The sequence below is a fragment of the Pan troglodytes genome, chromosome 3 (assembly GCF_028858775.2).
Source record: "Pan troglodytes isolate AG18354 chromosome 3, NHGRI_mPanTro3-v2.0_pri, whole genome shotgun sequence".
NCBI lineage: Eukaryota > Metazoa > Chordata > Mammalia > Primates > Hominidae > Pan > Pan troglodytes.
Genome location: NC_072401.2, coordinates 19926457 through 20503172, shown reverse-complemented (window position 1 = coordinate 20503172; position 576716 = coordinate 19926457). Strand labels below are relative to the sequence as shown.

The window sequence follows — 576716 nt, the reverse complement described above, 5'->3', positions numbered from 1 at the left end:
ATTTATACTGAGGCATTTTTGTTCACACTCCTTGACAGTTCCAGGTGTCTGGCTTCTTCAGCACCTTCTCTGACATAATGAAGACAAAAACTAAAAATAAATTAAAAATTAAAATGAAAACCACAAACCCATGGTACTCATTCCTATGTTGTTTCTTGGGTCCCAAGGTCCTTAACTTTTCTGTTTTCTTCTCTTCATCCTTTAGCGTCTCCATAGATTTGTTTTATATATAATTTTCAGGATTTTAGCACACTTGGCAAGAGGAGAAAAGTGCAACTATCCCATTTTTTCTGGAGGCACAATTCTCTTACATAAATTTTAACCAGCAGTGTGTACCACTAGTCTTGATAACTTTAGCTGGACCTTGATACAAACTTTATCTGTGTTCATTAATAATTGGGTGACCTTTGAATGGACATTTATTCATTGTGATATTTACTTTTCTCAATGGAAAAAAAAATCTGGGAATCATATCTGCCAAAAATGAAACTCAAATTAGGGATATGGAATGGTAAGATTCTCTATAAGCAAATTACTTAGGTTGTTGGCTGTCAAAACAACCAAAACAACAGAAAAACAATGATCAAGCAAATATTTATTAGACGTCCTTCTGTAAGGGAGAGCATCACATGGTCATGAAGAGTCCTTAGTAAAAAGCTCCAGGGCTTCAGAGTAGTTGACTTTCTGAGTCAAGGGTCTTGAACCACGGTAGCAAAGGTGTCTCAACTGGATTTTGGTCAGCACTCTAAAATTGTCAGCAGTTGACTCCGTTTGAAGACCACCAGAATAAACTGTTGGTTAAGCAAAGCTCAATATATTAACATAGTCTAACAGGAAAAATCATGAACTTAATAGAATCTTAGTTATGTCACAAAATAAGGAGTTCAAAGAAGGATATTTATAGGGGTTGGGATCTGGAATCAAGTAGTTTAAAGTGGATTTTTCAAGGTAGGGACTGATTGTATTTGAGAAAATTTCATAAGATAATTTATAAGATTGTTGAAAAAATTAGATGAGTTTCTTTTGTTTCATAAGCAAGAACTTTGCCCAAGTGAGTATTCTATATTGAATACAACTAATAGCCGACATGAGGGAACTCTTTGTCCAGATGATTCATTTAAAAGAATTTCCTGAAACAAATGGTGAAGCTATTAATTGGTTTATAGCTTTATCTTCTTGAGGAATAATTTCATGAAAGAAATAATTATCACATTGATAAAGATAGTCTCAGTTCTCTGTACTGTTAGTTTAGCTATGTGGATACAAATGAACCCAATTTCAAGTTGGTTGAAAACATAAAGCTACAGTAGAGAAAGAAAATAAAAATCATAAGAAATCCATCCCCTTAGTGAATTATCACATTCTTTTCCTTTGCATACCCAAAAGTCTTACACAAACGGTTCCTCCTCAAAATTATCTTCACAGATTCCTTAAGTTGAAATAGAGCTTTCCATTCCTCATGGTCACAATAGTTTTTATGTTTCCATTATAATAGACATATATTTTAACAGAAGATTTTAAATAACTAATATTTTTTAAAACAAGCCAATATATTTAAACTTCTGTCATCATCAATATTAAAATCACTCTTTCCCCAATAAAATCCCAGTTTTACACCAGGTTATTTTTAAAGAACATTGTCAAGGTAAAGCACAAATACACCTATTTTCATTTTTTATAGGTAACTCATTTACTTTTATAATACTATTGTGATAACTTTATTCCTAGAACCTAGAACAGAGTCTAGCAATAAAAAAGTAGATGTTAAGTTCATGTTTTCTTTGCTTTAATGGAGTTCTCAGTAACATTTGGTATATTGATGTCATAATTTGCATTGAAATGATTATGTAGATTTCTTCCCTTGCATATGAGTTTCCAAAGGTAAATCTATCTTTCTATCCAGCTGCTCCTCCATTCCCATAAACTACCACACCTCCTCTTTCATCTCATGCCTAAATATGGAAAATACAAAAAGCTTTGAGGAAATAGAACAAAGCAGCAATTGTGATATTTATTAAGATCTTCTATTTGGCTTTTATATTCTGATTTACTAACAGCTTATAAAAAAAGAGGCATTCTATAGGGCTTGTTTCACTGAATTATTGTTCTAAAACTTATAACCTATAATGAAATAAGTCGAGTATTTTTAGTTTGCTTCAAGGTGATTTTATTTTAGATATTTGTTATTGAAATATGGTTTCTATAGAAACTGTACAAAGTATACTGACCCTGAACAATGGACTTGAAAGCATTTATTGGCTCACAAAGATTTTCACTATCCTTTCTCACTATGTCATGCAGTAAATTTCAGTATTCTAAATTAAATCTAATATAATACTAACACTGGGAGATAGATTTTAGGGACAAAAATTCTCATTCACCCAATAAATAACTGTCATTTATTATGTTAGAGGTAAGATCTGTAAGGATATCTGGATTAGTTTGCAATTGTATGTAATATCCTTATTTTAGACCCCACAATTTGAGGTTAGTATTAATGCTCAATTTATAATTCTGGGCTTCATCATCTTATTCTGAGACTATTTAGAGACTACAGTAAATAAGATTTTGAATATTATTTCTTCTTTTATGAGTCTCATGTCTACTAAATATTTTACATAGTCCACATTTATTTTTTTCTTTATTAGTCTGAATTTAATGCCAGATGCTAATTAACAGCAAGTTTCTTTGGGAAAAAGTCAATTTACAAAGAATCAAGAGCTTATCTCACAAAAAGAGTTCTCATTTTTTTAATTACTTTTGGTAAATAAAAATGAATATTGCCTATTGAATGTTTAAACCTTAATTTTGTGGTAGTGTTAAAAGAAAAAGCCATCATAACATGTAACTTCTTCCATTAAGAGATGGAAACCACTTTTCCACCCTTTGAAAATGGATTTGACCATGTGACTTGCTTTAACAAGGGCAGCATTAGCAAATACGGTTAGAGCTTTGTGAATTCATAGGAAACATATAGAATTTTGAAGGAAGTAGTAAAAATCAAAGCACTACCACTTTTACTAAAAGTGAGTTCGTTCAAATTGGAAAATGTTTTTGTGCCTTTAACTTTCTAGAAGTAGAAATCAGGTGGAGCATTTTCTTAGGTACTTTTTTTCTAAAAGGAAGAATGACTCAGAGGGCAGAACCAAGTACCATGAAGAAAAATAGACTCAGGAATTACTCACAAGAAGCAGAATTCATCTTTAATCAAGAAAAACTTTGTGTTTGCAGAGTAATGTGACCTTCTACTCCTTCTCTTTTGGAATGGGAGTATCCATGTTCAGGTCAGGTAACTTATCCTTTTAGTTTACGAGTCACTAAATCAATAGGAGATGAATCATAAGAGATACATCTATCTTAGACCAGATACTGATCATTGAGCCTGATATTGAAATTTGATGAGATTTCTTGAGAAGTCTTTGGGGAGGATGAATTATTTTGCAACTAAGAGGAATGTAAATAAATTGGACTATTGTAAATTTAAACATGAAAAAAGCCATACAATTTGTAAGCTTCCTTATGAAAAGGTAGAATCTATTTCTCCATTTCTGGTGATTTACCACAGCCAAAGGTGTATCAGCAAACATTATCCAAACAGAGGCCTAAAAGTGTTTGTACACTGAGTCTTTCCTTGTCTTCAAGTTTTGTGAATACAGTTATTGTAAAAGAAAGCCTGTGATCAGTTTGTAGGCAGACGACAGATATATAGTCCGGCCATCTCTATTTCTCCAGACAACCTCCAAGCATCTGAGCGTGGTGTTCTGGGACAAGTCGGAAACATTTTATCACTGCCGAAAACTTGCCAGTTGAAAACTGACTCCAAATGCATGAGTGAGTCCAACTGACAATAGCGAAGAGATATACCATCTGAGACCTGACCAAATTGCTGACCCACACAATTATGAACAAATAAATATCTATTGTTTTTAAGCAATAATGTTTTTAATTCTTTTTAAAATATGGCAATAGATAATGAATAAATGTTGCCAATGGAAACACATTAACTAACTCAACAAATATTTATTTTGCACCCATTATGCACTATTTTCTACATTTGACATAGCAAAGTTTTTATCAAATAAGATTATTAAGTTTGATGCTAAAATATAAAACATTAGCATGTAAATATATAAGATATAAATTTAATTAAATGGTTTACATATTTTTAGTGTACTGGCCATCTAGCTGGAGACTGACCTACAAATATTTGCCTCCTTAATATCAATACCTTCTTATTCTAGTAAGAACAAACTAATTCTCATGGGAAAATAACTTAATTGCCCAGTGTCATTACATGTGTTGTGTTACAGCTGATTTTACCTTCCTCTTCAAAGTGGAAATATGACCTATTCAGAGTATTGAATGCCTTGTCAAAAATGTGATTCAGGGATGAGTACATGATCTTATTTAAATCATTTCCAGTGAAGCTTAAGAATTGTTATCGGACTTTTATTGAAAAAGAAGTTTGTCCCTTCTTGGGTAGCTCAGATAATGAAATTGACTTTGTATTGACTGAAAATAAAATAAAATGAAAACGAAAATAATGAAACAGCCCTGTTGACAATATTTGAAATCCTGGACCCACATTTGCTTGAAGCGTAATCAACCCCTGGGATTTTTAGGTTTGCGAACCGACTTACTCTTTGAAGTTAGTTTAAGGTGAATATACAAAATTTGCAACTGAAATAGTTCTGGCTAATAAAATAGACTAGAAAGAGAATATGTGTCACATTCTGTTTGACAGAAATCCCTTTCCAAAGTAATCTCTCCTTATTTTTACTTCTATGATTTGGTTTAATATATGTATAGGTCGTTGAAATATCTTTCCAGATATACAGGAGCCTGTACAATATTCTTATGGGCAGCTTCCACCTAGTCTCCTAAACTTGTTCTCACTCCCACACTTGTTGGCATAGGTTCTCTATTAAGAACCACTATCTTCCTAATGCCTGAGATTTGAGAACTATTAATATAACAGAAAAATCAGTATATTTTTATAATTAGAATGCTCATTTTTTACAATGCAAAGTAATAAAAATGTATGTATCTCTGAACTATTATATAAAGGATAAATATACTTTTATTTAGCTAACTAAATTTTAAGCTCTTACAGAACCTTAGCATTTACCATAACTAACCCTGATTTTAAAAATCTAACAAATAATTAAATATAACACATTATTCTACCAGTGAAATTTAATGTGGGAAACAGAAACCTCTCTGGGTATTTCAATCCAAAGGTAATTAGGTACTTAGAAAATTGCTGAAAGGACAAAGGAATAAATGTCAGAGAGCTGCACTGGATTTCTGGTTTCAGGGTCATAGCACTATAGCTGTGATACAAAGAACAGGAAAATATTTGTGGCTGCTGCTAGAAGTATGTTGCGATTACAACTGCTTCAGTTACTAGACAAAGGAATGTAGAATTTAGTAATGGAAGAAATCCTATGTCTGTTGGCACTTCATTGAAGAAAGATTTTTCCTCACTTGTATCTTCCAAAAATCTTGCAACTGCAACTCATTAGTGGAATCTCAATTGCATCTAAGACCTTAGCTATAATCATTCTGAAAAATGTAGTTTTTAACTTCCAACCTTTATGACAGATATGGACAATAGAACAAAAGGTTGAAATTAGTGACTTTCATTTAAGTAATTGCTCTTTGTGTTAGGTTCTCCAGAAAACCAGAAACAATTGGATATAAATCAATATATCTATATGTGTATCTATATGTATATCTAAATCTTTATATGTAAATCGACTCACATGATAATGGAGACTGGCAAGTCCAAAATCTGCTGTGTTGGCCAACAGCTGGAGACCCAGGAGGGCTCATGGTTGTGTTCTAGTTCAAATGACAACAGCCTGAAGACCTGGGAGAAACAAACATGTAGATTAAGTCTGAAGGCAGTCTGCTGATATATTACCCTTTGCTCAAGGAGGCTGGTCTATTGGTTCTAATCGGGCCTTCATCTAATTGGATGATGCTCACACACATTATGGAGGGCAATGTGCTTACTGGAAGTTCACCAATTTAAATCTTAATCTCTTTCAAAAACACCCTTCAAGTTGACATATACATTTAACCATCACACTTTCTAACTTAGGCATCAGGAAGGTGGTGGTCCTTCTTGTTGTTGAAAGTACCAGTTTATAACATAGAGCTATATTCATTAAAGTAGGTAGGTTTATACTGTCTAACACAGTAGCCACTAGGCACATGCAGTTATGGCTAATTGAAATGTGGCCAGTCTGAGTTGAGATGTGAATTTTAGTATTTGCACAAAAATATAAAATACCTTATTAATAATTTTTATTGATGATATTTAAAGGCATTACACTCTAGTCTACTCTTTGTCCTGGGAGTATTTAATCAGATGAAAGTTTTACTGGACATTTTTGACTTAATAACCTTTACTCCTACTGTTCGGAGTTGATAAACAGGTACTTTCTCCAACCAGGCAAGTTACAGAATTAATGAACTTTATCTTTTTCCTTCAGTTATGTTTGAAAGTTGGCCAATTCTTTGCTGAATTTATTTTTCTTATAATAAATTGTAAATAGCATTCAATGACATTCAATCAACAGGTGTCTAATTTCTAATCCTTCACGTAGGTCTGCAGATCCATAGGTAATAGTGCTATGATATCAATGTGTTCCACCAAATTCACATGCTGAAACGTAATCATCAGTGTGATAATATTAAGAAGTGAGGCCTTAGGAGGTGATTAAAGTCATGTGGAACTGTCATGGATGGATTAGGGCCCTTATAAAAGGGCTTGAAGGAGTGGGTTTGCTGTCTTCTGTTTTTCTGCCATGTGAGGAAACAGTGTTAAAGGCACCATCTTGGAAGCAGAGACCATGGACCTTGGCAGACACAAAACCTGCTGGCTTCTTGATCTTGGACTTCTCAGGCTCCAGAATAAATTTCTGCTCTTTATAAATTACCAAGTCACAGGTATTTTATCATAGAAGTGGGCATGGACTAATCCCAGCACTTTGGGTGGCTGAGGCAGGCAAATCATGAGGTGGGCAAATCACGAGGTCAGGAGTTCGAGACCAGCCTGACCAACATGGTGAAACCCCATCTCTGGGGTCTCTGGGGATTGGTGAAATCCTAGCTACTCAGGAGGCTGAGGCAGGAGAATCACTTGAACCCGGGAGGCAGAGGTGACAGTGAGCCGAGATCACGCCACTGCACTCCAGCCTGGGTGACAGAGCGAGACTCCATCTCAAAAAAACCAAAACAAACAAAACAAAACAAAAAAAACAAAAAAAAAAGACCCAATCACCCATAGGACCTCAGCATTTGCTGCCTTGTAGCACCTCACATCTCTGCTCCTTACACTGGAGTGCAATGCTCCTTGACCATCCAGCTGTGGCTCATGGGCCCAGGTGTGGCTCAACTGCCCCTCTGAAAGGTACAGGCCATAAATCATGGTGGTATCCATGTGCTACTAACTCTGCAGCCATGTAGACATCAAGAACTATGGAAGCATTGGTACCTCTACCTAGATTTCTAAGGATGCCTCTGAGAACCTTGTTAGTGTCATACCCAAGACCTCATAATTGTAGAACCACCAGTGTGCAACACCAGCCTGAGAGAGGTGCAGGAACCCAATTTCAACTTGTGTGAGTTACTGTGTGGGCTGTGTTCAGAAAAGCTGTGGGTGTGGGGACCCCAAGGGCTTTAGGGTCCCGAGCCCTGCCTCAGTGTGTCTAAAAGGCAGGATATGGAGTCGAAAGTTTATTCTGAAGCCTCAAGATTTAATATTGTTTGCTTTGTTGGGTTTTGGACTTGAGACCTGTTATTCCCTTCTTCTTTCCTATTGCTCCTTTTTGGCATAGGAATGTCTATTCAATGCCTGTCCTACCATTGTGTTTTGGAAGTATATAACTTGTTTGATCTCACAGGTTCACATCTTAACCGAATCTCATCCATATTTGATTTGAATGAGACTCTGAACTTCAGACTTTTGAATTATGCTAGAATTAGTTGAGACTTTGAGGCTACTGGAATAAAATAAATGTATGTTGCAGGTGTGAAGAACATTCTGTGGGCCAGGGGTGGAAAGCAATGGTCTGAAACTATCCCTCAAAATTTATAAGTTGAAATTTAATCACCAATGTAATAGTATTAAAAAGTGGGGCCTTAGGACATAATTAAGTGTCATGAGGGTGGAGACCTCATGGATGGGATTATGGCCCTTATGAAAAGTTTTGAGGGAGTAGGTTTGCTGCATTCTATACTTCTGCCATGTGAGGACACCCAAACTTTTTATAAGGGTCCTAATCCCATCCAAGAGGTCTCTATCCTCATGACACTTAAGGCCCCACTTTTTAATACTATTACATTGCTGATTAAGTTTCAACTTATAAATTTTGGGAGACAGTTTCAGACCATAGCTTTCCTTCATAATAACCTGCCTCATCCTGGGGGCAGAGACCATGGCCCTCACCAAACACCAAACCTGCTGGTGCCTTGATTTTGGACTTCTCAGCCTCGAGAACTGTGAGGAAATAAATTTATATTATTTATAAATTACCTAGCTACAGTTGTTATATTAACAGCAAGAATAGACTAAGACACTATTTTGTCAATTACTTTGGCAGTGCTATAAAATGAATCCGTATCCTGCCAAACTCTGATTTCAGTTTCCTCAACTCCTCACATCCAACTGCTAAGTCAGTATAGGAATTCCCCTTGTATTAGCTTGTTTTTGTGCTGCTGATAAAGACATACCTGAGACTGGGCAATTTAAAAAAGAAAGAGGTTTAATGATTTACAGTTCCACATGTCTAGGGAGGCCTCACAATTATGGTGGAAGGCAAGTTGGAGGAAGTCACATCTTACGTGGATGGCGGCAGGCAAAGAGAGAGAGCTTGTGCAGGGAAACTCTTCTTTATAAAGCCATCAGATCTCATGAGACTTATTCACTATCACAAGAACAGCAAGGGAAAGAGCTGCCCCCATGATTCAATTACCTCACACTGGGTCCCTCCCACAACACATGGGAATTCAAAATGAGATTTGTGTGGGGACACAGCCAAACCATATCACCCCTTATCCGTGGGATATATGTTCCAAGACCCCACTGGATGCCTGAAAATGTAGATAGTACCAAACCCTGTATATACTATGTTTTTTCCTATACATACATACTTATGATAAAGTTTAATTTATCACTTAGGTGTAGTAAGAGATTAACAACAATAACTAATAATAAAATAGAGCAATTATAACAATGTACCGCAATAAATGTTATGTGTATGTGGTATCTTTCCCTCTCAATATCTTATTGTACTGTACTTAACCTATTTACACACCCCAGTTGACCATAGGTAACTAAAACCTCTGAAAGTGAAACCATGGGTGGATAAAGGCAAGCCATTGTACCACAGCAGCATCCTATTTGTGCCATAACAAAGAGACCTCAAGTCTCAGTACTTAACACCAAAACTGTTTGCTTCTTGATCATGTAGGGTAGCTTTATATCCACATAACTCTCTGGTACGTTGTCCTTCATGTAGCAACTTAGTGATATAAACTGCTTCTTTTTGGTGCCTCCATGTTTCAATACAAGACCCCCATGAATGGACAGAGAAAACATCCAAACTTTTTTCTCTGGAAATTACATGTTCATCCTGGAAGTGACACAACTTACTTAGGTCTACATCCCACTGGCCAGTGCCCATTGGCCAGAAATAGGCCCCAACCAGCAGTGAGGAAGCTACATGTAGGGAACCGCAGGAAATATTTGGAAGACATATGTCACACCAGTATACTCCTTCACCCAGTGATTTCAATTCTGAGACTGGATCCCAAGGAAATAAGAGAGTTTTAATCAAAGATATATGAATAAGGATACATTACATGGTTACTCATAATAATCATCTAAAAAAATTAAAACTCACAAAACTACAATGTAACTATTAAACAACCACAAAATAAAAAATAAACTATATTATGAGAAACTCTTCACAGAGCACTGTGTATCCAATAAAATTGCATTTATAAAAACAACTGAAAAGTGTTTGCTACATGTATGTTATATAACACTGTTGGTGATTAGGAACATTAATAAATAAGGCAAAGCAATCAATGAGTGCACACTGTGTTCCAGGCAGTGTTCTAAGAACTTTACACTATTGGCTCATTTAAGCATTTAAAAACAAAAATCTTATTTTATACAAGAGGGAACTGAGGAAGGGAAAGCCCACAAAGCGAAAAACTACTAAGAATAGAAATGAATAAAGATAGATTGCAAAAATGTTCTCCCATTCTGTAGGTTGCCTGTTCACTCTGATGGTAGTTTCTTTTGCTGTGCAAAAGCTCTTTTGTTTAATTAGATCCCATTTGTCAATTTTGGCTTTTGTTGCCATTGCTTTTGGTGTTTTAGACATGAAGTCCTTGCCCATTCCTATGTCCTGAATGGTATCGCCTAGGTTTTCTTCTAGGGTTTTTATATGCAGCCATAAAAAATGATGAGTTCATGTCCTTTGTAGGGACATGGATGAAGCTGGAAACCATCATTCTCAGCAAACTATTGCAAGGACAAAAAACCAAACACTGCATGTTCTCACTCATAGGTGGAAATTGAACAATGAGAACACCTGGACACAGGAAGGGGAACATTGCACACCGGGGCCTGTCGTGGGGTGGGGGGAGAGGGGAGGGATAGCATTAGGAGATATACGTAATGTAAATGACGAGTTAATGGGTGCAGCACACCAACATGGCACATGTATACATATGTAACAAACCTGCACGTTGTGCACATGTACCCTAGAACTTAAAGTATAATTTAAAAAAAAAAAGAAAAAAAGATATAAATAAGGTGAGGAGGAAAAGAACAGCCAACTATATGCACGTAGGGGACTAGGATATACAGTCACTAACATTGAAGGGAAATATCAGTTACAGAGATTCTGGAGTTATATAAATGAATTTCATAGTTAATTTCATTTACCTATAATTGCCTTCAGGTTTTTCTTTTCTCTCTCATATTTTTTCTCTTCATAAAAACCAGAAAAGTTATTTTATGTCAAATTAATGGATTAATTCTTTGAAAATAAAAACTATTGATATATGTGTTATGTTATTAGGCATAAACAAATGTCTGAGACAAAGAAGAATTTAAAAATTCACATTTTGTTAAACATATTTGTGCATTATTAACCAAACACAACTGCAGTGTCTGTCATTACTAGCAAAATATAGTACATTCTCTGTGGGCAAAAATAATAGGGGTATTCAAAAATATTTTTATTGAGGAATATGCAGGTCTAATCATGGTTATTAGCATTACTCTTATTCAACATGGAGTGAGTCTCTTCAAAGGGGGGTGTGTGTGTATGTGTGTGTGTGTGTCTGTGTGTGTGTTTTGAGATAGGACCTTGCTGTTTCTCCCGAACTGGAGTGCAGTGGCTCAATCCCAGCTCACTGCAGCTTCAACCACCCCATCTCAAGAGGATCCTCCCACCTAAGCCCTTCAAGTAGCTGGGACTATAGGCATGCGCCACCACACCTGGCAAATTTTTGTATTTTTATAGAGCAGAGTTTCATCATGTTGCCCGGGATGGTATCAAACTCCTTAGTTTAAGTGATCTGCCTGCCTCAGCCTCCCAAAGAGCTGGGATTACAAGTGTGATTCACCGTGTCCAGCCCAAATGTGTTTTTAACATAAATTTATCTGACAAAAGATCTGATTTTTATAGACACATTATATATTCATGCACTGCATCACGACGCATTAGTCAATGATGAGCTGCCTATATGACAGTGCTCCCATAAGATTATAAAAAAGTTGAAAAATTCGTATCACCTAGTGACATCACAGTCATTGTAACTGCCTAGGGCAACACATTGCTGATGTGTTTGTGGTAATGCTGGTGTAAACAAACATGCTGCTCTGCCAGTCATTTAAAAGGCAAAAAAAAAAATTAAAAACCATAGGAAAAGCTTATAAAAGAGGAATTAAACAAAATATTTTTGGACAGCTGTACAATGTGTGTTTTAAGCTAAAGGTTATTACAAAATAGTCAAAAAGTTAAAAAATTAAAAGCATATAAAGAAAACTATTCCAGTATGCTAAAGTTAATTTATTACAGAAATAATATTAATTTTATAAATTTAGTGTAGCCTAAGTTTAAGTGTTTATAAAATCTGAAGTAGTGTACAGTAATATCATAGGCCTTCACACTCACTCACCATTCACTCACTGACTCACCCAGAACAACCGTAGTCCTGCAAAGTCCATTCATGGTAAGTGCCATAAAAGGTGTACAAGTTTAGACAATCTTTTATACGTTACTTTTACTGTACCTGTTCTATGTTTAGATCTGTTTAGATACAGAAATATATAACATTGTTTTACAACTGCCTATAGTATTCAGTATAGTAACAAGCTGTACAGATTTGTAGCCTAGAAGCAATAGACTATACCATATAACTTAAGTGTGTAGCAGACTATACCATCTAGGTTTGTGTAATAAGCATACTCTATGATGTTTGCACAAAGAGGAAATCTTTCTAACAACACTTTTCTCACAAGATATCCACATCATTAAACAATACATGACTGCATTATGAATCACCTGGGTACTGGGCATATGTGGATGTTTTAGAAAGTTAGAGACTATTATTCTTTATTTTTTTATTATACTTTAAGTTCTGGGATACCTGTGCAGAACTTGCAGGTTTGTTACATAGCTATACACGTGCCATGGTGGTTTGCTGCACCCATCAACACATCATCTACATTAGGTATTTCTCCTAATGCTGTCCCTCCCCTAGCTCCCCACCCCTCCGACAGGCCCCGGTGTATGATGTTCACCTCCCTGTGTCCATGTGTTCTCGCTGTTCTACTCCCACTTATGAGTGAGAACATGGTGTTAGGTTTTCTGTTGCTGTGTTAATTTGCTGAGAATGATGTTTTCCAGCTTCATTCATGTCCCGGCAAAGGACATGAACTCATCCTTTTTATGGCCGCATAGTATTCCATGGTGTATATGTGCCAGATTTTCTTCTTCCAGTCTATCATTGATGGGCATTTGGGCTGGTTTCAAGTCTTTGCTATTGTGAATAGTGTTGCAATAAATATAAAGACACATGCACACATATGTTTACTGGAGACTATTGTTCTTAGAGGGTGTAATAGTGAAGGAATATTTTGGTTGCAAATTTTAAAACTCTTGAAATTGTTAAAAAAAAAAAAAAAGGAGATTTACAGGTCTCATTTAATTGGAAGGAAATGCAGAGCAAACATGGACTCCAGGGCAGGTTTGTTTCAGTTGCATGATGAAGTCAACAAGGACCAATTCCCTCACATCATTTTCAGCTTTCAGAGGCCAAAGTATTTGTAAAGCTGGCACCCCCTTGTGAACCCTGGTAGAAGTGTCATGTCCTCATCCTACTTCCTTCCTCATCTTCCCTGGAGAAGAGAAAAAGGGTCATTTCTTAATGACCCTTAAATATTCTTAAAATATTTTTCATAAAATGGAAGAAATTTATTCTCCAAAGGACCTAAGGAAATGTTTTCTCCCATCTGTTGCCATCACTTCCATGTTCCTGAATAAATCTCTATGCTGATTGGCCCATCCATAAGACATTCACGATGGTATGAGAGTCAGGATGACTGTGATTGGCTTAGATTCTGCAGCTCCTGCCTCTGGAACTGAGGTTAATTCTCCAAGATGCCTGAATGCAGCATGAGGTGAGCAAAGTGGAGCCCATGTGGCAGTGTCAGTCACAAGGTCAGCTAGAAACGGGGTCCAGTCAAAGTCCTAAGCCCAAACGTTTATCTATAATTGACCATTCTTTAATACCTGAAATTCATTTATAATTGATAACCTGTTAAAATGCAATGCTTTGTTTGCTTTCAGGCAGCTATATGAACTTAAGGAACTTGCTTAACATCTGAAAAGCCTACCCTAGACTTTCCCTGGAAATCCATTTCAGAGATAGGGATTCCATAGCACTCTGGCAGTAGCTCAAAATGATGTCCTAATATAACAATAAGAGCCAGAGGACAGCATTTCCACAGCAGGAGACGTTTAAAGAAGTGTAGGCGAGAAACACAATCCCCGATCTAATAGTTTTGGTGCCCCAAGAAAAATAATAAACCCAGAGCAAAAACTGAAGGGGTAGAGAAAAAAAAAAAGACAGATGGAAGATGCCAAATACATCATTTGCCAACTTTTTATTTTCCCCCTAAAGTTGGCTCAGCTCCATGTTTACAGAAAACGAACAGTAATTGATGGTAACCATGGTTCCTTCATGTGACATGGTCGCTGGGTAGGATTATATCTTTTGAGTATTTAATCAAATAATGGCCACGATCATATTCATAACACTCCTTCAAGATAAATTTATTTCCCCTGTAGCCTCCAAATGATGAGACAGAGAAAGGCGGGAGGTGGGGGAAAGGCAGAAATGATTCCTAAAGTACTCTTCTGCAAAGGAAATGAGTAAATAAATCCATATGCCTCCAGATTGGTGTGGATTTTTTAAGTCAAATTGCATAAAAGTCCACAAAATTGGGTGGGATTACCTCTAAATTCTGTGTCTCTCTCCTCTCAGGAGTGGGTGCTTGGATCATGAATATACCCTGGAATACTTCTAGCTGTTCTGTCTTTCGAAGCACCTTGCTTTGAGGAAATGGGACAGGGAAAGCTTTCCTAGTGGATGCTAACCCTCTAAAAAACAGGCACTGAGACAGTTAAAAGCCAGTTACAGAAACCTCAAAGAATTTTTCAGTTATGATAAATGCAAGGGAGTTGGATTTATATGTGCAGAAATGAACATTTTGGCAGCATCACAGAAATTCCTATCACTCTACACAAATATTGCTCTGTGCATCTGTGTGTCTAGTGAGTATTCAGAATCATCAAAATGATTGCAAGAGGACTGTAAGCAACGTGCTGAATGCTTTGTTCAGGAGGCAGTCCACTCATTACTTTTGAAATTCTTAATCAAAAACTGGTTTTAATCCTGTAAAAATAAAAAAAAAATGACAATAATTGCGTAAATGACTCAAACACAGCCAAAAATTGGAAAATAAAAAATACCTTAGATTAGGTGTATAAGTCAGGATAGGTTAAGTTGTTCTGCAATATAAAAAATGTAAAACAAATCAAAACCAAAAAAGCACCTAATCTCAATTCCTTAAAACGACCTAAGTTTATTTCGTATTCATTCTCTCTGACCATTGCAGGCCAGCTGGGTAGTTGCAGTTTAGATCACCTTCACTCAGGACCTCGGCATGCAGGAGTCTTCACCTTTATGCTGCACAGTCACCAAAGCAGACCAAAGTAAATGTGGCAAACTACCGACTGACTCTTGAAACATTAGCTTAGAAATGACAAACATCAGGCCGGGCACGGTGGCTCACGCCTGTAATCCCAGCACTTTGGGAGGCCGAGGCGGGCAGATCACGAGGTCAGGAGATCGAGACCATCCTGGCGAACACGGTGAAACCCCATCTCTACTAAAAATACAAAAAATTAGCTGGGCGTGGTGGCGCCTGTAGTCCCAGCTACTTGGGAGGCTGAGGCAGGAGAATGGCGTGAACCCGGGAGGTGGAGCTTGCAGTGAGCCAAGATAGCACCACCACTGCACTCTGGCCTGGGCAAAAGAGCAAGACTCCGTCTCAAAAAAAAAAAAAAAAAAAGAAAAGAAATGACAAACATCACTTCCGCTGACATCCTATTGCCAATATGAGACACATGGTTGCCTCTGACTTCAAGTAAGGCAGGAAAATACATCCATCTCAGATTTCCATAAGGAGAACTGGACCTTTTTATGGCAGAGCACTAACAACCACTCTTTTAAGCAAAACAGATCTTGCTTACTGAAAATATAAAAACATTCTGGTTTCTGGAAAAGAGTCTTTAGGATGCTACTGGAAACCTTTACTTTTTACACCATGGTATCCAATTTAGTTACAGTCATGCATTGTTGCTTAAGCACAGAGCTAAGTTCTGAGAAACGTGCAGTTAGGTGATTTCATCGTTGTGCAAACACCATAGTGTTTACTTACATAAACCTAGACGATATAGCCTACTGCATACCTAGGCTATACAGTATGGCCTATTGCTCCTAGGCCAAAAACCTAAACAGTATGTGATTGTACTGAATATTGTAGGCACGAGTAACATAGTGGGTTGTATTGTATATCTAAACAGCTCTAAATATAGAACAGGAACAGTAAAAATATGATATAAAAGATTTTTTAAAACATCTTTTGTTCAGGGACATATGCCAAAGAACCCTTGGAAAATTCTACCCTAGCAACGAGATTCTGGGCTCTAGGCAATGTAACAAATATTTCTTCAATTGTGGGAAAAAGAAAGATGAGTGGGCTAACATGGCCTATTTCTAGGAGGTAATTAAAATAACTAGTAGCAAAGGGACAAAATATAGGCCAGAAAAAAAATCCACCTCTCCGCATACATCCATGTGCTTTCCTAGTATTTTCCAGTCGATTTTCTATTAAAGAGACTTGTTCTCACCAATTATCTGAGTGAACAAGAAAGGTATCTAGGAAAAATGTTCTAGGCAGGGGAAACAGCAGTGGCCTCAAAAAGAGAGTGAGCCTGGTACGTTCAAGGAGCAGAGTGTGCAAAGGAGATAAAGTAGGAGTTGACAGAGAGTAACCAAGGATACACCATGGAGGGGCACATAAGGCTTCTGCAATAATTTTGTCTTTTGTTCTGAACTGGAGAAGTACTCCAGAGAAATGTTAAAGGGATGACTTTGGCAGCTGTGTTGAGAATAACCTGTAGGAAGGCAGATGAGGAAGCTTTTGCATGGCTCAAATGTGCAATGCAGTGGCTTGGCCTCGGGTAGTGGAGAGGTGGTCAGGTTCTGGATGTATTTGGAAGGTAAACCCAGCACAGCTTTCTTCCAAACTAGGTGTGGGGCATGAGGAAAAGGAAAGAAAAAAGTAAGGTTCCAAGTGTTCGCCCTAAATGCTGGTAAGAATGGACTTGTCACAAATTGAGATGAAGAAGTTTGCAGAAGGAGCAGATTTGGGCAGAGAGAGTCGTCTTCTCTCTTCAGATTTCATTTGTTTATTTATTCATAAATAAACAGGATCTGGCCAAGAGGAGGGTGAGGACTGAAAAACTACTTATCAGATACTGAGCTTATTACCTTGGTAAATAATCTGTATGTCAAATTCCTGCAAGACACAATTTATCTATACAACAAACCTGCACATGTACCCCTGAACCTAAAATAAAAGCTTAAAAAAATCAATCAATAGAAATAAAATACTTGTGTTTGCTACTTCGTGAAACTTGGAAATTGAAAATGCCTGCCTCTGTCAAGCATAGCATTTCCAAATTTCTGATAGATATTAATCTTTGAATTTGGAAACAACAAATAAGAATTGGCCAGGTTCGGTGGCTCATGCCTGTAATCACAGCACTTTTGGGGACTGAGTTCAGTGGATCTCTTGAGGCCAGGAGTTTGAGATCAGCCGGGCCAACATGGTGAAACCCGGTCTCTCCTAAAAATAATAATAATAATAGTAATAATAATAGCCAGGAGTGGTGGCACACACCTGTAGTCCCAGCTACTAGGGAGGCTGAGGCAAAATAATTGCTTAAAGCCAGGAGGGGGAGGTTGCAGTGAGCGGAGATGGTACCACTGCACTCCAGCCTGTTCCGTTATTAGTCTGTTTTCACACCACTGTAAAGAAATACCTGAGACTGAGTAATTTATATATAAAGGAATTTGGTTTAATTGACTCAAAGTTCTGCATGGCTGGGGAGGCTTCAGGAAGCTTACAATGATGGCAGAAGGGAAAGGAGGCACCTTCTTCACAAGTTGTCGGGAAAGAGAAGATTGCAGGAGGAACTGCCAAACACTTATAAAACCATCCGATCTCGTGAGAACTCACTGACTGTCATGAAAACAGCATGGGAGAAACTGCCCCCGTAAGCCAATCACCTCCCTCCCTCACATGTGGGAATTACAATTCAGGATGAAATTTGGGTGGAGAAACAGAGACAAACCATATCAGAGACTCTGTCTCAAAAATAAAACAATGACAACAAAAAAAAAGAAATTAGAATTCCTGGGAATTTGTAGAAATTCTCAAAATCAGGTTCTTTTACATTTTTTTCAAAGCACTTCATGCATTTTCAGTAATAATAAGTGACTATAAAAATAAACAGTGAATCTTTTTTCAGCAGTAGATTTACATTGTTTCATAAATTTTTTTTTGCAAAATAAAATGGATGTAACAATAAGTGTATGGTTTATTATTACCGGTATTAATATATTGTGACAACATTTATATTTCAATAATATGTACAAATGTTCTCAGCTTGATATATATATTTCATAATAGGAAAACTAAAGGCAGGAGAATGAACACAAAAGTAAGTATCAAATAAAATAATTTAAAGCTAAAGGACAACATAAATTACTTAATATTAATAAATTATCATTCTAAAATGAAATTTTACAACACTCAAGACATTAAATACCCTATTCAATATAAATACTCTTTTTTGTGACAAATATCTCAGATGTAGAAAAATTTATTTCCTTCTGAATTGAAATTGCTCATATTTTAGAAAGCTTATTCCTGAGTTTCTCCAGGTTAGCTGTAAGGATGTATAGTGCTTTAGAACACATTTAATTCCTTATTAATAAAAACGTTTGTCCACTTGCCCCAATTTTCATTTGCTGTTGAAATTATTATTGCTTTGCAATATTAAAACAGATTCTAAATCAGTTTCTGATTTAATGTCAGAGTCTTCTACAACAACAATCAGGTTTTCTTTCCTTGCGTTAATTGTGATAAAGTGTTTACCAGGAACTGTAACCTAGGTAATATTCAAACACTGAAAAAATGCCACTGAACATTAATAAGCACTATGTGAATAATGTTAAGATTCCAATTTCCTATCAATGTTAAGAAAATCATGCTTTGAAATTGGCAATTAAAAATGTATTTTGCTTTCTAAACTTGTTATTTCTTAGAACAACACTCATAGGGTGGGTATAAAGTATACAGTACATATAAGCTTATTTCTGTTTGTTGGAATGGCTCACCATTAGCAATGGACAGGGCCATGTACACAAACTGATAACATGGGAACAGCGAAACGTCATACTGATCAATTTATCATGACACCTTCTCTTCTAAATGTTCTGTCCTGCTTCTCAGAAATGTTGACCTCAATCTTTGACTCTGTGTGTTGGTGTTCCCTGCCCTGGCTTTCAAGTCAGTGTTTTCTGTAAGATTAGTCACATTTCAATGGTGCGTGTTATGCTTCAATTCTCACAGGGGATTTATAACACTTTTCTCAGATTTGTTGAAAGATTTTTCATGAGATTCAGGATTTAGAAAATCATAAATTTCCCAGTAAATATGAAGAAGGAAATCCTCCATGGAAACACTATCCAAATGAGATAAGAGAAGTTGTAACTGGATTTCCAACTGTCAATTTTATCATGTATAAAATAACGTAGTTACCTAAATCAGTGAGAGAAATAGTAAGGATGGATACATGAAATATGACATTAGATCTATGTTTTTCAAAGTAGGGTTCCATATCAGCAACTTCAGCATCACCTTGGAACTTAGTAAAAATGCACATTTCTGGGCATCTACCCAGACCTATGGAAGCAGAAAACTCTGAGTATGGAGCCTCGCAATCTGTGTTTCAACAAGTCCCACAGGCGATTCTGATGCACATTGAAGTTTGAAGGTACCTTTATTAGATTTTCTTTCTTGTGAGTGCCACTCCACAGAGGAGTTGTCTTGTCTCTTCAAATTTCATTTGTTTATTTATTCATTATTCTTAAAGTAATTTAAGGAAACACTCCCTCCCCTAGAGCAGAGGCTTGAGAAACCAGAGTGGGTAATATCTGATAATTGCTACATGTGATTTTCTGAGATAAACTAAAATATTTTAGGCTGTTTTCACTACTTAGTAGTCTCAATCTTTCACTAGATGCATGACAATAGCAAAAATAAATACAATTATTTTTGGAGCATTTATCTGTAATATTTGGTGAATAATTTCTCTAAAACAAGACCCATATACCATAATTGTTTCTAAAATATCCCTTTACCAATCATTGTGTTTTTAGTAATACTATTAAGTTTTTTAGTAGTTAAGTTGAAATGCAACAAATACTTACTGCATGCTTAAGCATTGCATAAAGTGTTGTAGTGTCTCCAGATATGAGCAAGCCATAATTGCTTCCCTCAAACACATTGTGGGATGGTATAGTAAAGGAGAAACACCAATTACCAACTAAAATACAAAAGAGAAGGAGATGAAATTGATGATAGGAGAATACATGGCATACAAGAAATATGTATACACACATATATATGCTTATGCATTTATATGTATGTACATCTATAACTATACATACACACATGTGTGTATGTATCTGTTTATCATCTATCTACACTTAAAGATGCACATTTTTAGTTGTTTGGAAAGTTTCACTAATCAGCATGAGTCGTTCCCTGATCTGTTACAGTACATTTCATTTCCTGGGGTAACAGTGTAAGGGTACTATTTAGTGAAGAGGTCAGATGAATAACTCTTAGACTGGATGCTTACAAGGAAATGGTTAGAGTACAGGGTAGCTTAACCCTCAATTTTATCCATTTCAGTGGTTGCCACAGATGCCCACAAGAGACACTGATGCTTCTCTTGAGAACAACTGACAACTGTATAGCTCAGTTGGTATTAATCACTGTGAATAGTTGTGGCCAAAGTTGAGGATTAAAGTTACATGGCAAATATAGTTCTGATATTGGGTTGTCTATATCAGTACATGTTACAGAAACCACTGCTCTGAGGATGGCAGCAACTTGATAGGGAAGATAAAACTCAAGGAAATAAAGCGGAAAAAAAACCCGTTTTCCCCAAACTGAATGCACTTTATTTCCTTAAGTTCACTTCATCACGATGTATGCAGCTTATTCTTTAAAAATTACAAAGAGCTTCTTTGGGTACATTTGGAAAGAACAGCTCAAGGAATTTTGTCCTTCACATAAATCCATCCCAATATTTGCTGATTTCAACTCCCTCAAATCAATTTGTTCGTAAATAAGCTTGCTGCATTTATGATTGTTTTTGCTGTCATTACTCCAGCACAGAAAAACTACTTGTCTCAAGACTATGCATGGTGGCTCATTCCTGTAATTCCAGCACTTCTGGAGGCCAAGGTGGGCAGATCATGAAATCAAGAGATCGAGACCATCCTGGCCAACATGGTGAAACTCCATTTCTACTAAAAATACAAAATTTAACTGGGCATGGTGGTGCGCACCTATAGTCCTAGCTACTTGGGAAACTGAGGCAGGAGGATGGCTTGAACCTGGGAGGCAGAGGTTGCAGTGAGCCAAGATCATTCCACTGCACTCAAGCCTGGCAACAGAGAGAGACTCTCCGCAAAAAACAAAAACAAAAAACAAAAAACACACCAAAAAACGTATCGTTATATGTGCAAACCCTGGATTCAAGACAGAACTAGTACCAACAACAACCAACCAATCAAAAATGTGGAGAAAGGTGGTTGAAAGAAGGCTTTCTAATCTATCTAATTTTGGGATGTTGCTTCTTTGAAAGAAATAAAAATATATACACATACATATATACATTTGTATCAATATCAAATGATATATAATGGATAGTTTGGTGTATAAAATATGTGCCTCTCTACCACCCCTGACATGGACTGCCTGGTGGACTTCTGGTCATCTACTGGGTTAATTTAGTCCCTTCTCAGTGCAGCCTTCTCTGTAAACCAAATCCCTTGGTGCTACCTTTACATATCTTTTTGAAAGGATTTACCAAGTAAAGAAACATTTGTTATTGTAGATCAGGAGTGTCTTGAAGCAGAGACTCATCTTGTTTATCATTTGACCCCCTAGATTAGGAATTGGAATACCATGGTCTGCTGCCATTTTGTCTACTCTATGAGCCAAAAATTGTTTTGAAAGTTTGAAATGGTTGAAAAACAATAAAACAAAAGAAGAATAACTTATGACACAGGAAAATTGTATAAAGTTCACTATTTGGTCTTCATTAATAATCTTTTATTGGTACACATCCATGCTCTTTTGTTTACATATCATCTATGGACACTTTTATAGTTGCAACCGAGATTGTATGACCTGTATATTACAAAGCAATAGCTCTCAACCACGGCTAAATTTGCTTCTAGGTCTTAAGGAACGTTTGACAAAATCTGGAGAGATTTCTGGTTGTTGCAACTATAAGAGGTGAATACTACTGTACTCTTATGGGAAGAGACTTGGATACTGCTAAGATTCATAGAGTGATCAATACAGCTCTCCCCAGTAAATAATTATCTCATACAAAATGTCAGTAGCACTGAGGTTGATAACTCTGGGCCTTCAATGCTTACTAGATGAACCTTTACAGAAAATGTTGGCTACAGCCTGCCCTAGATCCTAACAAAAACTAAGGGGATCGAAAGTTTTTTCTGGTAATTAGAAGATATGCATGCTCAGCTTTAGATACACACATTAAAAAATATAAGTAATTAAAAACTCAGACAATTGTCCTGAACTTATTTATAGGTTAAATGTGTGTAAATATTTACCAGTTTAGGGGACTCACCTGATCTAAGTCAAACATTCCAATCTGTACTCAATAACTTAAAAACAAACACATAAAAAAACCAAAAAACAAAAAAAGAAACCTCAAAAAGCGATGTACTTAAAATTGTGAAAACAGAAACACAAACACGTAAACATAAAATCAATTGTTTATTTTCTGACATATGTGCCAAAGAAATGGGCAATTCTATTTTTCTAGTTTCAACTTGGTGACTGTGATTTATTAAGGAGGATAAATGAGGCACCTCCAGTATCCAGGGAATCCTGTGTCTCATACTTCAACAGTTATTTTAGAGCGCACCAGCCTATTTCTTAGTCTTTAAGCCAGACACTAACATTATATAAAAATAACACAAAAGAGACTTTCAATAGAAACTAGTCTTCAATGGTTAAAAGACAGAGTAATAGGAACCATGATTGGGGATTTCCTTTCTGATTTATAAGAATCTCATATCAAGTCACCTGTTAAAAATATATACCTATAATGTATGGTTAAACTTATTGTCAACTGCATTCTGTTTTTACTTGACCTTTTAACCCTGCTTTTTGATTTTAAGCAAAAGCACAGGAAGTATTTCCTTCCATGTTAGAAGATAGGAATGAGAGAAGGTGTTCTTTCCCCTTGTCCATTAGATCATGCTAATCTCATATTTTTCCTATTTAGAAACCTGACTTCGAGTTAATATATACCATTCTAACATGTCAAAGATGTTAATTTTTAATTTAAAACACTTGTCTTAATAAGAATGGTTGAGATCATGTTAGCTTTATTGTGATAGCTGAACAGTCCCTTACCAAGTGCCTAATGAAAAGAAACAGTGATTTTGCAGCTTTGTCTCATTTGAAGAAACAATAATAAGAAGTGGCCCTGGAAAAATTGATAGCAGATTCTACATTTTATGTAGTGTTCTGGTTTCAACATAGTGCAGAGTCAGAGAGAATAAAGGAGACTATAGTGCATGCAACTGTTTCTAAGTCATTGAGAATTAAGATTAAGTTGCTGGTTCTGGAATCAGAAAAACCTTGGTTTGAATATCATCTTTGACCCTTTTAAGCTGTGTGATCTTACGAAGTTATTCAACTGCTCTGTTTTCTTATTAGTAAAATGAAGATAATAATAGTATACACTTTATGGTTTTGGAGATGGCTAAATGGCATATGTACTTAGAATGTTCAATGTATGGTAACTAATTATAACACAGATGTCATATGGGGTACCCCTGCCCTCCAGAGAGCTCATTAAACTTGTCTGAAACTCCAATCCATGACTTGTGATGTTCCAAAATCTTTCCCATGATTTCAGCCAAGTCTGTGGATCTTGTTTCAAGCTTCCCTGTACCCTCAAGCTCTTGCATTCCAGTGGGACATATCAGTTTTCCTTGGCAATACTGTACCTTGATGTTAAACTCTTGTGTGTTCACATCCAAGACTTTGCTTGTATGATGTACTTAGTTTAAAAAATTATTTTGTAAACTTTGGGGTTAATATAGGAGCATTTACATATTAAAACCTTCTGCCACTGGGAATCATTTTCTCTTCTCTGTCCACTTGCTTTTTTTTTTCTTCTTTATTCCTTTCCTTCCTATTTTGCTCAAGTTCTTCCCCCTTTTTCCTGTCCTTTACTTTCTTGTCTCCTCCTCCTTTTCCTCTTCCTCCTTCTCCTTTTCTTCTTGCCTCTGTCCCCTTCTCATTCCTTTCCCTGATTTTTCTGCACTTCACATCCATACCCAAACCCCATTTCAAATTCCTCTGCCTTCATAATGAGAGTAGTTTCCCCTTTCTTTAAGACTTTTCACACTAGCCCTTGAGGGGAGGGAAGCATTATTTGCTCAGTTTGTAACATATGCATTTTTTTCCTACTAATCTAGCTTTCTCCCCAATAGAAATCCAGATTTGGCTTTTTAGAAAAAAATATTGCCATCTTATTACATAATTTCTTCATTCTCTGTGCTTCTCCATCTGATGACCTCTACTCTCTTCACTGTGAATGCTGAGGGAGCATTCATCTCCAAAGGCTCCATTTAGCAGATCTTCTCTTCTATCTTTGAAGGCCCTTAATGCTCTGCCTGCACTTTTCTTATGAATTTTAGTTCCTCCTGCCTTGTGTTGTGGCGATCTGTGACTATTACATTTTCTATCCCTCTTTTAAGGGCTGGAAGTAGGCCTGGAACCACCCCTTAAACATAAGGATAGCCAAAAACCATAATCCATAGAAAAGAAGAGCATGGACTTTAGCTGTGACTGTCCTAGGGTCTGCTTCATGGTCTTGGTTGTGTGTATCAGTCAGAGTTGAGACAAGCGAGTAAAGCCACAGTGAGCACTTGGGAGTGAGGAATTATTATAGGAATTGGACCTCGAGCCAATGTGGGAAACATTAGGGAAGTAAAAGTCTAGAAGAGGAGTTCAAAAAGTCAGAGAAAGTAACACTCACCACTCTTCCTGAAGCAGTGGTATAGTTCAGCAAGCCAGCGTTTTCAGGGAATTATAAAAAGCCAAGCAATTCAAGATACCTATTTGGGACCAAAGAAAAGGGATTTGTGGAGAGGTCTATGGAGAGCTGTTTTATTTGTGTAGTTTCTCCCTCTGCTGTGTGAAGCCAGCTCTCTGGTGGTGGGCCTGGGTCGTTATTGATCAGCAGGTCAGCCTTCTGGAAGATGAGATATACCTAGAGCACAGGAGAGCAAAAGCAAGCTTCTCCTGTTTATCATGGTATCTAATTGCAACCACCTTCTAGGGGAAACGAACGACTGTTGTTTTGCTTCCACCTTCTATATCTCGTGCAAATACCATTTTGACCAATGTTAACCTGGAGCCATACAAGAAAAGAAATTATGGGGAGCACAATTTTCGGCTTTATCCATGCTGATACAGCACAAATCCAACATGGTTATGTTTCTTAACCTCTCTGAGCTTCAGTTTCCTCATCAGAGGGCTGGAAACCCTAATTTGCCAAATTGTTATAAGAAATGCTTATGCACAGTCTAATATGTAGTAAGTCCTCAGGTAATGGCATGAAAGATTCCATATTTTAAATTAGATGCAGCTCTGAGGGCTGCTCCTAGAGGACCACTCCCAGCTTTGTTCTGAGAAATAAAGATGTGGAGGAGAGACAATTAAACAGGAGAAGAAAAATGCAAGGTCAAAAATGACTTTTTAAGAGCCACAAGGGTTACTTGCAGATTATAGTGCTGGCACCTAAATTAAGGGCTATTAGAAAGAGATTATCTCCATATATTTCACTTAGAACTTAACACATCATAATTGCTTCAATTATATACTCCATTATATACACTCCCATTTTCTTGAGAACAAAAGAGGAATGCACTGTAGGATTTAAAACTGTTATTGTGTCACTCCAGAGTTCTGAACATGTCTTTAGTCAAGATGTGTTTTTCATGTTTACAAAGCTCAATGACTTTCAAGCCATTTGTGAAAGCAATTTTTGACTCAGTCTGGTGTCTTTTTGTACATTTTATCAAGTTGACAAGAAGTTATCATTGCAGATAAATTTAAAGCCTAAGTTAAGTGGGCACACATCATAAGTGAGAAGGATGGATGAGATTAGGGTGAGCTTTTGACAATTTGATTTGTAGACCAAAGTGAATTGGACTCTTAGTTCACATGGCCACCAAACATTCATTCTTTGTCACAGTGTTTTTCAGAAGGGGACTCAGCCAAAAATAAATCATCCACTTTTATTCATGTCTAGGAAGAAGTATTCAAGACTAGAAGTGGCTTTGACTTTCTTCTTTTACTGAAAAGATCTTTTCTCTTTCTGCTTCATTTCATATTACGATTATCCCATCCAACTCCCTTACAGGATCTCCAGGACTATTGGTGGGCTTCTAAAATAAGACTCTCCCTAAGACCAGTTGGTTGATTAGATGTATAAAGAGTGGATATCTCCTATATTCTTCAATATAAGTGAAGAAACTTGTTTACACATGATTGTGATTCCAGGGGCTTCTGTGTAGTGTGTGTCTGAATTCATTGGGCCCCTTCAGAAAAATGTCCACCTTCTGCTTGCATTCTTCCGATCTGTGTCACTCCTATTCCACGCTCACATTCTTGGCCTTTGTTAGTACACCAGGGCTTTGCAAATGTATTCTGTAACCAGCCAGATAGTAAATATTATATGCTTTGCAGACAAAGAGGCAAAAACATGGATTTTATATAGATACCTAGATAACTATTAAAAATGGAAAAATTTAAAATTTGTAAAAAACATATTTAGATTAGATAGCAGGCTGGATTTTACCTACGGGCCATAGTTGACTATAGCCCATAGTTGGTTTAGAGTGTTGCCTACAGTTTGACCAGTGTTTTCAAGTCCTAACTTGCTTTTCCATTTGGAGTCTCTCCAAACTTTGCTCCTATTGTGTCCGGAATTGGTGGGTTCTTGGTCTCACTGACCTCAAGAATGAAGCCGCGGACCCTCGCGGTGAGTGTTACAGCTCTTAAGGTGGCGCGTCTGGAGTTTATTCCTTCTGATGTTCAGATGTGTTCGGAGTTTCTTCCTTCTGGTGGGTTCGTGGTCTCGCTAGCTCAGGAGTGGAGCTGCAGACCTTCCCGGTGAGTGTTACAGCTCTTAAGGTGGCGTGTCAGGAGTTGTTCGTTCCTCCCGGTGGGCTCGTGGTCTCGCTGGCTTCAGGGGTGAAGCTGCAGACCTTCGCGGTGAGCGTTACAGCTCATAAAAGCAGTGTGGTCCCAAAGAGTGAGCAGTAGCAAGATTTATTGCAAATAGCGAAAGAACAAAGCTTCCACAATGTGGAAGGTGACCGGAGCGGGTTGCCGCTGTTGGCTGGGGCAGCCTCCTTTTATTCTCTTATCTGGCCCCACCCACATCCTACTGATTGGTAGAGCCGAGTGGTCTGTTTTGACAGGGCGCTGATTGGTGCGTTTACAATCCCTGAGCTAGACACAAAGGTTGTCCACGTCCCCACCAGACTCAGGAGTCCAGCTGGCTTCACCCAGTGGATCCCGCACCAGGGCTGCAGGTGGAGCTGCCTGCCACTCCCGGGCCGTGCGCCCACACTCCTCAGCCCTTGGGTGGTCGATGGGACTGGGCGCCGTGGAGCAGGAGGCGGCGCTTGTCGGGGAGGCTCGGGCTGCACAGGAGCCCACGGAGGCGGAGTGGGGAGGCTCAGGCATGGCGGGCTGCAGGTCCCAAGCCCTGCCCCGCGGGAAGGCAGCTAAGGCCCGGCGATAAATCGAGCGCAGCGTCGGTGGGATGGCACTGCTGGGGGACCCAGTACACCCTCCGCAGCCGCTGGCCCGGGTGCTAAGCCCCTCATTGCCCGGGGCAGGCAGGGCCGGCCGGCTGCTCCGAGTGCGGGGCCCGCCAAGCCCACGCCCACCCGGAACTCCAGCTGGCTCGCAAGCGCTGCGCGCAGCCCCGGTTCCCGCTCGCGCCCCTCTCCACACCTCCCTGCAAGCTGAGGGAGTCGGCTCCCGCCTTGGCCAGCCCAGAAAGGGACTCCCACAGTGCAGCCGTGGGCTGAAGGCCTCCTCAAGTGCCGCCAAAGTGGGAGCCCAGGCAGAGGAGGCGCCAAGAGCGAGTGAGGGGTGTGAGGACTGCCAGCACGCCGTCACCTCTCACTATAATTTGTTTTCACCCCATGCCGACCAACCTAAGCCCTCACTTTATCTTTTTGGGTGCCCTCAGAAAACGTCCCAATTGTCTTTCCAAATGGATAAATCCTGAGGTAAATAATTCCTTTTTAAGCTTGTGATTTCAAAGATAGTGTTTTTAGTAAATTAAAACCAAAAGGATAGATTCCTAATGATACATTAAATTTTGAAATAAATTGCCAAGGTTATTTTACAGGATATAAGTAATAGAAACCATAAAAGTTTTCCTTTATCCAGAATATCTTCATAATTAATAAAAATTTATTTTATGAAGTTGGATATCACTGATGACTTACTTTTGGTGTCCTGGACCTTTGAGAGTTTCCCCTCTGGCATTCATCCGTTGATTGCATATTTATTTCCATTTACAGTGTGCCAGCGATTCTCCTGGGCACTATCAAGTCAGAAATAACAGACACCGTCTCTGTTTTCAAGGTGCAAGAATTTTAAGAAAGGAGAAAGACAAACAGAGTTGACAAACATAATACAGGTTGGTAAGTGCCATGAGAGGAGTACCACTAATGTGGGCAAAGTGAAGTCAGAGAGGACCTCCCATAGAATTGAATTTCCTATCCAAGTCCTAACCCATAAGAATTTAGCAAGATGTAGAGGCAAAAGGGAGTGTTCTTCGCAGGGAAACAACAATGTGAAAATGCACAGAAGGCTTAGAGATCTCAATATTTTTAAGGGATGTACATGATTTAATAAAGCTAAAATGTGGAGAATGAAATGTGCAGGGCTTGGAATTGTGCCTGGCACAAAATTGATTCTTGGTCAAGAATTGTTGACAGATTGAGTGCCAGGAGATGAGTCTGGAGAGGTAGGCAGGACAGGGATCATCTGTGGCAAGCTAAGAAAGTTGAATTTTATCCAAAGGCATGGCAAAACTTTATAAATGATCTAACTTCATATTTGGGTCTCAGAAAATTTGCTCTCGCAGCACTGTGGGAATGGACCAGAATGAAGCAAACCTTGAGCCAGGAGCCAGAGAGTAATGGAGAAGCTGTTGCATTCCCCTAGAAAGGAAATGTTGAGTAGCTAAGCCATGGAGGTTACAGTGGGGATGGACAGGAGAGAGACAATTTGAGAATCTTCCAGATTATCAATATATCTCTTCATTGTTATTCTGTTGAGCACACATAGAAACAATAAAACCCCATTGTATTTATGTAGCCATGAACAGTTTGTAAAATATTTTCACAGAAGGATTTCATCAATCAGTTTATACAACAGTCTTTGAGGATGGGATCAAATAATTATAATGAAAGCAAAAATAATGAATAATACAACTCGCCTCCTCCAAACAGTAACACACATAATCTAAACCCAGATTTTGTTCCTGATAACTCTAATTCCGATTGATCACCTAATTAATCCCAGAGAGATCTAAGGCTTGAAAATGCAAATATTACACTTTTTATTGCAGGGTTAATTTGTATTTACCGTCCACAGTTTGGCAAATGACTTTCTGTTTTCACCATGAATATGTATGGCTTGCTTTCAGCAACCAGAAACACTTGTTTTTTTTATATTCTACTTCATGTTCTGCCTGCAGCAGGGTTGACTTGGGGAGCAGCCTGCTAATTAAGACTGAGTAAATTATAAATAGCAAATTTAGAGGCAATTGGCTGACTGAGAAAATATATACTGTATTCAACGTGGGTCCCATAAGACATTTCCCATCATCTATTTTACTTTTAATACATAAAAGCCATGGGACTTTTTAGTCTACCCCACCCTATTTACAGGGCTGTCTCATTTGAAATTAGAGTTATAATTTAATGGGTACTTAAGAGCCAGAGGGCATTGGATTAGACATTCGGTCTCTGACATAGCAGAATAAGATAGTCCTCCTGTATTAGTCTGTTTTCACATCGCTGATAAAGACATATCCAAGATCGGGTAATTTATAAAAGAAAGAGGTTTATTGGACTCACAGTTCCATGTGGTTGGGGAGGACTTGCACTAATGGTGAAAGGTGAAAAGCACGTCTCACATGGCGGCAGACAAGAGAAGACAGTTTGCACAGGGAAACTCCCATTTTTAAAACCAGCAGATCTTGTGAGATTTATTCACTATCATGAGAACAGCAAGGGAAAGACCCACCCCTATGATTCAGGTATCCCCCACTGGGTCTCTCCCACAATGAGGGAATTATGGGAGCTACAAGCTGAGATCTGGGTGGGGACACAGAACCAAATCATATCACCTCCTTTGTTGTTTTCTTTTGTTAAAAGGCTCCTATAAAATCTCATTGAGATAAATATATTGCACAGTAGCTGCAGATGTCTGATAGTTATTCCACATAATGCCTTAATTTTATAAGTGGAAAGATTAGGCTATGAGAGGTTGTGTGATTTGTCAAAGAACCCTCAGCAATTTAGTAAGAAGTGAACTTGAAGACTTCTACCTTCAAGTCCAGAGTTTTACTCCTGCATTCCTTGTATTAGTAACATTATTACCTCTTGCTAAATCTTGAAACACCACTGCTATAAATGGATTTATTTGGTTTGAATTTTGGTGCACTTTCAAAATTCAAATGTTTCCGGAGACAGGTAGCTAAATCTAGGAGGATTATCAGTTACTACGCCATTTAGTGTGAATCAACCTATCCCATATTTAATCTTGAGAGTGAGTTTCTGTAAGAGGGTGATTAGAAAAGCATAGTCAGTAGGGAAAGGATCAAAATGTGCCAACGAAAGAGACAGGCCTAGGAAATCACAACAAAGCTTGCTTTAATGTATTGAATTGGAGTGTCCTTAGTTAGGAATCTATATTAAAATATATTTGTTAAATGGACTTTTTAGTTGCAAACGCTTTGATAATTGATGCCTAATTGTATCAGTAAATATACAGTTTTTCCCAAATATTTATGCATACCCCCATTTTGCCTGGAAAGTGTCTCCCTAGATGTTAACAAGGTTTCTTTCCTCATCTCCTTCAGATCTCTATTTAAATGGCCCCTTCCCCTTGATGCTTTCCCAGATGGAGCCATTTGACATTGCACTCACCACCCCCACCACCATCCCCTTTACTGCTATCTTTTCTCCATACCACTTGTCAGTGACTTACACACTTTTCATATTTGAATTGCTCACTAGAGAGTAAGCCACATGAAGGCAGGAGTTTGTTTTGTTTATCGTTCTTATCTCCAGTGGCTGGAGTGATGCCCAGCACATTTAAGGTGCTTAATCAACTTTCATTAAATGAATGAAAGTGTTGATTGATATCACATTGTGTACTACTAAGTGAATGGAGAGACATATTAGCTTATTTTATGATGGGAGACTTATAAGAACTAATACTATATAGAGCAGCATAGTCTAGTTCCTGTGGTGTGAACTCAGCAGAATTTCATTTTTTAGTTAATGGTCTTGGAAATTAATTTTCTGTGCTGTGATTTTCTTTCTTTAGAGAAAAATTATGTAGTCTTCTACCACCTGTGAAGAGAAAGATAAAGGATTTTCTGGTTTTGAAGGCATGAATTTTCAGCAGTGTATGGAGAAATCTATGACCAAAAAAATGCACAGTAAACAAAAATAGCAAATTCTGGCCTCCTTACTGAGTGCTCTAGATAATCACTCATTCGTGTACTTGATTTGTTTTAGGCCTTGTTTAAGTGTGATAATTTGTTGTTGGAATAATATTTGTGGCAATAACAAAGATCTATTAATATCTTAGTATATATGTTAGCGTAGTTTAGTTTAAAGACAAGTCCACAGAAAGGTTGACAGGAAAATCACATTACATTTTAGAAAATTGCAAGGGAGATAATGTTATCTGTGTGGTTTACTCCACCTAATCTCTCCAACAATCATCACAAAAACTGAATACAAGTAAAAACAGATGACCCATGTTTGCCTGGAGAGCCTGGGAAATAAGCAGAGTGGCCTGTCTTCCAGTGAAGGAAGAATGCATTTCAAGCTCTCTCTGTCTCTGTCTCTCTCTCTCTGTCTCTCTCTCTCCATAAACACACATACATGCACACACGGGGTTTACATATATATGTGCATATGTATATATGAATATCTATTACATATGTATATTTATGTATGTACATTACATATGTATATATGAATGTCTATTACATATGTATATTTATGTAAATATATTACATATTCATATAGATGTATGTCTATTACATATGTATATGTATATATGCATGTCTATTACATATATAAAAACACATTTATTTTTGAAAATTATTTTCTTTTCCACTCTTTTTTTCCTCTCTCTAAAGGATTAATGATGCAGAAGAAAGCCAGCTGACACTTTGAGGACCTGGAACTAAATCAGACAAATACCAAAAAAGATCAAGGATTGCTCTGTTTGTTTTGTTTTGTACCCAAAGTAAAATATAAAATTTATAAGAATAGTTATGCAGTTCAGTTGTGCCATTGACTGCATATAAATCAGTACCACTTCATTCCACTTTCATACATTGTAATTTTCGTTGTAGTAAAATGTTACTGGGAAAAAGAGTAGAGATACATTTTTGGACAAAAATATATACAAGAGTTTTTAAGGCCTATTAGATCCTTGTAGTTTTTATCATTTAAATTTTAAGAAGATAGTCTAGTAAGTAGAAACCTGTTTAATTTTTTTAAAGATGTTATTGGAATGAAGGTCATTGAAACCAAATGACCAAAAGGGGCATTACTTATTGACAGATACCACAATTTATATTAGATACTTAATAGCTGTAAACGTTAGATAATGAACATTTGCACAGTATTTACAAAGAGAGATTAAAAAGAATTAACCATAGCATGAAGCATCATCACTAGCTTATGATTAATAAAAATTCAAGCATTTTAGTTAAATAAACTTGAAATAATAGATATGTATGAATTGGGTACTCTACAAGAAAAACCTGCATGTTTTCTTAAGTGATACCAGATTTTATAAACAATAATAAATTTGGCCAAAGTTGCCAAAGCTGAAAATTCACAGTCCACATTTTTGATGACATAGTAAAACTGGAAATCACATATAAAAATTTAGGGAATAACAATACTTTGCAGTTGAACCATCAATTTCACATCGTAAACAACTATTTACTTAAAGAGGAAATACAAATATATTTAGATATTTTAAAGATTTGATATTTGAAAATTTTATATTTTCTATTTAAACCAGAAAAATGAGACATGCTACCTTATTCATTCAGACATAATCTAAACAAACTTTTAACCCAGTTCTCACTATGAGCCATGCACTATTTTAGCACTAGGGGTAGAGTGAACAAATAGGCAAAGCCTTTGCCCTCAGAGAACTTCTATATTCCCAGGGTGAAATAGACAAAAAAAAACAAACAAACAAACAAAAAAAAAACAGGTGAATAATAGGTTGAAGCATATGATATTGCCATTTTGTGGATCAAAGTGATAGAACATGAAGAATTTCGTAGATCGTTCAACCAAATTTACAGACTATCAGATAGATAGATGAGTAAACATAAATTCAATCTAAGTTTATAGGTGTTGAAAACTGAAGTCTTATTAAGGTATGACAAGAACGTGAGAATTTCTCTTGCTTATCATTAAGATTTTGCTAAGTAACACGTACAGAAAAAACATTTGTGTCACACGGCTGCTAATAGTACTGAAATCAACAGTTTGCAACATATTAATCTGTCTTTCTACATATTCACATAACGACATATAAATACATGTTTGTGGAGGAACTTTGTTCTTTCCTACCTTTTTCTTTTTCTAACAAAGTGAATACACTAAAGACATTGTGCTTAGTACTGCTTTTTCAATTAAAATCTGTAAAGGGTTATTTCTTGCTTTGATGCATATAGATTTAATAAATTCTTTAAATAGATGCTTAATATTCGATAATATAGATGCAATATACTTATTAATAAGTCTTTTCTATTATCATTTATATTTGTGAAAACAATTCCTCAAAATGGGATTGTTGGATGAAGAAGTAATTTTATTAGACAGCGCAAGGTTTATTTTCCATAACCATTTCCAGCAAGTCACCCTTCATTAGCAATACATATAAGAGCCTATTTATCCACATAATAATGAGCACTGGATAGTAATCTCTTTAATTTTCACAAATTTGATGGATTCAAAGTTATACCATTTCAATTTCAATTAAAAACCTCGAATGTTTTTCAATATGTTACTTTATATTTTGACTTTCTTCTATGAATGTCTTGTTATTCTTTGTTTATTTTTTGTTTTACATATTTTAAATTTTAATCTAATTATAACTTGCACATAATTTAGACACCCAAATGGTATGTTGTAAAAAATAGTCGTTGCCTATCTGCCCTTCTCTTTTATTTTCTACTTCCAAGGACAAATTACTTGTAACTCTTTTTGTTGATTTTTTTGATATCCACCTCTATCTCTATGAATAAAATTCTTATATTGTCAATTTTGGTTGTCTAAATTTAGGTACTCAACTTTTTCTTGCCGTCATGGAATATGAGTGACTCTGTGTCATAATCTGCAGCCCTCATTACACACATGAACACTTCCTGTGTCTTATCCTACCAAATTAGGATATAATTCTTTATATCCTAACTTTGCTTAGGTCAGTAATCATTGTTTTTATCATGTCTGTGTAAATAATATTCACAGCTGAGCCATGTAATACTATGTTGATATTTCCTTTACTACATAATATTTTATTTTCTCTTTAAATTTGTCTTGTTTCTTAATTGCTTGTTTTTTTTCTATGTGCTTATTACTAATTCAACTGAAAATTCTTCCAAAGTAGTATAAATATTATCTCAATCTATTCTATTTCTTCTGTTAGTTTCATCACTTGGAAAAGATTTTTTGGATCCTCTGATCTGCTCCAATTTAGGCAATTTGTTTATAAGACTGCTCCAGAGATCTTGGCTTGAGCTCTCATTTATCCATCCTTTTTAGAAGAATTGTCCAATGGATATACAATGTGAGCCACATATATTACTCATACTTTTTCTAATAGATACAGCAAACAAATAAAAGATACATATATAATTAATTTCCATAATTTATTTCAAAATATCAAAACTATCAACATTTTAACATATAATAAGTGTAAAAATTATTGATGAAGTATTTTGCACTCTTTTTTGTAACAGGTGTTTGACATCTAGTGTGTATTTTTTACTGATATTACATCTCAATTCACACTAGCCACATTTCAAATGCCAATAGCTCTATGTAGATAGTGGAGGAAACTGCAGATCCAGAGATTCTCTTTTTTCATGGCTTCCTAGATACAAAATTTTTTTTTTGTTTATCTTTATTTTTAATTTTTTTTAAATTATACTATAAGTTTTAGGGTACATGTGCACATTGTGCAGGTTAGTTACATATGTATACATGTGCCATGCTGGTGCGCTGCACCCACTAACTCGTCATCTAGCATTAGGTATATCTCCCAATGCTATCCCTCCCCCCTCGCCCCTCACCACCACAGTCCCCAGAGTGTGATATTCCCCTTCCTGTGTCCATGTGATCTCATTGTTCAATTCCCACCTATGAGTGAGAATATGCGGTGTTTGGTTTTTTGTTCTTGCAATAGTTTACTGAGAATGATGGTTGGCACATATACACCATGGAATACTATGCAGCCATAAAAAATGATGAGTTCATATCCTTTGTAGGGACATGGATGAAATTGGAAACCATCATTCTCAGAAAATTTTAAATGGAAACAATTTTCCCTTAGAATTTTGAAGGCATTCTTCCTTTGTCACTGTAGAAAATCTAACACCAATATGATTTTTGATACACCACATAAACTTATTTTCTCTCAACTTTTGTAGAATTTTCTTTGTTCTCAGTGCTCTAAATTTTCATGATGATGTGCTTTGGTGAGTCTATTTTCTTGATTTTTGTAGTCTCTTTGGAGAAAATTTTAATATGGAAACTCAGGGGCTTCAGATTAGGAAAGTTTTCTTGAATTACTTTCTTGGCCACTCCTTTCTTTCCTCTATACACTCTGTCTCTGAAACTCCCATTATTCAAATATTGGACTTCCTGGAATGGATCTCTAATTTTTAAATGTGTATTATATTCAAATATCTTAAATAATATTTTAAGTGCAAGAACTCTTAGTTGGTCTCTGTATTTTCTTTTTGCAGTTTATTACACTTACCTCATGAATATTTTATTTTATTCTTCTGAAGATATTTTTGTCAAGTTTCTCCTCCGGAAATATTTTATTTTTCCTATAATTTAATTTTTTAACCTGATTCCTTGGTCTCTTTCTATTTGACGATATCCTTAAATTTATCATGGGATGCTGAGCTTTGAGGAGAGGTAAGAAAAATCTGATTAGAATCATTGTATGTATGAGCTGTATAATTTGTTGAAGTTCATTTTTGTACGGTGCTCTGACTGGTGTTTTCTTGATGTTTCCCCAATTGAGGTACCTTATTTATTTCCACTCTCTATAAAAAAGAAATCAAATTCACTAGAAAAGTGGAGGAACGGGTCTAGGAATCTCTACATTCAGTAACTATGCTCATAATTAATTGCCTTCTTTTCCTTTCATACACTTGCTCTCAATTTTGTTTGGGATCTTATTCCAGGGTCTCCTTTTTTTCCACCTTTCCAGGAAATAAACGCTAATTTTTGGCCAAAATATGGTAAGGTCATCTTCTGACTGCTGAAAGTGAAGAATAAGCTCTGAAACAGGGGATGTATTGCAGATTATGAAATGGAATTTCTCAGGACTCCAGGTTTTAGCCACAATTTTATCCTCAGAACAGAGATACTTGCTGATGAAATTTTAGTCTTCTGTGTATGTTTCAATAAGGCAGGTTGCTTATTGGCTTTTTCAAGTGCTGACTTAGAGGTCAGCTTTCTTGATCGGCTAAGGCACATACTTTGCAGCTTAGAAAAATTGGATAGTGTTGTCTCCTCCATTCTCTTTGAATTTATAGATACCTTTCAAAAAATCACTTTGTTGTTGTGGGGGTTTTTTGTTTGGTTGTTTTTTTTTTTTTCGAGACGGAGTCTCGCTCTGTCACCCAGGCTGCAACCTCCACCTCTGGGGTTCAAGCAATTCTCCCTGCTTCAGCCTCCTGAGTAGCTGGGATTACAGGCACATGCCACTACGCCCAGCTAATTTTTGTATTTTTTAGTAGAAATGGGGTCTCGCCATGTTGGCCAGGCTGGTCTTGAACTCCTGACCTCAGGTGATCCTCCCATCTCGGCCTCCCAAAGTGCTGGGATTGCAGGCATGAGCCTCTGTGCCCGGCCTGTTTTTGTTTTAATGGGGCCTGGTGGAGAAGAGCAAAGGTAAATTAGAACACTATAATCTGTCATCTTGACTGGAAATCTCGAAATTCATTCTATTGTCATAATTGGGTGTTCTTCAACTTAGATGGAACATATACCTTGAGCACCTTAATAGAGGTCGTGATGCCACTGGAGTGCGAAGGCCATCTATGCCCTTTTGAAAGTCTTCCTTTGTTTTCCTCAGCCAAGGAAGTCAACACAAGGATTTTTAAATTATACAACATGAAGGGGGGCTTAAAAGACTTGTCAGTGGAATATTCTCACCTTAGATATGAAGATAGAAAAGCATAGAGTGTAAATGTCTTCCCAGGTTTATCAGAAGCAAGTGTTTAATATTGTCCAGGTTTTCATATACTTTTTTCCTCTATACTTATAGTACAACCTAGATTTTTTAGTTTCCCGGATTTTCTCCCATAGTGGACTGAGAACCTGAATATAATTTATTTATTTGTATGCTTGTTTATTACCTGTGTGATCTCCACCCCACCCCCAACCAAAAAAAAAAAAGTTGTATGAGGCCAGGGACTACCTCTTTGCAATGACTTTTTAACTCATTGCAGCACCAAATAGGGTGGCATATAGTGGACTCAATAAATATTTTAAATAAAGTATTGAGTACAATGGCATAGCCACTTTTTAGTTTGGAGTGGCCACATATTATTGTATTGATTCCCCACCAAGCATAGAGTTATTCCTATATTTGATGATCCATCTAATTCTCCCATTCCTAGCTTTTCTGCCTTTAAAATCTAACACAACATCGATCCAATATTAGGTCTATTGAAGATGCTATTGATGAATAACATTCATTCCTCATTTGATAATTAAAAATATTTAACTATTCCAATGATAATCATTAAAAAGTATGCTTTTGTAAAACAGAATACTTAACATAATTTTCCTGGGAATCCGATATTACCATCATAAACGTATAAATGATACCATGCTATGATTTCCCACACCTTTTCCCCACAACATAAAAAGAGAAGTAAATGTAGATTCTACTTTACATTTTAAAGTGAGAAAAAGCCTCTTAATTCAGATATTTATTATTATATGGTTATATGAAATGTCCTTGTATTTTGCGTCAACTGGAAATAATATTTTAATCAGTTACCAGACTGCATGTTTTAATAAAGGGAATGTGTAGAGAAAAACAAAGAATGCCCATACCATATTTATTAAGATTAAAATGAATTTTAATTTATGTGTCAAGGACTTCCATTTACCATTCTGGAGAGCAGATGAAAGAACATACATAGAAACTTAAAGATTTACTAAGGAGAAAAATAAAACCACTTCACTTCTTCTGCCTGTCTTTTGTTTCTTGAAAATTTTAAACATTTTTAGCTAAGTGGTCCCTTCGCACTTGAGGGTGGAGAACATGAGAAACAAAGATCATAACGCGATTTTGCCAAGTTTTCACAGATCAGATTTAGCATTTATGAGATCACTGAAGGCCGACAATTTCTTACATCAGATTCATGGGGCACAAACTACTAAAATATTTAGTTAGTACCAAAAAAAAGATAAATGAGCAGTCAGAGCTGTTACAGGGCTTGAAAGAAAAGGAAATGCTGCAATGAGGTGACTGTTGCAAAGCTGTGGGAGGGAGAGGGATGTGAGAGAAAGAAGGAAATGAGAAACACACTTTATTAAAATGTGGTTTGTTAAAATACAAAAGATCACTAGAAACTCCTCTCTTTCTCTGGCCTTATGAGAAAACTGAGTCTGTATGGTATTTTTATTAACTTTTAGGAGATTCTTATTTCAAAATATTACTTATTGCTCCTGAGAACTTTCTGTACTTTTCCTACTACATCAACTGTCAATAATTTATTATGTCCTGGAGGGGGTTCTAATTCTTCATACGCACTGAATTATATATTTAGAGGTCTAGAACAGAGTGTTAAACATGGGCTCCAGAATCGAACTCTAAGATCTATCAAATTAGTGTGACCTTGGAAAAGTTGCTGAACCTTTCTCAGCCTAGTAGAGAGAAGAATATGAAAACATCTACTTCAAAGGGTTATGGTGCAGGTGAAACAAGGGACTATGGGTAAAGCACTTAGGAGAGTGCCTGCGTGTGTAGAAGGCACTGTATACCCTTAGGCTACCATTATTTCTTAGTGTGTCTAATATCCAGACTATCTCTTCATGCTAATCTTTATTAATCTCCTTCTTAAACTGTTTTCCAGTAAATTAATGGTTTTGAAATTTCTTGAGAAATCAAGGTCCTTTTGGTTTCTGATTCTCTGCTCATGCAATTTTCTCCAGCTGAATTAACTTCCCTTTCAGTTTCTACCTTCCTAAATTGGCCCTAGTATAAATGTCATTTCCTTAAATAAGACTGTCCTTTTTCACAAATCGAATGTTTCTCTTTCAATTCAATCTAGTGTAATATTACCATATGCTATTTATCATACTTTACCATGCAAACTCCTTGTACTATAAGGAATATTTCTTAAACTGTGCTTTGTGGATCATGTGAGTTTGCAGACATGGTCTCAATTTCTATAAGAATTAATGAATTTTTGTATTTTTCTCTTGATGACAATCTTAAAAAATATATGCATATTCTAGGTCACCTGTATAATAATCTCATAATTGAGTATTGAGATGCATTTTATTTCCCATATATGAATTTGCCTTTACAATCTCCTTCACAAGAGGTGAAGGGCAGAAGAATTCACTTGGTAAGACACAAGTTTTATAATATTTCAAGTAGGGAAGAGACATAGGTAAAAGCAAGTTTTCTGTATATTTTAAAATTTGGGCTCACTGAACAATTCATGCTCTATCTGCCATATTCACATGGTGAATTGATGTTTGCAGGACATTTTCCATCTTTTATATTCCAATTATCCATGCTTCATTGACAATAAATGTGGTAGTAAGTATGCAAATAATGAAAATGTTTTCTCTTTTTATATTGTAGCTTGAGGGGCACTATTCTACTAATTGGCCCAACAAAGTAAAGAACAATTTCATTGTTAATAAGAAAATTAAGAGAAGTGATAATGATGGCTTAGCGTTGTCAAATTCAAGGGAATTAATCTGAAAACAAGTAAAAATCAAAAACATGCAAATATGTTTCTGTTATGGGATGCAATATGAGCAAAATTTGTTTCAAAAAATTTACATTATATATCATAAAACTAATCTATTGCATTCAACTAATATTTTCAGATTTAATTGTATTAATTGTATAGTTATTTTATTAATTTTAAATTATTTTCTCATTGAATAATTATTTAAGCTTTTCTATGTACAAATCAGTCATCTAGGTACTAGAAATAGAATAATTAATAGATAAACATATTTGCCCTCATGCATGTTTTTATTGTAATAAAAGAGGCAGATACCAATATAAATAAGTAGACTATATAGCATGTCAGATACTGATTAATGATTAGGAAGAAAAATGAAATAGTAAAGGAGACTAAGGAGGATGAGGAGGGTTGCAATTTTTAGTACGCTTTAGTATTATGGTTAAGAATGGCCTCACTGAGTAGGTGGAATTACACTGAAGATCTTCAAGAAGATGCAACTTTCCATATAGATAACCAGGGAAACAGCATTTCTAGCAGAGGGAATAGCAGGTGCAAATGCCCTAAGGCAAGAGCATGTCTGTGTAGTTGACGAGAGTGATCAGGTCTGTGTTGCTGGAGAGATATAAATAAGGCAGAGAATAAAATGAGAATGTTATGGAAGTAAAAACATGCACCCGACTATGTAGGGCCTGGTAAATCAGTGGAAGGGTTTTAGCTTTTCTTCTGAGTCCAATGTGAGCCATTGGGCAGATTGTAGCACAGAAACATTGTGATCTGATTTATGTTTAACCAGGATTTTTCTGACTGCTGTGTTTAGAATGAACTTAACGATGTCAAGAACCGAAGCAAGGAAATAAGTTGAAAGGCTGCTCTATAAGGGAAGTGACGATGACCTGAACCAGGATGGGAGTAGCGGGAGTTGTGAGAGGAGCTTGCATTCTGGATCTATGTTGAAAATAAAGAATATATAATTTCCTGATGGGCTAGATGTGGGGAGTGAGAGAAAGAGGGAAATTAAAGGATGACATTATTATTTTTGACTTGCAACATTGGAAGAATGCAGTTGACATTAACTGAAATAGATACAACTGCAGAAGGAGCAAGTGTGGAAATAGAAGGGAATATCAAAAGATCAGTTTTGCAAGTAATAAGTTTAAGAAGTCTCTTCAATACCCAGAGATGTATTTAGTGTTGGAGTTGCACAAAAGTTACATGTATAAAACTTATACTTTTGTATTCAATAAGTACCACGATGAAGATCATAATTTAAACCATGAATCAGTGCCCACCATAATTTTCCTCATTTAAACGGATCAATTCATCATTTGATTATAAGAAACACTGTTATAGAGAATAAGAGCTCAAAACACTTTGAGGTCAAACATTCTAAGATTTGAGTCCTAATCCAATCATTCTCCAGCTGTATGACTTTATATGAGTTACTTAGTTTATTTGTGATTCTATTAAGCATTTTGAAAAGTGAATATAATAATACCTAGGTTGTGGAAATTCAATGAGATAATGCCTATGAAATACACAATTCAATGTTTTTTTTTCTGGCACTTAATTAATACCCAAGAAAAATGTTACTTCTCTTTCCTAAAATTATCTTAATTAACTGTGAACAAATGGCAGGATTTGATGTGGAGATACAACAGGGCTGGTTCAGTCAAGAATGCGAGCAGTAAGAGCAGAGGTAAGGACCAGACATTCTGAAAAAAGAAATCTAAAATACATATTTGGAGTGGAGATTCAGGAATATCATACCCTAAGGAGCATGAATCAAAACCAAATATTTGAGTGTAGTGTGGTAGCCAAGGGAGAGACTTACCAGGTAGGTAAAAGCTGATTGTGCACAAAAGACAGCTCAGATTTAGTAAAAATAAAAGAGTTCAAAGAAATGATGGATATCAGAAAGAAAAATGTTAGATTTACACATTTAGCGAATGCTTCTTTAAGAAGAAGAGCAGTTGGCACTGTCCTATAAAATCTTTACAAGACAATATGTCAGTTGCTCACATGTTATGAAAGCTATACAAACTCAGGTCTTCTAAGTTTAGCAATCTTTTCCATAACTACATAGGATTGATCTGTCCCTAGGGAGTTTAAACAAACTATAAATACAAAATTTAAACAAACATACACAAATATTTATATTTATGTAATTTTCATTACACAAATATAAATACTTCATATCTACATATACATATAGTGATCAGTGTTATTTTTAAAGTATTTAAAGCTCAAGATGGGCTTTAGAGAGAGTACAAAGACAGAGTTGATATGTTTGGTAGAAGATCTGAAGGTAGGTTTTCAGCATCTTTTCAGGATAAACTAAAAACGACTTCAAGATCAGTCAAAGAAAATTCTTGCCTGTTTTTGGATGCTTCGCTTTGGGGAGGGGTCAGGGCCTCTGCTGCTGACTTGAAGCAGAGAAGGGCTAGGCAGTACTGTGGTGACGGCAAAGAACAAGTCACCTGAATTTACTATTCCTTTCAGAAGCTAGCTTACAGAGTGAGTATTGAAAAGTCATATGGATTTCAATCAGTGTCCCACTCCCCATAGTCACCTAATTAGTTCTACACATCAATGCAATCCTAAATTCACTTTTGATGGGTTGGTCTATATCCTGCTGTGGTTTCTCAGCAGTCCATCAAATTAAAAATGTCAGCATGTTCTTTGGAGGATAGTAGACAATGAAGTCAGCCAAATCCGAAGACAAAGTAGCTGAACATTCCATAATGAAATAGTGCTATGACACTGAAGAGATTCTTAGGCACTCTAATACCCTAAGAATCACTGTACTGGAGTATAACTAAAATTCCCTTAACCTGGAATTCTATCTTGTTTGTGGAAGTAAGAGAGAATCTGTGTGTGAAAGAGAGTAGAGTTATCATTCATCATAATAAACCTCAAATGCATAGAAACGGTGTTGGGAGCAGTTTCTCATGCCTGTAATCCCAGCATTTTGGGAGGCCAAGGTGGGAGAATCGCTTGAATTCAGGAGTTTGAGACCAGCCTGGGCAACAAAAGTGAGACTGCCTCTCTGAAAAAAGTTAGCTGGGCATGGTGGTGTGTGCCTGTGGTGCCAGCTACTTAGGGGGCTGGGGTAGGAGGACTACTTGAGCCCAGGAGTTTCAGGCTTCAGTGACTGTGTTTGCACCACTGTATCCAGCATGGGAGCCTGGGTGACAGAGAAAGAGACTGTCAAAAACAAAACAAAACAAAAACAAAAATGCAGAGGAATGTACCACTCAGAAATATCCTCAGCTTCCAAATTTTTAAACATTATTTACAACTAACACATGTATAAGGCATTGTATGAAATATTGGATAAAACTAAGTTAGGTCCCCTATATTTGCTAATATGCTACTCTGTGTGGTACAATTTACTTCAGTTTTAATTGACTAATTTTTAAATTTTTTAATATTCATCTTCATCACAAGACTCTAATAACCTTGAGGGTAGAAACCGTATCTATCTTAGTCATTTTGTGTCACTGGAAATTGGTAGATAATAAATACTTGAGTAAATGAAAGAAAGAAAATCATCATTTATAGAGGACTTCCACTTCCAAAAAGGTAGAATAGACATTCTTTGCTCCATTCTTCTTTTTAAATACAGATAAAAGCCCTTCCCAAAAAAATTCATAAATAGTACAGATGAAAATTCTGTAAAAAATAAAACTTGGAAAGGTGGAAAGGAGAAGAGAGACCATATGTAAAACAAATGAAAGATAGAAAGTATCAACAAAGAAAGAGAAGATAGAAGGGAGAATCAAATAAAATTTTAGAACTTGAAAATAGCCAAAATGAAAACAAAATCAGTGGGTGGGCTAGACAGCAAAATGGAGACAAGAGAAGAATAAATCAGTGACTTTGAAGATGGAGTAGTGGAAATTCCCCTTTCTGAACAACAGAGAGTAGACTGAAAACAAAACAAAAAACCCAAATGAACAGAGCCTGAGACACATGTGGAATTATATGAAAATATTTAACATCTGAGTCATCTGAATCCTAGGAGAGGAGAAAGAAGGTGGGGTGAAAGGATATTTAAAAAAATAGTGTCTAAGTAGTTCCAAAATTTGGAAAAAATACAATTTACAGATTCGTAAAACTAAAATTCAATGACAAAATAGAACAGGACACTCCCTAAGTACTACACACTAAACAGCACATTTCTAAATAATCCATGGATCAACAAAGATGTTTAAAGGGAATACAAACATATATTGAACTGAATGAAAAAGAAAAAAACATACAGGCAGACTCTGTGGGTCATGCCTGTAATTCCAGCACTTTGGCAGGCTGAGGTGGGAGGATCACTTGCATCCAGGAGTTTGAGACCAGCCTGAGCAATCTAGTGAGACCCCCATCTCTACAAAAAGCATAATCTAGCCAGGTGTGGTGGTGCATGGCTGCAGTCCCAGGTACTTGGAAGGCTGAGGTGGGAGGATTGCTTGAGCTGAGGAGGTCAAGGCTGCAGTGAGTGTGATCGCATCACTACACTCAGCCTGGGCAACAGAGTTAGACCCTGTCTCAGAAAAAAAAAAAAAACAGCAACTATACACACACACACACACACACACAATCCATAGACCCACACACATATATGTGTATATATATGTGTGTATATATATATGTGTGTGTGTGTGTATATATATATATATATTTAGAGCAATAAAGGCATACGTTAATGGAAAAAGTTTAAATCAATAATCTAGGATCCACCTCAAAAACTGAGAGAAAAGAGAGCAAAATAAACCCAAAGAATTGAGAAAAAAATACTAAAAAAAAAGCATAGATTAATAAAATTAAAATCAGAAAAAAAAATAGAGACAAGAAAACAAAAACTTTGTTCTGTGGAAATATTAATAAAACCAACTAACTTCTAGCAAGAAAAAGATAAAAGCAGACACAAATTAACACTATCAGAAATAAAGCAGGGGATATAACTATAACCTTGCAGACATCAAAAAGTTAATAAGGAAATATTTTGAACAACTTTATATGCGAAAAATTGACAATTACTTGAAAAATACAAACTCGCAACTCATCAAATATACAATAGTAGCCTTTAACTATTAAAGTAATCGAATCTGTAGCTGAAAGAAAACTGTTAAAAATCTAGTAAGCCCAGATAACTTCAGTCTTGAATTCTAGCAAATGTTTAAAGAACAATGACAGCAATTATACACAATCTTCTCCAGAAAATAGATGAGAGAGCACTTCATTTTATGAAGCTAATAACACTCTGTGCCATGCATGATCAACCAGGAAAAATAATAAAACACAAAACTGCAGACAAATATAAATACGAGTATACCTGGATGTATTCATGAATGCATAAACAAACTCCCTAAGAAAATTTTAGTCAACAGAATTCATTAATATGTAAAAAATATACACCATAATCAAGTGGATTTATTCCAGAGATTTATGGCTGGTTCAACATTTTAAAAAGCAATGTAACCTATCATATTAACAGTTTAAAGAATAAAAATCGCATGTTCATATGAATTTATGCTGAAAAAATATTTGACAAGCTTTAACACACATAAGGAAAAACTCTTAGGGAAAAGGGAATTGTATTAGTCCGTTTTCACCCTGCTGATAAAGACATACCCAGGACTGGGCAATTTACAAAAGAAAGAGGTGTAACTGGGCTTACAGTTCCACGTGGCTGGGGAGGCCTCACAATCATGGTGGAAGGCAAGGAGGAGGAAGTCACCTCTTACGTGGATGGCAGCAGGCAAAGAGAGCTCCTGTATGGAGTCTCCCTTTTTAAAAACCATCAGATCTCGTGAGACCCATTTATTGTCACGAGAACAGCATGGGAAAGATCCTCCCCCATGATTCAATCATCTCCCACTGTGTCCCTCCCACAATGCGTGGGAATTATGGGAGCTACAAGATGAGATTTGAGTGGGGACACAGAGCTAAACCTTATCAGGAATAGAGAGGAACTTCCTCAACTTGATTAAAAAAAAAAAATTCTTACAGCTAATGTGATTCTTAATGGTGAAAGACTAAATGTTTTCCCCGTAGAATCAGAGTGAAGGCAAGGACATCCACTCTCAACCCTCTTATTTCACATAGTACTGGAAACTCTAGTAGACACAATAAGGTGAGGAAAAGAAATAAAAGGAATGCAGATCAGAATGAAAGATATAAATTTACCTTTATTTGCAGATAACATGATCATCTTACATGAAAAAATTCTACAAAATCTATCAAAAAAGCCTCCTAGAACATATAAATAAGGTTAGCAAGTTGATAGAACAAAATAAACACAAAAATAATTGTGTATATACACACACAGACACTATATATAAAACAATTAGCACATAGAAACAAAAATGCAAAATGAAATATCATTTGCAAACATTTTTAAAATTAAATACTTAGCTTTAAATATAGCCAAACATTTGCAGGTCTTGTATGCTTCAAACTATAAAACACTGATTTAAAAAATCAAAGATCTGTGAAAAATGAAGAGACATGAACATTATGTATGGATTGTGAGACTCACATAGCAAAGATGCCAAGTCTACCCAACGGGATATACATGTCTAGTGCAATTCTTATCAAAATCATGGCATTTTTTTGTGGATATAGACAGGGTTATCTTACAACTTACACTGAAAGGCTAAGGAAGTGGAATAGCTAAACAAGTTTGAAAAAGATGAAGAAAGTGGGAAAAATTGCTTTACCCACTTTCAAGACCTATTTTATTTAGATACCATAACCAGGTCTGTATGGTATTGGCAGACAGTTAGGCTCATAGGTCAATGGAATACAATAGAGAACCCCAGAAATAGGTCCAAACATATATACCCAATTGACTTGTGCCAAAGGAACGAGATCAGTTTAACAGAGGAAAAATCGCCTTTTCAAAAACCGATGCTAGAACAGGTGAACTTCCATAGGCAAAACAAAAACAAAACAAAACAGAGAAATAAAAAAAAAAAAACCTGATCGATGTCTTATACTGTATTAAAAAATTAAGTCAAAATGAAATACAGATGTAAGTATAAAATGTAAAATTATAAAACTCTTAGGAAAAAATACGGGGAAATCTTTTTGGATCTAGGGCTAGGCAAAATCTTAATACCAAAAACATCTATAAAAGGGAAAAAGGATAAATTGTTCTTCATCAGAATTGAAAACGTTTGCACTGCAAAAGAGTTGTTAAGTGAATGAAAAAATATACTACAGAGTTGGAGAAAGTATTTGCAAACCATACATCCAACGTAGGGCTAGTATCTAGAATACGTAAGAACTCTCAAAACCCTCAGTAAGGAAAAAAAAAATCAATCTAATTAGCATATATGCAAAAGTCATTAAGGGACATGACACTGAAGAGGATATATAGGTGGTAAATAAGCACATGAAAATATATTTTTCATTATGAGCCCTTAAGAAATGCAAAATAAAACTCCAATGAGGTAACACTGCATTCATATCAGAATGGGTAAAATCAAAAAAACAAAATAGTGACAATACCAAATGCTGGACAGTATGTGGATAAAACTGAATCATTCATACCCTGGGGTGAGAAGGTAAATTGGTGCAGCCACATTGAAAACAAATTGATACTTTCTTAAAAATCTAAATCTGCAATTATTATACTACTCCACAATTGTACTCCTAGGTATTTATCCCAGAAAAAGGAAAACTTACGTTTATGCAAAAAATCCATACAAGAACGTTTATAGCTCCTTTAATTGTAATAGCTATAAACTGAAAACAACCAAATATTCTTCAACAGGGGAAAGGTTAAACAAACTGGGGCACATCTATGCCATGGACTTGGTATTCACTAATACAAAGAAATGAGCAATTGATACCCGATATAACTTACATGAGTCTCCAGAGAATTAAGCTCAGTAAGAAAAGTCAGTCCCTGAAAGGTTACATAGTGTACAATTCTATTTGTGTAACATTCATTAAATGAAAGAACAGATTAGTGGATGTCACGTGTTAAGAAGGGGGTGGACATACAAAAGTATAGCCTTTTATCATGGCTATAAGAGACAATAGGACGGATGCATGTGGTCATGGGAATTTTCTATCTCTTGACTGTATTGATGTCAATATCTGGTTGTGATATTACACTATAGGCTTGAAAGATACTACCACTGAGAAAAATGGATAAAATATACCTATTGTCTCTATAATTTCATAACATCATGTGATACATTTTCTAAAATTTTCTCAGAATAAGAATTATAATTAAAAGACCACATAGTATGTACTTAGCACATAGTAGGTGCTCAAAACACACTGAGTTGATAAACGTTGTACCTTATTGAAGATTATTCCTGTGCTTCTGCTCAGGATGTAACAGAAGGAATATGATATTTCTGTTCATCTCATGCAGTTTTGTAAGCCTTTTCCAATTTTTTTTTCCCAATCACTTGGCATTTCTTTGCCATATATTAGCACATGTAAATGTTTTTCTGTACATTCCAGTATTTGTCATCTATGAGAATACTTGTTAAGTGGAAATATTGAAAAATCACCCATGGTTACATCTTCAGGCCTAACATGTGGACATAAAACAACTTTCTGAAAGGGCTTAGAACTGAAAAGGAAATGCCATGTCAGTGTGTACTTAGGATTTACCACAGTGTTCTGCATATTTTAAAGATTAGATACATATTATTGGAATGAATTTACTGAAGACTAGCATATTGTACATTTTCCATAAATGGTAAGTAGTGGTGGTAGTAGGAGAAATGTCAGTAGTAATAGTAATGTGTTAAGGGAGAGCACAGTCATTGCTAGAATAAAAACAATATCTCAGATGTCAAAAACATACTACATTATAATTATCCAAGCTGGTTAACACACCTATATTTTTCTCATCATCTTCTGTTGATGGACTTTAAACTACCAGCATTAGCATTTTACCTTTCTCTACTCTGCTCAGCAGTTAAGACTAATATTCACCTATTTATGTACAAACTACTCATGATCCCAAGGTTCTAGGAAAATGAAAAGTAACATTTCATTACAAAAATATGCAAGGTCTCTGTTCGAAAGATCTCTTAAAGTGATAAATCTCTACATTCTTCCTTATAAAGATGTTAACCAATCCGTATCAACAATGATTCTCTGAGTCACAGATGAGTGCTTTGACCCTAAATGTTGCCAGGAATAAACAGGGTTTTTAAAATCACATTTCCAAGTGCTTCATGGAGTGTGTTAAATTATTATGTAGGCCTCACTAAATAGAAGCTTCAAACTTCTGAGCAATTGAATCGTTCCCATTTATCACCATAGTTCCACACAAGGCACCTACCCCTGCATCCGCTGGTAAACCTGTAGGGATTGCTCACACTTTTTTTCCTAGTTCACAGGTTACAGGGCCTGGACTGTACAATCCAACAGGAGTCTCTGTTTGAATGAAGTATTATCTTTTCGCCTCTGTGAACTATTGAGGAGGAACACAATATCTAATGGAAAATTGCTATAATATCCTTAAGGGAAAGATGTACCAACTTTCTAGAGGGGTATTTAATTAGGTTTAGCCAGATGGCAAATAATTCCTTTGTTTTTTCATAGCTTTCTTTTATAGATTTTGAGGAATTGTGGGAAACATTTAATAATACAACCAGCTCAATGCTTGCAAATATGCATGCTTCCATGATTTGAATTTTTGCTTTATGGTATGGAATAGTACAGTCCCAAGTCACCAAAATATTTTTATCTTGTGATTTAATATACCCATCTGATGAATGCTCATGTTTAAGTTAACCTAGTGAGAACCAAACTGTTTTTTTCAGAAGAAAGAACATCTGTAACCAAAGATTAATGCAAAAATTGTCTAGATTTGGGTGGACATCATCAACTTAACACTCTAATTTTGCAACGAACCAAACACTTTCCCTCCAGTGAAGTGGCTCCTCTCAAATCAAACCTCAAATTATTATGACCCAAGTCCTCTTGGTCTGAGCACCAAAGCCCAATCCAGATTTTGTTCTACTTCAATGCTATATATCCTTCCTCCTAAGAATGCTTCTTTGGATTCTACTATTTGTCCATTAGCTATTTCAACCTTATCTTTTCTGGTTTTCCTATTTCATTTGCTTTCTCATAGCCCACTGAATAAAAAGCTTCCCAAATTCTCCTTCTTTATTTACTGGAATAGATTACCTATTTTCTTCAAATTTGTGTCTTTCTTATACATTTCAAAACTTGAATCTTGATTCTAAACTTTATCAGCATTTGTTAATTTATTAATTAAACTGATTTATAACATATCTGTGTTTCTAGTGCTATGGGTTATAGCAACTATATAAGATATATTTTTTTCTGCCTTTAGAAAGGCTTAAGAAACATAATACATATAGTAAAGGGATTCAAAACAGCCATTCAAAGCAATGCTTTAAAACAATGATTGGCAAACTGGCCCACTTGTCAAATCTGGCCCGCCACTTGATTTTGTAAATAAAGTTTTAACAGAACATGGTTTTGTCCATTTGGTTATATATAACCTAAGGCTACTTTTATGTTGCAATAGAAGAGTTGAGTGGTTGCAGCAGATACCATATGGCCTCCAAACCTAAAATATTTATTATCTGACCTTTTATATTTAAAAGTTTGCTGATTCCTGTTAAGAAGAATATTTAGTGCCATTGTTTCATGCATATTTCATACATATAAGATGTATAATAGAAAAATGTTCATAAAATAATGTTAGGATAAAATGTATATTAAAAAATGATCCTTTTTTGGTAATTTATGTGTAGAAAATGTGTGTAATGTCATACACATTAAAACATTAACAGTTTGGATATTTAGTGGAAGTACAGACAATATGTTCTTTCATTTTCCTAATACGATATGTCTGGGAATTTTCGTTTTGTTTTTCTTATATGTTAAAATTTTTTCAAGAAAGTTTTGGCTTCAAGTAACAAAAACTCTGATGAACAGTATTTTAAAACATGAGAACACATTGTTTATTTAACTAGAAGTTTGGAGCTCAGGGTTCACTCATAATTTTAAAATGTCATCAGGGGCTGAAATGGACTCCATATTTTCATTATAATCTGATTATAGGGCAGGACACCTATTTGTTAAAATGAGAAAAAAGCCACAACAACGACAAACAAACCTTAGAACATTTTTGAAGAAAATTTACATGCAGGGTTCCAAAATAACTACAATTGAGTTCATAATATGGGTTCTAGAGTCAGAACAACTCATCAGATTCATTTTCCTTCTCTTATGTTTGCTCTGTGCTGTTGAGGAATTCACCTGTCTGTTTCCTTGTGTCTCAGTTAACACATCTATAAAAAAATTAATAAAAAACACCACATAGAATTGCTTGGAGTCTTGAACATGTTGATGACAGTAAAGTACTTACAGTAGTGCTTAAAATAAATAACTACTCAATAAATGTTAGGTATTTTAAGTATTAACATTAATGATATGAAAAAAATAAATGACCCAGCTAACTTGAAAGTCTGGCCTTGAAGATATGTATAATGGGAAACTATGAATGAAAATCCCATCCATATAGAAGCCTCACTCTTTGGTCTTGCTGATGGCTTAGGCAGATGAATCAAATACTACCTGGAGGGAACAGAGCTTTTCAGGTCTCTGGCTTCATGGTATACATTACTTCCTTTGCCTGTGTTTCTCTTTCCTTTAATTATGTTCTACCTAATTCCTACCAACCCTTTACTCTTCCTACAAATCCTCTACTCAATAGAGAGGGCTCAATCTATTCTGCCACCTCCCACTTCACCCATATTAACTTTCTAGAGCTGCCATAACAAAGTATAATACCAGAGACTGTTGGGCTTATAAAAACAAAAATAATTGTCTCACAGTTCTGAAGGCTAGAAATCCCAGATCAAGGTGTCAGTAGGGTTGGTTTCTTCTGAGGCCTCTTTCTTTGGCTTATAAATGGCCACCTCCATGTCCTCACATAGTGTGTTAGTTTTTGTATTACTAGAAAGCAGTAACATAGGCTAAGTAATTTATAAAGAGGTTTAATTGGCATACAGTTCCATGTGCTGTACAGAAAGCATGATGCCAGCATCGGCTCAGCTTCTGGTGAAACCTCGGGAATCTTAGAATTATGGCAGAAGGCAGAGGGGGAGCAGGTGTATCACATAGAAAAAGCAGGAGCAAGAGAGAGATGGGGGAGGTTTCATACTCTTAAACAACTAGATCTTGTATGAAGTACCAGAGTGAAAACTCATTCATCACCAAGGGAATGTAACTAAGCCATTCATAAGGGATCTGCCCCCATGATCCAATCGCCTCCCACCATGCCCCGCCTCCAACAGTGGGAATTACATTTTAACATTAGATTTGGAGGGAACAAACATCGAAACCATATCATTCCATGCCTGGCCCCCCACATCTCATGCCCTTCTCACATTTCAAAATAAAATTATGCCTTTGCAATTGATCCACAAAGTCTTAATTTGTTTCAGCATTAACTCAACAGTCCCAAGTCAAAAATCTTATCTGGAGGCAAATTCCTTCCATCTACGAGGTTGTACAATCAAAAATAAGCTGTTTACTCCAAAAATACAATGGTGGTATAGGAACTGGGTATACATTTCCATTCCAAAAGCAAGACATTGACCAAAAGAAGGCAGTAATAGGTCTCATACAATTTTGAAACCCTGTAGGGCAGACATCAAATCTTAAAGCTCCAACATAAGCTTTGACACCATGTTCTGCATCCTGGTGTGTGGAGTGAGCTCCGAAGACCTTCAGCATCTCTGCTCCTGTGGCCTCTCAGGGTACGGGTCACGTGGTTTCTCTCATAGGTTGGAGTTGAGTGTTTGGAGTTTTTCCAAGAAGAGGGTCTAAGCTGCTAGTGAATCTATCATTCTGGGGTCTGGAGAGTGGTGGGCTCCTTGTCACAGCTCCAATAAGCAGTGTCCTGGTGGGGACTCTGTGTGGGTGCTCCAAATCCACATTTCTCCTCCTAGTACAGTTTTTCTGTTGGGGCTCTGCCCCTGTGGGAGGCTTCTGCTTAGGTACCCAGGCTTTTCTATACATCCTCTGAAATCTAGGTAGAAGCCCCCAAGCCTCCTTCAAGCATGCATTCAAACAATCTGCAGACTTATCACCACGTGGAAACCACCAAGGCTTATGGCTTGCACCCTCTGGGGTGGTGGCCCAAGATCTACCTTGTCTCCCTTGAGTTAACGGCAGAGCCAGAGTCACCAGGATATGGGGAGCAGTGTCCTAAGCTATTCAGAGCAGTTGTACCCTGGGCCAGGCCCCCAAAACTATTCTTTCTTCCTAGGCCTCTGGGCCTATGATGAGAGAGGCTGTCTCAAAGACTTCTGAAATACTTTCAAGGCCTTTTCCCTATGTTTTGGATACTAGCACTTGGCTCCCTTTTAGTCATGCTAATCTTTCTACCAAATGGTTCCTCCTCAGCCTGCTTAGCTTCTGTCTCTACCACTGGACTACTCTGCTAATTTTCTGAACTTTTATGTTCTATTTCCCTTTTAAATATAAGTTCCAAATTTAAGTCATTTATTTGTTCCTGTATCTGACTGTAAGCTGTTAGAAGCAGCTAGGCCACATCTTGAACATTCTGCTGTTTAGAAATTTCTTCCACCAGATACCCTAAGTCATCACTCTTTAGTTTAACCTTCCACAGATCTCTAAGACATAAACACAATGTGGCCAAGTTCTTTGGAAGGGTATATTACAAATAATCTTTACTCCAGTTCCCAACACCTTCCTCATTTCCATTGGAGACCTCATCAGCCTGACCTATACTACTCATATTTCTACCGGTATTTTGGTCAAAACCATTTAACAAGTCTCTGAGAAGTTCCAAACTTTCTTTTTTTCTTGTTCTGAGCCCTCCAAACTCTTAGAACCTTTGCCTCTTACCCAATTCCAAAGCCACTTCCACATCTGAGGGCAATTTTATAGCAATATGCCACTCCTCAATACCTGTTCTCTGTATTAGGCCATTTTTTTGCCTGACTATAAAGATGTAACTGAAGCTAGGTAACTTATACAGAAAATAGGTTTAATTGACTCACAGTTCTGCAAGCTGTGTAGAAAACATAGCACCAGAAACTGCTTGGCTTCCAGTAAAGCCTAAGGAAACTTATGAGCATGGTGAAAGGCAAAGGAGGAGCTGGCATGTTACATGTCAAGAGTGGCAACAAGAGAGAAAGGTGGGTGCCACAGTGATATGGTTTGGCTCTGTGTCCCCACCCAAATCTCATCTTGTAGCTTCCTTAATTCCTACATGTTGTAGGATGGACCCAGTGGGAGATGATTGAATCATGGGAGTGGGTCTTTCCCATGATGTTCTTGTGATAGTGAATAAGTCTCATGAGAGCTGATGGTTTTTAAAAATTGGAGGTTCTCTTTTCTCTTCTCTTCTCCTCTGCTGCTGTGTGAGATGTGCCTTTCCCCTTCCACCATGATTGTGGAACCTCTCTAGCCATGTGGAACTGGAAGTTCATGAAACCTTTTTCTTTTGTAAATTGCCTAGTCTCAGGTATGTCTCTATCAGCAATGTGAAAATGGACTAATAGAGTAAATTGGTACCAGTAGAGAGGGTTGTTGCTGAAAAGATCATGAAAAATGCAGAAGCAACTTTGGAACAGGGTAAGAAGCAGAAGGTGGAACAGTTTGGAGGGCTCAGAAGAAGATAGGAAAACATGGGAAAGTCTGGAACTCCCTAGAGACTTGTTGAATGGCTTTGGCCAAAATGCTGATAATGATATAGACAATGAAATCCAGGCTGACGTGGCCACAGATAGAGATGAGGAACTTGTTGGGAACTGGAGCAAAGGTGACTTTTGTTATGCTTTAGCAAAGAGGCTTGTGGCATTGTGCCTCTGCCATAGAGATTTGTGGAACCTTGAATTTGAGAGAGATGATTCAGTTTATCTGGGGGAAGAAATTTCTAAGAATCAAAGTATTCAAGAAATGACTTGAGTGCTGTTAAAGGCATTCAGTCTCAACAGGGAAACAGAGCATAAAAGTTAGGAAAATTCACAGCTTGACAATGCAATAAAAAAGAAAATCCCATTTTTTGAGGTGAAATTCAACCAGCTGCAGAAATTTGTCTAAGTAACAAGGAGCCGAATGTTAATCACCAAGACAATGGGGAAATTGTCTCCAGGGCATGTCACAGACATTGCAGCAGCCCCTCCCATCACAGGCCTGGAGGCCTAGGAGGAAAAGGTGGTTTTGTTGGCCAGGCCCAGGGTCCTCATCCTGTGTGCAGCCTAGGGACTTGGTGTCCTGCATCTCAACCGCTCCAGCCATAGCCAAAAGGGGCCAATGTAAAGCTAGGGCTGTGGCTTCAGAGGGTGCAAGCCTCAAGCCTTGGCAGCTTCCATGTGGTGTTGAGCCTGTGAGTGCACAGAAGTCAAGAATTGAGGTTTGGGAACCTCTGGCTAGATTTCAGAAAATGTATGGAAATGCCTGGGTGCCCAGGCAGAAGTTTGCTGTAGGGGTGGGGTCCTCATGGAGTACTTTTGCTAGTGCAGTGCAGAAGGGAAATCTGGGGTCAGAGCCCCCACACAGTGTCCCTACTGGGACACTGCCTAGTGGAGTTGTGAGAAGAGGGCCACCATCCTCCAGATCCCAGAATGGTAGATCCACTGACAGCTTGCACTATATGCCTGGAAAAGCCACAGACACTCAACGCCAGCCTGTGAAAGCAGCCAGGAATGGGGCTATATCCTGTAAAACCACAGAGTTGGAGCTGCCCAAGGGTGTGGAGCCCATCTCTTGCATCAGCATGACCTGGATGTGAGGCATGGAGTCAAAGGAGATCATTTTGAAGCTTTAAGATTTTGCTGCCCAGCTGGATTTTGAACTAGCATAGTGCCTGTCACCCCTTTGTTTTGGCCAATTTCTCCCATTTGGAGTGGCTGTATTTATCCAGCGCCTGTACCCCCATTGTATCTAGGAATGAAATAACTTGCTTTCGAATTTACTGGCTCATAGGTGGAAGGGACTTGTCTCATCTCAGATGAGACTTCGGGCTGTGGACTTTTGAGTTAATGCTGAAATGAGTTGAGACTTGGGGGACTGTTAGGAATGCATGATTGGTTTGGAAATGTGAAGATATGAGATTTGGGAGGGGCCAGGGTTGAATGACATGGCTTGATCTGTGTCCCCACCCAAATCTCATCTTGTAGCTCCCATAATTCCGACGTGTTGTGGGAGGTATCCGGTGGGACATGATTGAAACATGGTGGTGGGCCTTTCGCAATGCTGTTCTTGTGATAGTGAATAAGTCTTATGAGAGCTGATGGTTTTAAAAAGGGGAGGTTCCCTGCACAAGCTCTCTTCTCTTGTCTGCCGCCATGCAAGGTGTGCCTTTCACTTTCCACCATGAATGTGAGTCCTCCCCAGCCATGTGGAACTGTAAGCCCATTAAACCTCTTTCTTTTGTAAATTGCCCAGTCTCAGGTATGTCTTTATCAGCAATGTGAAAATGGACTAATACACACAGTCTTTTAAACAACCAAGTCTTGCATGCACTACCAGAGTGAGGACACATTCATCACCAAGGGGATGGTGCTAAGCCGTTCATGAAGGATCCACCCCTATGATCCAATCACCCTCCCCCCAGGGCCCACCTCCAACATTTGGAATTACATTACAACTTAAGATTTGGAGGGGACAATCATCCAAACCATATCAAACATCCAAACCATATCATGCCCTCTGTGCATGTCTGTGTACTCATTTTCCCTTTTGTAGGAATATCAATCATATTAGATTAGGGTCCGCCATAATGATTTCATTTTAACCTAACTACCTCTTTAAAGTGCCAATCCCAAATGCACTTTAGTTGCATTTAGTTGTAGTTTAGTTACAACTACAACATATAAGATTTGAGGGAACACATTCCAACTCATGATGCTCTCTATTGTTCCTTCTCACAGTGTGCTATACTTTTCATTCCATTTATAGTATATAAATAAAAATTTATATTTGTGTTTTTGTGCTCATTTGTTAAATGTTTTGTTACACATTAGTAGCTGTTTTTGTTTTTGTTTTTGTTTTTTAATTGCCCTGGCCCTACAACAATGCCTAGTACCTGGTAGGAGAACAAGAAATAGTTGTTAAATAAATGAATATACTTCTCTGAAACTTACTCTCTCTTTCCTGATCAATATATGCCATCATTTGGTGAACATACAGAAACTTATTTACCATAGACAACATAACATACTTTAAAAGTATATTCGTTAGAGATAGCCAAAATATTCAGGAAGTTATTACTCATTTATTTTTAATTTTTCCTAGTGTTAAGTTAGGCCATGTGAAATCGCAATTTTTGTAGATACAAAAAAAGATGAATAAAGGCAATTTCATATTGCCCAGCCTATTTAAATGAGCCTCTTTCTCTCAAGTTTTCTGTCATTTTGAAAAAAAATTGTTTGAGACAAAAAATGTTTTGTTCAATTTTCAGCCATAACAACCTTGCCTAGGTTACTGTTTTGTACTCTCCCTAAACAATGCCTCATGCTAAACTTTGTCTTTCTTGGACAATTAGTCCCCAGAGCTCAAATCTCTTGAGAAGGCCTTAGGTTGGAGGATTTATCCACTACCACCCCATACAGTAACTCAAACTCAATTACTCATCCTTTATTCCTAGAGGCTGTGTTGCAGGATATCTGAGAACCAAAAAGCATTATTTTCTCTCATCATTAAGTTAATTCCCATGGGCTGGGTGTGGTGGCTTATGCCTGTAATCCCAGTACTTTAAGAAGTCAAGGCAGGTGGATCACGAGGTCAGGAGTTCGAGACCAGCCTGGCCAACATGGTGAAATCCCGTCTCTACTAAAAATAGAAAAATTAGCCAGGCATGGTGGTGCATGCCTGTAATCCCAGCTACTCAGGAGGCTGAGGCAGGAGAATCGCTTGAACCTGGGAGGCAGAGGTTTCAGTGAGCCAAGATTATGCCACTGCACTCCAGCCTGGGTGACAGAGCGAGACTCCGTCTCAAAAAAAAAAAAAATATATATATATATATATATATATATATATATATATTTTTTTTTTTCCCATGAATGGACACATGCATCCAACTCTCACACTTTAAAATAAATCCTTCCTATGTATATCCTGAATTGCCTCACACCTCCCAAGAGGTTAGGTTACTCTTCATTTGCCATTAAACTAATTATTGTCTCTCTCCCTTCCTTCATCTCTCATCCCTCTTCCTTCCTTCTTCCTTCCTTCCTTCCTTTCTTTCTTCCTTCCTTCCTTCCCTCTTTAAAATATCATCCTTGCAATGTGTTCTAGAGATACAGTGTTGGTCCTAAATGAATTGCATGTGTTGAGTATATAAATAAACAGTTACACTGTATGGTGTAAATGTGCTAATAGAGCTCTGCACAGGGAGACATACAGAGTAGCATGACAATGGTGCCTTGAGCCAACCTCCTAGATGGGGCTTGGGTGGTTAGGCAGCTTCCTTATGGCCATGATAACTAAGCTGAATGCCTATTTTTAACCTCACTGACACTCAGTGTTTTCTCCCGTGGCAAGGTCTTTTCCAGGTTATTCCTTATGTTGAGAATACTTATTTTACTCTTCTTCATTTATTTACTGTAAGTTTTGTAGATCTCAGCTGAAGCATTATCAGTTTCTTAGAGAGGACTTTCATGCCTAGAAAAAAATCCGTATAGTAAAGGAATATGTAGCCCTGTGTATATCTCCTTAGTAGTTTTTAGCACAGTTGCAGTTTTACACATTTATGTAGTTAATTGATTAATATCTGCCTTCCCAATCAAGTATTGAAATATTATGAATTTAGTGGTCTAGCTACTTCACTACCTGGAATAGTGCGTGGAACATCATACAGATTCAATGACATTTGTTGACTGAGTAAATAAATATAAAGATACTAGAAGGCGGTGTTGAAAGTAGTGATGATGGAGGCAGTATTTAGAGTTGAATAGGACATGCAAAAAGAGAAAGCTTTTTGGGTAAGGATCTGAATGTGGGAGAGCACAATTTGTCAGGCAATCTAAAAATATGTCAAATAGCTGAAGCCCAGATACTGTGGAGGTGAGCAAGGGCCCAGATATTGAAGATTTTGTAAATTTTTCAGACTGTTTCCTCTGGACTTAGGGTGAGAGAATTTGTTTCATTTTCTTTACATAGAAGATAAGGATTATAATGAGATTTATATTTTTATAAAGATTGCTCTGCTTGCAGTGTGGAAAATATATGGATAGCAGTGTATCTCAAGCTGAGGAGCCTTATTCGGTGATTGTTGAAAAAATTCAAGTGAAAGACATGTGGCTTCAGCTATGAAGAGCTCTGTTACTTCAGCAAGAGGCATAACAGGAATTGGTGATTGGTTGAACAGGGTTCAAGGGTAAGATGGAAAGAGAAGAAGAGAGCAACAAAGCGATCCCAGGTTGATACCTTGAGCTCCATAGGGATGATAATGTAATCAGTAGGATAGAAAATGCAGGGGTATAAGCAGGTTTGGAAAGGAAGGAGACGAGTTCAGTCGTAAGCATGTAAAGTTGGTCTGTGAGCTAGCCAAGTGAAGTTGCTCAGCAGGCAATTAGAGGTATAGGTCTGGAGTTTAGAAGCTAGGTATAAACTTTGTGGCATAGGTGGAATTCTCTTTGGGACACAATGTAAGCCAAGAATTTGGATGCAAATGATTTATTAAGGAAGTGAAGGAAGCAGGGCAGAGAAAAGAAATAAGCCAAGCACTAGAGTTATTTCTGTTATGCAGCTTCTACCCAATATGCAGAGATCTTTACAGCATAAATCATACCTGAGAGTTCATCGCAAGGAAATCAAAGGACCTAGGTCTTATACCCTGGAGTGTAAAGAAATGAATACATAAAATTCCAAGGTACTTCTGGCACTCCATGTGAGTGAGGCAATTCTACTGGCCATGGGAAATCCTCTACAAGTCATAGGTAGGAGCTGTTGACAGCAAAGCACACAGAAACTAGAGGATAAGCACACAGAGGGATACAAGTCAGTCTGAGTAGGTCACTAGCAGTATTCATTATTGTATAGACATATATTTTAGGACCAGCAGCTTACACAACATAACTGAAACCATGGGAAAGGACAAGATCTCCTGTAAGTATCTAGAATGAGAGGAGAACAGAGCTTAAAAAGAGAGATGAAGTGAAGTTAATAAAAATTGAGAAGTCTTGCCAGTAAGAAAGGAGGAAAGACAGAATTGCAGTTCAAGGCAGCTGAAAGAAGGAAGTGTCATTCTTGTGACCTTAGATGACTGACTTTCAGTAGTAAGAGTTCTCTCTTATCTTTTTCCAAAGCTCTACATAATTAGGAGTCCTACATAAAAACAAATTATGTGGTTCTGATAGCTCAAGATTCCTAAAATGATTTTGAAGATGGGGTTGCTGAAGGACTCTCAGCATAAAGGTCAGTAGAGTGCAATGAGTAGTGTTGAACTGAGACAATGGAGGCATGCGTCCCAGTTCTAGTGCCATTATCACATTGATTTTAATTTTAGACAGTTTGCCAGTAATCTCCAGAATTCTTTCTTCAATAATAAAATGACTTGGTTTGCCATGACTCTAAAATTCTTTATTGTGAAACCCTAAGCCTGGCTAGATGCGTTACAGGTAAAGATTAAAAAAAAAGAGCAGGTGCTGTAGATTTAATTAATGAGTAAATTCAGTAATTCAATTAATATTTATTCAGCACCTGCTCTGATAGAACATGGAGGCATGACAATAAATACAACTGACAAGTTCTTTGTCTTCACATCTAGCAGAAAACTGTCGAGTTATAAAGGTAATTAATGGATTCCAGTTGCAATAAATGTTATAAAGGAGGACAAGGTAATAGAAGATTATATAGTAGAGGAACCTAAACTGATATGGTCAGTTCAGGCATGGGAGCTGGATCGAATAGTTTTCAGGCCTATGAAGGACATTCTAAATTTGGTTAAAATTAACTTTTCCTAGAAGCTCTTCAACAGTGCAGTTTGATACATAGTTGGGATTTGTGGACATATCTTGGGAAGTATCAAAGACCTGCATCTTGGGTATAATTAAACATGGGCATGCTCAATGGGGTGGCAAAAGCTATTCATGTATTTAATAAATATAATCCTATAATTTTTTATTGGGAATTCATACTTTTCATGTACCATTGTTGGTTTTGGAGTTTATAGCAGTAAATAACACATCCTACAAGGAGAGGCTGACAATAAACAAGATACATCAGGTAGGTGTAGGTGCTGTGATAGTAACATATGTAAATGTTTTCTATATATTCTGCTGAGGAAGCAGGCTACCCTTTTCATTTGGAAGTGCTATGGCGTGGGCCAGTTGTTATTAAACGTATCTATTATTTCTTTCTTCCTTGAAACCAGAAACTGCATTTTTAGTTGAGCAAATAGCTGCTAAACATAAAGACTACTTCTCAGCTTTTGTGGCAGTCTTGTCATGTGATGAAGTCATTAAATATTTAATTTTCAATAAGTGTTAGGTAGAACTTCTGGAGAGGTTGCTTTAAAAGTGTTGGCTCAGAGACGATGTTAGCAAGACGTTGGAATAGAAAGCCTCAACCCTTGTTCCCTCACAGAAACACCAATTTAATAATGATATATAGACCCAAATACTTTTTGTAAGAATTCCTGGATCCAGTTAGGAAGTTATAGTACCCCAGGTGAAAACAAAGCTGAAGACATCTTCATTTAAATAGGTGAGAAGAGTAATTTCACTCTACCCACATCAGCTCTTCCTTCAAGACAGCAGAGCATAGTGATAAGAGAGAATGACCTAGTTTCTGATTTCTCCCTCTGGGGAAAAAAGAGAAGGGTAGTATATGTCCAATTCTTCGGGCTTTTAGAAGGTCTTTCAAAGGGACTGGTTTCTGTCTCACCTCAATTGTAATGTTGTCTTAACTGGCATAGTTTGGATGCCTGCAGGCTGCTGAGAGCAAAGAAGAGTAAAGAGTGGCTTAATGTGGCCAGCATGGCTCAATGAAATCAGGAGAAGACACAACTTGAGATTTCTCCTTGGGAGAAAGTGAGAAGTGGATTGTGCATCTGGTATTCTGGGTATTTAGAGGGATAATAAAGGGACTGGTATCTGTTTTGCCTGACTCGGTGGGCTGATAAGGAGTCTCCATAATTTGGATGACTATGGCTACTAAAAAGAAGGGGGAGTGGAGTGGCATGCTGCTATACAACCAGAGAACATGCAGTGATGCAGAAAGACACCAGAGGGGGTGGGAGATTACAAGCTCCTGATAAAAACATGCCCCTCTAATTGAGAAATTGCACACACACACATCCAAAGAAGATGCATACTTCCCATGAAAGGATTCAGAGGCCCCCAGAATCTCCAGCTGGCCTGATTGGTGAGGGCATTCTCCTGTATGAAGCCAGCATGTAAGACTGGGAATGGCTGTTTTTTCAAATGTGCTGATCATAGTACAAAGTTATAAGACATGGGGAAACAGGGAAACATGGCCCAAATAAAGGAACAAAATAAATCTTCAGAAACTAGTCTGAAGTCATAATTATATATGAATTATCTGACAAATAATTGCAATTAATCTCCATAAGGATGCTTTTCAGGGTAAATGAGAATGCCAACTAAGAGATAGGAAATCTCTATCAAAGACAGAGTTAGAAAGAGAGAGAAAAAATCCAAACAGAAATTTTGTAGCTGAAGAATACAGTAACTGAACTGAAAATTTCACTAGAGGAGACCAGCAGCAGACCTAATCAAGGACAAAAAACGAATCAATGAACTCTAAAGCAAGTCGTTTGAAATTATTCTGTCAGAGTTACCACATCAATAACAAAAAAATAAAAATAAAAAAGAATAAGGAAAGCCTGCAAGACTTATGGAATGTTATCAAGCCAACAAGAATATGTATTATCAATCCAAGAAGTGGAAGAGACAGAGACTCAGAAGCCTGATGGACTCCAGGTAAAATGAACTTCAGGAAATCCACAACAAGATACATTACAATCAAATTGTCAAAAGCTAAAGATAAAGAGAATTCTGAAAGCATCAAAAGTTACTCATCACATACAAAGGATCTTCCATCAGACTGATAGCGAATTTCTCAGGAGATATCTTGCAGATGAGAATGGAGTGATATTCAAAGTGCTGAAAGAAAAGATATTGCCAAGCAAGAATACTGCATCTGACAAAATCATACTTAAAAATGAAAAAGAAAGACATACAGATAGACAAAAATTTATAACAATAATATCTATATTAAAAGGAGGAAAGACTTTAAATAAAAACCAAACTTTACATTTGCAAAAAATAGAAAAAAAGAGGACACAATAAGCCTAAAATTTGCAGAAGAAAAAAAAACAGTAAAGATTAGGAAGTAATTTAAAAAATACAGAATAGAAAAATAATAGAAAAAATAATAAAGCTAAAATTTGGTGTTTTGAAAAGATCAAAAAATTGACAAAACTTTAGCTAGATTAACTAAGAGTAAAGACAAGACTCAAATTAATGAAATCAGAAATGAAAGAAGAGACATTATAACTGATGCCACAGAAATTAAAAGGTTTGTAAGAGATTACTATGAACAATTATTTGCCAGCAACTTGAATAACCAAGAAGAAATGGATAATTTTCTAGAAACATACACCTTACCAAGACTAACACAAGGAAATAGAAAATCTAAACAGATCTATTTCTAGTAAAGAAATTGAATCAGTCATCAAAAAACTCTCAGAAAAGAAAAGCCTAGGACCAGATGGCTTCAGTGCAGAATTCTATGAAGCAGTTAAAGAAGAATTAATGCCAATCCTTCTAAGTTTCTCCAAAAAAAAATCAAAGAGGTAGGGGAACAATTTTAAATTTATTTTATGATGCTAGTATTACCCTGATATGAAAGCCAGACAAAGATGCTAGAAGAAAAAAATATATATAGCCAAATATCCCTGATAAATATAAATGCAAAAATATTTAACAAAATACTACCAAAAAGAATCCAACAGCATCTGAAAGGATTGTATACCATGACAAAATGTGATTTACATTTCTTGAATGCAAAAATGACTTAATGTACCAAAATCAATCATTGTGATACACTAGATTAATAGAATGAAATATGAAAATCACATGATCATCTCAATAGATGAAGAAAAAGCATTTGACAAAACTAAGCACTCCTTCATGATAAAAAACTGTCAAGAACTGGAAATAGAAGAAAATTATCTCAACATAATACAACCCATATATAAAAGCTCACAGCTAACATCCTACTGAACACTGAAAAACTGAAAACATTTTGTCTAAGATCGGGAAAGACTAAAGGATGCCTACTCTCACTATTTTTTTTTTTTTTTGGAGACAGTCTGACTTTGTCACCCAGGCTGGAGTGCTATGGCACAATCTCAGCTCACTGCAATCTCCACTTCCCAGGTTAAAGCAATTCTCATGTCTCAGTCTCCTGAGTAGCTGAGATTACAGGGATGCACCACCATGCCTGGCTATTTTTGTATTTATAGTGGAGACAGGGTTTCACCATATTGGCCAGGCTGGCCTGAAACTCCTGACTTCAGATGATCCACCCACCTTGGCCTCCCAGAGTACTGGGATTACATGCATGAGCTACTGCACCCGGCCTCCACTCTAACTATTTTTATTCAACATAGTATTGAAAATACTAGTCAAATAAATTAGGTAAGAAAAGATATAAAAGGAATCCAAGTTGGAAAGAAAGAAATAATGGTGCTAGGAAAATTGGATAACCATATGCAAAATAATAAAATTTGACCTTTATCTTACACCACATGCAAAAACCAACTCAAAACGCATTAAAGACTTAAGACCCAAAAGTTAAAAGCTGCTAAAATAAAATAGAGAAGAAAACCTTCAATAAACTGGTCTTGGCAATAGTTTCTTAAATATATCAACGACTAGAAAACAAACATAGTCGAGACTACATCAATCCATAAATCCTCTACAAAGCAAAAGGAAAACAAAATAAACAAACATAAAGCAGAATCAGAGTGAAAAGGAAACCTATTGAATGGATGAAAATATTTGCAAAGCATGTGATATGGTTTGGATGTGTTCCCACCGAAATCTCATCTTGAATTGTAGTTCCCGTAATCCCCATGTGTTGTGAGAGGGACCCTGTGGGAGGTAATTGAATCGCAGGGGTGGTTTCCCCTATGCTATTCTCATGATAGTAAGTTCTCACAAGATCTGATGGTTTTATAAAGGGCTTCCCCCTTTGCTCGGCTCTCACTCTTCCCTTTTCTACCTCCATGAGAAGAAGGAACTATCTGTTTCCTCTTCTTCCATGATTGTAAGTTTCCTGAGGCCTCCCCAGCTCTGCAAAACTGTGAATCAATTAAGCCTCTTTTCTTTATGAACTACCCAGTCTCAGGCATGTCCTTATAGCAATGTGAGAATGAACCAATACACTAAATTGTTACCAAGAGTTGATTATGGAAATGCCTAGATGTGCAGGCAGAAGTTTGCTACAGGGGTAGGGCCCTCATGGAGACCCTCTGTTAGGACAGTGCAAAAGGGAAACGTGAGGTCAGAGCCCCCACACAGAGTCCCCACTGGGGCACTGCATAGTAGAGCTGTGAGAAGAGAGCCCCAGTCCTCCAAACCCCAGAATGGTAGATCCATCGACAGCTTGCAACATGTGCTGGGAATAGCTGCAGACACTCAACACCAGCCCATGAAAGCAGCTGGGAGGGGGGTTGTACCCTGCACAGCCACAGGGGCAGAGCTGCCCAAGATTGTGGGAACCCACCTTTTGCATCAGCATCACCTGAATGTGAGACGTGGAGGCAAAGGAGATAATTTTGGAGCTTGAAGATTTGACTGCCCTTCTGGATTTCAGACTTCCTGGATCCTGTAGCCCCTTTATTTTGGCCAACTTCTCCCATTTGGAATGGCTGTGTTTACCCAATACCTGTACATGGAAAGTAACTAACTTGCTTTTGATTTTACAGGCTCATAGGTGGAAGGGACTTGCTTTATCTCAGATGAGACTTTGGACTGTGGACTTTTGAGTTAATGCTAAAATGATTTAATACTTTGGGAGACTGTTGGGAAGGCATGATTGGTTTTGAAATGTTAGGACATGGGATTTGGGAGGGGCCAGGGTGTAATGATATGGTTTGGCAGTGTCCCCAACCAAATCTTACCTTGAATTATAGCTACCATCATTCCCATAATTCCCACATGTCATGGGGGGGATCCATTGGGAGGTAATTGAATCATGGGGTTGTGTCTTCCCCATGCCATTCTCATGATACTGAATAAGTCTCATGAGATCTGATGGTTTTATAAAGGGGAGTTCCCCTACACAAGTTCTCTTGCTTGCCACCATGTAAGATGTGACTTTGCTCCTCATTTGCCTTCAGCCATAATTGTGAGGCCTCCCCAGCCATGTGGAACTGTGAGTCAATTATACATCTTTCCTTTATAAATTATCCAGTCTTGGGGATGCCTTTATTAGAAGCATGAAAATAGGCTAATACAGCATGCATCTGATAAGGAGTTAATTTCCAAAATGTATAAGGAACTCCTATAATTCAATAGCACAAAAACAAATAACTTGATCAAAAATAGGCAAAGGACTTGACTAGACATTCCTCTAAAGAAGGCATACAAAAGCCCAAGTATAAGAAGAGATGCTTAATATCACTAATCATTAGGAAAATGCAAATCAAAGTCATAATAAGGTATCACCTCATGTCTGTTAGAATGACTATATATATACATACATACATATACACACACACACATACACACACACACATACACATATAAAATAGCAAATGTTGGCAAGGCAAGGCTCTGGAGAAATTTGATCCATTGTGTACTGTTAATGGGAATATAAAATGGTGCAGCTGCTGTAGAAAACAACATAGAATTTACTCAAAAACTTAAAACTGCTACTGCCATATGATAATATGATATAGCAATTTCACTTCTGGGTATTCATCCAAAAGAATTAAAATCATATTTTAAAGAGATAGTTGCACTTCCATTTCCACTGCAGCTTTATTCACAGCAACCAAGAGGATAAAAACAATCGAAATGTCCTTTGATGGATGAATGGTGCTGTGGTTCAACTATTTGCACTCTCCAACTTTGGAGAGTGGCAGCATTGAGAGATAGGCCCTTTAAGAGGTGATTGGACCATGAAGGCCCAATGGGTTAATGAATATATGGGTTATCATGGGAGTGGAACTGGTGGCTTTAAACAAAGGGGAAGAGAGACCTGAGCTAGCATGCTCAGCCTTCACACCAAGTGTTGCCCTGCACCACCTCAAGACTTTTCAGACTCCCCACCAGCAAGAAAGCTCTCACCAGGTACAGCACCAAAACCCAGAAATTCTCAGCTTCTGCAACTATAACAAATAAATTATTTTTCTTCATAAATTACCCAGTCTCAATATTCTGTTATAAACAACAGAAAATAGATTAAGGCAAATGGGCAAATGGATTTTGCCCATTTTTATAGCACATTTAAAAATGTGCTATATGCATACACACACACACATATATATATACACACACACACACATATCACACAATGGAATATTAATCAACAATAAAAGAAGAAAATTCTGTCATATGATACAACACAGAAGAACCTTGAAGACATTATGCTACTTCCATTAAACCAGCCACTATAGAACAAATACTACATGATTCCACCTATATGAAGTATCAAAAATAGGCATAATCATAGAAAGAAAATAATCATAGAATGAGAAAGTAGATTGGTGGTTGCCAGAGGCTGAGTGTAGGGAGAAATGAGGATTTTATTTTTCTTGGGTATTGAACTTTTCATGCAAGGTGTAAAATTTCTATGAAAATACTGTACCAGTTTGCTTATAGTTAACAATAGGGTATCATATGCTGAAAATTTTGTAAGAGAGAGAGAAAAAAGAACTGATTCAGATGAAAAGTACACTCTCCATATTACTGGCTAGAATGTTGATATGATGGTTTAAACTTCAGCCACCATGAGGTGCCTGGTGGGACGGTAGCTGAATCTTCTTTATTGTCTTTGAATCCTGGTGTACATATTCAGGCCCTTGTGCAGATCTGTATCAGAGTCTTCTAGGTCTTCTCAGATGGCCTGCATAATAAAGTTGTACGCTTGTGGGTTTGAGAGACTGATGTAGTGTCCAGTGCATCCTCATGGGTTCAATCTTATCCTTATGCATTCAAATGTTTCTTTGCTTTCCCATATCCTTGACTGTGATCCCTGCTGACTGATCAGACATAGCAGCAACATGGGCAACTCAACAATTTCCCACAATTATACAAGGTCTAATCCCTATAATAAATATCTTTATGTCCTTATGGTTGTTTTGCACTGCTAATAAAACCCTAACTTTTACATGCTGACAAGATGAATCAAACATGAACCATAAAGTGAAATTAAATATAGAATTTAGTGCTCAGGTTCACAGAATAGAAAGCTAAATAAATCCTAAGTCCTAAGTACTTTGTAGACACAACATAACATCCCTAGCCTGTCTACACCTGGATTTCATTTATATGATATAATAAACCACTGTTATTTGAGAATTCTGCTACATTCAGTTAACATAAGGTCTAACTGGTATAGAAACCAATTTAAATTATTGATTGGTGGTATTTGCTTGAAATGCTAAGAGGAGTAAAAATACTTAGTAAGATTTCAAAGGCCATGTAGTTTTTCACTGGGAAAGTGCAATGGAATAAATGTTTTATATTTCCTCAAAATTCATATGTTGAAATTCTCACCCCACAGTATTAGGAAATGGAGCATTTGGGAAGTAATAAGTTCATAAGGGCAGAGTCTCTTGAGAGGGATTGATACTCATATAAAAGAAGCCCCAGAGAGCTGCATTTCACCCTCCACCATGTGAGGATGCAGTGAGAAGGTATCATCTTTGAGCCAGGAAACATGCTCTCACCAGCCATTGTTTCAGCTGATGCCTTAATCTTGGACTTCCCAACCACCAGAATTGTGAGAAATGTCACTATCATTTATAAGTTAGTTAGCTTATGATATTTTATTATAGTAGCCTGAATGGACTAAGGCAAAAAGATGTTGCAATCTGTTGATTAAACTCATCAGCCGGATTCACTGGGTGAGCGAGTAATGGAAACTTACCTAGTCTATGCCATCCTTCTTTTTGAGAAAAATGTTGACACCAATTACACTACAAAGTGTCAGTGTAAATTCTCCACCCTCCCTATTCTCTTAATTGAGTAATATTTTCTCTTCTTTGGCAATGGGATTTCACGGGAATAAATTTACTATATGCCTTCTTCATCCCCAAATCTAATGAAACTATACTTGAATAATCTTTCTTGGTTCCAAAGTCACTGGATATGAAGTAACTTGAAGATATCTGAACCTTAAATTCTGTATATGTTTATATTATAAAGTCTCTAAATTATAGAATAAAATATTCTAGGATCATCTGTATAAGATCTAAAGAATATAAAGAATAATATCATTTTTGGCATAAAAGCTTAAAATACAATTATTAGTTAGAAATCTTGAATTTGAAAATGCTCTAATACTTTTCCAGAAGTATGTAGCATGTACTACTTTTCAACAGTGTGCTAATATCGAAATACAATATACAATAAAGGTGTTTGATTTTTTTTTTTTTTTTTTTGAGACAGAGTCTTGATGTTTCACCCAGGCCGGAGTGCAGTGGTGCGATCTTGGCTCACTGCAAGCTCTGCTTCCCGGGTTCATGCCATTCTCCTGCCTCAGCCTCCCGAGTAGCTAGGACTGCAGGGGCCCGCCACCGCGCCCAGCTAATTTTTTGTATTTTTAGTAGAGACGGGGTTTCACCGTGTTAGCCAGGATGGTCTCGATCTGCTGACCTCGTGACCTACCTGCCTCAGCCTCCTAAAGGTGTTTGAATTTAACGTAATAAATATTCCACTGCAAATCCCAGAACATTTTTATTCTTCTCTTTCTAGTTATTTCTGAGTTGTTTAAACAGTTCTATATAGAGGTTGGTGTGTGTAGAACCGGACATATATTCTAATTTGTTTATTTATTATTTGTGTGACATTGAGCAAGATGTTTAATTTCGCTCACTATTATCCCTTGTAAAATAAGAATAACAATATTTACCAAATAGAGTTTTTGTGAGGATTACATGAAATAATACATGAAGAATGTGTGGGACTAAGTAGGCATTTATTACATGCTAGTGCCTCCTCTTTGCTTTCTATTACAATAAGGAGTAACCCAAGATTACTGCTGCCCCATTACTTCTAAGATGGTAGCCAATTGTAATAAAGTGATGTATCTGCTAGGAACAAATTTTAATCTATCTTTATCATTGCTTCTGCTCCATTGATTAAAAAATGTCAAGATATCATGTGAGTTCAATTCTCCTTCCTATTGTGTGGCCATCTAAAAGCATGTGGAGAAAATGTATTAGATATTTTAGTAACCTTTAGTAATCATGATTATCATACATTGACTGATTTTCTTTTCTCTCTATGAAACCTTGTATATCTTCCAGTCTCTTTTCTGAATTGCTGTTTTACAGAGAAGTAACATTTTGCCATGAGAAGCATGTAAAATATTTAACTCCTTACTCTTTTTTTGTGGATCAAAGGTCAGGCACTAATGAGATGGATTACTTCAGGGCCTGAAGCATATTTTTGCAGTGACTATGTAGCTGTCAAAACCTTTACAGTAACAAGAAATTATGAACTCGGCTTAGCTAAAGAATGACCAGGGAACAAAAGGATGGTTCAGCCCATAGCAAGTGTTTCTTATAAGTCCTCTTAAATTCATCATTACCTCATTTGTAGGGATACAAAAATACAAAATTAATTTCCTAAAGGATGAGGGAGCTTCATATTGCTTTTTGTAATATGTCATCATGGACAGATATATGGAGTTAATGTTGGGAAACAATGAAAGGTAATGTGAGAAAGTTAGGTTAGAAATGGTTTCCTTTACTACGCAAAGCACCAAGAGCAATTTAATTACCATTCATTGAGGATCTTTTTCAAGCCAGGTTATGGTCAAAACAAATATTGTCGAGAGAGTTAATATTAGAAGACAAGGTCTGTACCCCAAGAGTTTATATTTTGTAGACAATTGGGAGAAGAAAATCATTCATTATATAGCACCATGGGTAGAACAAAGAGCCAACATGGGAGTGTATAGGCTTTCATTCTAGAATCAAGCCTGCCTTAATTATCTTTTACTTCTTGCATTTAATCTCTTCTGTTGTCTGAGGACTGCTGAGAATCCTGGTATCTTTCCAGCCAATTAACATACACACACACTTAAACTGTTTCACTAATTTAAACTATTCATCTGATATTTTAGTTTTAGAAGTTGGATATAATGGTTTTCAAGTTCCAGGACTAGAAACCTCTAGAAAGGGACAGAGAATTAAAGTTAAGTTTGATTGAAAATGGTTCCATAATTGACGCCAAGGATGCTCTTCAGTCACTTGACACCTTCCATTCCCGAAGAATGGCTTCAAACTCATAATCCAATAGTTTCCCTTTTCTTTCCATTGGAATATAACTGTGGCCTCTGGACCTTTTACTATGTATAAAAATTATGGGCTCTAGGTGACCAACATGAGGCATTGGTAAAGTTGACCTGAAGCAAACAGCCATTTTTTTTTGTAGTTAGTGACCCTGCATAATGACTTTTTTGACAATTTGAAAAATGGATAATTTTCATGCAATACAGAAATAAGAAACATTCAGTCTCTATGGAAATGGAATAGATACATATTCCTATGCCAATTTTTCTGCCTTTATATGACTCAAAACTCTGAGGCATAAATACAAAACTACTTTTGGAAGTAAGATGAACTCTCTGTGTGAGTGTGGGTTTGTATGTGTGTGTGAATGTGTGTGTGTGTGTTTAGTGTGGTTGTATTACATGGGTATGGGAGCTCTCTTATAAAACCACTTCAAATGCTTTTAGTAGGATTAACAATTGGTTCATTTGCTTTCATAGCAATTACAGAATTATTAGCTAGACCATTAGTTTATAAATTGCTTGATTATATACCATATCCTTGAGTGGGAAGGATTAGTTTTAAAAGCAAATTATGTGAGGGCTTTTGCTCTGGAAATTAATTTATAAAATATGTATATTTTCTACTTGTACTATTTACTTATCCAGTTGATTTGCCAAAACATTTTAAAGTGATCTACTGTAGGGAAATCCTTCCTACTAACTCCTATGAGTAAAGCCTCCTTCAAATTATGGCTTGCTGTTGAGATTTTTTCCCCTTTAGGGCATAATATGACTTGTTATAATAAAGCATATGTGATGGATTTTAGGGTGACACCTTATCTTCTAGAGTGGAGCTCTTTTAAAAATATCCTGTCTATTAGGTTGTCTGTGGTTATAAATGTAATATTTCAATAGACATTTTTTCTTGAAAGAGAAAGTTCTTATAATATGAATAAATTGATTTACCCACACTACTACAGGTAAAGGTGAAATCGAAAAAGAAGAAATAATCAACTTTCATTTCTGGTTGCTTTAATTATCCTTGGAAATCTGATATATAAGGAGAAAAGTGGGTTCCCAAAACTTAACGGTTGTCTCCTATCCAATGACATAGAAGACTTTGACATATTCACCAAATGAATGTTCATATTCTTACTCTTATTTGGCACAACTGATTGCATAGTCTTGGTTATTTTAAAATTATATACAGCCACAGTAAAAGGTACAGTAAGTGGATATTTTAAGGAAAGAAATTAGAAAGGCATTTCAGATTGGCAGAATGCAATTACTTACTTGAAATTTACCCAGGATATTTGCTGTTGACACATTCAGATGGTGCAAAGAACCTTTAATTACCCAAAGCAACTAGTTTGTGGTTTCACATCTCAGAGAAAGAAAGCAATTCCTGGAGAAAGGCTTTGTAAACACCACACAGTTCTGAAGCATTCTTTCCGATCAAAGGAAACCAGGGTTACTTCTTATTAGAGAGGTTCACTGAAATCATGCTCAGTTATTTCTTAGGGCAGGAGTCCCCAGATATTTTGTGAAGAGTAGCTAATTTTCATTTCTTGGAATCAGTGTGTAATAAAGTAAAGACAATGAGCTTTGAAACAAGACTAATATTGTTGAAATCCTAGCTCTCTCACTTACCAACTTTGACCTTGGGCAAGTTATTTAATTTTCCCATTTCTGATGCCTCAAATGGGAAATGATACCTATATTAGACACTAATTAGGGAGTTTAAATAAGCTAACACGTGTAAAATGTAGCACTGTGCCAGTCACATAATCAGAACTCAAGAGATGTCAGTTCTTGTCTGCAAAGCATGGTGGTATTTGAAGGTTACCTTCTGAATGAAATATCTTTACATGGACCAAGGGAGGAGCATTCTGATGATTATGCTCCCCATGAGGTGAGTTTAAAAGTAAACCACGGAGATGGCTTAGGACCTAACTATGTTGCTCCAGTGATATGGTTTGGCTCTGTGTCCCCATCCAAATCTCGTTTTGAATTGTAATCCCCATATGTCAAGGGAGGAACCTGATGGAAGGTGATTGGATTATGGGTGCAGTTTCCCTTATGCTGTTCTCGTGATAGTGAGTGAGTTATCATGAGATCTGATGGTTTTAAAAGTGGCAGTTTTTCATGTGCTCACACTTCACTCCTCTAACCTGCCACTGTGTAAGATGTGCATGCTTCCCCTTCCACCATGAGTGTAAGTTTCTTGAGGCCTCCTCAGCCATGTGGAACTGTGAATCTATTAAACCTCCTTCCTTTACAAATTACCCAGTCTCAGGCATGTCTTCATAGCAGTGTGAAAATGGACTAATACACCCAGGTGTCCTGGTATAGGGGAAAGAGTATTCCCAATTTTGTTCCTTCTTAACTTCCTGGCTTTGGGTAAATTGCTTTAACTCTCCAATAATTAGTTGCTTCATCAGACAGGCAAAACAAATGATATTTTTTCCTGCCTATCTCCCAGGGGTGTGTGGAACAAACAGGTGTGTGAAAATATTTCCTGGACTAGGAAAGCAATCCAATCACGAAAGCTATGTTTTTAGTCCCTGGAAGAAAGGGAATGAATTTATTCCTTATATAAATATTCACTTACTGATTGCTTACTATAGGCCAGTTATTGTGCTAGGAACTAGTGAAAAACAGATATGATACACTTCTTAGCCTTTAAAAGATTTTGTGATTAGTTTTTATTTATAATTGATACACAGTAAGTTTACATATTTATGGGGTACAGTGTGATATTGTAGTGCCTGTATATATTGTATGATGATCAAATCAGGTTAATTACAATATCCATTGCGTAAACATTTAATAATATATATTTTAAGTTTTAGATTCAGAGGGTACATATGCAGGTTTTTTACATTTGGAGTCCCCAGTGTCTATTATTTCCATCTTTATATCCGTGTTTACCCATTGTTTAGCTTCCACCTATAAGTGAGAATATTCAGTATTTGGTTTTCTGTCTGAATTATTTTACTTAGGATAATGACCTCCAGCTTCATCCAAAATCATTTGCAAGGGACATGATTTTGTTCTTATTTTGTGGCTGCATATTATTCCATGATGTATACATACCACATTTTTTAAATCCAATCAAACATTGATGGATGCTTAGGTTGATTCCTTGACTTTGCTACTGTGAATAGTACTGCTGTGATAAACATATAAGTGCAGGTGTTCTTTTAATATAACAATTTATTTTTCTTTGAGTAGATATCCAGTCATGGAATTACTGGGTCAAATGTTAGTCCTATTTTTAGTTCTTTGAGAAATTCCTATACTGTTTTTATAGAAGTTGTACTAATTTACATTCCCAGCGATAGTGTATAAATGTTCCCTTTTCTCTGCCTTCAAGCCAACATCAGTTGTTTTTTGACTTTCTAATAATAGCCATTCTGGCCAGGTGTGGTGGCTCATGGCTGTAATTCCAACACTTTGGGAGGCCGAGGCGGGCAGATCATGAAGTCAGGAGTTTGAGACCAGCCTGGCCAATATGGTAAAACCCCATCTCTACTAAAAATACAAAAATTAGCCAGGTGTGGTGGTGCTCACCTGTAAGTCCCTGCTACTTGGGAGGCTGAGGCAGAAGAATTGCTTGAACCCAGGAAGCAGAGGTTGGAGTGAGTGGAGATTGTGCCACTGCACTCCAGCTTAGGTGACAGAGTGAGACTTCTTCTCAAAACAAAAACAAAAACAAAAAGCCATTCTGACTGATGTAAGATGATATCTCATTGTGTTTTTAATTTTCATTTCTCTGATAACTAGTGATGTTGAGCATGTTTTTCTGTTAGTTGGCCACTTGTATATCTGCTTTTGGAAAATGTCTGTTCATGTCCTTTGCCCACTTTTTAATGGGGTTGTTTGTTGTTTTGCTTGTTGAGTTGTTTGAGTTCTTCATAGAGTCTGGAATTAATAATACTTTGTTTGGGGCATAATTTGCAAATATTTTCTCCCATTCTATAGGCTGTCTCTTTACTCTGTTGACTATTTCTTTTGCAGTGCAGAGGCTTTTTAGTTTAATTAAGTCCCATTTGTCTATTTCTGTTTTTGTTGCATTTGCTTTTGAGGTCTTTATAATAAATTCTTTGCCTATGCCAGTGTCCAGAATAGATTATCCTAGGTTTTCTTCTAAGATTTTCACAGTTTCAGGTCTTAAATATATTTAAGTATTTGATACATCTTGAGTTAATTTTTGTACATGGTGAGAGATGGGGTCCAGTTTTTTTATGAATATGGGCAGCGAATTTTTCCAGTACCATTTATTGAATATTGCTTCCTTTCTCTATTGTTTATTTTTGTTGACTTTCTCAAAGATCAGTTCATTGTAGGTATGTGACTTGATTTCTGGGTTCTCTAATCAGTTGCATTGATCTATGTGTCTATTTTTGTACCAGTACCATGCTGTTTTAGTTACTGTAGCCTTAAATAATTTTAAGTCAGGTAATGTGATTTTTCAAGTTTATTTCGTTTGCTTAGGATTGCTTTGGATATTTGGGCTATAGTTTTGTTCCGTATGAAATTTAGGATTGCTTTTCCTAATTCTGTGAAAAATGATGCTGATAATTTGACAGAAATTGCATTGCCTCTGTAGATTGCTTTGGGCGGTGTGGACATTTTAACACTATCAACTTTTTCAATCCATGAGCATGGGATGTTTTTTCCATTTGTTTGTGTCCTCTATAATTTCTTTTGTGAGTGTTTTGTAGCTCTCCTTGCAGAGATCTTTCACCTCCTTGGTTAAATATATTCCTAGGTGTTTAATCTTCTTGTGGCTGTTATATATATGATTGATAATATACTCCTTAGTCTTACGGATCTTAGAGTCATCTTTCTTATCCTTTCTGAGACGTATATAGCAGATGTTTAATAAATATTTTTAAAAATTGTATTAAATTGAAATCTATCTTATAAGGGTCTGAGCTTTTTTGATAAGAACATCTGCCTTAGATTTTTTTGGGACAAAGTAAGTTAATAAACCCATGACTCATCAAGTATTTAACATATTTGACATATTCAGGTGTGCTGACTTCATGAATAGGGTTTAAATCTGAATAAAATCAATTTTTTTCTCTTCATCATTTTATTGACTCTAGGTACCTTTGGTTTTATTTGTTTGCTAGCAGAACTAAATCTTCTCACTTTTTTGTTAGCCATTGTCTCATTTTTATATTCATATGTTTATTAAACTGTTTTATAAAAACATAACTTTTGTTGTTAGAAATAGGAATAAAACCAGAGAACACTAACATAAAATTTGTCTTATCAAAACCTGGATCCAGTGTGTATGGTAAGTTTCCACTTTGGCCAGGCCATAGAGTGTGTGAACCCAGAAGCATTTAAGCTGATGACTAGACTTCTTCATATCTCATTGGATAAGAAAAGCAACAGACAAATTTATGTTACAAAGGACTACTACTACCACTATTACTCTACAATGCCCATTTCAAAAAATAATTAATACAAGAAAAAAGCTGATACAACTACCTTGCTCCTTGTTCTGGTACTTCTTGGCCTTTTAAACCATAGGAATGACCCTGATTCTCAGACTAAAGAGATCTGAGGTGGGCGTTTCAGCAAAGAATCAAGAATAGGAAGGAAGAAATCATCCTCTCTTCCCTACCTCATATGCTACATTGTGTGGCCAGTTGGCTGTGCAATAACAGCAACTAATGCTACACTTTCCCTGTTGCTCCTGAAGTCTAACCAATTGGATGCAGTTTCAGAAGCAATTGTATCATGTGCATGGACTGACCAAGGCAAGAGGCCATTCTGAGTGACAGCTTTCCAGTTTTACAGGAACTATGAAACTTACCCAATGCAAAGCACTGTGGAAGACACTGGGGTCAGAGACAGAAAAGATCTTGAGTGTACCTTGGGAGCATTAGACTTGGTGTGCTCTGTGTATGCTGCACCAGGGAAACTGGACAGTGGGTTCCTACAACAACAATGGCAGGAATTGGAAGGTGGTTGGAGAGACTGGTTGTGAAGTCCATCCCAGCTGGAACTCTATTTTACCTGATATAAATAGCATCACCATGGTGACAATGATCTTTTTAGTTAAAAGTAAGAAATATCCTTTTTAAGTGACAGGTAAGTGGAATAGTTATCATTGCTTTAGAGAAAAATCATAAAAAGGAAAAGCTATTTTCAATGAATGGGGAGAATAAAATAGGAACTACACTAAAATCAAGACCTAATCTCATAACAGCTGTGCAGCAGATAGGAAAGAGGTCTATGTTGTTGCATAGAGAATCTTCTAGACACCACAATGCACAAACAGTGCATTGGAACAACTAAGGTCACATGCCAATTCTGACTTGTTATTGATTCACTCATTAAAAATATTGATTATTAAACATCAGAAACATTTTAGGATATGCTGATGTAGAGTAGCCACTGGTGCTTTCACCAGATAATTTTTAGTAACACGGTGGTGGGAACAGGTATACAGCTCCAGGTGAAAAGTCCTATTTGAAGAAGAAGATCTTTAGCCCAAGATGCAAACAGGACTGGCTGCTATAAATTTGAATGATAAGATTCTTCGTAAGTGGATGCTATACTTTTTAAGGTTTACCTGCATTCAATAATGTTAAACGTTGACTATAAAGAAAAAAATAATTTTATTCTCCCAAAGAATGTTTTCTGCAGTTTTTTCAACTTTATAATTCAATAATCAGATAAATACATATGTTCAATTCTAACATTCTTTTGATTTCTAGTTGTGAGGACATAGATACTGTACACCTTAAGATTGTGTACTTAAGCAATCCTGGTGTACTTAAGGAATATATTCTATTCGTATAATGTTGACTATTGGGGTCCATAGAGAATCTATTAATTTTCTGTTTTTATTCATTTCTTTTCCTCCACTTATTCAGTTATCTAGTGTTCACAAAAGAAAGCGAATTATTAAAAACCAAATTGTTTTGCTGGAAACTCTGTAATGCGTACCTTTAGGAATTTACAAATTGATAATTTATTGGTGTGTACATTTTCAGTAAATTTAATTTGTGAACTTAAAATGTGAATTTAAAATTGAATTTAAAATATGAATTTTATTTCATTGCTCCTGTACCCAAACTCTCAAAATACCTAAAACTTTTCTTACTTACTACAAATTTTCAATATTATTGAAAGAAAATATTGAAACCAAATAAATAATCCATACCAACTATTGGTTCTGTAGATATTTAATGCACATTTTTCTTGTGATTGCTTTGCCAATTAAGCAAGTGTCTTTAAAAATATTTATTTTTACTATTGAAATATGCTTCCTAGTTCTTCCATAAACACCAAAAAGATGCTAAGCTACTCTGATATAGTCACTAAAAGGATATGGATATACAAACTGTAAGAAAAATGTATTTTTCTGTTTTGTCTATTTCTACTCTGCAGAAGCTTCAACCCTTCTGATCAATTCTTGAGTATTCCTCAGCAAGAAATGAAGGTCTCCAGGGATTATCTACTGTTCTCACTCTACATGCGTTGTTTTCAAATCCAGGGTAGTACCTAGGAGACATCTTAAAGATTCAGATTTCCAGGATGTGAATTCAAATTTACCAAATCTCTCAGAGTGTGGCCAGAAATTTTATTTATCAAAGCTCCCTAGTAAATTTTGAGGCAGTTCATTCTCAGAATGGCAATTGCCCTGGATTTCTCTCCATCTACATTTACCATTTTTCAAGAGCATGCACTCAGCTGCTGCAAGGCTTTTGTCACTTACTTCTTCGCTTTGCCTGCCTCTCTCAGTGATGTTCTACTGATTTCCGCTCTTCCCAGTGATCAGTGTCTTCCATGCATCCTCTTCCTTACAGCATTAGGTTGGCACTCCCACAGCCGGGACCAGCATCTTCATCTCATGTCCCAAGGGCTACAGCAATTGCCTCAAGGAAAACTCTGTTTCTATTCTTTACACAATTCCCACCACTATTTCTGTGGGTACTTGGTAATTTGTAGAAATGTCTGTGAACTATCCTCTCTCTTGATATTTCTCACCATTTACTTTTCCTCATTTGGCTATAATCTCTGGTAGAAAAGAGTGAAGTAAGGAAGAAATTTAATAGCATGCACCCCGGCTTTATTCCTCTCTCCAGCACTGAGCTTTACTACCTTACCTCCCTCGGTGTTGAAGCTAGGGATTTTTTGTGGTTGAAATGAAACAAAGTGCCCCTTCTGTGTTGTATCCAGCCGTGTGTCTTGGCACAAAGCTTGATGAAGGGAGGTTTGGCAGAGAAAATTTCATCTTCTAGTGCTCTTATTTGTGAGATAGTTATATACACTGCATAATTAGCACAAGCATAAGGGGAGGACCAGACTTCCTGTTGACCAGCAGAAATGTTTTCCCAGGAGGTTGCTTTGTTCTTTGTACAAAACCAACCATAGGAAGGTTTATCCCTCTGACCCTCCAGACCATGGTAAGGGCATCTGAATGCTGAGTCCTATAACCAGGGCTCCCACTGGGACTTCTGCTGGGAATAAATGCTGTGTTCCAAAGTATGCGTATTAAATACAGTTCATGTCTGTATGTTTGTAAGCATAGAAATTACAAAAATATTTAAAACGTTGGACTGTTTTAGACATTTATCAGTTGACCTTCCCTTCTTATCTTACACAGAGATAAAATGTGCCTTAAGAACACCTCAGTTTGTTATTTCAAGTTCATTTTCTATTTTTTTCCCTTTTTAAAATATTTTACTTAGTGTAGTTAATGTTTTTCCAGGAAAGCCTTTTTGCTGTTATACTCTATGTTCTACTTAACACATTTCTTGTTGTTTTATAGTTCTGTATATCTTGAAATTCTAGAGTTCTTGGGTATTGAAAATTGGCAGCTAAATATTTTGTCCATCCTTCTAACATCTTGATGTAACAGTAGTAAAAGTGATAAACTTTTAATAATCTAATACCTCCTTTGTGCAAGATACTGATCTAGGCATATGTGTTTGTGTGTGTGTGTGTGTGTGGATGTGTGCATGTGTGTGAGCATGGGCATGTGTGTGTATATATATGTATAAATGTAAATATGTATGTGTATTTATGTGTGTATGTGTACATAAGTGTGTGATTTTATTATTTTTACTATATTTATTATTTTATTATTTTTATTATTCTTACAATGACTCTGCAAGTTCTGCGTTATCCAGTGAGCCTCAGAGAAGTTAAAAAGTTCTGCCAGTCAGCAAAACAGAAAAACATATCCTGTACTGTGGCCACCCTCTCCTAAGTCTTTGGAAATTTTGACTACTAGTTTGATAGGAGTTCTATCCTGCAAGACTGGTTTCACAAGGTACAGGTCACAAAGACTCAGTTGATAAAACAGGATGCCATAAAGAAGACAGCTAAAACCCATCAAAACCAAGAGGGTGATAAAAGAAACTTCTGGTCACCCTCACTGCTCATTATACTCTAATTATAATATATTAGCATATTAAATAAAACTCCCACCAGCACCATGACTGTTTAGAGATGCCATGGCAATGTCCACAAGTTACCCCATATGGTCAGTTCCAGGAATTTCCCCACACCTTCCCCAGAAAACTCACAAGTAATCCACCCCTTGTTTGGCATATAATCAATAAATAACTGCACAAATAGCCACCCAGTAGCCCTCAAGGCTGTTCTGCCTATGGAGTAGCCACCCTTTTATTACTTTACTTTCTTAGGAAACTTGCCTTCACTTTACTATGTGGGCTCACTTGAATTCATTCCTGCACAAAGCCAAGAACCCACGTGGCCACCCAGGCTAAGCCCCAGTTTTGGGATTTCTCCTGTGATGCTGGGTTCTAAGCCACACCTGCCAGACCAGGAGGTTTTCTTGGTACTAAGTGAACAATGTCAGTAGTTTTCGGTGTTAGTCACTTTAATCTCCTTAGTATATATTAATAGGAGAGAAGAGACATCTTCACAAAACACTGTGAGGGTTAATACCTTCTCTCTTGAGCTCTTGTAAAGAGAAAGTCTACATAAACACAATCACAGAATGAACTGAATGCAAGATTCCCAGCTCTGTCTGCATTGCGGTTTGCAGCTCTGTTGGCAGCAGGACTCTTTGTTACAATGATGTGGCAAGGGATTGCTGTTTATGACATTCCAGAAACCTACTCAGAGTATTATGAGTACAAAAGCTATGGGAAAGTTTTGATATAGTTTCCCATATTAAAAAAGAAAAGAAGAGACAAAGAAAACATGCCTTCTGGCAGGTTACTGTATAGTTCTATAATTAAAGTTAGATGAGAATTTCATTCATGCATTGAACAAATATTTATTAAGGATCTACTATGTGTGAAGCCCTGTGTTAGGTACTGAGAAGAGGACACGCAGACACAGTTCTTGTCCTCACAGGGTTTACCATCTATCTAGAGGGAGAAATGCAGGAAATGGTCACACCTCCAGGGTTAGAGAATGGGAAGGGGGCATGTTTGAATAGGAGCCATGCAACAAGACAGGGAATGCATACCCCACCAGAACAAAGCAAATGGGCAAAAGTTGCAAGGGAAATAAAGGGCTACTGGCTTGAGGAGTTAAGGGTTGTCAGTATGGCAGAAACTGGGTGAGCAAACAGGCTGCATAACTGGGCTTATACTCTTCTGTGTCTGATATGGCCTGAGAAAGAGTGAACACCTTTTCATTTGTAAATACAAAGATATTTCCCTTAATTATCCACCAGTCTTAGGACTTGTTGTGGAGCTTAATTCAAACAGGCTCCTCATGTGTAAGTGCTTGTTTCTCTCTCTTTTCCTTTGTCTTTCTCACATTGGCCTGTAGAGCAAGGTAGTGGCAGGTGTGCATCTTGTATTAGATAATTTTTAATAATTCGATGTCAAGTAGGTTATGTATGAAACTTGAAAAAGTCACTGTTTATTTTTGTGGGTACCTGGACCAGATTCTAATTGCCCCAATTACTGTGTTAATATTACTTTTTGGCAATGAGAATTCATACAGTCCTTGATCCGTCATGGCCAGGGAGTGGCTCTGGTCCTTTTGAAAAAGTGTCTAGCTGCTGCAAGGTCAGAATCCCATGGTATCTGTCAGTGGAACCCTAGCACAAGGGAAATGAAGTATTTACATATTTTATTTTATTGCTTGTGAGTCAACAAAGGCTAGAAAAGGCATCCAATTACTTGGCTAAATAGCTAACTTCATTAACACCCAGGGTAGATGGTTGCAGCTGGGTCTTTTTTATAATTAGTTTATTTTTTATTTCTCCACTATTTCTGTTACTGGTGGAAGTTATGCAAGTTACTGGCAGCAAATCCGTACAGCAAATCTGTAGAAACTTCAATTCTTGCCTCCTCAGAGGAAATGATTCAACTGTGAGGCATAAGGCAGAAGAAGACACCAAGGATAGTTTTAGAGCAGGAGTGAAAGTTTGTTGAAAAGCTTTAGAGCAGGAACCACATGAAGGAAAGTACACTTGGAAGAGACCCAACTGAGCCATTTGAAGCACAAATGTGTGGTTTGACCTTTTGACTTGGGGTTTTGAATGTTGGCATACTTCTGAGGTCTTGTATCCCTTCTCCCCTGATTCTTCCTTTATGGTACGTTGTCCACATGCACAATGGCCTGTCAGGGCTTGAAAGGGGAGCACGTGCAGTGTATTTACTGCAGTCGTACTCATGCTTACCAGACGCGTTCTTTCGTTTTCCAGTGGAATGCCCCCAGAAGGTCATATTCCAGTTAAACTCCACCATTTTGCCTCTTAATGTGCATGCTTGAGCCCACTCTCCCAATTCCTAAGATCTTATTGGGAACTGATCACCAGTTTCAGTTGTTTTTATCTATTGAGAAACAGCTTTTCTCCGGCACTGGCTGTGAACAATTGTTATTTTAGAGAGGCAGTGTGACAACTTCCTGACCATCATCCTGTGGTCACCTGACATTCTTGGTGTCGGTTGGGGGAGCCCTCTCCTGCCTGCTTATGCCTGGCTAGCTACCTACTGTAACATTTCTTAATATGGCAATGCTTTTTTATAACAACAGTTACTGAACAGAAATGTTTATCCTCTGACCTCAGTTCAGTTTACAGAAACAGTCTAGTGTGATCACTCAAAACCATTTTTATTGGAAAAATGATCATTTTGCAATTCCCAGAATCTCATAATCTTGGTTTTTAAACCTGAATTGAAAATGTTGCAGAATGCCTTTTAAAATCCCAGAGCAAAGACAGAATGGGAAAGATCCAATTACAATCTTTTTTTCCCCCGAAGTATAAAGTGATTTATTTTGAAAGAAAGCAATACTTTGGTTAATAAATGTTTTTATTCATAGAGGTGTGCCTATATAGTTTCAACGTAGTTCGGCTTTGGTAGGAGAAAGTTTTCAGACTTCACTTACAGTGGATGTGATACAAAGGGTATTCAACATTTTAACATATTTGAATTAAATAGGGTCCAAATAAATTGCTTCTGTTCAATCTATCAATTAATTAATCTACCATTTTTTAAACATAATCCGTAGTATGTTTTTGCTGGATATTCCGTTTGCCTGCCAAATAAATTGCTTCTGTTCAATCTATCAATTGATTAATCTACCATTTTTTAAACATAATCCGTAGTATGTTTTTGCTGGAAATTCCGTTTGCCTGTCCAGATCCATTCACCAGTTTACTTGGCCCTGTGCCCTGGGAGGCTGACCTGCCTGGATTGTAGGAGAGGATTCCCTTGCCCTCTGGCTTCCAGCTGGCTTTGGCAATAGGAGAGACTGGAGCAGATAACAAACAGAAAGAGAGGGTTGGCAGTGATTGTCCTCCTGCTGTGACCTCAATCTTTTTCCTGAAGCTATAGCTGCTGCCTGATGGTAAATAAACTCCCCTTTCTTTTTTGGGTCTAGAGTAAGCACCACTCTGTGTCTTATTGTTCCTTTTTTGATTTTTCTTCACTTTTCTCACACTCTGGTAAGGCGTTTCATCATTAAACTCTCCTAAATCACTGTTCAAACATGGTATAAAACACTCTAGTCCAATTTTCCATGTTTGAGTTGGGTTGAAAGACAAATTCTGGTTTTATGCCATATCTATTGTACAACTTATTCCAGGTTGTCTATGATAATCAAAAGGAAAAAAAATGCATGACTCCTAATTCCTAACTTTAATTTTAAAAAATACAAAAAGTTTCTCATCAAACCCTCCTTGGAACTCCCCAAGTGCCAGGTAGTAAATAAAGACAGTAATCAGGCTGTCTTGTGTCACCTGAACAGGAATCTGGCTTAGAGCTGTTCTGAGGTTGCATAATGTTCTTGTGGTTGAAAGAGAAACCAAGTACAGTCCAAAACCATGTTTGGACTCTTAGATTTACCTGTATTGAGTGTATGTGTCAGGAGAGACAGGGCTGAATGTGAGGAAATGTGGAGATGGAGGAAGGAGCTTCAGGGTGTTGCATTGATTGAAGCAAAATTGTCTGGGCTTCTAAATCAGACATACATTGAAGCAGAATATGGTAGCTTTTAAATTGAGGCCCTAAGATGCAAAACTGAAGACCGCTGAGAGAGGTGAAATGATATGCAGTTTGCTTAGGAAACCCCTGTAGTTCAGTGTCATCTAGAATTATCTTCCCTGTGGTTTAAATCTTTCTGAAATTGAGCAACTTTTATGTAAAAGTTCTTGGATTTTGGGAAAACAAACCCAGCTGAAATATATACTATATATAGTACATGGAATATATGAGAGTCCAGTGGAGGTGGTTTCATGAAACCACTAAATTGTATGAAAAGTTGCTCCCTCCATCCCAAAGAAAACAAAGTCATTTCAAATACTAACATTAAAAAACTCCAAACAACAAAAACAACTTTCATAGAAGCCAAGTTAAATTCGTTCTTAGAAAATGTTCCCACAGAAAAGGCATAACATTTTCTTAAGCCCTGGCCAGTTAAACAAATCCAACTTTAAATAAAGGGAGTGTTAAATGTTTCTCTTCTGACAATGTTGCCCAAAACTGTAGTGTGGGTAGAATATTTTTGAAAGGCATTTGCGATATTTCTCTTTTCTCTCCTTTTCATCCCATTTTTCACCCAGTTTTGTTTCCTTGGATACTTTAAAATCAAATTTAAATTGTCTTTCACATTATGAAGGATAATAGACACCTAGATAATTCTGGGATCATACATTTGGGGTTTAAGTGCTTTAGTCAAACAATGAATTCAAAACAAAACACTTTTATTCTTTATCATTTTTATTGGCATGGGATCTTAGTTCTCATGAAGACAGACATCTTTCCTGTTCATAGTATAAAGCTTTCAGCTTATTCTCAGAGGAGATAATAAGGCAGAATTAGCACAAACTTATACTGCTCTGGTTTAGGCTTGAATATAAAGAGAAAAATGATCCCAGTGATATTTGGTCTCATAATTGCTAGGCTATCACAAAATATGCTATTTTGAAATTGCTTATAGTTATAAGAAACGAGTCAATAGTTTCATTGTTAATAGCTATAATAAAAATGAAAAGAGGAGGCTGCATAGTCAATTGTCTAGGAGATAAGCTATAGTGGGAATTTGCCTGTTAAATTAAAATTCCTGGTCTGCTGTATACCAGGTCTATGACTTAGGGGAAATTACATAACCTCTGTGTGCTCAAATTTCTTTCATCCATAAAATGGGAATAAAGGTATCTGTATTATCAGAATATGGTGAATAATACATGAATTAATATTTCAAAAATATTTAATGCACGCATGTGATAAGAGTCATAAAGTGTTGATTCTTGTTTTTAATAGATCAAAAAGGCTTGGGTTCTTTTTCCCATTCTCGAGTTACTTATATTCTTTGTTTACCTTTTTAACCATCACATCCATAAGGGTAAGAATTGTTTAATGTTTTTACTTACTGAAAGCCAGACATTGCATTAACCATTTTACCTTCATTAGCTCCTGTGATACTTACAGTGAGTTTAAAAGACAGATATGGAATGGAAAGTAGTTCTTAACCATTGCAGTTTTATTGCCTTCACTAAAATAATACATGAATCTTTGCTGAGTGTATTGTCATAAATAGTGTAGCAATCAAATAAGTCACTTAAGACTATTTATTCGATTTACATTATCTATTTAAAAACACTACAGGCATTTGTTATTACTTGATAACCATTCTCTTCACCCATCTTGCAAAGACCTAGTAAACTTTGAAGTTTGGGGTAGGAACTTGGAACGCTCATTAAGGATTAGCATTTTCTACTGATTATTATAATGTTACCAGTTTCTCCTTCTGCAACTTGATAACTAGAAATTTTCCTTCACTTAAAAAGGTCGAATCCATTCCAGCTATTGCCATCACCCTATCATTTGAGGCCTTATTTCTTCCAACTCTTCCTTCTACTGGCTACAAAGTAGCCTCGTTATAACTTACAGTGCTATGGTGACACACTCTGAGAATTGAAGAATGTTCTATGGAATCTGTTTTTTTAAAGTAAAACCTTTATCAATTAGTATTTATGGAGAGCCTATCTAGCAGGTACTCAGCACCCATGGATGATGAAATTCTAAATGTTTAGATTTCCACTTGCCAGGCCCTTGACTCTTTCCAAATACATGCATTAAACTTTCATAATTTTGTTTTTAAATTATAATTTCTAATACATTTAGGGTACTTGAAGACTGGCAGCACATGAAAAATAACCAGAGGTGCACCATTAGACTACTGACTCAAAATGTTTCACATGCATGAACCCCTCCCTGAAGCTGCCAGTTTCCCTTTTTTTTTTTTACCTTTATGAATTGATTTACAGGAAATGAAAACATCCACATTAGTATGATTCTACACTTGCACATCTGGCATATTCCAATCTATTAAAGTAAATATGTAAATATATCATGTTTAAATGTAACATTTTAGCATTATTTCATACGGAAATCGAATTCAAATATACTGGAAAAAATTCCCCATTTTGATTAGTTTGTGGTAATATCAACCTCCAAATAAACACCATGTGCTCTGCCCTAGCATTTTTTTAAGCTTTTAGAATTTGCTTTTATGGTATCTATTATTTCCAGATGACAGGACATGGTGCTGAGAAGTATGGGAAAATATGGTTAGACTAATGGGTTTCCTGCAGATGAAATGATTCTGAATCATTTAATGCGGCTTCTATATTATCTCACTGTTGATTAAAGCAGAGGCAAATTACAGTACTGGAATCTCTGTAAGAGAAATTATCTGATGGACTGGTGCTTGAAGACGTGGGGAAATGTGATATGGCCATGAACTTGAGGTACATAATTTTCAAGCAATGCCTTCCTTAGATAGTCACGAGCAGTGAGGTTCTATTCCTAAGGGAAGTGTCACTCTGATCATGACACATGTATGTCAAGATACTATCTACAGTGAAGATTGCTTTTCAACTTTCTTAATTCATAAACTTCCAAAGCTTCATCATAGATGAAACTTTGGGACCTGAATACGTTGGCTGGTTTTCTGCCTATGGGAAATTAAAAATGGCTTCTTATAAAAGAAGGATTTCAGAGGAGAAAAAGGCAAAAAGGAAGGAAATGTGTCAGAGTTGATTAATTATCAGAGTTAAAAATGTATCCGTTATAAATGGTAGTGGAGAGGTGATTTAAAAATACATTTTAAATGATGACAGCTTTATGATTTGGATGTCATTTGCTCAACACAGAGATCCTAATGTTGATTGATAGGCTTGTAGATGTCTTTCTTGGGATTTGGCAGACAAAACTGATGTCTTTGCATTAAATCAAATGCTTCCACATCTTTTAGTTCTATTATAACACTCAAAGCATCATTCACAATAATCTGCAAGACTCAGATCCTGGGGTTGTGACAAATGAAACTCACTCATCTCATCTAGATAATATTACTATTTTCCAAACTCTTTCTTAGTATCTTTCCTTTTGAAGCCATGCTGTGATAATTTCAGACTTCCCCCACCCTGTTTTTATGTATTGATACGTTCTCCCACATATTTTAGCATTTGATTTATCTTCCTTGAATTGTTATCAGTTTAGCATTGGCAATTTTTATGGTGTCTCATGCATTTTACACAATAAAAAAAAGCCTACTTATGCTCAACTCTGTTATGGTTGCATGGCTGCTGTGAAGGGAAAGGGAAGTAAAAAGGCATTTGGAGAAAACCAGTTAAGCATGAGGATAAAGAATAAAGCATAGAGGCTACAAAGGATAGAATTTATGTAACTCACTTCCAAAATAATGTTGGGGTTAAGGAACCAATATTGAATTTGAGAAGAGTATCACTTGTTTAAAAAAATAAAATAAGGAAATGGCAAAATAATATCCAATATGGAATCATGTTTCTAATTTTGACCATCCTGATATCAATTCAATCCAGGCTAAATGTAGACATACTGTGATTTTGCTGTGTGAGGATAGATTCTTGCACTTCTTGAATAGTAGTACCATATGGATTGGTACTGTAGGAAGCTGTATTTGAGAATATTTCTGGACTAATGCATTTACCATATCTGAGTACTCTGAAAAAGTTGACATAACTTTCATAACTGTAATACTTACACTTGTGTCATTTATTTGTCTCCCAGAGTTAAGTCATTTGGAAGGAAAGATTATGTCTTATTCTTTCATACAACTCCACTTCTTAGCAGAATACCTCACATATAGGAGACCTTTGATAAATATCTGACACATTTATCTAAACAGGAGGCAGATTTTGGTAAAGATGTTCTGCCTCCATATACACCAATAATTTATTTCTTTGGTTATATATTCATTTGTTCATTTAATATATGTTATCTTCTGTGATGATCTGTCTAAAATATATTTGAGTGTCTAAATATATGTCTTAGGCTAAAGATAAACAGTAAAACATAATTTTTTAATAGACCATGGGAAGAGGCTTTTACTATGAGTTCTATGAGTTAGGAAATTAAAATTCAAAACTTTCTGTTGGGGAGACACAATGAACACAGTTGTCCTGAATGCTTAACTATTGTGAAAATTAAGTTATAACTCTAACTAGAACAGGGGTCAGCAAACTGCAGTTCATGAGTTAAATCTTGTCCATTCTTATTTATTTATTTATTTATTTATATTATTTTTGAGACAGATTCTCACTCTGTTGCCCAGGATGGAGTGTAGTGGCACAATCTTGGCTCACTGCAACCTCCACCTCCCAGGTTCAAACGATTCTCGAGCCTCAGCCTCCCAAGTAGCTGGGACTACAGGCAAACACCACCAGGCCTGGCTAATTTTTGTATTTTTTGGTAGAGATGGGGTTTTACCATGTTGGCCAGGCTGATCTCCAGCTCCTGACCTCAAGTGATCCACCCGCCTTGGCCTCCCAAATTGCTGGGATTACAGGCGTGAGTCACCGCACCCGGCCCAGTCTTCATATTTATAAATAAAGTCTTGTGGGAACACAGTCACATTTGTTCATTTACATTTTGTAAATAGCTGCCTTCAAGAGGTAGAGTTGAAAGTCTTTAAGACAAAGATCAGGTGGCTTGCAAAACCTAAAACGTCTGGTCTTTTACCTAAAAAGTTTGCCAACCCCAAAACAAGAATATATTCAATTGTAATCTTTACAAAGGTGTTGGCTATATTTCAGTGTGTGTACTTGAGAGCTGGAATAAGTTAAACAATTTGCTTACTTCTCTGAGCCTCAACACTCTCATCTGGAAAATAGGGATTGTTGTGAGGACCTAGTTGCTTATTCTAAGTAAAGTACTGGCGAAATTGTGGCCCTCCAATCTTAACTTCAATCCAGTTCCTGTGGAGTTAGGCCTTCAATGAATATCCTTGAATAGTTGAGACTAATAGAATTAGTGTACTTGAGCAAATGACAAATAATATTTAGATTAATTCTCTTTAACAAGGCATTTGCCCAAAGATCTCTACAGGCTTGCTCTTGAATGTGAGCACCATTTATAAATATTTCATAAACATGAACCATGTTGGACAGTGAAAACCCTTTCCTTTGTTAGCATCTTTGGTAATAGCATTAATAATAATTCCTACCCTTTGGGGCTTGAAATGTAGAAGCCATGGTGCTAAGTGATTCAAAAAGTGATTTGTTCAAGATGCTTTAACCAGGAAATGATAAAGTTAGAATGTGAAATCTGACATAACGTGAAAAAGCAAGCTTTTTAGCCAACATCCTGTCGCGCTTCCCGATGTTGTCCCTGGAGCTGCTTTTTCCTTGCCTCCACGTTACTGGCATCCCTACTCTCATTACTGCATTTTACCTTTGGATTTCAGGAAAAGAACAAGGCAGAGTCTGACAATCTACAATCTTACTGGCTTAACCAAGAGGGAAAAAGGGATCCTAATTTTTAATGAAACCATACTAAATGAGAATCAGTCTCACAGCACACATAGAAAAACCTTTTTTTTAATGTAACTAATAATCAAGTTGAAATGGAGTAAAACTGTGATCATCCACCCTTTGATCACCAAAATTCAGAAATGACATGACTGACTTGGCTCTCAGGAACCTAAAACACTCAGATAGCTGAGAAGAGTCAGTAATTTTATTAACCATGCAATAACATGACGCTGCATTTTACGTATTTGATTTTTTCAGCCCTATTTGTAGAGTTATGGCAGAGCTTTGCTGTGCTATGTAAAATAGTATCTCCTGTATTCAACTAGTGTACAATTCCATCATTCAGATAGCTCAGTTATGTGAGATCCACCAATAGTTATAGCATAGTTTGAGAAGTTGGTTGAGACAAGCATGGAGATTTTAGTGATGGATATATATCATTGCACTATACGGGCATAGTGGGTAGAACTATTGTATTCTCTGTGAGCTGCTTTCCAATGAGAAGGTAGGGAGGTAACATTTCTGTATTTGCCTCAGGTTCTTCTTTATATGAGAAATTCTACAACAGATAGGAAATCCTTAGGTTTCATGTCGCTTTTTCTTAAAACAATGTGCATACAGAATTCTAGTTAAGCACCTGTTATGAACGGAATCACATTTCTCTAAATTTGTATGTTGAAGCCCTAATTCCCATAGTTACTGGCTAAGTGGAATCATCAGGATGGAGCCTTAGTGATACAGGACTGGTGTCCTAATAAGAAGAGGAAAAAACACCAGAGCTCTCTCTGTCTCTCTCTATGAGCCATAGAGAAAAGACCGTATAAAAACTCAACAAGAAGGTGGTTGTCTGTCAGCAGAAATAAAGCCCTCATCTAATCAGTCAGTCCTTTATTGGGGATTTCTGGCCTCCAGAACTGTGAAAAAATAAATTTCTGTTGTTTAAGCCATCCAATCTATGATGTCTTGCTATGGCAGCCACAGCTCACTCATACAGCACCCGTTGTAAACAGAAAACTAAGTTATAGCAATTCCATTCCAATGTCATTTAGATAAAAACTTTTGAAATACTTATTGTCGGATAAGACATTATGGTTGAAAGATTCCATTGTAATAATTTGCAAGTCCTTAAGAGAAATATTCAGGTACACATTTTTATAGAAGCTACTTATAAGCAAACTTTTCTTTGTACTGCCCTTATAAGTGGCAGTAAGTTTCACCCTTTGAAATGTGCTTAACATCTGATTTCTCAATCACAGGCACTTTTTGGTTATTAAAGAAAAAATATTTCAAAGAACCTAAATATCTAGATAAATATCACATGTATAAAATTTTATGTCTGCTTTTTAATAAAACAAGACATTTAATGCAGCAAATTTATGTTAAAATTTTCTTTTTATTTAAAAATATTGCTGTTATTGTTAACATTTAATTTCAAAGGGAAATTTTGTTGCTGGGAGCATTTGGAAGACATAGTAGAACCATTAATTTGTGGATTGCTGTTACAAAATGTTTACAGAATGTCTCCTTTGCTGATCAGCATCACCCAGTATTTCTTTTAATTTTTCCACTATTCTAATAAATTTATCACACCTAGTTTAGGTTTCCTTAGCAGAATAGACTGTATATAAAGCAGTTGAGCCAGCCAGCTATTTTGATCACGACGTTGTTTTTTTTTTTTTTAGGATTATAGTTAATATTTTAAGAGCCAGGCAATGTAACCTTAGCAACTGAAACAGCACTGGACTCAACAGTAACTCAGTGGTAAATGTGGTCAGGAGACAGGAATTTGGTAACTTCAGGAGAGGATGATTTGGGGTTGAGGTTTAGTTTGAGATTTAGTTTCCACCGTGTAAATTCCTGATGGTGGAGATTTTTAGGTCCATATAGCATAGGGCTTATTTTTGTAAGTTGGGGTCATCTGAGTTTGATCTTGCCAGGCCATTCCCTTTGGACTTCACAGAATGAAATTTAAGTGTTGAATTCATTGTTTACATACATATTTTTTTTCACATAAACTTTTGTGGCCTCTCTATATTTGAGAAAAATAGACATCTCTTTGTTTAAGAAAATGGCTTACATTTTAAATATATGTATGTGGCATATAAATACAGCCTATTTTTATTTTTCACATATTTTGGCAATAACTCAGGGAGTATTGTATTTCAGCTATCATAAGGACGTGAAGATTTATGGATATTTTTCTAAATCTTTAATACATCTAAAGAGCAGAGATCATTGATGTTTATGAGGAACAACATGGATATTTCAAAAACTAGATTATCATAAGGATTCCATATTGCTCCAGGACCTTCACACTGCGGCCTTGATTTGCCTTTGGATTGATCTCAGGCCACCTTCACCAGGTTCTCCATTTATAATCACAGCTGAAGACTTGTTGTCTCGGAGGGATGCAGTGCATTTCAAGGTCTTCCAGTCTTTCCTAGTACCGTTCCCTCTGCTAGTAATGCCAACACAACTCACTTCATCTCATCTGCCATTTTTCATTTGACCAATTCCCATTTGCCCTTTTAAACATTCCTCAAGTTATCAGTGTAGCTGTTTCTGACCCTTCCATGCAGAATTAATTGGCCTGCCACAACACCAAAGACATCTTTTATTATGAATTATTTACTCACCCATCTCTGCCATTAGTGCAAATGTTCTTCAAAGGCAAGGGTTGTGTTTATGCATCTTATGTTTCATCTCGTGTGTTTGGTGCTGAGTCTGGCATGGAGTAAACAATGCATAGATGTTTGGTCACTAGGCCTGTAGTCCTAGATTTGCTAATTCTGCAGTCTAACTTTGACAGTTTGTAAAAGACACACACACACACACACACACATCATGTATCATATATAGTGAGGTTGTTTTAGGGAGAATCGTTGGGAAATAAAACCCTCATTCCGTGAGTATGTTGGTGTAAATGGTATGATCTGTTTCATGATTTTGGGAATAAACTCATATGTTTTTAATGTTGGGATCTCATTTATTCCAGCTAGCATGAACCAGAACCAATCTCTCTCTCGGGTCTTTCGTATGCTATGAATTATTAATGGTATCCAAGGAGCAAATTCTTGAGTCTGCCTCATTTATTGGAGGCCAGAATTCAGGTACATGTAGAAATAAAATATTTCTACAAATGGCCCTTGAAAATGGCCAGAGAAAAAGCAGGAGAAATTCCTGTCCTCAATTTTTCACTTTTATTGCAATAACATATACAGAACATAAAATTTACCATTTTTAAAGTGTGTAATTCAGTGGCATTAAGTATTTTCATATTGTTGTGCAACCAACAGCACTAACTGTATCCAGAAATTTTTCACTATTCCAAACTGAAATTCTGTACCCATTAAATCCTAACTCCTCATTCCCTTCCTTCCTCCAGGCCTTTGTAATCATTTTTATTCTAGTTTCTGTCTCTATGAATTTGACTATTCTACTCATGTCATATAAGCAGAATTACACAATATTTGTTGTTTTGTGTCCAACTTATTTTGCTCAACATAATATCTTCAGAGTTCATCCAGGTTGTAACATGCATCCGAATTTTCTTCCTTTTTAAGACTGAATGATTTCTATTGTATGTATACAACACATTTTGTTTATCCACTCATCCATTATGGGCATTTGAGTTATTTCTACCTTTTTGTCTATTGTGAATAACGTTGCTATAAATTTTGATGTACAAATATCTGTTTAAGGCCCTGGTTTAAAATCTTTGTAGTGTGTGCCAAAAGTGGAACTACTGGATCATTTAGTAATGCTATGTTTAAGGTTTTGAGAAACCGCTATACGTTTTATCACAGTGACTGCACCATTTTACATTTCCACCGAGAAGGTCTAAGGGTAATAATTTCTCCATATCCTTGCCAACTTGTTATTTTCTGTTTGTTTGTTTGTTTGTTTGTTTTTTGTAAATGTTATACTAGCTATCTGAATAGGTATAGGAGGGATTTTTTTTTCCTGCTGCTGCCAGAAAAAAATTACTTTTTGCCAAAAATATTCCTTGCATTAAGGAAGCAAAGAACACCAGCTGGGTGACTGACAGTTTTTAAATAGCTCATTTTAATATAATGTTCTAAAATATAAAATGAAGCAGAAATATCTCCTGCCTAATGAGATAACCCTTGCTTTGGTCAAAAATTCCTGTGTGGTGGTAGTACATGTCACCTCCTGGTGAAGAGCTCCTGGATGACTTGCTGTGTGCCTTTTCCTGTTAGTGGGATGTACCTGATAATAGAGCCCACTGGCCTGAGTTCTTTATTAAAGACCACAGGAGCAGAGCCCTAGATGGACATGTAACGTGAGTGAGAAACAAATCTTTGCTGTTTTAGGCCACTGAGATTTACAGTTTGTTACCAAAACCTAACCTAGCTTATTCTGGCTGACACAACCCAATAATCCTTTGTGAAACTGATGTTACCATAAATGAGATGTACAAAGGCTATTATCCAAAGAAGAGAATAATGTCAAGAACATATATCAATTCAGAGAGTTTCCATTTTTAATCCAGTGAAAGATAATTTTTAAAAAGTGTGTAAAGTTAGAGTTTGTAGCTTAGAGATTGTATAGATAAATGTACTGCCAAGGAAAGACTGCACTGCACTATACCGATGGAAACTTTATTTGGATACTTATACTATATAAAGTAGCATATTTCACCATAGAGGGTTCATCTTTAGAAAACCTGTTTTGTTTTAGGTATCCCTTTAGCCTATGTACTAATTAGATGGCATTGCTACATTAAATATAATTTCTCTTTATGTCTCTACAAATGTATTTATTTATCTTTGTCACTTAGCAAGTTCTTCATTCATTCATCTTCTTATTCATTTATAAATTCATTCAATAATGATGTTTAATGCCTAGTGGATGTATTCTGTTTGGTACTGGAGGTGAAGGGGTGTGTGTGTGTGTGTGTGTGTGTGTGTATGTGTGTCTGTGTTTGTGACAGTTATACTGGTTAATGGGTATTGAGATAATATTACATTGTCCCCGTCCTCAAAAACTTTGCAGTCTAGTGTATATATAGTCACAATGACCTTCAAGTACTGGAATTACCAAATTACAGTGGTAGAACAACATTTTTCGGTAGAATAATAGTCATTTGGACACTAACTAGTGACAACTTCAAGCCTGTGTAATTCTACTGGAAAAGATCAATCCTGTCCCAGAAGAATGTGCTGTTTTACTCAATGAGCAGAAAAGATGGTTGTGAAGACATGGATGCATCCCAGTACCTGGAAAGTTCTCTTAGAATGGGGGACACAGTTCAGAGAGGGAGTAGATATTACTTAAAGACACACAAAGAGGCGTATTTCCAATAAACAGTCCACATGAAGCAAAAACTTCCTTCTCTGACAAAAGTCAAATCATCTACAGTCACGTTCCATATAACCACGTTTCAGCCAATGACAGACTGCACATACAATGGTGGTCCCATGATAATATAATGAAGTTAAAAAATTCCTGTTGCCCTGTGACATTGTAGTCATTGTAATGGCATGGTTTAATACATTACTCATTTGTTTGTGGCGGTGCTGGTGTGAACACACCTGCTATGCTGCCAGTCATATAAAAGTACCTGATAATAATAAATGAGTATGTTACTGATTTATGTATTTACTATACTATATATTTTATCATTATTTTAGAGGGTATTCCTTCTACTTATAAAAATTAATTGTAAAACAGCCTCAGGCAGGTCCTTCAGGAGGAATTCTGGAAGAAAGCATTGTCTTCATAGATATTGATGATCGTGATCCTGTATAGGCCGAGGCTAACGTGTGTGTTTATGTCTTAATTTTTAACAAAAAAGTTTAAAAAGAAAAAAATCAAAAGTAAAAATAGAATGAGCTTCTAGAATAAGAAGATAAAGAACAAAACACATTCACAACTGTACATTGTATTTGTGTTTTAAGCTAACTGTTATTACAAAAGAGTCAAAAAAAGTTTTAAAAAGTTTATAAAGGTAAAAATTTACCATAAGTGCAGGTTAATGCATCATTAAAGAAATTTTTAAAGTAAATGTAGTGTAGCCTAAATGTACAGTGATTATAAAATCTACAGTAGTGTACAGTAATGTCCTAGGCCTCACAGTTGCTCACATTCACTCACTCAGAACATCATCCAGTCCTGCAAGCTCCATTCATGGTAAGTGCCACATGCAGGTGGACATTTTTCATCTTGTATTTTTCTTGTACCTTTTCTATTTTTAGATATGTTTAGCTACAAAAGTACTGACCATTGTGTTACAATTGCCTACAGTATTCAGTACAGTAACATGCTGTGTCTGTTTGCAGCTTAGGAGCAACAGGCTATACCATGTATCCTAAGTGTGTAGTAGGCTATACTACCCAGGTTTCTGTAAGTATACTCTGTGATGCTCATACAATGACAAAATCACCTAGTGACTCCTTTCTCAGAACATATCCCCGTCGTCAAGCCAGGTATTACCGTATATAACTCCTTAATCTCTTCCCATCTGGCTTTAACTGCTACTGCTCCGCTGCAACTCTTGTTCAGGGACCTCCAAGATATTCTGACCTTAGATCATCGAATTATTTTCCATATTGGAACATATTACCATTTCCATATTACAACATACTTCCATATTATGACACTATTGGCCCTGGAATCTGTCATGAAATTCTCCTGTCTTCCTTTTCCATTTTTTCCTCATCATTATTCGTGGAAGTTTTTCCAGAATGTTAGCCTTTGGCCTCCTTCTCTTTTCTTCATTGTTCTCTCATTTGTTACTGCACCTACTCTTAAAACTTTATCTTTCATTTCAAGTAAATAACTTTTTTTTTTCTTTCCAACTTTTATTTTAGGTGCAGGGGATGCATGTGCAGATTTGTAACATGGGTAAATTGTGTGTCCTGGGGGTTTGGTGTACAGATTATTTCATCATTCAGGAGATGAGCATAGTACCTGTTGGTAGTTTTTCTAACCTCAACTTTTTCCTACCCTCCACTCTCAAGCAGGCCTTGGTGTCTATTGTGTGTGCCCTGTTTTGTGTTTCATGTGTACTCCATGATTAGCTCCCACTTATAAGTGAGAACATGCAGTATTTGGTTTTCTGTTCCTGCACCAATTTGCTTGGGATAATGGCCTCCATTTCCATCCACGTTGCTGCAAAGTACACAATTTCATTCTTTTTTTATGGCTTCCTAGTAGTCCATAGTGTATCTGTACCACATCTTCTTTATCTAGTCCACTGTTGATGGGCATCTAGGTTGACTCTATGTCTCTGCTATTATGAATAGTGCTGCAATGAACATACATGTGCATGTGCCTTTATGGTAGAATGATTTATATTCTTTTGGGTATTTACCCAGTAATGAGATTTTTGGGTTGAATGGTAGTTCTGTTTCAAGTTCTTTGAGATATCTCCAAACTGCTTCCCACAGTGGCTGAACTAATTTACATTCCCACCTGCAGTGTATAAGCTCTCTCTTTTCTCTGCGGCCTCACCAGAATGTTATTTTCTACTTAGTAATAGTCATTCTGACTGGTGTAAGATGGTATCCCATTGTGGTTTTGGTTTACATTTATCTAATGATGAGTGACATTGAACATTTTCTCATATGCTTGTTGATGGTGTATATATCTTCATTTGAGAAATGTCTGTTCATATCCTCTGCCCATTTTTTATTTTTTTGATTTGTTTTGTTTCTTTGCTTGCTTATTTGTTTATGTCCCTTGTAGATTCTGGCTGTTAGACCTTAGTTAGATACATATTTTGCAAATATTTTCTCCCATTCTGTAGGTTGCCTGTTTACTCTGTTGATAGTTGATTTTTTCTATGCAGAAGGTCCATAATTACGTCCCATTTGTCAATTTTTGTTTTTGTTTCAATTGTTTTTGGAATCTCCATCAATACCTGTATTAATTATTCCTTTCCCAAATTCCGTTTCTCTGATTGCAATTATCTGGTGAATGTCTCCTTCTACATATTATTTAAATGTTTCAAAGTTAAATGTTTTAAAAAGAAGAATTGTTTTGCTTATTTCTCTCACAATTTTTTACCAGTTCCCTCAGGCTACAAGCCTCCAAGTCATGTCTTCACGGTTAAGACCATAATATAGGTTAGACATACCTGAATTAAAATGTCAACTTTACTCTGGAAGCTGTGAAACCTTAAATAGTTTACTAACATCTGTAAGGATCTATTTTCTCATCTATATACTAGGATAATAATAGCAACTTCCTGTCCAGGATATTTATATAAAATAACTAATTCATGTAGAACACAATTTGTAGAGGTAGATACAGGGTAAGTGCTACAAATTGGTAGTTTTTATTAATATTTAATATTATCCTCATATTTAAAATCAGAAACTAAGTACCTTTACTTCTACCTTTAAAATAGGTCTTACACGAATTCTTTACTTTCCATTCCCTCTTAACCACTTTTATTTCAACTCATATTACTTCCCTTGCTTGTATACCATGGAAGAGTGGGCATTTTATTCAGGCCTTAACACCTGGACAGAGATAATCAGAAAAGGGGATAGAAAGCATTTTAGTTGACAGAAACCACTGAGGCAGGAAAATGAGCATTGTCTTCAATGACAAGCAAAGACTAGACTTTCTCTGGAACATGGAGTTTATGTAGAGGATGTTTATAATGATTGAGTTCAATGTGCCTTCTTCCATGGGCAAGAGGACAGGAGAATCTGATTGACAACAGAAGGGTCATCTGCAAATCTGTGCTTCATGAATATTAAGAGAATCTGGTTTTAGAATATGACAGAACAGAATAAGGAGATATTGGAGAGAAGGGCTAGGAGGCTGCTGGAATTACACAGTTGAAAAATGATGCCTTTCGGTCATGAAGAGAAATCCCAGAAAGCAAACTAACAATTCTGGAGAAGCCAGACTCTATTCCAGAGATTGTTTTCCAGTCTCTATAGGAAGGAAGAAAAGACTATGCTCGATTGAGAGAATCTGGATTATAGTAAAGGTGCCGAAAGTAGGAACCTGGGTACGGAAGAACATGGCAGGATTGCAGTTACTACAGCCAGATTGCCACATGAGCCAGGACAAAGGAGGAACTCAAGCTGTTAGAATTATGTTCATGAAATCTCCAGTATTTACACAGAATGTTCTTTTCTTGAGACAGGATCTCGCTGTGTCACCCAGGCTGGAGTGCACTCCCACGATCATAGCTCGCTGCAGCATCAACGTCCTTGGCTCAAGTGATCCTCTCTCATCAGCCTCCTAAGTAGCTGGGACTACAGGTGCACACTGCTATACCAGGCTTGTTTTTTAAAACACGATTTGTACAAATGTGCTCTTGCTTTGTTGCCCAGGCTGGTATTGAACTCCTGGCTTCAAGTGATCCTCCTGCCTCAGCCTCCCAAAGTGCTGGGATTATAAGCATGAGCCACTGTGCCCAGCTTCAGAATGTTCTTATATGCATATGTGCATATGAATTTTCTGGGGACCATGTCCATAGCGTTTATCAAACCCCAAGAGGCCCCTAAACAACAATAAAAAATATTTAAGACTTGCTACATTAGACTGTAAGCTTTATGATGACTAAGACCATCTTATTCTGGTACAGCACTTCGTCTGCTGTGTGTGAGCCATGTCTGTTTTAATGACCATTTTATTGATTGAATGAATGGATTAATACATGAGGGAATAAATGAATGTCTTTACTCTTAATGCTTTCCTTGAGGAAAGACACTTGAACTTCAGACCACGTATTTTTTGAGTATTTTATATTTACAACTAGTCATGTAATATTGTCGAACTGAAGAAATTCTCCTGAATAGAATAAAAGCTCTCAATGCTCACTTTCTGTGTTGGCTTGGGCCCTCTGAGATGTAGATGCCAAGACATATTAAGTGTGCGAGAGATTTATTAAAAGAGATTTATCACCAAATAATAACAGTAAATAGTGATCGAGATTTAGACAACTCCTGCGAATGACAACGGGAGAAGGAGAAAGAGTTAGAAGGTAGAGCCTTTGGACTGCCATGCTGTTCTCACACCAGAGAAACGAGAGAGGAAGAAAGTAAGATTGGGTAAGAGGAGCCTCCGATTGCAATAAAGTTCTGAGAAAGGCTCCACAAGTCTAATTTGGAGTCTTTGAGTCAAAGTTACAAATGTTTCCACTTCAGAAACAAATGGGGCAGCACTAGCAGCCTGCTATACTCAGTCATTAGCTGGGAGCAGCCAGGAGGATGTGAGGCCTTGAAGTGAATGATCAAAGTGGCCATACATGGAAGCTGTCATTCAACTATGCTACTCAAAGTAGGCTCTCTTGAAGAGAGTTCTGAGAACACACCTCCATACCTGCTGTATTTTGTACCAGGAAAATTTTACAGATCATAGTTGATATATGAACTTTCCACTAAGCTTTTACTGGATGTTTGTGCTGGATGAAAACCAGAATTTCAGGAGTGTTCCTGAGAATAGCAGTCACACAGTGATTATATGGATCAAGATTGCTTAAAGGACTCTAAGACTTGTGCAAACCAGGCTGAGGAAATAAACAAAATTGTCTGTTTATTATGGGCTATATTTTTGTGAGGGGACAATGAATAAGATTGACTGTCTCATAAGTGTCTGTGCATATAATTATTTGCTTTCTGATGGATTCTAAAAATCTGAAATGGCATGAGAATTGATATTCAAATTTAAATGACCTTCGTCTCTTGGAGACAACAAACCAGTGTTTAAGTAGCCACCTAAGACGATGTAGTCTGTATTGTGGGGACTACTCTGCCTCCAGTCATCTATGGTAAGATTCTGAACACAAAAATGTGAGGTGGCTTGGTGCAGTGGCTCACACCAGTAATCCCAGTGACTCAAGAGGCTGAGGTGGGAGGATCACTTGAGTCCAGAGCTTCCGGGCTGCAGTGAGCTATGATTATGCTGCTGCATTCCAGCCTGGGCGGCACAGCAAGAGCCTATCTCTAATAAGTAAGTAAATAAATAAAGTGCATTTAGAACATATTTAAGAAATAGCATTTACAAGAAAAGCTTAACTCAAAGATCAACTGGGATCAACTTCTTCTTCAATGCAATAGATATATATTTCATGGAATTTTGGAGTGGGAAATGACTTGAAAAATTTTCCAGTTTTGACCTGTAGACTGAGACCATTTGGAAATGATTCTCTCCCTCTACATATTCCAACTGAAAACCAAAACTATTGACCCTTTCTCTTGCTCTCCTTACATTATTCTATATCCCTGGGATCTGGAACATAGAATTTAGACTGTACCATTCATTTTGTAAAAGCTGACTTTAAAAGTTTTGATATCTGGATAAAGTAAATGAGAGGTAGAAAGGAGAATTAGTATGACTGCTTCAAATCAGGTTCCTGTACTTTCAATTCAGAGTTCATTTTCCAGCATACTTTCTCCACACAGTCAAAATTACTAGAGCAAGAGAAAATCTCATAATTAGGGGAAAAAGAAATTGCATAAAGGTAAATGTGTGGGTCTATGTCTGAACTTGGCTAATGAGTTCACATTTGTGAAACCAAGAACACAGATATTTCCCCAAAATAATGTTTTAAGCAGAATGAGTTTAGCAAAATGAACATCATCTATCCATTTCCCCCAAAGAAATGTTGCAACAAGGTTTACAATTAATTGAGCTTTTCTTCAATGGGTCTATAAAAGTGTATGTAGTTTATAACCTGTGAATTTCTCAACCTTTGTAAGTATTGCATTCTCAGGAAATATCAGTAATGCTTTAGTAGCTATAGACATTATTTTCTTCCTTGTCTTTCTACACAATAGATATACCATACTTCACCCGGAATGGAGTCATCATTTCAAACAATGAAAATAGATACAAAATCATATAGAACCAGTTCAGGTAAAAATATTCTGAGGAAGGGGTTATATGGAAGTGCCATATGCTCAGAGGGCCATATACATTGAATCAATTGCCTTCTGAAAGAATTTCTCCTTAGTCAAAAATAGCAGTCCTTTGGGTTTAGTTTTAACCTTCTTGGATAAAATAATGTGTTCAATGGAATATCAATCTCTTGTGATCATTGACACAAAAGGAACATTGGTGTAGCCTTTCTGTCAATCTTCTCTCAGTAGTTCAAGTGGTTACTCCAGAAAAATAATTCCAAAATGCCTGTAACAATTACTCTACCTTTTCCATCCTATTAACATGATGGATGCCTTACTTTGCACTACTATAACCAAATAACACAGAGTGAGAAATGTATAAAGAAAAGAAATTTATTTCTCACAGTTTTGTATGCTGGGAAGTCCGAGATCAAGGGGCCAGCATGTGGCGAAGGCTGCTCTTCGCTTTCAAGGTGATGCCTTGATGCAGCATCCTCCTGCCGGGAGGAAGGCTGGGTCCCTGTGTGGTGGGAGGCAGAAGGATAAAAAGGGGTGAACTCTGTCTGCCCAGCTTTTGTTGTAGGGGCACCTAATCCCTTTCATGATGGCAGAGACCTCATGACCCAATCACCTCCCAAAGACCACACCTCTAAATACAATCACTTTGAAAACACCCGAATTGTGAAAGGTACTTATTCAAACCATAGCATTGAAATTATATTTTCCCACTGAAACACAGACTACTCTTTTCAGTAAATTCTGTTCAGGATCCAGTTGCTGAGTGGAAAATGATGTGCATGATAATCTAATCATCTATTAAAACCTTACAGAAAACACATGCACCATTTTTTTTTCTCATGGCAGAGCATGAACCCTGATAATCTCAAATCTATGTTCAGTAAATTAGGAAATCTTCTGTATTTATCTCAGTAAAACACATGGACTTTTTATCTCTTATCTCCAGGCAGTTTCAGATAACACACTTATGGAAACACCAGTGCCAACTTTTTGTTGTCAGCTACATTCACACATTTAGATTGCAATTTTTTCAAAAGGATGCTAAAGGTATAAATGTTATTTTTAATATCTGGTTTTATATTAAAGACAAAGAGTATTCTCAAGCTTTTTTTTCTTTAGTTTCGTTAAGTTCTTTTAGTTATAAAAGCGTGAAAGGTGACATACCCATTTTCACTCTGTAAGAAGTTAAGAGTAGTCTAGCAAGCTGTGTTATTAAAATATGAATTTTCTCTAAATGTTTAGTAAATAGTTTTTCTTATTTGTAGAGCTAATGAGATTATATCTACTATTTATGTTTTAAATTAAAGACAGATATATATACAACATCACATAACCCTATGCATCATATTTATCATTTAGTCTTCATGTTTACCCTGTAAGGCAGGTATCATCACCTTCATTTTATGTAAATGAGACTTGGCTAAATATGTTACCCTAAGTCATAAAATTAGCTGGTGACTAGAACCCAGGCAGTCCAACTGCCAAATCGCTAATTTTTTAATGAGTCTTACTGCTTCCATGATGGTAACACTCTCTCTAAGGCCTGAGCATTTTGTGTTCATGTATTATTTAATGGTCCAGTTGAAACACTGTGGAATGGTGCCAAGAATATGAACTGTGGTTTTGTATGGATTTCACTTTCATTTGTTACTCCACTTCCTACCAGCAGTGTGATTTGGTGCAAGTTACATATATTCTCTGAGTCTTATTTCCTCAGCTATAAATAAAACAAGTAATGTTTATCTGTCAACCTAAATAGCAACTAGAAAAAAACTCTCTAAAAGAACAAGGGAACAGATTTAGTAAACCATGTTTGTATTCAGGAAGGAAAAGGACAAATGTTTTTAAAGGAAAAAAAATGAGGAGGATTATATAATTGTTTTGAAAGAAATATCCTTGGCTAGAAAGATCAATAGTAAGGGTGATGCCAGTTCGAGGTTGGACAGGCAGTTGCTGGCAAATGCCTTTGCAGAAGTACTTTTTGTGTAAGGTTGTGATGGCCTTTGTGCAAGGTTGTGGCATTTGCAGAGTCGTTTGTGATATTTTTGTTATACAAGCCTGAGAACCCTCTCTTCATGGCATTTTCTGGCTCTATTCTATTTGTCAGGGTTTTTTCTTTTTTAATATTAGTGGCTTTATTTTCATCCTGAAAATTTTTACATTTCCCTCCCCCCTTTTTTTTGAGACAGACTCACACTGTCATCCAGGCTGGAGTGTAGTGGCACGATCTCTGCTGACTGCAACCTCTACTTCCTGGGTTCAAGTGATTCTCCTGCCTCAGCCGCCCGAGTAGCTGGGACTACAGGTGTGCACCACCACACCCAGCTAATTTTTGTATTTTTTTGTAGAGACTTGGTTTCACCATGTTGGCCGGGCTGGTCTCAAACTCCTGCCCTCAAGTGATCCACCCCCTTCGGCCTCCCAAATTCCCGGGATTGGAGCCATGAGTCACCGCGTCCAGCCCATTTCCCCTTTTTGATCAAGATCTTTCTTCAAAAGCACCACTGAGCAGTCATCTTCTAGTTGGGTTTTGATGTTCCTCAGTGCCAGGATGAACGTGCTCCAATTGTTGACCGAGTCTCAATTTGGGAGAGTGATTGGGAACTAGGAGTCAGTGTCAAACTGTTTAGTCACATTTGAGCAACAGGGGAGGTTTGAAGGGGGTGGCTTTCAGGCTTAGTCTGCCCTGAGTCTACTATTAAGTTCCATTTTGGCCATTCCATGGTCTTGTGCTATCATCAGAATGTGCTGGGCCAGTACTATTTTGTTAGAAGCTGTATTCTTCAAGAATTAAAAAAGTAATAGAAACAAAATACAAAGTAAAATTAATAGTAATATGTCAATTCCGGGTTTCATAATGGTTTTGGGCCATGAACGTAGGCTTAAAGTAAAGCAATTGAATAAATCAATGATCCTCGGGATTTAGGTGACACCTGTTGAAAACATGTGGCCTATTTTCTCATTTTTATTTCTTTTTTTTTTTTCTTATTAGTACTTATGATTCTCAACTTTTCCAGAGTATTTTATCCAGGTAATGTAGTATTAGCAGTGGCACAAATATTTTCTTATTTAACAAGTTGTTTAAGCAAACTAAACATGGCCTGAGAAGGACTCTGTACTTCTATATTTGAGTCCTTGTGGATGAACTGTAACCTAGCTTAATAGTAGATGAGATGGAAAACCTAATGTAGGAGTATGTGCCTGTAACAATAGCTAAGTTTTGAGAAATCCCAGTGGCCATACTTCAACCATTCATACACTGCTGAGTGTTCAAACTGTGTTCAAATAAGGCATATGCTGAGCGATAACCAATCCAGCCATTCTATACCTCACTTCCCATTTCTGTACATCAATTTCCCTTTTTTGTCTATAAATCTTCTTTGATCCAAATGGTGTGCTGGAGTCTCTGAATCTGCTGTGATTCTGGGGGCTGCTGGATTCCCTAATCATTCATTGCTCAATTAAACTCCTTTAAATTTAACTCGGCTGAAGTTTTCCTTTTATCAAAGTGGATGTTAAAAAATTTCTCAGGTTAGGTTTTGTTATCAAAAGAAGAAACTGATTGCAAAATTCTAATTGCACCATTATGTTGTCAAATAGAAAATGTAGACATCAAGAGAGGTAAGAGTCTTATTATAATATGGAATTTTGTTCTGACATGGTGGAAAAAGCTATTTACAGCATGAAAAATCCAAGTTCTTTTTTCAGTTTGCAGTTTGAATGTCTCTGGTCATAACATTGGGTGGTTTAGTGAACCTTTGTATGGCCTATACATCAGATATGAAGCTGATTCGTTCCTTAAAATGCATCTAGTTTTAGCTTAGAGGGCTTTAGAAACACAGGAGTTTTAATTTTTAGCTGGAAAAATATAGACCAATACCCTGCAAATAATGAATTGCTACAATGAATGGTAATAACAAAGACACGTCAAGGCACAAAGAAGATCCTTGTGGCTAGAGCAAGAATGTATTCTATACAAGAAATAATGGTCACAGAGGAAATAAAAGTATCAGTTTTTTAAAAAACTAGGCATGCATCCCACATCTTAGAATGGCATTTTCTGGTCAAAATGTTAATGGAGAACTTGATGTGACCGAGGAGGTCTCATGAGTTTTCATACTACTCGTTTATTTCCTTCTACAATAGTTAAATTACTAATTCCAGCCCAAATTACTAATAGAGTTGGAGATGGTGATGAAGATGGTAGGGAAGAGAAATCTCACCAATAAGGCCAGCAAATATTCTGTGTGTGTTTCTGTGTGTGTGCCTGTGCATGTGACTTGTGTTTTATAAGGATGGAGGTAGCTAGAAAAAGAATGAGAGAGAAAAGCCATAACCATTTCAAGTTCCATCTCCTCACCCTCAGAATAATAATAAGTGTTAAAAATTATTCAGCCATTATAATGCACTAGGAAGTGAATCCTTTTTAATGAGTTACCCTTTTAATCCTTTCAAGTTCTCTAAATTGGGTACTACTGTTACTGATATTATACATATGAGAAAACTGAGGCACATAGGTTAATTAATTGCCTAAACTTACATATCCTGTAACTAAACTAGTAGGGATATAAACCCAGGCAATCCTATCCTGAAGGTCTATGATAACTACTATACTATACTATCTCCCTGGTATGCTTTTTCTCTGAGGACAGTCATTAGTGTCACTCATCACTTAGTTTGGGTCTGGCTTGGACCTTGGCCAGCCTCTATTTATATTTTTATCAATACATTAGATTTATAAGAAACCTATAATAGAGATTTCTTTCAAGGAAATCAGGACACCATTCAAAAACATAGATATGGAGTTGCTCTTCTTGAGGAGTATCTTTGTGGCATTCTCTGTATTTCCTGAATTTGAATGTTGGCCTGCTTTGCTAGGTTGGGGAAGTTCTCCTGGATAATATCCTGCAGAGTGTTTTCCAACTTGGTTCCATTCTCCCCATCACTTTCAGGTACACCAATCAGACGTAGATTTGGTCTTTTCACATAGTCCCATATTTCTTGGAGGCTTTGTTCATTTCCTTTTACTCTTTTTTCTCTAAACTTCTCTTCTTGCTTCGTTTCATTCATTTGATCTTCAATCACTGATACCCTTTCTTCCAGTTGATCAAATCGGCTACTGAAGCTTGTGCATTTGTCATGTACTTCTCATGCCATGGTTTTCAGCTCCATCAGGTCATTTAAGGACTTCCCTACACTGGTTATACTATTTAGCCATTCGTCTAATCTTTTTTCAAGATGTTTAGCTTCTTTGTGATGGGTTCAAACTTCCTCCTTTAGCTAGGAGAAGTTTGATCGTCTGAAGCCTTCTTCTCTCAACTCGTCAAAGTCATTCTCCGTCCAGCTTTGTTCTGTTGCTGGTGAGGAGCTGTGTTCCTTTGGAGGGGGAGAGGCACTCTGAATTTTAGAATTTTCAGCTTTTCTGCTCTGTTTTTTCCCTATCTTTGTGGTTTTATCTACCTTTGGTCTTTGACGTACAGATGGGGTTTTGGTGTGGATGTCCTTTCTGTTTGTTAGTTTTCCTTCTAACAGTCAGGACCCTCAGCAGCAGGTCTGTTGGAGTTTGTGGGAGGTCCACTCCAGACCCTGTTTGCCTGGGTATCAGCAGTGGAGACTGCAGAACAGCGAATATTGCTGAACAGCAAATGTTGCTGCCTGATTGTTCCTCTGGAAGCTTCATCTCAGAAAGGTACCCGGCTGTGTGAGGTGTCAGTCTGCCCCTACTGGGGGGTGCCTCCCAGTTAGGCTACACAGGGGTCAGGGACCCACTTGAGGAGGCAGTTTGACCATTCTCAGATCTCAAACTCCGTGCTGGGAGAACCACTACTCTCTTCAAAGCTGTCAGACAGGGACACTTAAGTCTGCAGAGGTTTCTGCTGCCTTTTGTTTGGCAATGTCCTGCCCCGAGAGGTGGAGTCTACAGAGGCAGGCAGGCCTCCTTGAGCTGCAGTGGGCTCCACCAAATTCAAGCTTCCCGGCTGCTTTGTTTGCCTACTTAAGCCTCAGCAATGGTGGGCGCCAGTCCCCTAGCCTCACTGACACCTTGCAGTTTCATCTCAGACTGCTGTGCTAGCAATGAGTGAGACTCCATGGGCGTGGGACCCTGCAAGCCAGGCACAGGATATAATCTCCTGGTGTGCTGCTTGCTAAGACCATTGGAAAAGTGCAGTATTAGAGTGGGAGTGACCCGATTTTCCAGGTGCTATCTGTCACAGCTTCCCTTGGCTAGGAAAAGGAATTCCCTGACCCCTTGCACTTCCCAGGTGGGGTGATGCCTCGCCCTGCTTTGGCTCATGCTCAGTGGGCTGCACCCACTGTCCTACACCCACTGTCCAACAATCGCCAGTGAGATGCACCCAGTACCTCAGTTGGAAATGCAGAAATCAACTATCTTCTGCATCGCTCATGCTGGAAGCTGCAGACTGCAGCTGTTCCTATTCGGCCATCTTGGAACCAAGACACATAATTGTCAGATTTACCAAAGTTGAAATGCAGGAAAAAATGTTAAGGGCAGCCAGATAGAAAGGTCAGGTTACCCACAAAGGGAAGCCCATCAGACTAACAGCAGATCTCTTGGCAGAAATTCTACAAGCCAGAAGAGAATGGGGGCCAATATTCAACATTCTTAAAGAAAAGAATTTTCAACCCAGAATTTCATATCCAGCCAAACTAAGCTTCATAAGTGAAGGAGAAATAAAATCCTTTACAGACAAGCAAATGCGGAGAGATTTTGTCACCACCAGGCCTGCCCTACAATTGCTACCGAAGGAAGCACTAAACATGGAAAGGAAAAACCGGTACGAGCCACTGCAAAAACATGCCAAATTGTAAAGACCATCGAGGCTAGGAAGAAACTGCATCAACTAATGAGCAAAATAACCAGCTAACATCATAATGACAGGATCAAATTCACACATAACAATATTAACTTTAAATGTAAATGGGCTAGATGCTCCAATTAAAAGACACAGACTGGCAAATTGGATAAAGAGTCAAGGCCCATCAGTGTGCTGTATTCAGGAGACCCATCTCATGTGCAGAGACACACATAGGCTCAAAATAAAGGGATGGAGGGAGATCTACTAAGCAAATGGAAAACAAAAAAAGGCGGGGGTTGCAATCCTAGTCTCAGATAAAACAGACTTTAAACCAACAAAGATCAAAAGAGACAAAGAAGCCCATTACATAACGGTAAAGGCATCAATTCAACAAGAAGGGCTAACTATCCTAAATATATATGCACCCAATACAGGAGCACCCAGATTCATAAAGCAAGTCCTTAGAGACCTACAAAGAGATTTAGACTCCCACACAATAATAACGGGAGACTTTAAAACTCTACTGTCAACATTAGACAGATCGAGACAGAAAGTTAACAAGGATATCCAGGAATTGAACTCAGCTCTGCACCAAGTGGACCTAATAGACATCTACAGAACTCTCCACCACAAATCAACAGAATATACATTCTTCTCAACACCATATCACACTTATTCCAAAATTCACCACATAGTTAGAAGTAAAGCACTCCTCAGCAAATGTAAAAGAACAGAAATTATAACAAACTCCCAGACCACAGTGCAATCAAACTAGAACTCAGGATTAACAAACTCACTCAAAACCACTTAACTACATGGAAACTGAACAACCTGCTCCTGAATGACTACTGGGTAGATAATGAAATGAATGCAGAAATAAAGATGTTCTTTGAACCCAGTGAGAACAAAGACACAAGGCACCAGAATCTCCGGGACACATTTAAAGCAGTGTGTAGAGGGAAATTTATAGCACTAAATGCCCACAAGAGAAAGCAGGAAAGATCTAAAATTGACACCCTAACATCACAATTAAAAGAACTAGAGAAGCAAGAGCAAACACATTCAAAAGCTAGCAGAAGGCAAGAAATAACTAAGATCAGAGCAGAACTGAAGGAGATAGAGACACAAAAAACCCTTCAAAAAATCACTGAATCCAGGAGTTGGATTTTGGAAAAGATCAACAAAATTGATAGACTGCTAGCAAGACTAATAAAGAAAAAAAGAGAGAAGAATCAAATAGACGCAATAAAAAATGATAAAGGGAATATCACCACCGATCCCACAGAAATACAAACTACCATCAGAGGCTACTATAAAAACCTCTATGCAAATAACTAGAAAATCTAGAAGAAATGGATCAATTCCTGGGCACATACACCCTCCCAAGACTAAACCAGGAAGAAGTTCAATCCCTGAATAGACCAATAACAGGCTCTGAAATTGAGGCAATAATTAATAGCCTACCAACAAAAAAAAGCCCAGGACCAGATGGATTCACAGCCAAATGCTACCAGAGGTACAACGAGGAGCTGGTACCATTCCTTCTGAAACTATTCCAATCAATAGAAAAAGAGGGAATCCTCCCTAACTCATTTTATGAGGCCAGCATCATCCTGATACCAAAGCCTGTCAGAGACACAACAAAAAAAGAGAATTTTAGACCAATATCCCTGATGAATATTGATGCAAATATGATCCAATAAAACACTGGCAAACCAAATCCAGCAGCACATCAGGAAGCTTACCCACCATGATCAAGTGGGCTTCATCCCTGGGATGCAAGGCTGGTTCAACATACAAAAATCAATAAACGTAATCCAGCATATAAACAGAACCAAAGACAAAAACCACATGGTTATCTTAATAGATGCAGAAAAGGCCTTTGACAAAATTCAACAGCCCTTCATGCTAAAAACTCTCAATAAATTAGGTATTGATGGGACGTATCTCAAAATAATAAGAGCTATCTATGACAAATCCACAGCCAATATCATAGTGAATGGGCAAAACCTGGGAGCATTCCCTTTGAAAACTGGCACAAGACAGGGATGCCCTCTCTCACCACTCCATTCAACATAGTATTGGATGTTCTGGCCAGGGTAATCAGGCAGGAGAAAGAAATAAGGGTATGCAATTAGGAAAAGAGGAAATCAAATTGTCCCTGTTTGCAGATGACATGATTGTATATTTAGAAAACCCCATGATCTCAGCCCAAAATCTCCTTAAGCTGATAAGCAACTTCAGCAAAATCTCAGGATACGAAATCAATGCGCAAAAATCACAAGCATTCTTATACATCAATAACAGACAAACAGAGAGCCAAATCATGGGTGAACTCCCATTCACAATTGCTTCAAAGAGAATGAAATACCTGGAAATCCAACTTACAAGGGATGTGAAGACCTCTTCAAGAAGAATTACAAACCACTGCTCAACAAAATAAAAGAGGACACAAACAAATGGAAGAACATTCCATGCTTATGGATACGAAGAATCAATATCGTGAAAATGGCTATACTGCCCAAGACAATTTATAGATTCAATGCCATCCCCATCAAGCTACCAATGACTTTCTTCATAGAATTGGAAAAAACTACTTTAAAGTTCATATGGCACCAAAACAGAGCCTGCATTTCCAAGACAATACTAAGCCAAAAGAACAAAGCTGGATATATCACACTACCTGACTTCAAACTATACTACAAGGCTACAGTAACCAGAACAGCATGGTACTGACACCATAACAGAGATATAGACAAATGGAACAGAACACAGCCCTCAGAAATAATACCACACATCTTCAACCATCTGATCTTTGACAAACCTGACAAAAACAAGAAATGGGGAAAGGATTCCCTATTTAATAAATGGTGCTGGGAAAACTGGCTAGCCATATGGAGAAAGCTGAAACTGGATCCCTTCCTTACACATTACACAAAAATTAATTCAAGATGGATTAAAGACTAAACGTTAGACCTAAAACCAGAAAAACCCTAGAAGAAAACCTAGGTGATACCATTCAGGACATAGGCATGGGCAAGGACTTCATGTCTAAAACACCAAAAGCATTGGCAACAAAGCCAAAATTGACAAATGGGATCTAATTAAACTAAAGAGCTTCTGCACAGCAAAAGAAACTACCATCAGAGTGAACAGGCAACCTACACAATGGGAGAAAGTTTTTGCAATCTACTCATCTGACAAAGGGCTAGTATCCAGAATCGACAAAGGGCTAGTATCCAGAATCTACAAAGAACTTAAACAAATTTACAAGAAAAAAACAAACAACACCATCAAAAAGTGGGCAAAGGATATGAACAGACAATTCTCAAAAGAAGATATTTATGCAGCCAACAGACACATGAAAAAATGCTCATCATCACTGGCCATCAGAGAAATGCAAATCAAAACCACAATGAGATACCATGTCATGCCAGTTAGAATGGTGATCATTAAAAAGTCAGGAAACAACAGGTGCTGGAGAGGATGTGGAGAAATAGGTACACTTTTACACTGTTGGTGGGACTGTAAACTAGTTCAACCATTGTGGAAGACAGTGTGGCGATTCCTCAAGGATCTAGAACTAGAAATACCATTTGACCCGGCCATCCCATTACTGGGTATATGTCCAAAGGATTATAAATCATGCTGCTATAAAGACACATGCACATGTATGTTCATTGTGGCACTACTCACAATAGCAAAGACTTGGAACCAACCCAAATGTCCATCAATGATAGACTGAATAAAGAAAATGTGGCACATATACACCATAGAATACTATGCAGCCATAAAAAAGAGTGATTTCATGTCTTTTGTAGGGACATGGATGAAGCCAGATACCATCATTCTCAGCAAACTATCACAAGGATGGAAAACCAAACACCGCATGTTCTCACTCATAGGTGGGAACTGAATATAATGAGAACACTTGGACACAGGAAGGGGAACATCACACACCGGGGCCTGTCATGGGGTGGGGGGGCGGGGGAGGGATAGCATTAGGAGATATACCTAATGTAAATGACGAGTTATTGGGTGCAGCACACCAACATGGCACATGTATACATATGTAACAAACCTGCACATTGTGCACATGTACCCTAGAACTTAAAGTATAATTTTAAAAAAACCTAGATATTGAGAAACAGCATTTTGCATCTCCCTTTAGTTAGGAAACATGAGAAATGTAAGAAAAAGTCTTTGGGATCGAGGAAATCTGGAATGAGTGAGAACTGTGGACCAAAGAATCAGTCCTCCCCCTTCCCTTCCAGATTTCTAGTGTAACTTGTTAAAATAATCATGAGCATTCCAAATGTTATAGTTTTAAAGCATCTTTCCAAGTGAGACAGATTGGATTACATTATCGATCTTATACTGAGTAGCTTTATATACTTAGGCTAGTGGTAAGGATTGCACGAAAGGATTCTCACTAAAGAAGTTAGCAGAATGTGACTTCATTTGAGTTTAGGGTCTTTATAGAAGTAACTAATTTAAAATGAAATAATTAGTGTGAGCCCTAATCCAATATGACAGGTGTCTATCAGTAAGGTGAATTTTGGACACAGAGACAAATATGCACAGAGGAAAAAGATGTGAAGACACACACAAAGAAGGCAGCCATGTGACTGGAGCGAAGCATCTGCAAGCCAAGGGAGCCGATATGTGTATTGCTGGCACATATCAGCAGCTGGAAAACACAAGGAAGAGCACTGCCCTGCAGACATCTGAGTTTCAGGCTTTCAGGCTTTCAGCCTTCAGAATTGAGAAACAATGAATGTCTGTTGCTTTAATCCACTCAGTTTTTGGTACTTAGTTGTGTCAAGGAATTAGGAATTTAGTATGCTAAGGAAACTAGTATAGCAAGTTATTTAACTTTTACCTGCTTGTTTCTGTACCTTAGGATTGGAGATTATAAATGTCACTGCACTGCCTGACAAGTAGCGATTGCTCAATAATTGTTAACAACTATAGTTATTTTGAGGGTGAAGAGAGAAAATTAGGCATAGAAATGCTCCTTCCATCCCCCTTCTAGCCACTGACTTGTTGTGAAGATTCAAGTACTGGTCCACCTAAAGCACACGGCTCAGCATAGCATGTCTTGACACAGGTTGGTTTTCTTTAATCATCTCGGCTTTTCACAGACTTCCTTGCCTCTGCTTTTAATATGCTTCCATGCCTGCTGTTGTAGATGACATTCTGAAGAGAAGAGAACCTTAAGATCCTGGATAGTTACTTTTTGGTGTTCATGAGGAAGCCTAGAGATGAGTATGCACATGTCCTGGATTGTGAGTGTGGAGCTCTGGGTTCTGATCCTGCCTTTGCCTTACCAGCTGTATGACCACAGGAAGATCCCTTTGCTCCTTTCAGCTTCCCACCTTGCACATTGAGAAGCTTGTGCTGTCCCCAGATTCCCTTCAGTTTGAAAGCTGACCCTAATTTTACAACATCTCTAATTTAAAAATATCTAATACTCTGAGTTAGCGGTTAAATGTATCAGCCTCAATGTAAAGTAGACCTTCATGAATTGTGGGAAAGGTAATATTTCCTCCACTATTTTGTGTTTGTGCATCCACGAGACCACCTTGAAGACCCAGTCCCTGGTCTGGTATCTGGCATTTACTTCTAATCCCTGAGATCTTACCAGCTGCTGCCACTGTTTATCCTTCCCCCACCAAAAGGTCTAGGAAGGGTAAAATTGTTTAGGGCAGCAATAAACACTAAACTCATGTAGACCCCTCCCTCATTTTGTAAATGGAGAAGGGCCATCTTCAGAGCTGTGTCTGGAATTCTCATCTTCTGACTTCTAGCCCTGGGTTTTTAAATTCTTTGATTGTTTTTTTTAGGCAGGATTTTCTAGTGAGTAAGTTATCTCGCCCATTTACACATTCACCACCCTCCAGCATTTTCAAATGGAACAGGTTTGAGATGGAAGTAAGTTACTGATTACATCTGCACCAATGTGTAGGGCGGGGCAAGGTTATTTACTCACCACAGTCTTTGTTCTCTCCTATGCTTACACTAGGACTTTCAGGGAGATGCCTCAAATTTATTATGTGTCTCAGCAGTAAGGAGAAAGAATGTAATTTAAAATAAAATATGGCATTGTATTATGACATACATAATCTGTTCATGGCACTCCTCAGATTAAACTAATCTTAATAACTACAGTATGAGCTTGAAGGCCTTTATTTAGCATGATGTACTAGGCAGTCAATGATTTGGTTCTTAATTCTTCAGCCTAATTTTTAAAAATTATTTCCTACATGCACCCTTAATCCTGGCTATAGTAGACTACTGATATTTCCAAACCATGTTATTCTATTGAATATTTGTTTGTCTTGAGTATATTGTATCTTCTGCTTGGTGTTTCATTTCTTGCTTTGTCTGCCTACTACATTTCTACTCATTTTTAAGGACCCAAATCAACAACTAGCTATTATGTAAAGGCTTTTCTGTTTAATTCCAGTAGAAACCACATCACTTTTTTGCATCCCCAAGTTACCTGACACTTATACCTACTATAACATTTATCACAATGTATTACCATAATTTTAAAATATCTGTTTTTGACCTCTTGGATTGTAAACTCACTGAAAATAAAGTGCATGTATTATTCATCCTTTTGATTCTCATGTGTTTAGCCTAATACATAGAACAGGGTAATTCTTTTCCCCAAAGTGTATGTTGAATGAATGATGGCTGGATAAAGTACACCATATACACTAAAGATGATCCCAGTCAGGAGAGGTCACAACAATGTCTCTTGTCCTCAACTCTAAGGAACATTCTTCCTACTCCCTGCCCCATCTCTGTCTGGTTCCAACAATATTTTATTGGTCACAGGTTTTTCTTAGAACTGATTTTGGACGGTGTAATTTGTATCCTGATGCAAGCTAAATCTGAAAAGGGTTAACATACAGACATAGATACCATTGATCAGACATTGGACTTATATTACTAGGTTAGAGAAAAGTGTTTTATTTGTAAGGGTTTAATAATGTTACAGGTTTACTGGATAATATATTTTGGGTTAGATTAACTGAGTCCATCTACAAGATAAACTGAGCAATGTTCAGATTAGAGCTGGTCATTCTCCCTTCTTCATTGGAGTGCTTCCAGACACTTGATGACTATAATGTGATTATTTCAGTGGTAAAACGAGGAAATCTGTGCCATAACAATTTTGGGTGGATGCACTGGAGAGAACCCTGACTCTTGAGATCAGAATCAGTACATGCGGCCAGGCGCGGTGGCTCACGCCTGTAATTCCAGCACTTTGGGAGGCCGGGGTGGATCATGAGGTCAGGAGATCAAGACCAGCCCAGCTAACACAGTGAAACCCCGTCTCTACTAAAAATACAAAAAATTAGGGGGGTGAGGTGGCACGTGCCTGTAGTCCCAGCTACTCAGGAGGCTGAGGCAGGAGAATCACTTGAACTCGGGAGGCGGAGATTGCAGTGAGCTGAGATCGTGCCACTGCACTCCAGCCTGGGTGACAGAAGGAGACTCCGTCTCAAAAAAAAAAAAAAAAAAAAAAAAAAGAATAAGTACATGCTTAGTATTCAGGATAGAATGGCAGCCTCAGGTATCATTCTTGGGATAAACTGACAAAACAAAAACCTATACATAATTAGTAGAATGATCATACAATCATCCGTAAACCAGGACATTCTTGATAGCAAAAGGGGGAGATATTAATAATTGCACCAAGCAAGACCATAGATGTAAACTGGGAGTGTCTTAGGCAAACTAGGTGCCTGCCCACTCTAGTAACAAAAGAGCCAGAAAAAAAGAGCAGGGATTTCTGGGCCAATCAAAGCAACTCGAACAGTAAGAGGAGAATTAAGATCCTCTTAACATGGGGATAATTCAACTACGTCAATTAAGATTTAGCATCGCTTCCTCATTGAGTTGAAACTAGAGACTAAAATCGGGATTACAATGTTTGTCTTTTGCAGTTCTTTCCACATAACCTTGTAGAACAAAGATCTCATTTTATCCATCTACTGAATATGATCTTAAGAAAAAAGATGATCAATCCAACAGAAAGAAATAAAGGATTGGAATAGGTGGTTTACTAAAGAGTATATCTTTCAAAAAATTTAGTAAAAGGTGTTCAATTTAATCAGTCATTATAAAATTAAAACCACAATGTGATATCACTACAAACTCATCCAAATGGCTACAACTTAAAAGAATAGCAATAATAAAGTTTCACCAGAATATAGAGTAACAAGAACTCTTATACATTGCCAGTAGTAATGGATATTTTACAAACTGTTTCTAAGGCTGTTTGGTATTATCTTCTAAAGCTGAATATAATCATACATTATGACCCAGAAAATATATGCTTATATGTAGGCATATCTAACTAGAGATATGGATGTGGATATGAATATAGATGCATATGTAGATCTCCAACAGAAATACAGATCTACTGAAAGACATAAAGGAAAATGTGTTTGGCAGCTATATTTGTGATAACATTGAACTGGAAACCACCCAAATAAATTGTGCTGCATGCATTCAACAGAATACAGTGATGATGATGAACAAAATCTTTCTACGTGCAACAACAATGAAGAATCTCATGTGCATAATGTTGAAGACCAAGTTGGGTACAAAGAAGTACATATTGTATAATTCCAGTTATCTAAAGTTTTGAAATTGGCAAGAAAAATTGATGTGGTAGAAGTCATACGATTTCTGGGATTCTATTTTTTGAGCTAGATGATGTTGTTGAGTGTGTTTAAGTTGTAAAAATTCATCAAGCTGTGCCTTTGGAATTTTCACACTTTTCTATGTGTATGCTATATTTCAAGAAAAAATTTTTAGAATGTAAAAAAGAAAAAATATATATTCCAATTTTCATAAAAATAGTTCCTGTTTATACATCCAGATGGAATTACAAAATCAAATATTGTCTAATTATTTCCAGGTACTGGGATTTTTAGTGTTTTTTGTACTTTGTATCTTTCTGTATTGACTAATATTTTCAAAATAAACATTAATCACTTTCGCTAAAATAGATTATTTACAAAAAAAAATCAGCAAGAAGAGTAATACTGTGTATACACCACGGAAGAGCTTTTAAAAGTTCTGGATTTGAATACTATGTTATTTATATTTTATTCCAAATTGCAAACTCCACAAAGTGAGGGAGTAAATCATTTAAGATTTTTTATAAATTTATTGTCAGAATCCCAGTGCCTTTTAAACAGTGCCTGGTAAACAGAGGCAGCTAAATAATACTTGTTGATTAAATAATAACATTCTCCATCCTATGATTTTAAAGTCATTGAAAATGACTTCTGACATCATCCATGTTCAGTAACAAGAAGACAAGTCTACAAAAATTTGTTTGCTCCAAAGCCCAACTCACCTCTTTCAGGAAGCTGCCTGAATTTTTTAAAACAAAACGTTTATTGAGTCTAGGTTCATACTGATTTGATGGAAAAATGGGAGTACTGGGATTCAGGAAGCCACTAAGCACCAGGATAGCATTGAGCAAATCCCTTAAACTCTCTGAATCTTAATTCCATCATTTGTAAAGTCGGGATGGAACTGGAATGCCATTCATCAGGATTACTTACTACATGATTTTGCATCTGTATGCCATTGGTCATAAAATATTTACATCTCAATGAAAGTGTTTTTTTTTATTTTAATGTAAGTTTACAGTGGAGCCATTTTACTTCTAATGGGAGGTGAATATGCGTCTGATCTTATGCATCAGATCTCGAGTATGATGATAGATGATTACTTTTCACAGACGGAAGAAAAACTTTCAATATGTCATATTTATTCCTACTTTATTTTGGAGGAAATATTTCTGATCAAATTGTCATAAGAATGAACATTAGAAAACTTTGCATATAATATACAAAAAGTAAAAAAAGATCCAGTTATACCCATTACAAATCATAAAGACCTATGAAAAATAATATTTGAAAAATGTGATATCTTTTATGCACATATTTTCCACTTTTATGCAAAATGAAATTACTCTGAGCCTCTCCTTAGTGAAGAATGTTCATCTCCTCTTTTCCCTTCTCTTGATCTCATGATCTCTCATCAAGTCCAACACTTCTTAGCTGTGATAAAATGCCCAGAACCCACAAATCACAAACAGACAAGGTAGAACGTGCTCTATACTGGGTGTATCAACACACATGTTTTGCTTTAGAGTCAGAATGCAATTACTATTTCAAACCCTCCATATGCGCCCTACTCCCAATGACTATGAAAACAATATTTCAGTTAATACAATACAAAATTTAATATCAGATATAAAATGACATTTGCTTGTAACCCGGTATGGAAGGAGTGCTAGGCAATGGGAATCTGAAGAACTGTCTTCTAATTTAGTCTAACCACTAACAATCTATATGACATTTGCATCAGAGTTCTCCAAAAAAATAAAACCAATAGGGCACACACACACACACACACACACACACACACATATATACCCAGAAAAACTGGTGGTAATTCAAGTATGAGACCAAAGGCCAAAGAAACAGGGATGATGATGGTGTAAATTCCAGTCCAAGGGAAGGAGAAGACCAACATCTCAGATCAAACAGGCAGCCTGGAAGCAAAACAGGCAAATTTCACTTTCCACTTCCTTTTTGTTCCAATCATGCCTTCAATGGATTACGTAATGACAACTTACATTGGGAAGAATAATCTGGTTTAGGGATTCAAATGCTGGTATCATCTGGAAACACCCTCAGAGACACACCAAGAAGCAATGTTTAAGCTGAGCACCCCTTGGCCCAGTCAAATTAAGACATAAAGTTAGCCATCACTATGTTGTGTAAGCCTTATGGTAACAGGTACAAGGGAGGATGAAACAGCCACTGTAGACTGTTTTTCTGAGGAGTTTTGATACATAGGACATGTGCAAAGGTTCCGTGGGCAGGAATGTATGAGGAAACAAGTAGGTTTATATTTTTAAGGTGGAAACATTTGAAGATATTTACCACACTGATAGAAATAATTCACTGAAAGATGAGTTGGGCAGAGTGGTGGGTTTGGAGGAGAAAAATGTTGGTGCAGAAACGGAAAAGGCTAATTGGAAGGACAAAGTGCTTCAGCAGATGAGAAGGATATTCAAACGGGGCCAGATTTGAAATTACTCCTTTTAAAATACTAACTTAGAAATGAAGGTTTGGAATGGCCTGGTAGGCAAAGACCCCAGTGATGCTGAGATTGACTGAAGGCAAGGGGAACATACATGAAACACGTAGTGAAAAAGGAAATGTGTCTCTGATTTTATTTGCATCTTCTCTTTTTTTCTTAGTCCAACTATAGCCTCATAAACAATTTCTTAGTTCAGCTATAGCCTCATAAATAATTTCTTAGTCCACCTATAGCCTCATAAAAAATTTTGGAAATATAGTCTTTATCCCACAAGTGTATGTTATTTAAAATCTATTTTGCTTTATCATTTTTCCTTTTCCTACACTATTGTGTATTGCCTAATTGATGGTTGTTAGATATCACCAATGGTCAAAAGTGGTAGAATGGAAAAATGAGGTTTTCATAGAGATCCTTTTCTTCCAGAACACAAAGGGATAAGACTAGGTTCAGGAAGCAGCTCTTAAATTGTTCCCCTTATATAAACTCACCTCTGGAATATCAAATGAACATGACTTTAGATAGATTAACTTTAGATAACCTATTTAACAGGGAAATGAGCTCTTAGAGGCAATGCTTTGTGCAAAACTGATAGCAAGCATTTAACTGATCCGTCACATTGAATGTCTGGAAGAAACGTGATAGTCGAAAAGCACATGCTAAAACCCAGAATCATTGATATATGTAAAATTAATATAATTATATATACATAAATTAATTGTATACATAATATGTACATGTAAGTATTATATAAAATATCTAAAATCAAAAATATAAAATTATGCCCGTGAGAACAAAGTATTGTCTGCTTTGTTTCTGGAGAAGACCAATAGAGATGTTCACTTAGGAGATTGATTTCCTCATAGGACAATATCATATCTGAAATTTTGAACTGTTAACTGTCCAGTCAAATGGGAAGTCTATAATAATAGGAGTCACCATGGTCATGATATGGGGGCTTCCTTGCCTTCAAATATATTCCTCCAGGCTCACTGTGATCTTGTAAACTTGAAGATGCTTGTTTTCATAGTAATAGGTAAACCTGTTCCTGATTTTTAGAACCCTAATTATTAGAAGATTTCTGAAGATTATTTCTGCTGTAGGGCCCAAGTAGTAATTTGGTTTTATTCAGGCATTGATATATCTTCTGGCACATGAATTTGCTAGGGAATTGATTTTAAGTCTCAAAGTCTAGCCAACTCTTCTTGTCAGTGCTGGCATTGAAGTGTTTTTTTCAGAGGGGACCTTTGGAGAGAGGACTTTCCTTTTCTACTGCCCACCCATGTCTAAGGGCTTCAGAGTCTTGGGATATTGGCTGTTTTATTCCCAAGAGGCCATTCTCACATGCCATTGGAGGAGGCCATTCTCACAGGAGCCCATTCTCATATGCTATTGCAGGAGGTTGAGGAACACTGTGTGGGTGAGAGAAATCAGGGTAGTTTTAAGCATAATGGCATTCAGACCATGTATATACAAATATACAACTGTATGTATATATATCCTAGGATATATATATCCTATTATATATTCTATATACATATTAAAATATGTATATGAATAAATATATATTTGTTGTATATTTTATACACATATATGTATACAGATATATACGTATGCATATATATCCATAGTATTTTCATATACATATACATACACATATATAGGCCAGGCATGGTGGCTCATGCCTGTAATCCTAGCACTTTGGGAGGCCAAGGCAGGTGAATCACTTGAGGTCGGGAGTTTGAGACCTGCCTGGCCAACATGGTGAAGCCCAGTCTCTACTAAAAAAATACAAGAATTAACCGGGGTAGTGGCACACATCTGTAATCCTAGCTACTCAGGAGGCTGAGGCAGGAGAATCGCTTGAACCCAGGAGGCAGAGGTTGCAGTGAGCTGAGATCACGCCACTGCACTCCAGCCTGGGCTACAGAGCAATATTCTGTCTCAATCAATCAATCAATCAATCAATAAACAAACATACATTTATAAGGATATCCATATCCATATATATGTATGTATATATGTATACATGTATCTATACACATATATGTGTATATATATATCCTATTAGTCATATATTTTATATACGTATTAGAATATTAACTAATATAATTGTACACATTAAATTATAACCAATAAAATATATACACACACAATTATATGTGTATATGTATCCTATTAATATATATATCCTATTAGTAATATACTTTATATAAATGTATATATATTCTATTAGTAATATGTTTTATAAAAATGTGTATCCTATTAATACTATATTATATATAAAATTAAAATATGTATATAAATACATATATATATGTATATATACACATGTATGTGTGTGCATATGTATTTATTATATTTATTTTTGGAAAACCATGAGTAATACACCAACTTTTTAGATTTGAGGGTTTATAAAGTTCTCTGAATATATTATTTTAGGTTACACTTGAGTAGATAAATTAGTACATTCCTCCTTTTTTCAGTGCTTATCTTAAAGTCAGAGATATCCCTACAACATCATTTCTCAGAATGTTCTTGATAGTGTCCACATAGAATTGAAAGATTCTGAAAGCAGTGAAAAAATGCCAGGGGAAACAGAGGCAACCATGATTCTCTCCTATGGGACTTATCAGAGTTTTTAAACACATCAATGTGCATTGTGAGCCTCCTAGGGGCAGCTATAGCATATGATAATTCCCCAAATTAGATTAGGATTGTGACATGACACTCTTGTGGATAATGAGTGGAGTCTTGCTTTCTAATTTTGAGCTTTCTGTAACAATACTTTCTGAAACTTGTCACTTATAAGCTGTTCTTGGTATATACTACTATTCTGAACTCATTCCAATGTTCCTTCTCCATCATTCCCAATCAGAGTGTCTCTTTCTTCTTCTGAAATTATTATTTGATTATATATATGTCTTTTATCATTTTAATCAACTTCATAGCTAGTTACTTGCATGTCTGTTACCCTTTGTAAATTGCGAGTTTCTTTAATATATATGAACCAGGAATTATTCATTTTTAATCTCCAGTGTACAGTTTGCAAACTAGCATTCTGTGGGTCAAGTCCAGTACATAGACAAGTTTTGCTGTCATGAAGAATATTATATGCAAAATGAATCCTTTTTGAATTACTGACAATATTCAAATTTCAAGATTTTTTCAGCTTTCCTCGAAAAGCCAGAACACCGATATGCAATGGCTGGCATTCCAGCATTGCAAAAATGGACAGAAGCCTAATAGTGAAACCCTGTCTTAAATGGGGCATATGTTGTACATCTGTTCTCATTTTTAAATTTATTTCCTGATGATATGGGTTTGGCTGTGTCCGCCACCCAAATCTCATCTTGAATTGTAGCTCCCATAATTCCCATGTGTCACGGAAGGGACCTAGTGGGAGGTGATTGAATCATAGAGGCAGGTCTGTCCCGTGCTGTTCTCGTTGTAATGAATAAGTCTCACAAGATCTGATGATTTTATAAAGGGGAGATCCCCTGCACATGCTCTCTCTTGCCTGCCACCACCCTTTGCTCCTTCCTTCATCTTCTGCCGTGACTGTGAGGCCTCCCCAGCCATCTGGAACTGTAGGTCCATAAAACCTCTTTCCTTCGTAAATTACCCAGTTCCAGGTATGTCTTCATTAGCAGTATGAGAACAGACTAATACACTGTTCCACCCTTGAATGTATTTGAGTAGTCAGTCCTTGTACTTGGACATGCCTTAACAAAAGTAATATAGTAGATCCTCAGTAAATGTGTTTAGAATTAAAGTCTCTTTGTTTAGGTTTTCCCTTAAGCAGACCCTGAGATAAGGATTCATATTCAAATAGGTTTTTTTTTTTTGAGATAGGAAGGAAATACATATAAGCAAATGATAAAGTGATTGAAAGAAACCAAGAAAGGGTGCTTTTAGCCTGTCACTACCATACATAAAAAGAGATTGATCCTTCAGGGAAATTGTGGAAACAGTGGAAATGCATACCTCAGAATTATCCTAACTGATAAGTGGAAGAAGTGGGATATTTGTATGCCAGCTCCCACCATTCACGCCCTGGTGGGTATAATTTTGCAGCATTTTCATCCTGTAATCTACATGGGCACAGCAGCTCTGAGATTTTGGGAAAAGCCCAGAGAATAGGGATTCAGATTCGGCTTTTGGAAACATGGCAAAGGAAGTTGCAATTGCAAGGTTCTAAGAATTGACAGAGTCCCTCACAAAATGAATACACAGTGAATTGGACTAGGGAAGAAGGAAGGAAAGAGAAGCTGAGCATCTTGGTTAGCTGTGGTTAAAACTGATTTGAAACTCATCAACACACAGGTAATACTTGACCGAGTTCCTCTTGCTACCCATCTTCCTGTGACTCCAACCACACAGTGATGGAAAACCTTTTCTCTTGTTCTATCTAGGAAGAGCCCTGAGACTGGAAGCTGATCCTCATGGGTCTTTGTTCTCCTTCCAGGCTTTTGAAAGCTTATTTTAACTTGATGCCACGCAAATGGTAATGGTTGTGGCAAACCAGCCCATTGTGTGACAGGAACTTTGGGTAACATTAAGTATGCACCTGCCCAGAGTTCACTTGGAAATGCTATTAAATTCCTGACCCTTTCAATGTAAATACATTTGCAATTTTGTTAAATTTGCAAATATAAGTTATTTCCTCTTGAAATTTTTTGAATTGGAAGGCAAAACCATTCAAGATCATCAAAATGTATTTCACTGGTAAAGTGGTGTTCTTTTCTTATTCTGTTGATTGAAATGTGTTCCTTTTATAGACAATGATAACAACTTCAAAATACATGCTTCTGCTTTTAGAGAGGGAGAAAAATGATCAAATTGAGCTCCTCCAGGAATCCAGACAAAGTGGAAAGGTTCATTTTCTTTCCCTTTCAAGTGGGAATATAGTTAACTTCTGGCAACTTTCCTTCCTCTTTGTGTGCTTTTGTTTCTGTACAGCTATCTAAAGTCACTCTGGGATTGTGTGCCTTCTAAGCTTCTAAAAGAAATATTTGAGTTCAGTTTTTTGTTAAAAAGGGAAAGGAAAACACATATTTTTTTATTTTCTAAAGAGTATTGATTTCCCTTAGGAACTAACAGAATATTCCAAGTCAAGCCTAATTTGGAATTCATGCAATATTGGAACTCACTTTCAATAAATCTCAACTGCAGCTTTTCTTTTATGATTTATTTATTTATTTGTGTGCTGTACTTTACTGGGATTGTTTAAAATTAACTTATAGTTGCTACTGGAAGGCAAATTTTAATGCTCAATATTTCATTTTTTTTTGTCTTTGAATGAATTTTCTTCTAATGTAGAGAAATCAGTCTAATTCAATGACATGCTAACTTTTCTGGGGAAAAATGACTGTTTTATTATCTTAAATATGTATTTCTTTATTTTATTGGATTTAATATATGTTTTACTAGTTTTTGTATGTTCCAACTTTATTTAGTGATTGTAGATGGTATGTAGGGAGCAGTATACTTTCATAAGTGAAAAAATATTGCCCAAACAATTTAAAATAAAGCTTGTGATTATTTTAAAATTTAATCACCATATGAACAGAATATGAAAACTTAATACTATTTTGACATCAGGAAGTATGATACTCAAGCTTTGTTCTTTTTGCTCAAAACTGTTTTAGCTGTTTGGGATCTTCTGTGGTTTCATAAAAATTTTAAGATTGCTTTTCTCAGTTTCTGAAAAAGATGGCATTAGGATCTTAGTAGGGATTGTATTGAATCTGTAGATTTCTTTGGGTAGAATGGACATTGTAACAATATGAATTTTTACAATCCATGAACACAAGATATTTTTCCATTTATTTATGTCTTCTATTTCTTTCATTAGGTTTTATAGTTTTCTGTGTACAGATCTTTCATTTCACTGAGTAAATGTATTCCCAGTTATTTTATTTTTTAAGCTATTATAAATGTGATTTGTAATAATTTCTTTTTCAGATAGTTACTTGATGTTGATTTTGTATCCTGAAACTTTACTGAATTAGTTTATTAATTAGTTATAAGAATTTTTTATGGAAACTTTAGGGTTTTCGCTATATAAGATTATGTTGTCTACAAACAGAGAAAATTTTTCTTCCTTTCTAATTTAGATGCCTTTCCTTTATTTTTCAAATATCTAATACTGGTTTGGACATACCTGGACTTGTAGACAAGGGCATTGTTATAAGTATGCTTTCTTCAAGATACATAGTTTTTGTATACATTCTTACTAGATGTGGTCTAAGCAGTACCAAAGCCAGGAGCTGCTTATTAATATGTACAATATAAGCACTTCAAATTGACTTGAAAGTGATGAGAGAAACAAACGTTTGTATTTATTTATCTTTTCGTACTTGTCAGCTTGTTACAAACAGGAAGATCTCAGAAACTGAAAATAAAAACCAAAAAACAAAAAACCACCAGCCCCTCCACTTACACATCCCCTTCAAAAACAAACATACAAACAAACTGATAAAAACTAACTATTCAGTCTAATTTGGCTATCTTAATAAAGATAGAAATTGCTGGAACTGGTAGATTACATCAGATTTAAAACTGAGTGTTTTAATTATATTTTCTCTGGTTTAATTTCCATTACAGTTTCATGAAATTTTAGGGCTCAGAAATAAACACTATATATATCTGAGTACTTTATTCATTTATTATTACATAATTGTAGAGGGAAATGAATATAGAAATAATATGGTCTGTATTTCTTAATCATTTGGGGGTCAAAGAACTTTTGAAATTATTATTTTATAACATCTGTAGGTTATTTCCCTGGAAGAATGTATAAAATTCATACAAAATTGGCCGGGTGTGGTGGCTCATGCCTTTAATCCCAGCACTTTGGGAGGCTGAGGTAGGTGGATGACCTGAGGTCAGGAGTTTGAAACCAGCCTGGCCAATATGACGAGATCCCATCTCTACTAAAAATACAAAAATTAGCCAGGCATGATGGTGTGTGCCTATAATACAAGCTACTCAGGAGGCTGAGGCAGGAGGATTGCTTGAATCTGGGAGGCAGAAGTTGCAGTGAGCCGAGATTGCACCATCACACTCCAGCCTTGGCAACAAGAGCAAAACTCCATCTCAAAAAAAAAAATTCATACAAAATTTAATGTGTTCCTAGACTTCAATAATTTCATCTCTAGACTCTTCAGAGATCAACAGTCCTCATTTTAGTGGACTCATATAGTTTACCTTTATGTGAATAAAATGGTATCATATATTTTTAAAAGACAACTTCTTAAGTAACTTGCTAATCCTCACATTAGACATTGGTTTTTAGACAAACATAATTTATTCAGACTCATTGTGAAGCACAATTTGATGATTATTTGAAAGTGCTAGTTAAATTTATAAATGTTATTTATTCTTCTATCTGCCAAATATTTATTGAGCACTGATTACATGTCAAGCATTTTTCAATGGGCTGAAGGTGCCTAGAGGAAGAAAACAGAATCTAGAAGAAAGGACATACAGCTTGGGTGAGACATGTGTATACATCCTGAATTTACCTTACTAGTTAGTACCTTTGAAAAATTAAATATCTACAATGACATATATTTCAAGACTTTAAAGGATGAAATAGCAGGTGAAAATATGGGGTAGAAGGTATGAGAACACATCTACCAGTGTGTGTTTGACATACATCTGGTGCTTCATATTTGTATCTTTCCTTCTTTCTACTTTTGCTTTTCCTAAGGTAACCCAATTTCTAATATGGTAGACACGTTGAGAGATAGAGAATTGCAGTGTGGTTAGTGCTGGGAGATACAAATGGTCACAAATGAACACAAAGAAGAGATGCCCAGCTCTGGCTTGGAGAATTGGTGAGCTTCTTATCAAGGTGGAGCTCTTTGGGTTAGGACACAAATCTAAGATTTCTCAAGTTGAAGAAGAAATGAAGACAGATATGTGAGCCATGAAAAAATGATGTTAAAGTTTGCAAAATTATATAGTTGTGTAAAAGTTAAAATGCATGTGCATCTGGGTAGGGAAGAGTGAAAATTCGTTAAGGACACATGGGGGCAGGAGAGATGATGCTAAAAACAAAGTTTGGTGGGGGTATGCAGAGGCATATATTTTACACTAACAGGTTTTCATTTGTCCTTCAGGAACATAAGTGTCATTAAGTGACTTTAAATAGAAGTCAAATGTGCACTTAAGCTACATTGACTTGGGAATATAATCTTAGCTTAGTTTATGAATCTGTAATATGGGAAGTGTAATAGTACACAGTATATAAGTTTATCTCATGGTGTTTAACTATAATAAACCAAGTGAGCCTTCTTGGTGTAATGCCTGACACGTGGTCATCATTTGATGAATACATCATTATAGTGACAATATATCTCATAAAATTATGACTGTCCTTTCTATTTGGCTCTTTTCTCTATGAGACTTTGCCCTAGCCAGCCAGAGCCATCACTTTTGCTTCAGGAATAATTAGAATTGTTATGGCACAAATGCTTTCACAATATAATCTTAAAGTCAACTAAGACAGTAGTTTAGAAAATATAACTTTTCATTTCCAAGAGGAAGATTTTGTTAGGAGAAGAAAGACTCTTGAGAATCAATAAGAGAAGTCTCTGAAGAAAGCAGGATGTAAAGCATATTCCTTCACAAAATATTAGAGTAATGATAAAGGAAGACTGCATTGCTTATACCCAGGAGGCAAGATCAACTTCACATGAGCTGTGTGGGAAAGCAGAGGAGAACTGGTTGGGATGTGTCTTTAAGAAGTTCCTGTTGGGCCTGGGACAGGGAATTGTACCTGAGGGGTCTGCTGAAAGCCAATTCAGTACCAGCAGGATGACTGCCTAGTATCTTCTCTTGCAATTTCCAGGGAACATGATGAAAGACAAGCTGATGTCTTCAAACTTCTTTGCTCACAAAGTAAACATAGAATATCTGTTGTGCTGAGGAGACATCTAGTTGACCTTCCCATCACTCAGTGGATTACCTGCCAGCAATAGCTTAGTGTTGCCTGCATATTTTCCTACCCAAGTTTCTGTTCTCTGCCTCCTTCCTGATCCCATCTGAATTGAACCACACAAATATTGCCCTTTATAATGGTCCAAATACATTTGTAAACCTTAGTCATTGATGATAAGATTGTTGACAAGAGAGTAATTTTGGTGTTTTGGAAGGAAAAGTCCTCAGCTACCACAGTTGGCCAAAACCTAGCCCCATTTTGCCGTTAATATAATTTAATCAATCATTTTGGCATTAGGATATGGGAAGATAGAAACAGGTTAGCAAGCTGGAAATATTCTCGTTGAAAGATTAAAATAAGGCAAATATTTTAGTGGTAGAATTGCTAGCAGGGACTTTTTCTTAGTCACAGTTGTGTCTTCAGTGCCGAGCACAGTGAATGATATATTGAGGTTCACTGGAGTCTGAGGGCAATGATGCCTTGTTTTCTCACCAACTTTAGAGGTAGATAGAGTCAGGCAAATAGAGGTTAAAATATCATCTTTATTCTTGACCACATATATCGGAAGGTGTAGCATAGGTCTTAGTCAAGTGGACTCACTAATATGCCCCTTGCTGGCCTATCAAAATCTTGAAATGGTCCATCTAAAGAAAAGTATACATTTTCCCAGGATTTCTGTCTTCCTCAGGTCCCGGGGGAAAGATGCCAGAAAAAAAGAAGCCAATTTCTAGTGCTCAAAGATATGTGACAGATGCATTATAATAATCAAGAAATGTGGTCCAATGGTCCAACTGCCAGCCAAATAACTCACTTCTCTTTGGGAAGTAGTAAGGATGAGCAGGAGACCAAATGTATTTCTCTAGTAGGGATCCCATCACCTGGAAATAGAAGTGGGAAGTAGGTGTTCTGTGGACAACATAAATATGTTGAAGGCATAAATATGTTAAATTAATTAATGGATTTGGCATTAGGGGAAGAGATAAGAAGCACATAAAAAATGAGAATGACACTTTGTTAATCATATTAGCCAAGAATTAGAATACTATTAAGTAATTAAGAGTGTACATTAAATGCAGCATACAATATGATCTTTTAAAATTACTCAAAAATGAGTTTTTTGTCAATTAAACACAATTACACATCATACATAAAAGAAATATGCAAAAAAGAGGGGAGAAACCAACATTTGACTTAAAAGATTCCTCAGATTATTTGAAATAGTATTTCTCAAACTCTTTCTGAGAATCAACTATTTTGGGGTATCCTGAAGAATTCTGAGCTTCAATGGGGAGGGGAAAATGGAATGAGGAAGTGGCAGACAATGCAAACCTTGTGGAAAGGGCAGGCAAGAGCAGGCGTTTCCTGTGCCAAACAGGGAGGAGATGTTGGCAAAGGCTGCTGCAGTGGAAAGGGTTCAGGTAAAACCTGGAGATCATTGGCAGGACTAAGTTCAGTAACAACTGAAAGGAAGTATCAGTCTGGCAGATGGAGTAGAAGCTTTTTAGGGAGTTGAGCTGGTTGGAGGAAAGAAGTGGGTACATTTTCCTTCTACGTATTGGAGTCTCTACCTGCTTTGTCTTAACTTCAAAATCAAACCAGGGCAAAAGGGTAGGGAATATCAACAGCAAGAAAATGTAGCTTCAGAGAAAACAAGAGACCAATTGATCTCTTTCTACAAAGAACACTGCCACTGACTATGTGTTAGGAAATTTCACTAACTCTGAGCTCCTCTTCTGTAAATGTCATTAACGACACCACATCTCCACCCATTTCATAAGGTAGGAACTAAGCTTAGTTATTATTATCATTAATGTTATTAATATATTATTTACTACTACTGTTAGATATTGTTATCATTAATATTATATTATTAATTATTATGTCAGTTATTATCATTATTAGTATATTATTGTTACTTATTGTTATCATTAATATTATAATATTATTACTTATTATTATTAACCTAGCCTTTCTGCATGTTTAGTTTTAAATTCCATTAATTTAGTTGTTAGCAATCTCAATGGTGGAAGAGTTGGTAAAAATTAACATGTCTTCAAAAGATTAAATTAGGTGTCAAGTCACAGCAGCCACTCTTTTGGAGCCAGAAGAAAATTATGAGTTTTGAAAGAGAATGGGCCCAGATTAAGATGGTCTACCTTATTGAGGCTCTTGTTTCTGAATTTGCGGCTGGAATGGTTGAGATTTATAATATTGGGGGAACACACACCTGTAATGGGGGGCATATTTTAATACATGTGATTTCCCAAGTGGGAAAAGGAAGTAATTAAATTTATTATTTTAACATACAGATTTAGCAGATGCATTCATTCTGTGGCTAAAACAGTCTACTTTGATTTGATACTTAGCTAGCAGTAGAACAAATACACTTTTAAAGTAGATTTTCATAATAATTTTGTGTTTATTTTCATAATATTGCAGTGACTTTTAAGGATGGCTGTTAAGTAGATATTTTATGACCCTCTCCCAAAATAAGAGCCATCCCTATATGCATATATTTTATTGTGAGATCTGAAACCAATAAAAAAATTTTTAAAAATTTTTAGGTAATTGGCTACTGGAAATGGGCTATGGAAAAAATATTACTATAAAATGCAGTGTGTATTTTAAAATTATTAACTAATACTAAACATTTTTATTAGGAAAGTTGCTGTTTTTGATTTGAAATACTTAAGAATCTATAATGGAATAATAAATTTACCTATTTTATTCTTTTAAAAAAATTTAACTTACATTTTGGATACATGGGTATATTGCACCCGGGTAGTGAGCATAGTACCCAGTAGGTTGTTTTTCAAACCATACCATCTTCCCTCACTCCCTGCTCTGCAGTGCCTATTGTTCTCATGTTAATGTCCATGTGTGCTCAACATTTAGCTTCCAATTATAAGTGAGAATATGTGGTATTTGGTTTTCTGTTCCTGCATTAGTTAACTTAGGATTATGGCCTCCAGCTGCAACTATGTTGCTACAGAGGACATGATTTCATCCTCTTTAGTGGCTGCATAGTATTCCATGGTGTGTATGTGCCATATTTTCTTTATCCAATCCACCATGAATGGGCATCTAGCTTGATTCCATGTCTTTGCTATTGTGAATAGCATGGTGATAAACATATGAGTGCATGCATCTTTTTGTTATAATGATCTATTTTCCCTTGGGTATACACTCAGTAATGGGATTGTTGGGTCAAATAGTAGCTCTGTTTTAAGTTCATTGAGAAATCTCCAAACTGCTCTCCACAGTGGCTGAACTAATTTACACTCCCACCAACAACGTATAAGTGTTACTTTTTCTCTGCAGCCTCTCAAGCATCTGTTGCTTTTGACTTTTTAATAAAAGCCATTCTGACTGGTGTGATATAGTATCTCCTTGTGGTTTTGATTTGCATTTCTGTGATGATGAGTGATATTGAACATTTTTTTCATACATTTTGGCCACTAGTTTATTCTTCAACAGTGACAGAATAATGGCAAAGATACTGTGTAGCTTTTATTTATTTAATTTTCATACAAATTTTTGTCTAGTGAATTACTTACCAAATTAGATTGTCTACAGACATTTCAAAACAGCAATCATATGTTTATGAAATCATTTTAATGGATTTCAGTTTCAATTTTTCCCATGAGTAATAGATTTAATGACACTAAGATGCTCCCTATAGATATTATGTCCCCTGTAGATCAGTTTTTATACATCAGAGAGAGAAAGGAGAGGTTGTATCATCCATTCTTTTCTGGATTCTTTATTTCTTGATTAACCCCTAACCTAGCTTAACTCCTGGCAAATGTTGCTAATATTAACTGAAAAATAAGAAATTTGGAATCTCTACTTACTTTAGTCTCTTCAACTATGGTAACTGGTCTAGACAGAATGTGAGGCCCATTGTTTATGTTATATTATTATTGGTAATCCTCAATGATACTTTAATTGCTTTAATTTCTGTTATGGATGTAGAGTCTGGGATATGTGCCAGATGTTCTTTATTTGAAAATAATAAAAATATATCCAAATTTTGATTTTGCAAACATATTCCTTGCTTAATTGTTCATTGTATGAAATGTTAGTAAATTATACACTTTATCTTCAATTTTGTCAGAAATTCAAACTGCAGGGGACTTGTTGAAAGAATCATTGAGGTGACTAGTGATAATCCAATAAGAATTAAATGAAAAACTTTCAAAAATTACCAAATTTATAAAGATAAATATCCCCTTTAAATTGTATCTATTTTTTTTGTCCCTGCTGTTTGATAAATTACCTCATGAAAGACATGTTAGACTTCAGGATGAAGCTTTCAGCCTGTTTCTATTTTATTTTCCCTTTGACAGATAATAAGCTCTTATGCCATTTAATATTTAGTTCTATTTATTTTAAAATAAAAGCTTCATCATAAAAATTCATTCTAAAAGAAATGAAAATGTGTAGGTGAGTTCTCAACATTGGATAGTCAGTAAATTGTATAAACTGATTGCAAAATGGATAACTTCACAGTTATATATCACTTTCCAAAGCAGAATTATTTCCGAAAAGCTCTCCCAATTCGATTTTATGGAATTAAAAGCTAGTTTTTATAGGCTTTGGGGCTATTCCCCTAAATGGAAATGTTTTAAACCAGAGAAGGAGAAAAATCACGGGTCAGGATCGAGGAACATTTTACAACCACATCTTTGATGTAGAATAAATACATATTTATATATAACTTCAGCAAGGCATATTTTATATATCATATAATTCACCCTTTGCAGGTGTGCAATTCAATGAGTTTTAGTAAATATATGAGCTGTGCAACCATCACAGTAAATCAGTTTAGAACATTTCCATTACTCCAGTAAGATCCTTCATATCCACTAAGGGTCACACTCTGTGCCCAACCTCTCTCACTCTCTACCACATCGGAAACCATTTAATCTTCTGCCTGTCTCTGCAGACTTGGCTTTTCTGGACATTTCTCATCAAGTGAATTGTGTAATACCTGGTGTCTTGCATTTGGCAGCTTTCACTCGGTGTGTTTTGTAGGTTTGCTCATGGTGTAACACACATCAGTGGTTTGCTTCCTTTGATTGCTGAATAGTATTCCATTGCACAGATATACCACTTTAATCCATTTATCAGTTTAGGAATATTTAGCCTGTTTCTAATTTTTGGCTTTCTAAATAAAGCTGCTAAGAACACTTGAATCAATGTGTTTATCTGTATATATGCTGTTATTTCTCTGGGACAGCTACCTAATGTAAGGTTCTTGTATTGGTTCAAACCCCGAAAGCACGCCAACAGACAACACAGCAGTGTGGAGCAGCATGCTGTTTTAATGAGTGTCTGGTTGCAGGCAGGCTGAGGCCTAAAATGGCATCAGCCCCAAGTGAGGATGGGGCAAAGGTTTTATAATCTCCTGGGAACAGGAAGAGTCCTAGTCTGAAGTAACTGCTAGGTTGTACCTGGATGGCCTCTTTCTCGATCTTCAGGTAAGTGTCTTCTGGCTGGCTCTCTTCCTGCTTCTGCTATCTTGCTGGCTCGTGCTGCTGGCACAAGTAGCCTTGTGCCTTGGGAATGCGCCTGAGAAGGGAGGAATTATTCATCTCCTTAAGCTTTCAGGCCCCCCGGAGAATCTTACATTCTTGTCTATTTCGTTACAGAAAAGGGAAAAGGGATGACTTTCTCAACAACTACTTCAGGCGTGACATAGGGGTGGTGTGGGCACCTTAGAAAAAGAAAAACTTAATTTTGGGTGTATTCTTGAGGGATGGGTTGGTATCCATCGTGTTGTAGCAGGAGCATCGTTTGGATTGTCTGGTGGTTAAATGTAGTTTTAACAAGAGTTTTAACGGCTTTTATTATCAGTGGGATAACACAAGGGAGAAACAGGAGGAGCCCAGTGATGAAGATTACTGGCTCTACCAGCATTTTAAATTCTCCTAAATTAGAGAACCACCCTCCCAGAAGGTTTGTTGCATCCCATCCCTCCCAGGTTTGGACTGGTAGATGGGCTACTTTTCTGATGTTTGAAGCAATCTTTCTAGAGCTGCTTTTTCATTATCATCTATGTTAAGACAGCAATTAGAGATATTAAACTTACCACAGACTCCACCCTCTTCTGCTAATAAGTAATCTAGTGCTAGCCTGTTTGGATAAATTGCCACGTGCATTTGGTTTTGTCATTGCGTGAGCATTTCCAGGGCTGAGGCAGTTTGGTTAGTGATTATCTCTAGAACTGCCTGTAGTCTAATTATTCTACTTAGCATATATATAGGAGTGCGATAACCCCATGAACCATCCTCAGACCAAGTGGCAGGACCGTAATATTCAATGATCCCTTACAGAGGCCATTTGTTCCCTTGCCATCTTTGGCTTCCTCCTACCTTTAAGGATCGTTTTTCTTTGTTTAGGTTATTATATACAGGGTCTCCGAGGGTGTGGCCCACTGTTAATGTTTTGGAGGAAGAAGTAGCCTTAGGGGTGAGCGTGACCCTGGTGCAATGGACCCAGTGGGGAAGTCCTTGGACCCCCACTGCAGTTGGCATGCTGAGTATCAATCACAGTGTAGGGGCCTGTCCACTTTGGTTGTAGCTTTTGGGTGAGGGTCGGGTTGGCAGATAAACATGTCTGTACCTGCAAGACAGTTATGTTGAGAGGACAAGGAGGTGTTAACAGGGAGAGGCACGGCCTCATCTGCTGCTTTACAAATGAAAGATCGTGTCTGGATTAAGGAGGGGAGGTAAATCCCAAGTGGCTCAGAGTCTGGTAAGGATGGAGGCCCCAAGATAAAAGTTTAGCCATACATGATTTCAAAGGGATTATAAAAAGAGGGTGCTTTTGGTGTTGCACGGAGTCTCATGAGGGCAAAAGGGAGATTTTTTTTTGTCCAAGACTGGTGGGTTTCTAGAGCCAGCTTGGTGAGTTGGGCTTTAAGGACAGAGTTAATTTTTTTAACTTTGCCTGAAGATTGAGGCATGTAGGGTGTGTAGAGAACCTACTTTATTTTTAAAGATGTAGAGACGCCTTGGGTAATTTGGCTGATGAAGGCGGGCCCGTTATCAGACTGGATGATGTTGGGAGTCCGAAACGGGGAACTATATGTATGATGAGAGTTTGAGTGATGATATTTGCACTTTCTGAAGTTGTTGGGAATGCTTCTCCCTACCGGGAGAAAGTACAAAGACTGGAAGATAGTGGAGCCGTTTATTGGGCGGCATGTGAGTGAAGTCTACTTGCCAATTTTGCCCTAGCATCTGGCCCCGGGGTTGGTGGGTAGGAAAAGACAGCGACCAGAGGGAGCTCTGGGGTGACACTGAGTGGCAGATAGAGCAGGACTGGGTGATTTTTTGAACACGACTGGAAAGGCGAGGACAAATGAGAATAGGGCAGAGAAGTTGAAAGAGAGGTTTGTAACTAACAGGGAAAGAGTTGTGGAGGCTTTGGAGGTGAGGAAGGCTTTGAGAGTGAGCAAGAACGAAGCGTCCTTCCTTGACATAGCATAGTCCTTGCTTTTGAAGGTTTTGGGCTTGGAAACCTCCTTCTGAGTAAAGAGGAGAGAACAAGGACAGGGACAGAAACTGGCCTTGCATGGGTTGTAGGGCTACTCGTTTGGCTACCTGATCTGCTAAAGCATTCCCAGCTGATATATGATTGTCTGGGGTTTGGTGGCCCCTGCAATGAATGATGGCAACTTTCTGTGGGAGTATGGCAGCTTGAAGGAGCTTGCTGATGAGAGAGCCATTTATGACAGGAGTGTTCTTTGCAGTTAGGAAACCTCATTCTTTCCAGATAGACGAGTGTGAGTGTACTATATGGAATGCATAACAAGAATCTGAATATATGTTAATTTGTTGTCCGGCTGCTAGAGTGACAGCTTGAGTGAGGGTGCTGAGTTCAGCTTTTTGGGAGGTGGTGCCTAGGGGGAGCGGATTGGCTTCAATAGTGTGTGTGTGGTGGGGGGTGACACTATAGCATAGCCAGCATGTTGGCGTCCTTGATGTAGGAAGGAGCTGCCATCTACAAACTAAATAAAGGAGGCACCTGGAAGGGGTTGGTCTGTTAGGTTTGGAAAAGGATGAAAAAAGTTTGAACAGTGTTCACACAGAAGTGTGTAGGGTCTTGGGCGGTTGTAGCTTCAGGTAAGAGAATGGCAGGGTTTAGATGGGAGCTGGTTAGCAGGGTGATTTGGGGGGGTTTCTATGAATAGAGTATACAGCTGGAGGAGCCATGGGGCAGAGATGAGATTTAGTACACTGCAGTGAGCTAGCATATCTTTGATGTTATGGGTTGAATAAACTGTTAGGTTGGCATGGGGAGATAGCTTTAGGCTTCTAAAGTTGAGGACAGCAGCTGCCGCCAGTGCTTGGAGGCAGGCAGGCCATCCGCGAACTGTGGTTTCAAGTTGTTTGGAGAGGTAGATGATAACTTAGAGGGTGGGTCCCTTAGACTGGGTTAGAATACCTAGTGCAACTCCACGTCGTTCATCAGTATAGAGGGAGAAAGGTTTGGTGAGGTCTGGGAGAGTGAGGATGGGGGCTGAGATGAGAGCCTTCTGGAGTAAACGGAAAGGTTGGGTAATAGGCTGTGCAAGGTTTGAAGGCTCATAGAGAGGGCCTTTAGCAGCTTGGTATAACGGTTTGGCAAGTAGGCAGTCGGCTGTGAGCCCTCGGGTTTGCGGGGTAAGAGCTAGGCCTAGTTAGGTGACTGAGGGGGTGCATATTTGTGCTTTCTTAGGGAAGACACAATACCCCCGTTCTGCCAAGAAGTTTAAAAGAGAGAGATAGTATGGGCATTGCAGTCTCTTTGAGAGGGGCTTCACAGGAGCAGATCATTAACACACTGAAGGGGAGTGGACAGTTTTAGGGATAAGGTACAGAGGTCATGAGCAAGGGCCTGTCCAAAAAGGTGGGGGCTGTCTCTGAAACCTTGAAGTAGTACACATCAGGTGAGCTGACATGAAAGGTGGGTGTCGGGGTTTTCCCACTTAAAGGCAAAGAGGTTTTGGGTGTAAAGGAATTGTGGGGAAAAAAAAAACATCCTTTAGGTTTAGAACAGAAAAATGGGTGGTATTGGAGGGAACTGTGGAAAGTAAAGTATATGGGTTAGGAACTACTGGACATACGGGAGTACAGCTTGGTTAATGAGCTGAGGTCCTGGACTAAGTGTTAACTTCCATCTGGCTTTTTAACTGGTAGAACTGATGTGTTAAAAGGGGAGTTTGTTGGGCGGAGTAGGTGACTGGCGAGGAGGCGAGAAATGATAGGCTTTAGGCCTATGAGAGTTGCTTGGGTGATGGGATACTGCTTCTGTGATAGGAACTGGGTGGGCTCCTTAAGGGTAATGCGGACGGGGGTGTGGTGTTCTGTGACTGAGGGTGTGTAAGTATCCTAAACAGCAGGGTTAACTACGGGTGGAGGATAAGGAAAGGTTGCATGTTTTAAGGTGGGAGGTTGGAGGAGTAAAAGAAACTTAGAAGCCCTAGAGCAGTCTGGGTTGATGCATTGGGTACTATGGGGAACGTGGAAGTAGAGAGTAGCGTGGAGTTTTGAAAGGATGTCTCTGCCTAGGAGTGGAGTTGGGCATGAGGGCAGATCTAAGAAAGAGTGAGTGAAGGATAGGTTGTGTAGGGAGCAGAAAAGTGGAGGGGGGGCCCGGGATTTGGAGACTTGTCCATCAATTCCCACAACAGAGACTTGGGAAGACTGGGTGGCTCCTGAAAAATTAGGTAAAGCAGAGTAGGTTGCCCTGGTATTAATTTAAAAACATACTGGCCTATCTGCCACCATTAGGGTTACCCTTGGCTCAGATAAACCAATGGTAGTTGCCGTGGTGTCCGTTCCAGGGCACTGTCAGTCTTCAGTGGTAAGGCCAATGAGATCCGAGTAGGAGGTTGTGGCTGGCTTAGGAAGGGATGAGGGCGGTCCTTGCAGGGGCTGTTCACAGTCCAGCTTCCACTGGGGTCCTCTGCAGAGGGGTCATGGCCTGGTGGGCTTACCTGGGTGTGGGCATTGTCTGGTCCAGTGGCCTTCCTTGCCACACTTGAAACAGGCACCAGGTGGAGGTGGATTTTTAGGAGGCTTCTGTGAGGAGCTGCAGCCCCGAGGGCCTGCAGGGCCCCTGATGGTGGAGGCAAGCGTTTGAAACTCTGCCTGTTTTTGCCTTTTACTTTCCTCATCACAATTGTTAAATACTTTGAAGGCTAAATTAAGAAGGTCTCGTTGTAGGGTTTGAGGGTCATCATCAAGCTTCTGAAGCTTGTGCCGAATATTGGGAGTGGATTGGGGGATGAACCAAAGGTTTAAGATAGTGATTTCTTCTGGGCTGGCTGGATCTAGGCTGGTATATTTTCTCATGGCTTCAGTTAAATGAAAGAGAAGCAGGGCTGGGTTTTCATCAGGACTTTGGGTGATTTTTGAAAGTTTTTCATAGTTTACTACTTTATGGGCACCGTTTTTGAGTCCTGCAAGGAGACACATAATCATGTGGTCTCGATGGTGGCATCCAGAGGCCCCGTCTTGATAATCCATGTGGGGGTCCTGATTGGGGACTGGCTCTGCACCAGTAGTCTGGGAAGGAGCGTAGTGATGAATTGTATCAGCATGCATCTGAGCTAGGGTCCAGATACTGTCTGGTCTTCTGGGGTGAGGGTGCAAGACAGGATAACGTAGATGTCATGCCAGGTTAGTTCATAAGACTTGGTAAGGTACTGAAACTACTCAATATGAGATAGGGTCTTGTGGAAATGAGCCCAGTCTTTTGTTAATTGGAGAGAGGTCAGTGGGGGAGAAGGGAACATGAACTCTAACAATACCTTCAGCTCCTGCTGCTTCCTGAAGGGGGCACTCTAGCACTGGCACTGAAGTAAGGGTGGGGCATGGGCCAAATATGGCGCCCAAGTGAGTATGGGTGGGAGAGAAGGAAGAAGTCAGAAGTGGTTCCTGCTGAGGGTTCCTGCTGAGGGGGTTGAGTTGATAGGCAGTGGAGGATAGATAGGGGCGTAAGGTGGTGGGATGGGTTTACAGGCTTCAGGAGAGGGTGGGGAGGAAGGAGAATGAGTACCGACAATACTAGACTTGTCCTGAGGAGAGGAAAGCGTAGGAAAAGAAGTGGGTACTTTTGGAGGTGATGCCAGCTGGGAAGATGGTGGCTGGGAAGATGGTGGCTGAGAAGACAACATGGAGGCTTGGGGGGTTAAAGAAGACGGTTGAGAGGAAGAGGTAGGGGCTGGGAGGGATGGGCAGCAGTCAGCTGGATTGAACCGGATAGAAGAGGTAGGGTCGGGAGGAGAAAGGCGATCAGGGCGGTGAGAATGAAGGAGAAGGATTTGAACAGGTGAGCAAGAATCGCAGAGGTCAGGTTGTGATCTGAGTGCAAAAAGGCCTGGACATAAGGAATTTCTCACCATTTCTCCAGTCGTCGGTAATAATTGCTTAAGTCAGTTAAAACTGTAAAGTCGAATGTTCCATTTGTGGGCCATTTGGACCCATTATCCAATTTGTATTGTGGCCAGACTGAATTGCAAGAAACGACAAGGCACTTAGAGTGGATATGTTGCCTGAGGCCTAAAGTTTGCAGGTTGTTAATGAGGCAGCCTAGAGGGCTGTTTTTTTGGAATGGAGGACCAGGAGTTTCCCATAACAGAGGGTAGGCATGGGAGAACAGGGAAAAAGGAGACCGTCCTGGATGGAAGGAAGGAGACGATAAAGGGAGTGATTATCGCCATTGCCTTTTTTGTTTCCAGAACGGGATCAAATGGCTTAGAGGTATGCCCCTAAGACCAGATGATCAGCGAGTGCCTGGAACATGCCAGAGCCTTTTTGGACTAACATTGGATTTTCGGACTGGAGAAACCAAGAGAGGCCGTGCGGCTTTTCCCCTGTTAACCAGGTTCCCGGGGAAATTTACCAGTAGGCGAGATCAATGACCAATGTGCATGCACGGAGAGGCGACTGGAGGCTGAGAAACTTCCTTTTTCTGGCTGCTGTGGCCTGCTCTCTGGGGTGGAGGGGTAGGTCCACAGAGGACGCAGACCTGAGCCCCTCCTGGGTTTTGGCACCATATGTAAGGTTCTTGTATCGGTTTGAACCTGGAGAGTGCGCCAACAGACAGCACAAGGCAGTATGGAGCAACACGCTGTTTTAGCGAGCGCCTGGGTGTAGGTGGGCTAAGGCCTAAAATGGCATCAGTCCCAAGGGAGGATGGGGCAAAGGTTTTATAGTCTCCTGGAAACAGGAAGTGTCCTAGTATGACATAACTGCTACATTGTATCCGAATGGCCTCTTTCTGGATCTTCAGGGTAGTTGTCTTCTGGCTGGCTCTCTTCTTGCTTCTGCTATCTTGCTGGCGCACGCTGCTGGCGCAAGTAGCCTTGCACCTTGGGACTGGCCTGAGAAGGGAGGACTTATTTATCTCTTTAAACTTTCAGGCCCCGGGGAGAATCTTACACCTAAGAGTGGAAAGCCTGTGTCATATGGTGAATGTATTTTTAACTCTCAAAGCATTTCCAAAGTGGCAACACCAGTGTATGCCACAGTTGACAATATATGAGGGATCCCATTTCTATAATTTATTTACTATTTTCTGTCTTTTTTATTATAGACATTCTGAGAGATTTAAAATGGTACTTCATTGTGGCATTAATTTACATTTCCCTAATGAATAATTACGTTGAGCTTCTTTCTTTGTGCTTGTTAGCCATTTCTATATCTTCTTTATTAAAATGTTCATTCAAATATTTCGCCTATTTTATTTAGGTGCTCATTTTCTTATTATTGACCTATAAGCAATCTCTGTATATTCATGATACAAGCCCTTATCAGGTATGTGTTTTACAAAATATGATATTTTAGTGTTACTTTTTTTTTCATTTTCTTAATGATGTCTTTTGAAGTACAGATGTATTGAATTTTGATGAACTCTACTTTATCACCTTTTCTTTCTTACATTAACTTTGCTTTGGTGTCATAGCTAACACTTCATTGCCTAACCCAAATTTCAGAAGATTTCATCCTATGGTATTTACCAAAAGTTTTACTGTCATAACTAACTCTTTTTGTAAAATTATAATAATCTTTAAGTTAATTTTTACTTAGTGAAAGGTAAAAATCTAAGTTCATATTATCATGGATGAACAATTATCATAGTACCATCAATAGAATATCTATCCTTTTCCTTGACACCTTTGTCAAAAGTAAATTAACTATAAATATAAGGCTTTATTTCTGAAGTCTTAATCCTGTTCAGTTGACCTGCATATTTACTCTTATCCTGGTATCAAACTGTCATGATTACGGTAGCTTTCCAATACTTTTGAAATTGTAAAGTTAGAGTCTCTCAGCTCCATTCTATTTTTTCAAAATTATTTTGGCTGTTTTAGGTTTTTTGCAATCTCATGTTAGTCAAGGTTCTTCAAGGAAACAGAATCAGTAAGATATATGTAACTATGTAAGAGAAGATTTATTCTAAGGATTGGCTCACAAGATAATAGAGGCTGAGAAGTCCTATAATATACCATCTGCAAGCTGGAAAACTGGGAAAGCTGGTTGTGTAATTCAGCCCAAATTTGAAGGACTGAGAAATGGGAGTGGAAGAGGGGCGAACTGCTGTAAGTCCCAGAATTGGAAGGCTTGAGAACCAAGAGCTGTAATTTCTGAGAGCAGGAAAATTTGGATGTTCCAACTCAAGAAAACAGAGAGGATTCACTTGTTCCTGCCATTTTGCTGTATTTAACTCCCAACAGATTAGATAATGTCTATCCACACTGGTGAGGGCAGATCCTATTTACTCAATCTACTGATTCAAATAATAAATCACTTCCAGGAACATACTCATAGGCATACCCAGAAATAATATTTTACCAGCTATCTGGGCATCCCTTAGCCCAGTCATGTTGACACATAAAATTAAACATCAACAGTCCCATATAAATTTTAGGACCAATTCTCACTTTCTGTGAAAAGGCCTCCTGGAATTTTGATAGGGTTGGTGTTGAATCTATTGATCAGTTGAAAATAAATTGCCATGTGTAAGAGACTGAATCTTCCACATAAATGTGATATTCCACATAAATCTTTCACATAAATGTGAAATTGTTCTCTGATTATTTAGATCTTCTTTAATTTCCCTCAACAATATTTCATCATTTCCACTGCAACATTCTTGCAGTTCTGTTGTTAAAGTTAGACAAGTATCTTATCCTTTTAATTGCTATTATAAAGGAATTATAGAATAAATATATTTTGATAAAGAATACTCAAAAATTTCAAAATTGGAAGTTGTATTTAAAGAAAGAGAGCTATACATAACAAATAACTTTCAGTTTTCTGTAGATCAGCCTTTTAAACAGTTTGAATATTTAATTAGTTACTTATATAGTATCAAAATAATCAACACTTCTATGGCCCAGCACTTAATGGATATTTTATTCTGCAGGGCAGAAGAACTGATAAAGCTTGAGAAAGGCTTTTATATTTAAGAAAATACAATTGAGAAAGTAAAGCACACTACATTTTCCTTTTAGAGATTCATTATATACATTAGCAAATTAAAGGCTCAGATGCCCATTCTAGTTTATTTGGCCATATTTTATAGAACATTTATTAACATATTAAGGAACTCCTAATGTATTTTAGAAGAGAATTTGGAACACCCTGGTATGGCAGCTTACAGTTTGCACAGCTTTTCTCAGGAGCATTGCATCTTATAACTACTTGTGAGAGTAGACATGGCTATTGCTATTAAAAAGCATCTAACCCAAGCCATGTATCTGGTAAGTATTAAAGCCAGGTCTTACACTCAGGACTTCTGCCCAAATGCCATTTTCATTTCATCCATGAAATCCAAGAGAAGTCTCATTCTCTGACTGAATCATCAATCCTCTGAAGAATCATGTTACCATAAACAGATACACATTCAAGGTTTTGGAAATTCTTTGAGCAATGAAGAACCTCCTGTAAGTATCACAACTTAGCAGTGTGAATTGTCTTCAGAGAGTGCTAAGAATTGAGAAGACAGCTGAGTGACAGAATGAAGATGTGTGAAGATGGAGCACAGGACAGAGCTGACCTTAGAATTGCTGAAAGGCAATGGATAGGAAGAAAATGACATGGAAAATACAGACTATTCAAATTTGCTTTTGCTGGGCTTTGATACTGCCTGATCAAATGATGCTTTGCTTGTATTCTGTAGAAAATCCTGCAACTAAGAAATGTATAGGTTGATGTGAGCTAAATGAATGAAGCCAATAGAGTAATAATTAATTGAAAATACGCTAGTAAATGAATAGATATAAAAGTAGAACACACAAAGGTAAATAAAGTAATAGGGGAGAAATCACTAATTGAAATGTACATAGCTTAGATCATCAGAATATTTTTGAAAGTAAGTTGTCAGTTACTTTCTGGTTTGCTTGTTTAATTACCTTATTTCTCCCTTAGATCATACTTAAACAAAAAATGTTAACATTTGAAACTAGGGAATTTGTAAACATTAAATAGGCATCTATTTATAAATGTTGACAAAATTACAGTGGATTTAATTTGTGCATGATGAAATCAAGAATGACTAAGGAGATACTCATCATTTAAAAATAATAACCACTTTAAATACTTTAAAAATTCAGTGAATATTTATTCAGTGCCTGCTCTGTGCCAGGCAGTGTTCTAGGAGCTTGAAATCATCAGTAAACAAAACAAAAACCCATGTCCTAGTACAGCATGGATTTTTACAGTAAGCAAATCATAAACTAAAAAATAAATATAATAAAGAAGTCAACTACATAGCATACTGTATTCCCATAGTCAGCTACCTAGTGAGAAGGCAGTAAGTGCTGGAGGAAAAAATTAAAAAAGTAGAGCAGAGTGTTGGGGATGAAGAATGCCTATGGGGTGGCGGTGTTACAAAAAGCATGGGTATGAAATTACAATGGTCAGAATGAGAGAAAATTGATATATCTATTTTAAATGTATATTTAATATTTTTATCCATATCTGATTTCATGTAAATACTTTTTCCTAAGATGGAAGGTGAACAGGTTTATGTAATTTCTAATTTAGAAAAGGTATTTTCCATGATACTATATAGATAGTTGAAAGAAATATAAATATTTTCCTTTTTCCTTGGGTAAGCCTACGGGTTGACTCTTTTTTTTTCTTTCTTTCTTGCAATAGCATTTGTGTATACTTTTGATGCTTTCTTCTTATATTTAGCAAATGGAAATTTACTGAGGTTTGAGTTTATGAATACAATGGGTTAATTCATGGGCAATACCACAAAATTGGGCATTATTTTTCATTTCTTTTAATTATCAGAGTGTTCAAGAGAGCAACTTAAGGCAATAAGATAATAGTTATTGAGAACATCAAGTAAGAAAGTTAGAGCTCATGAACTCTATTTATCTGAAATAGAGTTTTCAATATTTATTGGCTCTAAATCAAATATCATGGTCAAGGCTGAGTGTAAAATGAGATATAAGAGAAGCAGTTGATTTTCTAATGTTTAAAATATTCTTTCTAATTCTTCCATCCTAAGAAATGCATTTAATTTTACAATACATGAAATTCAAGCTACTTAGAGTATTGAAATATAGTAGCTTGTCTTTAATCTAATGACTAAAATAACAGAATAAATTAGTTGGGTGTCACACAGCCAGCCTCATTTTGTTAAATCTTGGAACTTTACATTACTTGTATTCTCCACTGCAAGCTGCTGATTCTGATAAATCAAAAATAATCTAATGGCATAACTGTACAACAAAATAAAAATCAAATTATATTCCAAAATAGTATCAACTTTATCTAGGATTTCTTCATTCATACATTCACTCATTCATTCATTCATTGAAAATTTGTCTTTTGAGAACTTAATCTGTTCTAGGTACAGTGGCAAGTGCTAGGATTAAAACATGGCCAGGACTTGATCCTATTAAATAGACATGTGTTATTACTAAATGTGTCCTTTCACAAATTGGTATGTTGAAGGCCTAATCCCCAATGTGACTATATATGGAGATAGGTTCTGTGAGGAGGGAATAAGGTTAACAGGTCATAAGCGGGCTGTTCTACTTCAATAGAACTGGTATCCTTAGAAGAAGAGGAGCAGACTTCAGATCTCTTTCTCTCCACCATGCGAGGACACAGTGGCATGACAGCCACCTATAAGACAGGAAGAGAGTTCTCATCAAAAAGAAAATTGGCCGACACTTGATCTTGAACTTCCCAGGATCCAGAATTATGAAAAAATAATCTGTTGTTTAAGGCACTTAGTTTATGGTATATTGTTCTGGAAGCCTGAGCTAACTAATACAATGTGTCAACTACATATCACCATCCATTGTAGTGAGTGGCATGATAGAAGTCCATAGGGGCCCAGTAGAAGAAGCGATTGCTCAAATGCAAAGGCTTCATAGAGAGGAAGACATTTGAACTGGTTCTTGAAGGATCAGTAGGGATTTGCTAGGCAGTGATGGTAGCAGTGCATTTGAGAGAAAGTTCCTGGTATTTGCTGAATGCTTGTTTCTTGCCACAGAGTCATTCCTTCTAAGCCTCTCACTCATCCTATCTCATCAAAACTATTTTTGTGCTCAAAAAATAAAATAGCCTTAATGAATGTTATCAATTCATTTCCATAAATGTTACTGCTCTTCCACAGTGATGTTCCAGGGCTTGCCACAGTTCTCATTTCTGTAACCTCACTGTATGATGCCAGACTTAAGAATGTTTGTAGAAGTGTCTTAGGAAATGTGGCTTGAAGCCCTTTTACAATTACTGAGGTAAATGAAAAAAAAGAAAAAAAAAGAAGCAGCACTATGTGCAGTAAACACAGGCATGAAGGCAAACCCTTGTGCCATAAGCATCCCTGGAAACAATGGTTCAGAAACATCACCTTTAATCATTTCCTGCCAAAATGGTAAGTTACAGCCTGTCTGCGTTACCATCTCATCTTGTTCTTGTTTTTCCTTTCACCTATACTAATTGTTCATTTCTACCTCAACCACTGGACTATGGGTTCCACTGTGCAGGTGATATTTTACTCCTTCCCTTTCTGCTGTCAACACTCATTTATTCACTCAATCAATCATTCATTCACCTTTCTATATTTAATGCCTACAGGATACCAGTGACAGTGCTAGACACTGGTTGACAGCAGCAGTGATTGTTCATCAGCAGTAAGGGAGACAGGCAATACAGAAACAACAACAACAAAACCAAGTTTATTTCAGTGATAAGGGTTCTGCAGGAAATAAACTATCTAATACAGGAGACACAAACTGTGGACGGTGATGGGGAAAGTTAAGTCCTGAAGATGAGAAGGAGCCAGTATTCTGAAGATGAGTGAGGAGCCAGGGGCTGGCAAGTGCAAAGGCCCAGGGGAAGTAAAGAGCTTGATTTTATTGAGGAAAAGAAAGGGTTATAAGCATAATGGGTAGGTAGTATGTGAATTGGAGAGGGAAAATAAGGTTGGGCCTTTGAGATCCTATTGAGAACTTTGGATTTGCTACAGGAGAAAACCATTAAAGAATGTTAACCAAAGGAGAAATTTTATTTGCTCATGTTCAATTGCAAGACACGATTTACACTTTTAAAACAATTACTCTACCTGCTGTGTGCAAACCAGATTAAAGGTGGGCATTTCCAGAAGCGGGGGCTGAGGGGGCAGTTAGGAAGCAATTGCTACACTCCAGGTGAAGATGAAGAGGACCTGAGGCCAAGTGAGTAGCGGTGCAGATGGGAGAGAAGAGAACGCATTTGAGGTATGTTTGCAGAGACAGACATAAATGATTTATTATGGATTGACTGTCAGGGCTCAGGAAAAAGGAGGATTTAAGAATGACTTTTTAAGTCTTTATTGTATTGTTATTTAACAAAGTAGAAGAGAAGGAAAGGAACAGGTTTTGAGAGAAAAAATAGAGTTATTTTCTGAACCATATTAAGTTTTTAATGATTATTCATTATTTTGTTAGAGAAATCAGATACTGGGATATAAGAGGATGAAGCTCAGGGCAGATTTTTAAGTGAGGCAGAGGCTTGAGGTGGTATTAAAAGCTCTGAGAGTTGTGATTAAATGGAAGAGAGTGAAGACCAGGAAGCAAAGAGGCTGAGGACTGAAGCCTCCTGCGTGCCTGTAGACGGAAGGCAAGATATAGAAGCAGATGACACAACACAGAGACAGAAAAGCAGCGGCCAGAAGTGGAGGAGGAAAAGGAGCAGAGTGTGACCACATCAAGGCAGGGGCAGCCAGCTGAGAGGCTGCGTGAGATGAGCTGACAAGTGTCCACAACATTTGGCAAAGGGATGTTGGTGACCTTCCAAGAATGGTTCCATGGGGGTGGTGGTGACAGAAGCCAGACTGGGGAGGGCTGCAGAGAAAACTCCTAGGTTCACAGTTTCCTCACATTGTTAATTAACCTGAAGCCTCTACATTGTACCTAAACCTAACCCGGACCTTTCTGAATATACTCCATTTACCCCAAAAATTAGTCTTGGAAGGGGGTATATGTTGAATTGTTAGCCTATTGTAATATGAAATGCAGTTTTTAGAATTTCCTGGGAAAGAAATCAGGTCCACTAATAATGGTTTTCGGGCTAAATTTTGTTGTTGTTGGACAATTTTAGGATGTGTCATCCTCCCAATAGAAGAATCATTATAAGTGGGCACTGTCTTTTTGATCTCATTGCCATTTCGTTAATACCACAGTTAGGGTTTGTAAAGAAAGTATATTAGAAGAGACAAAGGACATTTCTCATCACGGGGTTCTTTTTTTTTCTTCTCTTTCTTCCACCCAATTTGAAAAATAAATCTCTATTGCCCAATCTGGGTACTTTCTGGAAGCCATAAAGAGAGAGAAAGCTTTCCCTCAAGTAACCTGTCTCATGGCCTGTTTGTCAGTGAGCATAATAATTATCTTCGAGCATGAATAAGGAGAAAATAAAAAAAAACCTTTAAAATAATTAGCTAAAATCGTTTTCTTTCTGTCTACACATGAACAAGTTTGACTTTCCTTTTATCTTCTTTTGTTTGTTTTCCTCTAACCTTAGTTTATTCAAAGTCCTTGCATACCTGCCCCGAGGCTTGGTTTGGATTCAGAGTGAAGATTCAACCACAGAGCACTTGTGAGGGGGACTTGTGGAAAGTTTTTTTTAATGTTTTCCTTTCCATCTTGGGGACGCCTAAAAATAACTTGCAGGTGGGCAACTCAATTCAGAGCCAAATTCTACCTCTGTTCTTTATTATATTGTTTCATTTTTAGAAAGTTTTACAGTTGATACTGAAGTTTTTGATTTTTTTCCGGATCCGCAGTTTTCCAGAGTTATTTTATAGGCCTATATAAAGTCCATAATCTTGTTTTTATTATAATTTTGGTTTTGGTAAATGAACAATGGAGTAGAATTTAGACCTAGAGCCAAATGCTGTTTTTTCCCTCCTGCACTGAAGTGGTCCCTGGTTGTTACTTGATCCTTACGTTGAACATCAAAGGTTCAGGTCTCTTTTAGTAAATGTGAACAGCAGAAAACCTCTCCGCTGAAATGCGGAGTAGGGGTAAAGCAGTTGATCCCACCCAACATTGCAATGTTGAATTATCTGCAGACAGATTTGATTTTTTCCTTAATTGAACTATTTAGAAGCTTACAGCAAATATCCACATTCACAAATTCATGGTGTCTCCAATCAATCATGACTTAATTGTACATTTTAAAAGAACCCAAAGAGTGTAATTAGATTATTTGTAATTCAAAGGATAAATACTTGAGGAGATGGATACCTCATTCTCCATGATGTGCTTATTTCACATTGCATGTCTGTATCAAAACATCTCATGTGCCCTATAAATATATACACCTACTATGTACCCCAAAAATTAAAAATAAAAAATTCACATTGTCTTATATTATCACTGGTAGAATCATCACTAAATTCCAGTTCTTGAGGTAATCTTGTGAATGTTTGTTGGGTCTGCAACCATTCTGCCTTGTAAATTCTGGTTTAAACAAATGCATGTACTCTATTTTTTTTTTCTAATTGAATGTTACTCTGTACCTCAAAATGACCCCTTTAATAATAAATAATTAAGACCATAAACTCTTCAATTGACTACTATCATGCAGTACATGTAGAAGCATCACAACTAGCTCATTACGATTAATCTAGGGGAAGCAATGTGGTTATAATTAATTTCTACCCAATTCTGTTCCCTATAGTGGGGATGTACCCATCTGTTTATACTTATTGAAGACTTACTACCCTCAGGATCATCGTCATCTAAATCACAAAAATTACTGATATTGTGCTTAAAATTAAAGAATACTTTCAGTGCATTTGAGGGGCAGGGAAGAACACTGGATTTGAATCAGCAGAATTGAGTCAACAGGACACAAGGAACATGTCCTTTTTTAATTTCAAATTTTGGGGCCTAAGTCCTACACACTTAAATTTAGGAGTTTAAATTAAGTGATATCTCTATTCCCTTCATCCAAAATTGTAGGAGGTGATACAACATAGTCTTTTTTTCCTTTCTTTTATTTAAAACATTGATTAACTTCACACATAAGACATGGTTTCCATGTAAGATAAAATGAATCACATAATACAAATAAACATTTCTCTTTTGACCTATCCTGGGTTTTCCTATCTCTGTTTCAGCCCCTGAAGAAACAAATCTCAATTTCAATGTGAATGCTTTTGCTTCTTTTATATTAATTATATGTAAATATATTCTTTTAAAAATGATAGAACTATATTTTTAATATCTGCATATCATCTGTCTTATGAATGTACCATAATATATTTAACCATTATACCTATGGCAGGATATTCAAATTATTTCTTGTCTTTTAAAATAATTATAATGAAAATCCTCTTTGCGCACAAATGCAATTAATTCTAGAGGAGAAAATCTAACAGGTGAAATGATGACTGCATCTGAGTAAAGCGTATTCAAACAATTTAACACATATTGTCAAAAATGTCTCCAAAAAGCTGCAGTATACATAATTCTTTCATGTGAATGTTTAAGATCCTGCTAGTCTGTTGGCCAAAAATCTATCATCTCATTATTTTTGTTTGTTTTTCCATGATTACTAGTGAAAATGAGTTTCTTCTTGTGATTTTTTTTTTGCATTTCTGTTTATATTCTTTGCTCAGGCTTTCTATTTTTAAACATCAATCTATATAAGATTTTGAAGTATTCTGAATATCAATCCTATTTCTTTGTAATTTGGACAAACTTTTGTTTTTCCAATTTGTAACTTTCATTCTTCCTTTGTTTATGGTGATTTTTTTGTTGGGTACGTGTTTTGTCAAATAGGGATCCGTTTAAAATAGTTACCAAAATGGATGTGGGTACTTTTTACGTAAGAAAGCCTGTTGTGAAGAAATCAAAAGTCAATAGATTTATTGAAAACCTACTCTGTGCAAGGCACTGCATCAGAAATAATAAATGAAGGATAATAATTAACATAAAATGAGTAATCACTTGAGTTTCTTAATGTAGCATATTTTAATATATCTTTCTGTACTTATTGTAGTCTTAAATGTTTAATTAGGAGGCAAGAAAAGGCTTTGAAATAATTTTATAGTATTTTTAATTGTAAAATAAAGATCCCACATCCCAGAAATATTATTGTCATTAATTTGACCCTAAATCATAAAATCGTAGAATGCTGGGAAGGAAGATATGTTTAACATTACATAGTGTAAATGTTGTCTAGTGCAATAATTTCCTGCATTAAAATACATCCAGTGATTGAGAACCCTTTGCTTTTTCAAGTTGTACATCTTCTCCCCTCTTTCTGTTCCTCTCTCCCCTTCCTCCCTCCCACTTTTCTTCCTTTCTTTGATTTTTTTTTTGTTTGTTGATAACTATCCTAGTAGAATTGTGCTTGATATAGTTTGGATATTTTCCCTGTCCAAACCTTATGTTCAAATGTCATCCCTGATATTGGAGGTGTGACCTGGTGGGAGGTGATTGGACTGGGTTAGTTCCATCCTTTTGGTACTGTCCTCACCATAGTGAGTGAGTTCCTGCAAGATTCGGTCACTTAAAAGTGTGTGGCACCTCCTGCTTCTCTGTCTTGCTTCTGCTCTGACAATGTTACATGCCTACTCTCCCTTCATCTTTCACCATGATTATAAGCTTCTTGAGGCTTCCTCATAAATGAATCGGATGCCAGCATCATGCTTTCTGTACAGCCTGCAAAACTGTAAGCCAATTAAACCCATTTTATTTATAAATTACCCAGTCTCAGCCATTTCTTTATAGTAATGCAAGAATGCAGTAATAGAGTTCTTTTTTGTGTGCCTCCTGAAATCTGCCTGGCTTTAAATTTTACTCTTTGCTTCTTTTTGTTGTAATTATATTTCATATGTTTATGATGAACTAAATGTATGTTATTGAGAATAGCTATCTGGACATCCATATGTAATATATATTCACACTATATGTGTATGTTTGTGTGAAGAGGGCAGGAAGATATTACCAAGCTTCTGTCTCCTTTAGGCTCCTGCATCTTGTATAAATATGAGCCCACTGACTTGCCATTTTTGTAAGACCATGCTGTTTTTAATAGAACCTCTTCCACTGACAAGTCTTCCTGGTGCCCCTTGTCTGACTAACTTCTATTTGTCCTGCTGTTCCTGGATACCTGTGAGCACCTTTAGAAAGTTTCCTCTGAGCTTAACCTCTCCCAGGACCCAATCTAGATTGGGTGCTTCTGCCCTCTGGTATCCCATGCTTACCCTTATCAAGGGACATATCACACTACTTTGGAATTGCTTGTTGACGTGCATGTAGGTTTCTCATTAGGCTATCAGCATCCTGAGGGCAGGTCTTTCCCATCTCTGTTGCCCTGGGACCTTGCACGGTGCAGAGTAGACTCAAATTTGTTGAAGGTACAAGAAATGAAAGAAAGTATAAACAGACTGTTTAATTTTTAGTCTCAGTTACAAGACCCTGGAAAAGTTGCCCCATGATTCATCCTATGCTAGTCTCCCTTTTCTGCCTTCCAGGACTCAATCTTTTTCTACGTCTTCTTCTCTGTCCTTCCTTGATGGAAACCAATCTCATTTTTGGTATCTCCTATTCTGCCTCTTTGTGCATTATCTCCATGAGACAACATGGTGGGGGTGGGGACCCTATGAACTCCCTGGATATATGCATATTTTAGTCTCTATAATATTTATTTAAAAATCGTATCTTTCTCTACCATCTCAACATAAAGTATTCTGGGTACCAAATGGCTCACAGTTTATGTGTTATAAGGCAGGATTTGGCATTATTTGTGTGGCCTGTATGGTTTTTATTTTCTTTATCTGTGTTTTCTAAATTGATTACAATAAAAATGTAATATTTCTGTATAGAAAATAATAGTTAAAATATTTGAAACATGAGTTATTAGATTTAGCGATGAGGAGGTCTCTAATATCCCTCTGGTAAAATATTAGGGGAATCGTGAAGGAAAAAATAAGATTGTGAGGAGGTAAGATTTCTAAGCTTACTATATAACAATTTGGAACTTTAAAACTTCTTACCCTACTGAGATGAACTTCAATTTAAATTTTAAAAACTACCATATGTTGATAATTTCAGGGTAATTCTAGTGAGTTTAGTTTAATTGCCCAGGGATGGGTTATAACTTTCATTTCTTCTTTCTCCATGGCAATGAAGAAACTTAATGTCAGTATCCATCATTCCAGGTACAGTCTCGGTAGTCACTGAAGCCATGAGGCTGACATTTGTGGATTGTAGAGGGGATAGCCATATTAAAACAGTCTGCATTTCAAGTTTCACCTGGATCATTTTAATTTAGGTAAAATTGGGCTCCTTCTCTCTCCTGACTATTAAAAGTAATTACACATTCAAAGGCCTCACTCCAGAACCCTCTGGATACAACAGCATGCATGATAGAGATGGCACAAGCTTTAGAGTTAGAAGAGCATTGGAGTTGGACTGTCAGCAGCACCACTTGCCCATTGTGTCCTTGAATATGAAAATCTAATCTTTCAAAGTCTTAGCTCTTCGTCATCAAACCAGTGTTCTTATGAGGCTTTATGATTCAATTAATACTTGATATTTATGAATCTTGGTTATTTTCTCTACCTTCCTCCTCTCTCCTCCTCTACTACTGGTTTTCTCATATTAAATAAATGCTTATTCTTTTCCTATGAAGGACAATATCTCATTAGAAAAACTAATGAAGGCTGTGGATTCTCTCTCCAGGAAGATATACACATGCACAAAAGTTGACACATAATTTCAGACTATTCATTTACCCCCATGAAATACTTTCATGGGCACAGTCATTAGGAAACATTGCTTAACATTTTTAATTTCAACTCAGTTCCATTTTTCCTTTGATAGACTTTCCCATGGGACTCAAATCTTAGAGTCTTTTCAAAGCACTGTTTGAGAATGAGGAGTGTGAAATCTCTCACCATCCACCAGCAAACACAACAAGACAGCTACCAATGAGTTGAAGTGACTTCTTGAAGACTGAAACCAACATTGCCTTTCTATTCTCATTTTGTCCAATTTTCTAGGATTCGGTAGTTCAAAGCAATCATAGTTTACCTCCAGAAAGCAAAGGAGGATCAAATTCTTGCTGATTGGATTCTCTGAAGCCTCAAAGCTGAAATTACCAGCCTCCTTTGGATTTTCATACCTGTACTCAAGGGGAATTAAGGAGTCAATTGATTAAATCCCCAAATTAAAGTTATTTGATGTCTGTTCCGTGTGCTTGCAACACCCCCTGAAAGTAGAAAACATTTATTTTTTTTCTGGCCTTAGAGAATTTCTCTGGCTGCAAGGATCCTCTTTGCTTTGGCTGAAGTGCAGGAGACTTACCCACTGAAGCAGCCCTCAGTCAATTACTGATGGAAATTGGTGCATCACTACCCTAGTTTTCTCACAACTATGGCAAGATAACTCAGACATTGATATAAATTTACATTTACTCTTAAAGCTTCCTCAGTTGCATTATGTCCTTATTGCCCTCAGTGGTAACTTGCTTGGTAAAGCACACTTTATTGATCTTTTTCCTTTCCTGTCTTGCTTCTCATTTACCAATCAGTGTTTCCTTTATTCCCACATAGATTACTTACTTTTGAATCATGTCAGGGTCAGCTTCTGGAAGAATCAAAACTACAACATTATCTAATATACTCAAGGGGCATGCTTTTGGCTCTCATATATTGCAGGACTGTTAACATTCTTAATCACCACCCTCTAAATGCCTACAGTAGTCCCTGGGCATTGTGACAACCAAAGTACCTGCTCACACATCAAAAGCTCCCCCAACCCCCAGGGAGGCAGAAATACTACCTCTAGTTAATGATTGTTGATTGTCTTAGTCTGTGTTGTGCTGGTAAAACAGAATAACACAGACTGGGTAATTTATCATGAAAAAAATTTATTTGATTCATGATTCCAGAGGCTGGGAAGTCCAAAATCAAGGGGCTACATTTGGTGAGGTCCTTGTTGAGTCATACATGGCAGAAGGCACCACATGAATGAGAAGGAAAGAGAGGGCCTAACTCATCATTTTTCAGGAGCTGATTTCCAAGATAACTTAACCACGCCCTCAATAATGGCATTAACCCATTCATGAGCGTTCTGCCCTCATGACCTAATCACCACTTAAAGACCCCACCTCTCTACTTTGTTGCAGTTGCAATTTAGTTTTCAACACATGAATTTGGGGAACATATTCAAACAATTGCACTGATCTACCAGACAAATCTTATGATTCTAGTTTAAAATATGTACTTGAATAATTGTCTTAAGCTTATAATTTTAAGTTAAAATAATTCTTCAAGGTTTTGCAAATAATATTAGAATATGTAAGATCATTTAAGATTTACTGTATTTATATCTCTAATTTATTAGGTTTATAGGAATCAGTTAAGTTCTTGGGGCAGTTTCTTTTGGTATTCAGACAGTTGAATTGCATATAAAAGAAAATCAAATATATTAAGTGCATAAATGCTGTTTAAAATATTTAACAAAATTTAATTAACTAAGCTGTAATATCTCTCTTAAAAGTCACACTTAATTTACTGAATTTATAAATAGAATCACATGTTTGTAAATTAAATCTAAATGCTTTATAAAAACTAAGCCTTTGAATTTATAGCTTTAATACATTGAATATTAATTTAAAAAATTGTAGTAACCCTAAATAATCTTTCTGCATGCACTGACTTCAAATACAGAAACAATCTTCCATTCATAGTGTTAAAGAGCTTTTGGCCTTTGTCCTAAAGAGATCACTAAGAATTTCTCTTCCTACTTTATCACACCTAGCCCATCTTTCAAAGTATAATTATAACTCTACCTTCCCAGTGAAACCTGTGTTGATGTCTCTAGTTCTCATTTATTCCTTTATCTTTGAATTTCTACTATATTTATAGTCTACATTGTGCAATTTCACCACAATCTAGTTTCTTATGCTATTATTGTAAGATTTTATTCCATATATGTTAGTATAGCCTTGCAACTGGATTGATAGTTTCATGCTTTTCACTCCTTTTGAATCACCCAAAGTCTTTCCTAAACCCATCCTGCCCTCTCCCATTGTGCAGCATCCCAGCTCCAGAGAAAGTCCCCAGCTGGTTCTAGTATTACTATCCTCATCAACACAGTATTTACTTCAAGTAAATGGACTTAAGCCAATTGGCCCATGACATTGCGCCAGCCACAGGTTGCCCCAGCCACAGGTTCAGCCTTCATTTATGATTGTGCAGGGCTCAGGTTCATGCAGCGATTCTGACTATAGTTGCACCAATTATCTCTTGCCACAAATGATGCTCCTTAGAAGCCACCTCAAAATTCAATGGCTAAAAAATAACCATTTATTATGTCTTCCAAGTTTAAGAGCCAGCTTTAAACCATTGTTTCCATTCACTTGAAATTCAGTTTGAATTAGGTTTTCCTTTAACTTGAAGAATTTTAACTCATACAACTTCATAGCCTCTAATAGATTTGACAGAGTGCTTGGTGCACTGGTTCCCAAACTTGCAGGGCTGGTAGAATCCTGATTTTATTCTTTCCTTCACCCTGAGTTTTTGATTCAGTGGTTTCGAAGTGAGTTCATTTTCAAAAAGTTCCTCATAGAATTCCAATGTGTTTCCAGGTCTAGGATCTACTGCTCTAGTTAATAATGTAGGATGTGTACTCAATAAAGTGGTTTTGAGTGACTTTAAGAAAATATTAGGAGTTGACATTCATAATCACAAACTTTAATTCCCAAAGAAAGAAATATTGACACAAATTCATTCAAACCCCTCTCTGATGGTCAATGAAGTGAATGAATTTGTCACACACCCAGAATTACATGCCCTGTATTTAAATGCTGCATAATTAATGTTCCAGATTTCTTAAAATTTTGGAATCAAGAGGCTCATACTGTGAATGTAATACAAACTTTTATTGTTAACATAATTTTAAAACAAAGAGGATTGTGTGTGTCTATGTTTGTGCATGTGTGTGTGTGTGTGTGTGTATAGAAAAGAAGGCTTAAAAAGTGTGGTATGCTGCTTCAAAATAGACGTTCTTGAACAAACATTGTAGGCAGTGTCCTAAGAAAAGCTTGTAGCCTTGTGTATTGGTACAGAAACTTGTTAACAAACCCAGCACACTGGCAGGAACCATATATTAAGAACTTCCTTTGACAGAGGGATCTCTCTTGCATTTCCAAGTTCTCTTTAAATAAACTGATGGCTCTCTGGAGGTTTTATTCAACACTTAGGTGTGTATCATTCTGTAGCATATAATAAATCCTATGATTTATTTTTGCTTCTCTAGGTGAAAAAAGTTATTAAATGCACAACAGATTTGTCAATGGGATTTCAGATTAGCTTCATTGATCTCAATTTTTGGTTATGCAAAAGTGCTTCTACACGCCAAGATTTCACGCATTCCACTTGATGCCTGATTTACAGCCATATATTTGAATGAAACAGAGTAAAGCATGGATCTGTGTTTTTCTGGGGAAAACACTGTCTTTTAAAAAAATAAAATAGATTTGTTCATAATTTCTGAATGTAAATTGCAATTCACAGTGCTACTAATTTCAAGAACAGCATTCTTCGTTTTATAGCAAAGAAATATAGTTGTGCTATTTACTTCATGCTCCTTAAAGGAGTGTGAAGAGAGAACATTTGTATTTCAAAACTGATTACTTATTCCAATGAAATTTAAGAAATGTGTTTATATGGACAGATGTTGAGCCTAAAAATGAAATTAAGCCTCTTAAAAACAAATTAATGTTTCACTCAGAGAGAAGAGACTGTAGAATAATTTTACTTAATTTGGTAAGTAACCAATATCTACTACTTATAATACACTGTCCTAGATGTTGAGGTATAAAATTGCATTATATAGAGTTAATGTCTTCATGAAATTCAGAGACTAGCAGGGATAAGCAAAAATACTACATATTAAAAAATCATTTGGAACTAAAAATAAGGTCCTTAAAGAATATACAAAGATGTAAAAAGAAGAAACAATTGATTTGGTTATTGCAGGATGGGTAGGAATTAGTGCATTATCTGTTTTCTTTTTTATTTTTATTTAGCGTGAGGGAAAGAAGGGATAATGACACAAGATTTTTCATCTGAAACCACGGATATCAGAAGAAAGTGACATAATACTTTTTATATTTCAGCAAAAGAAAAGAAATATCAACCCTAAAATTTACACGCAGCAATTATATATGCAACCAATTGGTGTAATATATCATGTCAAATAATTTAATCAACACATGGTCATTTTAATAGATGAAGAAAAATCAAAAAAAATTTTATGATAAAAACAGTCAATAAACTAGGAATAGATTGCAACTTTTCACTTGATGAACGGTAGCTACAAAAATGTAAAGCTGACATCATACTTAATGGTGAAAGACTGAATCCTTTCTCCCTAAGATCAGGAACAAGGCAATAATTTTTACTATCAGCACTTCTATTGAGCAGTGCACTCTAGGTTCTAAGCAAGGTGGTCTGAAAGTAAAAGAAATTAAGAAGAGCCAAAACAATAAAAATAAGTAAAACTATTTCTGTTTGTAGGTGGTGTGATCTTGTACATGGACAAAGAATCCACTAAAAAACTCTTAGAAGTAATAACAAATTCAGGAAGGTGGGAGGATATAAGATCAATACAGAAAAATACATTGTATATTTATACACTTGGGATGAACAATGCAAAAACAAAATTACCAAATCAACTTCCTTTAAAATAGCATAAAAAAATCAAAAATAAATTTAACAAAGGAAGTGCAAAACTTATACTCTGAAAACTACAAAACAGTGTTTAAGGAAATTTAAAGAGATCTAAATCAATGGAAAATTGTTTCTTATACATAGACTGAAAAAAATAACATTATTAAGATTACAATATCCCTCAAACTGATCTAGAGATTCCACAAATTTACTGTAGGAATCCCAGAAATTTTCTGTAGAAATTGACAAGCTTAATCTAAAATTTAAATGAAATTACAAAAACCCTGAATAGTCAAAACAATCTTGAGGAAGAAAAAAGTAGGAGCACTGACACTTCTTAACTTCAAAATTTACTACAAAGCAACAGTAACCAAGACATTGTGGTAGGGTATAAGGATAAACATATAGGTGGATAAAAAAATAATGGAGAAGAGTCCTGTTCCAAGATGGCAGAATAGAAACAGCTCCAGTCTGCAGCTCCCAGCATGATCAATGCAGAAGCTGGGTGATTTCTGCATTTCCAACTGAGGTACCTGGTTCATCTCACTGGGACTGGTTGGATAGTGGGTGCAGCCCATGGAGGGTGAGCCGAAGCAGGTTGGGACATTGCCTCACCTGGGAGGGGCAAGGGGTCAGGGGATTTCCCTTTCCTAGCCAAGGGAAGCTGTGACAGACTGTACCTTGAAGAATGGGACACTCCCGCTTAAATACTGCACTTTTCCAAAGGTCTTAGCAAACAGTGCACCAGGAGATTATATCCCATGCCTGGCTTGGCAGGTCCCACACCCAAGGATTCTCACTCCCTGCTAGCACAACAGTCTAAGATAGACCTGTGAGGCAGCAGCCTGGCAGGTGGAGGGGTATTCGCTATTGCTGAGGATTGAGTAGGCAGACAAAGTGGCTGGGAAGCTTGATCTGGTCGGAGCCCACTGCAGTGCTGCAAGGCTTCCTGCCTCTATAGACTCCTCCTCTGGGGGCAGAGCATAGCTGAACAAAAGACAGTAGAAACTTCTGCAGACTTAAATGTCCCTATCTGACAGCTCTGAAGAGAGCAGTGGTTCCTCCAGCACAGTGTTTGAGCTCTGAGAACAGACAGACTGCCTCCTCAAGTGGGTCCCTGACCCCTGTATAGCCTAACTGGGAGACACTTCCCAGTGGGGGCTGACTGACACCTCACACAGGCAGGTGACCCTCTGGGACAAAGCTTCCAGAGGAAGGATCAGGCAGCCAAATTTGCTGTTCTGCAATATTTGCTGTTCTGCAGCCTCTGCTGGTGATACCTAGGCAAACAGGTCTGGAGTGGACTATAGCAAACGCCAACAGACCTGCAGCTGAGGGACCTGACTGTTAGAAGGAAAACTAACAAACAGAAAGGAATAGCATCAACATCAACAAAAAAGACATCCACACCAAAACCCCATCTGTAGGTCACCAACATCAAAGACCAACGGGAGATAAAACAACAAAGATGGGGAGAAACTAGAGCAGAAAAGCAGAAAATTCTAAAAATAAGAGTGCCTCTTCTCCATAGGATCGGAGCTGCTCACCAGCAAGAGAACAAAACTGGTTGGAGAATGACTGACAAGTCGACAGAAGTAGGCTTCAGAAGGTTCGTAATAATGAACTTCTGCGAGCTAAAGAAGGATGTTCGAACCCATCACAAGGAAGCTAAAAATCTTGAAAAAAGATTAGATGAATGGCTAACTAGAATAAACAGTTTGGAGAAGACCTTAAATGACTTGATGGAGCTGAAAACCATGGCACAAGAACTACGTGATGCATTCACAAGCTTTAGTAGCCGATTTGATCAAGTGGAAGACAGGGTATCAGTGACTGAAGATCAAATTAATGAAATAAAACAAGAAGAGAAGTTTAAAGAAAAAAGAGTAAAAAGAAATGAACAAATCCTCCAAGAAATATGGGACTATGTGAAAAAACCAAATCTACGTCTGATTGGTGTACCTGAAGGTGATGGGGAGAATGAAATCAAGTTGGAAAACACTCTTCAGGATATTATCCAGGAGAACTTCCCCAACCTAGCAAGGCAGGCCAACATTCATATTCAGGAAAAACACAGAACACCAGAAAGATATTCCTCGAGAAGAGCAACCCCAAGACAAATAATCGTCAGATTCACCAAGGTTGAAATGAAGGAAAAAATGTTAAGGGCAGCCAGAGAAAAAGGTTAGATTACCCACAAAGTGAAGCCCATCAAACTAGCAGCAGGTCTCTAGGCAAAAACTCTACAAGCCAGAAGAGAATGAGGGCCAACATTCAACATTCTCAAAGAAAAGTATTTTCAACCCAGAGTTTCATATCCAGCCAAACTAAGCTTCATAAGTGAAGGAGAAATAAAATCCTTTACAGACAAGCAAATGCTGAGAGATTATGTCAACACCAGGCCTGCCTTACAAGAGCTCCCGAAGGAAGCACTAAACATGGAAAGGAACAAATGGTACCAGCCACTGCAAAAACATGCCAAATTGTAAAGACCATTGATACTATGAAGAAACTGCATCAATTAACAGGCAAAATAACCAGCTAACATCATAATGACAGGATCGAATTCACACATAACAATATTCACCTTAAATGTAAATTGGCTAAATGCCCCAATTAAAAGATACAGACTGGCAAATTGGATGAAGAGTCAAGACACATCAGTGTGCTGTATTCAGGAGACCCATCTCATGTAAACAGGCACACATAGGCTCAAAATAAAGGGATGGAGGAAGATCTACCAAGCAAAGGGAAAGCAAAAAAGACAGGGATTGCAATCTCAGTCTGTGATAAAACAGATTTTAAAGCAACAAAGATCAAAAGAGACAAAGAAAGTCGTTACATAATGGTAAAGGGATCAATTCAACAAGAAGAGCTAACTATCCTAAATATATATGCACCCAATACGGGAGCACCCAGATTCATAAAGCAAGAGACCTACAAAGAGACTTAGACTCCCACACAATAATAATGGGAGACTTTAACACCCCACTGTCAATATTAGACAGATCAATGAGACAGAAGGTTAACAAGGATATCCAGGAATTAAACTCAGCTGCACCAAGCAGATCTAATAGACATCTACAGAACTCTCCACCACAAATCAACAGAATATACATTCTTCTCAGCACCACATCACACTTATTCCAAAATTGACCACATAGTTGGAAGTAAAGCACTCCTCAGCAAATGTAAAAGAACAGAAATAGCAACAAACTGTCTCTCAGACCACAGTGCAATCAAATTAGAACTCAGGATTAAGAAACTCACTCAAAACCACACAACTGCATGGAAACTGAACAATCTGCTCCTGAATGACTACTGGGGAGGTAACGAAATGTAGGCAGACATAAAGATGTTCTTTGAAACCAATGAGAACAAAGACACAAGGTACCAGAATCTCTGGGACACATTTAAAGCCGTGTGTAGAGGGAAATTTATAGCACTAAATCCCCACAAGAGAAAGCAGGAAAGATCTAAAATTGACACCATAACAGCACAATTAAAAGAACTACAGAAGCAAGAGCAAACACATTCAAAAGCTAGCAGAAGTCAAGAAATAACTAAGATCAGAGAAGAACTGAAAGAGATAGAGACACAAAAAACCCTTCAAAAAATCAATGAATCCAGGAGCTGGTTTTTTGAAAAGATCAACAAAATTGATAGACCGCTAGCAAGACTAACAAAAAGAAAAGAGAGAAGAATCAAATAGATGCAATAAAAAATGATAAAGATATCACCACTGATCCCACAGAAATACAAACTACCATCAGAGAATACTATAAACACCTCTACGCAAATAAACTAGAAAATCTAGAAGAAATGAATGAATTTCTGGACACATACACCCTCCCAAGACTAAACCAGGAAGAAGTGGAGTCTCTGAATAAACCAATAACAAGCTCTGAACTTGAGATAATTAATAGCCTATAATTAATATAGGCTATTAATTAATATAGGCTATTAATTAATATAGGCTAATAATTAATAGCCTACCAACCAGACGGACTCATAGCTGAGTTCTACCAGAGGTACAAGGAGAAGCTGGTAGCATTCCTTCTGAAACTATTCCAATCAATAGAAGAAGAGGGAATCCTCCCTAACTCATTTTATGAGGCCAGCATCATCCTGATACCAAAGCCTGGCAGAGCCACAACAAAAAATGAGAATTTTAGACCAATATCCCTGATGAACATTGATGCAAAAATCCTCAATAAAATACTGGCAAACCAAATCCAGTAGCACATCAAAAAGCTATCCACCAGGATCAAGTGGGCTTCATCCCTGGGATGCAAGGCTGGTTCAACATAGGCAAATCAATAAACATAATCCATCACATAAACAGAACCAATGACAAAAACCACATGACTATCTCAATAGATGCAGAAAAGGCCTTTGATATAATTCAACAGCCCTTCATGCTAAAAACTCTCAATAAACTAGGCATTGATGGAACCTGCCTCAAAATAATAAGAACTACTTATGACAAACCCACAGTGAATATCATACTGAATGGGCAAAAACTGGAAGCATTCCCTTTCAAAACTGGCACAAGACAAGGATGCCCTGTCTCACCACTCCTATTCAACATAGTATTGGATGTTCTGGCCAGGGCAATCAGGCAAGAGAAATAAATAAAGGGTATTCAATTAGGAAAAGAGGAAATCAAACTGACTCTGTTTGCAGACGACATGATTGTATATTTAGACATCATCTCAGCCCAAAATCTCCTTAAGCTGATAAGCAACTTCAGCAAATTCTCAGGATACAAAATCAATGTGCAAAAATCACAAGCATTCCTATACACCAATAACAGACAGCCAAATTATGAGTGAGCTCTCATTTGCAATTGCTACAAAGAGAATAAAATAGGAATAAAACTTACAAGGGATGTGAAGGACTTCTTCAAGGACAACTACAAACCACTGCTCAACAAAACAAAAGAAGACACAAACAAATGGAAGAACCCTCCATGCTCATGGATAGGAAGAGTCAATATCGTGAAAATGGCCATACTGCCTAAGGTAATTTATAGTTTCAATGCCATCCCCATCAAGCTACCAATGACTTTCTTCACAGAATTGGAAAAACAAACTACTTTAAAGTTCATATGGAACCAAAAAAGAGCCAGCATTGCCAAGACAATCCTAAGCAAAAAGAACAAAGCTGGAGGCATCATGCTACCTGACTTCAAACTATACTAGAAGGCTACAGTAACCAAAACAGCATGGTACTGGTACCAAAACAGAGATATAGATCAATGGAACAGAACACAGGCCTTAGAAATAACAAACACACGTCTACAACCATCTGATCTTTGACAAACCTGACAAAAACAAGAATTGGAGAAAGGACTCCCTATTTAATAAATGGTGCTGGGAAAACTGGCTAGCCATATGTAGAAAGCTGAAACTGGATCCCTTCCTTACACCTTATACAAAAATTAATTCAAGATGGGTTAAAGACTTAAATGTTAGACCTGAAACCATAAAAATCCTAGAATAATACCTAGGCAATACCATTCAGCACATAGGCATGGGCAAGGACTTCGTGACGAAAACACCAAAAGCAATGGCAACAAAAGCCAAAATTGACAAATGGGATCTAATTAAACTAAAGAGCTTCTGCACAGCAAAAGAAACTACCATCAGAATGAACAAGCAACCTACAGAATGGGAGAAAGTTTTTACAATCTACCCATCTGACAAAGGGCTAATATCCAGAATCTACAATGAACTCAAACAAATTTTCAGGAAAAAAATCAAACAACACCATCAAAAAGTGGGCAAAGGATATGAGCAGACACTTCTCAAAAGAAGACATTTATGCAGCCAACAGACACATGAAAAAATGCTCATCATCACTGGCTATCAGAGAAATGTAAATCAAAACCACAATGAGATACCATGTCACGCCAGTTAGAATGGTGATCATTAAAAAGTCAGGAAACAACAGGTGCTGGAGAGGATGTGGAGAAATAGGAACACTTTTACACTGTTGGTGGGAGTGTAAACTAGTTCAACCATTGTGGAAGACAGTGTGGCAATTCCTCAGAGATCTAAAGCTAGAAATACCATTTGACCCAGCAATCCCATTACTGGGCATATACCCAAAGGATTACAAATCATGCTACTATAAAGACACATGCACACGTATGTTCATTGCGGCACTATTCACAATAGCAAAGACTTGGAACCAACCTAAATGTCCACCAATGATAGACTACATTAAGAAAATGTGGCACATATACATCATGGAATACTATGCAGCCATAAAAAATGATGAGTTCATGTCCTTTGTAGGGACATGGATGAAGCTGGAAACCATCATTCTCAGCAAACTATCACAAGGACAGAAAACCAAATACCGCATGTTCTCACTCATACAAGGGAATTGAACAATAAGAGCACTTGGACACAGGGAGGGAAACATCACACACCAGGGCCTGTCCTGGGGCAGGGGGAGGGGGGAGGGATAGCATTAGGAGATATACCCACTGTAAATGACGAGTTAATGGGTGCAGCACACCAACATGGCACATGTATACATATGTAACAAACCTGCACATTGTGCACATGTACCCTAGAACTTAAAGTATAATTAAAAAAATAAAAAAATAATGGAAAGTCCAGAAATAAACCCATGTATTCAGAGTCGACAGATTTTTGAAAGGGGCATGAAGAACATTCAATGCGAAATGATATTCTTTTAAACAAATGACTCTTGGACAACTGGATAACCATATTGCAGAATAATGAAGTTGGACATTATGTCTCACCATATGCAAAATTAAATAGAAATACATTCAATACCAAAATGCAAGAGCTGAACCTATAAAACTCTTAGAAGAGACCATGGACTACGTTTCAGTGTCTTAGATTTGGCAAAATGTTCTTAGATATGACACTAAAGCATGAAGAAGATAAAAATAGGTAAATTAGACTTCATCATAATTAAAAACCTTTACGATTTAGGGGAAATTATCATGAAAGTGAAAAGATAACACAAAGAATGGGAAGAAATTTGTAAGCCACATAAGGAACTTGTATCTAGAATATGTAAAAAAAAAAGTCTTACAATTCAATAATAAAAGAAACCCCATTTTCAAAATGGGCGAGTGATATAAATAAACAGGGATTTGTCCCAGGAAGATATACAAATAGTCAATAAGTACATAAATGATGCTTGACATCATTGGGTCATCATGGAAAGGCAAATCAAAACCACAATGAGATAACAAACACTTCATACCCACTGGGATGCTTAAAATCTTGCTTCTGCCACCACAGTTCCTACATTAACTTTGGCCTTCTGACTCTCTCTTATAAAGGCCCTTGTGATTGCATCAGGACCAGCTGTATAATTTAGGATAACTCTCATCTCATGATCCTTAATTTAATCATATCTGCAAAGTTCCTTTCCCCATGGAAAGTAACATATTTTCATGTTCCCAGATCTAGGATGTATACATCTTTGGGGGCCGTTAATCTGTCTACTACAACAAGCCTGTTAAACAGTTGTGACAGGTATTATTTATTTTCTTCTAATATCCATTCTCCCCCTTCTTCCATAGTGAAAGAAGTTTCAGATGGACATAGGTCAATCAGATAAAAATGATATGTCCTAACTTTACGTGAAGCAAGGAGTGGCCATGTGACTTGCATTGAACAATAAAATGTGAGCAGTAATGACGATATCACTTGTAGATTAAAGTCTTTAGGAATTGAAGCACAATTCATCTCTTTTTCCTCCTGTTATGGCAACCAGTGAAGCTTCAGCCTGAATTCCCGAATGAGGTTTATACTCATCGGGATCCCCACCAACAACCCAAATAAAATGAACATCAAGCATGAGCCTTCAGGATTATTAGTTACTAGATAATAATCTAGTTAACCCTGACTAATAGAGCATATTTACATAAAACAATGTATATCACACATGCGGTGATATATACTGCTGGATGCCCACTCAATAGTCATTTTCTTTCCCCTCTCCTGGTTGGCATAGTCTACTTCTTGTGACAGAGTCTGCAAATGCCAAAAAGTCAATTTCCTTTTTGGCAAGATTGTGGGAACACAAACCAATCTTAGTCAATAAGACCTTTTTGTGTTAGGCTGTTCTTTCATTGCTATAAAGAAATACCTGGGTGGGTCGCAGTGGCTCATGCCTGTAATCCCAGCACTTTGGGAGGCCGAGGCAGGTGAGTGGATCACCTGAGGTCAAGATTACGAGATCAGCCTGGCCAACATGGTGAAACCCTGTCTCTACTAAAAATATAAAAATTAGCTGGGCTTGGTTGCCCATGCCTGAAATCCCAGCTACTCGGGAGGCTGAGGCAGGAGAATTGCTTGTATCCAGGAAGCAGAGGTTACAGTGAGCCAAGATCACACCACTGCACTCCAGCCTGGAGGACAGAGTAAGACTCTGTCTAAAAAAAAAAAAAAAAAAAGGAAATAACTGAGACTGGGTAATTTATAAAGAAACTCATTTTAATTAGTTCATGGTTCTGCAGGTTGTACAAGCATGGTGCCAGCATCAGCTCAGCTTCTGGGGAGACCTCAGGAAGCTTTTATTAATGGTGGAAGGCAAAGCAGGAACAGACACATCACATGGCCATAGTGAGAGCAAGAGAGAGGGTAGGGAGGTACAATGCACTTTTAAACAAATATATCTCATAAAAGCTAACTCACTATTGTGAAGACAACACCAAGCCATGAGGGATCCACCCACATGACCCAAACACCTCTCACCAGGCCCCACCTCCAACATTGGGGATTAAAATTCAACGTGAGATTTGGTCAAGGACAAATATCCAAATTATATCAAGATCTAATTGAAATCTGTGAGGAAGTTTCTGGGAAAGGTTTTTCTATCTAATCAAATACGACCATTTCCTATTTTATCATTGTGGTTTTGGTGTTATCGTATAAAGATATGGAACTTGGAAGTAGTGTAGTCATGTTTCAACCATAAGAGAAAGCCAAAAATTTACTGAAAATAGTTTCATAATTTCTGGCATTATCAAACTGCCAAACCAAGTGTGTTAAATAGCTAGTTATGGATGTTGTATTATGTGGGAAAATATTGTTTGGTGTCAATTAATATGGATTCTGTCACTTAACACTGGAAGATGACAATCCCAGTACTGGGTATTTACCCAAAGGATTATAAATCATTCTATTATAAAGACACATGCACACGTATGTTTATTGCAGCACTATTCACAATAGCAAAGACTTGGAACCAACCCAAATGCCCATCAATGATAGACTGGATAAAGAAAAAGTGGCACATATACACCATGGAATACTATGCAGTCATAAAAAAGGATGAGTTCATGTAATTTGCAGGGACATGGATGAAGCTGGAAACCATCATTCTTAGGAAACTAACACAGGAACAGAAAACCAAACAGCAAAAGTTCTCACTCATAAGTGGGAGCTGGACAATTGAGAACACATGGACACAGGGAGGGGAACATCACACACCGGGGCCTGTCGGTGGGTGGCCGGGGTAGGGGAGGGATAGCATTAGAAGAAATACCTAATGTAGACGACGGGTTGATGGGTGCAGCAAAACACGATGGCACGTGTATACCTATGTAATGAACCTGCACATTCTGCTCATGTATCCCAGAACTTAAAGTGTAATAATAATACAAAAACTTGAAGCATACAGTATTTGGGATAAATAACTTATTTGGGATAAATTTGTTATTTATCCCAAATATGGTATATCAGAAACCAAATAGATTCAGATGAGAAGTATTTTCTGATAAATCTGTTGCTAATCTAACTCTTGCTATTCTCTCTCCGAAACTCAGAAAACAAATTCCTTCAGATAATGCCCACTTCCTTGATAGCAAACAGTCACAGTTCAGACCCAGAGACTGATGATATTTAAAGGTTCATGTGTATATGGTAAAATATACACACATACCCATTCACACACTGTCAAAGTATAGTTAGGATAAGACTTTGGGAGCTGAATAAAGAGAACACATGGACGCGTGGGTTGGGGGAACAACACACACTGTGGCCTGTCTGAGGGTGTGGGTGGGAGGAGGGAGAGCATCTGGGAGAATAGCTAATGGATGCTGGGCTTAATACCTAGGTGATGGGATTATCTGTGCAGCAAACCACCATGGCACACACATTTTTTACCTTTGTTAGAAACCTGCACACGCAGCACATGTACCCCTGAACTTAAAATAAAAGTTGGGAAAAAGAGATTTTATTTTTAAATTAACTTTCACTCTAAGTATAAATATTGACTTTAAAAGAAGTGGCTAGTATGTTAATAAGATATGTGTTCATTTTATAAAAATATATGTATGTATAAGTAATATATTGTGCATTTTATACTTGAAGTATTTTTTATAAAAAGAACAAAAGAAACTAGAAAATACCTGTTTTCTCTTTCTTTGGGTCTATAAAATGCCACTGAGAACTATCAGTGGGGTAGAAGCAGAGAAAGGAGAAGCAGAACAAAGTTTTATGGTGTGTTCTCTGTAGCTTTCACTGTTTTAATTCAAGTGATTTCTGGTCTTTCAGGTATAACCAATTCTATACAATGATACTTCTATGTAACTTAGCATTTAAGTTTATTTTACAAAATATCTAATATTTCAGAGGCATATAAACTAGCTAAGAGAAGACAAATACGGAAATAAACTTTCACGTTCCATATGCGATAATGGAACAGAATAAGAACAACAATTTTTCCTCAAACACTTATTTTTAATAACAGCTTTTTGAGCAGACAATGCCAATTACAATGTCAGGGTTACTTAAGTCACTCTGAACTGCAGGTCCAGCATGACCTGCTTCTCAGGAAACAAACCCAGAGAACAATATAAAACATTGCAGATCAAGGGTGCATCCTGACACCAATAGCCTAGGAAATTTGTCAAGGTCATGACCATGAGATCTTTCAGCTTAGGTTAGAGCATAACAATATGTGACCTTTACTGGGGTAGTAAAAGATTCATGCCTTCAGATGCTCAGTGGACAGATGCTCTCTGTCCACTGAGACAACATGAGCAGCCACTAAATACTACTTGTTGAAGTTGGTAGCAAGGGCTAGATTTTTCCCCCCATTTTTCTTCATCTCTTGGTCATTTACTTCATTCTTGCAGCTATTGAACTCCAGGATACCACTTAACTGCTCTACTTCCCAAGAGGCAGCATATGCAACTTCTATTTCTAGTATGGTACAGGATTGTAGAATGTGTTTAGTTCCAATAAAAATCCTTGGAAAACCTAACCCAGTCTAGAAAGTGTATCCAAACATGTTTTATGCAGAATGAATTATTTCATGCAATATGGTATAGTACAAAATGCAAGCTTCCCTTAAGAAGATGAGAAGGGAATATAACCTACCAAGGAGAAACGAACAGAAAATGGGGAAAAGGAAAATAACTTGACAGAGCTAATCAGGAAATAAGTAAGATGATTATTATCAAAAGGTGAAATTACAATAAAACCACAGAACACAACTGTTGCATTATTACATTAATTTTATTATTTATATAGTATAAAATTCTTTTTTATTATTTATATAGTATAAAATTCTTTAAAATAAGTTTTCTATTATAAATACTGATCTATGTTGGAATTAAGTTGCATAAATCGTGTGCCATATTTCTGCAGTCTTTAATCTATTTGTACTAATATTTGCATTATTTTAATCTACCCCCAGACAGTCTATATTTACCAGTTCTCATTTTCTTCCTGGGCACAAAATTAGACTACATTTCCCAGCCTCCTTTGCAGTTAGATGTGGCTGTTGGACTCGCTTTTGTCTAGTGGACTGTGTAAACCATTTCTGGAACTGGCCCAGAAAATTCTTTCTCACATGATCTTCTGCCTTTCTCCTGACTAGCAGCTGAAAGCAAAGGATCAAGTTTACATCTCTGCAGCCCTAGAGAATAGCAGAACTACAAGATGTGTAGTGTGGATCTCTGAAAAACCATAGGCAGTTCTCCAACCATCGAGGAACATCTGCGTAAGATTTGACATAGCAAGAAATAGACTTTTGTTGTGTTCAGACAATGAGTAGTTTTGTTTGCTGTGGAAGCTACTATTAATTTCCCTAACAACAATAATACCATATAGGAGGTTTTATTGCCTTGTATGCAAATTCTTCCATCATTGCTTAATATCAACTTCCATTAGATAAAACATACAAATTCAGCAGATAGGGAAAGAAAAACCTGTCAGTGAGACACAGGTGCATTAGGAAAGATTCTATAATGTAAATAGATTGTATATCAAATTTGTCCCATTATAGGAAAATTCCAAATAGGTATCAATAATATTGTGCATAGAGTTACTTCACAATGTTTCCAGAGCTACTACAGGAGCTGCTTGTAGAGTTGATGTCTTTCTATGTTTTTCCCTTTAAGCTGTGTTCTACATTGTACAGAACCACCTGCTTGAATGATTGAGGCAAAAACAACGTCCAAAGTGCTTGTGGGTTAAATCAATACTACAAATGGCCTTCGAAGGGAACATACAATAACCAAAGCCTTTATGTTTCAGCTAGTTAACCATAGAAGCCATAAACATTTATTCTAAGCACAAGTAAGAGCCTGAATAAAGGAAAAGGAGTACCTTTTCTACAATAGTAATAGTGATTGTGACTTCTTTAACTTGATCTCTAGCAGGTGAAGGAGGGTATATGAAAATGCATCAACTCCTTGGGCTTTGTTTTCAAGATAGTTTACCTCAATTTTTAAGGAATTCAATGTCCTTACATGAATAATGAGATGTTTCATTGATAATGAGGATCACGAGTATAGAGCATTTTTATAAGTTACTTATTATTGTGAAACAAATAACCACAAGTTTAGCAGCCTAAACAACATGCACTTAGTTCACAGTTGCAATGGGCCAGGACTCTGGTCACAGCTTAATTGGGTCCTCTGATTGATGATCTCTCTTTAACCTGCAATGAAGGTCACAAGCTGGGTTGTGAAAGTTCAACAGGGGAATTATATGCTTCTATGGTTACTTACCTGGTTTTTGGCAGGATTTCATGTATGGAATATTGTTGGACTGAAGGACTTGTTGAGTATTGACCAGAGATTTCTCTTAGTTATTTACCATATTTTCTTCTCAAACTTTTAAGATTTCTTCTGCCAGTGAGAGAGACAGAGAGAGAGGGAGAGAGAGAGAGTGAGAGCATGAAAGTCTACTAGCAAGAAAGACAAGTCACAATATTATGCAGCTGAATCATGGAAGAAATTTCTATTCTCTGGAAGCAAATAACTAAAACCAACCCATACTCAAAGGGTGGGTATTACACAAGGAGCTTCTACTTTAGCTTGCAGTCATCCTGTTTAACTTTAGTGTATAGGTTCTGGTGGACTTTTGTGGACTTTAGTTCCAATGTAAGTTTACTTGTCTTGTTTTCTTTGTTCTTGCACTGCTGGGGCCCCAGCTCAATCCTTTCTGGTGATGTAGAAGGTATCTTCTGAAATTGCCTGCTATTGCTAATTGATGTGGTTTGGGTCTTCCTCCCCACCAAATATCACATTGAATTGTAATCCCCATTGCTGGAGATGGGGCCTGGTGAGAGGTGATTGGATCATGGGGGGTGGATTTCAAATAAATGGTTTAGCACTATCCCTTTTGTACCATTCTTGCAATTGTGAGGGAGTTCTCATGAGATCTGGTTGTTTAAAAGTGTGTAGCGCTTCCCCACTTTCTTTTGATCCTGCTCCCACCATGTGAGATGCTTTCCTCTCTCTTTGCCTTCCACCATGATTACAACTTTACTGAGGCTTCCCCAGAGGTAGAAACCACTATGTTTCCTGCACAGCCTACAGAATCATGAACGAATTAAACCACTTTTCTTTATAAATTACCCAGTCTCAGGTATTTCTTTATAGCAAAGCAAGAATGGACTAATACAGAACATTGGTTTCAGAAGTGGTACATTGCTGTAAGGATACATGAAAATGTGGATGCAACTTTGGAACCAGGTTATGGGCAAAGGTTGAAAAACTGTAGAGGACTCAGAAGAACATATGAAGATGAGGGAAAGTTTGGAGTTTCCTAAAGACGGGTTGAATGGTTATGACCAAAATGATGGTAGTGATATGGCCAGTGAAGGCAAGGCTGATGAGGTCTCAGGTGGAAATTAGGAGCTTATTGGGAACTGGAGGAAATGTCACTTTTGTTACGCTTAGCAAAGAGCTTGACTGCATTGTGCCCGTGCCCTAAGGATCCATGGAACTTTGAACTTCAGAGTGATGATTTAGGATATCTGGTGCAAGAAACTTCTAAGCAGCAAAGCATTCAGGGGTGCCCTGGCTGCTTCCAACAACCTATGCTCATATGAGTTAGCAAATAAATGACCTAAAGTTGGAACTTAGATTTATAGGGGAAGCAGAGAGTAAACATTTGAAAAATTTGCAGCCTGGCCATGATGTAGCAAAGAAAAGTCCATTTTCATGGGAGGACTTCAAGCAGGGTGCAGAAATTTGCATATGTAAAAAAGAGCCAAGTGCTAATACCCAAGACACTGCAGAAAAGGCCTCAAAGGCACTTCAGAGAAATTCTTGGCAGCCCCTCCCATAACAGACCCAGAAGCCTAGGATGAGAGAATGGCTTTATAGGCCAGATCCCATGCCCCATTTCCTTGTGAAACCTTGGGACACCCTTCCCCAGATCCCAGTAGCTCTAGCTCCAGCCATGGCTCAAAGGAGCCCAGGTACAGTTCAGGCTGCTGCTTCAGAGGGTGCAATCCATAAGCCTTGGCAGATTCCATGTGGTGTTAAGCCTGTGGGTGCACAGAGTCCAAGAATTGAGGTTTGGGAGCCTCTGCTTAAATTTCAAGGATGTATGGAAAAGCCTGGATATCCAGAGAGAACCTTGCTGCAGGGTTGGAGCTCTCATGGAGAAACTCTACTAGGGCAGTGCAGAGGGGAAATTTGGGGTTGGAGCCCCTACAGAGTCCTCACTGGAACACTGCTAGTGGAGCTGTGAGAAGAGGGCCGCCATCCTGTAAACCGCAGAATAATAGATCCACAAACAGCTTGCACCCTGTACCTGAAAAGTCTGCAGGCACTCACTGTCAGCCTTGGAGAGCAGCCGTGCTGGCTAAACCCTGGAAAGCTATAGGGGCAGAGATGCTCAAGACCTCGGGAGACCATCCCTTGTATCAGTGTGTCCTGGATGTCTGACATGGAGTTAAAGAAGATTATTTTGGAGCTTTAAGATTTAATGACTGCCCTGGTGGTTTTGGAACTTGCATGGGGCCTGGTGTCCCTTTCTTTTGGCCAATTTCTCCCTTCTGGAATGGAAATATTTACCCAATGTCTATACCCCCATTGTAGATTGGAAGTAACTAACTTGTTTTTTTATTTTATAGTCTCATAAGCAGAAGGGACTAGGCTTGTCTCCAATGAGACTTTGGACTTTTGAGTTAATGTTGGAGTGATTTTAAACTTTGAGGATTGTTGAGAAGGCATGTTTTTGTTTTGCAATGTGAAAAGGACATGTGATTTGGGAGGGGCCAGGAGCAGAATGATATGGTCTGGATCTGTATCTCCACCAAATCTTATGTTGAATTTTAGTCCCTAATTTTGGAGGTGGGGTCTGGTGGGAGGTGATTGGATCATGAGGGCAGATTTCTCGTGACTGGTTTACACCATCTCCCTGATACTGTACTTTTGATCATGGGTGAGTTCTCATGAGATACTGTTGTTTAAAAATACGCAGTACTTCCCCGCTTGCTCTCTCTTGCTCCTGCTCCCACCATGTAAGATGCCTTGCTCCCACCTTGCCTTCTGCCATGACTGGAAGCTTCCTGAGGCCTCCCAAGAAGCAGAAGCCACTATACTTTCTGTACAGCCTGCAGAACCATGAGCCAATTAACCCTCTTTTCTTTATAAATTACCCAGTTGCAAGTATTTCTTTATAGCAGTGTGAGAACGGACTAATACACTGAGTGATCTTTAAGTGGGAAGCGAATTATAAGCTGCTGAGCCTGCCTCTTCCTATGCTATTTGGTGGAGGGTAGGAAGGCAGAAAGTTTTGCTACTGCTGTTGCTGCTGGCAGATCAGCTTTCTCACTCTAAAAGTCTGATTCCAGTCTAACCTGGAATGGTTGTGGAATGGGGACTAGTCAGCTCTAATTGTGGCTACTGTAAGGGGATCAACTGCCTGCTGATAAAATGTAATACATTATTTTATAGGAGAAATAGAATTCTATGTAAGAGTAATGAAAAATAAATAACACGGGGTTGATGATGAGAACATTTTTCTGATAAGTGTACCTAATTTGCATGACCATATATCCTAGTTATCCCAGAATAGTTACTGTGTATGTCTGTTCTCTTGGTGTAATTATTACTAATACTCTTGCTACTCTCAAAATAATCTCATCTTGAACAATAAATTATGTGGTCACCCTTTCTCTAAGTGAAAATAGGGATGACTTGCAGTTATCCAGATAAATGGCCAGAGGTAGAGAATTTTTTGACAACAGTAAATGTCATGCATGTAGATCTTCAGACAGAAGAAAATATAATATGTTGAGTATACTACTAATAAATAATTACTGTTAATTGAATGTACAGTGTGATTGAAAACTAAAGATGAGGATAAGTACTCAATTGGGCTTCACAAATGGAAACTACACAAGCTTACTTAAAGACTCTGCCCTTTACCTTAATACAATGGAGAACCTTTGAAGCACAGTAAAAGTTAGATTTGACATTAGAAATATCACTGTGGTTGAACTGTAAATAGTAGATTTTGGGGATTTGAGTGAGATAGAAGAATGGCTATGACAGAATTTCTTGGTGATAGAAATGACAGATCCTGGGAGGCTAATCCAAAATACTGGCCATGGGGATGAATGAATGAAAAATAATTTGAATAATATTTTATACTTAGAAGTTGTAGACATGGGTGGGTTGCTGGAATTTGGAGGTTAAGGGAGTGTTAAATTAAACAAGTCCAATTGCCAAATTAAAGATGGGCCTCTCTGACTTGAGCAACTGAGTGGTTGGAGGTATCATTCAACGAGCCAAGAGGAAAAGGAAAAGTGATATTCAAGATAATTTGTAGAGAAAATTGTTCAACTAATTGAGAGTTAAACATGGGGAAGAATGATAACTAACTGGTGCCTTATATTTCCAAATGCAGGTGGTTTGAAAAAATTATGACAGTTAGCATGTTTAAAAGGAAGAGAGAGCCCATATGGGAATAAGGAGGTTGTTTTTAGACATGTTTAGAATAGTTTAAAAGGAAGAAAAGGTTTAGGTGTTAAAATAAATTTTAACAGTTAGTTATGTCTAACAGACCATTAGAAAGGTCCAGGCAGATCTCAATAGACAGAGTAAGACCAGACACAGAAAGGCATCCACTGAGAGAGGTAGAAACCCTGAATGTGGCTAACTTCCCAAGAGATCATGGGAATAAGATGCTGGGACATGAACTGTTATGGGAAGAAAGACTGGCGCTGCCAGTTATTGTAATTTTAGCTACAATTCTAGTGCTAAAGAGCAGTCAAAAAATGCAAATTTAATTTGACCATTTCAACATGAGCGATCTCTGAGAAAATATTTATGTAGAATGAAGGAGATGAAAAATTGAATGAAATGTTTTATGAGTAAAAGAGTAGTGAAAAAGAAGATCCAAAGGATCCAAATTACTTTTTTAGTAGAATTTTTTTTTTCTGTAACATACAAGGGAAATGACTATAGATTAAGGCCATAGAAGAGGTGAAGCATTGTTCCTCATGGATGCATCAAATGGGAATGTATTCATAGGTAGAGATGAACCATTGGAGAAAGAAAGTTTCAAAAGAAATTTCGAAGAAATCAGTGAAAGTAATGGACCAAGTTCCATAGATTAGAATAAAAAATTACATAGTATTTATAATCCAATAGAAAGACATTTTTATTTAAGAGGTAAGAAGGGAGTAAAAGTGGACTGGTGAAGATATGTTGGACAGGGGTAAAAACCAATGGAGAAACATGTGAATAATATTTTTTTGAACTTCTTTTGTGAGTGATGCTTTGTACTGGTTCTATCCTAAGTAATCCTTACTTGAATTATTGTAATTATAGATCTACTTAATCAAGTTATGTTACCTGATGTAACAACAATAAAAACAACTACAACATTCCAAATATTAGTGGCTTAAATAAACTACAGTTTACTGCTTACTCACATGAAGGTAAAATGCAGTCATTTGGAGGCCATCCAGACTGACTATCCTGGACCATTGGGTCCTTAGTATTCTCCACTGGATGGCAGTGGCCAATAGACCGGGGAAAAGTGAATGTGAAATGGATTGAGTCTAAGCTTTTAGGGGTCAGGCCTCAAAGTAGCATGCATCATTTTCACTTAGTCACATAGCCCTGACTCACTCGCAAAACCTGAGAAAGGAACCTCTCTGAGTGCTCAGAAACAAAAGACCAAACAGCGCCTGGTGAGTTCATGGTATTACCCATGAAACAGCACGTATTGTTATCCGCTTTGCAGAGAAGGAAACTAAGATTTAGAGAGTGCTTAAGAAACTTGCCCAAAGGTCACATGGTTTAGTAAATTGAGTCTGATCAAGTCAGTAAATCAGAGCATATCATCTTCCACAAAAAGTGACAACAGACCACAGAAGAGTGAGAAGCCTTTACTATTGGGGGAAAACAAGTTCATATGATGTGGGAACAAACTCACTGAAGAGGAGCTAAAGCTAGAAACAGACATCTCTCTTGAATCCAATTATCTCTGCTTTAAAGACCCCTTTCAGGACACTCGGCAGATTGTATTCATTCATTTTATATTTAAAAACAATTATTAGATGCACACTAGCTATCACACACTATTGCAGATGTTTAATGTACCAAACAGATTTTCTGACCTCATGGGGCTTATATTTTGGTTTGCAGATCCAGAAAAGGATAACCATGCTTTCTGATTTTGTTTAACTTAGAAAGTAAAATAATGTATTGAGAGAATATGGGTTAACTTAACGTAAAACAAACAAAAAATAACTAAAGACTTAAATTTGTACAGAAACTATGGCTGCTCTAAGTATCTATATAACAAACTAACGGGGAATGTCTTCAGTGTGGAACAATTGGGATAAATGGACTCCAAACATTTCAGTCCTTAAATACTTTGATTGACACTCAAATCCAGGAAGAGGTAATCTAAGCAAGCTGGATGATATTTCAACCTTTTGGCTAAGGTGCCTTAAAGGAAGGTCCCACCAAGACAGTCAAAAAAGAAAAAGAAAAAAAAAAGGCTGGGCACAGTGGCTCATGCCTGTAATCCCAGCACTTTGGGAGGCCGACGCTGGTGGATCACGAGGTCAAGAGATCAAGACCATCCTGGCCAACATGGTGAAACCCCGTCTCTACTAAAAGTACAAAGAAAAAAAAAAAATTAGCCTGGCGTAGTGGCACGCACCTGTAGTCCCAGCTACTCAGGAGGCTGAGGCAGGAGAATCACTTGAACCGGGGAGGCGGAGCTTGCAGTGAGCCAAGTTGGTGCTACTGCACTCCAGCCTGGCCACAGAGCAATACTCCTTCTAAAATAAATAAATAAATAAATAAAATAAAAAAATTAAAAGGTGGCCAATAATTATCTAAAATCATGATTCATGAAACAATTACTAGAATAGTAGGAAATAGATGTAAACAAACAAAAAGCATCAGTTACCAAAAATCCCTAAAAATAAATTAATTTTAAAATTACTTCAAAATGTTAAATATTATGAGAAAAAAATTGAGTGATAGAACAGAAAATAATTGAGAGAGTAAGGTAGTTTAGATAAAATGGATAAGGCAAGCTGCCTTAATTTCCTCAATATTTGAGTCCTGAAGGAGGAGATGCCAATCATGAAATCAGCCAGGGGCAAGTCTAACAACACAGGGAATAACAAGGTCCTGGGGCAGGGCATGTTTTTAGGAGCAGAAAATTTGCTACTATAGCTCAAATATAGTAAGAAGGAACGGTAGAGAGTGTGTGGAATTCAAACCAAGTTATGATGGATTATTAAGTTTAGATTTTGTTCAAGAGGCCGTTGCTATTTTTAAAAAGTGCATATTAACTCAGGAGTGTCAAATAACTGTATTCTTCTTTTCTTTTCTAGGAGAACATAAGAATTCCTTTTGTTTTTTGCCTACTCTTCTCCTACCACCTCTTTTCTACTACAATGTTATGATAAGAGCAGCTGCCTTGGCAGTTTCTAATTGCAGGTAAGAGTCTTAGAGGTGCCATCTGTTCTTGCCAGCTCCTTTGGTTGATAACTCTCCTGTCCCAAGGGTAACAAACACATTGGGAGTAACTCCTTGGAGTAACTCGACCCAGGATCAGTATTAGCTGAGCCACTTCTCACTCACGTGGCCTTGGGCAAGTTATTTAGCCTCTCTAATCTCAGTGGACTCATTTTTTAAGGAATACAATAATACCAAATTCCCAGGGCTGTAGAACAGGCTAAATGAAATAACATATTTTAAGTATCTAGTCTATTCCCCAAAACATAGAAAGGGCTCAAAAAATAGTAACATTGAAAAAACATTGTGAAACACAGAATCAGGTGCTCAAGGAGAAATCCAGCAGCACTCACTGCAGATGTCAGAGCACTTCAAAATAGAGGAATGAGATTTCTGGAGTCCTGTCACAACCAGATGATTCTTTGTGCTATCTGGAAATTGACACTCATACATTTGTCTACTTTTCTCTGACCATGTTTCAGCCAAATAGGCTCATCTGGTGGATATTGTGAGAACGTTTGAAGAAATCATTGGTAAAAATTTGATTTTCAAAAAGTTAAGATTGGCTTTATAACAGTCCCTAACTCATTTCATAAGAGATTTAAAGTAGCTACAAAATGATAAGCGAAAATACAATATAAAAGGATGAGATATAAATACTTATATCTAATAGAACTAATGCATTAACTCAAATTTAATCAACCTTTGTTTCTTTTATTTATACCTTAACTACGTTAGGAATAAAAACTACTAAAATACAAAACCAATATTATAAGTTAGATAATGGTGAAAGGGAAAAAGAAAATAAGCAAGAAAAATAACATGAAATGAAGCCATAAATAAGGGAAATATGTTACAAAAACCAAACGATACAAAACCAAATAATTAACGGGAAACAGGCACATGTTATACATTAGTGAAGGAGGCCAGTATGAGGTCATGTGAGTGGTGGAGACTTTGGTCATTTAATTCCTTTAAAATTCCTCATGTTGTTGCTAGAATTCTATGCACGTGTGCTTCTTTACCTATTTCTAAACCTGTGTGTGTGTATTTGTAAAATTTCTGATTGTTCAAACATAATTTACAAAAACAAACCAAACAAAACACATTTATAGAACAAATTAAATCCCTCAGGCAATCAATTAATGCTCCCTGCACCCAAACCCTACTCCAATTCCTCATAGTAGGCCTTAAGGTTAGGTGCTTTCTTGCAGCTAGTGCGTTCAGGGAATCCTAGTCAGATATACAATTCAAAATACCTATCAAATAAAAACAAAATAATTGTTATAAGGAGAAGAATAATTGCGATCAGAAGAAGGGAATAGAGAGGACTTTCTGTGCTGTAAGAGGCAATGCAATTCATGTATCCTTAATATAGACATAGCAATTACTTCCTTGGTTCAATTCAACAATAGTTACGAGGTAGATTGTAGTCACTACTGATATTGGAAGGAAAAAATCCATTCAATCCCTGACAAAAGATGGCAGATTCTTAATTTTCACAAACTTTAAAAACACAGCAATAATTTCTTAATTCCTTACTTAATATTTGTTATACATATCTTTCTAAAACTCATAAAATAAGTAAAGTATTTTTTAGAATATACAGAACTGTGAATTTTTTTTCATTCATTATTGAAAATGCTTATTACATTTTGAGATGGTGCAAAATGACACTTGAATTTTTTTCAGAATGTAAAATACCTGCATTAAATACCTAAAAGGCTATAGCAATATGCATCATAAACACTGAAGATTTAATGAATGCTACTAAAACTGCTAACACTTCTAATATTTTGCATCATTCAATTTCACAGACTGGTAGAACTGTAACACTTTTGTTCATAATTTCGTATAAACTACTTAAATTTTTTGACATATACTAAATTTAGATTATATTGTTGCTGTATAATTATTTAATTTAGGTGAATTCTTTAATGGTTTAATATTTCTGGTCCATTTGTTCCTAAATATGTTTTGCACATCTTCTAAAGCCTAATAAAAGTTCCCAGGGGGTAATAAACATGTATGTATTGCAGATAAAATGTATTTTAAAGAAATAAGGAATGCATTTTCAAAATATTTTTGTATGCTTGCAATAAAACTTGCCAGGTTTTTCTTAGGAATGCAGTTTAATGAAGACAAGTTAAACCATTCTTTGTGTAAGATTTATCTATACATAACCAATTATTTAACCAGAAATGGATTGAAATCAACGGCTATGTATCTGTGATTTCCACTAAAATTTAAATTTTTAGGCAGTAAAATTTGATTTATATTATATATAAATATATAACATAATGGAACTTCTCACTGTGTATAGCACATGGTAGGCACTTAATAAATGTATATTAAATAATTGATATGTGTGTGCATGGTTGAGGCAAAAACACTGTCCCTCTTTAAGCTAAAATTGCACTTAGCTTATAGCAATGACTGTATCTATGTATATGTGAGTGTGTATAGTGCTTTTATTCTGGGATTCCTAATACCAGATTGTTTTTTCTGCCTAGGGATAAGATTTCCATGCTCCAGTTGAAGCACGTTATATTTTTATAATATTAATTAAATATACAGTCTGCTCACTTTTACATCTGTACTGTTTTCTCCCTAGATACATTTCTTTAAACAAAATGGCCTTACCATTCTGTTTCCTTGTTAGATTTTTGTCAGAGGGAAAATTAATTGAAATACAAAATGGAAAAGCTAAAGAAAACAAGTGAACTACTGTGAGTCCCTCAGGTTCTTCCATTTGGACCAAAGTTTTTTTCCGTTGGTGAATAGCAGCCACTTATTGCTGCTGCAGTTATGGGTAATGGACACCTTTACTTAATGAATTTTTCAAGAACAACAAACTCCTCTTGTAAATTGGGAATTACCAAAAACAATGAAGCAAATTCTCCTTTACTTCTCATCCTTTACAAGGAATCAAATATAGGCAAAAAGAATTGCTACATAAAGAGAAAATAGAATTTGTATGTGCTACTTGCATTTGATTCACTCATATATTTAATATGCTTTCAGAAGCAAGCTTCTGAAACATTAAATATAAATTAGGACAGAAAGCTTTACATCAAAGACACTGAAGATTTTACCACAGTAGATAAAGTATTTAAGGTGAGAGTAAGTGTGAATTTAAAGGACAGGCATTGGTTGCTTCTGGACAGGGTCAATGGCTGGCAATAGGATTTGATGGGGCAGATAGTGAAACATTCTTGTGTCCTTACATTTCTCTTTGTGAATGAAGCCATTGTTCAAACGGCGATAGCCTGTATTAGTCCATTTCATAGTGCTATGAAGAAATACCTGAGACAGGTTAATTTATAAAGAAAAAGAGTTTTAATCGACTCACAGTTCCACATGAGTGGGGAGGCCTCACAATCATGGTGGAAGGTGAAGGAGAAGCAAAGGCACGTTTTAAGTGGTGGCAGGCAAGAGAGTGTGTGCAAAGGAACTGCCGTTTATAAAACCATCAGATCTCATTGAGACTTATTCACTTTCATGAGAACATCACGGGAAGAACCCACTTCCATGATTCAATCACCTCCCACCGGTTCCCTTCCGTGACATGTGGGGTTAATGGGATCTATAATTCCAGAGATTTGGTGGGGACACAGCCGAACCATATCATAGTCCTACTATGGAAGCTTCTTATTAGAAACAGAGGTGATCTATACAATACATCTAACACAGCATATTGTGCCAAATGCACAACTCTCACAAAGCATAGCGGCCTCTGGATAAAATTTAAATGTTCAACATCTAAAACCCCTTTATTTTTCTTAAACTGGGAAGCCCCAAAGCATGAACTTCTCCTGATAAAGGTTGACCATAGGTCTCCAGTCGCCTAGACTGTTCTGGTTTATGAGGTATAATTATTAATAACATTGCTTTACACTCTCAAAATTGTCTCAATTTGGATGATAAATTATATGGTAATCCTATTAATAAGGGATTTTTCATTGGAGATTTGGGTGTGACAGTTAGGAAATATGGTCACTTTGGCAGGCTGAGGCTTCATTATAGGATTTCCTGAGCAGAAAACAGAAAGGTTGATGAACAAGGGGAAAAGGTATGGAAAAGACAGAGACAACCCTTCTTGTTATAGAGGAGAAGACTGAGAACAAAACAGGTAAAAGGAATTCTCCTAAGTTGTGCAGCTGGTAAGTGCACATATGGAATAATAATCTTACTCCTTTAGCAAAAGCGTTATTAAAATAAACAAAAGTATTTCATAAAAAATAATTTATTTTATTTTTTATAAATAAATTACTTTTTATTTCAAAGGTAAGTCTTAACTTTGGAAATCTAGAAAGTAGAAAGCGCTACCTGAAATGTGTATAAAATAATTTGTAGTTCTGGTATTCTAAGTGTTTGTACAAGAAGACACTGCCCTCTTCTAAAAAATTCAACAGTATCTTAAGAAGTTCGGAATATGCAAAAATATACAAGAACCTAGTCTGGGACGTTTAGCATAGACAGCTAACAGAGACTCAGATATGGCTGGAAGTTGACAGCTGGGGAGACAGGAGGTGGAGAGAGGAAAAGCTCAAGCAATGTGGCAGGACGCCCAGTTGGAGGGAAAGAGGCAGCCAGTGGGGAATTCCCTATGGCAGTAACGGTAAGGGACTCTGAGAAACAGAAATGTTTAGCTGTAATTTATACATTTCAATCTCAGTGATGTAATTTTTTCAGAACATTTCATTAAACATTCTATATTCAGAACTGTGGGAAATTAAATGATTGGAATGAGGCAAGAAGCGAGGCCTTGCTATATCATCAGACATTGGTGAAGGGCATAGATGGTAATCCACAGTGAAGAGAAAGGAGATGTTGGGAATCTCTCAGAGTCCTGGGAGGAACCCAGTGACCAAGGAAAGCTGGCCACACAACAGGCTAACCCAAATGTGGACAGGATCCAGACCCTATTCATCCTAAATATATTAAAGAAAGGTAAATCTCAGTGTTCAAAGCCCAGCTCACACCTCGTAGCTATATGATCGTTGACAAGTTATGTACTCTCCAAAACCTGCCTGCTCATCTGCAACACTGGAATAATAAAAGAACCTACCTCTTTTGTCTGCATGGAAAATTATGCGAGATGATGTACTTAAGACAATCTGCCTTGTGGCTGGAAAGTGGCCAGAATGCTATAGAAGCCAGCTGATAGATCTAGCATTAGTATATCATTTTGTATGATTTCTATTTTGTAATCACCTGGTATTTTAGCATAAACATTCTCCTATATCACTGACTATTCTTAGAAAACATAATATTTAATGAATGTCTAATAGTTTTCTTTATTGAATCACTGTTAATTTAAGTAATTCTCCAGTTTTTTGTCATTTATGTGGCTTTGAATTTTTAACCATCATAAAAGACAATGTCAAATTTCCATGTTTAAAACTTGATATGCATTTTTGGTTATTTAGTCAGATAATATTCATTGGATACTATTTATGTGTGCCAAAATATACAAATATTTTAAGATTCTTTATACATGAACAATTTGTGTTACAAGAAAAGAATACCATATTACACCACTTTGATTATGGTGTTCCAAATTGCAAGTAAAACACAACTATCAAACTGGCTTAAATAACAAGAAGAAATTATTAGATACTCCAAGGGTAGGGAAGACTTCAGTGTTGACTGAGTAAGCACAAAATAATCATTAAGAACCTATCTTCTTTCCATCTCATCCACCTGTCTTTCTTGGTGTTGTCATCATACTCAGGCAAATAGCAAGGTGGCTGTGAGAGTTCCAAATGTTCCATCCGGACACAGCAAGGCCCAGCGCCACTTTTATACAAACAAGAAAGCCATTCAAAGAAGCCTCCACAGACTTCTCTGGTTATTGGTCAGATTGACCATGTGTCCATCCCCAACCACTCCCTCTAAGGGAAGCTGGATGACCATAATTGACCTGATCAGTTACTTAGGATGGACTGGGGGTACAGAAATCAATAATAATAATACCCATGATTTCCATGTCAGTGTTTGTCAGTGTGACTTTGATTTCACCCTCACCAATGCTACATATTTTGGTAAACTTCCATTTCTATTTATATCCCATTAGAAAATGTGTTTGGGTACAACATACTATGGTTCTGCACAAATACTGTTCACTGACCCTTGGACTGAATGACACTATTAATGACTAACTGATGTACTGGGACTTACCAAGTCTTTAGTTCAATTGAGTTGTATTCTACAAAGTTGAACACTACTAGCTTGAGAGGAGATGGACCTTTTAAAATACAAAGGGGATATTATATGAAGTGAAAAGGTCTTGAGCAACATTACCCAATAGCTAAATCATTATTTGGGGGAATCTATAAATGAACTGTAAATTAAAATGTGAAAATGATTGTAGAAAGAAGTGAAATTTAAGCTCTCAATGGGATAATCCTTCAGCTGAAATGGCCTCACACTGTTTTTCTTGGATTATTTTGAGGCCCATTGTATTATCTGAAGGAAGTCTATTGAACAGTGATTGAGTGGTGCTGACCCGGTGCTCCGCTCACTTTGCACAAAAGCTTCTCTGCTGTAATGCTTGGCGAGGCTATACATTGAAGCCAATTGTGACCCTGAAACAAAATGAAACCACTTACTCACTCCTTAAAGGTTTTAGTATGACACATTTTATTATAATTTTGAAAAGCATCATTTTTCCTGATGGCTAATTATTAACTTTCAAATAGATGCTGTGCAAATTGCAATCAAATATCTTTACTTTATTGAATGCATATGTTGTCAGGAAATATAATTCCACATTAAAGAGTTTCACAGATTTACTGACACCCAGATCTCTTTGTTCTGATTTTGGTCTCCCTCCTGCTGCTCCTGGCAAAATGAAAAACTACTTTATTGAGCTCCATGCTTCCAAATTCCCTGATGTGTATCACAGTACAAATAAGGTTACTTCTAAGCTTTTTGTTGTTGCCATTCTTTCTTTCTTTACTTTTACCTGAATGCTGTGGAGAACCTATGGTCCAGCAAAAGTGTTTAAATAAGAACACCAAATATTATATGTAAAGATGTTAGGTGCATATTCACATTTCTATCCCAAATTTTAACTTGACCATTGTTCACATCTGGCTTTGGAGTCTGTTTATAAAATGGTTAGGATCTTTGGATCCAAATAAATATGTATATTTATGAATAATTATATGCATTTATGAATAATATGGATATCTCTCTATATACAAAAATATATATGCAAATAGGTATTATATATAATATATAGATATTTATATGGATGTGATACATGTATATGTACATGTGTATAGAAACAGACACACATAGTATGTGTACATTGTGTGTGTGTGTGTGTGTGTGTGTGTGTAGGTATATACATGTGTGCTAAAATTGACAGTATGTTTTCATTAAATCTGTCCCTCCAGGTTTAGGTAGATATTTCTTCTTTCTGTTCCTTACCACTCTGCATGTTCCTGTTCTGTAGCACTTATCAATTTGTATTGCCAATGCCTATTTCACAATTAAATTGTTAGCTTCTTAAGAGCAGGACCAGTACGTTTCTGTACTCCCATGCCATCCATTTCGTGGATCTAAGCACTCAACAATAGTATGTATTGCATAACTGGATTACTTAATGAAAGAAGAAAGAAACCTATTTAATATTTACCCCCACTTGAAAAGGTACTTTTTAAAATATTATGTTGTAGGAAAAAAAAACCATAAATTATGTCTTAAATCTTGTACTACTAGATTTTTGAACTTGCAATGCAAAATGATTGAAACAACTGCTAAAAGAAAAATAAAACAAAAACAGTATAGTCTACTCTAAACAATATTGGAAAAAAATGAATGAATCCAATAATTAAAGAAGGACAAAGCACAAACTCTAATCCATGCACATTCCAGTGACCTAAGTCCCTTAGATTCCAATAAATAACATTGTGCAAATTGTGAGAATATCAATGACACTAAAGACTGTAGGATTCTGTCTTCAAGAATCATTGTACATTTGAGATGTGTGGCTTCTTGGATATAATCTAGTTTTGCCTTTCGTTTTATGTATGAGATAGCAGACTCCCAGAAATAGGATATGATTTGCAAGGATTAGCTCCTGGACATGGAGAAGGGAGGAATTCAGATACTGAGTAGTCAAAAGTACACAGCATTGCTGATGACTGGAAAGGTTAGAAGTGACCACTGCAAAATTGGATAAGCAAATATTATACATCCAGATCACTCAGAAAGCTTTTGTAAGGCAGGAGATGACACTAGTATTTTATCCTCAGGAACAGTCATTCTCAACAGGGGGCAAATTTGCCCCTCTGGGGATATACAGTGATATCTGGAGACATTTTCGATTGACAGAAATGTGTACGTGTATGTGCAGGGGGGTGGGCAGTGTGGGAGGAGGATTGCTACTGGAATACAGTGGACAGAGACTGAGGATGCTTCAAAATCCTGCAAGGCTCATATAACAAGAATCAGGTTACACGAGAGGTGAATAGAGAGAGTTTTGTTGGTCATTCTTTAAAGTGCATAGAATTGCACGTGCGTACACAAGTATAGTCATCTGCGACATAGTTGAGCTGTGCCCAGAGGAAGTAGCTCACAAGGTTAGTATTCACAGATGGAAAGATTCCTCAGCTGTGCCAGCATGGGAATTACTATGAGGCCATATATCTGTGAAGTTGTGTTACCCGTGGAGGAGAGCCTAGACATAAAATGGCACTTAGAATCTTAACCAGGAAGTCAGCCAGCAGTCAAGATTGCACCTGTTGTTCCCTCTACCAAGATGGCTGTGCTCCTTTATCTCCTGTCTTACTGTGCTTTATGTTGCTATACTAGAATATCACACTGGGTAATTAATAAGGAAATAAATGTATTTCTAGCACTCTCACTGGATGGCACAAAGTTCAACATCAAGATGATGGCATCTGATGAGGGTCTTTGTGCTGCGTCATCTCAGGGTGGAAGGGCCAAAGGGCAGGAGAGCATCCAAGAGAGCAAGATGGAGGCAAACTCACCCCTTTTATCAGAAACTCATTCTAGTGGCAACTAACCCACTCTCATGATAACAGCATTAATCCACTTATGAGAGCAGAGCCACAGCATCTTCCTGGACAAGGAATATAGCGCCTTCCTTCTTGGCAAAAAGGTTTCAGCTCAAACGCCAGCTGGCAGCCTTTTTTGACTATGGAATTTAATTTGACTTTGCCATCTTCAGACAATTTATGACATCACTGCTTTCATAATCTGAAATAAGAACCTTTGTTCATTTGTTTGCTTGTTAACTATTTTCCTCCACCAATTCAACCAAGAGTAAAATTTTTGGAAAAGCAAACCTATTTATGGTCTTTTTCATGATAATACTTTTAGTGCTTATTGTAGGTGTTCAATAAATATTTAATTTTTCCAGTTTATTCAACCAACATTTATTGGGTGCCTACTGTATAAAAGATACTCTTGGCCGGGTGTGGTGGTTCACACCTGTAATCCCAGCACCTTGGGAGGCCAAGGCAGGTGGATAACCTGAGGACAGGAGTTCGAGACCATCCTGGCCAACATGGCGAAACCCTGTCTCTACTAAAATACGAAAATTAGCCAGACGTGGTGGAGCGGGTCTGTAGTTCCAGCAACTTAAGAAGCTGAGACAGGAGAATCATTTGAAAAGATACTCTTTTTTGGGAGGGAGGTGGGGAAGGACTCTCTCTGTCACCCAGGCTGGAGTGCAGTGGCACCACCTCGGCTCACTGCAACCTCTGCCTCCCGGGTTCAAGTGATTCTCCTGCCTCAGCCTCCCGAGTAGCTGGGACTACAGGCATGTGCAACCATGCCAGGCTAATTTTTGTATTTTTAGTGGAGATGGGGTTTCGTTATGTTGGCCAGGCTGGTCTGGAACTCCTGACCTCAGCTGATCCACCCTCCTCGGCCTCCCAAAGTGCAGGGATTACAGGTGTGAGCCACCGTGCCTGGCCTAAAAGATACTCTTATAGTCATGAAAAAAATTAAGATTCCTGACCTCATGGAGCTTGTGAATGAGTAAATAAATGGATAAATACATGAATCTACCTAGAAAGCCTAGGTAGTAGTGACAAAGAAGAAACCAGTAGGCTCCCAGAAATAATATCATAAGCATAATGAAAGGAGGTTAATAAAAGTAATGAATCACCATACTTATGACTAGAGTTTACCAGAATGTTACTTTTACAATGACTGGGGGCAGCTAAACAAACTGAATGTCTGAGGCAATGTTCGCCTTGTTGGTGGAAATAGTTATACCCATTGATAGTAATTGAAAATGTTACAGTATTGCAATTAAGCCTTAACATATTATTCATTTAAGCTTACACTCACAGATAATACTTCTATGAAGGGCCCATCTGATTATCTTGAGTCCTGTGAAGTAGAATGGATAACTAACATATTCATATTATAAATATGAGGACACTGAGGCTAAAATAGATAAAATAACTTGTCCAAGATCATACAACTACAAAAATACAAAACATAGCCTGTATGTATGTCATATGTATTTTCTTTACTTTTTTTGTGACCTGAAAGCCTTTTGCAGTATTTACTTAGTGAAGACTTTAGGTGAAAAGGGGAGATTGGTAAAGGGAAAAACAGAAGATGAGCATTTGTATAAACCAGTGAGTATAAAGTTAGGGAGGGTAGTATAAATTTTCAATTTGTTTAGAAGTAGATAGACTATGAACACATCATCTAAATAATATGTATGTCTAAGAGAACTTTGTCTTAAGGAAATATATTTTTTCTTTGTAAATGTCATTTTTAGCTTATTTGTGAATAAAACTTTTAATTTCCTTAACATCATACAATAACAGAATGTGAAAGATCTTTAGTGATACTAGTCTTTTATTTGTTATTCTTCTCCTTTTCAAGATAATTAGAAATTGCCATAACAAAAAGTATATATATGAGAGGTTGATAAAACTAAAGTACAGAGAAAGCAATCAGAACTATGGAAGGAGAAGAATATATTTTAAAAGAAAATGATCCATGTCATTAGAATTGAATATCCCAGGGCACCTTGGGAATCAGAATAATTTACATAGTTTCCCTTATTTAAAAAAAAATTCAAGCAAATCCACCAACTCTTTAGCAGACATGACTTTTTCCTAGCAGTAGATTTTAAAAGTATCTTATATAGAAAAGAAAATTACTTAGTTAATATTCTAACACCATACACTGTTTTTTTTTTTTTTTTTTTTGGACAAGAGTTTAGGTAGGTGCAGGGATAATACGTTTCATTCACTCATCCAGTGATTCGGATGACTTCTATTGATTTTGTACATGTTCCAGGAATGTAGAAACAGACCATGTCTCTGTCTTTGTGGAATACTGAAAGGATGAAAAGGATTTTTAAATTAGTAGTCTTATGCTAAAATACAGGAATATGTAAGTATTTTGTTCTGGAACTATGGAAGTGACAGCATTCAGTTTTGCTCATGTGAGAATCCTGAGGAAGATTAATGATTATTTTGAGTTGATTCTGGAATTGGGAATTTCACAAATTGATAAAGAATGTGATGGACATTTTAAGAAGAGTGAAGAGAAGGAAACATCAGATTGCATGAGAACTTTGGAGAAATATAAGTAATTCCATCTAAGAAAGTAGGGAGGGGTGACATTGGAAAGGCAGTTAAGGTTTTCTATGCCAGACTAAGGAGTTAGCTTTTAGGCTTTTGGAATGAGGGCAATTAAAAGATAGTAAGGGCTGAGGATTAAGATTCTATTTGTATTTTAGATGATAAGTCAGCTGTATATATTTTTAAGGTATTTTCTATATTTATAAAGAATAAACCTAAATCATTTACTCAATAAATGTTAAACATCTATATGTGCCAGGCACTGCACTGGATATTAGTAGAAAGAGCTCAATAAAGCAAACATGATCTGTGTACTCATGGAGCTTATAGACTACTCTGAAGACAGGTATTAAAAATGGTCATAAGTAATTATGTAAACAGTTACAAGTATGTAAACTACTATGAGGGAGAAATAGAAGGACCTATAGGAATGTAAAACAAGAGGGAACCTCACCTTGACTAAAGAATCTAATCTTGACAAAATCGGCTTCCCTGAGAAACTGATGTTTAAGTGGACATGTTGGTTAGATTTAGCTAGGTGATGAGAAGGATTCGCAAGACTAGAGGAGGCAGAGAGCATGGCTTTTTAAAGACTCCTAGAGAAACCCAGCATGGCTGGAGAGGAGAGACAGGGAAGAGTGGTCCAAGATGAGGTCGGAAAAGCAAGAGGGATTGAATCAAGAAGGCTTTACAGACCTCATTAAAGAATTTCTTCTTCATTTTAAAGGCACGGATGTTGGATATATTTATGGTATAAATTGCAGTGATAATTGCATGGGCAAATATTTATCTCTATACTTATCAAGTTGTATATATTAAATACACAAAGCTTTTTGTATGTTGGTTTTACCTGAATAAAGTGGTTTATAAAAATTAAAAATAAATAATTTGATGGTCTCAGGAACTTGGTGAGGTCCTACCTTACACAAGATTCAGCTTCGCAATAGGCCCTGATTTGTATTTGGTTCTCTATTTTCAGCAGGAAATTCTAATGTTGAATGGACTGAAAGGCCTAAGGCATGCCAATGAGCAATGGTTTTGGGTAAATGTTCAGCCATTCTTGGGCTTCTGTAGTCTGGACGATATCTTTTCTGTCAATGGAAGATTAATTTCCTCCCTGAACCTGTCAGCCAATCCTTTATTTATTTAAAGGTTCAAGAGAAACACATACTTTGTGAGTGAGATATAAAATAACTCATCTGGCTTTGCCCCTTACATTTATAACAATGGAGAATGCAAGGAAAAAGCTGCATAATGTGTTGCTTTAGGGATAAGGGAAACAAACACGATGGAATCAGAGATAAGGCAGAGTTTTCACATTGGCTGAGTGATCCACTCTTAAACAGTTAAGCCCCATCTTTTGCTCACCTTACCCCTATCCAGCTTCAGGGAGAGGTGCTGGGGTGCTGTTGAATCACCCTACAAAAACCTGCTGTTTGGATGATAATAGTGATGAATGGAGGTTACAAAGGCCTCATGATGCAGGGTGATACTATGTTAGAATGGAAAACACCTTAACTGGTCATTTCATGTTTCGCCAGTAACTATCCTGCAGAAGGTGGCAAAATATGTTATCGTTGACTTAAAATGGAGCCTTTTCCCTTAATGGTACAGCATAGGTCAGCACAGTGACTACTAATATTTTCCTGCATATCATATTATGCTCTGAAAGTTGTCTCATTAAATTTATATCAAATAAGGAATGAGTTTGCAGTTAGAAAACCAGTGTTGTGACTATGAAATTACAATATTTCAGTTTTATAACTTTGGCCTCATAATCACTGCAAGCATTTTTCCCCAGAGATTAGATCTTTCATCAACCATATTCTACAGGGATCAGCAAACTCGAGACCTTTTCACAACTGTATGTAAACATCAGCAAGAACTGGTACATAGAACAATCTGCAGGTCATTTCTTCATGCAGAAGCTGCAGAGTCCCTTCAAAGCAAACATCCCTTCTACATATGGCCACCAGCGCAGGCTTTCAAAACTGTCTTCTAACTCTCTCCCTGCTTCCTGTCTGCCTTATGCCCTCAACCACAATCATCTACTTTGCATACAAATCTGCCACTACTTGCCAGATTACAATCAGGTTTTCTTACCTATAAAATTAGAGATAATATCTGTACCTATTTTATAAGTATTGTCAGTGACTGTATTAATCTGTTCTAATTTATAAAGGAAAATATCTAATTGACTCACAGTTCCACATGCCTGGGGAGGCCTCACAATCATGGCAGAAGGCAAATGAGGAGCAAAGTCACATCTTCCATGGTGGCAGGCAAGAAAACTTGTGCAGGGGATCTCCCATTTATAAAACCATGAAATCTGCTGAGACTTATTCACTACCAAGAGAACAGTATGGGGGAAACCACCCCCATGATTCTATTAACTCCACCTGGTCCCACCCTTGACACACGGGGATTACTACAATTCAGGGTGAGATTTGGGTGGGGACACTGCCAAACAATATCAATCACACTACTGTCATTATCTGGCACCCAGAGTGAAGCATTTTGTAACAATATTATTAAATATTACAAAAGTAGTTTCATTAATAACCATAAAATAAGGTGAATAGTAATAATACCCAGAAAAAAAACACAGTGATCATTTTATTTTATTGAATTTTGTATATATATAATTATGCCAGCAAATTAAACATAATTATAATAGAGTAATAAATTAATATTTTTAAATTACATTGATTTTTTGATAAAAGGGAGAGTATATATACCTATGTATTAGTCGGTCACAAAAATGAAGAATTAAGTAACAATTAAATAGAATAAGGCATTTTAATTCTAAGGATATTATTAAAATGCAGTAAACTATTTTCTGTATCAGGCACAATAGCCCATCATGCATTTCTCACTATTTCATTGTTTGAAATTTTAAACTAATAAAAACTTCAACTGACCATACACAATGACAGAATAAAAGCCACTCAAAACTCACAGTATCAGCAATTATAGGATTTAAGCCAACAAATTATTTGTTTCAGGAACTACTATTTTATCATTGACATTTTAAAGAGTTACCAATATTGGTTACATGGGGATAACAATAGTTTTACAATTGTTTTTAAATTTTTGACAGAAAAATGCAACTTCTTATTGCCTATGTAAAAGGGCAGACAGACATCACTGGCTGGCCTGTGGTATGTTGCCACTTGGATGCTGGGGAGGTTAAACTGGATTAACATCTAAAGTAGTTAGAAGAGGGCCTGGCATACAGTAAATGCTCCATAAACTTTGTTATTACTATTAAATAATTATGATGCCTCAAAATACTGTCTATGCTAAATATATTTTGAACACAAGGCCTAATCTTATTGGTATATTTAAGACCATCTATTGTCTGGTCACATTCTAACTCCTAGTTATTTATTTCACTTAAATGAGTGAAGAAAATCCCCCAGTAACACTGAAATTTTTATTCTTAATCAAATGTATGATTCATTCACTGTCAGGTCTCCTCTTATTTTCTTGCTGGCAAGCCTTGGTTCCCCTTTTATTTCCTGAGGAGAACTTCATTCTTCATTCCTCTGATTCCTGCTCACTTTTATCAACTTTACTGCTCAGATAGAAGATTCATCATCCATCCGTCCATCCATCCATCCATCCATCCATCCATCCATCCATCTATCCATCAGTCCATTAGTTTTCTCATCTACTATCAGAATGCTTGCAATGCTCATAGCAATATTCTGGAAGAAAAGCACGAACAAAAACGTGATTACTATCTCAATCAGCGAGAGTCTGCTGGGGAATATAGAGAAGTGGCAATTACAATTCGCTAATTGTAGTGCTATCTTTAGATATAAGAATGGAGTGCAATGGGAAGAATACTTGGGAGGGTAATTTAAAGTTTGGGAGTTCACAGAAGGCTTCTTAAAGGGTATCAGAGGTACCTAACCTGAAATCTGAAATCTGCCCCAGCAGAAAGGGGTTAATAAATGGGAAGAGGGGGGAGAGTGTCCCAGAATTATCAGGAGCATGAATTATAGGTTGGGGGAAAAATATACAGAGAGAACTAAAAAGAGTCTTGTGTTTTTGTAGGGCAGAGAAGAAACTTGAGAATGGTGAACAAACTCTGGAGTGGTAATCTGAGGCCATATACAAAGCTCTGTCAATCCTATGTTCAGGAGAGTTTGGGTATAGGCTGTGAGCAAGAAGAAGCCACTGAAGGTTGTTTTTTTTTTTTTTTTTTTTTTTGAGATGGAGTCTCACTCTGTCACCCAGGCTGGAGTGCAGTGGTGCGATTTCGGCTCACTGCAACCTCCGCCTCCAGGGCTCAAGCGATTCTCCTGCCTCAGCCTCCTGAGTAGCTGGGATTATAGGTGCACACCACCATGCCTGGCTAATTTTTGTATTTTTAGTTGAGCTGGGGTTTCACCATGTTGGTCAGGCTGGTCTCGAACTCCTGACCTCATGATCCACCTGCCCCAGCCTCCCAAAGTGCTGGGATTATAGGGGACTGCACCCAGCCCCACTGAAGGGTTTTAAGTGGAGAAGTTATTGGATTTACAGTTTTAAATATGACTCTGTTAGTAGAATATAGATTAAAGAAGGAAAATACTCATGAAGAAAGACTACTTTGGTTGTTGTAAGGATCGTATCATGAGATGATGGTGACTCCTTTAAAATGGGACAGTGGAAATGGACTTTAAGGATTTAGAAGTAAAATGTACAGTAACTAGTGATTGGATATTGGTAGCTAAGGACAGGAAGGGATAAAGGATGGTTTCTGGATTGACTTCCCTGATGGACAGTAACACCAATTACTGAGAAGGAGGAGATCTGAAGAGATGATGCTGGCCACCAGGATTGGTCGTATTGCTGGTAGCAGGTTTTGAAGAAGGATGATGAGATCCATTTTGCTTTTGTTCCGTGTGAGAGGTCTATGGAACATGAAGTTGGAAGTGCCAAGGGAACTTCATTTGGAATTCATTCATTAAGAGACTAGAGTGAGAATAAGCTGTCAAAAACCGTGTAAAGGGTGTGAGGAGAATCTGGCTGAGTACAGAGCTCTGAGTCATGCCAGAGTTACAGGAATGGCAAGCAAAGAGAAGCCAGCAAAATAAACTGGTTAGTGGACAAAGAGGTGCAAGGAAATCTTGAGAAAAATGATGTTGGGACAACTATTTTTGACATTTAACATTCATTAGAATTCTGTATACATTTATTCATTTTCTTGACTAGAATTCCATCTTTTGAGGACAGGAAGCATGCTTTTGTATGCCTAGTGTATATCATAGTACCCAACACACCTTAGGTTCTCAGTACATGTAAACTGATGGAAAAAGATACCTATAGTGCCCCAAAATAGAGATAAGTTTTCAGTCTGTTTTTTTTCTGAAACAGCTAAACATATAAGTGATCAGGACTGCTGAATTTAGATAGAGCTAGTGTTGTCTGCTGGAGAGAGTATGTGAGCATGTTATTCCTCATTGTGATAGTTTACACTAATCTGAATGATCTAAACGTGAGTAACCCTGGCTTTTGGTTAAAAGCCCTAAAATAGATGGCAAGTTGCAATTGTGCAGAAGAAAAGCAGTCCGTGAAAGAAATAGTGTCAGTCATAATAAGCCAGTGTAGATTCCAAGAAGTTCTGATCACATTAAAGAAAATATGTCAAATGCATCGGAAACCATGGACTGCAGGGAAAAAGTTGTAATAAGAATCTTGCAAGAAAGAGCCTGTCCAATCAGTGAAGGCAGGAGGTATGTGCCAGGATAGAATGATTTATGTGGAAATTTTGAAAACCTAATACACACCCTATTTAAATTAGTGGATCATGGGAATAATATGTGGTTACTAGGTCCAAAGTCAAAAGGATTGATTTCCTGTTCTCAATTGACTATCAAGTAGGTAGTGAGGAAATGAGACTATTCCTCCCAGAAAAAGGAGTGGATAGGACAGAAGTTCTCATAAAAGTGAAATGTGCTCAGAGATAAGTAGGTTTGATACCTAATTTATAGGCAGTTGTATGTAATTGAAAGAGGACATGTTTTGGTTTTGAAGTCCTCATAACCTCAGTTCAAATCCTAGTGTAGCTAAATACAAGTCATATGGCCTTGAGTCAGTTATTTAAACTCTTGGAATCTCAGTTTTCTTATTTGTAAAATTGGCATAACCTTTTCTAACTTATGTTTTTCTGAGGATTAGTGATGAAATGCATATGAAATATCTAGAGTAGTACCAGGGTATTAGTGTTCAAAAAAACCTGATTTTTCTTAATTGTGACTATAACTTTCCAAAAGGTATCCAGTAGTATCAGACTCATGTGAGGGCAGCTAACTCTGGTTTGAGATTATTCTTATTATTACGCAGTTTTGAAAGGTGTATGTTTCCAAATTATTTTTTAAGTCATTCAACTTTGTAATTTGTTTCCATTATGTAGATGAGGGTTAAAGCAATTGTTATTGCCAAAATATAGGATTACAGGACTTACAAAGTCTTGTAATCATATATTAAAATTAAAACACACATACAATTACAAGAAAATAACTTTAAAAATATTTATTTCTGATCAAAATAAATGTTAACTTGTGATAAGGTGTTAGCACAAGTGCTAATAACTTGTGCATCATTCCTTCTGCAAAACCTGCTCCCAGCAATACGACCAATCGTAATGACCGGTGTCATCTCTTCTGGTCTCAACCCACTTAGCAACTGGTGTTGCTGTCTATCTTGGGGGCCAGTCCAGAAACTGTCCTTGACCCCTGCCTGTCCTTAGCTACCAATATCTAATCACTAGGTACTGTCAACTGTATTCTTAAATCCTTAGAATCCATTCCCATTACCCCATTTTAGAGGAGTCGCCATCATCTCATGATAAGATTCCTACAGCCAAAGTAGTTTCCTTTGCTGAATATTTTCCCTCTGTAATATTTAATTTATTCTACTAACAGAGTAATATTTAAAACTATAAATCAAATCACTTCTCCACTTGAAACCCTTCAGTGGCTTCTCATTGCCCTCAGCCTATATCTAAATTCCAGTCCTATCTAAGCAAAAGCTTTTCCCGCAAATGTATCCAAAGTGAAAAGTTAAGATTTTATATTATTTCAACAACATAATGGAGGGTCAGGAGTTATAAGGAAAGTCACAGGAAATCAAAAGTTGCCTCCATTTTTTTTTCACCTTACCTACAGAAAGTGAGAGAACTCAGGAATCTCCAAAATAGTAAACTAAGCTTTAACAGCAAGAGAATCCAGGGGACTTAGTGATAGTAAACTACACATCATTATTGCCTACATCATGATATAATTAAGGTACTTTTAGAAAATATATAAATAAAGCATAGAAATAACTATATGATTAGTCTTTCCTATAATTATTAAAGTAGAATGAGAATACATAGCAAGAAGGTCATGCATTTTTATTATGAGTGATAAAGTGAATTGAGTAGGCTTTCCACAAATATTATTTGAATTTGGTTTTGATAAAACTTCAAAATCACCACCAACCATTTAAGATGTGATACTATAAGTTGCTAAACTAACATAATTTTCTTGTTTTTGGAAAATGAGATTTTAAAATATTCAGATTGCTTTATCAAAGTGTGATGTTATTTATATCTGGCCACAAATAAAAGAAAACGTGTATTTCGACTAGAGTTTTTAAGCTTGATTTGCAATGCTGAGTATGGATGCCACATCTCAAGTGAACACAGTATGTCTATTATAAAGGATCTAAAGACAGTCATGGAATTTTGAAGACAGAAAGGAGATTAGAGGCTAGAAACAAAAAGAAATGATAGTCAAAATGGAAGAAGAATATAAATCATAATATTCATGGAGAGTTGTGGTTGATTAGGATCAGAAGTAAGATTGCTAATATTTAACAACTGGTATAGCACCAAACTGGGTGCCAGTCTTACTATGGAAGCTAAGTCTTGGAAAGTCAGTATATTTTCTAGAAGAGTCTGAGAATCTATTTCCCAGTGAAGGGCTGAGATGACTGGGATGGCTAAAGGTATAGGAATATTATAACAAGTACTGTGTACTGGTTAACTGTCAACTTTGGATATTCCTTACTAAATTTTCATTTGAAGCAAGCCAGAGTGTTGAGGACCCAGCCTCAGGTATGTAGGGAGTTTCACATGAAATCTTTACATACACCTAAAATCTAGGAGAATGTGATTTCCTTTCTCATTAGAATCCAAAAATCTCCACTTACCAGCCTTGGGTTCTGGCCTGGTAGTAAGCCATACCCCTCATTCCCAGGAGAAATCACAGCATCCAGCAAAACCTCATGTATGTGGAACTCCAAATCATTCATGCAGTGTGAAAACCTCAAGCCTGAAAACTAATCTAAAACTGGCCTAAAAATAGAAATTCCTGTAGAGACTTTTCACAGACAAATGTATAAGCACTTCTTAAGAATGTCTCCAGAAACCGGGAAAAAATGCGATTCCTGTGAGAGAAACCTCCACTTAATGAGATGTAATAGAAAAAATAACTATGCACTGAAGAAAACCCACAACCAGAGACACGCAAGTCCAAAATCCAGTGGGTCAAAAATCTTAAAGCTCTAAAATCTTAAAGTACACAATCTTAAAGGTCCGAAATGATCTCCTTTGACTCCCTGTCTCACAGCCAGGTCACACTGATGCAAAAGGTGGGCTCCCACAGCTTTGGGCAGCTATACCCCTGTGGCTTTTCAGGGCACAGCCTCCCTCGCAGCTGCTTTCATGGGCTGGTGTTGAGTGTCTGTGGCTTTTCGGCACATGGTGCAAGCTGTCAGTGGATTTACCATTTTGGGGTCTGGAGGATGGTGGTCCTCTTCTCACAGCTCCACTAGGCAGTGCCCCAGAGGGGACTCTGTATGGGGGCTCTGACCCCACATTTCCCTTCCACACTGCACTAGCAGAGGTTCTTCATGAGGACTCTACCCCTGCAGTAGACTTCTGCCTAAAGGATGTTTCCTTACAGCCTCTAAATTCTAGGCAGAGATTCCCAAACCTCAATTCTTGTCTTCTATATACCTGTAGGCCCAACACCACATGGAAACTGCCAAGGCTTGGGACTTGCACCCTCTGAAGCAACAGACTGAACTGTACCTTGACCCCTTTTACCCATGGCTGAGATGCAGGGTACCATGTCCCAAGGCTGCACAGAGTAGGGGGGCCCTGGGCCTGGCAGACAAAACCATTTTTCCCTTCTAGGCCTCCAGATCTGTGATGAATGGGGCTTCCATGAAGGTCTCTGACATGCCCTGGAGACATTTTCCCCATTGTCTCGGTGATTAACATTTGGCTCCTCATTACTTATGCAAATTTCTGCAGCTGGCTTGAATTTCTCCCCAGAAAATGAGTTTTTATTTTCTATCTCATTGTCAGGCTGCAAATTTTCCAAATTTTTATGCTCTGCTTCCTCTTGAACACTTTGCCACTTAGAAATTTCTTCCTCCAGATACCCTAAATCATCTCTCTCAGATTCAAAATTCCACAAATCTCTAGGGCAGGGACAAAACGGTGCCAGTCTCTTTGCATAGCAAGAGTGACCTTTATTCCAGGCCCCAACAAGTTCCTTACTGCCATCTGAGAAAACCTCAGCATGGAATTCATTGTCCATATCACTATCAGCATTTCAGTCAAAACCATTCAACAGGTCTCTAGGAAGTTCCAAACTTTTCCATATCTTCCTGTCTTCTGAGCCCTCTAAGTCTCTAGGAAGTTGCAAACTTTCCTACATTTGCCCGTCTTCTTCTGAGCCCTCCAAACTGTTACAAGCTCTGCTTGTTACCCATTTCCAAAGTCACTTTCATATTTTTGGCTATCTTTACAGCAGCGCCCCACTCTCTGCAGTACTGATTTCCTGTATTAGTCCATTTTCACGCTGCTATGAAGAAATTCCTGAGACTAAGTAATTTATAAAGAAAAGAGGTTTAATTGACTCACAGTTTCACATGGCTAGGGAGGCCTCAGAAAATTTACAATTATGGTGGAAGGCAAAATAGGTATGTCTTACATGATGGCAGGTGAGAGAATTGAGAGCAAGAGAAGGGGGAAGTCCCTTGTAAAACCATTAGACCTTGTAAGAACTCACTCACTTATCATGAGAACAGTATGGGGGAAACTGCTCCCATGATTTGATTATCTCCAACTTGTCCTGCTTTGACACGTGGGGATTATTACAATTCAAGATGAGATTTGGGTGGGGGGCACAGAGCCAAACCATATCAGGGACATTGTTGAAAGGACATGATCTCTTTCTAGTTTCTCACCTTATTCGGTCAGATATAGCAGGACAATGAAACTTTCCAGTAGAATCAGCAGGATTTCTGAAACTTCTTTATATCACTTAAAAAGTTGCTAACTCATTTGTAGGTATTGCGTATGGTGTGAAATAGGGACTTTTCCTTTTTTTTTCATCCTAGACAGATAATGCAGCATTCTAGCACTATTTATTAAATACATCATTATTTCCTCATTGAATTGAAATGTCAGTAATTGGTCTTTGTGACATTCACGTATATATTTCAATCTGCCCTTAGATTGTCTTCTTTTCTACTGATGTATTTGTCCTTTCCGTACCAATTGATTAAAATAGCTTTAGGGTAAGTTATCTTTTTTAGCATCAGCTCCCTCACAACTTTTTTCATTCATACTTCTATTGGCCAGTCTCATACCTGAAGTATTTTAAATGAGTTTACAATTATTTCACTTACCTTCAGAAAAAAAAAAGGAACAAAAACTCTTAATGACTGGTAACATGCAAATTTGATGTAGAATTATTATTTTTTAAAATTTATATATTTCTATTTTTATTAATTTATTATTTACACATTATTATTTCACTTATCTTTACTGTATTATATTGAATGTTGTTTTATTCCTGTGTATCTACCACTTATATAATAAAATTAATAATCATTTAAACATAATTTAAATACATATGGAGACGTATTTTCAATTGGGAAGTGAATGTAAAAGTCAGATTTACTAAGACTTGAAACCTGACTCTTCCATGCCCTAGATGTACAGTAGTCTTTTGTAAGCTGATTCACCTCACTGTCTTAATGCAGCAGTCAATTCTTTAGAAAACTTCTTTGTTAAGTTCCTAGATTTTATAAAGTCATATCATTGCATTCTTAGAATAGTAGCATAATTGGGACAACGTAAAGTTTCTCTTAGTTGACTAAAATGATATTTTTTTAATAAAATTTCTTTAACAATTCTTGAGATAACCTAAAATCTATGCTGAGTTTCATCCAGGTCCTCAGAGAAGTAAGTAACTGGATTGTGTTGATTTTGCTTTGGGGGAACACTATTAATGGAATTGGACTTTGGCCTTTGGCTTTTTGTTTACATTGTAGGAACGCTATAATAAATGAAGTGAGGACATTGCTGATGTATCTACTGTAGTGATATTGGCGAGTGCCTTGTTTACATTTTCCTCTCTGGTGTCAATACCAGCAATAACTCGGGCCCTCCTGAATTATCAGTGGCATTTTTGTGTAAGGGATTTATTTCAATATTGCCATTGGCTAGTTTCTCTTTGCAAAGGCTAGTAGAATGCTCAAAAATAAAATTTTGAGTTTACTTCTCTTATTTGGAAAGCAAATTTTGTATATGAATCTGAATCTTTGTTTATTTTACTTCTCTACATTGTTGCCCTTTGCTTGGAATTTCTTGGTCCCTTTTTATCTTCTGTGACTTTTTTAAAGCCACCTAAAATCAATTTTGAATTACAGAAAGGGCAAAAGTAAATACACAATTATATAATAAATGAAAAAATCTTTCTTAGCATCAGTTGCTTCAATTAAGACATCCCTTCTCCTCTGTTTATTGAAGCCTCTGCATCATTAGCATCTCTGCTTATTGAGGCTTTTCTTGATCACTTTCAAAGACAGTACCTGCCCTTGCAACCTCTATCCATCTTTCTCACTTTATTTTTCTCTACTGGACTCACCACTATCTTGCTTGCTAAATATATTTTTTACTTATTATTTTTGTTACTGTTTATTTTTATCTCCTTCAACTACAATGTGGTTTCATATTGACTGCTTTATCTTCAGAGCGGCTGGCACAAATAGGTGCTAGAGTAAAATTTAATGAATATCTGCTTCAAAGATGTTCCAAACATAGTAATAATATACTTTTGAGACAGTGTGTGACTCTATTCAGGCTGAATCGCAATGGCCTGATCAAGGCTCACTGCAGCCTCAGCTTCCTGAGCTCCAGGGATTCTCCTGCCTCAGCCTCCCAAGTAGCTGGGACTACAGGCACGCACCACCACACCAGGCTAGCTTTTTATTTTTGGAGACATGGGGTCTCCTCATGTTGCCCAGGCTGGTCTTGAACTCCTGGGCTCAAGTGATCCTCTTGCCTTGGCCTCCCAAAGTGCTGGAACACTGTGCCTGGCCCATAGGACATATTATGAAATCACTTGTACAGTGCCCAGTACATTGACCTTCCTTCTTCACATTTAAAGCAGGCTCAGTCTGAGGGACTCTGGCTGTAACCTACTGTGATGGGCATCCCCAGACTCGGGGCTCAGTGGTTGTTTTTCCTATTTCAACCCAGATGACAGACAGGGAGGGCAATTTCTATTGAATATTCAAAGATGAAATGTTTTAGAATAATAATCAAACATATGTATTTTAGCTTTGTGATGGCAGGAAACAACTTTGGGTTACCCTTTCATAACTACTTTATAGCTGTGAGTAGCACAAAGCTGAAGAACAATACCTATTTGTTGGTAATGAATGGATAATGATGATTAGCAGTAGTTGGCTGGGCCTGGTGGCTCACGCCTGTAATACCAGCACTTTGGAAGGCTGAGGCAGGCGGATCATGAGGTCAGATCAAGACCATCCTGACCAACATGGTGAAACCCCATGTCTACCAAAAATATAAAAATTAGCTGGGTGTGGTGGCATGTGCCTGTAATTCTAGCTACTCAGGAGACTGAGGCAGGAGAGTCACTTGAACCTGGGAGACGGAGATCGCAGTGAGCCGAGATTGCGCCACTGCACTCCAGTCTGGTGACAGAGCGAGACTCCGTCTCAAACAAAACAAAACAAAACAAACAAACAAAATATATATATATGTTTCTTAATGGGTTTTTATCACCCTTAAAATATTTTAACTAATACTTACTTTAATTCCTCATATAATAATGTAAGTTGAATATTTTTACCAATCCCCTCATTGTAATCCCCATTTTACATATGAGAAAATGAAGGCTAAGATAAATTAAATAATAACTTTTATAAACTAACACTGGTAATAAGGACAGAACTTGGACTTGAAACAAAAGGTTTCTGATTCTAGAACCATATGCTTAAATTTCAGCATCATTATTCTTGACATGACCTCAATTGCTTTTTTATGCCAGTTACATTTCTTTTGCGTTTCCTCCTAATTGCCTGCAACCTTCAGTAAAAGTTTTAACAGGTAAAAGTGTAAATAGCCCTGTTTGAAGATATTAAAGCCAAGTTCTAGAGCTGCAAGACTTTCTTTTCCAAGAAAAAAATAGTTGTAATAAAAATGTCTTTTGAGCCCCTTAGATTGTCTGATAAGCCACATATAATGCCTGAGCTAATCTTTTCTGAAAGCTCTTAGGGCAAATTGCTGTTAACACTCAGGTCTGACAGTTTAATGCTATTACACCACAAAATATATGTCCTTTCCCAAAATAAACATGTTTTATAATAGTAATACAAATGTCGTCAAGGGGCAAGGTTATCAGGAGATAATTAGACTCCAGAGAGATTACAGGTTCTTAGATCATGAGAGTAATATAGCGAGCCTGCCTTATTAAATAATTGTAAGAAAGTCAAAGTCAACTATAAATACACACATTTCCCTGTAATTACTTTAAAAAGTACAAACCCAAGTTGCATGCCAATGTGCTGAGATGATAAGCCCTCTCTCTCTCCATTACCTTAAAATGTCTAAATATAACCTAGAAAATCAACTTTCAATTTGAATTTTAAATAAGAATGAAAAACGAAAGACACCTCCTTTTTCTTTTGCTAATATTTTTAGGTTAGCTGTTTTCAGGACATTTTTAAAACCTGGCAAATGAATGGCTGGGTTTCAGGAAATAATCCACCATCCAAGTTCATACTCCATTAAAAAAAAAAAAGCTAACTACATGCAATTCTTCTGCATGTAGCTCTATTTATTTACACCTAATATACCCCTGTCCTGAAAGATCATCGTCTCTCTAGATATTAAATGTGCAAATAGAATTTAACATTTTCTTCCAAAATAGTTTATTATAACCTTTGTGATGTCTTCTCTTACTACCACTACCTACCCCATCTCCTCAATATTCAGACATTTAAATATTTCTTTTTTGGCATTTCAATAGCATCTTATGATAAGTTCTATTAACAATTATCTGATTACATTATATTGTCCATGAGCAGATTTTTGTTCATATTAGATTAAGAAAAAATGCATACATTTCCAGCTCCTGCTGTAGTGCTTAGCACAATGCATTTGCTCAATAAACATTTACTGAATAAATAAATGAAGAAAAAAAGAAGGTGAGGTTGTCCAAAGCAGATTAATAAAATCAACCATGCTGTGCATGAGAAATTATTTTCCATCGATGACAAGTTTTTTGTTCACTGCTTCTACTCTTAGTCCCAGAGTGAGGCTATTAGCTCTCTTCTTCTAGGAGAAGATATATATTCAAGTGGAAGATTTGCAACCTTGAGAGTCACATTCCTATATAAGCAGCTCAAATTTACATATAAGCTCCCTGAAAGACCTGAAGTGTTGTATTTGGTCCTGCATCCCCAACACCTAGAACATTGGCACAAACTGGTTAATGCCTGATTCCAAACCTGCAGGAATTCATTTTCATCTTTTTCTCTTAAAAGTTTTCTAAAGTTTTTTAGGGTATTACAAATAATTAGTGATATAGCTGAAATTCAGATAATAAGATTTTATGTGTCCATGTATGCACATTCTCCCTGATATTATTTCCAGTTGGCAGTCAGCCCCATTTAATACAATAATCCTGTATTAGGTTTCTCCAGAGGGAAAGAACTAATAGGATATATGTATATATGAAAGGGAGTTTACTAGGGAGAAATGGCTCACAGGATCACAAGGCAAAGTCCCCTGATAGGCTGCCTGCAAGCTGGGGAAGAAAAAAGTCAAATTCTGTTTGGCAAGTTTAATATAGGAAGAGAGGATGATCCTTCAGGGCAAGGATATGTTAGGTATAAATATATAGAGCTTTGTATTAGAAGAATTGCACGTAGTTAGCATTTTATTTTTTTAATGCAGTATGAACTTGGATGGGTGGAGTATTTCTTGGAATCCATCCATTTATTTGCAGGATTTAAAAATGTCCTGAAAACAGTGGCTCAGTCTGATTCCAAAAGCCTTCAAAGTAGGGAAGCCAACAGCACAGACTTTGGTCTGTGGCAGAAGGCCCAAGAGCCACCAGCAAACTACTGGTGTAAGGCCAAGAGTCAAGTGGCTGAAGAACCTGTAGTCTGATGTCCAAGGGCAGGAGGAACAGAAGGAGGCATTTAGCAAGGGAGAAAAATGAAAGAGAGAAGTCTCAATAAGCCAGCTTATCCCACCGTCTTCTCCTGCTTTGTTCTAGCCATGCTGGCAGCCAAATGGACGGTGCCCATCCACATTGAGGGTGGGTCTTCCTCTCCCAGTACACTGACAAAAACGTTAATCTCCCCTGGCAACACCCTTCCAGACACACACAGGAACAATACTATACCAGCTATCTAGGTATTCCTCATTCCAGTCAACTTAACACCTAATATTAACCATCATGCCACCCCAAAATTATTCCTTATCTTTGCATTTGAAATTTTCTGGAATCTTAAAAGAAATATGAAATATCTCCACCTCTTGGGGCATTGAAAACATTGTATACGTTCATGATTCTGAAATTCTGCCCTAACGAATGATCTGGTTATTATTTTTTACTGATAATACAGCAGCAACCTAACAGAAGTCATTGAATATAAAGCCTTTTTAGGCTCATGGTATCCATGAGCTGAGTCAACAGAGAATACAAAAGTTAGACTTATCCCATTCTTTTCTACTACCATATAGTTTTTTTTCTTTTATTTTCTTTTTTTTTTTAATTATACTTTAAGTTCTAGGGTACATGTGCACAACGTGCAGGTTTGTTACATATGTATACATGTGCCATGTTGGTGTGCTGCACCCATTAAATCGTCATTTACATTAGGTACGTCTCCTAATGCTATCCCTCCCCCCTCCCCCCACCCCACAACAGGCCCCGGTGTGTGATGTTCCCCTTCCTGTGTCCAAGTGTTCTCATTGTTCAATTCCCACCTATGAATGAGAACATGCAGTGTTTGGTTTTTTGTCCTTGTGATAGTTTGCCGAGAATGATGGTTTCCAGCTTCATCCATGTCCGTACAAAGGACATGAACTCATCATTTTTTATGTCTGCATAGTATTCCATGGTGTATATGTGCCACATTTTCTTCATCCAGTCTATCATTGTTGGACATTTGGGTTGGTTCCAAGTCTTTGCTATCGTGAATAGTGCCGCAATAAACATACGTGTGCATGTGTCTTTATAGCAGCATGATTTATACTCCTTTGGGTATATACCCAGTAATGGGATGGCTGGGTCAAATGGTATTTCTAGTTCTAGATCCCTGAGGAATCGCCACACTGACTTCCACAATGGTAGAACTAGTTTACAGTCCCACCAACAGTGTAAAAGTGTTCCTATTTCTCCACATCCTCTCCAGCACCTGTTGTTTCATTGAATGTACACATTTGAACCACACACACAAATAGTATAACTACCATATACTTTTTAGACTCTATACTATTTGTGTGTGGTTCAGATGTGTACATTCAACTCTTCCATACTGTGTTTATTTTCAATTCCACATTCAAGCAATAAAGGACTCCTTTACATTTACATTTTCAGTGATTTCACTTCAATTTAAGCATCAATGTAAAAAAAAAATCCTGCCATGCTCGTGAATATTTCTTGCTGGCAATAGATATATCTGTATTTTGAAAATTGCAGTATTCAAATTGAATTTTTCAGGGCTTTTCAAGCTACAGAACAAAAGAAGAAATATATTCCAAAATTAGATTTTCCCATGAATATTTATATTAGTCAGGATAAGGTAAGCTATGCTATAGGAACAAATAAGCCAATGAGTATTAATGTGTTCACAATAAGAAAAAAGTGTATTTTTTGCTTATGTTGCATATCAAAAAAGAGTCTTTTTTTGGGTGGAAGTTTGGTTGAACAGGGGAATCTGCTCAATGTAATCACTCAGAGACTAAGGCTGATGGAAGCCCCATACTTTTATAGCTTTGTGACATGGAACATGAGGACTCTGTAGTGGCTTTAAGATGGGAACAGATGGCATAGAAGTGGTACACCAAATCTTAAATGCCTCAGACTTAAAGTAACACTTACTGATTCGATTCACATTTCTGTGGCTCTTTGGCTAGAATTAGTCACATGGCCCCAAAATAACTGCAAAGAAGTTTGAGAAATGTGAAGAAGGAAATTTATATTTATTGATCACAAAAATGCCTTTTCTACACTACCAAGGAGGGTTAATTTGAAGTAAGTTAATCTAATTTAATATGCAAAACTAATTTTCATGACGTATGTAGATCTGCCAGTAATTTAGCTCCCAGGTCTTTATTGTATGAAAGTTTTAAAATAAGTGATGTCATACATGGTTCATACTAATAGTTGAATTACAAAAAAAACCCCACCATATTATAAATGTTTTGAGATAGTAACTTAGAAACAATAAATTTTTTATTGTAGTACTATCTTTTTTCTAGCTGAAATATTCAAACATTAAACAAGATGTTCTCTCTCTCCCTCTTTTTCCTCCCTTCAGCAAACATTTTAGCTGGATGGATTCATTGGAAATGAATGACTCCTATCCACATCATTTGATTGACAGAAAGGGATTTCAAAACACAAAGTTTATACTAATTTAAAAAATAAGAATTTATTCCTGTAGCACCTTTGTTTTTAGTAAGTAAATTGATTTATGGAACAATAAAAATAAATTAGATTTATTTAGGATGGCTGATTAAGTTATGATATATATTTACAAGAGAATGTTATGCAGCTATTAAAAATGAATAAGGGAATTCACAATGTATGGATAAAAATATCTCCATAATATATTGAGTGTGAAACCCATAGGTCCAGTACAGTATGCATAGCAGCTGCCTTTATGTGGGAGAGCTAGAAACATATATGTATGTGAATTATCTCTGAAAGAATATACGTGGTAACAAAGAAATTGGTATCAGTGGCAGCTTCACGAGAGGAAGACCCTCTACTATAAATGCTTTTATACTTTTGAAACTCATTCCGATATGAATGAAGATATAACCTGTTCAAAATACTAAAAATTACTAAAGAACATAAGAATTTAAACTATTCTTAAATTCCACCTTGTTGTGATAAGGAGGTCACATTATATGTGAATGAATGAATGGCCACAATGAATCATGATAGTAGATGGCATCCTTACCTCCCCACTGGGTTTACCAATAGTATTGGGGGGCGAGTATTTTTCTTTCATTCATTTATTAATGCATTCCACAATCAAGTATCAGATGATTGCAATAGCCAGGCTTTGTTCTAACTCTGTAAACACAGCAATATGTATATAAAAAACTTTTTGTTCATATGAAACATAAATGCTAATATGAAAGGACAAAAAACAGACAAATAATGGAAGTCCAAGAGTCATAAGAAGGAGAAAATAAAAAGAAAATACTGCAATGAAACATACAGTGATTGGTGAACAGTGTTAAGAGATATTTTCAATGTTATCCGATATGATAGGGGAGAGCAGAATAAAGCCTGTTGAATTTGACTTTTACTATTTTATTGGCATCTTTGTCAGTGGGAAGAAATCAGATGGAAACTTCTTGAGTGAAATATGAACAGGTGATGTCAATGAATAGTGGTTATTCTTTCAAGGTTGGTAGTGACGTAGGTCAGTTGCTTTAGGAGGAAGTAATTGTGAAGGCAAGATTTTTTTGTTTCTTTATTGTGATGAAGAGGTGAACCTTTGTTTATTTCTTATAGTCCTTCTATTTTTATATACTTTTTGTAAGAAAAAAAATGCCTGAGCTTTAATAGGTACATCATATTCCTTGAGCACTTATTTTGAGTTTGATAATATCACAATAATGTTACAACAACATAATGAATTGTTGGTTGGTAGTGAAGAAGTAAGTCAGTTGCTTAAGAGGAAGTAATTGTGAAGGCAAGATATTTTGTTTCTTTATTGTGATGAAGAGGTGAACCTTTGTTTATTTCTTATAGTGCTTCTATTTTTATATACTTTTTGTAAGAAAAAAATGCCTGAACTTTAATAGGTACATCATATTCCTTGAGCACTTACTTTGGGTTTGATAATATCACAATAATGTTACAACAACATAATGAATTACTGATAACCCTTCTTACTTTTGTGGTCAACAGACTCTTAAGGTAGTCCCATGATCCCTGCCTCATGGAGTTCATGTGATCCCCTCTTCTTGGGTGTAGTTAGGTGTGACTTGCTTTGAACCAATTGAAGTAGCAAAGGGAATGGGATGTACAAGATTAGGGATATGTGATTATATTGTATTAGATTGTAGCATCTTTCTTCCTAGAGTCCCAGTGCCTCTCTCTCTCTTGCTGCCCTCAAAGAGGTTTAACCCACACTGGAAAGACTCGTGTGTAAAAAAACTACAGGTGGCTTCTAAGATATGAGGGTGTTCTCTAGCTAGAAGTCAGGATAAAACAGATCTTTGGTCCAACAGCTGCAAGAAACTAAATTCTGCTAACTCCCTGAACAAGGGTAGATGCAGTTCATTCCCTGGTCATTTCTCAGATGAGAATGTAGATCAGGCCACTTTGATTCCAACCTGGGAGACTTGAAGTAGAGGACTCAGCTAAGCCATACCCAGAGTTCTAACCTGAGTTCTTTTAAGAAACTTGGGTTGTTTTAAGCTCTTAAGCTTGTGGCAATTTGTTATACAGCAATAGATGAGGCAAATAATTTAAAAATTCAAGCACAGATAATTTATTTGACCAAAGATAAAACAATTAGTGTTGGAACCAAGAGTTTGGAATGGAAAGGAAGTTATACAGATCTTGGATTTGCTAATTACAATTATTTGGAGACATTTGACCAAACTCAGGCTTTGTTTTCTCATCTGTAAAAACAAAAATATCAATTTTAGCTTACTTTAATGATCAAATGATGTGTCAAATATACAAAGTCTAAAACCACTTAGACACCTAATAAGTTGTTTTTCATCTCTTTTATTTCTGCATCATGTAATACTTTCTATATGAGCATCACAATAATTGAATGAGCAATTTCAATAATGTTCTAGACTCTATTTGTTTGTCCCAAGGAAAGCAGCACCTCTTTTTAAATATGATGCTGGATTTTTATATTTGTCATAGGTGAATGGTAGAATTATGTGCCCAAAGACTGTACATTCATATGGCACCTTTATAACCAAGAAGGATATTCATCTTGGCTAGCTCTTTCTAAATGCCCAGAGAGCTGACAGGAAGCAGGCATGAAGGAGTTAAAAGAGAGTGCTGCTGGCAAGTTTCCTTCAATCAAGTGCCTTTCACCAAAAATGGAGAAGTAGTAAATGGGGAGGGGGGTGAGAACAGGAGGAGGTGAAATACATAGTCCTTCTCCCTAGTGCAGAACTCACTTCTATAGGCAAGAGAGGAAGGGCAGAGACAGTTATAAAGGGTCTTTTATGCAAAGCATTTCAAAGGGCTATGATGAAAATACAATATAAAATACACTCTTAGCATATTAGCCGACAGCTAAGCCTAGACAAATAAGAGCATTTTCAGTTTGTTCTTAAAAGTCTCCAAGGAGCTGGGAGTTCTTACAGCTGCAGAGAAAAAAAAGGTGAGTTTGAATGCAGCCTGAAGAAAATATTCTTGCCCTTATTGAATCAAGTTGAACAGGGTCACTAGTGGAAAGTAAATCCCTGAAGATGGATAGCATATAAGCAGCAATATTCTCTGAAAAAGAATTGAGGTCTTGGTTGTAGAAATCTCTGAAAACCAGGAATGAAGTGTACAAATGGGCCCAAGGTCTGAAAGACACGAAAGATTACTCCATTAAATGCTGAGAATAAAGACAACTGGGTCTCAGGGAGGACCCTCACTAATCCCAGTGTCTCTGGAGTTAAATATCAATGCTGAGTGTGACATGTGTACCGGTCATAAAGCAACACACATTTATTATCTCACAGGTTTTGCAGGTCAGGATTTTGCAGTCCTATCAGAGGAATAACTAGGGAAAGATCTGCTTCTACATTTTTTCAGGTAGTTAGCACAATTTAGTTTCTTACAGCTGTAGGATTGAAGATTTCAGTTTTATCTTGGCTTTTAGTCAAATGCCATCCTCATCTCCTGGAGGCCACCTGCATTTTCTTGGGACATTTCATTTCCTAGTGTGGGTTCTGCCTTCTTGAAGCCAGTGGGGTGGGGGGACAGAGAAAGAGGGTGAGAGAGACTTCAGCCAGACAGGTGCTACAATTTAACACAATGTAATCAGGTAACCATAATCTTGTACCTTCCATTCCCTTTGCTATTTCCATTGGTTCAAAGCAAGTCACACAAAACATATTATATGGACAACTGATATCTGTTATTATGTGAATGGATTTTCTAATTTATTAAATACAGGTGTGTTCTATCATTTATGTTGAATTAAAAGATTAAATCAGTGACTGTCTTTAACATTTTAAGGTGTCTAACTCGTTCTTTTCCTTGTCTGGCTGTTCTTTTTCATTTGCTTTTGAAGTTTTCTTTATATGGATGTTTTTCCCTTACTTATTTTTTTGAGTAACCTAAACATACTTATCTCAAAACCCTTGTCAGCACATTCTAAAAAAAAAAAGTTTCACTAAACTGTATTCTTAACCTAATAATTAATTGTGGTGTCTGTTTCCTAATGATAATTTTAACAAAATTATTTGATATGGTTTGGCTCTGTGTCCCCACCCAAATCTCATCTTTAATTGTAGCTCCCATAATTCCCATGTGTTGTGGGAGGGACCCAGTGGGAGATAATTGAATCATGGGGGCAGTTTCCCCCATACTGTTCTCATGGTAGTGAGTAAGTCTCACAAGGACTGATGGTTTGATAATAGGAAACCTGTTTCTCTTGGCTCTTATTCTCTCTCTTGTCACCACCACATGAGAAGTCCCTTTTACCTTCCACCATGATTGTGAGGCCTCCCCTGCCATGTGGAACTGTAAGTCCAATAAACCTCTTTCTTTTGTAAATTGCCCAGTCTTTAGTATGTCTTTCTTTATCAGCAGTGTGAAAACGAACTAATACTTTATTCAAATAGAGATTTAAAATAGTAAACATTCATTATCGCACAGTGTCTGTGGGTCATAAATTCTGGAGAAGCTTAGCTAGGTGGCTCTTGTTTATGGTTTCCTATGAACTTGTAATCAAAGTATCAGCCATATTTATATTCATCTGAAGGCTTGACTAGAACTGTAGGATTCTTTTCAAGGATAGCTCATTCATGTGGCTATTGGTAGAAGGCTTCCTTTTATCAGCAAATTGACCTCTCCATAGGGCTTCTTGAGTATCCTCTAACATGGCAACTGGCTTCCCTAGTGTGAGTGATGCAAAAGAGAGTAAGATGGATGTCATGTATTTTGTATGATGTCACTCTCGTTTCCACAGCACCTCATTGGTGATAGAAGGCAGTCCTAATCAATATATGAGGAGAGTAAACAAGGACATGAACACCAGGAGGCAGATTGGGGCCCCACCTTGGACAATGGTTACAACAATTATCTCTTGGTTTTGCAAGATCTGTAATGTTGAGTCACAGGTCCTGCTCAAAATTGGTATGGGGACATCAACATAGTGGGTAGATGTGTCTAAATTTTTCTTGCTATGTACAGCTTCAGCTTTGTACCTATAGTCAACAATCAAGGGATGGAAGTGTTTTTTTGTTTGTTTGTTTTTGTGTTTTTTGTTTTTTTGTTTGTTTGTTTGTTTTGTTTTTTTGAGACGGAGTCTCGCTCTGTCACCTGGGCTGGAGTCCAGTGGCACGATCTTGGCTCACTGCAACCTCCGCCTCCAGGTTCAAGTGATTATCCTGCCTCAGCCTCCCAAGTAGCTGGGATTACAGATACATGTCACTGCGCTTGGCTGGGTTACACCATGTTAGCTAGGATGGTATCGATCTCCTGACCTAGTGATCTGCCTGCCTCGACCTCCCAAAGTGCTGGGATTATAGGCATGAGCCACTGTGCCCGGCCTGAAATAGTTTCTTTCTTTCTTTCTTTTTTTTTTTTACAGCCCAGAGGTCCTTTATTTATTTATTTTTAACACCTATTATGCCATGAATTCATAGGGAATAGGTTCCAGCAGCTCAGGCTCCTTCCCATTGGTTCTCACAAAGTGTGCCTCTCTGGGTGGAGCAGGCTGGCGCTTTAGTTGAACCCAGGTACCTTTCTCTTTGGCTTCTTTCTTTTTCTGATCATTTTCCTTCACACGTTTCAGGATGCTATCTCGGCTCTCAGAGTGCTTAATGTGCTCAATACACACATTAATTCTCTTGGCAAGAATCTTGCCCTTAACTTGTTTGTTCACAACAATGCCAACAGCATGCTGGGTAACACTGTAGACTCTTCCAGTTTTGCCATGGTAACACTTGTGGGGCATTCCTTTTTGAACAGTACCCATTCCCTTGATGTCTACAATATCACCTTTCTTATAGATTCACATACACGTGGCCAAAGGAACAACTCCATGTTTTCTAAAAGGCCTAGAGAACATATATCGCGTGCCTCTCCTCTTTCCCTTTGTGTTCGTCATTTTGGCGAATTACTGGTTGCTTAAACAGCCGCTCAAGAATGCTACTCCAGCCTCTGGTTTCCAGCAACAAACCTTTCAAGGCCTTCTTCTCACTTGGGGAGAGTATTAGCCTCCACTTGCTTCATGCTTATGGATATAGATTCATCAAATATGTTCTTGGGTTCCACACAATGCTTTGTATTTCGGTTCTGATTCTGGTTGCCCTGATCCCCAAATATTACTTTAAAAAATCAAATATATAAATATAATTTGTATCCATCACTACCAAGTATTTGTCACAAATAAATACATCAGATTGCAAAGTTCTTATTATAAATGGAAGTTTTCCTGATACAAGCTGGGTAATTTTGTGCATGTTTTATGCTGGTATAGTGCAGTATTAAAATCAGTTGATATACAGCTTCTGAAAGAAATGGATAGAAGTGGGCATCAAGAATCACTATTAATGTGCCAGAATGGTCTCTGGGGAATCATGAAGGTGTGCAGAAAAAAATGTTTGGTTACTTGACCTAGAAACAATTCAAGACATGGTACTAGAATAGCATATAATTGGTCATAAAGATTAAGCAGATCTTTGACTTCAGCAAAGGTAAAGGTAAGAAAGTAGCTCTCCTGGCACACTGACACCAATCACAAATTTGCATTTAATTATGGCTCTTTTATGGTTAGAAAATCTAGATTGGGTACAAATACAGAATAGAGTAAAATCCTAGACTGGAGCTGTGTTCATTTGTATAGTGGAAATGAATTTATTTCATTTGGCTTCTTTCTGATATTGTTTGGCATTTCTCCATTACTGAATCTTTTTATATTAATTGCAATTCCACTGCTTGACTTCATCTGACACTTGTGATGCATATGATATCTTATTTACTTATTTATAAACTGTCCCATTGTAACAAACTGTGAAATCCATGTCCAAATGACTATAATCACTCAGTCTTGGAAAAAAAATGAACACCATTAGAAACATCAGTGCCCAAGCAGAAAATTATTTTGACTAGTGAAGTGGAGGATTTATTGATAATTATCCTTCCAGATATATCTCTACAAGGTCAATTTATCCAACCAATACAATGAGAGCATAGAAAAATTTAAGTACACATTGACTGTCAATTATAATTCTCTTAAAGAGTGAATAAACTTTTACATAAAACATTAAAAGTGTTTAGTTTGCGGAGAAATAGTGTTTATATTCACAAATGAAATAAGAACATGACAGTAGAACACAAAAGAAAGTTGAAATTTCAGAGATGATTTAGGATTCATCAAGAGAAAAAAATTTAAAGATTTCTAGAGAATACACATTCAGACTGAATATCAGATATAAATAGTCATATCCTTGACTTTTATGTTGAAATAGACACAGATTTTCAGGGAAGTGGATGGTGTTGAAGAGAATTTGATTTTGCAATCCTTAAGAAACTAGAGTGCTAGGAAAATAATTCAAAAGAGAGAGCTATTTCAAAATTTAATAAGCATAAATGAACATACTAAAGATCAAGTACCTCAAAAGGAAAGAGCTCCATCTAAACTGAGTGACAGCTATCTGCGAGGTACTGTGAAGGGTGCTTTGGCATAGAGGATGTCAGTAATTTTCAAAAATGAAATGCCTGACTAGGCATTTACACCTATTGCATAGGTGACAATGAAGAATAAATCCCTTCCTAGATCCTTCATTCATTACACAAACTAAATTTCAAGATCGTGGTGGCCTTTAGTTTCCTGAGTTTGCTTAAACAATTTAGTAAGTTACTGAAAATAATATCAAAGGAGAAGGAATTACAACCAGGCTCACAAAGAGAGAAAAGATAATCTACATAAGAAAAATTAACACACATCAAGATGGAAGGATGATGTTATGAACTTGGTATATTGTTTGGATTTCTCAAATTCTAACACTCAGATAATGATTTTCTTGAATCAAAGCAAAGCTAATGTGTAATATCAAAGAAAACCAATAGGGAATTACTTAGCAAGCATCTTGAAATCTCTGCAGCACAAATAAATATATACTTGGGTCAACTGATAAAGTTACCAAATCACCAAAATTGACAGAGTTCATTCATTATGAAATCATTGCTTATAAATCACTAATCATTGCTTATTCTGCCCAGCACTGTGAAATAATAGGACAAGCTGCTAACTTAATACTACAACTATAATATAAATACTTAATTTTAAAAGTATGATGCTTATCTATGTTGTGTATTGTAAAAATAACAATATTTTTGAAATATTTGCATTATGATTTACATCTATAAACACCTTCTATCCTGATAGAAGTTTTGCAAGTAGTTGAGGCAGGGAAAATGCAAGTAGTTGCGTTTTATGGAAGCCAGACTCTGCATTTTGAGATCACATTAAATTTACCCAAAGCTGGGTGTTAAGTTGGTGGAGCATGTTAAACTGAAACATAAATTTACTGATTCCTAACATAGTGCTCCCTCCATGAAATTCATCCTTCATAATGCAGCAGAAAATGCCCTCTCCTCTGCAGAAGGAACACTGGATGCTGCTTCTTGGTGCTTGTCAACACTTTAGGCATATTTCCAATACATCACTCAACGTGTTGTTTTCAAATGCAAACAGAGGGATAGAACTGAAGCAGATTGTTATTAAATGGACATTGCAGCAAATTAGGAGCTAGTGTTTCCACACAGTTCTTTAGATCAGTTAAGACATGTAAAAAAAAGACAACCAAAACCCTTACTAACTAAGAACTAAATATTATAGGGGAACCGAGAAGTGATTAAAAGTTTGTGAATATAAACACAGGGATTAGTTAGGGGCAGCCATTTTTAATTTTCTATACCAGTTGAGAAATCTATCTAGGGCACTTTATTTAACTCATTAACATATCTTAGAAAACCAAATGAATTATTTGTCAGAAAGAATTATCTGGAAAGAAATTACTTAGCTCAGTGTTGCATGTCTTTGTGGATATTGCCACACCAAAATTAATTACAATTATTAATAACGGTTTTCTCTGGGGATGCTTCTCCTGCCACCCAAATAAGTCATTCAGTGTTTAGGCTGCTTATGATCTGTATTTTCCTTGAATGCTATTGCTTATTTTAAGAAGTCTGGAAATAATGGTTACTTTGGATCACATATCTTAGAAAAGTAAAAATGCATTAGTAATGTAGCTGCTCAAAAATTGAAATTCTGCAGAAATAGCTCCATAGATTAGCAAGATCAAAGATACAACTATCCTCTGCAAGAGGTACTTGGCAATATTTCTCACCTAGAGATGTCTGTTGTTAATAATTCCATGAATGTTAATGGGAGCTTTCCATTTACATGACAAAGAAAATAGTCTTATTTGATGTGGAATTATTAAATGACCATCTATCATAGTTGAGCAAAATTGGTTGCCTTTACATAGATGCTGGCTGAAATATTAGACTTCAAATAAATGAAACAAGTTATTTTTCTACAACCATTTTTTTCTTGTTTGCCAAGAGCTCCTTATATTTGAGCAAATTACTCATGTGTTACACTTGATATTTTGAATGAGTTTGTCAGAAAGCAGATCTTATCTAAGTCAGTCATTTTCTCAGAGGTTTAGGGGAGATAAGAGATTTGTGTGAGGTCACTTAGCCGGGAACCTGGGGCTCTCTTCACTGAACAATTTCAGCAAGCTTTTTAGTCAGATCATTGGAAGGTCGATGATATTTACTGCTATATTCTAGACCCCCACATTTTTTAAAGTTTATTCAGTTCTAAGTGCTCAAGAAAAAACCTAGAAAAATGGTAGTTGTCTCTTTTGAACATTCTACCACAAATTTTTGGAATTATATCTATCTATATAGATGTCATATCACAGTAATTTCATATATACATCTTAGACCAGAGATTTATTTACCAGTGAGGCTACTAATAAAACATTTTCTGACAGTTTTGGAGGTAATAATAGCTACTGTGTTTATAGTACATAAACACATTATATAGTCACACTATAAACTATGTTACATTTCGTTGTTTAAAAAGCCTCTTACCAGGTCTGGAAAGGAATGTTTTCAGTTGTCTCTGAATTTTTGCTAAGGCCTGTTAGCTGCAGACAAAAGGTAATAGAGAGCCACATCTAGGCTTTCCAAGATAGCAAAACTGGTACAGACATTATCAGCCCATTACTCACTGCCAATCTTTAAAGACACATTTAGAAATCTGCAATTTTAGATAGAGAATCAAAGAGTGAGGACGTTTTTTACTTAGGAGAGAAAGATTTGGTGTTTCCCTTGCACATCCAGTCTTGGGGGAAGAGAAAATGTCATTCTAACTTACCTCCAGGCAGGAGAAGAGGGTTCTGAGAAATGCATTCCTGAAGATTTAGTGGGTACTAGCTGAATATGCGCAGAGCTATGAAAACTAGGGCACTCTTTCTGCCAACAGGCAAGGGCAAATATGACAAGAAAGTTCTTGGAAGAACTTGACTTATGTCTTCTGGAGTTTGGGAACACGTGTGACCAAAGATGAATATTTTGTTTCTCGCATACGTAACTTTGAAGGCAGGCAGTTACCAGGATCATACTGCAATGGCCAGAAAGCAGAATCTGAAGGAAAGGAATTGTGCAGTGACTGTGAAAACTTATCACAGAGCCTGGACTCGGAGGCCCTCTCTAATGAAAACATAATGGCCAAGAAAAAATGATTGTAACAACAGGATGTGAGATTTGTGCTCATTTTCTTCTAAAATAATCCCCTCCACTGACCCTAACAGTGAAAGACCACACAACAGCCAGTGTGTATTTCATTAGTAGGAAAGATTACACTTCAGTTGCAGAACAAGGAGAATAATTAATTATATGTGAAATTGAAGTACAGATAAAAACCTAGGACAAAATTCTAAATTCAAAAAATTGAATAATAACATTTTCACCTATCTCTGGTTTTTTTGTAACCAAATTATGAGAGCCAAGATATCAGCCCCATTTATGACTTTGGGATAGGGGAGGGAAACCCAACATAGTATAGATGGGTGGCATGATGGGAAAATGATAAAATTAAATCCTATTTGCACTTTCATCAGATTTAACTTATTACATTCATTCCATGTATATCAGTTAATCTTTACAACAACCCTGTGAATAATATCACCAACGCTTTCTTTACAGATGAAGAGTCTGAAGAATTCAGGGAGTCAGGAAAGATCTGGCATTAAACCATTTGTGTCTAAACCTAACACCTTAGTTTTAGTAACTACAATTTAGCATTGCTCACTAGAACTTTCTGCAGTGATAAAATATTCTTCATGTGAAATATTCAGTATGATATCCACTAATATATTGTTGCTATTGAGTACTCAATATATGCCTAGTTTAACAGAGAAAGTGAGTTTTTAATTGCGTTTATTTTAAATTAACTTAGAGTTAAACAGAGGCATGTGGATAGTGGTTTCTATATTGGACAGTAATACTCTGGATTGTTCTACATGTCCAGTGGTCTTATTTCTGTGGATCATATATATGTGAGACAATTGTTCTAGCTCTCAGTGGGGCTTCACATTTCTCAGGCATTGAGAGCATAAAGACACACATACACACACGCACAGATACACAGACACGCATTTAGAATCAGTTTAGAAGAGCACTGTTGGAGTGTGAAACTGTTGAAGCTACCACTTTCTGTGCCTCTGTGAGAGGAGTAATAATTATGAGCACTCGAGGATGGGACAGTGGCCATAGGACCTTGTCCTTCACTTCTGATGAAACCTGACCAAATTTACTTTGTTATGTCCTTGGCTGTATAAAAGATTTTATTTGAATTATATGAATATATAAATAAATAGACAGATACATAGACAAATAAATGAAACCTATTTCAAAATGCATTATGAATTCTGGAGAGCTTAGATTTTTCCACTGACTCTTTAAGTTATTAACAGTGTAACCGTAGGTAACTTTGTCAACCTCTTGGGTTTCTAATATCTCATCTGTTAACTGAGGAGGATACTAGATCTGCTTCCCTCAGAACCTTTCCTGACTTTTTGTTGATCATAAATGAGGTGCTGCATGAGAAAGGAATGTGTGAGCTGTGAAGTGTTACACAAGTGTGGATTATTATTCATTTGTTGCCACAGCAACTGAAGGGCATCTCTGTGACAACAGAACAGCTAACTGAAAAGCAATGATTTAAAAAAAAAAAAGTATTGTCAGAGCTGAAGTACATGATACTTTAGCAGCCAGAAAGCCCTAATACTGATATTTTTCTCATGTCCTTTATTGTTTTTCCAATCAAGAATGTATTACATATACATATTGATGATTCAGAAAATATGGAGAACTGTAAAAACAATGGCTGTTTTGATGTGTCCTTTCAATGCTTTCTTTTTGCTTATAAATATGTCTATATCTATATAGATAGATATAACATTACATTGTGTTTTTCTCGAGAGTCTACTGGATATGCATATTCTACTGTACATGTATATTCTGTTTATTATCTTTTGTCATGTTTGTTTATGCAGGTTATGAAATATTTTCCTAGAATATCACATTTATAATTAATTGCATAATATACTATCATATGGCTGTGTCATAATTTTTTAAATAAACCCCTTGTTAAATGTTTTAGAGTTTTTTTCTATTTCCTTCTCCTTTTTTTATTTGTGGTTACTTAAGAATGCTACAGCAAATATCACTGGCTTCTAGAAATGCATAGACAAGAGCTCTCTCAAGGAGTGGCATTTGAGCTGAGTCCGAATGACCAAAAGAAGCCAGACATTAGGACAGAGCACTCAAGGCAGAAGAACCAGCAGGTATAAGGCCTTTGTAAAAGCTATGTTAATTGATAAGGCACTATATTACCTCTCCAAGGAGGATTTATACCTTACACCTTATTCTGACCATGTAGTGGATTGGATAAAGTTATTTCCTTATTCCATTCCGGACCAAGGCATTTGGGATTGATGTTGTCTCCTATAGACTCTTTACATTGTACATATACGATAAATGCTGAAGCCAAGGTCTTTACACATCTCACATTACCATTAGCTCTTAAAATACTTGCCATATATTGTCTTGTTAGGAAACATGCACTGAATGAGAGCAGAGGGGTAAAATACTTGCAGTTTCGTCCACTATTTTACAAAGTAATAACTTCAAGACAGATTCCCACCACATAGAGCCTATTCAAGAAGAAAATATTTTATACGCTAATAACTTTTAGTTCATTTATAGAAAATATGAGGAAGAGCAAAAAAGAAACTATATAGAACTCCAGATCAATTAATTCCTTTTAGATATAAATTTCTGCTATCTCATACCCAAATACAGAGTAAAAATATTAAAAAAACCAAGGAAAAATATTTGGAAGAGAAACTATGCAGTGATAACAGTTATGAAAAAAGTAGTGAGTCTCATATATTTTAATTCTATTTTCCATATTGATAATAATTCATAGTTTATATATTTATAGCCAAGTGTAACATATAGCATGTTTATTTCAAGATTAATGCAATTAGCATAAGCATTACCATATGTTATAACTTATTTTCCAAACAGATTTTTCTCCCTTGGCCCGTAGAATGCATTGGAAGGCTTAGGGCTTAGAAAATATGTTGCAGTATTACACTCTGATGGCAGGCAAGAGAGACACACTTAGCTTATAGGCATCACCACCTATACCCTCAACTTCTCTGTCTCCTAGCTTAGTATTTATTCCAGTGCTCTGTTTTCCTAATATGCTAGAAAACCAAGTGATTGATACACAAAAATGTATATTATTTGTGCTGAAGACCACCTGCAAACTCTTTTAATACACCAAATTCATATTTAAACCAACTGCTAGAGAAAATAATGCTTAACCATTTCGTGTCTGATTAATGCAGATACAGATGTCATCTAATCATTTGATGGCAGGGATAAAGACCAGGTGTGCTAATCAGTTCTCAGGTATCCTCAAGAACGTCACTGCTAATAAAACAGTGATTTCAAATAATCAAGGGACACTGGCACTTGCCGTTGGCTGAATTTTGTTTCCCCCAAATTTATATGTTGAAGTCTTTACCTCCAGTGTGATATTTGGAGATGAGGCTTTTGGAAAGTAACCAGGGTTAGGTGAGCTCATGAGGGTGGGTCTTCATGATGGGACTACTACCCTCATGAAAAAATATACCTAAGAGCTTGCTGGCTCTCTCCATAAAAGCACAAAGAAGAGATCATGTGAACACGCAGTGAGATGGTGGCTTCTGCCGCTCAAGGTAAAATCCTTTAAATTTGACAATGCTGAAAACCTGAGTTTGAACTTCCAGGATCCAGAACTGTGAAAAAATAAATTTCTGTTGTCCAAGCCACCCAATCAGGCAGTATTTTGTTATGGCAGCCTCAACTGACTAATACAGTTCTCCACTGAGGAAAAATTAAAAGGATACACTGAGAAGTCTGTTTGTTACGGTATATTAGTCCATTCTCATGCTGGGTAATTTATAAAGGACTGGGTAATTTATAAAGGAAAGCGGTTTCATTCACTCACAGGTCTGCATGGCTGGGGTGGCCTCAGGAAACTTACAATCATGGTGGAAGGGGAAGCAGACATCCTTCTTCACATGGGGGCAGGAGACGGAAGTGCCGAGTGAAGAGAGTGAAAAGCCCCTTATAAAACTATCATATCTTGTAAGAACTCAATCACTATCATGAGAACAGCATGAGGGTAACTGCCCCCATGATTCGATTACCTCTCACTGGGTCCCTTCCTCAACACATGGGGATTACAGGAACTAAAATTCAAGATGAGATTTGGGTGTGGACACAGCCAAACCACACCATATAGGTATCTCACTAGGAGACCTGCTCCACAAGAGAACTGGAGAATTCTAAGAAAGCCAGGTCATTCACAGCTGCTCTCAACAGAAATGCACATCTCTGCTCACACAGCTCTCCAAAGAAATGCACATCCACTGTGGATTATGAAAAAAAAAAAAACTCATTCTAATTGTTTTGACTGTCTACTCTATGGTCAAAGTAGGGGCTATTCTGGGAAAATCAGTGAGTATATCTCTGGGCCACCCTGATTTAAAGACAGCTGAACTGAGCTGAGCTGAACATCATCCTTGTTGATTTCCTCGTGCCTTTAGACAGTCTGGCTGGCAGACCAGGCAATAGGACATTCTCCCTTTCACCTCCACAGAGATCCGTATGGATATTTGAAAATTGCCTTCCTCTTCTCAGAACCTGAAGCCATCTGGAAGTCTTTTATGACTTGTTTCCTTTAGAGTATTATAGGAGAGGAGTCCATTGACCTCAGAGAGCCTCAAAGAAAAATATAACACTGAAATACAGTAAATGCAAATTTGAAAGTCTTCATTAAAAAGAACACTGGCAGAGAACTTGGCCCAGTTGTTTTCTAGTGTTTTGTGGAAAGCAGAACTTTTAAATAATGATGAACTTGAATATTTAACTGAGGCAATATCTAAGCAGGGTTGAAGGCACAGCCTGGTTCTCCTTGCTGATTACAGTAAAATCAAGAGGAAGGAGGTGAACCAAAGAAGAAACTGTTAAGCAAAGAACATAACTTGATGACTGGGAAGACTCTCAGCCTACTGAGATAGTGTGTTCTGGAAACAGGACCAAGTGTGTGGATGAACAGCTGTTCACTAGACAGACTAGACATGTGATTCATGGATCCAATAAAGTATCTCAGCAGAAGGCAGAAATGGAGATGCATTTATCTATGAGAGATCTGTTAAGGACTCTCTCTCTGATGGCTTTGACTTCCATGAATTCTTTCTTGACATCCATGTCAGGAACAAGGATTTTGAGAAGTGTATATGAGCAAAATTACTGTCAACCTGGATTGAAAAGGGTAGAAATAGGATGGAATGAAGAACATAGGACTTTGTGAACAGTGCCACAGATACAGAGACAAGGAGGACTCTTACTGTCACCATAAACCCAGAGGGCATAGTCCCAAGGGACAGAGCATCTCCTCCTGGCTACGGAAGAACAGAACCATCTCTTAGGTTCTACAAAGAGTCCCACCTTCCGAGCTGTTGTTCAGGCTGCCACCTGTTGTTCAGGCTGGGCCTAGAGGCAGAGCATCAAGCCAAAAAGGGTGTTTTTTAAGCCTTAATATCTAATGGAATTTGCCCTGAAAATTTTCAGATTTGCTTGGGAACTGCAACCTCTTTTTACTATATGATTTCATCCTTTTGGAATGTGAATGTCTCTCCTATGCCTGTCCTACCATTGTATTTTGAAAGCACAATAACTTGTCTGGTGTCACAGGCTCAGAGATGAAGAGAAATTTTGCCCCAGGATGAACCCTACCTTGTGTCTTACCCATAACTGAGTTAGATAATGTTTGGAGGAGACTTTAGACTTAGAGATGATGCTGGAATGTGTTAAGATGTTTGACCTTACAAGTGAATATATTTTGCATATAAGAAGGACATGACTTTTAGGGGAGTCACAGATCAGACTGATATGAGTTGAATTGTGTCCCTGCTACCAAATTCCTATGTTGAAATCCTAACCCCCAGTAGCTCACAATGTGGCTTTGTTTGGAGACAGGGTCCTCACAGAGGTAATTAAGTTAAGATGAGGTCATTAGAGTGGAGCCTAATCCAGCGTGGCTGATGTCCACATACAAGCGGGGAAATGTGGTCACAGAGACACACATGCATGTGGAGATGACATGAAGAGACATAGGGAGATGATGGATATCCAAAACTAAAGGAGAGAGGCTTGAAATAAAACTTGTATTCATACCCCTCAGAAAGAACTAACCCTGCTGATACCTTGATATTAGACTTCTAACATCCAGAACTGTGAGCAGTAAATTTCTGTGGTTTAAGCCATGCAGTTTGTGGTACTTTTTTATAGCAGCTCTAGCAAAGTAATATAATAAGACATGATTGAGATTCACTAGTTCTTTCACAACCTGTGATTAAACTTATAAAATAGCCTCAGTGTTCTCAGTTCAATAAATAATTAAATGCCTACTCTGTGTAGTGCTTTGTAACAACAGCTAAAGAGAATAATAATAAAAAAAAAACACAGTCCATGCTCATGGGTTATGGTTTGGAATAATCAAATTCTAAAATGTCTGAAAAAATGTGAGTTGGCTGCTAACAAATGGATTCTTAGAGTAAGTCATACATTTGAATGGGAAACTTTTCTTTTTTTACATTTGAATTGGAAAACATTGTTTGTTGTTTCTTCAAATGACCTGACTCCCACCTTTAATAATACTCAAGCAGCACTGCTAGAAAGTGTAAACTTATTTTCAGTAGGGTGATGATAGAATGTCAATGAAAGCCATTGACATTCTCATAGTGAGTACAATATATCACTGCCTGCTTCACAATTGTGCACAGAGCTGTATCAGTTTTTCAACTCAAATATATATGAAAAGTATAGTTCTTATATATTCTATGCTTCTGGATATGTATAAAGTATATGCCAGTTACTTTGATGAGTTGTATTGCTACTGAACAAAACTACCTAGTGACAATCTGTGATCTCTTTGTTTTAAAGTATTTTTTAAGTTTTTTTTTAAATTTTTTTACAAAAGCATCACTTAAATGTAGTTGTTTTAAGAATTTGAACTCCAAATTCTTTCAGGTATGATTTGCACATGTTCTTCTATTTTATGTAGAGGCAGGTTTTACAAGTACTTTACTAAGCATTCTTTATTTTTTATCTATGGAGCTAGATAATTACCATTATGTTGTACTGCTATCATTTTTCAAGATAAATTTGGTATTTGATGACAATACGTCTGCCTAATATATTATAATATATCATGTTGTGAATCACAGGACAATTTGTTGATAAATTCTGCTAGTAATGATGGCAATCATTCATAGAGACAATTCATGAATCAGGACAAGACTACAACCTTTAGATTTATGGAACAATAAATTTAAGAATAGAGGTAGTTTAGGAAGAAATAATGGTAATGACAAAGCTTCGTACATTTATAAAAAGTTTAGTTGTAGAAACAAGAGTAGAGAATAAAGTTTGTTAGTGTGGCATCTAGACCAATCAAGCAGTAGCGGATTTTTTATAATGTAACGTCTGGGCCATATATTGCTCCCAGGTATACCGGATTTTCATAGTGCGAGGAAATTCTAAAAGCTAAGAATGGAAAAGGATGAGCTAGGTAACAACCTGGACACTTGGGTTATTAACTTTTTTATGGGTGAGAGTGGTCACAGCTATGGAGGATTCATGTATGCACGATTAATGTAGACTTTTTAACCACTGTTGTACCAGGATGGTTTAATCTGGTGTGTGGGGCATAGCAAGCTCTTGACAAGTGCTAAATGATTTCTCTTCTTTCACAATGTGGTGAAACATGGGGAAATAGGTTTGACTTTTAGGAGAAAGGGATATTTTTATAAATAAATCCTTGTGTTAGTGTTACCCAAATGGTTTGAAATTCAAGACTAAGATTATGTTTCATGTAACATATTATATTAATTATTAAATTCATTTGTAGATGTGGAATCTATTTCAAATGAGTAAACTCTCCAAAGAAAAGTGTACTTTTTTTTGGCCACAGGAATCTTCAGTGACTTAATTAACAGGTGAGTGGCATTGCTCCTGAACAGAGCTACCTAGTTATAATCTGTGTTACCTTTGCTTTAAAATGTTCTCTTTACTCCATTTCCTTAGTTGATATGCTTGAGGCATCTTGTTGAATCCATCATTTATTCACCCACTCATTCATTTAACATGTATTTGCAGTTGCAAAGCAGGCAGTAGGAATAAAATTAGGATCAAAATAAGGTAGTAGTAACGCAATTTGCTGAGTATGTTCTGAGAGAATAGCTGAATATACATTTCTAAATGGACGACAAATCCATTTGGAAGTCTTCTCCTCCTGTTATTTTGTAAATGTCCCTGCTCCTCACAATTGGGTAAGGTGTGATATGGTGAGAGTAGTAGGATTAACACAAGAGGGGATTGCGTAGCATTGCAATGGGAGGCAGGAACTTGTCACATACATGATTCTCTGTAATGATGGATAAAGTTCCTTTCAGGTGTGCTTGGTAATAGGTTTTAGCTACATTACAAGGACCTAAAAGAAGTGAAGACTACTATAAGTCTGGTATCACAATATTTATCTCTCTTCCCTTGCTTCTAGAGTAGCCAGATTTAGTAAAGAAAAGTAGAGGATACCCACATAAATTTGAATTTTAGATAACCAATGAACAAATAAATAAACGAAAGTGCTGTGGCGATCATACATCCCACATAAAGCTCATTACTTCCTTCTACAACACAAACCCTTTAAGCAACATCTAGAATAGTGCCTTTCAGTTAAAGATACGACCTTCTCCATCAGTAGCAGTATATTAACTCCGACAGTGATTCTTAACCCAGGCAGTGGGCACATTCTCTGGGGGACAAGTTTTACTTAGCTTGTGAGCAAGAGGGTAGTCATGTTTGTTTTTTAAAAAGGAGTCTTCTTCCATGTGATTGCTATGTAACATGTGGTCCCCAGAAGGATCATATCCAGCATCCATACTCATCTACTCTGAAAGGGATCACTGTACCGTGGTGAAGATAGCACTGTGTATTTTCTGTCATTCTGCAGACAGGCACATTGCTTGGAGCCTTACAGTAGTTACACCGTTATTATATTAAGTTGGATGACTGCTGTTACTACTGTTGTTACTGCTGCTGTTACTCCTGCTGCTGCTATTACTAAAATTATCTAATGAGCCTTTAAACACATGACTCTATTTTAAATCCTCTTAACTCAGTAGCCCTGTAAGCTATGACTATCTGGTCATTATTAGTGCTATTTTATAGACAGAGACACAAAGACTCAGAGAGATTAAGTAATTCACCCTCTGTCATGTAGATAGGCAAAATCAGAAATGAAATTCATGGTCATAACTAAGTCTTCTAATTCAAAAACTAAATCTTTTTCTACTACATCACACTGCAGTTAGCATAGTCTTTTCCCTTTTCCAAGAGATAACTAGAAAATTGAAAAAGGAGGAGATATTCCTCCTTTACATTTGTAATACACTCTTAATGCATAAATGATAAATAGGCCTTTTCATATCCTTCTGTTTTTACAAATTTGTAAATTATAAAATTAATTAAGAACACAACTATATCTGCTCATCTTCAAAGATGTTCTCTCATCAAAGAAGCAAGATCAGAACACTAGACATGGAAAGGCACGTACTAAGCCATAAGAGAATATTTTGCTCCATCATCACTAATACATTAACTGCTGTCAGCTAACAAAAACAAGTTAAAAGTGTGTTGCTTTTCCTGAATATTTTAATTATGTATTGGATGATGTATTTGTTTAAGGATTATCTAGGAAATTACCTTATTAATTATACCACATATTATATTAATCAATGGAATGTAATAAACAAAACATCTCATTACAAATATCTAATTAAATAGCATCTTTCTGTGTTTTGATGACAATTCAGTTGGGGAGGCAAAATGTGAAAATAGAAAATGTTAATTATAATAAAAACAAAAGTTCTGAAAAGTAATGTAAGATAGATCACAAGGTAAATATGGCAGCATCATATTGAAAATGATGTGGAGTCACTGTGATCCCTGAACTTTATTTCTTACAGCCGATGCCTAGAATATTACCTTATTCTAACTGTCTCCAGAGTAGTTATAACAAACTAATATTTTTTCTATGTTTATTAGTTTATGGGCTCCTTTCTTCCATTAATGTAAAGTCTTTATGAGAACAAGGACCCTGTCTGTTTTTTTTCACTGTAGTATTTCTACAAGAGTGTATAACACATAACAGGTGAATTAATGAGTGAGCCAATGAATAAGTAAAATTTCTAATTACAGCTCCATGGTCTTGAGCTTTTCTGGGCTCTTAGTTTTTCTATTTGTAGAACAGCATTAAATAGTCACTTTCTCAAAATTTCTGGTGATTATTAAGTACAAAGTAAGCAAATCATACTCCAGAGTGACACCCAGTATATAAAGGTTCAGCAAATGGTAGCTATTAAAATAAATGTGGTGACCAGGCATGGTGGCTCACGCCTGTAATCCCAGCACTTTGGGAGGCTGAAGCGGGTGGATCATCTGAGGTCGGGAATTCAAGACCAGCCTGCTCAACATGATGAAACCTAGTCTCTATTAAAAATACAAAAATTAGCCAGGCATGGTGGCACATGGCTGTAATCCCAGCTACTTGGAAGGCTGAGGCAGGAGAATTGCTTGAACCAAGGAGGCAGAGGTTGCGGTGAGCCGAGACAGTGCCATTGCAGTCCAGTCTGGGCAACAAGAGCAAATCTCCATCTCAAAAATATAATAAAATAAAATAAAATGTGGTACTCTCACCTTCACAATAGATGATTATACATCACCTCCTCATCGTTAGGTTTGCCAATTGTCACAGCCAATGCAAAATGACATGTGCTACATCTGAGCAGAAGCTTGACTTCTCTCACTCTTCCCTCTTTCATGAGAATGTTCCTTTTCCAGATCAGGGCTGTACCTTAATCCTGGATCCAAGAATAAAGAAATACGAGGCAAACTCCAAACTAATCGCCTGCTTGAATCTGAGATTCAGGAATAATAAGTCAACTTGTTATATGAGAACAACTAGTTGTTGTTGAAAGCCACTGATATGGTTTGGATGTTTGTCCCCTCCAAATCTCAGGTTGAAATGTAATCCTCAGTGTTGGAGGTGGGATCTGGTGGTAGGTTATTGGATCATGGGGACACATCCTTTCTGAATAGCTTAGTACTATCTCTTGGTGATGAGTGAGTGCTCACTCAGTTCTCATGGGATAACAGTTTGTTTAAAAGTTTGTGACACCTCCCTTCTTTCTCTCTTGCTCCTACTTTTGCTGTGTAATACACCAGCTCCCTCTTTGCCTTCTAACACAATTGGAAGCTGTGTAAGACCTCACCAGAAGCAGACGCCAGCACGATGCTTCCTGTATACCCTGCAGAACTGTAAGCCAATTAAACCTCTTTTCTTTATGAATTACACAGCCTCAGGTACTTCTTTTTTTATTATTTTTTTCTAAAAATAAATAAATAAATAAGGGGTCGGGGGGATACATATGCAGAACGTGCAGGTTTGTTACTAGGTATACGTGTACCATGGTGGTTTGCTGCACCTATCGACCTGTCCTCTAAGTTTTGTCCCCTGACCCCCCAACTGCCCAACAGGCACTGGTGTGTGTTGTTTCCCTCTCTGTGTCCATGTGTTGTCAATGTTCAACTCCCACTTATGAGTGAGAACATGTGGTATTTGGTTTTCTGTTCCTGTGTTAGTTTGCTGAGAATGATGGCTTCCAGCTTCATCCATCTCCCTGCAAAGGACATGATCTCATTCCTTTTTATGGCTGCATAGTATTTCATGGTGTATATGTACCACCCAAGAATTAACACAGCCACTAAGGCTTTAGAATTGTTATGGAGGATAAGCTATTGAATACTGACTATTGACATATTCTGTGGAATCCCAGAGGGTGATCTGTCCAACTCTGCATAAAATATTTCTTCAAGAAAGACTGGTAGTGGGACAATGGAGGTGGGTTTGAGTTGACAAATGAAAAGAAGCAATACCTTCCTGCCATGAAAGTATGACATAAAAATTGGCTGGCCCCTGTTTCAGCTCGTCAGCGTCTTATTTTGTTTTATTATCTTTAGCCTTATGCTCTTTTTCTCTCTTTCACCACCTAATTCAGTCCATTAACCATGAATCTCATAAATCTGGTCACATCACTGTTGGCAGACCAAGCACATTGTGCATGTGGGTCACTTCCCCTGTCATTTCTATTATGGAGTTTTGCTCTTGCTATACTGAATTACTTGAGTCAGTTAGTTGCTTGTAACTCTCATGCTATTTTCTGTTTTACATACTTTGCATAAGCCTTCTCTTTGCCTGACATGTCCTCCTTCTCCTCAGAAACACCATATTCCCAACTTCCATAAGTGAGGTTCTCCTTGTTTCAACAATCCAGTTCAAGAGCTGGTCAGTCTTTAATTACCATCATCACTGTAACATCTTTTGAAAAGGGTCATTATTGAATTGCCTTCATTATTCCTGGTTATTAACACACAGCCTGGCCTGTAATATGTGCACAGTAAATACATGTTGAAAGAGATGATTCACAGGTCACTTCAAACACCAAAAAATCTAAATATGTCATTCTGACTAAAATCTAGCCTGTTAAAAATGTGATTCTAACCATTGCATTTCAGTGAATTAGGTTGGGGACAGATTTTTTTTTAATAGATAAAATGGCATTTAGAAGGATTCTTAAGCCCAGAATGTAGAACTCTTTTCCAATTATTCCACCAGCAATCAACACTATGCTGTCTGGTCTTCATCAAGTCTCTAGTTGGTAGGTTAACATCTTCATGCCAGGACTGCATTAAAAACTAGACAAATATAACAAAAGGAAAAGAAGAAAGAAAGAAAAGAGAAAAATAAAGATCTCTGCTCAATTTCTTTCATTTAAAATCACAATAATAACATTCTGCTACTATATCTCATAAGGTTGGTATTAGCCCATGAGAAATCGTGATATAAGTTGTTATTATTACAAAAAATGAATACCTCCTCATTTTTTACATATTCTCCAAGCAGATATGAGCAGGCATAAGATACAAGAAAACCTGAGAGTTTGTATATATAGAAGAAAAGCTACCCAAGAACCAGATATGAACCTGTGAGAGGTGGGAAGCATAAAGGCTGATTTTTCTGACATTACAATTTACCCTCAAGGTCAAGAGTTGAGAAGTCATAAAGAAGCAAACAGAAAACAATAAAGTTGTATTTTCAAAAAGAAAATGGTGAAGAGGAAAAGTAAATCCCTGAAGGGCATGAAGAAAGAAAAATGAGAGCTGTATTTTCCATGCTATATGAAGTTTTATTGTAAAGGATCTTTTCAGCTAGGCTTACCAATGCTTACTCTTTTGACATATGATGCCTTGCTTATATACTTTAGAAAACATATTAATTTCCCATTTGCTTTTACATGTCCTCAGTAGGAGAAATGCATTTTATTTTAATGCCAACAAAAGCAAGTAACTAGGAAGACCTAGTTGGGTGCCACAAAGAAATAAAATGTTGAATAGAGTCATCAATAATTCACATGCTCTGTGTAGAAGGAACAGATTACATGACTGTATAAAGATTATTTCTGCCTTGATGCAGAACTAATGAGTCTCTCCTCATGGGTCCTTTTGACTCCCTCTTTGACTGATGGTCACCTGATAAAATACTGCATAGGAGAAAAATAAATTGTATAAAATGTAATGTCACTTAGATCACTTCCTGCTTAAATCCTATCCTCAATCTCTAAATTTAGAGATTGAGATAAGTCTTAAACTGGGTTGTATGGTCTTGTGATTGCTGAATCAAAATATTAAGATTACTGGTTGGATATACTTCCAATCAGTTTTTCCATATTCTTTCTTTATGTTCACAAGGCTATCATGGTCGGAATGAAAGAAAACCAAACCAACATAAAGTCTGAAGAAAATTTACAGATCTAAGAGGCACATGGGCAAAATTCTTTGAAGTTTCTCAGCTCACCTATCCCTCCCCACAAAATTGCCTTAACTACGTTAATGGAAGCTTGTAGTCTACCTTACCTTTCCTGCTTCGAGGGAGAATTGTTCTTATAAGTATGCTGTGATCAAAAGGACAATTGATACTTTAGACAGTGAAAGAGGAAGTAAAATCTGCTGGATGAAGGAAAAGCCAAGAATTAAAATGTTCCCAGGAATTATGGCTGAGCTATAATAGTGTATATAGGGTTATTCCACAGAAGTAATTTTGCAAGTTTTTTTGTGGTAGACATAGAATGATAGGGGAATACTGCGATGTATAGGATGTTTCCATTATATTCCATAATTTTGCATTAGAAGTTGAGAGTAACATAAATAATGCATGATAAGTTATATCAAAAGAATTTCTGGCTGGGGTGAATGCACACGGGAATCTGCTTGTAAGGCCATATTTTAACAGGCCTGGGTAATGGCCTGGCTGGCCTGTTTTACACCCATAGAAACTCTGGGGTTTGCAATTTGTCAAAGATTAATAGAGAAGCAAGATAAGTAAATTTGGGTGGAACTTTAAGCTGGTTTTCAATGTAAGGATACAAAATACTAGCATAGTACTGTTAGTACTTCCATCTCTCTATATAAAGAAAGTAACACAGCATTGAGACTGATGTAAAGTTAATATAACGAACCCCCGATCCTGTGTCCACTTCTCAAACAATAACTGGACATAGAGAGAAGAAGGTTTGGCTGCAGGAAAAGGGCACACCACAGGAAAAGGTTGGTGAGGGACAATAAAGATTGAGAGCTGTATTAGTCAGGGATCTGTACAGGGACAGAAGGTATATATGAAAAGATATACATATATATGAAAGGGAGTTTATTAAGGAGAATTGACTCACATGATCACAAGGTAAAGTCCCTTGATAGGCCATCTGCAAGTTGAGGAGCAAGGCAGTGAGTGGTGGATCAGTCTGAGTCCCAAAACCTCAAAAGTAGGGAAACTGAAATTGCAGCCTTCAGTCTCTGGCCAAAGGCCCTAGAGCCCCTGGCAAACCACTGATGTAAGTCTAAGAGTCCAAAAGCTGAAGAACTTGGGGTCCAAAGTTTCAGGGCAGGAAGCATCCAGCATGGGAGAAAGAGAGAGACCAGAAGTCTACTCTTCCATCTTCTTCTGCCTGCATTATTCCAGCTGTGCTGGCAGCTGATTAGAAGGTGCCCATTCAGACTGAGGGTGGGTCTGCCTTTCCCAGTGCACTGACTCAAATGTTAATCTCTTTTGGCAACACCCTAACAGACAAACCCAGGAACAATACTTTCCATCCTTCAATCCAATCAAGTTCACACTCAATATGAACAATCACAAGGGCTTTACTGTATGCCTGTACCCATCCCAAAAAATTGATATATTATCTTGTAATTATCTCATTGACTTCATACAACAACCTTAACACAGAGGGGTTATTCCTGAGTAGTAGATACCTGCCTCAGAAGGGTTAGATGACTGCAAACCCAATAGTTACATTATAGGAAGCATGTGCATCTGACATCATTTTCCATTTCCTCACCACTACATTATACTGCATAATGACAGAAGCAGTGAATTTTGAGATCTGCTAGAGAAAAGCAAGTATGGAGAAACAACCTGCATGAGCCAAAAGGAAAGAGACTCTTGGTGGCACTTAGCAATTAAGCCTGCTTCAAATTGTGTAAGGCAAAGGAATGAAATAAAAGTGAGCTGTTCAAGTACTGGGACTAGGGATGCAGAAAGAAGGTCTGCAGAACTGCCTGGATCAGTGAAAGATCCTGGGGGATGTCATGATTGGCTGGGCAAGTTGGGTTGTCTGGAGAAAACTGAAGCATTGGAAATATCCGTAAAGTCACCTTGATCCTTATCTTTCCAAGTGGGAAAAACAAAAGTCCATTAAAATTCCTGCACTCCCTCCCATTTTTTTCTTCTTTATCCATTTCTTCCAGTGGATGTACACTTTCTTATTGGTCGATGTTCTAATAAGCCATTATTTGCTCTTGCTAGATCCATTCTTCACCCTCCTCTACCCTGCGGTGTGCCGATGTGGGTGAAGGCAAGGCAGGCAAATGAGCCCTGTGGATGGCATGATGCTCTGGCTTCTTGTTGGCTTTGACCAATGACACCCACAACAGGAGATTGGAGCACAAGAGACAGTGTGTCTCAGTATTTATTTTCTTTGACTGTTTCTCACCTCCTTCCCACCCACCTTGATCCCATTTCTCTGGAAGTAGCTGTGTTTTATCTACAGCTGTATCTTCCACGGGTGGCTCTTCTTCTAAGGCCCTGGTCTTTACTGTGTGCCAGACACATAATTTTCTTCTTGTCCCTTAAGCCCTTATGGTGGTAACAGCTTCCCACTTTTGCTAGTCTTCCTGTCACCTCCCATCTTTTGTTTCCCAAACACTAATCTCACCTCTACAAACAGTTCTATCATTAAAATCCTTATGTGTGAGCTATTTGGAGTAGATTCTGTTTCCTTCCAGGGGTCTAAGAAATACCAATAATCACTCTTTCTTGGTAGGAAGTGCCTACTTGCAGGGAGCACACTTTCTCCCCTCATCTATGCTTCAGTTGTAGTGTCAGGTCCAAGTGAAGAAGAACTTTTATGGTCCAGCTCTTCCTACCATGGCACAGAACTTCAGTTTGAGAGTCCACTCAAAGAATGCAATCCCATTTCTCCGCAGACCTAACAATTTAATATCTAACTTCTAAACCTATTTCTCAATTGATTCTGTAGTTTACATAAGAAAAAATAAAGGAGTAAATTTTTGAGTCCTTCAAACCCTGGCAGTTTTCATGTTTTTCCTTTTTTAACTCCCTTCCCAATACTAAGGAGGCTGTGTGCAGAGTGGTTTTACTCATATAAAGGAAGAGCAGGACCAGTGGGTCCTTCTGGTCTTTGCAGAGATAGCCTCTTAATTACAAGAGAGTTTTGACAGCATCTGTGGATACTGTAGTCTTGAACAAGAAAACAATTGAGGCAAGCATCCGACTCCTGATGTTCTTTTTTTTGAAGGAAGAAATCTGAGATGTTTGGCACTACTGGGCTTTTTATATTGCCCCCTTCCTGCAATTTCTGAACTGGTGAAACTCGTGCTGGACTAAAAATAACAACTTGAGGAGTTGGAAACTGATCTTTGGGTAAAGAGACCGGGGTGGGTTAATCTTTATGATTAACAACTGGTCTGTTGTTAATCATAAAGGCTGTCCTCAGTGCCTTATCATATGGAAGTGAAAGAATACTATCTCCTCCTAACTTTCCCTTGGGAAAAATGACTTTGTATTAGCATTTTACAGGCCAGGATACATAGCATTTTTTGGCATTTGGCCAAAACTGGGGAAACAGTAGAGAGAGAGGTGAAGATATTTGTAATATTCAGGAAACAAAACAAAACAAAACAATAAAAGGAAATGAAGTCCTCCTGCCAAACTTGTCCTCGGTGTTGCACTAGTCTCTCCTTCTGGGTGTCTGAAGGGGGGACATTGGCCTCCTAGAAACACCCCAATAATTGAATCTCTGCATGAGGAAGAGTTATCTGAAACCATTCATTTCACAAACATTTATTGTGTGTTTCCTGAGGTTTCAAATGCTGCAACCGATGAAGGGCACTGGGGCAGGAGGATGATGTTGAGGCCACTAGAGGCAGAGGTGAGCTGGATGTATATAGAATAAAATAATCACTGGAAAGGTCTACCTGTTGTCCCTCAATCCTCAGTCCAGTGAGGAGAACAGAAAGGCACTTTTTTTTCAAAAGCAGCGTGATTAGCATGATTAGAGGAGTGTGCTGGAGCAGCGGTCCTCAACGTTTTTGGCACCAGGGACTGGTTTCGTGGAAGACACTTTTGGGGGTGGGGGAATGGATACAGGATAAAACTGTTCCACCTCAGATCTTCAGGCATTAGATTCTCATAAGGAGCGTGCAACCTAGGTCCCCTGTGTGCACAGGTCGCAACAGTGTTTGAGCTCTTGTGAGAATCTAATGCTGCAGCTGATCTGACAGGAGGTGGAGCTCAGCTCAGGCAGTAATGCTTGCTGGCCTGTCACTCACCTCTGTGCGGCCCGGTTCCTTTAATATTCCATGGACTGGTACTGGTCCACAGCCCAGGGAGTTGAGGACCCCCGTGCTGGAGGATCAGCAAGGAAACCCCGTGTTATGGCTGGTTTAGCCTCTTCGTTTTAACAATGAAGATTCTGAAACCAAGGAATGTTAAGTGACTTGTGTCACACAGTTCCTGGGATGCCAACTTTGACTAAATCTCAGCTTCTGGGTTGTAGATGGCCAGAGATGATAATGGAGAAGAATATGTAAAGAGTGGAAGAAAGAGCTTTTTTTTCCCCTTTGGGTTTAGAGAGTTTGCCTGCTGTGTAGAGTTAAAATAGAGAGATGCCGATTTGTGGAAACTACCCTAATCATGGCAGAAAATGTATGCAACCTAATCTTACATATGAAATGAAATACTTTGAAGTGTTTTGAATCTGCAGTATTGTATCTATGCTGCTAGTGTCCAAGTGAATTACTGAAAACCAAACAATATACACAAGACAAAGGTACATTCATATCACAGAGGTAAAACCTCAAACATTATTGCAAAATACAGAAAACCAACTGCATGTGTGCTTACATGTGATTAAGCGTAGACCTCTCTGAATTTTCAGGATGTACTTAAAAACGCCTGATGCAGATGCTTCATATTCTGCATTTACCAAAAAAGAAGGTTAATTCAATCAAATTTCTTTTGTGATGGAGACTTAAATAAAACAAGGTCACTAATTACAGGTATTGAACTGTTTTGCCTGACATATTGAAGGCTTTTGTGTGCTAAACAAGTGTCATTTTTGGAAAAATTTCCAACGAGAAAGAAATGAAGAAAAGTGGGAAAGATTGCATGAGAAAAGTGGGGTCTCCGTTCAAGCTCCCTAACCAACTAGAGAACCAGGCTGAGAGAATATGTAAGCATTGATTAGATAACAGGAAAAAAAAGACTAATTCCATTTCCAAATATAAATAATTGCTTTTTGTTTTCCATAGCTTCAGGGAAGCCTAAAGCCAAGAGTAATTTATAATCTTACTTTCAATTACTTTTCCCCCCCAACATTTTGTAAGCATTATGTCTGTGCTTTCAATCAGACATGTTCAAGCAATAGCAAATTTGTCTCCAACTTAGAGAATTGTTAATTAAGGACCCAGATGTGTTTCACAGAGCAATGGAAGCTAAAATCAATGGGTGCCTAACCTGAAGGTTAGGCTCAGGCAATGCCAGAAGGAGCCAAATACATTCCCAGGCCTTGCTAATGAGACATTAAGTGAATGTTTGACAATGATGCTGTAGCAGAATTACATAATATATACTAATCACATGGAAAAAACAAAAATATCAAAAAAAAGATCTTTATATACACCTCCTCTCCATTTGTTTTCTAACTCTGGAAAACATAACAATTTAATTCCTTTTGATAGTTCCCACTGGGACCCACTAGGTTTTTCTTGAAATTACAAAAAAATGAAAAGTCATGTTCAAGCTTTATGCCTGAGGAGAAAAAGAAGAGCGTTTCCTAGACATTGGTTAAGAAGGAGAATAGAATCCCCTAACTTTCCCATGTCCCTTCCATCCTGGCCCACCTGCTTTGCGAGATTATATTGTCTGTTTAGCTGGGTTCCAGATCTATCTCAACCAGCATTGTCTTGCATTCAAATAGTGGCATGGAGGCATTATTCCTATAAATAATCTGACTCCTAAAGAGCCACTGTGCACTGGTTTAATCAAGGAGTGGGGAAGGAAGCTAATACTTGTTGGGGAGTAATTAGGTGCTTGGCACAGTGCTAGGCGCTTTCTATGTGCAGTCTAATCTATTCCTTAGAGCAATGTTTGTGCTCCATAATAGATCATATCCTACTCATTTTCAGAGAAAATTCCGGCTTAGAAGTTAAGGAACGTTATAAATTTTCAGCATTAATAAATGAAGACACAGGGTTTGATGCCAAGTTTGTCTGTCTTTGTACTACCATGGGTAAAGTCAGGATATATTCCCAGCCTGACTGATTAAAAACCTATAATCTTTTTTTCTATGCCAAGTTGTCTCTTTTAGAAAGAAATTCTTGGTTATGGTTTTAATGATCTTCCTGAAACAATGTGACTTCAGGCAATCTGTCTAACCTCAGAGAGACTTAATTTCTACATCAGTATGATTACAGAGTTGCTATTGGTGTTACCAAGGATTACCCTGATCCCTGATTGGATTTATTTTCCTGCTATATTGGCAATTTCTTCTTCTCATTCACATCACTTTGTTTTTCTCTTGCAATCTGATTTTGACAAAGTTAGGGAAAATGACAATTTTGCGGAAGGACATTTCAGCATAGCAAGAAACAAAGCTGAAGGGAAAGACTCAGAAAATCGGGAGGCATTTCTTTTTTAACATTTATAACTCTAGTTCATTTTTGAAGCTGGCTATGTATTTAAGTGGTTCATTAAGGATAATATAAATATTTTACTGTTTTTTTCTATTAGAAAATAAATAGTTCTGTGGACACAGATTGTAAAGACACAAGCAAAAGATTGTAGGTATCTATATATACTACCTTTTATTACTTCATGGGTCTTTATTTATTTGATGCAAGCTTGCCAAAGATAATCAAAATATAAAAACAATAAAGAAAAGATTGAGAGTTATAAGAACTGTTTTAATATTATCTGCAAAGACTCCTTATGCTTCATGACTTGCTTAGGCTTAAATTATAAGGTAAAAGTTAAAGAATTGAGGATTTTATATCGATAAATTGGTGAATATACTTAAATTAGTTTAAAAAATCTACCTATGCACTGTTTACAACAGACCCATCTGAATGAATTGTCACATAAATCTTGCAAGTAAAAAAAATCTAAAAGATGATATATTAGCAAGATGAAAGCACAGAAATAAAATATAAGAAGCAATGGTAATATTAAATAACACAAAATTTAAGACTTTGGTCAAAATAGAGAAGCATATTTTTCATTGGAAAAATATAAAGAAAAGAGGATAATCCATGAATAATACAAGCAATAAAAATTAGAATTTGACAGATCAGATAGATTGTAAAACCATAAAGATATACAAGGTTACATTATAAAATTGACAAGGGTGACTTAATTTCTATTCATGAGAATTTGTACCCTATAAAAATGCATATTTTCTCAGTGACCCAGAAACAATCAGGTACCCCAAAATGATAAGTAAATAAATAACAACATGTAACTGGCTATAAAATAACCATTTCAAAAAATTCCCAAGTGTTGAAAATTTAGAAGTCACTTTTTTCTTTGCTACAATTCAAAAAGCAGAGTCCTGTAAAATAATAAACCACATGTAAATGGTCTACAATAAAAATTAATTTAAATGAATAAAATAAGTATAAAATAAAATTGTAATTCCAAATTGCTCCAAATTGCTTAAAGTTTAGGAAAAATTAGTTCACATCATAAAATAAGCATATGGCATGCATCTAAAACCATAGTCAGAAAAGAAATGAAAGCTTTGAATTATTTTATTAATAAATAAGAAAGACTAATAGATAATAAGTTGACATTGAACTAAAAACAATTTAAATGTAAGAAAGGAAAAAGTAATAGGGATATCTAAATATTTCTGTAAATAACAGCAAAAATTATTATGAAAGAAACGTTAATAAAATTAAAAGCTGGTCAAATCAAGTAGATAATTATAATTTTGCAAAAAGAGAGAAATATTTGCAACAGTAAAAATAAAGAGACATGAAATCCCACTAAGATATTATAAACAATTTTATGTAAACATTTATAAAAGTAAATAGAAATAATTTAATAAGGGGAGCAATATTTTAGGATAATATAAACTTTCAAAATAAATTCAAAGATATTATAGAGCATAGATTGTCATAGAAGATATATAAACGGTTTCAAGGCCTAAACCTAAAAATTTATTATCTCATGTGAATTTGCAGGTAAATGTTATCAGATCTTTTGGTAATAGACAATATATATGTTATAAAATCATTTCATAGCATAGACAAAGATAGATATCTTCCTAAGGTTACATAGCTTCATTCCAAAATATGTTAAAGATGCCACTAAAAAGTTAAACTTTGAAGAAGTAATACTTATATAAATTTAAAACTATGAAATAAGAAAATAGCAATTAGGGAACTATAAATATAACATAGAAGTAGAGCTTATCTCAAAGTGCAAGGTAGTAACTTTAGGAAACCATGTAATAGACTCTAGTGATTTAGCATATTATGATATAAATAGAAAAACGTTAATAATATTCAACATTTGTTACTAATTATAAAAGTTTAAATAAATATAAGTAAAATAAAATTTGTCTAAAAAATTTAGAAAGGGTTTTAGACATCAACAAATACCATAGTAAATGTATTGAGACAGTCTAGTAAACTCAAAATCAAAAAGAAATGCTGGGTCTCATCACTATATCACTACTGTTTAGCATTACTCTACACTACCTAGCTAAAAAAGAGGAAATATTACATATCCTTATGGTTGATGATAGATCTCAGAAGTCAGTAACAGACTTTATTTTGGAATAGACATTTGTTACCTGAAAGACTGTGGGCAATTATTTAACTCTTCTAAGCTTCCATTTCCTCATCTGTGGAGAAAGATATTGACCACTCTCTCATGAATGTTATGACGATGTAATCTAACAACACCAGTAAGGTGATTAGCAAAGTATCAGACACTTGAAAAATTTTAATTGATAATGACTATTAGCCATATTAGTCATTATCATCTCCATCATAGCTATCATTTTACTTTTTAATTTCAACCAAAAATTAATGATAGTCAATCAGATGACATGTTAGAAAAAATAAATACATGAATTCATGTTGTTTCATTTATGTTGGCAATGGCTAATTAGAATATATGTAGGAAAAACAAATCAAATCTAAAAAATACAAAACAAAGTAAAAATCAAAGATAAAATTATAAAATATGAAGATACATATTTAATGTACACCTATATAAGACAATATTGAAAAATCTATAAAATGTTAATAAAGTATTTTAGATAAGTTTTTAATAACTGCACAATTATCTAGATGGGATGATGTCTCTCCATCTTAAATAATAAATAAATTATAATTCATTTTAAATTGTAACTCTATTTTTTGATAATTTTGCAAGAAATTTCACATTTCAGCCGGAAGAATAAATGTAAGAGAGTGCTCACGTAAATATGTAAAATTATGACAAATGAAGCCAAACTTATACAATAACAATAACCATAATTTATAAAACATTATCAAGAAAACAGTAATAGATAAGTACAGAAAAGTTTAGAAAAATAAATTTTAGAAAGTAAATTTAATAATCCAAAAACATAGCAAAGTATATGAATATTTTGAAAGATAAAAACATTTTATTAAAGTGGATAAATAATAGGATATTTAATAAGTTATTCTGGGAGAAACTGCTATACCTATTGAGGAAAATGACAGCTGTCTTCCACACAGCATGTACAAAAAATTAATTTTAACTAAATTAAGGCTCTCAAAGTTTACTCAAAAGGGTAAAAATTTAGCATGAGCTATAGGAAAGTATTTTTATAAGTTTTATCTTTTTTAAGCATGAGGTAGATTCCAAAATTTTTCACAAAAATGATTAATAGTTGGCCAGGAACAGTGGCTCACGCCTGTAATCTCAGCACTTTGGGAGGCCGAGGTGGGTGGATCATGAATTTAGGAGTTCAAGACCAGCCTGGCCAACATAGTGAAACCCTGTCTCTACTAAAAATACAAAAAATCAGCCAGGCATGGTGGTGGGTGCCTGTAATCCCAGCTACTCGGGAGGCTAAGGCAGGAAAATTGCTTGAATCCAGGAGGTGGAGGTTGCAGTGAGCAGAGATCATGCTACTGCATTGCAGCCTGGGCAATAGTGTGAGACTCCATCTCAAAAAAAAAAAAAAAAACTGATTAACTGTTTTGACAAAGCAAAAAGTAGGTATTTTGCATGGCAGGAAATAATATAAGTTTAATATAAGTTTATACCCCCCCCAAAAAAAATTTAAATGATAAAATATACTTCCAATGTATCACACAACATCGATCTATTACTGATAATATATTTTAAATCTGCAACTAATAAAGAAATACAAATGAAAAAACCCAGACAATTAGCATAAGAATAACCTAACAAACATGAAAAGAAACTAACTGATATGGTCTGGCTCTGTGTCCCCACCAAAATCTCATCTTCAATTGTAATCCAACTTTTAATCCCTATATGTTGGGGGAGGAAACTCGTGGGAGGTGATTGGATCATGGGCATGATTCCCCCATGCTATTCTCATGATAGTGAGTGAGTTCTCACAAAAACTGATGGTTTTATAAGGCATTTTTTCTCCATTGCTTGGTACTTCTCTCTCCTGCTGCCTGTTTGCTTCCCCTTCTGCCATAATTGTAGGTTTTCTGAAGCCTCCTCAGCCAGGCAGAACTGTGAGTCAATTAAACTACTTTTCTTTAAACTGCCTAGGCTCAGGCAGTTCTTTACAGCAGTGTGATAATGGGCTGATATAGTAAATTGGTACCGAGGTAGTGAGGCACTGATATAAAGATAACAGAAAATGTGAAAGCAACTTTGGAACTGGGTAACAGGCAGAGGTTGGAACAGTTTGGAGGGCTCATAATAAGACAGGAAGATGTGGGAAAGTTTGGAACTCCCTAGAGAATTGTTGAATGGCTTTGACCAAAATACAGAAAATGATATGGACAACAAAGCCCAGGCAGAGGTGGTCTCAGATGGAGATGAGTAACTTTTTGGGAATTGGAATAAAGGTGATTCTTGCTATGCTTTAGCAAAGAGACTGGTAGCATTTCACCCCTGCCCTGAGATCTGTGGAACTTTAAACTTGAGAGAGATAATTTGGGGTGTCTGGATGAAGAAATTTCTAAGCAGCAAAGCATTCAAGATGTGACTTGGGTGCTCTCAAAAGCATTCACTTTTATGCATTCACAAAGAGATGGTTTGGAATTGGAACCTATGTTTAAAAGAGAAACAGAGCATAAAAACTTGGAAATTTGTACCCTGACTACGTGGTAGAAATGAGAAAACCATTTTCTGGGGAGAAATTCAAGCCAGCTGCAAAAGTTTGCATAAGTAACAAGGAGTCAAATGTTAATCACCAAGACAATGGGGAAAATGTCTCTAGGACATGTCAGAGGGCCTCATGGCAGCCCCTCTCATCACAGGCCTAGAGGCCTAGGAGGAAAAAATGGCTTCATGGGCCAGGCCCAGGGCCTTGAGGCTTCGTGCAGTCTTGGGACTTGGGGCTGTCTGTCTCAGCCATGGCTAAAAGGGGACCACATATAGTTCAGGCCATTGCTTCAGAGGGTGTGAGCCCCAAGCTTTGGCAGCTTATACATGGTGTTGGGAGTGCAGGTGCACAGAAATCAAGAATTGAGTTTTGAGAATCTTGGTCTAGATTTCAGAGGATGTATAAGAATGCCTGGATGTCCAGGCAGAAGTTTGCTGCAGGGGCAAAGCCCTCATGGAGAACCTCTGCTCATGCAGTGCAGAAGGGAAATATGGGGTTGGAGCCCCCACACAGAGTCTTCCCTGGGGCACTGCCTAGTGGAGCTGTGAGAAGAGTCCCATCATCCGCTAGGCCCCAGAATGGTAGATCCACTGACAGCTTGCACTCTGCACCTGGAAAAGCTACAGACACTCCATGCCAGCCTGTGAAAGCAGTCAGGAGGGGGACTGCACTCTTCAAAGTCACAGGGATAAATCTGCCCAAGACCATGGGAGCCCACCTCTTGCATCAGCATAACCTGGATGTGAGACACGGACTCAAAGCAGATCATTTTGGAACTTTAATGTTTAATGACTGCCCTATTGGATTTTGGACTTCCATGGGTTCTGTAGCTCCATTGTTTTGGCCAATTTCTCCCAATTTGAATGGGAGCATTTACCCAGTGACTGTATCCTTATTAGATCTAAGAAGTAACTAACTTGCATTTGATTTTACAGGCTCATAGGTGGAAGGTACTTGCCTTGTCTAAGATGAGATTTTGACTGTGGACTTTTTAGTTGATGCTGAAATGAGTTAAGGCATTGGGAGACTCTTGGGAAAGCATGATTGGTTTTGAAATGTGAAAAGACATGAGATTTGGGAGGGGCCAGGGGTGTAATGATATGGTCTAGTCCTGTGTCCCCACCCAAATCTCCTCTTGAGTTATTCAAATTGTAATCCCCAGGTTTGCAGGAAGGGACCTCCTGGGAGGTGACTGGATCATGGATGTGGTTCCCCAAAGCTGTTCTCATGATAGTGAGTTCTCATGAGGTCTGATGGTTTTCCAAGGGGCTCTTCCTCCATCACTGTGCACTTCTCACTCTGACTGCCTTGTGAAGGATGTCTTTGCTTCACCTTCTTCCATGATTGTAAGTTTCCTGAGGCCTCCCAAGCCATGCAGAACTATGAGTCAATTAAACTCCTTTTCTTTATAAATTACCCAGTCTTGGGCAGTTCTTATAGTAGTATGAGAATAGGCTAATGCACTAACACTCCATAACTATGAAAGGAAGACAAAATAAAGAAATAATAAAAAGAGGATTGTCATATACTGGTGAAATAAAATATTAGCTTTTGTAGGGGATTGAACTGTTTCCAAAAAAATATGTTCAAATTTTAACCCCTGGTACTGTGAATGTGACCTTATTTAGAACTAGAATTTCTGCAGATATAATTAATTTAAGGATCTTGAGATGAGATCATCCTGGATTTAGGGCCTACACTAAGCCTAATGACATGGCAGATATCCTAATAAAAGACAGAAAAGGAAAAGACATAGACACAAAGGAAGAAATTCATGTGAAGGCAGAGGCAGAGGTTGGAATGATGAAGCTATAATTCAAGATATGCCCAGGATTGCCCACAGCCACCAGAAGCTAGAAGGGAGGCATGAAACACCTTCTCTCTCAGAACTTCTAGAAAGTACCTGTCCCATTGACATTTTGATTGTAGACTTGTGGCCTCCAGAATAGTGAGGGCATGCATTTCTTTTGTTTAAGGAAACAGGTTTGCTGTAATTTGTTAGGGCAGCACAAGAAACTAACACAGATGGGAAAGATGCAGATTTTGCAAAATTGAAAGAATACTATATTTCATGTTTAAATGTACAAAATTTAATATTGGAGAATAATTACGAAGGATAGTACCATAAAAATCTGTATAAGCATGACTCAGGTACCCCAACATTCATAATGATATGTAAATGGGAATATATAATAGCTATGTATGTAATAGCCAAACTCAGAAACAACCTAAATGTCTCTCAAGAGGATAATGGCTTAAAAATTATAAAAACTTATAAAGAATTTTGTGTATCCAATAAAATAATTAGAAATATAAATACACTAACTTGGAAAGATATCTACAATTTATTATATTAATAGCAACTTACAGAGTTGACTGTTTTGTGAGACATACACATACAAATAATTATGTATTCATGTATGTGATTCTGTATATATGTATATTTTTAATAAAACACATAAATATGTGAATATATACGTATATGTGCTTATGGTTCTGTGCTTTGTAGAAACAGAGGAATTTGAAGGTTTGCACATGAAATTCTTAAAAGTGTTTATCTACAGAGATGATCTTGTCTTATTTTATATACAAAATAAGTAAAAGTAATCAACAATCAGCTTTCTTGCTCTGTGGCTTGCAGTTGGGATGGGAGGCACTCAAAGGAAATAGGAAGAGTGAGTTTAGAGAATTTATTTCAACATTTACTGCCCTGTCATGTCATCATTGGTTGACTGTGCCCCTGTATTAAAATTGGTTGACTGTCTCCTCTTCTCAAGCATCCCTTTCTATATAGATCTCTCCCTGGATTCCAGAATTGCTTCATTTTTGGCCTCTGTGGGCCTAAAAGTGGTAATGTACCTCTGAGAAAATCTCTGAAACATGGCACCATTCTTTATAATTCTTCCTAATTACTGACCACAGCTTTCCCAATAGTCATTGATCAAATTTCACTGACTCAACTGGTATATATCTCTGTTTCCTTTCTGTTGATTATCCCTGTCCAATATTCATTAACTTTACTTCTCTGACTTTGACCCCATATGGCTTAGGTGAGGCTGACACATTCCTAGATCCCCAGTTTGGCCAGTACGATTACTTTTTCCTCCAAACTACATTGACAGACTCAGAAGTAGGCCTATTACTTATCAAGCTGGGTGAGTCAGAAGCAAGCACAGGAATTCTGTTGTAGTTAAAGGAAAAGACACAATCTCTTTCCATGGAGATTGATCTTTCTCCTGGTACATGGATTGCTTAACACGGTGGCCCTTTTTTTTGGCTTTTTAATTTTTTAACTGACGTATAACACTTGTATATATTTATGAAGTAGAGAGTGATATAGGTATTCAATATGTAAATATCAATTCAGAGAAATTAACATATCCATCGCCTCAAACATTTATTATTTCTTTGTGTTGGGAAGTTGCAAAATAATCTCTTCTAACTGTTTGAAAATATATACTAAATTATTGTTAACTGTAGTCACCCTATAATACTATAGAAAATGAAAATTTATTCCTCCTATCTAGGTATAATTTTGTATCCATGAGTCGTTCTTTCCCTATTCCCCCTGCTCCATCCGTTTCCCATCCTCTGGTGACAAGTACTCTACTCTCTACTTCTCTGAGCACAATAAAGATGACCCAGTGAAGAGGCAAGATGGCCGAATAGGAACAGCTCTGGTCTGCAGCTCCCAGGGAGATCAACACAGACGGCAAGTGATTTCTGCATTTCCAACTGAGGTACCCAGTTCATCTCACTGGGACTGGTTGGAAAGTGGGTGCAGCCCAAGGGGGGCGAGCCGAAGCAGAGTGTGGCATCGCCTCACTCAGGAAGCACAAGGGGTCGGGGAACTCCCTCTCCTAATCAAAGGAAGTCATTAGGGACGGTACCGTGCACTCTGGCCCAGATACTGTGCTTTTCCCACGGTCTTTGCAACCCACAGACCAGGAGATTCCCTCTGGTGCCTACACCACCAGGGCCCTGGGTTTCCAGCACAGAACTGGGTGGATGTTTGGGCAGACACCAAGCTAGCTGCAGGAGTTTATTTTTCATACCCCAGTGGCACCTGGAACACCACTGAGACAGAACCATTCACTCCCCTGGAAATGGGGCTGAAGCCAAGTGTTCTGGCACAGGGAGGGGAATATCACACACCAGGGCCTGTCAGGAGTTCGGGGGCTAGGAGAGGGATAGCATTAGGAGAAATACCTAATGTAAATGATGGGTTGATGCGTACAGCAAACCACCATGACAAGTGTATAACTATGTAACAAACCTGCACTTTCTGCACATGTACCCCAGAACTTAAATTATAATAAAAAAAGAAAGAAGACCCAAATAAGTGAAATCAGAAATGAAAGAGAACACATTACAACTAATACTATAGAAATATAAAATATTATTAAAGACTATTATCAACAAGTATATATCAACAAAATGGAAAATCTAGAAGAAATAGATAAATTCATGGATACATATATCCTTCCAAGATTGAACCAAGAATAGTTAGAACACCAGAAGAGACCAATGAGCCACGAGGTTGAGTCAGTAAGAACAAATCTCCCAACCAAGAAAAACCTAGGACCAAATGGCTTCATTTCTGAATTCTACCAAACTTTTAAAGAAAAACTAATACAAATTCTTCTCAAACTATTCCAAAAAACTGAATAGGAGAGAATTCTTCCAAACTCACAGTATGAGGCCAGCATCACCCTGATACCAAAACAAGACAAGGACACAACAACAACAAAACTACAGGCAAATGTCTCTGATGAACACAGATGCAAAAATCTTTAACTAGTAAATGGAATCCAATAATACATTTACAAGATTATACAACATAATCAAGTGTAATTAATTTCAGGGATGAAAGGTTGGTTCAACATATGCAAATCAATAAACATGATACCTCACAACGACATAATGAAGGACAAAAAACATATGATTGTCTCAATAGATGCAGAAAAAGCATTTGATAAAATTTAACATCACTTCTTGATAAAAACTATCACATTAGATATAGCAAGTTCTCACTTAACATCATTTACTGGTTCTTAGAAACTGTGACTTTAGGTGAAATGACATATAGGGAAACCAATAGTTTTCTTAGGAATGTTATAACAATCTTGAATAAAATTACATAATTTGAGGACCTGCTGTATGTCATTTCACTTAAAGTTGCAGTTTCAAGAACCTTTCAGTGATGTTAAGCACTTACTGTATAGAATGAATGTGCCTCAACACGATACAGGGCATATATGATAAACCCACTGCTAACATCATACTGAAAGGAGAAAAGTTGAATGTTTTTCCTCTAAGACCCGGAATAATGCAAGGAAGCTTGCTTTCAACACTCTTATTCAACATAGAATTGGAAGTTTTAGAACAATTAGACAAAAGAAGAAAATAAAGGGCATATGCATTGGAAAAAAGGAAGTCAAATTATCTCTGTTGCAGGCATAATGTTATGTATAGAAAAACCTAAAGACTCCAACAAAAAACTCTTAGGAATGATGGATATTTTTGTTATTACATGGGAAAAACCTAATTGGGAATAATGGCAAAGCAAATAAAGTCAGAACTGGGAAATGAAGATAAACATATTCCTAATAATATAATTTGACCACATATATTTAGCCATACCTGCACCTTGACTATCCATGAACTCTCAAGTTATATGAGCCAATAAAACTTTCTCTTTCTTTTGTCTAATTTCAGTTGCAATAAAGGTACGATATGTAAATATCTTGTAACCTTGTTCTCTCAGCCCAGAGCAATGACTTATCCTCATGCTAGCCAGCTATGCATGTCATGAATTTGTGTGACAAACTCTGTTCTCAAATTGAAGTAATAGTTAACATCTAAAACAATGAGATCTATAGATTATTCAGTTTCTTCCTCTCTTAGAAATGCAAGCTAGAAACATGGAAGGATTTCACAGCTGATTGGAAGAAAGAAAAGAAAAAAGACAGTGGGTTTATAATTAGCTCATATCTGGGTATTTTTGTGCCATATCACAGAACCTGTGTGCTAACATTCCAGAGCTGCTGAGAATCTCAACGACTCTCCACTTTCAATCTCCATGAAAGAGGACTGGACTTCCTTTAAAAATATATTGTTGAGTTTTTGCTCTTTTCTTTTCTTTTTTCTTTTTTTTTTTTTCGGAGTCTTGCTCTGTCACCAGGCTGGAGTTCAGTGGCGTGATCTCGGCTCACTGCAACCTCGGCCTCCCAGGTTCAAGCAATTCTCCTGTCTCAGCCTCCTGAATAGCTGGGACTACAGGTGTGCACCACCACACCCAGCTTATTTTTGTATTTTTAGTAGAGACGGGGTTTCACCATGTTGGCCAGGATGGTCTGGATCTCTTGACCTCTTGATCTGCCCGCCTCAGACTCCCAAAGTGCTGGGATTACAGGCGTGAGCCACCGCTCCCAGCCTCCTCTTTTATTTTCTTATGTGTGTTAATACAATGAAGTTCTGTTCAATTGAACTGGTTTGTGTGGCTGTCTGATCATTTTATGAAAAAAATCATAGCTGAAAGGTTTATTAATATAAAATCATGTTTATTTTATATTCTCTGAGAAAAGGTCTTTTAAAATAATATGATGTGGTGTCAAGTTTCCTTTTCTTTTTATTTCCTCCTCTAATTCTATCCAAGATCTCCTTGTATTGATGTTGATACGTAAGTGAATATATATCTAGCTCAATACCATCTATATTTATACCGGTGCCTGTACTTATGCTGTTTTTTTCTATATACACATTGATATCTTCTTTTATATCATTAAAAAGTTGTTACCTCTGAGATCCAGTTCTGTCGCAGCAAGGGTTATGAATCCAAACTATTTGTCAATAAAACATAATCTGGCAACCAAAAAATAATTTACAATGACTCTTATGGACAATACTTTCCATATTTTTCTCAAATACCATACAGATATGTCATTCCACCTAACAATGCTTTTTTGAAAGCTCCCTTTCACTTTCATTTTCTTTCTGCACATTCCTCAGCTTTCTCTCACATCCATCTTCCAGAATATTCTCTTCAACATCTATCCTTCTCCAAACCAAAGCTTCTTCTGTTAGCCCTACTACTTTTCCTAATTAGTAAAACCTAAGGCCCAATGGGCTCATCTAGAGATAGAAGGACTTTCTCTGGAAGGCTGAACACAAGAAATGGAAGAGAAATGTGTGCTCCCAGACAGAATTCTTTCTAACAGGAAAGGAAAATGTGAAGTCTGAGAATTCCTTGATTAATGTTTTTCTTGCCACATAAGTATCAATTTACCAGAAACTTTAGGAATATAAAGCAAAATTTAAAGTGTTTATTTTTAAATTGGGGTAATCTATATTTCTGATAACATATTTTCCACATTTTACAATAGGTATAGTTTTTTTTAATATTTAAAAAATATAAAGTCATTGAACAAATTAATGAAAAGGCATAAACCTCCAAGCAAAGCAATACTGAAATCTTGAACATCCTTTGGATGTACCATGAGAAATGCAGCAACCTTCCTTTAGACTATTCCCCCTCCAGGTACACATCACTTACTGCTACTTCCCTTAGGATCCATTATTCTCCTAACCTAACCTGGATTTGCTATGTTTTGAAAATGGCACTGCATGAACTATAGCTTTTTCCTGATTCATTCTGTTCTTTGAAAAGGGCGAATGCAGAATCCACACACTCTGTTTCTGTCTGCATTAATGCTGTGCTTTGGTGTGACGCATTGAGTAGAGTCGTGGAGCATCTACCAGGTTGGTTATCCACCGCCTCAGTGGCAGGAGCCTCGTGCCCTCAGGATCTCTGTGGAGCCTTTATTTTTACTATGCCTTCATAAATTGGATAAAGTACTCTTTTGTGCCTTCTTCTTGGCGGAGAGCCTAACAAATGAAGGTTAAGCTTCACTGCTTCCAAAGAAAGGAAGAAAGATATTTCCTCAGTACTTGTGAAGGTCAGCGTGACTAGTCACTATCAAGTAACAAGGAACTGTGAATAGATGCCCAGCTTCTGACTCACCCACCCGCTTATTCATTATGCACTTACAGACCACTTCAGCTCAGGTGCTGGGGATGGAAAGGGCAAGGCATCCTCACGTCCCAGGAGCGACTTTTAGAATAATGGGAAAGATAGGCATGAGGAGATGCAGCCCAAAATAACAATGCTTATGATGAAAATGAAAAAAGTAACACGTACTGATTTCTGTTTACCAAGTGCCAGGAACTGTTCCTAGCACTTTTCATATCTAATGTCACCTCTCAAGAACTAATGTGGCATCATCATTATTGTTATTATTTTCTTTTCTTTTCTTTTTTTGAGACGGAATCTCACTCTGTCGCCCAGGCTGGAGTGCAGTGGCGCGATCTTGTCTCACTGCAACCTCTGCCTCCCGGGTTCGAGTGATTCTCCTGCCTCTGCCTCCTGGGTAGCTGGGACTACAGGTGTGTGCCACCATGCCCAGCTAATTTTTTGTATTTTTAGTAGATACAGGGTTTCACCATGTTAGCCAGGATGGTCTTGATCTCCTGGCCTCATCTGCCTGCCTCGGCCTCCCCAAGTACTGGAATTACAGACATGAGCCACCGTGCCCAGACTATTTTCTTCATTTGATAGAGAAAAAAATGAAATCCAAAGAGTCAATGACTCATTCAAGGTCACACAATAATAAGTAGTACAGCCAAACTTCAGACTCTACATTTCTAATTCCAGTATCAGTGATAAAAGCTCAAATAACAGCACGAGGCCAGTACTTCAGGATCCCAGAGAAGTAGGCCAACCACCTGAAAAAGGCAAAGAAGTTTTGACCAAAGATGTGAATGTTCTAGTGGGGCTTGTAAATAAACCATTTTTCACATAAAGATGTTGTAGTAGAAGTGGAATTGTGATGAGTAGGAAAAGGGATCCAAGCATTCATTTACTATCTACACCATAGACTGCACACTGCCAGCCTGTGAGATGAACCCTCTGAAAATATAGTTTGTTTGACCACCAACAACACCACAAAATGTTTTTGTTGTTTATTCTGAGGATGCAGGACGGTTGGGAATTTGTTCCAGCCCCTCTGCTGGTCTGCTGTGTGGCTAAGTCCATGAGTTCTCTCTCTGGCCTTTATTTTCTCACCCAATTATTTACTTTAGAATCAACTTAAGATATAATGTGCATAAAATAAACTTCAGCAATTGAAAGTTAAAATTTGTTTAGAATTGACAGAGTGACTAAGAGACAGGACATTCCCACATTCTCCAGGGGGTTACTCCTGCCCTCCAACCCTGGCCCCTGGAAACCACTGAAATTCCTTTTTGTCCCTGCTTTGTATGATTCTATATACTTCTAGATGAAGTATTTCATATGTAGTTCTATAGTGATAGTTCTATAATTTTACGTAAATGGAATCATGTAGCATGCCATAATTTATGTCTAGTTTTAATCAGTCAGTATAATGTTTTTTAAGATTTATTCAGGTTGTGCCTATATCAGCCGTTAATTCCCATTTTCATGGAGGAAATTTTTCCACTACCACATTTGAGTTGCCTGTAGGTATTGTCTTCTATAATAAAGCTAACATGAATATTGTGCACAAGTCTTGTGTGGACGTATGTTGTCATTTCTTTTGTATGAACATATTTCTTAATTTTTTTCCAGAAACTGTTTTGCAGTGTAGTTATACAATTTTCAACAGTGGTGTATAAGAGTTCTGTTCAGTCCACACTGTTGCCCACCCTTGGTCTTGTGGTCTTGTCAGTCTTTTACATTGTAGCCATTGTGATAGAAACATTTGGTCAAACACAATGCTTTAAGTATTTTTTTAAGCTTGTATTCCATTGCTCATGGCTTACCACTATAGTATTTTTTCCCTGTTTCCTTCCTTCCTTCATTCCTTCCTTTCTTCCTTTTTTCCTTCCTTCCTTTACTCCTTCCTTTTTCTTTTGTTCATTTGTCCGTTCACTCTTTCTTTAGTTCTTTCTTTCGTTTTTCTTTTCTATTTATTCTCAACATTACCTACTGGCTGATGCTAAAGTGCCAAACCATTCTACTACCTGCCTGGCCCTGAAGCCATTTATAGCAGGAGTTTTACACATATTATATTATTTTAACTTCCTAGAAAATACTGTATTCTCATCAGTACTCTAAAAAGTAGGTATTAGCAAGCCCCATTCACAAATGTGGAGGTAAAAACTAAGAAAATGTAGAGGCTAAGTCACACACTTAAAAATAGAAGTCAGCATATAAATCAAGTTAGTCTGATTTCAAAATTGAGTGTTGGCCTTGAGAAAGCAGGAATGACAGATGCGAAGATAAAGCACTAGAGAGAGGACCAGCATATCTGGAGGGTTGTATTGATTGTATGAGTCTTTCGGTAGTACTTATGGCTAGTTAGGGTCAGTTATATAATTGGGTAAGTAATAACACAACATCCTTTGTTTAAATAGCAGAAAAAGTTTAGCTAAAAGTATTAGAATATAGAATGTTTTTCTTTTTTCCACAATATCCCTCTCAACATGTATAGTATTTTATTTGCGACTTATTGTCATTCTAAATAAAGAAAAAATACATTTTAAAATATTAGCATAGATTTTTTGTCAATTATAGTATATAGTGCCAGTGTTAACTGAAATATAATAACATTTACTTCACATGTGGAATCACTGATATTGCATAATATATATTTTGTAGGTCATACATGCATATATATGTCATTTTTATCAGAACAGTAGAAATGCTACACGAAACTAACGCAACTCTTTTTATTTCACTTTTTGACAAATACACATTCTACCAACACCCTCTACCTTCAGCACACTGATAAAGACTTTCAAAAAAAGGAACTATGGGTGCCCTGTGTTTTCGTTTCTCTTTATGTCATAATTTTCATCATAAGTGGTTGGCTAGTGTGAGGAAGGAATGACATAAGAAAGAATATGATAATTTCTTGGTACTTTGTGTTTCTTGGAATGCCATTGCTTTCTTTCTGCTAGAAGAGAGTTCTGGTTTGAAGAGACAACATGGCCTCTTTGGGCTGTCAGTGCCCCATTTACTCAGTATAAAAGTAACACTCTTACCTCATATTTGCTTTGAGACTTGAGTGCCCGACATCATGGGTCCATGGGAATTCTGTGCTCATGGTTGTGAGGGTGCATGGCAAGCACTATATAGGTTCAAGTGAACTGGCAAGTAGTGGCGGACAGTTATATTCATGTATATCCTCTGCTCATGCACACTCTCTATTGTCCCATAGTACTTCATTTACAAACATACTTTCAAAGATAAAATTATTAAGAACATTAAATTAGTAATATTACAGCATTAAAGCAAAAGGGGGGCCGTTCTAAGCATCAGGCCTTGTGCAACTGTACTGATGAAATACCCATGAAACCAGCTCTCTGTATAGTAAAGAAACAAGAGATAAGAACAGTTTCTATAAATATTGTTTTTACTCAACTGTTCATTTAATTAATAGTTATTAAACACCTAAAATATGCCAAACATAGTTTCAGGTGCTTAGGATACATTAGTGGACAAGAAAAAAATTTTTCTTTGCTTTCTTGGGACTTACTTTCTACATTTCTTTGATGAATCAAGCAGATATGAAAAATTCGAACCATCTATTCTTACTGGGAAGAGTATTACTAACTATAGCTCAACTAAAAAGAAACAGACTCTTTTACAAAATAAATCTCATTATATTACTGGAGTTTTCTTTCTCTTTTTTTTTTTTTTTTTTTTTTTTTTGAGACTAATCTCACTCTGTCGCCCAGGCTGGGGTACAGTGGCACAATCTTGGCTCACTGCAGCATTTGCCTCCCAGGTTCAAGCAATTTTCCTGCCTCAGCCTCCTGAGTAGCTGGGACTACAGGCATACCCCACCACACCTGGCTAATTTTTGTATTTTTAGTAGAGATGGGGTTCACCATGTTAGCCAGGCTGGTCTTAACTCCTGACCTCAAGTGATCCACCCGCCTCAGCCTCCCACAGTGCTGGGATTACAGGCATGAGCAACCGCGCCCAAGCATTACTGGAGATTTTAAAGATGATTGCACAGGTTGGAATCCACTTAATACGTAAATGAGGATTAAGAGTTTTTTGCTATTTTGATTGTTTTCCTGGTTTACAATGCCAAAATAAATAATCAAGTAATTCACTTAAAGACTTATACACTATTTGTTTGTTTTATGTTATTTTTCCTTCCCAGAAGTCTGGGTAAGTACAGACCTCTACTTGAATTTCTCCTAAATATCCTACATATTTTGGTGAAACAAACATAGTATACTCTTCATCAATTTTCCACAGAAACTTGCAACTAAGAAGGGCTGCATTCCATAATTAATAAATCACAGATTATGGTCACCATTTTGGCAATCTATTTTTCAACAAGACAAGATAAGCCATTAAGAAATGATCTGCCTTGGCAACCTTAAGGAAAGGGCATGGAGAAAATGGTGCTTTTCTCAAGCCCAGAACTTCTCCAGATTAGCATGTTCACGTTCACACGGAGGACTGAAGTACAGATTGTTGCAGCCAACCTGCAGTTTCTGATTTAGCAGTGTGTCCGGAATTTATTCCTTCTTGTGGGTTCTTGGTCTTGCTGACTTCAAGAATGAAGCCGTGGACCCTCGCGGTGGGTGTTACAGCTCTTAAAGATGGTGTGTGCGGAGTTTGTTCCTTCAGATGTTCAGATGTGTCCGGAGTTTCTTCCGTTCCGTGGGATCATGGTCTGGCTGACTTCAGGAGTGAAGCTGAAGACCTTTGCAGTGAGCATTACAGCTCTTTAAAGGTGATGTATCCAAAGTTATTTGTTCATCCCCGTGGGTTCATGGTCTTGCTGACTTCAGGAATGAAGCTGCATACCCTCGTGGTGAGTGTTACAGCTCATAAAGTTAGTGCAGACCCAAAGAGTGAGCAGCAGCAAGATTTATTGTGAAGAGCGAAAGAACAAAGCTTTCACAGGGTGGAAGGGAACCCAAGCAGGTTGCCTCTGCTGGCTGGGGGGGTGGCCAGCTTTTATTCCCTTATTTGGCCCCACCCATATCCCGCTGATTGGTCCACTTTACAGAGTACTGATAGGTTCATTTTACAGAATGCTGACTGGTCTATTTACAATCCTTTAGCTAGACACAGGGCACTGATTGGTGCGTTTTTACAGAGTGCCGATTGGTGTGTTTACAGTCCTTTAGCTAGACACAGAGCACTGATTGGTGCATTTTTACAGAGTGCTGATTGGTGCATTTACAATCTTTTAGCTAGACACAGAGTGCTGATTGGTGCGTTTTTACAGAATGCTGGTTGGTGCATTTACAGTCCTTTAGCTAGACACAGAGTGCTGATTGGTGTGTTTACAATCCTCTAGCTAGACAGAAAAGTTCTCCAAGTCCCCACCCAACCCAGAAGCCCAGCTGGCTTCACCTCTCAGTAGGTCCGGGGTGGAGTTTGAGAATTTGTATTCTCAAAAAATGTACACATGATGCAAATGCTCCCGATTCATAATAAATAGACCATCTTAACTGTTGAATGTTAGAAGGCAGAGGGTCTAAATTTCCTTCCTCACTTGAAACTCATATAGGTTTGTTTATACACATTGTTATGAGCTTGGAATCAAAACATTATTTCTGCCAGCTGAGGGACAGACCAAGACTAAGCTGCAGCTATCATTTTTACCCTTGTCTCTCTATTCAACTGTGTGAATATGTGTGTCTGTGGGGTGGGGCAACAGGGGGACATAGAATATGGGAAGATAGAGCATATTTGAGTCAGAGAGAGTAGACAATACTGATGAGTGTTTGTGTTTGTGTGTTTGTGTGTGTTTTTATAAAGAGATCAAAGTAGAGGATGGAGAAAGATAAAGAGTAACAAACAAAGGGGAGAAAAAAAGGAAGAGACAGTCACACAAAGGGATAGGAAGGAAAGAAGTCCTAAAAGGGGAGCTCCACATAATCTCAGCAGCTCCACTTAGGAAACAAAAAAAATTTTTTTAAGTAAATATAGCAAAAATATTGTGATTAGTTCATAATTATCTTATACAATCTAATAAAAAGTAAGCTATTATTGTTATTGTCTCAGACACATTACTTTATTTCATTTATGTCATATCATGGTCCTTTACAATACATCTTTCTAGCTCCCTAAAGAGATGTGAAAATGAAATTTAGAAGAGGTTGAGTGACCCACCTTGAGTCACTAAGTCAGAAAACAACTCAAGTAGTACTGAAAACAGGACACTTTGGTTAGATTTAACTAACTTTTACATAGGAAAGTTTCAAATTGGTTTTTTAAAAAAGTTGAACACTGAAGTAATGTTTTCCACTTAAAAAATATTTGTTATGAATAAAACTGTCCTATTGGTATTATAGTTGTCCTTTTGTATTTTTCCAAGCAACAACTGAGAAATATTTAATCACAAGATCTGATGAAGTTAAAAGTGATGCAGCTAGACGAGACCTCCAGAAATTACTAAGGGGAAGGAGGTCAAGTGAAAACATCTTGTAATAAAATCTCTGGTAAGAACCAATCTTCTATCCATGAAATTGTGAAGTTGAAAAGAGAACTTTTTGTTAATTTTGTTGCCAAACATCCATCTTTAAAAATTATGGCCGCAGTTTGTAATAAGTGCTTAGTTAAGATGGAAAATGCCTTAAATTTGTGTGTGGAAGATATGAACAGAAATGTGTTCCAATTGACGGAAATTGGGTTTGGTACTGCTTGTGGTTTCAGCATCCATGGTGGTCTTGGAATGTATCTCCTATACATAAGGGACCACTACAATGTTTCCACTACTCAAATAGAACAATTATTACAATTTTTGTTGGAGGTGACATCATAAATGTAGCCGACTGGAGGTCCCCAACACTTGTCTCTTCCACCAAGAAGGACTAAAACAGCAAATAAATAACTACACTTCAAGTACAGTATGACCAAGGAAGAAAATTGGAATGTAGCAAGAAAATGACTTAAAGCATGGTAGCATAGAGAGGAAAGCAAAACACCTAGCCAGTATCAGCTCAGAGACAAGAGGGACTCACAATTGAAGGGAAAATGTAAGAGAAGATCCCAACAGCTCTCATTACTATGAAGGATGCCTGCAATCTTGGCTACAGGAGAGCCCCACAGCTCTCACAGGCCCTGAGCAAGAACAGTGAACTACCTGGTGTTCATGCCACTGCATTGCTCCAGAGAAGAAACAAAAACTGAGTCCCCCTAAATTCTCCAGACCCAAACTTCTACTACATGGAACCATTTTGGGAACAGAGCCACTGCTAGAGTACATCCTGCCCTGGAGTAAAACAGCCCCTGCATTTCCACATCCCTGTGACCCTACTGTCATCTCACTGTGCGCACCCAGAAAGCTACAGTGTTGTGATTTCAGACAGACCAGTGGTACAGCTGTGACACCAGCATTCAAGTCCACATCAGCACTTGAGCCCACATAGTACCCTAAACAGGTGGTCCAGTGCAGTGGGAAAGCTGCTTTCAGGAATGTGGGGAGCAACATATATACTCTAGGGTCCTAGAAATGGCTGCCTAGCACCCAGTGACACTGGTGATCCCACCTCCTCCAGCAGCAGAGCTGATGTGCATCACATGTACCCTCCTGGACCAAGAGCCACCTGCCTGCACCTGCCTCCTTTGGCGACCTTGTCCCCTTTAGTTGCAAAGGTGCGGTTTGTCGTGTACACTCCCTTTGCCCAGTGAATACTTAAGACCAGCCTGCTGTAACCTAAAGCACTATCCTCACTACTGGCAGAGCCACTGTGCTAGGTGAAGCCCTTCAGGTACTAAAACCTGACCCCCCCGCCCCCGGTAGCATCCACCCATCAGAAAGGTATGCCACTACTTCCACAAACACCTACAGTGTATGCCACTAAGGGACTCACAGACAGTGCTGATGGTAATTACATACAGATTACACTACACACACATATATATATATATATATATACGTAATTTTTTTTTTTTTTGAGACAGAGTCTCGCTCTGTCGCCCAGGCTGGAGTGCAGTGGTGCAATCTCGGCTCACTGCAAGCTCCGCCTCCCGGGTTCACAGCATTGTCCTGCCTCAGCCTCCCAAGTAGCTGGGACTACAGGCACCTGCCACCATGCCCGGCCAGTTTTTTGTATTTTTTAGTAGAGACGGGGTTTCACCATGTTAGCCAGGATGGTCTCGATCTCCTGACCTTGCAATCCACCCGCCTCGGCCTCCCATAGTGCTGGGATTATAGGCATGAGCCACCATGCCTGGCCCAGACTACGCTATTATGCCTACTCAGAACCTAAGCCAAAGCACCCTACTCAATGAACACCATAGAACACTTCTGCAAAAAAATCTTTCCACGTGAAAGCTACTCTATAAAATAACAAGAGATGATTGTTTCATCAAATGTGCAGACATTAATGTAGGAACATAAGCCACATGAAACAACAAGGAAACGCGTCACTGTAATGTTAGCACTTTGGCAGGCTGATGCAGGAGGCTCAGTTGAGCCCAGGAGTTCAAGACCAGTCTGGGCAACATGGTGTAATCCTGCCTCTACAAAAAGTTAGCTGCTCTTAGTGGAGTGCGCCTATAATCCCAGCTACTTGGGAGGCTGAGGTGGGAGGATCAACTGAGCCCAGGAGGTTGAGGCTGCAGTGAGCTGAGATGATGCCACTGCACTCCAGCCTGGGCAACAGAGTGAGACTCTGTCTCAACAAACAAAAACAAAAACAAAAACAAAACAAATCCCAGAAATCTTGGAGCTGAAAAATTGAATGAATTAACTACATCAAGCAGAAGGTAGGATTTCTGAATGTAAAGGCAAAGTTTTAAATAATAACTCAATCAGACCAAAAAATAAAAGAAAAACCAAAAGAACGAAGAAAACCTACAGGAATTATGGAAGACTATTAAGTAAATAAAAATTCACATTATGAAAATTCCAGAGAAGAGACAGGAAAAAAATCACATAAAATATATTTAATAAAATGATAGCTGAAAACTCCCTATTTCTTAGGAAACATATGAACATACATATGCAGGAAGCTCAAAAGTTTCCAAATAGGCCTGGCTTGATGGCTCACACCTGTAATCACAGCACTTTGGGAGGCTGAGGCAGGTGGATCATGAGGTCAGGAGATTGAGACCATCCTGGCTAACACGGTGAAACCCCATCTCCACTAAAAACACAAAAAATTAGCTGGGCGTAGTGGCAGGTGCCTTTAGTCCCAGCTACTCAGGAGGATGAGGCAGGAGAATGGCATGAACTTGGGAGGCGGAGCTTGCAATGAGCCAAGATGGCACCACTGCCCTCCAGCCTGGGTGACAGAGTGAGACTCTATCTCAAAAAAAAAAAAAAAAAAATTAAAAAAAGTTTTCAAATAGATTCACCTAAAATGATCCTCTTTAAAGAACATTAAAGTGAAACTGTCAAAATTTGAAGACAAAGAGAATCCTAAAAACAACATGAAAAAAGAGGCAAGTTACAAATAATGGAATCCCCATTACACTAATAGCAGCTTTCTCAGCAGAGACCTTACCAGCCAGGAGAGAAATGGATGATAAATTTAAAGTGCTGAAATAAAAACACCTGCTAATCAAGATTACTATACCCAGCAAAGCTATCCTTCATTACTGAAGGAAGAAAAAGTATTTTCCAGACAAGCAAAAATAGAAAATTCATCAGCAGTAGACTAACCTTACAAGAAGTGCTTAAGAAATTGCCACATCTGGAAGTGAAAAGACAATAACTGCCCTCATGAAAACACATGAAAGCATAATACTCACTGGTAGGAAACATACAGAAATAACATGAGAAAGGGATCAAGACTTATTGCTTCAGAAAACCACTAAACCACAAAAGATAAACAATTAAAAAGAAAGGAAAAAAAAGGATTTGCAAAACAAACAGAAAACAATAACAAAATGACATAAGTAAATCCTCACCTATTAATAACCTTGAATGTAATGAAAATAATTTACTCAAATAAAAGCTATAGGCTGGATACATGGATTAAAACAAACAAAAACCAAAGGCCTAGCTATATACTGCCTTTAAGAAACTCACTTCACCTGTAAAGTCACACATAGACTGAAAGTGAAAAAAGGAAAAAAGATATTCTACGCAAATGGAAACCAAATACAGGCAGGAGTAGCTATATTTATATTTATATAAAATGAAATAGACTTTAAGTAAAAAACTATAAAAATACACAAAGAATATAATTATGTAACTATAAACGGATCAATACAGCAAAAAGATACAATAGCTAAGATATATGCACTTAACACTGGAGCAACCCAATATATAAAGGAAATATTACGTCTAAAGTAGGAGACAGATTCCAATACAATAATAGTTGAAGACTTTAGCAGCCCACTCTCAACATTGGACAGATCATCTGGACAGAAGATCAACAAAGAAACTGCACTGTAGACTAAATGGACCTAACAGACATTTATAGAACATCTCATCCAACAGCTTTAGAATACACATTCTTCTCATTAGCACATGAAACATTCTCCAAGATAGACCACATGTTATGCCACAAAACAAGTCTCAACAAATTTTTAAAAATCAAAATATAAAGTATCTTTTCTAACTACAATGGAATAAACCTAGAAATCAATAACAAGAGGAACACTGGAACTGTACAAACACATGGAAATTAACTGTACAAACATATTGGAACTGTGCAAACACATGGAAATCCGGAATTGGAATGAGGAAATTAAGAAGAAAATTTAAAACATTTTTGAAATATAAATAGAAACACAACATATCAAAACTTATGGGCCACAGGAAAAATAATACGAAGAGGGGACTTTATGTAAACACATGCCCACATCAAAAAAGGAGAAAGTTTTCAAATAAACAAGTAATCAGTGTACCTCACAGAACTAGAAAAACAAGAACAAACCAAACACAATTAGTAGAGGGAAAAAATTAATCAAGATGAAAACATAAAGTTTTAAAATAAACAAAAATATAAAAGATTAAGAAAAATAAAAGTTGCTTTGTGAAAAGATAAACAAAACTGAGAAATCACTAGCTATACTAACTCAAGAAAGTAGGAAGAAGCCCAAAATAAATAAAATTAAAAAAACAAAAAAAGACACATTACAACTGATACCACCACAAAAATACAAAGGATAATTAGAGACTATTGTGAACAACAGATATACATTAACAAAATGGAAAATGGAGAGAACCTAGAGGAAATGGATAAATTCCTGGACACACACAAGCTTCCAAGATTAAACCTGGAATCAATAGAAAACCTGAACAGACCGGTGATGAGTAATGAGATTGAAACAATAATAAAATGTGGCCCAGCCAAGAAAAGCCCAGGACTGAATAGCTTCACTGCTGAATTCTACCACGCATTTAAAGAATAACTAACACCAATTCTTCTCAAACTATTAAAAAAATTAAATAGGAGTGAATTCTTCCACACTCATTCTACTAAACTAGCATTACACTGATGCTAAAAACAGACAAGAACACAATGAAAAAAGAAAACTTTAGGCCAATATCCTTGCTGAATATAGACGCAAAAATCCTCAACAAAATGCTAGCAAACCTGATCCCATAGCACATCAAAAAGACTATACTTCATTATCAAGTGAGATTCATTCCATAGACATAAGGATGGTTCAACATACCTAAATCAATGAAAGTGGTAAATCACATCGACAGAACGAAGGAAAAAAAAAAACATGTATTCATTTGTATAGATGCAAAAAAAAAACGCATTTGATAAAATTCAACATGTTTTAATGATAAAAACTCACAACAAAATAGGTATAGAAGGAAATGTGCCTAAACACAATAAAGGCAAATCCATAACTAACATCATACTGAGCAGGAAAAGGCAGAAATATTTTTTTGTCTAAGAAATGGAACAAGAAAAAGATGATCACTTTTCCACACTCATTCAACTTACTACTGGACGTGCTAGCCAGAGCAATTAGACAAGAGAAAGAAATTTAAGGCATTCATATTGGAAAAGAGAAAGTCAAATTGCCCCTGCTTGCAGATGACATAATTTTATATGTAGTCAAATCGAAAGACTCCACTAAAAATATTTAGAACTGATAAATGAAAGCAGTGAAGTAACAAGATAGAAATAAACATATGAAAATCTCTAGCATTTCTATATACCATTGATGAACTTGTTGGAAAAGAAATCAAGAAAGTAATCTCATTTACAATAGCCACAAAAATACAAAATACCTGGGAATAAATTTAACTAATAAGGTAAAATATCTCTAAATGAAAATTATAAAAATCTGATCACAGCTGGGCATTGGCGGCTCACCCCTGTAATCCCAGCATTTTGTGAGGCTGAGGCAAGCAGATGACCTGAGGTCAGGTGTTTGAGACCAGCCTGCCCAACATGTTGAAACCCCATCTCTACTTAAAATACAAAATTACTTGGGCATGGTGGTGTGTGCCTATAATCCCAGCTACTCCAGAGGCTGAGACAGGAGAATCTCTTGAACCCGGGAGTCGAAGGTTGCAGTGAGCCGAGATCGTGCCAGTGCACTCCAGCCTGAGCAAAAAGAGTGAAACTCCGTCTCAAAAAAAAAAAAAAACTGATGAAAAACATTAGAGTACACAAAAAATGAAAGACACATTATGTTCATTAATTTCAAGAACTAATATTGTTAAAATGACCATAGTACTCAAAGCAATCTGTAGATTCAATGTATCCCCTATCAAAATACCAAAGACATGCTTTTCAGAAATAGAAAAAAAATCTTAAAATTTGTATGGAACCACAAAAGACCCCAGAATAGCCAAAGCAATGATGAGCAAAAGGAGAAAACCTGGAGTCATCACACTACCTGGCATCAAATATACTAGAAAGCTATAGTAACCAAAACAGCATAGTGTTGGCATAAAAACAGTCACATAAGCTAGTGGAATAGAATAGAGAACACAGAAATATATCCAAATATTTACAGGCAACTAATTTTTGACAGAGGTACCAAAAACATACATTGGGGAAAGAACAGACTTTTTAATTAATGATGCTGGGGAAAACTGTATATACATAAACAGAAGAAGGAAACTAGACATGTATCTCTCACCATATAAAACAGTCAAGTCAAAATGGATTAAATACCTAATGTGAGACACATTGGAGAAATGTTTCAGGAGAAACATTGGAGAACACACTGGAGAAATGTTTCAGGACATTGGTTTGGGAAAGGTTTTATGGATAAGATGTCAAAAGCACAAGCAACAAAAGCAAAAATAGACACATTGGATTAAAGCAAACTAAAAGCTTCTGCACAGCAAAGCAAAAATTCAATAGAGTGAAGAGACAACCTACAGATTGCAAAAAAATTTGCAAATGATTTATTTGACAATGGCTTAGAATCCAGAATATACAAGGAATTCACAGAACTCAAAAGCAAAAAATAATCCAATTAAGGGGTGAGGTGGTAAAAGAAAAAAATCATCCAACTAAAACATCTTTGAAAGGTCTTCTGTTAAGTAGATATATTTAAAAAGGTATCTAATTCATTTCATATAAGTGGTTCCATATATTTACTGAATTGTCATTGAACTGAACATAACATTTTTATGAATAAAACTGTCTCAACATCTTCTGTTTGCTAAGCTGAAGGTTATCAATAGAGACAGAAGGGGCACCCAAGCCTCTGGGTTCCAGTCTTCACTTTCCATATCTCATGCTGCTTGAGTTCTTGATATCTTTATTTCTCTTTTTCCTCTCCTGAGCCTGTTTTATTTCTATCAAAGTCACCTCAATGATTTTATTTTAATTAATCTGATGGATTTAAAGGATGAGGTGCATTATGTGCATCTCCTTTAGGGAAATATTTGATGACTCTAAAATCCATATTCCTTGAAAATTTGCTATCACCAAATCTTAGAATCTTATGGCTGCTGAATATTATTTTTTTTGCAGATGAGGATTACAAATGAGAAAGAATATCAGCGTAGCAAATTGCCAAAAACTCTTTTTGAGATCATGATGAATAATGCATATTAAATTCATTTTGCATATTTCTAGAAATTATGCAAATTGCATTGAGTAAATTGCCTGTGAAGTGAGGTGTTTTGATAAAAACAGTTAATTCTCTTTTTGTTACAGCATGTAAGTTGTGTTTAAGCTAACCATATGCAAATCTTTTTGGTTTCCCATTAAATTATCTAAATGTGAATTATTTAATAATAATGCACTCTTTACTCATAACACCAAGGCTTTGTGCCTTTAACCCTAACTCTCTTTATTCTATTCTTAATTCCACTGAACTAATAATGCATTATTTTATATACCTTCTGAGGTTATTTTTCCTATCAGATTTTGATTTGAGTAGATTTAGAGGACATGATCTTCATATTAACTATGCCTTTGACTAGTAGAGTCAGTGATTGTTATAATTGGGTGGGTAAAGGTGTGTGTTCACCAAGCATCCACTGGATGCAGAGTTTAAGTGACTCGAATCTACCTTCAAGAGGTTTAAAGTCTTCTAGGGGAGAAAAGGCATGTACCCCAGCAAGTTAGACATAGACAACATGCATGGGAACACAGGAGAAGGAGAAGTCACTTCTAGATTTAGGGGGTGAGTGGGTATTCAGCAGAAATATCATGAGGCATGTCAGGAAAATTTAATTATGGAGAAATTTTGTACCCAAGTAGATGATAAAAGGAGAGAGTTTGATACTCTCTATTGACTATTGTAAGAACAGGATGAATGAAGCTTAGAGGTCAGAAAATAGACTGCTTTGAGAAAGAAGCAGTTACTCTGGTTTATCAGGGAGTTAGATCAGCTATGTGAGGAGACACAGTGAAATCTAACGTAATAGGACTACTCTCACTACACTAACAACAATAATAATAATGAATGGTAATAAATTCCATGGAAATAATAAAACCAATCATGTCTTAAGCACTCACTGTGTTCAAGGCCTTTTGATTCGTGCCATATATATGATATATATAATATATCATATATATGATATATTATATATATCATATATATGGCACGAATCAAAAGGTATATATTCGTGCCATATATATTATATATGATATATTATATATGATATATATGATTATATATCATATATATGATATATATATCTATATATGATATATATATCATATATATTATGTATTTATACATTAGAAAATTATTTTATGTGGACCCTTTAAAAAAGTATTAATTTCACCAAATCTGGAATACTGGCAGTGTAAAAGTCTTAAACCAACTTTTTATTTATTTATTTTTCTAAGTTCCCTCCCCTCACCCCCAACCCCCAACAGGCTCTGGTGTATGTTGTTGCCCTCCCTGTGACCATGTGTTCTCATTGTTTAACTCCCACTTATGCGTGAGAACATGTGGTGTTTGGTTTTCTGTTCCTGTGTTAGTCTGCTGAGAATGATGGTTTCCAGCTTCATCCATGTCCCTGCAAATGACATGATCTAATTCCTTTTTATGGCTACATAGTATTCCATGGTGTATATACACCACATTTTCTTTATCCACCCTATCATTGATGGGCATTTGGGTTGGTTCCATGATTTTTAGTGCTTTATATTTTATTACTGAACACGACCCATAACACTTGCAGGCCAGTAAGTAGCTACTTGTTCTAGATGAGGAAACCAAGGTATAGATACAGAAATTTCTCCAAATCGTGCCAAGTGGTAGAAGGTCTTTTTTTTTTTCTACAGGGACTTGCTTTTTCATCTAGGCTGGAGTGCAGTGGCATGATCATGGCTCACTGCATACTCAATCTCCTGCGAATAATCCTCCCACCTCAGCCTTCTGAGTAGCTATGATCACATGCATGAATCACCACACCTGGATAAGTTTTTTGATTCTTTCTGTAGAGATGAGGTCTCACTATGTTGTCCAGGCTGGTCTCAAACTCTTAGACTCAAGTGATCCTCCCACCTAAGTGTTGGGATTACAAGCATGAGCCACTGTGCCTGGCATTAGAATCTTAAATGTCAAATTGAAGAACTGGTCTTGAATTCTGTAAGTACAGTGCTTCACTGAGGATTCTGATGTCCGGATGCAATGTGGCTTTTTCCCATGCCAAAAAGCGCTATAAAATGTATTTGGTCAACACATATTAATTGAAAATTGAATATTCTTTATGAGCCAGGCATATTCTTGTTGCTTAGGATGTATCAATGTGCAAACCCCAAAAATATCTGTCCTCATGGATCTTATATTCTAGCGAAAAGAGACAAAAAGTTAAAGAACAATGTGCATGCACAACGAAGAAAAATATATTTTAGAAAGGATAAGTGCCATAGGGAAAAAAATAGAGCACACTGGGCAGGATAGGGAGAGCCAGTGGGGGTTCCAGTTGTAAACTTTTAATAGAATGGTCGCATGAACTGCCTTAAAAATGTTAATATTTGAGCAAAAACCTAATGAAAGTGAGAGAGGTAGCCAAACAGACAGGTGAAGAAGGATATTCCAGGCAGTGGGGACGGTTGCTATGGATAATCTAAGGCTAGTGTGCCTGGAGAGTCTGAGGAACAGCAAAAAGGCCACTGTGGCTGGAAGGGACAGAAAACAAAGGGAAAGTGGTAAGAGATGAGGTCAGAGTACCACGGGGAAAAAATCATGTGTAATCTTTTAGGACACGTGAAGATGTTGTTTTAGGCAAAATAAGGAACCATTCGTTGCAGGATTGTGATTCAAAGAGTGAAATTTGCCTTACTTTTAGAAATAGTAAGTCTATTGAGAAAGGGCAGGCAAAAAGAGGGGCCTAATTTTTCCATACATTTGCTTTTACAGGTTAGTTCCTACAAAGAACACTTTCTGTCTTATATATCTCATGCCTCCCTCCCCCCACCAACACACTCAAATGCATAGTTTGAAGGGGGCTTCTACCAATAGCATTTTGTATATTAAGTTCTTTTTTTTTTTTTTGAGACAGAGTTTTGCTCTTGTTGCCCAGGCTGGTGTGATCTTGGCTCACCGCAAGCTCCGCCTCACGGGTTCAAGCGATTCACCAGCCTCAGCCTCCCGAGTAGCTGGGATTACAGGCATGTGCCACCATGCTTGGCTAATTTTTGTGCGTCTGCTTTTTAGTAGAGACAGGGTTTCTCCATGTTGGTCAGACTGTCCTCGAACTCCTGACCTCAGGTGATCCACCTGCCTTGGCCTCTCAAAGTGCTGGGACTACAGGCATGAGCTACCACGCTCAGCCAAGTCTTAGTATTTATGACAGGCATTTTAATTGCTTAGGTAGTTATTTATAAGCTCTGAGATGGCAAGATCTATATTTGTTACATTTTACATTGTATCATGTAGGGAATATATGTAGAGATATTTGTTGAATCAATAATAAATCAATTTGTTATATATAATTCCTCAAAACTGATACATTTCCAGAATCTCAGTCCTGCAACTAAAAAACCCTACTAAATATGTCTGCATGGTAGCTTAACTAACATTCCAAACCTAAAATACACATAATAAATTTACTATTGTTTATCTGATATTTCTTTTCTTAAGTCCTTTATTTTTCTTTATGATTTCACTGTTTGGCTAATTACCAAAAGTTCAAATCTGTGGGGAGGACCTTGATTTTTTTGTCTTTTCACTAAGCCCTGCCCTGCTCTGTGCCCAACTGTAGCATAAGTGGCCGATCAAATTATACAGATTCTATCTGTGGAATATAATATACCTTTACTTTCTCCTTTCTCATCTCATTATCACTTAACCTGAATAAAGATCTCTTTTCCACTCATCTGAGCTACACCGATAATCTGTTATTAAATTACTTTGCTCTATTCCTCACGTAAATACTCTCATATGTGCCTTTTGCAAAATAGAAAGCTATATGTTATAAAATGTGTCCCTTTTAAAGTCGAATGCTTAATTAAAGACTCCAGTAGTCCCTCGTTATAAAACTACTTAATGTATAATTCAAAGCCTTACATCAGCATTAATAAATTGCACATTACAAGGTGGTATATATAAAAGAGAAAAGTTTAATGATTACATTAGTTTTGGAACTAACTAATCTAACTAAATTAACAGATTACAAAATGTGGCTGCAAGTTCCTCTCATCCTTGTATACTTGCTTGTCTACAATTAAAGTTGCCACTCCAATTGGGGCTGACCTTGTGACTTATTTTGACCAATACAGTGTGGCAGAAGTGACGCCATGTGACATCAGGGCCTGGATCTCAAGAAACCGTGGGCCTTCTACTCTCATTTGTTTTGGAATACTTCTGCCATCATGTGAAGAAATCTAATAAATCAAACAAACAAAAGGAAAACACAAGAACAGCAACAACAAGAAGAAAACAAAAACAAACAAAGAAACCCTACATGTGGAAAAGAAAACAAAAACAAACAAAAAACCCTACTTGCGGAAAGAAACCCAGGCATCTAGGTGAGCTCAGCCTCCAGCCCATCCACCAGCCAAAAGCAGGTGCATGAGTTAAGCCCAGAACAGCAGCCAGCACACAGAGTTATGAGAAGTAGTAAAGTGTTATTTAAAGCCATTGTTTTGAAATAGGTCGTTATTGAGCAATAGGTAACTGAGATAGACATGTTATCCTTTACTTAAAAAGCTTAAGGCTCATTAGCCTAGTGAAGCCTAAAAAATCCTACACTGAAAAGACCTGCTTAACTTTGTTTAATCCATTCAAATTTATGTGAATAAAGAATGATTTATTGTTGCTACTTACAAATTTCATTGAGATTTCTAGTGCTGAAACCCAGTTTTAGAAATCAGAATTCTTATTATTTCTCTGCAACCCACTCTTTGGCCCTATATTTTATTATTGCAGTTTTCGTACACAATACTGTTTTTCAAATTCAATTATAAAGAATTTTTAAGCATACTCTTTCTTGGTCTTTGACAATAATTTTAAATGGTATCTCTTCTATGAAGCTTTTGCTGATCATCCCTTCTGTAAGTTATTAAATTATTACAAATACAGCAGTCGATTCAACAAAGTTCCCAGTTTCTTTGTGTGGATGTACTGTATGCCAGGGACTGTGCTGAGACCTGGAGTTGCTATAGTCAGTTAAGGTAGAGTTCAGAACTTAAGGCTCTTGGTTGTTATATTTTGGTTATTTTCTTTTGCTGGCTTGAGTGTCTCATCTGGGCAGAAGGAGTTTATTAAGTACATTTTTCCATTTTGAATATTTTCTTTCTTTGGGAAATTCCCAACCAATATTTGTGGAATGGTAAGGGAATGAATAATGCAAATAATTATAGTTTAATACGCATTATGTAAGCTATTGCATAACACAGTTCTTTAGAATTTACTAATTTTGCAATCAATCGCTAATGCACACCATAAGAGAAAGAACTTGAAATGGTTAGTGAGCAAGTCTTCCTTCCAAGAACTCAAGCAATTGTTCATTTGAAGAGTCAAACTATATAAAAATATAGTTAATGAACCTTTTGTGAGCTTTAAGTGCTTGACCTCATTGTTTTGTCCATATGATTAAGCAGCATTTACATAAGACCAGAATAAACATTTATTAACCACAAATCAGTAGCTTAAAACAACACAAATACTTTATCTTACAGTCAGAATCCAATAGGCATCTCACCAGGCTGAAATCAAGACATCAGCAGGACTGTACTTTTTTTCTGGAGGATCTAGGGGAGAATCAGCATCTTTGCCTTTTCCAGCTTCTAGAGGTCACATTTCCTCCATCATTAAAGCCTGCAATGTGACGTTTCTCTGGCCATTCTGCTGTTACTACATCTTTTTTTTACCATAGCCAAAAAGGGTGTCCTCTTTTAAGAACTTCTGTAATTAGATCAGAGCCACCCAGATAATCGAGGATCTTCATCCTATTGGAAGGTTCTTAACCATACTCATATCAGTAAAGTCCCTTTTGTGGAGGCAACAAATTCACAGGTTCTAGAGATTGGCATGTAGACATCTTGGAGGGGCCATTATTCTGCTCTACACAATGGGGGTGTTGCTTGTTTTAAAACTTATTCTCATATGTGAGACATTCAAAAACTTTGCATGTGGGCAATATGAACCCTGTTTCATAGGTGAAGAAACTGAAGCAGGCCATTTATTTTGTCTGGGATTGTGCCATCAGCTTCTACCCTAGAATGTTTGACTTCATGGCCTTATTTATGAAACTCATCAGCTTGCTTTTACTTCTTAAAAATTTTTTTTTCTTTTTACTTTTACTAGAAAGTAAAAGAAATGGGTTTTCAAACAGTGTTTATAAGCCATCAGAAAGAAACACCAACGAGAATAGTCAATTTAACTGTTTTGACTGAATAGAGAAGTATGGTATACAACTCAAAGAGTGAACTCAGTACCTGGAGTATGATGTTTTTTTGGTCACACAGGTCTTATGCTAAATCCCAAAGGCAGAGACTCTAACTGTAATGTCTTTCTTTGGTAGGTTTCAAATTCGGAGGACTGTTTAACTGGTAATTCATCCAGGCAAATATCTGTTGGGCATCACTCTGCCAGAGAAGTTGGGTACAAGATGAGCAAGGTAAAGACTGATCAAAAAGCATGACAGAGACCAAACGCTGCCGAATGTAATGCAGTGACTACTCTGCTAGCATGACATACTATGTTAAAGAGAGAAAGATGTGGCTACTTGGTCTCGATGTGCAGGGATAATGGTAGAAGAAAGCTTCAAAGAGAGGTGATGTTTGAGTTGCACTTTCAAGGATTTCACTGTGAAGATTAAGTGGCAGAGACACAGAGATAACGAATGTACTACAGGTATGAAAGTGATTGCAGTGGATGTTTCTGAAAGCCTGAATGAGATGTGAGACCACATCTACAAAGCCCTCGCTGTCATGACTGTGGGCACATCACTTCATCTCACTGAATGTCATTCTTCATTTGTGGATGTTTGCATGGTCAATGCCGAGCACATTTCCTCACATATGGTAAGCATTAACAAAATATACAATTGAATTTAACATTTACAATGTGAATATCTATTATAAGGGTGTAGGTGAATGCTTACACAGATACATTTATATTCACTTACTGCATGCTAATGGATATTGGATCTATTCAATGACTTTGAAATATAGCACTTATAAAGCATTCATATTTCATCTATAATACACCAAATTATGATATTCAGTAAATAATTTGGAAACATAGATATCCATGGGAAGGAGGAAGATGGAAGGGAATGACTTAGGAAAGAATCTAAATATATGAAGTGAAACCTAGGCATAAAGGAGATTGTGAAAATTGGTTACTAAAGGAGAGAAGGTGCATATCAAGACAGGAGATGCGTATAAAAACTGTATTCACAAATTGTATGTGAGTGTCATTCACGGGGTGTGCCTGAATAACTCAGTCAAAAACAGACAGGCAACCCACCCCTCAACCCCAGGTGATAAATAGGTGGGTAGGTGGGAGAGAGGGAGCTGGGAAATATAGCTCTATCATGGTGGAGAAGAGAAACAGTGAAGGAACAAGAAGAAAAAACCCACTTCTTATGTATTTGGCCAAGAGAAAGAATCTGAAAGACAAATTCAGAAGAAAGAAAATTCTGAAGTTCAATCAATTAAAAAACAAAACAAACAAACAAACAAAAAAACAGAAAACAGAGCTCAGACCCACATAGTTTCTCTGCATTTGGCAGCTTGTACAAAATCTGTACCTAACAATGCTCTCGCAGAATGGTAGTGGTTTCTTATTCTCGGGACAACTAATCCCGTGTTATTGAGAATGGTTTCCTTACACATGAGGAAAATGAAAGACAGCTCCACGTCTCCAAGGCTGTAGCCTAAAATGAATGCCATACTTCAAATCCCTCTCCAGCGTGAAGTTTTCAAAGTGAGAATTCACGTGCATTTACTTAGGTCTCTGAGTCACTATAAATGAGATTGGGTGATATCTGCATTGCCAGGCCTATAAAGGAGATCTAATGTAGCTTGATGGACTACGATGATGAATTAGTAGTCACACTTGGAAGCATATTAGAGTGAAAGAAGGTATTAATTCTTTTATCTATATAATTCCATTCAGTAGGCTCTTATATGTGGGATTAGAAATATAAACATGAAGGGCAGTGTTGAGTTTAGGAACAATTGGTTAGGGATCATACAAATGAGTGTTTAAATAAGATTCTTTACTTAGTAATCTGTTTACATAGTCAATTTACCTAATACTCTCAGATGCTCAGCATCCTTATCTATGCAATGGAGATAATACTTTAGAACTTTTATAAGGGCTAGAAACAAAACGTATGACAAAGAGGCAAAGATAGCACAGTGTCGAGGAGGATACAGTAAATTTTCACTAAATGAATACTGAATGGTATATATGTATGTTGCAGTAAATATAAGCTGAAATTGAATTTTTCTTTTGCTATACCTTTGTGGGAAGTGGGAATCACTCACATAGCTCTCTTTGGCACATTCTGTCACATGCTACCTGAAAAGAGGGTTTTCTGACAGATTGTGAACCAAATAAAAAATAAACATGAACAGGTCTATTTCTGTAACAGGGCCTTTGTGTATTCTCTGCCCCCCACCTATATTTGCACATGTAGAGATAACTTCACAGTTGGATGCCTAGTCTCTGGTTTATGTTAATAAATCACTGTTCCGTGACCCTTTTATACTGTGGACTAGGGAGAGGCCATAGTTTATTATTTCTGTTTTATGGATTATATCACTGAAATCCTAAACCTTAAATGGCTTCATTTTGACCCCAACATTTTAGTTCATGGAATCTATCCCAAGTAAATAATCAGAGAAGGGACTAAAGATTTATGTACAGGAATGTTCATCATGGTGTTATTTATTATAGCAAAACATAGAGAAAAAATTTCAAATATCCAACTTTAGAAGATTTATTAAATAAATTATGGTGTATTCATGTGATGGAATTTGTTCAATAGTAAAATGACATTTTTAGAAGGCTATTTCATGATATAATGTTAAGTAAAGAAAGCATGATTCAAAACTGTTTTTGTAAGTATAAATTTTTTAATTCTGCAAATTACAGAGTAAAGCAAATAAGCTAAAATGCTTTCATTCTTTTTCAATGGTTGGATTATAGAATTTAAAAAGTGTTTTCTTTTTGAGTAATGATGTCTGTAGTAAGCCTGTTTTTTTCATTATAAGAACAAGAAAAAAGACATTTTTTTAAAGAAATAAAAAGTTTTGTCTGCTGATACAGCAGAACTGTATAAATATCACCTTTACTTACACCATTAAAAAATACATACTTCCTGGGCACGGTGGCTCATACCTGTAATCCCAACACTTTGGAAGGCCGATGCCGGCAGATTACTTGAGGTCAGGAGTTCAAGGCCAGCCTGGCCAACATGGAGAGACCCTGTCTCTACCAAAAATACAAAAATTAGCTGGGCTTGGTGGCGGGCGCCTGTAATTCAAGCTACTTGAGAGGCTGAGGTAGGAGAATCACTTAAATCCAGGAGGCAGAAGTTGCAATGAGCCGAGATTGCACCAGAGCACTTCAGCCTGGGCTACAGAGCAAGACTCCGTCTCAGAAAAAAAAAAAAAACAAAACCCACATACTATATGCTTTGGTTTATCCATATGTATAATATATGGACATACATACATTTATGTGCATAAAATCTACATATATTTTAAAAATGCATTTGTGGAATTTTCTGTTAACATTTCTCTTCTTGGAATAGAGTTAATTAAAATATGTATGTGATAACATTTCCTTTACCTACTTGTCAGTTTAAATTAGAGTTTCTTAACCTTCATACTACTGACACCTTGGGCTGGATGACTTTTTATGGTGGATGTGCTGTTCTGTGCATTGTAGGATATTCAGCAGCATCCCTGATTTCTACCCCTCCACTTGTGACAGCTAAAACTGTCTCCAGACATTGTCAACTGACACCTATTGCAAAATTATCCCCATTGGGAACCACTGGATTAAACAATAGGTGTGTGGTTGTGATTTATAAATATGTTAACTAGAAAATCTCAATAGTCTCATTTTCTAAATTATCTCATTTAGTTCCTGAGAAAATAATATTTATTTTAATTTTCTGTTGTTTTGGTTGTACTAGTTATATCTAGGCAGTCAATCTTGTTTGAAGATGTCTAATTCAAACAAATAGCTATTCCAAAATTTAATTGAGTGGAAGGGCTGGTAATTAACTGCTTATCTGATTTTAATCATTTTCCTCCCTAAATCAATTTGTGTGTAGAAAAATACTCAATCTAACACATCACAGAATATTCTAGCCAATGATTTACTCAGTTTTCATGATGAAATAAGCATAGTTTAGTAATCAGAAAAACATCTGTGTGTAGTCTGGTTGTTTAGGCAGATTACTAAGTTTCTCTTGGATGTATTCTCTTCATGGATAAAAAATATTCGAGTTAATGTTGACATCTTCCAAAGATTTTGAGGATTCAACAGAAAAGAGCAAAACGTTATTACAATATTAAATTGACTAGTTCACTATTTTGCAAACATTGAAATAAATTTTAGGGCTACAAAGATAAATTAAACTTCTAAGAGACTTTAAGCATCTCGCAGTCTGGTGGATGAAACAGACATGCAATAACCGTATATTGTGTCAAGGGTGACTGCTGACCTCCCTGGTTTGCTTCGGCCTACATGATTTCCTGGTTACAGGACTCAGGATCATAAAACAGAGAAAGCATCCTGCAAAAAGGGATGGTTTGTTACCTTAATAATACATGCTTTTACTAGATTCCTCAAAAGCATAGAAGAGGAGCATACTTTTAGTCTGGGTTTAAGGATTCAGAAAAGATGTCACGTCTCAATTGAGTCTTGGAAGATGGATTTGAAGGAGGCAAAGTAAGGAGCAGGTGCTAAGCATCAAGAATTGAGGAGCATGTCATATGCTGTGCAAATAATTTATCACTGGAACCCAGGATTAACCACACTGGCAGAGAGCACAGTTGAGGATACAGTGTAAAACTGGAGAATGACAGTCTTAGGAGTTTAGGAATTTAACATTTGTGGTATAGACAATATTAATTAACTTTAATTTGAAACTGACATAATCAGATGGGTTTAAGGAAAATAATCCTGATATTAAAATATAGGATGGATTAGTAATAGGCAATTTAGAAGACTCAGGGTCATGTTTGGAATCTGTTTTTGGTGCATTGTGAGCTGTTAGAAATCTGTGTTTGGTATATTGTGAGGAGAAAGGTAGGGTGAATTTGGGAAAACCATAGGGGTGGGGGTACAGAATAAAAAGAACCTGGTATCTGAATGTAGGATACAGGAGACAAGAAGCAGTTGAAAGAATTCATAAGTTATCAGCTGTGATTGGAATAGTAGAATGGTGGGACCATTTACAAAATTAAAAATGAGAAAGAAATGGGATTGGGTATGGGATGGGAGTGAGTCAGGACAATCAACTTATTATTGGCCACATGAAAATTGGGATGCATGTGTCACCACCATCTAGTCAATGATTTATATCCAGTTGGTAGTCAGAAGTGTGGATGCAACTTTAAACGTTATCTGCACAAAAGTCATTGTTGACTTCTGTGAGATCAACCAAGGAGGTTATGAGGGTTAGATAGGAAAAGTGCTGAGCTTGGGGTTGCTAAGGAAAGGATTCTCTCACTCATTAACTTAGTGTCCAGTGATATTGATTTGCACCTCTAAGCATTGAAAGAATTTGACATATCTGGTTTTAAGGAAGTTTTCTTTGATACTAATTGTGCTCTATCTGCTATTTTTTTAAGGAAAAAACCTTATAAAATCTCGTATCCACTAATACCCATGAAGAAGTAAAAAAAAGAATCTTTGATTAAAGTTAGTGCAGCCAGAAAAAAAAAAATAGCCAGCAACCAATTACCTCACAGTTTCCTAAAGGATCTCTCAGTTCATTTCTTGTTATTTTGGGTATGGGTGAAAAGAGACAGCAACTGAAATCACCTTTATGTTGCTGGGCCAAAAGCTCAGTCTCCTAAGTGTAACTGAAGTAAGCATAACTCCTTTCTGAGCCAAGGAATAAGGCAGGGAATTCAGCCATCAATTCCCATTGCATGTGATGTGTAATCTAACAAATTTCCAAACAAGCACTCTGGAAACAATTAAAAGTAAGCAAGCTGCCCTGATCAAAGGCTGCTGATGTTTTAAATTGCACTTTGGTCACCCACAAGTAGTCTTCCAGAATGTGCCTTGCCCTGTTGGGGCCTGGAGCATAAAAAAAGAAAGTTTATGCTGTCCCGCTCAGTGTGAGTTTAAGGCTGTGGGTCATTAGGAAGCAAACACATTAGGGCTAAAAAAAATAATTGTTTGGTTTATAGTCACTTGGGGTTTTAGCTTGAATCAGACCTCAGCTGTGGTGTGTTAGAAGTATGTGCAATGCTCTATAAAAATTGTTTGCTGATATGTCACTGTCAAAAGCATATGTGAAATTATTAACTTCTCAAACAAACATTTGTAATTTGTGCCAATTTCAGGAAGATGAATACCATCATATTTGCAAACTGTACTTTGGGTTTCCATACAAACCTGAGTGATGTAAATAAACATGTTTTGTGTATTCATTCCAGCTTTGCAAATGCTCTCCATTCTCAACACAATTTGCAATTTGGTATCGTGGGTGACCTTTAACTCATGGCCAGAGATCTTCCACATTGACAATGTGTGGCCAGGAAATGGAGGGCCCGCTTAACTCTGGTTCATCCGAAAAACATTTAAATGCTGTCCATGACTTTAGATAAGATTCTGGCTTTTGTTCACACATGTACTTTTGGTACTGGGAACTCTTAATATGGTGCAACAATAATTTTCTTCTTGGAATAAAAAGAAGGAGATGAAGCAAGGCCTACTGGCCCACTTCCATGTCAGTAAACACAAGCTCATGGAGTTGTAGTGATGGAAGGAAATGCAACTAACCAGCCCAAACCCTTCCGGAAGAGGAGAACATGGCCAAGATAAGTTGAGATAATTGGCTGATTGTCTCAGAGTTAATTAGTGGTAAATCTAGGACTAGAATCTGGGTATTTGAAATCCCACTAACATTCTTCCCACAGAAACATATTGCTTCCATAATAAACATAAAAGTTCAAAAACAAAGGTTCAAATATATTAAGCCATGCTAAAAAAAAAAATAAAAATAAGGCTATACCTTTGTTTCTTATAAGCAAATTACAGACACCTAGGATTTACAAAATTCACTGTTATGAATTATATTTAGGTTTTAATAGTCCTTAACTATTGAACATAAGCATTGCAGCTCTTCGAATAATGCTTTCAAATGCAATGGAATGTGTGGTAGGTTGGATTATAAATCCCAATTCTTCATTTTCCTGGAGTATTATTACATATGCATACCCTTGCAATGGTTTTTCAATGAGTAGAGTTTACCTCCCTGCCCCTTTCTTTGGAATCAACTGATTTGGACAATTCACAATTTCACAAAGGATTGGATAATGGCAGACGTGTTGGCAGAACTTGAAATGCCCTTACCCTCATGTGCTCCTGCTTTTTCCTGTGAACATACCTAGGATAACCACTGTTATGACCCACAGTCAGAGTCAAGTGCAGTGAAGACCAGTTTAGATTAACTGAACTCCAACTGACCACTGATGTGTGAATGAGAAATCACTGCTTATTGTGAATGCCTTTAATATATGATAGTAGTTGGTAAAGCAGCATTATTATGACAATAATGACTGATGAACATTATTTTCTGTGTGAGTCCACCTGTGTGAGACTTCTTTTACTGTCTAAAGTAAATAATAAATAAAGCCTTGAGTTCAAAGCCTCAGAATTGGGTAATAAATATTGCCCAGTTGAGCCATGCTAGGAGTTTTACTTATTTAATTTTTGCTCATTTTACATTCAGGAAAGTTTAGAAGTGATGCATCTTATAATTATTCTCATTTACACTTCTGTGCACAAGGAAGTTTATTAGGAATTGAATGTTTGCACCTGCTCAGAATCTATATGTTCAAGCCCTAGCCCCCAAGGTAATGGTATTTGGAGATAGGGCCTTTGGAAGATAATTATGTTTAAATAAAGTCATGAGAGTTGGGCTCTCATAATGAGATTAGTGTTCTTATAAAAAGAAGAAGAGAAAATAGAGTCTCTCTGTCTCTCCCTTCAGCCATTTCAGGACACAGGGAGAAGCTAGTAGTCTCCAAGAGAGAAAGAAAGCCTTCACCAGATACAGAGACCTGCCAGAGCCATGATCTTGGACTTTCCACCTTCCAGACTGTGAGAAATAAAAGCCTATTGCTTAAGCCACCCAGTTTATGATATTTTGTTATAAAAGCCCAAATGGACTAATATGTGGTATGATGATGATCAAGCATTAGGAAGTATGACCGTTGAAGATATAACCCTCACGTCTTTACAGCTTATAAAATTCATCTGCCTCACCATACAAGTGAAAATGTATTGGAGATTTTCTCTATCAAGTTACATTTTCAGACATTTTTTGTACCCCATTATAGATTGGCAACCTGGCTATTCAATTCCTTAATGCTGTTCTGGATAGTTCTCTCAAGAAAGTGAGTGGAGCTCAGTGATGAGGAATCCAGATGTGTTCGGCAAGAGATGAGAAACGCTGGCAGTGGGCATAGCTGGAAATTACTGTCAGCCTTGAAAAAAAAGACACTAGAGAAAATTATCTCTAAATATGTTGGGTTTATTCTGGAAAAGAAATAAGGATTATAATCTGGAATGCATGGGATTGCAAACCACTAGTGTATTCAGCGAGAAAAGGGTAAATGGGAGTTTAATTTTAAAATAGCAATTTACATAAGTGGCTTAGAAACAGAGTTCATCAGAGGTTCAAAGCCAGAGTTGTGACCTGTTTTTTGGTGGAGACGCCCTTACTGGGCAAGTGTTCTGAAAACTTCTGATCTGAATCAGTGCTGTCCTAAGAATGTCTAATGATAAAATTTATCAAAGCAGGAGATGCATGAAGGGTTTTTAGAAAGTCCTTGGAAAGAGTTCATATCTCCTACATGTAAATAAGGACCTCCTCTCCTTCCAGCTTTCCTTGCCCTATTTTGGCTGGGTCTGAAAAAATGTGACTTTACTCTGGTGTATGCAACTTCCACAGTACACAAATATGAGACAGGGCCTGGCCCCTGAAGTGTAATACGGCTGTGACCAGCAGAACAGCAGAGGAGTTCGCAAATATGTGTTGAACACATAGTACATTCTCTACCCTAAGCTAAGCTCCAGGGATAACATTATGAGTAGATACGACCCTCTCCTTTGGAGAACTTAAGTTGAACTTAAATGATTGTGGAAAAAGAACAAGGAAGGCCTTTCTTCTTCTTCTTTCAATATTTTATTGAGTATCTGACTGGAAAGAAGTCATTAATTTATCTACTTGCTTTTGTCATAAACCCAGATGTGGAACAAGTATCCAAAAATAGGACCAAGTATGACTTCATGTTACAATATCACCATGGGTCACTGGTGCTGGGCTGCTTGTGACTGTACACGCCATCCCATCATAGACCCACTTACTTACACTTCAAGCCTTAGCTTAGGCATTATTCCTTTTGTGACATTACTGTGATGTAGTTGGTGATAAGACAGGGATATGCAGCGCCCACCCTTCTCTGCCTTCTGCTTTACTGTAATGCCACCTTAATCACTGAGACCTTCCAGGACACTCTAAATAAAATTATATCTCCCTGGGACATCTATCTCTGTACCTTGTTTTACCTTTCTGCTCAGAAACTATGCAAAACATTTTTTATCTTATTTATCTTTCTACTTTATTGTCTTTTTCTCCTATCATAATGTAGATTTCTGAAGATAAAAATTTTTGCCTGTTTTGTCATCCCTGTTGTTGTGCTTCATTACCATGTAACTGATGTCTAAAAGACCACCCCAGAGGCCAGGCACAGTGGCTCATGCCTGTAATCCCAGCACTTTGGGAGGCCAAGGCAGGCAGATCACAAGGTCAGAAGATCAAGACCATCCTGGCCAACATGGTGAAACCCCATCTCTACTAAAATACAAAAAAATTAGCTGGATGTGGTGGTGCGCACCCGTAATCCCAGCTACTCAGGAGGCTGTGGCAGGCAATTGCTTGAACCCAGGAGGTTGAGATTGCAGTAAGCTGAGAACCCACCACTGCATTCTATCCTGGTGACAGAGTAAGACTCTGTCTCAAAACAAACAAACAAACAAACACCAGAGCACCCCAGTACATGTAGGTTCTGAAAAAAAAGTTTGTTGAATGAAATAATGTATAAGAAGTTCTGGATATGTAGAATAGGGTTCTACTTGGCTTATAATATGTGAGACCTTAAAAATTTCACAAAGGGATTAATGCCTAAACTAAGGCTTGAAGTATAAGTAAGCGGGTCTATGATGGAATGGGGTGTACAGTCACAAACAGCTCAGCACCAGTGACCCATGTTGATATTGTAACATGAAGTCATACTTGGTCTTATTTTTGGATACTTTTTCCTCATCTGGGTTTATGAGAAAATCAGGTAGATAAATTAATGACTTCTTTCCAGTCAGATATTCAATAAAACTCGTTCCAACTGACATAGCATCAAAGAAGAAATCTTATGTGATGAGAATGCCAATTCAGAAATTCAAAGCAAGAATCTCCATTATCAAAAAGGTGGCCGTGTTGAGTGGGGGATACCTAGGGTCTTGGGAAGTGAATTGGAGAGCCCAGGGAGAGTGACATTCCAAGGCTTGTTTTCATGGGCTGAGGTTGCAGAGTTCTAGCTTCAGTTTTGTGGCAGTGAAGCATGATGCCTTGGAAGCAAGGCCATAGTTTACCGCAGGGTTAAAAAACATCCAAGCAGAATGATTGGACCAAAGCTTGTACTTATAAGTATGAATGGAGAACATTTTGATAATAAATCCTTAACTATTTATTGAAAGCTTACTCTCCCTGGGCCTATCTGGCCTCATTTGATCCTTGCAATAAAACCATGTGGCAAATAGTATTTTTTAATTGCTCCTGATGAAAAATGTAGTTAAAGAGGTTAAGTAACTTATCTGACATCACTCAGCTAGAAAGAAGAAAAGTAGAAAGCACTTATTCATTCATGCAATTTTTTTTTCTCATTTGCTAATGAAGAATTATTGACCAGATGCTAGTCTCTGCTAGTCCCAGGAATATATTGTGAACAAAAAATGACGATGATTGCCTTCATGGACCTACATGTAAATGAAGTCTAAATTCAAACACAGGATGCTGGACATTTGAGCCTGTGCTTTTAGCAATTAAATTATGGGGAGAGGGAGAAGAAGGGATGGAAGGAATGAGAGGAGGAGAGAGGAAGGAGTCATTGGTAACTGCTGTTCACGAGAGAAAAATGGCATGAGTAACTAATTATTTGCTTTGTCCAGCAGCCAGTGGGAATTCATTAATTCATCAACTAGACCACTCATTCAACACATATTTATTGAGAACCTACTATGATTCTGACCCTGTTCAAGGTACTGGGAATACAGTAGTGAGCAAGATAAACCAGACACTGAATCCATTAATTTCAAATAGTGATATGATAAACAAACCCTAAACCTTAAAGTATAATTAAAAATCAAACAAACAACAGCAACAACAAACAACAACAACAACAACAACAAAAAAGACTGGGGCTTTTGACAGCAACATTCGAAGTGGGGTTAGTGGAAGACCTGAGACCTATCTTAGGGCTGAGATTTAAATACAAGAAGAAGGCATCCATGGAAGTTATTCCCAGGAAAGGGGAAAGTCAATAAAAAGCTCTGGCAAAAAACATTCAGCTTTTCTCAGGAATAAAGCTGGAGTTTAGAGTTAAGGGGGCATTTAAGGGGCAAGGGGCTGGGCTGGTGTGAGAGGGAGGTAGTAGCCTGATCATATAATGTCTTGGTGGTTATAGCAGGGGATTGCTTTGGAGGAGAGATGATGGAATATTTTTCTTTTTAAATTATTGTAGTTTAGCTCTTTGAAGGCTCACACCCCACAGGAACTATAATAGGCTGCATCTGACCTTCAGTAGATTAATAGAAACATCCCCTGTTAAGCCCAGGAGGAGCGTGCCCTCAGAGTCATTATTTTTCTGCTATTGAAATACTCTGGTCATTACTGGGAAAGCCCACAGCACTAGCTGAGGTTGTGTGTTCTATTTTATATGTTGTGCAAGATTTTGCAATTGGAGATTGCGTAGCACTTTGTTGATAGGATCATTAATGGTTTTTCTAGTTGTTATTAATTGTTTTTCATCCATTTATAAATTGTGCCTCTGCAAACTGGCCCCAGGGTATAAGTGCAAAAATTGAACTTTGATTATAATAAGTAAAGTATTATTAACAAAAGCAATTACAGTTAATAGCTTCAACTAAGGAAAACAAAATGATAGCCTTTAGAGCTTTCCCACTGGGTAAACCAGATTAAATCACTTGCAGAAAAGAAAAATCTTTATTCTTGATCCTATCAAATGCTATAACTAGATGTTGCCTTTGGATATTTCTATCCCCTTCATTCAGAAGCAGAAATTAAGGCTTGAGCTACACAAAGTTATTGCTAATTTTTTGCTGAGATGAGGCTAGGTCATGAAATTCAAGATTTTAATATATGCATTATTTGTCTGATGTTACAGATGAGAGAAATGAGTTTCAGAGAGTTTGTCTACCTTCACCCCAGTTTCATAACTTAAAAGTAGCCCAGTGGTAATTCTCCCCAAATCATTTTTCCTTCATTCAGGATTTTTTGTTAATGTTTTCCCTGAAGTCTGTGATCTGAGCTAGTAGTATTATGTGATATTGAAATGATTTCTAAGAGAATCAAAATAAAGATTCAAGTTTAGTAGATTTTCTATTTATTATAATTTCTTATCAAAAAGTGTTTACCTTTATCATGTTTACTAGCATGGTCATTGAAGGCAGAGAGTGATGACGCAGCTCAAATACTCTCTAGGAAAGAGAAGCTCAGAGAATTTAAGGGATTTACGTCTGATCACATCACTTTTAATAGGAGACATGCTATTTAAAGTCAGAGCTCTGTCTCCAAAATCCACACTCTTTCCAAGAGACCTCAAGGTCACTTTACACAGGGCCCCCTTTTCGCATAGCAAGTTAATCACACTGAAGGAATAGAACAGCTTAGAGTACTAGCCATGAACTCTGTTCTCAGCTCGCTTCTGACTTTCACATGCTCTGCATTTCTCCAGGCCTGACCAGTCTTTGGCTATTTATGAGATATTAATTTCAGTACTCATCCCATATATTGCTGACTTTGGCCCTTGCTTGCTCACATAGTTCCCAGCAAAGTCTTCTCACTTGTGTTTGAGAGTCCAGTTCATGAGCTTGTGAACGTATCTGTCATCAGGCTCACCTCCCAGAGTTTCTGTACTTAGTTCCCTTCCTTGCTGCAGCTCCCTTGTGAACACTCACTGCAGTGTGGACGTGAAGGCCCAGCACACTGTTACAGACGTGCTCTCGGCTGATGTTCCTTGTGGCTTCCCATATGCCACGGGACCACCCTCCCTCCTTCCAGGTTCTATTCTACAGGGAGAATACCCATGAGGGGCCAAACAGGAAACACATCATGACCTTGTTAATACTTTGATTGAAACATGCAGTTTTCACGCAAGGCTGAAGCGGTGGTCCCATCCATCATTCTGTTATTTAAAATACTGGATTCCCCAATGAAAGACTGATGTTATTATGCATTGAACTTTAAGTGGAGAAGTTTGAACAGAGAGAGCAGACCAGCAGGAAGCCATGGTCAGTCTGCTTAACACATGGAAAATGACTTCAAAATGACCACATTTTTCACTAAGAATGTGTAGTTCAAGACACACACACACACACACACACACACACACACACACGGAAAAACAAAGAATACACAGGAAGGTGTGGCCCATTGCGTTTGTGGTATAGAAATTGTACATAGTGGTAAACACAAACCAAGTGATGCCAGGCTCTCACCATTCCTATCCAGCAGATAACAGCCTTTTAATAAGGAAGACTTGCAAGAAAGGGGGTGATGAAGAAACAGAGACACTCTTGAAATATCCCTTCCTACAGAGGGTACAATTGCTGCTGAAAGGTTCTTCTTCAGGGAAACACGAGGACATTGCCAGTGCCTCCAATGCACACATTGCCAATGTCCTGCAGGTCTTAAATAGCAGATGTAAAACTCTAATTTTCAACTAAATGGGGAGAATAGTCTTCTGTCCATTTCAGTGGTTATCACCCCTGCCCTAAAGCAGCATATATTTGTATTAAGTATCTTAAAGTGTCCTCTGTAAAAGGACTATTGGAGCCTCCTCTCCTTATGGCTTGGATCTAGTCCTCATGGCCAGGCAGAGGCCTGACGCAGTCATCAAGGTTTCCTTGCCTCCTCCAAGGGAGAGAATCATTGGTCTTCTCCTTCAATCCAAACGACTATGGACTACCCTGCAAATCAGCTCATTCAAACAAAACCCTCCCAGTACTTCCCTTTGCCTGAAACCTGTGGTTATCAGAGCCTAACATCAGACAGAGATGAGCTTGTAGCCAGCGCTGGGATACTCTCTGTCTTCTCCAGGCTAGCAGTGTGTTCTGAATTCAGTCTTTCTCTGAATCTGGGAGTCTCTCCTTACTGTTCTTAGATCATCACTATTTTCCATTTCTCTTTGCTCCCTCCTTAATTCTGTTATGTCATTTACCATGCCGTCTGCCTTACTTGGGAAAAATGCATGCACAAACCCAAAATTGGAACAGTTTTCAAATCAGAAAATGTTATTTCTAGGGTGATTTGTCATCTTTAATTATTTACTTCAAAACCTATATAATACTCCTTCTACTCTTGCTTGCTTTGCTGGTTTACTGATTATTTATTATCCAGTACCTGCTATCTGCAGTCTCTGCAAAAGATGTTCAACATACACATAATATAGCTCAGACCCTGCCCTCAAGACACTCACACTTAACTACAGACAATGGTCAACAAATATTTGAAATCAAGTATGATGGAATATGCGACTGGGATATAAACCAAAGAACTAGTTAGTCAGCATATACTGAGTTCAAATTCCAGCTGTATTTTGTACATGTGATGCAATTTTTGGAAAATTATTTATACTCTCTGTGCCTCAGTCTCCTTACCTGTAAAATGGAGATAGTGTTAGTACCTCCTCCATAGGGTTGTTGCTAGGATTAAGTGAGTTAATATATTAAAAGGGTCTTGTAATTTTGACTGGTCCAAAGTAAATGCAAAAAAAGCTTTGCTTTTATTAAATGGTGAAAAAAGTGGAGTGCGCGATAAAGTGAAATGGAGTAGGTGCTGCCCATGGATGTCTTTCCATAAAGAGGGACTATTCGAGTTGTGCTTTGAGAGAAGAGAAGATTTTGCCAAGTGGGTGAGGTGTGGAAGGCATGCCACTCAGAGGTGAGCATGTGCCAAAGGAGAAAATGTGAAAAGGCTCCTTTGAGCACCCTGCATAGAGGGATATGGCTGAAGTGTAGGGGAGATGGAAGGAAATTTTGGAAGGAAAGAAGTACGGAAAAGAGGCTGGGGCCAGATCTTAGAGGATTCGCAGATGTCCTGGAAAGATGCTGGTATCTCACTCTATAGAAAACAGAATTTGAAGAGTGTTAAGCAGATTTGCTTTGTCAAACCATGACAGTGGTCTCAGGTAATGGTTTTTCCCTTTAAAAATAATGGGATGGTAAAGAAGGTCACATATACATTTTCTTTCAAGGATTTTTTTTTTCCCTTGAGGTGTGTCCATTTTCTTGTTTGAGGATTGACTCATGAAAGCCAGAAAATATCTGCCAATCATCTTGGGTTACATAAATGAACTGATTTTCTGGATATACTCATGTTTCAGATTGTTTTTCCTCTTCTCTCTCCAAAAATTCTGAGGGTTTCTCATCGAACTCTTTGCCTTGGTCATGTTTATTCTTCTACTTCCTTCTTGGCAAACATCCAAACCTCAGGGTAACCAGGAAGAGGCTAAAAAGGTTTAGACATTATCCCTTCTGAAAAGCGACTCACAGATGAAAAGTATTTTTTCCTCCATTGGAATTATTATTCGACTAACATCGGATCCAGGATTTGTACTATTGAAAGTTACTAGAACTCTGTGGAAAATTGAGTGTGTGTAAGCCCTCTTTACCTTACACAAAGTGGAGGTGTGCTTGTGCCTACAATGAGAACTTTCTCCCTCCCCAGTTCTCTGTTACTTGATCTTGTTATTTTTTTTCTTACCGTACAGAGACTGAGCACAAATTTGTGGGGCATGACTCATCATACACAGTGCATCTCTCTGCTGTAATGCACCAGTGCTTCCACAACAACCAGGTTTTAGCGATATCAAATGCCATTACACAGTCAATGAAGTGTCAGAGAAACACAGTGGGATGACCTCATTGTTCACAGGCAGATGGATCCCTGTTTTAGATAGCAGCCTCAGTCCTCAGGCCCAGGTGAGAGTGTCTGTGCTCTCCTTCATGCACACACGTGTTTGGCAGCAGAATTGTGGATGTCACATTCTTAATACATTTTCTTCTCTTTTTCCACTGGCAATGAGTTCATATCTTTAAGGATTCATAGTTTTTTTTTTCTATTTTGAACTAGACTCATTTAATTTCTGTGAAACTTATCTCCTCCCACCTAACTCTGCTAAAAACAAAAGTTAACACAATAATTTATTTGTTTTTGTTAGATGTTTAAGGGTATGCACAAATCAGGGAGAAAAATTTTAGTGTCACTAGATATTGTATTTATAATGATGGCATGATCTTCTAAAAAGGGCCACGTCTTATTTTTCTACTAAGGAAAATATAGAACTGAATACATAGATACTCAATAGAGGTTTGATGAATGAGGAAATTAATTATTTCCCTGACTTTCTGGTTTATAAGGCAATCTACAGGTTAGTTGGCTAAACAGTCTGTCCAGCTCTAGGTCTGTAATACTCTTATCAAAGGGTCATCTAGCCTAGCTTGCATACTCTTAGAAACTTTGGCTCATTAACTCCCAGACACTAACCAGGATTTGGATAAATATGGTCATTATATAGTTCTTGCTTATATTAAAGTTCCAATGTCTCTGTTTTTTAATTATCAATCCAGACTATGTCTGTACTTTAGATAAATGATTAGCCTAAAAATCCAAGAGAGTTCTAAAATCCAGTTTTCTATCAATGAAACAACCAAAGTGATCCACACTGTAGCAACGCAATATCAGTATTTCATTTAGTGAGCACTTATTCTCATACCTTTTCATTCGTGATTACCTATTATCTGTTAACAATTTGGAATTTATCTCTTCAGAATGTGAAATGTCTTTCTCCTGTTCTCAAATTTTTCTTCTGGATATTGCATAAATGTATTATAATGTCTTAGCTTTCTTTTCAGAATAGCAGTTTTATGTTTTCTACATAAGGAAAGTTATTCATATTTTTCAGCATCTAACATCTCTATGAGAGCATGATGGTACATCCATTTTTCTGGATTTTTGTTGATTTTAATTGGATTGGCAAGCAAAGAGAAGCAGCAGAATCTAGGTGTTAAAGCCTGGTTCCATCTCTCTAAGTTAGAAGCCTGGTTCTGCCTCTATCTGTGAGAACTTAAGTAATTCCTTTTACTTCTTTATGCCTGCATTCTCTAATTTATGAAATCATTGATCTAAATAATGAAGAGCGAGAATTTCTCAAAGAAAATGTTGTTTATTTGGGAATAGGTGTTACAATGGGAACACTGGTGTCATAGTAAACTATGTGTGTATTCAGGGAGGTAAAGGAAAACAAAGGTTTTTTCAGGAAAAATAGAGTATTACCTAATGTTTTGAGATAATTATCCTTGGTGGCAAGGAACAAAAAAAAAGGTGGCATCAGTCCAAGGTTGGACTAGCAGTTGCTGAGCGGTTTTTTGGTGTAAGGTAGTGATGGCCTTTGTGCAAAGTTGTGGTTTTTGTAGTCTTTTGTGATTGTTTTTGTTACTAGGCATTCATGCATGATAATCCTTCATGGCGTTCTCTGGCTCTGTTTTTTGGGTTTTTGTTTTGTATTGCTGTTAACACAAGTGAATTTATTTTGACTCTGACAACTTCCACAAAATGTTTAAAATACTAAAACTACCAGGGCCATATTGTGAGTATGAAACAATTTAATTGCCATAAAGTGCTTTTAAGAGTAACTATTTCAAACTAAGCAGTTGATAATGGTAAGCTGTTCTTTAGAGCCTTGGCTAAACTCTCTGTCTGTGATCCATAATTTGTATTTCTCTCCACAATTCTGCAATGTCCAGATGAGTATTACTAGCAGGCATCACAAGATAACAATCTTTTTCTGAAAATCTCTATTCAGATCCACACATCAACAGGACTTCTTGCCTCCAATCACAGGATCCAGGGTTTTTTCGTTTTGTTTTGTTTTTTTATAAAGACAGCTTTGCAGAGGACTAGCAAAGGGTCTTTACTCCAAATTATCTCCTCTAATGACTAAGTTGGAGGCCCTGGTAAAAATGTTCACTGTAATAAGTTATAAAACTAACATTTACGGATCATTTACTATTTGCACAATATTAAAGCATGATTCTAAGTATTTTACATGTGCAAACTTAATCTAACTTTTTTTTTTGAGATAAGGTCTCATTCTGTCACTCAGGCTGGAATGCAGTGGTGCCATCAAGGCTCACTGTAGCCTCTACCTCCCAGGCTTAAGTGATCCTCCCTCCTTAGCCTCCTGAGTAGCTAGGACTACAGACGTGCACCACCACACCTAGCTAAATCTTTTATTTTTTAGTAGAGACAGGGTGTATTAGTTCGTTCTTACACTTCTAATAAAGACCTACCTGAGACTTGGTAATTTATAAAGAAAAGAAGTTTAATTTACTCACAGTTCTACATGGCTTGGGGGGCCTCACAATCATGGCTGAAGGCAAATTGAGGAGCCAAGTCACGTCTTACATGGCGGTAGGTGAGAGAGCTTGTGTAGGGGAACTCCCCTTTATAAAACCATCAGATCTCGTGAGATGTATTCATTATCACTAGGACAGCACAGGAAAGATCCGCCCCCATGAATCAATTACCTCCCACCGGGTCCTTCCCAGAACACGTAGGAATTATGGGAGCTACAATTCAAGATTTGGGTAGGGACACAGCCAAATCATATCACAGGTTTTCATCATGTTGCCCAGGCTAATCTAGAACTGTTGGGCTCAAGTGGTCTGCTCACCTCAGCCTCCCAAAGTGCTAGAATTACAGGCGTGAGCCACCATTCCAGGCCTGTTTTTTTCTTTTTGTTTTTTTAATTTTTTGGAGACAGTCTCACTGTGCTGTGTCACCTAGGCTGGAGTGCAGTGGTGCAAACTTGGCTCACTGCAACCTCTGCCTCCCAGGTTCAAGTGATTCTCATGCCTCAGCGTCCCAAGTAGCTGAGATTACAGGCATGCATCACCACACCTGGCTAATTTTTGTGCTTTTAGTAGACAGGTTCTTGGAGTTTCACCATGTTGGCCAGGCTGGTCTCAAACTTCTAGCCTCAAGTGATCCTCCTGCCTCGGCCTCCCAAAGTGCTGGGATTACAGGCATGAGCCACTGTGCCTGGCCTCAAATTGTATTCTTAGACAACCCAGTGAGTTAGCTAATATTATTCCTACTTAATGAATACATAGAATATTTATAGAGAGGCTAAGTAGGTTACCTAAAGTATACTGTTGGTAAAAGTTGGAGATTGGATTTGAACTAGGCAGGCTGATTTCAGAGCTTGAGTTCTTAAACACTCAATTTTTCTGCTTCCTTCTCACATCCAAAAACTTAGGTTATCATCCAATGAAAATAAAAACACATTTGTTTGTTTCACAACTGTATGCCCTAGGATTTTTCCAGTGTCTGGCACATAGCAGATTCTCTGTAAATACTTAATGAATTAACGAGCATGCCACACCTCAAGCTCTTTGAATTATTTTATCAGATTAGGTACTTGATAGGTAGAATGGAGGAAAATAATTGAATAAATTTTGAAGTGGATCTAATAAAGATCAGAGAGGAGGATAAAATCTTGAATTTATTGAAATCCTATGGAGATGTAATGACACTTGACACTTCTCTATTTGTTATTTTTTAATCATTAACAATTTATGAAATAAAGAATAGTGTCTTTTATTTATACCATGTCAGTTCTTTATTTTCCTTGACTTATTTTTCTCCCTAATAAGAATAAGAGTAAAACAAAACTGTGTACTCTGGTTTAAGTCTGAGAATTACAACAGGGTCAATTGCATCAGACTCTGTGTGACTGGATAACAAGAATAACAGAAGCACTAATAAGCCAGGCAGCTATCAAAATGTCACAAACCAATTTAACAACAAAGCTAAAGTGAACATGAGTTTGCCCCAGGTCACTGATATTTACAGCATGCAAAAACATATAGTTAGTTATCTAAAATATTATGCAAAGTTCCTGAATCCCCTTCTATCTTATTATATATCTCCTTTCACTTTCTCCTTTTCCTCTCCAGTCCCGATGGGTAACTCACCCCTATCTTGGATAAGAGCTTTGGGAGCCTGTGGGTTACATGAAGGAAGAGACTCAAAGTCAATGGTGAGTCTCTTATATTCTCCCTTTTTTATTTCATTTTATTTTTAAAATTTTATTTTGATATTTCAATCAATAAGAAAACCTCCTTCATTTAGCAAGTAGGGGCATATTTTATATTAGTCATTCAGATTTAAAAATGCTATTTATATCTTTAATTAGAAAAAAATACTTCTAACTATGAAGGGTTAGTGTAGTGATATGGTCTGGCTCTGTGTCCCCACCCAAATCTCACCTTGAATTGTAATCCCTATATACCCTACTTGTCAAGGGCGGGACCAGGTGGAAGTAATTGAATCATGGGATTGGTTTCCCCCATGCTCTTCTGGTGATAATAAGTGAGTGTCAAGAGATCGGATGGTTTCATAAGCGTCTGGCATTTCTCCTGCTTGCTCTTCTCCTTCCTGTCACCTTGTGAAGAAGGTGCCTTGCTTCCCCTTTACCTTCCACCATGACTGTAAATTTCTGGGGCCTTCCTAGCCATGCTGAACTGTGAGTCAATTAAACCTCCTTCCTTTATAAATCACCCCATCATGGGGATGTCTTCATTAGCAGCATGAGAACGGACTAATACATATAGTATAACTGTCAATGATAACGAGTAGGCAACTGCAGTCAGATTGACTAGATCTCAACTCTCTTTCCTACTAGCTGAATGCTACCACATGCATATGCATGCACACATGCATCTATCTATCTATCTATGGATCAATACATTTTTTTTTCCTTTTTTTATTATACTTTAAGTTTTAGGGTACATGTGCACATTGTGCAGGTGAGTTACATATGTATACATGTGCCATGTTGGTGTGCTGAACCCATTAACTTGTCATTTAACATTAGGTATATCTCCAAATGCTATCCCTCCCCCTTCCCCCCACCCCACAACAAGCCCCGGTGTGTGATGTTCCCCTTCCTGTGTCCATGTGTTCTCATTGTTCAATTCCCACCTATGAGTGAGAACATGCAGTGTTTGGTTTTTTGTCCTTGTGATAGTTTGCTGAGAATGATGGTTTCCAGCTTCATCCATGTCCCTACAAAGGACATGAACTCATCCTTTTTGTGGCTGCATAGTATTCCATGGTGTATATGTGCCACATTTTCTTAATCCAGTCTATCATTGTTGGACATTTGGGTTGGTTCCAAGTCTTTGCTATTCTGAATAGTGCCGCAATAAACATACATGTACATGTGTCTTTATAGCAGCATGATTTATAATCCTTTGGGTATATACCCAGTAATGGGATGGCTGGGTCAAATGGTATTTCTAGTTCTAGATCCCTGAGGAATCGCCACACTGACTTCCACAATGGTTGAACTAGTTTACAGTCCCACCAACAGTGTAGAAGTGTTCCTATTTCTCCACATCCTCTCCAGCACCTGTTGTTTCCTGACTTTTTAATGATCGCCATTCTAACAGGTGTGAGATGGTATCTCATTGTGGTTTTGATTTGCATTTCTCTGATGGCCAGTGATGATGAACATTTTTTCATGTGTCTTTTGGCTGCATAAACGTCTCTTTTGAGAAGTGTCTGTTCATATCCTTTCCCCACTTTTTGATGGGGTTGTTTTTTTCTTCTAAATTTGTTGGAGATCATTTTCTGGATATTAGCTCTTTGTCAGATGAGTAGATTGCAAAAATCTTCTCCCATTCTGTAGGTTGCCTATTCACTCTGATGGTGGTTTCTTTTGCTGTGCAGAAGCTCTTTAGTTTAATTAGATCCCATTTGTCAAATTTGGCTTTTGTTGCCATTGCTTTTGTTGTTTTAGACATGAAGTCCTTGCCCATGCCTATGTCCTGAATGGTATTGCCTAGGTTTTCTTCTAGGGTTTTTATGGTTTTAGGTCTAACATTTAAGTCTTTAATCCATCTTGAATTAATTTTTGTATAAGGTGTAAGAAAGGGATCCAGTTTCAGGTTTCTACATATGGCTAGCCAGTTTTCCCAGCACCATCTATTAAATAGGGAATTGTTTCCCCATTTCTTGTTTTTGTCAGGTTTGTCAAAGATCAGATGGTTGTAGATGTGTGGTATTATTTCTGACAGCTGTGTTCTGTTCCATTGGTCTATATCTCTGTTAAATAATAAGAGCTATATATGACAAACCCACAGCCAATACCATACTGAATGGGCAAAAACTGGAAGCATTCCCTTTGAAAATTGGCCCAAGACAGGGATGCCCTCTCCTACCACTCCTATTCAACACAGTGTTGGAAGTTCTGGCCAGGGCAATCAGGCAGGAGAAGGAAATAAAGGGTATTCAATTAGGAAAAAAGGAAGTCAAATTGTCCCTGTTTGCAGATGACATGATTGTATATCTAAGAAACCCCATCGCCTCAGCCCAAAATCTCCTTAAGCTGATAGGCAATTTCAGCAAAGTCTCAGGATACAAAATCAATGTACAAAAATCACAAGCATTCTTATACACCAATAGCAGACAAACAGAGAGCCAAATCATGACTGAACTCCCATTCACAATTGCTTCAAAGAGAATAAAATACCTAGGAATCCAACTTACAAGGGACGTGAAGGACCTCTTCAAGGAGAACTACAGACCACTGCTCAATGAAATAAAAGAGGATACAAACAAATGGAAGAACATTCCATGCTCATGGGTAGGAAGAATCAATATCGTGAAAATGGCCATACTGCCCAAGGTAATTTATAGATTCAATGCCATCCCCATCAAGCTACCAATGACTTTCTTTACAGAATTGGAAAAAACTACTTTAAAGTTCATATGGAACCAAAAAAGAGCCCACAATGCCAAGTCAATCCTAAGCCAAAAGAACAAAGCTGGAGGTATCATGCTACCTGACTTCAAACTATACTGCAAGGCTACAGTAACCAAAACAGCATGGTACTGGATCAATGCATTTTTAACTGAGAGTCATCCATTTACTTTTCTGTACAATCATATGGTTGCTTTAAGGTTTAAATAAGTTAATTCATTCAAAGCACTTACACTGAGACTTGGCCTCACCTGTTGGAAGTTTAGCTATTATCATTTTTGCTCCTGTTATTTCTATATTGTTATTTACAATAAACCAAATAATAAAAAATGCTTCCTAATTAATGCAAATTTTGAGTTCTCTTAATGAATTTCTTCTTATTCAAATACCCTAGCTAACTAGTATGAATCTGAATGTCTGGTTGGAATTTGTTGCACTTAAACACACAACATTTTTTTATCTGTAGGTTTTTGCAAATTTTATGCTGCATAAACTAATCTGTCTATTTATTCCTGAGTTATATTCTCCTGAAAAGATTCTTTTCCTTCTTCTTTGTCCATCCATAAATGTCTCCTGTCTTTGCCATAGCCCCTCTCATTACTCATTACATCCACCAGGCTATATTAAAAAGACCCTATACTGGTAACATTCTATGAGAAGAATCTTCCTGCTTTTGTAAACATAGCTCCCCTCCACATATGTATTCACACATACAATATCGAAATTATTTTATACACAGTTTTATATCCCCCTGAAGGGAAATTATTGTTAACATTATAAGTATTCTGTTTATTTTACCTAGTTTCTGAAGATATAATTTATATTAGCTATGTAACATTTCATCACATCAATCCTAAAAATGATTTGAACAATTTCTATTGGGATATTTAAGATGACTATAGTTTTTCTTTGTTATTAGTAATGTTGTGACAAATAACTTTGTGTATAATTCATTTTGGACAAACTAAGCAAAGGGATATGAGTTATTTTAAGGCTCCTAATCTATAATGCCAATGTAACCATTATTAAAATATGTACTTAATAAATATTTGTTATTTCCATTGTTACCTCATTTCTACCCTTGCATACACTTCTGGGTTTACTGTCAAGCAAAATTGGGGGACCTAATTACAAACCAGCAAATTTGCCTCATACAGGATTAAAATATGGACCTTAAAAGGATCATTTTAAGGCAATTTAGGCAAATTATCTTGACTTCTGATTCAATTTGTTGTAGGTTATCTGAAGCTAGGGAATAAGAAAATAGACTAAGTTCAATCTACAGAAGTATTACTCATAGTATCACAAGATATATTGAAACAAATTATTTCTTGTTCTTTAGTAATTCTAATTCATGGAAGGTGTCCTTTAACTTTAAATAATTTAGTCCTCTATTGCAGGTGCTCAATTTAGGTTCTATTCCCTTGTCTGACATGTGTTTTGAGGTAGCTTTTGTCTTGTTTCTGGCTGGATTCTGAGAAATGCTGGCATAGCCATATACATTTAAGAGGACCCTCAAATGAATTTTAACTACCCATTATAGGACCATAACAAAACAGTACAAACACACCAGTTGTCTGGGCAGCCATGAAACTTACTTGATCTAACTCCAGATGTTTCCTGTATCCCATGAAACAACCTCTCAGAGAAGAGTGTATTTCCAAAAATCGTTCTGTGTTTAAAATTTAGGTGCTAAACATAGACATTCAGTGAAAATGTAAAAATCAAAGTTCAATTACTCATCCCAGTTGCCCCCTGCAGATGTATCTCTTTGCCAGATGTCAAACAGATTACTGATTACTATGGTGGCTTTTCAAAGCCTCTCTTCCTCTTCTGCTTTTCTTAGACTCTGATACACTTCCTTTCTCTTTATTTCTGGCAGCTGCATTTATGACATCTTGAACCAGGCTTTGAGAGGTTAAAAGATGGGTCTCGTTTACTTTTCTTTCTGTCTTTCTCCATACCAAATTGCTTGCGGCTGACATGAGGGAGGAAAAATAAAAGGCCAGCGACCAGGTTGTCTTCTTGCCTTTGCCTAAGTCCCATCAACATCCCCAAGCCTGGGAAAACATGACCCTGGCTTGAGACACAATGATTTTTGCTTCCGCTGTCTGGAAGCCACAAAACCCACACCCACTTCCTCTCCAGGCAAAATCATCTCATTTTCAAACCTCATATCACTATGGGAAATAGCAAATCAGATTTTTGGGAAGGCCAAACTTTTAAGATTGAGTTTCAGTTGATGACTAATGACAGCCCTTTTTTCCCATTGCTTTTCTCTCACAGGAACTAGGATAAGCACTTTTTATCCTTATCTAACACCATAGACTACAGACTACATCCACTTATCTCCTCTTTCATCCTAGATCTGCTTTATACACTATTTATACTTTGCATTGAAACACTATGCCTGAAACCAATAGATTATCAATATACTTTTTCTCAGGATAGTGCGTTGCAATGCATGATTGCCTTCAAAATGTAGAAAAATAACATATATCCAAAGTAGTAAAGGTGATGCCATTCCACTTGTAATTTTAGGTTGCATGAAGCGGCAACCTACTATACTTTTTTATCCTATTTTATTTTTATTTTTATTTTATTTCATTTTTTTGAGATTGAGTCTCAGTCTGTCACCAGGCTGGCGTGCAGTGGCACAATCTCGGCTCACTGCAACCTCTGCCCCCCGGGTCCAAGCCATTCTCCTGCCTCAGCCTCCCAAGTAGCTGGGACTACAGCTGGTACCACCATGCCCACCTAATCTTTGTAATTTTAGTAGAGACAGGTTTTCACCATGTTGGCCAGGATGGTCTCCATCTCTTGACCTCGTGATCTGCCCGCCTCGGCCTCCCAAAGTGCTGGGATTACAGGCGTGAGCCACCATGCCCGGCCTATACTTGTATTTTTATTATTTAAATTTATTTACCCTTTTGCTTTTACTTGCTTTTTATTTAACCTGCATTATGGTGGCAACAGAGAAAAAGGTGGAGCCCAAACATTTACAGAAGTTTCTTCAAAAGTAGAATCTGAAGGTATTAGCCATCATGTTTATGGAATTTAGAACTTTCTGCTCAAGTTCTCTCATGATTTCTTTCTTCAGTAGATTAACATTCAACTGATTTTTAGCAAAGTGAAGGTCAGGGCTGGCTTTAAACAAACATAGATAGATGTGAGCTGTGAGATTGGTCAGAGTACTTAGGGAATCAAATTTCCTGAAATATTTTTCACTCCGACTTCTGGGTAGCTCACCACATATATTAGACAAGAAGAATGATACCATAAATACTTCTGACTCTTGCTGTTTAAAGAACTCTGAGATTTTCCTTGGGCATTTTTCTACCTTTAGTAACATAGGGCTGGGTAGTGAAGCCATCATTGATTATAATGATCAATGCAGATATTCTAATCGAGTGTTCCTAGTTTCCCAATACTATTGCCAGATTTGATGCTTGTATTGATAAAATTAAATGGGAGATGTTTATTTCTTTAATTTGTTTTTTATCTTGACTTTATAATATGAGATTTCCTGGATGAATGGAGTGAATTCAGGGACATCTATTTAGCTTCTAAATTTCATTTTTCACCAGTCATCTAACCCAACTATGTTCTCCTTCTACCCACTACTTGAAAGTCTATTCAGACACTGAATTTTCTCCTGCTCTGTTTTGTTACAAACACTTCTTTCTGTAATTACTACCCTTCTCTGTTTATGTTCACATGATATTTTCCCATATGGAGAGGGTGAAGGAAACAATCTTTTACTTAAAATAAATGAGTAGATTATATTTGAGATTGTAATGTTTTATTTTCTGCAGATTCATTTCACAAAAACATTGATATTTGAGTAGGGAAATAATCCATTGGATACTTCTTCCTACCTGAGCCCTGTTTGTTAGCTGATGTAAAATGTTACTGTGGTCAATTCAATTTTAATTGGTTCAGGCAACTGGGTTTCCAATGTTTTCCAGAAGAGATTAATTTCTGTGCTCAGTGATTCTTTTTTTGCAAGAAATGTTTTCATAATATGTGTGTGTTCAGTATTCATGAATAATACATTTTAACTTCTCTCCTGTGATATTTACATATCATACACTTCAGATGATGTTAGGTGGTTTTCTTATTCTCCTTCCTCATTGGCTTACAAGCTATGTATACCTAGCTCTTTCTCTATTTGGAAGTCAATTCCTGAAGATATTCCAGTTGTTATTGTTTGGCTTCTTTCTGACTTAATAACACGGTTCTCCAAACTTACTTTAGTAGAAATACTCCATTTCTTACAATAGGCTTTTAAGTCTGACTTGAATTGCTGTAGTAAGTGACCGTATGCTGTGGAGTTATGTACTCTTTACTAGAAATACAACTTAATTTTTGCTACTCTAATGAAATTTAAAATCTATAAGGAGCCCAAAGAGCAGCTTGCCCAGTGGTAAAAATTTGGATGTAGAAATGAACAAATGGACTATTAGTGAGGATGAATTCTATCTTTCAAATTAACCACTTCTCACTAAGGTTCTTTCGAAGATTTGCTAAGCTAAATATTTCTTATCAAAAAAGATTGTGATTTAAATTATAAGTGGCTTGAGGTGGAAAGTCTTAGTTTTGTTTGTTTGTTTGTTTGCTTGTTTGTTTGTTTGTTTTTTGACACAGTCTCACTCTGTCGCCCAGGCTGGAGTGCAGTGGTGCCATCTCGGCTCACTGCCAACCTCTGCCACTCGGGTTCAAGTGATTCTCTTGCCTCAGTCTCCCAAGTAGCTAGGACTACAAGTGCACGCCACCACATGTGGCTAATTTTTTTGTATTTTTAGTAGAGATGGGGTTTCACCATGTTGGCCAGGCTATTCTTGAACTCCTGACCTCAGGTGATCCACCTGCCTCCGCCTCCAAAAGTGCTGAGCCACCATGCCCAGCCGGAAAGTCTTAGTTTTCACTTGCATCTTACATCAGAAATAGATTCTAAAATGAATGTTTAGAGAGACAACTTAATCCAAAGTTTCCATTGAAAGTGACATACATTATCTATAACTCACAAACATTATTAAGAATCAGGAAAAGGTCTTAAAATGACTTGTCATAGGTTTGCTAAAATGCGTTGAATGTATCTATTGTATGATTGCTATATAATGTAATTCCTATTCTTAAATGACTTCCAACAAAGAACACATGGCTTAATTTGTGTGTAAGATATGCATAATATATTACATAACTCTACTTATTTTGTAACCCACATAACAATTAGCACAGGCAGAAGATTTAAAAGTCAGTGCACAGTGAACACATTCTTCTCACTGTGTCAGTGTGTTTGCAGTAATGTGTTAAGATGGATTCTCTGTAGACCTTGGTCTTTGAATGACTACAGTAAGAAGGATCTCCTTGCTAACATATGCTGGACATTTAACATGACTGAGAAATACATTATGTATTAAGCCACTGAAACTTGTTTTGTTACTTTAGCATCACATGGTGTATCCTGATTAACAGAATATTGTATTAAATCTCTTCTTTCTTATCAAATTTTCCACTTCCTAGCCTCAAAAGATGGCCTGCTTCTTATTTCATTGAGAAAACAGTAGCACTTAGAAGATCACTAATTCCACAAACCCACCTTCAAAAATACTCATATGTTCTGTATTATTTTCTATTAAAATGGGAGAGCTATCATTACATGTGTAAAGAAGAACTATAATTTCATGTTCTCTGCCTTATTCCATATCTTGATTCTTTACACTAATCCCTTCTTCCTCTTTTATCATCAAATCACCTTCTCCATGGGATTTTGCATTACACATTGAGCTACGATATTGTCTATTTTTAAAATCCTCCTCAGACAAGTTGCCTCTCCACCTACAACTTCATTTCTCATTGGACTGTATATACAAACTTTTAACATTATTTTTCTGTGCTTGCTTCCTTCAATTGCTTACCCCCAGTTATGTTCAGTTATTATTTAATCCACATCCATCTACTGAATCCACAAAGTTCCCAACTACTGCCATCCCCCCAGATCCAATGGTCAATTCTTATTCCTTTTCTTTATCCATCTCTCACATGAATGTAAATCCTAGTTGATAAAGCTTCTCATCTTGAGTTACTCCTTCATTGACTTCTGAAACATCCCTCTTTGCTGAAAGAATGTTACTCCTAACTTGCTGGCTACTCCTTCTATTATTCTTCACCTAAATATTAAAATGCCCCAAGGAAGACAGAGCCTTACACATAGTTGGTGTTTAATTATTTGGGGAATACATGAATAAAGGTTTGATATTTAGGAACTTTCATGATGTTATTAATAGCTAGTATGTTTGCTAGGGTGTATTTTACCTACAAAAGGAAAGGTTCTACATATATACCTTTAAAGTATAGTATCACTAAAACATTTATCAACCGTATTGTGATCAGTAATTTACTTATTAATCCTTTCAACACATTTTAAGCTCTTTGGATATCTTGTTTTCTGAGTGTGCCTATGTCCATTATCTAACGTGAGGCTCGGATAAATGAATGAATGAATGAATGAATATACATTTGACTTACATTGAGTTTTAAAGTAGCCAAATAACATATGTCATTTTCACATCAACTGCTATTGAATTGTAACATTTAGCTGCATTGTTTAAGTGCTTGTTTAAGGGACCTAATTCTAAAAGCTTATATTTTTTCCAATATTTTGTTTCATCTGCTATATTTTAGGTTATTTTTCTAGCCGAAATATTTTTAGAGTCTCAATTATTTGAAGCAAGGTATCAACTATCTAATATGTGATTCACTTGCAATATAGTATGTATGTTTTCTTTGTCTTTAACCAAAAAACTTAGAAGGAAATGTTGACAAAAACAAGGTCAACAGCAAATTATCTTAGGCATTCTCTTAGAAACCTCCTTTCCTGTTGTACATGAAACATTACTCAAACCTTATCGGCCAACTTAGAATGACTCTTCCATGTGGTATTTTCGAACCATTTATATCATATTCACTTTTAGAACTACTCCTTTAATTTAAATATGTATAATAAAAAAAATTTAAGTATGTCACCAGCTAAACCCATTGCCACTTGCCATTTCTGTTTCTTTTAGGACAGTGCTTTTATACAGTGTTACACTTATTGTGACAGGAAAGATTGTAGCTACATGTAGTAGAATATTGAATAAGAGTGCCTAGAAAAATCCAAATAATCATAAACTTAAAACAAAACAGTGCAGTGGGAGTGTAAATTACTTCAACCATTGTGGAAGACAGTGTGGCGATTCCTCAACAATCTAGAAACAGAAATACCATTTGACCCAGAATCCTATTACTGGGTATATACCCAAAGGATTATAAATCACTGTACTATAAAGACACATGAACACGTATGTTTATTGCAGCACTATTTACAATAGCAAAGACTTGGAACCAACCCAAATGCTCATCAATGATAGACCAGATAAAGAAAATGTGGCACATATACACCATGGAATACTATGCAGCCATAAAAATATGAGTTCAAGTCCTTTGCAGGGATATGGATGAAGCTGGAAACCATCATCCTCAGCAAACTAATACAGGAACAGAAAACCAAACACTGCATGTTCTCACTCATGAGTGAGAGCTGAACAATGAGAACACATGGACACAGGGAAGGGAACATCGCACACTGGCCTGTCGGGGGAGTGGGGGGCTGAGGAGGGAGAGCATTAGGACAAATACCTAATGCATGCAGAGCTTAAAACCTAGATGACGGATTGATAGGTGTGGCAAACCACCGTGCCACATGTATACCTATGTAACAAACCTGCGTGTTCTGCACATGTACCCCAGAACTTAAAGTAAAAGAAAAACAAAACAAAACAAAACAAAACAGTGGCCTGTAATTACAGGGCTTGTTCAGGAGCTTAGTTAGGCAATAAAGTTCCAGGGTTTCCCCATTGTTTTGCTCAGCTATTGTGATCATACTGCCTCTTTTTCTTTATTCAAGTCACTACACCCAGCCACAAGAAAAGGTCTAAGAATCATGTTCTTGGGCTATGCTTCAATATACAAGGTAGGAACAAATGATATTTATTTTTATCAGAGAGAACTACATTCATATCTCCATTCCCATCGTATTTCTGAAAATATCTTTGGCCATATGTAGCTCCACACAGTTTCTTCTAGCTTCAAGAGAGGCTGGATATATCAGGCAAAGAAAATGATTGTCTTGATTGGTTGTGTCACGTGTATCATATTTTCATCTCTGGGGCTGGCCCCATTGCAATCCCAAATAAACTGGAATTTTGTTAGCAAGCCTACTGGTTTAGGCAACTAACAATGCCTGCTACATTCTCCGTCATTTTCTCTACAATTGCCCTGATACTTTTCCTTTTTTAGGAAGTCACAGAACCGCCAATGGATTTACTACAAAAAATACTCTCTGTCTACTCTCTGAATTCCAGTTTCTCCTGCCACCAATGAATGTCCCTATTTGTGTCACAGTTTTCCTTCTTTTTCACGAACACTTAGTCTTGCTATTATTTGTCTGCATGTGCATCTCTTGCATCTTATTCACAGTTTTATTCTTTCTCAGCATCTGGCACATAGAGGGTAACTAACAAATATTTCTGCAACAAATGAATGAATGGCTACATAGTTGTCAAAAATCCTTCTGAAATGCTGCATTTATCATAGCCCTTCCCTATTCAAATCCACCGGTGCTCCTTCTTTTCTGTGCCATGAGAAGCACTAATCTTTTTATCTACTTTGTGGGGTATCTAGAACACAGACTTACTCAATTTTAGTTTTCATCACTCTTCAATAAGCCCTCTGAGATTTGGTCTCCTCTATTAGTTCTCTCACAATAGCATATAAAGTACTCGATTTAATATTTAATATGTGAAAGCAATTTATACATTATAAAATGATATACATTAGGGGTGATTATTTGTACTCACTTCACCTTCATGTGCATACTTAAATTTCTATCATATAAAAATAACTCTCTTTTCCACTTCTTTTTCCAAAATCTCTCTCTCTTTCTCTCTCTCTCTCTCTCTGTTTTTTTGGTCCCACCTATTGCTGACTATCAGCCACCCACTCACATCCTCATAGCACTCATCTCTGCATCTCTGAATGAAAAACACAGCCACGTTAAAATCTTCTCTGTCTAGCAGAGCAAATTCCATCTGTGTATAGGTGACCAGCAGCAATGAAGAGTTAATACCACTTTGAGCAGCTCTTAGTCAATGGCAGATTCATCTTTCTCATCCCTTAGCTGGGGCAACTCTGATGTATATTGTATATGGTCTGCCAGAATTCCCAGTGGTATTAAACTCCAATTGTCTACAGTAGTGACATGCTTAGTTTTCCACATATTAAATGGCTTGCCACTTTTTTTTTTCTTTTCCTGGTTCTCTTCCTTCCCTGTCTCCTTTTTGTACTTTTTAATCATTATATTCTGGGATTATATCTCAAATAAACCATTTGAAGTCAAGTCCTTGTCTCACTGTCTGCTTCCAAGGAGACCCAGGCTAATAATTTAATAATAGATTAACCCAGACTTACTATCCCCAGACTAACGTACCTCCTCTGAGTCACCTCATTCATGTGACTTTCATTGATATTCTGGCCCATATTTATTTCTTCCTCCAATTGTGTTGTTGAGAGTCACTAATGCATTTTTCCTTCCAATTATTTTAGCACCAGATAATGATCTACAATTCTGAAAATGTTTCTTGTATCATTGTTCATTCTCTTCAATAAGATTCTTAGCTTCCCAAGGTCAGCTTCTATATGTTATGAAAATTCTCTATAACCTCAAAGTAGCTGGCACAGACCTGGCCACTATGGATTTATGCCACAGTACTTTACACTGGTTGATTGGCTGTTGCAAGTTCATGAGATACTGTGAACATCTGATAATTCAACAAAAGCTCCAGATTTTCATACAGAGACTGTTGATTTTTAATATTGTAGCTCATTCATATTTTAAAATTATATCTGAGTTCAGATACTGACTTTGGCAGCTAACTGGTGACTTTGGACATTCAACTTAAACTCTCTCAGCCTAAGATTCTGCACTGAGGATGTGAAACTAATAATCTCCATCTTGTAATATCATGATACCACCAGAGTATGTATTAAAAATAGAGAATAATAGGTATAATAGTGGATGGAAAGACAGACCACAGCAAGATGTTAGAGTTGAGTGTTGCACACAAGGTAGTCAGTGTAATCAGCAATACTACAGAAATATGCGATCAATGAGATAAATGAAAATAACTCACCAAGAGTGAGATTCTTTACCACATTAGAAAGTCCCAAACTTCTTGTTGAGGTTGATGATCAAAGGAGAAATGCTATCCTGAGAGAAGTTCTAGAGGACAGCACAGGGAGGAAGTTTGGTTTAAAGTGGTGCCATGCTGTTGCACACTTCGCAGAGAGCAGATAAACAGAGGAGCAGCAGCCACAGTGGGAGAGGGAAGATTGTGGTCTGGATAACAAGGCCTTTACTCTGATCTGTCTTTGGGCAAAGACTGAGTCTGAAAGTCCCCCTAGCTAAGGGAATTCCAGTGAACTGAAGACATGAAGAGAGACAAGGAGGAGAATGAGCATTGAGACCAAGACTTTCCTTCTAGCCAGCCTCTGGAGTGAAGGGAAATGGCTATGTAAGACTTCAAGTGATTAAAGCTGTGTATGAATTATTGTTTAAGTATGGCTACATGAACTTTTATAAAAAATTTACCTCCAGGGCATTTTGAGTCTTTTCTCTTTTGTTCTATATTTTTGCTTGTTTATTTCACAAGTACTTATAGTATAGAAACATTTTAAGGAAAACAGATAACAGAATTTATCATTTGGAATGTACTCCTACAAAAGAATTCTGATCATTTAGTTGGGCCTTGACCACTAAATCTTAAATTAAGGTCATTGTTACAGACTCTTTATTGTTATCTAGAGAGGCTTAGCCTTTTTGGGAGGAAATCTAAAGTACTGTCTCTTTTACCACTTTTCTACAATTATTATGAGAAATATCTCAATGTCTAATGAGACAAAGCATTTGCTAAGAAATCAAAATAAAATTCTGCCAAATATGAAATTGCAGTAACTATTTCCTGATGATTTTGGCACAAATTGATCAGGGAATAGCAGTTCCAACTCATTTGCTATTTAAAATCAATATAAAATTTTGTGAACATTTATGATTGAAATTGTTTTTTTCTTAATAGTTATCCTGAAAACCACCTTCCACCTGAGAAATATTTGTGAGTTATTATAATGCTTTGTATTAATTCTTTGTTCAGAAAAAATTTATTTGGGTAATTCTCTACGAAAGGACATCTGCTCTCTCTATACTCAGTTGGTGCTAAATTCTGTTGACCTTCAGGGCCAGCAAGTTTCTGATAAATGGTGGCTGAGATGGGAGTGGACTTTAATTGCATATCTAGAGGAGGACTGCTGGATTACATTAGTGAATCTATTAGCATTTTATGGAAATGCAAAATATCCAAATGATTTAATTCACAGAACTGGCAAAAACAAATCTTTCATTTGAAAATCACCCTGGTCATTTGTGTTAATAGAGTCAGTTGACTGTTATGGTCTCTGAAGCTAGTAAACTAGTATAAAACAATCTTGACATTCTTGATGAGACCTGTGATTGCAGAATGTTAACTTACAATTAAATTCTGACATATCCAAAGAGGAGAAATGCATATTTCAAGTGAGGAATCTCCAATCTATTTCACATTGATGCCTTTCCTTGCCCAGTTGAATCTTAATTTGCCCTGCTATATGCAAGATACACTGCAAAGTATGTGAGATATACAGAAGTGAGTGAGACACAGGGCTTGGCCTCAAAATACCCAGAGTCTATTAGAAGAAGAAGAAATGTTGCAATTGAGATACTATGATAAGTGCAGTGCAGGATAGGATAGGAGTGATCAGCTCTGTGGGGTGATGGTAGAAAGGGACTCTTTAAAGTCTTCTCAGCCCAGTGACATGGGCTGTGACTTGTTTAGTTAGGGGTTCTGTCAGTCAAAAGATGACATTAAGGACAACCTAGATGGAAGAAACAAAGTAAGGGTCACAGTAGTGATTAGGAAACTTTTTCTGAAAAAAAAATACAGACAGAAAATATTTTAGGCTTTGTGGGTAACTATTCACATCTTCCGTTGTCATATGAAGGCAGTGGCAGGTAATACAAATGAATGTAGCTGTGTTTGCAAAAACTATACGTAAAGATAGGCATTCAGTTCATGGACCACAGTTTGCTGACCATTGCTCTAGCGAGTCCCTTTCTGGAAATCATCTGGGAAGTCCTTTCAATAGCCTTAACTCAATGTCGAGCTGGACTACAGGAAGCATCATCAAATCTTCCAACGTTGTAACAATTAGTACCTAGTCCACACAGGCACCCAGTGAAGTTCCTGCCACCTCCAAGGTATTGGGTTTTTGCATATCCAGAAACCCCCATGTTCTTTTGTATCCTGAAGATCCAAACAAGTCTTGGAGGGTCATTCCCTTCCCTAATCATAAAGCAACATGGTTTCTTCAATTACCAGCTCAGATACACTGATTTAATTTTCTGATGATTGGATATTTTGTGAACCAGAGGTGGATTACAGATTGTCTTTTTAACACAACTCCTGTCCCACCTGAAACACATAGCTTCGTTCTTGTCTTTGGGCCGGATTTCTCTTCTTCATATAATTGGCCTGTCTAAAATATTTCAGCCCTCAGAAATCAGCTGGAAGTCCTCTATATCAGAAAGCTCATTCTAGATCCCGTCAAATTTATGTCTCCTGTGCTTTTCTCTTATATAACATAGTCTAGATTTTTCTTCAGAATCATAACCTATCTGATTTTTATTAATTTATTTGTATGTATTGGCTTATAGTCTCTTCTGCATTCATAAATTCAGTGAGGGCACAGATCTTCCCCATTTTGTTCCAGATTGCCAACTCAATGGATAACGCATTAGCTCATAATAAACATTCAACAGATACTTTGAGTAGGAAGTGATGTATCTGAGAAGCCAACATGAAATAAGGAAGAAACTATGATTTTTGTTTGTTTTAAATTTTAGTGATTAAAGCCCAGTCAATGGAGAAGATCAGATAAGGTAAGTAGAAAATATGAGAAGTGTCTGTTCATGTCCTTTGCCCAATTTTTGATGGGGTTGTTTGTTTTTTTCTTGTAAATTTGTTTGAGTTCATTGTAGATTCTGGATATTAGCCCTTTGTCAGATGAGTAGGTTGCAAAAATTTTCTCCCATTTTGTAGGTTGCCTGTTCACTCTGGTGGTAGTTTCTTTTGCTGGACAGAAGCTCTTTAGTTTAATTAGATCCCATTTGTCAATTTTGTCTTTTGTTGCCATTGCTTTTGATGTTTTAGACATGAAGTCCTTGCCCATGCCTATGTCCTGAATGGTATTGCCTAGGTTTTCTTCTAGGGTTTTTATGGTTTTAGGTCTAACGTTTAAGTCTTTAATCCACCTTGAATTGATTTTTGTATAAGGTGTAAGGAAGGGATCCAGTTTCAGCTTTCTACATATGGCTAGCCAGTTTTCCCAGCACCATTTATTAAATAGGGACATGAACAGACACTTCTCAAAAGAAGACATTTATGCAGCCAAAAAACACATGAAAAAATGCTCACCATCACTGGCCATCAGAGAAATGCAAATCAAAACCACAATGAGATATCATCTCACACCAGTTAGAATGGCAATCATTCAAAAGTCAGGAAACAACAGGTGCTGGAGAGGATGTGGAGAAATAGGAACACTTTTACACTGCTGGTGGGACTGTAAACTAGTTCAACCATTGTGGAAGTCAGTGTGGCGATTTCTCAGGGATCTAGAACTAGAAATACCATTTGACCCAGCCATCCCATTACTGGGTATATACCCAAAGGACTATAAATCATGCTGCTATAAAGACACATGCACACGTATGTTTATTGTGGCACTATTCACAATAGCAAAGACTTGGAACCAACCCAAATGTCCAACAATGATAGACTGGATTAAGAAAATGTGGCACATATACACCGTGGAATACTATGCAGCCATAAAAAATGATGAGTTCATGTCCTTTGTAGGGACATGGATGAAATTGGAAATCATCATTCTCAGTAAACTATTGCAAGAACAAAAAACCAAACACCGCATATTCTCACTCATAGGTGGGAATTGAACAATGAGATCACATGGACACAGGAAGGGGAACATCACACTCTGAGGACTGTTGTGGGGTGGGGGAGGCAGGGAGGGATAGCATTGGGAGATATACCTAATGCTAGATGACGAGTTAGTGGGTGTAGCGCACCAGCGTGGCACATGTATACATATGTAACTAACCTGCAAAATGTGCACATGTACCCTAAAACTTAAAGTATAATAATAAAAGAAAAAAAGAAAATATGAAAAGAGAGAAGGCTTACGATAGAACACTGGAAAAACCCAGAGCATTAAAGAAGGGACAGAGAAGGAAATATCAGGGAAACAAGTCCAAGAGCAAGAGAAGAGAGTAGCATATTCAGCTAAGGAAGGAAAACACATTATGGGAAAGTGAGCAGGCTCCTGAACCAAGCACCTCACAAACGTCAAGTCAGCATGGACAATCATTAATCTTCATCGCTTCTGTCAATGTTTTTTGGAGTAGAGAAAAACATTTCTTCTTTTAAAAGTGAACTGATGCTGCACCTGAATATATATATATATATATATATACACACACACACACACACATATAGATGTGTGTGTATATATACATATATATGTGTGTATATATATATGGAATGACTCTCAGTTCTGCTTGTAAGTTCCTGCTACTTTCCATGGTCACCCTCTCTGGGAGTCATTATTATTACCTAGTATTGGCCCAAAAATTATGATGATGTTCCTCCAAAGACTATCTTTTACCTGTTTTTATGTGTTATCTTCTCTGTAAAAGTGATCCTTCTCATTCAAAACGTCAATTTTTCCTAATATTTTAAGCATAAAGCGCCTTTCATTTATTTGAATACTTATATTTAGTGCTAGTTATGTGTAGGTGATACAATGGCTTGCTAAGGAAGTAAGAAATTAACAAAAAGATGTGTTCTCTGCCCTTTCAAAGCTTGCATTCTTGTGCATCAGAGATGAAAACAAATTAATTGTCCAAGGACTGTTGAAATGCAGTTATTCTAAATGCGAGTAAGAAGGAACATATGGTTTAAAAAAGTGTCTAATGAGATTTGGGACAAAGAAGAATAGAGTTTTCCAGGGGCAGGGAGAAGAAATAGGTATAGAAATCTTTCTTCTGTAGGAAAATATGTGTAAGTGATGAAGAGACAAGAAATAGTCAAGAAACTACAAAAAGAAAAAGACTAATACAACTAGAACACAGAAATTGAGGGGAGAGTGATATGAAATTAAGCTGATAGAGTAGGCAGGGCACAGATCACACAAGGATATATCATGACCATAAAAATATCCATCTCTTTGCTGTATACAGAAATGATTAAGGTATAAGAATGGAAACAAGGAGAGCTACCTTGATGTTACTGAAATACTTTAAGTGAGAGACAATGCTGGCTGGTGTTTTTAGCAGAGATGGACTAACATGGGTAGATTAATGTGCATTAGAAAAAAAATTAAAGGGTCTCCTGGTGCTGTTTTAGGATTAGTGACATAATGCCTCATTCAGCTGATTGTTATAACACAGAGTAAGCCCTCGAAAAAAGCTAACAGAATTGGAATTATTATAATCAATGCAGGATTCTGAAGCATGCTGACCTACTAAATATGAAACAGTTGGAATCTGCTGCAAAGTGAATAATCATCTCCTAATACCAGGAGAAGCAACTGTCTAGAAGTTACTGGACATCCTTCAACCCCATTTTAAATGACATTTTTTGCAGTGTCACCCTTCTTCCTGCCAAACTTGCACTCCGCCTCTTTGCATCTGCAAGAACATCACTTTAACCTTTCACAGATGGAGCAGGGGCTGCCGTTCTATGCTGATCTTCAGATAAAATGTAGGACATATTTCCTGGGTTCAGCTGACCCTGCTGCAAAGAGCCCAGTGACTTTGTCTTCAATAACATATTTATATTAGAAGCTTCCCCTGTAGTTCATTTGACATATAGTGCTGACATCTCACTGACAGGGGTCAAATTTTGTTCAGGCGAAAGTGCCTTTGGAAAACTTCATTGTGTTTCATACACAGGCTATACCAACACAATTTTTCCTAATGTTTCAAACGATGGTGTGTGGAGAGCATAGTCCTGAAAAATTATCAGAAACAACCACAATAAAATGTGAATTAATTAATTGTGAACTTCATAATGTTTAATAATGACTCATACTCATGATAAAAACAGTACATTTGAAAGTTCAAGAATTTCCTTATATCTTGTAGTTTTAAATGAAACTGAGCTTCTGGTGAGAAATCTTAGGAGGGCTTCATACATGAAGGACTAGAGTGAATGCTTACCTGTAAATGCTCTGTGTGTTTCCTGGGAGCAAAATGGTTGGATGGATAGAGAACTGAACTAAAGGTCAAGAGAAACAAAAAGGATTCAGTGGATGGCTTCTAAGCTTATAATATTCATTGAATTTAGCGTGATTTACATCTATGTACATAAAAAGCTTAGGAAATATGTTTGTAAACCTCAAAACCTTAGCATATTATAAAGTAGTTACTTTAGTTATTTGGATTCTCCAAATTCCAAGGTGGTGTCAAAGAGTTAATTGATCTTCTACTGCCACATTTGCTCCCTAATGAGATACCATCTTTGCCAGGGTTAATAGTTCAGTTGTCTGTCTTAAGATTTAGAAGATCACTCTTCTAATGCTGGATGTATCTGGAGTTGTTCTCTGAGTGTGATCAAGTATTTGGGCAATAAGCATCTCTTCCACAAATAGATTTTTTTCTTTTTTTTTTTTTGTGAACTCAAAGTGATTCAAGTGGGAAAAATCCTTAATTGTTGCAGTTAAATGGAATAAATCTACTGCTAGGAATTAAAGAAACACACTATGTTTCTTCGTTCAAAAAGTGTATTTATTGAGCTTCTTTAATGTTCCAAGAACTATTCTAGACACCACAAATGCAGCAGTAAATAAAATTGTGAGAATTCCCTGCACTTTGCATCTTTCTTTTTATTGATAAGAGTCAGACAACAAATATATATATTGGGTTGTCAGAGAATGCTTCCCTGTGAAGGTTACATTTAAACAGACATTAAAAGAAGGATCAAGCCATATGGATATATAAATACCAAAGGAAAGGGATTCTAGAAAGAGAAAATAACCAACTTTAAGGCTTTGGAGCTTTGAGGAGTAGCTAGAATGAAGTAAGAAAGGGGAAGTTAGTAGAAGATGAGATCAGAGAGGTATCTTGAGTTCTTATTATATAATGGGCTTTGAAGATCACTGCAAGAATGTTGCCTTCTACTATGAATAATATGGAAACTATGGAAGATTAAGCATGGTCTCAAAAGGTTTGACATTTCTTCCATTGAGAGGCAGGGTATGTCTCCTTTCCTTGAACTTTAGTAGATTTTGTGCCTGCTTTGACCAACAGAATGCAAAAGAAGCAGCACTGTGCCAGTTTCTGAGTCCCAGTTTGTAGAATGTCATCTTCTACTTCCTGTTATGTGAAAGAAAGACTTATTCTTGAAACTCAGTTATCACGCTCTTAGAAACCCAACTCACATGGAGAGAAGCATAGACAATCTGACAGCTAGCTGAGCTTCCAGTCAAATGTCAGCACCTACTGCCAGCCATGAGGATGAGTTATCTAGGACATCCTTCTAGTCAACCCTTTAGATGACTCCAGTCCCAGTCACTATCTGTTAGCATCCAAAATCCACATGAGAGGCCTCAAGCTAGAGCCACTCAGCTAACACCAAGTCAACACAGAGAGATATAATAACTTGTTTAAAACTATTATGTTTTAGCATGATTTTTTATGCAGCAATAGATAGCCATAACAGTATTTCTTGCAGGTTTCTGATTGGAATCATGATTTAAGTTTTAAGAGGATTTATATTCTTGCTTTATTAAGAATAGATTGTGTTTGATAAGAGTAGAAGAGGAGAGACTAGTTAGGAGGCTACTATAATAATGCTGGTGGGACAGTAAAGCAGCTTGGACCAGTGGGGTGAATGTGAAAGTATTAGTATCAAGGAGTCAGATTGTGGGAATTTTTGTTGTTGTTGTTGAGATGGAGTCTCACTCTGTCGCCCAGGCTGGAGTGCAGTGGCACAATCTCAGCTCACTGCAACCTCCGCCTCCTAGGTACAAGCAATTCTCTGCCTCAGCCTCCCGAGTACCGGGGATTACAGGTGACCGCCACCATGCCCAGCTAATTTTTGTATTTTTAATAGAGACGGGGTTTCACTGTGTAAGCCAGGTTGGTCTTGAACTCCTGACCTTGTGATCCACCCGCCTCTGCCTCCCAAAGTGCTAGGATTAGAGGCGTGAGCCAACACGCCCGGCCCTGGGCATGTTTTTAAGGCGCAGATAACACAATTTGCTAGTGAATTAACTGCAGTGTATCTGGGAAATAGAAAATTCAAGGATGGTCCCAGAATTTTTGTCCAAGAAACTGAAAAAGCAAGTTTGGCACCTGGCAGGAATGGTATATTTTTAGATGGTTGTTTGGGGGTACTAATTTTGAGATGTTGATTACATATCTACATAGAAATATTAAATGGGCAGGTATTATATAATGTGGTCTGGAATTAGGAGAGAACATGATGCCAAAGATGGGCATTCTGTAGTCATCAGTGACCAGATGAGATCACCAAGAGAAAGTCATAGATAAGTAAGAGAAGAAGCCAGGGAATGTATCTCTGGTATACTCCTACCTAAAATTGAAGTGATTGGAGAGAAAAGAACAAACCAGAAAAGGAGATTAAATCAGAAAAGCCAAAAGAAGTGATACAAAGAAAGTAAAGTCAGAAAAACAAGGTGAACAAAAGAGGAAAGAGGAATTGACTCTCAAATGATGCAGACAGGTACAGTTAGATGAGGACAGAATTGATCTGCAGGCTAAACAATACGAAACTCATGGTGACCTTGACCCAGTAACCTCGGTGGAGGGGTGGGGAGCAAAACCTTACTTGAACTAGGTTCAAAAGCAAATGGAGAAGATAAATAGAGTTGCAAATGTAGGCAACATTTGTTAAGAATTTTGCTATTATAAGACAAAGAGGGGCTGCAGTTGAAGGAATAGGTTAAGAGATTTAGAGAGATTTTTGTTTTCCTTTTGTTTGTCAATTTTGTTTATTCGGTTGGGAAAAGTAACAGCATGTCTGTGTGCTGCTGGGAGTGATTCAGTGGAGAGAAAATTGCTGGGTCAATGTTTTTGCAGGGAAATTCATCAAAGGCATTAGGAGAGAAGATAGAACGTGTTTAACTGATACCATTATGTGAGGAGATGTGAGATAGTGAAATGATTTCTATTTTTTAAGTGAAATAGGAAACAAGGTCATCAGCAGAAATGGAGAATGGAAGTAGAGAGGCTAGATGCTTGAAGAGAGAAAAGAAAGATGGTGTAGTTGTTGTCTAGGAGCCAGAGAAACTAATTAGAATAGGAGAATAAGTTCTGGTGGCTGGAGAGCATTCAGGGCCTACTTGTGATTGGGTGATCTTGAATTCAAAATGAGACCAGCTGGCATAGCTCTGGTCTCCAACCATTTTTAGCTGTGTGGGTATAGATGCAAAGTAGAATTTAACCAGGGCTGGCATTGAAAAGTGAGTGGGATGAAGAAAGAAAAGAGAAAAAAATTGAGACCGTAGGCAGGAGAACGGTTTTCATGAGTGTCCCCGAAACTGAATCTGGAATTTTACTAGTATAGTGATAGTGTTATAGCATTGAAACAAAACAAACAAACAAAAACATCTTTTCCAATATGGTAATAGTGCTGGAAATATCGGTTGTACTAAACCTTTTTACCAAGGCATTTTATTTCAACAAAACTCTCAAATTAATTTAATCGACATTGCCTGAGTACCTGGTTTGTGGATAATAAAGGATTATGGGCAGAGTTTCTGGGAACCATTTTGATACAAAGGGAGGAAGGTTGATTTTTGACACTGGTTACAAAGACATGATCTTATTCTGGGAATTCTTTACTACTCATTAGAGAGGCATTTTCATGACTCACATTTAGCATCCACTTAGCATTCATAGTGAGCTGAGACCTTTATGGAAAATATAAACAACATTCTCCTTGCTTTTATGGCACTTTATAGGCTAGTCCGTGTTTTTGTCAAGTACCTAATAAAGGCAGAAGAACTTGTTCTAAACTGCCATTGTAACAATGCAAGAATTGGGATTTTGTCACTAGAAAGTTTAGAAAGTACTTTGCAGATAAATTTGAATTTAACCAAAAAGTTCACTTCTTAAATTACCTTGCTTCAATAAAGGTTACTTTGTCTTGAAACATATGCCTTCCTAGAATCCCCATAATGCTAATGGCTTCTCCATTCATCATCCCTAATTCCTTATCAGAGGCATATTGCATTTTCATCTTATAAATCTTTATTCTGATCAAAGAGTCAATTAAAGAGAGATTAATCTTCTTCCCAGGTAGGAACATTTCTCATTCTTCAAGTTGAATTGCAATTGTAGTTTTACTTTCAAATCCACTAGTAAGATGCTAGGGAAAATATGTATATAACCTACATTTTACCATTACGAGCACAGCCATTTTGCAGTGGCATTTGCATTTACCTTAGTAACACTGCCATAAATAACTCATATATTCTCTCTTCTTCTCTGTTTACATAATTTGAATCTCAGTAGCAATTTTTTTTCCAAAAGATTTATATTCATTGAAAAAAGAGTGGCTGAGGGTTCTTACTAAACTTATAAATGTCTTTCTCTTCTTTGAATTTGACTCTTTGCATTATATTTTATCCTTAAATAGTTTTACTTATAATCCTTCCTAAATTGCACTGTGACAGTTCCCAGACTTTGGTATTATTTCAAAGACCTATTTTCTCTTGTGTAGATAGAAATATAACTTGAAAGCAATGATAAATCTTTTTTCTACCTACAAGCCTTGAAATAAAAAATTTTAAAGTGTATTGTCTGAGGTCGGGCTGACAAGGTTCCTCTTTTTCACTATTCTCACACAGATCATGCAAATGGATGCGTCAGTGTTAAACTACAGAACCTACATTCTGTTGATAGGCTCCTTCTCACTGTTGTTCTCCCAAAACAGGGTCCCCTTAAAATATTTTCATTTAGAACTGAAAGGAACCTTGTGTTTTAGTCTGTTCAAGCTGCAATAAAAAAATGGGTAGCTTATAAACAACAGATATGTATGTCTCACAGTTCTGGATGCCAGGAAACTCAAAATCAAGGCTCTGGAAGATTCAGTACCTGATGAGGACATGCTTTCTAGTGTTTAGGTATCTGTCTTCTCACTATGTCCTCACATGGCGGATGGGATGAGAGCGCTCTCTGGAGCCTCTTTTATAAAGGCACTAATCCTATTCATGAGGGCTCCACTATCACGACCTAATTACATCTCAGAGGTCCCACTTCCAAATACCATCACATGGGGGATTAGGTTTCAACATATGGATTTGGGGGGTCAAAAACATTTAATCCATAGCACCTTGGAAGAAAATTTAGAGACTGAGTTCAACCCTCTAAGTTTTAAATAAGCTAGGAATTGTGAGAATTTTGGAAGCTTATAAAGCTAATTCTGAAATAAACAGGAAGGTCCTAATCCATCTCTTGATTTTTCAATTCAACATTCTTTCTTGTACTCTGCACCAGAATTAATAAATAGCTACACTACATCACTCATATCTGTGCATTTTAGCACTCAAATTACATTGATGCAGTTCAAGATTTTATTGATAGCTGGACATTTGATTACTTCTAATTTATGCAACCATGGCTTAATTTTAGGAACATCTATAAGGGATATATGCTAGAGGCTCACTAGTAATCAGAAATGTCTAGTATGCTAGCTGGGCAGGATTGGTGATGGGGAAGGTGGCAGTGAGAAAACTGTGTAGAAGAGGTGTTAAGAAGCTCCCAAGGAATCAGCTGTTCTTTAAAAAGAGAAAATCAAGAAGTATAAAAAAGTTCTAAAACTTGTGGGTCAGATTTAGACAGGGGTTCTGAGAACTGCAAATTGACCAGCATTTAAATGAGCCCCTGAGCCAATTTGTTTACAGTGGTTTGTAATAAAAGAATCTTGCCTCAGCAATCTTGGAGATACCTTGGGGATGCAAGGCACCACCAGCTTTGGCAACTTTGATAGGGCAGTGGTGCCTTAGTCATATTCTCTTTTGTTATCCATGACATGGTCCTCTCTCAAAGACAGGAGTTGGAATAATAGAGAAAGAATGGAGCAAATAAGCTTAGGAACAGCAAGGACTCTCAGAGCATAGAACTAAACGCATAGGATGCCCAGAAAGTATTTAGAACAGCAAAGAAGGCTTAGACTTTTTGATTTGTGGAAAACCTGGATCGACAAAATTTTGGCCTGTAATTCCAGCACTTTGGGAGGCCAAGGTGGGTGGATCATGAGATCAGGAGTTCAAGAGACAAGGCTGGCCAATATGGTGAAACTCCGTCTCTACTAAAAATACCATTAGCCGGTGTGGTGGCATCCGCCTGTAGTCCCAGCTACTCAGAAGGCTGAGACAGGAGAATCACTTGAACCTGGGAGGTGGAGGTTGAAGTGGGCAGAGATTGTGCCACTGTACTCTGACCTGGGTGACAGAGTGCGATTCCATAAAAAAAAAAAAAAAAATTGGAATTATGAATGTCCAGGATGGTATGTCCTAAAAGAATGTGAGTTATCGATATGATTTAGAACACTTACGGAGGGTAAAGAAAGATTAATAATAGCTGGTGAATTTGAAATCCTCTGAAGGGAATAAGGTAATTTTCATCAGGCTAGACGGTTCTTACCTATTTAGGAGAAGAAAGGGTGTGTGTAGAAGAGGCCTGCTACTTTGGGTGTTTGGTGGGGTTTCCACCCAGAGCCCTGATACTTGAGATATTTGTCCTAGCTTCCAGGTGGAGGTGTACTGATTCTTATAGAGGTGCTATAAAATTAAAATACATTTTTAAAATACAATGAGTAAATCTATCAAATAGCTTTTTTTCTGTCTTAACATATGTTTACTGGTTATGAAAGTAATTTAGCCAACTGAGGAAAAGTTGGCAGATCCTGAACTGTGGAACAAGAAAAATAAATATAATTTGGGCATGCAGAGAGAAGCATGCACACATTTTTTTCTACTTATGCATGTATGTATGCATATATCAATCTATTTATATCTGTCTTGTTATTTCACTTTTGAGAAAAGTAGTTTAAGCATTTAGTTAATAATATTATGTACTATTTTTCTACACATATTATAGAATACATCTTCCTCCCTGAAGATTTCATGAGGAATTCATCCAGCATCACTCAGTAACTATCAGTCTTCATCTCAGGTTTAAATTCTCTAATAGAATAAAACTGAGAGGAGAAAAAAAGGCATCTACCCATCTCATTGGCACACCCTGAACTGAAAGATCCTATTCCTGAGCCAACTTGAAAATTATTTTATTACCACCTCCATCCAACTGCACTACAAAATACCTTTATTTAAAAGTATTTTGGACATATTTAAGATGTAGAACCTGATGTTTTCGTATACATACACATAATGAAATTACTACTATAGTCAAGCAGATTAAGCTATTCACTATCTTCCATACATTTTGGGGTAAGAGCCCCTAAAATGTGTTCTCTTTGTAAAATTTCAGTATACAATATTATTAACTATTGTCCTCATGCTGAACATTAGATCTCTAGAATTATTCATTCTACGCAACTGCAAGTTTGCACACTTTGACCTATTTCCCCCTCCTTCTTGCCCATAGTGATCACCATTCTATTCTGTTTCTGTGTATTCTGCTCTTTGTTTAGATTTCATGCACAAGTGAGTTTAGGTAGTATTTGTCTTTTCATGTCTGGCTTATTTCACTTAGCATAATATTCTCCAGCTTCAACCTTGTTGTCACAAATGACAGAATTTCTGGGTTTTTTTTTCAAGGCTGAATTATATCACTATATCACTATGTCTTTACTTATCCATAAAGGAACAGTGAGGTTGTTTTCATATCTTGGCCATTGTGAGTGATGCTGCAATGAACATAAGAGTGCAGATATCTCTAGGAGGTGACGATTTCATTTCCTTTGGATATATAACCAGCAGAGGCATTGCTGGGACATACAGTAGTTCTATTTTTAATTTTTTTAGAAACTTCCATGCTGTTTTTCATAATGGCTATACCAAGTAACATCCCCACCAACAGTATATCAGGGATCCCTTTTCTTCACACCCTCACCAACACTTGTTATCTCTTATCTTTTTGATAGTAGCCATCTAACAGGTGTGAAGTTTTGTTGTGATTCTGATTGGCATTTTCTTGATTAGTAGTCATACTGAAAACCTTTTCATATACTTGTTGGCCATTTATATGTCTCTTTGAGAAAATCAGGTCCTTTGCCCATTTTTAAATTGGATTATTTCTTTTTGTTTTGTTTTGTTTTTCCTATTGAGTTGCGGAAGTTTCTTATGTATTTTGGATAATAACATACATCAGATTTATAGTTTGCAAGTATTTTCTCCCAATCTCTTGCTTATCTTCTCATTTTATGATTGTTTGTCTTGCTGCGCAAAAGCTATAGAAAGTCCTTAAAGATCCACTCTCATAAACTGTGCTCCTAACATCGAATGGGCTGGATATTCAACTGTACATACCCCACGCGCACCACCTTTGCACCGGTTAAATTCCTTTTGTATCCAGAAAAACATGTATTGGAATTGCAACTGTCCTCAATCCAAATATGGGGGAAAGAATTATATTAGCATCCAAGTAAAAATGAAGGTGATCTACATATTGGTGAATAGAAAACAATAATCCTCATGAGATTTCTCTTATCCTCTTATTCTGAGTTTGCTCAGAATGAAGAATTAGGGGGAGTGAAGAATAAATAGAGAATTGAAAACCTCTTAGAACAACAGGACATCCTCAGGGGAAAAAAAGTCTAGACACAGACCTTACACCCTTCACAGAAAGTAACCCACAATGATTCACAGACCTAAATGTAAAACACAAAACTATAAAACCTATGGAAGATAACATAGGAGAAAATCTACAGAACCTTGGGTCTGTCAATGACTTTTTAGATACAACAGCAAAGGCAAGATTCAAAGAAGAAAGAATTGATAAGCAGGACTTAATTAAAATTAATAATTTCTGCTCTGTGAAAAAACACTGTCAAGAGAATAAAAAGAAAAGCTGCAGACTGGAGAAAATATTTGCAAAAGAGATATCTATCTGGTAAAAGACTTCCATCCAAAACATGCAGCTGGGTCCCCAACATAATGATGGCTTGACTTATTTATTTTTCTTTTTACTTTACCCTGGTGCAAAAGCTAGACACAGTCTGTAAAAACCATATTTTCAATCCAAAATTGGAATCTTTTCCAGGACTAGTCATATGAGATAGGATATTCTCTTGTGATGCTGGACAGTGGCAATAAGCCACAGTTCCTAGTCAGCCACATGTTCATGAGGGTAAATAACTGATACAGTACTCTACCATGTACTGTATTCAATACATCACTTCCCAAACTGTAGGTGAATGTAAGTGTTCTAAGTACAGGAAAGGTAGGTTAGGCTAAGCCATGGTGTTCTATAGGTTAGGTGTATTAAACACATTTTTGACTTATGATATTATCAACTTACAATGGGTTTTACAAGATGTAACCACATCTTAAGTTGAGGAGCATCTGTACAAAACCTCGTAAAACTCACTGATGAGAAAACAAACAACCAGATTAAAAAATGGACCAAATACCTTATCAGAAACCACACCAAAGAGGATATACAGGTAACAAATAAGCATATGAAAAGATGCCCTCTGTCATATGTCATCAGGATATGAAAACTGAAACAATAATGATATAACTATATATCTGTTAGAATGGCAAAAATTCAGAACACTAACAACACCAAATGCTGGTGAGGATGTGGAAAACAGGCACTGTCATTTGCTCCTGGTGAGAATGCAAAATAGTAAAGCCACTTTTGAAGTCATTTTGGTGGCTTCTTACAAAACTAAATATATTCTTACCATACAACCCAGCAATTGCACTCTTGGTATTTGCCTAAAGGAGTTGAAAACTTATGTCCATAGGAAAATCTATACACAAAGGTTTATAGTCTCTTTACCCATAATTGTATTTAACTTGGAAGCAAGCAAAATGTTCTTCAACAGGTGAGTGGATAAACAAACTATGGCATATACAGACAATAGTATTTTATTCAGCATCAAAAAAAGAGCTATTAAGCCATGAAAAGGCACAGAGAAAATGTATAGGCATATTACTAAATGAAAGAAGTCAGTCTGAAGAAGGGCATATACCATTCAATTCCAACTATTTGACCTTCTGGAAAAGGCAAAACTAAAGAGACAGAAAAAGGTCAGTTGTTGCCAGGCATTATGGGGAGTGAGGATGAGAAGGATGAACAGGATAAATGGAGCAGGGGAGATTTTCACAGCATGTGGCTATTCTATATGGTATTGCAGTGTTAGATACCTGTCATACATTTGTCAAAATCCAGAGAATGTACGACACAAAGAATGAAACCTTATGTAAACTTGGACTTCAGTTAATAATTATATGTGAACGTTGGTACACCAACTGTAGCAAATATATCACAGAGATGTGGAATGTTGGTGGGGGAGGCTGTGTGTGTGAGTCGGTGGAGTGTGTGTGAACTCTGTACTTTCTGCTCAATTTTACTGTGAATCTAAAATTACTCTTTAAAAAGATAAAAGAAGGATGTTTTGACCAAAAGATAAAGGAAAAAAAAAGCATTATATCAATATGAGAATGCTAACAATGAATTATCATTGACATTGTTTGTTCTATATAGGTGCTATGGAGAAATGGGCTCAAGTACAATTCTCACAGGCAGACCCAGTACTCTTCTTGTTCTTGGGGTGTTTTTTCACCTAAAATATGAAGTTGTTCACATCGTACCTTTATGGATTGACTAAGTAACTAATATATACATGGATATAATTAGTATTTTGTTATTACTTTCACTGATACAGTATTTTCTGGGAATTTGTTAACTCTTTAAAGGCCAAATAAAGTTATGTTTCCAAATTAGATGAGATTATCCCAGTTATCAGGGAAAAGAGATAAAACTGTAGTTTAAGGAAGACAACAGGCTATGCTGGGATGTAGTCCTATCTTCACACAGTTGCAGGAAACTTAAGGCATCAGAAAATTTGAGGAAGATCCATGAGAGTCCTCATCTAATTAATTATTAGCATGAAAATTTTTACCTTGAATTGGGATCATCAAAATGTGTTACAATCTAGTTAATTTGTTATCAAATGCCTTTTCACATTAGCTTGCTGAAACATCCTGTGTAGCAGATGGCAGAGGGCTATAAGGTCAAACACGGGATATTAAATGCCTAGCTTCTGAACATCTGGATGGTTTAAAAAGAAGAAGAAGAAAGAAAAGTAAATATATGTAGTGTCATTAGCTCTTTTTCATATTAACATGACGAAGTATACTTCCTGGCAAGTCAGCCAGGGGGATTTTGATTTTGATAGAATGTATCACAAAAGAAGACACTCCTCTGAGCATCAATCCTCCTTTCCCCATTACACCTGCACAGTCAATTTATTTGCTGCACCCTCTGGCATTGAGCACCCTGATGGTGATGGAAGTCATCAGCATGCCCACAAACACCATCTGTGCAGGAGCTAGACTAATGAGCGAAGTGAGTAGGGGCAGGCCAGGGACTGGAGGAATGAGGAGAGAAGGCAAAAGAGTTGGATTTAACTCCAAGCAACCCAGAGGTGGGCCTTTATATAAAACGCTGAATCTCAGCCATGGGTGTTTATTGGGCTATCAAGGATAGTTATTTCAGATTTCCAATGCTTGCAACTCTACTCCAGATCAGCTGATTCAAAATCTCTAGTGATGGGGCCCAGAGAGTGTAAAAAAGATATATATCTAAATATATTGAGAGAGAGAGACAACTTTCCAGATTATTTCTATGGGCATCCAATTATGAGAATATGAGACTCACTGGTACAGGAGGGAATATGCTGAATTCACTCTATTCTTTGCACCTAGGTTTGGATTCAGGGCTTAGGACTCAATGCTACTGTAAGCGTATTCCATGGGCCACCAGTATCATCCTCATTTGGAGTTATTAGAGTTGAAGGATTTTAAACTCCACCTTAGACTGCTGCAGTTTAAAAAAGATTCTCAGGTGATTCATATTCACATTAAAGTTTGAAAATTACTGAATTAGAGTGTTGCTTTTCAAATTGTGGAAAATCTATGGGAGAGATGACAGATGATAGATGAAAAATATCATATAATGAATTCTTTCAATCATTTAACAAAAACTTACAGAATGCTATGGACTGCTCATTCTGCTGGACTCCAGGAACACCATGGTGAACGATTACAGGTAGTCTCTATTCTTCTGAGTCATAAATACTATGTAAATCAAATAATCATATGTAAACATGTATGATGATCAACCATGAAAGGTGCCCCAAAAAAGGGGCACTCCCTTCTCCGGCATGCTTCTTTCTAGCTTGAATTCCTTCAATGAATTGTCAAATTGCTTAGGATAAAGAAAGTACTGAAGCCTAACACACCGGCATCAGGTCTTCATGACTGGGTAGTTATCGCCATTAATTACTTTTTCTGTTCTTGAGCCACACTAGACTTACTAACATTTCTTTGGTCTTGTATTGCTGTTTGCCTACACATGGCAAATCATTTGAAATGCTTGTTCCTTTGCCCTGTGGTCCCTGCCTCCTTAGCTTCGGTAACTCCTCCTCATCTTTCAGGATTGACACAAGCACCTAGTTTTCCCTCTTCCACTGGATAGACCAGTCTCCTTGGTTATAAGGTTTTTACTTATCTCGAACTGAAGCATCCTTTTGCTGAGCTAAAGTCAAGCTCATTCAGCCCACTTAGGCTCTGTGAAATGGTGAATCGTGGCTGTTTGTGCTCACTGTTTTATTTCCTAAGTGACTACACAGGCCTAACACATGTGATGTGATTCATAAATAGTAACTGGAATAATTAACACATACTCAGGTGAAGGGATGAAATAAGATGCCTTAGGAAAGGAGGTCAACATTGTCAAATAACCCAAAGCAGTCAAACAATACAAGGACTGAAAAATATATGTTGGATTTAGTGACCTGTGGGTAAAACAATTATCAGGAATGCTATATACATATCTTCCTTCTGTAACTTCACAAGTTTTATTAGAATTCTAAGAGTACTAGGCCGGGCATGGTGGCTCACGCCTGTAATCCCAGCATTTTGGGAGGCCGAGATGGGTGGATCACAAGGTCAGGAGGTTGAGATCATCCTGGCTAACATGGTGAAACCCCATCTCTACTAAAAATACAAGAAAAAAATATATATATATCTGGACATGGTGGCAGGTGCCTGTAGTCTCAGCTACTTGAGAGGCTGAGGCAGGAGTTGAACCTGGGAGGCGGAGCTTGCAGTGAGCCGAGATTGCGACACTGCACTCCAGCCTGGGCAACAGTGTGAGAATTCATCAAAAAAAAAAAAAAAAAAAAATTCTAAGAGTACTAGGAAATAGTTTAGTAGAGGTACACATTCGACCTCTTTGACACAGTAATTTGGGCATTTATTTGGTCTAAGAATTCTTTTGCCCAAAATACTACTTAATATCACAGGTAACTATTATTCCAATGAACAGTAGTTGGGAACCCCTATATTACTATGTGAATTCCTAATCTGAGTGAATGGCAACACTGGATGTTCCCCCAGAATGCTGGGTCCTAAAGATTTTATTTCCATGTGTCACTTCTCATGTTTCACAAGACTGGAGCTCACCAGTGGGAAACACAGTCCTATGAGTTCCCAAAGGACTACAGTCAACCAAATATTAGTAAACTTCCCTAGAGACTTCCAAATCTCTCAATCAGCTCAGATACACTGACTCATCCTTTAAGGTGTCATTAAAATGTCACCTATCCTCATCTCTGCTTCCACATGTGTGGTATCCAGGTAAACCATGCTCACCTCTAATGGGTCCTCTTGTACTGAGTTAAGTGTCTCACTTGACTGCACACTGTAAAGACAGGGCCTACCCCTCTCCCCATCTCCCCAAACCAATCCAATTTTGGCACGAAGACATCTTTAAGAATTATTTATTTCTTGAATGAATGTGCTAAGTAACCCTCTATTTACCTGTCTTTCAGAGAATTGAGTCTGCAATGCCAAGCACAGAGAAAATAATAAGTGCTAACTGAATTTGTACATCAATGGGTGAAATTATGTAACCAAACTGTGCTTCCATTATGTTTTCTCAGAAGAAACATTTTTGATGATAAAAGACACCATCTGTAAAGGCAAGAAGCCTATCCATAGGAAAGCGAAATAAGCAGTATTTCCCTGTCTTTTAAGAAATAAAAACAAACTGGGCTTGGCATAAGTATAGTATGATCACTTTTTCCCAGTTAATAAGAAAACTTTACTCTTGTTATTTCACTAGTGATCAGCCTCAAGAAAGAAAATGAGAACAGAATTATCACAAATTAAATTTAATTTAAAGAAAATACTAGATAAACTTGTATATAATAGGTAAGATTATTCAGGATAGTTTGATGGTTTTACACTAATTAATAATTACTATATAGAGTATACATTTTCTGCATGAGTCTTTGTATAAATAGCAGGAAAGCTATATGCTAATGGGAGAGAATTTTAAAAAGTAAAAGTCTTAAGAAATAAATGTCTTTTACCCAGGAAGGAGTAGGCTGAAACAAGATGTCAATAATACTTAGTAATTTTCTTTTCCTGACCACTTCCAATCTCTCCTTCCCCTGCTACTAATAATTGCATCTATTTCCCTTAGGGAGCCATCCTGAATTGACTGAATCGTCCATGTTCCTCACAGGGAACTGACATCAGTCCCTTTGTGTCAAAGAGTGAGTAGGTGACTCAGAACTTGGTAAATCACAGCCAAAAGACTTCCAGTACATCTTCATTAATCATGGCTTTTATATTTGTAAATGGGTACTGATATAAATTCTTCTAAAATGTATTTGTAATCCCCAAATCCTGATTATTCAAAGACACAAACAGAGCAGAAAAAATTAGGGTCACCCCATGTGTATGTTTCCAGCTGAGGCTGAACAAGGTGAAGGTTTGACTTTTTGTTTCAGCTCTCATACAGTAAACATGTTCTTTTTGAAGTCTATTCTGGGCCATGTTTTTCACATTTTTGTAGGGTTTTTTTTTTTTTTTGGTGTGTGTGTGTGTGATTTTACTGTTTAAAATTACTGCAAGAATAGTGCTAAAAAGTGCTGTCTACTGTTCCAAAGAGCAAGGAGGCTTTGATGTACATTTTGGATAAAATATGCATGTTATATAAGCTTTGTTCAAGCATGAGCTATAGTGCTGTTGGTCATGAGTTTAATGTAAATAAATCAACTATATAACTTTATGTGTGTGTGCATATATATATGTGTATATATAAACTACATATATATAGTGTCATATACATAGTTTTATATATTAACTATATATATAGTATATACATAAAATACATAATCTTGTTTTATGTGTTTTTCCATAAATGGTTTTTAAATGAAAGCCCACATAAAACAAGATTATGTAATGATTGATGAGAATGGTTTGATTAGGCTCAGATTCACAGCGACCTAGCTCCATATTCTTGTATTTTACCTTGGGGCAATTGTTCAGTATTTTCTAACTAAGCATTTATGGCAACTTTCTAGAATATAACTAACATGAATAAAGAGAACTGACTGTACTTCCACAGACTTTGTTTGAGCTAACTGGATAGAGGTCTTTTTCTCTCAAATGTGTTGCTGATTGTATTAGATTTAACTCTAGAGTTGTGAGTAGCCATCTTGCTAAATTCAGAGAAAGCCTGTTTGAAAATGCAACGAACATAGAGGAAAGCAAAGTTAAGATATAAATAGAAAGATAGAAATGAACAGAGGAAGACACAGAGGGAGGAAGAAAATATGATTAAGAAACAAGAGGACTAAGACTTGGTACATTTGAACTCCTTGTTTTAGCAGTGCCTGAAACCAATTTATCTCAGATTTGTTTTTAGTTCCATAGGCCAATAAAGTACCTTTTTTCTTTATTATTTTATTATTTTACTTAGACAGTTAGAAGTGATTTTCTGTTATTTGTAAATAAAAGAGAACTGAAACAAAAGATGAATGTTGAACAACATTGACCACAGGGAGAATAGTGAGCAAATCTTTCTTAGTTGCAAGAAGAGATTGAATAATAGCTTACTAAAAATTTAAAAGTCATTGTATGCAAGGCAAAATTCAGCAACTGAACAAAATTAGAAACATTTTTGAATGATATTTTAGAAGAATTTTTCCTTAATGCCTTGGAAAATAAATACAAATCAATCTGCTTGTGATGAACTAAGAATACATTTAGAAGCTATCTTCTCATTGCTTTGTTACAGTCAAGAACAGTTCATTTCTTTTTGCTAAGGATTGCTTTGGCTACTTGGGCTCCCTTTTGGTTCTATATGAATTTTACAGTAGATTTTTTCTAATTCTGTGAAGAATGACATTGGTAGTTTGATAGGAATAGCATTGAATCTGTAAATTGCTTTGGGCAGTATAACCATTTTAACAATATTGATTCTTCCAATCCATGAGCATGGAATATTTTTCCATTTATTTGTGTCATCTCTGATTTCTTTCAGCAGTGTTTTGTAATTCTTCTGGTAGAGATCTTTCACCTCTTTGGTTAGCTGTATTTCTAGGTATTTCATTTTCTTTGTGGCTGTTGTAAATGGAATTGTGTTCTTGATTTGACTGTCAGCCTGGACATTCTTGGTTTATAGAAATGCTACTGATTTGTGTACACTGATTTTGTACCTTGCAACTTTACTTAAGTCATTTTTCAGTCCCAGAAGCATTTTTGTGGAGTCTTTAGGAATTTCTAGATATAGAATCATGTCATCAGTGAACAGAGATAGTATGACTTCTTCTCTTTCTATTTGGATGCCTTTTATTTCTTTATCTTGCCTGATTGCTCTGGCTAGGACTTCTGGTTCTATGTTTAACAGGAGTGGTGACAGCAAGCATTCTTTTCTTGTTTCAGTTCTCAAGGGCTTTTTGCTCATTCAGTATAATGTTGGCTATGGGTTTATCAGAGATGGCTGTTATTATTTTGAGGTATGTTTCTTCAATGCCTAGTGTATTGAAGGTTTTTATCATGACAGGATGTTGCATTTTATCAAAAGCTTCTTCTACATCTGTTGAGATGATCATATGGTTTTTGCTTTTAATTCTGTTTACACGGTGAATCACAATTATTGATTTGTACGTATTAAACCAACCTTGCATCCTAGGGATAAAGCCTGCTTGATTGTGGTGAATTAACTTCTCACTGTGCTTCTATATTTGGTTTGCTAGTATTCTGTTAAAGATTTTTGCATCTATGTTCATCAGGGATACTGGCGTGAGGTTTTTTTTTTTCATTGTGTCTCTGCCAGATTTTGGTATTAGGGTATGCTGGCTTCACAGAACAAGAGGGAGGAGTCACTCCTCCCCAGTTTTTTTGGAATAGTTTCAATAAGACTGGTACACGTTTTTCTTTATATACCTGGTAGAGTTTGGCTGTGAATCCTTCTAGCCCAGGGCTTTTTCTGGTTGTTAGGTTTTCTACTACTGATTTGATTTCAGAGCTCAACATTGGTCTACTCAGGGTTTCAATATCTTCCTTATTCAATCTTGGAAGATTGTCTGTTTCCAGGAATTTATTCATTTCTTCTAACTCATTTTTTCTAATTTGTGTGCATAGAGTGGTTCATAGTATTCTCTGTGGATCTTTTGTATTCCTGTGAGGTCAGTTGTAATATCATCTTTGTCATTTCTGATTGTATTTTCTTGGATCTTCTTGGAGGCATCACATTACTCAACTCCAAACTATAATATAAGGCTACAATAATCAAAACAGCATGGCACCAGTGGTAGAGCAAGAAAAACATGGGCCAGTGGAATAGAACAGAAAACTCAGAGATAAAGCTGCACACCTACAGTCACCTGATCTTTGGCAAGGCTGAGCAAAAGCAAGCAATTGGGAAAGGATTTCAATAAATAGTGCTGGGATAACTGACTAGACATATGCAGAAGAATGAAATTGGATCCTTACCTTTCACAATATACAAAAATTAACTCAAGATGTATTAAAGATTTAAATATAAGACTTCAAACTATGAAAATCCTAGAAGAAAACCTATGAAATGTTCTTCTTGACATCCACTTTCACAAAGAATTTTTGGCTATGTCCCCAAAAACAATTGCAATAAGAACAAAATTTGACATATGGGACCTTACTAAATTAATGAGTTTCTGCACAGTGAAAGAAACTATCAAAAGAGTAAAAAGACAACCTACAAAATGAGAGAAAAATATTTGCAATCTATGCCTCCAACAAAGGTCTAATATCCAGTATCTACAAGGAACTTAAATCAACAGGCAAAGAGCAAATAATACCATTTAAAAAATGGACAAAGAACATGAACAGGCACTTCTGAAAAGAAGACACGTAAGTGGCCAACAAACATATGAGAAAATTCTCATTATAAATAATCATCAGAGAAATGCAAATCAATAACAAAATGTGATACCATTTCACACCAGTCAGAATGGCTTTTATTTTAAAAAGCCAAAGAACAACAGATCCTGGCAAGGCTATGGAGAAAAGGGAACTCTTATACACTGTTGGTGGAAATGTAAATTATTTCAGCTATTATGAAAGCACTTTGAAGATTTCTCAAAGAACTTAAAACAGCTACCATTCAATCCAGCAATACCATTACTGGATATATACTGAAAGAAAAGTAGAATATTATACCAAAAAAAATATGTACTTGTATGTTTGTTGCCATGCTATTTGCAATAGCAAAGGCATGGAATCAACTGAGATACCTATTAATGGTGGATTGGATAAAGAGAATGTGGTACATATACACTATGGAATACAATGCATTCATTAAAAAGAAAGCAATCTTGTTCTTTGCAGCAAAATTGATGAAGCTGGAGGCCATTATTCTAAGCGAATTAACACAGGAATGGGAAATCAAATACCACGTTTTCTCATTTATAAGTGGGAGCTAAACATTAAGCACACATGGATATAAACATGGGAACAATAGTCACTGTGGACTATTAGATGGAGAAAATAGAAAGGAGAGTGTCAGTTTTTAATAGTTTGTTTCAAATTATGCCCTTTAATTAAAAAGTTGGGATGTTGGCATCAAAGTATAACTAAATTTGAATACTGGTTCTTTTATTTATTAGCTCTGTGACCTTTAATTTTCTAAGCATCATTTTCCTCATAAGCAAAATAAACATAAATGTGTACTTAGATTTGCATGTAGTAAATATTCAAACTTTTCTTCAAAGCATGAAAAATTGTTGTAAGAATTAGATGAGGTAATATGAATAGAGATTGCCATTGAGCTTTGAAGATAGTGGATTCAATAAAAAGTGACGGTTACCAATAGTTTCTCTTTTTCTATCAGGTATTTTATGATTATAAATAAATATGTAATTGCATCAAGGAAAATCAAAACCAAAATCTACAAACTTACTAGTTTTCAATAAATATTTATTTTTTGTCATTTGTGCTCTAGGCACTGTAGGATTTACTTGAGATAATACAAGATAAAAATGACACAATCCATCTTTTTGAGGAGTTTGAAAACCAACAGAAAGTATATATATATGTGTGTTTAGATAAATATGATTTGTGTTAACTTTTTTAAGTGCCATCCTTGAAATTCATTGTTGTGGTTTGTATTGAGTTTTTAAGAAAGGAGAGCTGTCTATATGGAAGAAGGAGAGTGGGGGCTGAAAAAGTGGATCAAGATTCATCAGATAAGAATGCAACAGGGAGTGCAGGTGAAACTGTGGGGTCTACTTGGGCACCTAAGAGTAGCCACGTACGACTGAAATCGAGGAATCAGTGTGATGTTAAGGCAGATAAAACTTGTTCTGGTTTATTAAGAAATCAATGAAAGGGTGAAAACGATTAAGTTTCAAAGTATAAGCTGATCTATGGCATGTTCTCCAAGTCTCACTCAAAGTTATATATTATCATCTTCTTCAATGATGATTAAAAAATAAGTGGCTGGGCGTGGTGGCTCACGCCTGTAATCCCAGCACTTTGGGAGGCCGAGGCGGGTGGATCACCTGCAGTTGGGCCTTCGAGACCAACCTGACCAACATGGAGAAACCCTGTCTCTACTAAAAGTACAAAATTAGCCAGGCCTGGTGGCGCATGCCTGTAATCCCAGCTACTCGGGCAGGAGTATCGAGCTGAGGCAGGAGAATCGCTTGAACCCAGGAGGTGGAGGTTGTGGTGAGCTGAGATCGCACCACTGCACTCCAGTCTGGGCAACAAAGAAAAAAAAAAGGTGTAGTTTTATTTCAAACAATGTTTCAGAATCATTTTCTAATAAACACCTCACTGGATTCCTCTGCTCTGGAAATCAGCAACAATTTCCAATTTGCACATCTTTTCAGACAAGAAATATTTGTGTTAGAATACATATAAGCATATCTATTTTCATCAACCTAACTTCTAAAATTTTCCCCCCACACATGTTAAAAATTAGGAATCAAAATAATTAATGGTACTTTAAAATCATACTATATATTATCTATATGTTTATCTGATGTTCTCTATCAGATGTTCTGCTATCTGTATGTTTCCCACCAGCATTTCCTCCCCAACTTCCCGGTATATATTTAAAATATTTATCTAAATTTAAAAAAACCGCACACGTTACAGTTTCTCCTTTTTGCTGCCCTCCCCATTTGTTGGCTAACTCAAACATCACAAATGACCAAATAGCATTAGGCTAAAATAGTTATTCTAGAGTTTTGCTTTGCTTTTTTTCCTTTCCAAAAACCCTAACTGTAAATAATGGGTTTTATAGAAATGCATGAGGCACTCTGTATTGTTTGTCAGCTTTTCCAGTTCCACACTAGTCCCTGCTTCCTCTTTCACATGCACAGATCAGAACAACAGGATAGCACAAAGCGCGCCAAGTTTAGAACTAATCAAACTGTCTAGGAGTAAGCTACAAAAGTTGCTGAAGAATGCTTTATTCACTCTCAGAATGAAAGCTTTTGATGAGGGGAGAGGGGACTAGAAAAACTAATGGAGAAAAATCTAAAGCAAACACAAATTACTGTTGTACTTCTTAGCACCTTGGGTTCACATTTGCCAAGACCGGTAAGTGTCATTACCAATTTGATGGTGACTAAAATGCAGCATAGTCACATGTTTCATCTTTCCTATTCCTAAGGACTTTATTTTTATAATGAAAACAGTGGAAATCTATTAAGAGAAACTGATACATAAAATACGTCTCTGCATTAACATCCCCTAGTTGAGCTCTGTGAAGGAGGGATTATTTTTATTTTTTGAGGATCCCAAATGAGTTGCAGAAAGATCTAAACAAGAAGTAGAGGAGCGACGACTTACATGCCTGAAAGCTTCTTTGACAAACAACAACCCGAAAATGTGAAATTTTGTGCACATCAGAAACAGATAAGACAGACAGATGTTGAGCTGGCCTCCTCCTTCCCGCTGGAGTGAGGCGAAGGGGAGGGGGAGGGTATGTTCCTGCAGCTGTTTCCCACTGGTCAGGTGGGAAGTTGGGCTGTGCAGGCATCACAGTAGGCACTGCAGTAAATCAGATAGTATCTCTGCTGGAAGAAGGCCAAGCTGCCCTTCAAGATATTAGGTACAGCTCCCTGGTAGCTCAGGGAGAAGGCATCCATTTCAATCGTTTTCATGAACATCCCCAAAGTCAGCTGTTTTGGCAGAAAGTGTCATGTGTTGTAGTAACTTCCTGTTGAAGTTATAAAGGAGAAATAAAAGCCCTGCACTCATTCCACAAGACTCTAACACTGCTGGACAAAAGACTCCTGGACACGATTCATAAAGGAGGCCTGTCTTGGCTTTCACTTTCTTACTTTCTTCCCCTTTCTGCTCTATGTCCCTGCCTTCTCTTGCAAAGCAGATAACTTCCAAATTTGTAGTTGAGTGAAGGAAAATTTGTAAATTAAAGTATTCTGGGTAATCCACACAATCTATGTATGAAAACAATGGTCTATGGAGCAGAATGGACTCCTAGATAACACAGAAGCATGAGCAAGCTATCAGTTTGACATCGATGGTAACGGAGAAATTTAGATGATATTATTGGTTGCATAGCCCTGTGAAAAAAATCATGGTCTTTGTTGTCTGACAAATCTTTATTTAAGGCCTACTTCCACTATTACTTGACAGTGTGCACTCGGGTGGGCCTCACCAAGCATTGGGTGCCACTGTAAAATGGAGACATTACTTCTTCTTCATACTGTTATGAATCCTTCATGAGGTAAGACAAAGATGCTTCCTTATTTTCTTATTGCTGCTGTAACAAATTATCACAAACACAAATTTAATTTCTTACAAATCTGGCAGTCAGAATTCCTGCAATGAGTCTTACAGGGCTATAATTAAGGGGTCAGCAGAGATTTTTCCTTCTAGACACTCCAAGAGAGAGTTGATTCTTTGCCTCTCCCAGCTTTGAAGGGCTGCTGTTCATCATTCCCTGTGGCAGACAAAGAAGCAACTCTCCAGAGCTTGTGGATACATCATTCCAATCTGTGCTTCTGTCATCACATTGCCTTCTTTCCTCTCTATTATCCTACCTCCCTCTTATAAGAACCCTTGTGATTATATAGGGTCTATCACGATAACCCACCCAATTCAGTATCATTAACTTAATCACATATACCACATATGCTCATTTATCATATAAGGTAACATATTCACAATTTGTAGGAATTAGGATGCCATATAACGTAATATACTTTCCATGAAAGGTAATGCATTTACAGTTTCCAGGGATTAGGATGTGGACATCTTTGAGGGGGTCATTATGCATATATTGCAGGTTTTAGTACAAAAAGGCATGAAACAAATTTCAGCTCTTCTTTACTCTTCTCCTATCAGAATTAGAGTAACATGGACTCATTTGCTCTTTTGCTCAATATATCATCATCTGATCACTCTTCTCAGAGGTAAAAAAAATAAATGGTGAAGGTATTAAGATTAACATGAACAAGTTTTAAAAGCTATAAGAAAGCAGAAATATTATACTTATGGTATGGATTTGTTTCCTTCTTTGGTGAGTGTTTAAGGCCTGGTGTTTTATTTATCTCAATTATGTTTGAAAAGCATCTGGAAGAAAATCAAATTATGTAGCCAATTGTAAGTGTAAGACCATGATGAACGAAGAGGAATTTTTTCTACTCAATGTGTCAAGTAACTAGCTGCAAACAAGCTATTTGTTTTTTTGAGAATGATAATGAGAATGAAAGAAACATCTTAGTTTTTCAAGTCTGTGAAAATACGAGCCTTGTTATATGAGGGAGTTGGAACTGCTAGGTGTTTTCAGCTTCTGATTTAATATTCTTTCAAATTGCACGGACATCATAATCGTTTATCTTCAAGGATAGCAGAGGGAGGCGAAAATAGTTTCAGTTTCACTCTGTTTTAATGGTAAATTCTTATCCTTTTGCTGATGTCCACTATAAAATGACAATTCATTCTGCCATCATGTGAAATGAACCAACTAAATCAAAATATTTTTCATAGGGGAGTAGCCTAGGGAAGTGAAGGAAACAGCATGATGAACTTGTCATGCTGGGCTATTTTTGGATGGCCCTCTTCAAGGATCAGTATGAAGGTAACATTTACAACAAAACTGTCTTCAATGAGGCAGAAAAATATGCAGAACCCCAAGCATACTTAACAAAAGTAGCCAGCTCACTGCACCTGACTTAACTGTAAAAAACATAGATTTTTTTCTCCATGTCACAGTATCTACTAGGAAGAGTAATTAGGGGAAATAATGCTTGATTAATTAACTCATTTATTCATTATGTCCTTAAAAATCTTAGAAGAACCTACGATTTGTTTTTCACTTATTCATTTAATCATTCATTTTTCTATCTTTTCAACAATCAATTTATACATTAATTTATTAACTCAGTCACTAATTCAACAAAATTCCATTGAATATCTTATCTCTGCTTTTATCATGTTGAGTATTGGAGGTGCAAAGATAAATCAAGTGCATACATGATCTAGCATCCCACCTCTTGGTCCAATCTGTAGTTACAATAGAAGACTCTGTCTAGAGGACACAGAAACAGAAGTAGGATGTTTTGTTGATGCACTGTTGATCAGTTTCAATACTATAGGCAGGAAAATTGTGATGAGAGAGATTATGTGACTTCAGGCCACCCAAATGTGTGACTGCATCCTTAATCCTTGCATCTTCATTGCTGAGCACAAGCTTTGGGGGAATTTGTGCTCAAAATTTGTGCTACATGTATTATTCTGTGATCAATTTCTAATTATGTTATGAGAACTAGAAAAATGTGTATTCTTTCCAGCCAAATTGATTTTTATCCTGGTCAGCATCATTGTGGAAAATATTGTATTTTGCCATGCCATACTGCTTTGGCTGCCAAAGTGTAAGGGCTAAAACTGATTTGAAATGGAGTGGCTAGACTTTTCTGCACTCTTGAGTGAGGTCAGAGTAGCTGTCACTAGAATGACAGGTTCTGGCTTTGTGTTCTCAAAAACAATCCTCACCATAATGACATAGCTAAGAGAGCCTGGTCTTTGTCTACAGTATTTATTAAATATATTTGGACATATAGCTAAGAAAGACCTGGCCTTCTAATCTGTTGACCTTCCTAATGTGGACACCAATTGCACTTTTGAGACCTCATTCATTCCCATCCCAAACTACAATATCTCTTCATCTAATATATTTTCTGCTATTCCTCTATACCCATATTGGTCCATAACATTTCTTTAATCTTCAGATATTTTCAATGTCCTTTCCTTGCTCCTACTTTCACCTATTTTAGGTGAACAAATTTTGTTCCTGCCTCTCTCATTCTTTCAGTATTTCTTGAAGGACGTAAAACTAATAACACAATGTAATTTTTAGATAGTTGATTTATCAATTTTTAGATAGTTGATTTATCATTCTCTCCTCTCCCCCTCATATATACACAGTCATCTAAAAGCTTGTTAGAGTCAAGATAATTATATTTTATGTTTTGATATCTCACATTGCTCTGACCCTCATGTTGAATTGATGGATCTACGAACAGACTGTTTGAAAGTCTTTTTGATACCTAGTCAGATACCTCTATGACAATAATCCATGGATTACATCCCAGAGTTCTTTGTCCTCTGGAAAGCCCCCTACACCTCTAATGCTGGTGATTCTAACACTCTCTTTGCTCCTCAGTCTCCCTCATATGCAGGAAATACTTGAACTTCAGTGTGAAGCTATCAGTGGCCTTTAACAAAGGAGCAAAATAAGAGAACATACATAATAATAATACATCATATTATGTATGTTATTAAGAATGAGAGGTTGTAATCCTAGTTTTGGAAACAAGAAAGCAGACAGGGACACTAAGAAGGAAAATGAGAACCCAGAAAACAAAACAAAACAACAGAAAAAAAAATCTAACTGAATTCCTAGGAATATTGCATTGGTTAAATATTAATGGTGTTCCAGGCACTTCTAAGTACTTTACATATACTAACTAAATTAATTATCATAATAACATAATGTTGGCATCATGTCTCCATGAGAATACTGAGACACAGAAGTTAAGTAACTGTTAAGGTCACACAGAAAATAAGAGGTGCAGACAGAAATGGGCCCCAGCTATTTTACTCTAGACATCATATCCTAAACCACTAGTTAATACAGCAATACAGACAGGAAGTAGAATAACATGGTTATTATGGCTGTGCATGGAAGGTTTAATGTGAGTCTGGGTGCTTGCATGAATTTTGGGAGGAAAGTTGTGGGGGGAATGGTCGCTGATATAAATTCTGCATTCATGATTTTAGTCAAGATAGCATAGAAAAAAACTTAGCTTCAAATATTTAAATGTATGGTTCAGAAAAAAACAAAAATAAAAAATTGACTTCCAATAATATTGGTTTTGAGACTCTGGCATCACAAATAACTTTATGGTTGATATGATAATGAAAGGATCAGTTTCATTTGGAAAGCCATCCATAGATTACAAAGAACCAATTATTCACTTTGGCCAATATTAGACTTTAAATGATTAGCTTTTAAATCTGGACAAATATATTTGCCTTGAAAAGTCTGTAGTTATTTTCCAATGAGGTACAGAATGAGAGATAACAACAAACTGGAAAAAAAATTGCTAAGATATTTGTCACCAGTCCTCTCTGCAAATTGTGTGTGTATGTGTCATTCACCGAGAACGATTGTCTAGACTTTTGGTTCTGCTTTGGAAGCTAAGGAATGTATTGCATTTTGGGATTTCTTTCATGTGGAAGGAATCCAGTTCCTGAGGACTGTTGACAATGGACAAATACTCTGCACAGAAAGACCATAAGGAATACTTCCATTTTCAGTTTGCTGAAATCACACTTGTTAGAAGCACCAAATGCAGATCTTTTTCTATGACTATGGCAAAACCTTTTTGGGTCAAAATACAAAGACTTGAAACCAATTTCATTTTAATTAGTTTAAGTGTATTTTTTACAGGACACATAGTTTTCCAAAAAATCTTCAGTGTTTTCTGCTTTGGAATATCAGATGGAAAGGAAGAAAGGAAGGAAGGAAGGAATGAAGCAAGGAAGGAAGGAAGGGAGGGAAGGAAGGGAGGAAGGGAGGAGGAAAGGAAGGGAGGAAGGGAGGGAAAGAGAGAAAGAGAAAGAAAGAGAGAGAAAGAGAAAGAGAGAAAGAGAAAGAGAGAAAGAGAAAGAAAGAAAAAGAAAGAAAGAAAGAAGGAAGGAAGGAAAGAAAGAAAGAAGGAAAGAAAGAAAGGGAAATTACTGTGTGTCATAGGAATGCCATGCAAGCAGAAACTGTCACACTCATTTTTATGATACTGGTTTATTGATATCTGGAGATCAGTGGAAAAATCGCTTAGTGAATGGATGCTTGAATGAATGACACATGAATGAAATGCTTTTGTCTATTTTTGGAGTTAAATCAGTATTAGTTTATGAGATTCAGCAACTCCCAAATATTTCATTCCCATTTTAGATGTATACTAGTCTTGTAAACATGGTGTACACATATTATTTGGAGATTAAAGAAAGGCAAATATTTTATTTCATAAATTACCAGCATAGAAGATGAAGATAATTGGTAAGTAGCATCTGCTGTGAAGATACTGAAGTTGGATTATAGCAGATGTAGTCAGAAGAAATTGAGGATGGATTCCATTTTCTTGTTGTTTGTTTTCTTGTGTTCCTTGTTTTCTTTTCATTTATTTCTTTTAGTTTAAGATTCTGTCATTCTCCTACTCAAAACCTTCGAATGGCTTCCCATTGGAACTATAATAAGCTCCTAACTCTAACCTGGCATAACACCACTTAATCTGGCCTCTGTACAAATCATTGGCTTTATCTCATTCCCCATCCTACCAGGCTTCGTATTTTCTCCATAGAACATTTGCACTAGCTCTGCCTGGAATTATCCTTCATCATCTTTATTTGACTGGATCCTTTTCCCTCTTCAGCTCTTCATTAATTCTTCAGAGACACTTCCTTGAACACTCTCCAAATTAATCTGCTAGTCACTCCATATCTTCACATCTCCTATTTTAATTCTACAGATATCTTGACATGTTGGAGATGCCACATGTTCACATTCTCACTGAGCCGGGGTGAGTTTGAGCCATCCCAGTCCTGGTACTCTATATGTAGGCAATGAAGCTCTCTTGGAAACCCATTCTCCAGCCCCAGTTGTTCTACCCTTCAGGTACACAAATCATTCCATTGAGCAAAGAACCATCTTCACTGTGCCTTTTCAGAATCTCTTTATTTATTGTTGTATTGTTACACAGCAACAGATAAGGAAAGCATTCACTCACTGATCATTCTTTGTAATTATCCTGTTACTTGTATGTTTTAAAAAATGTCTATCTCCCTACAATTTTTCCAGCTCCATGATGGCATAAACTTTGTTCTGTTTACTACTGGATACCTCTTACCAGTATATATTTGCTAAAACATAAATTTTTATTTCATCAAACCCATTTGATGATTCTGAATATTATCCCCATTTTACAGGTGAAAAAACTGAATACTAAGAGGATTAAACATTTTCCAAGATTAAAGAAGTAATAAATGACACAATTAGAATTTGAGCTCATTTTACTTGGTATTTTTTTTTCATTATAATATTATAAAATAAATTGTTGGGCTATCTTGCTCTCCAAGTATAACTTCAGTGTTAAAATGTAGAGTGTTTAAGAGCACTGAATATGGAGCCAGCTTGCCTTGGCTTAAATTCTAACTCTGCCACATTTTAGCTGTATAGTCTTGACTCAATTTTCTAATTTGTAAAATGAGAGTTATAATTTTTTTTTAACATCGAGGACGGTTTGAGGAATACATGAGTGACTGTATCTCAAGCATTTTGCCAGTGGCGGCATATAAGAAGTGCTCAATAAATACTACCTACCATCATCATTATTGTTATAATTGTATTATAGGATATTTAGAAATGGTTCAATATTTAACAACTAAATGTTATTCATAAACTATTTGCTATCATTTTATATGTAAAATATTTACCAAAACATAGGTCAACATATATGTATTCATATTATAAAGTAAAGAATTATAACCATGACCATGGGTATTCCATTCTGGCATATGTGGCCTACTTGAATGTTATGAATTATTGCTATTCGTGTTTTTCGCTGCAAAAAGGTTATCTCTAAAATTAAAAATTACGTAATTTATACTTGGCAGTTGCCTTGGAAGTGATCTCAGTCAACTCTGTCTTATGTAGAAAAAAAAAAGCCTAATGATAATATAGGTGTGGGACCCCTTTCAAGATCACACAGGCAATTAATACTTGAGTGAGAAGAAGAGCTGAAGTGTTCCGAGTCCTATTCTTGTGCTTTCCAGCTTAACCACACTCTCCAGTGCCAATATGTCATTGCTAATGGAGAAAGGTTCTTCCAGTTAACTGACTACCAAAATGTGTGTAACATTTGCTTGGAGCTCTATTTGGGGTGAAAAACTCACCAAGCACTCATCAAGAGCACTGCATTTGACTTCCCATTAGTAAAAAGGATAATAATGACTCCATGGAAAGGTAGTGACATATCGGATCCTTCTAGGTCTATCTGAGGTCATGAGAAGCAGTCCACACTTAGAAGAAATTAGAGATTTTGAAGGATGTGAGACAAATTTTAAAGAATTTGGCTTCTCTGATGCCTCTGAAACTGTAATTAGTGGCCTGAAGCTCCTGGCCACAGTAGTCTGGGCCTTCCTTCAGCAAACAGCTGTCTTCCTTTTTTAGGAAGAGCTATATAAGGCATGCAAACCACATGGATTTCCTTTGAAACAGCTAGAACTTTTTGTCAATACCATCTTTTGTCTCTCTCTTTCTCTTCAGAAGCACTGAGAAGAGATCTTATCAAATAAATAATCCAAGGAAGCTTCTGGTATTACTCTTTCCCAGGCAACTTTCTGGATTTCTTAAACATGGAGCCAGATTCTTGACAGTCATGATGTGGTTTGCACTGGTGTTTTCTACCTGACAGCCTCTCCATAATATCGTCAGGCTATGTTGACGACAGCCAGACAGAGCTTCCACCTTTGCCCTGTGTTTTCAGGAGGTGAAGATCCAGTCGTCCTTGTGAATTTATAAGTATTATTTGCTCTTCTTCCTCTCAGGCAAATATGAGGACATACAGGTTAAAACAAATACACAAACTACCTCTCCTTCCCTACTTTCAGCAGAACTCTAACACTGATTCTACTCTAACAGAACTTCAGAAGTTCTAGCAGCAGACTGTGGATCACCCTTCAATTATATCACATGACAACATATAAATATGCCAAATGATATGATCTGGCTCCATCCCCACTGAAATCTCACCTTGCATTGTAATAATTCTCATGTGTCAAGGTCAGGGCCAGGTGGAGATCATTGAATCATGGGGGCAGTTCCCCCATACTGTTCTCCTGGTAGTGAATAAGTCTCAGGTGAGCTAATGGTTTTATAAAGGGCAATTCCCCTGCACATGCTTTCTTGCCTGCTGCCATGCAAGATGTGCCTTTGCTTCTCCTTTGCCTTCTACCATGATTGAGAGGCCTCCTCAGCCATGTGGAACTGTGAGTCCATTAAATATCTTTCTTTTATAAATTACCCAGTCTTGGGTATGTCTTTATTAGCAGCGTGAGAACAGATAATACACCAATGTTGCCAGGATGGTTGTTGTCAAAGTTTAACACAGAATTTATGCTATATGATACATTTATAATATGCATTATGTTATATGATCACATAATACAAATAGAGCACTATCTAGAAAAAATGATTTTCTCACAAACATTCTACTTCTGAACTTAAAATGTGTCTCTAATGTGAGTGTTTTATTGTGGAAAATGAGGTAGACTTCAGCAAGGACTCTTGGTTGTATTCAGCAGAAAATTATTCTGGTTATTATTTAGAAACTAAACTTTTTTCTTAACTGGTAAACTTAAGAAGAAAATATTGTAAAAATTCATCAACAAAAATGCTGAGGAATGTGGTTGGGTCTATCTATGTGCACATACATGTGAAGGTAATAGTGGCTCATCCAAGGTAATGCCAATGAAGACCTCCCTCCCTTTGTCAGACAATGTTTTATGCACATGAACTCATCTATCCTTAAACAAGCATTATGAGATAATGCCTATAATTATCCCTACTTTACACATAAAGAAACTGAGGAAAAGTCATTGAAGCTTTTATCCAAAGATATATTAAAATACTAAATGGTGGAAATGGAACAGCATTCAAGGTCATACCACAGGAACATTCTTCTTCGGGAGTTGCTGCTGCCTCCACTAGCAACCATATAGTGTTTCTCCCACGATTGCTATTGCCGGCACTGGACATTGAGTGCTGCGCACTGTCAGAAAAATGCTTATAAACTAGCACATTATTTTGTATCACTCGTTCCAGATTCACGTCCTGGCTGTATCTATAGGGTCCTACCATATCTCATGTCTATGTCCTATCTTTGAGGAAGTTAGAAAGCCAGTCTCTGGCCTTTGATGGTAAGACTCACACAGTAATAAATTTCTCAAAACTAGGAATTGAGTTCAAATGCTTAGCAGCCCCCCGTAAAATAGTCACTGCTCTCTCTTACAGTAACTACCAATAACCTTGGATGAAAAAATCTAAGTTCTACTTAAAGCCTACCATGCAATTTAGGAAAATTGCAACTGTGGACACCATTAATTGACTACAAATGTAAATGACTTTGCTTCTAAAAGATACCACTTTGAATTCTACCCTCAGCATGAACAATTCATAATCATTAAAATAAATAAATTAATTAATTAATAAAAACTGTAGAGAATAATTGAATGATTTGAATGAATTCTTGACAATCTATTGAAAACTAATACTATGGGACTTTGACTCTAATTCATAGAAATTTCTCCCAATATAAACTTGAACGTTAGATAATGTTAGAAGTGAACCGACTGAAAAGGGGCTGAGAAAGAGAGTAAACGCGATGTCTACTGTAGAATGCTTTTGACATGGTCCAGTTACTGCGTCACGACTTCATGTTTCTTACTCTTGGCAATAGAATAAAGTCCTCAGCAGAAGGACTTTTTTCAAGTCCAAAAACATGACACTTCAGAGCTATAACCATAACTTCTCTTTTTATGTCGATGGGATTTACAGTGTTTGCAGATGGAAGTAATTTAATACCGTGGTGATCTTTCATCTAGCCTGTTTCCTTTCAGTGACCTTATGTTTACTATAAGAAAACACCAACAAGGTGTCTGATTTCTTCATGGAAAAGTGGCAACTATTTAAAACAAAAGAATTTTGTCTAGCAGAATCATAAATCTTTCACTGTTTCTGTAATTTAACAAAAAAGGCTCATCTGTTCTGTGAGGAGTGTTTGCCTGTGAGACAAGGCCAGTTTGACTTTCTCATAAAAAATGCATTTTTTGAGGTGGGGGAGGATAGCTGTAGAATAAAAAGTCACTGTTCTATCTATGGCAGGAAAATCAAATCATTTAATTTCCATAGCTTTTCCTCAAACTGTCCATAAGTTATCATTTTGAAAGAAAACTCCAGAATCTTTCCTGGAATTTCCCAGGATGCTTTGAAAATAATCATAGGTTCTTTGTGCCCCTCACTCGTCTCTGCTTCAACATGTCTGGTTCCTGCTGATTTTAAAGCCCGTTCTATAGCCCAGAAAGCAGATTCTTCCTGGGATGAGAGAAGCTTCTGGTAACTACAGTAACACACCTTTCCAGGGAATCTTCCCATCAACATTTAATAAGTTGAATCATAAATAATGGAACGAAATCTTTCAGCAGAAGACCAGAAGCTGCGACTGGAACACTCAGGAAATGGATAACAGCTGTCTTGAAGGTGATGAGATGCAAGATGGCTTCCTATATTGGAGGCAATTTTTCTAATGAGAGAGAGAACTTGAATCCAGAGTGACCATTCTGTTTACACCACAAGTCAGGAGAGGAAAATGCCAAATAGTTTTAAAAGTGCAATACTACATCCAAAGATATACTGTAGACCTTAATCTAGAGTGTAGATTTTGGCCTCTGTGTATGAATAATTCACTCAGGAATTATTCACAAGTGTGTGTTTTTACAGTCTTGAGTGGGTCCATGAACAGGGTGAAATATGTTATTTTAAACAGCAATTATGTATTGAGTACCTCATGCATGCCAAAGTGTTCTGGTTCTTGGAAATGGAATAGGAAACAAAGCACATGGAGACACAAAGAAGTAGCAATGTGTAAACAGGTATCTGAGGTACCTGCAATAGTAGTTACTTAAGTTGAAAGTGTAGAAGTAAGAAGAGAGTTGCAGGCAGAGGCAAATAGTTCAGGAAAGGCAGGCAAGGACCTAGGTGCAAAGACATCACTGTGTATTTGCAAGTGAAGTTCCTTCAGCATATTGGTCTCCAGCCAATAATAATAATAATAATAATAATTTACATTACAAAATTTTGGGGAGGCCAGGTGCAGTGGCTCACTCCTGTAATCCCAGCACTTTGGGAGGCCGAGGCAGGTGGATCACTTGAGGCCAGGAGTTCAAGATCAGCCTGGCCAACATGGCGAAGCCACATCTCTACTAAAAATACAAAAATTAGCCAGGCGTAGTGGAGCATGACTATAATCCCAGCTACTGGGGAGGCTGAGGCATAAGAATTGCTTGAACCCGGGAGGAAGAGGCTGTAGTGAGCCGAGATAGCACTGCCCTCCAGCCTGGGTGACAGAGTGAAAGACCCTCTCAAAGAAACAAAAAATTTGTTTGATATGGCAGGAAGTGCTCCAGGTGTTTGGGGTACAATCATCAGCAAAGCAGAAGAAAAAGTTTCTTGTCTTAATGAAGCATATTCTGTGATCCATCCTCGTTGTCCCCTCTTCCTCCTCCCAAATTCTTATGATAAAGGAAGGAGGGAGTTAATGTGCACTGCTAATTCAAACCTACTAAGGTTTTGGAGTAATAGAAAATTCCCCACCTTTAATTTGTCTCAATGAACAGCTGCTTCATAAAAATTAAAGAGGCTCCTAAAATTTGCTATTTACTGTGCTAGGTCCAGGCAATGAAAAGATTAACTTTACCTATAGATTCAATGCAATCATGATCAAAATCCCAGCAAGTTATTTTGCAGATATTGACAAACCGAGTTTGAAGTTTGTGTGGAAAGGTAAAAGACCCAGAACAGCCAACCACAATATTGAAAGAGAAGAAGAAAATCGGAAGGCTGATTCTACTCGACTTCGAGACTTCCTATGAGGCTACAATTATCAAAAAAGTATGATGTTTGTGAAAAATAAATGCAGAAATCAGTGGAACAAAATGGACAACCCAGATATAGACTCACGGGAACATAGTAAACTGGTCTTTGACACAGGAGCAAAGGCAATCCAATGGAGAAAGGATAGTCTCTTCAATAAAAGGTGCTGGCACAGTTGGACATCCACACGCAAACAAATGAGTCTAGGCAGACTTTACACCTTTCACAAAATTATCTCAAGTGAATCATAGACCTGAACTTAAAATACGAAACTATAAAACTCCTAGATGATAACATAGGAGAAAATCCTTTCACTCTCATCATTGAAAATGGGCAAGGCAGTTGGTCATCTCATACAATGGTATTGGCATCTCCTTCTTATAGAAATAGTGAGCGTTTGACAAGTATTTTCTACATGCAAGACATTTCTGTTTAATTTCTACAATTCAGTGATGTGAGACAAAGCTGAGATTTCAAGTAGAACAGAAATTTTCCATAGGTGATTCTACTAGTAAGTAATAGCAACAAGATAGCCATAAACTCCATTACCTCAAAGTCTTAGTCACTCTTAGACACTAATCTGATACTGCCTGGTTTGCTTCTTAGGCAAGTTAGAGGTATTTTGGTGGTTGACCTATTTTGCTAAATATTTAATCTGGTATTAGTTATTGCAGGATGTTTCTTTAAAATTATTCCAATTATAGGTTTCTTTAATTGTTGCATCTACATGTGTGCATGCACACACACATTTTATCAATAATTCAGAAAACATTTACCTGAATTCAAATAATATGAAATGTTTGCCTCTCCCACTGAGTTGTGAGTTTCAAGAGTGCAAACACAATGTATAAATAGCATGTAGTATGTAATCTGGTATATATTAATGCTTAATAAATATTCATTGCATAAATTAGACTTCTCTTATAAGACAGATTTTTAGAAACTATGTAGATGTCAGGAAATAGCCTATGGTTACTGTCTCTTTATATCAGTGGAGATGAGACCACAAAAAAAGATGTAGCAGTTAAAATTTGTCACTCTGTCAGACAGCACTTGAGCACCCTGACGCTAGTCTTATCCCTTGTCCCAACCTGCTGCCTTTCTCTCATCTGGCTTCTGTCTCTTCCTGTTCCCCTGGTAAATTATTTTTTCTAGTTTCTCATAGTTTGCTGTTGTATCAGCTATAGCTAGCCCTTACAAATCACCTCTAACCTTCACTTCTAGTATTCTCTCTTGCTTATTCTCCTGATGGCTCAATGCACCTGGCCCTAGCAGGCTTCCCCAGGATCACCGTCCCTTCTCTTGTCAACTGGTATCTTATAAGTTTGATAGGATATAAAGATGAACCTCCTGGCACTATTGTGTGGGGTTTAATAATAAAAATACAGAACACTCAAGTGTGATCTTTTGATTTTTAAAAATACTGTTTAGTTACTAAGAGCACCAGAAAGAAAATATTTGTGCAGTTATGTCACCTATTTAACAAAAAATAATACGTCCACTTAAAATGAGTTCTTTAAGGAAGCACAATCTGATTCTTGGTTTTTAAATGTTTTCGGTAAACTCAGTTTTTATAGTAATTGTGGTTCATTAATTAATAACCACATTATGAATTAATAATTCATAAATTAATTTTAAAGTTAATTTTGAAAACAAAGAAAAATGATGTAGATTTTATGAAAGTGGTTTTAAAGTTGCTCAAAATTTGTAAAGAAAGTCTAATTTTTATTTCTCATGTAATTATTCAAATAACGAAATGAACTCAGGAAGCAACAGATGTTGGCGAGGCTGTGGAGAAATAGGAACACTTTTACACTGTCGGTGGGAGTGTAAATGAGTTCAACCATTGTGGAAAACAGTGTGACAATTCCTCAAGGATCTAGAACCACAAATACCATTTGACCTAGCAATCCCATTACTGGGTACATACCCAAAGGATTATAAATCATTCTACTATAAAGACACCTGTACACATATGTTTTTTGCAGCACTGCTCACAATAGCAAAGCCTTGGAACCAACCCAAATGCCCATCAATGATAGACTGGATAAGAAAATTAACACAAGAACAGAAAACCAAACACCACATGTTCTCACTCATAAGTGGGAGTTGAACAATGAGAACACTTGGACACAGGGAGGGGAACATCACACACTGGGGCTTGTTGGGGGTGGGGGGAAGGGGGAGGGATAGCGTTAGGAGAAATACCTAATGTAGATGACCAGTTGATGGGTGCAGCCAAGCACCATGGCACATGTATGCCTATATAACAAACCTGCATGTTCTGCACATGTATCCCAGAACTTAAAGTATAATAAATAAATAAACAACAACAACAACAACAAAATGAAGTGCATAGATGTAATTAATGGGACGATTTATGAGAGCTGTTTCTTTTTGTGAAATTGCCAGAAATACAAAGTTTAGTTCATTAATGCTTTAGCGAACATCTTCTAACATTATAAATTCTTTGGATAATACAATATGCGTTAAAATATCCCCCCCCCCACCCCCACAGGGCTGGGCTCAGTGGCTCATACCTGTAATCCCAGCACTTTGGGAGGCTGAGGCAGGTAGATCACGAAGCCAGGAGATCGAGACCATCCTGGCTAACACGATGAAACTTGTCTCTACTAAAAATACAAAAAATTAGCCAGGCGTGGTGGTGGGCGCCTGTAGTCCCAGTTACTAGGGAGGCTGAGGCAGGAGAATCGCTTGAACCTGGGAGGCAGACGTTGCAGTGAGCCAAGATCACGCCACTGCACTCTAGCCTGGGAGACAGAGCGAGACTCCATCTCAAAAAAAAAAAAAAAAGATTTTCCCCCACACTGTGGGAAGCCAGGCCACTATGAGCAGAAAACAGATTCTGTCGCCATCATTCCACAGAAACTCAGTGGGCCTCTCTGGCAGGGCATGAAGGAGTTTGGTCCTTGGTCTAATTAGTCATCCTCCCTCTGGGACTCTGCTTAGAAGTCTAAGTTAAGGCTTGCCGTGTTTCCTTGCAGCCATAGGTAAATCCATTTCAATTCAGCAGCATTCCCTTGATTGGAACACATTTGAGGATTTGGAAGCAGAGCAGAGCAAGCTCAAGGGTTAGAGTCTGGAGCTGCCAGTTAACAGAATTGGCAGTCACCCATCCGAAGCTTTTTGGTCTAAGGATGCTGCTTCCCTTTCATGAGGAAGAAGTCAGAACCATATAGCCCAAACCCCAGGTGGCTCTCCTCTGTGGCTTGTGGTTTCCCTGAACTTTATTCCCCAAGCCTGAGGCCTGCTAACAATTCTGGGATGACATATACATACAGTCACGGTTACGTAGGTGGGGATGAAGATAAACACGCAAGTCAATCCCACAAATGTGGGTGATGTGTATCCTATGTGTCAGGCATCATCCTATGCAACCGGAAATGGAGATGCCATTGTTTCTTTATCTAAGTAGCTTATTGTTTTATGCTAATTCTATGTTGCTCTCAATTTACCCCTTTCCATACATATGGAAGGAAAATTAGGGACCAGAGTACTCTGTTATGAGAGTATTATGGAGAATTGGACAGAGCACTGAATTTGGAGTCATATGACTATTTGATCCCTGGTTCAATCACTTACAAGTAATTTCCTTGTGCAAAATTAACTAATTAAATATTTCTTAAATGCTGTGTACATTTTGTTTACATTGTTAAGTTTCAAGGATACTAATATAAGTGAGACATGATCACTGTCTTCAAGATATTTATTTTTACACCATCTAAGTTTAATTTATTACCTATTAAAATATCATTATAATAATCACTGTTCTTTCTAATTTATTGAGTTATCATAAAAATCCAATCTGTTAAGACATATGGAAAATATTAATTGCAAAAGATTATACAATTATATCTGGTAGATTTATATAGATTATTACTTTCAAGTAATTTTCAAAGGGTGAGGTATCCAAAGTAGAACTTCTATGTAAAAGAAATAACAACAAAACACCTCTCAGAACTTTCAGATCATTGTTTTGCCCCTTACAACAGTGATTCTTCAAGTGTGTTCCCTGGACCAGCAGCACTGGTATCTCTTGAGAACTTATTAGAAATGCAAATTATCAGAAATGTGAATTATCTGGCCCCACCCAGACCTAACGAATCAAGAACTCTGAGGATGTGACCGAGCAATCTGTGTTTTAAGAAGTCCTGCTCCTAGTTATATGCAAGTCACAGAGGACGAGTATTGTAGCCAGCCACACCATCATGCCTTTCTGAGGTTAGTATAATTTAGGCCAGCAGTTTTTCAAAGGTAACTTCAGGTGCAGAGTTTGGGTCTGAGATGATAAGAAGATTTAAGGAAAGTCTGATTTATGCAAATGGTAAATGTACATGGCTTCGTCTTTCATTGGTTAACAATTTCATTCACCAGACATTTTCTGAACACATATTATGTACCAAATATTATACTTAATTTTTTTCTTAGCTCTCTATTTATTATGTGGCTCTGCTCTTTACAAATGACATGACACATTTTAAAAATATTTTAAAAAGGAATATTCTGATGTTGCCCTTCAGACCTAGAAGATAACTTTGTTTTCGAAGATCTATTTTCTTTTTCCTCTCTCTTATTTTATTTCATTGTCTTTTTCCTTCAATAAAGAGCCAGAGAAGACAATGGAGGCTAATATGTTGATTCATTTTCCTTGTGAATAAGAAGGTCTTATTGAAAACTCTCCATGAAAAGCATGTCTTTGTTTAACTGCAATCCCACAATAACCTGGAAACCTTGAAGAGGCAATTCTAGCTTGAAAGCTGAAACATCTTACTGCTTGCCAAAAGCAAGAAGGACCTGCACTTTGGGATTTGGGGAAATTTTATGTATTTGGAGGAACATTCCCTTGATTATATCTTCTTCAGAGACCAGAAACAAGGCATTTAGAAACAGCTGTGCAATAGGAAGCTATTGGAGTAGATCCTTCATGTTCCTTTAATTGGTCTGACACAAATTTTTCTGAGAGGAAGACTTCAGAGCAGTGGTTAGAACATCTGAGCTGAGCTGCAAGTGTTTCTTTAGTTTATATCACAGTCGTTTCCCCATATTCTCTGATAGACAGTTGATTTGGGGGAAATAAATTGAAGAACTTTTGTGCAGCATCTTCTTTCTCTGTATCCCTATATTATTTTCTGCTTCCTCTCTCTGAAAATCTCAGTGCTTTTAAGAAAAAAAAATAATAACCCAATGAAGTTGATACAGTCTATGGTGAACGTCATCTACTATGTTTCCCTCCCAGGCTGCCAGCCTCATTTATTGAAATACTTTAACATTGTTGTTATTTATTAAATTAATGTAATGAGTTTTATAAGAAAAAATTTTAATAGGGAAATTTTCATTTTATAAGGAAATTACCTAGGGAATATAATATTTAACACAGAAAAGCATAAAAATAGTCAACATGTGATATCACCATTGATGGATGCAGGAGGTATTTTGATTTTAGAGTGAGGGGATGGTAGTTTTCTGGCTGTCCCCAAAGTCACATTAAAGAGAATGACAATATAAAGAAAAATACAGATCTGATAGTTCATATGTTATTACTAAACAAAAAATCATTTTATTTCTCTAGATATCAATTTCATCTGAAATTAACTTTAACAAATCCTTATTATGCACTGTTCTAAGCATTTATCAATTATGAAGTAATTAAGTTTATGTTACAACCCTATAACAATTAATGTGTCAACTTGACTGAGCCACAGGGTGCCCAGACATTTGACCAAACATTATTCTGGGTGTGTCTGTGAGGGTGTTTCTGGATGAGATTAACATTTGAATCAGTAGACCGAATAAAGCAGATTGCAGTCCTTCATGAGAGTGGACCTAATCCAGGACTTCAAGACCTGGATACTAAAGGCTGAATGAGGTGGAATTTTTTTCTGCTTAACTGCCTTGAGCTGGGACATTTGTATTTTTCAGCCTTCTGACTAGGATTGAAACATACACTCTTCTTGACTTTCAAGCCTGCTGACTTTTGGACTGGAACTCACACCATTGTCTTTCCTGGTTCTCAGGCCTTCAAACTCAAACTGGTACTACACATTGGATCTCCTGGGTTTTTAGCTTGGTGATTGCCGATCTCAGGCAATTCTAATAATGTAAGGCAATTCCTTATAATAAATCTTGTGCATATACGTATACACAAACACACACAACACATTCTGTTGGTTCTGTTTCTCTGGAGAACTCTAATACTAACCCTATGTTGTAGTTACTATTGATATCTTCATTTTAAAGATAGAGAAACACACAGTAAGAAGTTAAATAATTTTTCTTTGGTGGTTTAAATGTATGTTCAAAGATTCTTTGATATTCTTCTGAAGAGGTCAAGCTTAATTCCTCTCCTTGATTTTGGGCTGGACATAATAATTAAATTCTAATGAATGATATAGGGCAGAGGCGATAGTCATACTTCTTAAGACTAAGTTGTAAAAACATAATGGCTTTTATCTTGAGCACCCTCTCTCCATTTCTCTCTGCCTTTCTCTCTCTTTCTCAGGTCCCTTGCAGCAGAAAAAGCCAGCTACTATGTCTGTAAGCAGCTCTACAAAAACAACTACGCAGTGAGGAACTGAAACCTCCTGCCAACAGCCACAGCAGTTAGCTTGGATTCTCAGGCCTGATCCTGAGCCAAAACCAGCTAGCTAAGCCTCTCCTAGATTCCTCACTTTCAGATGTGGTGTGTGATAAATGTTTGTTGTTTTAAGCTGCCAACTTCAGGATAATTTGTTACATAGCAATAGATAACAAATGCATTTGCCAAAGGTTACACAGGAACCAGGACCCAAGCCCAAGCCCAAGCAGTGTTCTGCAAAGTCAATGATTTTACCCAGTACCTCCTGTTGTCTCTCTTGATGACACAGTGTCACAGACCACAAACCTACCATTACTATCCCCATCCCAAAGTAACCCTGATATCACAGGAAGCCATGACCTTCATAGTTCCACAACTAGGTTTTACGGATCTTTAGGAATAAAATAAATAAATAAAAGAAATGGCATTTCTTGTCTTCGGCCTCCAAAAGTGCTGGGATTACAGGCTTGAGCCACCACACCCGGCCCCCAATAGGTAGTTTTTTGATCCTCTCTCTCCTCCCTCCATCGACCTTCAAGTAGGTTCCAGTGTCTGTTTTTTCCCTTTCCTGTGTCCATGTATTCTCAATGTTTAGCTACTACTTACAGGTGACAACATATGGTGTTTTGTCTTCTGTTCCTATGTCAGTTCACTTAGGATGATGGCCTCCAGCTTTATCCAAGTTGCTGCAAAACAACATGATCTCATTCTTTCTTATGGTTATATAGTATCCATATAGTAGTATATATGTACCACATTTTCTTTATCTAGTCTAGTATTGATGGGCATTCAGGTTGATTTCATGTATTTGCTATTGTGAATAGTGCTGCAATGAACATATGTGTGTATGTGTCTTTATGGTAGCGTGATTTTATATTCCTTTGGGTATATACCCAGTAATAGGGTTGCTGGGTCAAATGGTAAATCTGTCTTAATTTCTTTGAAAAATGACCAAATTGCAGCTGGGCGTGGTGGCTCAAGCCTGTAATGCAGCCGGCACTTTGGGAGGCTGAGGTGGGCAGATCATGAGGTCAGGAAGTGGAGACCATCCTGGCCAACATGTTGAAACCCCATCTCCACTAAAAATACAAAAATTAGCTGGGTGTGGTGGCACGCGCTGGTAATCCTGGCAACTCCGGAGGCTGAGGCAGGAGAATCGCTTGAACCTGGGAGGCAAAGGGTGCAGTGAGTCAAGATCACGCCACTGCACTCCAGCCTGATGACAGAGTGAGACTCCATCTCAAAATAAAATAAAATAAAATAAAATAAAATAAAATAAATAAAATAAAATAAAATAACCGAACTGCTTTTCACAATGGCTGACCTAATTCACATTTTCACCAGTAGCGTATAAATGTTCCCTATGACAATTTGATCTCCGAGGAAGCTGACAAAAACAAGCAATTGGGAAAGGACTCCTTATTCAACAAATGATGCTGGAATAACTGGCTAGCCATATGCAGAAGATTGAAACTGGACCTTTTCCTTAGAGTGATACAAAAATCAATTCAGGATGAATTAAAGACTTAAATGAAAAACGTAAAACTATAAAAACTCTGCATGATAACCTAGAAAATACCATTCATTTTTTCTTCTTTGTTGATGGACCTCAGAGATGTTCTCATCAAACCTCACTTAACACAAGAGAGATTCAGGCTCTGTTCTGCCTCAGCCCAAGAGACTGACTGAGAGTTGAATGCTTGTCATTTTTCTTTTCTTATTAAAAATAATATTTTGGGAGACACAATCTGACTAATTGAAGTCTCTGCTTAATTGAGATCTAATTTAATAACTTTCTGATATTTTCAAAGAGTAATGACAGTGTGACATAACAGTGCCCACTTCCCCAGAGGCACTGCTTATGACAGTATAATAAGGTTCATGATGAATTGCTATTCCCCAAATGTGCCTTGCTTCTCACCTCCAGGCTTTTCATAGGCAGCTTCCACTGCCTGGAAAACCACTTCTCCCCTGGCATTCTCTCCCACTCTATCTTAAATTTAGCCACCTCCATTTTCTTCTTCAAGACTCAGCTACATGGTCAATATCTTCTAAGGAAGCTTCTTGCTGTCATTTTACCAACAGTTATCCCTTGGGCTTCAACGGCAATTTACATAGCATAATGTAGAATAAAGAATGTGTTTTGGAAACAAGTAAACCTTGATTTTAGTCAAGCTTGTTATATATATTAGCTTTGTGTTCTTGGGTAATTTTTCCAACCCCTCTCTCTATACCTTGATCTTCTAACTATCAAATGAAGATAATATAATTGTGAAGATTAAATGATTATATCATTGAGAATGATTCCTGCATAGGTCTTAAGTATATATTAGCTGTTATTTATATGTTTTAAGTACATGTAACAGTCAATTCAAAACTTTCAAAACACTCTCTGTTTTAGAATAAATATTTTTTGAATGAACAAATGTATTCATGTTATTTTTGTCCTCACAGCAGTGATGGCTGACTGTGAAAGAATGAGAGAAATTCTTACTTATTTCTCCCTATTTGCTCTCCATTTAAAATATAACCCCAAATGAATTAGCTACACTTGTTTTTTATCCAAATCATCTTGCTAACTTTTTTTGAAATTGTAACTATTTTTTATTGTAAATACTTTTTTATATTTATATATTTATTTTTTATTATATTTTAAGTTCTGGGATACATGTGCATAACTTGCAGGTTTGTTACATAGGTATACATGTGCCATAGTGGTTTGTTGCACCCATCAACCTGTCATCTACATTAGGTATTTCTCCTAATGCTATCCTTCCCCCTTCCCCCTTCCCCCAACCCTTGACAGGCCCTAGTGTGTGATATTCCCATCCCTGTGTCCATGTGTTCTCATTGTTCAGTTCCCATTTATGAGTGAGAACATGTGGTATTTGGTTTTCTGTTCTCGTGTTAGTTTGCTGAGAATGATGGTTTTCAGCTTCATCCATGTTCTTGCAAAGGATGTGAACTCATCCTTTTTTATGGCTGCATAGTATTTCCACTGTGTATGTGTGCCACATTTTCTTTATCCAGTCTATCATTGATGGGCATTTGCGTTGGTTCCACATGTTTGCTATTGTGAACAGTGCTGCAATAAACATACATGTGAATGTGTCTTTATAGTAGAATGATTTACAATCCTTTGGTTATATACACAGTAATGGGATTGCTGGGTCAAATAGTATTTCTAGTTCTAGATCCTTGAGGAATCGCCACACTGTCTTCCACAATGGTTGAACTCATTTACGCTCCCACCAACAGTGTAAAATCATTGCTAATTCTCCACATCCTCTCCAGCATCTGTTGTTTCCTGACTTTTTAATGATCGCCATTCTAACTGGCGTGAGATGGTATCTAATTGTGGTTTTGATTTGCATTTCTCTAATGACCAATGACGAGCATTTTTTCATATGTTTGTTGGCTGCATAAATGTCTTGTTTTGAGAAGTGTCTGTTCATATCCTTTGCCCACTTTTTGGTGGGGTTGTTTGTTTTTTTCTAGTACGTTTGTTTAAGTTCCTTGTAGATGTTGGATAATAGCCCTTTGTCAGATGGATAGATTGAAAAAAATTCCTCCCATTCTGTAGGTTGCCTCTTCACTCTGATAGTTTCTTTTGCTGTGCATCTGCTCTTTAGTTTAATTAGGTCCCACTTATCTATTTTGGCTTTTGTTGCCATTGCTTTGGAGGTTTACTCATGAAGTCTTTGCCCATGCCTATGTCCTGAATGGTATTGTCTAGGTTTTCTTCTAGGGTTTTTATGGTTTTAGGTCTTACGTTTAAGTCTTTAATCCATCTTGATTTAATTTTTGTATAAGGTATAAGGAAGGGATCCAGTTTTAGCTTTCTGCATATGGCTGGCCAGTTTTCCCAACACCGTTTATTAAATAGGGAATCCTTTCCCCATTGCTTATTTTTGTCAGGTTTGTCAAAGATCAGATGGTTGTACATGTGTGGTGTTTTTTCTGAGGCCTCTGTTCTGTTCCATTGGTCTATATCTCTGTTTTGGTACCAGTACCATGCTGTTTTGTTTACTGTAGACTTGTAGTATGGTTTGAAGTCAGGTAACATGATGCCTCCAGCTCTGCTCTTTTTGTTTAGGATTATCTTGGCTATGCAGGCTCTTTTTTGGTTCAATGTGAAATTTAAAGTAGGTTTTTTTCTACTTCTGTGAAGAAAGTCAATGGTAGTTTGATGGGGAAGGCATTGAATCTATAAATTACTTTGGGCAGTATAGCCATTTTCACGATATTGATTCTTCCTATCCATGAGCATGGAATGTTTTTCCATTTGTTTGTGTTCTGTCTTTACTTCCTTGAGCAGTGGTTTGTAGTTCTCCTTGAAGAATTCTTTCACATCCCTTGTAAGTTGTATTCATAGGTAATGTATTCTCTTTGTAGCAATTGTGAATGGGAGTTCACTCATGATTTGGCTCCCTGTTTGTCTATTATTGGTATACAGGAATTAGCTGTTTAATATTGACAATGTGGTGTTAAAGTCTCCCACTATTATTGTGTGGGAGTCTATGTCTCTTTGTAGGTCTTTAAGAGCTTGCTTTATGAATCTGGGTCCACCTGTATTGGGTGCATATATATTTAGGATAGTTAGCTCTTTTTGTTGCATTGATCCTTTTACCATTATGTCATGCCTTTCTTTGTCTCTTGATCCTTGTTGGTTTAAAGTCTGTTTTATCAGAGACTAGGATTGCAACCCCTGCTTATTTTTATTTTTATTTTTTTGCTTTACATTTGCTTGGTAAATCTTCCTCAATCCCTTTATGTTGAGCCTATGTGTGTCTTTGCACATGAGATGGGTATCCTGAATACAGCACACTGATGAGGTCTTGACTCTTTATCCAATTTGCAAATCTGTGTCTTTTAATTTGGGGCATTTAACCCATTTACATTTAAGTTTCGTATTGTTATGTGTGAATTTGATCCTGTCATTATGATGCTAGCTGGTTATTTTGCCTGTTAATTGATGCAGTTTCTTCATAGCCTCAATGGTCTTTACAATTTGGTATGTTTTTGCAGTGGCTAGTACTGGTTGTTCCTTTCCATGTTCAATGCTTCCTTCAAGAGCTTTTGTAAGGTAGACCTCCTGGTGACAAAATCTCTCCACATTTGCTTGCCTGTAAAGAGTTTTATTTCTCCTTCGCTTATGAAGCTTAGTTTGGTTGGATATGAAATTCCAAACTAAGCTTTGCTTATGAAGCTTAGTTTGGCTAGATATGAAAATAATGAAAATTCTTTTCTTGAAGAATGTTGAATATTGGCCCACAGTCTCTTCTGGCTTGTAGGGTTTCTGCCTAGAGATCTGCTGTTAGTCTGATGGGCTTCCCTTTGTGGGTAACCTGACCTTTCTCTCTGGCTGCCCTTAACATTTTTCCTTCACTTCAACCTTGGTGTATCTGACGATCATGTGTCTTGGGTTGCTCTTCTCGAGGAATATCTTTGTGGTGTTCTCTGTATTTCCTGAATTTGAATGTTGGCCTGCCTTGCTAGGTTGGGGAAGTTCTCCGGGATAATATCCTGAAGAGCGTTTTCCAACTTGATTCCATTCTCCCAGTCACTTTTAGGTACTCCAATCAAAAGTAGATCTGGTCTTTTCACGTAGTCCCATACTTCTTGGAGGCTTTGTTCTTTTTACCCTTTTTTCTCTAATCTTGTCTTCTTGCTTTATTTCATTGAGTTTATCTTCAATCTCTGGTATCCTTTCTTCCACTTGATCGATTTGGCTATTGATACTTGTGTATGCATCACGAAGTTCTTGTGCTGTGTTTTTCAGCTCCATCAGGTCATTTATGTTCTTCTCTAAGCTGGTTATTCTAGTTTGCAATTTGTCAAACCTTTTTTCCAGGTTTTTACTTCCTTTCATTGGGTTAGAACATCCTTCTGCAGCTCAGAGGAGTTTATGGTTATCCACCTTCTGAAGGCTACTTCTGTCAATTCATCAAACTCATTCTCCATCCAGTTTTGTTCCCTTGCTAGTGAAGAGTTGTGATCCTTTGGAGGAGAAGAGGCACTCTGGTTTTTGGAATTTTCAGCCTTTTTGTGCTGGTTTCTCCCCATCTTCATGGATTTATCTACCTTTGGTCTTTGATGTTGGTGATGTTGATACTACTCCTTTCTGTTTGTTAGTTTTCCTTCTAACAGTCAGGCCTCTGTCATGCAGGTCTGCTGGAGTTTGCTGGAGGTCCACTCTAGACCCTGTTTGCCTGGGTATCACCAGCAGAGGCTGCAGAACAACAAAGATTGCCGCCTGTTCCTACCTCTGGAAGCTTTGTCCCAGAAGGGCACCTGCCAGATGCCAGCCAGACTTCTCCTGTATGAGGTGTCTGTTGACCCCTGCCAGGAGGTGTCTCCCAGTCAGGATACAAGGGGGTCAAGGACCCACTTGAGGAAGCAGGCAGTCTGCCTTTATCAGAGCTTGTACACTGTGCTGGGAGAGCCACTGCTCTCTTCAGAGCTGTCAGGCAAGGACATTTAAGTCTGCTGAAATCAGCTGCCCCTTCCCACATGTGCTCTGTCCCAGGGAGCTGCTATGGACTCCACCCAGTTCCAACTTCCTGGCGTCTTTGTTTATCCTATGAAGGTAAAACCACCTATTCAAGCCTTAGCAATGGCGGATGCCCCTCCCCTGACACCTTCCCACGTCTACCTCAGACTGCTGTACTACCAGGGAGAATTTCAAGCCAGTGGATCTTAGCTTGCTGGGCTCCGTAGGGGTGGGACCCGCTGAGCCAGCCGAGTCAGGCACCAGAGAGAACCTCCTGGTTTGCTGGTGGTGAAGACCCTGTAAAAAGCACAGTATCTGGGCTGGAATGCACTGTTCCTCCTGGTACAGTTTCTCTTGGTTTCTCTTGGCTAGGAAAGGGAATTCCCCCAACCACTTGCACTTCCCAGGTGAGGCGACATCCCAACCTGCTTCAGGTCGCATCTTGCCAAATTTTTAAACTTTAAGTTATAAGAATTTCCTTCTTCTCTCTCTTTTACCATCTTAAGCATTTTGTGAGAATTTCATATTATGCCTTTTATGTAATTCAAATATGAATTTTAATAATTCACATAACTCCTCTTCTGCTATTCCAAGGGCTTGAGAGTTAATCAGTCATTCATTTTATCTAATTCTCTTGCTTCAGTCACCACTAGTGATTCACAACTCCTCCTACCTCTGCCCCTACCACCTTCAATCTACTATTCTGCATGGAGACATATTCCTATTATTCTCTGCTAAAAATACTTTATTGGCTGCCCAGGTCTTGAAAATAGGAAATTTCACATATTTGTCACAGTTTGAGTGGAGAAACATTGTCTATTTTTACCTTATTCATTTTCTCTCCTCCTTTGAAACCGTATGGTTTATACTTTCACAACATACCCCCAAACTCTTCCATCTCCAGGCTTTTAACCATGCTCTTCTACTTCCTAGAAAGCCCTGTTTTCTCAACTTTGCTTATGGAAATAATGTTGGCTCACAAAGACCTTCTGGAACATCATGTTCTCCATGAAATCTTTCCTCATCACCTCTCCCTTTCCCCGGTTCCATATGCTCTTGTTTCTCCTTCTAATATCCCCAAGGCCCTGTGCCTTTCACACAGAGCATAAGGCCTGAGAATTTCTCTTAGGCCTTATGCTCTGGAATTTTGTCTCCTTCTTTTGCAAATTTCAAGTTCTGCGTACTTTAACCACCTTGATAATACTTTCCCTGCTGAAGTTTAACACGGTACTTTGCATCTAATAAACACTCAGATGATCAATTGAATAGTATTATATAACCAGTTAAAATGGCTGGCAATGCAAGTATAATTAGAATTACTTATATGCTGTTTAGAACAAATTTGTTTCATTATCCTCAGATTTTTTGCAGGTAAAGAATTCAAGCTGCTGTTTAGGCCTTTCTAGCATAAGTACTTTCAACTAAACATCATCACAATATGGAGAAATTGCATTTGTATATGTTTGGGACTGAAATTGCTGCCTGTCTGCCTCCAAATTACTAGAAGACCAAAACTAGCTAACTCAAGATAGACTTTTAACGCGATACTTCCTTGTAATGATAATTGCTTTGGGTCCCAAACTGACTTATTTACTAGCTTTTCGATTTGGAAGTCATTTCTTTTTAGGACCTGAAGGGTTTTTGCACTGCCTTGGGAATTGAGCAGCCGCCTTTAATTAGAAAAAGGCCAAGATATTCAACATATGCTAAGATTTGTGACATTTGTGATGGGGCTGCCTTAGGTGAGGAAAGAATGTGGGTTGGGGAAGAATAAATTTATTCATTTTTTTACCTTTTGTTATGATTTTTTCCTGAGTTACTGGGGGAAAAGAAAAACAAAGAATTCTGATTTGTATGTGTCAAACACAGTACAACTGGCTAAACTCAATGGGTATGCTACCATGATTCTATGCTGGCCTATGTGACCAGCATAGAATTTGCTCTCTGCACAACTGCAGGAAATTTAAAACTGTTCAAATAAAGAACAAATGGTACTTGAGAAATAAGATAAATGTTTTTCAAGTTCATGTTGTTAATTATTTTTTTATTTGGGTTTACGTCCACATTTGATCCAATAATTCTTATCCTTAATAAAAACGGCATGTTGCAAAACTCCCACCAGAAAGTTGAGAGGTATCTGGAACACAGAAGACAGGTTTGGCTCACAACACAAAAGGCCCTTGACTCCCAGAGGCAATATTTTTCTTTGAAAATTATTAAGCCCTTCAAATTTTGTTAATAAATCTGTTTGAAGTAAAAATGTGAGTTGTGGAGTATATGCCATTGCTAGCTACAAACGAAAAATGCGGCTTAATTTTGTGTACATATTTTGTGTTTGTTATTTAATATTCTCAGGGTATTTACTCCATTTATACCAAAGGAAACAAGGCAGAAATGTAATGACCTGGAAATCTCAAATTATCTTTGAAATTCACATCTTTAAAAAAAAAAATCAAAACTTTGGGGATTGTGAAATCAGCAATACAATTTCACTTAGAAGGGAACATTACCCCAAACACAGATGTTTAAAAGAAAAAAAAAAGAAGAAGAAGAAAAGGAAATAGACTTTTCCCCACTTCTCTCTAGAGACTTATGAAAATTACCAAGGACTGAAATAATTAATTGCCACTAAAGGACACATTTCTCAAATATCATTTACATCAAATTTGCAGTTCATTTCTCCCCAAATATTTAGTAGCCAATTAAGATGTAAAAACGTGCCTGTTAAATAATATTACAGGCAGGTTAACAGTGAAGCAACAACTTTATGAAATCTAGAAGCTTGTTCTGATTTATTTTTTCAGCAAAAGGATATTAGCATTGATAACCATCTTTCTGGCTGCAGAAGAAAATAAAATATATTATTTCCATACGAGTCTATGACACGTACAAATATATTTAAATTTTAAGAACACCTTAAAATAACAATTCAGCTTTACAAAATTGTCACATCAGGAGAAAATTGGTTGCCTTAGAAAATAAAACACCACTTCATCAACTGCTACTGTAAAGTCCCCTAAATAGTGTATTCCTGACTGCATTTAATAATTTTGTTTTAAGACAAAAAGTTATGGAGGCCAAAGAATGCATAACCGAGAATAATGTAATGCAATAATTATTTTTGTGATTTTAATTGTATTCAATTCTATGGGCATTTTTTAGTTTTCTTATTTTGGGTGGTGAATTGTAGTACTGGACATTCTAGAATAATTTGTTCCTAAAAAAATCTTTCTTCAGGGCACACTGACAAAGTTTTCATTTCTTTCTTTCTGGAAAACTATACACATACACACACATACACACACATCAAGTCATATGCATTATATATATTTAAACATATATATACATAAATATGCATGTATAACTTGGTTGAGATATAATTTATATTCGATAAAATGTATCCATTTAAGCATACAAGTTGATGAATTTTGAAAAATGTATCTACCACCATTATCAAGAGAACCAACATTTCATCATCCCATTGAGTTTCTTGTCCTCTTTTATATCAGTCTCCATAATCTCATTACAGATTAAGCAAACAGAGATCTGCTTTTTACCACTGGCAATTAGTTTAACCTGTTCTAATATTTCTGTATATAGGAAAATACAGCAGGCCCCTTTTGTATCTTTCTGCATTCACTCATCATAAAGCCTTTGAGATCCATACGTGCTGTTTCTTTTTTGGTCATTAGTAATTTGATTGAACAAATTCAAGTTTGTTTATCTATTCACCTACTGATGGACAATTGAGTTGTTTCCAACCTGGAACTATTATGAAAAAGGCTGCTACAACCATTGTTGTATAGATATTTGTGTCCATATATGTTTGCATTTCTATTAATAGGTATCCAGGAGGGAAATTTCTGTCATTCTGAAGTTGTATGTTTAAATTTATAAAAAACACCCAAAGTAGTTCTTAGGTTCTCCAATGTCTTTTTCACATTTTATTCTTCCCTTGCAATACATAATAATTTACATGTCTTTATATCTCTGGAAAAATTTGCTAGTGTCAGTCTTTTTTAAATTTTAGCTCTTTTAGTGAATATTGACGCATCCTGTGGTTTTAATTTTCATTTCTTTGATAACTAATGTTGAGTACTTTTTCATGTGCTGATTAGCCATTTGTGTTTCTTTTTTGCTAGAGTGTTCACATTTTTGCCCATTTTAAAAACTGTGTTTTCTTCTCTTTTTATTATAAATTGTTTATGTAATCTGGATAAAGTATATTCTTAGAAAAATGTTTTACAAATATTTTTACCCAGTGTGTGTGTCTTATAAGCTTGTCTTTTCATTTTATTCATAGTGTTTCTTTAAAAGCAGAATTTTTTAAAATTTTGATGAAATACAATTTACTATTTTTTTTTCTTTACAGTTATGGGTTTAGAATTTCTGTCTTAAAGAAAAACACAAACTTTGCTCACCACATGATTATAAAGATTTCCTTTGATGTTTGCTTTTGTTTCTATGTTTCATTTCACATTAATTTTTTCATTTGGTAGGTGGTAAAGATTAAGGTTACTAATTTTTAAAAATATGGTTATCTAGTTCCAGTACCATTTATTGAAAATAATTTTATTTCTTCATTAAAATACTTTGGTACTTTTGACAAAAATGAATTGACTTTATATGTGTGCTCTATGTGTAGAATCTATTCTGTTTTATTATTCTGTACATCTCTCCTTATGCCAATATTGCACAGATAGTTTTTTAATCCTACACTTTTTCTTTTCTTTCTGGGACTTTGATTACATTAATGTCAGCTCCTTTGTTATTGTTCCTGAGCTCTCTCTTATCTGCAATGTTTTGTAAATTTTTGTTTCCATCTACCTTCTATTTTTCAGATTGGACAATTTATTTTGATAGATTTTCCAATTTATTACATTTTCTCCTCTCATCTCCATTCTTTTATTGAACACAATTGTGAGGTTAGTTTTTTTGTAGTTTTTAAATGTATTTTTAGTTTAAAATTCTCATTTAGTTCTACCTTATACCTTCTATTTTTTTTTAACCAAGACTACCTATTTTAAAAAGCTTGTGGCAAGAGGGTTTGTAATTGTTTTCTGGAACATTTTTAAGCTAGTTGCTTATCTTAGTCACAGTGGGCTACCATAAGAAAACACCATGGACTGAAAGGCTTCAACAATGGAAATGTGTTTTTCATGGTTGTGGATGCTGGGAGTTTGAGATCAGGGTCCCAGCCTGGTTGGGTTCTAATGAGGGCTTTCTTACTCCCTTGTAGGTGTCCGCCTTCTGGCTATATCCTCACAGGGCAGAGAGAAAGAGAGAAGCTCTCTGGTGTCTCTTTTTATAAAGACACTAATTCTGTCATACCAAGACCTCATTCTCATGATATATTCTGTTGCTAATTACCTCCCAAAGGCCCCATCTCCAAATACCATCACATTAGGGGTTAGTTAGGGCTTAAACCAACAAATTTGTATGGCGCAATCATGAAGTCCACAACATTGCTTTAATATCATTGTCAAATAATTTTAACATTTGTGTCATCTCAGTTTTAGTATCTACTAATTGTCTTTTAAGTTGATATCAATATTATATTGGCTCTTGCTAAAGTGAATAATTTTGAATTATACTATACATTATAATAATTATATTACAAGACTGTGGCTCTGATTTGCATCTTCTATTTAGCAGGCAGTAAGCCTATTTAGCTCCAAAATACATACACTTGTCTACTTTTGTGGGTTGTGGTCCAAATGTCAGTTTGGTTTTCAAAGCCTGTGCAGTGCTAATTCAGACTGCCTCATTTGTGTTTGCCAGAGGCTTACCTGAATCCTGGGTGATGTTCCAGACGAGGGCTCAGTTCTCCACTCTTTTGCTTTGCTGTTTCTTGTCATTTTTATGCTCGGGTCACTCAGAGGTCTGCTGGGGAATTCAGGCTCATACAGAGTTTGACAATCCTTTCCTGCAACTTCATCCTCTCTGAATACATCCCCCAACTCTATTGTTATGAGGGGGTGCATTTCCTTGTTACTGCAGAATTGTCAATAAAGACTGGGTATTGCCCATAGCATCTGTAGCTGCAGAACAGAAATTCCATCGTGTTGTTCCTCAAGTCCTGCGACTCCTAGGTAGACTTCCTTTGCTCCAACTATTATAGCATTTGGTGAGTTGTTTTAGTAAATTGTCTATGGTTTTTATTGTTTGTGAAATGATGATGTTGGAATGTGCTTATTATGTCAAAGCTGGAAGGAAGTTTTATAGCAGTCTTTTCATCCTATGATTTGAGGTCTTTGAAAGCTTGTAAATTTTTCTGTTATAATTCCTTAATATATTCTTTGTCATATTTTTTTCTCTCCTCTCCTTCTAGGACTCCAATTAAACATGTGATTTTTTTTTCTACTTTATTCACTATGTCTTTTAGTCTCTCTTTTGCATTTCTCCATCATTTCTGAATTTTTCTTCTGACCTATTACCTAATGTATTGTCACTTCTTCAGTGCCAAGTACTCCATTAAGTCAGTCCATTGAATTATTAATTTTTGATATTATATATTTCAGCTCCAGGATTGCTATTTGGTTCTTTTATTCCTTAAACAATTTCAGTTCTATGTCCAAATAATCCATCCTATCTTTTATTACTTAATGTACTGAGCAGTTACTTTAACCTCTATGCCAAATAATTCCATTACCTGGAATCCCTGTCTGTCCCTGTATTTTTCTGGGGTTTATATGTGTCTGGTGATTTTTTCATTGACTGCTGTGCATTGTATGTGAACAGATTGTACAAATAATTTGAAACTTAAGATGATGTTATATTTCTTCAGAATAGATGCATTTCCCCTGTCTTCTGCAAGGAGGCTGGGGTACTGGTGATGCCATATGACCTAAGTCCTATTTTAGGGATTGGTAAGAGTTAAAGCTGGTTTCATCCATGCTAGAATTTTTCTACTTGCAGTTCATCCCTTCCTTATTTTATTTTTATTTTATTTTATTTAGTTAGTTAGTTTTTTTGAGACGGAGTCTCGCTCTGTCACCCAGACTGGAGTGCAGCGGCCCGATCTCGGCTCACTGCAAGCTCCGCCTCCCGGGTTCACGCCATTCTTCTGCCTCAGCCTCCCGAGTAGCTGGGACTACAGGTGCCCGCCACCACACCCGGCTAATTTTTTGTATTTTTAGTAGAGACAGGGTTTCACCGTGTTAGCCATGATGGTCTGGATCCCCTGACCTCGTGATCCGACCGTCTCAGCCTCCCAAAGTGCTGGGATTACAGGTGTGAGCCACCGCGCCTGGCCCCTTCTTTAAAAGCATAGTCTTTCAAGGCCCCAACCTAACGTGTGTGGGTTTTATCATGCACCTACCTATGGTTGGCCTTGGACCCCACATTTTAGATCTCTCAGCTCATAAGACTATCAAGATCTCTGTTAGGCTCTCAGTATTTTCTTCTGCAATTGGCAAGTACCACTAGGACAAGCACAGAACTACCTTTTCCTGAATCCTGGCCTGTTATCCTTACTGCCTTTTTAGCTTCTGGATGTCTTTGAGCAGAAAAAACACTCATTTGCCTGTCTAAAAAAATTCTCAACAAGAGGTTTAATCTGAATTTCCTATTTTGTCACTGACAATGCTTGAAAATTACATTGAGAATACTTATTTTTTTCTAGTTGGAAGAAAGATGTGGGAATTATAAACAGATAATTTTGAATTGACTAAGCATCTCATTATTAACAATAACCATCATATTACTTGGCTTTTCTTTTTATTAAGATAGATTATCTACAATTTCTATCCCTTTTTTGAAACTCTATTCTCAACATCCTCCCACGCTACATTTTTCCCTCAAAGAAAAAAGCAAAGTTCTCTTCTTGCAGATCTCAAATACTCTACCGTAGCAACATCTTCCTCAACATTTGAAAGAGAGATGTTTCATTTTTTCAAAACCATGTAAATAATATGTCCCTTCCACCTTATGAATTCTGGTGCCATGTGTTAAAATAAGCTGTCTTTTATCACTTTGAACTTTATAAATGTTTGTGTTCTCTCCCAGGTGGATTATCAGCTCCTGGAAGTGAAAGAATTTCACCTTACACTCTTCATTATGGTTTCACCTGTTATATGGGCTCAACTTTAGAAGGATCTCAACATGCACTGCCTGGCTGCTCCTACTTGGAATTACCAACACTGTTTTTTTCCTTTTCAATACCTATTAATGCACAAAAAACTGAGACAACATACATTAAAAATAAAATACATATCTACAATATTTACATATATGGATTTGCTGGGAAAAATATTTTTATAATCACAAATTAGTGTCTGATCATATGATTAACATCACTAAAACTAGATTTGGTGCTTATTGACTATTCTTTGGCGATTTCCTCAAAATATCACCTCTAATCTGATGATTGACACATATTTATTTTTAGATGACGATTCTAACCTTCAGTTTCCAACTGTGTACTGGATATATTGGTGCTGCCATCTTGTCTTCTAGTTATCTCTATTTTAGCACTATCCAAAGCATATTTTCCTCTACTATTCCTATACACATTCCTACACATATTTTCCTCTACTATTCCTATACATATTTCCCTCTACTATTTTCTACAAACTACTGAATGGCTTATTTATCTCTATCTTCATGGTACTTGAGTTCTTGAGGCATATATTTGATGCTGTATTAATTAAATCTAATAAATTACCATGTTAAGAAAAAACAAACTTCAGGGAAAGATACTAGAACATGTTTTCTTTGTGCTTTGATTATAATATTTGCTTTATGTACATATCTGTAAACTCACATCTTAATGCCTTATACTTCTACATTAGCATGGCTCATTTTCCCTTGATCTAAATGAGAAGGAAGGAAACAAATTCATTGCCTCCATCTGTAAAACATCCCTCCAGAACATCAAGATATGTTAAGCACCCTTTCCTCTTCATTTCTCCTTGGCTTCTCTAGTTTTCCTTTATGATCTACTTCCCAACTCTTAAATCAATTCCATTGCCTTCTCTTGGGCATTTTCCAGGTTATTCAGATGTCTATATCTACAATAAGCTACAGGGTCCACCAAGTGTAACAAATCCCCCAAGTGCTTTTGAAATAATCCAGTAGGTTAAAACAGAGGAAGAGTAAGAAGACTTAAAGTTGAGGTTAAGTTTAAGAAGATTTACAAAGCTTTACCCACATATCCTGGTCTCTGATAAATAGATGATTAGCTAAAGATTCCAAGAAACTCACCCAGAGCTCATTTCCTGCCTGCCTACCATGGAAGCCATGTCACTGAGTGCTAATGAATTTCCCAGTGGCTCCTGTAACTAGTCAAGGTCCTCAAGTAAAAATAGGCTTGGCCCTGAAATTACGGCATTCAAACCCTGCTCAATATCATTTAAATATTCCGTGATATCCATAGATGAAGCCACTGAACAGTAGTGTTAGTATAAATAAATTAATATCACAGGAAAAATGAGGGTATCTGTTTGATGATCCAGTGAAAAAATGATGAGAGAAGTTGATAAGAAAAGCACTTTTCTTGGCCTGTGGTCAAAAACTAAAGCTTTAAACAATTGTAGGAAACTTTCTTCAGTCGTGTTCTGGGAAGTAAATTCAGCTAAATATAAATCAAAAGAGTTATCTTTATTGTAATTCAAAGATGCTACAGTATTGGAGGCACAGGAGATTGCCAGATGAAGAAACAAGCATTTTCCTCCTAATAAAGAAATCTCTGTAAATCATGGGTTTGCACTTCTACTTTTATACTTCTTTGATACTGTGCTGTGACCTATGGAGAGGCGTCAAGGAGCTGTAGCTAAGTGGATTGCTAAGAACGCCGTGATGGTGTCAGGTGGCACTGAGGTTAAGCTCCAGCTTCATTGTTACCTGTGTACTGCTGAGTTAATCATTCTCTCTATGACTCCGTTTCTTCATGTTTAAGAGGAGTATAGTAATAGTGGTGATCTCAGAAGATTAAGTGGTAAGCACAGTATTTGGCCCAAAGGAAACATGCTGTAAATGTTATCTTAGTCATTAACTTTATGATTAGATTTTTTTTTCAAAATCATTCCCATGATACCTGTGGCCTCTGGTTGGTTCTAGTTTATTTTATTAGCTCATTGCTAGTTATCTCCTCCTAAGCCTTTGGTTGAGCTGGTCTGGGTAATTCTAGACATTTCCCTGGTCATAATGGGCTTTCCCTTATGTATTTGCATATATGCGTTTTCCACAAATTTGGTCTGATCAACTCCCACTTTTTATTTCAGATGGAGTTCTAACTTTCTTTTCTTGCTTCCTCAAACATTACTGGATAGATATAAGTTCTCTCTATTTTCTGTTCTCCTAGGCCTCTATTTTTATTATTTTTACAATTATATCTGTTATATTCTTTGCATGTTTTTCCTCTAGCTAAGGTGTAAATTCTTCAAACACAGCTACTATATACTCATCAATGGGCATCCCAGAACCTAACACTATCAGGAACACTGAAAGCTAGAAAGTGCCTAGTAAATGTCTGATGCAGAAATAAATTGCGTATAATATAATATGGCAATGCTAAAATAGAATATAATGAAAAGGAGTTTAGAAATAATAAGGTGATAATTTAGAATCATAGAAAACAAATTAGGAAAAAACAATGATGTAAGGGTAAGTTTCTTTAATGCTGACAAAGATATTTAAAAATATATTTAAAAGAGCATTCATGTGCCAAAAATATTTAAAATATTTTAGCTGAATTTGATACTAAACATTTATATTGTAATCCAAAGTATATGCAAATATAAAAATATGGAACAGAAGTGTACCAATATAATACAGATTGTCACAGATCATAGAATTAGAAGTGAGTTATACTTGTGGTTTTTGTAGTTTCAAAAATCTGTAAAAAAATAATTTATTATTTTTGTGAGTAGAGAACACTTATAAACTTTTTTATACTTAGACAATGCTATACAATTTGAAATGCATTGGTATCATTGCGTGATTTAAATCTTTTCAGGAAATTTTTTCAAACCTAAAACAATATACATCCATCCCCTTCATATTGTCTATACACTCTCCTGAGTATGATATCTTTTCTTACGTAATCATGCACGAGGCAAATGCCAGATGCTCAAGCTATAAACCCACACATTTGATGGGCAAGAGGTCTGAGAAAACAGGCAGCACAAAGTAATCTTGCCAGTATACAAACAATGTAATGCAGAAAGCCTTATCCTTTTTCTGGTCATTAAATGGAATTTTAATCTGCAAGGGAAATTGCAAGTCATAGTCCTTCATGTGTATAGAGAAAATGACTTGAGCTCAGAAAGGGAGGAGTTAGGGAATAAAGTCACACAATTAGTTGGTGGCACAATTAGGGCCAGCTTGACAATCTGTGGCTCTTCCTACTTCTGAAACATCATGGAATTACAGAAAGGGATTTTAGAAAGACTTTCCTATTACTGCCTCATTATACAGAAGGATAACTGAGGACTTACAGCTATGCAATATTTTCACCTAGATCACATTGCTTGCTGGAATTTGTCTCAAATTGGCATTCAGGACTGCTATATCCCAGTCAGTGTGTTTTTCTTTTTTCCTGCAAAAGCAAGACATTGGTCTTACTCTCACCTACACCACACTTATCACAAATAGCATTGAAGAAAATCTTGCCCCAATACTTACATATTATTCAAATATCGAATTGAAGTCTACTTTTGTTCTAACCATGGCAAAAGAATAGCCATATATCAAATATAACAGCATATCGGGGTCAATAATTTTTCCAGAATTTATCTAAGATTCTTATCCTTTTTATTTTTCTATGAAACAATGATCTATGACAAATTCATTGAAATATTTCAAAACTCTAATTCATATATAGCATTGAATATATGTATGTGTGTGTGTCTGTGTGTATACTACACAAAATGTTTTCCTAAGCTCTTTAGAGCTACAAAAGTTATAGTATTTTATGCCTGTTTTAGATCTCGATAGATAGGCTATACATAGCTAAGGATACATAGGCTAAGGAAGCCATTTGGCTCATTCTTCACATTAATAAGAAAAGGCAATGTGCCACTTGTCTGTGCCAAGCTCTGACAAGTGGATGTGTCTGGGTTTCCATAAATACAAAGCAAGCTAGACCTCTTGGTGTAATGGAAAGTACGTGCTATAAGAAATAGAGAACTTGGGTTCTAGTTATGTTCCTGTTTCATGTGTTCAATAAAGGATTTCATGGGAAGTTATTTTTTAACTCCTAATAATATACCCAAAACTCCCACGGGGCTTTTTCGTTCTTTCTTCTTCTTCTTCTTCTTTTTTTTTTTTTTCGAGACGAAGTCTGGCTCTGTCGCCCAGGCTGGAGTGCAGTGGTGCGATCTTGGCTCACTGCAAGCTCCGCCTCCCGGGTTCACGCCGTTCTCCTGTCTCAGCCTCCCGAGTAGCTGGGACTACAGGTGCCCGCCACCACGCCCGGCTAATTTTTTTTGGATTTTTAGTAGAGACGGGGTTTCACCGTGTTAGCCAGGATAGTCTTGATCTCCTGACCTCGTGATCCACCCGCCTAGGCCTCCCAAAGTGCTGGGATTACAGGCGTGAGCCACCACGCCTGGCCGGGGCTCTTTCTAATAGCTGGATGCTTATCAAAAGCCTTCGAATGTTAAAAAAGTGATGCAAAGACAGCAAGTAAGGTTGGAGGCCAAACTCATCAAGGACACAGTATAAATAGAAAATAAATCTATAGTGAGACTTTAGGCACAGTTTTTGCCTAATATCTGAAAACCCCTGATCTTTGCCATATTCTAACACCCCATTTGTATTGACAGCCTTGAAGATCCATACTGGGAAACTTCCCTTTTTTATCAGAGACAGACTGGTTAGGATAGATGATTAATACAGCATATGACTGAGTGTCTGTAATTGAAGAGACATTTTTGAATAATCAATGAGCTTCACAAAAAAAGAGTATTAGACAAATTATATGCATATTAATGCAATATCAAAATCCTTTTTTGTTGGATGTTAGAGGTGTTTTGTTGAAAAACAAAGATGAGGAAAACATTTGATTTGCTTTCAAAACCTACTCCTGTGTATATTCCATCAATTATTTCTGCCATTATCCATTTGAAAAATCTTTGCTCTTAGGAATGTGTTAATTTCAGATGCCATTGATCTGTTTAACAGGTCAATCACTTTCCACTGCAATCTCAACAAACCCTCTCTATGGCCTATGAGGCCTGTTGACATCTGGTCTTTGATCTACAGCTCCAATTTTGTCATTCTCCACTTTGTTGCTCACTATAAGCAGAGCCCACAGGTCTCTTTTCGTCCCTCAAACAACTTAAATGCCTTTCCACACTAGAGGCGGTGTGCTAGCACCCTCTGCCCAGAATGTTGTTCTGCCAGGATTTTGCCCGGCTGATTCCTTCTAGTTATTCAGGTTTCTGTACAAATGTGACATCCTCAGAGAATCTTCCACTGTTTATCCCATCTAAATTATCATTCCTTTCCCATCCCCTCTTGATTCTCTATCACATTGTCCTTTTTTCCCTTTGCAATTCTTACCACCAAATTAGCATTACCTGAATTATGTGTGTATTCACTGACTTTCATGTCTGCTATCCTCCACTCAGCACGCCATAAGCTCCCTAAAGCCAAGGCTGTATCTTTCTTGACATTCTTGACATCTCTGTATCTGTAGCACTTATAACAGCGCCTTTGTAGAAGTTCAATAATTAATGTCAGATAAACAAAGGAGTCAATAAATACATGAACGAGGCCAGGGGCAGTGGCTCACGCCTGTAATCCCAGCACTTTGGGAGGCCAAGGTGGGTGGATTATCTGAGGTCAGGAGTTCAAGACCAGCCTGACTAACATGAGGAAACCCCATCTCTACTAAAACTACAAAAATTAGCTGGGGCGTGGTGGCGCACGCCTGTAATCCCAGTTAGTTGGAAGGCTGAGACAGAAGAATCACTTGAACCCAGGAGGTGGAGATTGCAGTGAGCTGAGATTGCCCCACTGCATTCCAGCCTGGGCCACAGAATGAGACACAGTCTAAAATTTAAAAAATACATGAACGAATGAATAAATGGATGATTTAATGCCATTGATATAGATCTGTTAACTAGAAATGCAAAATGGCATAAATTAATTATGTTACTTCAATCTTTTTCAAATGTATGAAAATAATTATAATTAAAACCAGTAATTTCAGTGAAAAGGAACTAATGCATGTGACATTGTCCATGATATCGGTGGTTTGCATGTCATTGGGCACTTGATATATTTACAAAAAACAAATAAATAGAAGTGGCAAATGTTAGAAGGTGTGGAAAGGCGAGGGAAGAACGAGAAACACCAAGTTCTCCTACACCCTCTTCTAAGACTCTTCCAGTTTCTTTCCTCTTTCAATGAACTTTCTCTCGAATTTATGCTCATAATGTCAGATTTTGTTTTATGTTTCTCACTGAAGTCTAACATCCCTTTTCTTTTCTGAAATATGCCAAGCAACTAATTTTGAATTACTTTTTCCACTCTGTAGCTGGCTGTTATGCATCAGGTAAGGAAGCTTAATTAAACAGTACAATGTAAGAACTACTCACAGATTTAGGAAAAAACCTACTTTCTTCGTTAAAAAAATAAATAAGGACAATTTTGTTATTCTTTGCATTCACACACATCTTATATACCCCAATGCACAACAAAGCTGAATTTTCAAGTTTGTGACACTTCAGGTCTCTGGATTTTATTAATAATAATTGTCAGTCCATTAAAATGGATTATGATGATTCCCAAGGAATTGGTTGTTAACGTAATTAACAGCTGGCTTTAGTTTCAAGGCATTAATCAAAAGAGCAAGTTTCTGGAAATGACCAGGTTCTCACAAACGTTGCTAATTAGCAAAGGCATTGAAGTTGTATGACACTGATTCCTGCCACTGTTATCTGCATGATTGTATCACAACTTTAAATACCCACAATGTGACGTGTTTTCTCAAGTATTATTAAACCAATAGGCATTTCAAATTCCAATACATTTACTTTAAAGGAAACAAAATCTACATTTTTACTCTTTACTTTTGGACAGAATCGAGTGTAAAATATTTGTGAAATGACGGCAATACATAATATTCTCCTTTCACAAATGGTGAATAAATGGAGCATATGCTAATTTTTCTTTTATTAATCCAATGTAGGCTAACTAGCTCTGCCATAAAAATAATATTACTCTGAGAAGCAGGATAAACGCTACTATTATCTACTCATAGGATATCTTATTATATTTTTAGACAATGAATGCTATACATTAAAGAAATTAAGGGAAAAATACAAAAAAAGGGAATTGATATCCCAATTACCTTGATTTGATCATTACACATTGTATGTTTTTATCAGTATTTTCCATGTTCCCATAAATATGTGCAATTATTATGTAACATTAAAAAAAGAAATTTTAAAATAATCGCCCCATTCCCATCAAGAAAGACCAACCTCTCAACATTTTGAAGTATTTGCTTCTATTATAATTATTATTTTTTATTTTTTATTTTTTCGGAGATGGAGTTTCGCTCTTGTTGCCCAGACTAGATTGCAATGCACGATCTCAGTTCACAGCAACCTCAACCTCCTGAGTTCAAGTGATTCTCCTGCCTCAGCCTACTGAGTAGCTGGGATTACAGGCATGTGCCACCACGCCCGGCTAATTTTGTATTTTTAGTAGAGACAGGGTTTCTCCATGATGCTCAGGCTGCTCTTGAACTCCTAACCTTAGGTGATCTGCCCAGCTCAGCCTCCAAAGTGCTGTGATTACAGGCATTAGCCACCACACCTCGCCGATTTGCTTCTATTATCTTTATGGGCCTAACCTCTTTTGTTTATGTTGCTATAATTATACTATGCTGGGAGGGATGGCTCATGCCTGTAATCCAAGCACTTTGGGAGGCTGAGGCGGGCAGATCACAAGGTCAGGAGTTTGAGACCAGCCTGGCCAATATGGTGAAACCTCGTCTCTACTAAAAATACAAACATTAGCCGGGCATGGTGGTGGGCGCCTGTAGTCCCAGCTACTCAGGAGGCTGAGGCAGGAGAATTGCTTGAAGCCCAGGAGGCGGAGGTTGCAGGGAGCTGAGATTGCGCCGCTGCACCCCAGCCTGGTGACAGAGTGAGACTCTGTCTCAAAAAAAAAAAAAAAAAAAAAATTATACTTTGCGTGTAATTGTGTATCCTGCTTTCTCATAACCTTAAGTGAAATGAATTTTTTCTGTAAACTAACAGAATTAATAAAGTAACATTTTGGGCATATATTATTCATGAAAAAGATATTTTACATTTTATTAACGATCCCCACAGGGTTGGATTTATAAATTTTACATTTAAATATAACAGTGTAGTAAGTATCAAAAGCAGTCAAGAAACTATTTTAGGTGCTTTTGTGTCTGGAATATAGTCCAAGATTACTTCACTTATTCCTGGTACAATTGCTAAAATTAGTAAAAATACAAAACACCCAGTTAAATTTGAATTTTAGATAAATGACAAATAATTTTTTCATATTCACATATATCTAAGATCTACTAATACTACATTGGACATAATTACACTGAAAATACTATTTATCAGAAAATCAAATTTATTTGAGTATCCTGTGTCTGGTAGCTTTCAACAAAGATGTTTCTCATATGTTATGGTAGGCAGAATAATAGCCCTGAAAGATGTTGATGTCTTAACTTTCAGAACCTAGGTTACATAGCAAAGGAAAATAATGTTGCAGATTAAATCAAGTTTGCTACTGCACTGATGCTGACATGGGAAGATTACCCCGGATAATCTAGGTGGGCCCAATGTGATCACCAGAGATTTTTAAGTGAGAGATGGAGGCAGAAGAGTGAACTAGAGAGATGGCGGTGTAAGAAGCACTCAGCCCAACATTGCAGGCTTTGAAGATGGAGGAGGGTGCTGTGAGCCAAGGAAGTGACTGGCCTCTAGAAGCTGGAAGAGGCCAGAAAATGAATTCTCCCCTCGAACCTGTAGTAAGGAATCCATCACTTCTGACATCTTGATTTAAGCTTAGGGAGACCATTGTTGGACTTCTGACCTCTAGAACTATGATGCAAAACATTTGTGTTGTTAAGATAATAAATTTATAGTAATTTTTATGCTATCTATAGGAAACATACAGATATTTTTATAAATGTATTGAAGGTCATTGAGCTGTAAGGGTAGACTGGATTTCTTGAATCACACATTTTTGATAATTTTATAAAAGACGTTCAAAAATACGAACCAAGACCTAGAAATCACCCTTCATGGATGCATGCTGAGATTAAGCACCTTTCTACCACCACTTTCCGTCATTTCTTATTTAGCCTACCTGGAAACACTGCACAGAGTGCTTTTGAATCTTGGAAAGCTCACATTGTTTTGTTCTTTTTGTTAGTGATTGCGTGTTTAAGCGGCTGTAGGAGCAAAGAGGATTTAATTCAAGCAATCAGCATTTCACAGCATTAGTCATGAAATAAACTCAAATCAGAAGATTCCATTTGAAAGTCAAGCTACAGAGTAAATCAAAGATAGCTGAGATAAGCAAATGTTCTTCACAACAAACTTTCTAAATCTAAGACGATGGTCAGGACAATCCCATGTACAGCTTTGTGGGTATTCAAAATGAAGACCCAATTGATAAATGCCATTTTACATATATGTCTTATATGGCCGGAGGTACACAGGAAAAAATGTTGATTTACTATACAACTGTGAATTATAAGGGAAGCATCTCTTTGACTGCTGTAGTCAGTCACTCTGCTTTTCTGGGAATGTCTCACAACTCACAAGTTTGTAATTAGGAAAGGGAGGATTTTATAGTCCATGTAAAATGTGCATGTTTCACAGAAAGTTCTCATCAATTTAAATTTAGAGATGTAGTGTTGGTGAAGACAAAGCCCTCATGTTCAAGAAGTTCCAAGCATACAGCAGGGGACTCACTCATAAACAAACAATGGCTGTAGAACATGATAAATGTTCTTACAGGAGAATGCACCAGAAGCTGGGGGAGCCCTCAGTGGGAAGGAATCAATGTTCAGAGGCTTCTCTGAGAAAGCAATGGTTGGCATGCAATCTTAAGAATGAGCAGGGATTTTTCAAACACAGCTACAGCCTGTGTTAGGAAGTAGAAAGGGCTTTGTGCTGAGGAAGTGGAGATTTTCTTTTAATGAAACACTACATAAATGAGATGGAATGACCTTGATCCTATTTATCTGTGTGAAAGGTGAATATTATCCATGTCACAATTTCTTAAAATAGGTCTGTTCTTAAAATGGATGTTTATACTGAGAGTGACAGTAAGAAGCCTTATTTATTAAAATGTGTAATATTCTCTTTATTGTTTTAGAGCATGTTTTTTGCATTCATTCTCTTAATTGAGCATGTTAGGCTAGGATAACCGTTAGGTAATTTCTATGTTATTTAGGTCTCAGAATAGCCCTTAAGTTAAATTGCCTTTTAGATGCCAGTGTCTGGCTTGAAACACAGGTGGTCTGTAGTGCTCTTTAATGAGATGGGGAACTCAGGATGGAGATACAGAAATAATATGATGAGCTCAGTTTTGCACCTATCGCATTTAAGGTCCTGTTGAAGTATAGAAAATATTTAAAGCCTTAATATCTATGTGTGTCTGGATCTTTGAATTCAGGTTAGTGGCAGGAAATGTTGATTTTGTATTCATGAAGAATATGTGGCAATTGGAACCCTAAGAAAGCTTGAGACAGTCTATAGAGAAGGAACCACAAGAGAAGAGATACAAAGAGAGCACCACAGGAAACACCAAATATGTAAGAGACATAAATGTGAACAATAATCAGGAGAGAGAGTCAGTAGAGAGGTAAGTGGAAAACCAAGTCAGGACTGATGCCTTCACCAGCAATAGCACAAAATATTTCTGTATTTCACATCAAGTGGAGCAAGATCTGAGCAATGTTCATTCAATTTTTCAACAAGGTCATTAGTAATAATTTTGTTACAAATAATTTCAGAGTTCTGTGGTGGGAACAGAAATCAAACTGAAAAAAGGCTAGTTAATAAAATAAGGAATAAAATGGTGAAGTAAGGGAATAGATACATTAAGGCATACAACTTTATTAAGTACTTAGTGTAAAATAAGAGAAAGAGGGAGAGAGAGAGAATAAGAGAAACAGTATCTAGATAAGAACATCGTATGAGAATAGGCAATTTATTTTGCTTTTAACAGGAAAGGATTGAGCATATCTACATAATGGAAAGAAGAACCAAAGCAGTGGACACATATTCAGGACTCTTCTGGTTGCAGAGACTTATATCAAATAATTAAAGAAAATTAAAGAATAGGTACTAAATCAGAAATCAGCGATATTCAGGAATGGGACTGACTGAGAATCCAGGGCTCCAAATGATGTTGTTTCACATTCCATATAAATAAGAAAATATCACTCTCACAGCATCAGCACACATATAATCTTAGAGAACTTTGATCAGATTAGGTTCATCTGTCCATCTCTGAGACATTAGCTATGAGTAGAGGACTATAAAATATAATTGGCCAGGATCGTAGTAGGCACCATCCTACTACAATCCAGAGGGGGTGGAAAACTATGACTTAGAATGCCATTGAAACAATTAGAGATGGTGGAGGAATTGTTCTCTTTAGGATGGTTGATGTTTCCAGTAAAAGGGAAAAAGGGGGCTTAAAAGCAAAAATACACTGGTGTTCAGTATAGAGGAGGAGTTGAAGATACCAGTTAGAGAAATAATAAATTAATAGAAGAAGATTTCCAAGAAAACTGGATGAGATTTGGAGAACTGGTAGAAGGGTCAGTTTTAGACAGGAAGCTGCCCATCCCTTCTGTCACTTCAGAGAGAATCCCTTCCTGTTTACCCACCTGACATCATCACATCTCTGAAGAAACTTTCCATTCTCTACTCTCTTGAGTCATTTTCCTAACACCTATCATTCTCTTTCTTTATTTTTCCTACAAATTTTCTTACTTAATAGCACAGCTTGTTGGCCTTTCAAATATAAGATCCATTATATAAGGATCTCTGCCTTGTTTCTTATTCAAACCCCACCATTTGAAGTCTACAATAGCACCTAGCACATACTTAACATTGAAAAATTTGTCAAGTTAAAGGAGAAAGAGAGAGAGAGAAAGAAAGAGAGAGAGAGAGAGAGAGAGAGAGAGAGAGGAAGAGAAACATGAGAATGCATAAGACATCTTTTGGCTATAACTACAGACCATTTTTTTTTTTTAATGATAAGCAGGTACCACAATGACAAGTGCATATATATGCGGACAATTTTTTGGTTTAAAATATGTAAACTTTTTGTATCATCAGATACAAAGTATCAAGGGTGACTCTATGTCCAAGACCAAATCTCAACTTGAATTGTAATAATCCCCATGTGTTGTGGGAGGCACCCAGTGGGATGTACTTGAATCATGGGGCGAGTTTTTCCCATGCTGTTCTTGTGACAGTGAATGAGTCTCATGAGACCTGAAGATATTATAAAGGGGAGTTCCCCTGCACATGCTCTCTTGCCTGCCACCATAGAAGACATGCCTTGCTCTTCCTTTGCCTTCCACCATGATTGTGAGACCTCCCCACCCATGTGGAACTGTGAGTCCATTAAACATTGTCTCCATTGTAAATTACCCAGTCTCAAGTATGTCTTTATTAGCAGTGTGAGAACAGACTAATACAGTAAATTGGAACCAGGATTTGGTGCTGCTGTAAAGATACCTGAAAATGTGGAAGTGACTTTGGAACTGGGTAACAGGTAGAGGTTGGAAGAGTTTGGAGGGCTCAGAAAACAAGAAAATGTGGGAAACTTCCTAGAGACTTGTTGAATGGCTTTTACCAAAATGCTGATTGTGACATGGACAATGAAGTCCAGGTTGAGGTGGTCTCAGATGGAGATGAGGAACTTGTTGGGAACTGGAGCAAAGGTGACTCTTATCATGCTTTAGCAAGAAGACTGGCAGCATTTTGCCCCTGCCCTAGTGATCTGTGGAACTTTGAACTTGAGAGAGATGATTTAGAGTATCTGGTGGAAGGAATTTTTAAGCAGCAAAACATTCAAGAGATGACTTGGGTGCTGTTAAAAGCATTACGTTTTGTGTTTTCACAACAATGCGGTTGGGAATTGGACCTTATGTTTAAAAGGGAAGCAGAGCATAAAAGTTCAGAAAATTTGCAGCCTGACAATATGTTAGAAAAGAAAAACCAATTTTTTGAGAAGATGTTTATGGGTTCAAGTTGACACAGGGTAGACTTGTGATGGTCAATGTTGTCAACTTGATTGGATTGAAGGATGCAAAGTATTATTCCTGGGTGTGTCTGTGGGGATGTTGCCAAAGGAGATTAACACTTGAGTCAGTGGACTGGGAAAGGCAGACTCACCCTCAATCTGGGTAGGCACAATCTAACCAGCTGCTAGTACAGCCAGAATAAATGCAGGCAGAAGAACATGGAAAGACTAGATTGGCTAAGGCTTCTGGCCTCCATCTTTCTCCTGTGCTGGATGCTTCCTGTCCTTGAATAATAGAATCCAAGTTCTTCAGCTTTTGGATTCCTGGACTTACACTAGTAATTTGCCAGGGGCTTTTGGGCCTTTGGACACAGACTAAAGACTGCCCTATTGGCTTCCCTACTTTTGAGATTTGGGGACTCGTACTGGCTTCCTGGCTTCTCAACTTGCAGATGGCCTATTGTGGGGACTTCACCTTGTGATCGTGTGAGTCAATTATCCTGATAAACTCCCCTTTATATATACGTGTATCCTATTAGATCTGTCCCTCTAGAGAACCCTGACTAATACAGGTGATGAATTAAACAGTAAAATCTTTTCACTGAGTAGGCAACACATAAACATGTACTGGATTTTATGCTGTGTGTATTCATCTAGATTTTTGTCTGTGACCAAACTGAAAGATGTACAAGTCTGTAAATTTTACTGAGAAATGAAGATAAAGAATGTGCTCTAAAATTTCATCTCAAGCGCAGACATGAAACATTTAGATTTTATTTAGTGGAAAGATTCTCTAATGTTAAACTACAAGTTTGCATAAAGTGACCTTTTATAATTTGTTGAATGAAAATGTTTCCCAAACATCACCATAGTAAAATGAATTAAACAGCCTATTATTGAAAGCTTTGACAACCAGATACCCTCGTCTCCAAGTTAGCAGTGAGCTATAAGTTTAACACATGTGGAAACAATACATTAGGTGAACTTGCAAGAGGACATTTGACAACTGCTTTCTTTGAATATCTAAGAAGAAAACTTTTCTAAGTGCAGACAAAATTTGCCTGGTATCATTTAATTATCTTGAAAAGCCCTATTGATAATACAGGACATTCACAGACATACACAAAAAGGCTTTCCATTATGAATATTCCTAGTATTTCTTCATCATAGGGACTTGTGTATTTGTGTGTTTCATATACATTTGCATAGAAAATCACTGATCTTTTTCAAAAAATTTCAAAAAGTCATTGAGATAGATATTGCAGTAGTTCCCACGTCCATCTTAAATTAAAATCGCAAGCCCTCTAGTAGTCTTGCAGTATATGTTTGAGCTGTAAACACAAAAAAATCAAAAACAATATTTTTAAATAAAATAGTAAACAGATTTTAAGCAATAAAATGATATATATGTAGATCAAGGTGAATGTCTTAATATTTATGGATGGAAATAGAATGTAAATGATGTCCTAGCCCAAACCAAGAAAATATTTTTTTCTTGTCATTACTGAGTGAAGATGTATAAAAAAATCACATTTTTACTTTTGAATGTCAATGATGTAAACTATAACCACTGGGAACTAAACAGGAAAAATATGATGCTTTAGCGATTTAAAGTCCTAGAAGAAAGCTTTCTAAGCCTCTATGGAAGTTAGATGGTACTTACCACAATAATATTAATCTATTCATTCAAATATTCATTCATTTTTTAAAGCGTTTGCATTAAGTGAGTTCTTGTAGCTGGCACTGCATTTGTTACTTAATAAAAATGAAAAATTACAGTCTCTGCCTTCAATGGGCTGACTTTTGTTTGGAATTAAGCATTCAGGCAATTCATAAAGACTTTTACAATATGCACAGTGATGCAGATTTGTATCATGAAGGTAAGAAGGGTCTTTTCCCACAGCCCCTTGCTTTAGAGGACTTCACAGGGAAAAAGTGAATAAATGTATTAAACAATTCATGGATGCCTCTGTGACTTGAGGTACAGTGTTCATTCGTATTGCAGCATAAACCAGTAACCTTAAATATGTGATCTCATGACTGATACTGTTCAGGCCTCAGAGTAATATTTCTCTACTTCTCTGTGCCTATGTCCTTGAAACAAAAGGCAAGTGCATCTGAGTTCTGTAAATGTTTGTGGTTGCTCTGCTTCTGATGTTGGAGAAGAAGGCTACTTTGGAGTTGAGAAAGAATTTGACAGTGCAGTGCATAAATAAAACCAAAGACAACTTGGCCAAATTGTCAGTTTCCTTATCTGAGATAGCATGGAAACAATATATTCTTACATATCAAAATATGTCCAATTTCTTATATAGTTCTAGAGTTCCAATGTGTGGTTCATGCATTAAAATATATACATATATAGTACATAATATAATGTTAACATCACCATATTACATCTATATTAGGTGCAATATAATATAAAATACTATATTGCAAATTATTTTGAATTAAAAATTAAATGAAATGTCAACCTTGATTTATTAAATTTAAAAATTACTATTAATTTATTATTCTTTTTACTTAGTTTTTAATTTTAAAGTTATTTAATATTTGAGAAGAAAACTATGTTTTGAAAAACGTGAAATCATGTTTTATTTTAAGCTGCTCTTTATTTTGTGAATGTATATTCAGATTGTGAATAGTTTTAATGCAATTACATTTTACTTTAATTCATTTGATTATTATTATTTGAATAAACATATGAATATCTTAATTTTACTACATAACAATTTTTCAAGAACAAAATTATGAGACATTATATACATATATATTTATTTAGTTCATTTTCACACTGCTGATAAATACATACCTGAGACTGGGCAATTTACAAAGAAAGAGGTTTAATGGATTTACAATTCCAAGTGGCTGAGGAGGCCTCACAATCATGGTGGAAGTCAAGGAGGAGCTAGTCACACCTTACATGGATGGCAGCAGGCAAAGAGAGCTTGATCAGATCTCATGATACTTATTCACTACCATGAGAACTGCATGGGAAAGAGCTGCCCCCATAATTCAATTACCTCCCAGCAGTTCCCTCTCATACCATGTGGGAATTCAAGATGAGATTTGGATGGGGACACAGCAAAACCATATCATATATTTCCACTCCTTTAAAAATTACTCTTCCAAATATCTCCAGACCATCAGTAGAACTCCCAGACACTTGCAATACTTTAATTCATTTTTAACATTTTTACTAAATTTTAATTATATAAAAATCATAGACTTAAGCAGATCAAAATAAGAGAATAGATACTACCAGTAGTGAGTGGTGTGACTGAAGCAGTAATAAAAAAAAAAAAAGTATCTCTCAATGGAAAACACATAGAACCAGATGAATTCACAGCCAAATTCTACTAAACAAACAAAGATGAACTGATACAAATCCTCCCAAAACTGTTCCCCCCAAAATAAGGGAAGATAATTCTCCTTAACTTATTCTACAAAGCCAGTACCACCCTGATACCAAAACCAGACAAAACTCAACAAAAAGTAAAAGTACACACCAATATCCCTGATAAAGGTACATGCAAAAATCTTCAAGAAAATACTAGCAAATAAAATCCAACAGCACATCAATAATACAACATGATCAAGTGAATTTTATACCAGGGGTGCAAGAATGGTTCATATATACAAATCAGTATATTTGATTCATCACAAAAACACAATTAAGTACAAAAATCATATGATCATCTTAATAAATGCAGAAAAAGCATTTGATAAAATTTAGCATTCTTTCATGATAAAAATCCTCAACAAACTAGGCATGGAAGGAAAATATCTCAACCTGATAAAGGCCATATACAACAAACCTACAGCCAACATTATACTGAATGGGAAAAAGTTAAAAATATTCCCTGTAAGAACTGGAACAAGGAAAGGATGCCCACTTTCACATTTCAACATAGTACATGAAATGATAGCCAGAGCAATCAGGAAAGAGGAAAAAAAAAGGCACTCAAATTGGAAGAGAGGAAGACAAATTATCTCTCCCACTGATGACATAATCTTATATTTAGAAAACCCTAACAATTCTATGAAAAAAACTCAGATTTGATAAATAAATTCAGTATAGTTTTGGAATACAAAATCAACATACAAGAATCAGTTGCATTTCTATACACCAATAATGATCTATCGGAGAATCAAATGAAGAATAAAAAAATAAAAAATTCAATTCCATTTGCAAAGGCTGTAAAAAATTAAAATACCCAGGAATATATGTAAACAAAAAAGGTGAAAGATCTCTACATGAAAAACTACAAAACACTGATGAAATAAATTGTAGATGAAACAAACAAACTGAAAAACATCTCAGGGCCATGGATAAGAATAATTAATATTGTTTAAATGACCATACTGTCCAAAGCAATCTACAGATACAATGCAAACCCTATCAAAATACCAACATCATTTTTCACAGAATTAGGGGAAAAAAAATCCCTAATATTCATATGGAATCAAAAAAGGAAGTTGAATAGCCAAAGCAATCCTAAGCACCAATAAGAAAGCTGGGGGCATCACACTACTTGACATCAAATTATACTACAAACCTATAGTAACCAACACAATAAGGTAACACAATAAAAATAGACATATAGATTAATAGGACAGAATAAGGAACCCACAAATAAAGCCACATATCTTTAGCAAAAAGATCTTGAACAAAGTCGACAAAAACATACATTAAGGAAAGTGCAGCCTTTTAAATAAATGTTGCTGGGAAAATAAGATTGTCATCTGCAGAAGAACGCAAGTGGATCCCCTATCTCTCACCATGTAAAAAAAAAAATCAACTTAAGGTGAATTAAATACTTAGATGATAGACCTGACACTATACAATCCTAAGAGAAAACCTAGAAAAACTTCTGGACATTGGTCTGGGTAAATAATTTATGACTAAGACATCAAAAGCACATGTCACAAAACCAAAAATAGACAAGCTGGACTCAGTTAAACTAAAAAGCTACTGCACAGCAAAACAAATAATCAACAAAGTGAACAGACAACTTGCAAAATGGGAGAAATATTTGCAAACTGTGCATCTGACAGGGTACCAATATCTGAAATAAACAAGTAAAACAACTCAACAACAACAACAACAAGAAATAACCCCTTCAAAATTGGGCAAACAACATGAATAAACATTTTTCAAAAGAAGAAATAAAATTGGCCAATAAACACATGGTAAAAATGTTCAGCATCACTAATCATCAGAGAAATGCAAATTAAAACCACAATGAGCTATCATACCAGTCAGAATGGCTATTATTAAAAAGACAAAAAATAACAGATGTTGTTGGTAAGGATGGAGGGAAAAGGGAACACTTATACACTGTTTGTGGGAATGTAAATTAGTATAATCTTTATGGAAAACAGTATGGAGATTTACATTTCCTACTGTTTGTGGGGTTGTAAATTAGTATAATCCTTATGGAAAACACTATGGTACTACCTACCATTCAATCCAACAATTCCACTACTGAGAATCTACGCAAAGGAAAAAAAATCATCATTATCCAAAAGATACCTGCATTTGTATGTTTATTGTAGCACTATTCACAATAGCAAAGATTTGGAAGCAACCTAACTGTCCATCAACAGATGATTTAATAAAGAAAATTTGGTATATATACACGATGGAATACAAATCATCCATAAAATGAATACCATCATGTATTTTGTAGAAACATGGATGGAATTGGAGGACATTTTCTTAAGTGAAACAACTGAGAAACAGAAACAAAAATACTGCATGTTTTCAGGTACAATGGGAGCAAAATATGTATACATGGACATAGGGTGTATAATGATAGACAATGAAGGCTCAAAAGAACATTGGGATCAGGGGGTTGGATGATGAGAAATTACTTAACAGGTACAACGTACATTTTTTGGGTGATGGATACACTGAAAGCTCAGACTTCGCCACTGTGCACTTTATCGATGTAACTAAATTGCAGTTGTACCCCTTAAATTTACACCAAAAAAAACTCGTTAAAGTGGCATATAACTTTTAAATATTTGTACATCTGTTAATTTGGGCTTCAATTTACACTTTTGCCCCAAGCCATGCAAATGTTACATGCTGGTCTGTGCAGATTCATCTGCTTGTTAATTAAACTAATAAATACGAAGACAATATATTATGCCATACCAGACAACTGATTATATTGCTGAGGATATAATGATGAAAAAATAAATATGGGCCCTACCATCAAGGAGGTTATTGTTTTGCAAGAAAAGGTAGTGATTGCACAGGCAATTGTAAGTCAATGTGGTGGTGTGATATGGGGAATAAAATACAGTACATCACTGGAGTACATGAGAGTCCACTCTTAGAGGAGGTTCAGGGAAGGCTTTCTAGTGTAGTTGTCTACATGGAGACCTGAAGGATGACTACAAAGAACCAAGAGAGGAGTAAAATATAGCCACTGGACAAACAGGAAATCATGGCAAAGCCCTGGATGCAGAAAATAGCTTTCTCTTTAAGAGAAAAAACAAAAATATTCACTTATATGTAGGTAGAAGATAATATGCTCAATTTTTTCATCCACTAATGCTTTCTTTGGCACTGCCACAGATTCCAACTTGGTAGGGAAAGATGAAAAACACAAAAAGCAATTACCTATAGTGAACAGAAGATAGGCCAGGCATGGTGGCTCACACCTGTAATCCCAGCAATTTGGGAGGCCAAGGCCAGTGGATCACTTGAGCCCAGGAGTTCGAGACCAGCACAGGCAACGTAGGGAAACCAACCCCACCTCTACAAAAAATACAAAAAATTAGCATCATCCTGATACCAAAGCCGGGCAGAGACACGACAAAAAAAGAGAATTTTAGACCAATACCCTTGATGAACATTGATGCAAAAATCCTCAATAAAATACTGGCAAACCGAATCCAGCAGCACATCAAAAAGCTTATCCATCATGATCAAGTGGGCTTCATCCCTGGGATGCAAGGCTGGTTCAATATACGCAAATCAATAAATGTAATCCAGCATATAAACAGAACCAAAGACAAAAACCACATGATTATCTCAATAGATGCAGAAAAGGCCTTTGACAATATTCAACAACCCTTCATGCTAAAAACTCTCAATAAATTAGGTATTGATGGGGTGTATCTCAAAATAATAAGAGCTATCTATGACAAACCCGCAGCCAATATCATACTGAATGGGCAAAAACTGGAAGCTTTCCCTTTGAAAACTGGCACAAGACAGGGATGCCCTCTCTCGCCACTCCTATTCAACATAGTGTTGGAAGTTCTGGCCAGGGTAATTAGGCAGGAGAAGGAAATAAAGGGTATTCAATTAGGAAAAGAGGAAGTCAAATTGTCCCTGTTTGCAGATGACATGATTGTATATCTAGAAAACCCCATTGTCTCAGCCCAAAATCTCCTTAAGCTGATAAGCAACTTCAGCAAAGTCTCAGGATACAAAATCAATGCACAAAAATCACAAGCATTCTTATACGCCAACAATAGACAAACAGAGAGCCAAATCATGAGTAAACTCCCATTCACAATTGCTTCAAAGAGAATAAAATACCTAGGAATCCAACTTACAAGGGATGTGAAGGACCTCTTCAAGGAGAACTACAAACCACTGCTCAAGGAAATAAAAGAGGATACAAACAAATGGAAGAACATTCCATGCTCATGGGTAGGAAGAATCAGTATCGTGAAAATGGCCATACTGCCCAAGGTAATTTACAGATTCAATGCCATCCCCATCAAGCTACCAATGACTTTCTTCACAGAATTGGAAAAACTACTTTAAAGTTCATATGGAACCAAAAAAGAGCCCGCATCGCCAAGTCAATCCTAAGTCAAAAGAACAAACCTGGAGGCATCACACTACCTGACTTCAAACTATACTACAAGGCTACAGTAACCAAAACAGCATGGTACTGGTACCAAAACAGAGATATAGATCAATGGAACGGAACAGAGCCCTCAGGAATAACGTCGCATATCTACAACTATCTGATCTTTGACAAACCTGAGAAAAACAAGCAATGGGGAAAGGATTCCCTATTTAATAAATGGTGCTGGGAAAACTGGCTAGCCATATGTAGAAAGCTGAAACTGGATCCTTTCCTTACACCTTATACAAAAATCAATTCAAGATGGATTAAAGACTTAAATGTTAGACCTAAAACCATAAAAACCCTAGAAGAAAACCTAGGCTTTACCATTCAGGACATAGGCATGGACAGACTTCATGTCTAAAACACCAAAAGCAATGGCAACAAAAGCCAAAATTGACAAATGGGATCTCATTAAACTAAAGAGCTTCTGCACAGCAAAAGAAACTACCATCAGAGTGAACAGGCAGTCTACAAAATGGGAGAAAATTTTCACAACCTACTCATCTGACAAAGGGCTAATATCCAGAATCCACAATGAACTCAAACAAATTTACAAGAAAAAAACAAACAACCCCATCAAAAAGTGGGCGAAGGACATGAACAGACACTTCTCAAAAGAAGACATTTATGCAGCCAAAAAACACATGAAAAAATGCTCACCATCACTGGCCATCAGAGAAATGCAAATCAAATCCACAATGAGATATCATCTCACATCAGTTAGAATGGCAATCATTAAAAAGTCAGGAAACAACAGGTGCCGGAGAGGATGTGGAGAAATAGGAACACTTTTACACTGTTGGTGGGACTGTAAACTAGTTCAACCATTGTGGAAGTCAGTGTGGCGATTCCTCAGGGATCTAGAACTAGAAATAGCATTTGACCCAGTCATCCCATTACTGGGTATATACCCAAAGGACTATAAATCATGCTGCTATAAAGACACATGCACACGTATGTTTATTGCGGCATTATTCACAATAGCGAAGACTTGGAACCAACCCAAATGTCCAACAATGATAGACTGGATTAAGAAAATGTGGCACATATACACCATGGAATACTATGCAGCCATAAAAAATGATGAGTTCATGTCCTTTGTAGGGACATGGATGAAATTGAAAATCATCATTCTCAGTAAACTATCGCAAGAAAAAAAACCAAACACCGCATATTCTCACTCATAGGTGGGAACTGAACAATGAGAACACATGGACACAGGAAGGGGAATATCACACTCTGGGGCCTGTTGTGGGGTGGGGGGAGGGGGGAGGGAAAGCAATGGGAGATATATCTAATGCTAGATGACGAGTTAGTGGGTGCTGTGCACCAGCAGCACATGTATACATATGTAACTAACCTGCACATTGTGCACATATACCCTAAAACTTAAAGTATAATAGTTAAAAAAAAAAAAAAAATTAGCCAAACATGGTCGCACGTGTCTGTAGTCCCAGCTACTCAGGAGGCTGATGCAGGAGAATCACTTGAGCCTGGGATGTTGAGGATACAGTGAGCTATGATGGCACCACTGCACTCCAGCCTGGACGACAGCAGAGTGAGATCCTGTCTTGAAAAAAGAGAAAAAAAATAGGAAAGGAACGGAAAGGAGAGAGGAGGGGAGAGGAGGGGAGGGGAGGGGAGGCGAGGGAAGGGAAGGAGGAAAGAAGGAAAAAATAATAACACTGGCTCTTAGGTAGCTGGCTGTGTCTGTGTGCAAGTTCTTTGTATGTGAATATTTTTCATACCCTAACTCAATAAATCTTTAAAAGCAATTTTAAGAGGTAAGTGCTACTGTTATTCCCATTTTACAGATGAACATCTAAGTCACAAAATGATTCTCACTTGTTCTAGATGCCATAACTAATAAAGTGCAGAGTTGGGATGATTTACAACTGAACAGTTTGACTTCAAATAACAAAAACAATGATACTACTAATATTATTATATTATATTTATTATAAAGTTATACTATATTATAAATATATTGTACATTTATAATTACTAGTTGAATATAATTAATAACATTTATAAACATAATATATATTTATATATTATTAATATACATTTTATATTATTATTTTTATTATTGACCCTACATGTACCTAGTATTGTGCTTAGTACTTTATACTCTTTATCATGTTTAATCTTTAAAACTGTTGTCCCCTTACTACAGATGATGACACTGAGCCTTAGAGAGATTAAGTAATTTCTCCACAATGACATAAGAGGTAAGGTAGCTGAGAATCAAACCTACTTATTGTGACCAAGAAAAATTATATTTTGCCAGGATAACCTGTAATCTTAAGTGAGAATAGTTTGCAAACATTCTTCAGAGTATTATTGGGCAGACTTACAGAAGTTTCTCAGAAAATTCTTAAGGGTCTTCTAATTTACTAATAAGGAGGAACATGATTTTTTTTGTTCTTTTTTTCCAAAGAGAATAATAATTTCAAAACAAAATAAGCCCAAGTTTAGTTCTTTCATGGGTTTTCTTTTTCATTCCATATTTCAGAGTTCAGAGGCAAAATCAAGCCTGATGATGCATTTTCTTAAGAATGAAGAAACTAGTTGTTCTCATCTTTAATATGGCCACCACATGTTTTATTTTTAATGACAATGTTTCTAAGCCTGATAGTCAGAAAAATCCCAATGATTTAAACCTCTTTATTATAAAACGTAGATAAAGCCAAATTGGTTCAAGTCTTTCATTTCTCATATTTCCATATATTTTCCTAATTTGAACTTTGGTATCTTTTCATTTCCCAAAAGCATGTTACAGACTGTTCTGATTTTTGTGGTAAAGAAATAACAGAAACTATTTTTGGTCAGGAAACTGAATTGCTTGGTGTCTTTCAGGCCAAGTCTCAGAATATATACCATTGCTTCTTCAGAATTGTTGTTGTTGTTGTTGTTTGGCTATAAAACAATCTTACTCCAAAAACAGCCCCCTACTGTTATGTTATGAAGTTTACAAGGCTCCACCCAACCTAATTTTTCTCTGTCCTCTGTCAAATCTGGATTGCATTAGGCTGGGTGATCCAAAATAAGGAGAATATAAACATATGCATACACAAAAATACACTTTATGGTTTTAGGTTCTATTCTAGCTCATTTATAATGTATTAATAGATGAATTGCACAAATGCACATTAATGAGCAGTTGCAGTCTTTTTCATTATGGAAGTTATTATGAAAATAAACATTTATTGAGATATTTTTAGGTGTTAAGTACTATGAAAATTGCCTTAAATCTACCACTTTACTTTCATTTTTCAAAACTGTATTATGTAAAGGACTATTATCTCATAACACAAATAGGAGAAAGGCTGGCAAGTTTAAGAAATGGGGAAAAGTTTACCTGTCTAGTTAAGTGGCAGTAGCAACGGTTAGAAGTGAAGTCAAAGTCTGAGCCATCAGAATTGATCAAGAAAGTTTATAAATAAATTAGATGTAAAATAAATTAGATGTAAAAATTAAATCTTAGTCTTTATCAGATGCTGCTGAAAAATATTCCAAATATTTTTCAACAAATAAATGCACCTATCTGTAATATCTATTAGAGTATGGCCAGATTCCCAACACTCTGACAAAATTAATATCTGATAAATATTTATTATAAAATTAATATGTATATTTTACTATAAAGCCTCTTGAAATCCATCAAGCATAATTATACAAAATGTTTAAGGTTGATAAAGGCTGGTGTTTATGCAAATATTTTCTCAAATTTCCAAGGGAAAGAAGGTATATATTTTAAAAACTAAACTAGGGAAACAATGAATGAATTCCACAACTTTCTGAGAAAGCAATGCTAACTGAATAATATTTTAGGACTCAGAAATAAAGGCAGTATCACAGGAATTCAAAAATACTTTTGTTAAAAATAAACTATGCCAAATGATCCTCATTTTCATCTTGATCACATTAACGGATTATTTAATCAATAGTTCTCTCTTTCCCATTTCCTCTGTTTCTCTCTTTAAGTTTCAGTCTCACTTTGTTTTCATCCCATCATTTGAGAAATTTCCTCAAGCAACCTTTGGAAACAGAAAGAATAAAGTAGAGTTGGATTACAATTCTGAGGAAGAATATTATAAATGTAGTTGATTTTGAGACCCTCGCCTATAAAAGAAAAGGCCATTTAGGCCCTCAGTATTCTATAGTGGGCTTCATTGTGCAATATTTTTATCAATGCCTTGTATGAAGGCAAATTTGTTGCTTCTATAAATCTGGGAAAGACAGCTCATATTTTGGAATATCCAAAATGATCTCAACAAGTTGGACTCCTAGATTAGAAAATGTAAAAGAAAATTTAACAAAGATAAATGACAATCAAATTTCACTGTATTAAAAATGTCAATAATAAAAGTTGGTTGGAGGACATTCAGATTAAGGGAACATGTGGAATCACTGCACTCTGCCATAGATCACATTTGGAATCATGTATTTATACCGGGTAATGCACATAAAGAAAGATACTAACAAATTAAATTTGTTTAGACACTTAGGCATTTACTTAATAGATATCAACAGGCTTCTCTTTCATGTATAATGCTAGGAACTGGGAATTGTGATGAAAAAATATATAGATACACATTTAATGCTTTCATGAACCATCATTTCTAATGTGTAGGGACACTGGGCAATAAATATATAAAGAATACAATGTATACATATATATGCAAAATTTTTTGCATGTATGTTGCCACATTTTTTAAAAAGATGACTAAAAATGATCACGAAATTCAAGGATATACATTAAAAGGTATGATTATAAGCTACACAGCCTATAATAAATTTGCTTCTTGAGATTCTGTGTATGTTTTGGGAAATATTAAAGAAAAACATTTTCCAGAGTTGCAAAATATAAAGTGTAATGAGAGGCCTGTGAGAGACATTTAACAGATACTCGGTTGCAATGGATAGAGAAAACAAGGGGTGGTTTCTGCCAAGACCAGCTCGGTTGTGGAGACCCTAACCCATTGGCACTAGAGGAATTAAAGACACACACACACAGAAATATAGTGTGTGGAGTGGGAAATCAGGGGTCTCACAGCCTTCAAAGCTGAGAGCCTCGAACAGAGATTTCCCCACATATTTATTGATAGTAAACCAGTGGTAAGCATTGTTTCTGCAGATTATAGATTTACTAAAAATATTCCTTATGGGAAACAAAGGGATGGGCAGAAACAAAGCGATGGGCTCTGGCTAGTTATCTGCAGCAGGAACATGTCCTTAAGGCACAGATTGCTCATGCTATCGTTTGTGGCTTAGGAATGCCTTTAAGCGGTTTTTCCACCCTGAGTAGGCCAGGTGTTTCTTGCCCTCATTCTGGTAAACCCACAACCTTCAGCGTGGGCATCATGGCCATCACAAACATGTCACAGTGCTGCAGAGATTTTGTTTATGGCCAATTTTGGGGCCAGTTTATGGCCAGATTTGGGGTCCTGTTCCCCAACAGGTTTCTAATGAGATCCCCAAAATTGCTACTGATTGAGATACGGGCAACACTTCTCACATGGGCAACTCTACACAGCATGGGCAGAGTCAATAAAACAAGAATTTGTTTTCATAAGGAACAGAAGTTGGTTTAAAGAGTGATCACAGAGGAGCTTGTCTCAAAATTTGACATGTTAGACACAGAAATGAAGGATGACGAGCTATCAGATCCAATTTCAGACACAGAAAATGGCATATTTGAAAGCACTGAGTAGGGAAAGAGGACAAAATTGAGTTAAAATAAACATATATTCTTCCTTTTTATCCTAAAAATTCTTAACATGTTTTGTAAACAACTATTCCAGTTGGAAAATTACTTTCTAATTCCAGAAAGTCACATGTTTATTGAACTGCTTAGAAGAATGTCAAACTGAGATTAGTAACAGTCTAGATGTCATGTGACTTAAAGGTAGAAATTCTAGACCATTTTTTTCAAACTTAGGCAGAACATGGCCAGCACATTTTCTTTCAACTTGACAATGTCTTTTATTTAAAGCTATAGTTTCCACTCCATGTCTTTCTCTCTTTATTTTTTTTTCCTTAATAATTTATCTCTCAAAGACCCAGAACATTTGACCCACAGAATTCCCTACAATCTGGATTTTGTTGATTGTATATTGTGCTGTGTTCCAACATGTTCTTCTGAACTCTGTATTTAGTGTAAATGGACTGGTGGAGTCTTGATCAGACTTGAGTTCTATCCCTATGATAAACTTTTGGATAGATTTGTTCTTTTATCATAGTACCTGCTTTCTCTTTTGTGTTGTTAGCAGCCATTGACATTGAATGTCTAGATTTAAATTTTGTAATTTGGCTTTTATTTTAACAGAGATAACTTTATAAGGTAGTGATTTTATTTACACACTATTTGGTTACTCAGTTGTGCAGTTCATATAGAAAAGGAAAATAAATGCTTGACTTCTTCCATTACATATTCAGTTTTCAAGATAATAAGTTGGTTCCTCATCATCTTTCAAAATTACCAATTAGCTGTTTTTTAATGTTATTATAAACTCATGAGTTTAAATATATTTGATGAGTTTCAATCCACTAACATTGTTATCCTTACTGGAGCTAAAAATTTCCTATTTGAAGTCAGTGGTGAGCTCTTCATGTTTGCCTCTGAGTCTATTAATATGACACTAGTAGTCTCATTCGTGATGTATAAAGATGTTCCAGTTTTAGTGTGCATTTTTTCTTCAGACTTGAAATCAGCCATCTTTTCTGCAAAAGTCTCAACATTTTTAATAATAGATAGTATTTTAGGACTAAAATCTGGGTGCTAGAGATACTCACTGACATTGAGTTATTTATTGTTTATAGATAGATGATGCACACTGAGTTCATCCACAATTTCCCATTTAAATTCAGAAATATGGTGTTTTTACCATATTGTAATTTCTTCTCTATTACATTCTTATCTCCTTGATTCCAAACTGAGAATCCAGGTCCTCAAGGGTATAAAGAAGTTTAAAAAAAGTACTCATTTGTGATTACTAAAAACAATTAAATATTTTCATGCATGCTATCTCCAGTGTCCCTTTTTAGAGTTTGTCTATGTCCATATTGTCAGATCACATAGCTATTACACAGGTTAGTATCTTCCTTTAATCCTCAATAGCAATTCTATAAAAACTTATATATTTAATTATCTTTACTAGTCTTAATATACATGTCTCTCTAGTCATTTTGGTTGTCTGACATCATTCACTAGTAGATTTAAGAATAACTTAGGCTTTTGTTGAATTATTGCATGCTGACCACATTTTATTTATGCTCTTCATTCAGCTTTGCTAAATATAAACTCTTTGGTTCACATTCTTATCCTTTTCCTAAAAAATTTACTTCATTATCTTCTGGGATAAAGTGTTGCTGTCAAGAAGTCAGATAAAAGTCTAATTATATATTGTGTGCTATTTTTGGTCCATTATTTAAATGATTTGTTTTCTTTCACGTAACTTTACTAGAATATGTTTTAGTGTTGATTTTCCTGATTTGACATATAATGTATGTTTCTGATATGTAGTTCTCTCTCTCTCTCTCTGTCTCTCTCTCTCTTTCCTTAATTTTAAGAAAGATTTCTTTATTGTAGCATTTAGTATTTCTTCTATTCTCTTGCTTTGTTTTTATTATTCAGGGACTTCTATTGTTTATAAGTTGTATCTTCTTTACCTATTCTTAATATTCTTTCTCTTTTGAATCCTTTTAGCTCTTTTTTTGTTATAAAGTTTTATGCTTTTCAGTATTTATTTCTTTTGAATTATTATTTTCTGTGTTTGTTAGTTCTTAATTTTATTCATATTTTGTGTTTAATTCTGAAAAAGGTTTTATTTTTAATTCTTTGTTGACTATTTTGAAGTATTTTATTAGTTTTCTTAAATTATGGTTTATATTGTTTCACTCTGGTATCATCTTCTAATGTCTTCTAGCTTGCTTTGATACTGTATATTACAGCATTGATTTTGTGAGCATGTCTATGCAGTGTGCTTTCATGATTTCCAGGGATGTTATTTTGCTCTTTATTCTTTTTATGTTTTATAGTAACATTGCATCGGATTTTGGCTTTATAAATTTCTGTCATTTATTTTTATATAAATTTAGCTTTTTAACTTTTAGAAGAAATTATATTTTTCTAAAGTTACGTATTTCTAATTTTTTTCATTTTCTGTTGTTTTCGTGGTGTAAACTAAAATATAATGTCTTGATTTCCTGAGATTCCCTGGCTTTGTTTTCCCCTTCCACTTGTATTTTAATCATATCTATTATTCATCTATTTTTATTTTATCCTTCTCAGTTCTTCTTCCATTTACAGCACTGTTTCCAGTGTTCGGTTCTGTTTTAATACAGCTCTCCAGATAGTCCATTTCTAGAATTCATAGGGAATAGACAGTTTTAGCCCCTAAAATCTCTGACAACAACCCCTTGTATTAACTAATTTTTTGAGTGAACAAAGACCTCCTCAGATTCAGCTGTTGTCAAGTATCCTTCCGTGATTTCCAGTGATGATATAAGAGTTTTGTGACTGTTGGTGTTTTTGTTGTTGTTGTTTGTTTTGTTTACGTTTTTGCACTTGCTTACTGCAAGTTTTTTTTTTCTTTTTTTAACAGATATTTCCAAAGGTTTCTGGTTTTTCTATCTAGTTGATCCCCTTTGTTTTATGTGGGGAATTTGGAAAATCCAAAGTCTATGTTGCCACCAATTCTGCCAAGTTCAGAGCTCACCAGAACTTGTTTTAATTATTAAATTGGTAGTATTGGCCCTAAGATATAAAAATTATTTTGCTATCTTTGATGTCTTTATTAATTGTCAGAGACCAATTCTGGGCCCTCTATTTCAGGAAAATTGTTTCATCTGGAGCAACAGATATCCTTTCTCTGTTAAGCAAGATGATTTTGTACTATTACACACCAAACAATGACTTTGATGTTTGCCAAATGGCAAGTCCTGACTCTCTGTCATACAACAATCTTCTAATTCCAATTTAGAAATATTCTATTAGTTATTATCATAATCTCAAATCCTAACTGAAAATCTTACTGTAGATTACCAATCTCTACTATAATAACACCAATAAATTACATAATAAGCCAGTTATCAGATTTAGGTGGACATTTGTCATCTGAAAACATGCAAGTCCAAACGTCTCCAAATCTACAGCCATGCAAAGAGCCCAAATATTCTTTGGACTACAGCAATGTATGATTTGGTGTTGCCATTAGTTATCGTGCTGTGCAAGAATATTATGGGATTTGGGGCCACATATAGAGTGATGTGGATATCAAATGAGTTCTTTTTGATTAGCAGGCCAGGCCTTTGAAGGAACAGAAATAGCTAGTGCCCAGAAAATGTCCTGGCCCCTAGTCGACATGTCCAGTTTCTTCCTAAACATAAGTTTCAAGCTTAATATGACATCATAGTGAGGACAAAAATAGATCACACTTTCTATATTAGAAATCTTCTGCTTAACAATAAACCCTCCCAGATCTAAGTTGTAAGGGCGGGGGTTGCCATTCCAATGCCCACAGAAGCAAAATGCACAGGGAACATCAATAAATCAAGTGAATCAAGTGAGCAAGGATAAGAACATTTTCTATTTTCAGCCCAGACACACTTTGCATATTAAAGACAAAAAAGTTATTTCCTTCTATATACAAGTATGCACTCTCACATTGTTTTAAATAACAAAGTCCTCTCTATCATTACTTAGCTTTTTTTCATAGAGACACAGTTAATGTTTGTCTTTACTCCTAACTCTGTCATGCAGAAAACAGCACAAGTATGATAGCAGCAACAACAACAAATGCCACTTGACACTTGGCCTAATTATGTCACAAATGAGAGGGAGTTCTATGGATATTTTAGAACTGGAAAGTGCAGGTTCATCCAAAGGTAGTATTTCCACTCAGCTCCAGCTGATTTTTGTCAAACATTAATATAGGACTAATAATGCTAGATCTTCCACTTTTTAAAAAGAAGCAGGAAATCCAGATTATTGTGCAAAATGTTTCAGGATTTAAACGTTGACAACTAATTCAGTTAATTTTTAAACATTGTGTAGGCAAATATGGTATGGGCCAAACAAAATACATCTGCAGGCAATGAAATACAGTGTATTACTTCTGCTTAGGAAGCCCAAATAATTTCTTTCTCCTATATTTTCATTCTTTGGTTTCAAGAACAAGTTGAAGAAGTATCTTTTTTTAAATGCAGCCTTTCTTGAATTCCCTCCAGATGGTATGTGTTTTACTCCTTTGTGTCCTCTACTATGCCATGTACAGACTTCTGTCACAGGATCTGTAAAATTCTAGCATGTATTTGTTTGCCGGACAATTTCCAATGTTAAATTTTGAATTCCTCCAGAGAAGAAATTGCAGTGGCTTGACCGGTGGCCCCCAAAAGTATGCCATGCCCGACACCCCAGGTCTTTTGAATGTGACTCTCTTTGGAAAAGGGGTCTTTGCAGAAGTAATTAAGTTAGGGATATCAAAATAACATCATCCTGGATTATCTGAGTTATCTGATTACCAGGTTATCTGAAAATCTTACTGTAGGTTACCAATCTCTACTAAAATAAAACCAATAAATTACATAATAAACCAATTATCAGATTTAGGTGGACATTTGTTATCTGAAAACAAGCAAGTCCAAACGTCTCCAAATCTACAGCCATGCGAAGCGCCCAAATATTGTCTGACCTACAGCAATGTATGATTTGGTGTTGCCAGTAGTTATCATGCTGTGTAAGAATATTATGGGATTTGGGGCCACATATAGAGTGATGTGGATATCAGATGAGTTCTTTTTGATTAGCAGGCCAGGCCTTTGAAGGAACAGAAATAGCCAGTGACCAGAAAATGTCCTGGCCCCCAGTCAACATGTCCAGTTTCTTCCTAAACACAAGTTTCAAGTTTAATATGACATCATAGTGAAGACTAAAATAGATCACACTTTCTATATTAGAAATCTTCTGCTTAACAATAAACCCTCCCAGATCTAAGTTGTAAGGGCAGGGATTGCAAGGGTCCTAAATCCAATGATACATGTCCTTATAACAGACAAAGGAGAAAAGCACAGACAGAGGATAAGAGCATGTGAAGACAGAGGCAGAGATTAGTGTCATACAGCCAAAGGCCAAGGAATTCTGGGAGCCACATTCAGAAGCTCAAAGAGGCAAGGAGGAATCTTTCCCCCATAACCTTCAGAGTGGCCATGGTACTACTGATACCTTGATTTCTGTTTCTGTCCTAAAGAACTGTGATAGAATAAAATGTATGTCATATTAAGCCACCACATTTGTGGTGATTTGTTATAGCAGCCCTAGGAACTAAGGAAACAGACTATGCTTATATAACGTTTTACCCCAAATACCTAGCATAAAGTCGGCATGTGGAAGACAGGCATAAAATAGATAATAATACTTCGGAATCAAAAGTATAAATTCTCACTTTTTATGAGCTTATGAGTTTCCTCGCACACTTTATGCACTATATCAGAATTATATTATTCCATGCCTTACAAATAATGCTCTTGAATGGACTTATTAAGGCTCAGTAATCAAACCAGTAGCAGTTTATTAGTGGTAGGAATCTTTATGTCCTATTCCTCTCAGCAGAAGTATATAAAGTATGCATCTCTAAAGATAAACAAAGAGAAAGAAACAATTACTTTCTCTACATCAGGTGTGCTGTACTACGCTCAAATGCAGTGTGAAACATCATCTCTTTCTTCAGGAAAAATGATTCATTGTCACTAAAGGCAGAGTAGTTTAGAAAGAGTGGGCTCTGAAAACAGAAATACTTGAATTTGAACCATGGCGCTACTTGTTCCTAGCTGTTAGACATTGGGTAAGTTACTTAACCTCTTTGAGGGTGTGATGGTAAGATTAGGCAATAAGCACTGTAAATATTAAAATAACGTGATAAGTTCAAGTTCTTACTGAGTATACGGAATTAGAAGGAGCCAAAAAATGCTACCTGCCTTCTATAGATTTCTAGTATGCCATATTCTGTTGCTTGAGTAATTAAAGTTTGGGAAAATGGATACACTTAGCATACTGGTTTGAATTTAAGAGTATTAAGCTGGATTTCCTATTGTTAAAATGGAATCCAGATTTATCTTTGATAATTCCTAAAAAACTGGTCAGGGACTCAGTACCACCAGGATCATTAAAACCTGGAATTGTTATTTCCTTTACTAAAAAAGGGGGGAAAATCAACTTCTGCCTTGGGTCTACATTAAATACCCTTCTTCTTGTTAATTATTAGTTGATGATAATTACCAATATTATAATCCATAACAAGAAGTTTACAAAGATAAAATCATGTACCCACAACTAGAATCACTTCAATGCCAAGGCTTCTGGTGAGAAAGATATCCTCCTGCCAACTGTGTTTAGCTTATCAACCTAGATTACTCAGTTGGCAAAACACATTCAGCCAGTGCTAGAGTTGTTGGTACTTATGTCAACCAGCCTGTACGTCTTCCTAAAAGGAGAAATATACCCACCATAAGACCCGTTGTGGGACAATGGCTTTTTATTTATTTATTTATTTATTTTTATTTATTTATTTTTTTTTTATTATACTTTAAGTTTTAGGGTACATGTGCACATTGTGCAGGTTAGTTACATATGTATACATGTGCCATGCTGGTGCGCTGCACTAGATGACGACTTAGTGGGGACAATGGCTTTTACTTAATTCCCTGTGAACCAGCCCAAAGACTTAAGCAAGGAGCAAGCAACTGAACTAAAGGAAGAATCTTTAGGCTTATCAGTACCCAAACATATCCAAATAGTAAATGAAGTTATATAAATATTTTGCATAAATTGGTTGTTCTCAGTTGGATGTTATTTAAAACCCCAGATGACATTTTGCAATGTTTGAAGACATCTTCAGTTGTCACAACTGGGAAAGCAAGGATAATTCTGGCATCTGGTGGGTAGAGGGGCCAGGGATGCTGCTAAACATCCTACAATGCAGTGGACAACCTCCAGAACAATGAATTATATGAGCCAAAATGTGTATAGTGCCATGGTTGAGAAACCATAGAATAGGTAAACATGAAATAAATGTCTATTAAGAAAAGCTCATTTAAATTTAGGGCTGTCATCCTCTCCAAAGCAATTTATAGATTTAATGCTATTCCTACCCAAATACCAATGATATTCTTCACAGAACTAGAAAAAAAAAACTATTTTAAAATTCATATGAACCACAAAAGAGTCCAAATAACCAAGGCGATTTTAAGCAAAAAGAACAAAGGTGGAGGCATCGCATTACTCAACTTCAAACTATGATACAGGGCTACAATAACCAAAACATCATGGTACTGGTACAAAAACAGACACATAGCCCAGTGGAACAGAATAGAGGCCAAGAAATAGGGCCACACACCTAAAACCAACTGATATTTGACAAAGCTGACAAAAATAAGCAATAGGAAAAGGACTCTATTGTAAATAAATGGTGCTGGGATATGGCATATGCAGAAGATTCAAACTGGACCTTTTCCTTACACCATATAAAAAAAGTCAACTCGAGATGGGTTAAAGATTTAAATGTAAAACGCAAAACTGCAAAAGCCCTGGAAGACAACCTAGGAAATACCATTCTGGACATAGGCAAGGGTGAAGACGTCATGAAGAAGATGCCAAAAGCAACTGCAAAAAAAGCAAATATTGAGAAATGTTAGCTAATTAAACTAAAGAGCTTCTGCACAGCAAAAGAAACTATAAGCAGCATAAACAGATAATCTACAGTGAGAGAAAATTTTGCAAACTATGCATCTGACAAAGGTCTAATATACAGTATCTATAAGGAAGTTAAATGAATTTACAAGAAAACAAACTACCCCACAAAAAAGTGGGCAGAGGACATGAACAGACATTTTTCAAAAGAAGACATACATGTGGCCAACAAGCACATAAAAAAAAGCTCACCATCACTGATCATTAGATAAATGAAAATCAAAACCACAATGAGATGCCATCTAACACCAGTCAGAATGGCTACTATTAAAAAGTGAAAAAAATAATAGATGCTGGTGAGGTTGCAGAGAAAAAGGAATGCTTATACACTGTTTGTGGGAGTGTAACTTAGTTCAGTCATTGTGGAAAGCAGTGTGGGTTTTTCCTATATGAGCTAAAAACAGAACTATCATTCAACTCAGGAATCCAATCCCATTACTGGGTATGTTAGTCCATTTTCATACTGCTATAAAGACACTACCTGAGACTGGGTAATTTGTAAACAAAAGAGGTTTAACTGACTCACAGCTCTGCATGGCTGGAGAAGACTCAGGAAACTTATAATCATGACGGAAGGTAAAGGGGAAGCGAAGCACATCTTATATGTGGCAGACAAGAGCAAGACAGAGCAAGGAAGTTTAAAACCATTAGATTTCATGAGAACTCCCTCATTCTCACAGCGTGGGGGAAACCACCCCCATGAGCCAATCACCTCCTACCAAGTCACTCCCTTGATGCATAGGGATTACAATTTGAGATGAGACTTGGGTGGGGACACAGAGCCAAACCATATCACTGGGTATACCCAAAGGAATATAAATCAATCTGTCATAAAGATACATGCACATGTATGTTCACTGCAGCACTATTCACAATAGCAAAGATATGGTATCAACTTAAATGCTCACCAATGGTTTCCTAAATAAAGAACATGTGGCACATATATGCCATGGAATACTATGTAGCCATAAAAAAGAACAAGATCATGTCCTTTTCAGGAACATGGCTGAAGCTAGAGGCCATTATCCTCAGCAAACTAACGAAGGAACAGAAACCAAATCTCACCGTCTCTCTTATAAGTGGGAGCTAAAGGAGGAGAATACATGGACATACAGAGGGGACACACACAGACACTGGAGCCTACTGGAAGGTGAAGGGCAGGAGAAGGTGGGAGAGGATCAGGAAAAATAACTAATGTGTACTAGGCTTAATACCTGGGTAATGAAATAATCTGTACAACAAACCCCCATGCCACTAGTTTACCTATATAACAAGCCTGCACATGTACTCTGAACTTAAAGTTTAAAAAATAAATAAAAAAATTAATAAATTTAGCACTGAAGTAGTTGTTATGGAGCATACTCATAAGCCAAAAGGAAACTTTAGAATAAAAGAGAAAAGTTTTGTGAAGACAAGTAGATGTATACATTCAAAATATGTGTAATGATTTGAAATGATCAATGGAAGACTTGTTTTAAATTTCAAATCTGATGCTCCTATGCAAAATGTTTCCAACACAAAAATGATGACAATGTGAGGTAACGTAGATTTTGAATGGTTAGATTTTGTCATTTCACAATAGACATATGCTTGAAAACACTATGTTATACATGGTAAACACATAAAATTTTATCTATCAATTTTTAAATATAATTTAAAAATAAAACCAAAACAAAGGCAAATCCAATGCCCTATATTTATACTTTTAATTTTAGGTTTTCAGACACGTTCTTGTGTCTTTGTTTCCAGATTTGCTCTACCTACTTTACAAGCCAGGTAGATAATACAAAATGCTATTTAGAAAATGATGTTCATGTATTTTTTAAGCCAAGGTACAATGGACATATTGTGTTTTTCTATTATTATTTTGACCATAAATGGTCAACTTGATTTCAAGAAATATCAAAATAATCACTATCAAATTGGTTGGTCCCAAACCATAAACTTGCATTCACCTCTTTTGACCCACTTACATGACTCACTGAGCAGTGAGTTATGCCATTTCCTAATAAGACACCCAATACCAAAATAAGATTACTGCAATTGAATGTTTATCTTCAAACACAAGGTCTATACGCATCCACATGATTGAAACTTTTCACAATACTATTGCAGTCAATAAAAGGTATTTTCCTCTAAGGCTGCTTTTTGGTATCAGACTCATGACGCAACTAAAATTTCAAATTCAAAAAAAAACAATGAAAATATGCATTGTTCCCCTGTGTGTATCTCAGTATTTTGTGGAGGTAGAGGAGTGGGCTATCTGTCAGAGCCAAGAAACTTTCCTCCTGAACTGTCAGCTAGAATGAAAAAAACAAACAAACCTGGATTTATCATAAATATATTTAAATGCCTCCATGATTCTTTCCTGCTACTGGTGGGACACAGACTATTGTTAAACAAAAGAAATTTGCAATCCAAAATGTATTTCATAAAAAAAAAACAGACACATTCTTTACATGTGGTCTACTAAAAATACAAAATATTCATACTAAATGGACATTTCTGAATAATTCTTGAAACCTAAACTTTAACATCTATCTTTCTCTAAATGAAATAAGCAAATTATTTTTCACTTGGGAGTATTTGGGATATAAATAATGCTTGATATGCAAATTTTTAAATGATGGTCTTGTAAAAGTTTCTGTGCTTATCTGAAATTTGTAAAAAATGTCTTTTAGATTCTCACAAGTTTATGTTCTTATTCATATAAAATGGAACCACATAAATATTTGTCTTTTGTGAGTGACTTGTTTCACTTAGTATAACATCTTAAGGCACATCTATTTTGTGGCATCCGTCAGTATTCCCTTCCTTTTTGAGCTTGAATATTTCATTGTACATATATATTACGTTATGCTTATCCATTCACCAATCAATGGGCATTTGGATTTTTTCTCTCATTTGGCTATTATGAAAAATGATCCTATGAACCTCAGTGTACAAATATTTGAGTCCCTGCTTGAACTCCTTTGGGTTTATACCCTAAAGGAGAAATGATGGATTGCATGAAAGTTTCATGTTTAAGTTTTTGAGAAAATATTATTATGTGTAAATATACATAATACATACACATATGTGTACACGTTTATGGTGTAAAAGTGACATTTTATTATATGCATAGCCTGTGCAATGATGAAGTCACGTGCCCTTGAGTATTTATCCTTGAGTGTGTCCTTGAGTATGTATCACTTCTATGTGTTGGCATCATTTCTAGTCTTCTGTCCTAGCTATTTTGCAATATACAATACACTGTTGTAAGGTATGGTGACCCTACTCTACTAACAAACATTTTATTCCTTCTGTCGGCTATCAAACATTATAATTTATTTCTTCTGTCTACTATGAAACATTATAATTTATTCCTTCTGTTTAACTGTATGTTTTTAACCATTAACCAATATCTCTTTATCTACCCCCAACCACACATCCTTCCCAGTGTCTGGTATCTGTCACTCTACTCTCTACCTCCATGAGTTCAACCTCTTAGTTCCCACATATGAGTGACAGCAGGCAATATTTGCCCTTCTGTGCCTGGCTTACTTCACTTAACACAATGACCACCAGTCCCATTAATTTTGCTGCAAATAACAAGATTTCATTATTCACTAAGGCCAAATAGTATTTCACTGGGCATATATATTTAACGTTTTATCCATTCACCTGTTAATGAACATTACATTGCTTCCCTATCTTTGTAATTGTGAATAATGCTGTAATAAATAAATAATAAATAAAGGTATGCCTTTGATATACTATTTATTTTCCTTTGGATAAATACACATGTATTAGTCTGTTTTTATTCTGCTGATCAAGATGCACCCAAAACTGGAAAGAAAAAGACGTTTAATGGACTTATAGTTACACATAGCTGGGGAGGCCTCACAATCATGCTGGAAGGCAGAAAGCAGCAAGTCACATCTTACATGGATGGCAGCAGGCAAGGAGAGCTTATGCAGGGGAACTACCATTTTTAAACCATCAAATTTTGTAAGACTTATTCACTATCATGAGAACAGCATGGGAAAGACCCTCCCCTATAATTCAATGATCTCCCATTGGGTCCCTCCCACAACCTGTGGGAATTATGGAAGCTACAAGATGAGATTTGGGTGGGGTAGAGGCAAATCGTATCAACCCAGTAGTGGATTGCTGGATCACATGGAAGCTCTGTTTTGGCTTTTTACAGAAATCTTTATACTGTTTTCCATAGTGGCTGACCTAATTTACATTCCCACCACCAATAATTCCTTTTTTTTTGCACAGCCTTCTCAGTATTTTTGTCTTTTTAATAATAGCCATTATAACTGGGTAAGATAATATCTCTTTGTGGTTTTGATTTGCATTTATCTGATTATTAGTGAGTTGGCCATTTGTATGAGTTATATTTAATTATTTATGTATTTGTTTGTTTTTAATTTTTATGGATTTGAGGAGTACATGTACAGGTTTGTTACATGGACAGACTGTGTAGTAGTGGGGCTTGGGCATCTAGTGTTCCCATTAAATCAATAGTGAACATTATACCCAATAGCTAATTTTTCAATTCTCACCCCCCTCCCACTCTTCAGTTTTGTAGTCCCCAGGGTCTAATATGCCCTTCTGTATGTCCATAGGTGCACCCATTTTTGAGCTCCCTCTTATAAGTGAGAACATGTGGTTTTTGACTTTTTGCTTATGAATTATCTCACTTAGGATAAGGGCCTCCAGTTCCATGTTGCTGCAAAAGACATGATTTTATTCTTCATAATGATTGCATGGTATTCTGTATATGTACCACATGTTCTTTATCCAGTTTCAGTCATCCATTGATGGACAATTTGGTTGAGTCTATGATTTTGCTATTGTAAATAGTGCTGCAATAAACATACAAGTGCAGGTGTATTTGTGAGGTAATAATTTATTTTCCTTTCTGTATATATCCTGTAGTGGGGTTGGTGCATAAAATGGTATTTCTGTTTTCAGTTGATTGAAATATCTTCATACTGTTCTGCATAGAGTTTGTGCTAGTTTACATTCCCACCATCAGAATGTAAGTGTTCCCTTTTTTTCTTCATCCTTGCCCACATTATTTTTTCATTTTTGTAACACCCATTCTGACTGGGTGAGATGCTAACTTAGGGTGGTTTTAATTATCATTCCTCTGATGTTGGACATTGTTTAATATGTTTGTTGGCTGTTGATATGTCCATTTCTTGAGAAATGTCTGTTCATGTCATTTGCCCATTTTGTAATGAGGTTATTTGTTATATTTTTGGGTTGTTTGAGTTCCTTCTAGGTTCTAGATATTAGCCCTCTGTTGGATGCGTAGTTTGCAAATATTTTTCCCATTCTGCAGGCTGTTTACTCTGTTGATTATTATTACTATTGCTGTGAAGTTTTTCAGTTTGATAGAATTTCTGTGTCTATTTTGGTGTACATTGCATTTACTTTTGAGATCTTAGTCATAAATTCTTTGCCTAAGACACTATCCTGAAGACTTTTTCCTAGGTTATCTTCTATAATTTTTGCAGTGCCAGGTCTTACATTTAAGTCTTTACTCCATGATGAATCACTTTTTTGTAACTGGTGAGAGCTAAGTGTTTAGCTTCATTATTTTGAATATGGCTAGCAAATTTTCCCAGCATCATTAATTGAATAGGAGGATGTCTTTTCCCTATTGTATATTTTGTCAACTTTGTTGAAGATCAGTTGCTTGTAGGTAAATAACTTATTTCTGGGTTTTCTATTCTATTTCATTCATCTATGTGTTGATTTTTATGCTAGTATTATACTGTTTTGGTTAACATATCCCTGGATTATAATTTGAAGTTGGCAAATGTGATGCATACAGCTTTGTTATTTTTGCTTAGGATTGATTTGGCTATTCAGGCACTTTTGGTTTCATGTAAATTTAAAATTTTTTTTCTAATTCTGTGAAAAATTATGTTGATATTTTGATAGGAATTGTATTGAATCTATAGATTGCTTTGAGCAGTATTAACATTCTAATGCTATTTATTATTCCAATCCACGAGCATGAGATATTTATCTGTTTGTGTTGCCTGTATTTTCTTTAATTGATGTTTTGTAGTATTTGCGTAGAGATTTCTTTCGCCAGTCTCTTTAGTTAAATGTATCCCTACATATCTGTGTTTGTGTGTGGCTATTGTAAAAGGGATTGAGTTCTTGATTTGGTTTTTAGCTTGAATGTTATTGGTGTATAGAAATGTTACTAATTTTTTAAGGTTGATTTTGTATCCTGAAACTTTACTGAAGTGATTTATCAATTACAGTATCTTGGAGAAGTGTTTAGGATTTTCTGTATATAAGATCATGTCGTCATTGAACAGAGGAAATTTGACTTCCTCTTTTCCAGTTTGAATGACTTTTATTTCTTTCGTCTAAATGCTCTGGCTAGGACTTCCAGTGATAGGTTAAATATGACTTCCAGTACTATGGTGAAAATAGGCATCCTTGTCTTGTTCTAGTTCTTAGAATAAATGATCCCAACTTTTGCCAATTAAGTATGATGTTGGCCGTGGGTTTGTCATATTTGGCTTTTATAATTGCAAGGTATGTGTTTTCAATGCCTAAATTGTTGAGGGATTTTATCAAATGCTTTCTCTGCATCTATTGAGATAATTATATGTTTTTTGTTTTTAATTCTGCTTATGTGGTGAATTGAATTTATTGATTTGAATATGTTGAGCCATACTTGAATCCCTGGGGGGGTGGGGTGGGAAACCCACTTAATTGTGATGCATTACCTTTTTTTTTTTTTTTGGACAGAGTCTCCCTCTGTCGCCCGGGGTGGAGTGCAGTGGTGCAATCTCGGCCCACTGCAACCTCCACCTCCCAGGTTCAAGCCATTCTCCTGCCTCAGCCACCCGAGTAGCTGGGATCACAAGTGTCTGCCACCATGCCCAGCTAATTTTTGTATTTCTAGTAGAGACAGGGTTTCACCATGTTGGCCAGGCTGATCTCGAACTCCCGAACTCAAGTGATCCACTTGTCTTGGCCTCCCTGAGTGCTGGGATTAGAGGAGTGAGCCACCATGCCTGCCCTGCGTTATCTTTTTGATGTGCTGTTAGATTCAGTTTGCTAGTATTTTGTGGAGGATATTTGCATCTATGTGTGTTCATCAGGGTTATTGGCCTATAGTTTTCTTTTGTTGTTGTCTCCTCATCTGGTTTTGGTATTAGGGTAATATTGGCCTCATAGAAATAGAATTTCCACCTTTTCAATATTTTGGTAAAGTTTGATAACAATTAGTGTTAGTGTTTCTTTAGCAGTTTGGTAGAATTTGACAGTGAAGCCATTTTGTCCTTGACTTTTCTTTGTTGGGAAATCTTTTATTACTGACAACATCTCATTGTTTATTATTGATCTATTCAGATTTTCTCTTCTTAATTCTAACATGGTAGGTTGTATGGATTGAGGAATTTATCCATTTCCTCTAGGTTCTCCAGTTTGTTAGCATATAGGTGTTCATAGTAGTCTCTAATAATCATTTGTTTTTCAGTAGTATCAATGGTAACGTCTCCTTTTTCATTTCTGATTTTGTGTATTTAGGCTGTCTTCCTCTTTTTGATTTGCTTAGTCCAGTTAACAATTTGTTGATTTTGTCTGTCTTTTCAGAAAACAAATTTTTCATTTCATTTGTTCTTTGTATTTTATATGTATATACATACATTATGAATATATATACTATATCTATATATAATGAAATACAAAGCTTATTGTTTTTTTTTTTCTAATCTCCAGTACTTTCATTCTGCTGTGATCTTTATCCTTTCTTTCTTTCTACTAATTTTGTGCCTGGTTTCCTCTTGCTTTTCCATTTTTTTTGAGGTGCATTATTGTATTCTTTATTTAAAATACTTATACTTTTCTGAGATAGGCATTTATTGCTATACAGTTTCTTATTAGTACTGCTTTTGCCATATGTCACAGGTTTTGTTAAGATTTTTAAATTTTTTAATTTATTTCAAGAAATATTTTGATTTTTTTCTTAATTTCTTCCTTGACCCATTGGCAATTCAGGAGCATGCTGTTTAATCTCCATGGATTTGTACAATTTACAAAGTTTTTAAAAAATTATTTATTTCTATTTTTATTTTATTATGGTCCAAACAGATACTTGATATAACCTGATTTTAAAAAAATTGTTGACACTTGTTTTGTGGCCTGATATATGGCCTTTCCTAAAGAGTATTTCATATGCTAATGAGGATAATGTGTATTCTGTAGCTATTGGATGAAATATTCTGCATATGTCTGCTGTTTCCATTTGTTCTAAATTGCAGTTTAACTCCAATATTTCCTTCTAAAGTTTTTGTCTGGATGATCTGTCTAATGCTGACAGTGTGGTTTTGCTGTCCCAACTACTATTGTATTGGCATAAGATTTGCTTTATACTTTTGGTTACTGCAGTGTTGGGTGTGCATATGTTTAGGATTGTTCTAAATTATTTTATTTGATACTTTATTATTATTACATAGCAACCTTGTTTGTCTCTTTTTATTATTTTTGACTTAGAGTCTGTTTTACCTGATATAAATATAGCTACTTAGAATTGTTTTGGTTTCCATTTGCATAGAATATATTTTCTATTCCTTTATTTTCACTGTACATGTGTCTTTATTGGTGAGATGAGTTTTCTTGTAGGCAACATATAGCAGGGTCTTTTTTGTTTACTCATTTATTTGCATATAGCCAGTTACTTTATATCTTTTATAAAATTTATATATTTTATAAAACATATCTTTTATAAAATTCCATGTAAATGGAATTTTAACCATTTACATTCAATGTGAGGCTTATATTGACATGCAAGAGCTTATTTCTGTCATTATATTAAATAATTTCTGGTTGTTTCCTATCTTTTGTTATTCTTTATTCCTTTCCTTCTCTTTTATTTTTTCTTATTGTCATTTGGTGGTTTTTCTGTATTGGTAACATTTGAGTTCTTTCTCTTCTTTATTTGTGTGTTTGCTTTACTAGCAGGCTTCAGACTTTCATGTACTTTCATAATGGTACATATTGTCCTTTTACTTCCAGGTGCAGGACTCCCATTTCTTGTAGGACCAGTCTTTATGTATGAATGATAAGTTTTCTGGGTATAGTATCCCTGGCTGGCAATATTTTTCTTTCAGTGCTTTGAATATATCATCCCATGTTCTCTTGGCTTTTAAGGTTACTGGTGAGAAACCCTCTGTTAGTCGAATGGGGGTTCCGTTATAGGTGACTAGACATTTTTTCTTGCTGCTTTTAGAATTCTCTCTGTCTTTGACTTTTTAGAATTTAACTATAATATCTTATGGAGAATACTTTTTGGAATTGTGCCTGTTTGGGTATCTCTGAACTTCCTGTAACTGGATTTCTAAATCTCTTGCTAGACTTAAGAAGTTTTCAGCTATTATTTTGTTAAATAGCATTTCTATCCCTTTTTTTAACCTTGTGGGATCCAGAAAATTCAAACATTTATTTGCTTTATGATGTCCCATATGTCAAATTAGCTTTTTAAACAAATTCCTGTGAAAAATCTTTGTCTAAAATTCTTTCTTCTGCTTCATCTATTCTATTGTTGAAACTTTTGAATATATTTTGTATTCCATCTAATAAATTCTTCAGTTCCAGAATTTCTGTTTGATTCTTTTTTGTGATACTTCTCTTCAGTAAGTTTGTCATTAGTATCCTGAGTTGTTTTTCTGATTTCTTTGTATTGTTTTTCTGCATTCTTTGTATGTCATTTGGCTTATTTAATATTGTTAATATAAATTATTTTTCTGTGATTTTTTATAGTTTTTCATTCAAATATTTTACTGAAGAATTATAGTTTTCTTTTGGAGGTATTATATTTCCTTGTTTTTTTATGATTCTTATGTTGTTATATTGCTATCTCTGCATCGGCTGTGACAGTCACTTTTTCAAATTTTTGATTTTGCTATTGTAGGGAAGAACTTTTTCCTAAACATATTATCTATGATGTTGCTTGGGCAGGACATTTTGGTTTCAATTCAGGGTGTTTGCAGTAGTGTAATCTACATATTATTTCTTCAGCTGTTATAAGTGTCAGCAGTGTCTGTGATTTCCTCAGTGGCTTAAGGTGCAGTTGTTAGTACAGGCTATGGTGAAGTTTTGCTGGTGACTTGGATGCCAGGTAGGCGTGTCTTCAGGTTCTAGTCACGGCAGTGGTAGGCCAAATATTCCTTTCCTTGGGACCTAGGGCAGTGTATAATGGCATTAGTGTTAGCTAGTCCAGATAGCTGATTCTTGAACCTCCAGGTGGCTTGCCTGGTTACTGGTAGTGACAGCAGTAGGCCAGTTGGGTGGGCAGGTTTTTGGGCTCCTGGGCATGAAGTGTGCTATGGGCAATATCAGTAGCCGTGGCAGGACAAACTTCTGGCTTCTGAGTTGTCTATCCCGGTATTGACAGCGACAGTGATTGGCTTGGCAGGCCAGTACCAGGTCCACAGGTAGCTGATAGCAGCAGGTTTGGTGCGCCCAAACTCAGTCACCTGGGAGGAATTCTCAGGTGTCAACTGTCGTGGACTGGGCTATGCAATCCTCTGGCCCCCAGAAGGTGTGCTTGGGCACTTGGGGGTTGGAGCCAGACCAGTCAGACCTGTTCTCAGGACCTCTGGTGATGTGTGCAGGTGCTTCTTGCAGTAGGTGTGGGTGGGAGGTGATACTAGACCTATGCTGTAATGCTCAGGTCATGATGGCAGTGGCTGCACTGCAGCCCTGCTCCAAGTGAGAGGGGTTGCTTTCAGTGGCAACAGCTGTATGCAAATGACTGGGAAGCACACACTTCTCTTGCATTTCCTCCCTGGCAATGGCAGCCCACAGCAGCAGTTGCTGTGGTCAAGGGAGCTTGCCCTACAAGTGTGTAAATATGTGCTGAGGTGTCATTGCTGGATGTAGGAAGGTCTTTGGCAATGGCTTATGCTTCAGCCCTGACAACAGGAGCTGTGGGCAGGAAATGTCAATGTGGCTCCAGAGATGTGGAGATACAGAAGCTACTGGCTCCCAGGTAGGATGGGGGTTGGTGGCGGCTGGGCTCTCCAAATGGCATCTTGCTGTAGCTGCTTAGAGCATGGGTGGGGGGTGTGTGGGACCCAGGATTATCTTCCTCTCTGGAGCAATGTCTTCCCACAGTCTCCAGGCAGCTCCCTAAGTCAGTCTTAGGGTCCACATGAGTCTAAGGGCTTTCTCATGGCTGCAGACTTCCAGAAGTCTGCAGTGCCAATGTGGACTGCTGGGGGTCATTCGCTTATGCTTTCCCTGCATTTGGAAGACTCTCAAGGCTCTGAGCTGATCATGGCCAAGTAGGCTGGCTCATTTCCCTCTCCTTTCTTGCTTTAGGTGTTTCCTCTCACTTCTCTGTTGAATTCCAATGTTCTTTCTTAGATGATCTATTCTAGTGTGATTATCTACTCTCTATTTTAGTTCTTCTTGTGGAGGGGGTGAGTAGCAGATGCTTCAAGTCAGCTCTCTTGAAGATCCTCTTGATTACATTTTCAATTGTTACTTGGATCACTGTTTTACTCATTAGATTGAAACAACCATGGAGAAAAGTATAACTTTTGCACATTACAAAGAAATCCTCAGAATGTGGCTCTTTAAAAATACTTGGCGAAAGAATGGGTCAATGTTGTTGTGGGCCAGCAGATTATGCAATGAATATAAGGGTAGAATATTGTGGTTCAAGTCCAAGCAAAAACATGACCCAGCTTGTCTGCCTGATTTCTGGGCACTTTAGTCACTTAAATTCCTGAGGTTCATTGTTCTTTTATGTATAAAAGGGAAGGGGAGAAATGTCCTATTGTGATGAACAAATAAGTGAAATTATATAATGACAATCTGAAACTCTACAAAGGTACTAATATATTATAGTCAACTTTTAACCATTATTCATTTGAAAACAGTTTTTTCAGCATTTTTTAAATGCACACGTATTGTGGTGTGATATCACTTACATATTATTTTTAAGTATATTTTATAATTACTTCCTTGTAAAAATAATGAATTCTGGTTCTATTCATTTATACAACCAAGTACATCAAAGTATTCTTAAGAAATCAAAATCAAAATATTATTTTTTGGTTGCAAATTTTTCTGAACATCAGGGTCGAGGTTACACTAATTATCTGAAATGCTGTGGAAAATCTACATAATAATACAGTTTGAAATATATATGAGAAGATAAATAATTTAAAAAGATAATTTATTGCAACTGCATAAGTAGTACAAAATGCTTTCAAATCTGTACAACTTATCTCCTCATTATTAGGTCTGAAAACACAGTAATGTAGAGATATCATTTAAAAATATAAGACAAAGGAAGAAACACAGATACCCTTTGGTCAGCTGATTTAATACCTGAAAAGGATAGTATGTTGCATGCATTCTTCTATCTATATGTACAATAGAGTCCATGAACCCTATCAATATATCCCAGACTTTAAACCTTTGAAACCAGTAGGCAATATCTTTCAGTATTTATGAATGATCTTCTGCAGAAATCTAGCATTTTTCTAACATTGAAACCAATGACATCAAAGATTGACAACCCTGGGGAACACAAAATTAGAACAATTATCCAAGGCCTAAATTGCTTTTTCTTTTTTTTTTTTTAGATGGAGTTTCACTCTTGTTGGCCAGGCTGGAGTGCAATGGCACCATCTCGGCTCACTACAACCTCTGCCTCTGCCTCCTGGGTTCAAGTGATTCTCCTACCTCAGCCTCCCAAGTAGCTAGGATTACAGGCATGCACCACCACACCTAGCTAATTTTTTGTATTTAACAGAGATGGGGTTTTACCGTGTTGGTCAGGCTGGTTTCGAACTCCTGACCTCAGGTGATCCACCCAACTCGGACTCCCAAAGTGCTGGAATTACAGGTGTGCACCACCACACCTGACCCCCAAGGCCTAAATTTTGAAGGACTATGATAGAGATACTGGGACCATGCACCAAACTTTCTTAGGTCTAGAAAATAGAAAAGTGAATGACTTTGTCCTACTGTATGTTAAAATAATAATAATCCTGGGGGTGCTCATGTACAATTAGAGTGATTTCTAAATCTTCACAATAGCTCTATTTCCCAACCCCATGTTTCACATGTTAGGTACAGACAGCTGTTTTTTAAATTTTTACTACACTTTCATCTTCCTAAATTGGTGATCCTATTTAGGAAGGAAATATATGCAGATGACTGGGAAGCACACACTTTTCTTTTGTTTCCTGTGATTTTGCGAACACTCAATTGTTAAAGATGCACTGTCTTCAATTTCTCTATCTGTGGCTATGGTAAGATTAAAAATTAACTTACATAATCAACATAAGGGTAAAAGCTGGCACAATGGTACACAACTGCCTATTTGAATCTTGAAATGCAATGATAGATAAGCTTGCTGATTAGGTACAATTCACTCTTCATGTCTCTGGCAGTACTAGCACTCTTAGCTATACATAACAAACAAACAAACAACTTAATTTTAATGATTTTAGTGAGAAAATTGAGAAGGGAGAATAGTATGCTGATCCCAGAACACAAGTAAGAACAGTTGAGCAATAAAAATATAGGAAAATCAGAAATAAATTTGGACTTCAGTAACAACTGGAATTCAATAGTGGAATGTTACCTGTCAATTTCCCTGTCCCTTACAGCTGTCTTTTGACATCTGTCAAAGCTGTCATCTTTATGCTCATCTTTATGTTCTTGTGGTATGAAGGGACATATGAATGCCAACAGCATACTCCATCGCTGCTCTTGTTAGAGAGGAGCTGATTATTATTTTTTGAATTAACAGACTTTATATATATATATATATAGATCTTTTTATTATTATACTTTAAATTTTAGGGTACATGTGCACAACGTGTAGGTTAGTTACATATGTATACATGTGCCATGTTGGTGTGCTGAACCCAGTAACTCGTCATTCAACATTAGGTATATCTCCAAATGTTATCCCTACCCCCTCCTCCCACCCCACAACAGGCCCCAGTGTGTGATGTTCCCCTTCCTGTGTCCATGTGTTCTCATTGTTCGATTCCCACCTATGAGTGAGAACATGCGGTGTTTGGTTTTTTGTCCTTGCGATAGTTTGCTGAGAATGATGGTTTCCAGCTTCATCCATGTCCCTACAAAGGACATGAACTCATCATTTTTTATGGCTGCATAGTATTCCATGATGTATATGTGCCACATTTTCTTAATCCAGTCTATCATTGTTGGACATTTGGGTTGGTTCCAAGTCTTTGCTATTGTGAATAGTGCCGCAATAAACGTACGTGTGCATGTGTCTTTATAGCAGCATGATTTATAATCCTTTGGGTATGTACCCAGTAATGGGATGGCTGGGTCAAATAGTATTTCTAGTTTTAGATCCCTGAGGAATTGCCACACTGACTTCCACAATGGTTGAACTAGTTTACAGTCCCACCAACAGTGCAAAAGTGTTCCTATTTCTCCACATCCTCTCCAGCACCTGCTGTTTCCTGACTTTTTAATGATTGCCATTCTAACTGGTGTGAGACGGTATCTCATTGTAGTTTTGATTTGCATTTCCCTGATGGCCAGTGATGATGAGCATTTTTTCATGTGTCTTTTGGCTGCATAAATGTCTTCTTTTGAGAAATGTCTGTTCATATCCTTTGCCCACTTTTCGATGGGGTTGTTTGTTTTTTTCTTGTAAATTTGTTTGAGTTCATTGTAGATTCTGGATATTAGCCCTTTGTCAGATGAGTAGATTGCAAAAATTTTCTCCCATTCTATAGGTTGCCTGTTCATGCTGATGGTAGTTTCTTTTGCTGTGCAGAAGCTCTTTAGTTTAATTAGATCCCATTTGTCAATTTTGGCTTTTGTTGCCATTGCTTTTGGTGTTTTAGACATGAAGTCCTTGCCCATGCCTATGTCCTGAATGGTATTGCCTAGGGTTTTTATGGTTTTAGGTCTAACGTTTAAGTCTTTAATCCATCTTGAATTGATTTTTGTATAAGGTGTAAGGAAGGGATCCAGTTTCAGTTTTCTCCATATGGCTAGCCAGTTTTCCCAGCACCATTTATTAAATAGGGAATCCTTTCCCTATTTCTTGTTTTTGTCAGGTTTGTCAAAGATCAGATGGTTGTAGATATGTGGCATTATTTCTGAGGGCTCTGTTCTGTTCTATTGGTCTATATCTCTGTTTTGGTACCAGTACCATGCTGTTTTGGTTACTGTAGCCCTGTAGTATAGTTTGAAGTCAGGTAGCATGATGCCTCCAGCTTTGTTCTTTTGGCTTAGGATTGACTTGGCAATGCAGGCTCTTTTTTGGTTCCATATGAACTTTAAAGTAGTTTTTTCCAATTCTGTGAAGAAAGTCATTGGTAGCTTGATGGGGATGGCATTGAATCTATAAATTACCTTGGGCAATATGGCCATTTTCATGATATTGATTCTTCCTACCCATGAGCATGGAATGTTCTTCCATTTGTTTGTATCCTCTTTTATTTCCTTGAGCAGTGGTTTGTAGTTCTCCTTGAAGAGGTCCTTCAAGTCCCTTGTAAGTTGGATTCCTAGGTATTTTATTCTCTTTGAAGCAGTTGTGAATGGGAGTTCACTCATGATTTGGCTCTCTGTTTGTCTGTTATTGGTGTATAAGAATGCTTGTGATTTTTGTACATTGATTTTGTATCCTGAGACTTTGCTGTTAGAACAGTTGTAAGTATTCAGCAAAATGAGCTCACAGTAGAGTTTTCATATATCACCTCACAAATCCCCCCTCTCCATTTCCCCCGTTATTAATGTTTTGCATTAGTGTGTTATATTTGTTTTAATTGATCAGCCAATATTGACACTTTTTGACTAGAGCTCCTAATTTACATTAGAATTCACTCTTCATATTGTACAGTCTCTGGATTTTGACAAACGTATAATGACATATATTTAGCATTATATTATCATACGAAGTAGTTTCACGGCTCATACACTCTCCTAGACTTCACCTATACATCCACCCTCCCTCAATGCCCCAGCCAATGAATGATCTTTTTACTCTCTTAATAGTCTTGCCTTTTCTAAAATGTCATGTAGTTAGAATAATATAGATGTAGCCATTTTAGATTGGCTTCTTTCACTTAGCAATATGCTTTTAAAGTTCTTCAGGTCTTTTTTATGACTTGGTAGCTCAACCTCATTTGAATATTATTTCTTTCTTAGCCATGAAAATTATCTTTAGGAAAATAACCAGAAGATTCTATTATTTATGCCATCTAGGTAGGCTTAAAGACTAGTTCTGTGGCACTATTGTTTCCATACTATGTACCAAACTATTTACATTTTATGTTCCACACTCTGCACATTCAACTCACATCATTGTCCCATAAATAAACATTTTAAATGGACAATTTAATAAAATTTAAATAGTTTATTTATTATGATAATTTAATATAGTTTAAAGATCTATGAAACATGTCCATATTGGATCAATCTAATTCCCATTATTATCCTCATTCAACTTCCTATCATTCGTGTTATCTGGAGAATGCTTGCATTTCTTACTCTTTTCTGCGAAAATTATCCTGATAGGTATTTTAAAAATAGAAAAAATAAAAAGCAAAACTTGTTATATAACAGAATAGTAAAAAGGTTTCTGATGTCATAACATTATAATTAGGTTAATAATAATAATGATCATAAAATTAATACCTGCAAAACATATATTTTCCTATTATTAAATCTGTCTTTAAAGAAGCAATTGGGACGGGGGCTGTGGTTGATGCCTGTAATTCCAACACTTTGGGAGGCTGAGGTGGGTGGATCACTTGAGGTCAGGAGTTCAAGACTGGCCTGGCCCACATAGTGAAACCCCGTCTCTAATAAAAAAATACAAAAATTAGCCGGGCATGGTGGCACATGCCTGTAGTCCCAGCTACTCAGGAGGCTGAGGCATTGAGAATGGCTTGAACCCTGGAGGCAGAGGTTGCAGTGAGCCAAGATCGTGCTATTGCACTCCAGCCTGGGTGACAGAGCAAGAATCCGTCTCAAAAAATAAAATAAAATAAAAAATTAAATACAAATAAATAAAAATAAAAAAGAAGCCACTGTATTTAGTGAATTATTCCAAATGCTGAAACAATCATCTATATATTATTACTTATAATTGCACAATTTTAACTAGAGTGAGTCAAATGAAAATTATATTTTTTGCATATTTGACTTGCTTTATATTTGTATTACAGGAAAATAGACCCCCAAAATTTTCACTTATATTTTTCCTAGTTTACAAATTAAAATTGAAGGTTATTCAAAGGAGAACAGCTTCTAGGAAGAAAGGTTTTCTAGTTAAATCAGAACAGCCTCTTCCAAAAACCCAGGACCAGAGGCAATTCCAATATAGTCAGTAAAACCACATCTGGAGCCATGAGGAGAGACAAATGCTATAGCAAGTAATGTCTCCTGCAGCCAATGCTTTGCTCTGTCACTATCTTCCAAAGAAGAGAAGAATTTAAAAGAAAAGCCTTAAGTTCCTCCCTTTTTCTTACAAATCAGCAATGATGGGATATTGTGATCAAAATACTGCCAGAAAATAACAAAGTAATATTCTCAATTCGATTTATTTTTAGGGTTCCTCCTTTGTTCATTATTGTGATTACCATTATTGGGAGTTAAATTTCCCTTACTGCCTTCAAGGAAGCCTTCACATTCTCATCAAGGATAATGTTTTAGCAGGAATTGATAAAGAAAAAAATAAACCAAAGACAATAGGATCAATTACTTTGTGATAAATTTTACTTTATGGAATCATATGGCTTAAAAATTATCTTCAATTTTTATCAATTTTTTAATACAAAGTTATTGCTATTGTCAATTCAAGAATATAGAGATATCCAGGTCTTGGAGCTATGCCTCTACTACCATTCCTTTAAAGAATTAGTGGTGATCTAAATTGTGTAGTGCAGCATATTATTTTTCTGCTTTGCCTCAGGAAACTATGAGCTGGGTAGGAAGGAAGATCCCAGTCTACCTGCAGCAGAGCTACTGCGACAGGACAAAGTGGTGATATCACACAGTGCTATGGCCTATTTCTGCCCTCTCATGATTAATATACAATTCTAACCCCAAAAGTGATGGCATTAACAGGGGCAGGCCCTTTTGGAGATTATTAGGTTGTAAGGGATCCTCTCTTATGAATGGCACCTGTAGAAAGGAGACCTCACAGAACTAACTAGTCATTTCCACCAAGTAAGGATGCAGCTAGAAGACAGTATCTATAAATCAGAAAATGGGCCCTTATCAGACAGGTAATCTGCTAGCACCTTCATCTTGGACTTCCCAGCCTCCAGAACTGTGAGAAATAAATTTCTATGGTTTATAAGCTACCCAGTCTATGGTATTTTGTTATAGAATCTCAAACACATGAAGATACATTGTTTTTGGCTTCAAAGATTACTAAGCAACTTATTTAGTAATATTTAAACAATTTAAAGGAGGAACTTCAGATTCCTCCTTTATAGGGAGGATATATATCACTTTTATATTGTATTGAGTAGTACTGATAATTCATTAAATGATGGAATTAAAGACCCTGGCACACGGTGGGCCCTTACTAGCTTCTCTTAATTGAGAACACGTAATAAATTTGATTTTTCTCTTTCATAGGTTATAAGGCAGACAGGATGAACACTTTACGTTAACTTTACAAGAAAACAATCCTGGAAAGGTAAGAAACTTTGGACCAACTTTTTTAGTTAACAAAAATTTTATGATTGTCCAACTTGCAAAGTTTTGGGAGTAAGTGTGCAGGGAAGTAAGAGGGTGAAGTTAAGCCATTTAGTCTTTTTATTCTCCAGAGTACCTAGCACAGTTCTTTGTATCTGATATTTAAACCTGTTGATTGGAATCTATATGACCCGCCATTATGGACTGAATTTTGCCTCCCTTCCCTAAAATCCTGTATTGAAGCCCTAACCCCCAATGTGACTGTATTTGGAGATAGGGCAACTAAGTTTAAATTAGATTATAAGAATGGGGACATAATACAATAGGAATGATGGCCTTATAAGAAGAGACAGAGACATCATGAGTGCACATGCATAGAGAAAAGGACATGTGAGGACATAAGAAGAAGATTGCAATCCAGGAAAGACGATCACAGAAAAAAACAACCCTGCTAGCACCTTCATCTTGGGCTCCCAGGCTTCAGTACTGTGAAAAATTAATTTATGTTATTTAAGCCACCCACTCAGTCTGTGATATTGTGTTATGGCATTCCTAGCAGACTAATATACCCACCCAAATTCATCACCTACTATCGAAGCTGAAAACAAGAATTGTCTCTAATTTGCCTTCAGAATTTTATTTCCTTATGAAATGCTGGTCAAGTAAATGATTTCAGTTACCAGGAGCAACTGAATAGGGAAAGATGCCTGGATCAACACAATAACTCTCAACTGTAACAATATTACAACTGAAAAATTATGTCAAAATTGGGAACCTTCTTCTCCCTTTAGATTTGTAAAGAGGAAAAAAAATCCTTTCTTTATTAATTACCTTTCCCATGGGATAAGGAGTCACAGGGACTAAGAACACATGTTCATTTAATAGGCAAAACTCTCCTTCTACCATACGCGTCAAGGACCTGCAGCCCTGGGAGTCCAAGCTCCAAAGGCTTTGTACCCTCTCTCATGGTCTGTCAGAGCCTATTTCCCAGATCAGTCCTAAGGAATGATCATTCTGCCAATATAAGCACCCCTAGGCCACAGTGGTGGTTAAGAATAGAATGAGCTTTTTTGCTGTTTGGGATGGATAAAGTTTTGACATATTGGTTGGAATGTCCACTTGTGTGTGTACAACACCTGTCATGGTATGGATGAAATTGGAGATGGGAAAAGAGGGAGAACATGCTGGGGGTCAGGGACCAGAGGTCAGAACTCCAAGAAATCTGAAAATTTTCAGTTTGAACTTGGCTTTCTAGGTCATTTAGAAGCAAGTGTCTCAATACAGGAGGGAAGATATTTTTTATTTAGCAGAATAAATATTAGCTTATGTTGTAATTATTTAGACATATGATAATGTGGGCATCCATTTGTACTTTGCCCCTTGCCCCCGGAATGGGAGGAGACACTTAGTCAAATATATGTTCAATAGAGAGGTAGGGGAGGGAGAGAGAGAGGAATTAAAACATTTATCTTTAAGGGCAGATAATGCAGTGTGTGTTTATGGGTTTACTCCCCCGATCCCTTGGTTTCCATTATGCAGGTGCCAGATGTAGGGGTTAGGTGAGCAGTAATAAGGGAGGATAGAGGATGGGTCTTAGGCATCCTGCTACAGCAACAGTTTCATCCGGTTTAGCCTTGGGACTTTCACGTATGTAAAGGGTTCCCCTCCTCAAATGTCAGGATGCATTAACAGTGTAGACAGAAAACACTTGAAGGTGACATGCAGTCTGCAAAACACACCCTATTCAATTCCGACCAATGCAACCATCTTATAAGATAGGTGGCACGGGGAAACTGAGCCTAAGAGAGATCAGCAAAAGTGTCCAAGACTCTATACCCAGTAATTAATAGAAAGCCAGGAAATCAACCTTATATTTAGAACTCTAGTTCATCCTATATCCATGGTTCTGTGGTGTCACTCAGCTCATACTGTGCTAATGACAAGTTTTCTCTAAGCTGTATTCAAATCTTCACTGACGTTTCATAAGAGGGTACAAGAGTATATGATATTACATATAACAAAATACATATATATTATTTTATATTATATTCTTACCTTCATAATATGTCATAATATTCACAAACCTTAACACTTTGAAAATCTATCAAACAACTGTATTCTTAAGTATAAACACATTATTATTCAGTTGATTATGCAACCCATCCAGAAAGTGGTAGTTATACCATACCTTATAATTAATATCAGACTGCCTACACAGAATGAAATTAACTAAGTTTGTACTCGAGTAATTTTCTTTGCAGCACTGTCACTAAGGAATTTAAATAACTTCAACAGAAGGTTCTTTGTAATCCTGCTATATTGCAAAGTGTTGATGGAAGCATCCAGTGTTTGAGGTGGTTTCACTGGTCTTGGGGAAAATCAATATTAAAATATCCTCAATGATAGGATAATGCCAGACTTCGCCACTATATAATGCATCCATGTGACAAAACTGCACTTGTCCCCTCTAAATTTATACCAATAAAAGTAAGACAATATAATAAAAACATCATTTGTAAGGACAAATTAAAGCATAAACACACTATTTTAAATGTGGCATTAATGATTTGGGGTCAAATTAATTGGATTATTTTGAGAAAATGGATTATTTTGTAAATTTTCCTCATATTGCCATGAGATAAAATTTAGGAAAATGTTTAAACCACATGAAATAATTACTTATAAAGCAAGCAAGAAAGGGCTTTCTGTTAGAATCAAAATATGCCTTTGAGATAAACTTTAAAAGATTGAAATAAATTCTGATTACTTTTTATTACTCTGTTGTGGCATCATAGAAGGACTCAAATATCAATTTTTGAGCAATGGATTCACATGACATAGTTTGGCCCCAACTATCACAGATTAGGTCTGGCCTCCTGTGGACAGTCATTGGTACCTGTTGTTCACAGTCACTATGAATGAAGTGGATATAATTTAAGACTAATTTATTATAAAATGAAAACATTTCATTCTCTTGGAATCACTTTATCCTCAGCAATATTCTAGAAAGAAGTAATAGGCAGTGGTCAGTGATAAGAATTGTTGATATATAGAATATATATGCACTGTGTGTTTGACAGGCTCCCCAAATTTCAAGCTGTGTGATCTTTTCATAAGTTGCCTAGCTGTGGAGAAGGTTGAATAAAAGTCACCCAATGATATCAATTCCTAATTTCTGGAACCTGTAAATGTTACCTAATAAGGAAAAATGATATTTGCAGATGTGGTTGAATTAACAATCTTGGGATGATAATTTTGTCCTGGATTTTCAGCTGGGCAATGACTGTAATAGCAAGTGTCCTGTAACAGAAAGGCAGAGGAATATTGACACAGACAGAAGACAAAGGGCACACACACAAAGGTGAGAGCAGTGTGAAGATGAAGGCAGAGAGGGGTGATGCAACCCCAAAGAAGGAATGCCAGGAGAGCAGCCAGAAGCTGGAAAAGGCAAGAAACAATGTGCCCCTAGAGCCCCGAGATGGTGCAACTCTGATGACATCTTGATTTGTCCCAATGATAATGATTTTGGACTTCAGGTTTCCAGACTGTGAGAATAAATTTCTCTTGTTCTAAATCACTCACTTTGTGATTATTTGCTGCAGATGCCAAAGGAAATGAGTAACACCTAGTTTTACTTTAATTTCTCCAGCTGTAAAGCGAGGGTGAAAATAGTACTTGCTTCATAGAGGTTTTAGGAGAATTAAGGAGTCAATCTATATAATGTACTCAGAATCATGCCCTGTGCTTAGTAAGCAGAATTTAAATGTTAGTGTGATCTCTCTATATCTCTCTCTCTATCTTTATCTCTATCTGTATATGTCTACATCTATATTGATATCTATTTCTATTACTTACAGCTGCCCTTAAACCTACACCTTATACATCATCTATCTATATTACCTAGAATTTTCAATTATTGTTTATGCTTGTTCTACATCTTAGTCTAAGAGTAAATGAAAAACTTTAAATGCTATTAAAATTTAGAAGAAAAATATTTTTACCAAATGACATTAAACAAGCAAACAAAATCCCCTAAAGCCCATGAAATTTACATTATTCAAAACATTTATGTGTTCACTGGTCTGTGCATAATGCTATGAAATAACAAATAACATGGCATCAATTTGCCTGTATATTTATCAATAAAAAATGATAGTGATGATATTAGGGGGACAGACCCGTTTGGAGGCAATTAGGCATTAAAGGATCCTCTCTCATTCATGAGATTAACACCCATAAAAAAGAGACCACACAGAGCTAACTGACCCTTTACACCATGGAAGAATGCAGCCAGAAGACATGATCCATAAACCAGGAAATGGGTTGCCTCAGACACGGAACCTGCTAGCACCTTGATCTTGGACTTAGACTCTAGAACTGTGTGATAAATAAATTTATTTGGTTATAAGCTACCCAATTGACAGCATTTTGTGATAGAAGCCAAAACAGACTAACACACATTATGTTTGGCTTTAAATATTACTAAATAGCTTATTTAACATCAGATCCTTTTTTTTTATTATTATTATACTTTAAGTTTTAGGGTACGTGTGCACAATGTGCAGGTTAGTTACATATGTATACATGTGCCATGCTGGTGCGCTGCACCCACTAACTCGTCATCTAGCATTAGGTATATCTCCCAATGCTATCCCTCCCCTCTCCCCCGACCCCACAACAGGCCTCAGAGTGTGATGTTCCCCTTCCTGTGTCCATGTGTTCTCATTGTTCAATTCCCAACCATTGTGGAAGTCAGTGTGGCGATTCCTCAGGGATCTAGAACTAGAAATACCATTTGACCCAGCCATCCCATTACTGGGTATATACCCAAAGGACTATAAATCATGCTGCTATAAAGACACATGCACACGTATGTTTATTGCAGCATTATTCACAATAGCAAAGACTTGGAACCAACCCAAATGTCCAACAATGATAGACTGGGTTAAGAAAATGTGGCACATATACACCATGGAATACTATGCAGCCATAAAAAATGATGAGTTCATGTCCTTTGTAGGGACATGGATGAAATTGGAAATCATCATTCTCAGTAAACTATCGCAAGAACAGATCCCTCTTTATCAAAGAGGAAGAATATATCACCTCTATAAAGCTGTATTGAGAATTCATTAAATGATGTAATTAAAGACTGTGGCACATGGTAGGCCCTTACTAGCTTCACTTAGCTGAGTGTATGCACTAAATTTGATTTTTGTCTCTGACGGGATATGGGGAAGACAGGATGAGCAATTTAGGGTAACTTACAAGAAAACATTACTGGGAAGACAAGAATCTTTGAACCAACTTTTTTATTTGTTAATACAAGTCAATCACTGCATGTTCTCATTTATAAGTGGGAGCTAAATAAAGTATAGATATGGACATAGAATGTGGAATAATAGTGTTGTCATTTGAATTTGTGTCCCCTCCCAAAACTCATGTCAAATTGGAGGAGGGGCCTGGCGGGAGATGATTGAATCATGAGGGCTGATTTTCCCCTTGCTGTTCTCATGATAGTAAGTGAGTTTTCATAAAATCTGATGTTTTAAAAGTGTGTGGCACTTACCCCTTTTCTTGCTTTCTCTCCTACCACCTTGTGAAGAAAGTGCTTGCTCCTTCTTCACCTTCCGCCCTGTTTGTAAGTTTCCTGAGGCCTCCCAGTCACGCTCCCTGTTAAACCCACGGAACTGTGAATCAATTAAAGCTCTTTTCTTCATAAATTACCCACTCTCAGGTAGATCTTTATAGAAGTGTGAGAATGGACTAATACAGTCCTTAGAGAGCCAGAAGGAAGGGAGGGTGAAAGGGGAGGGGAGATGAGAAAAAACTTAATGGGTGCAGTAAGTAATTTAGTGTATCCACTGAGCAATGAGTATACTAAAAGCCCAGACTTCACCACTATATAATGCATCTATGTAACAAAACTTCACTTGTCCTCACTAAATTTATACCAATAAAAATAAAACAAAATAATAAAAATGTCATTTATAAGGACAAATAAAATAATAAACACACTAATTTTATCTGATATATTAAGTCTAATTTTTAACTTGATATCCATCTTTAATAGAAGTTATTTCCCAATTTAAAAAAATCCTTAATTCTAGGGTATCATATGAGGAAGAAATAATTTTCATCATTACTTTACCTGGAGCACACAGAATAGGGTCAAATCACTGAATTTAAAGCTAGAAAGAAGACTTCTTCTTTGGCTCTTCCCTGAAAAACTATAGCCTTTGGGGCTTAAGGTCTTCTGAATTTAGTTTTTTATTTAATGCCACTTATAAAACTTTGACCTAAGATTGACATTCTCTCTCTTCTTTTAAGCTTCTATCAAACAATCTCTTATGCTTATTATTTTACCCTTTTTGATGAGATAATTATTCATTTCATATGTACCCACTCGACTGTAAGATCCTTGGAGATGGAAACCATAAGCTACTTAGGAGCATAATACCTCATCTTCTTCCCCAGATCCTGAACTCACAGAATGCCTAGCAGTGTACACGCACACCTACACATCTACCCCTATCCCCACAACACACATAGCTTTCTCTCCTTGCCTTAAGAGAATGAATATTGAAACAAATGAAGAAACGGGTTATAAAATAAGCTTGCATTCCTTCTAAATTTTAGCTTTTTAAATTCTTAAACATTTTAGGTCTCTTGTATTTGCCAGTAGTTGACTCTAGCTGGTCACTGATATGTTTAGAAATATCCTACATAAATGAGCTATGGAGATGAATTAACATATTCCAAAGATAAGCATTGATGTTTTGCAAAAAAATAATAAATATGTTGAGGGCATTCAGGCTGAATATATTGACTTTTCTTCATGGACTGCACTAAAATTGATTTACTGAATTTTCATAGGCAGCCTGCAAAATGACCAATTGATTATGAAGAGAGACAAAAACCTTTCTAATTATTCCAGTTCTGTTAGGCAGTGGTATGGAAGGTTTGTAAGTTTATCTTATTTAAGAGCCATTATTATTCACACTTGCCAAAAGATTAATCTTGAAGAGTCATGTGCTTGTAATCCTACTGTAATTGCCTTTTTACTTGACTTTCTTCTCTGAGATTCTATCAGCCTATTGATAATTACTGCGCCTTCCCTTCCCCAGGGCTGTGAGAGTACCCAGCAATAAAAACACACACAAATATTTCTATCATATATGAATGAATGAAAATCTGACTACAACCTACAATTAAAGGCAGTTTCTTCTAGAGAAGTTGGAGGGGATGGAGATGGAGGATGCAGGTGTTAAAGATATTTTACTTATAATATATTTCATTATTTTATGTCCAAAGACTTCCATTGGATTATCTGTACAGATAGATCATCCTAGCATAACTATGGTGACTTCTGAGAACTTCAGAAGTAATGACACCAATATATCATTAGGTTTTGCAGAAGACTTTGGAAGAGACTATCACATGTTCCAAAGTAGATTCAAAATTCCACCTCAAATGGTATAATGCACAGTTCACTTCAAAACTGAACCTCCTAGGCTGACTGTTCCCTATAACCTTGTGTTCAGATTTCTTCTAAAAAGACTAGAGTGATAATCTGAGCTAAAGCTAACAAAAAGCAGCTCCAGCATGACTCAGTATCTGCACTTAAGTAAGAAAAACCTCTGGAAGGTGCATCTGAACTATTACAGCTAGACACAAACATGATATTTGTGTATATTCCAAAGCAGATTTAAAAATGTTAATTTAAAATGAGTTTAATACAATTAGAAAAATAAAAGATATATTTTATGTATAATTCTGTCATCTGACCAAATAATGTTTATCCTGAGAAAGTAATATAGCATAGTGGAAATTATTTAGAGTCCCACAGAACACAGTTTTATATGCTTATCTAGCTATATATCATTGGGCACATCACATTTTGTAGCAGTGGCTTTGTTTTCCTATTTATAAATGTGTGCCTATATCTACATATCTGGATTGTTTAAAGAATTATATACAATAATATAAATAAAAAGCCTCAAGAAATGCTTGAAATAGTTGCTCAAACAATGGAACTTATCATTATAGGTTTTAAGGTTTGCTGTGTATTTTTCTAATCTCAGTCCCTATGGCCATATACTTTTAGCAATTCCAATCAAAATTCACAAATGTGCTTGATTCCTTCATGTTGTGATTTGATTTCATCTATTTTTTCACAGTAGGCATTTAGTTTATTTTTTAACATAGTCAAATGTTCATTTTTAATCACTTCAAATACTGTCTCTAGTGAATTGACCTCCGGATGGAGATGTAAGCTTTCTGAGGCAGATCTTCAGAAGTGACTTCTTAAATATGGGGCACTAAGCCTTGACTAGGAATAGCTGTTTGTTATTTCCATCTGCACTTGATGAGGAAGTTGTGGCCTCTTTTTTCACTGATGTGGATTTTGCCATCATTATCCATGCCTCTAACCTGCGGCCTTGATTACTATAATACTCTTGACTTTGGGCTACTTTTGAGCTTCGGCTGGTGAGGAATGCAGCAATCTGTTTGCTTGTGGGTAGCCACTGCAGGAAGCATATTGTATCAGTGTTCCATCGTAAAATGCAATGGAGCTTCACTTTAATGAAGCCACAGCAAGGCTGAGTATATTTGAGGAATCACTTGAATATTTAATAAGTCTAAATGGAAAGAAGATACGTTTTTTCTTTTTTTCTTGCACTATTTTGCTATCTGTGGTTGAACAAAAGACACTTAATAAAAACATTATAGCTGAATTGTTATCATTTCCAACACCATAGGCATTATACAGCTGAAAAGTTTTAGATTCACAGCAGGGTTTAAAGGCCCTTGTTTCTAAAATCAATGTAAACTATTGCTAAGGAGTTACGGCTACCATAAATTTAAAAAAAATAAAAAAAAAAACAAAAAAACGCATATACCTGCCTTCAGCTGTTGGCACCATCTTCATGAAGAATGAAGAAGCAAAACAAAAAAGTGTCTATTGATGCGGAAAAGGGAGCTATATAACCAGGTAAAAAAATGAAAGATAAAAAAGGCAGGCAAAAGTCATGTCATGACATTATCAGAGGCATTTAGGTTGCAAGGTGTGAAAAAGATATTTTTGGTGATTTCATATAAACAGAAAGAATAAACAATTACCTCACTTCAGAAAATCTTAAGATATACCTACACATATATGGAATACATGCATTTAAATATATATATATGTACTTTGTCAGTTTTCATACTATACAATGTGTCCACAAACACAGAAATATATATGTTATTTCTCTCAATGAACACTCCACTCCTGCTTTTAAGATGTGTTTTAGCCATTATATCATCCAAGTACCTTGCTTTATAATCTGAAAACATCTTAACAAATTTCATTTCCTCATTGTATTTTCTTTTTTGATAATATGGAAATGCTACAACTATATCATCCACGTTGTTTTTGCATATTCTTTTGTAGTTAGTGGTGCTCTGTTTTTATTTGTGACTGAAACTGACTAAGGAAATTTATAGATTTGGTGCATCCCCCTACTTCATTAACTCACAAGCAACAAGGGCAACTCCTAGTGAATTAACATCAGTCCACTTTCAAAAACTTGTGGGCAGATAATTCCAATTATAGTTAGTTATGACTGACTTTGCTTTCATGAAGATTGACAGAATGTGCTAGAGGTATGGGACAACGTTTAGAACTGGAGTCGTAGTTCAGACCCTGAGTTGGCTGTAGAGGTTGGGGCTTGGAGACAATTACGTAGTGGTTTGGGTGTCAGATTGGTCACAAACCAAACTTCATTGCTCACTAGCTGTGAAATGTTGAACAGATTAGAAAACTCTAAAACTCAGGGTTTTTGTCCATAAAATGATGATGTTAATTATACTTGTATCAAGGATTTTGTGCATATTAAATAAGACGTCTTCATTCATGGTGTCTGCACTAAGCACCCAATCATTTTAGCTATTTTGTTCATACCATCCTGTGTGAAATAAGAACGGTATATTCTCTTACCTTTTAGGCTTCTCTAGTGTCAATATTGCACTCAAGAAGTAAAAAAAAAAAAAAAAATTGGATGTTCAAGAGGTTCACTGTTGTTTAAAGCTGTTGTTTGTATGATTAATACCATTAAGTCATTTATTTCATTCTTTCTTTCTTTTTTAACTCAGTCAGTGATTACTGAGTGTCTACCATGGGCTAGACACTATGCAAAGAGCTGAAGCTCGAATCACGAGTAAGGCAGAATTTCTGTCTACAGGAAACTGGTCTATGACTATTGAAATATCTACAGGAAAACAGAAATTACAATAGAGTATCTCGATATAGGAATGCACCTAACTCAGTCTTGGGAGTGACGGGGAGAAGAAAAGTCCTACAGAGGAGACAGAATCTCATCTCAATTTCAGAGGAAAAATATGTTATAACTAAAAGAGGTATTAGAGGTTAACGAGTCCACAGAATTAATTTTAGAGTTGAGGCTGAGAGAGATTACATGACATGGCCACACAGTCCAGAACTGGACAGCCTGAGCTCCTTCTACTCCACAGCTTGTGCTCAAAATCTTCTTTTCCAAGCCACAAGCTGTGCTGTTTTCCACAGATCTTAGAAAATGGGCCATGACCTTCAAACTTAACATTCTGGAAAACGTGGTCCCTAAGTCAGGCAGCCAGCCCATCTGGGGAATGTTGAAAATCCTATAATTTCCACCCTTCAATACAGCAGTATTTCCCTTTCATTTGATTGTAACGTGGCAATTAAAATAAAATGCAATACAGTACACAAGAAGAGGCAGAGGCAAAACATGAGAGACTCCCAGTGGAAAAGGAGGGAAGCATATGGTAAAGGTAATTGGCTTCTCTCTGTTACATGCAGGCACATAATCGAAGAGTTGCATATAGCAATCTATATATTTCTGAATTTATAAGAAACTCAGCTTAAAGCCAGCACTGACTTTCAATAAATGTGTCATAAATAGCAGCGATCCTTTTCCCACTCTAATTTAACTTGGACAATTTTTTTATCCCAGATACACATTGAGCCCAACACTTTCCATATCTATCCTAAATATAACCGGTCACCATTGCAAAACTAAATTTAGTGATTTTCTTCAATGGTAAGAGACTTTTTTTTACAATGTTTATTGATTTTTCCAAGTCCATAGTAGCTAATCTGGTTTCCAGTTCATCAAATCCACTTGAATCATGGTGTGTGTTTGTGTGTGTGTGTGTGTGTGTGTATGTATGTGTGTGAAATGTGTTTTTCGTTGTCAAGGTTACAAGCAGCATAAGGCATTTAGCATGGATGAGTGAATAACATGTCATAATATTATTTTGTTCTAAGAAATCCCAACCTGTTGATAAGTTATCTCAATCAAACTTAAACCCAAAACTACAGTAGGAAAAAAGCCTATCTGGTACCCTCCTAGGTAATTCCTAATTAGGATGTATTAGTAATTATGCATGCTCAGTAGCATATAGACTGTTGTGAATTATGGTTGCTCTAATGTAATAAAAATTTAATGAGGCTTTGTCTTACACTGTCAATTAAGTAAACTTCTGGCCTACTGACTAAATTTTGATTTATGTTGGCTTTTTCTTACTTTTTACAAAAGTGAGAAATTACAGAGCTATCTCAACATTTCAAAAGATTAATTGTCCACAACGCCAATTTGGTTTGCATGAAGTCTGAACAGATGTAATTATGCTCGCCTTCCCCAGTGAATATACCTAAGAAAATATTTCTAGGTTACAAGTTCCATCGTGTTACATTTAAGAGGCCAAACTAAATACAATGAAACCTACTAATTTCAATCTTTTCCTGAATGTTCTCTTGCAGTTCACATTCAAATTTCAAAGTCTTAGCAAAGTTTCTAAACTGCTGGGCTGCCAACATTTTACTTTTCTTTTCTTTTCTTCTTTTATCCTCTTTGAAAAATTAGAAGAAAGTTTTTTTCTGACCAGATAATTATTTTTTGATTAATACCTTCTTTTCTACTTGCATGCAGTCAGCTAATAAAATGACAAGAAAAAGTAAGATACATTTGAATTTCAAGTTCTCCTTTCAAAGGTTTAATCACAGCCTTTGAACTGAATTCAGTGATATGTTATCTGGAGTTAACCATTTTGTCATAAAAATCATAATATTGCAACCATCCTAAAATAGCCCAGTTGAAAATATTAGCTCAAAGTCAATTGCAGGAGGGCAGAATTTTCATGCTGACTCATTAGTGAGTACTTTTAATATATATATATTTTTAATTGACAATCATTGTATATATTTATGGGATACAATGTAATGTTTTGATATGTGTTTATAATACGGTATTTTAAATACCCTTTTAGATATTACTTTCTAATAGACAACTTTTTTTTTTTTTTTTTTTTTTGAGAGTGAGTTTCACTCTGTTGTCCAGGCTGGAGTGCAGTGGCGAGATCTTGGCTCACTGCAACCTCTGCTTCCCCGGGTTCGAGCGATTCTCCTGCTTCAGCCTCCCTAGTAGCTGGCACTACAGGCGCCTGCCACCACACCCAGCTAATCTTTGTATTTTTAGTGAAGGCAGGGTTTCACCATGTTGGCCAAGCTGGTATCGAACTCCTGACCTCAAATGATCCACTCACTTTAGCCTCCCAAATTGCTGGGATTACAGATGTGAGCCACTGTGCCCAGTCGACAGCATTATTTTTAATCATTGCTTTTAATTATTAGAGAAGGGGCTTAGAGATCTGCACCATTTTTAAAAACTTTATTCTCATCTCTTTAGAAATGGGGAGAAAAATGCCAAAACTATTCATTCAGTTCCAGAGGCAGCTGCATTCAAAAAAGAAATCCTTTTCATGTCCCTTGTGTTAACAAAAGCTAACATTAATTGAATTGTTTCTTTTTTTTTCCAGTGACATTTTCTTTTTCTTTTTTCTTTTATTATTATTATACTTTAAGTTGTAGGGTACATGTGCACAATGTGTAGGTTAGTTACATATGTATACATGTGCCACGCTGGTGTGCTGCACCCATTAACTCGTCATTTAGCATTAGGTATATCTCCTAATGCTATCCCTCCCCCCTCCCCCCACCCCACAACAGTCCCGAGTGTGTGATGTTCCCCTTCCTGTGTCCATGTGTTCTCATTGTTCAATTCCCACCTATGAGTGAGAACATGCGGTGTTTGGTTTTTTGTCCTTGTGATAGTTTACTGAGAATGATGATTTTCAATTTCATCCATGTCCCTACAAAGACATGAACTCATCATTTTTTATGGCTGCATAGTATTCCATGCTGTATATGTGCCACATTTTCTTAATCCAGTCTATCATTGTTGGACATTTGGGTTGGTTCCAAGTCTTTGCTATTGTGAATAGTGCCGCAATAAACATATGTGTGCATGTGTCTTTATAGCAGCATGATTTATAGTCCTTTGGGTATATACCCAGTAATGGGATGGCTGAGTCAAACGGTATGTCTAGTTCTAGATCCCTGAGGAATCGCCACACTGATTTCCACAATGATTGAACCAGTTTACAGTCCTACCAACAGTGTAAAAGTGTTCCTATTTCTCCACATCCTCTCCAGCACCTGTTGTTTTGTTAGAGGTAATTCCTATGCAGTTACTATTCAATTTTCTTAACACCTTCATGTTATTTTTTTTTTCAATTTTCTGATGTTTCAGGGGGAAACTAAACCAGAAAGAGCTTATGGCTTGGTTAATATTGAACAGGTAGTGGTGGAGTAAAGATTTCAACTCAGATAGTACAACAGCACAGCCCATTCTCTTAACCACTCCTCCATATTTCCTTAAAAACATAGCACAATCATAATCACACATACATGTTATTATATATGGAATAATAATATTCCATATATAATATTATTCCATAATTATATATGGAATAATTATCATGTGCCAACTTCATGCTAAACATGTATTTATTATATATGTTTCAGTAACAAGAGTCAATGCTATCACTGCAAATAATTTTAAAGAAATTCCATATAGCAAAATTTAATGTAGTTCTTACCACTACTCCATTATTTCAAGTTATATTTGTTTCATTTAGTTCTGTTAATTGTGACTTGAGTTTTATTAAAATATGATGTCACATCCTTGAAAAAAACAAAATGAAAATAAAAATAAAAATAGTTGTCTTTAGTAAGAGTCCAGAATGCAGATTAGATAATATTCCAATGCATTTTAACCAAAAAGCTTATTCAAAATTTAAGACAACAAATTTCATTTACCCCTTGGTATGATATTCTCCAGCATGCTGGGATAGAGGGACAGCCCTGATATCTATGGCTAACTTAATGCCCCAGATGATTTAGGTTAAATGTTATAACCTCTCTAAGGCTTCATTCTATCATCTGTAAATTAAAGAGGGTTAATAAAGTGACCACCAGGTTTCACTTTGTATCATGATTCTATTCAACTGACACTGGCTCTGTGCAGCACTGGATCTTGAAAAATTTTGAGCTCTATGTTGACTCAGAAAAAAAAAGAAATCAATAGGAAGTCACAATAGAGAGGAGTGGCTGTACAATCGCAGGACATTTGCAGGTTTCTGTTTTACTTAAGATAGGTGAACTGCTGTATACAATAGACTGAAATGTGCATTGGTTAACATACAACTGATGTTTGTTTCTAGGTCTCAAGAGAATTATGGCACAATTGAACAGGATTGTGGGACAGCCCTTCCTGTGCAGTCATTCAATGACTCACCTGGTGGATACTATTTCAATTCTAGCTGGAATGGAGAAGATATGTTGAGTGTTACCATATGGGAGGTTTATAGGAGCCAGGTCTGAAAATGGCAGGCATCGCTTTTAACTTTCTATTATCTAGATTTCATTCACGTGGCCTAATCTAACTGAAAGGGACACTAAACTCATAGTTTCTGTGTGTTATTAGGAAGAAAACGAAAATATGGATGTTGGTGACAGTCTCTTCTCTGACATGTAAAACATCTTTAAATTATAATGTTCATCTTGGCTTTTATTTGTGATAGGTTCCTTTACTTATGACGTTACAGATTTAAGTTAAAGCTCTGCTTGGTCAGTTTGAGACTTCCTTCCTTCCTTCCTTCCTCCCTTCCTTCCTTCCTTCCTCCCTTCCTTCCTCCCTCTCTCTCTCTCTCAGTGTCTCTCTCTCTCTCTCTCTTTCTAGTCTCACTCTGTCACCAGGCTGGAGTGCAGTGGCACCATCTCTGCTCACTGCAACCTCTGCCTCCCATGTTCAAGCAATTCTCCTGCCTCAGCCTCCCAAGTAGCTGGGATTACAGGTGAATGCCACTACACTCAGCAAATTTTTGTTGTTGTTGTTGTTAGAGATAGAGTTTCACCATGTAAGCCAGGATGGTCTTGATCTTCTCTGATATGTAAAACATCTTTAAAGTATAATGTTCATTTTGGGCAGACCTCATGCTCTGCCTGTCTTGGCCTCCCAAAGTGCTGGGATTACAGGCATGAACCACTGTGCCCGGCCAATTTCTTAATTTCTTAAATGACATTAATAACTCCCAAAGCGACCAGTTGTTTAGCTCAGTCATAGGACATTAAAAAGTGTTGGATGAATGTTTCTAGATTGGTGTTAATTAGGTAACTTTGTTCTGATGAAATTATTTTGTATTTTTTTAATATTTTTTTTAACTTTCATTTTAAGTTCAGGAGTACAAGTGAAGGTTTGTTACATAGGTAAATTTGTGTCATGGGGATTTGTTGTACAGATTATTGCATCACCCAGGTATTAAACTTAGTACCCATTTGTTATTTTTCCTGATTGTCTCCCTCATCCCACCCTCTGCTTTCTGAAAAGCCCCAGTGTTTGTTGTTCCCCACTAAGTGTCCATGTGCTCTCATTAATTAACTCCCACTTAAAAGTGAGAACACGCAGTATTTAGTTTTCTATTCTGGTGTCAGTTTGCTAAGGATAATGACTTCCAGCATCATCCATGTCCCTGCAAAGGACATGATCTTATTCTTTTTTATGGCTGTGTAGTATTCCATGGTGTATATGTACCACATTTTCCTTATCCAGTCTATCATTGATGGGAATTTAGGTTGATTCCATGTCTTTGTTATTGTGAATAGTGCTGCAATGAACATATGTGTGCATGTATCTATATAGAATAATTTACATTCCTTTGGGTATATATTCAGTAATGGGATTGCTAAGTCAAATGATATTTCTGTTTTTAGGTCTTTGAGGAATTGCCACACTGTCTTCCACAATGGCTGAACTAATTTACATTCCCATCAACTGTGTATAAGTGTTCCTTTTTCTCCACAACCTTCATTTTCTATATTTTCATTGGAATATAAATTTCATAGAGCAGGAACCTTGTCTATCTTGTGTCCAATGTATACCCAAGAGCTACAGCAGCACCTGGCACATAGAAAGTACTCAGTATTTATTGAATGGATATATACTTAGATAATAAACTATTGTCCTATGTAGTAAGTTCATGTAATGTTTCTTTGAAACTATTACCTATTGATATGGTTTTGCCCTGTGTCCCCACCCAAATCTCATGACGAATTGTAATCCCCATGTGTCAAGAGAGGGATCTGGTATGAGGTAATTGTATCAGGGGGGCAGATTTTCACCTTGCTGTTCTCTTGACAGTGAGTGGGTTCTCATGAGATTTAATGGTTTAAAGGTGTGTGGCACCTCCCCCTTCTCGCTGTCTCTTTCTTGCTCCACCATGATAAGACGTGCTTGCTTCCCCTTGAATTTCCCCGTGATTGTAAATTTCCTAAGGCCTCCCAATCATTATTCCTATTAAACCTGCAGAATTGTGATTCAATTAAACCTCTTTTCTTTATAAATTACCCAGTCTCAGGTAGTTCTTTATAGCAGTGTGAGAACAGAGTAATGCAACTATAAAAAACTAAACAGACATATAGGACTGCTACAGTAGAACATCTCCAACCATCGCATTTTTATTACTCCACTTCAGAATTACCACTATGTCTATGAGGCTATTTAATTTCAAAAACAAATAAATCACTGAGGGCCCACAATTTGACTAAGAACGATAATCATTAATACCTAACAGTAAAAGGTGACCATACATCACACTGTGCTTGTGATAGCCATAGATTTCACCTGGATGTTGCATCATGAGACAACATGGAACTCACAAGTGTCCCAGTTTAGATGACAAATTACAGTACATAAATACTCTAGTAATAAAATTTTTGTTTTGCTTTATGTTTGAATTATGCTATATTTGAATCCTTCCTGATTTTTCTTGGATAGCTTTAATTTCATTGAAGCCTGTGGGTCTTTAATAATTGGAATGACTATTTTAAATAACAGATGTCTTGAGATAATCTGGCCCTATTTTATGAAGCATTGTGCTATTTTTATTTAAGCATTTGTTAATAGGCTAATGTAACTATTCTGATTAAGAAGCAAAGTGAAATTCATTAACATATACCACTGAGCAGTACACTCAGATTTACTTGGCAACAGATTTCCCAAGCATAATTGTATTGGCTAGAAGCTATGGCTAATGCCACTGTTGAAATTTCAAACATAAATCATAAAAACCAATGAATTGGCAATAGAGTTACTAAGCACAAATTCGTCTGGTAGCAGCTACAGTTGACTGCTGCAGCTGAAATTACAAACACCACTGATAAGCACAGTGATTTAGGTCAGAACATAATTCTCAATCGAATATTTTCTAATTTGTTTGAATGCTTTTTGGAAAACTTCAAAAGATAATCAATTCTTTTCACATTGCAATGATTTGAGAAGTAGGTTGTTTATTGATATATCATAGATACCCATATTTTGGGAGAACATGTGATATTTTGATACATGTATACAATGTGTGATGATCAAATCAGGGTAATTAGGATATTCATCACCTCAAACATTTATTATTTCTTTTGAAACATTAAAATTCTTCTCAAGAAGTAGTTTTCCTTTTTTTTTTTTTAATTAGTAGGATAATTTCTGGCTTAGGATCTAGTTCTTTAGCTAATTAAAAAGCAATTACCTGTCCTTTCTTTTGCAATATATAAAAACTATTATATTTACTACTATTGTTACTCATACTCCTCCCCTTCCTAGTACTCAAATACAGGCCATCTATGACTCTGCTATTTACAAATATACCTACTAAGACAATACCATTCGTTTCCCCCAGGAAAAGTCCACTCAGGCCTTCTATGAGAACATTTATATTTCCACAGCTCCATTCTCCTTCTATAAGAACATTTATATTTCCACAGCTGATAGAAATCTCACCTCTCTTAACTCTTTGCCTAAGCAACAGGTAGCATAGCTTTTAATTTTAAACAAAATTATTTTCTTTAATTACATTAATAACTACCATGCATCAGGCATACTGCTTAATGTTTTTGTATCCATTATCTCATTTTTTCATTATAATAATATTGTGAGATAGTTACCATACTTTGCTCTTTGTGTTATACACACCTGGTCTTTTCCAAAAGAATAAACATCCTTGAAGCTAGTAAGCATATGTTTACCCTAGGATGAATCTTGGCAGATGGTAGGTGCTCAGTAAATAACTGTCGATGAAAAATCTGAAATCAGGAGGATACTATGTGATTTGTCTTAGTTATCTATTGCTGCATTGCAGTGTTATCACAACCTTTGTGACTTAAAACAACAAGTATTTATTATTTCGCGCTTTTTGTGGGTAAAAAACTCTGGGTTTCCCTAGCAGGGCTCTCTACTTCACGTTTTCACAAAGCTGCACTCAGTGGCAGTGAGGGCTGCAGTCTCATCTGAGCTTGACTGGCGGTGGGGGGTGATCTACCTCTCCAAGCTCATGTGACTGTTGGCAACTTCCAGTTCCTATCATGTTGGAGGACTAAGGACCTCAGTATCTTGCTGTCTTTCAGCCAGAGGCTTGTATCAATTTCTTGCCATGTGTGCCTTCTCAAAATAGCCCCTTGCTTTCTCAAGCAAATCAGGGAGCCTTAGGAAGATGGGTGTCATAACTCATGTGTTGTGATCATATGCACATACACACATCTCCTCTCCCTTTCTGTATTCTGTTGGTTAGAAGCAAATGACAGGTCAGACATACAGTCAAGGGAAGGGAATTATGTGTGCAGGGTTATGACCACCTCAGAGTTTTATCATCATACATCTTTTTCTAGCAAATTTTCTAAAAGGAAACTTGTTTAATTGCAACAGAGTGTTTATCAGAAAGGGCCATTTAAAAAAATGTGAGTAAGAAGTTTTAAAATCTGCCAATTTAATGTATGGCTAGTTTAAGAAGAAGGTGGGGGTGGTTTTTCAGGTTAAGTTTGCTCTACAGAAACTGGCTACTCTCTCCGTATCTTTTACAGTGCGTGGACACACTATTAAAATATTTATACCACTTGCATAACTGCATCTAGAAATTATATATTGGACGTAATCTATTTGACCACATTTTATTTTTACCCTTTCTTTTAAAAGCATTTTTGGCAACTTGATCTACCTGCCTTTCATGGTCCAAGGCACGTCAGCACTGTAGCTTGCCAGGTAGCCAAATTCATCTTAAATTATAGCAGGATAGGTTCAAGGGAATAAATATCATTGAAAGGAAGTCAGATTATTATGTCTGAATCTTTATGTGACTTCTCAACTACCTTCATATTTTAAATTACAGCTGATACAATTTCTCATGGAGTAACATTTAAAAATCATAAAATAACATATGCAGATCCACATGAATTCTCATTTATGATTTTTTATTCTCCTATGATATTTCCATGTTTAGTAAAGTATCATTACATGTTTCAGTACAGTTTTACTAAAGCAGGAAATTAATTTTAAGTTTCATAAAATTCTTCCCTTTCTATCTGTCTCCATTATCTTCTAATATTGCTAACAGCAAGATATTTGTAGTTAAATAAAGGTAAGTGCCAACTGTCAATTCCAGCTCCTTCCCTTACTAGTTGTCTGGTCTTGAAAATTCACATAATCATTTGAGTGTCTGTGTCCTCATCTCTTAAACAAAAAGAAAAGAAAAAGGATAATTATACTTGCCTCACAGGGTGGGGGTAAGGATTAAATAAGATTGAATATCTGATGTGCTTAATGCAGTTCCCAGCACTAGGTTGGCACGTAGTCCATGTTAATTTCTTCATCCCATTTTACATTTTAAAATCTTTTGCACAGCTTAAAAATTGTGATATCATTGGCATTATTTCTCCAAATAAAGTTTATGCATCCTTAAAGGGATGGCTCTTTTTAAAACTGGGTTGACTATGATCACTACAACCACTTATGTACACTGACTTTAAGCTTCAATAAGTGTTTTTCGATATGTTTTTGATAAATCAATGCTAAATGGCTCATTGCTGGATTTGATTTTAGTTTTTGTTTGGTAATTTCCTTTCTGTCTAAATGAAATTTGAGTTACCAGTTGCCTACATTTATGAAAGTTTGTCCTGTTGTAGATTCATCTCATTATACTTCTAGAGCCCTTGAAACATCATATTGAAGTAATTGATAAAGAATTTTTTTCATATATCCATCAAATAGTTCATAAACATCTGCTATGTGCTAGTCACTTTGGAGACGACAAAGGAAAAAGAGCAATTTTAAGAACAATGTTATTAATAAATATTAAGTGCTTATTGTGTACTGGGCACTCTTCTAAGTAATGTATTTATTTATTCACTTAAACCTTAATCATCCCTTAAGGTAGGCACAATTTTCACTATTTTATATTTGAGAAAACTGAGATTCAAAGAAGTTAAATAACTTACTGGTCACATGACTAATAATGGGCAAAGCCAGAATTCAAACCCAAGATGTCTAACTGCAGAATTCTTTGTTTCCATTAGTGGCAAAGGCTTACATCTAGATGCTCATGATCTACTACTGTATTTCAAATGTGTTTTAGCCCATTTGTTAGATAAAACATTTGTTTTAATCATTTTTTATACTGCATTCTCCCTAGCCAAGAGAGAAGAGGTCTTGTGGAAATACCATTAGAAAGTCATATTGGGCCAGGCATGAGTAATCCCAGCTACTCCTGGGGAGGCTGAGGCAGGAGGATCACTTGAGCCTAGTTCAAGGTTGCAGTGAGCTATGATCACACCACTGTACTCCAGCCTGGGCAGCAGAACAAGATCCTGTCTCCAAAATAAAATACTGGGAAGTTACATGGGATGACCCCGTGTGACCACTCCAGTGTGGTTCAGGAAGCTCTTCTCCAGTGCTCCTCACTCATTCATGCAGTTTTTCTGAAGATGGAGGCCTTTGCAGAGGTGCTGAGAGTGACCTGGTTGGTGTCAGCCATTTGTTCATGTTTCTCATTTGTGGTGAAAAATCTATTGAAGACTCTGAGTGTAGAGTGGGCATGGGTAGTGGCTTTGTTCCCTTGCTTCTTCCTGATGCCTTGAGACTAGCAGGAGATATCAACCTGGCATTTTTGTCTATTCTGCAGACTCAATCTTTTATTGGGACTGTCATTCCAAGATGACACCTAAAGGATAGTGAGCTTAGAATGCACCACACTTGTGTTTATAAGAAAGCCAACTCCTTTACATTACATCAAAATTGGTTCCAAACTTTGGTTAGAAAAAGGGGTGCTATTTATTTTATTTATTTGCCTTTTAATGGACCTCATGTATTAGTCTGCTAGGGCTGCCATAACAAAATACCACAGGCTGGATGGTGTTTAAGCCAAACAGAAATTCATTTTCTCACAGTTCTGGATGCTGGAAGTACAAGATGCAGGTACTGGCAGGTTTAGTTTCTTCTAAGCCTTCTCTACTTGCCTTGGAGATGGCTGACTTCTTGCTGTGCCTTCCCATGTCCCTTGATCTATGCACAGGCATCCCTGATATCTCTTCCTCTTCTTATAAGGACACCTGTCATATTAGATGAGGACTCACCATGGACCTCATTTAAGCTTAATTACTTGTTTAAAGTCCCTGTCTGCAAAGACAATCACATTGGGGATTACAGCTTCAACATATAAATCTGTGATTCGGGTGAAGGACACAATTCTGCCTATAACACCCCATCTATAAGCTCTGGCTGGACGCATTTTAAAGTGAACCATTTTGAAAAAGTAGACCAAGTCATTGCGAAAAGGATAACTTTGTCTTTTCTTCAACCAATAAACATAAACTCTCACATTTTCTAAACTTTCCTTCAAAATAAATATTTATTGAAATAATAGCTAATATTTATTGATTGCTTATTTATATAGCAGAAATGCATCAACTCACTGAATCCTTATGGCAACCCACTGTTTTGGGTCCTTTTATTAACCCATTTTACAAAGTAAAAGTATAACAGAGGGGTCAAGCAACTTGCCCACATTCTTACTCCCCATGATGCTGCTGAAATTTGAACTCAGATTTTGTGTCCAGACATGCTCACATAACTGATACAAGCTGAATGTATTGGTACTTTCTTGATATGTACTTTCTATTTGTAATGATAGATATGTAAAATACAGACATTGATGTATTTTTGACACAATTATTTATATCATTTGGCTTTGCTAAAATTTGAACTCAGATTTTCTGTCCAGACATGCTCATATAACCTGATACTATGCTAAATGTCTTGGTACTTGCTTGATATGTACTTTGATAGAAGTGCATTTGTGGCCAGGCATGGTGGCTCATGCCTGTAATCCCAGCACCTTCGGAGGCCAAAGCATGTGGATCACCTGAGGTCAGGAGTTCGAGACCAGCCTGGGCAACATGGTGAAACCCTGTATCTATTAAAAATACAAAAATTATCTAGGTGCGGTGGTGTGTGCCTGTAATCCCAGCTACTCAGGAGGCTGAGGCAGTAGAATCGCTTGAGCCCAGGAGTTGGAGGTTGCAGTGAGCCAAGATTGCGCCATTGCATTCCATCCTGGGTGACAGAGCAAGACTCCGTCTCAAAGAAAAAAAAAAAAAAAGAAAAAAGAAAGAAGTGCATTTATAATGATAGAAATGTAAAATAGAGAAACTGATGGATTTTTGTAATAATTATTTATACAATTGAGTTTCATTGAAAAATTCACCAGAAGCAGAGATTGTTAATCCAGTTAGGCAGCTCCCCCTTGTTCAGGCTGGTAGAGTCCTGCCAGATACAATTATTACCCCTGGTTCCTCTTTACCAGCCAAGAAGGGTTTGGATACAAGCTCCTTGGGTGGAGCCCAGAAGGGCAGTGGCAGACTCACTGGTAAGAAGGTATCTTAATAGGTGAAATGAGAAACTCTAGCCAAAGAGACACTGCAGAAACACCTAGACATTATGAGGATGAGCCAAAATGAACAGATGATGTAATCGACACTATGACCACAGCCCTCCAAGCCAGGGTTGCTTCTGACTGGTTTGTGAAAAAAAAGTTCTTGTGCTCAAGTTCACTCAGAGAGAACTGTGGCCACACTCAACACATTTTTTGAGTGCCCGAGAAGTAACGTTAATAAAAAATGTTGAATTTGGTTTGTCAAAGACTGATAATCTTGAGACAGTTAAAGCAATTAGAGGTAAGGAACCATATTTAATTTTCAGTTGTTTTCCAAAATATTTAAAAATAAATTCTATATTTGATATTATAGTCTCCTTAACATTTAACCTCCTATATTTTCTAAAATGCAAACATTATTGAAGTGCCAGGGAGCTGTTTTCCTAAAAGTTTAAGCCATGACTAAAGTGTGGTTGAAAATAATACTTATTTTCTTAATACCTTATATTCCTAGAACTGGGATGGAGAAGATTAATTTGTCGGTTAGCCCTAGCTGTTCCCTATTTCAGTTTGGTAACTACTTAAATGTGAATCACTCTAGGCTCTTCTGTAAGAATATAAGGATAAGCATATTTTAGATCTTACTCTCAAAAACTTTAAAGTTTAGCTGGCAAGATAATAAATAATAAAAATAGTTAAGATTTTTTTGAGGAATACATGACATTTATTGAATCATTTAATTGTTAAAACAACCAGATTGCTCTTTTTATTCCCATTTTATAAATGAAGGCAATGAGTCCCAGAGAGCTTTAACATTTTGCTCTAGGTTACATGGCAAAAAAAATTTTGTCAACTATGTTGCCAATCCAGGTATATTAGTTGCCTAGGGTTACCATAATAAATTGCTATTATTCAGTGGCTTAAAATAACAGAAACTTATTCTCTCACAGCTCTGGAAACAAGAAGTCTGAAATGAAGGTGTTAACAGAGGCGCCCTTGATGCTTTAGGGAGAATCCTTCCTTGCTTCTTCTAGCTTCTGGTTATTGTCAATATTCCCTGTAGCTGCATCACTACAATCCTTCCTTGTCTTGTCTTCATATGACCTTCTCCTTGACTCTCTTTATCTTCTTTTCTTCTGTCTCCTTTTATAAGGACACATGCCATTGGATAGGGTCCAACCAGATAATCCAGGATGATTTTATATTAAAATCCTTCATGTGATTACATCTGCTAAACTCTTTTTTATTTTTGACTATAATCACATTCATAGTTTATGGGGTTAGGATGTGAACATAACTTTTTAGGAAACACCATCAACCTGCTACGCCAAGCTTTCTGGCTGCAATGCCATTGCTGTAACTCTGTATATTAAGTAAATATATTGAATGGCATAGTAACATACCTCTTGGTAGATCTGAATAGTAGAGAAGGCGCAATCATTGGTATCAGGCGGAAAGGAGTTTGAACTTTGGCTTTACCATCACCAGTTGGTTTTCCCCCTCCTTGACCCAAATTTCAGCTTTTTTTTTAAATCTACAAAATGTGTTTAATACTTTTTGCCACATTATTTGATGAAGATTTAAATAAATAAATAAAATAAAATAAAATAAATACATAAATAAAATCTGGTCTGACATTTTAGCAAATAGACACAAAAAGTTAGAGTTCCTTTACTTCCCAGAAGCAAAACAAATTTGCAAAAATGGGGAAAAAATGGGAAAATGAGGAAGGACTCATCTCTAGATGAGAATCAAGAGTAAAATTGTGGAGGATGTGATAGTCAAGATATGTCTTGATGGATTGGACTGAGCAAATGAAGACTGAGCAAAATGCTCTCTAGAAAAGGTAAAAGATAATTCATTTTGAAAAAAAGAGTATTTTTACAGGAACATCATAGAAAATTATTCCAGTATGGAAAAATGGATTGTTACTATACTGAAGAGGACCTTCAGTCAAGGTGATGAGCTTGTACAGAAATCTGAGTAATTTGTTATAAAGTTCTGAGGCAAATATGTTAATATAGTAAGTTATATTTTTAGCAACAGCAGTTTATATTGTGGAATTAACATTCTTGATATTAAAAAAAGTCATATATCAATTTTTAAAACTACAGGACATGAACAGAAAGCCCAAATAATAATTTCACAGAAGTGAAAATTCGTATAGCCAATGAATATATGTTGACACTCGACACAGGGTAGTGATAGTATTGCAGAAAAACAAATGTGCAAATCTATTAGCAATAAGGGTGTGCAATTAAAACCGCGTGACCCTACTAGCAAAGAATAAAAACGTGAAAATCTCCAGCAAATGAGTGCAACAAGAATCCTAATACCCTCATCATAGAAGCATACATTTAAATATTTTGGAAATATTTTGGCTTTCTCCAAGATTCCTGTCTCAGAAAAAAAGTATGCATATTTATATCAAGGTACATATATAAAACTGATCGTAATATCATTGTTAATGATACTTTCCAACTTGAAACATCTCAAATGATTACCAAAAGTAAAAAGTTCTGCTAAACAATTGAATAGTCAATGGATTACTATATAACAATGAAAATGACGGAACTACAAATCCACACATGAACATGGATGGACCTCAACACATGGGGTGAAAGGAACATGTCACCAATGAATACATACTCATACGGCATGAGTCTATTTATATAGATCCCAATTACAGAAAAACTAAACTGTATCTTTTTTAGGATAGGTACATAAATTAGAAAATTACCAAGAAAAGCAATAAATCCAGATTTTAACACAAATATATTAATAGCCTTGTGTGGGAGACAGGAAGCGGGGAATAACTGGGGTGGGGCCCTGTGCTTTCCAAGGAATGGGCAAAATTCTATTTTTATTCCTTAAAATCTCAGTAGTATTATTCACATGCTCGCTTTAGCCTACCTACTCATTAAACTTTGTATGTGTGTGTGTGCTCATGCATGTGTGTGTACTTGCATGTGATTTAGACATCCTTTTATATATAACTCTCTCAAATTTTTAAGTTACATAAAAAAGTAATCCATTTGACCTAATAGTATAGTGGAATTTCGTAGTTAAAAATAAGTCTCTGGCTTCAATAAAAGACTTTGTAACTTATCTAATGTCAATTAAGAAGGAGTCATGACTCTTCCCAGATTATGTCTTGTATTTCAAAAAGTGGGAAACTTTATAAATTGTATATTATAAATGGTATTTTGGTTTTCACGTTGATGGATGCAAATTTCTCTGATTAATAGAACATAAAGCCATTTTTATGTCTGTAGTGATTTTTTCCCTTTTTCTTTTCCTTCCTCCTCCACTTCCTCTTCTTCCTCCTCCTTTTCTTCCTTGTTTATTTGTATGTTCTTGACTTTTGTCTTTCTATTCTTAAAAAAACGAAGAAAGAAAAGAAAAGTCAAAAGCAAGAAGAAGAAAAAGAAGTCCTCTCCTTTTCCACAAGAGTTTAAAGGAATTCCAATCAAATCAAGTTATGTCATTTGTTCATGAGGGTGTATATTCGAGGAAGTGAATGAAAGTCCCTGGAATTTTATAAGATGTGATTCAGATTCAGGAAAAATATTTAAATAACTCTTAAACTACTTAAGGGTTGCTAAGCATGGAATATTTCACACACAAAAACTTTCAATGTTATAATTCTAACATTATACCTGTTAGCATGATTAGATTTCACTTCATTATTCTAGAACTTGCTTTCTGCGGTATGTCTGGTTATTTGTTTGACAAGAATTTTTTGGCAGTGTATTGAAAGTTTAATAGCCAAGCATGTGGGAGAGTAAGAGATTTTCCGTCTGTTAATTGAGAAAGCCAAAAGAAGGAAATGCTATTGCACAATTCTAGAACAGGGCGGATTATTCAAAATATTTCATAGGGTGTCTTCCATCGTATTTGATATACAACAGATTTGGTGCTTTCTTATCTACTGAAAAACTAACATATTTTCTCTATTTTATAACATTTTATTTTATTGTAGTTTTGTTCAAGTGAGGATACTTGTTACTCTTGCCATGGGCCAGAGAAGTAAACAGTCAAAGTTCAGGTGAGGAGCCTTGGCCTGGATGCAGAGTGCACTGAGTGGGCAGTACGAGGGCCGGGAGGAATTGTGGGGAAAGGAATGGTTGGAGTTCTTGATTAAAGAGTGCAATTGGATAAATATATAGTTCAGTATTTTCTGCCTTTCAGTTGGCCAGTAAGAGGAAATCAAGATCTATGTCAAAAAGAAAAGAGCACTTTAAAAGTTTTATCACTTTGCCTTTATAGAGTTTATTTATAGACCACAAGGTAAAATAAATACAGGGCTAGTGCAGGACATGACTTTATTTTTTAATTTATAACAGAAGGAGTTGTATTCGATGACACCAGTAAATTCCCCTCAAGCTATAAATCACTACATTTCCTTTTCCTAGGCAGTTGAACAGCTAACACTTTTCCCCCCTCATGTGCTATAAACTAAAAATCCTCATTGCCACAAATTACAGTTGCTCCCATAGCACAAAATAAATAGAAATGATCTTTAATTTAATGTCTTGAGTATTAAGAAATTACTGGAACAAGTGAATCTCAACTGTAATTTTTTTAAGTAATCCTTGAATCACTTTCCACCCAAAAAACAAAAAACATACAATTTAATTTTATTTTTCAAATTTTCATGGGTATATAGTAGGTGTATCTATATGGGGATACATAAGATGTTTTGATACAGGCATGCAATATGAAATAAGCACATCGAGAATGAGACATTCATCCTCTCAAGCATTTATACGTTGAGTTACAAACAATCCAATTACACTATAAATTATTTTAAAATGTAAAATTAAGTTATTATTGACTATAGTCAACTTATTTTGCTATGAAATAGTAGGTCTTATCCATTCTTTCTCACTAATTTGTACTCATTACCATTCCCATCTATGCTGAAGCCCAGTTTTAGTATTGCTAATATAACACTGCTCTAGAATGAATTCCCTGGATAACTGGCAGATATGATAAGGCATTCTGGAAAGACTGGAGAACTTATTAAAATTATATTCAGGGTTAATATTATATAACAATAAGAGAACACACAACTGACTCACTTGATAAATGTGGCATTTTCAGTGTAGCAAATGAGGGCCTGCAATGAGTTTCTAAAGTTACATAAAAGAGAAGAAATATATGGAAATATTCATATGAAGATGCCAAGTTCAGAGGATCTAACTCTTGGAGGAAAACATTTCATGTTAGGGAAAGGTGGGAAGTATGGAGGGATAAAAATAGTCAAGGCACAATGTTAAGGAGTCAAAGGTTTGAATCTCATTTTTGCCTTGCAGAGGAGAAATGTGATTTTATTTTATTTTATTTTTTTACTTCCTAGAATCCACCCTGTTATTCTGACTTAAGTCTATGTATTTTTTTGTGGCATGATTGCCTCCTATTTTATGTATTAGTGGGGGAAGATCATTCTAGGTGGACATCCTCCACCCTGGCTGTAAAGGATTCAAAATACATATTTTCTGTCCTATCACAGCCAGAGTCAATCAGATAACCTAAGGAGCAACAATAAATATTTTCCATAGTTTTTAACATAGTGACCTGAAATGGGAAGAGATATTATGGAGCTTAAAAGAGATGATGTATGTGGATATGATTTATAAAGTGCTGGGCCAAATATTATGTTTAAAAATTTATGCAATCAGCACTTCCTCCTTGAAGCTGACATCTGTGCCCACTTGAGGGCAAAGTAAAATAAATTAAGGATGGTCTCTAGCCATTTTAATCAGCAATGTGAGAACAGGTAGAAACTTGCAAAAGTACTGGCTCTACTTCACTGATGTTAGTTTCTACACTGGTGCATGGTCACTTGCTTTCCCAACAAACCAATATAAAAATGGGCCAATTATGGGATTAACAGAGTAGTGCCATCCTGAAAGATTACTAGGTATTTTTTAAACTATCCCTTATCATATTTACTGATAGGTTTTGTAAAGATTATCAGAAATATGCTACTTGTAATGATCAGTTACTAGGGAGAGCTTAGAATTCAGCTTCAAATCACTGTATAAACATTCATTTATTCTTACTTGCTGTTACATTTCTCACTTCTCTGGATCACTTAACTGTAAAATGCAAGATTTTAATCTAAAGTGACCTAAATATAATTATCAGTAAAACTCTTTTCTGATTCTACTGTTATTTATAACACTTTCTGTGACCCACCAAAGAATTTTAGCAATCTCATATGAAAATATAAGTTACAAATTGATGCTTATGGTTTAAACAATGACTTTCAAGTGGTAGACGTGCTCAGTTGGTTTTGATCAATAAAGTCAGCCCTTCTTTTCTATCATCACCTAGAGACCTCATAAATATCAGGACATTATCGCATATTTAGGTTATTAACCATCAAACACGAATTCACTTTATTTGTCATACCAAAATTGAATAATACTCCCTGCTTTTAGGAAGACACGTCTTATCTCACCAGAGTTCTAAATAAATGCACAGTTAGGTTAAGGTGAACCACAGCTGGAGGTGGGCAGATTGATCTTTCCTATCTCTTCTACTTTGATTACCACACAAATAGGCAGATACATATTTTTCCTCTTCACCTTTGAGGAGACCAAGTTGCAGGGAGCAAAATTGCATGCAATGAAGCAGGCCATCTGGTAGGAATATGCTGGAAACTCTTTAGCTTTCTCATTTCAACAAAAGTAAAAGTAAAAATCTATTAATTCAGCTTCTTGCTTGGCTGAGAAATAAATTCCACAAGTCTCAAATTACATCTGGTTTACTACATGTCTGGCTCTAATATGTACAATGAAAGCCAGACAATTTGGATGAAAATATTGTTCCTCTCTGCGATTTTAGCAATTGGAGGGAATAAGAGTGTTATTCCACTTTTAAATTTAGAGTTCCTCCCTCTTATGCTTCACATTACTGATCTGGAATGCATATGCATAGTCTGTCTGTTTGGGCTGTTCCTTGGTTGGTGGAATAAAGAATAAAGATCTTTTTCTAAGGAGGAGAGTGTAGTGATGGGAAAGATGATTCTCCCAAGTCAACATCACTGTCAATGAGATCCCATGCTGAGATCATCCTATCAGCTCTACCTGAATATAAGTCATCACTTGAAGACAACCCCAAAATAAGACAATTAACTATATACAAAACTAATTCATAAAATATTTTAGTTTTATTTTCTCTAATTCTCATTACAATCTAAAAATTACACCTTCCTTTCCCGTTATATTTTAAGGACATTAGGATTCAGAGAAATTAAGCAACTTAAATCTGACAGCTAGTACGTGAAGATGCAGATATCCCAAATACATGTGATTGTTTACAACAGAGCATGGTTTTTGTTCTACACTCTAGTGTTGCTAAAAGATAGGCATATTTAATTTGCTTTTTGGCAGGGCATTTCAGTAAACACATTCCTACTCTGGCCTGGTTTTGGACTTTAATCTATATTACCTGCCCCCAGATTACCTCTATGATTTTTTTTTTTTTTTGAGACAGCATCTCACTCTGTTGCCCAGGCTGGAGTGCAGTGGCACTATCTCGGCTCACTGCAAACTCTGCCTCCACCTCCCTGGTTCAAGCGATTCTCCTGCATCAACCTCCAGAGTTGCTGGGACTACAGGCGGCATGCCACCACACCAAGCTAATTTTTGTACTTTTAGTAGAGTCAGGGTTTCACCATGTTGGCCAGGCTGGTCTCAAGCTCCTGACCTCAGGTGATCTCCCTGCCTCAGCCTCCCAAAGGGCTTACAAAGGGATTACAGGTGTGAGCCACTGCGCCCGGTGACCTCTATGATTTTACCTTTTATCGTGTTCCTTGTCACCTATGACAATTCAGCCACAAAGCCTTTTTTCTTCATTCTGACTTGCCAAAGTCATGATCTCATTGAGAACTTTTCACTTCCTGTTTTTTTCTTTGTGAATTATTTTTCCCTAATCATGGCCACTTCCTTCTTATCATTCACATTTCAGCCTAAAGGGCAGCTTTTTAGTGAGGGCTTGGCTAGCTACCCAAACGAAAGCAGACACCCTGTCAAGATGTATCAAATCACATTGTTTTAATTCCCTGCATAACACCAATTGTTATTCTTAGTTTTTTCTTGCTGATGTATTTGTTTGTTCATTTTCCAATTTCCCTTACTATGATATATACCATATGAGAGCAGGGATTTTTGTCTTGCTCAAGGCTCTATCTTCAGTAACTAGAAGTTTTTGGAACATCTTATCTGTTCAATATTTGCTACATTTATGATTAATAAATGAACATAGTGGACAGTGGATATACTTTCAAATGTGTTTCCAAAAAGTCATGGTCCTCAGTGTCCAAATGTAGACATTATGCAAAGTAGATTTAAGGGTCCTAAAGATTTTCTACAAAGAATGGGGAGAAATTTACTCATTTCTAAGCTTACTTTAGAAATCCAGATGATCCTTAAATTTAGAGACAATCCCTTCCCCTTTTCCCTTTTCAATGGCTTCCATATCCCATATGCATACTGCAGTCCAGTGCTACCATGGTCCATTAGCTGGTGTTCATCTACTTCTTGTTGTTTCTGATATTCCATGAGATGAGTACAGAAATTGAGAATGTACATTCAGTAAATTTTGTAGCTATTTGACATAATTGCACATCCAAGTTCATGATCATATTTCAATAATTATTTTATTGATTTTTAAAAGAGTATTAATTAGATATATGGGGTGAAAAAAACCAGTTCTTAATGTCAAAAGAGTTTGAATAGCTGCTATAGATCCAGAGTACAGATGAAGCCCAGAGAAGGCTCATGAAGCCCAGTGCCAGCTTACAGCCATGTAGGTCAGAATTTTTAATTAATTATCTAGTGAAAGATTTTTCAAACTTAAGAGAAAAGGACTTTGTTAAAGAAAATCAAATGCTCCTAGACCTTTAATACATACTTAAATTACTTATAATACTTTAATTTCAAACAAAAACACATAAACTCCTTATGTTTATAGTTCTTATGCAAACATAAAGCCAAAATACTTTAACTATCAAATTATGAAACTAATACAAATTTGAGTATACAATTAAGTATATAACATGTTTCATTGAAATTGAAAATTCTTAAATGGGAATACGATGTCAACTGCTATGATACAAGTTTTAGTGAGGACAGAAATTTCTAAAGCAGGAGCTGGCAAAATTGTTTTGTAGAAGGCCAAATAACAAACATCTTAGGTTTTATTGGCCATATATTCTGTTTTGCAGCTACTTAATGCTGCCATTGTGGTGTGAAAATAGCCACAGATACAACACAAATGAATAATGGATATGACTGTATCAATAAACTTTATTTATAAAATAATCCACTGATGGAATTCCCCCTACTCCCAGCCACCCAAATTCTAGAGTATATTAGTGAGAGCACTCCTTCTGAGGGATAAATATTTAGTCCTTGGGAATATTCTGGTATTCAGTTTTGGCTCTGGATTTTAACTGCAGACAGTAAGAATTCTGAGAATAGTAATAAGGTCTTGAACAAGGAAGTGGCATTCAAACTAAATGATTCTGAAAGCAAAAACAGGATAACTTGAAAAGAACCTGAGGAATGGCTACACAATAAAAAAGAGATATTTAGGTATCATTAGGGAGCTATTCTTAGTTATATCTGTCTGTAGTTTTTCACCAGGTTCTTAATGAAGAAAACCTGGAAGTCTGCATTAGGCTTCACAGCTCTTCAGTAATAATAACAGATGATTAGTATGTATTGAGAGTTTATTTGGTGCTAGATGGTTTTCCAATTCAGGCTACCAACTCAGGTCATTTGGCTCCATTGTCTGTGCCCTAGATGAGCAGAAATGAAAGTTTCATTGTAATCAAATCAAGTGGAGATACCCAAGAGATTCTAGTTGTGGTTATGGATTTGGGAGGTATAAGCACATAGTACTACGAGCATGAGATTATGGAGGAAAATGCTTTAAATTTTTTTAAAGTTTCAGGAGCAAGCCCTGAGACACAATACTGGTAGAGTTCCAGGAGTAGGGCATGAGCTATGGGTCATCTAATTTCCGTCTATGAACCACAAAGAATTCTAAAACTACATAAGACAGAGCACTTGGAAAGTGATGTACCTTGTGAATAATGCAAAAATAAAGGTTGTCTGGATTTGCAAAAGCAAAGTTATCACCAATGCCCACAGGAAATGATAGCTCCAATCATATGTTAGGGATGCACACTCATTTAAAATATAAAATAAGAAAATCAAGAGTTTAGACCAAGGACATTTTCTGAAAAAAAAATCCATTTCACAAAAATTCTATCCATATTAAGGGAGTAATCTTGGAGTCTCTGCATCATCATTGTATAATTAGCACCCCAGGTTATATTTATTTAATCTGTTGAAAGTCTGAAGAAGCACAGCTCTATTGGGCAATGCTGTGATGAATAATACTCCTAATGGAGTTATAAATGGAAACTAATTAGTTTATGTGATTGTTATTAAGTCCAATTTAAGTTAGTTAATGGAATTTTGTTTGGCAAGGGAATAGAGTTGATCTTCGCACATGATATTTTTACTTTTGAAATAAGTTGCTATATTGCCCTATTGAACCCATAGATCTAAATATCTTGAAGTGATGCTTGTTTACCCGCAGTGTTTGAGCCAAGGGTTAATTTTAGAGAAGATTTAACAAGAAAAGTCATAATAGCTCTAACATAGTAGTATTTCCATCTGGAATATTTTCATACTTGGTCTTTATTTTGAGTAGCCTCCACTTAAGACCAAGACACTTAAATCAGTGTGGCCATTCAGTGGAGTCTAGATCCATATCACCTCTGCTTAAATGGATTCCAATACCACCTAATGAAGAAATAAATGATCTTTCATAAGAACCATATTCTGCAGGAATGCCAGAAAACCTAACTAAATAAAAAGCATATAATTTATGCAGTCTTCTACACTATTTGTTATTCTTCTAGTATGATTGTTTCTTAACGCCTATAAAATGTAGCCCAGCTGAAATTTAAAGTCAGTATTCACATATGTGGGCCACAGTTCGTAATTTGTTTAACCTATGTGTGCTGAAGTTCTTTCAAGTTTTCCATTGGTTAAATCAGTAATAATTCATCAAAGAGAAATACTATTCAACTTATTCTCCAAAATCATAAAATGTTACCAGTTATCCTAAATGATGAAGAGGTTTGAGAAAATTCAGAATGACAATGAAACTCATTTCTTACTGCCTGCCATTTCACTTCTGGCCCGTCACTTTCCAGGCTCTTCACAGAAAGGAAGAACTGTAAATGGAAAATCAAAGTCCTGCCATTTCTTTTTTTAAAATTTTTTTGAGACTGAGTCTTGCTCTGTTGCCCAGGCTAGAGTACAGAGGCATGAGCTCGGCTCCTCTGGCCTGGGTTCAAGCGACTCTCGTGCCTCAGCCTACCGAATAGCTGGGATTACAGGTGCACGCCACCACACCTGGATAATTTTTTTGTATTTTTAGTAGAGATGGGGTTTCACCATGTTGGCCAGACTGGTCTCGAACTCCTGATCTCAGGTAATCCGCCTGGCTCGGCCTCCAAAAGTGCTGGGATTACAGGCATGAGCCACTGCACCTGGCCAGCCATTTCATAATCAGCTTCTGGATGAGAACTTTTCCAAAATAATTCTTTCCCAAAAAACCTAAATTATAGCATTTGGGATGCACAAGTTTCAGCCAGTGATCAGACTGACCTGAATAAATCCGTGCATGTGGGTCACATAGGAGTTTCATTCGGGTGTGTGAATTTGCCGTCTGTGAACAATATCCTTCAGAGTAAAATAGGCAAAAATAACAGTAAAAGTTGTCTGTGTACAATAGTCACGCTCTTCTTAGTGTCTGCGCTTCCCTGACTCTTTGTGAAGCAATGAGTTACTTCTCACGCATTGTACAGACCAGATTTTATAACCATTTGGGTAGCAATGCTAAATGCTTTCACTCCCCTGCACCCTATAACTGCTCTTGAAAACAACTTTACACAATATTTATCTCACAGGTTTCAGTCCTGGAAGAAACATAAGAGATGTATTACAGTCAAGGGCTTTAATTGCTTAAGTGTCTGTACAAGCAAATACTATGAAATTAAATCATAAAAATATCTGGTTTCTTGATTCCACACCATTGACAAAAGGAGAAATGTAGCTGATTAATATTTATTGTGCACATACAGTATGTCTTTGTAGATCCTTTCTATATATTAACTCACTTAATGTTTACCATAACCGTGGCCACTACTTAGTATTCTTCCTGTTTACAGGTAAGGAAACTTACAGTCCCAGAGGCTGACTCTCATAGCCAAGATTATACAGCTAACAATTACGTCCTGAGGTATAATCAATGTTCTTTTCTACACAAGAAACTAGCTATCAGGTCATTGAGGAAAAAAGAAATTGTCCATTTCTACAGGGGGTAAGAATTTGAAAATGATTAACACAGTTGATATTCTCAGCCATGGGGATAAAAAAAGAGCCAGTCTTTCACAGTGCTTTACTCACTAGAGTAGAATTCAGAAAAGCAGAATACTTAGGGAACATAATGTTTGGCAAAATTGAATTTTCTTGATTTCTAAGACAAAGCCTTATATTTTCTAACCATTTTAAGAACCTGTTTAGATCAATGAATTGATTCCCTTATGTTACTAATCCTGATAGTATTTTTACTGACAAAACTTCAGGTTATCCAGCTAAGCATTAATGATTATAATATAGTACTATAAATTCAGAAATGATCCTGTTCCAAGAACAGGGTCTTACACGTGCTACATATTTAATACATGTGTAGCTGTTCAAAAAATTATGTCAGGATATCCTTTGAAAGTCATGCATTTCTTTTTTCTTAAAAGAATAAAAGATAATGAATGCATCTGAATTAAAGTATGTAAGATAATACAGAAGCTGTTCCTATATTAATCTTTCTAGGTGGTGGGTTAGAAACTAGATACCCTAAAAGGCATTTCTATTTCTAAAAGCTTCTGTGGTTTCATGCATAAAATATAAGAAGTGTACAAGGCGTTTCATAAATGCGTGTCAACCCACTATTCTATTGTTACCTTCACCCATGTCTGCCAACCATGCCACCATGACCTGAGTTTCACTACCCAGAATGGACCAGACAACTTCCATTTTCATGCCTTTGCTTATCCTATTCCTGCTGCTTGAACTGTCTCCTCTCCATCACACTTCCATGTTCCACTCATCCTTCACTGCATTCAACAGCCACCACTATAAAAACTGTCAGACCACCCAAATATGCCAATACTTATCTCCCTTAAATAATTAAAAGTTACATAATAATTAAAACTTACACCTCACAGTTTATGTCAAAATGTCTATAAATATTTGTGTATATAAAGTGTTATGCCACTTACAATAATCACTCAACTTTTATATCTTACAGTTGCTAATAACATAAATGAAAAATAAAGGCATGCATAACCACTGATTTAATACATGAATAAAATTACTTCTGTCCAACTTTTATTTAGTCATTTATAGTTGACAAAAATTGTGTATACTTGCGGTATACAACATGATGTTTTGAAACATACATTATTACACACATTTATTCTCCTCAGATATTTATAAGCAAAGAACCATTGTCTTTCAGCATTGAAGGTTTCTATGAAGAGTGGTCTGAAGCCAGTCTGGTTATATCTTCCTATGGGTTATAACTACTTATCTCTATCTATGCATTATATGACTAACTTGTTTTTGCTGCCTGAATGCTTAAATAAAATGTTCTTTGCACTTAAAATTCAATAACTTAAACATAATAATTGGTGATGATTGTTCTATATCTCATTTTACTCAAATATTGTCTATTCTTAATATCTGCCAACTTAGTTCTATGTTCATTTTAAGAAAATGTTCTTTGGTTGCTTTTTATTTTTTTCTCTGTTTCAAGTATATCAATTTATCCTATCACCTGTCTGATCGGTTTAATATAATTTGCTTTTCTTGCCTGCATTATTGTTGCTTGTCTCAAGCCTTTTTTTTTCTGTTGTAATTTGATTTTTCAGCTGGCTGTGTTTGGTCCCTTGCTGATTCCAACTTATTTATTAATTTGGTAATAATGCTGTTTTCTTCATTAGGTTTTCAATATATCCTTTCAACTTTTGTTGCTACTTTATGTTCATGATTTTTGTTGTTAGTTTATCTTCATAATTTTGAGACTTTGGTTTATTGAATTCATATAGTAATTATATTTGTCATAGAAGATACCACTTACAAGGAATTTTCTTCTGCCCCTTTGTTTACTTTTCCTTTTAGATTTGATTTGTATTTGAAATGCTATGTTTTTGATACTCTTCACTCCTTTTCCTTAGCTAAGTCTGTATAGTTATTCTGCCATTTGTTTTTGAAATTTTCCTCACTTCTGGGCAGTTCTGTCTAGATTTTCAATTGTCTCTGCTATTTCCACGGTGACTTTTTGAAACAGAATCTCTTCCTTATTTATCCATGACTATTTTGTTTTCCTTATCAAAGAGTGGTTTGAGTGTTAGATATTTGCTATTCTGTCCACTCCTCTATAGCATGGTGGCATAAAGAACTCTGGGATAGTGAGTGTGCAAAGTTTTTACATTACCTAATCTTTTTTATTTTTAACTTTTGATGTTTGATTAAGGGTTCTTTATCAAGTTTCATTTCTCCTAGTTGTGAAATATAATCCATTCTCACGGCATACTTACGACTATCCAATTTCAGGGTGCCTCTGGAGCCCTGGGTTTCCTTCTTTTAGTAGGTATTTTAGCACCTCTATCTACTACTTACCAGTGATAATGGAATTTAAGAATACCCACTTAGTTTGTTTCTTTCAAAATGTTAGGGAGATGGTAAAAAAAAATCTCCAGATTTGTAAGGTTGTTAGTAAGGCTTCTAAGGTGAAAGCAATGTCAAGGTGTATAGACATTTTAAGCTACTACCTAAATAATTCATTATGTGACCTCCAACTTCTGAATCATTAGAAACTAGGTGATTCTATTTCCTGTGTTTTGTTGCTGTAGATATAAATTTTCTACATTTAATTTATATATAATATATATAATTTATTATTTATATATTATATTATTTTTTATATATATTATTTAATATGTATAATTAAATAAATATATATTTATTGGGTTCTGAGCTGAGGAAATGAAATTCTGTTTAATCAGCCTTATTCTGCTCTCTCAGTCCTGAAGTTCTTGCTCATCTCTTTTCAGATAACCCTTCCACTGCCTTTTTAATGTCCCCAACTGTGGCATTTTTAAAGAAAGGCTTATCTCTCTTTATCTGGCTTAAACAATCTTAACTTATAATCACTATCCTAATGTCTATCAGCCAAAGTAAGCAATCTCCCAAGAGCAAGCTTTACAAAAGGTGACTTTCTTTTTGACAGTGCCATAACTAACACTGGCACTGTCTTAGGCACTGTTAGAATAGAGAAGTTTGAGATAGTTGTCTGCAAAAAGCTTGATATTTTGCTAAGGAAGAATAAATGACAAATGTTAAGACACAAGGTCACATATAACAAGTTGTCAAATTTTGTGATAATAAAGATAGCAATCATAGACACGAATAAACAGTGGCATTTGAAGAAGTAAAGAAGACTTTAAGAATAAATTAAAATTTAAATTCTTTAGACTTTTTGAAAGAGGATGAATTTGAACAGGAGTTTAAAGGGATAATGGGAAGTAGACTTTTGATAACAGGAGGAAATGGTATTGAGAGGATAGGTACATTGTGAGTAAAGGAGAGAGGAGGGTAATCTATCTGGATGAATCACAGTAATCAATTTGGCTCTAGGATCTGACATAAGAAAAGAGAAAATAAGAAAAGCTATATATAAAACAAGATGAGACTGAAATCATGAGTACTCTGAGTGACAACCTTAGTGACCTTAAGACTTTAACCTCTAGCTTTGGAAGCTGCCTCAAAGACTTAAGATACCGCCTATGTCAGATTCCATGTCTCTCAGTTGAAACATTTAAATCCCTTTCCTCCTGTTCAGAAAAATAAGCGGCGTTGCCAGCAAGCCAACCTCATCTTATTGAGTTCAGATTCTAGTAGGTGACATTAGTAATGAAAGATTAGAGGTGTGAACTTACTCCATTTATGTTAACAAGGTGCTAAATGCAAAGGCCAATTATGGCTACCCCTGAACTTCAACTTCCTGTCTCCTGACTAACCAGTGAATGAGCTTGATCAGGGTATGGCTCTTATTCTGTGGTATTTATAGTATTCTCAGCTGAAACTTATTGGATTCCTGAAAGTGTGGGTTGTGGACTCCTCAGGGTATTGAGGAATTTTGTGGGTTCCCTATAAATGCCCCCTGGTGCTTTCCAGAACACCTGGCAATAAATTCCAGCTTCTTTGACTTCCCATTTCTTCTGATGCAGGGTTATTAAATATGAAATATTGAATGCTGAAATTCACATAAAACAGGCTAATTAGTAATAGTAGGAAGTGGGAGCAAGGGTGCAAATAGTAAGAAAAGGATCACGGAGGGGCTAAGGTTAGAGATCTGCAATTGCAAAAATATAGGAAACTCAATCCTTTTCCAATGGTTCACTGCCTGGCTTTGCCTAACAATCCTCCCCTGCTGACCTTCTTTTGTTCAGGCTATTTTTTTCTGCTTGTGAAATCTTTAAGAAAATAAGCATTTTATTATAGAATAGTTTTAGCTTTTCAAAAATGTTAGGAGTATATAGTTTGGAGAGTTTTCAAATATGTCTCATCCAAATATTGAGTTATAAGAAAATAGCATGACTTAGACCTGTTTCACTGTAGAGAGGAAAGGGCTTTTTTTCTTAATTTAATTTTTACCTTCATCATATTCAATGTTATGCTATAGTTAAATCAGCAGAAATTCTGATAGAATAAGTTTACTACGATGATATTGTGACTCAGGTCCATAAATACTGCTCTTTGTGCCTACAAAAAAGTTACTTAAAGCATAGATAGTGAACCTCTTCTAGTCAACAAAAAAGTTAATTTACCAGTCTCAAAGCAACAAGAACCTTAAGCCAGAATTTAAATATTCTGTACTGTTGAGTTTCTGGTAGCAAAAATTGATTTGCTTTCTGGTGTCAACCTGTGGTACCTTCCTACTGCCTTGTTTTGAAAAGAAGAAATGATACTTTTTCTCATCCATTTCTTGGTTCATGGCTGAGAATCCTATAACGAAAGAGAGATTAACAAGAGAAAAAATACAAATGTATTTAACATAGTGTATTAGTCTGTCCTCATACTACCATAAATACCAAAGACTGGGTAATTCATTAAGGAAAGAGGTTTCATTGACTTACAGTTCCACATGCCTGGGGAGGCCTCAGGAAACTTACAGTCATGGCAGAAGGTGAAAGGGAAACAAGGACCTTCTTCACAGGGCGGCAGGAGAGAGGAGTTGGGGGAAAGGCGAGACACTTATAAAACCATCAGATCTCATGAGAACTCACTCAGTATCATGAGAACAGCATGGGGGAAGCTGCCCCCATGATCCAATAACCTCTTATAGGGTTCCTCTCTTGACATATAGGATTACAAAATTCAAGATGAGATTTGGGAGTGGACACAAGGCCAAACCATATCACATAGGTTTTATGTGACATAGGAACTTTCAAAATTGCAGACTCAAAGAAACAGAGAAATGTGTGAACTTTTATGGACAATGGTGCAGAAGTATTACTAGAGGACAATAAAGTATGACTTAATGTTAATAACCTGAGGCAATTTAGCAAGGTCTGGTTGTTGCCAGATTCTTACTGGCATCCCTGTGTGACATTCCTTTACTCTGGGTATAGCAGTACCCCTCTGGAATGAGGGTTTTATGACCTGCTGTAGAGGAAATTTAGAGAATTATTTTATGGCCTGCTTTAGGGGAGAAAATTGAGGGGAAGGTGAGAGTGACTTTCCTACTTCTGCTGTGTCCTCAAATACTGAGATGCCACATTTGGGGAAATGGTATTCTGATTTCCATTACTTTTCTACCTGCAGATTCCTACTCATTCTTCAAACCCATTCCATCTACTGAAAACCCTCTACAACCAACAAGATTTTTTTTCACCTAATTGTAGTCTTTCTTTGGAAATCAGACACAACTGAATATAGGGGCAATGTCCTACACCTTTATGCAAAAGTTAGGCACACAGACAAGGTTTATAAAGTATGTTTAATTGTATAAACCTCACTTGTTTTCAGTTAAATTGAAAAGGAATGAGCCCTATCATCAGGCCATAAAGGAAATACATGTAATTCATAGAGTAATTTAGAATGTTTTTGAAAAGTAGTGAATGTTGACACAATTAATGTTACTGAAAATGAAATACTGAAGAACGTTAAATGAACAATAACTTGTTCACATCTACAACTCTTCGGCAACATTTTTGGTTTGATCTTAGGCTACTAATTTACTTAGGTTTTACTCTCTATTACTTGCAGTGGTAATGTTATAATATGTTTGGTTATTACCTCGTGTATTTGATACAAATAGAAAAACTTCTTGTTTGTTTTGTTTATAAACAGATAAACTTCTTATAAATAAAAGAGTCAGACATGAATGACAAATATAATTCATTTCCTATGTTCTAATCATGTACCTTTTACTAGTAATAATGCTACCAAAATAAGTAGTCTTTGTTGAACAAGGTCAAATAACCATCACTATAAGCAGAAAGATGAATTCTAAGATCTAGTCTTATTGTCTAGAGCAATATTCCTCAACTGAGAAAGTTTTTTTTGGCCAGGCACAGTGGCTCAGCACTTGTGGGAGGCTGAGGCAGGTAAATTGCTTGAGTCCAGGAGTTCCAGACCAGCCTGAGCAACATAGCAAAACTGTCTCTACAAAATACACAAAAATTAGCCAGGTGTGGTGGCGTGTGCCTGTAGTCCCAGCTACTCAAGAGGCTGAGATGAGAGGATTGCTTGAGCCAGGGAGGCAGAGGTTGCAGTGAGCTGAGATCATGCCACTTCATTCCACTCTGTGTGACAGAGTGAGACCACGTTTCAAGAGATTTTTTCCCCATAGGTGATATGGTGATATTTGGCAACATCCAGAGGTTCGTTCTTTCTTTCTTTCTTTTTCTTTCTTTCAGCAAGGGCAAGGGTTTACACTGCTGGCATCTAGTGCATAGGGGTCAGGAATATTACTAAACATACTATAACACACAGTACGGTCCCTACAACAAGAATTATCTGGTCTAAGATCTCAATAGCACCTTATTTGTGTTGAAAAAAAAAAACCTATTCATAAAGCAACAGAAGTCATACGTGTTATATGTGTCAGAGAACAGGGTAGGGTATCTAACCCAAATTTAGTGTTCATAAAATTTTCCTAGAAAAAATAACTCCAGAGATAAATCTCTAATATGTAAAACTGTGTAATAAGTGAAGTATTGATCAGGAAAGTAAAGTGAAAAAGAGTCACAAAGGAAGGTTGAGCAGCATACAGAGATGCATGAAAGCATCAATCAAGTAGCACCTGAAGAAAACGTCATGCGGTTTGGTGTTAACTGAGTGTGAGGCAGGGAATGGGTGGAGATGAGGAAGAGAGGTAGGAAGGCAGGTTCTCTGGTGGTCTCGGGCCTTTGCAAAGGTAATCCACAGAAAGGAAGAAAACGCTCATGAGCTTCTGTGCGCAGAGACTTCATAGACTGAAAGTTGAGACCAATATGTGAGATAATAAATCATATGTGCTCTAATTGCTGTTGTGGAGAGGCACACACGGAACCAAGGCAGCATAGAGGATAGGGAAATAATCAAAGCAGGGGTAGACTGGAAAGGCTTTCTGGGTGAGGCGACACAGGTTACATTTAAACCCAATCCTAACACGTGAGACTCAGTAAACTAGGTGATAGTGGAAAGTGGTAAGGAATTTATTCCAGACAAAGAGAAAGAGTACACATTAGAGGGGTAAAAATGAGTTAGGACATTTTAATATTTTAAGCAGTCCAGTATGGGTACTACACATTGCGTAAGGAAACAGAAGGGTGGGGGATAAGGCTAGAGAAGAGAGAATAAACACCAGACAATCATGAAGTTTTTTCCTATGGCAATGCTAAGCATTAGAGTAACCATAGAACGCCATTTTAGATTGCAAAGCAAGGGAGTAACCTCATCAGCTCTGTGCCTTTGGAAAATCACTCTGAGTAGATATCGTGGGTGGAGGCACCAGGGCTGGAGACAAGAAGGACAGTCAGGAGAACCTGAGGACCGTCTGAGGAAGAGCACCCGGTGGCTCCATTGAGATGTTCTAACTTACATGGAAAAGTTATCTGATGATCACTTTCAAAACATGAAGGGGATCAGATTTTCATGGGACAAATTTGTTAAGTATTTCCCTACGTGTATCACCAGTCTAGAAAATGAGGATACATAGGTAAATCAAATGTGGACACTGACTTCTAAAAGTTTCAGGGCAGACAGAACTTGTGTAATGATCTGAAACCTAAGGTAAGAAGTGATGCACTCCATGAGAAGGGTGTGGATACATTGCAATGGGAACGCAAGGTCAGCAGAAGATAACTTCCGAACAGAGAATCGGAATGACTGCACCAGGATGATGGCACTAGAGCAGGCTATTAACAGTTTATAATTTATATTAGAATGATAGGTGACAATTACTAAGCACTTACATGTGCGAAGGGCTTCATGCACATTATCTTCTTTAATTCTTACAAGGATTCTAAGTGTTAAGTATAGTCATCTCCATTTTACAGAAGAGGGAACTGGGGTGTAAAAAAAGTTAATAGGCTTGTCCAAGGTCACTCAACTGTTAAATGTTAAAATCGGGAATTAATTCAGGTGTGGATGGAACAAACAACATTTAAAAAGGTTAAGATGAAAGGAACACATCTCCCTTATGGAGGAAAGAGAATCATTATGGGCACTGAAGTAGGGCATGCCAGGTTATATTAATATATGGAGAAAATGGAATAGTTTATTTTGCCAGGAAACTGAGTTGAATAAAGAATGATCAAATAAGCTGATTTTTTTCCAAATCACGTCGAGCAACAAACACCGAAGAATCTTTCATAAGTTACATTTTTCATGTAACACTGTATCATGCGTTAAGCTCCACTTCTAAGGTGAAGTACAGGCAGCTTTCCATTGCTTCAATCCAGCTCTCTGAGGTGGGCCATCTTGAATAGTTTAGGGCAATTATTTGATCACACATTTCCTAATTGGCAAAAAATGTTAATAGTATCTTCAAAATCCCTTACTCCCTTGCTGCCAGTGGAGCATGAATGGAGCAGATGCCAAAGACAGCTTGGAAACTTCCAAAAGGGTTGGAAACAGCAATTACTATTATCCCCGCTATCTGCCATGGCCAGGGCTGGCATCACAAGCAGACTTTGTGCCTGCCAACGGGCTCAGGTGGCATTCTGAAGGGACGACTCATTTATAAAACAGTGTAGTGGGTTTTACTTCCCTTAACATGGTAAGATCAAAATACAGTCCAAGTATATAGATATTTGGTTCCCTACTGAAAAAGAAAAAAAATAGAATTGTTTCAAGGAAAGGTTGTCTTTAATAGTTTATCACACAATTCATACTCAAAATTGGGCACTGGTCAAAAAGATTCGGTTTTTTTTTTTTTTTTTTACATACTGACCACCTTTTCCTATGTCTGCCAGAAAAAAAAAATAAGGGTATCAAGGTATCCTGGGAAAAGCCACCCCTATAGGCCTCCAGCCATCTTCAGATCCACACCTCAGCTCTTCTCGGTCCTGTGGGATGTGACCTCCGTGAGCCTTCCATTCTCTTGCTTACCTCTGCCACTCTATGCCCTGCTGACGTCTTACTAATTTTTCTTATTCAGTAACTTGTCCCCTAAACTGTCTCTCCCAACTCTCTTTTAGGTAAAAGTATTTAATGTTTTCCTTATTCACACCTTTCTTAGACCCCAATTTTAGCTCTTATTCTGAAGTATGACTCCCAGGCAAACTGAAAGACAGAAAAACAACCACTTTATCCACCTCGATTTTAACACCTATAATATTGCATTCTGATGATGAAATTGTGTGTCTCATCAACTAAATTTTGAGCTCCCCAAAGCTGGAACCAGGTCATATATATCACTATGCTTCTAATATTGGCACAAGACCTGATACATAACAGACAATGAGTGAATAGTGATTAAATAAAATTTAAAAAGTGTCCTTTTTTAAAAAATGTTTCTGGACTTAATGGAGGTTCTCACATTTTGGATGCAAATTTATTTTCTCTATTTGTTTTAAGCAGAATGGGAGCTATGGAATCAGATCTGGGGCAAAATCCTGGCTCCTTCTCTTTGTAGTTGTTCTATTTGTATGAGTTAATTAAGCATTGTGAAATATAAACATTCCTATAGACCATATTGAGGGATTATTGCAGGAAATAAATGATATGATGATTCTAAATTCCTCATCCCAGTGCCTAGTATAAACTGAATGAAAAGAAACTGGTTATTAATTTCATTGCTATAATTAATAAGCAAGCTAGTCTCTTGATTATCCTTAGCAATCTAAAGTTTACTGGGCTCACAAAGGCCTTTGGGCTATTTTTCCCCTAATTCCTTGACCTGTAATGACAAAGCCTTATTCTTTAAAAATAAAAACTGTTATTCCTTTCTTGATTTTCAACAAATTATTTCGTGATTATCACAATCCATGTTTTAGCACAGGAATGTGTGCAAGGACCAGGGCTTAGGACTTCAGTTCATGCATTGCGATGCTCTCATGACAGCTCAGAATAGTCAGAAATTGAGATTACGCTAATGCAAGAAGGGGAGAGTATGATGCTCACTGTATGATTTATAAGACTAAAGAAAAAGGGAAGAAGGAGTTTGTGAAGAGGATGATACACTTATCCCACACTCAGACTGAGGATAGCATGTGAATGGACACTCCAGTCAGGTAAAAGGTCTCTAAGAACAGAGACCTTAACCATATGGAAAACTTAACCATAGTGGAAAGTCCATATTCTAGAGATAGAGTGGGTTTTACTTTGTTTTCTTTTTTATTTTAATTAAAATATATGAACATGTGTGACAGTCAACCAATATAAAGTATTTCCATATGTCACTGAACTCGACATTTATCAAGATTTGGTCGTATTTGTTTCGTTTTCCCTTTTGACTTTTATCCTCTGCAATGAAATATTTTAAAGCCAATTTCAGATGTTTTATCATTTCAACTCTATGCGCTTCACAAATAATATTTTCAATATAAGCATTTTCTTTCTCTCAAATCACACTATTGTAAATAAGAATAATTAGCAATATTCTCAATATTCCTTTAACATTCAGCCCATTTTCATATTTTCTAAAGTATATCAAAATGTGCTTTCACAGTTGATTTGTTCATATCAGGATCTGAACAGAGACTACTGTTAAGCTTGGTTGGGTCCATTCCTCATGACTTTTTTTTTTTTTTTTTCATGTCTTTGACTTATTGCAGACACCGTGTGAGTTGTCCCTCGGAACAAAAATTTCTTCCAGAAGCTTGATTAACTTCACATTTTTTAAAACAGTAGTTCATAAATGGTAAGGTACATCAACTCACACATGTCTGTTTATCCCACTTTTAGTGGGGCTAAGATTATTAACAGGTCCAGATTGAGACTGTCTGATGATTCCATCATAAAGTTCATCATCAATTTCCATCTAAGAGTTTTATCCATTGATTACAACTGCCTAAACTAATTACTTTATTTAAGGGGGCTGAATGATTATTTTTGAAATCTATCTAGCTTCCTCCACATATTAACTGGGTTTTTGTTTTGGTTTGGCTTTTGGTTTTTACAGAAAAGAACTCCCCCTCATTCTTTCTTTGTCAGAACACTAAAGTTTAATTAAATAGTATTTCAAAAGTAATGAAGAATTTCACAGACTCACGTAATAATAAATCAAGGTAAAATAAAATAGTACTCCATAATCATAATTTTATGAGTATTTTATATGGCTTAGGAGTAAAAAAAAAAAAAATGACTCTTTTAAGTTTTTGTTTGATCTGCCCTTACATAGGAACAGATAATTTGTGAGATACTATGAGCAGATTTTTAGAAAATAATAAAAATATTTACAGGTGGGCATGGTGGCTCATGCCTATAATCCCAGCACTTTGGGAGGCCAAGGCAGGTGGATCACCTAAGGTCAGGAGTTCGAGAGTAGCCTAGCCAACATGGTGAAACCCCTTCTCTACTAAAAATACAAAAATTAGCCAGGCGTGGTGGTGCGCCACTGTAATCCCAGCTACTCAGGAGGCTGAGGTGGGAGAATTGCTTGAACCTGGGAGGCAGAGGCTGCAGTGGGCCAAGATTGTGCCACTGCATTCCAGGATGGGCAACACAGTGAGACCCTGTCTCAAAAAAAATTATATATATATATGCATTTTTATTGCAGTAAAAAAAGTAACATGAGATCTACCCTCTCAATCTTTAATGTACTATCCTATACTGTAAACTATAAGCACAACTGAAACTGTATACTCATTGAACAGCAACATCCCATAGTTTAAAACTAATAGATAGTAATTTATATGTTTTTCTCAAAGTTCCACAGAAGAGTTAGCTAAATGTAGAATGTCAACACCTGTTTATCACCTGTTAATCATCTAGTTGCTTAGGCTTATAATAAATTCTTCTATAAATGGTAGTTTTTACTATTATTATTATTTTAACTTTTTATTTTAGGGACAGGGTCTCGCTCTGTCACCCAGTCTGGAGTGCAGTGGTGTCATCATAACTCACTGTAACCTCGAACTTCTGGACTCAAGTGATTCTCCTGCCTCAGCCTCCCAAGTAGCTGGGACTACAGATGCCCATCACCACACCTGGCTTATGTTTTAATTTTTTGTAGAGATTAACTCTTGCTATGTTGCCCAGGCTGGTCTCAAACTCTTGGCCTAAAGGAATCCTTCTGTCTCAGCCCCCCAAATTGCTGGGATTATAGGCAAGAGACACTGCATCAGGCCTGTTATTCTTATATCTATCTCTATGCTGTTTCCAAATAAAAGATGTAAGAAGATAATGGATACTATTTAACACACTTTATGCCATTGAAATTATATTGATGTTAACAATATAATCATGTATATTATATCAATATGTATAAAAGTATTCATATTAATAAAAGCTAACTTATACTGACTACAAATAATGTTTCCATCACCAGGGTAGGTGATTCTTATGTAGGTATCCATTTAACCTCACAGTCATCCTACATGGGAGAAATTATTACTATGACCCATCTTACAGATGAAGTCATTATGCCTCTAAAAATCCGAGAAACTGTTCTAAAGTTACGCTAGTATGTAGTGGATCTATGATTAAAACCCAAATCTACCTGACAGAAAGAATGCACTGTTTTCTTTGATCTTTTAATTGGAATTCAGAGAAATTAACCTCTTAGGCCACAAAGGTAGTAACAGCCTGAGTTTGATTTCAGTCTTTCCTGTCCTAAAGCCTGCTACTATTTCTGCTATACCATCTGTCTCTGCTTGCTGCTTCACAAAAGAGACAAGATTAAACATTAACATCAACTTGCATTGTTATAATCTAGTGATAAAATGAATGGGTCAGAGTTATACTCAGACACGATGCAGATTAATTACAAGGAAATTTACAATAACTATGATATCAAGGCTTCCATTGAAAAAGTAGGCAACATTAAGAGCAAATGGGCAATGTAAGCAAAGAGATCAAAATTCTAAGAGAAAATTCAAAAGGAAATGTTAGTAATCAAAATTAGTATAAAGAAATGAAAAAATATCATTGATGGGTTCAATAGTAGACTCAGTAAGACCAAGGGAAGAATTAGTAATCTTGAATACAGGCCAATAGAAACTTCTCAAAATGCAAATAGAAGAAACAATACAAATAAGCTGTTGGGGAAGCCAGCCCCACACCACCCAGCGGGTACCCCGAGTCCAGCGGAGACAAAGGAGTTAGAAAGAGACAGAATAAGAGTTTAAAAGGCGGTTCCAGGGGACCGGAGCATTGGAGGCTTGCTCACGGCCCAGAGCTCTTTGGCTCCGCCTAATTTATTGATTTACAAGCTCTTTGTTCTTAGGGCAGATGGGAGGGGTAGGAAGGGATGAGGAAAAGGATTAATCAGTGAAGGAGAACTCGTGAGTCATTCAATAATATGTATAGTAGTGGCGGTTTCTGTGAATTTCCTTGAGTAAAGGCGTGTATCTAAACTACTCAAGATCTTTAACTTATCGGGACTGAAATGGATGGGAGTGGGTTTCAGGAGGAGCCAAGATGTTTGATTATACTCCACCGCTTCAGGGAGTGTTATCTCCTGGAGCAACCTGTGGAATGCCGCAGAGCGTTTATGCTCTAGGGGTATAAAGACATGAAGGCAATAAGGAGACTTTTCTCCTTAGAGGCCGCCCATGGCTCTCCATGGGTGCCTCACACACAGGAGACCAACTCATCTGGCACCGTAGAAACTCTCTGTCCCACATAAGCAAAAACAGAAGAGCCAAGAATGAGAATTATGGTCTCAAAATATACAGTGCATGTGTAATTGGGATATCAGAAGGAGAAAATGGAAAGAATGGAACGGAATAAATATTTAAAATATTAAAGCCCTGACATTTTCAAATTAATAACAGACACCAAACCACAAATCCAGGAACCTCAGAGAACATTAAGCATAATTAACAGAAACAACAACTACATTTAGGTATATCATATTCAAACAGCGGAAAGACAAAGACAAACAGAAAATATTGAAAGATGCCAGAGGGAGGAAGTGAATCTTACCTATAGATAAACAGGGATAAGAAGTACAATAAATGGCCGGGCGTGGTGGCTCACACCTGAAAACCTAGAAGTTTGGAAGGATGAGGCGGGAGGATTGCTTGAGGTCAGGAGTTCGAGACCAGCTTGGCCAACATGGTGAAACACCGTCTCTACTAAAAATACAAAAAAATTAGCCAGACATGGTGGTGCATGTCTGTAGTCCTAGCCACTCAGGAAGCTGAGGCAGGAGAATCACTTGAACCCGGGAGGTGGAGGTTGCAGTGAGCCGAGATCACGCCTTTGCACTCCAGCCTGGGTGACAGAGCAAGACTCCATCTCAGAAAAGAAAAGAAAAGAAAAGAAAAGAAAAGAAAAGGAAGTACAGTAAATTTCTCATCAGAAACCATGCAAGCAAAAAAAGAATGGAGTGAAATGTTATGAATCTGCATAAAGAAAAGGAGATCACTGAAAAAGGAATAACTGATGGTAAAATAAAATGTTTTATTTTTATTTTTAAAATTAATCTAAAGTGGCTGGGCTCAGTGGCTCATGCTTGTAATCCTAGCACTTTGGGAGGCCAAGGCAGGCAGATCACCTGAGGTCACGAGTTCAAGACCAGCCTGCGCAACATGATGAAACCCTGTCTCTAATAAAAATAAGAAAAAAAATTAGCCGGTTATGGTGGTGGGCACCTGTAATCCCAGCTACTTGGGAGGCTGAGGCAGGAGAATCACTTGAACCTGGGACTGGGAGGTTGCAGTGAGCTGAGATCACGCCACTGCACTCCAGCCCGGGCAACAAGAGCAAAACTCCATATCAAAAAAAAATTAAATTAAATTAATCTAAAGCAACTTATGTAAGGTAATGATACAATCAATGTATTAGCTGATCATGACATATAAAAAAATGAAATTAATGGCACAATACCATGGAAATGAGTAGTAACTGGGAATACTTTGTTATGTGGTACTTGCACTACACGTGAGGCGGAATAGTGTTGTTTGAATTTAGACTTACATTATTAAAATATTTTAATTATTAAAAATATTATTAAAAATTATATAATTAAAAAATATTTATTGTAAACTCTAGGGCAGCAAGTGTTGTTTGAATTTAGACTTGTATTATTAAAAAAATGTTTATTGCGGGGTGCAGTGGCTCATGCCTTTAATCCCAGCACTTTGGGAGGCCGAGGTAGGTGGATCACCTGAGGCCAGGAATTCGAGACCAGCCTAGACAACATGGTGAAACCCCGTCTCTACTAAAAATACAAAAATTAGCCAGTAATGGTGGCTAGTGTCTGTAATCCCAACTATTCAGTAGGCTGAGGCAGGAGAATCTCTTAAACCTGGGAGGCAGAGGATGCACTGAGCTGAGATCGTGTCACTGCACTCCAGCCTGGGCAACAGAGGAAAAAAAAAAAAAATATATATATATATATATATATATATATATATATATATATATTTAGTAAACTCTAGGGCAGCAACCAAAAACTATTTTTAAAGTAGTATAAATTATATGCCAAAAGTGTGAAATCATATAAAATGCTGAACTAAAAACTGAAGAGGCAAAAAGAGAAGTCATTAGCAATGAATATAAAACATATACAAACATGGTTGATATTAATCCTAATATATCAATAATCACTTTAAATATGATTGATCTGAATACATTAATTAAAAGACGGATTTTGTCAGAGCAAATAAAACCAAACAATTAACTATATATTGTCTGTTAAAAAAATTGTAAGTTCAAAAGTAAAGAGAAGAAAAATATATAAAAATACAGCATGTTAACAATAAAGAAAGTTGCAGTGAATATGCCAATTTCAGACAAAGTAGATCAAGAGTACTTTCAGGAATAAAATAAGCACTATATGATAAATAGGTAAATTCTCCAAAAATACATAACAAAACTGACAATCAAATTAAAAATCAAACATCAAAATATGTCAAGCAAAATTGAATACAACTGAAAGAAAATACAGGCAAATCTGCTAGTATAGTTGCAGACTTCAACACCTTCCTATCAATAATTTTTAGAGCAAAGAGGCAAAAATTCACTATGAATATTGTTGAACATCAATAATACTCTCCATCTACTTGATTTAGTTGACATTTATATAATACTCTATCAGCAATAGAAGAAGACACAGTCTTCTCAAGCTCACAGGAAATATTTACCAAGTTAAACTACACTCTAGCTAAAAAAAATCAAAATATATTCAAAAACATACAAAAAATGAGTATGTTCTCAGACCTCAAGTAATTGTACAGAAAAATAGTAACAAAAAGATAACTAAAACATACTTAAACATTTGCAAATTGTAAAAGTTACTCCTAATAGCATGAATCAAAGAAGTCTCAAGTGAAATAAAAACATATTTTTAACTAAATGGAAATTTAAAAACAATTTATCAAAATTTGTAGCAACCAATGAAAACAGTGGTTTGAAGGAAATCTATAGAATTATCTGCATATATTAGAAATGAATAAAGATCTAACATAACTAATCTAAGTTTACATCATAGGAAACTACAAAAAGGAAAAACAATTTAAAACAAAAACAGTATAATTAAAAATAATAAAAATTAGAGCAGAAATCAATGAAATTAAAAATAGGAAAATAATAGAGAAAAATGAAAACAAACAAACAAACCGAAAGCCGGGTTAATGAAAATACAAACAACAATAAAAAGACAGAAGCCACAAATTATTAACATCAGAAATTAAAGAGAGGTCATCTTTCCTAATTCCAAGGATATTAAAAGAATAATAAAGAATTATTGTAGGCCTGGCAAGGTATTTTACATTTGTAATTCCAGCAAGTTGGGAGGCCAAGGAGAGGGGATAGCTTGAGGCTGGAAATTCAAGACCAGCTGGGGCAACATACTGAGGCCCCATCTCTACAGAAAATTCAAAAATTAGCCAGGCATGATGGTGCACACCTGTAGTTATAGCTACTCAGAGGGCTGAGACAGGAGTATCACTTGAGACCGGGAGGTCAAGGTTATAATAAGCTATGATCACACTACTGTATTCCAGCCTGGGAGGACAGAGTAAGATCGTCTCTCTAAAAATAAATAAATAAATAAAATTTAATAAAACACATATATACCTATGAATTTGATAACCTCAGTAAAATGGATAAATTCTTTTAAAAAAACACAATGAACCAAAACTCACACAAAGAGAAATAGATAATCTATATTGGCCTATTATCTACATTTAATACACTGAATTAATAATTCATAGTTTTGCAAAACAGAAAGTATTAGGCTCATATAGGTTCATTGGTTAGTTCTCTAATGCCTTTAAGAAAGATAAAAAAGAATTATGCCAATATATTCTGAGGCCCTAAGTGGCAACCTCACCCCTGAGACCCTGGGTAGCAAATGGGTCTGCTGAAGATGAGAAGGCGGCCCAGCCTGCAAAATTGATATATTAGTTTGAAAGAGCTATCATAACAAATTATCACAGACTGAATGACTTAAACAACAGAAATCTATTTTCTCAGAGTTCTGGAGGTTAGAAGTCTAAGATCAAGATGTCAGCAGATTTGCTTCTTTCAAGGCCTGTCTGCTTGGCTTGCAGATGGCAACTTTCTTGTGCTGTGTTTTCACAAAACCTTTTCTTCATGCATGCGCATCTATGGTGGCTCTTTCTCTTTTTAAAATGACACCAGTTATATTGGACTAGGGGCCTACACTAACAGACCTTTAACTTAATCACCTGTTTAAATGATTTGTCTCCAAATATGATTACATTGTGAGTACTGGGGGTTGGGACTTCAACATAACAATTTTAGGGAGCATGGTTTAGTTTATAACATTCTGTACCCTCCAAATTCATGTCCTTCTGATGTAAAAAATATATATATATTCAATATATCCTGACAGCCTAAAAGTATTAATAAATTTCAGCACCAACTCTAAATTCAAAATTTTATCTAAATATCATCTAACTCAAGTGTGGGTGAGATTTGAGGTAAAACTTACGAGACAAAATTCCTCTCTAGCTGTGAAACAAGACAAGTTATGTGCTCCCAAAATACAATGGTGAGACAGGTATAGGATAAACATGTCCCTTCCCAAAAAGGATAATATGGTGTGGCTGTGATCCCACCAAAATCTCATCTTGAATTGTAAAGCTCATAATTCCTATGTGCTGTGGGAGGGACCCTGTGGGAGATAGTTGAATCATGGTGGCGGTTTCCCCATACTGTTCTCATGGTAGTGAATGAGTCTCACAAGAGCTGATGGTTTTATAAGGGGTTTCCTCTTTTCCTTGGCTCTCATTCGCTTTTGTCTGCCACCATGTAAGATGTACCTTTCACCTTCCACCATGATTGTGAGACCTCTCCAACCACGTGAAACTGTGAGTCCATTACACCTCTTTTACTTTATAAATTACCCAGTCTTGGGCATGTCTTTATCAGCAGCATGAAAACAAACTAATGCAAGGGAGAAACCGAAAAGAAGGCAGTAATGGGTCACAAGCAATCCCAAAACCTAGCAGAGCAAATTTCAGATTTTCAGGTTTTACACCTCCAGGAACAATACTCCACTGGATGCAGGGCACAAACACTGAGCCAGAGTATTATTTCTGGAGGCCTAAAATCTCTCCTTCCAGGTACACTGAGGCAGCAGTGCTGCCCTTGAGGCCCAAGGCAGGAGCCTAATCCTTAAGGCCCTGGGTGGCTACCCTACTACTGGGACCCTGTTGTAGCAGCAGCCTGGCCCACTTTTCTAAGAACATTCAAAAGTTAGTACCACTGTCTAAACTGAGGAGGAGACAGCCTCATCCATCAGACCTGTGGTAAGAGTATCAGCCTTGCCAATGTGAGAATTATATTCATGGCCATTCTTCCACTTTCTTGAAGGATAACACATATTCAAAACCAATTAACTCTATTTTTCTATAATGTAAAATCACAGAGTCTGAAAACAATTCTTCACTTTTGTCCATTCCTGATCCTCTTAGTCTAAGCTGAAAGTGTTTCTGATGGTAACACTCAAATCACTATTCTTGGCTTCTGTTGAGATGGCTGATTAGATACATAAATCACACCTTGATATATTATCACATGATTTTCTAGATACACTCCTCATGTGCTCTCCAGAAAATACTTTCTCATCTTTTGAAATATGGATAGGCTGAAAAATTTCCAGATCTTCAAGTTCTAGTTCCTTTTTTGCTAAACAATGACTTCTTCCATTTCTGTCTACCCTTTTGCACTTTATGAGAAGAGGCAAGGAGATGCCAGGCTGCATTTTCAACGCTTTGCTTAGAAACAGGTTCAGTTAAATATCCAGGGTCATCACTCGCAAGTTCTATCCTCTGAAAAAATACTAGAACACAATTCACCCCAGTTATCTGCTACTTTATAATAAATATCACCTTTTCTACAGTGTTTAATAATATGTTCTTCATTTCTGTTTGAGGTTGGAAATCCAAAATCAAGGTGTCAGCAGAATTGGTTTCTTTTGTTGTTGTTCTTGTTTTTTTGAGACGGAGTCTCGCTCTGTCGCCCAGGCTGGAGTGCAGTGGCCTGATCTCCTCTCACTGCAAGCTCTGCCTCCCGGGTTCATGCCATTCTCCTGCCTCAGCCTCCCGAGTAGCTGGGACAACAGGTGCCCACCACCATGCCTGGCTAATTTTTTGTATTTTCAGTAGAGACAGGGTTTCACTGTGTTAGCTAGGATGGTCTTGATCTCCTGACCTCGTGATCCACCTGCCTCGGTCTCCCAAAGTGCTGGGATTACAGGCGTGAGCCACCGCACCCGGCCAGAATTGGTTCTTCTAAAGCCTCTCTCCTTAGTTTGCAAATGGTCACTTTTTCACTGTATCTTCATATGGTCTTTTCTCTGTGCATGTGCACCTTTGGTGTCTCTTGTGTTACCAAATTTTATTTTTATAAGCATACTAGTGAGATAGGATTAGAAATCATTTGAATGAACTCATTTTAACGTAATTACCTCTATAAAGGCTCAACTTCCAAATATAGTCACATTCTGAGGTACTGAAGGTCAGGGCTTGAATGTGTACATTTGCTTAGCAGGGACAAAGTTTAGCTCATAACAGAGATGAACATCCTCTACTTGATAAAGAATATCTATGAAAATCTACAAGTAACATCATACTTAATGATGATAAACTAAATGTTTTCCCCTTAATATCAAGAACCAGGAAAGGATGTCCTTTTTTACCACCCCTATTCAACAATATACTGGAAGTCCTAGCTAGCGCTAACATGGGTAGGAAATAAACAGTGAGCCTGGAGCAACTTGTAGTGTCAGAAAGTAAGGAAGTGCTAAAAAAAATCATGATGATGGGATGACTGGGGTTCTCCAAAGAAACAGAACAAATAAGAAACATATGATATATATACTGTACATTTATACCTACATATACATATATACACACACAGGGACCGACTGAAGGAGCTCCCAGTGGCTAAAGCTGAAACAATTTGATATATGAAATAGATAAATAAATATTGGACCATAACCCAATGTGTTAACTAAATATCCATGAGTCCCTAAAATATAAATGAATGACTGAGTAAATAAACGAGAGAGAAGAGACAAATATTCCATGCATAAGAATTTCAATAGTTTATGTACATACTCTACCACGAAAGAAGTAAAGTCTAACTTTCCATCTCTACATGTGGACCATATTTTCTAACTTACTTTTCAATAATATAGTAGTGAAATGGGAGAATGAAAAAGTAAGTAAAAATAAACACTACCTCAAGCCAAATGGCCAAGTTTAACATCAGTGGTAATAAGTCACGTTGATAGTAAGTATACTTGATAAAATGTGTTAAGGATTGCTTCTTACCTGTGGTCTTCCATCTATAAACACATTGCACCAGTCTCATCATGATAAAAACATTAGACAAGCCTCAGTTGTGGGACATTCTACAAAATACCCAATCAGTAGTTCTCAAAACTGTCAAGGTCATCAAAAGTAGGCAAATCTAAGAAATTGTTATGACCAAGAGGACTAAAATCCATGCTTACTAAATACAGTGTGGCATAATGGATGAACTCTGTAACAGAAAAAAATACCTTAGGAAAAAAAAAAAACAAAAAAAACGAGAGTTCTGGTTAAATAGGGAGTTTAGTTAATAATATGTCAGCATTGGTTCTTTATTTGTGACAAACAACCCATACTAATGAAAGATATCAATAATTGGGAACCAGGTTATTCTGTATTCACAATGATACTATAAATTTAAGACAGTTCTTATATAAAAAGCCAATTAAAAAAAATCTGGGTGTAGAGGTCAGAGACAGAAATTAGAGATTTGAAGCACAAGACACATTTGATGTATTGTTGCTAACTTGAAAGTAAGGGGGGTCATGGGACAAGGAGTGAGTGTGGCCTCCTGTAACTGAGAGTAGCCCCTGTGTAGCAGCCAACAAGAAATCAGTGATCTCAATCCTACAATTACAGCAACTAAATTCTTCCAACACCAACAATGAGCTTGCAAGTGAACAAGGGGACAGGGCCTGGTGGCTCACGCCTGTAATCCCAGCACTTTGGGAGGCCGAGGTGGGTGGATCACCTGAGGTCAGGAGTTTGAGACCAGCCTGGCCAACATGGTGAAACCCCCGTCTCTGCTAAAATACAAAAAAATTAGCTGGGCATGGTGGCAGGTGCCTGTAATTCCATCTACTCAGGAGGCTGAGGCAGAATAATTGCTTGAACCTGGGAGGTGGAGGTTGCAGTGAGCCGAGATCATGCCACTGCACGCCTGGGCAACAAGAGTGAAACTGTATCAAAAAAAAGAAAAAAATAAAGTGCACAAGGGGGACAAAGGTGCCAGATGAGCACCAAGTCTTGACTCTAGCCTGTTACTCTGAGTAGCAAACTTTGCAATGCTGTTTCTAATCTTCTGACTTATAGAAGTGCCAGCTCATAGGGGTTTTAATATTCCTAAGTTTGTGGTAATTTGTAATGCAGCAATGGAAAATTAATACAGGGCTCTAATGAGAAATATACCCATCTTCTTTCTACTTATGCCTGCTTGGTCTGGATTTCTTGCACTGGAGAGTGAGAGAAGGAAGGACATATTGAATCAGCCTATTCTCCCAGTTTTTCAAGTCACCTTCTTGCTGAGAGGGCAAATTCTTGTCTGTTCTTGCTGGTGTGGTGAGCTAACCAGGAATAAGAACTGCCCCTACAAGGGATTCTCCACCGTTTGTGGGGACAAATTAGAGTAAAGGAGAGAGGATCTTTGAAGGGCCTACATGACGGACATTGCAAGCCATGTCGTTCTCATATTGACCTTAATATTAATGATGTTGAGTCTTTGATCTGAATCTTCATGGCTCTCATATCTTAATTCTCAATTGTTTCTGAACTACAGAGGCCAAGGCAATTATTATTTATGGTCTGCTTCAAACCTCTCCTTGAGGTTTCATAGAAGTCAAAAAGAAAGAGGGGAAAAAAAGATTTAAAAAAACCTCTTTTATAAAAAAAAGGAAATTATTCTCATTATAACTACAAAAGAAAGTGGGGTCAGATTATATAGGACCATGGATGCCAGCATGAAACATTTTGTTTTAATGAAATAGAGCCTTTTTCTTGAACCAGGGCATGACACATTGAGAGTGAGGTTTCAAACCAATCACTTTGACAATGATATGCAGTCCATGGGGGGTAGTGGGGAAGAAACGTGTGGAAACAATTATGTCTATGCAAATGTTATATAAAATGTTATACCTCTGAGCTTCATGTAAAAACTGATCTTGGCTCAAACTGAAAATTGCTAACTAGGCAAGAAGAGAGAATGGCATGAAACATAAAACTGACTCCTTAAAAGCTCAGGACAGGCATATGTGCTTATGAAACTTGATTTTTTGCCAACTAGTTTATAAAAAATAAAATGTCATCTCACTACTCTTAGCACTTGCAACTGTATTTTTATTTCCATTTGTGGGGTAAATGATTTTCAAAGAATTTTTTATAATAGTCAAGTTTGGCAAAATACAACACCTAAGTGTCATTTAGGGGCCTCACATTATTAAATATGATGGTACTATAATCCTTCAAGAGGTACATTTATCTTTAATATCTAGCTCTTCTCATTGAATAATGAAAGCTGGCATATATATCAAAAATTTAATTTTTAATCACTCTAAACTATGAAGCCCTGTTGGTGAAATTGTGGACTCTGACACTTAAAAGCTAAGAAAGAAAATGCTATTTTAAATTTGCTTTCTTATAGAATTAAAACAAATTTGATTAAATTTGAGTTATGAATATCCCTCCTGGGCCATGGTCTCTCAGATGTGCCACAGAATTGCAAACACAAATCTAACCTGAGTCAGCAGTCAGATTCCAGGTTCAAGATAGATGGGTGGAGATTGATGGGCCAGAGAAATCAAAATATTACCCAGTTCCAACTACACTCCACGGAGTTATGCCTGCAGGTTTTATCGCTTGCTCTGCACCCCTCCACACTACAGTCAGATGCTCCTTACACATTGTCCTGAGGTGGGCTGTTATCTTACAGTGCCCTTGGTTGTGATTCACTGTGAGTTCAGGCTTCCAGAATCTTCTCAGGGTTGGGACAGCAGCTAACTTTGTCTAACCTCTAGACAAGTTAAGGAAGTAGTTAAATGGGTAAAATATAACATCGGGTTTCCAAGTTTCAAATTCTGCCTCCACCAGGTCATGCCTCTATATCCTTAGAACACATTATTTTGCTTCTGTAGGCCTCAATTTCATCATCTCTTAAACAGGATAAGGATAGGGAAACTTAGAGCAATATCTTCTATCTTAATAAATTATCCTAGGAAACAAAATACTTAAGTGAATAATCTGTGTATTTTTCAGAGTTCTGCAAAGAAACAGAATAAGAAACATATGATATATATACTGTACATTTATACCTACATATACATATATATACACACACAGACACATATCTATCTATCTAATCTATCTATATCTTTATATCTATCTATCTATATGTATGGGGAGAGAGAGAGAGAAAGATTTATTATAAAGAATTGGCTCACATGATTATGAAGACTGGCAAGTCTCAAGAACTGCAGGGTGAGTCTGCAAGTGGAGTTCTGGGAGAGTGCATGATTTAGTCCCAGGTGTAGCCTGAAGCCCTGAGAACTAGAAGAACTGATGGTATGATTCCTATCCAAAAGCTGATAAAACCCAAGAAGAGCAAACGTTCAGTCCAAAGACAAGAAAAAAATGCAGATGTTTCTATTTCAAAGGCAGCCAAGAAGGAAAAGTTATCTTACTCAGGAGAGGGTCAACTACTTTGTTCAATTTAGACCTTCAACTGATTGGGTGAGGCCTACCTACATTAGGGAGGGCAATCTTCTTTCCTCATTCTACTGATTTTGATATTAATCTCATCCAAAGCCACCCAAGAATACTGTTTGATCAAATATCTTTGCACCCCATGGTCCAATCAAGTTGACACACAAAATTAACCATCACAATTTATGTAAAGCATGCATTCCATTGTTGGGAAAATGTTTCATAATGCTAATCATTCTTTTTCATTAACTGTTAACTGTGCTGCACAATTTACTTCTAATATCTCTCAAGTGAGCACTCAGTGACATCTTATACTTGAGAAATATAGATGTTTACAGTGGATAAGTATCTTTTTCAGAATCACACAGCTACTATTCTACTATTCTAGCAGAGCTAGAATTCAGAACCCCTACTTTCTGGCTATGAAGCCCTGTTCTTACAACCAAATCACAGTGCCCACCCTCCTTTTTAAATAAAGAGCAAACTGAGAAGGCAAAAACCAGAGCCCACAAAACTCCTTCAAAGTCTTATAGCTGCCAGTTCAGTTCCATGCCAGTGTACACGTTTATATATAACCATGTGTGAAATATCTATGCCATTTTTCTGAGACGTTGAGTAGGTGGCATGTATTTCAACATCTCATCTCCATCAAATGAGAGCTATAATATATATTTAAAGATGAAGTCAGCCTTTCTAAATATAATTCTCAACTGTGCTGGGAAAAATATAAACTGCAGCACTGTAATAATCAACATATAAATAGCTCCCACATCTTTGCCATGCAAATTTGGATGATGATATTATGGAAGGGGACTATCAAAAGGGACCTTCTGTTACCACTCTTTTTGCTAACCAGTGAGCAGCTGGGATTGATGACATTTTTAGTTAAAGCCAGTTTGGAAAGGCTTTTATCCCACGGAGATAAGCTAAAGCCTCAAAATAAAACAATCCCAAACTGCCAATGTTTGATTGGTTTGAAGTTGGAACGGAGGTATTAAATTCTTGGTTTTCTCACAGTTTTAGAGAAAAAGCACACAGCTTTCCATTGCCCTTTGACGGCTGACAAACTGAACCTCCAGGCCTTTTGTGTGTGTGAATCTAGGGGTATATTTCCTCTACCTGGCAGTTTTCATGACACATGAACCCACATCTGCAGGTGGAGAATGATGTCTCACTCAGCCTCAGTGTCTATGTGACTTCCTGAACAGACAATCCCTCTGCTGGATGCATCAAATGACAGGACCCTGTGAAGATGCAGATATGCTGGTTATCTCACCATTACCAAAAAGCCCATTGGGGTTTCTTTTGAAAAGATTCCCACTTCTCCATGTCTCAGTTGTAGAAGGACAGGACTCTGGGGGGACAGTTTTTGTTGGAATGTTGCTAATTCCAGGTACGAGTAGGTAGGTGTTTATATGGCAGAGACCACAAACAGGTAGTTGTCGGCCATTTCTGGCTCCGAGACAGATTTACTTTGGGCAATAGAGTGTTGTGCTTTTTTTCCCTAATTTGGATACTTTTAGATGGGGCAGATGCTTCATATTGCCACAGACGCTTTATCTCCCTATTGTCTTAAACTTGAGTTTGGGCCATTCTTACATGTGACTTTTGCTACTGAATACCACTACAGATGAGATATTCATTAAAGACGATTTCTCCAACAAGTGATCTAGACATAGACATTCTCATTTGATCCAGGGAGACACAAACACTGGTGTGGTGAAAGAAGAAGCCCTGCTGGGAACAGAAAATATAAAAAAAATGCACTCTGTAGGATGAATTACAACTGTGCCCTTAGCTAGGTGCTTTTTTGGTTTCTTTTTGTTTGTTTGTGTTTTTTTTTTTTTTTCTGGTGTGTGTGAGTCAGTCTCATAAAATATAGAATACTAACTATCATGTTTTTAAGTCAAGCTCTTTTGTGCTTTAGTATGAGCTCTGTATCATTAGTTGAGTTACTTTTTTTTTGGTAGACTTCATTTTTTTTTAAAATTAATCACAGTAATTCTTCTGGTCATCATATGCACACCCCTTTGAAATGCAACTGAGCCATTCCTCCTCTCTTGACATGGCTCTATTTCTCTACTTCTCAAATCTGGGAATGGTCATCTGAATTGTTTGGTCAACTAGAAGTTAGAAATTTTAAAATGGAAAATTTTTAAATTAGAAAATTTAACACAAGCATATATTTGAAAAAATGCTCAATTACTGGGGCTTTTCCTCTCTTGCTGTGCTTGAAAACTTGAGTCCATGACATGATTGAGCTCAAGGCAGCTTTTCACACCAGTCTCATGGAGGAGAGTTGAGGGTACCTGAACAAAACCTACCATCAACTAGATTTACTAAGTGGGTAAAGTCATTGTAGATCATCTAGCACCAGATATGTTAGCAGACTTCAGAGAGCTGAACTAATCCAGACCAGAAGAGCTACTCACTGGGACCTCAAAATGCTGAGACACAAAAGATGCATATTGTTTTAAACCATTAACTTTTGGGGTGGTTTGTTATGCAGCAAAAGTTAAATGGCATATTTCTTAGCCTCAATTTCCTCAACTGCAAAATAGAGTTGATAACTACCTTGCAGTGTTACTGTGGGGATTATAAATAACATGTATAACTGGCTGGCTCACATAAAGTCTCCAACAAATGAAAGCTATATTATTCATTAGTTATCAGTCTGAATGAGCTTCTAAATCTCTTAATGTTAACACAGATTGAGTTCGGATTTTATGCTCCTGTTCTTGAAAATTGATCTTGACTTCTGATACTTCCTAATTCTGATGACTCAGTTTTAATGTTGCTCAAAAAGACATTATGGCCCCACTTTAATAAATTCATCTCCATCACAGAAGCTTAGAGAAAAAAGCCTCAAATCACAGCCCTGACTTCCTGGAAGTAAAATTAACAAAAAATGACAGAATTAAGACAGCCATTCTCATCAAGTTAGAAGCTGAAATTCAACCTTGAGTTTTTGAAGCCCAATCAATTATTATAATTGGAGAAATCCTTGGAGAATGTCTGTTTTATTTAAGCTACACATGTGTTTCACTGTGTGTATGGGTAGATGAATGTGTGTAGTCCTTATCCTCCAAGTTGTAAGAATGTACTGGGGAAGACACACTTATGCAAAAGTAGCTATCCTGTAAAATAAACTACATAGGGTGCTCTGACAGAGAATCCACATTCATCAACACAAGGAAATGGGACTGCGGATTAAGATCAATGTAAAAGATTTGGGAAAGCATCGGGAGAAAATAGGATTGAGTAAATTTTCTCAAGTACATTAAGCAAAACTCTTTTAGTTTCATTTTCCAAAGATCTAAATGATCTAAATCAAACAGCCTCAAAAACCATAACGTAAACATGAACCAGAATCAGCGTTTTACACTCTTAAAAACTAGGGAAGCTTTGCCTTCAAAGAATGGCTAGATTCACAGGCTCAAGGAAATTTTCAGGACACCGTATCTCTCACCTCTCACCTGTTTTTCACTTAGTTGGCCCTGTTTATTCTCAGGTAAAATGAATGCCAACAACATGCTTGACCCCAACTCCAAGTTTGTAACAAAGAAGGGGTTTGTTCTTAAAAATTCAAATACAAGTCCTAGGTCTGACACTCATTACCCAAAATTGGATCATACATTCATTCATGAGCCAGCCACTAAAAATGAAAATAAGGTAAGCTCATCCATGCCCCAGAGTCAGAAAGTGGGAATCGAGAAAAGCGCTTACCAGAAGAAGAGTGAGGATATTGGCCCTCAACTTCCAAAACAAATATTCACTTTGGCAGAATAGGATTTTTACTTTGAGAAAGCAGTGGGGTGCTTGAGTTAAAGGCAAAGGACCAGGACGGAACATTGTCCCTAATAAATAGTTCAATTGATTGAAATTGACACTTACAATTAGAAATGAACATATCCTTACTTTTTTTCTTTCTTAATATCTAACATCATTCAAGAAGCTGAGGCAGCCATTTTTACGTGTTTGATTTTATTTCTGAGATGAGAAAGCAGATTTAAAGGACGATTTTATGTGTTGTTAATCCCATGCATTATGTTTTAATAGTGCATTTTTTTTTCTCATTTCCCCAAACAAAGAAATGTCAATTCCTGGAGTCTTAGCAACTCATTGGTTACACCCACTTAATTATGTATTTGGCTCAGTTGTAGAATAAAGTAATCAGATGAAGCCTGGTACAGACTGGCTTGAAGTAGAACAAATACGAGTGAAGTCATCCAACAACGTGCCTCAGGAAAAAAATATATATATATATACGGTTCATTGCTAACCCAGAAAGAGCCAGATTTTGAATGATGTCACATGTAAACCACTATGGTAAAGCAGAATTCAGAAGGTAAAACCGAAGCATGACTGCAGGCAGGACCCAAGAATAAAATAGAAAACAGAGACAGACAAGGTGTCAGAGAGGACCCAGAAATAGCAATCACCCAGGTGGCCCACACAGATACTGAGAGTCTAGGCAAGGCTCAGAGAATTAGATAGAACTGAGGAGAGAGGCTTTAAAATCATGGCAGCTTTCAAAATAAGGGTGTTTGGGGCCTAAGCAAACTCATTTTGTGATTGTTTAGTCATTGCTTTTGTTTTTATTTTGATTTTGGATCAGTCTACAAAGTGGGGGAAGAAAGCAGGTGAGCTGCATAGACAGAAGTGAACAAAGATGGAATATTGTGGAAATATTCTACTTCACACTCCCATTGACTTTCCTTCACATTGGACACACATTTACTCAATGTTCCTGGTTAATATCGACTAGTTTCTCAAACCCTGGCTTAGCTATCATCTTCTCCAAGAAGGCTCCCTTGGCTAACTCCGTCTCCTCATGAGGCCCCATGTTATCCCATCACATTATTTACCAATTATGTTTTATTTGCCTATTCATTTTTCAGCTTTTCAAATGCAGAGACCATGATTCACCCACCACTGTATCTTCGGGACCTACAATAGTGCTCAATCAGTGTTTTTGTTTTGTTTTGTTTCTAAATAAATCAACAAGCTTAAACTAAGTTCACTTCAACACATGTACCGCTGAACTTAAAATAAAATAAATTTTAAAAAAGTAATTTCAGAGGTATATCCACTTGTGTGTCTATAAAAAGAATAAAAATAAAACCTATATTTAAATAAAAATTAAATTAAATTAAATTAAATTAAATTTAAATTTAATAAAAAGAGAAAATCTAGATTCCTGGAAATTCAGGCAAAAATTCCAAAAAAGATGTTAATGTATACATTTATATTATTTATGGGCAGATGTTCCCCCCCATAATTAAATATACTCTTTTGTATTTGGTAGTTTTTCTCTATATAAGATGTAAAATAAATTCCCTATAATTATCTTACTCATGTTTGGAAACAAAATTATGAGAAATCAAAGTTCTATGGCATTAAACAAGTCACCTCACGTCATATATAAAATAAGAGGACCCAATCTTGGTCTGTATTTTTACAAAAGTGTAATATCTTCATGTTTGTTCTCAGCCTTAAGCACTTAAACAAATATATATTTTTAAAGATTCAGCATTATTTAACAAATTATTTCTAAGCTCATCTTCGATTTCCAAATTTGTCCTTATCTTCTTTCTTTCTATACTGCAGGGGTTCACACGTGTTAACGTGTGTAAGAAAATTTGGCCGTGGATGTAAAATAAATATTTCTGGGTCTTCATCTTAGTATTCTGAATCAGTTGATGCAAAGTGAACCCAGGAACGTGAAATTTTAAAATGCATGTTGTCTTTGATAGACCACAGCTTGAGTACCACTTTGTCTGTTTCCTTTATTCCCATATTCCTTATATTTTTCTCTTATTCCACTCCTGACTATCCTTCAGATCTACCAAACATTGTGAATACAATGGATGGGACTTAAGTAATACCCAGGAAATATTAACTATAAAGGAGGAATGCATAATTAGAGAATGAATACATGTATGAACGAATAAGAAAATGAACAAAGGAATAAATGAATAAATGTGTTTTTCAGGAAGTACTTATGGCTGTGTTTCTATCACTCCACATATCTAGGGACTGCCCAACCTCACCTCTAGGCCAGCTCTGGCACAGGCTTCCTGAGGAAAAACCCCAGCTGAGAGTACTCATTTAAATAAGTCCATGAAGGAAGAAGACACAATCAGGACACAGGTAAGAGAGGGGCCCACAGGAGATTGTTAGCAGAGGTTGACGTCCTGTGGTATAATAGGCAAAAGTTGCCATTTGGAAGAAGCCCACGGGAGATAGCAGGTTCTTGCCTCATTCAATTTAGTTTCCAGTTAAGAAAATTTCTGTCCATACAGGAAATTATTTTGGAGGTTAAACTGGCTCAATTCAAATAGTAAGGCTAGTTGGGTGATTTCCTTGTCAACTGGAGTGGACTGGGATCACGGCATGGAAACAGAACACAGGCGATAATAATGAGTATACAACTAAATTGGTCTTAAACAAAATTGGCATTGAAACAAAGAGAAATTAATATTGGAATTTTATAGATGTTAGAGCAGTTTTTAAAGTGGCAATAATAGGACTTTTGAACTTGGAAATAATGCTGCTTGTGAAGCTGTGCCTTGGGAGTGTGGGTGTGATGAGAGACCGTTGTGGGTTCCACCCTGGGCTGGCTTAGACTCAACTTCACTGGTTGTTAATGGCTGTCTTGGGATGCCTAATGGAGCATCCCCCAGGAGGATGACAAGCTTCCTTTCCCTCCTGCTGCCACTATAAGGTTCATCTTCAACCTGACTCTCTCTGATGTAGAAGGCTCTTGTTTTCAGCAAGCGGCCTTCATTTTGTCCACTAATATTAAAGCTCTCTGGTTTCTTTGTAGCTGGTTTCTAAGCTTTGCTTCCATCTTCCCCTTTCGAAATGACTTCTGTCCACTACCACTGCCCCTGCAGCAGCCTATACATGTACCCTCTCCCTTCAGGGAGACAAATCTAGGAGGTCCTTTTAACACAACTAAAGACTGGTCCAGTTTCATTCACCATCATTCAGCCTGGAAACTTCAGGGATAACTTTGGCTCCTTGTTTTGCCTCTGTCTCATTTTCCAAGGCTTGCCTCTTAAATTTGCTTCTTCTGTTTCACCCCACCTATTCCCGCGTTAGTGCTGGCTGATATTAACCCATTCCTGAACCATAAGCGGTAGCTTCCTAGTTGGTGTGCCTGACTTCTACCCACATGTATGTACTCCTCTCCTCAATGCCAGAATACATCAAAAAAGTTACTTTTATCAGTGCTGTCATCAGTGATTGTCAAGTTAATTCTACTGTGCTCAAATAAGTTTACTTCAACCAGTATTAACTGAGCATCTATTATATTCCAGGCCTTCTCCTGGGACACATGAGAGACAATGAAGATGGATTATGGAGCTAGAAGAAGACACAGACTCATAAAGAGATGACTAATGTGTAATAAATAAATATAATGTCAGTGGTAGACTCAGAGGTTGAGAAAAGGCTTCCAGAAGACTCATTGACATAGTCTGAAAGGATGAATAAGAGATGGTGCAGTGAAGGGAGTGAGTACATGTGGGCAGTGGACTATCATGTGTACAAACACATGGAGAAGAGAACAGACAGAGTTCTGGAGGGAGTTTGAGACTGGACTAGGTATTTTAATGCTAGGAAGGGATGAGTAAGAGATACAACTATAGAAGGGTCAGATCATGCAGGATTCCATCATTCAGGCTAAGGAGGATAATTTTAACATTATTTGAACTGGTCTCTTATTCAGTAGTTCTCAATATAATCTCACACCCAGAGGATTAGCAGGCAGGGGGTGATATCCATTATTATGAAGATGACATGTAAAACTGTAAGATAAATATGAGTTTTAGATGGAAAATAATTCGCAATGTGATTTTATGTTGCAGTAAATAGATATATGTGATATATATATATATATAATACAATTTGGATTTCTTTAAACCACAGAAATTAAAGAAATCTCAGGCTTTGAGTGGGTTAATTTTTGTTAGAGTCTATTATCTCCTCTTCATTTATTATCTTCTGCTTTTAAGTTACATATGAAAAGCTATTAGAACCAATAGCTCCAATGAAAATGTGATTCCACCCAAGTTACTCTACTTGGGGGAATAACCTAATGTACGTTCACAAGTAGAAATGAGTTGTTTTTGACTCTGTAGCAAAGCAAGTTTTGTATGAGCAAATATGTGTATTTTTCTGGTGTCAAGGCTTATTATAGTCATTAAATCACCAAATAGTCAATAATAAATAATTAAAGAATAGGAAGATAAATAAACTGATAGATAGCAGATAAAGTTGACAGATACATAGATCATAGTTAGATATAAAGATGATAACTAAGAATAGATGGATGGGTAGATAGAAGATAGATATAGGAATAAAAGGGAAGTTCAAAATTATAATACCTACTTCTGCTATTATTTCTTTTTTCTATGACTTTGCATAACTCTGCTACCCTTGGAATTTCCCACTACAATTTCCTTTGGCCTAGAAAAGAGACAAACTGAATTCTTATATCTGTCCAGGTCCTTCAGAAAACAAGAAATAATTTATCTTCAATTCTTAGTGTTTATGTGTCACAAATTTGGTTCTTCTCACAGACAGCCTTAATATGTTTGCCATATTTTTATTTTTCTATAATGCATCATTTCACCCAAGTTGAAAGATCATTGAGAGCAGAAACATTATTTTACTATTTGTACCCGAAACACAGACTAGCACTGGATCATGCCAGAGGTCCTTAGTTGCAGATTTAATGTATAAATCATAGACTGTTTTGGTTCATTTCAACAATAAAAATTGAATGTAATGTGCTAGGTTCTGGAGGTACAAATAGTTAGGACACAGTTCTAGATATTGAGGTGTTTACTGACTTCATCTAAGAACAGATTTTAATAGATTTCAGAATTTTAATTTCACATTTCCACGATTATATTCTCTAAGAATTGTTATTAGAGGGGTCATGGTTTCTACAAAAGTGAGGTGTAGCTGATGACAACCATATCGGAGTGAAGCTATTTAAATTTAACAATGAATCACACAGGTATTCAGAGACTTCAAACAGGAATAAATTAATATATTTCTCTAGTGTCTTGAAATACAACTCTAAGTATGCAATATAAAAAGTCCATTACTGTGGTTACTTTTTTAGTATATTACCAATGCAGATCAGGCTGAATTATTAGACGATGACCAATAAATATAATAGACATTGGTGCTTGCTCAGTAATAACTAACCTCTATATTTTAAACAATGCAGAAGCAGCATATCTTCTATATTTTGTGTTACCATACCATATATTATAAAAATATATATTTGAGTTTGTATTTTATTGTAGAATATTTTTAGGATGATTGAATTAGGTATTTTAATTTTGCAATTAAAATAATTTACAATTGTAGCTTTTTTAAACTTTAAAGTACACTCATATTCATTATTTAGTTATAAATTTAAAGGTATTTATATCTAGAAAAAAAAGGATATTTGGTTAGTAGGATAAGGGTTATTTTGACTGACTGAGGCTGAATTTAAAAAATAAGCAAATGAAGTGGTTGAGAACCAGAATCATATACTATAAAAACACCAGCAAACTAGAAGAGAAAGTGCATCTGTGTGTGTCTTGGGAAAATACATTCATAGAATTCTAGACATATTTAGCATCCACAACTCCTGCTGAATTCAAAGTGGACTATGTGACACCAGCCTTTACTCCCTCCTCAACCAATTTTAATGAGACAAATGTTAAGTCTGGGTAGTTCATGAAGGATCTACGGCAGATACACATTTTACAGCCACAGGCTCAGTAAGCACAACAAACTGATCAAAAGTTAGTGGAAACAGAAAGAACAACAGATAATATCAATTTGGGCTCTGAGAAAGGGAAAAGCAATGGCTGACTTTGCTCGTGATTTTCCAAGTATATATCTCCCAAATATTTCCCCATTCTGGCAGAGGAATTTCTTATTATATAGGCTAATGATGCCAGATACATATTTCTTCAGCTTCCCTTATAGCTAAAGAGTGGGTTTATGACCTACGGAGGACTTCTGGGAATGGTTCCCTTCTGGTTAAAAAGAGAGACAAGAAAAAAAATGCACTTTTTACCCTTGGATGGTGCTAAGTAAAGACATAGTGTTATGGCGCTACAGCAGCCATCTTGTAACCAGGAGGTGATAAACCAAAGGACCACAGAAAGCGCATTGAAGACAGTAGACTGAAACAGGAAAAAAGACTTGGTCTCTGGTGATTGTGTTAAGTTTTGAATTAACATATATACAACTGAAGTATCATTAAATTTTTTGGTATGTTAGATAAAAAATATCCTTATTTATTCTAGCCATAGTACTTGGGCATATAATTTCTGTGTGGTTATAAACATCTTAATTCATAAATGATTTCATTTTCAGACCTTTAAATCCTCAATTGAATCAATCTCCATGAAGCCCAGCTAAATCTAAAATAATTTTGTATTGTGATTGTCTTCTCTATTGTCACTAAACAAGCCTTTTTTTCCTACTTCACATGTGTCTCTATTTCTTGCAAGCAGCAATGACCAATGGCCTTGATACAGGCTTTTTGTGATATATTTATGAAGTTAAGGGCTTTGACTAAAATCACAACAGAATTCAATTGTGATGTAATGGTACCCAGAATATAGGTTAGCCACGTGGGCTTTTTCAGTTATGTGCCATGTGCTATTTCAAAAATGGCTGGAAAATAGAGATTTTATTCATCGATGAACTATTCAGTACTATATAAGAAATACTGAGAGGCATTTTTAGAATAACTTCAATGCACTTGGTATCATTTAACCTACCGTAAAATTGCAGCATAACACCCAGTGAAAAGGGGTTCAATTGTTCAGAGAATGAGATCAGAATGGAACCTGAATATATTTAATAACTATGTTAACATTTTTTCAGGGAAGTTATCTAATACTTATCCATTTAAATGAATTTAAATGGAAGCTTCTCTCCCTAAAGCCTCTCTATTATGAAGTTACAGTCTCCAGATTGCCAACTCCATTGTCCAAAGAACAGAGAGTGCTTGGAAATACCTGCCAGATAAACAAGTTCTCACAAGCCTGGGGAGATATTAAGCACTTCTACATGTAGCTGCTTCCAAAGATGCCTTTGCATCTCCCGCTTCACTGCTGCTGTGAAGTCGACAATCCTGGAAATGCATTGAGTTTTGAAGCAGGGAGTTTTCAAAGTGACAGGCTTAAAAAATACAATTCACCTTTTGCCCTTCCACTCCCAGCTGCAGAATATTAGGCCTCCTTAGAACTCAATTTTATAACTCTGAATACGCAGTGATACTTTTAATAAATAGGCTAAGCTCTCCTGGGCCACAGGCTTCCAATTATAGTTTCTAGTCCAAATCCCCCTTTTAAATGAAGATGATTAAATGAGGGTATTTATGATTTAGACAACAAGAAAAAAAACATGTTCATATCTCCTAGCTAAATACTATAATCTCAATTTTCTTAATATTCAGTGAAATAATTAATGGCAGATTTGAATTGGCTCCAAAATATTCTCTTACATAAACTGCTGCTAACAAATAACAAAGACAAAATCAAGTGGCATAAAATTTATGGGATGGGAAATCTGTCTTGATTATATATCAATTTCATACATAGAATGAGCTGGACAGCTCTGTGTTACAGAAACTATAGGAAAAGCAAGCTCTCTTTCTGCCTCTGATATGAAGCAGTTTTATGTATGACATTTGTCATTGAAACGCTATGTCTCCTTGTATGTTAACTTACAGTGTTAGATTTTATAATATCTAATAACTCTTGAATTCTGTATTTCTGTTTCCCAATAAAATAAAATTCAGTTGTTTTAAGGGAAAGGGCAGAAAATTTGGACCCAGAATACTTACGTTTGAAACTGAGCTCCAAATTTCTCGGCTATAGATCCTTGGATACAAAGTTAACTGGGTAGAATCTTGATCTGTAAAATGGAAATGATAATAGCAATATCACAATTATATTCAAAAGATGCAAGGACATCACTTATGGAATATTTATTAAATTACAAATTTAAAACACATTTTATATCTCAAACATATCCCGATTCTTGAGAAAGCATTGCAATTGATTGTACCTATTTGGAGGATAATGTGTATTGGTGCTCCTGCCAGCTATAAGAGACCCAAAGTCAATCTTAACATAAACAGAAGTCGTAAGCACAACACATAGGCAAGTAAGTGGCCACCCACATGATCTGATTTCATATTCCTTCGAATATATAAATTTTCCCCTTCAAATCATTTTTTTTCTTTCCCTAGAAGTAAAAGAGGGCCCTCCTGTCTCTATACAATTAAAGCTTTTTTATGAATAAGTCATTGTAGCAGTCATCTTAAAACAGATTTCTGGTTATAGGTATGAGATCCCCATGAACCTTAAAAAGAACTTACCTTAATCTTTCCTGTATCAGGGAGTACCTAGCAGGGTGCCTGGTTATGGGTTGGTGTTAAGACAGGTTTGATGAATGGATAAATGAATGAATGCATGAATTTCCCATTAGAATATTTTTTCCCTTTAAAGTTTGTAGAGGTCTGATTAAAGTTTCTAGTAATCGTTTCATGATAGTGCAAATGAATTTCAGATAATTTCTTGGGGTCATGTGAAGAAAGACTACTGAGGCCTAAGTAGTAATTTGAAGAAAGAAACTAGCATAGAGAGAATGAGGTCTCCAGAAACACTGTGCAGCTCCCTTTACTCCCACCCGTTTTGTCTGGACAAAGGAACTCTGAATTCTTTCGAGTAGGATCACAAAGGTTTTCACTGAATAAGAAGGAGTGGCAGCTGCCATATAGGAGGCTCCTGCTATGTGCTGGGAACTGTCCTAGGTATTTTGTGTGACTTATGTAACTTATTCCTCACAACAACCCTAAAAGGAGCAACCCAAAAAATTCTGTTTTTCAGAGGAGGAAACTGGGGCATGCAGTTTTCCAGAGGTCACTCCTCTTTTTAATTGGCAGGATCAGGATTTGAGAGAATCAAGTGCTCCTAACCATAAACCTTTCCCTTTGGAACCTAGAAAAAGCCTCTGAACATTGCCCACTGCTCTATGCTCAGTGTTTGGCTGGTGATGCCAAGAAGTGTAACAGGAGCTTGCACAGGAACTCTTCTGCATAGCTCTGGTCTAAAGTTCAGACTGAGGGCAGATTGCAGCAGGTTGGAGACGGGACTTGTAAAGAATGCTTGTGTGTCCCACATGTTTGGCATAGTAGACACCCTCTGTTCGCCTCAAACTTGGCTGAAAAGACAGAATGCCCTGGCTTCAGATAACTCCAAATCTGCACGTATTGTTGATATTGATGTTCTTTCGTCTGGATGGGAATGACAGGCATCTTTTGTCCAGATCTGGCAGACATACCAGAGCAGAGCTGACTCTCCCTGAATGCAATGTAACCGCCAGCAACACAGACACTCCTAAGCCCCCTAAGTAATACAAATGTCCTTCTTTCCTTTGTCTCCACAAATTATTCATAAAAAATTGAATAAATTGAAATGCTATGTAATTTATGAAGCAGCTGAACTCCAAATAGTTCTGAATCCTCCCATGCCCCATGAAGAAAGGGTGGGGAATATAAACCAGCTGGGATAAGAGGCAAGAAAAGAATGCCAAAGTTGGGGTTCCCAAGGGCCCTAACAACCAAGGCAGTTCAGAACTGCAAAAGGTAGGAGCCAGTCCAAGATAAAGTTGATCAGACGAAGTTGAGCGTCAAATGCCAGACATAACAAGTGCACCCTGAGTTCAAAGAGGAATAAGAAGAACAGAATATTAAATATAAGCATCGCATATCACATGTTTTATGTATAACATGATCTGTCCTCAGCATTTTTAGTGAATTACTTCATTTAATTGAGGTAGACATTGTCATCCTCAGTCAAAGACAAAGCAGTGCTTGCTATGAAGTGTTAGGGATCTCCACTGAAGAAGCAAAGCAGAGAGTTTCCTACTGGAAGGCTCAAACCAAGTCACAGAACATTGCTACCTGTAATACAAGGTATGGGCCCAAGAGTTTATGGACAGGTTGATGTGAGATTAACCTGAGGGTGGGTCCTACATATGTGAAAAGTGCAAAAAAATTGCCAAGAATAACTTTCCTCAAAGATGAGAACTATCAGTTAGTGGATTTCTTAAACTGGATTTAGGGTTGAAGCAGAAAACAAAAAAGATTGTGGTAATTAAATGTTACAATTATATCAAATCATTTCAATACAAGGTACAGAATATGTTGAGACAGAGTCTCTGTTGCTCAGGCTGGAGTGCAGTGGCACTATCTCAGCTCAGGCTCACTGCAACCTCTGCCTCCCGGGTTCAAGCAATTCTCCTGCCTCAACCTCCCAAGTAGCTGGGATTACAGGTGTGTGCCACCATGCCCAGTTAATTTTTGTACTTTTAATAGAGACGGGGTTTCGCCATGTTGGCCAGGCTGGTCTCGAACTCCTGACCTCAAGTGATCCGCCTGCCTCGGTGTCCAAAAGTACTGGGATTACAGGCATGAGCCACCGTGCCCGGCAATGTATTTTGCATTTTTGAAGTAGATATCATTTTCTCCTGAATTGCTTTTTGTCATGAGATTGTCAGATCTGAGAGATGGCTTATCTTTTAGTTACTTTTAGTTATTTTTCTGTGTATAAGGAAATACAGTAAATGAGATACGCAGTTCTTTGTGGGAAAACATGTAAGTCTTGTTCATTTTCCTTATAAAAATAATTTCTAAATTTTACATATTGCATTTTGTGTATGTTTATATACATTTAGATTCTGTGCCAATTGTTGGGTGGTAGGCAGAATAATGGCCTGAAAAGATATACAAATCCTAATGCTAACAGTCTGAGAATATGTTATATTACAAGGCAAAAGATAATTAAAGCAGCTCATCAGCTGGATTATCTGAGTGTCCTCAATATAATTACCAGGTTCTCAAAAGTGATAAAGAGAGGCAAGGAGAAGAATCAGAGAAAAAGATGTGATGGTCAAAGTAAATTAGACTAAGGTAACCTGAGACTCCAATTATTAATTCTGGCTTTCAAGATGGAGGAAGGTAGACTATGAGCAAACCCTGCCTCTAAAAAGTTAGAAAACACAAATAAATAGATTCTCCCCTAGAATGCCCAGAAAAGAATGTAGCCCTCATGACACCTTGATGTGATCCTAGTGAGTCCTGGGTCAGACTTCTGACACACAAAACTTGGGATGAGAAATTTGTGTTGTTTTATGCTGCTAAATTTGTGGTAATTTGCTCCAGCAACAATAGAAAACTAATAAAGGTGAAATGTTATCTAAATATATTGCTTCTTTTGTTTTTCTTCATAAAATATCATGATCTGGCATTTAAAATTTGGAGGCATGATGCTCATCTCTGATTATCTTCAGAGGGAACAACCATCTAAAGGAGTCCTGTAGCACTGTCCTCTGGCTTTTCTTTTTCTTTTTTAGTTGACAAGTAATAATTCTACATATTTATGGGAGATAGAGTGATATTTTGATCTGTGCATACAATATATAATAATCAAATCACAGTAACTAGCATATGTTTTGCCTCAAACCTTCATCATTTCTTTGTTGTTGTGAACATTCAAAATCCTCCTCCAGCTTTTTGAAAGTATACAATAAATTATAGCTAACCATATTCATGCTACAGTGCTGCAAAACACAAAAACTCATTCTCTCTATCTAGCTATAATTTTGTATCCCTTAATCAACCTCTCTCTGTCTTCCTTTCCCTCCTACACTTACCAGCCTCTAATAACTAGAATTCTACTTTCTATTTCCATGAGCTTAAAAAAATCATTTTGGCTCCCACATGAGTGAGAACATAAGGTATTTTTCTTTCTGTACGTGACTTATTTCACTTAACATATTGTCCTCTAGGCTCATCCATGTTGCACAAATAACAGGATTTTATTATTTTTTATGGCAGAATAGTATTCCACTATGCATCTACACCACATTTTCTTTATCCATTCATCTGTGGATGGACATATCTTAGCTATTGTGAATAGTGCTGCAATAAACATGGGCCTATAGATATTCCTTTTATTTCTTTATGTATTATTGTTTTTTTTTTTTTGAGATGGAGTCTCGCTCTGTTGCTCAGGCTGGAGTGCAGTGGCACAATCTCACTCACTCACTGCAACCTCCGCCTCCCAGTTTCAAGCAATTCTCCTGTCTTAGCCTCCCGAGTAGCTGGGACTATAGGCGCACACCACCTCGCCCAGCTAATTTTTGTATTTTAGTACAGACAGGTTTTCACCATATTGGTCAGGTTGGTCCCAAACTCCTGACCTCAGGTGATCCACCTGCTTCGGCCTCCCAAAGTGCTGGGATTACAGGCATGAGCCACTGCATCTGGCTGGTATTCCTTTAAAATACTGATTTCCTTTCCTCTGGATAAATACCCACTGTAGGATTGCTGGAATGCATGGTTGTTCTATTTTTAGTTTTTTGAGAGGCCTCCATACTGTTTTTCATAATGGCTGCAATAATTTATATTCTCACAGTGTATTAAGAGTTTTCTTTTTCTGCATCTTAGCCAACATTTTCTTTGTCTTTTTGATAATAGCCATTATAACTGTGATAAGATGATATCTCATTATGGTTTTGATTTGCATTCATCTGATTATTAGTGTTGTTGAGTATTTTTTCATGTATGTTGGTCCTTTGTATGTCCTCTTTTGAGAATTCTTTTTTAATGGAATTGCCTGTTGTCATTTTTTTTGCTGTTTAGTTGTTTGAGTTTATTGTATATTCTGGATAGTGGTCCCTGGTTGGATGAATAATTTTCAAATATTTTCTCTCATTCAATAGGTTGTTTCTTCATTCTGTTAATTGTTTCCTTTGCTGTAGAGAAGGTTTTCAGTACAATATAGTTCCATTTCTCTCTCTCTGTCTCTCTTTTTCTTTTTGCCCATGGCTTTGATGTCTTCACTATAAAGTCTTTGCCTAGGCTAATATTCTAAAATGCTTTCCCAGTTTTCTTCTAGTAGCTTCATAATTTGGGGGCTTACATTCATGTCTTTAATCCATTTTGGGTTAATTTTTTTATATAGTGAAAGACAGGAGAGTCCAGTCTCATTCTTGTGCATGTGGATATTCAGTTTTCCCAGCTCCATTTAATGTACGCTCTTGGCACCTTTTCAAAAATCAGCTGGCTCTAAATGTGTGTTTTTTTTCTAGATTCTCGATTGTGTTTCATTCTCTATTGTCTGTTTTTATAGGAATACCATGCTCTTTTGGTGACTGTGGCTTTTTAATATATTTTGAAGGCAGGTAGTGGGATGCCTCTGGTTTTGTTCTTTTTGATCAGTATTGCTTTAGCTATTCAAGTTTTTTGTAGTTCCATATAAATTTTAGAACTATTTCTTTTTCTATTTCCATGAAAAATGTAGTTGGTAGTTTGATAGGAATTGCATTGAATTTTAGATTGCTTTGGGTAGTACGGTCATTTTAACAATATTAATTATTCCACTGAATTTGGTGTGTCTTTCCATTTGTTTGTGTTCTATTCAATTTCTTTCATCAGTGTTTTGTAGTTTATGTTATAGTGTTATTTTGTATCTTTGATTAAATTTATTTTTACCTATTTTAGACATTTTTTGTAGCTATTGTAAATGGGATTATTTTCTTTATTCCTTGTTCAGTTAGTCCATTTTTGGTGAATAGAAACACTACTAATTTTTTAAGTTGATTTTTTATCCCACAATTTTACTGTTGCAAGATACAGTAGTATATAAATTCTAAGAGTTCTGTAGTGCAAACTTTAGGGTTTTCTATCTGTAAGCTCATATTATTTACAAAGAAGGACAATTTGACTTTTTCTTTTCCAATGTGGATGACTTTTTTTTTCTCTTGCTTAATTGCTCTGGCTAGAACTTCCAGTGTATGCTGAATGCAAGTGCTCAAAGTGGGCATCCTTGTCTTGTTCCAGTTCTTAGAGGAAAGGCTTTTGGATTTTCCCCATTCTGTGTGATGTTAGCTGTGGGTTTGTTATATATGGCATTTATTATGTTGAGGAGTGTTTTTTCTATGCCTAATTCTTGAGCACTTTTATCATGAAATGATACTGACTTTTTTCATATGCTTTTTCTGTGTCTATTGAGATGATTATATGGTATTTGTTTTTTATTCTATTGATGTGATTTATTTATTTATGTTAAAACATCCTTGCATTTCTGGAATAAATTCCATGTGATTGTGTTAGATTATCCTACCCTTGAAGTCTCTCGCTAATTTTTCATTTACCACTACCACCCTCTAGTCCCTGCTCCTTGGCTATAAATTCCTACTTGTTCCTGTTGTATTCAGAATTGAGCTTCCTTCTATACTGATGTCTCTTTTCTCTGTTTACAAGAGTTACTAAATAAAATATATCTTTACTGCTTTATTTATTTACTTATTGTATTTTTCAGCTTTATTGAGGTATAATTGACAAATAAAATTGTACATATTCAAGGTATAAAATATGGTGTTCTGATATACATATAATTGTGAAATGATTACTACAATCAAGATAAATGTAAGTGGATTAAATCTTTCAATCAAAAGACATAAAGTGGCTGAATGGATAAAACAAAACTCAATTATATGCTGCTTAAAGAGACCCACCTCAGCTTGAGGAACAAACATAGACTGAAAGTGAAGGGATAAAAAAAAATCATGCAAATGGAAACTGAAAGAAAGCTAGGGTAACTACACTTATATCAGACAAAATATACTTGAAGTCCAAAACTATAGAAAGAGACAAACTCATTATATAATGATAAAGGGGTCAATTCATCAGGGATATGTAACAATTGTAAGTATATATGCACCCAACATTGGAGCACCTCAATATATAAAGAAAATGTTAAAAGATCTGAAAGGATAGACAGGAATACAGTTATAGTAGTGGCCTTTAATACCTTACTTTCAACAATAGATAGATCATCCAAACAGAAAATCAATAAGGAAACACTGGACTTGAACCCTACTTTAAACCAAATGGACCTAAGAGACAAAGGTAGAGCATTTCATCTAACAGCCACAGAACAAATATTATTGTATTTGCTGCCTTTAACTAGCATCTGGCTCTGGTTCTATTTGACAGTCTCCAGCAATATATAACATATTCACAATATAATGTAGGTAATATATCTCAGCTTTTGACTGTATCTTCTTAACACCAAAGAAATAAATTGAAAGTGAAACACTAATTCAATCATACATTTACTTTTTGTCGTGTCCCCAACTACTTTTTTCAAATTTATGTTTTAAATTGATATATGTATTTGTCATGTACAACATAATTTCTGATGCATATGTATAAATGAATGATGAAATCTAGCTAGCTAACAAATGCATCATCCCACATATTATTTTTGTGGAAAGAGCACTCAATATATACTATCTTGGCATTTCTCAAGAATGCAGTATATTATTGTATACTGCATTCTTGAGAAATAATATAGTTATCGAGTCTTATTTTTTATCAAAGTATATTGTCAAGTATTTTTTAATTTACTTGTAAAAAAATGGCCAGACATTTTTAGCATGCTGTGGGCCACATGTTAGACATGCAAGTATATTGTTTAGCTACTGTTTTTTTCACATGTGCAACAATGAATAAAATTTTAATGTTTAAATAACAATTTCCATTCTCATTATGAGTAATTTACTTAATTTAAAGGGAATGTGATGTGTTTTAACCAATTAATTTTTTTTTTTTTTTTTTTTTTTTTTTTTTTTTTTTTTTTTGTGGTGAGGGAGGGAGTCTCGCTCTGTCTCCAGGAGGCTAAAGTGCAATGTCACGATCTCAGCTCACTGCAACCTTGGCCTCTCAGGTTCAAGCGATTCTCCTGCCTCAGCCTCCAGAGTAGCTGGGACTATAGGTGTGCACCACCACACCCAGCTAATTTTTGTATATTTAGTAGAGACGAGGTTTCACCATCTTGCTGAGGATGGTCTCCATTTCCTGACTTCAGGTGATCCGCCTGCCTTGGCCTCCCAAAGTGCTCAGATTACAGGCGTGAGCCACCGCGCCTGGCCCTTTTTTTTTTTTCCTTCTTTTTTAAATAGAGACGGAGTTTCGTTCCTGTTGCCCAAGCTGGAGTGCAATGGCGCTATCTCGGCTCACTGCAACCTCCGCCTCCCAGGTTCAAGCGATTCTCCTGCCTCAACCTCCCGAGTACCTGGGATTACAGGTGCATGCCACCGCTCCTGGCTAATTTTTTGTATTTTTTAGTAGAAACGGGGTTTCACCACGTTAGCCAGGCTGTTCTTGAAATCCTGACCTCAGCTGATCTGCCCACTTCAGCCTCCCAAACTGCTGGGATTACAGGTGTGAGCCACCATGTCTGTCCCAATTAATACTTTCCTATGGAACTCTAGAGCTTAGAAAAAACCTAAAGATCCATTCAAGCCAATATTCCATCTTGTCTCCAGAAAGGACAAGTGTAGCCATCTGGGCCAAGAGTTGGTGGTACTTTTTTTTTTTTTTTTTTTTTTTTTGAGGTTTGCTCTGTCACTCAGGTTGGAGTGCAGTGGCGATCTTGGCTCACTGCAACCTCCACCTCCCAGGTTCAAGCGATTCTCCTGCCTCAGCCTCCTGAGTAGCTGGGATTACAGGCTAATTTTTTAGTAGAGACAGGGTTTCACCGTGTTAACCAGGATGGTCTCGATCTCCTGACCTCATGATCTGCCCGCCTTGGCGTCCCAAAGTACTGGGATTACAGGTGTGAGCCACGGCGCCCAGCCAGGTGGGAATTTTTAAGAGTCTGGAGGGTGACTATTGCCCATATTGTTATCCTATACATTTATTACATGCCTTCTACATGAACAGCTTATAACTTTCAATGTATTTAGCCAGAGAAATAGGACATAATTAAATGTCTAAATGAAATGGCTCATATCTAAGAAAATTGTTCCATTTATCATGACATTAGTACACTTGGTTTTTTAAGTTCAAAAGTTAATCGTAAATTTTAAAATTCTAGAATTATTAGTATATAACTAAAAACTGAAAATAACTATCAAAATTGTAGTTACTGAGTTATTTGTGTCAGACATTTTTCTCTTTCACTTAATAATGACTTAACAAATGGCATTTGTTCCAGGCACTTCTAACCATACAGAATGGAATAATGTAAGTTCCAAATTTGAGGAATACAAATGCAGTTGAGTAAATAATGAACTTTACTTATATACTGAGCTCCAATATGTGGTAGGATTGTAACACAAGTATATTAAATCCCAAGGCACTTCAAAAAATGACTACACACTATTAGACTGTGGACATTTAAAAGGCTTTATAATAGAGGTGGCAAGTAAGTTAACCCTTGAAAGATGAGTAATATTTGATGGGCAGGATAAGGCGTATGACTTATGTAGTGGAGCAAACAGCATGAGTAAAGTAGACACAGGGCAGATCGTATTTTTGAGGTTCAATGAATAGTTCAATTTAGCATAAATGTAGAGCATGGGTGTGAGAAAATTTTAAGATAGTACTAGAAAATGCTTATGTCCAGAGATTAGAAGATAGTTTAGAGATTGGTGGAAGTGATTCTAATTATTTGTGCTGCCCTGAGTTAAAGTATCAGCGTTAATTAGGACAGTTGGGAGAATGGATAGCTTATAGAAAAGGATCTATTATAAAGTTGCTGGAATAATCCATAGAAGAGGTAATAATTGTCTGAACTGGATTGAGGCAGAAGGGATAAAGGGGTGGCACATATTCCAGAGATATGGCAGCATTTCCAGAGCTTGTCTCTCTGTCACCCGGGTAGACTAAGAGAACAGGAGGAGCTATTGATAACTCCCAGGGTTCAATCTTTTATAACAGATCTTTTATGACATTCATGGAAATAGAGATTAGTCAGAGTAGCTATTCTGGGTGTAAAAAAAAAAGGATGAACTTGATTTGGGGATATGTTGCTTAAGGATGCCCTCGGGACATTTAGGAGGGGATGATCAGTATCCATTAGAAATAGAGAATGTCTGCTTGGCAGAGAAGCCGATGGGGATCTGACGATATGGAAGATGTCAAATAACACACTGGAATGCAATTTCAGAGGGAGAGAATTTAGAGAAGATAAGGAAAGCGAGTTCAAATAGAACCGAAGGGGAGACTTACAGTGAGCTATCAACAATGAGGATTCAAAGAGAAGTGAGTTTACGAAGGAAAGAAATGGTTCCAACGAGGAATATCGGAGTGAGGTCAAATGATGAGATGTCTAAGACTGTAACTATATTTTATCATTACAAAGCAGCAGTTCTAGAAAAGTGGCAGGGGTAGAACATATATTACAAGGGGCCCATGAGTGACTGTATAGGAATGCAGAGAGAGTGAGAAAACATGCATTTCCAAAGGGTTTCATAATTTAAGATGCATATGTGGAACAGGATCTTGGTGAGGTGGTGAGGGGATTAATGTCATTCCTTTGTGCTAAATTACTATAGTAAGTGCAGTTGCATGAAAACACCAATAAAACAGATGCAGATATGAAAATTAGGAGACTGATTATATTTATTTTTATGTATATAACATATTATATATTTATATATTAATACATGCATAAACCACTCTTAGATGCATATACCGTTTTGTTTTTGGGTTTTTGTTTGTTTGTTTGTTTGCTTTTCTGAGACAGAGCCTCTCTGTCACCCAGGCTGGAGTGCAGTGGCGTGATCTCGGATCACTGCAACCTTTGCCTCCCGGATTCAAGTGATTCTCCTACCTCAGCCTCCTGAGTAGCTGGGACTACAGGTGCATGCCACCATGCCGGCTAATTTTTTGTATTTTTAGTAGAGATGGGGTTTCACCAGGTTAGCCAGCATGGTCTCGATCTCCTGACCTCGTGATCCACCACCTCGGCCTCCCAAAGTGCTAGGATTACAGGTGTGAGCCACCGTGACCGGCCTGCATATTCCATTTTTTAAAAATATATCCAGATTCAAGTTTATGTGCCTTTAAGTTCATCCGGGATCCTTGTCAAAATCTTATCCTAAATGGGAGAACTGTGTGCAAACATTTCCCTTGTAAAGTCATTAAGGTTTTTAAAATAACAGGAATAGCAGTCTTCTAAATTTTATCTGACTTCCTAGCCTGTTAATTTGGAGATGCTTTGAACCACTACTTATCTACATAAATACCAGAAATTGATTTCCATCAAGAGAAATGATCAATCCTTAATGAAGTTGGAAGCTCCAGCAGATAATCCATGTCACCAACAGAAACTCCAGATCTATGTTAAACAGATCAAATCATCTTTTGAAATTTCTGATACAACAGAGTTCGGTCTAGAAAACCATGGAGATTTGGGCTGATGACTATATATTTCAGCCAGGGATGATGGAAAGCCTCTTTGGTAATCTGCACATTCCTTGCTTCCTTCAGAGAGCCTAAATAGGCAGTGACTTCAAAGTTCAAAATAAACTATTAATGATGCAGGAAAATATGTAATATAGAAGTTTTTGGTATTAGCAGAAAATGCAGGTGGATGATTTTAGAGATGAATGTTTTGAAATTCCTATGCTAATTCCAGCAATTCAGGCAATTCTTGATAGTACGTATATCTTACAAGGGGGCCAACACCCTCATGATCATTATGACAGCATGTCCACATATAGCTTGGATACATAAACCAAACAATAGAAAATGGCTCTTCAGATGGCAAATTCTAAGCTTTAGCATTGATTTGCAATCTTGAATCTAGTTGAACAATTTGTCCTTGATTCAATTTCTTTTTAATTAAATTGTACTATGACATTTTGAATTTGTTTGATTTTTTTTCTGAGTTTTCTTTTTTTTTCCATGCAGATGCAATAACTTTGTCCCTCAGAATAGTCTGTATGCTTTACTATAAGAAATTGTATTTTTTTAATGTTTCTGGCCCTGTGAAAAACTGAATATTTTGAGAGTAGGGGTCAAGCCTTCAGCTTGGAGAAGCTCAACACATTTTTACAGAATAACCTGAATATACCCAACGAGTTATTTCCCAAAGCAATTTATATGCACAGAAAGAGTTGTGATTTCTTTTTTCCTCTTGACTTTCACAAAAATAAAGGGCTAATATCACCAGCGGGCAAATTTTGTAAAATTACTCTCCAAGTGTTTCAACAAAACCTGCCAACACAACTCAAGCCCAAACTTCCTCCGTCCCTGCTTTGTGGCAAAGGGCCTCACTGGGAACGGCTGCCAGTCACACAGACAGAGCCAAATTGTTTAGTGGATTTGGGAAGTGGACAGATGTTCTCCTGGGACGATGGAGACAGGCACTGCCACATACATTTTCACTTGATGTGTTAACCAATATTTTTAGCCAATTATTCAGAGGCGACCAGCAGTTAATGCATGCAAAGGCAGGAACTAGAATCATCACTCATGGCTTCTACACAGCCCCAAACTCCTGCCAAAGTGTTAAATACCTCTTGGGTTCTGAAAAACACGGAGTGCATTTGCGTGCCCTTGGATGTGCTCCTTGAGACTTCTATGAGAACATCTAAAGCTAATTATGAAATGGTCATTGTGAATGAATAAATATGAGAAAATAAAACAAATGCTGAGGTTGTATACTTCAAAATACTAAACATGAAAGAATGAGTTTTACATATGAAAATGCATTTGAGGTCTCAAAGGTAATTACCCCGAGGCAGTGGAATAGTGCAATAAAAACAATAGCAGCTGGGCCACACCGATGATATACTGTGCTAACTGCTATTAAGCTAATTTGCAGCAGAAATATGGTGTAATAAGATCTATAATTTTAATGGAAAAATAGCAAAACATAAAAAGCCTATGTTGTCCATTTTATTTAGAGAGATGACAGCAAAAGAGAGTCAATGATTAGAATCTTTACTTCCAAACATCCATATGCCTAAGGCCACAGTGTTGCTTGGAGCTAGTACCTGGAAAGTAAGAAGATAAAGGGATGTAAACATTGTTTCCAAGAAGCTTGCAATGCTATTCATCATATTTAAAGTAGCAATTTCTTCCTAGAAGAAATTGTACTACATGAATATATATATATGTATGTATATATGTATGTGTATATGTATGTATATACATATATATGTGTATATGTATGTATATACATATATGTGTATATGTATGTATATACATATATGTGTATATGTATGTATATACATATATGTGTATATGTATGTATATACATATATGTGTATATGTATGTATATACATATATGTGTATATGTATGTATATACATATATATGTGTATATGTATGTATATACATATATATGTGTGTATGTATATACATATATATGTGTGTCTGTATATACATATATATGTGTATCTGTATATACATATATATGTGTATCTGTATATACATATATGTGTGTATGTATGTACATACATATATGTGTGTATGTATGTACATACATATGTATGTATGTATGTACATACATATGTATGTATGTATGTACATATATATGTATGTATGTATGTATGTACATATATATGTATGTATGTATGTACATATATATGTATGCATGTATGTACATATGTATGTATGTATGTATGTACATATATATGTGTGTATGTATGTATGTATATACATATATGTGTGTATGTATGTATGTATATACCTATATACGTGTGTATGTATGTATATACCTATATACGTGTGTATGTATGTATATACCTATATGTGTGTGTATGTATGTATGTATATACCTATATGTGTGTGTATGTATGTATATACATATATGTGTGTATATATGTATGTATATACATATATGTGTGTATATATGTATGTATATATATGTGTGTATATATGTATGTATGTATATGTATGTATATACATATATGTATGTATATGTATGTATATACATATATATGTACGTATATGTATGTATATGTATGTATATACATATATATGTACGTATATGTATGTATATGTATGTATATACATATATGTACATATATGTATATATGTATGTATATACATATATGTATGTATGTATGTACATATATGTATGTATGTATGTATGTACATATGTGTATATATGTATGTATGTACATATGTGTATATATGTATGTATGTACATATGTGTATATATGTATGTATGTACATATGTGTATATATGTATGTATGTACATATGTGTATATATGTATGTATGTACATATGTGTATATATGTATGTATGTACATACGTATGTATGTACCTATATGTATGTACATACGTATGTATGTACCTATATGTATGTACATACGTATGTATGTACATATATGTATGTATATACGTATGTATGTACATGTATGTATATACGTATATATGTACATATATGTATGTATATACATATATATGTACATATATGTATGTATATACATATATATGTACATATATGTATGTATATACATATATGTATGTACATGTATATGTATGTATATACATATATGTACGTATATATGTATGTATATACATATATGTACGTATATATGTATGTATACATATATGTACGTATATATGTATGTATACATATATGTACGTATATATGTATGTATACATGTATGTACGTATATATGTATGTATATATGTATGTACGTATATATGTATATACAGATGTATGTACGTATATATGTATGTATATACAGATGTATGTACGTATATATGTATGTATATACAGATGTATGTACGTATATATGTATGTATATACAGATGTATGTACGTATATATGTATGTATATACATATATGTATGTATATACATACATATGTACGTATATGTATATACGTACATATGTACGTATATATGTATGTATATACGTACATATGTATGTATATATGTATGTATATACGTACATATGTATGTATATATGTATGTATATACGTACATATGTATGTATATATGTATGTATATACGTACATATGTATGTATATATGTATGTATATACGTACATATGTATGTATATATGTATGTATATACGTATATATGTATGTATATATGTATGTATATACGTATATATGTATGTATATATGTATGTATATACGTATATATGTATGTATATATGTATGTATATACACATATATGTATGTATATACACATATATATGTATGTATATACATATATATGTGTGTATATACATATATGTGTGTATATACATATGTGTATATACATATATCTGTATATACATACGTGTATATACATATATATGTATATACATATATACGTATGTATATACATATATATGTATATATACATATATATGTATATACATATATACGTATATATACGTATGTATATATATGTATGTATATACATATATACGTATGTATATATGTATGTATATACATATATATACGTATGTATATATGTATATACATATATATACGTATGTATATATGTATGTATATACATATATATACATACGTATGTATATACGTATGTATATACATATATATGTATATACACATATACGTATGTATATACATATATACGTATACGTATACACATATACGTATGTATATACATATATACGTACACCCATATACGTATGTATATACATATATACGTACACCCATATACGTATGTATATACATGTATACGTACACCCATATACGTATGTATATACATGTATACGTACGTATACCCATATACGTATGTATATACATGTATACGTACGTATACCCATATACGTATGTATATACATGTATACGTACGTATACCCATATACGTATGTATATACATGTATACGTACGTATACCCATATACGTATGTATATACATGTATACGTACGTATACCCATATACGTATGTATATACATGTATACGTACGTATACCCATATACGTATGTATATACATGTATACGTACGTATACCCATATACGTATGTATATACATGTATACGTACGTATACCCATATACGTATGTATATACATGTATACGTACGTATACCCATATACGTATGTATATACATGTATACGTACGTATACCCATATACGTATGTATATACATGTATACGTACGTATACCCATATACGTATGTATATACATGTATACGTACGTATACCCATATACGTATGTATATACATGTATACGTACGTATACCCATATACGTATGTATATACATGTATACGTACGTATACCCATATACGTATGTATATACATGTATACGTACGTATACCCATATACGTATGTATATACATGTATACGTACGTATACACATATACGTATGTATATACATGTATACGTACGTATACCCATATACGTATGTATATACATGTATACGTACGTATACCCATATACGTATGTATATACATGTATACGTACGTATACCCATATACGTATGTATATACATGTATACGTACGTATACCCATATACGTATGTATATACATGTATACGTACGTATACACATATACGTATGTATATACATGTATACGTACGTATACACATATACGTATGTATATACATGTATACGTACGTATACACATATACGTATGTATATACATGTATACGTACGTATACACATATACGTATGTATATACATGTATACGTATATATGTATGTATATATGTATGTATATACGTATATATGTATGTATATATGTATGTATATACGTATATATGTATGTATATATGTATGTATATACGTATATATGTATGTATATATGTATGTATATACGTATATATGTATGTATATATGTATGTATATACGTATATATGTATGTATATATGTATGTATATACGTATATATGTATGTATATACGTATATATGTATGTATATATGTATGTATATATGTATGTATATACGTATATATGTATGTATACATGTATGTATATACGTATATATGTATGTATACATGTATGTATATACGTATATATGTATGTATACATGTATGTATATACGTATATATGTATGTATATATGTATGTATATACGTATATATGTATAATGCTCATTTCTATAATAAAGTTTTTTAAACAAAGGTATCAATGTGGCAGACTATAGAACTGTATCTGCCAGTGTCCTGTCCATAAAACAAAAATGCTTTGAGTTTTTCAGAAATACATAATATAATAGAGGAAATTGGTTAGTCAGATAATGAATTATTGGGAAACCAAACAGGGGACTAAAAGGCCAGCCAGAGATGACCAACTACAGGAGACATCTATCAGTCTTACAATGGGAGAGAGCAGAAAGCATGGTACCACTCAAAGCTGGGAACACCATGTAGGAGCTGGATCCAAGGAGGTTGACTGCCCCGTGGCAGCTGAGACCACAGAAAGAGGGGCTGAGGGAGGTGAGAGCTGGAACCATAAAAGACACACAGTAACTGCGCTGAAAACTGTTTTCAGGCAGAAGTGGGATTAATACTTTGATTCTCCCTTTCCTACACCCGCAAGTTTCCTGCAGGTGCTTCCTATTGGCAAATCCAGCCAGAAGCCAATAGGCAAGGTATCTAGGTGCTATAGATTGAATGTTTATGTTTCCCCAAAATAAATATGTTAAAATCTAATCCATCCTCACTATGATGATATGTGGAGGCCTTCAGGAGTTGGGGCCCACTCATATGAATGGATTTAGTGCTCTTATAGAAGAGACCTTAGAAGGGGTCCTTCCCCTTTTTGCCATGAAAGGATAAAGTTAGAAGTCAGCAGTCTGGACGTGGTGTGGTGGCTCATTCCTGTAATCCCAGCACTTTGGGAGGCCGAGGTGGTTGGATCATCTGAGGTCAGGGGTTCCAGACTAGCCTGGCCAACATGATGAAACCCCGTCTCTACTAAAAAAATACGAAAATAAGCCAGGCGTGGTGGTATGTGCCTGTAATCCCAGCTACTCAGGAGGCTGAGGCAGGAGAATCGCTTGAACCGTGGGGTGGAGGTTGCAGTGAACTGCGATCGTGCCACTGCACTCCAGCCTGGGCAACAAGAGTGAAACTCCGTCTCAAAAAAAAAAAAAAAAAAAAAATCAGCAGTCTGAAATTCTGAAGAGATCCCTCAGCAAAACCTGGCCATGCTGGCACCCTGATCTCAGATTTCCAGCCTCCCAGTAAGAAATAAATTTCTGTTGCATATAAGCCTCCCAGCCTATAGTAATTTGTTATAGCTGCCTGGGCTGACTAAGGCCCTGGGACACAGAGCCTAGGGAGAGCAGATGAAATGAGAGAAACTTGAAAAACGACCAGCACTCTTTCCAAAGCATAGCCTTGCTGTTCCACCCAAATCCACATGACCACAATCTCTTCCCTAAATGACTACAATGGTCTGCCACAGCTCCCCCACTACAACTCTGACTTCCCTCCCTTTTCCACACTGGAGAGAGAATGGTCTCTTCACATTCCCTAATCTGATCACAGGCACTCTGGTCCCTTTAAAACCTTTCAATATCTTCTACTGCTCTTGGGAGAAAGACAAAACTCTTCATGTGACTGACATGCACCTTCAGGAGCTGGTTCAGCCTAGCTCTGAGGCCCATCTCAGTCACTACTCCTTTACTGTCTATATGATGGTGGTTCTGGTCTTCTTGATAAGTGGTCATTGATTCATTCAATCACTCAGCAAAACTTTATTAGGGGTGTATTAATCTTTTTTGGCACTGCTGATAAAGGCATACCCAAGACTAGGCAATTTACAAAAGAAAGAGGCTTATTGGACTCAAATAAAACAGTTCCACATGTCTAGGGAGGCCTCACAATGATAGGCAAAGGTGAAAAGCACATCTCACATGGTGGCAGAGAAGAGAATAGAGCTTGTGCAGGGACCCCCCCCCCTTTTTTTAAACCATTAAATCTTGTGAGACTTATTCACTATCACAAGAACAGTATGGGAAAGACCCACCCCCATGATTCAATTAATTCCCACCAGGTTCTTCCCACAACATGCGGGAATTATGGGAGCTACAAGGTGAGATTTGGGTGGGGACACAGAGCCATACCATATCATTTCACCCCGACCCCTCCTAAATCTCATGTCTTCACATTTCAAAACCAATCATGCCTTCCCAACAGTTTCCCAAAGTCTTAACTCATTTCAGCATTAACACAAAAGTCCACAGTCCAAAGTCTCATCTGAGGCAAGGCAAGTCCTTTCCTCCTATGAGCCCATAAAATCAAAAGCAAGTTAGTTGCTTCCTAGATACAATGGGGGTATAGGCATCAGGTAAAGACAGCTGTTCCAAATTGGCCAAAACAAAAGGGCTACAGGCCCCATGCACATTTGAAATCCAGCAGGGCAGTCAAATCTTAAAGCTCCAAAATGATCTCCTTTGAATTCATGTCTCACATCCAGCTCATACTGATCCAACAGGTGGATTCTCATGTTCTTGTTCAGCTCTGCCCCTGTGGCTTTGCAGGATATAGCCTCCCTCCTGGCTGCCTTCATGAGCTGGTGTTGAGTGTCTGCGGCTTTTCCAGGCACATAGTGCAAGCTGTCAGTAGATCTACCATTCTGGGTTCTGGAGGACAATGGCCCTCTTTTCACAGCTCCACCAGGTGGTGCCCCAGTAGGGACTCTGTGTGGGGGCTCCAACCCCACATTTCCCTTCTGCACTGCTCTAGCAGAGGTTCTCCATGAGAGCACCATTCTTGTAGCAAACTTCTGCCTAGACATCTGGGCATTTCCATACATCCTCTGAAATCTAGGCCAAGGTTCCCAAGCCTCAATTCTTGATTTCTGTGCACCTGCATGCAGGCTCAACACCATGTGGAAGCTGTCAAGGCATGGGGCTTGCACCCTCTGAAACCACTGCCCAAACTCTACATTGGCCCCTTTCAGCTGCAGCTGGAGTGGCTGGGATGCAGGGCACCAAGTTCCTAGGCTGCACACAGCACAGGGACCCTGGGCCCAGTCCAGAAAACCACTTCTTCCTCCTAGGCCTCTGGGCCTGTGATGGGAGTGGCTGCTGTGAAGACCTCTGGCATGCCCTGGAGATATTTTCCCCATTGTCTTGGGGAATAACATTCAGCTCCTTGTTATTTATGCAAATTTCTGCAGCCAGATTGAGTTTCTCCTCAGAAAATGGGATTTTCTTTTCTATCACATTGTCAGTCTGCAAATTTCCTGAACTTTTATGCTCTGCTTCCCTTATAAAGCTGAATGCCTTTAACAGCACTCAAGTCATCTCTTGAATGCTTTGCTGCTTAGAAATTCTTTCATCAGATACCCTAAATCATCTCTCTCAAGTTGCAAGTTCTACAAATCTCTAGGGCGGGGGCAAATACTGCCAGTCTCTTGGCTAAAACATAACAAGAGTCACCTTTGTTCCAGTTCCCAACAATTTCCTCATCTCTATCTGAGACCTCCTCAGCCTGGACCTTATGGTTCGTATCACTATCAGCATTTTGGTCAAAGCCATTCAACAATGCTCTAAGAAGTTCCAAACTTTCCCACACTTTTCCGTCGTCTTCTGAGCCCTCCAAACCATTCCAACCTCTGCCTGTTACCCAGTTCCAAAGTTGCTTTCACATTTTAGCGTATCTTTTTATCAGTGCTCCACTCTACTGTTACCTATTTACTGTATTATTTTGTTTTCATGCTGCTGATAAAGATATACTCAAGACTGGCCAATTTACAAAAGAAAGAGGTTTATTGGACTTACAGTTCAATGTGGCTGGGGAGGCCTCACGATCATGGCAGAAGGTGAAAGGCACATCTCACATGGCAGCAGACAAAAGAAGAGAGCTTGTACAGGGAAGTTGTGGTTTTTAAAACCATCAGATCTGGTGAGATTTATTCACTTTCATGAGAACAGCATGAGAAAAACCCATCCCCATGATTCAATTATCTCCCACCAGGTCCCTCCCATGACACATGGGAATTTGGAGAGCTACAAGATTAAATTTGGGTGGGGACACAGCCAAGCCATATCAAAGGATCTAGTTCTTGTCAGGCATTTTTCTTCATTCCAAAGAATAGTTAATAAAGTAAAACAGATGCAGTCTGGAATTGCCTAGAACATATTTTTTAGTGTATGAGTGTGGAGGGTCAGGCATTTAGTAAATACATGACTATAGAGTATGTCAGGTGGTTAACAATGCTATTAGGGATGCTTTTGCATAACATCAGGAAATCTTTTCCATTCATGTGATATTTGTGCAGAGGCCTAAAGAAAGTGAGGGAGAAACTCCTATGCTAAAGCTGTATATGCTATACACATGGAAGAAAGAGCTTACCAGGCAGAAAAGAGCAAAGTGCAAAGTATCAGAAATAAATAATAAATTCTAGAACTTTCGATGTCTTTACTTCAGAAGAGAACTTTATTTTCCTCTCACAGCACATTGATTAGATCCTTTTGTAAAAAAATAAAAATAAAAATTTTAAAAGCCTCTATAAGATACAGATTCCTGCATATATTTAAACTTAAATTACATACTCATTGATATAATGAGTTGATAAACAGTTACCTTAATTACTTGACTGTACACACTTTGAGGCTAGTGACTGGGTTTCCATCAGAAAATAGGTATTGGTCAGGACATTGAGGCTCATGCCTGTAATCCCAATATTTTTGGAGGCTGAGGCAGGAGAATCACTTGAACCCAGGAGTTTGAGACCAACCTGGGCAACATAGTAAGACTCTGTCTTGACAAAATAAATACATAAATAAATAAATAAATAAATAAACATATTAGCTAGGCATGGTGGCATGCACCTATAGTCCCAGCTACTTGGGAAGCTGAGGCAAGAGGATTTCTTGAGCCCAGAAGTTTGAAACTGCACTGAACTCCAGCCTGGGTGACAGAGCAAGACCCTGTCCCAGGAAAACAGCAAAAACAAAAAGAAAGTAGATATTGCTTCATAAAAGAGAGACTCCAAATAAAGTAGCTTCAAGAAGTCAGAGGCATGTTTCTCTTGCTTACAACTGTTATACCTTTTCTGGCAGCTCCCCGATATCAGAAACGTGGAACCTATCATGTTTCTCCACTATTCTTAGAATATTTCTGTGTTGTCCAGGGTATCTCATTATTACATTAACAATCTAGGCTGCAGAATAGTGGAAGATTAGCCAGGGCAAGAAGGACAATCTCTCCCTATATGGTCATGACCCAGAAGTTGCACATACCACGTCCCCTTATATTTTCCATTAGGCATAACCTAATCACATGACCACTCCAAGCCAAAAGGGAGGCTATGCAGGCATATGTTCTGGTAAAAAAAAAAAAAAAATGCTATTTCCAAGAAAAAGGGAAGGGTAGATATTGAAAGACACCTGGTGGTATCTGCTACACCAAGTAGAAGGAACAAGGAAGTCAGAGGCCTAGAGATACATATGTGAGTCAGCATGCTCAAAGAGAACTTAATTGAGTACCTTGACTAAAAGCATGTAGGATTATGACTGGATGATAAAGCATAACATTAAAAATGCTGCAAAACATCTGAAGAAACAGCTGAAGGTATTTTTCACTATGCTGTATTGTATAGTCGAATCACAACTTAAATTGGTATTAGGGAGAATGACTGAAGCTTAAACATTAGTGCCTAAAGTGAGAGTATCACTTTAGTGTGGAAATTATAATTGTCTTTCCTCTGAGTAATGGCACACTGAAGAATCTACAAACCATCTATGAATACTTTCTTTTTTTTTTTAAACAGAGTTGCACTATATTTCCAAGGGCAGAGTGCAATGGCACGATCTCAGCTCACTGCAACCTCTGCCTCCCAGGTTCAAGTGATTCTCCTGCCTTGGCCTCCTGAGTAGCTAAGATTACAGGTGCACACCACCACGCCCACCTATTTTTTTTTGTATTTTTAGTAGAGATTGGGTTTCACCATGTTGGCCAGGCTGGTCTTGAACCCCTGGCCTCAAGTGATCCGCCCACTCGGCCTCCCAAAATGCTGGGATTACAGGCCTGAGCCACCGCACCCAGCCTATGAATTATTTCAATAGTCAGTTTTCTTCTTATGTATGAATAGGTTACTGTTTCCTTAGCTGTATCATATGAAGGAGTTGCATACATTGCATATAATAGACAATAGGAAAAAACCCTTGCTTTCTTAACCTTTAAACATTGGGAACCACCTTCAAATCACAGAATAAAACAGAAGCCAACTGAGAGAACGATAGATTCATATAATTTATTAGGGGCATACGTTCATAGAGTGGAGTCTACAAACTTTTTCTGTAAAAGGCTTGATGGTAACTACTTTAGGTCTAGTAGGTTATATGGTCTTTGCTGCAAATACTTGACTTTTGCTGTTGTGGCACTAGAGTTGCCATAGACATATGGAAATAAATAGGCATAGCTGTTTTCCAATAAAACTTTATTGACCCAAGCAGCTGGCTGGAATTGGCCTGAGAGCCCTAGTTGGCTGACCCCTGGTCTAAATTGTTAGCATAATAACTTTTTATTGGGGTGGGGAGCATATTTTCTTTTTTACTTCCAAAGGTAAATAAGCATGTAATGCTGCTCCCCTTCTTAGCAGACACTCTTAGAGCATATGTAGTGTTTCCTCTCTTGTTAATTATGCAGCACAAAGATTCATGTGACAGAAGCAGAGGAAGGAATGGCCATAGGCGTCAGTTTATAGGAGGCAGATTTGAGCTGAGCCATAAAAAATGTATATAAATTTATCACTATGAGCTTTATACATTTTATATCATTCTATCCTCCAATACTTCTGTGTAGTTTCATAACCACAGAGAAGTTAAAGAAAAATTTTTTTTCTAAAGGTCTTCAAATGAGCAAGAGATGAAGCCACATCAAGGTTTCAACTCAGGTGCCTCTCATTCATCACACTATTAACCTTCTAAATGTGGTGCCTGAGGAGGTCAGGAGTTAAGAAAAAGATTTTCACTCTTCCAGTATCAGGAGCTCTATACTCCCTGCACAGCAGTCCATCTCATTAATGCCTAGGTCATTTTCAGCAATGTTGTCCTTACTTCCACCTTGTGTGGTCATAAGTCTAATACAGAAATAAAAGATTTCAAGAATTTTTATAGCATTGTGCCGGGGTGATACCAGCAGGTTTTAGAAAGCTTTCCTTCTATAGCATCACAATGCATGATGCCTGCAACAATTCCAAACCTGAACTGGGTCAAACTCATATCAATTTATTCTATGTTTAATGGCTTTCTGAAATGTAAGCACTATAATTTCAAATATTTACCACTGGGCAGAAATAAATGTACATTTTGGCTTTCCATTATTCCCCTATCCATGAACAACAGTAGTGGCTCAATAAGACATTAAAGGATCTCACACTCCATGGCTGCAGTCACCACATAAAAGGCTAGCTTAAACAGCAAACTTTAATTAGAGTTTGGAAAGAGCATTTTTGTTTAAGTAAAATAAAAACACAGGTGGTTTAGTGAGTTCACTCTGAGTATAAACCCCCAAACGCCATTTAAAAAGCAAAGTAGTTAAAGGATTTCATTTTTCTGGTCAGCTCTAACCCAGGTAGAAACAACAACCCTACCATTTTTGAGAACATGGGGTATTCAAGTGCATTTGGCCCTTGGCCAGCTGTTACATGCTTTAATATTCTCTAACAAGAGAAAAGAGCTCTCCATTAAAATGCTAGGCAGTTTTCAAGCATAATATTGCCTATGCCTTTAGTTTTCCATGGCTATCTTAAAATTTTCTCAGGATCATGATATTTTTGGCCCCTGTGCACTGCAAGCTTCCCCACTCCACACTACCACTATTGGAATATTATGCTTCTTTTCAAGATCTCTAGTTAGAGCCCAGTCCTCCATCTTATGTTTCTGGTTCTTTCTATTCTTCATTAATGAAGACTTTTCAAAGCAATAGTTAACTTTGGTGTATGCGTCTATATAGAAAATAGTCCCAAACTCCAACCAGTGTCCGATTTGCTGACAATCACTCATCAGCATCATCACCAAATATCTAATTTGGTCTTATTTTGAATGCTGGATGAACAACTTATACATAATGAGTGGAGATCTAGGTTGAAGTAGCAGTCTGCTTATAAGTGACCCAGGATTAAGTCGAGAGCTAACGTTTGTCAATGGCAAGCACTAAGCTGTACACAGGTTTTTAAAGCTGGATTGCTGAGGTTCAAATTAGCTACTTTCTGGCATGGGAATTTATAAAAGCTGCTTAGCTTTCTTGTTGCTCAATGTCCTCATCTGAAAAATGGGAGTGATAGTATAGTATTTACATCAGAGAAGTATTTTGAGGACTAAAGGAGATGATACGTGTGAGACATTTAGAATGAAGACTGTCCTGTCATAAGGGCTACAGTAGCATTAGCTATTACTATTTTGATGGTATGTGCCAAAGGTTAAGAGCTTGTTCTCTATTAAGAACTTAACACACATCATTTCGTTTACTCTTCAATCAAATCTGGGAAGGTGTGTGTTTGAGAAAACAGATCTGAGATTTGTAGCTCAGAGTTTTACAGTGGTAGAATAGAGAAACCAGTCTGACTTCTAAATTCATAACACAATAGCAGAATGAAAGCATTTAAGGGTACTTTTCTCACAGACTAAAATAAAAAAGGGAGGTTGTTTTTCAGAGCACATGCATCTACAAACATTGTAATACATATTTGCATATGTATATACTTTCTAAGCACAATTAAATTCTTGCAAAAATATGTATATTTAAATATATTATCTCCTCTAAAATCAAGAATACTTTATGCCTTAGTACAGATGGTAACTTGAGTTAGAAGCACATGTCAGTAGCATTGATCTTGCAGTCAGCATCTTCTCATTACCCTTGACCACTTATATGATTATTTTTGTAAAATTAAAGCTATAGTTTCTTTAATAATGCTTTGTGGTTTCCTCAGAATTATCACTAATATTTCTCAGGTTACTCACTCTTAAATTAAATGTATGGCATATTATGGAGGTCATTTGGTCTTTTTTGTGGCATTTTTATGTTATTTAACTTCCTTTCCAGGTTATTGATCTCTTAGTGCATTTTACTGCATTATCTCTAGCTTTTACACAGCAGTGTTGTAGAACATTTAAGAAGATTTTAAATTATAATAATAGTGTAAGCACAGAGCTTGCATCACCAAAGCATCTGCAGAAGTTTCAACACAGGGAAATAACTGTGAGATTCAAGTAATACAAACAAGGATTGTTAGTATTTCTATTTGCCATATAAATGGCACTTCCTTTTAATAATATTAAAGTACAGTATATAAGTTATCTAAATTGTAATCTTGGAAATTTTGTATTCCTTGATAAATTCTGAAGATCTGGGAGATATCACATACTTTCAAATTGGGCACAACCGATTATAGCTTTATATTACATTATGATATTGTATTTCAAATCCATATAAAATGCTTCCAGACTGCATATGAATATAGCTTATGAGCCCCACTATTCCTGTTTCTCCATATCCCCACCAAGTAACCCTCATGATTCTTCTGCTGTGTTGCTCATTGCATTGATTTCACCTGACTATTATGGCACTTAAGGCCAAACATCCCATTCAGTGAAAAGCATTTAACACTTCCGGCTTCTGAGCATAGATAGCAACTCCAGACCTTGTGATGACCAGAAGTCTCTCACTCATGTCTTTAGGTGTAGCAGGGAGCTGGTATCTTCCCCTTTTAAAATTAATAGGCACAGTAAGCCTTTTATCCCTTCAAGCCTATTGATCACCCTACACATTTCTTGTTTTCTGGTATTATGCTCACTCTGATATACTTTGTGTCCAACACAGTGAGGAAAGAAGAAAGTAATAGGGCCAGAAGCAAAAGATAATTATCTAAGAGATGATTTCAGGGACCTGGACAAAAATCAAAAGAGATATCTGAAGAACAGATAAGCCACATGACTAGTAATCAAGAGTTAACTCAAAGTGAGCATTTTCAGCATTCTATTCAGCGTGCTACATGAATTATTTTGTGCTTTTATCATCTCAACAACCCTATGTGGTGAATATAATGAATGCCCCAATTATATGGATCAGGGGATGATTACATAGTGTTCAGTGTTAATCACTGAAGGTTTGCTAATGTAAAAGAGAAAGTGCAAAAACAACTTAAGAAGGAAGGATATGCATTTCAAGAAAGAAAACAAAAGAAGGCCTTACCCTTCAAAAATGCATACATAAAGGGAGATGTCAGAGTATAATGTTGATTTTGAACCTCAAGGAAGTGGATATTAATTTAAAAATTACTTAAATTTCTTAAATATTTTTAAAAAGGAAATAGGCCAGGCATGCTGGCTCATGCCTGTAATCCCAGCACTTTGAGAGACTGAGGCAGGTGGATCACAAGGTCAGGAGTTCAAGACCAGCTTAGCCAAGGTGGGGAAATCCTGTCTCTACTAAAACTACAAAAATTAGCTGGGCGTGGTGGCAGGCACCTGTAATCCCAGCTACTCCGGAGGCTGAGGCAGGAAAATAGCTTGAATCTGGGAGGCGAAGTTTGCAGTGAGCTGAGATTGCGCCACTGCACTCCAGCCTGGGTGACAGAGTGAGACTCTGTCTCACACACACACACAAAAAAAGGAAACATATGAGGTCAACCAAGAAGTGGGAGAACCAAATGACAGAATGGTGTTCTTATAGCTATGGAGAACTGCTTAAAACACTTTTACTTGGAAAGCAAAAACTCATTCTAGCAGGCTCAGACAGATAGGTCATCTAAAAAATATCCAGTTGATCACTACGATATTCAAAATGTTTGTCAACAGGCTGAAACAGTGGGTCAAAACAGACACATAGAAATATATAAAATGCCAACCTTTTGTTGTCATGGGTTTGTTTAAATGTAAACTTTGCCATCTACTGGTTAAGTGATGCTTGCAAGTTACTTAGCATTTAGGCGCCTCAATTTCCTTATCCATAAAATGGGAACAATAGTATCTCCCTTACAAAATCAATATAAAGAATCCTTTGCTTTGCTTCAGAAATTCAACTAAGTATAGGATGACAAAGTCCTTGTTTGCAACCAGAACACGCAGTTACAATCTTGGGGATTTAATGTAATTTGTGGCTGAAAAAAAAAAGGCAAATTTAGGCTGCATTAGTAGAAGCAAAGCATTCAGGTCACAGGAAGGACTTCTGTATTACTAACAACCAGGGCATGAGATGGGTGACGGTAGCTATCTATGTATAATGATTGTTTTTTAAAGTGTGAATGCAATATCTATTGTGCAGCATATGTGACGCACTCTTTGATTAGAATCTTTGAAACGCATTGGTAATTAATCACCCTCAAGCCCATTGACCTCATATGTTCTTCAGAGGTTGTCTTGAGGCAGCGCTTTCAACAGCCACTACAGATTGATTGGACGTGTCAATGCAAAATACGATGCATTTTTATTTCCAGGAACTGTTAAGTGAAACTATGCAACAATTTTATTTATTGTTATTTGGGTTAGAGATTTATTGTTATTTGAGTTATTTATTATTGTTATTTGGGTTGGACAATTGAATAATAATTATTATGTTATTTAAAATTCTATTATTATGGCTATTCTGCTCTTCAAAGAAAATACTGCATTCAGTAGTCCCACTCTAATCATGGAGTTGCTGAAAACCACTATGATTAAGAGAGCTGATGAAGTTGAGGAAAGTAAGAGTTGAAGAAACTCACAACTAATGGGGGAAAAAATCAATAAAACTAATGTCAAAAGTGAACACACAGACACATGCACATGCACCTACATGTGTGTATTTTCATGATATATTCTCACTAGGTCCCTGTGGTGATAAAACTTAGCTCAACTGATACTTTTTGTAGAATTCTCTTCTCTATGTGGTTCCAAGTGAGAGATGCATACAGAGAGATTTGCAAGATTTTTGGAAAGAGATGAAGGAAGAACCAGTTTGACACTCAGAAGACAGACATAGTGTGATAGGCACCATGACATCTTGCACGTGTCTTCATTAATGTACTGAAACACTTAGCTGAGTGAGGGAAAGCTGCCTGGCCCACAGCTACCCCCAATCTTACCAGGCTTCTCCCTTCAAATTCTGCAAATCCTGGGCCAGATGTGTAATTAGCTCCATGGCAAAAGGTGCCAAATTCTCTTGCAGGTCACCTGCACCATCAGAGTTGGCAATCATGAGATACGGATGTGGGTATCTGTGAAGATGTATGTCTTCATAAGTTTCTGATGGTCTTTGCTCTCCTACACTTGAGTTACCCTACCCATCAGATGCCCCAGCTAACTTATGGATCATTCAGGCCCACCCAATACCAAATGCAAAGACAATGCTGTTGCATAGACTTCTTCTTCTTTTTTTTTTTTTTGAGACAGAGTTTGCTCTTGTTGCCCAGACTGGAGTGCAATGGCTCAATCTCGGCTCACTGCAGCCTCTGCCTCCTGGTTCAAGCGATCCTCCTCCCTCAGCCTCCCAAGTAGCTGAGATTACAAGCATGTGCCACCACGCCCGGCTAATTTTTGTATTTGGTAGAGATGGAGTTTCACTATGTTGACCAGGCTGTTCTCAAACTCCTGGTCTCAAGTGATCCACTCGCCTTGGCCTCCTAAAGTGCTGGGATTACAGGCATGAGCCACTGCGCCTGGCCACACAGACTTCTTAACCAGCCCCCATAATTGTGTAAGGTCTAATTCCTAAAAATAAACCCTTATACTTTGTTAGTCACAGAAATTCTGCTTTTCTGATAGATATGATTGCTGTAATAACTCACATTTTAAAGGTAAGATTTACATCTTTTGTTGGCATGGGTTTAAATACAAGCTTTATCATTTACTGGTTGGGTGATCCTTGCATGTTTCTTAGCATTTATAAACCACAGTTTCCTAATCTTTAAAATGGAAACAATAACACCTCTCTTATAAGGTTAATATGAGGATTAAACAAGGTAATATAAATAGCCGATTTATCTTTGTACCAACCTTGCACTATGACCTCAATGAAAGATAATGGTTATTGTCACTTGTGAGTTTATCACTTGTCAGTTTTATGATTTAAATATATCACTTATTTTAGCAAAGCTTAAGTTACACTGTGGCTGTTTCAAAATTAAGAGATAATGTATTAAAATTACCTGGTCTCAAATCTATGTAGAAGAATGAATCCTAATGTAAACTATGGTCATTAAGTGATAATGTTGTATTAACATAGATTCGTCATTTATTACAAATGCACCACTCTGTTGGGGGATGTTGTTAATGAGGGAGGTCATGAACATATAGGGAGAGGGAGTATATGGGATGTCTTACCTTCCTCTCAATTTTGGTGTGAACCTAAAATTCCTCTTTTAAAAAGCTGTTAAAATATAAAAATAAAATAACATTTTTAAAATTGCCTAGCCAAGTCCTTGACCTATTTGGTACTCAATATATTAAATAAAACAGTAAGTAAATAATCAATTATATTTTATATATTTTAATCAATAATTTATATACTGTTCATTTAATTTCTATTTATTCTTCCCTTAATAATAATTACAGGCTTTCCTTATTCTACAGTTATAATAAGTTGCTTGTAAACAATTGAGCTTTGTTGATGATATTATTTAATTAACAGGCATGATTTTTCTACACTTTGTTGTCCATTCGAAAGTCTAAAGCTCTCTGATGTTGTACTTAAGAATACTGATCTACCACCTTTCGGAACTATTATGGTCTCATAGAAGGACAAAAGCATTATCTGTTCAGTCCCTCTTATTCATACCTGCCCCATATATCCTAGCACATAAGACCATGTAGTTCAAATCTGACTTTACTTTCTCCTACTTCTTTTATTCCTCCATTAGTGATAGCAAAAGCCTCATTCACACTTGGGTGCTGTTTGGCTCTGTCTCCTAGTTGCCATGACCATTTTCCAGGTTTCTTAATTATTCTCATGGGGAAAAGTCCACATCGTAGGTATAAGGGAAACAAAATCCTCACATTTACAAAAAAATCCAAAATTATATGTTTTATCCATATGAAGCAAAATTTGTAGTTGAGAAGGTATTACTGTATTATTAATAATGTATTTTAGTGGGAGGTAGGAAGAACACACATGCCTGCAATATTGGACAAGAAAGAGGTAATTCTGTATTCTATGATTTAGCCCAACCTATCAATTTTCTTTTAAGCACTGAATATATTAAAAATAATCTTCATGGTCTGCTGTTTTCTGAGATGAATTTTAAAATTCATTAGTAATTTTATACTTTCTTTTTAAAATATTTAAATAAATTCATGGATTCAGGCATGCTCTTATGTCTCAATTTAGGTTTGTCCTTAATGTTTTGCTTTCTCATTTGGCCCATCTATCCACTGGTACCACCATTCTCAGTTCGGTTCTATGCATCCAGTGGTCTGGCTAAAGCCCTTGTGCCTGTGTTTATACTCTAACAGAAGACAGAGGATGATGATGATCATGTCGACTTCTTTTGCTTCCATTGAAAGTCTATTCTTTTTTTAACTATAAATTTCCTGTGGTTTGGTTGAAGTATACTGATAATTTTCAAGATTCTTTTTTATTCTTGGTCTATTCTTGCCCTATGAAATATTTTTTCCAAAACCTTCTCCTATTTCTATCTGCAGTCCTCTGTCCTCAGAATGTTATTAGTCTAGACATGGCCTCTCTTTCTTCTTTTCTCTATGTGCCTTCTTTCACTATTCTTGAATTTCTTTTTAACTCTGTCACTCTCCTATAGGCCTCCTCTATGATTTCTCTCTCATGTTTGTGAGAAGTATAGGGCTATATCTAAGAATGTTGGTTCTTAGATATCTAATGGCTTCATAACTCAGTCACTCACATCCAATCCACCTATTTTTCTTCTGAAACTTCTCAAGGAACAGCACTGTAGACAAGCAAGGAAAAGAATGTAGCTTCAGATAACTAGAATTATTATCTATCCTTATCTATCCAACATATCCCTATGTGTGCAGAAATGCTATATGCCTTTTTATTAAAAATCTTTACTTCTAACATGTTCCATAACTCTGTTATCAATAATTTAAACAGATTGCTTTATATGAGCAATATTCTTGCCCTCTATATTTAAAAAGTGGGTTCACATGATCTTATATAATTAAGATTACTACAATAACATTTCCTCAGCTCACTATATTATAATTTATTTTAAAAAGTTGTTGTATTTGCTGAGTTGACTTAGGAAGTTGATAACCAATTTGTTTTCAAGAAAAACTATTAGAAATAGGGCAATTATTTTTACCTATTACTTGAATCTTTAAGAATTTCAATAGATCTCTTAAGCTAGAAGTTTCAAGCTTTAAGAAGTCTGAGAAAACTCTGATCTTTGTGTTCAAAATTTTTATTTTATGTGCAACTATATAGTTTTCAATAAATAAGATCAATAGCATTAATCAAATTCTCCAATAGTCATAGCAATTTTAAGAGTTAACATAGCTAATTAATATGTGCCAGGTATTGTTGAAATGCCAGCATAGATAATTTTATTTAATGACAAAACTGTGTCTCTACATAGGTATTATTATCCTATCTTTAAAAATAATATTTATTATGAATATTTATATAGATAAGGACATCGCAGCCCAAGGAACTGAAATCACTTTCCTAATATTAAAAATCTGGTAAGTGTTAGAGCCGGGGTTTGACTACAACCTGAACCTAGAGCCCTCAATCGGTAAACATGACTGGGCCCATGTCCCCACAAATATTTTTTTACAATACTGTAAGAAGCAAAAAATAATAATGTTACACTATGAAATGAATGAATATTGTAGTACGTACTGATAATGCTTCTAATTTAAAGTGAAGTATATGAGGCATCACTATCTTATTCATAAAAGAAAACCTGTGTTTTGGTGTGTGCTGCCATGAACCATTTATTTGACCTTGATTATACCAGTTAACCACCATCGTCTTCAATGTGTTAACTCCAAATTAACAGGGTCAATTCAGATCAGTATTTTCCAAACTGTTCCTTAAACCCAAAAACTTTTTGTGCAATAGTTTCAAATGATAAATATGTATGTCTATATCAATAATATATTTATTTAATTTTATGTATTAGAAAAATATAACAATCACATCGAATAGGTGACTTCACGGATATTATCTTTTAGCATGAGACTAATACTATTGAATTTAAAAAGAAAAAAGAAAATTTATTTTAAAAATACTATAGTATGGTAAAAATAATGAATGTGATACAGAATTTTAGGTAACAACAAACTAGGCAATTCTAACAGAATAAAGGAGACACAGAAAATGAGTTCCATGGACATATAGAATCTAAAACATGAAGGTATCAATAATTGTTGAATCAAATGAACGAATAAATGTATATCAATTTTATGGCACAGACCTGGAATACCATAAACAGGACTTTTTAAAACAAATTTTTATATTAAACAAAATTCATTCAACAAATTTATTCAACACATATTTATTGAGCCTTTGTTATACGCTCTGTCCATTTCCTAGGTAAAGAAGACACAGTGTTGAACCTGTTAGGCAGGAGATCATAAAACACTGACAACAGCTGTTCCTACACCTTATCTTCAAACACACAACTGTAGCTGTGATGCACCCAGAATTGAGTAACACTTTGAACTTGTTAAAGAACCACTAAGTGGTAACTGTGCTTGTGTGTGTGTTTGTTTGGGAAATGTTGTAATTAATCTCCCAGAAGGCTGGCAACATCATTCAGGTCTCTTACATGCCTCACTATCCATGTAAGATAGATGTGGCCCTATATTCAGACGTTAGTTAGTTATTTAACTGATATCTTTTAAGATTGTTCAATATTTCTTTTCTTTTCTTTTTTTGTCAATGTAAATATCAACAGAATCAGCATAAGATAGTATACAAAGACTACTGACTAAAAGACCTGGTCTAAACCCTGGCTCTGACCCCGCAGCTTTGTTGTGAATATTTAACATGCTGGCTGAGCCTCAGTTTGTCATCTAGGAAATGACACCACACCTCTTTCATCAGGATATCATGAGCCATATAAGATAAAATATAAAATTAAACATTGAAAACAGTACTTGAGTTAGCCTCATTTCAATCCAAACTAGGGCAAAATGAAAATCACAAGTTACCTAAATAGAAAACACAAATCAGGCTAGGCGTGGTGGCTCACGCCTGTAATCCCAACACTTTGGAAGGCCAAGGCGGTGGATCACAAGGTCGAGAGTTCAAGACCAGCCTGGCCAACATAGGGAAACCCCGTTTCTACTAAAAATACAAAAATTATCCCGGCATGGTGGCGCATGCCTGTAGTCCCAGCTACTCGGGAGACTGAGGCAGGAGAATCATTTGAACCCGGGAGGTGGAGGTTGCAGTGATCTGAGATCGCGCCACTGCACTCCAGCCTGGCGACAGAGCGAGACTCTGTCTAAAAATAATAAATAAATAAAATAAATTAAAAAAAAGAAAACACAAATCAATTCTCTGACTGATTTACAAAAACACTTATTTTTTGATAAACACTATTGGATCATCTTACTGTTAAAGGACAAAGGATGTGAGAAAGACACAGAAAAAAATAGGAATCATAAGTAAAAGAATTATAATAGGTGTGTATTAGTCCATTCTCACACTGATATAAAGAAATACCCGAGACTGGGTAATTTATAAAGGAAAAGAGGTTTAATTGACTCACAGTTCCACATTGCTGGGGAGGCCTCAGGAAACTTACAAGCATGGCAGAAAGGGACTAGCAAACAAATCCTTTTGATATAGCAGCAGGAGAGAGAAGTGCCTAGCTAAGGAGAAAAGCCCCTTATAAAATAAGCAGATCTTGTGAGAACTCACTCACTACCACAAGAATAGCATGAGGGTAACCGCCCCATGATTCAATTACCTCCCACTGGCTCCCTCCCACAATGCATGGAGATTATGGGAACTACAATTCAAGATGAGATTTTGGTGGGGACACAGCCAAACCATATCAAGGTGGAAAACGCTATAACTGATGCATGGAGAAGGCACCAAGAAAATATCAAGGAGGAAACAGTTTCAACTTGCAGAAGAGGAAACTGAGCTTCAGTTTGTGGTGTTTCAAAACAACAGGACCTGGTAGTGAGGAAATTTGTCTCTCTAGCCTTTGCAGTATAGTTTTCTTTATTAGTAAAAAAAAAAATTATAAATTATTGAGTTCTTATTATTTGCCAGGGACTGGTCCAAGTGTTTTATAAGCTTACTATTTTAATCCTTACAACTCTCATGATCACTCAGGGGAAACTAAATTACTAAGAGAGCTTCATCCAAAGGAGGCTTCCTGTAATACGGATTCACCTACACTAATTAGTTATGTGCAAATACAGAAACAATTTTTGCTAAGAATCCCTTAAAAGAGAAAGAAAGAAAATCAGGTAATGTATGGCAGATTTTTGGTTAGAGTTTTCAAATTCTATCTGGATGTAGTTATCATGATTTCTATACTAGAGTAAATAGCTTCCACATTTGCTCACATATATATATATATATATATATATATATAATTTATTTAGATGGGTGTCACAATTTTTATATACTTTTTTCAAATATGGCTTACCCCAGTAAGACAGTAACTAGTGATAAAATCTTTGATCAGGTTGAAACTTTCCATGTGGTAAGAATTAGTATCTGTCCAGAAAGAATGCCACAACAGTGTCGTTTTTAAGAGCTATCACTGTTCATGAATGCAAAAATTGTCTTGCTGGAAAAAAAGTCACAGTCTCTATATACATGGCTGAGTATATAAGTAAATAAACAACTGTCACAAAAAATGTGGATTGAAATGTAATTTTATAATAGATCAAAATATAAGTATCTGCAGTCTTAACGTGAAAATCAGAGTACTGCCTGGAAAAAATGCTATGGAAAGGTAATATTATGAAAAAAACCCTACATATTTATATCTCATAAGAATCATAATGTTAAAACTAATTGAACTCAGTTTATAGTATTGAACTTAGTTGACATTTGTGTTTTCAATATTACAAAATATGAATAAATATTTATATTGTGTTTAATTGCTGTAACACTTCATTAGCGGTATTTGTGTAACTATTTTTGCAATTTATAAATTACATATATATGCATATATATACATATATGCATCTAAAAAAAGAAAACACAAATAAATTCTCTGATTTACAAAAACACTTATTTTTTGATAAACACTATTGGATCATCTTACTGTTAAAGGACAAAGGACGTGGGAAAGACACAGAAAAAAATAGGAATCATAAGTAAAATAATTATAATAGGTGTGTATTAGTCCATTCTCACACTGATATAAAGAAACACACTGATATAAAGAAATACATATATACATATATATGTATATATATTCATGTATATGTGTATGTGCATACATATATAATCTCATTTGCTTATAGCAGTCTCATAATCTCAAGATTAATATAATTAAAACATTATTGACCATTTTCAAATGAAAAACTGACATTAGGAAAGGATAAGTGGCTTCCCAGGATCACTAGGACAAGTTCATGAAAGTAGAATTTATGGCCCAATAGCTTATAGACTACATGGAAAAATCAAAATGGAACTTCCGATGTTATATCCACATTTGTTCATAGGAGAGAGACAATCTTTATAATCATGAAGGTGTAGGTTTTAGAAATCCAGCCCAACAGTGCTTCTTTCATGGATCTGTATCTATGTGTGGCACTTATGTCATTACCAAATCATTGAGGAAGGAGTATGGCTCCTTTTTCTTCCCTATTCAGACAATTAAAATAGATGACATGTTTCTAAAAAGCAGTAATAATAGTATTAATTGGCTGGGCGCGGTGGCTCACGCCTATAATCCCAGCACTTTGGGAGGCCAAGGCGGGTGGATCACGAGGTCAAAAGATCGAGACAATCCTGGCAAACATGGTGAAACCCCGTCTCCACTAAAAATACAAAAATTATCTGGGTGTGGTGGCCCGTGGCTATATTCCCAGCTACTCAGGAGGGTGAGGCAAGAGAATCGCTTGAACCCAGGAGGCAGAGGTTGCAGTGAGCCAAGATGCCGCCACTGCACTCCAGCCTGGTGATAGAGCGAGGCTCCATCTCAAACAAAAAAAAAAAAAAAAAAAGAAAGAAAACAAAATAATGGTAGTAATCAAAAAAGAGCAGCAATATTATGGACAACTAACGTTATCAGAAAACTCAAGATGGACTAAGTTATATATCATATACTACCTTTAATCATTTCAAAACCCTTCTAATTAAGAATTGTTATCATCATTTTTGTTATTATTATTATTATTATCATTATTGAGAGAGAAAAATGTAGCTTCAGAAAGTTGGTGTAATATGACTACAGTCATATAGAAAATTAATAATGAAGCTGGAATGAGTCATTCTACTTCATCTCCACATGCCTTTCTCTTATCACAAAACGAACAAAATTTTTCATCATGAAGAAAATACAGTTAGAAAGTATCTGGGTTTCCCACCCCCACCCCCCAAGAAGATACAATTTATGAAAACTGTGCTAGCTGAAAACCACAAACCATATATTTTCTGATTCTATTTAAAAATGTATGAAGAAAAATTACTTCCCTTTCAAAGGAAATGCTGCAAAATATAAGCAGAGGCAGTTCTCCTACAGTGTGAGATTTCATAAAGCAAATAGGATAATTGGAATTTGATTAATAAGAAAACATTATTTGCATTACACAGACTATTACTAGTTCCAGTACAATCAAGATCTGAATCCATGAAAGATGGAAGTAATAATTTAGTTTTTATATGAGGAAAATGGGAACACACAGGTATTTTTGATGTTATTGTTATGTTAGCATGTTAGTATTCCATTTTCTTTTTCTCTTTTTCTTCTTTATAACTTGAATGTAGTGTCATTTTTGTTTCACTTTTGGTGACTGTGCACAATGCAACAATCAAAACTACAAGGTCAGGTAAAAGAGGATGAAAGAGACTATGACCATCTGGAAGACTGAAGGACAAAGGAAAGAACTTTATTTATTTATTGGATAAATTGTGCTTAATCAAATTATTATTTTTGCATACCATACCAAATACAGTTAAAGATATGATGGATGTCTTTATTTAGAATCTGAAACTCCCTAAGCAATATCCATTTATTCTCCCACAAAATGTATTTTTCACATGCAAGTTTGCCTACAAATGCAGCGATCATGTTATGAAAAAGAAAACTTCACTTAAAAATACAAGTTGCTTAATTTGCAGGCTTATATGTGATTCATTTCTCTTGATGCTGCTTTTTCAATTTTCCATTAATATGTTACTTTAAAAATCATTTAAAATATAAAATATAAAGAAATCTAGATGGGCTGAGGTGGGTGGATCACCTGAGGTCAGGAGTTCAACCAACATAGTGAAATCCCGTCTCTACTAAAAGTAGCAAAATTAGCCAAGCATGGTGGCACATGCCTATAATCCCAGCTACTTGGGAGGCTGAGTCAGGAGAATCCCTTTAACTGGGGAGGCAGATGTTGCAGTCATGCAGTCAGCCGAGATCGTGCCATTGCACTCCAGCCTTGGCAAGAGTGAATCTGTGTCTCAAAAAAACCCAGAAATATAGATGGAAAACTCAATTATGATTTTATGAATCTCATGCAGGCTTTTAGTGTGTTATACAATATTCCTACTAGTCAGCCCCTTCTATAAGCGTTATTCTTCTTGGCTTTTTAATAACTTTAAGAAAAGGAGGTTTAGACTGGGTTTCCAAAATTTCTCTCTAAATCCCAGATGCCATATTCACCTATCATACACACACACACACAAACACACACACACACATGCACATGCACACACACAAGGTGGAGACATAACTTCTATATTAATCAAGGTTTTCCACAGCAAACAAACAAAAAACAAATAGGATCCATAAATGTGTAGAAAGATTTATTGTGAGGATTGTCTCAAATGATTATAGAAGCTGACAGGTCTCAAGGTCTGTAGTCCTCAAACTGGAGGCACAGCAGAGATGATGATGTGGTTCCAGTCTGAGTCTGAAGGCCTGAGAACCTGCAGAGCTGATGATGTCATTCCAGACTGAAGGCTGATAGGCTTGAGACCTAGCAGGAGCTAATATTTGAGTATAAATCCAAGGGCAGGAAAAAGTTAATGTTCTAGCTCAAAGGTAGCCAGGCAGGAGGAGTTCCTGCTTACTTGAGGATAGTCAGTCTTTTTTTTTCTTTTTTTCCTATTCAGGCCATCAAATAGATCAAATAGTTGGATGAGGTCTACTCATATTTGGGAAGTCAAACCCCTTTACTCAGTCTCCTGAAACACTATCACAGACACACCCAGAATAATGTTTTACTGAATGTCTGGGCACTGAATGTGTTATAGTCCATTTTCACACTGCTATAAAGATACTGCCTGAGTCCAGGCATGGGGCTCACACCTGTAATCCCAGCACTTTAGGAGGCAAAGGTGGGCGGATCACCTGATAGCAGGAGTTCTAGACCAGCCTGACCATTATGGTGAAACCCCATCTCTACTAAAAATATAAAAATTAGCCGAGCATGGTGGCATGCGATTGTAGTCCCAGCTACTGAGAAGGATGAGACAGGAGAATTGCTTGAACCCAGGAGATGGAGGTTGCAGTGAGCTGAGATCACGCCACTGCCCTTCAAGCTAGGCAACAAAGTGAGACTCTGTCTCAACAACAACAACAACAAAAAGATATTGCCTGAGACTGGGTAATTTATAAAGAAAATATGTTTAATTGACTCATAGCTCCACGTGGCTGGGGAGACCTCAGGAGACTTACAATCATGGTAGAAGGCAAAGGAGAAGCCAGGCACATTTTACATGGCGACAGGAGAGAGAGAGCAAGAAGTGGGTAGTGACAGACACTTAAACAACAAGATCTCATGAGCACTCACTGGTTATCACAAGAACAGCATGAGGGAAATAAACCCCATGATCCAATCACCTCTCACCAGGTCACTCCCTCAACATGTGGGGACTACAATTTGAAATAAGATTTGGGTGATGACATAAAGCCAAACCATATCAGCAGGGCTAAGTCAACACATAGAATAAACATGACACCTTCCTTAAAATATTTATTTTAAAAGTATTTTTTTTAAAGTATTTATTTTAAAAGTATTTTTCTAGACTGTTATCTTGGAGAGAAAAATTCACTCTGTTGACACTTTGTCGTCATTAATGACCTACTCTACTCTCATCTCCAGTAATTTATTTGATAGTGTGGTTTGGACAGATACTCTGAATTTGAATCTAGCCTTCACTAGGTAGCAATTGCCACTCTGTTTAACCTCTGTAATTTCAGTTGTTTGTCTGTAACTGACAAACAGTTATGAGGTATCAACCTCATAAACTGCTGTGAGGATTGCAGCCTCCTACTCTCCCCCACCACTACTGTGGCACATAGAAACACTCTTATTCAATTTCCATTCTACCTTTGTTATTTTCCTGGAACTTGTTGGTCTATGTTTTAATGATTTATTGATGTGTAACAAATCACCTGAAAACATAAATGTTTAACTCAACAATGGTGTATCATTTCTCATGACTATGAATCTAGCTAAGATTCAGTTGTGCAGTTTGGCTCTGTGCAATGTTAGTTCAGGTCACTTATGCAGCTGCATTAAGATGGGGGTTCAGTTGGGGATTGGAATGTACAACACCACCTCACTGATCTATTTGTGAGTTGGTACTGTTTGGATCTGAGATATGTTGATTATGCTGCATGTGCCTATTCTTCCTCCTGAAGTCTAGACTTGATTCCAGTTTAAAGCATGGAAGCTGGACTCCCAGAAAACCAAGGTGAAACTGTCAGGTCTTTTTAAGCTCTTCCTGGCACTGGCACAGCCTCATGCTGTTGTTAAAAGTAAAGCGCATGACTAGTTTGGATACAAAAGTAAATACGCTCCATTTTATGATGGGAAGATTGAAATGCATCTATGGGGAAAACACATTTTTCGTAGCCATATTTAAAGGCATTCTTCCATACCATCTTACATACTTGGGCTACATACACTACTGGGCTACCTTAAAGTACCACAAATGGGTGGCTTATAAACAGAAATTTATTATTCAGTTCTGAAGACTCAGTTTAAGATCAACTTGTTAGTAGGACTGGTTTCTTCCTGGGGTTGTGAGAGAAAACCTACCCTTGCTTCTTGCCTAGCTACTGGGGAGTTTCTGGAAGTCTTTGATGTTCCTTGGCTTGTGGAAGCATCCTCTGATTCTGCCTTCATCTTCACTTGGCATTCTTTCTGCATGTGGGTCTGTCTTCAAAGTTATACCTTTTAAAAGTGCACCAGACATATTGGATTGGGGCTTATTGGAATAACCTTTTTTAAACTGAATTATCTCTATAAAGACCCTATTTCCAAATGAGGTCACTTTCTGAGGCAATGAAGCTGAAGATTTTAACAAGAATTTTAGGGGTATACAATTCAACCCATAGCGATATTGTAATTAGTCTGTTACAGTCTATGTCTGCCACTTTTTGCCAATTGTCTTCCACCATAATGCTCTATGGTAGCAGGGGCCTTCGTCTTTTTGTTTATTATGTACCTCAAGTTCTTAGCACAGTACTTGACATTGAGCAAGCATTCAATATATATTTACTGAAAGAAAAACTGAAAGATGTTATAAAAATGTTAGCATATTGTCTGGTACATGAAAAGTGCTAACAAATATTAGCTCTTATTACTAGAATATACATAGTGATCCTAAGAATACCTCTTCAAATATTATTTTTGAAAGCATTCAGGAATGACTCATTATTACTGTGAAATTACTAAGTATGCCAGAATGTGCAATCTTCATGAATGCATTGCTTCAAATTAGCTTCATTATTCTAAAGGTTAAGTTATAGCTTAACAAATTTTAGAGAATTATCTTCAGACTTTTTTTGTAAATATGACTATTAGTTTGTATTTGTCACCTAGACTGATCACTCACTGATTCACCAAACACAATTCAGAATATCTTTAGTTATTTCCGGTACTGAAATGTGTCCATAGACTATAGAATGGCATACTCCCAAATAATTAAAATAATTAATTTAATATTAAAAATAATAAATAATTTCAACAGATCAATTTGTTACACACCTTTATTCTACCTGTTTATATTAGAGAATGCAGCCATTATGAGGAGAAAATACAACTGTGAGTCACTAATAGAGTTTGAAAGTCCTTGTGTGTATCTTAGACCTTTTATCTTTCTTTCTCTCTTAGGGAAAATTGCAGTTGAAATGTTCTAGACTTGCTATGCCCAGAATTAAAACCAAGAAGAAACTCTGCCTTTGTGTTCTCATACAGAAGAGCCATCAAAAGATCAGTAGTCAAACGTGAGGTACCCTCATTTTAGTAACATCTAGGTCAATGGCCAAAAAAGTAATAGTAAAAGTAAAATTCCTCCAGATTAATTAACACCATATGGTGCCATTCAGAACCATAAATGATGGTGATACATTTTCAGTTTAGATTAATGATGCTGTATGGGAAAGAATAGGAAGAAATTCACTCATTAGCCATTGAGTCCAAGAAGGCCTTCATCTGATCTGCCTCCAATCCAGGCAAGGTCCCCAGAGATCGCCAAGTCTTAGAGGTGTGCAGAATAAATTAAAGTTAAAATATTGTCCAAAAGAGACCATATGTGTGAGCAGACTGCGTTTGCCTTGACAGGGAATTGTAAGTGTTAAGACAAATCATGTCCAATTTGTCAGAAAATTGACTCAGGACTGGAAGGAAGATAATAATTTTAGTTAAGGGAGCTAGGAGGCTTAAGACATATTCTCCTGAAATTAACGAATATGAGAGTGGTGACCAAAACACCCTTAATCACTCTATTTTTCTCCTGAGAGGTCAAAACCCTTAAATGTGGGAATACGAGTATTTTTGAGTCTTCTCATAAGCATATAGCATTTAAAAACTTATATAAAGCTTAATATTAATTCTCAACTGGCTCACATTCTAGAATCTAAATGAAGAATATTATCAGCAAACAAAAAAAGTATTCTGGATTAGAAAAGTGCTCATATTTATTTAACTGCTACTTTGTTCCTAGTAATAAATAAAGCAGAAATCTTTATTTCGATTGTCAAGGAGTTTACATACTTGTGTGGACAGATAAATCACAGTATAAAATGTTAAAATATAGAACATGGTAGAATGTGATTTTTGCTAGGGAGAAATAGGGCCAGCAATGAGATAGGGGTTACTAGAAACTTCACATATGTTGGTTGGGAAAGACTTCAGTGAGAAGGCAAAGAGATGACTACATGAGTTACATGATTTCTGGAAGAGATTGTTCAGAAAAGAGAGACCAGCAAGGAAATAAGTGGTTGCTATAATCCAGGAGAGAGAAGCTTATCATTTATGGAAGGGTGGTAGCAGCAGAAGTGTTGAGATACAGTTCAAATGAAGAGCCACAAGATTTATAGACAGATTAAATGTACGATTTGAAAGAGGAGAGTCAAGTATAAACCAAATTTTGGCCTAGAGTTTAATCATTAACTGAGATAGGAAGAACTGGACCAGAACCAGTGCATGAAGAAAAGGTTAGAAAGTCAATTGTCCATGTTAGGATCTAAGTGTCTATTAGATATTCACATGGAAAAAATGTAGTAAGCAGTTGGAAGTATGAACTTGGAACCCAGGCAAGAGTTCTGGGATAGACCAATTATAGGTAGGTAGGAGGTAGATAGATAGATAGATAGATAGATAGATAGATAGATAGATAGACAGACAGACAGACAGAGATACATAGAGACAGAGATTGACTGACAGATGATATCAAAGCCATGAAACTGGATGTCATTACCATTGCAAGTATTAGAATTCAGAAAAGACATATTGAAGCATCAATCCCTGAGTAACTAATGGCCAGCAATTTACAAGTAAAAGTAAGAATGTGAGGTCCTGGACAGCCAATGAAGAAACATAATTCTGCTGTGTCAAATACTTCTGATGGAACAAATAACATGACTACTAAAAACTGATCAACAGCATTATAGGTGACCTTAAATATAACAGTTTTAGAAGAATGGTAAGAGTAAAGGCCTATTTAGAGCTATTTCAAAGGATATGGGAAGATGTAAATTTGAAACATCAGTATGATTAACATTTATGAGTTTTCCCGCAAAAGGAAGAGAAATGAGGCAATAGCTGGACTGGTGAGTAGGTACTAAAAAAATGTATTTCTTAAGATGGGAGAAAAGACAGTATGTTTGAATATTAACAGCCTAGCAGGGGGATAATTCATAATATAGGAGAAAAAGGTGAATTACTAGAATTATATATTTGTGTTTGTTAGATAGGGTAGTCTTCTGTGAGAATCGGTAGAATTAATAATCTATAGTCATAGACTGTGAAGGAGAGTGCCCGGGTACAGATGAAAGTTATGGGATAAATATGATGGTTGAAGCCTGTAGGTGTTCTCTTCTGATTTTTGCAATTTTGTTAGTGACATAAAACAAGTTCATCACCTATGTGTGAGAATGGGAGAAGAAGTATTATATATTTAAGGAGAATTAAAAGGTAAAAGATATGTCTAAAAGACTTGAACAGAGAATAGAATTTGGAAATGGAATATTATTGCTTCACAGCAATGAGTACCAAGATCAGGGGTCATAAATATAAAATGAGACTAGTTTTATTTTCTTGTGTTTCTTCAACCTTGTTGGGCTGATGGGTTAGGACACAAAGTAGGTGATAGAATTAACCAAGGTGATTGTTTTACGAAGCAAAATAAAAACAAGATAGTTATGCTATAATAGCTGTGCTATAACAGTTATGCTACAACAGTTATGCTGTAACAGCTCTGAGTGTTTATAAAAAGAAGAAAATGTAATGAACAATCTTCGGACTTTCAAAATATCTACTTAAGCCTCTGTTTTCTTCAGAATGACTTAACCTAGATCTGATTATCTGGCTCCTGTAGGTCCAGATACAATACATCTAACTGTTTTCTCTGAAATAGGTATGCCTACAAATTTATCCCCCAGGTTACCTGTACTAGAGTGGGTTCTAATAGACATCCATCTTTGGAAATAAATGTGAGAGTACTCTAATAATTCAGTAACTATTCAGAATATTACTAGGTTAAATGCCATTTTCAGAAAATTCATGCAAAGAATAATCAACATTCCTTGAGAAGACAAATATTAAAAGACTCCATCTCAGCTGTTCATTTTGTCATAAACATTTTTTAGAAGTCACCTAGGCTCACGTCTTAGAGGTAATATGAGCCTCATTCTCATGTGCCTCTTATTTCTGGATAGATCTATGTGACACAATCTAATTCCTGTTAATTTAGTGGAACTTCCCAGTAGGAACACAGAGAGGTGGGACCATCCTTATTTGCTATTGGCACAATCAGTCTTGAAGATAAATAGTTTCATTCCAATAAAATATGTAAAAATGTGTAGTCATAAAATACATTAGCTACAAGCCTCCAGTAAAGGCTAGATGATATAGGAGGTTTAGAATGATCACATTTAACTAAATCAAGACTGCAATCCAAAGAGAATGATAGGGGGAGTTAAGTTCGATCCATCTGAAGACAGTATTTACGAATACATGAGAGATCTGTTGTTACAGTGTGATATACTTAATGATCTCTTTGGGGCACCCTATGGATGAAATGCATCCTGGTTCTACTGAGTATGACTAACTTTACTATTTCCAGTGCTGTGTCATTTGCTGGTCATTTTAAATTACAGCTTAGATTAAGTAGAAAGCAAAAGTGAGAAAAATAAATCCAAACAAATGAATGTTCAAAAGCAAAGCAGATATTGATGAAACTAAAACTATAAAATAAGTATCAAGAGAAGAAAATTAAAGAAAGATAGAACAGTACTAGAGTTTGGTCTAGCTTTCTTTGTGGAGAGATCCCTTTTTGCAGAGTTGGAATCCTCGCAGTTAGCCACTCAATATGGATGAGGACCATGTGATACACACTCGTGTCATTATTGTTCACTTTCATTCAGGCACTTGAGATTAAAAGCCAGACATGGAAGAATCTTCAAACTCTGTAAGCAGAGGATAAATGTTCTGGCTTGTCCAACCCACCTTATTTTGTTGTTGTCCTGTTTTCTTTTGTTTTAGGCTTTTAGCAGCCTGAAGCTATGGTTTTTATTTTCTGTCTCTAGTGATTAGCAGAAAAAAGGGACTAGGAAGGGGCCTTACTTGCCCAACCAGAAACAGAAGCTAGGAATTCATGACTGTATTCTCCCCCTTGGACACCTACTGTAGCTTAAAATTGGACAGATAACTTGAAAACCATGGATAAAACTACTTCCTGCTTTGTACTCAGGAACTGTATACCATTAAATCTGTAGGGAACATCCACAGCTGTTAGAGAATGTTAGGACTTGAAGGATAATCAGTAATTATTCATCCAATACCTACTTTACAGAAGAAGAAACTGAAGCTCAAAGAACTGAAATACCTCAAGGTCATATAATTAATTTGGATGAGAACCAGAGTCACACCACAGCTTATTCCATTAAGTCAAAATAATCACGTTCTTTTCTTGTTAATAGTTTAAGCTAATGGAAAGTATCAGTTTTACTCTAAAACACCCTATAAGAAGGCTATCAGATATGAAAGTAAAGACAGGGGTAATCATTGCAATTGGAAACAGAAGAAATGTTCAATAATAAGTGATTGATCTGGTAAAACATTCTCCAGCTAACTAGTGGAATACTAAAAAGTCATTAAGAATCATATTGCAGATTAATATTTAATCATTCAAGATTATTGCTAAGGGAAAAATGATACATTCAAATTACAACACAGTAAATACAATATACTAATAATCTGTTTTATAAATTGGTAGATAACTGGAGTGACGTATACTAAAATGTTAATAGTTTATATACTGGATCACCTCATCTCCTTTTTTATGCCATTTTATTTCCTCCTATATTTTTCATAATAAGCATGATTACTTAAGTTTCCAGAAACACAATATTTTTAATCTTCATTTTTTGAAAGGAAATTATGAAAAAGACTGTAATTATTTCTTTTTTTCTTCTAACTATAAGAGCTATTTGCAATTCTTTGCTGGCCACCTCTTAAATCAGATGTATGTGTTTGTGTGGTGTCTGTGTGTGTGTGTGTGTGTGTGTGTGTGTGTGTGTGTGTGTTTTAATTAGAAAACATGAAAGCAGTCATTTCCTCTTTTGGCTTTCTACTGAAAACCTCCACTGATCAGGCAATGGGAGAGTAAAACACATTTGCAAGATCAAAAATTGACTTTTTAAAAGTGAGATTCAATCCCTATGCATGCATAATTGTTAAAAAGTGATAATGGAAACAAATGACTTACTTCTTGTTATATAGAGATCTAATTTTGGCAATCCTACAATCATCACATATTGTTCACCTGCATTAGTAGAAATTGCCAAAGAAAAACCTAATATATAAAAAATGACCTAAATTGTCCAAGAAAAAACTAAATTAAAAAAAACCTAACATAAAAATAGAAGATTTTGATTCCCAATAATACTGTAGAAAATAACAGGTATAAAGAAAAATCAGCAACAACAAAATGCAATTCTTATTGTATTAAAGAAATATAGCGCTGAACTATAATGAGAAATGAATTGGTGAGGAAAAAAATGCATCTCTCTCAGATCCCATTCCATTTCCATGAAACATAAAGAGTGATTGCGTTTAACCGAATGCCCCATGAGCTATGAAAATCATTTGAATGGGAAATGTGTACATATAAAATTTACTCAGCATTTATATAAGCCTTCATGTCCCTAAATTGTAATTAGCATACATTATTAAAATGCAAATACAAATTCCTGCTCTATAGAATATTTGAAGAAAAATTTAAACTTTAAAAAATCTACAAAGGTAAAAAATATTTTATAATTTCTTACAAAATAGTATATATTAACTGCAGATATTCAGCAAGCCACATGGCCTCCTAAAATGTCATTTTTAATGAAGACACAGATAACTCATAAACATTTATAGTCTTGCAGCTATTCGATTCTGGTTGTCATATTCCTTCATTTGGCAAATATTCATTGGGTTTTTATTATATGCCAGATATTCTTCTAAGCACTGGGAAACAAATGTGACCAAGACACAATTTTTGCCCTCCTGGTATTTGAGTCTATGAAAAGGCAAATACTTTTAAGTAAATAGTTAACATACCTTATCTATATGAATATAATAAAGAGCATGCATGTTTTATCCAACAAAAATTCTTCATAGTATATAGATAAAAAATAATAACACAGATATGACATATGATTATTTACCCAGAGAATTTTTAATTGTAGTTCTAATTGTGCATTTCTTGGGACACCCTTCAGAATATATAAAAACTCAAATACACACCAGAGATTAGTACATGATTTTATAATGGGCATGGCCTTCAGCATTAAATTAACATGTTAAAAGCAACTGCTGCTAGAAAGTTATTGAATGGTATACATAAAATATTCATAGTGTTGCAGAAACAAAGAGACCCTTTTCTGATCTTTCTCTAATAGAGAACACAGTCCTTGACAAAAATAAATAAATAAAAATGTCCAAACCTGTTTCTAAAATAGTTTAACATTTTGCATTTCTCCCAGAAATGTGTGAGAATATCAATTGATCCACTTACTCTCAAAATATGTCATTGTTATTGCTGATGAATCTCCAGTTATGCCTTTGTCATTTCCCAGATTACTGTGATAGACATATTTTCTAGTGCCTATTGACTATTTCTGTAGATTTTGTTGTGGAGTTTCTGGATTCTTTGCTCATTTTGAATCTTATTATCATTGATTTGTAGAAGTTACGTAAAATCCTCGATACCAGTTCTCAGTAAGACATATATGTATTGCAAGTATTTTCTCTAGATCTGTAACATTCCTGTTATTTTGCTTAATGGAATCATTTTCTTAGAAAATATTTTAAGATTTATTTTAAATTTTTGATCAAGCCTAATTTGTCAGTTTTTTTGTTATTATTGTTTTTTGTTTCTAGTCTGGGATACTTTCGCATATTTCCAAATCACAAAGAAATTCTGATGTTCTCCTCTAAAAACCTTATGGTTTTAGCTTTTATGTTAAGGTCTATGGTGTGTCTTGAATTATGTTTTGTATACATTATAATGTAAAGATCGTCAAGTTATAGTATCTATTTATCCCACCGCTTGTCGAAAAGACAAATACTGATACAAATTGAATAATATTGAAAGCTTTGTAGAAAATTAAAGGACTGAATAAGTGTGGCTCTGTTGCTGGTCTGTTCATTTCGTTCCACTGATCTATTTGATGATTCTTACGTCACTATCACACTTCATGATCAGATAGCTTCACAATAACTCTCAAAGACATGCAGTATGAGATCTCCAAATTTGTTCTTGATACTTTGCATTTTCATATGGATTTTCAAAGTCATCATGCCAATTTTTCAAAAATCCTGCCAGAATTATATTTGTCAATGCATTTAATCAGCAAGTTAATTTGTGGAGTATTGATATATTAATCATATTAAAATGTCTAATCCATGAAGTTGTATATTACTCAAGCAATTTTAACTTGTCAACATTCTACAAGAATATTAATTTAAATGACTGTTTCTTAATGGTATCAATTATTTCTTGCCAGCATATTTCTAGTAGTTCCCTCCATACATTTTAAGACAAGGGCAATTAAAAATATGGACTGAATCTGCCCTCAAACTTGTTTTGCATGGTCTGCTAGGTGCCCTCTCCAATCTGTTGTAGGCCGCACTGTTCTAAAATTTCTTACAACCATTTGCTCTACACACATATGCTATTGCCATTGAAGGCATGAAAATTTGAGACTCTATGTGTCAGTTTCACAGAGGAATTCATTATTCTGTAAAATAATTATGTAGCTTCTGCTCCCTTGCCGTTCCTGCTTATAATGGTATTCCACACTTCTCAAACTTATAAAATACTACACATCTTTAAAGGTGAAACCAACACATTTTTTCTTTAGTGTAGCCTATCTTAAACAGCTCAAAGTTAGTTGCAAATTTTCTTTATTATGTGAGTATTTTTTATATCTTGAATTTATGACATGGCATACTTTATATTATATATGTTTATATGTTGATAATTACCTTTATTTTTTATTAAAACTTAGTATGCAAGAAATACATTTTTATTTTATTTTATCACAATATACAATAATATATTTTAATATGTGCAAAGACAAACAGAAACATATAATGAATACTCTACACCAGTAGTTCTAAACCAGAGTTGATTTTTATCCACAGAACAAAACGTTTGGCAACATTTTTGATTGTCATAACTGGGGGTGAGGGGAAGGTTTGCTACTGGCATCTAGTGGACACAGGCCAGGCAAACTGATAAACATCAAAATGATCTGCAATGCCTGGGACAGCTCCACACAGCAAAGAATCCTGTGCCAAATACCAGTAGTGCAGGTGTTGAGAAACTCTGCTCTAAACTCACCATTCAACTGTATCAGATGTTAACATTTCAACACATTTGCTCCAAATCTCCTCTCCTTTAAATAGGAAAAATATTATAAATATATTCAAAGGATTTCTTTACTCCTGATCTCATTCTTCCCTTTCCCACTTTAGAGATAACCTCTAACCTAAAACTGATGTGCAGGTAACACTGCATATTTGTATATTTTATTTCATATGTATTAAACACTATGTTTTGTTGTGTATTCATTATTCTTACATATCAGATAGAAAACTGTCGAATATCCTACAATTTCTTTCACTCAATATGTTTTTAATATTTATCAACTTTGATATTCATATGTCTGAGTCACTGGTTTTAACACCTGTATAACCATTATATGTCTTTTGCCCTTATTTTTTATCCATTAGTGTATAAGTGGACATTCTGTTGTTTTAAATTGTTCTCCTTGACAAAGAGGGCTGTGATAAACTTTATTATACATTTTTCTCTGTGTGGTGTACTGGATTGAATAGTGTCCCCCCAAATTCATTTTCACACAGACTGTTAGGACATGACTTTGTTTGGAAATAAGGGTGCTGCAGATGTACCAAGTTAAGACAAGGGCCTAACGGATTAGGGTGGACCCTAATCTAATAACTGTGTCCTTGTAAGAAGAGAGGGAAATTAGACAAAGAGCACACATAGAGGAGGACACCACGTGAAGACAAAGCCAGACTGGAGTGATGTGTCTGCAAATCAAGGAACGCCACCAATTGTTCACATCCACCAGAGGTAGAAGGGAGTCATGAAACAGACTTACCCTCAGAGTTCCACAAAGAACTATCCTTAATTTCAGATTTTTGGCCTTCAGAATTTTGAAAGAATACATTTCTACTGCTTTAATCCACTCAGTTTGTTTTAATTTATTACGGCAACCTTCAGAAGTTAATACATGTAGATACGTGGTACATTCTCTTAGTAATTAAATCAAAAGGTGGAACAGCTGGCTTATAGGGCATGTGCCTCCACAAATTATTAACTTATAAGACTTTCTCCACACAATAGCCTACCTTGTTATCATCATTGTTTAAATTTTGTAGATATAAGTATTTTATTGTCTGTATTCACCTTTCCATGATTATTAGTAAATTTGTATACTTTTTCATAATTTTTATTCACTTAATTCTATTATTATGTGAAGTATCTAATAAATGCTTTAACCATTTTGTGTTTGTGTGTGAGAGAAGGGACGTTTGTTTTCAAAAACAACATGCAGAATGGTGTAATGTTTTGTGGACACTAAATCTTTGTCTAATATACATTGCAAATATCTTCTCTGAGCCTATGATTCATATTTTAAATTTGTGTATTCATTTTGGTAGGAGTTATTTATTTTATTTACCAGAGTCTAATTTTTATGACTTGTTCTCTGTTTCTGTGAAATAATTCATTCTGCTACTAACAAAAATCTATCGTCCTACATGTTATTCTGAAAGTCTGATAATTTGATTTTAATATTTATACTTTTAATATACGTGAAATTTACTTTGGTCCATAATATAATGTAGAGAACTATGTTCTCATTAAAAAATTCAATGTTTCTTTCATCATTTAGTGAGCAATGTATTTTCTCTGCATTTGATTGTAACATGACCTCTTACCTATAAATAATATTTTAAGGCTCTATTTCTGGGTTTTCTTTCCTATTCCAATGACCCATTTGTCTAATACTCTCCCTATATCATGTGGTCTTAATTAATATACTTTTAAAAGACTTTTGATATATGAGATGATCAATTGCCCAACTTTGTTCTTCTTATTCTTAGCCCTTTACGCTTCAATAGGAATTTTAGGATCAACTTGCCAAGATCCACAACAAACCCTAGAGGAATTTAAATTTAAATTACATTGTCTTCACAATTTACTTGTGGTGTTATCTGGTGTTATCTGACATTTTTATGTTAGTGAGTCTTGTTATTCAGGACATTGGCTACCTTATCGTTGTCTTTTTTTTTTTTTTTTTTTTAGACAGAGTCTCGCTCTGTTGCCCAGGCTGGAGTGCAGTAGCATGATCTCGGCTCACTGCAACACCTGCCTCGCAGGTTCAAGTGATTCTCCCGCCTCAGCCTCCCGAGTAGTTGGGATCACAGGCGCGTGCCACCACGCCTGGCTAATTTTTTGTATTTTTAGTAGAGACGGCATTTCACTATGTTGGCCAGGCTGGTCCCAAACTCCTGACCTCATGATGACACCCGCCTCGGCCTCCCAAAGTGCTGATATTACAGAGGTGAGACACTGCACCCGGCCTTCTTTGTCTTTAGTCTTAATTTAGGTGAAGAAAGATTTTAAATCTACATGTAAAATTCCAGTACTTTATTTAAACAAAATTTACTACATACCATCAGATTGTTCTTCTATTATGTGTTATAATTTATTCCTATATTCATTGGCGATTAATGGTGTCTGAGAATACCTTAATTTGAACACTGTTTTGCACCAGCATTCTTTTTTTTTCTTTTTTTTTTTTTTTTTGAGACGGAGTCTCAATCTGTTGCCCAGGCTGGAGTGCAGTGGCGCGATTTCGGCTCACAGCAAGCTCTGCCTCCCAGGTTCACGCAATTCTCCGGCCTCAGCCTCCCGAGTAGCTGCGACTACAGGGGCCCACCACCACGCCCGGCTAATTTTTTGTATTTTTAGTAGAGATGGGGTTTCACCGTGTTAGCCAGGATGGTCTCCATCTCCTGACCTTGTGATCCTCCCGCCTCGGCCTCCCAAAGTGCTGGGATTACAGGCATGAGCCACCACGCCTGGCCTGCACCAGCATTCTTATTAAATCGTCTTATTACTTTTAATAATTTATACACATTCTTGGCTTTTATATACATTTTATATAAATTGAAACCTATTTCCTGAAAATAATCGATTATTTTTATCTCTTCTTTTTCAATTGTCACACAAAATTTTTTATTGTTTAGGGGGTCCTGGTTAATATAGTAGTAAGTAGGCTGGTGCACATACTTGCTTTCTGCTTAATTCTAATGGTACTCTTTTTATTTTTTTTTTAGACAGAGTCTCCCTCTACCGCCAGGCTGGAGTGCGGTGGCGAGATCTCTGCTCACTGCAACCTCCGCCTCCCTGGTTCAAGCGATTCTCCTGCTCAGCCTCCCGAGTAGGTGGGATTATAGGCACACACCACCACACCCGGCTAATTTTTGTATTTTTAGTAGAGACGGGGTTTCACCATGTTGGCCAGGATGGTCTCCATCTCTTGACCTCGTGATCCCCCTGCCTCGGCCTCCCAAAGTGCTGGGATTACAGGCCTGAGCCACCGCGCCCAGCCCACTCTTTTTAAAATATACTTCAGCATGCTATTTTTGAAGGCTCAGGTAAAGACATTTCTTTTTATTTCCAGTTTGCTAATTTTTTTATGATGAGTTAGTGAGGAATATTATCAACATTTTCCAAATAATGGTCAATCGATGGATAATTATGTACTATGCAAACTATATCCAATAATTTATAAATGCTGTTACTATCAGGTGACAGATAGTGCTCCATCAAAAAAAAAAGTGTGTTTCTGACATTTATTTGCTTAATATTTTCTACAAGACACTTTGAATTTTTTCAAATGTGACATTAAATGTGTCAGCAATTTTAAACTTAATACCAGGCATAAAGTGTTTATAGGAGCTGCATGTGTTCCTAAATGTTTATGTACTTTCTTTATCAAAGTATTGTAAAATCTTTTGAGCAGATACTCACTTTAATATCTATTTTATATATATTAAAATAGTATCAATAGTAAATAGAGTTTAAATGTTTCAGGAAGTGCAAAATGCCTGAACTATCATAAGATTTAAGTGGTATCCTGGAAATAAAGGGAATAGAAATGCAGATGAGAGATAAAATAGTTTATGAAACCAAATTGAAGCTTTGTGATGATTAATACTAGCAGAAAACTTTGAAGAAAGAAAAAAAAAGACTGTACATAAGAAATCACCAACTATAGACAGTGTGATGTAAGATATGCCAGATATTGAGGAACAGAGTCAGTGTTTAAAATAAATTCAGTAATAATTCTGACAGCTCCCTGGGTTGACTGGGATAGTCTAGGTTATCCTGAGTAGAGATAGTTTATTTATGTTATACAATACTCATTTGAATACCTTGGATGCTCCACAATGCAGCTTTATACGTTTCTAAGCATTGCCTAGAGTACCTCACTTTTCTTTTTAAACATTTCTGGTTCCAGAAATGTGTATATGCAGCATGGTTCCATAAAAAACAAATTCAATATGCTCAGATGATGATAAAATCAGAAGCACAATGGACCTGAGAACGAATGAAAGAATGGCAAATCCCACATTGCATGTCATGGTCACTCCCAAGTTTCACTCTTTATGTGGGCAAACTCTCCTTACAGTGTAAATTGTTCGTTCTCTGTCTTGTGTGTCTTTCAGCTCTCTTAGTATCCCTCATCTCATTCATTTCTCTGGCTCTGGCATTCTGTCTCTGACTATGTATCTCTCTATCTCTGTTTCTAACTATCTCCTATTTGCATAGAGGTAAGTGATAGAAATTGACTAGACATACTTGTTTTTGAAAAACATACCTAGCAATAACAGAATACATGTTTTAAAAGTTCTGTGTTGCCTAGGCTAATTAAAATTATTCAATATTCAAAAATGGAAATGTTCACCATACAAAAAGTGGAAATTTAAGTTGTATTTTCTTTAAGAAATAAGTTGAAAAAACCCAAATCTCATTTCTAGTTTAAATCATTTATATAGAAATTATCTCAACATTAACAATTTAAAAATATTTTCTCATTTGCCAAACCTTATTTCAACAATTAAAATTAAGCAATTTGTATATTACATCATTATATGATAATTCAGCACTGGGTTAACGCTAAATAAAAAATACACAACTTCTTGGAAACATAACTGTATTCACTGTAGTAATTAGCAGTTAAAAGTAATAGATAATTGTTTTGTGATATTCTAAGATTAAAATCTCAGGAATACAGAACTACTCAAGAAATCGCATCCTCCTATTTTTGTGAATTTGAACTCCATGTTTGACATTTGTCTGCAGAAGACTTACTCGTTTTTTTATATTAAAGATTTCAGCAAACTAACACAAGAACAGAAAACCAAACACCACATGTTCTTACTCATAAGTGGGAGTTGAACAATGAGAACACATGGACACAGAGGGGAACATCACACACTGGGGCCTGTTGGGAGGTGGGGGCCTAGGGGAGGTATAGCATTAGAAGAAACACCTAATGTAGATGAAGGGTTAATGGGTGTGGCAAACTACCATGACACGTGTATACCTATGCAACAAACCTGCATGTTCTGCATATGTATCGCATTATTTAAAGTATAATTAAAAAAAAAGAAAAAAAATATTTCCAAAGCTGATTTTGTACACTAAAGTGGATATGACAGGCATAAAGGAAAGAAGAAAGGGAGGAAGGGGAAGAGAAGGAAGGAAGGAAGGAAGGAAGAAAGGTAGGAAGGAAGGAAGGAAGGAAGGAAAGGGAGGGACAGAGGGAGAGAGGGAGGAGGGAGGAAGGGAGGGAGGGAGGAAGGGAGGAAAGGTGGGTAAGGCAGTGTTTCAAAGGTATGACCTGTACCTGGAACTTCTTCCTGTTTTATCTCATCCAATTTACAGAACACCACTGGGTATTGATTGTGATTACTTTCTTTCGAAAATAGGTATACACAGTTTACATTAGATTAAATAACTTGACCAGGTTCACAAAGCCAAAGCTGACATTTAAATTCCAGTCTAGGCAGGGTGCGGTGGCTCACGCCTGTAATCCCAGCACTTTGGGAGGCTGAGGTAGGCAGATCACAAGGTCAGGAGATCGAGACCATTCTGGCTAATACAGTGAAACCCCATCTCTACTAAAAATACAAAAAATTAGCCAGGTGTGGTGGCGCACACCTGTAATCCCAGCTAATTGGGAGGCTGAGGCAGGAGAATTGCTCGAACCCAGGAGGCAGAGGTTGCAGTAAGCCAAGATCAAGCCATTGCACTCCAGCCTGGGTGACAAAGCAAGACTCTGTCTCTAAATAAATAAATAACAATATATTGGTTTCCAACTTTCTAGCTTTTTTCCTCCATAAAGCATTTGGCCATTTGGACAATCAGGGAAGGTAACAGGTTTCTTTTACAGAAGGCAGTGATTCATCTGATACAAGACCTGCCCTGGGATATAATCTTGTGATGGAAGGTGTTAATAGGCAGAAGGAGGGAGGCCACTGGGTAGTTGGAGTATAAAATATTTAGCATGCAGCTATCTCATATTTCACTCAGGAATGATTGCAGGTATAAAAGAACACTAAGCTTGGGTAGTGGGCAGCATGTTGGTGGAGGATAAAGGTGGGGTCCAATGGAAATGGATGCTGTGTTGGACACTTTTTAACAATATTTATTAAGCAAAAACTATGAAACCAGCACTGTGGTGGGCCTTGGAAGTGTTCCCTCGTCTAATCATGTGAGGCTTTTTTTTTTTTTTTTTTTTTTTTTTTTTACCATTTGGTGAAGGAAAATCAGCAAACTGTGACTCACATCAATTAAATAATTTTTTCAAGGACCCACTACTGCCAAGGCATACAAATTCAACCCTCAATTGATTTCATTATAGAGACCATACATCAACAAATTTGTGGTGAAATATTATCTCAGTTGAAAGATCATACTTGTATGTATATATTCGTATTTGTATTTATATGTATAAACACATATCTATTTAATATTAAAACAGGTATTTATCATATCTTTATTTTTAATCCAAACTCTTGTTTTTCTGTAATGTTAATATATTTTAATGATAATTTAATAAGTATTTAGTCATTTCATATTCCTGAAATAGTATTATGCCAAAGTCTATAGATCAGGCTCTACTTGAAATGTCTTCTACCTGTTCATGACAAGATAGACTATAAAGATATTTGTGTTTTCAGTGAAAGAAAAAGAAATGTGTGAAGAATTAACCATTAGGAGATTCAACCCCAACACCCTCTTTACCAAAACACAAACCAAAAGGGGAGTAAGAATTTTAGTCAGACACTCCTGAGAAAATAATGCTTTGGTCATTGTCTAAGCAGAATTTATGGCTATTTTATTTGTAGTATTTAAACAGAAAGTAAAGTGAAATAATTTCAGTTCATAGATTTACAAAAGTGATAAGCAGAACCACAAGAATGCACATATAAATATAGTTATGATATAAAAGCAAAATGTAAGAATTTTAAAATGGAGTAGAAATGGAAAATAATAAATACCTAGTTCTTTGAAAGTAAATAATTGTATAAAATGTAAAAGGCAGGGAATTATCAAGGAATAACACTGAAATCTATAACTATGGAGATACAAATATAGAATAGGATACTAAGGACTAAGTTTGTATGGGATAATACTATGTACAACTATAGGCTTTTAGAAAATGTTTATAGAATGAATACCTTTCATGCAAAATAAAACATAACTTACTAAAACTGAGTCAAAAAAATGATTCAAATTCCTAAGTGAGTCAATGACCATAGAGTAAACATGCAAAACTTACCAAGAAAGAATTACCAAAATACTGTAGACTTAGGAAATTTTTGTGTGTTATTTTCAATTCATTTATTTATTTATTTTTGAGACGGAGTCTCGCTCTGTCGCCTAGGCTGGAGTGCAGTGTTGTGATCTCAGCTCACTGCAACCTCCACCTCCCTGGTTCAAGCAATTCTCCTGCCTCAGTTTCCCAAGTAGCTGGGACTACAGGTGAGTGCCACCATGCCTGGCTAATTTTTTGTATTTTTAGTAGAGACAGGGTTTCACCATGTTAGCCAGGATGGTTTCGATCTCCTGACCTTGTGATCCACCTGCCTCAGCCTCCCAAAGTGCTGGGATTACAGGCGTGAGCCACCTCGCCCAGCCTGTTACTTTAAATTTTTGTTTAAAAAGTTTAATTGAGATGCTCCATAAACTATTTTCCAGAATTATGGAATATTGCATAATTTATTTTATGAAGCTCATTTACATCTGACAAAGAAACTATCAAATGAAAAATATAAAATGATATCATTTATGGATATAAATTTTAAAAAATGAACTATTATCAAGTTGATTTCAACAGGATTAATGAGAAAGAGCACAATGGAAATTCCATAGAAGTAAGGCCCTGCCTCAGTGATAACTCCTAAAAAACTGACCAAAACACAGCCATCTTTTTAACATGAAAAAGCAAATGTGAAAATTTTAATTGCTGGTTAAACAAAACAGATGCCTTAATTAAAATTAGAAACAAAATTATAAATTTTCATTTTAGGGGGAAAGTTTTATGAATGCAAGAAGGTAGTAAATAGATATCAGATAAGGAATAATCATTTTTAATATTTGCTGGTAAACATGCTTATATGTAGATAATATTAAAAGATTACTTAGCAAAATTATTTCATGTAAGAAAAATGTATTATGTAAACATAATCTAAGAATAACTTTAACGAAATTGTAAATTGATGATTGCAATTGACTGAGCATTCCCTTTATATCATGCATTGTCTTAAGTATCTTGAATATATTATGTAATTTAATTGTCATTCTCGTTTTTAGACTAAGGAAGAAAAGCTCACAGACATTAAGTAACCTTCCTGGGGTTCCACAGCTAGAAATTGCAATAGCCAGGATTCAAATTCAGTTTTGTCTTGACTCCAAAGTCTATTTTTTTCCATTTTTTAAATTGTGATTAAATACCCATTCACCATGTTAATAACTTTTAAATGTATTAAACTCTAAAATAACTGTATTAAGAAGCACTAGAAAGCTGCTTATTAATATTAGTATTAGACAATTCTATAAGGTTATGATACTTGAACTAATTTGACGGTTATAGATGATCAGCCATGGGAAAAAAAATGAATTGCAAAGACTTTTGAAATAGATCTAAAATAAGAGACATCACAAATAAGCCTTTTGTTTTAGAGTAAAATTCAAGTTAAAGCCTCACCTCAAAGTATGCGGCAAAGCGTAATCCCATGGATTAAATTATTAAATATAAAATAGTCCTTCCATAAGATATTTTAAAAGTTGAATATTTTTCTGACTTCTAAATCCCTAAAATTTTAATAATTAACAGTATTGCAGAAAAAATGGTAATTTTTATTTCATGCAAATAAAATATCTGACTGTTCTAAGTCAATATCAACTACATTAACAGGCAAATATTATAAAGTTAATGTCATGAATACACAAAGAATTTACACAAAGGATTAAGATAATCTCTAATATCCAAAATAATTGGCTAGCAAATGTGACCTGAAAAGTGTGTTGTGAAATTAATTCAATAGCTTAAGAACAGGATTGTTTCAGATAAAGAAAACAATGGGATAGCAAACATAAGAGAGCATCTTCCTCATAAAGAATAACTAGAACTTATTCATGACATCTACATCTATGTCTCTATCTGTGTTACCTATAGAGCAGTGGTCCTCAACCTTTTTTGGCACCAGGTACCAGTTTTATGGAAGACAATTTTTCCATGGACTGGGGGGTAAGTGGGGATGGTTTCTGGATGATTTAAGTGCATTATATTTATTGTGCACGTTATTTCTATTATTATATTGTCATATATGATAAAATAATTATACAACTCACTGTAGGTAGAATCAGTGGGAGCCCTGAATTTATTTTCCTGTGACTAGACAGTTCCATCTGGGGGTGATGGGAGACAGTGACAGATCATCAGTTGTTAGATTCTCATCAGCAGCCCACAACCTAGATCACTCACATGCGCAGTTCACAACAGGGTTCACATGCGTATGAGAATCTAATGCCACTGCTAATCTGACAGGAGGCAGAGGTCAGGTGGTACAGGTGGTAATGCTAACTGCTCATCTCCTGTGCAGCCAGTTTCCTAACACGGCACAGACAGGTAGCGATAAGTGACCTGGGGCTTGGAGATCCCTACTATAGAGCATCCACATATGTATTTATGCACTAGATTTATGATGTACAGTTTATTTCTTCAGTAGACAGGAGACACAGGAGCCTGAAAAATACTGCACTATAATGATGAGGGTGTGGTAAAATGCAGCATTTTCTTGTCCTGTTTTGGGGGTATTCATTATTATATGATCTATCTGAAAAATTAGTTTAAAATTATGCAAGAGCCCCTTTCCATAAAAATTCATGGCCAGGCGTGGTGGCCCATGCCTGTAATCCCAGCACTGTGGGAGGCCCAGGCGGGCAGATCACGAAGTCAGGAGTTTGAGACCAGCCTGACCAACATGGTGAAACTCTGTCTCTAGTAAAAATACAAAAATTAGCTGGGCATGGTGGCACGCACCTGTAGTCCCAGCTACTCGGGAGGCTGAGGCAGGAGAATCACTTGAACCTGGGAGGCAGAGGCTGTAGCGAGCCAAGATCACACCACTGCACTCCAACTGCAACAGAGTGAGACTCTGTCTAAAAAAAAAAAAAAAAAAAATCATTCAATATGTGGCCAAAGATTTGTATAGGAGAGTTTCTCTGCCACCTTTACTCAAAATTCTCCAGTTTATCTCCATTTCTCTATGAATAAAAGATTGTCCTCAGAGGCCTTGCAATAGCCAAGAAGGCACATGTAATTTGGGTGACCCGTTGCTTTCTGACCTTGCATATTCCTCTCACCCTCTCAGTTTCAATCACACCATCCTCCTTGCTGTTTTTCAAACACATCAGGTACATTTCCATAGGATATTTTCCCAGGAGAGTCCTCTGCTTTCAGCGTTCTCTGCCTGTGGGTGGGGCTTACTTCTTTTCTCCAAGTCAGTGCTCAAATTAAAAATTACAATACCTATTAAAAATTGCACCTATTAAATATAGCCACCTATTAAAAATTGCAATACTAGTTTCAGCACTACTTAGCCCCTTCTTCCTGCTTTAGTTTTGTTCTGTAAAATTTATCACCTCCTGAAGGGGTGGGAAAAAATAAAATTAAATAAAATTTATCCCATTTTAACATACTATACAATTTAATTATTATTATATTTATTCCTTATTTAATCTCTGAATGCTCTTTGTTCCCCACCACCAAGAATATATCCCCATAAGAGAAACAGTTAAGTAAAATTAGAAATGTATGGTTATTAATACTATAGGCCACATTTTACATAGGACAATGATAAGTATACGAAATAATAATTAAAAGGAGAGTAATGTGCCTAAAGGATAGGAAATGCACAGAAATATTAACAGTGATTGCAAAAGGGTTGGGACTCAGTATTTATTGTAGTTCATTCATTTTGTTTATATCATATATATTTTTATTCATTTTCAACATTTAATAAAATGAAAATATGAGACTAATAGCTTTAAAAATATTAGTTTAATTTTAAGCTTGGCAATTATACAAAAATATCTAAACAATGCCTTCCATGAATTCTAGGTAAAGAAAGAAACAAAAAATTTTGACGAAATGTAAAACCCATTCCTTGTTTTATGCTTTATAGAAGTTTGAGAATAAAAATATATTTGATACTGTAAAATTATTACGGATAAATAATACTGATTGGTTAACATTACTATTATTTTCAGAAAGTATGCTTGAATACCTATTCAGCTTGAGTATTTTTTAAATTGGTGCTGTTTATTAAGACAGTATGAGGCAAAATGTAAATGTCAAAATAAATATCTTTTCTATATAGCACTAAATTACAAAATAAAAAACATAGCAGTAAACAGATCCCATACACAATGGCAATCAAAAACAAAAGGAAGTAAATTTAACATTGACTAGCATTTATATGAAGGAATAGCATTCTATAAAAACATAAAAATGAAAATTGAAGAAATACAGATTAATCCAATGCACCTGATGAAAGGACTTACTTTACAAACAGGTCATTTATTCTTAGACTCTTTTATAAATAATACATTCACAGTATAGTGGTTAAAACTATACATTTTACTATTTAAGAGCATGGGCTCAAATTCTGTCTCTGTGATGTATGAGTTTTGTAGCTGTGGGCATAAGTAGAATGGGAATATAATAGCATTTACCCCAAATTCATGTGAAAATTAAATAAGGTAATGAATGCACAGTGTTTAGCACAATATGTGGGCCAAAGTAGGCACTCAGTTTTCAAAATCTCATCTGCTTTTTGTTATTTTTGTTTATTTTTGTAACTTGATAAAAAGAAATCTATGTATCTCTTGGAAACTTAAACAGCAAGAAAAATTAAGATGCCATTGTTATTAAAATAAAGACTCTCAAAAGGGAATAAGCCATTTAAATTATTATAAAACTAAATTAATAAAATCACAGCGATACTGATATGAGAATTGGAAATATAAATAAAACCCAAGATATACATAAGAAACATACAATCACACACACACACACACACACACACACACACACAGAGAGAGAATACATTATTCAGGTATTCACTTGTTCAATAATTGTTGACATACTATGTTGCAGAAATTGTGTTTGGTGCTGAAGGTTCACTTACTGCAATGAAATTTACAAAATACTGAGAATGACAGATTAGAAAAATAATCAGTTGTAATACCATTTGAGGTATGGCAATCATAGTGATAATGGCAGGAATTTCATAACTTTTAAAGATCTTTAAAACAGAATTCTAATGCAAGGCATCCAAATTCCCTACCAAAACAATGAGGAGAGAGACAATGGGGAGAGAATCACTTTTTATGTTAGGGGTACACAAAGTGTCTCTGTTGCCAAATGTTAAGACTGTAATTATCTCCTATCTAAAATTTGCCAAGTCATTGTCCTGGAAGATTGCCTACTGCTTCTGAGGATTGGAGAAATAAGCAAGAGAAAGGTCCCTGGTAAGATGTGAGACAGGCTAACAGAGAGGGTAGGGCCATTTTTCTAATTTCTGGGTTCTGAGACAAGGAATCAATAATATGTCCTCAAGCCCTGAAATTGAAGACCACGGAGGAAAATGTGAACCATGGACTTGCTAGAAGGCAACATAGATTAAGAATACACAAATGAGAGCACTGTTGATCAAGACTGTGAGCTGGAGCTCAGAAACAAATGAGGCTTAATCATCCAAAGGATTCAAGGAACCTACAAAAACTAGGCGAATTAGATGGCGACCATGCATTGAAATTAAAACACACACAAGGGGTTAAATTATCTTTAAAACACATGATGGCAATCAAGGAGGAGTGAATATCTCTTTTGTCAGCCAAATAAGGAACTATGTTTTCCTCTCTCTGGAGCATGTGTCTGAGACAAGATGAAGCTTCCAAACCTTGCACCTCCATGCAACTAGAACCATAGATGATCTGAACTGGGAATACTGGAGATGAGCTTAGGATCTGATATGAGGACAAAACTAGATGAATATTAACCACCATTAAAATGAAAGTTGAACAAAAGCCCATGGAATATGCTTAAACTTCCATTAAATGGTTTATTCTTCTGCAGGAAAGGAGTGATCAACATAACATCACAATAATTAGACAAAATAAACATTTTGTTTGTAGTCAAAACTGAGATTCTTCAATAAGCCAATTATATGTAGATTAAAACAAAGTAAAACAAACCACAAAAAAAGTCAAGTCACTTGAACTTTGATGAGACTTACAATACTGTGTTGAATGGGAGTGGTTAAGTGTAGACATTCTTGTCTTATTCCAATACTTAGGGAGAATTCTTTTGCAACTTTTGGGCATTCAGTGTGATGTTATTTTAAGATATGGTCCTCGATGCCAAGTTTGTTGAGGATTTTTATAATGAAAGGATGTTGGATTTTTTTCAAATACTTTTTCTGCATCTATTAAGATTATCATACTTTTTAAATACTGTTTATATGATGAATCACATTTATTGATCTGCATATGTTGAAACATCTTTGTATCCCAGGAATGAAGTCCACTTGGTTATGATGAATTATCTTTTTGATGTGCTGCTGGATTCAGTTTGCTAGTATTTTGTTGAGGATTTTCGTATCTGTGTTCATCACGGATATTGCCTGTAGTTTTCTTTTTGCTGTTGCTGTATCCTTGCCAGACTTTGGTATCAGGATGATACTGGTTTGTAGAATGAGTTACTTTCTTGGAATAGTTTCAGAAAGATCCATACCAGTTCTTCTTTGTATGTCTGGTAGAATTGGGCTGTGGATCCATTTAATCTAGGGCTTTTTCATTGGTAGGTTTTTTATTACTGACTCAAATTTGTAACTCATTCAGGATTTCAGTTTCTTCCTGATTCAGTTTTGGGAGGCTGTTTCCAGGAATTTATCCACTTCCTCTAGGTTTTCTAGTTTGTGCATGTAGAGATGCTAGCAGTGGTCTCTAAGGGTCTTTTGTATATATCTGTGGTACATTTGTAATGTCACCTTTTTCATTTCTCATTGTGCTTGTTTGGATACTCTATTTTTCCTTTGTCAATCAAGCTAGCTGTCTATCAATCCTGTTCATCCTTTCAAAAAACCAACTTTTCATTTTTTTGATCCTTTGTATTTATTTTGATACCAATTTCATTTAGTTCTACTCTGAACTTAGTTATTTCTTTCTTCTGCTAGCTCTGGATTTGGTCTGTTCTTGTTTTTATAGTTGTGTGTGATGTTAAGCTGTTAATTTGATAGCTTTCTATCTTCATGATGTAGGAATATAGTGCTTTAAACTTTCCTCCTAACAGCTTTTGCTGCATCCCAGAAGATCTGGTATGTCATGTCTCTATTTTCTTTTGTTTCAAATATTATTTTGATGTCTCCCTTAATTTCTTTTTGCTTACCCAAAACTCATTCAGGAGCAACTTAGTTGTTGAGTTTTCATATATTCATAGTACTGAGCATCCTAATCAGAGAAATCAGGCAAAAGAATGAAGTAAAAGGCACTCAAATAGGAAAAGAGGCTGTCCAGTGATCTGATCTCTGATTACAAACAATATGACTCTATACCTAGACAATCATAAAGATTCTGTGAAAAGACTCTTAGACCTGATAAGCAACTTGAGTAAAATATTAGGATACAAAGTCAGCATGCAAAAATCCGTAGCATGTCTATACACCAGTAAAATTCAAGCTGATACTTAAATCAAGAAAACAATCTCACTTAGAATAGCCAAAATATATAAAATATCGAGGAATACATCTAACTAGGGAGGTCAAAGATCTCTACAAGGAGAATTATAAAACACGGTTGAGAGAAATCATAGAAGACACAAACAAATGAAAAAAAACACCCCATGCTCACAGACTGGAAGAATCAGTATTATTAAAATGTCTATAATGCCCAAAGCAATCAGAGATGCAATAAAATCCTTATCAAATTACTAACGTAATTTTTCACAGAATTAGGAAAAACAATTCTAAAATTCATATGGAGCCAAAAAAGAGCCAAAATAGCTAAAGCAATCCTAAGCAAAAAGAACAAAGCTGGAGCCATCACATTACCTAATTTCAAACTATACTAAAAGGGTATAGTAACTAAAACAGCATGGTATAGGTACAAAACAATGTAACAGAATAGAGAGCCCAGAAACAAAGCCACACTTCTACAACAAAATGATCTTTCAAAAAACTGATAAAAATAAACAATGACGAAAGGACACCCTATTTAATAAATAAGGCCAGGAAAACTGGCTATCCATATGCAGAAGAATGAAACTGGACCCCTATCTCTCACCATATACAAAAATTAACTCAATATGGATTAAGACTTACCTGTAAGACCCCAAACTATAAATACCCTAGAAGAAAATCTAGGAAATACTCTTCTGGACATTGGCCTAGGCAAAGAATTTATGACTAAAGCCTCAAAGGCAAATGTAACAAAAATAAAAATTGATGAATGGGACTTAAACTGAAGACTTCTGCACAGCAAAAGAAACTATCAACAGTGTAAACAGGCAACCTACAGAATGGGAGAAAATATTTGCACATTATGCATCTGACAAAGGACTAATATCCGGAATCTATAAGGAAGCTAAACAAATCAGGAAGAAAATATGAATAATCCCATTAAAAAGTGGGCAAAAGTTATGAATAGACACTTTTTTTTTTTTGAGATGGAGTTTCACTCTTGTTGCCCAGGCTAGAGTTCAATGGTGTGATCTTGGCTCACTGCAACCTCGGCCTCCTGGGTTCAAGGGATTCTCATGCCTCAGCCTCTCGAGTAGCTGGGACTATAGGCACACACCACCATTCCCGGATAATTTTTGTATTTTTAGTAGAGACAGGGTTTTCACCATGTTGACCAGGCTGGTCTTGAACTCCTGACCTCAGATGATCCACCCACCTTGGCCTCCCAAGGTGCTGAAATTACAGGCCTGAGCCACCATGCCCGGCTGACACTTCTTAAAAGAAGATATACAAGTGGTCAACTAACATGAAAAAATGCTCAACCTCACTATGACAGAAATGCAAATTAAAACCACAGCGAGATACCATCTCACAAAAGCTAGAATGGCTATTATTAAAACATTTAAAAAAATATGCTAGTGAGCCTACAGTGAAAAGAGAGTGCTTTTAAACTGCTGGTGGGAACGTAAATGTTCCACAGTGGGCGGGTCTATGCCCACCTACCCCAAAATCTGAGGAGAGGCCAAAAAAAGAGGCTGATAAATCCAATTTCACCAAAAGAAACATTAAATAGGGACTTGTGAACAGAAGCCATGTTTGTGTGTTGTGTCACAGGGAGACAAGATGGTGGATCCCCAGGCCATTATCTCCCAGACCCAGTGCTCTTATACCATAGGGAAGGAGTAGTTCAGAAGAGATATGTAAGACAATTGAAGTGCAATAACGTCAAGGTCATTTTACCTAGGGGCTTACAGTTAGTACCTGCTCTAACACAAGGAACAAAAGATAAGCTGAAATCTTAGAGGCCTTCCTGGATTAGGCATTAATCAGAAGCCAACATGGCAGATTAGATGGAGTTACGTTTGCCTCCACAATGAATGGGTTCTCCCACTACGGAAAGTAGTTTGGAGACTGAAAACTATCTATTGGGGAATACATTCACTGTTTGATTGATGGGTTAAACAGAAGCTTAAACCCTAGCATTACACAACATATCCATGTAACATACCCAGGCTTGTACCCTGTGAATCTAAAATAGGAAAATATGGGTCTGGCTCAGTGGCTCACGCCTGTAATCCTCAAACCTTGAGAAGCCGAGGTGGGCGGATCATTTGAGGTCAGGAGTTTGAGACCAGCCTGACCAACATGGTGAAACCCCATCTCTACTGAAAATACAAAAAATTTGCCAGGTGTAGTAGTACACACCTGTAATCCCAGCTACTTGGGAGGCTGAAGCAGGAGAACCACTTGAACCTGGGAGGCGGAGGTTACAGTGAGCCGAGATAGTGCCACTGCATGGGCAACAGAGTGAGACTTGTCTCAAGAAATTAAAAAAAAAAAAAAAAGGAAAATACAAAATAAAATTTGATGAGAAATAAACTATATCAGAATGAATACAAGTATTCTTCAGGTTAAACTTAATAGGCAATATCAGAAATAAACCATCTAGAGATGGTTTACCTCACGATTTTTACCTGGTGACATTTTGCCTCCTAAGGGGCTATTTGGCAATGGTTGGAGACATTTTGGTTGTCACAAATGGAATGGGGCCTACTGGCATCTAGCGGGAAGAGACCAAGGATGCTGTTAAACACCTTACAATGCACAGAACAGCCCCCAACAATAAAGTATCCAGCCCTAACTGTCAATAGTGCTGAGGTTAGAAACCTTGATTTAACTCCTGCCTATTGGCACTTAAGCATTGCCAGTTGTTGAGAGGAGTTGAAAGTACTTTATCTAACTGGAACAAATTTGCTGTGTCCGTCATAGGTTATTCACTTTAAAAAGGCAAAGTGTATTACACAGCCAAGTACATGTTTTGGTTAAAATCTGATTCCTAGGCTTTTCCCCCCATTTAATCAATGTGGATATAGAACATTGGAGGTCCTGTTGTGAGAAAACCTCCACTAGCCTCCCTGAGTTAGGTGCCTTTCAAGAGGCAACAGATTTTACTCCTGAGTCTCCTCCAACTTACTTTGCAATCTTGATACTCACTTCCTGTCTTGGATATCTATTTCCACATCTGTCAGAAACGGGCATTGACTTAGAAAGCATCCTTTTAGAGATGTGATATTTTCTCTTTGCTTCCCCTAACCCTTCTTCCTACACAAGTCTTTTTGTGTCTTCTCTTTCCATGGAAAATCGCCAGATTTCAACTTCCATCCTTTGTCATATTAAAAAAAAAAAAGGAAAATGTGGAACATCTGACACTTTCCGAGACAAGCACGTTTCTGCAGGAGCACAGAAATAAAAGGAAATGAGACATTCTACTATCTGCACAATCTGAAGTTTAATTAAAACAACTTTTCATTGCCCTATTAGAATCATGATGAGAAGGGAGGAATGAAGCACATTTCTTTATCTGCTGTCTTTATAGTGTCTAAGCTGCATGATATAACTTTTATTAACAACTTTGAGAAAACTTGAATGCAATCATATTCATTGGCTTCTGTGTTGAAAAACATGCTACTTAATGGAATTTACACAGCACTATGTGTATTTTAATGACAGATAGTGTTTTAGGAGGAAAACGTTGTACGGAGTTTTATAATAGACATTGATGTACTCTGTAATAAAGTAGAATAATCATTTTTCAACCTATTAAAGACCACGAGTCACTAATACCTGTATATTCATACATTTCTTCATAATGAGTTTACAAAACAATAAGCTCATTTTGTCCAATTATTGGTTCTCCACACTCCCAAAATATATTTTGTGTGTAATATAAATACACATACAACTATATATGCATATTAAATATATATATATATATATATATATATACACACACACACAAGTATTTGTGATGCATAGGGCATGTGAATACATAATTTATGTGTGTGTGTACTCTGTAAATTTGAAATGTTTAATTTAATATTTTTGCCCTCTCATTCTCTTATTCTCTCTTTGTGGTCAGAGGGGTACGAGGTACAGAGTAACTATAGAAAGTTCTCTGTAAATACCTCCACCACAGCACAGATAATATTGCTATAAACATGATTCTGTGGAACAAAATTACACAAGTGTAGCAAGAAATTTTCATAGATTTGGGAGAATTATGCTCTAGTGTTCTAAAATAAGATTAAAAAAAATAAATTTAAAAGATTCTCTTGGCTCCCTTTCACATTTTTTAATTGATTTTTAGTAGCTCTATTGAGGTATAATATATATAAAATAACCTGCACATATTTGAAATGTACAATTTGATGTTTGGACATATATCTGTACAAGTTAAAAACTTTACTATGATCAAGAAATGAAAAAATAAATTACCCATTAGGTTTTCTCAGGCCCCTGTGTAACTCCTCCCTCCCTCACTCCCTGCCTCCAAACTAGCCCATCTCCAGACAACAACTGATATGCTTTTTTTAACTACAGATTACTTTGCATTTTCTCAAATTTTATATAAATAGAATATTTTGTCCATATCATGTACCTTTTTTTCTCCTCTGACTTCTTTCATTTAGGATAATTATTTTATCTATGTGGTGTCTTTTAGTGGGTTGTTCCTTTTTATTACTGAGTAGTATACCTTTCCATGGATGTAGCAATGATGAATGCAAGTTCTAGAATGGTCTTCTTTTCCTTATTCTTTATATAAGTGGGAAGCACTAAATATTTTACTATTTACTAGGATGTAAGAATCCTAGTGAGTTATGATTACTAATTAACTACTTAATTAGTAAATTAACAAGGAAGTAGAATTTTTGTATAGGCTCTTTTTCAAGCTGAAATAAGCCCATTCTGTTCCTAGTTTGCTACAAAGTTTTATAAGGAACGGGTGTTAGATTTGTAAAATGCCTATGGAGTCTATGGAGATGATTCTATGTTTTCTTACTTTCTTAGTATTTATATGGTTTGGATCTGCCCCCATTATTCAATCATATCCCAGCCAAATCTCATGTCGAATTGTAATGCCCAATGGTGGAGGTAGGGCCTGGTGGCAGGCAATTAGATTATGGGGGCAGATTTTTCCCCTCAATGCTGCCCTTGTGATAGTGAGTGAATGCTCACAAGATCTGGTTGTTTAAACATGTGGTACCTCCCCCCTCTCTCTCTTCTTCCTGCTCTGGCCATATAAGATGTGCCCACTTCCCCTTCACCAGAAGCCATCATGCTTCCTGTACAGCCTGTGGAACCATGAGCCAGTTCAACCTCTTTTCTTCATAAATTATCCAGTCTCAGGTATTTCTTTGTAGCAAAACAAAAACAGGCTAATACAAGTATGTTCATAGCAGGAATTACATTGATTGAATTGTGAATGCTAAATTAACCTTGTATTCCTGATATAAACTCCATTTGTCCTTCATGTTATTTTATGTATTGTTAGATACAATTTTCTGAGATTGTATTAAGAACTTTTCCATGTATGTTCGTAAGAGATGTTTTATGTCTACAGCGTTCTTTCTTTTTAACACTTTTGTCTGGTTTTGGTATCAAAGAAATGCTGGCATCATAGAATGAGTTGAAAAATATTGCCACCTCTTCAATTTTTTAGAAGAATTTTATACAATTAGTACAATCTCTTCTTTAAAGGTTTGGCAGAAAATACTGGTGAAGCAATTTGAGCCTGGAGTTTTCTTTGTGGGGTAGTTTATCATCACTCTCCTAAGAATCCTGCACCTGTAGAAATGTATCCTATAAATGATTATTTTATACTGAATCCACTTTGAATGATTCCCTCCTTCCTCCATGTTTGGGTTATATGCTCTTTGTGCGCACAATTGTGATACTCTGCATTTACCTCTATTGTTGTAAAGCAGATTTTTTTTTTACCCTAAAACGTGATCTCCTTAAAACAACTTATCTATATTTTCCCCAGGAAATAAACAATGTTTCACATATAAGGTGGCTCCCCTATAAAACTGAGAAACATACCAGGAAAAAATGCAACTGTGACATTATTATTTTTACTGGTGGTAGCTACGATGAAGTAGAAATACCACTGAACTTAGAAGTTTTGGTTCAGTACTAGCTGTGAAAACAAATTAAGACCACCCAAATGTGTAAAAACAGAGGCTAAATAGCTTTCCATAATATTCATAAATATTCAGAGCTTTCTATAGCAAAGGAGTAAGCCGCAATCACTTGTGTTTGGCAGAGATTCAAAGGCAAGCATGGAAATGGGAAAATGTTATAGTGAAAACAAAGGGAAGGCTTCAGGTGTGCCCTAATTGGATGTTTTGACATGGGAAAACTGTATTTGTGTTATCTAGAATTGTGGTTGGTTTGGGGAGCATAGTCAGTTTTCTCTAGTTGGTGCTGAGGTGGAAATGGGCATAATGGAAAAGCTGTAAGTTGTTGTCCAAGTCCTGACATTCTGGGCCAATTGCTTTAGAGGTTGTGGTTTCTGGGCTGGTTGTTGCAGAGATTTTGGGACAGAGGTTCTACTGTTATATATGGTCTGACCATTGTTCATGGGTATGTTCTCTCTTTCATAGCTCAGCTGCTTAGCATGTGTGTGGCCCTTATGAGCACTGAACTATGTTACAGAGCTAATGAGGAACTTGAAGCTCAGGGAGAACAAGGCACAAACTTAAAGTTACATGTTTAATAAAGAGTTAAGTGTAAGAAGCAAGAGTGTTGGGTTTTGATCTAGAGCAATAGTTCTGAAAGTGCAGTTTTGGCTCCAGCAGCATGAGGTAACTTGGGAAGTTGTTAGAAATGCATATTTTGGGCTCTACCCGAGGCCTGTTGAATCTAATACTCTGGGGGTGGGGTTCAGCAATCTGTGTCTAAATAAGCCTTCCAGGTGATTGTGCTGCTTACACTTATATGAGGAGTATGAGAACTGCTGATCTAGAGCTAGGTTCATTACACTGTGAAACTTTCCAGCTAGGGAAAAAGAATTCCCTAACCCTGAATATGCTCCTCTAGATGCCAACGGTATGATGGTTAGAGTGATTTGCTTAACAAGGATTAGAAATAATCACTATGTTTTAAATGTGAGATGCTCAAGTTCTTGCAAGGGATTTGAATAAATTGAGCTTTATTAGGACTGATGAAATAAGGATACTTATATCCCTAAAGAACAGTTTAAGTTTGAACATGAAATAAATCAAAGGAAATTCTAGGCTTGGAATCTACAGATGCCATTAATTAGTAGATGAGGTGTTTGGTATTTAGATTGAGTTAGAATCTTAATTTGGGGGAAGTGACATTTGATACAGAATCCTGGCCTTGCAGAAACAGAGAAACCTTGCATGTCCCAACCACTCATTAAAAAAAAAAAAAAAAAAAAAAAGGAAAACAACACAATAAGAGGGCATCAAGTCTTTCATTCTTAATCATAGAACACCACTTCCCCATGTCACAGACTTCAGTTTCACAAAGACAGTGTATTAGATGCTTTACATAAAATTAGAGGTGATTTAATCAGAAAATGGAAGCTGTTAGTACAAGACAGAAAAAAAATTTTTAAATTGAAACATACATATCAAAATATAAGACTAAAATATATTAAAATGTTCTAATAATATAGCATTAGAATAGAAAAAATATTCTAAGGTAGGTCCACTTAATAAGTATTGAGACTTTTGCTGAAATCAATCATATCTCATAACCAGGAAAATAGTAGTAAAGCAGTAGGACTGTGATATGGCTTTGTCTCATGTGCTTTACATATGATTGATATGTAAACACACACACATATACATGTACATATAAATGTATATATACATATATATGTATTTATATGTGATATATATATATATTTATTATTATCTTTGGGTGTGTATTCTCCTGCTTTTCTCAATCAAATTATTTCCCCACAAGGTGTTAGCAATATTTCTGATAGTGGAAGCCTGTATGCCTTATTTTAAATGCTGAAAAACGTGTTTTCAACCCATCTAAAAGCCCAAAAAATTATCCAGGATATTAAACACTTTACCGCCTTATTTAGCAATCCACAAAATATTTCTGCTTAATATTATATGTTTGAATCATCATTACTTATTTAATCTATAGTTTAAAATCCCTTTAATGAATGTGTTTGCATAGTGTGTAATGATTACGTACAATATATAAAACGAATTGCAATTTTTTTTGTATTCACTTCTCAGAATGCACAGACTTTGTGAATTACAGGAGTTTTTCTAAGGATTTGACCTTTCTACATTCCTGGATTCACTTACACTAACCGTTTTATATTTTATATAACACCGTAGGGAAGATGATAGTGTCACCTTTGTCAACAACTTGACCTCAATACACAACCCAAGACATTATTCTAATCAGGGAATAGCTGAGAAACTACTGCAAAACCATCTATATCCTCCCATCCAATTCATGCCCAACTCATTCAGTTTTACTGGCCCACACAAGCATACTCCTTAGAGTAGGGTTTGGATTTTAGAATCAGATGTTTAATTTTGTGTAAAATATTTATTCAAGTCTTTATATTCCAAACTTTAAATTCAAAGAACATGTATCCTTTCAGTTGGAGAGGGAGAGAAAAAAAGAACACATACATATATGTTGTATACACACATGGATATTTGTGTATATATCCCATGTATGTATGTGTGCACATGTATGTCCATTTATATGTACATTTAAGGATATATGTATATATACACAGATGTTCATGGTTTCTATTTGTAGATTACATAATGAGATAAATAGTAAATAAATATGTGATTGTACATTATCTTTACAAGGTACCACCTTTAATATGCTAGACAAAGTAAGGAGTCAGTGAAAATAATTCCCTTAAAAAGATTACAGTTTAATTAGGAGAGAGAGAATATAAACAGACAAGATATCTGACATAAATATTTAATTATCAAATAAAGAGATAAATACATTATACCAACACACTGGAAATAATATAAATCTTAACAACTAATAAAGTACAGCAATAAATGTATTAACATTGTATTATGGTGTTATAGCAACACCAGGAAGGGATCCTTTGCACAATAATTGAAGATGTTAGTGAAAGTTGCATGATGAAGGCAATGCATGAACAAAAAGGAATGAGGCATATGGAGAAGATAAAGAAATCTTCAACAGAAAGAGAAGTATACAGAAAAGATAGAGACAAGAGAAAGATGAACCACAGAAAATGTAGGTAATTGGTAAATCAGGATTTCTAAAGCATAGACTACGAGGCAGGGAGTGTCAAATGATGCATTGCTGAGGTAGAAAAAGGTCTGTTTATAGTGAATCTTATATCTATTTTAACACAATGAGTCATATCTATTTGATCATGCTCTGTTGGTGGCAATAAATCTTTGGAGAGAAGAGGACCAGTTGAAAAGACAGTGTAGTGATTCCTGTGAAGAGTTTCAAGATTCAGAACTAAGGAAATGGAAGTAGGGGCATTGTGTAAGGAGAAAAGTTCAAAAAACATTTAGAAGGAAAGTCACTAGGACTTGACACATATGTATATGTGTACATGAGGGGAAGGGTTAATGGCTGACAAAAGGCCCCCAGATTTCTAGGAGAATATTGATAATGTAAGAGAAGAAACTAGTTTGAGAGGGGAAGGATGAGTTGATTTCAAAACTATATCTAGTTTCAAATAAGAAATAGATGAGCCCTTCAAGACAATGTCTTGTGTCCAAAAGTCCAGTTTGGAAATTTAATTATTTAGTAATGAGAGACAAAAATCCTGAGGGGAAACCCTAGTTGTTTCACTCTCTTGGCAGGCTAACTATGGGCAAGTGGTTTAGTTTCTCTCAGCCTTACTAAGATTTTCCCCCATAAAATGAAGTACAATTTGTTGTCCTCTTGTAAAGATAAAATGAGATCATTTCTATGAAAGTGTTACTTAAACTCTATGTTTTCCAAGAGTAAAGCCATGTTATCACCAGATTAAACAAGGCTCTGGCAGCTACGTCCCAAATTAATATTTGTTGGTCTCGCTAATTTATCAGTGGATGTATATGTAACCTTTAGGATAGGCTAAACTAAGGCAAAAAATGGCTTCAACATCAGATATGTTCCCTTAAACAGAAAAGGCAGATAACCACAAAGTAAAATATCTTTTAAGACCATGGAACTTAATTAGTAAGTCTACTTTGGGAATAGTAGAATATCCTGGTAGACCAATGTGTCTTCTACTGCATGAAAACCTAGGCCTACTATAAAAAAAATACTGGAAGAAAACTGGGACTAATATATAAAAATTAAGATTCTGAAACAAAGGAAAGGCAGGAGTACTTATAGCAGATATTCAGAGACAGCAGATGAGTATGGCAGATACTCATAAAAATATTTCCATATGGCGGATACTGACACTATGACTAAGATGTTCCTGGAAAACCTATTTGCTATTATTAAAAAAAGACTTTTGATTGTAAGCTATCCTTTCATTGTTCTCTGACAATGCCCAAAAAGAAAACATCTTAACATTCATGAAAGTAAAGCCCATAAAGCACAAGAAGTTTCAGCATGTCCTTTGGGGAATGAGCAAGAAGCTCATTTCTCTTCTCTTCTCTTTCTCTATCAAGTCACTGATGGAAGAGAAACCTCCATTCCAGGCCATGAATTATGGTAGGAAGAGTGACAGGACCAGTGGCAACTGTGAATAGAGTAGGGAGCAAGAGCCACATTCTGAAGCTATTCAACAGCAAAAGAGAAAATCGCTAGACAGTCTAGGTGAAGAGTAACAGTGAAGAGTAGCTGCCAGAGCCTTGTTTAATCTGATGATAACATGGCTTTACTCTTGGAAAAAATAGAGTTTCAAGTGAAGAGAATAAAGTGTAGGAAAAGGCAATAAAGAGGGTTGGGCGTTCCAGTGATATTGTGAGAGACAGGCTGAGGGTAAAATTACAATCCACATGCTCGATTGCACTCCTTTCATTCTCAATAAAGTAGTTCTATTACATATATATTGACAATTGTTCCCAAATTGACACATTCCAAATGAGTAGAAATACCTTCCATTTGTTTTGAAAGCACATGACACAAAAATGACCACATGAGAATTCAGATCTTCTAGTTCTAATGAATGAAGAAAATTCAGAAATATCTCCTGATGAGGCAATTGAACTCTGTTATTACAAACATGAGTGGCTTATGCCTGTAATCCTAGCATTTTGAGGGTCCAAAGTGGGAGGATTGCTTGAGCCCAGGAGGTCAAAATCAACCTGGGCAACACAGTGAGACCTCATCTCTACAAAAAATTTTAAAACATAAGCCAGGCATGGTGGTGCATACATATGTACATTTAAGGACATATAGTATATATACACAGGTTTTCATGGTTTCTATTTGTAGATTACATAATGAGGTAGATAAATAGTAAAAAAAATATGATTGTACATTATCTCTACAAGGAACCACCTTTAATGTGCTAGACAAATGCGCTAGTCCCAGCTACAGGGGAGGTGGAGGCAGGAAGATCCTTTGAGTCTGAGAGTTTGAGGCTCAACTGCAGTGAACTGATTGCACCACTGTACTTGAGCCTAGGCAACAGAGCCAGACCTCATCTCAGAAATAAATAAATAAATAAATAGTAAGTGTATTATTCATTTGGTTTCCAACTCTCTTAGGAATTAACATGCTATGGAAGAACAAACATTTGTTCTCTATATAATATCTGCAATATGGGCACAAGTAATGATGTAGGGGTAAAAATATGATTATTTTTTCTCACTACATATTTATCCTACCCGTCCTCCTCTTTACCATACTTCAAGCCAAATGTCAAATGGGAATGCTACTTGCTAGCAATGGGATCTTTGCATTCAAATGTGTCTAGTTTATCTTGGTTTCCAGACTTGTCCAGTATAGGAAAAGAGATCTTTATTCCCAGATAAAGAGAAATGCCAGTTCAAAGAAAGAGAAAAAACAAGTGGAAAGGAAATGATAATAAATGATACAATGGAAGAACACTATTTTGAATTGAACTTGCAAATTAATATTCAAAAGCGTGAATCATGTTCTATGTAGAAAGAAAATAAAATGAATATGTAACAGTTTTGATAAATTCAAATGCTTTAATAAAATTACTTTTTAATAAAATAAACTTATGGTCCAATAAAGACATATAGTTCCTTCATATTATTAAATAAAAAAAATCTTAAATTAAGGATCAGAATGATACTTAATGGTAAATCACTAGGATATTAATTAAATACAATAAAAGAATAGAAAGAATACTACAATCACCACTGTAACTGAAGTGAGTTGGCATTGCTATTGCAAAGGCAACAATAGCATCATTGATCAGAATGGAGGAGTTCAAATCATAATTTTCTGCAGTGGATAAAATTTTTGACTAAGAGTAATATCTGTAAAACAATGGCAGAATTCAGAAAATTTTCAATAATATATTTTATTGTTTTAAATTGATAATTTTCGAACATTATGTTGAAAATATCTGATATATAATGAAAATGGGCAAAAATTAAAAACCAAGAAATGTTTTTAATTTTGAGAAATATGAGAAATACAACACTTTAATCAATATAAATATTAGAAAAGTAAATGGAGAGATAATGTTCTTGCACAGGAAGACAATATACTAAAAGTGGCATTTTTTCAAAATAATGTATATATTTAACAAAATTAAAAAACATTTTGTTTTACATTGTTTTTAAATTAAGTTCATATGGACTTACATATATGGAAAAAAAATTTTTAACTTAAAAAGAGAGAAAAAGGAGAGATCGGCCTGTTACAGAAACAGGGTATAAAGTGACAAAAATTTAAATTATGTTGTAGTAGCAGAGAAATAGGCACTTAATGGGGTATATAAGAAAACACTAATGTGTAAAAACTAAATTATATAATAAAGGTGGTAGTCAAATTAATAAAAGTTAAAAATGTTATTTTATAAATGATATATGGAAATGTGACTGTTTATTTAAAAAATATTAGGTGCCTAAATCATACCATATTTAAAAATTAATTGTGGATTCATTATATTTTTATTTTTTGAAATTTAATAATGTACCAAAACTATGAAAGATTATTTATACAACTTTGATCTTTAGAATCATATCAAATAACTTTGTTTTTAAATTCTGTATAAAATACATTAATATTAGAAAAATTATAAAGCAAGCATATTTATTTGAAACTAAAACATGTGGATATATAAAAAATACTTGCATATATACATGTATATATGTATAATACATGTACATATACATGTTATATATATGCATGTATATATGTATTTATATATAAAAACATGTATCAAGCATATCTATATACCACTCAATTCACCAGTTGCCAGAAGTATGATCATTCACCTTAAGATTAGCAAAGATCAAATTTCACATTGCATGCCTGTATCAAAATATCTCGGGTAACCCATAAATATATACACCTACTATGTACCCACAAATTTTTTTAAGTTTTTTAAAAATTAATAATTTTAAAGGAATATAATGAAAGATGTAAAGGAAAGAGACCCCTAAAGAAAATAAAAATTGGTATTTTTTCTGGATGGCCATTAATGCTAACTAGCAAGAGATTTAAAAGAGATAAGATTTGAAACCTTGATGTGACTTTAAAAAAAAGGAAAATAATTTGACAAATGCATAGTGAAATTACAATAGTAAAAAAAAATAGAAATAACCAAAAGGGCTGGTATAGTAGATTGGTGCAATGATTGATGGATTATGGGCCAGGTGCAGTGGCTTATGTCTAATCCAGCACTTTGGGAAGCCTAGGCAGGAAGACTGCCTGAGCCCAGGTGTCTGAGACCAGCCTGGGCAACGTAATGAGATTCTGTCTCTACAATAAATAAATAAATGAGAATTATGGATTACGGTTTACCAACACAAATAAATACTCTTGAATCTTGTATAAAATTAATGACCTAGAGGAATATATAAAACTAACAGTAAACAAACCCATTTGGTTCTGTGGCAAATGTATACACAGCCTTAGAAAGACTCCTCTTCTGTAAAGCGTGCAGTAAATAGGTAGGTACTGGTAAGATAATTTAAGAAGTCATGATAGTTTAAAGAGGGAATATAGCAAACAATAATACATATTTTTGAGACATTTTGTTTACATTTAAAAAATTGTATGAATGTTCATTTTGTCAATATTTTTATTGCCAAGGTTTTGTCACTGAATATCATCCCTCCTCAACTGGAGTATCTGTTTTCTTTCTCCCCTAAACAATGTAAAGGTCAGAATGCTAGGAGACAAGTGATTCTGATTAAGAAAGTTGAGCAACGTTTTAAAAGGCTGCAGATTATATTACCATTCCAGGTGAGCAGCAGTCCCCTTTCCTGTAAGGGAATTACACATCCACCATCCTCTCACCTATACACACCCTCCAACCACAACCCAGAGTTCTGTCCCTCAAGAGGCCTTCTTCTGGGAGAAGCACGTTTGGCAGCTTGCACTACACCCTGACACACTCATGACATGGGACAGGAGGTGTCAGAGCTGAATGAAAGCTTTTTTTTTTTTTTTTTTTCTAGACGGAGTCTCGCTCTGTGTCCCAGGCTGGAGTGCAGTGGCGCGATCTCGGCTCACTGCAAGCTCCGCCTCCCGGGTTCACGCCATTCTCCTGCCTCAGCCTCCCGAGTACGCGGGACCACAGGCGCCTGCCATCATGCCCGGCTATTTTTTTTTTTTTTGTATTTTTAGTAGAGACGGGGTTTCACCATGTTAGCCAGGATGGTCTTGATGTCCTGACCTCGTGACCCGCCCGCCTCGGCCTCCCAAAGTGCGAATGAAAGCTTTAAGAGGGCTGCTTGTTTCTGGCAGCTCTCAGGTTCTTCCTGTCTGCCTCAGAAATGGCATATTCCACATACGGGCTGCATCTTCAGTCTGGACTCATCCTCTTCAAGATGAGACGGGTGGAGCAGAGCTGCCACAACCTCCGGTGATTTCCACACAACGTAAGTGAAAAACTATTGTTAAAAGACACTAAAATGTGGGGGTAGTTTTTATCTCGGCATAACCCAGTGGAAGCTAATTAATGCAGGTCTAATTACCAAGGTGTGGGCAGAGGAGAGGGAAACCAAACTGAGGAGCGTACTGCCCATAGGCCAGACAGTGGTGGACGCCAGGGCTCAGAAACGGAGCTGTGGGGACTGGGCTGCCAGAGCAGTGTTTGAGGGGTGCAGCCAGTTGTCCTCCCGTCATCTCCCCAGCAGCTTCACAAGTAGGAGTCTCAGTAACGAATGAAGAGTTTTGCTTTCACTGACTGGTTGTTTTACATTATGTAATGGGCTCTGTGAATTATTGCAGAGTTCGTACTGCCTTTTTTATCTTTGAATAAACCTGTTTCAAGATGGTGTCAGAAGGACAGCCGAACACTCAAGTGGGAGGGAGGGGTAAACTAAAACTTCATTACTTTAAGCAAATAGCAATAGAAAATTAGCCTTATAACAAGAGAAAACAAAATGTAACCAAAGCTCAGTAAAATGTAACCGGAAGCTCATAATACCACAGGAAGCCCTATCACGGGAGTCTGAAGGGAGATGCCCAGGAGCCTGCAGTCCAAGTTGTAAGCAAGGCCAGGCGCGGTGGCTCACGCCTATAATCTCAACACTTTGGGAGGCCCCGGGGGGCGGATCACCTTAGGGTCGGGAGTTCGAGACCAGACTGGTCAACATAGTTCACTCTACTAAAAATACAAAAATTAGCCGGGTGTGGTGGCGCATGCCTGTAATCCCAGCTACTTGGGAAGCTGAGACAGGAGAATTGCTGGAACCCGGAGGCGGAGACTGCAGTGAGCCGAGATTGCACCACTGCCCTCCAGCCTGGGTGACAGAGTGAGACTCCATCTCGAAAAAAAAAAGAAAAAAAAAGTGAGCAAATATCACAGCAAAAGCAGTCTTAAGTAGGTATAAAAGAACTAACAATAGAAGACAACATGTAACCAAAGCTCACCAGACCGCAGGAAGAATCATCACCGGAGTCGGAAGGCGGACGGCCGGGGTCCTGCAGCTGGAGCTGGGGCAGCCCCCAGCACACGACCACAGCAGCCTTCAGCAACTCCTTCGTGTAAGCTCCTTTTATTAAGTCCAGTTGTTACTTTGAGCACCGTCTGTTGTTTGCTCAGGAGGGCCATTCCGAGCAAGCAACATTGAAACGATCGCTCCGGGAGCGGTGTTCCGGGAGCAGCGTTCCGAAACGTACTCCAGCACTTGAACAATCGTTCCGGGGGAGTGTCCCAGGACATGTTCCAGGACTTGAGTTAATTTCTGGACTTTCAGCCAAATCTTACGCAAGCCGTTTACCTTTTCACCTCAGGTGGCTCTGCCTCTTACAGATGGGGGCATATTTTAAAATGGCGTTAGTGTGACCAATTTTTCTCTTCCTACAAAACCTTAGAGAAAAATCTGAAACTAGCTTACCCTCAAAATATATAAAGAAAATTTAGGGTTTGTATTTTTATATTAGCATCATTCCTGTATTCATTTGTTGTTCCAGCCTTTCTATTGTTTATATTTTTTTCTTTTTAAAAATTATTATATACAAGCATGCATTGTTTAAGGTAGATATAAGCTTCATAATGGACTTAAAGTGTGTTTTATAACAAGTGATGTATATGAACATATGAACACATGAAAAATAAAGTATGTGATTATGGAGCACTTTACTATAAGACACACATACTTTTACGTCACACAATGGATACTCCATAATCACATACTCCCAGTAGGTAGGACTGTAGGTGAGAGCCACCATGCTGGGCTTTATATATATTTAATGCTTTCAAAAGCCCTGAGATCAATGTTATTATACAAATATATCAGATGAGGAAATCAATTCTTATAGATGTTAACCAGCTTGTCCAAGATGGTGGCCACCAAGCAGGTGGCAGAAACGGAGAAGACTCAAGGATTTGTGATTCCAAAAGTTCTCTCTTACCATGAGGATTCTTAATTGTCCAACTCTTTACTATATATGTGAAGCTGATTATGATTGAAGGTCAGTGGTGGTAATAACCTCATGTAACGACAACTAAGAGCAATCAGGTACCTTTGAATATGTTATATTTTTCTCTAGTCTATGCCAATTTGTGCCTTTAAATTAAAGCTCTTTAACGTCACAGGTAACCCATCACAAAACCAAATATTCTTGGGTACCCCTAACATGTTTTCCCAAGTGCTTTGATCACAAAGTTTCAAAGCCATGCCAAGTTTTCCTCTGATTGCATGGCATGAAGCCCTTAGTAGCTTTTATTTTTGTGTTTTGCAAATAAACAAATTCCTGGAACAGGAAAGCAAATCAAAGATGAAAGCCCATTTGTAAGAATGCCAAAACAACTTGTTGTTTATCCTTGTTCCTATCACTCTTCTTTTAATTCTTCACAGATAGAAACAATGACATTGACTGGAAGTAATTTATGCAGAATATTAGATAGAAATAACAAGCAGATAGATGGCTTTGCAGAACAAATGTATAAATCTTCATAAGTCTAATGCTTGATTGATCTCAACCAAATTATTAGCTAGCATAAATTGAGTTTACAAATGTCAGGCATTTTACTGAGCATTATATACATTGTATACATTATTTGATCATGTTTACAGAAACAGTGCAAAGCAGTTACCATTGTTGTTAGCATTTTACAGATGAGGAAACAGAGTGGGACATAAATCATTTTCTGTCCAAAATAATGCAACTAGGAATTGGCATTGTCAGAACTCAAGCACAGACAGTATGTCAGAATTTATATTATTATGACATCCAGCTCATCTGTACTCGAACTGAGACACTATCACTCTGTTCTCACACTGCTATAAAGATACTATCTGAAACTGGGTAATTTGTAAAGGAAAGAGGTTTAATTGATTCACAGTTCCCCATGGCTGGGGAGGCCTCAGGAAACTTTCACTTATGGTAGAAAGTGAAGGGGAAGCAAGGCACATTTTACATGGTGTCAGGAGAGAGAGAGTGAGAAGGGGGAAGCACCAGATATTTATCAAACAACCAGATCTCATGAAAACTCACTATCATGAGAACATCATGGGGGAAATCTGCCCCCTTGATGCAATCACCTCCCACCAGCTGCCTCCTTTGACACATGGGGATTACAATTTGAGATGAGATTTGAGTGGGAACACAGAACCAAATTATGTCAAACACCTTATTGAGACACATATGTAACCCAGAGGACA

The 576716-nt window shown here is 36.6% G+C and overlaps 1 long non-coding RNA gene and 2 pseudogenes across 1 annotated transcript; all 3 read right to left on the bottom strand.

The window, feature by feature from the left end:
- Positions 1-98983: 98983 nt before the first annotated feature.
- LOC129143704 (uncharacterized) lies at positions 98984-574714 on the bottom strand. The gene is made up of 4 exons (XR_008547463.2): positions 574480-574714; positions 493320-493390; positions 173281-173400; positions 98984-103650 (listed from the first exon to the last, which is right to left on the bottom strand). It is a non-coding gene; the product is annotated as an uncharacterized LOC129143704 (long non-coding RNA).
- On the bottom strand, positions 139790-142752 carry LOC129143875 (transcription factor NF-E4-like; annotated as a pseudogene).
- On the bottom strand, positions 215437-215964 carry LOC746040 (large ribosomal subunit protein eL21-like; annotated as a pseudogene).
- Positions 574715-576716: the final 2002 nt, after the last annotated feature.